This window comes from Rhinolophus sinicus, chromosome 17 (genome assembly GCF_057876585.1).
Source record: "Rhinolophus sinicus isolate RSI-liver-muscle chromosome 17, RSI-T2T, whole genome shotgun sequence".
NCBI lineage: Eukaryota > Metazoa > Chordata > Mammalia > Chiroptera > Rhinolophidae > Rhinolophus > Rhinolophus sinicus.
Genome location: NC_142517.1, coordinates 38,522,750 through 39,092,892, shown reverse-complemented (window position 1 = coordinate 39,092,892; position 570,143 = coordinate 38,522,750). Strand labels below are relative to the sequence as shown.

Here is a 570,143-nt window from a genome sequence, read left to right as displayed (position 1 = left end):
TAAAGGAGGGGTGGCCAGATGTCTCAGTTGGTTAGAGAGCGAGCTCTCAACAGCAAGGTTGTGATTGAAAACAGTATCTGGACTTTGAGCTGAGCTGCGCCCTCCACAACTAGATTGAAGGACAACGACTTGGAACTGATGGGCCCTGGAGAAACACACTGTTCCCCAACATTCCCCAATAAAAAATAAAAAATAAGTGCTAAAGGAATTGAACTGAATTTAAGTACTTAGTATATTAAAGTGTATGACATATTTTCCTCAAGGAATAAAATAAGTTGAGGTGGGGAAAATAAAATGTAGAAGACAAAACTACTGAGATTCTTTGGTGGATCAACTTCCCCACCTTCACCTCCAAATTGACTGACACTCTGGACCATTTTTTCTGACTTCTTCTAACACTTGTTCCTCTTCCAGTTTATTCCCTCTTTTTTATTTGTATTTTCTTTCTTTCCTTCCTTCCCATCCCCCTCCATATCCATCTTTTTTTTTTTTTTTTTCTTTCTAATCTGTACTCCTTCAGGGCAGCACAAAATGGAGAGTTGGGAAACTTAGTTTTGGGTTATGGACTATTTTATTTCTCCACCCCCACACCCACCCTCATTCACAAGTGTGCACACTTCAAATCAGAGTGAACAAGATTTCTCACAATTTTCTAGCTTGTTCTAACCTAATAAGAACTAGTACATCTGAAAAATTATTAAATTTGTTGTGATGGACTTTGTTTTTGTTACCTAAAGTTTAATGAAATGTGTTACATAGTCTGATTTTATTTCTACATGTGAAATGTTATCAACCTATATCTGTTTTATAATTTAAAAGATTCATCATAGAAATAAATGTTTTGCTGTAACTAAATATTAACACTGTAGTGTTACCTAGATCTCACGTAATTGGTTTTCTCCTCTTTCACCACCCTTACACACTCAAGGTATTTATGAAGCACGTCGTTATATGTTATATAATGCCACATTAGGTATACAATTACAAAGATTCAGTCCCTCTAAGAGCTTATAACTTAAGATGTTTATTTTCAGAATTTTTAATGAATAGCCATGGAATTCTGTTCTGTTGGAATTATTAACATTTTCCAATTAAAATGTCATATTTCCAAGTTGGATATAATACAGCATCTTTTAACCTGTCATTTCTGCCTGCAAAACAAGCTTTAGAAGCTATAATCACTCTGAGCTAGAAGAACCTATTTTATACACCTCAATAGCCCGTAATTATGATATGAATGGTTGCTTTATTCATATGAATCAGTATTCACATGAATCACTTGCTATACATTTGCAATACTATACAGATTTAGCACTTAAAGTTTCACTTAGACATAAAATTAGCTTTTCTTGCTGGAACAAGAGGTTCCCAAATATGATGAGGCCATTTTTACAAATTATGTAATTTGATTAGTAAAATCTAGATGTGGAAAGAAAAACATCTCAGCTCATTAGTCTCATTTTTTAATTTAAAGAGGAATTTTACTAAGGCTAACAACAGAGAGGTTATATTCCTTTACCAAGGTCAGGTAACTAGTTAGTGGCAAAACCAAGATTAAAACTGTTATTTCCCCTAATCTACTCTGTCTTTTTATTAAACATATTAATATTTATGTTTTACATTATACTTTTAAAAGTACCAATATATTCATAAGGCTTGTATATTTTTTACCTCTGAAAACATTAAGATGTTTTCAGTTCCACAAGAGCCTCGTTGGTGTTGTTCACCAATGTATCCCTACCGCCTGGTACATAGTACGTTCTCAAAATTCATTGCATGCATAGCATTGTAATTGATCTCCAAGAATCATATAAACTTGTAATCCATTCTCAGGCCAGCATCCAGAGTGACATTATACAAATCGAAACTCATCATATCACCACCTCCTTAAACACACTTCAAACCTACTAGACCTGCGTAACCCAAAACTAGGTTTCCCAACTCTCTGTTTTCTGCTGCCCTGAAGGAGTACAAATTAAAAAAATAAAAATAAAAACGATGGATATGGAGGGGGATGGGAGGGAAGGAAAGAAAGAAATACAAATTAAAAAAGAGGAAATAAATTGGAAGACGAACAAGTGTTAGAAGGAAGTCAGGAAAAATGGTCCAGAGTGTCAGTCAATTTGGAGATGAAAGTGGGGATGTTGATCCACCAAAGAATCTCAGTAGGTCTTTGAATTTTAGTGCATATTAAAGATATGGAAAGGGTTAAGGATCATATGCTTTCCAAAAGCAACAGCAGTGTGAAGACCAGGCTTTTTGGGGTCCAACAATTTTTGCTGGTGTTTCCACTGCCAATGCCTCTGGAGTTCTCTAGCTCTCCTGCCCATTTCCCAAGGCTGATGCTGAAACTGATTCTGTGAATTTGCAAAATAAATAATTTTTCCTTTAAGATAGTTAGAATTGGTTTCTATTGTTTGCAACCAAGAATGCCAAGGTGTGTCGCTTTTACAAATCCAAATCTTGTTGGCTCTACCTTCAAAATATATCCTGAATCAGATCAGTTCTTATCCATTACCATTTTCTAGGCTCCCATCACATCTCTCACCTGAATTATTGTAATAGCCTCCTAACTCACCTCCCCAATTTTACCCTTAAACCTTTATCACCTATTCTCGATAAAGCAACTGGGATAGTCCTGTTAAAATGTAAGTCATGTCACTCTACTCAAAACCTTTTATTGGCTTCCCATTTCTTCCATACTAAAGCCACTGTTCTCATAGAAGCCTTCTTGGCCCCACACAGTCCTCACAGACATCATCACCTACTGCTCTCCCCTTCACACCTTTACTTACTTCTAGCCACACGGGCCTCTTTGCTGCTTCTCAACATATGAGGCTCCTAACTCAGGCTGTTTCGTCGGCTTTATGTTCTTTCATCATATGTTCATGACTCGCTCCCTCTTTTTCAATTCTTGCTCAAATGCACCAATCAGCTTGGGTGCTACCTCACCCAAAATTGCAGACTCTCCTCAAACATTACTGGTCCCTTTTGCCTTGCTCTTTTTATTGCATAGCCATTATCACCTGCAAACATATTATACAGTTGTTTGTTATGTTACTGTTTATTGTCTGTCTCTCCAGACTAGAATGTGAGCTTCATGAAGGTAGGGAGTTCTGTCTGTTTTGTTCCCTGGTATGTAGCAGGTACTCCATTTTTTTTCAAAAGAGAATAAGCAGGGCGGCTGGATGGCTTAGTTGGTTAGAGCATGTGCTCTTAACAACACGGCTGCTGGTTCGACTCCCGCATGGGATGGTGGGCTGTGCCCCCCGCAACTAGATTGAAAATGGTAACGGGACTTGGAGCTGAGCTGCGCCCTCTACAACTAAGACTGAAGGACAACAACTTGACTTGGAGCTGATGGGTCCTGGGAAAAACACACTGTTCCCCAATAAAGTCCTGGAAATACACATGGTTCCCCCTTCCCTAATAAAAATCTTTAAAATAATAATAATAATCAAACAAAATAAAAAGGAAGCAATGAAAATGAAAAGGAGGAAGGAAAGCTTTTCAAATTCTCTACATATTCACTACATATTAAAATAAAAATTTAGTCTATATTTTTATCCATTGTTTTCAAGCTTTCTGAATAGATCTTCAAATGAAATATCACAGTGAACTGCAATACATAAAACAGAATGAAACCAAACTGAACTGAAATAAGGGAAGAGAAGTCCTGATTTGCCTTGTTAGAGACTGAAAAAATTTAAGTTCTTCTAGAACACAGAATTTAAAAACCACTGACCACTAACACAACTATCAGAATGGCTAGAATTTAAAATAAAAATAATACCAAGTTCTGGTGAGGATGTGGAGCAACAGGATCTCTCCTACATTGCTAGTGTGGATGTTTCTTACAAAGTTAAACATACCATTGCCTTAAGATCCATCAATTCCATTGCTATCTATGAGACTCTTTAAGGAAATTTTATTCATAATTGCTAGAACTGGAAAGAACCCACATGTGCATCATTAGTGCATGGATAAACAAATATCGGTACATCCAAAACATGGAATACTCAGCAACTTACATGCAGCAAAATGGATGACTCCTAGAAGCATTATGTTAAGTGAAAGAAAACAGAAAAACAAAAAGCTATGTTTTGTATGAATCCATTTATGTGGCATTTTGAAAACAAATATAGAGACCAAAAAAAGATCAGTGGTTGACAGAGGCAGAGGGCAAGCAGAAGGGCTTTACTATAAAATGGCACAAGAGAACTTTTTGGGATGATGGAAGAACTCCTATGTTAATTGTGGTAGTAGTCACACAAATGTATACCTTTATCTAAACTCACAAATATTACTATATGTACCTATACCTCAGTAAAAATAACTTTTAAAAAATAACAAAATGGAAATTCTAATCATTATGTTGTACACCTAAAACTAACTATAGCCAAAAATTTCTCAAATTTGGCAAAACATATAGCTTTTGCTGGAAGAAAACATTTTCACTTCCAGAAGCTCAACAAATCTGAATTAGGATAAATATGAAGGTTTTGCATGTCATAGTCAAATTGCTGGAAAACAAAGATAAAAGGAAAATCTTCATGGAAAAGGACACATTACAAATAGGAGAATAACAATTTGTGGATATACTGACTTAACATTAGAAACTATGGAGACCAGAAAACAGTGGTACAACATCTTTCAAGCACTGAAATAAAAAGCAATTAACCCCAAATTCTAGATCCAGTGAAAATATCTTTCCAGATAAAGGCAAAATAAATACATTTTCAGATAAAAGAAAACTGAGTATTAATTTCTAGCATACTTGCACTATAATAAATGCTAAAGAAAATGTTTCAAGATGATGTGAAATGATTCAAGACGGAAATTTTAATCCTCATGAAGGAATGAAGAACGTTAGAAATGGTAAATAACTGGGTAAATATAAAAGATAATTTTCTTATTGATTTCTTTAAAACATATGTAGCTACTTAAAACAAATATTATAGCCTTTCTATGGAGTTTATAATGTAAGAAGATGTAATACATATGCCAATTACAGCATAAAAACAGCAGGGGTTGATAAGTGACCCCACATGGTTGCAAAGTTTATACATCTTAATCTGTTTGGGCTATTATAACAAAAATACCATAGACTGAGCGGCATACAAACAGCAGTAATAGTAATTTATTGTTCACAGTTCTGTAGGCTGGAAGTTCAAGATTGGGGTAACAGCATATTTGTGTTCTGGGGAAGTCCGACCTGTTCTAGGTTGCAGACTGCCAACTTCTCGCTCATATAGTAGAAGGGGTGAGGGATATCTATGAGGTCTCTTTTATAAGAACAGCAATCCCATTCATGAGGGCTTTACCCTCATGACCTAAGCACCTCCCAAAGGCCCCACCTCCCAATACTATCACATTGGGCATTCGGATTTCAAATGTATGAATTTGGAGGGAGGGGTCAAATATTCAGACCATAGCATATGTTTGTGAAGTAGAATATGAAAAGTTGAGTATTTACTGTAATCCCTAGAGAAAACACTAAATTAATCATTCAAAGACATATAATGAAAAATGCAAAGAGGCAAACTAAAATTCCAGAAATATTTAAACCAGAAGAAGGAAGGAAAGGGGAAAGGGAATAACAAAAAACTGACAGACAATCCTAAAAACAAATAATAAAATGATAGATTTAAATACAACCAGATCAATAATTAGATTAAATATAAATGGACTAAACACTCCACTTAAAAGGATGAGATTGTCAGAATGGATAAAAAGGGCAGGACCCCACTGTAGAGTATATAAAACACATTTTGAATTAAGAACACTCAGGTATGTTGGAAGATAATTGATAGAAAAAATTATACCATGTGTATTTGTTATTCACAGCTGAGTAACAAGTAACCCCCCAAAACTTGATAATGTAAAACACAATTTAGTATCTTATAGTTTCTATGGGTCAGGAATCTGGGGCAGAGCTTAGCTAGATCCTCCAGTTAAGCATCTTTCAAAACACTCAATCAAGGTACTGACCCAGAATTTCTCAAAGGTACAATCAAGGGGTTGGGCAGAGTAACAGTCATCTCAAAATTCAAATGCATAGGGTCTGCTTTCAAGCTCACTCGGTGGTTGTGGGCAGGATTCAGTGCCCTGCAGATTGCTTGACTGATGTCCTCCTTTTCTCACTGTCCTCAGTACTATGTCATAATCCTCTCTGTAGGACAGTATATGACATTGCAACCTGCTTCATCAAATTAAGCAAGAGAGTGCCAGAAAAGTGCAAGTCACAGTCTTTGTGACCTAGTATCAGAAGTGACCCCCTCATCACCTGTGCCTTGTGAAATTCATTAGGAGCAACTCACTAGGTCCAGTCCACAGCCAAGGGGAGGGGATTACACAAGGGCATGAACACAAGAAGGATGAGAATTATTGGGAGCCATTTCAGAAACTGCCTACCTCAACATGCAAACAATAAACATAAGAAGCTCAAATGGCATATTAAAGTCATATAAAATTGACTTCAAGACAAAGAGTATTACCAGAGATAAAGAAAAAAAGTTACAATTTTATAATATCAATTCCTTGATAAGACATAAATATCATAAATAAAGTATTATAAACATTTATATATTATAATAGTAACATTTCAAAATAATATTCAATGTAACACATTGTATTAACAGAATAAAGAAAAAAGATCATGTGATCATTTAAATAGATGCATTAAAACATCCTAAAAGTAAATACCGCTCATGATAAAAATTCTCAGCAAACTAGGAATAGAAGGTAACTTTCTCAAGCTGATAAATATCTTCTATTAAAAATATGCTGGATAATCCCACTGAATAATGAAATATTTAATGAACAAATCAAAAAGCTTGTTCTCAGCACTCTATTCAACACTGTACCGCAGATCCTAGTCATTGTAATAAAGCATAAAAAACAAATAAAGTCCTAAAAAGAAAGAAAGGAAGGAAGGAAGGAAGGAAGGAAGGAAGGAAGGAAGGAAGGAAGGAAGGAAGGAAGGAAGGAAGGAAGGAAAAAAGAGAGAAAGAAAGAAAAAGAAAGGAAGGAAGGAAGGAAGGAAGGAAGGAAGGAAGGAAGGAAGGAAGGAAAGAAAGAAAGAAAGAAAAAGAAAGAAAGAAAGAAAGAAAGAAAGAAAGAAAGAAAGAAAGAAAGAAAGAAAGAAAGAAAGAAAGAAAAAGAAAGACTGCCTTGATTTGCAGGTGATATAACTATTGCATAGGAAATTATAAGGAATCTGCAAAACTACACTTAGAACTAAACATTGAATTTAGTAAGATTGATGAATATAAAATTAACACACATATGTCAATTATTTTTTAAATACCAGGGGTGCCAAAAAAATGTATACAAGTGGATAATTTGGTCAACGTTGCTCAAACTGTAGTTCACTGTAATCAGAAGTGTCTGGATGCTGACGGTAACCATTTTGAGCACCTCTTGTAATTGCAGAAGTCAAACGTGACTTGTATTCATCTTTTGTTACCAGTATATATTGAATATTACAATTTTAATACAGTTTTCCTTTCTTAAAATGTGTATACATTTTTTGGCACCCTCTGTAGATCAGTCATTAATTAGAAAATGAAATTAGAAAAAAAACAATTTCATTTGCATCAGAACACATAAAATACTTAGGAATTAATTTAATAAAAGACATGCTAAACCTCTACACTGAAAATTAGAAAACATTACTGAGAGAAATCAAAGGAGACCTTAAAAATTGGTGAGATATACCATGTTCAGTGTCTGTAAGACTCAATACTGTTAATATGTCAATTATCCACAAATTGATAAGTAAAATCAACACAATCCCAATCAGGATCCCAACAGACTTTTTGTAGAAATTGAGAAGATGATTCTAAAATCTGTTGAAAAGCAAAGGACCTAAAATATCTAAAGTAAGTTGTTATCAAATAAAGTTAAAGGACTTCCACTATCTGACTTCAAGACTTAATATAAAACTATAATAATCAAGACAGTGTGGTGTTAGCATAAGGATCAACAAAGTGATCAATGAAACAAAATAGAGTCCAAAAAATAGATCCCCGCTTATACAGCTTTCTGACTTTCTACAAAGGCACCAAAGCAAACCAATGAAAGAAAAAACAGTCTTTTCAGCAAATGGTGTGGGAGGAACTATATATCTACATGGAAAAAAATGAATATCAACTCTTGTCTCACACTATACATAAAAAGTAATTTGAGATGGATCATGTTAGCTAAACATAAATGCTAAAACCATAATGCTTTTAGAAGAAAAATAGGAAAACATCTCCATGAGTTTGATCTGGACAAAGGTTTCTTAGACAAATAACAGGAAGCAATAACCATAAAAGAAAAAAAAATGATAATTTACACTTCATCATAATAAAAAACAAAGTAACCATTAAGAAAATGAATAGGCAATTCACAGACCATGAAAAAATATTTACAAAACATATTAACATAATGGGCAAAGGACTGGTATTGGGGTGTGTGTGTGTGTGTGTGTGTGTGTGTGTGTGTGTGTGCTTTTCTACAACTCAGTAACAAAAAGTCAAGCAAGCCAATAAAAGATTTGGACAGACACTTCAAAAGGGAATACAAACTAATGGCCAATATGCACTATAAAAAATGCTCAATATCATTAGTCATCAGGGACATGCAAATTGACACCAACATGAGATAACACCATATACACTCACTAGAATGGCTAAGATTAAAAAGACTGGTAATACTAAATGTTGATGAAGATGTGATAAAATCCTCATTGTTAGTGGATATAAAAAGCCATTAACTGCTTTAGAAAAAATGATCTGGCCATTTCTTATAAAACTAAGTATACACCTACCCTATAACATTAATAGTTACCCAAGAGAAATCAATACATATGACGACAAAATCAATACATATAAGAATGTTCATAGCAGCTTTATGCATAATACCCAAAAGCTGGAAACAGCCCTGATGTCCATCAATCAGAGAACAAACAACTGTGGTATATCCCTATAATAGACTATTACTCAGTAAGTAAAAGAAATGAATCACTGATTTCCATAACAATGTGGATGACTCTCAAAAACATGCTGAATGGGGGAAAAGTCTCACACAAAAAGAGTAAGGCTATTTCTATAACTTCTAGAACAGTCAAATCTAACCTATAAGGGAAAACCATCAGAACAGTGGTTGTCTCTTGGGGGATAGAAATAAGGAATAAATGGGAAGCTATGACGGCAGTGACAATTATCTTGACAGCGGTTTGAGTTACACAGATATGTGCATTTGTCAGAACTCAGTGAATATACAGTTAAGATTTATGAATTTATTATTTGGAAAGTTACGTCAAAAGAAAAAGTAAACAAATATTGTGTTCTAGTTAATGAGACGCATGTTGAAGTATTTAAGGGAAATTGTACAGACACCTGTCATTTACTTTAAAAATGTGTAAAAATTAGATGAACTGATGGGTAAAGGAATATACATAAAACCAGAAATAGTAAAATATTAATGGTATAATCTCGGTGGTCTGTAAATAGATGTTTATCACAAAATTATTTTGACTTTGCTGTAAGAAAAATTTTCATAATAAAATGTCAGGGAAACGATTCAATAAAAATTTATTTTAAAGTATGAGAATATCAAAGAAATGTGAATGCAGACTGGATATTTGATAATATTATAGAATTATTATATTTATATTTGTGTGTGAAAATGGTAATATGATGATAATCTTTAAAGAGATATCTTTTAAATAAACATTCCAAAATATGAAAACCAGACTTTTGAGACCCTTGCCAAGTATTTCTCTGTTTGACCATGAATACAACACCTTTATTAAATCCTGGGACAGAAGGAGGAACTGTTAGTGCAGGAATTCACAACTCCTGGGATATGAGCGCAAGGCACAGGGACCCAAGAGAAGTTTCAAACACATGATGACTGAAGTACTGAAATTCTAGCAAGCACAGGGGACGAGGTAAACAGGGTGTGAGATGATCGGGACCCGACAGGCACAGACAGGCAAAGAAATTCCCTATTTTAAACACCAAAGGTGAATCAGAGGAAAGCTAAAATTCAGGCCATTGAATGATTCCGAAGGTTCTTTAGCCTATGACCTACCGTCATGGGTACCCTATGCAGGATTCTGTGAGTTTTTGTGAAGATTGTATGAAATAATGTTAGTGCTTAGGATAGTCACATATAGGAAACACTCAGTATACGCCAGTCATTACTATTATTATTTATTTGGCAAATACTTATTAAGTACTTATTATACACCAAGCACTATGGTCCACGGTGGATAAAACTATGACACAAATTGATGTGGTCTTTGCTCAGAGTTTAGTGAGCTCTAGCTAGACAGTCTCAAACTCTCCCCATTCCCTGTGCTTTCCTTTTTGTACAGCTGCGTAGTATCCTAACCACCCATAATAAAGAGGTTTTTATGCTAATATGTATAAAATAGAAAAATGTTTTCCTAATGAGCATTAACATGAACGTTGTGATGCTTGATATAGTCACAGATGTGGGAAAAAAACATCTAGTGCCTTATCTCTCATTATTTTTACCTTCTCTTTCACACATAGTTGAACTTACTTTATAGAGGCTATTAAAATATTAGGCTATTTTCTCCTTCATTAAGCATAGTCTCCTTTGATTTTTCATTAACATTTTGCATGCTTCCGTTTTTTAAGATTAAATGGAGCTATTATGGATAATATCATAGGGTTGAGATGTTTATGTATCAATATTTTCAAATAACATTGTTTTATTTTCCTAATTAAAATCCTTTACTTTTTGTGTTCTTTTCTATTTGGCATGAATGTGACTGATCAAGGAATTGATATATATATACATATATATTATATATACATATTCACTGTTCTTGAGAACACCAATGTGAAATTGAAAGCCAGAATATGTTGTCATATAGCAGATACCTCTAGATAGTACTTATATATCGTTTGATTTTTTAAACTGTGAACAAGAATTGCTTTTATAATTTAAAACTTGGGAAAACAAAACATCCCTAAGTGTGTGATTTTCCCTATGAAATCTTTGACTTCTTATTAATTACCAATGGCCTACATCCAAGAACTTTCCTGTGAATGGTCAAGTTTTAACAACTCTCCCCTAAGCAAAAAGAGCAACTATATTTGCCTGCTATTAAAATAACAAACATAAGTTAAAAGACTCATTTCCTGAAAAGTCTTGGAATACCTTAAGGTAGAAACTACAACAATATTTTTATTTAAAATTTTAAAATTAGAAATTAAATAATCTACGCACAAACTTTACAAGTAATAGTGCAAATCTGAAAACAACAACAAGAATAACTTGAGGTTCTAGTCTATTAGTCTATTCCAGTATCTTGATAGAACTTTAATGACTATATTTACCATCTTAGGTCGCTAGAGAAAAATCAAATATATGTGTAACAAGATCTTCACAAAAAGGATTTTTTAGGAAAACAGACTTTGTGCTACCTTGATGAGCAAGCTCTGACTTGATTTTTTGACTTTATTTTTTAAGTGTACTTTAAAATTCCTCAAGACACACAAATGTTTATTATTGTGGCAAAGTTCCTCTTCTTGAACCAGGAAAGGGGATTTAAGCCTGGCATTGTTTCGTAGGCCACAGAAATGCAGGGCTAGATCCTAGTTCATTGTCTTTGGCTTACTCCACATTACTGGGCTCTGCTTCCACGTGCTTCACCTGGTGGTCCTCTCTCCATATTGCCTCTCAATTGTGGGAATATTCTGCCAGGAACCAGGGATTCTACTCTGGTCTCCCTTTCCCGTGGCCTGAATAGCTCAGGTGGAGTCAAGGTACACTTGACTTTACTACATTTGCAAAGGATGTGAATCTGCTCCACAATACTTGGTCCAAAGACCATTATTTTTCTTTAGCGTTTTAAATTAGATATATCTACCTAAGCTTGCTACTCAACAGGATTGGTAGGAAATTTAACCCATCTTGTTCAGCTGATTATATAGGAGAGTAAGGATAGGGCAGGGAGCCTCCACCCTCTCTCTAGGATCATAGACAATCTGAGTCACCGGAAATATTCCAGAAAATTTTGGAGAAAGGATTCTGGTCTTTGGTCCATTCTGATTACCTCTGAGATATTGATTATAGATGCCTGGATGAATTATTTGCAGCCAGCAACCTCTACTCTTTTCATGCCACCACACTCAAACAAGAATATTTTTTATTTCCCCAGTCATCCCCAAAATACCCCTACTTAGCCGCTGCCCCTCTCTCTCCCTTCTCTCAGAGTGCTGTGCAGGTGTGGATGAGATCTCCATCCCTCTCAGATCTGCCTTCACACTGTTTCAGGAAAAATGCCCTCCAAGTCAGACCAGAGTCCATCCTCACCTCAAAGAACTGATCTCTATCTTCTCTTTCTCCTCCTTTTTCCCTCCAGTGCTTCTAAAACACAAAATGGCTAACTTCCTGGGGGGCAAAAGAGGGAGTGCTGATAGGATCTTCCATGTGATGAAGCTTTTTATAGAAAGGAACTCTCACTCCAGTATGTACTTTGCATAATGCTATTTTACACCACTGTTTAAACTTGAGTTATAATGAGATACTAAATCGCAACAAATTAAATTTAAACATTGATTATTTACTTAATGAAACATTTAAACATATCAAAGTTTCATAATTATTCATTTAAAAATCACCAGTCTGATATATCAGATTTTATTAAATATTATATACACATTTACCAAACTAGAAAACACTAGTATTGATTACAGAACTTATTACTACTTTTATACTCCAAGCAGTTAAAAAAGTATTAATACTATGGATTTAAATTTATGCTTCATTATTTCCACACTATTCTCATTATTATTTCTCATTCCTCTTAGGGATTGCCCTCCTAGGGTACAGAAATATTAATTACCTTGAGGGTTATAGTAACAAATGAAAAAAAATTATCAATGCAAAGTAGCCAAGGATACAGATTCTGGATTGTCAGCACATTGGGCCTGGTTGTACCTTTCAAATTTTAGCTGCTGATCTCCAGCCTATACTTCTTTCTCATACTTATTTTTTGTGGTAAAGATTCTAAGATGAAACTTAGAAAAAGGTATTTTGGGCAGAGCAGAGTTAGAATCAATAAGAACATCAGCGGAATAAATTGTGGAATATTAGAGCTAGAGAACACCTTAAAATCAGTCTCTGCTGCTTCATTTTCTAAATGAGGAAAACAAGAAGGAAAAGGAAGCAGACACTGGTGACAAGGAGATTATTAAAAATGACCTTTGTCATAGTCCACGAATCCTGATTCTATAGTCCTGAGCAAAGATAGTGGCGATAAAAAAGAAGGCAAATATGAGAGGCAGGGTAAACAAAACTGGAGACTTGCTAGTGACTGATTAGACATAGGGGAATAATGTAAAGCTAGGTAGAAGTGCAAGTTTCTCTAATCCACAACAGGCTAGAGGGAGTTGATTTTATAGCAAAGTATGGTTTATTTATAGCAGAGCTTGCCTTGTTTTTCAAGGCAATAAAATTAGTAGAGCCACTAAATGGAGTGACTGCCCTTGAACAGTGTTGTCTGATATCCCCAAAGGATTGGTTATCAAATTTATTTTTCTTCATACTATGCAGTAATTTTAGGTGTTTTAAAACAGTGCACTCAAAGCGTGATTTGTAGATCAGGGCCAGTCTATAAATTATTATTGATTTACCGTGAGATAAGTATAGAAATTGCAAGTAAGCATTTAGAAACTAATAGCAATTTAACATTGCTGTGACTTCAAAGTGCATACTCAGAGTAGCTTCAAAAAATATTGATCTGAAAGGATTGAAAAACACCCTGGTGCTTCACCACCATTTAAGAAACTCTGTTTTCAAAGATAATGGAAGGTATTCATAATATATGAAGTTATAAAAGCTGGTGATAAAACTGTATATTGCATGAGACCACTTTTATAAATATACACATTTATCTGTATTAAAAGTGGATATCTATTAACATAAAATGATAAATAATGTGTATAAAATGCTTAGAACACGACCTGATACATAGAAACCCTCAATAAGTGTTCGTGACGACGACGATGATGAAGACGGCACAGATGTGGATGATGCTGGGACCTCTGCAGTTTCCAGGCCTATTGTTGCTGTTCTATAACGATCAAGGATTTCAATTCTACACCAAAGCTGCTACTGACACCACTGTGCTTACTAGTCCCTTGCTGCTGGTGCAGACCCCACCCCAGAGGGCTCCACTTTATCATTGTGCCATTCCAAACACACAGTCATCATTAATGGTGGATTCTTCCGCTGGCAGCCAAGCCTCATGGCTCTTTCTCTTTCTGGGTCAGTTGCAACAAGAATTAACAGGATATCAAGTTAACCAAGAAACTTAGCACTACCTTAAGCTGCTGAAAAATCTAAATGCGGTGTTGCTTGTGAGAGCTTACATCTGAAGTTCTTACCTAGATTTACAAACGAATACACATTTATTTAGAGGATTATAGCTGAAAGAAATACAAGAGATCACCTAATGAAGTTTGAGAAGTAAAGCTTTGGTAACGTCTGAATTTGTAGTCCAGCTCTGCCATTGCCTAACTGGGTCACTTTGGGCAAGTTACTTAACCTCTCAAATCTCCTCTCTTAAGCTGAAGTAGTAATATTACTTATCTGTCTTTCAGCAGTGACTGGCAAAGCATGTGCTCAATAAACAATAACTATTACTATTAGCACAACCCTATTTACAGAGGAGGAAACTGGGACAAAGAGGTCCAAGATCATATGGTTGGTCCATAACTGAACTAGAACTAGTTTCCAAGGCTCTTTCTCACACCCCTAGCTGCCTTTCACAACTCTATTCTGCAGAATAGGAAATAGGCGTTCCTAGACATGCCTCAGCATAGTGTTTATTCTGTCTTCTTGGAAAACGTGGGCAAAAATGTATATCAGGTTCAGTATGTATTTTTATTTTGTGCATTTATTCATTTAATTCTGGAAATGCAGTGGTATGGACCTGTAGATAGATACAAAGAGAGAGGAAGAACAAATGCAACTAAATTGTAATTCCTGTGTATCCAATGTATGTGCTACCACCACTGGCAAATTCACAAATATTAATGAGATGGGTTTACAAAATATTAAAAACCATCATAACTGTGAATTCATTCCCTAAATGGTTCCATCAGGGCTTTCAGTTACAGACAACGGAAACAACTCTAGCTACTTTTAACAGAAAAGGGCCATTCTCAAAAGTTAATGTGCCTTGGAGCAATACCCAAAGCCACCAGAGACCATCCACAGTGCCTCTGGGACACGAACCTTCACCTCTGATACAGGAAGCGCTCCAGGACTCTCAACCAGGCTGCACAATGCCTTCTCCCTCAGGATGCTTTTTTGAGTCAAAGGCTTCCATGAGTGCTGCTAATGACAGAATCTAGGGAATATGCAATGTGTCTGAGATGCATCAGAGACTAAGACGGTGACATTTGTAGCTTACAGCTTACAGACCTGGGATTCACAAAGTGGGAAATTACTAACATGTAGAAAGAGTGTTCAAAAAATTTGAGGAAGACACAAGACTGTCAGCTGATTTCTCAACAGAAAAATCAGGCCAGAGGGATTGGCATGAAATATTCAAAGTGATGAAAAGCAAGGACCTACACAACCAAGAGTACTCCACCCAGCAAAGCTATCGTTTAGAATTGAAGGCGAGATAAAGAGCTTCCCAAATAAGAAAAAGCTAGAGTTCACCAACACCAGAATTATATTTGCCAGAATTATAAGAAATCTTAGAGGAACTTCTTTAAGGTAAGAGAAAAAAAATCAAAAATATGAATAATAAAATGGTAATAACTACATATCTATCAACAATTACTTTCAATGTGAATGAATTAAATCAAAAGACAGGGTTGCTGAATGGATAAGAAAACAAGACCCTTACATATGCTGCCTACAAGAGACTCACTTCAGATTGAAAGACACACACAGACTGAAAATAAAGGTATGGAAAAGACATTTTATAAAAGTGGAAATGATTTTTTAAAAAGGGATATCAATACTTATACCAGACAAAATAGACTTTAAAACAAAGGCTATAGCAAGAAACAAAGAAGGACCCAGTAATCCCACTTCTGGGTATTTATCCAAAGAAACCTAAAACGCTACTTTGAGGAGATGTGTGCATCCGTATGTTCATTGCAGCATTGTTTACAATGGCCAAGATATGAAGGCAGCCTGGGTGTCCATCAATGGAAGAACGGATAAAGAGGAGGTGGTACATATATACAATGGAATATTGCTCAGCCAGGAAAGGGATGGGTTCTTGCCATCTGCAGCAACATGGATGGACCTAGAGGGTATTGTGCTGAGTGGAGTATGTCAGACAAAGAAAGACAGATGCAATGTGATTTTGTTTATATGTGGACTCTAAAGAACAAAATAAACAAACAAATTCATAGATACAGAGAACATTTTGATGGTTGCCAGATGGGAGAGAGTTGGGAGGTGGGTGAATTGGTTGTTACCAATTAGTCATGGGGATGTAAAGTAATGCATAGGGAATATAGTCAATAATATTGTAATAACTACCTGTGGTGCCAGGTGGGTACTAGTCAGGGAGATCACTTCTTAAATTATGTAAATGTCTAACTGCTATGCTGTACACCTGAAACTAATAAAATATTGAATGTCTACTGTAATTGAAAAATTAAAAAGGGGGGGGGGAAATGTGAAGGGGAATAAGAGGTCTAAATTTCCAGGTGTCAAACAAATGAGTTTCAGCATAGGGAATACAGTCAATAATATTGTGATAGCATGGTACGTTGTCAGATGGCTGCTGGACTTATCATGGTGATCACTTCTTTAGGTATATAAATGTCGAATAACTATGGTGTACACCTGAAACTAATATGATATTGTATGTTAGCTATATTTTAATAAAATCTTTTTAAAAATATTTCAGGAGGACACAGATATACCAAATGTGCACTATGGTACTCATGCAAGTTTTCTTTGAAATAATGTTCTATTCACATGCCCACAAGCATATTCACTGTAAATCATATGAAGAGTCAGATGATTCACGTGTTAAATAATGTGAAATAAACAGAATATTTCTGGGGAGTTAAACAGCTTAAATTTTTCCTTTTTATTCTTTCCCTCCAAAATTATCTTTTTATCTCCTTTTTTTTTCTACTCCCCTCCTTTCCCCTTGCTTTTTCCTGAATCTGTGATTTCTCTAAATATATCTATCTATATTTATATAGTATTTACATTTATTAAATATAGTTATTTATATTTGCCCTGAGTTGGTCATTGGAGCTCAAGGGTCCAACTGGGGTGAGGCTATTATACACTAAGGAAGACACATATGCACACTTTGGACCAGTGATAGCTTTGCAGCACCCAGGTTACGTTCCTCAAGTGTATGAAGGGTTGCGTTTAGAAAGAGAATGGTCATTATGTTTTTAGTATCTGAGACCACACAAAATTGAACATTTGTACTAACAAGATTAAACTGAATCAACAGAAATTTGGTGAGTCTCAAGAGAGAGAAGAGTTTTTCTGTTAGAATGATTAAAACTCAAAGCAAGTTGTCAAGTCTCTAGAGGTGTTTAAAAACATAATCTTACTTTGAGTAATTAGGTATTAATCTACCGGGATTCATACCATTGTAGAAAAGAATTTTTTAAGCAACCTGATAGTACTGTGCTTTTTGTGGTGGCAAATTTGGTTCTTCCCCACTGCTGTGCCTGGTTAAATCCGTTCTGCTTCTTAAGGGTCAAAGCAAATATCAGCTCTTCTGTGAGCCTTCCTCCACTTAACCTCTAACTGGATGAACTAATCGCTCCCCACTTCTGTGCTCCTGTTGTACTGGACTCAAAGCATGCTGCGCAGTGGCACGTCTCACGTGTATTATTCTTGTGTTTTGCTTCCGGTAGTGTATTATTCGGAGCTGTACAAGTTCTGTCCTTTCTTTAAAAGCAGGAAACTCACAGCCCCTGCTTGCCATCCCCCTCTGGTGGCCCCCAGGATAATGCATGCAATATGGTATGCATTCAGTACATTTCTGTTGGGTTTAACTGAATTACAAGTTAGTGTTTTTAATGCCCTAGGCTTTGAACTATTTGAGGGTTTTATTTATTATTGTTGAATACCCAAAGCAGCTTGTGAAATCAATATTATTGCTTTACAGTCATACCTTCTATATGTAACTAAGACTTTTTAACGTATTTAGAGCATGGGCTAAATTTAATATTTTTCCAAAGTCGGGTATTTCTAATCCTCAAAGAATTTTTAAAAAGCGTCATGCTAATAAAAACTGTGGCGAATAACAATGGAATATTTTTAAGTGTTTACAAAATCCCTTTTGTTGCCAGCACCTAAATGAACACATGTATAATATGCATCTGTACTTGGCACACTTTTGTTTTAGTAAACAAATATTCTTTTAGACAATCTTCTGTCTAAAAATTGAAATATAGACTTGGGAGAATTAACCTTATATATATATTATGAATGTTACTGAAGGAATGGTACCTTTTATCACTAGATTATACCTCCCCCACCACACTGTAAGTTCTTTTTTCGTTTTGCCTTTATACACCAGAATCTAGCATATTAATATAAGCTCAGTAAATGTTGTTTAAATAAGTGAAAGAATGAGTATATGAATGAGATCAAGCAAGAGCCACACTTCAGAATGACAGTAATATACATGTAATAATTGGCCTCACTGGAAAATTGTTTCATGGTTTTTATACAGGGAGAGAAACTGCACTCTAGAAAACAAAATACATTACCATATATTATTATCTCCTAAGGTTGTTATGATATATAACCTTAGCATTTCCAAGAGAGACATTTCCAATAAAGATTCTGACTTTAATTTTAGTTGGGGTTGCTGTGATTTCTGTGCAACCAGAATATTTCTCTACGTTCATCCCTTTCTTACACACAATGCATGATGTCTAAAAATTCCACCATTAAAAGTTATAACTATGTTTCTGGTTTGAAAGGCTGCAAATCTAAATGAACTAGGGCTCTTAAAAATATTTTTGACTTGTAAAAGAATAGAAAAGTTACTCATTCTATCCTAACAACAGTAAGCTTAAAGAAAGCATATGCTGTTTGATAAGGAAAATACAAAGACAATTACAATTACTTTTTCTGTGATTTAGATGACTAATTTTCTCCCTCCTTCCTCATCATCTGTTCAAGAAGGGATTTAGGGGATGATGATGCTCTTAAGGAAACAGGATTTGTCATTAGAACAGTGGGCTCAAGTCCTGATGCTGCTTATTCTGTGATGTGAAGCACAACACTTAACTTATTTGGGCCTTAGTTTTCTCTTCTACAAGATTGTGTAGAAAATAATCCTCATTCCACCAATCTCACAGAACTGTACAAATTAACTGAAAAGACACATATGGAAGAGGCATTGGCATGTTCCCTGAGCTGTGTGTTCATGATGGGAAGAGAAGGCAATATGATACTTCCAGTCAGGAAGCATCACTGTCGTTTCCCTGGAGCTGCCATAGGCAGCTCGACTTTTTCATGAATTCACAGATCTTTTGGATGATGACATAATACGATGGTTGAAAGGAAAAGAAAAAAGTCCTTTTCTTCATTGAACACCAGCCAAGGTTTCCTGTCTTAAGTGGGTATAATGCTTGTACAATAGTAAGATCAAGAATGTGCTTCAAACCATAATCAGTAGAGGGCATTATGCAAATTAAGCACACACATTATAGATACTGTAATTTCCAAACTAATGTTCTTCAACATATCATGTAGTGACTTAGACTTTAACCAAAAGTTTACCACTGCATTTAGATCACATTGCTAAGAACGTTGCTGAGTATAATTCTGGGTACATCACAGGACTATACTCACCAATTTACCCCTAAACCTGCTTTACATCCAATATTTCCATGTCTGTTGATGACATTACCCAAACCAGAAACTTAGAAGTCACTACTGACTCCATGCCCTTTCTCCCCTTTCAAGAATCCAGTTATGATTCTTGACTAATTTTAAACTTCTAAATCATTTCTTTCATTTTCTCTTTTCCATCACTAGTCAGTACGCTTTCTGGCTACTTCTTCTCAGCCACTGGTCAACGTGTGCTCCTCCTTCTCCTAAACAGTAAATGCCAAAGCACTCAGGCCTGCTTTTCTTCCCCCACCTCCCCACACTCTCAGCTTCTCTCTCATCCACCATCATGGCGTCAGTTACAGGACGCATATCCCCACATTTACATCTCCAGCTTGGACCTCTCCTGTGAACTCCTGACTTGTACGCCTAGAAGCCTACTCAGTATCTCTACTTGGATGTTACGTAGACACTTCAAACCTAAATACCCCAGATTGAATTTGTCATTTTCCCTCATACCTTTTACTCTTCCACTATTCTTTATCCCAGTTGCTTCAACAAGAAACCCGGGAATTCGTTTTGACTACCCCCTTTCCCTCCCTCTCCAAGTCCTTTTAATTCTCTCTTAAGTATCTTCAACCCCATTATCAGCACTCGATACATGCCCAAACTAATATCATCTCTTTCTTGGACACCTTAGACCCAACAGTCTCCCAACAGCTTCCCCTGCTCTCCCCCCACCAACATACCACCTACATTACCACTAGATTTAATGCAAACCTTTCAGTGCCTCCCCATTGCCTATGGGATAATATTCAAACTTCTTGGTACAACATACATGGCCCTGTATCAGGTGACCTCTGCCTAACTCTTCAGGTTAAACTCTCAGCCGTCTCCACTTCCCTGCATTTGATGCTCCAGAAATATCAAACTGCTGTAGTTTTGCGCTCACACCACATTTCAGGACTTTGTGTACATTCTTCTCTCTGATTGGGATGGTCTTACCTCTTGTCTACCTGCACACACCTCTTCAAACTGAAGAGTCTGCTCAGCCATCACCTTTCTTGTGGGTCTTCTTACTCCCCACTCTTCCAGAACAGAACTAATCATGACTTCCTCTGCACTATGTCTCCGAATTTTGTACAAATGTGAAATAATCTGTTTATCTGACTTTCTCTCTGACTAGTGTGGACACTTTTATGTGAGGAAAGGACCATTTTCATCATGATAGTGGCTACAACAGTGCCTTGCAGATAGCATGACTCTAAATTTCTGCTTGTCTTTGGATGAAGAAGCCTAATTTATATGGTGTAGTATATGACATTTTGGGTAAATTATTTCAAGTAATAAAATAAAGATTTTGTGATATTGCTATGTCATGTCATTAGGAGATTTTAACAAAAACGAAGTTAATCCTATGTAAATAGAAATGTTAACTGCTTGACTCAACTTATACCTTATTTCCTTAGAAGCAAAGCATTTTATTGACTCTTCTCTTTTTATCACCCTTTACAAACTACTATGAGTATGTCCTATCTTCCCTGTCTCTAACATAGATCCTAAATCTGTTGTATCCTCTCCATTTCTGTTATATTGCCACTCCAGGCCACCATCATCTCTCATCCGAATTAGTGCAGAAGCCTCCTGACTGGCCTCCTGTTCTCTACACAGCAGCTGGAGTGCTTCTTTTTAAATACAGATCAGATCCTCTTACGTACTACCAGCTGTAAAGGCTCCAGTTGCTTCCCATTGCACCAGGATGTCCAAACTGCTTATCGTGGCCTACACTGTCCTAAAGGATCTGCCGACCCACACTCATGCCACCTGTCTGACTGCCTGCACTCTACTCCCGCCTGACTAGCACCCTTTCTGTTCTTTGACCTCCTGAGCACCTCAGGGCCTCTACACTTATCCCTTTAACCTCTAGATTCCTGCATGGCTATCTCCTTAGTCATTCGGGTCTCAGTTCAAATGGCATCTCCTCAAAGAAGTCTGCTTCATCACTCAATTTAAAGCAGCCACCAGCCACGGGGTGTCACACCACCCTGTCCTATTTTCTTCATAGTCCTAATAGTCTAATCCCTGGGATTATTTCTAAACTTTATATACATGCATTCACCCACAAACTTATGCATCCCTATTTGTTTACAGTAATATGATTAACTATAATAGTAACTACAAAAAATATATATATAAAACGGTGATCTCAAACCTGGATGCTTGAAACACCCTTGAAGTGTGCCCTTCATACCATGTTTCCCTGAAAATAAGACCTAATCAGAAAATAAACCCTAGCATGATTTTTCAGGATGACATCCCCTGAACATAAGCCCTAATGCATCTTTTGGAGCAAACCTTAATATAAGACCCAGTCTTATTTTCAGAGAAACACGGTATAAATGTTTTCCTTTAACTTTAAACAGGAAACCAACTTTCTCCCAATAATCTTGTTTTCCATCCCCCGTTTATGATTACTTCACTTCTTTGGATCAGATTAAATTCAGATTACTATATTAAGGTGCAAAATTATATGTACCAGGCATTTTAAGGCCTTGATCAATAAGCTTGGAATTGTTCTCTCACCACCTCCGTGAAACAGTTCTTTCAATTGTTTTCCTTTTACATCTAAGGTTGTAGTTCTGCAGGTGAAGTTCTCTTTCCCTTTCTGTATTCATACCCTTTCCTCCCACCCACCCCCAGCCCTGCACCCCAATCTTTAATAGGAAATCTAGTTTCAAGTCCTTTTTCTGCTACCACTGACATACTGAAAGAATTTTTTTCAGATGGCATGTCCCCATTTGTCCATTTGTGTATTCATTTATATTAGTATAGACTCATGGATTTTAATTTCATTCAATGGTTTATAATCCATTATTATTATTCATTGTGATTCTAAATTTATCCCAGCTTCAGCCATTGGGAGATCCTTCAAGCTGCCACCTGTGTCCTTTGACCAGTCCCCATCATGTTTGAGCACTTCCCTATCTTCTGACACAATCACCTCGTCCTGTACTTTATCTGCCCCAGCCCTGGAATCAGTCTTTATTTTCCAAGGAGCTGTGGCAGAGTCATGCTTCCTTTTATTGGAGACTGAGATTTGGAAACCAAGACTTCGGTGTTGGATCTACTACTGGCTTGTCATTGCTTGAGCTATAAAAATTTGTAATTACTGATCTTCCTGTTTCTCATCATGGCTCAGGATCAAGACGAAACGGGGAACCCCAAGCGGGAGCTTTGCATCCGCAAGCTCTGCCTCCACATCTGTGTGGGGGAGAGTGGAGACAGACTGATTGGGACAGCCAAGGTCCTGGAGCAGCTCACAGGCCAGGCCCTTGTGTTCTCCAAAACTAGATACACCGTCAGATCCTGTGGCATCAGGAGATATGAAACGACTGCCGTCCATTGCCCAGTCGTGGGGCCAAAGCAGAAGAAATCTTGGAGAAAGGTTTAAAGGTGTGAGAGTACGAGTTACCAAAAAAATAACTTCTCAGATACAGGAAACTTTGGTTTTGGGATCTATGAACACATTGATCTTGGGATCAAATAGGACCCAAGCATTGGTATCTACCGCCTGGAGTTCTGTGCGGTGCTGGGTAGGCCAGGTTTCAGCATCGCAGACAAGCAGCGCAGGACAGGCTGCACTGAGGCCAAGTACCGAATCAGCAAACAGGAAGCCGTGCTCCAGTTCCCGCAGAAGTAGAATGGGATCATTCTTCAAGGCAAATAAATTCCCGTTTCTATCCAAATGCCAATAACATGTTTTCAGTAGAAAATAAATACATAAATACGTAAATAAATATATAAATAAGAATTTGCAATTATTCTCCTTCACCACATTTCAGCTAGAATTTCATTCCACTGCAAATCTGGTTCTAGAATACAGTAGATTTTTATGATCTTCTCGGTATCTCCATTTTAAGTCTGAATGGCCTAGTGCTTTGGACGGACAGATGCATCCCGCTGGAACTATTTCAGGTTTCCATTTGAGAACCTTCAGGAGGGAGCCCTGGGTCACAGGCGTGCAGTACAGACCTGTGTCCTCCAGAGTCCGCTGTGCTGCGCCTAGCGCAGCCTCAGATTTCTCAACCGTAGAGTGTCCGCAACACTTTGCAAGGACACCAAAGAGGGGGTACGTCAACGCTCCGACTTCCTCCCGACGCCGCCTCTGATTGGCTCCTGGGCACATAAGAAACCAGTAAATGAGCAGCCGGCCTTTGCAGAAACTTGCCGGAGGTCTTTGGGTGGCATCACCCCTTCGTCCTTGTTAACCCGCTGGGCTAGCCGACCCGGGAGAGGATGAGGTCGTCCTTTGTGGTGCTCACCGCGCTGGTGGCGCTGGCCGCTTATTACATCTACATCCCCCTGCCCAGCTCCGTGTCGGAACCCTGGAAGCTGATGCTGCTGGACGCGACTTTCCGGGGCGCACAGCAAGTGGTGAGACGCAGCCCAGGGCTGATTCTCTCTCCCTCCTCCTAAGCAGTATTTGAAGGGGGAAACAAAATTTCCGGACTGTGTCCAACGAGAATGCATATTTTTTCTGCTGCAGTGAGGCGATTGCTTTTTAAGGTGGTTCAGCCTGGCATTTTCAGTGTGTTGCCTCCTTGCTAGCAGCAGCGGGCTTGATCTGTGTCTCCCCGTCTGCTCTGGTGATGGAAAAGGTGAAGTTCTTGAATAGAATTTGACAACTGTTTAACCCTTCATCTGCCCTAAAGATTCCCCTCTTTCTTGGTTTGCAACGTCAAAAAACAATCTTTCAGCATTTTATAAGGCGCCCCTCCCCCGTTTTCGTTCTCCGATAGGGGCCGGCAGAGGGCGAGGTAAATGTTTTTTAGGACAGGTCTGGGGAAAACAAGCTCTCCTATCGGACAGTGCAGCCACCTTTAAAAACAGAAGCGGGCGCGGGTGATCTCCCAACATCCTCTGCCTGTGGATCTCTCCATTCCCGGGGGGCAGCAGTCAGGGCTCCGCTAAGCACTTGAGGAACCGCTCAGATCTCCCATTGCATGCGTGGCATTTCTCGGCATAGCCCAAGAAGGAAGGCCAGGAGGCCTAGCAGGATGGAGGACAGGTGGTGGAGACGGCACCCTCCACGGTGTTAGCATGATGCATTTGCTTTCTGCCTGCCCTGCAGCGTTTGTTTTATGTCCTTGACTGACGAGCAGATAACCTTTGCCTGAGCCAGGATACCCAGGAGTACCCTGACAGGGTAACAGTGCTCTCTACTGTATCATGAGTGTGTATTTCTTTTCCCCCACAGACAGGAAAATATAACTATCTGGTTTATTCTATGGTAAGAGGAATTATCAATATTTTTAGTGCCAGAGAATCTGACCTACAATCTACAGCCAAGGCTGAGCCCTATGACTGAACAGTATTTCTGAGCAGCTTACTCTCCCTAAACTCCTAACCCTCCTCCAAACCAAGTCTCCTCTCTTCCCCCATACTTAGGCTTTAATCTCAAGTTATTTTTGTAAACTCCTTTTTTTGTTGTTCTGTGTTCAGGAGTGACTAGAGAAGGGGGGGGGGGGGAATCATGATTTTCCTAGAAGATTGATGTTCCTTTTCCTTCATTCTAATTGTGTCGGGTTACATAGTCTCTGCTCGGGTTACATTTGCTCTATCACAAAGCCCCTTGACTAGGGTTTTGTAGCATTCCTAGCAGGGATTTGCTTCTCTTGAATCCAACCACCTTCTCCACCCCCAAGTTGCCTGTTATCTCCTAGGAAAGGTCTATGAAGCTAGAAACCCTCTTCCTTCCCTCCTGCTTACTATAATGTTGACATAGTGGAAGAATGACCATCCCCTTCTTTAGCGTTGATTCCAAGAAAGGTGGTCTTCATGTAGGAAGCCCTGCAATCCCTCTTTTCCTCCAGAAATTATGTAATTTGGGAATAACATCCTTCAAGGATTATGGTGTACAATGGTATTTACATGGAGTGGGTTAAATGGCCATCAGTAAATAAATAGGAAGTAGATAAGAAAAATAGTGACTAATAAGAAAAACAGGGGGGAGGGAGGGAAGAATAAAACTGCTATGTCAGCTGCGGAGATTATTATTTTTAGTTTAGACAAGGAAGTCTTCTGAGAAAATCTGAGTAATCTGAAAAAATCCAGGTTTAAAGCAATGCCTTTCTTCCCCGAGTAGGCTGCCAACCCATGAAAGGCAAGGCCTATGGATGCTATAGTCTTTTACAGAACGTGCGCCCAGCTAGTGTTTGAGAACGATGATGTATGTAATGGGCAGATCATGGAGACAGATGAGGTAACAGCATCCTCGCTACCACTGCAGCTAGGGAGTGGGTTTGCACAGAAGTGGCTCTCATCACTTGTCTTCAGAACTGTGAAATATCAGAAAGATCACTCAGACCACAAGGAAGCATATTCTACTCGGTAAAGCTATTTACCAGTGTCACTTCAAATTGTCCTGAGGAAAAGACAATGTGGCCTGTCAGTAGGTAAGAGCATGACTGTTAGAGTCATGCCTTCCTGAATCCCATCCCAGCCAGGCCACTTACTGGCTGTGAGTCCAGGCAATTTACTAACCTACTCTCATCCTCAGTTTTCCCTGTAAAAAGAGCCAGCCTTGTAAGGTTGCTGTGAAGTTTAGTAATGGATTTAAATGCCTGGAACTTATTGTAGTTATTCCACTAAGAGTTGTCCCAAAGGTCTGTTATGAATTGTGGGGATTCCGAAATCTGTGAGAGCGTCCAACTTTGTTGAAAGAATAAAACACATGTAAACTGGAAGCAATTTGTCTTACTGAAACCTGGAGAGCTAGCGCTAAATTGCATAAAGTGTGTTACGCAAATCATTTTAGTGGCAGTTGATTGGCTCAGTTACCAAAGTTACTGAAGCTACTTCAGAGGTGAAGCTTGCCCTACTTCCTAACACAGCAGGCTCCTACCGACCATCAAGAAATAGGAGGGCTACTTTTTTTATTCTGTTGTCATGGGCTTCACCCCTCCCACCCCTTTTATGTCCTTTTATCGTGTGCAGAGGAGTTATGTTCATTGTACTTTTGTTCCTTGGGGTCCTCCCGTATGACTTAAGAAGAAGCTACTTGGGATCTTTCTCTAAGTCATCTCAACACAGAGGCTACATTAGAGAGTTATCTCGGGAGCTTTGAAAAAATCCTGATGCCCAAATCACACCCTATACCAAATTTATTCAGAATCCCTGGGAGGTAAGTCCCAGGCATCAGTGTTTTTAAAAGCTCCCCAGGTGATTTTCAAGGTGCAGCAAAATGTAAGAACCACTGCTCTTTCAGATAAGTAAAATGCAGTGCAGATGTAGATATGTACTTTCCTTAAACGGTTCAAGTTATATTGCACACGTTGCTGGGAATAAGCCCCTTCCGATTAGCATGGGTTAGTGTATCAGATTAATTGGTTAATACTGTTGCTTTAAGAGTCTAAGGGGATAAAATACTAGCGAGACAAATTTCAGTGTTATAGCGGAGCCATCATAAGATTTGAGCAGTGGAAAATCACAAACAAAGAAGGTGTAGGAAGGTCAATGGGAAGAGAGGTATAGATAAAGACTGGGCAGCAGGAAACTGGAAGGACAAAAGGATGGAGTTCGAGGAGGTTCTGATGCTGATTTCAAATTGCTATGCAAGCAAAGATATTAAAAAATGGTAATCCCAGGACAGGTGAAGATACTGAGAAGTGCCCACTGCTGAGTTTGCAATATCCATTGAAGGCTGTAGAAGCATGTTTGTTCTTTGACCCAGCAATCTTTCTGGAGGAATTTATTTTAAGTAATCATGGATATAGGCAAAGATGTAGCTATAAAGATGGAAACGTTTTACAAGATCAAAAATCTTGTTCAACTAGAAATATGGGGGATCGCTTAGCAACCTTTTTAAAATCTTATCTTTAATTTTTTTTGTAGTATTATTTAAAAGAATGAAAACTTAAGGACAGTAAGTGATTAAGTAAATTATGGTAAACCCATATTTTAGAATACTAGGTAGTAAAAAATTTCACTTGTAAAATAATGTTTAATGGCCTACAAAAAATTTGTACTGTACATTAAATGGGAAAATGCTACAAAACTGCATATATGCCCCATTTAAAGTATCTTTCAAAATATATATCTTTCTATATATATAGGTACAGAAAAAGCAGAAGGAGATCATTTAAAATATAAGGATGAGGACGAGGCATAAGGTTACATCTTCAATTTACAGATGTATATATTCTCGTTTTTCTACAATGAACATGTAGTAAAAATAAATTATTTTAAAACTTTTTTGTAGTAAGTTTTTGTAGTAGGTTTCCTACTTCTAAAGTGGAATTGATGTGTACATGCATATCAGTGTGATTACTCTTTTAGTAATTATTCTATGAAGAAAATCAGATTTTTACAAAAAGACTGTATCCCCTGATACAGCTATCACAGTAGCATGCATGTTCATGCTCAGTCACTTAGCTGTAACGCAGGGTAAAAGCCTACAGTATAAAATTTAGGAGAAATGCTAAAATGACCTAAAAGAAACTACCGCCTACTGGAATGGAGAAGCCAGTTACTATAGACCTCCTATGTACCATTCAGAGGGGTGATAAAGATGGTGACTGAAGGTAATAATGGTACCTGAAGGGAGTTCAGAGCAAGAGCATGACTTGTTTTACCTCGGCCATCTCCTAACTTACCACATCTTATGCTATATCTGATGACATAATGCAACAGAGAGGTTGTTGAAATGGGTATTTCTGCTGAAATCATCCCCTGTTCTTATGGATGACAGTGCTTCTGGACTAGTTGAGCAAGCTTTTTCATTCTGTACAATGTCCCCAAGCTTATTGGAATCTAAAGTGATCTTACCTGAATTTCCTATGTATGATGTGCCTTTGGCCTATGTGGGTGTTGTTTAAATAACAGCTCAATGGGAGGCCATGCAGAACTCCAACTTGCTAACCACTTTTTTCATAACCATTTATGAACTGGAGTGTTGACTAATGTCAGGTAAATTTACCTTGAAAACATAGTACGTAATGAGTTTTGTCTACCGCCTTCCAGACTTGCCGTGATACATATTTCTTCGTGTAAATTAGATATTTCACCAACCACGATAATTTTCAGCTGATTCAATGGGATTTTTCTTCAAATATTTGGCAGCAGAAAGGCTTTCAGAGTAACTTCAGTGGCGGTATTTAATTAGTATTAGTTCTGACAGGTGAGCAATCTGATTTGGTCTTTATAGACAGCAACTTTTGGTGGATCCAATCAAATATTAAGGTCAGATTGATTCAGTCCCCAGGTGTGTTAGACAATGCCTAATTTGTAGTTTTCATTTTTCCTAGAACTCTACAAATACAGTCCTGAGCACAGAAATGCCATCATTATTATTATTCTTTGTTTTAATGGGACCTTCTATTTCTCACATGTGGCTTATGCTTGATCTAAGACATTTCTGTGAGATGTGAAAGTGCAATAATCATTCTTAAATGTTCTATTAATGCACAATTACTTCATTTAAAAGAGTGAGTATATAGTATATATTTACTTTTACTGCCAAGTGAAACTATGTGGGAATTGTCAATCATTTCTTTTCTCCTTCATTTTATGTTTATAAAGAATTAAGAAACGTAATTGAATTTCCAAGTGGCAAATCTAGATATATATTGCCTGCTGAATCTGTGTCATATTATGAAATTTTAACCATCTATTTTTCAGTGTTTACAAAATAAAATTAAAATCCTACCATTTAGAAGTCATCACTCATTCAATAAATACTGAACACCAATGCTGGAACTGGCGAAACAAAAATGGAAAAACAAAAACACACATACCTAATCTTGACACGTTTACCGTCGAATGAAGGGGAGATAGACCTATTGACAGTTACAGAGTGTTCACTTGGATGACAGAAGAAGTTATGGTAGAGGCATTTATGGGTTTCTGCAAGAACCTTAAGAAAGTACATCTAATGTCGTTCTGTGCATTGGGGACTGTTTCCCTTTCACATTAATATATCATCAGAATTATCAAAGTTACTGTTTACAGCAGAAGCACCTAACATCTATGAGGCATATAGTAAGCACCTACTTTGTGCCAGATACTAGAATGCTATGTGCTTTACATGTGACTCATTTACTTCATGCTATAACTCTATGAGGCAGATGTTCTTATTTTTCTTACAAAGCAGGAAACGGAAATGCAAAGAAAAGTAACGGGCTCAAGATGACACTGTTTGTAAGAGGTGGAATCACAATTCACCTCCAGCCTGTCTTACTCGAGCTCAAGAGCTTACCCATTGTACTAGGATGCCTTTCCATAGAAGCCAGCTCAGTGAAGGAGGTGGGGAAAGAGAAGAGAGAGGAGAAAGGAGGGTGAAAAGGGCATTCCAGCCAGAAGGGGCTTTTCAGTGGGAGAGGATGATAAGGAACTAAAAGTGGCTTAGCCTGGCCGGAGCATGAAGGTCAAAAGTCAGAGAGATGAGGCAAGAAAGAAGCACAGGTCAGACAATGAAGGGCTCTGAGGGCTAACAAGGAGCCACCAAAAGAATTTTAGCAGGGAAATCCCATGGTCAAATCTGTGTTTTAGGACAGTCTTTCTCACTGTCAGTAGAGACTAGAGTTTAAGAAAGCAAATAAAGCTGAGAGACCACGTAGGAAGCAAGAGAGGAGAGGAGAGAGCGTGAACTTATCAAGTGGGACTGGTTTGGATTGAAGCTGACCAGAGTTGCTGAAGGAGGCAACAGTGTGAGTGAAGGAGAGAAAGGAGTCAAAGATGACTCCTTGGAAAGGCTCTGGAGTAACTGGGTGAGTACTAGTGATGACTCGATTTAGGTAAAGGAGCAGATCTGAGACTGAACATAATAGAGTTTTGGACCTTGTTTTGAAGTGTCCTTGGGACTAGTCCAAAGATAGCCATTCATAAATATCTTGCATATACAAGGCCAGAGCTCAGGAAAGAGAAGTGGGCTGGAGATATGGATTGGGAGTGGTCTAGTGAAGGGGCGGTGGTAGAAGGAGTAGGAATGAATGTGTATGGAGTCAGAGTAGGATTGAGGGATCCTACCAAAAACACCCCAGGGGGATAGCAGTGGTGAGAGGAAGAGGAGGCTGGCCCTAAGAGAAATGAGACCTGAAAGAACCATATTTTTTATTATACCTTACATTTACATAACACTAGGATTTACAAAGCGTTTCACTAAAATTATCTCATTGTATTTTTCCAATATATAACTGGCTGGCATTAGTTATTTCCATTTGCCAAGTGAGTAAACTGAGGTTCAGAAAGGATCCGTGACACCCTCAAGATTGCATTAGTTATACCAGCAAAGGGGGAGTGGAATCTAAGTTCGTAGACTCCTAGTTTCGTGCTCTCACTGCTAGGCCAGGCTGACCTGAAAACGTAGTCCTCTGGGAGGGATCTGCCCTGTTTGTCCCTGGTGTTCTTTCTGACAGGCCCCTGACAGCCACGGCCTTGCACGTGGAAATGCTCATGATAACGCTCTCACAGGACACTGCATCCTGACCTTCTGTTTGAGCTCCCACAGTGAAATTATCAACACTAGTGTTTCCCAATCTTTTTTCACGCCATAGACTTGATGACATGTTTAAAGTATGCCAGGGGAAACTGGAGGAAATGGGCTTAAGTGACAGAAGTCACAAGATGTAGAAAGAAAATTCTCAAATAGAATGCCAACTTTGATACATTTTGAATAGTTATAAAAATGGCTTTCAGTTTTTACTCCTGTGAGACACCTAAACGAATATCTTGTGGCCCACCTGCAAACCATTTGTGGCATTTCTGTTAAGAAGCTCTCCTCTCTGTAGTTGATTATTACCGCTATTAAACACAGATAGATAACCCCCCAAATTGCATGCATCTAGGTGAGGCACATAATTCATTGTCCAAACCAGGACATTTGTGAGAGTGATAGGGGCTGCTATTACTCATCATGCCAATACCACTGACTGAAGCCAGAATTATATCCAGACAGATCTGGACAGATGTTTGACCTACATTTATTTGACTTGCAAACATTCAGCATTCTCAGGTCTCAGTTGTGGAATGATCCCTGTGCTCCCTGCTTTGCCCAAATCTGACTGCTCACCCTCCCATGAATGAGCGCCCCCTTACCCCTCGACTTCCTATCCCCTAAGTTAGCGGCAGAGTAAAAGTACTAAGGTCCTTAGCTGGCACGTAGGGCCTGCTGCAGCCTGGTAGTGCCTCTCTGCTGCATCTAGCCTCACAGTGTTCGTATCTGACACCGTTGCTCCTGTTGTCACCTCTGCTTCACATGCTCTCCCACTCTCTTACTTTGCCCAACATCGCCCACATCTTTCAACACTCATTCTAAAATCATCTCTTGGAAACTTCCCCTTTTGCCCCAGTCAGCCTTGCTTTCTCTTTCCTTTACACTTTGCTACTGTAGCGTTTTGTTTTTCTTTTACAGCCCTTATATGTTTCTTTCCTTATGTTAATATGTACAAGCTCCCCACCAAATCAGAATCTTTCTCACCTATCATAGACCAAATTTCCCTATCACTTGTTGTTTTGGTTTGGATGTTTTTCGGTTCTGTTTTGGGTTTTTTTTTGGTTTGAAGATCATTCACAATAGAGAAAATAGGAATTCATGGTTCCACTTTCTTTCAGTCTTCTGTGTTATACCATTTGCCCCAACGGGCAGACCTAATGCTTCATGTGCTTCTGACTCTGAACTTACCTAAAAAGTGGCTTTTTTGTTGTCCTTTGCAATTATTTTTGCAAGCCTTGCTGTTTTCTGGGTTTCTAACTTCCTCATAATATTTTTGCAGATTATGCTTTTTTTCAAATTCATAATGAAGTATGTGCCCGTTTCTAGCTAAACATTAAGTTATGATTACAGGCCATATCCTTAAAAGATTACTGGTGAATTCCCACATTCATTTGATATCATTCTACCTTTCCCTTTTCCTCTTGAATAGATAATTGATGAATGTCCCAGAAGAAATGTATTTGACCGACCCTCTTCTGTGCTATCTATCCCATAATATTTTCCCTGCCCTGGGATTCAAATGACCTTTTCTTTGATTGTTCTGAAGTCTACTTTTCTAAAGTGCAAGATGTTTATCTCACTATTCCTAGTTTATACATCAGATAAAGATAGTCAGTCTGTCCTAAGTTTCAGTCACTTCCATTTCATGGCACAGTTGGTGAGAAGCAAGTTCAAAGCAGCAGTCATCCCTGCTGCCTTGACTGTTTTAGCAAGGCAAGTCAATTCTTTTGCTTTTAGAAGATGACTTGCTTTTAATAGAATAAGATTTCTGGCACAAAGCCGCATAACAATGGGTCCATTTACTGAAAAATAAACACAACCACCTTGTGCAATAGTAGTGAATGTCCTCCTTGAACAAAATGGAGACTCAGTAAGGTTAGGTAACTAGTTCACAGACACGTGACTGCCTGGTAAGGCTGGCTGTGAACCAGGTTCCCTGGACTCCATAGCCCTTTAAACTATATTCCACAGCTTCCTGTTATGATTATTCAATGTCCCCTCCTTCCCTTCCCACTCCACACCCTCCACCATGAAATCTCTTGTACTACTGTGTTTCCCCGAAAATAAGACTTGGCCAGACCATCAGATCTAATGCATCTTTTGGAACAAAAATTAATATAAGACCCACTCTTATATTATATTATATTACATAAGACCCAGTCTTATGTTATAGTAAAATAAGACTGGGTGTTGTATTAATTTTTGCCCCAAAGGACGCATTAGAGCTAAAGGTCCTGCTAAGGTCTTATTTTCGGGGAAACACGGTAGTTGTGTGATCCACATTAAGAAGTGTCACATGGGAAACGAGTGTATTATGTATTTACAGATTTTAGTTCTGGAGGATATTAACATAACACCTTGAAAAGAGTTCCATGGTTCAATAAGACTGGGACATGCTGAGTTAAACAGGGTTGATCGGGATTTCTTTTTTAACTGCAAAATGTTTCAGAATTCCTACCATGTATGTGTATTTTGAATCTTAAAGGGAGAGTATAGAGTGAGTCCCAAATTTAATTGACTACACATCTTTATTTTACAAAAGAACGCATGACATTGATGGTATATTTATCAAATTTGGGGGACCGTTTTCATAGAGTTTAAGAGCATGGATTTGGGGATCAGGGAGACTTGTTTTCAAATCCAGGCTCTTAGCTGTGCTAGCTGTGGGGCCTTGAAGAGTATTTCACCTGTGAGTTTGTTTCCTGCTCTAATAAGTGGTCACAATATTTAGTTCGCAAAGTTATTTGAAGATTGTATAAGTGATGTGTATAAAGCTTTGTGATTTATCATCACCATCACATTAGTTACTAAGTAAAGCACTTGGAACAGTACCTGGCACATAAGAAATACATTTAGTTTAGATCTGATTTTCGGCAATTGTCTACAGTAAACTCCAATAGTAATATGCTATTTTTTATTCTTTTATTTTCACCATTATTTTTGTCAATCTGCTACTGCTCTCAGGTTTGTAGATTTCTATACAGGTGTAGATCTTCTTAACCTGGACTGCTGTTGGCTAGGTTACTGGATTTAAGTTCTGGTTTTAGCACGCATTAGGTTGATGCAAAAGTAATTGCGATTTTTGCAATTATTTTTAACCTTTTTGATCGCAATTACTTTTGCACCAACCTACTACTTACTAGTTGTGAGACTAGTTAGGCAAGTTACTTAAACTCTGTAAACATTAATTTCCTTGTCTATAAAAGTGGGATAATGATAGGACATCCCTCAAGGCTTGTTATATGATTAAATGTGATTGTGTGTATAAAACTCTCAGCACAGTGCTTGGTGTAGAGCAAGAACTAAAAACCCCTTCCTGTGGTCAAAGGTTTGCAGTCCGTGGGCTATTCTAACCAGGTATATGAATCATCATCATCATCGTCATCATCACTCACTCGTACTGTTCTAACCATTTTACATACATTTACCTCAATCTCTATAACAACCCTGTGAGGTAAGTACTATTATTCTTCCAATATTGTAAATGAGACATTGAGGAACAAAGGGGTTAAGTAACTTGCCCAAGTCACACACCCAGAGACAGAGTTCTAATTTAGAAAGTCTGGCTTTGGAATTCATGTTCTAAAAGCTGGAGAAATTGTATGTCTCTCAGACTATCACTATCTTATATCAAAGATCTCTACTGGGCTTTGCCAAGGTATCAATTTGTTTTAGAATATTGTGTGTCACCTGAAAAGAGGGTCTTTAGATGTTAGGGTACCTAAGATATACTTCGTGACATGACATTTTGTTATATAGAGTGCTTTACTTGAAGTCTGTCCCAGCGGTGGGTCATCTCACTACAATGTGAAGGTAATGAAGAAGTACTTGCAAAGCTTAGACTTATTTTGGTCAACAAAGGGCTTTGGAGTTGCTCAAATGATTGCCATCTGTGAGGCCCAGAGACCTGGCCTATACTTATGGAAAAGATGACTTCGACTGCTGAGTTATTAAAGGCAGGTGTCTTTAATTAGGCACCATCATAGAAGAAATTCACTATGACCTCTGTCATCTTTTAGTGGAGCAATCATTATGTGCCAGGAAGTAGGGTTATAACGATTCACAAACCAAAAAAACAAAAACAAAAAACAGCACCTGGCTTTCCTGGAGCTACAACCTGTGCCAAAAAATATAAAGGAAATTTGGAGAAATTTGTTGGCAGGACAATGGTAATTGAAATTCCATAAAGACGTGAAATCCCCTAAGGAAACAGTGTTGCGTAAGAAGAGAATAGTTTCAAACTTGCAGAAAAGAGGTGAAGCCAACAAAGGATACAGCCCCTGGGAGACAAAGAGGGAAATTGGTGAAATATAGTGTCAAAGAAACCAATGAGAAACACCACCAGGAAGAGGTCGACACTGTTTTGAATTCTCTGGCGAGACTGAGGAACATGAGGATGCAAACGGGCCCATCAGCTCTGCATCAAGGTGGACCCCTCAATGTATCAGCCACAAAATATACTCCCAGGCAACTGTGGCTTTTGCATTTCAGCATCTAAACCTGTAGCCTGTTAAGATTTCAAGGATACCCGCCAAAACTAATGTTTTGACTTAAGCAATCATTTCTTAATCATTTTGACTTGAGCTCTCATTTCTCTCAGGAAATAGCCAAAATATACTTTATAGCTTGTGATAAAACCTGAGATACAGACTATGGATGGCTATTACTGATATACTAAGTAGTTTTATGTATACACTATATATAATAGTTATTATACATAAATAATTATTTAGTACATTAAAAATATTTTTTTTTTTAAAAATGAGGGTGAAGGGATGTCATGCGAGGTGGCCTGCGGGGTCTCTGGTCCCACTCCCCGCGTAAGAATGCAGGACATGGCTAGGCTAAAAAGGAACACCCACGGAGCCATAGGTAGGGGAGTCATACCACTATAGTCTCACTGGTGGCACTACAGTCTCACTGGAGGCAGGATCCACACGACCTGCAACCTGCTGTCCGCTTCTCTGCCAACCAACCGACTGACTAACTCTCATGTCGACTCTCTGGACTCACCACCACAGCTGCGGCAGTTATCAGTGGCTAATTGGCTAACTGGTTACAGCTGATGGCCATCTACTACCCGAGCCAGCACCTCTCCACATGAGGCCGATAGCTTGGAAACTGCTCTCTGGGACTCTGTCCCCACAAGGGAATAAGAAATACAAATTGATAGTTACAAAATAGTCATGCAGATGTAAAGTACAGCATAGAGAATATAGTCAATAATATGGTAATGACTATGTATAGTGCCAGGTGGGTACTAGACTAGTCAGGGGGATCACTGCATAAATTATATAAATGTCTAACCACTATGCTGTACATCTGAAATTAACATAAAATCATATTGAATGCCAACTGTAACTGAAAAATTTAAATAATTTAAAATATTTATATAATTTCACCTTGTTTTAAACACTCAATTTTTTAATTATATTTTCTATTCAATCATTACCAGATTTACCACTGTATTTTACAAATGTCTTTGTTCAACTATTACTTCTTGCCTCTCATTTCTATTTTCTAAATTCAATTTACTTCTTTCTGAAGTGTATCCTTCAGCAATTTTTTCAGAGTGGGCCTCTGGCAAATAAACTAAATTACGAAAATAAAAAATAAAAACAGAAATAAAACAAGGGGAATGAAAAAGTGAAGTATCTGCCCTTCCCCATATAACTTTAAATTTATGTTAGTTGGTTCATGTATATGGAAACACGTTTTAAAATCTTACAGGCTAAATAGCTTTTCCTGTCTGCTTCAAAATAAGGTTGACATCAGATGACTATTACACTTGCTCCATTATAGATTGATGCCTTTTCATTCTATAGTCAGCAGTATACCATTGAAATGCACTGCTATGCATTTGCGGAGGACAGTGGGCCAGTATTTTACAGGTCACACCATGTGCCAGATTTGGGTGTTAGCAGCCACAGGAACTCCTATTGAGCAAAACCAATAATTTGTCAGTCTTATTTCCTCATCTAGCCAATTAAAATGGCATAATTCTGCAACTTAAGTGAAGCTATATCTTTCATGAAAAGAACAAAACTTTGTTATTGGTAATGTCTGCAAAGAGACCCTGTTTAGAAGTGATTTTCAATTACTTTAAAAATATGAACATGATTTCCTGACTTCATAAAAGCATATTTTGGGGTAAATCATAGAATTTTAACTCCTTAAAAAGTTGGATTTTTCATTTGAGTGTTGTCAATGGTTAAAGGTCTTTATACTGTTCTCTCCCCTGCCCTGCCCCAGCCCCCCCCACCCCCCACCCTTTTTTTTTCCCATTTTCAGGGTTGAGAGAATGGCAGGCAACCATGGGTAGCATTTTTAAGTTCTAATACCATCTGTGATCTTTAAAGTTGTTGCAATAAAGATTGGGCCTGTGGTTTTATGTGCCCATGGGAGAGCCAGGTTTCCTTAGGGTCGTTTTGTAAACCTTGAAGTTATACTTAAACGTGTAATGTTATACTCTGTTACAGCTCTTCATTTTGTTTGTTCATGGAGAAAACCCATGCATTATTCGTTTTCTAAAATGCTGATGTATTTCCAGTAGACATTTATTGATCACCTGGCATGTACCAGACACTGCATGTTCTAGTTTGGAAAATCCAAAAGGAGACAATTCCAACCAAGTTTATTGGGCGCTACAGTTTGTGGGCGCTGTGGGAACCTAGCAGAGGAAACCTCTGTATGTCTGGGGAACTCAGGCGAAGGATCCCAGACGAAGTATTGGCTGAGCTGACTCTGAAAGGAGAAGAAGCACATTAGACAGACAGGAAGGAAAGGCATTCCAGGAAGAGAAAACAGCAAGCACAAAATTTGGAGAACATGGCACATACAGGGAAGTACCTTTGTTGTTTCTGAAAGGTAGAAAATAAACAGTTTGAGGGAGATCTTTACATAACTTATCCAGGGGTGGAACTAGTCCTCAGTCTTGTGGTGTTAAGATATATTTCACAGTTTTAATGCTGGTAACTTTAAATAAGCTAATCGTAGGATTATGAAAGCATACAACTAATGTATGATTTTTCCAGAAAAAGTACTGCTTGGCAAATGAAGCTTTAAACTTCTTATTAAAAATATTCTCTGTTACAAACCCATAGAATCGTGTTTACAGTTTGGTGGCCAAATATACCATTTGATTGAAAACAATTAGTTTTTCTACTGTTGTTTGGTTTTAGTAGCTTTTGTCTGAAACGAAAACTGCTTTAAGTCAGTCTTTCTTGCTGTGTTCTGAATGCTCGGCTTCAGAAAGTCATTCCTCGTTTAAAGCTTGAAACAAACACTGCAGTTGTTGCATCCACGGTGCCTTATTTGAGACCAAAGCTGCCTGCATGTTTGTCAAACGGGTTGGGTCTGTGGTTAAAGAACCTGACCTCTTGTTTTAACCACCCAGGCTAGATTCCCTCTGCACTCCTATTTTCCTTCTATTCCACCCATTTCTTTATCTCCATAGAACACACTGCCATTCGCTATTGTCTGTTTAGTTACCCCTAAGTAATTTGTCTCCCTAAGTAATTCTGTCTTCCCTGCCAGGCTGGAAGCTCTGTGAGGGGAGGGAAGACATCTGTGGGCTTCAGCACTGTGGACCCAGCTCCTAAAATTACCTGGCACAAAGTAAACACTCACGTATTTGCTGAGTAAATAAATGGTGAGTGACCCAACCTCTCTGTACAGAGCAATGGTGATAACAGCCTGACGGGAAGTTTTCTCTGGACATCCGTTTCTCACATGAGACATTGTCGGTAGGATCAACCAGCAAAACAGGCTTGCTTTTGCCCTGGATTCCTGTTCCCTCTCCATAGAGGGAAAGTAAGAAAATGGTAAGGGGTAAGTAAGCTGCCTGGTTTTTCAGAAAGAATGAATTTAGAAGTAACGACCAAAGGAAACATAATTGGCAATATAGTCATTCACTGAACAATTATATTGAGTAGTAATTATGCACTAGGCAGTATGCTAGACCTAGGGGAACAGCAATAAAAAAGACAGATCTAGAAACTGATAAGGACACTAAGACAAGCCTCAAAAGTAGAAGCTTGAACTAAGTACCAGAGAGCATTGAGGCAGGAGTGACTGCACAAGGAATGAGTTGGGCGGAATACCTCAGAGGAGGGGATGTTTGAGATGGATACTGAAGGATGAACTGGAATTTGGCCATTAGGGGAAGCAGGAGAAATTCCAGTAGCTGATGACACCCTACAGTTCAGCCTTCTGTATCTTGGAGGAAAGCGTATAATGCATGGGCAAGACAGGCGAGTTGTGCAGGCAGAGATGTGTGCAGGGAAGTGGTGTGTGGGAACATGAGTAGGTAAAGGGTGTGTTTGGGCAGTAGGAGATGTCAGCAGCTGCAGGGTTCTTTAAATTCTACCATTCCTGGCTAGAATTCTACCATTCCTGGCTAGAAAAGTCACAGCTGCTTTACAGTTTTTTTCCCATATAAGCATAATTCCTTTAATAAATTAGAGAGCTGAATTGTTTTTTTATATACCAGAAGAGGTATATAGTTATACTACAGAAAATTTAGAAAATAGAAAATCTTAACTACAATCTTACCTAACACAGCCACCATTAGCTTTTTGTTATATTTCCTTTCAGTCTCTCTTTCTGTGTATATGTTGTCTTACTTTCCTCAGATGCCATCATACAGTACAGATAGTTTTATGTGCAACTTATTTTTCTTATCACTATACCAGAAGGTTGTACCATGTTATTACTGCATAGCATTCCCTTTTCTTTGTAATGGAGCATGTGCCATTTTTAATGTAACTATTCCCCTATTACCTTAGACTATTTAGTCACTTGCTATTATAAATAATGTTACAGGGAACATATTTGTATATATAATCTTTTTGTTTTTAGGGCTTTTCCACAAGAGATTCCACAAAATTAGAACTGCTAGATCAAAGAGCATAAATATTTTTGCAGGTCGTGTTTCTTATTTGCAAGTTATTTTACTATTGATATGGTTAATAGCAATGTGAGGGAATGCCAGTAGTGCCATACTCTTTCCAGCATGAACTGGTTTTTAAAAACTTAGCCTAAATGGATACTTTGTTTAATAATAATTTCCTTGAAAACAGTTGACATTAGAATTTTTGTTCATTCCTTCAGTGATTATTTATTGCACATCTACATTGTATGAGCTCTATTCTAAGGAAAAGGTAGTAAACAAGTGTAGCAATTTCTGCTCTCACATTCTATGTTTTTACACATAAAGAAATTTGCATTAAGAAAGTACTTGAGAGGTTAAGTATTATTGCAAAACTTATACAGCTGCTAACAGCTAAGAAAGGATTCCAACCTGGTCTTTTATTTCAATCCCATGGTGTTTCCAATTTGCTACACTACCCTCTGAAGGGAAAAATAGGGGCTTGTTAGCAGAGCGCCTGTTCCTCCAAGTGTCTTCCTCTAAACTTAATCTAATGACGATGCCATTGCAGGTACTCACAACATGTCGAAACCTCTTTTAGAAATTTCATTCCAAGCCATTTCATGAGGTACACGTGAACATCAGCCTCATTGCTTCACAGTCTCATCTTGTTTATGAACAAAATGCAATCCTCGGCTGTATCACACACTCTAATCGAGAAGAACTTTTGGCTTTTCCAGAACTCAAATTCAACCTCAAGTAAAGAGGATGTGTCCCCAGTCAGGGTATAGAAAGGACTACCAAAGTCTCTGAAAGCAGTTGTAAAAAACAAAACAACAAACAAACAAACAAAAGAACTTCAGTCGGTGTTAGCCCTGTGGGATCATACCTATGACCCCCACTTCTTGGCAAGGCCTAACGTGTTCTGGATGTCGCTTTGGTTTTCAGTGAGAGAACTGTCAGTTTCCAATCCTGCATGGGTTGTAGGGCTCTGCGTGTCCTGAGCACCCGTGGGTTACCACGTGTTTAACATGTATGTCAACCTCAAGGAGAAGGGCCAGTAACCTTTAGCACAGTATTGGGCACCTATTATTATAACACCTGGCTATAAATAGCCCGCTTCCTGGCATCCTTGGTGGGGGGTGAAGGAGACAGCATTCAGGCCGCTTGCACTTTCTATCATACTTATAGCATATATCATATCATATTATATTCTCTTTAACATATTTCCCTTTAATCTTCTAACTCTAATACAGTTAATTAGCTCAGAAAAATTAATCTTTATTCCCCATTTATTTTGTGATCCCCCTAAATTGTCATAAATATCTCTAGAAGACTAAATTCAAATCAAGGAAAAGGAAATCAGTGTGTTTTGAAGGGAAAAGGAGTTTTAAAAAACAAAGAAGGGCCAGCCCGGTGGCTCAGGCGGTTAGAGCCCCATGCTCCTAACTCCGAAGGCTGCCGGTTCGATTCCCACATGGGCCAGTGGACTCTCAACCACAAGGTTGCCAGTTCAAACCCTGGAGTCCCCCAAGGGATGGTGGGCTATGCCCCCTGCAACTAGCAACGGCAACTGGATCTGGAGCTGAGCTGCGCCCTCCACAACTAAAACTGAAAGGACAACAACTTGAAGCTGAACGGCACCCTCCACAACTGAGATTGAAAGGACAACAACTTGACTTGGAAAAAAGTCCTGGAAGTACACAGTGTTCCCCCATAAAGTCCTGTTCCCCTTCCCCAATAAAAATCTAGAAAGGAAGGAAGGAAGGAAGGAAGGAAGGAAGGAAGGAAGGAAGGAAGGAAGGAAGGAAAGAAAGAAATGCACCGGCCTCTGCAGTCCTCGAGAGGACCCATAAATCCCATTCAGACTCTCCACAGTCTCCATGTCCATTGTCATTGCTCTCTAATTAACTCCTTTTATGCATCATCATAATTTAAAATATAAAACAAAGAAAACCAAAAAAATATCAAATATTTCTAATTTCATGTCTTGGTTGTGTTTATTATTGTCCAGGTTTGGGGATCAAATACTGTCAATCACGCATATTGTTTGTATAAAAAAATGTCATTTAACTTTCAAATAATCAGCTTCAGAGCCAGAGACTGACCTGCAAATATGGTTTTGTTTTTGTTTGTTTTTTTCCCCCACACTGTATGTTAAACATCTTTAAATCCATTGTCAACACTTAAAATTCAGGATATTTTTACATAATACTCTGGGCTTCCTGTTTCTCTTTTTAAAAACTCAGATTGTCTAGCAACATGGGGCTAGAATTTGCACATCATGCAACCACCTAGGGATAGCAGCAGCTTCTTCCTTATTCAGGGCATTGTTTCTCCAGTTTGCCACAAGCCTCCCCACCCCCTAATGTATTATACGTCTTTTACTCATTTGCATTAGTTGTCTTGGCCTCCTGAAGACATGAATTTATGACCTATGTTCTACGGTTAACACTCATTTAATGTTTCACCTAATTAACAAATATTTATTGAACAACTTTCACTTTGCACAAGTGTTCCGAATGATTCCTATGCTTGAGGGGTTCAGATTCTCTTTGGAGGGACAAGGCATAATTGCACAGTAAGTGAAGTAATACAGGATCACAAACCTAGAGATGTGAGGAGGCATTAAATACCTGGGTAATTTTTAAAAGGGCAGTACAGTTCACAACAGCTGTGAGCTCAGAGAAGGGTGAAACCTGAGCTAGAATGACCTTGGAAGGGTTAAGATCAGAGCTGTACCTTGAAGACTGGGTCAGAATAGCATTTCAGGGATGCTAAGGAAAGACTGATGAGAGATAAGGGAGAAGGAATTAATATAAAATATGAATAAAAGCAAACTGGTAGGAATGAGCATGTTTGGGAGCTGTGAGTAGGCCTGTTGTCTTGGATCAAGGAACTGTTTAGAAGCGCATGGGCTAACACTCATCAGTGAAACTCTCTGATAACCATGCTTTAATTCTCATCATCATTTTCCATTCACCTCATAATTGTTCTGGAAATGCTCAAACAGAAAGGCAGCACGAAGTTTCTGCAGACATTGGCCCTCTTTAGGCAAAGCATGTTTTCCACTCCCTTAAAACTCCTTCTTTGTGTACTAGCTCTGCTTCCCCAAGGAAAAAAATGGAAAGGAGACTTTAATACTTAGCATAGTAGGGTCTCTAGAATCATCTGGGAAAACTCAGAGAACATGAAAAGGAAGCATGGACAGGATGGAAGGGTACTCAGGCATGTACCACCACATTTTTGGAAGGGCCCAGGTTCACGCAACCCTTTCACCTAAAGGCTGTGGCCCTCAGCTAGAGAATCTCAACCTGAAATCATCTGCAGAACATGCTGCTCTGGGCTTGTTCCTCTAGTTCCCTGGAACCCCTGAGAAAGAGCTTTAGGATGGCTTTGCATGCCCGTATACCAGTTTTCAGTGTTGCGTAGAAGTTGTATAACTGAGGAAACTCAGCATAGTCTTGTGTCCTGATTGGATGTAGGATCAAGTTGAAATAATAAGATCAAGCATCCACTTTTTTCACCTCCCCCCACATTTGTAGTCCGTTCAGGGGCAAAGGGTTGGGTGTTGGGTGGGCTGAAGACAGGAAAGAATTGGATCCAGCAGAGCAGAAATAATACATAGCAAGTGGACCCTGGCCTGGGGCTCAGAGCTGGATGGGAGCCCTGACACTTGCCCCCAAATAGAGCAGGACCTTGGTAAGTCATTCAAAGGCAGGTTCAGCTTTGATTTGTAAAACAAGGTGGCTGGATGAGGCAAAGCCTTCCCAAACCCGTTTTAAGGTGTTTAATAGGCATGCAAAGATTAGAGACGAAGCAGAGTAAAATATATTTCTGTTTTACTGTCGGAACTTGTCGGTGTCTTGCAAAAGCTGATGTGCCTTGTGAATCTCTGAGAGCAGAATTGGTATGAGCATTTCCCAAACTTAATCACAGGCCCACAGAACCTTCCACTCTTTGTTCTCTGTGCAAAATGATCTCATCAAATTTCTGTTCCGTACAACTCAGTTTGAGAAAAGCCGCTTTATAGTTTTCCTTCCAGTTCTAACATTGTAATATTCTAAGTATATAAAAAGGCAATAAAAGCCTAGAAAGCCGGATGTCAAAGACAACTCAGGGATCAGGGCAGCAGCAAGTAGTGAGGATTTATGGATTTTTTGGGGGGTCGGGGGTAGGGGTGGGGGGAGGTTTGTTGTTTGGTGTAGTGAGGATTTAGAACGATGCTATTGAAACGTGGATATGCTCCAGCTCTAGGTCTGGGAGGCAGATGGAACAGTAAAGTGGAAGAGTAGAGTTAAAATAGCACAAATAAGTATAGAGTTAAGCAATTTTGCAACGAAGGGAAAGAGAAAGAAAGGTTAGGGTCGCAGAAACTTTCTGAGATAATTTAAACTTTTTTCCATAGAGATTAGTGCAAGAACCTGCAACCAAGAATCTGCTGACCTGCATTCTAGTCCAAATATGTCAGTAACTGGATGATTTGGGGCTTGTCACCCTACCTCCCTGGACATCCATTTCCTTGGTTTTCAAAGAAAAGAGTGTATACACCCATGAGCCATTTAGGTTTTAGAACTGTACAACTTTATTAACATTCAGTTTAAGTCAGTAAGGATTGAGCCCTTCAGAAAGGGATTTGATGAGACAAGATGTGTAAAGAAATGAGAGCTGAGACCTAGATGAGAGAGAATTAGGTTAGAGAAGCCCCTTTACAAATTCCTTGAGGATAGATCTTTAATGGTTCTCTGTGAAACATAGTTCCAACTACTGGGAGTTCGCTACGGAATTGCATACAGACTAGATGGTATTTGTTTGATGGCTTCTTATGTTAACATGGCTTAATTTCCCAACTAAACCCACCAGACATCTGAACTCAACTGACTTATCATTAACTATCCCAGGAATTGATTTACTTGATTAACTCACTCAGATTTATGGGGTTTTTTAGTTTATCTTTTTTTTTATTTTTGTAGTAGAGTGCCTAGATAATTGCACTTTAGCGAGTCATTTCCAATTTTTGTTTATTTGCAGTCTTGTAACATTTTCTAGATTTGATTTTCTTGGGTATTTGCTAAGGTAAAATTAGTTTTAGTAATTCATAATTATGAGACACAGTACTACATGTCTTGGTAAATAGTTTCAGATATGTAGGAAGCACCAATGTACTTCTTTTTCAAGTATTAACTATATACCTCTAAGTGGGATTATGGACACTCATTCATTGCACAATTGTTTGTCGCATGTATCCTGTGTGCCGGGCAATGTGTGAAGTGCTAGCGATGAAGCAGTGGAAACAAATAAGGAACGCTGTTATTATCCCTATGACCTGTGTGAATGGGTACCTATCTTCAAAGAAAGAATTGCCGCCTTTGTAAATATTCAGTCCCTCATTCATTTGTATTTAATGATTCTATTCATGGTAAGTTATAAAACATGATGAAATGGTAACTTGCAGTGAGGCTTTAATTGAAAGAAAAGGTGCTTTGTCAACCTCATTTAACCCAAAAAAAATAAAAGGCCCAAATGAGAGGCAACAGCATTTATTTGAGACCAAAAAGAATAGCAATTCAGGAAGCACTGATTCAGGCAGAAATCCAAATAGTGTTCCCATTAGGAAGCAAAGGCAATGAGTATTAATGCAAAACCGAAGGGGAACAATGCTATCAGTGAAGGAAGGCACACAAGCACTAGATGAAGATTAGCTAACACAGTGATGTTAATTCTAAAGCATGGTTCTAATTTTCAGTCTGGCAGTCAACCGTGGTCATAATATCTACTGTCTTATCTTTGCAAGGAGTTATTTAGGATGCAATGTTGCTTCGGCCCAGCCCAAAGGTGAGTTTGCCCTGTTTGAACATTCCAAAAGCTTGAGGCATAAAGCTATACAAGGCAATGCCTCTGGGATGGCAGCTCAGATTCCATTTTAAAGTGTCTACATTTATATGATTTTTTTAAATAGCCAATACATGGTATGAGAGGAGGAAAATGTTTAATAATACTAAATTTTAGTGGTAAATAACCTTATACTTATGTTTCTTTATCAATCGCTGCGTCTCCCACAATTCAAAACCCACAAAGAAGCTGAGTCTTCCGTGAAATGTTTTCTTCCTGAACATCCTTCACTGCTGTATGTGTCCGTCCTCAGGCAGTAAAATTTGATGGTATACTATTTTATCTTTATACAGCAAAGTGATGAAGGCACAACTAATGCAAGCGAACTTAAACGTAAACTTTTCTACTTCTGAGCTGTGGGCGGGGTCATCCCTCTCCAAAGTGTAAAGCTGATGGATGATCTCTGGGTTATAAAAGACAGCATTTTTCCTTGGGTTCTGCTTTCTCTGCACTAGGAAATTTCAATTCTAAAGGAACTGAAGAATTAAACATTAAGAACACGAGTAGTACGTTCAATTTTTGCTTGGGTGTTGCATGTATAGTGTGACAGCATGATGAATGGACTTCAAAATGGAAATCTTTGCTTCATACCCACTTGACACTCGTTATACGGCTCAATTTCCAATCTTCACAGAAGACATTTTGAAAAAAGTCTCATGTAGCTCTTCTTCAACACCTTTGGATGTATTTATTGTGTTCAAAATGAAAATCAAGTTCACAACTAAGGGGTGGCCAGGGTCTCTTTGGTTCCATGTACTATATTTCAGGAATGTCAGAATAGGTACCTAATGTATTTTAATTTAAAAAAACCTGCCCCCTTTTTAAGTCCACCAATATTTTCACGTCTTAGTGGTTTTTTTCCCTTCATTTTTTTTCTCATCTACAATCTCTGCCCCTTCTTTTCTCCACATCATCAGATACACGAGTGAGGAGACTCATAATTAGACTCCATCTCAACTTCCTCCTCCTCCTCCTCCTCCTCCTCCTCCTCCTCCTCCTCCTCCTCCTCCTCCTCCTCCTCCTCCCATCTCGTGGTCTTCCTCCTGTCCTCAGCCTCTAAGGTCCATGCCTATCCTTCCATGTAGTCAGTGATCTTGGCAAGAAAGACCACAAAGATGTCATTATACTTTTTTCCCCAGAGCCTGAAATTCCTCATCATTGTCTTCTATCTGACCATGTCCCTCTCGCAGCTTTTATTAAAAGATTGTTTTTAACTTCAGTATAGTTGGTACACAATATTATATTAGTGTCAGCTATTTAATATGGGGATTTGACATTTTTATACCTTACCATGTGATCACCCCACTAATTGTCATCATCACCAGTCACTGTGCAAACTTATCACAATATCATTAACTACATTCTCCTTTACCTTTTTCACCCACGCCCCCTCACCCATGTCCTCTGGCAGCTATCCCTTTGGTCTCTGTTTCTGAGTCTGTTTTTGTTTGGTTTGGTTTCTTTTCAGATTCCACACGTAAGTGAAACCATACGGTATTTGTCTTTCTCTGTCTGACTTTTTTCACTATGTATAACACCCTGTAGGTCTATTCGTGTTGTAGCAAATGGCAAGATCTCTTTTTTTTATTGTTGCATAATATTCCATTGTATATGTATATGAAACCTAGGTTGCTTTCATATATTGGCTATTGTAAATAATGCTGCAATGTACATAGGGGTGCATGTATCTTTTCTACTTAGTGTTTTCATTTTCTTTGGATAAATGCCCAGAGGTAGAATTCCTAGGTCACATGGTAGTTCTATTTTCAGTTTTTTGAGGAACTTCCATAATGTTTTCCATAGTGCCTGATCCAATTTGCAGTCTCGCCAATAGTGCACAAGGGTTCCCTGTTCTCCACATCCTTGCTAATAACACTTATTAATTGTTGACTTATTGATAATAACCATTCTGACTGGTGTGAGGTAGTATCTCATTGTGGTTTTGATTTGTACTACCTTGATGATTAGTGATCCTGAGCATCTGTTCATATGTCTGCTGGCCATCTGTATGTCTTCTTTGGAGAAATGTCTTTTCATGTCCTCTGCCCATTTTTTGATCAGATTGTTTATTTTTTGTTATTGAATTGTTTGAGTTTCTTACATATTTTAGATATCAAGCCCTTATCAGATATATCATTTGCAAATATGTTCTCCCATTCAGTAGGTCATCTTTTCGTTTTGTGGTTGGTTTTCTTGCTGTGCGGAAGAGTTTGATGAAGTCCTGTTTGTTTGTTTGTTTTTGCTTTTGTTTCTGTTTATCATGGGGACGTATCCAAAAAGATATTACTCAGACTGATGTCAAATAGTTTACTACCTATGTTTTCTTCTAGGAGTTTTATGGTTTAGGGTCTTACATTTAAGTCTTTAATGCGTTTCAAGTATATTTTTATATATGGTGTGAGGGAGTGGTCCAGTTTCATTTTTTTTGCATGTATCTCTCCAGTTTTCCCAACACTACTTGTTGAAAAGACTGTCATTTCTCCTCTGTTTCCTTTGCCATAGATTACTTGACCATGTAAGTGAGCGTTTATTTCTGGACCTTCCATTCTGTTCTGTTGATTTATGTGTCTGTTTTTATGCCAGTACCATGCTATTTTGATTATTATAGCTTTGCAGTAATAGTTTGAAATCAGGGAGCATGATCCCTCCCACTTTGTTCTTCTTTCTCAAGGTTGCTTTGGCTATTCAGGGTCTTTTGTGATTCCATATAAATTTTAGGATTATTTGTTCTACTTCTGTGAAAAATATAATTGGTATTTTGATAGGGTTTGCATTGAATCTGTAGGCTGCTTTGGATAGTATGGACATTTTAACGATAGTATTCCTTCCAATCCATTAGCCTGGTATATCCTTCCATTTATTTGTGTCCTCTTTAATTTCTGTCTTCAATGTCTTAGTTTTCATTGTATAGGTCTTTCACCTCCTTGGTTAAATTTATTCCTAGGTATTTTATTCTTTTTGATGCAATTGTAAATGGGATTGTTTCTTAATTTCTCCTTATGATTGTTTGTTATTAGTGTAGAGGAATGCGATGGATTTCTGTATATTAATTTTGTATCCTGTTACTTTACTGGATTCTTTTATTATTTCTGTTCATTTTTTGGTGGATTCTTTAGGATTTTTCTATATATAGTAGTACCATGTCATCTGCAAATCGTGACAGTTTTACTTCTTCCTTTCCAATTTGGATACCTTTTGCTTCTGCAGCTTTTTGAGGGCTAGGACTCAGCATTTCACAGAGCTAAACTCTTTGAGTAGCCTTGGACTGGACAACTTATTTGATTGTGTAATGATGATAATAGAAATAAAAGATAAAAGAACTACTTCTCAATAACCTCCTCTTAAAAACAGGTGAATTTTAAAAACTAATAATTAATTTAGTAACCTATTTATTGTGCCAAACTCCATTTGTCTCTTCAGTTATGATCTAGATCTTTTAGTGGAATTAAACTTTAGCTTCTCTGAGTTTTGTCCTGGGGGTGGGGGTTAGGGGGACGTGATGGAGAGGAGGAATCGATATTCTTAAAAAGTATCATAAAGACCAGATTCAAAGTCATCAAAATAAGAATATTTTAACACATTAAAATACAGTGCTAATCCTATTTCTCTTAGGGCCACAGAACAGTGGTCCATCCCAACTTCCCAACAAGCCTTGCTCTTCTATACCTTCGTGTGTTACCATATTTTGTTCCACTGTATGGAATGCCCTTCTCCCCAGTTTTCTTCTGGCAAATTGTTATTTGTTCTTAGAGATCCAGCTCAAATGTCCCAACGCTATGAGCATCTTTCAAACTCCTCTGACTAGAAATTGTTACTTCTTTCTCTGTATGTGTACCCACAGTACTTTTTATAATATTGCATTGCAGTTGTCGATGTAAGAAATGTCCAAACCTATAGTGAATTTTTATGAGTTTATTTGAGCCAAACTAATGACATATGCCAGGGAGAAAGATCTTAAATGCTCTAGAAAATAACAGTTTTGCAGTTTCTTTTGTGCCTCTGAATTTAAGGAGGGAATATAAGGAAGATTACATGGAAGTGGGGAAAAGCAAGGTGAAGATTGGGTTACAGGATAGTTAACAAGATTATGTGCTCTCTTGAGGGTGGTTAAGGCTTATTTCAAAGGTGTGTTAACCTAGATGCCCAGAAACAATGGACAAGGCTTGCTTAAGGCAAAGATAAACCTTTAACTAAAAAGTCATATGCCTGGAGCTGACAATCCACCAAGACCCGCCTATGTAGGAATGCATGATCAGATTACCCTGTGAGGTTACCGCTCATAAAACCCCTTTTCTCATCCACAGTGTATATACATACCTGCCTTATACACTGTCAGCTTCTTAAGGATGGAGCCCATCTTTGTATTTCCCCTTGTCTCTGTACCAGCTGTGGTGTCTGGTACTCAGTATTAACACTGAAATATCTGGTGACCAAGTTGATAAAAAATAGATATGGACCCTTTTCTTTGTGCTGGGATACCTAACCCTATGAACTCACCTCAGGAGGACAATATAGTTTTCTCATCTGTTGTATAGATATTTTGATTTAGACTTAATACGTTAGACATTAAACAAATTTGGTTGTTTGTTGCAGTTGTGGATCTTGACTAAACGTTCGTTACTGAGGAGTAAATTGTTTCAATTTCCTGAATCTATCGCCTGGGGTAGATGTAAAACCTCCAAAGTTAGGGACTCCATATCTATCACAGCTGCCCTGCCTGCATTCCTGAGCCTCTGGGACTTGTGGCCATCCTGTCTCCTAATGCCTTAGGCCAAGGAGTGGGGAAACTTCAGGCAATAGAAATTCTAATTGCTGTAAAGCTTCTGGCTCTTGTACTGATGTTAGTTTTCTTAGGCACTAGCTTACATAGGCAAACATCCTGCTAACCAGCCTAGCAGATCTGCTGGCAAGTATGCTGCTGGTAGGGTAGAGTTTGGGATACATTTCATGACCTACTTCCCTTCCCACCCTGATTTTAAACCTTTCACTCTTAAAGTGTTCAAAACCCGTGTGACGGGAGAGGCCCAGCTTTAAATAATGGTTTGCTCAGTGATTTTTCTTCTGAGCTATGAGTAATAATATTCAGATTGATGGCACAGTAATTGAGGCTGTGGTGTGCTCTTTGTCATTTCGAACTCTGTGATCGTGGGCAAGGCGTTTAACTTCTCTAAGCCTCACATTAGCCTAAAATGAGTGTAATATCTGCTCTTCCTATTTCACAGGTTCTTGTGAGATTCAAACAGGTGAAAGTTCAAGCAGTCATACACTGCATTGTACCAAGGAGTAATTATTATAATTATTAAAATTATGTATTTTATATAGTATACCTTAATTTATTTAGAATCACATTCTGAATGTACACAAAGGGGTCTTCGTTATTCTACTCTTCATGGGGATCTGGCTCTTCAGACCTCTGTAGATAGCTACAGAAATGATTTGCCAGTGTCTTTTGGGTTTACATGTCATCTAAGAAACTATTTCACGCAGGTCACATCTAATTTACTGCTTCCCGCACTTTACATAAAGGAGAAGATTAACCCAAATTCTGGAGTATCCTGTATAACACACTTGTGAAGTCAGGCAGAGGACGTGAGTGGGCACGCTCAGAATTGCCATATAACAGAAGGCAGCTTGGGAGATTTTGTCTACATGATGTGTAATTCTTTTGTGCTGCCTTTAGTCAGCTGCTAGTTGGAACACTCAAATGAAAACAAACACTGCTTGTCCTGGCAATCAAGGGAGGCTTTTAAGCAGCTTCAGTAGCCTCCTGAAGGACATTTGTTGATGACCAGCAGTACATGGGGCATTGGGGCGCTGGAAAAAAAATTGACCCCCAAGACTCAGACCTTGTCCCAAGGAGCTCACCATCCTAGTTATTGCTATTATAGGTCACAGATGGGAGCAAAAAAGAACTCAATTTTTTAAAGTCTCATTTCAACGGTCAGGTGCGTGTATATGGAAGGCAAACGAGAGTGAGACAGGAACAGGACTGAGAAAGAGGGGTTACTAGAGAAGGCTCGAGAGAGAAATGTGCTGATGAGAAAGAGCAAGAGGAGGTGCTTCCTCCTCTCAGAGAGTCCAGGGCTCCAGCTGCTCTGCTCCAGCTGCTGACCCTGGGCGAGGCATGTATTTTTTTTTCCTGGGCCTCGGTTTCCCTTTGTGTAAACACGGGAGGCTAAGTGTTCATTCTAGATGTAAAATCTTCCAGTTTTATGATGTAGGTTTGCGATTAAATTGACTCCTGTGTGGCAGTCCGGACTGATGGTTAAAAGTTCTGGATCCAGAATGCTTCAGTTCACATTCAGCCTAGCACTTCCTGCCTGTGTGGCCTTGGGCAATTCACTGCACTGCTGTTGGTCTGAGACACCTGCACACTGAAAACACTGACTGGCAGAGAGCAACCATCACTACGTCTGAGCCATTATTGTCCTTGACCTATCCTGAGAGACTCTAGGACACTTGGGGAGTTAACCTTTTCACTGTGTTACTTGATTTCAAGTTTGTTCTCCAATGTGGGTCAAAAATCCACACAAAATAATTACAGTATTTATATTTTTAAGTAAACACAGTGAAGATGCTACATTTTATTAAAATAAATGATAACTTTAAAGTATAAAAATTTCCTATTGTTATTCATTCTCAAAAAACACAAAAATATAGAAAAATGTACATGTGCTTTCCTAACCTTCCTTTCTGTAAAACTGAGCTCATGGGGTAAAGTCGAACGCTGCAGTCAGCAGCACGGAAATATCACTCGACTATGGACGTTGCAGCAAAAATGTTAAGCAAGTACTTTGGCAATACAGAAACTATTTATCTTCTGTGTGATAGTAAAACAACACACAAAAAGGTTTAGCAACTGGAAAGAGACAAGCTGACCCTTTCTGTGCTCCCCCAGATTGAATTGCAGCCCTGGGAGAGAGAGAACAAACTGAAGGCTTTAGAGTAAAGGGGTTAGGGTGTCGAATCCTCTGTGAGCTCTTTCCTTTCTCTATTCTAGGTTGTCTTGTTAACTGAATGGTAGTAAACTTCTCCTCAGGTTTGCTTTGTAGCTTGTAATGAAATCCTTGAATACAGGACTAAACGAATTTGAAATTTTGTAATAGAGGAATGTCACCAGAGAATCCTACTGTTACATAATTATATTTGTGCTGCACAGGTTGGTTTGATAATTTCGTGCTTTGTCATATATGCACCTGTGCCCCACTTAGAACTCTTTTGGTCCGTGCCTATTCCCAGAGTGTGGGACGAGGTTTATTTTACAGTATTGAATAAAAGAAATAACAGGAGAAAGGACAGGTGTAGGAAGGGGATGGGGTCCTACCAAAGGCCAGAGTCAACTCAAATCCCCAAAACAGAGAGGATGACAACAGGTCGTCCAGGTAATGTGGATTTACTCCTCACATGTGCTCTTTTCCCCCTGCTTTGTCTGGGAAACTGGGGCCCAGAGAACTTAGGAAGCATGAGCAAGTCATGTGGCTAATAAATGACAGAATCAGGACTTGGCCCTGGTCTCTGTCCAAGTTCTGTACTCCCTCCTCTCTATTACATTTCCTTTACCCTTTCTAACCTTGGTGAAAGAATTTCAAGGAAGGATGATGAAAAGTGGTTCTTTACAACCTTTTCTTCTAAGGAAGCCTGGAAGATGGGGTTTATATCATTTAAAGGGCTCTGCTACCCTGAAATATATATAAATATATACATAGATACAATCTCAGGACCATGCAGCTGGTGATTCAGCGTGGTTCCACGCTAATGTGAGATTCACTTTGTCAGTTACCACAGCTAAGCTAAGGGAGTGAGACTGCAGTATGTGACAGACTGAAATACTACGAAGGCCTGACGTAAGCACATAAAAAGAGCATTATGAGCATTTTTATATTAGGTTGTTGCAAAAGGAATTGCGGTTTTTAAGGTTAAAAATAATTGCAAAACCACAATTACTTTTCCACCGATCTAATACTAAGTCATATACCAGGTATCCTTAAAAAAAAAAAAAAAGAAAGAAAGAAAAAAAAGCATGATAAAGTAGGTATCATGATCACCCAGTTTTACAGAAGAAGAAACTGAGGCAGAGAGAGGTTTGGTGACTTGCCCAGAATCACCCAACCAGTAAGTGTCAGGGCCAGTACTGAACCTTGGCTTACTGACTTCATAGTCCACACCCTGAGATAATACGCTGTGCTCTGGATGAGGAGGATAAAGTAGAGGCAGTGGAATGATCTCTGCGGGGTGGAGGGTCGAGAAACCCTGAAACCTATTGCTGACTTCCGTGGATTAAGTACTCCCACCATGACCATTTCATGCTACTGACCTGATATCAACCGACTTGTAAATTTAACAGTTGGTTTTGTGACATGGCCAGAGCTGGTTCCAGGACACCACTGAAAGCCATTGCCAATGAGAACAACAGGTACAGCAAAAAATAAAGTTAAGCTTGAGTACACTTGACTCTAGAGAACTGGAAAGTACAAGGGGGTGGTGAGAAATGGGGTTGGAACGTAGACTGGGATCAGACAAGAAAGTCAAGTTCAGATTTTATTTTCTTTTTCAGTAGGAAACTGGAAGTCAATGGAAGTTTTTAGCAGTCAGGTAATATGATCAGCCTTTTAGGGTAAGAATTCTGATACGCCGTATGCATCAGGCTATAGAGCAAGTGTTATCTAGAATTCAACTAAGCAAATACAGGAAATAATGAGCTTATACTCAAAGCAGCAGTGTTGTGGGGGGGCAGGTAGCAGCTGGGGGTAGAACCAGATTCAGAAAGTCTTAGCAGGTAGAATTGACATAAGATCATTGATTGGCTAGTACAGGGAGGAACAAAGGAGCTAAAGAAAATAGAAGTATCTCCTGCCTTTTGAAAGTTTGCTTTATGCCACTTTGTTTTCACAAAAGACCCACATCAACACCTGTTTTGCTAACCAAAAGAAATTCAAAGAGGATATCGCTTTTACAAAAAAAAAAGAGAGAGAGAGAGGCAAAAAGCAAAAGTAGCATTCAGCATTTGCTTTGCAGCAGCCCTTACAGAGGCAACACACATCCGGAGCGGCGACAGTGGCATCACCAGCTCCTTCCCTGGGAACCACACTCAGCAGCATCTCAGCATCAAGCCGCCACAGCTTTGAACTGTGTTTGTGAGCATCGGTGCTGTATCTCAAATTTTTTTGTGCATCCATGGCAAGATGTGTCCTAAGGTATCAGAAAAGCCTAAGAGAGCTGCTAAGGGTGTTACACTTCACCTAAAACTGGATGTAATTAAGTACATCGGGTAGGTTATTTTTGGGCCCTGGGAATGTTCACAAATATTTCCATAAAAATTAATGGTAATTGCTTTTTCACTTTTTGCCATTTCAGCTTATGATAGCTTTCATAGGAATGTTCTACTTTCAGATAGCAGGAGAAACCTGTATCCAAGTTTCCAGCTTGAAAGCTTGAATTATGGTCAGGTCATTAATAAAGAATTTTCTGGAGTGAGTTCCTGAGTTGGGGGTGGAGAAAGGAGGGTAACACATGTTAATTTTAAAGAGCTTTTAGTTTAGATCCTGGAGGCGTTTGTTTGGAAATATGCATCTGGAGCTTAAGAAAGACAGACCAGGGACTGGAGATAGAGATGTGGAAGTCATCAGCATATGGACACAGGTCATAGCCATTTGTTTCATCGGCTGATGGTTAGTAAGCACTTCCTATTGGCTAGGCGCTGGGCCACAGCAATGCACTGGCTTGCTCAGGGAAAGCGGGAATTGTACAGTTGAATAAAATAAAGAAAGGAACCTGGGGAACACCATCATTCAAAGGGGCCAGTGAACAGAAGAGGAAGAAGCAATCAATTAAAGACCAAAAAAAGGGTGAGGGAGGCATTAATTATTGGCCTGGCGAGAGAAACAAGAGACTGGAGAAGTGAAGGGGGAAGAGAGTTTCAAGAAACAGCAAGTTGTTAAATGGCTGCAGAGGCCAAGTAGGTCATTGGGCTGGCAGCAGAGTGGTGGGGGCCCTGGTGAGCCTCGGAAGGGCAGCTTCGTCAGAGATCACCGGCTGGAAGCCACATTGTAATGGGTTGCCTCCAAAGAGGGCAGTCTGAAAAGTCACCGTCTGCATTAGGGTAGAGACAGAACTGATCTCCACAGAAATGTAGTTCTATTTGGGAGGTAAATCCTCTCAGCTTTCCTCCCTGCCTCCTATAAACTCCCCTGTCACAGCCTCCCCCAAGACCAGCCCTTTCATCTGTTTTCCAGAACCTGTCTCCTTCGTGCTCCAGGGTCTCAGTTCACTTGTCACTTCTTGTCTCCTCTGTAACCTGTCTCGCTCTTTGTTTACAGGCTATTTCCCTACAAGCACACTCAAGTGTCATCTTCAGAAAAAAAGGTTTTCTGTATTCTTCCCCTCAGCCTGGTGTGCTCCTGCCTTCCTTATCTCTACAAACAGTGACAGTGTTCCTCTACATTCATTATCTCCATTTCTTCACTCCCATTCATTTGGCAACTCATTACAGTCTGGCTTCCCACCAGATATTTGTGACTAAACTGTGCTTACTAGGTTCACCAATAATGCCACGATGCCGTGACTGACGCACTGGGCCTCACTGCTGGCATTTAACACCTTGTTCTTTCTTGAAACTCTCTTCCCACTTGACTTACTCAGTCTCTTGTTTCTCTTGCCATGGCAATACTTACTTCTTCCTCTTGCGTGTGTGTTTGGGAGGCTGGTGGGGGGAGGGCTGTGGGGGTCTTTTAATGATTGGTTCTTCCTCTCCTACCTACAACCCCTTCAAGTTGATGGCATTCCCAAGGTTTCTTTTTTTTATTTTATTTTATTCAACGTCACAATTCCTGCTTTCCCTGAGCACGTTGACTCTCCCTTTCTGGTGGAATTTAGTATTGCTGAAAGCCTGCAGACATGGTGCTCAGATAGCCCTGTCTTTTCATCGAGTTGGGTTGGATGAGAGATCCAGCCCCCAACAAGTGAAGGAATGTTTTTACTTTTGTAATCTGGGTGGGAATAGGACAGAGGACTTTGATGCTTTCCCATTCTTACTTCAGGAGAGTCGTGCTGACAAAGTGTGTGCTGGGCAGAAGTCTGACGTGTAGAACACACCACAAAAACATCTGCGTGCCTTTCCCCACCCTTTTCTCCTTCTCCAGCCTGCTGATCAGTCATTACAACTCAGTTCGACTCAGCTGATACCACCTCCGGAGAGCCTCTGTCTCCTCTCTCCTAGGCTGGGTCGCGTACCTTTTTACTTTGAGATACAGGTCTCTGTTTTTGAGGTTTCTACATCTTTTCATCATCATCCACTGTATATAGGATATTCCCACTTTAGGGCCCATGAAAGTTTCCACTTACCTCTTGTAGGGACCTGGCACACGGGGAGGTAAGCGAGCAGGCGGTCAGGGTCTCCTGGCTCCATGGGACGCTGCTTATCAGAAAGACAGTTCTGTGCGCTGGCCCAGCAGGCAGGGTCTACTGGCTTCTTGGGCGCTGTGTGCATGAGAGCAGGCCTGCAGGGCCTGCCTATGATGTCTCCTAGGGAATGCTCTTTGTTTCCCTCTACCTGTATAACCTTGCTTCTTCTTGTCCTGACTGCAGAGCACTAACCCTCTGTAAGTCTCAATCAACCTGTGTCCTACACTCTACCAGCTGGTGTGTTCTTTGGGTTTGCGGCTTCTCAGGCGTAACACTTGGGACAACTTTGCCTCAGTCCGAACACCTCTTTAGTTCTGGCTGGTTGAAGAATTTAAATGACATATAGCAGATTAACAGGAGAAAATCAAATTTTAATTTGTGCACATGGGGAATTCACAGAAGCATGAAAATTCCAAAGAAGGGCCAAAATATGTCATTTTGGACCAAGGAGGTGGAGGTAGGCAATTCACAGGTAGATGAGAAAGAGCAAACATTTGATAAACAAATTCTTACCAGACCATTCAGAAACAATGGGACTCAAGGGGGAATCTAGCGAACAGAGTTTTGCTTGGATCCTCCATTTGCTGTACTTAATTCACACGTGCTCAGGTGAATATGCTATAGTGAGTATTTAAGTTTCCCTTCCTGAAGCACGTTTTTCTATCTGAATCTCTTTAGGCAAGTAAGTCTGAGGTTAAAAAACAAAGAAAAAAATTCTTCTTGAGTTTGTTGGGCTTAATTGTTTTTAGCTTAAAATAACCTGCGTGCCAGGGTTGCACGTTCTAGGGAGACTCTCTCCAACCACCACACCACATTTGTATGTTTCTCGAAAATAGGCTCTTCTGCTTTAAAGTTTCATCCTTGTACGCCCAATGCTTAGACCAAGCATGACCAAATGCACACTTAATAAATGGTGGTTGAATGAATTAGTTGACTTGATTTACTTAGTGATTCTCAACCTTGTTATGTATTGAAATCACCCAGAGAGCTGAAAAAAAATACTCATGTCTTAGGTCACACTCTCAGAGATGATTATTTAATAGGTGTGGGATGAGACTCAGGCATTGGTGATTTTTAAAAACTTCCAGGTAATACTAATATGCTGCCAACTTTAAGACCCATCAGATTATATGAATAAAGTAGATATGCCAGTGCCTGCTATATGCCAGGTGTTTTAATAAAATTTTCACAATAACTCAATGGAACGAGATGAGATTTGTTTTTGTTAACACATGGAGGAAAACAGAGGCTCAGAATGATGTCGGAACTTTGCATAAACCATAAAGTTGGTAAGAGACAGGCCTAGGCGCTGACTGCTACATTACCTTTCCAGCTTCGCAGGCCGTTTCTTTTCAGTGGTGGGGAAATTCATTTAATCTTTTATTCATTCTCAGAGGTGGTGCATTGGTCAACTGGCTGAATTGTGTAACATTTGGAGAAATGTCACATTAGCTCCATTTAACCTCCAAGAATGAGGTTGGATGGGAATTAACCCATGTCTGTGTCACAATCGCCCTGTCTTTCACATTTGGAGGACATTTATGCCTTTTTTATTTTTCTTTTTCCTGGGCTGGTAACTCAGGCTTGCCTCCAGGCCTCTTCTCTGGAGAATGGCCATTCCAGTTGCTTCTTGGCCAACTCTTTACACCTCCCACCCCCAATCTCTGTCTGAGCCTGTAAATCCAATTTTCCTTTCCAAGTCACTCGTAATTTCTTTAAGATTCTGATGCTAATTTTTGACATTTGTAGCACCAGTCTCCTTCTGCAAGTTCTAAATGATGTACATTTATTACAAAGAGTACTAAAAAAAAATCATGTAGAGTTTTTGAAGAACTTTATATCTCAGATTCACTAGAAGATATCCTGGGATCTTACAATAAGTTAAGCATAAATTATAAGTTAGGTTAAAAGTTACTGATGGTCAAAACCAAGTCAAGTTGTTCTAAACGTTTAATTTGTAAATTTTAATAAATTAAGCAAATGTTCCCTAAATACTATGGTTAGTCTTCATTAACTTACTAGATATAAATATTGTCAAGTTTGTTCTGTGGGATAAAAACTGAAGTAACACTTTTATAATATCAGTTATTCATTGATGATCATAATAATAAACAGTTATATGGTGTTTAAAATGTGCCAGGCACTGTTCTAAGTGCCTTCCATATGTTAACTCATTTCATCTTCAGAACATCTCTGAGTTGGGTACTGTTATTTCCATTTTACAGACAAGGAAATTAAGCCATAAGAACATTAACTAAGGCATACAACAGGAAGTAGTAGAAATGAGATTCAAAGCCATGTGCATATTGATACAGGAAGACTGATACGATGCTATAATCCTGAGTGTCACCTAGCCTTTACCACTTGGCCTGAGCAACCATAAACACAGGGATGAATTCTCAGCAGGTTGGAATGGGAGGCAAGAGAAAATCTTGACAAAAAGTTGACACAGCCACTAAGTCTCTTAAGGGAGCAATAGTCAAAATGCAGAACAAGGCTATCTTTTTTTTGGGGGGGGAATATTGGGGAACTGTTGTGCGGGGCGGCCTGCGGGGTCTCTGCTCCTGCTCCCCACATAAGAACACAGCATATGGTGAGCCCAAAAAGGAACACCCACGGAGCCATAGATAGGGGAGTCATACTACTATATTCTCACTGGTGGCTGGGTTGGAGACACAGGAAACAGGAGCCACACCGTTCGCAACCCTCACTGCGCCGCTAGCAGGCTCAGCCACCATCTTGCTAGCCCCCATTTTCCTGCTAGCGTAGCCCCAGCAGTTATATTAGTGGCCAATAGCTCACTGGTTACAGCTAACAGCCAACTAGCCACAGCTGATGGCCATCTAATCACAGTTGATGGCCATTTACTACCTGAGCCAGCACCTTTCCATGTGAGGCCGAGAGCCTGCAAACTGCACTTTGGGGCTCTGTCCCCACAGGAACATTATTTTTCCAGGACCCATCAACTCCAAGTCAAATGGTTGTTTTCAATCTAGTTGTGGAGGGCACAGCCCACTGGCCCATGTGGGAATCAAATCGGTAACCTTGGTGTTAGGAGACTGTGCTCTAACCAACTGATCCAACGGGCTCACCCAGAATTAGACTATCTTGCACAAAGTAAAGACAATGATGAGGATATTGAAATAATTGGATTATGCCTTCATGATGCACCTAAAACTTCTTTTGGCTACTAGTGATGCCATCCTAGTTATGCTGATGGTCATTTTTCAGTCCTAAAGCTTCCTTAAATTGCCAAATTGTCAGTTTTTTAAAAAAAATCTTTTAAATTTATTTTAGTACTATGATTTACTCTTAGTTTTCCTTTTGCTACTGTATATATTTGTCCATCTAGAGTCTTCTTTCTTGCCTGTCAAAGAATGTTTCTTCCATGATCTGTTTCCTTGACAACATGTGTCTGTCTCTTTGCTACCACTGCTGAGTTTAACTGTTGTTTGAGTTAACAGTTACTTCTGAGATCATTTTTCGGGCCTGACGTCCTTGAATCTCTGACACTGTATTTGTGATCTGCGTTTCAGACCTATCTACCTATTAGGTTGGTGCAAAAGTAACTGCGATTTTTGCAATTATTTTTAACCTTTTAAACTGCAATTACTTTTACACCAGCCTAATAGATGTTCCATTGGCCTTACATGGAATAATTCTAAAATTTCCCTGATTGATCTTCTGCCTGTGTTCTCTCTTCCTCATACCCCAGGTGAAGACCCTCCAGTATCTTTGAATTCCTTCTCTCTGTCCCACCAGCCTGCCTCCCTCCACTCTGTGAGCAGTTGCCAACGCTCATCAACTCTGTCTCACAGATTTTCTGATATGTTCCCTCACCTGTTCTCCTGGGGCAGACCTCTGTTTTCTCTCCTGCAGACAACTGCCAAATTCTTATAGCTGTTGCCCTTGCTGCCAATCTCTTCTCTTACCAATCTATTGTATACACTTCAGCTATACAATTCTTCCCGAAGTATAGTCTCATACAAAAAAAGTGTCCTAAAATCTTTGTTGTTTCACCCTTGATGAAGATCTATACTTAAGAGCATTTAATCTGCCACCAGTTTTCCTGCTGCTGTTTCAGTCAGACTGGATCTTTCTCTACATCAGAAGTTGCAACTGGTGGCCCTTAGTCCAGATTTGGCCTGCAGATGTGTTTTGTTTGGTCTGCAACTTAAAAAAAATTTTTTTTTAATCTGAATCAATGCTTTAAAATCAGATTATTTCCCTTAAAAATGAAAGTCTCAGAGAAAGTGCAGAAAACTGTGAAAGCTTAAGGAGAGATGAAAACTTGGGGAAATGGAGGGAATCAGACAAGACAAATTCTTACCTACTTAAGTTCTCGGTCCATCTTTTACCCACCTTTGTATTCTTCTAACATGTGATAGGGTCTTTACATATCGTAGGTGACTAATTAATACTTGTTGAATTATAGTTATGTGACCGTTGGTAGTCTCTTGCCACAAACATGGAGGTTTTTCTGTAGCACAGGAGTTCTGCATTAGTGAATCTCAGGGGATTTGCTCAGTGGTCTTAAGTGCAAGTCATATCATTTGCTTGCCAGCAAAGAAAATTAAATCTGCATTTAAAAGCACACGCAAACTTTATGATGTTTTAAAAATATGACCACAAATTTTCATGCAGGTAAATGTTCCATGAAAACATTTTTTTTTTTTTTTTCCTGTATTAGGAAGGAGTAGAGCAGGATTTCCAGAGGAGAATCAAAAAAAACTGTCAGGATGAAATGACCATCACTGCAAAAGGTGAAGAACCACTGATGTAGAATGCAAACCTTTGAATATGGGAAATGAGGCAGGTAGTGAATTACAATAGATGCTCTAAGTATTTAATGTGGTTGGTTCGAGTTGAAAGTTGACCACATGCTAACTTATTTATGTGTATGGGATATCAGTGTACTATGACTTTTCCCCAGCCTCCTCCACTCTCTCTGACATAAGCATACGCGTGACCTTTTTAGAGATAATTATTTATATCTGTTTAACATATCATAATTTCAGAACTTGGTAATCAATGTGGTCCTAATGATAAATATATGTAATGGGAAAAATGTAGTCTCAGCATTGGTAGAAACATTGGATTACCTGTCACTGGGCTCACATATCCTCATGTACCTGAGCTGTAATAATAACAATAACCACCTCATATAAGGCCTAGTATGGGCCAGGTACTGTTCTAGGTATTTTTGCCTTTTGTTTGTTTGTTTTTCTCAAACGCTGGCTAATGGTTTGATAATTCAGTGCTTCCCAACTCTTTTCATGGCAGGGTATATGTACACAACGACAGTATTTATATGGGACACGGGGATAAAAGAACTAGGAGCTTGGCTGCCCAGGGGCTAAGGAGATTTGTATAACAGGACAACCATTCCCTCTTCAAGGCGTACCAGTGTTTCATGCACACTGCTGGAAAGCTATGTTATGGTAGATTGCAGACTTGATACAGTCTTGACTTCTGCTAGTAACATTGTTTCCTTGATCTTATGATGGCATTAAATGTTTCACTAATCATCACTGCTCTGTTTCATATTCTATAGAAGGGCACTTACTGTCCTCGGTTCCCCTGCCTGAGGTTTGAGAGCCATTAGAAGATACAGTATCTAAACTGAGACACCTGTGCCAGTAAACTTTCCAATCACTCTTTGACACTTCAAGGCCTCTTTAGTTTGACTCCTCACTGGCTTCCTGACAGCTTCCAAATCTCCAGCTTTGAAACACAGCCATTAAGTCTTGCAGGGAGGTCAGTTTTATATGCGTACGCAACAGGAAGAGCTTGTATAAGAAGTGAAAAGAGGGGACTACACTCCACAGGCTCTTTCCTGAGTGGATGACTTAGGTCTCTTCTCTCTATGCTGTTTCTCCAACCAAATAAGTTTCTGTGAACATTCAATGCTGAGCTCAGTGCCCTCAGGGCTCAAAGGGAAAGAGATGGTAGGCCGTATGTTCCTTGCACATTTCTGAAAAGCTCCTAGTTATGTTTGAGTTGTTCTGCTTCTGAATGCCAGGGCTGTAGTTCACTGTGCTCCTTCCTTCTCACAGTCCCAAAACAACCTTCCTCATAATCTCAACACAACCAGACACACTTAAACATATAAGCTTAACTACGCTTTAAAAATACTTACAGTAAATATAAAACTTTCCTTTCTTTTATTTGCATTTAAATTAAGTATTCTTCTTCTACTCCTACTATGTTATTGGAACTGTGATGTGCTGATCTAAGGGGAAAAAAGGACTAAAACCTGGAATTTGCAAGGTCGAGGTTTCAGTCCCAGATCTGCCACTTATGCAGCTAAATGGGCACGTTTGTTTAATTTCTAAGCCTTCTAGATAAGATGAGACTAATGATACCTGCTCCGTTTCCCTCTCAGAGCTGATGTGAAAATCAAAGGGGATCTAATGCATGAACATATTTTGTAAGCTCTAAAAGCAATAGATAAATACAAGTTGTTATTGTATTAAAAGTGGTCAGGAATGCTACTCTGCCATAAGAAAAGATGAGCTAGTGCCATTTGCAACAAAATGGATGGATCTTGAGATTATCGTGCTAAGCAAAACAAGTCAGGCAGAAAAAGTTGAGAACCATATGATTTCACTGATGTGTGGGATATAAAACTGAAAGCAACAAAGGAATAAGACAAACAAAGAAACAAAAACTCATAGAAACAAACACTCATAGAAACAAAGAAACAAAAACTCATAGAAACAAACAATAGTTTAGTGGTTACTGGAGGGTGAGGGGGGAGGTGGGTGGTAGATGAGGGTAAACGGGATCAAATATATGGTGATGGAAGGAGAACTGACTCTGGGTGGTGAACACACAATGTGATATGTAGATGATGTATTACAGAATTGTACACTTGAAATCTGTTTAACTTTATTAACCATTGTCACCCCAATACATTTTAATTTAAAAAAAAAGAGAAAAAAAAGAAGTGGTCAGTGAGTCCTCAACTGCAGTAGCAGTTGCTCATAAGAATTCAGTGAGTAAGAGTTGGTGAGTGTGGCTCTGGTGGTGACAAAGTTCACAGGCGCTCCCCTCATTCTTCCCTCCCTCACGCTGCAGAGTAACCTGATCCACTACCTGGGCCTGAGCCATCATCTGCTCGCACTGAATTTTATCATCCTTTGTTTCGGCAAGAAAAGCGCCTGGTCCTCTGCTCAGGTGAAGGTGACCGACACTGACTTTGATGGTGTGGAAGTCAGAGTGTTTGAAGGCCCTCCAAAGCCAGAAGAACCACTGAAACGCAGTGTGGTTTATATCCACGGAGGAGGCTGGGCCCTGGGAAGCGCAAGTATGTCCTGGTCACCTTCGGGTTGTTTGGGGCTGTGGTTGGCCCCGGGAGAGATGTGTGTGCAACTGAATTTGACTTCCCGATTGCATGAGGAGAGGGGGACCTTTCGACGTGCTTCTTCTGGACAGTCCTAGGTACCCCGATTGTCCCAGCAAAATTATTATCAGTGTCCCCTTTTCATGCTCGAAGGTGTCCTGGTTATGTATTTACACCCTACATAAAGGTTTTTACCTATTTGTTGGGTTATTTGTTTGTTCATTAAGGTAAACTGTTTTGAAAATACTTCCTGTGACCTAAATCATAGACCAACTAACTTCCTGTGAAGTACTCACAATAGCTTTCTGTACCAAAACAAGGTGCAGTTTCACTGGGGCATAAGACGAGGGGATTATCTGTAGCTCTTGTGCTACCTTGTGTTTTGAAGACACCTTTCTATGAAAGAGAACAAGTATTTCTGAATACTCATGTTAATTTATCAACATTTCCTTTGCTTATGAAACCAAGGCTGAAAATATAAAAGTATGCTACCATTAAAAGGAAACAACCTTTCAATGAAAAGGGAAAAAGTTCAAGGATATTCTCTTCAGCTTTGCATTACTTTCATGAGCAGAACAGGTTCAAAGTGGCAAGCTGCCAAGTGGAGCACCCCGGCAAAAGTGCGCCGAGCCAAGGAGGAAGTGAGGGCCTTATCTCTGCCTGTCCTTACTGTGGACCTACTTCCTCATCTTCGTCCCGGAGCGTTGGCATCCCCTAAATTTAAAGACAATGGCAACTTTTTCTACTTTGTTTTTGAGTAACATTTTTTTTAATGAAGCAAAAGCCAAAAGTATTGCTTTTTCTAGTAATCCCATTTCATTTAACTCCACATTCATCATTTATTCTTTTATTCGTGGATTCATTCACATTTTCAACAGATGGTTATTGAGGATGTGGGTTTGCTTAGAACCGAGAGGTTTCCTGGGGTGCGGGACTTCCAGTACAAAGACAGTTGTGTGCAAGCCACGAGCTCGGGTCACCGTAATGTGTGCTAGGTGATGGGGATATAAAAATGAATAAGGTAGAGTCCCTGCCCCAGAAAAGAATGAGTCTCTAGTATTGGACACTTGCCAGGTGAGACACACTGGAGGGCAGAAAGTGTAAATTCTGGGAATGGTATAGATTATGAGAGTCAACCTGGCTGTTTTGACATAATTTTGACTGATCACTCTTGCCAGAGAAAGAGCTCAGGCTGAGGGAGGTAAGTAGACTGTTGTGTAGTTTTTAAACTTCTGGCTCTAAGACTGCCTTGGAAAGCCCAGGAATTAGGTAATATTTAACTTTCTGATGACACAATCCTCTCTTAATTTATTGAAAGAATAGCCGAGGGATTAATTTTTTACATATCAAAATTGCTTGTTTCACTGCAAACCTTTGGATCCTCTTTCTAAGCAAAATACCGTATTCTTCAAATTGGTGACTTTCCTGAATTGCAGCAAATGAGGGTGTTAAAACAGAAAATTTTTGTGGCTCTAAGGAGGAAACTGCTTTTCTGCTGTGATTTTTGGAAAGGCATACATTTGAAGAGCTACAAAATCAGAATTAATTTGATGCATTTCATATAGTCCATTAGAAATAACTGTTTAGTTAGTTCAAAGGTAATCTAATGTGGATTGCCTGTTATTTTATAGTAATTGCATTTTAACAGAAACCTAATTTAAATGCTGCATTTGTACGTGTAACTCTATTACTGAGACATATGTTCACATTTGCTTTTTATTATTTTTGCTATTAATAACTTATTTCCAAATCTAAAAGCAATCCACCATTGGCAGAATTTAAGAATGGACAGTATGAAATAACTTGTTTAATAGTGATATCCCTTTGTTTCTTGTAGAAATCAAATATTATGATGAGCTGTGTACAGCAATGGCTGAGGAATTGAATGCTGTCATTGTCTCCATTGAGTAAGTAATTAACATTAGTTATTAAAAAAATGTGTTTTTTTTTCCATCTAGGCTCTTTATTTTACAAGTCATAAAATAAAGTATAAAATAAAGATCCAGAAAGGTTAGGTGATTTTCCTCTAAAGGTTAAGTAATTTTCCCCTAAAGGTTAAGTAATTAACATTAGTCATAAAAACAATGTTTTTATAACCATCTAGGCTCTTTATTTTACAAGTCATAAAATAAAGTATAAAATAAAGATCCAGAAAGGTTGGGTGATTTTCCCCAGGTTACACAAAATGATTTCTGACATAACTTAGAATTTCTTGAACTAGTGTTAGAATGCCTCAGATTATCTTTTGATTTTAGTTTTGGAAACTTCTGGAAAAGGAAGTAACTGAAATTGAGAGAAATATACAATCAGTTATCTATAGCACCTACATTTGATCATGGCTTTTTTTTTAAACTAAAAACCAAACAGCACTTTAAGAAAATCTCTCCTACAACCAAGAATTGGAAAAATTTTTCTCCTGGAGTCAGGTTCTGTAACTCAGACCTTGCAAATATAGTAATGTGTTCAACAAATCTTAGTTGATGTAGTTATTACTAATCCCCATTAGTACTTGTATTAAAATCGATGTTTTGAGTTGTTTCTACTAATTCTGTATTAGGCATCTTTTCGAGAAAGTAAGAAGAATGTGATTGATACTTAAAAACAATTGTAGTGATAGTAACAATACAAAAACCAAGGGCCCTTTTCTTTGGCAGCCATTGGGCAAGTGCTGTTGTATTGTCTCTCGTCTTTCACACCTTTGTTCAAATATCCTCCTTGCAGCCACGCATTTATTGACACCACTATTTAAAACTGCAACCCCCTTCTCCTCTGCTTTATTTTCCTCCAAAACTGTCATCAGCATTTGACAGACCATATGTTCCACTTATTCTGTATTTATTGTACTGGGTGGAAATAGACAATGCATATATCATGAAGGCAGATATTTTAGGGACTTTTGTCTCTTTTTCTCATTGCTGGTCATTGTGCCTGGAGACGTTGCTGGCAGATAGTGGGCATTCTATAAATTCTTGTGGCATGAATGAATAAAGAGTCTTGCTTAATTCTCATGAAAATCATCCAAGATAAATATTTTGTTATTTCCCCCATAGATGAGGAAATTGAGGCCCAACAAGTGAAGTAACCTGTATGAGGTCATGTAGCTAGATAGTCTCGCTGATGGAGTGGGGAATTCAGCCAGGTCAAGTCACTCCCGAGGCCCCTAAAATGTTTTGACCCAGTATCAAGCCAGTATTGAAGGAAGCTGATTCTGCTAAGTGACGGGTTCATAGCTATAGCAACCCCTTCCCATGCCCTGAGCTTATCCAGCTCTCTCCCTCCCTCCCCCTCCCTCTGCTAGCTGGTCTCCCACTCATGACTCCTCTCCTCCCTGCCCCCAATCCAGATCTGAGACCTAAGAGAATCCTATCTTCTGCAGTCCCTTAGCAGGGCTGGTCTCCTGAGTCATTTAGGCAGCTCTGACCCTGGGAACAGCAGCTTTAGAGTCACACAGAGTGGGTTGTGACTGTTTCCTCAGTGGATTTGGCTACTGATAGCTCTGGGCAGCTCCCATTCCTCTCAGGAAGGCCTCCCAGATCACTCAAGAGCCCTCAGGAAGTTCTGAAATGCAGGAACCTTCAAGTAAATGATTATGTCACTGGGGCTGGGCAGTTGACCAGAGGAAAGCAGGGGCTGTTTAAGCAACTGAGCCCCATTATATGGAGCAAGGCCCCACAGCTCGGTGCTGGGGAACCAGGCTCAGGGCCCCTTCAGTGGTTTCCTGTGTAGCTCTAGCTCCTCAAAGGCCTGCGGAAAGGAGGGGAGTTGGGCCTACTTTACTTGGTGCCATGAGTCTTCTCCACACAGGCCTCACCCTCCAGGGCTTCAATATAAGCATTTGGCAACTTGCTAAGCTCTTTCTACAGCCCTTCTCCATCTGTCAGCATCCATCTCAAGTGAAACAGGTATTCTTAGACTTATCATAAAATACACAAGGATGGATGAGATGTTTTTAAGACTTTTAAAAAGAACTAAAACATAGCACTGTTTTTATCTTAACTTTCCATTGTGCCTCATCGGTACAATGTAGCATCCAGAAGTTTATCAACTAGGAGACCTCACAGCAGCAGGCAAGTGCCCTTACTCATGACTGTGTGACCTCAGGCAAGTCATTTACCTGCATGTGCAAAATGGGGCTAGGACTCCTTCCTGTGTGTCTAGAACATGAGCTACTGGGAACAGAAATCATGTCTGCTTTCCTTTGGGTCCCCATCACCCAGTACAAGGCTTAGAACATGTACGCTAGGTCAATATGTATACCTTCAGTTGGGCTAATAATTTTACAGAGTTGTCAGGAGAATCAGTTTGGACCATTGAGATAAAAGGGCTTCAGATACCCAAAGTACTGGACAATTCTGGAGTATTAGTACTCTCACCCATAGGTTGAAAGGTCCAACTTACAAAAGTATTTATCAGCAGGTGCTAGGAACTCACAGCACTTCTCTTTGCGGAAATAATGAGCTCAGATGCTCAGGATGCAGGTCAGCTGGCTCACATAGGGCCACATAACCTATGCTCTAGTTGAGGCATAGCCAGCATCAAATGATCATGGTGTTTCTCCTGGAAAGTATGTTCAGAGATCTAACCTAGGAATATATTTATTCTCACTGCTCATCTCTTTCCTCTTCATTTTACTCCATAAATATCTGTTGAATTCCTGTTATGTGCCAGTTAGTATGTTAAATTCTGGTGATATAACAATGTAGGACAGACATAATTCCTACCCACAAGGAGTTTACAGTCTAGGTGAGAAAATGGACTTTTGAACAAGTCATGTTAAGTGATGTAAAATAGAAGGGTAAGTAGTAATGGAGGCACGTAATAGCTAAGATTTTACCTTATTTGAAGGATGAGAAAAGGTGTCTTAAAGAATGTGATATTTGAATTGAGCTCCTTAGGATGAGCAGACCATAGTTAGACAATGTGAGTTGGTCATGCAGGTCCCATGTGGCGTAATGAGAGGGTTTGGGAGGAAGGGGAGGAAGCAGAAAGCATTAAGGGGATAAAACATGGGAGAAGACAGATGGAGGGACATAGACTTCTGGCAATGACTAATGAAAATAAGAAATAAGGGTAGATGATCCTGAAAGTCTTCAGGAGGATGGTGGGCTCTTGGTTCTGCTGGAATACCACCTTCTCCTAGCAGAGAGGCTGTCTGGACACAGCTACCCCTTATCCTCGAGGCCCACAGGAGTGGCCAGTGGTGTCAGCTTTGCTTCATGTGGGGCGTAGCCTCGGGAAGGGTTATCTGAGGAAACTGGTAGGCAAGGGTTGAGGGCAGCCCTGGTAATGGAATCACCTCACATGAAGCAAGCACCAGGAGTTGGGACTCCTCAGATCATGTTACTGGTACTGGTTCAAGGCTCTGGGGTCAGACCCAGCCACCTCAGGGTAAAAGAAATAGGCCATGCCTTCTACTCAGTAGCTTCTACAACACGGTGCTATTTTACATATTAATTGCCTAATAATTATTTGTTAAATAAATGAAAGAAGTTTATCTTATTATACCCATGATACATAGCTGTATCCTCATGTATATAATCTAGGAAGGTCCTATTTTATATTCATAAACTTATTTTCATAAAGTCCAGTGCAGTTTAGCTATAGCCTGGTACCTTTTAATCTGTAGTTTATATAATAAGACACAAAGCTAGAACCATAAGACATAAGGGAAAAGGAAGATTTGATTTCGTTTTTAAAAGATAAACTGCAAGATAATAACAAAGTAGGCTTGTTGAATATTATTTAAATTCTATTTAATTCTATAAGTTTTCTTAAGTTCTAAAAGGATTTATGTTGCTTTCTTGGGTGTGGGAAACTTTCAAGCTGTGTTTTGCTTTTGATTAAATCGTATTACACACATAAACTGTCCATTGTATGAAGATGGAGATTCATTCCCATTCCATCGAATGTCAGGTGGTGCTATGCACGGGAACTTCAAACTTTTTACAGGGCTGTAAAGCAGAATGTTGCTAATGTAGACAGAAAAGAAGCTGTAGTCCTTACCTGAGTTTGCTACTAAGAATTATAAGCAATGGGACACTTATGCCTCTGGTTTTGTTTTTTTTCTCTCTTTTTTTCCTTCCACAAAGTTAGATGAGTAGAAGCTGAAAAATCACCGTGCTTTTAGGGGTACCATACAACACACATCTTGATAACTAGTTGTACAAATAAGAGACTCTGAAAAACACAGAGTGACAGTGACCTAGCTGTGACTTTCCCTCTGCTCCTTTACCTGCCTAGTCCTGAGCAGAGAAATCCTCACACATCCCCCCAACCTGGGCAGCCCTGGAAGGTGAGCAGACCACATTCCTAAGGGTTCCCCTATACGAAAGGGAAGATTTGCTCAAAACTTTCCTTTTATTCAGTCCAGGCCAACCTTAGCAAAGCCAAAGAAAGGCCAGTATGACAAATAATTCAGTACTACAGGAAGAGAATATTGTGGCTTCTCTTGAGAAGTAGGTTGTTTTATTTTCTTCACTCTCATTAATTTAATATGGATCTCTTTTTCCGACATGTTTAACGAATGTCTTGTTGGTTCCAGTTTCTACTAACAAAAATCCACTGGTTTCTCTCTTGTGCTTTAGGCCTTTTGCAATTTCTGGGGGGAAAACTGGAGCTTTACAAAAAGCCTGTGCTGCAGTAACAGAACACCCATGACTGTAAATTACGGGGTGGTTGTGAAGCCTAATTCTACCCATGCCTGAACCCTACCGAGCTATGTTTAGCTTCTGAAGTGACACGGAGAAAGGAGGCCAGGACAGGGCACCAAGCCTCCCTGGGCTTCGGTAGCCACCAGGGAGAGTGCTCTGGCTCTCTATTTACCCTTGAGGTTAAAGGCGGGGTTCCCATCTGAATGGGAGGAGGCAGTTTAGATAAACAGAGTCGGGGACCTCTCTGCTGTGTATGGAGATACAGAGTCTTAACTGGTGAACAGAGTCAGAGAATCCCATCCTTGGATGGGCTCACAATTCTAGGCTCAATCACATAGGATTTGATCGAGCAAATCAGGTGAAGCAGCCTGACATGTCAGTTCTTTTGAATGTTATTCTTACTCAGTTAGCCAAGCCCTTGCTAATGTCAGCTCTCCCTTGCTGAAGGTCTGGTATTCAAAGCTATCTCAAGGGGCCAATCTTGAGAGCAGAACAAGAAAAGAAGACCATTCCTCAACCTGTATGCACAAACCACAGTTTAAGAACAAAAAGAGAAACAACTGTCCATTCACAATCCTTCCACTTTTGTGCAGTTTTACTGTGCGTTCTTTTAATGGAAATGAAGCATCTAGCTGTTAGAGGAATAAGTAGATTCCTCCTCTGGAGATGTCTCCCACGAACAGAGAGCACTATGTGAATGTAACTATCGATTTGTTTAAGATAACCGCTACTGAAGGTACGGGTTCTCTCTGACTGAGGAGAATATTAACCTTTTTGTATTCTCAAGGTGAATGTAGTATGCTCCTTTTGGGAGATGGTGGAAAGGAAAAAAAAAAAAGGGGATAAGATTTTATCTCATTCCTGCTGCATCAAACAAGAGTATACTTTCATTCCAGAATATCACATGTACATTTCACCTAACTGGCGCTACGTGGAGAGAACTCAGTGTCCTTCTCCACAGCAGAAGACTGTACACAGTGTTTCCAGGTTAGGTTATTTTGAGGGAGAATGTCCTTTACAATATCACTAGAGCACTAGTGACATGCAGAGCTTTGACTTCCACAGAATTGGAACAACTCACATTTCCTCTCAACTCCGGGCTGCGTACAGTACCTGCCTGTGACTTAAAGAGCAGTTTGTCAGTCTTTCCAAGCATTGCTCCATCGCCCTGTTAATAAAGCAGCTTATAAAGTAACAGATCATAGACATGCTGCTGCTTATTTCAGGGAGGTATTCATCAAACTCTTTAGTGCAGAATTGGGACTTTCCGTCCACTTCTAGAGGAAGTTGAGGTGTGTGTGGTATGACCTATTGTCAGAAAGACTTTGAGGGTTGCAAGGAAGGAGAGTTTCTTTTGCCTGGGCTTTCAGAAGGTTTCATGGAAGAAGTGGCATTTGAAATGGGACTTAAAGGATAGGAACATTTGATGAGCAGTTGCTGGGGGAAGGATATAGAGGATGAGGAGAGGGACCAATATATTCGGTACAGGAACAGGGAGATATGTTTAGAAAAGAATGACAATATAGCTGGACTCAGTAATATTTTTGAACTTTGGCTGCAGATTAGAATTACTTGGGGGAATTTTTCTTTAAATAGAGACATGTGGGGCTCATGTCAAGATGAAATGAATTGGAATGTTTTGTAGAGGGGCTCAAACGTCAGTGTTGTTTTAAAGCACCCAGGATTATCCTACAGTGTGCACAGAGTTGAGAAACTCTGAGCTATGCATAGGTACAGGAAGTGGATTCGTTGGAGGTGTGCCTGAAGAGTACGTGGGTTAGGAACAATTCCTTTTTTTATGTTTTTAATGCCATATGGCTCATTACTTTTCTCACTGCAGATAGTGTTATATGACATATATTTTATATGTAAAAGGTATAAAATAAATATTTACAATTTTGTTTGGTGGAAAGAAAAGTATGTTATTAAAGATCATCAGCCTAAGAAATGTCCAAACCTGTAGAAGGATTTTTATAAGAATTTATTTGAGCCAAAATGGATGACAGTTGCCAAGAAGCTAGCTCTCAAATGCCCAGAGTGACAGATTGCAGTTTCTTTTGTGCATTTGGAATTACGGAGGGAATTTACAAAAGATTGCATGGAGCTCAGAGAAAGCAAGGGTGGGTCGGGTTGGGTTACAGGATAGTTAACAAGATTATGTGCTCTCTTGAGGCTTGTTACACCTTTGAAGGGTATTACTTCTGGCATTTCAAAGGTGTGTTAGCCTAGATGCACAAGAACAATGTACAGGGCTTGCTTAAAAACCTTTCACTAAAGATGTTACATGCCTGGGACATGACTACCCACCAACACCTGCTCAGTTAGGGATTTATGATTTATTATTATAGCACCCCGTTCTCATTCACAGCATGCACCATGTGCCCAGGCACTGTACTAGGTGGTTTGTTTTGAGAATATTGTAAAACCATTGAAATCATGAGAGATGCTCTCGGATGCCAGAAATCTGCAGTTTTGAGATCTTACCACTTTGGTGAGGTAAGGAAAACACACATGCACACATTTAAAAGGCTGTGAGTTTTGAAGAAGGAGAATATTTTAAAAGGGGAGGTACATGTGGGTTTCACAGTACATTGTGAATTCAGATCACAGCTTTGCCCCTCATTAGTTGTGGTAGACCAGTTATACTCCCTCCCTGAGCCTCATGTTTTCATCCTTAAACCCACAGATTTGCTTTGAGATGTGAGTGAAAACACATCCGTAGAGCACTTGGTGAGGAGCCTCACCTAGCAGGAATAAGATAATTTTTATAGAATGTATAGATTTATTAAATTGATTTAACCTCATTCCTGAATCTACACTAAATTTTGTTCTTCTAGGAGGCATGCACAGTAATAAACAGGCAAAAGTTGGCATTGGAGAGTCATTATCCATGCAATGAGTTGGAGAATTGGAGACTGTATTTGCCACAAATTCATCAAGTTCTTTTACTCAAGAGCTACAATTGTTAAGTTAAAAAAAAGGCAGGATGCTCTTTTAGTACTTTGCGGGAACATAGCTTTGAACAAAAGCAGCAGATAACTATATTTACGCATGCTTTCTTTGGCTATACCTCTCATAAATTTCCTCCTGATCCTCAGTTTTCTGTGTCTATGAAGATATTATGGAACTTTTGTTATACTGCTCAGGTCAATTTCAAGCTCCTTTGCAGTCTCATCTTACACTAGGTGACCTCAGAAATATCCAGTTTCACTCTATTCTCCAGTCTGTGAAAACAGTGTCCCTTCTTATTGACTAAAGCTCGAGAATGTTTCCAGCTTCAACAAATGCTGGGGAGGTAGATCTTTAAGGGCAGCAGGAAGACTGTTGCATCATAACCTGTTTGTTGTTAAGTAAGCTTGTTTACTCTGTTATCTTAGCCAGTTATAACTGACTGATAAGATTTGAGGGAGTAGCATGTATTTTAGATTACCAATTTCTTTTTAATCAAAGTCACTAAGACCTTTTGTGAAACAACATCTCAAAATTTAATTCATGTGTGATTAGGTAGAATGTATTAATATTTTGACGTCCCAGGCCACCAGGAAAACAGTTTATCATGATATATGGAATCTTGCCGAAACAAAATAGCCTTTATTTTCACAACGTGACTCATAAAGTGCAGTTGTATTTTTATTTAATTGAAAGAATTAAGAATTCAGTTTGGTAATACTGAAGTTAAAAAATTGAGACTTACTCCCAGAATGGGGGGGTAAATAGAATCATGTGAGATTTCTCCCCCTAGTGGACAAAATGGTGTAATCCTACTCCTTTCACCCATTGTTAAGAATGGAATACTATAGCAGCGGCTTTTAGACAGTGAAAATGAACCGAAGAAAAAACATTTCGGATGATTAATTGATCACTACAGATGGAAAAATAAGAAAGAAATTAGAAAACTTGTTTCATCTGTTCTAAGACAACCACTAAGGGAATTTTGTATTGCATTTAGTTTTTAGATGTATTATAGTAATTCCTGAATGAACAAACCTACATTTATTGCTTATCAAAGTATTTGACAACTACTTGTCCATTTGATTCTAATTGCACTGAATGCCACGGTATTTAATTAACTAGCTGGATTTTTAGGTAGGAGAAATAAATGGCCTTACATAGAGTACCTTAGAAAAAATTAGTTTCTGATGCTAAGTATGCTAATTATAAAATGGAAATCGAAAGACCGGAGTTCTTAACTATTATTAGGCTTTAGTTAAGTAATTAGTTTCTATCCTGCCTTGTTTTCATCTGTTTTAGACTTATTTTACAAATCAAATAACATTTCTGTGCCTCAGTTTCGTCATTTGCAAAATGAAGGTATATTAATAATACTCAAAAGGTTTACTGCCTGGATGATGGTTATGTACCTGGCCACTTTGATAGCTACTGGAAACACGATGATGAATAAAACAGTCCCTGACATCAGAGAACAGGCTCTTTAGAGGAAATACATAAAGGAATCATTTTAAAATGAGACAATAAGAACAGTAATATAACCCTGTTAGGCACGGCCAGAGGAATGAGTTGCGGGAGAGCAAGATTGGTCTATTCAAATTGATTTGGCGTGTTTGAGCTGCGGGAGGTCAGGCGAGAGCAGAGGGAAAAAATCATAAACTCCCCGAGCAAAGAGGGGTTTTGTAGGAGGGGGTAAATGTGGCTGTTCCCCCTTCAATGCTTCAGGGGTTTTCGTTGACAAAGCATTTCAGGGCATGACCCAGCCCTCCAGCTCCACACCCTGGCCCCAGGTCGCCTTCCAATACCCAGGCCCCCTCCTCACAGGCCCCTAGGAGATGAAGCAAGACAAGATCAAGATAAGATGGCTTTGAAAATGAGGTTTCTGCTCCTGGCCTAAATATGACTTAACTAACCCAGCACGCAGAAGACGTAGCAAGGAATGGTAGCTAGCCCAGCCCCAGAAGCAAGTGGAGTTATAATCAAGGAAAGATGCCTGGAGGAAGCCAAAACCTTAAAGGATGACTGAGGAGCAATAAGCAAGACAGGAAGGTGGAGACTGAGAGGGCTTTCCGAGCTGGCACTACCAAAATATGGGTTTGTAAGGTGATATTAGGAGCGGGGCATTTCACAAAACCAGGGTTCTTTGGGATTCTTGAGGGAATATGAATTCTACTAAATATACAGAGTAGGATCCCAAAGGGTCTCTCATCTTGCAAAGTGGGGGCAGTAGGACAAGCTCCAGAGCTGTCTCAAAGGGCCTGCCTTGTGCCATCTTGGCAGACTTGGCTTCCTTTTTACTGGTTGACAACTGGCATTGTAGTTCCAGCCTTCCAGGGAGTGAATGCATTCTTGGGTTTAATGTCAGGCTGGCGTGACCTCTTCAGAGTATACAGTTACTGTATTTACCAAGTAAGTCATAAAGCATACCTTATGGACTCATTACACATGAGACCAATGAAGTGGCCGTTTCTGCCGAGTCCCCTTCCAATCCAGATATATTGTGAATGGAACGCTGACTTCCAGAAATAATATTCCAGATCTACTGTGGTCCTATCCAGATCTTAATAATTGACACCTGCCTTTTACTTTGAAGTTTTGACAAGTATTTGATTTGCAAGTAAATCAGTGGTTTATTTTAATTCCTTGCCTGTTTATTTCTGGCATCATCAGGTTCTCCTTACACTTTAAATGGCCTGTAAAGACTTGGTGAAATCCTTAAATGAATACAAATGTTGTCTTCACAGATACCGGCTAGTTCCCAACGTTTATTTTCCTGCTCAAATTCACGATGTTGAACGTGCCACGAAGTACTTCCTGCAGCCAGAAGTCTTACAGAAATATTCGGTTGACGCTGGCAGAATTGGCATTTCTGGTGACAGTGCTGGTGGGAATTTAGCTGCTGCCCTGAGCCAACAGGTAACAGACTGCTCTGAGGTACTGGTGGTAGGAAGGTGCATGATAATTTCCAAAAGACCAACACACTCTCCGCTAGGTGTTCTGGTCACTAGGTGGCCAGGTTATTCAGATGCCTGAACCTGGAGGGCTCTCAGATTGTTTTGAAGTAGGAAGAGGGGTCACTGACAGAAGTGTCATCTCTGAGTCCTTGTAAAGGCCCTCAGTACAATCTACGTGAGAAGAGGGCTAGCATTTTAGAGGGCTCCCGTAGAATTGTGTGGAAAATAAGTATCCCCTGCTCCTTTTTCATGCTGGACTTCCAAAACAGGGTAGTTTTGCTCAAATTCTAATTGCTAAGGCTGTTTCCTTAGAACTTTGAGCTAGATTAGAAAATTAAAAAGTGTTTCCCCGTGTTTTTGTTTGTTTGTTTGTTTTTACTATCAAAGAAAATATTAAATGGTTCAGCCACTTTACATGTAATAATACAAGTTAATCTGAGCTTTACCTGGTTAAATTCTTTGAAAACAAACTTTGGGGCAGCTGTATAAACTCAAAGGTAAGTATACATTTTCTTCCTCTTATGGAGTTGACAAGAGAAAAACTCTGAGACGTCATAAATTACAGCAGGCCAGAGGGTGGAAAGAAGAGGTAAGAGGTTAATCGGTTAATCACAGAGCCTTCAGCCAAAACCAACAACAAACTGCTCACATTCCTCACATTTAACAAACGTGTTAAAGCTTTGAATCAAATTCGAGGTGGCTAGCTAAAAAAATATAATAACCAACCAGTACACACCACTGCATCCTGCTTATTACGCATGAACTTTCCTGACTGCTGCCCACAGCCAATCCAGAAGTGTTGTGGGAGGCTCGGTTCTTTTTGCCAATGCAGTGAAGAATCAAAGGTCAGCAAGCTGATTAGCAGCAAGCAGGGCTTCTTAGTGATACGTTCTCAGGGGGAGAACGGGCCTAGCCGAGGGGGGAGAGAGAGGCATAGGTTTCTGGCCCTTTGTCCCGAAGACACAGTTTGCTGGGTGGGGTGAGGGAGTCACATGTTGATGTGGCAGGAAAAGGTGGTGCCTGCTCTTCCATGGGAGAGTGTGACCTCCTAAGATGGGTGGAGTTCTGAGATCCTTATCTTGCTCCAGACCACCTCTTGTCATGTTGTAAAAACAGATACATGGCTGGAGGCAGTTAATCAAAGCTAGTTATAAGCTTTTTCTGTAGGCACTTTGGACCCCTCACTGCCAGCCCTCCTCCTCCTCCTCCATTTTCTAACTTCTACCTAACAGAAGTAAGCAATACTTCTTCCTTACGGACTCTGCATCTGTTCTAGAACTTCCCTGGCTTTTCCTCTTCCTGCCCCCTCCTTATCTATAGCCAATGTAAATCGTTTCAAAACAACTTACATCTTTCTTCCTCAAACCCATTGTATGAAAGAAGCCTGTCAGCTCCAGGACAGCGGACATCCCTCTAGTGTCATTTTAGACACTAGAATTACAAAATGAGGCAGTGTATTCACATTTTACGGAGGCCTGAGGGAACTGAGATCTGCTGAGTTGGGGGGTCCATTCCTTTCCTCATATCGATTTCACTCTGTGCACATGTTCATTTAGTAGAATGGAGGGTACTTTGCCGGCACTATTTGCATTCTCACTCTCTCCCCAAGCATGAAGACCAAGTGCTCGTCAGAGGAGATACCCGGAGGTCCTTCTAAAACACTCTGGAGTCCCATCATCTATTAATTTAGCATTTCCCACACGTATCCTTTGGAAGAGTCAGACTACTTTTTTTCTCTCCAGGAGACCATTGCCTTTTTGGGGCATTGCATGGAATACAAAACTAAATAAGGTTCACACATTGTCCATCCATATTACCCAACAAGGTGTGCTAAGTGCCAAAGGATAGGTACAAGTAAAGTGCTAAAGAGGGTTTAAAGACCTAAGAGCTGATGCACCACGGAAGTGTTTAGCCAAAACTGTGAGCTGCCAACATCATGCCTTTCTTAGTAAATATCCAGCAGCTTGTTACGGTTGTGGTGGTGGTGGTAATGGGGAACTATTTATTTTTTAAACTACTTAATACCATGCCTGGTAGAAATGTAATAACTGTGTCCCTTTGATTAATTGAAAGTAATGCATTAAGCTACTTTTTAAGGTGTGTTTTCTCTAAAAGGAGCCATGCAAAATGAACTAATGTGTTTGCTTCTTCTCCTCCAGTTTAGTCAAGATGCCAGCCTGAAAAACAAGCTCAAATTGCAAGCTTTAATTTATCCTGTTCTTCAAGCTTTAGATTTTAACACACCCTCCTATCAGCAAAATGTGAACATCCCCATCGTGCCCCGGTACGTGATGGTCAAGTACTGGATAGACTACTTCAAAGGCAACCATGACTTTATCCAGGCAATGATAGTTAACAACCACACTTCCCTTGATGTGGAAGAGGCTGCTGCCCTCAGGGCCCGTCTAAACTGGACGTCCCTCTTGCCCACATCCATCACCAAGAACTACAAGCCTGTCATGCAGACCACCGGCAATGCCAGGATCATCCGGGAGATACCTCAGCTGCTGGACGCCCGTTCTGCCCCACTCATCGCAGACCAGGAAGTCCTGCAGCACCTCCCCAAGACCTATATTCTGACGTGTGAGCACGACGTCCTAAGAGACGATGGGATCATGTATGCAAAGCGTTTGGAGAGTGCAGGTGTGAAGGTGACCCTCGACCATTTTGAGGATGGCTTCCACGGGTGCATGATTTTCACCAGCTGGCCCACCAACTTCTCAGTGGGACTCCGGACTAGGAATAGTTACATCAAGTGGCTGGATCAAAACCTGTAAAGGAGTAAAATTTCTGGAATGCTTGTGCCCCTCTTGACCTCCTGTACTTGCTTGGGAAAGACATGCACTTTTTAGTCGACTAATTTCCCCCTAATTACTCGTGAGTTATGGAACCTCTATTCCCTGCTGTGTGCTAATTTAATTTTTTAAAATACATTTGACTAACGTAAGTGCAAAAACATCTAAATCTGGTTCTCAAAGTGGGGCCAGTCTCTCTATTCTTGTTTTAGCCAAACTACTACAAATACCCACCACTGCAGGACACAGGACTAGGAGCTAGAAATAGCTGTGGGTCCTGCTGTCAAGTGTGTCTTTGTAGAAGAAAGTCTTCCAGCTGTGGGTAATACAGTGACCTTTAATGAGTTGAGAAAATGTGGGCTCTTCTTCAACTTGCCAGAGTTTACTTTGAGTTCTGAGGACTGTTCAGTTAAATGTGTGCACTTTAGGTTCAGAACTGGGTACCGAGTGCTCTCTGTCCTTTGTGGATGGATGGTTTTGTTTCCTATGGGAATTTCGGCAAAGGTGTTCTAGCAAGGACAAGTTTCTCAAATGACTTTCTTCCTTTAGAGTGTTAAGTTTATGAGATAGCTATCTATAAGTCCAGTTGGATTATGATGATACTTGAAAGTTACCTTCTACCACTCTTATTAGAAAACATAAGGTTTCATGCACTGGATATCTGTACATCGATTTGTGGTTATACTGTCTCCTTGGGGGAGAACTTTTGGGACCAAATTTATTTAAATTTAGAATCAATTTTCCATTATAGAACAAGTAAAGACAGGCAGATGAACCAACCTATTGTTTTCATAATGCATACTTCTGACATAGATTACCAAGAGCAGTGTGTAAATATTTGGCATAGTCAGGAAAGAAGTTATTAGTTTAAAATTACGAAAAATACCTATAGAGGGTCTAGTTTTATTCTTGAAAATTCAAGTTTCTCACTTACGTGGCTTTAAAATGGGGCTATTTTGGTATATATAATGTATTGTTTATTTTTTAAAGTTATTTAATGTTAATATATGGAACTAGACTTAAGATTTTTCAGGATAAGGTCTGTAAAGAATATTAAAAATAATTAAGCTATCTAAAGCTTTCAAAAACGACCTTAGAGTTATATCCACATGTAATTTTATGGGGAAAAGGTAAAATAGCTATTAATACTACTATACATTGGGCCTAAATATTTTGATGTTCATATGCTTATACAAATTAAGATAATTAGAAACTCTGACTGCAGCTGATAAAGTCATCTAAGTTTATCATTTATAGCTTAGGCAAGACAAACACTGGTCATTTCTGCTCTGTACCGTCCCAGGAATATATTCTTCTGGGTAAAGGGCAACTCGCACACTGGCATCCGGTGCCTACACCCTCATTATCTCCTTCCACCAAGTCTAGACGTCCCAGTAGCCCACGTTGGACTTGATGTAACGCCTTCACTGCCAGTGGGAACATCTTTGGCCCAACAAGAAACTAATTCTGACCTGGGTTGACCTCTGCTCTCCTTCCTGCCATTCTTACTTCTCCCCCAGTCCATGCTATTTCCAGGGACTGCAGAAGGCAGCAGTCCAGCCAAGTAATGATACAACACATTTATCAGTGGGGAGAAAGTACTACCTTTCGCTCATTTGAAAGATGGGCAAGTCTCACTTCTGGCAATGGAATAAGAAATGAAGATGTGCATGGTTATTTTATATTTATTATATAACCTAGTAGCATTTTATGTGCAACACAGAAATAAATACAACAGCGTGTGTGCCTGTGTGAGTATAAAAATAATCATACAACTTAGCGTGCTAATGTACTCAGGCAAGTCATTTACCACCTCTGGGCCTCTTTTCCTTGTCCTCTAAAATCAGAGATTTGAATTACTTGATCTATGAGATTTGAATTACTTGATCTCTTCCACTATAAATTTCAACCATTTTTGTCAGACTGGCAAATTGTATTGACTCTTCTTCTCCAGTGGTTTTCTTCAGGTCATTTATTCCATATACACAGACACATGCACCATCAATTTTTATTTTTTTTTCTCACAAACTGGAATGTTAGTTTTTACTCTATGGATTTTGGTTCTTACTCTTCATTTAATACTATTCTTTTTGACACCCTTTGAAGGAACCAATGTTTGGATCTTAGAGGTTATCTACCTCTAATTACAGCAAAGGAATTATAATATACGCACAGACTTCCTTAAAATGACATCCCCTTGCCCCCAGAATTGTGAGCCAAATCCTATAGTAATGTATATATAATAAATGATTACAGATCGCTAGAATTCTCTCAGATGAAAATCGAGTGAAAGGGAGAAGGGGACAAGCACTATTTCTGATGAAATACTTGAGTTTCATTAAAGCTTTTATACATGTGAATAATTTGTCTAATGACTTGCACTGTATCCCACCTCAGACCTTGCTTGAAGGTCTTCTTGCTTGAAATTCTCCTTGCAAGAATAACAGTTGTGAATCATAATACACAAAAACCACTAGATAAGGAGAAGTTAAACTAACCAAAATCTGAGTGCTAAGAACTCCTGTGGGAAACCTACAGAGTTTATGTTGAAGGTATTTTGGTTTGGGGTTAAGTTCATTTTCTTTTAGTGTTTGTTCTTATGAAAAATAAAAAATAAAAAGCCATGGCTTTGTTTTGTTTTCCTATTTTATGAAAAAGTTGATAGTCTTTTTGTAATACCATTGCTTGTGAAATATGAACATAAATATATGAAGAAAAAATCTTGAAGTGCTGCAAAATATAGTGAAGTGTAGTCTTAATGATTTGTCATTGATTTGTGAAGAATTTAAGATTATTATATAATTATCTTGGTGGATATAATATTTTATGCATGACCTTTTAATCTTTGACTTTTTGCTTATTTCCCATTGCAAGGGGAAAGGCAGATTTTATGAAGGATTTTAGCAGCAAATCTATTATATAAGATAAAAATCCAGTGTGGAAGGAGGAAAGTATATATCTGCTTTGACTCATGTTTGGAAATAAAATGGCTCCATCTGGAAATATGCCTCTTGTCTCATTTTCTGGTTCCCATCTGTCTCTTTCTTTCCATGTCCCAGATCTCTAGCCACAATTCTGCCCAAATCCCCTGCCCACTGGAGTCCTCCAGTTGCCTTTTAATCACTGACAGGTGACTCAGTGGCCTCCCTGATGACATTCGTTTCAGTATATGCCATTCATATTGGGGGTACTGGACTTGGACTGGCTAGAATATTCATAAAAGCCAAGCAGGCCCCAGGACAATATTGGGACTTTCAATACATAGTAGGAAGGGCTATCATAGTGCAAATGAATTTGGATTTTACCTACTTCAGCCAAAGAAATATCAATTTCACTGAAGGAAAGTTCTCAAGTTGACCCTGTCATTACAAGCAAATCTAATAATAATTTCACACTTGAGTTTACTATGCATAGTTTATATCAATATCATAGGAATTTACAAAAGTTTTTTTTCCCCCAAAGTTAGTTGTTTGTATTGGTTCTAAATGGTCTAAATTGGTTCTAAATGTGTGTAAAACCTCTGCTGTGTGGCTATGTTTTCCTGGAGGTGTTCACTTTTGGTTCCAGCAATTCTCCTTTAGGGCATTTAAAATGTACTGTTTTAATATTGTTTCTCTTGTGATTTTCTTTCTTTTATTCTCTCCCATCCCCTTTTTATAACATCTCATATTTTCTAGTGGATCCCCTATTGAAACATCTGGGAGGTATTGTTATCAGTGCCACATTGCCCAAATCTCGGAGACTGGAAATGTAAATATGATTTCTAGTAGGCATATGTGGCTTGCTCAGCCCTGTAACTTAGCACCAGCATTGTGTGCCATTACCCAGAGAGAAGCTGGGGACATTTTGTGTCTTCTGTTTGGAAGCTCCTCCCCCAGATTTTTTGACCACTGGCTCATTGTTGACATGTCAGATTGACAGCTCCACCTTCTCCAAACAGGCACCCAACCCTTCCAATCCCCACCCCTCTTCCCACCCCAGGATCTCTCCATCTGATGTCTGTGTTTACCATTGCCATTTCCCAAATCGCTTTCTGTTTGCAATTCTTATTCATTATTTGATTACAGGCTTGTTATATGTTTTGGCCCTACTTAAATGTAAGCTCCATGACGGCAGGGACTTTGTCTTGTCCATTCCTGTTTCCTCAGCATTTAGAACAGAGCACATAGTGGACTTTCATATGTGTTTTTGAATTAATACATTCTCACTGAGAAAAATTGAGCTTATAATAATTTTCCATGTGTTTTTCTAAAAGTAAATTAAGTTTATGTCAAATACATAGTTATTTGACTGAAAACTAAATATTTCCCAGCAAAATTAAATAATTCAAAGTAATGTCAGCCCTGTTTTTAACAACCAAATTTTAAAGCAAGAAATGTTTTTGAGTGAATGGATAAAGTGAAGATTTTTTTCTTCCTTCCTCAACTCAAGTCCTTGCTACATTTTTCTTAACAGATATTGAGGTTTTTGCTATGTTAAATAAGCTGTTACGAATGGCCCTAAAAGAATGAACTGTGTAATATTAATATATTCCATAAGTGTTCCACAAAAGTCAACTTCAGAGTTTGAGAGATTTTCATCAGTCAAAGCAATTCTGCTACTTTTCGGATGTTGTCTTCTTTCTGTTTTCATTATTTTTAAAGAGGGAATCAAATTATATTTTCTTTACTCTGGTTAAATTCATAAAATAAAGAAATAATACCTATTTGCTTGGCTACAGATTGAAGTTATTTTAAGTATTGTAAGATAAATGGTTCACTAAGCTAAGTATCATCACCCCTGCTGACTTCATTTCCACCCCTCTCAGAGAATGAAGGTCCCTGCCTTCTACACAGCCAGAACCTTAATTTGTGTCTTTAATTCAATTCATTAATGTCTCATTCGAAGACTTGCTGAAATACCTCCCCTCTCTCCTGGACCTTTAACTCTCACTCTACTCATTCCTTCTTGGCTCTGTAAATATACTCAAATCTGTCTTGTCCAGAAGAATCTCCCTTTTGGCCCCTTTATCTCCATTTTATTTTCCTTCTGATCCAAACACTGCAATTGGTTGGTTATGTGTTGCTGAGTAACATATTATTTTGAAACCACTGCATGACTCTGGCTTGACTAAACTTAGCTTGGCAGATCACCTGCTACATGAGGTGTTGACTGGGGCTGCAACTCTCAGAGAACTCCACCGAGTTGGAACATCCACGATGGCTCACTTCGTGGCTAGCGGTTATTGATGGCTGTTAGCTAAGTGACTCGGATCTCTTCCACATGGCCTTTCCTCCTGAAATGGAATTCTAAAAGCATGGCATCTATGCAGAAATGAGTGCTGGGCCATTTTAGGTCAGGCTACAGTGGGCAGCCACGAGAACAGAACCTCTTTTGTACTATTGTTATGCTTAAAACACAAGGCCTTAAACTTGGCCCAGACGTGGTATGGGACAGGACAGACCTTTCCTTCAGGGGTTGGGGAAGCCTTTCTTCGTGGGAGGAAAGGCCTTGAACTTTGCTGTGAGACAGGCCAACTGATGTGTACAGTACTGGGGCATCACTTTTGATCTTCTGTAGTTTCTTTTAAACTGGAACTGAGAAAAACAAATTCCAAGATGGAACATTCTAAGTATGCAAAAGTGGGAAGCTTTGTATCTTCTAAGATGCAAGTTTGGAAATTACCCAGCATCATTCCACTGTACTCTGTTGGTCAAAGCAAATTACAGGAGCAGCCCAGATTCAATGAGAGAGGAAACAGACTCCACAGATTACTGGAAGGGGTGACAAAGAATTTATAGTCATACTTAATGCACCACCATTCATGCCAGGAGAGGACTTCCATTTTGACTAGTGACTGATTAGAACAAAACCCTCTGCTTACAGTTTTTAATATATTTGATGATTTAGAGAGTTTCCCACAGATCACTTCTGGCCTCATACGCTAACACGTGTGAGGCCAAAACACCCAAGAACTGCTGTTATACCGCACCATCTCTTGGCAAGGCCTGCAGACTCTGCTAAGCCAGCCAATGCCAAACTTATGATGAGAGTGCTGTGCACATTTTCCACATGCACCATGTTTTCTCTTACCTAATACCCTTCCCTCTCCCCAGAATGTCTTTCTTTGCCAGTCTCCAGCCTTTCCTAACTCCTCCCTCCCCAGGATGACTTAGATGCCCCTCCAGTCTCCCACTGCACTCAACACATGGCACAGTAACTGTCTGTTGGTGGGTCTGACACCCCCACAAGACTCTGGGATCCTGATACGGGGGTTCCTGTCGGTATCACCTTTGTGACCCAAATGCCTGACATAGTTCTGCTCACAGAATAAGCACTCAATTAATCCTTGCTGAACAACTGTTCTTATGTTGTCACAATTAAAACATAGTATGCCTGACATGTAACATTATGCCTGAAGCTATTATATTTGCCTATTTATATCCTTAAGATAAAATCTCTGAGGATTTCCTCCCACATACCCTATTCAGACTTTTTTCTTTTTTCTTTTTTTTTTTTAGATAAAAAACTTATGGACCTTGGGATCAAAGAGGATTTTATGAATTTGACCTCAATGGCAAGGAAAGTAAAAGCAAAAATAAATGAACGGGACTATATCAAACTAAAAAGCTTCTGCACAGCAAAAGAAACCAGTCAAATCAACAAAACAAAGAGGCAACCAACAGAATGGGAAAAGATATTTGCAAACAACGCCTCCAATAAGGGGTTAATATCCAACATATATAAGGAATTCATATAACTGAACAACAAAAAGACAAACAACCCAATTAAAAAATGGGCAGAGGACATGCAGAGAAACTTCTTCCAACGAGACATCCAAACAGCCAACAGATATATGAAAAAATGTTCAACTTCACTAGCTATTAGGGAAATGCAAATCAAAACCACAATATCACCTCTTCTCTGTGAGAATCACTATCATCAACAAGACAAATAATAACAAGTGTTGCAGAGGCTGTGGAGAAAAAGGAACCCTCATACACTGTTGGTGGGAATATAAATTGGTACAGCCACTATAGAAAACAGTATGGAGGTTCTTCAAAAAATTAAGAATAGAATTACCCTATGTCCCAGCAATCCCTCTCCTAGGTATCTACCCCAAAATTCTGAAAACATTTATCTGTAAAGATGTATGTACTCCAATGTTTGTTGCAGCATTATTTACGGTGGCCAAGACATGGAAACAACCAAACTGTCCTTCCATAGATGATTGGATATAGAACATGTGGTATATGTACACAAGGGAATACTACTCTGCCATAAGAAAAGATGAAATAGTGCTATTTGCCACAATATGGATGGACCTTGAGATTATTTTGCTAAGTGAAATAAATCAGACAGAAAAAGTCAAGAACCACATGACTTCACTTATATGTGGGATATAAAACTGAAGGCAACAAAGGAACAAGACAAACAAATAAAGAAACAAAAACTCATAGACACAGACAAGAGTTTAGTGGTTACCAAAGGGTAAGTGCGGAGGAGGATGGTAGAAGAGGGTAAAGGGGATCAAATATATGGTGATGGAAGGAGAACTGACTCTGGGTGGTGAACAAATAATGCAATATGTAGGTGATGTATTATAGAATTATACACTTGAAACCTATGTAGTTTTGTTGACCATCGTCACCCCAATAAATTTTAATTAAAAAAAGGGAAAGTTTTACCCTATTTGGCCAAGTGAGAGAACTAGAAAACAGATCTCTCAAATCCCTTTTCCAAAAAGTGAAAGTAGGGAGTGTTTTTGCTGCTCGGGAGTAGGGGAGAGGAAATTCCAGGAAAATGAGAGAGAAGTCTGTTTGTCACAGACAAGACGCTTTTGCTTTTACTTTCAGCCTCTTGGGCGTCAGCAACTGGTCGCAGTTTCCTTGAAGACCTTCTTCCTTCTGTAAAACAAACTCATAACTTCTCCTTGTGGCCCTGGAGATATCTCTTCCTTCCTCACTGGGAGGACACACAGGAACATCAGCCACCACGGAGGAGCCTCCCTGGAGCCTTGAGACTTCCCCAAGACTCCACTACCCGATCTATAAAATGGGGTCCCTCCCAGAGCCTGGGGTGCACTTTCCTGGATGGGCAGCTGGGGCTGGTAGGCTTGTGTTCTTCTCTCCTGTGTAACTGGCACGAAGTCAGGAATGGGGTAAAACCGCCCTGCTCCATGTCTCATCCTTGGTGCACTCCATGGGACCTCGGCACTGTGCTGTTTTTGTGGCAACCAGTTACGGAGGTTGGAAGTTTAAGATCAAGGTGGTTGCCAGGGTTGGTTTCCTGGTGAAGGCTGTCTTCCTGGGTTGCAGACAGCCATTTTCTTGCTGTATCCTCACAAGCGGAGAGAATCGATTTTTTTCCCCCCTTAACCAATGCATTAAAAACTTCATTTGGTCAACAAAATGAAATCCTGAAACCCAAAATAAAGTGTTTTTTTACATTCAAGGCAATCGCCAGTAGAGGGCACTCTTGACAGTAAACGCACACTTGCTTATGTTTCACCTGGAATAAAGAAAAGACTTCCCACCAGCTTTTTGTTACTTTTTATAAAAGGTAAATGAAAAGCCATGCTGTATTTCAGAGCATAAATTAAGTTGGATATTTTTAAAATAGACTTTAAAGTCCTCATATAAGCATCTGAGAGAAAATGTCTGAATTCACAAAACAAAAAAAGAACTCACATTGATCCTTTGTTAATGCATGATTCACCTCTCTGCCCACCACAGTGCTTTTTCTTTTTCTTATATGTTTTTATTAATGGTAGATATCGTGCAGGGCGTCCGGCGGGGTCTCTGCTCCCACTCCCCACACAAGAACGCAGGATATGGTGAGGCCAAAAAGGAACACCCACGGAGCCATAGGTGGGGGAGTCATACCACTATATTCTCTCTGGCGGCACTATACTCTCACTGGAGGCTGGATCCACACTGTCCGCAAACCGCCATCCACGCTTGCCAGCCTCGCCGCCATCTTCTTGCTAGCCCCCATTCTTCCTCCTCTCTTTCCTCTTTAGCGTAGCCACAGCAGTTATATTAGTGGCCAATGGCTCACTGGTTACAGCTGACGGCCAACTAGCCACAGCTGATGGCCATCCAATCACAGTTGATGGCCATTTACTACCTGAGCCAGCACCTGTCTATGTGAGGCTGAGAGCCTGGAAACTACTTTCTGGGGCTCTGCCCCCACACTCTACCCCTACAGGCTCTCGCCTCACAATCTACGAGACAAGCATCTTCCACGAGGGGCCCTGTGCGAGGAGCCTGGGGGTGAATGCAATATCCTGGACATAGCCAGGCTCTCTGGACACAGTCAGGGTTTCTCAGGGCACCATCAATACTTCTGGGCACGGCCAGACTTCCTGGACTTCTTAGGATACCACTAGTTTCCCCGGGCACAGCTAGGATTTCTCAGGGCACTGCCACTCTCTCTGGGAACAGCCCGACTTCCTGGGCACAGCCAGGGCATCTTCAGGGCACAGCCAGACTTCCTGGACACAGCCAGGGCTCTCAGGGCACTGCCACTCTCTCTGGGCACAGCCACACTTCCTGGACTCAGCCAGGGCTCTCAGGGCACTGCCACTCTCTCTGGGCCTCTCAGGGTACCCTGCTGGAACAACAGCGACTCACAATCAAGGTGCTTACATATTCTCAATGGCGGCCAGTCAAGACACAAAAGCAAATATCCCCCAGTTCCACCACATGGTGGTATGTTCCCAAACAGTCAAGCTGTCCATTAAATTAGGGATGGAAGGCAATTCCCCATAGTCCATAGTCATTTACCAGGGCTGTCCTGGGGGTGAGGGACAACCTTGACCTCACCCTCATCTCCCATGGAGGACTCAGCAAGCCTTTCCTCCTGGGACAAGTCCCGCATCCGGGCTGCCTGAGCAGGAACTTCCCGGCCCACAGGACCGCAACGACCTTTCCTTTCTCCGGCCTGTGCTGGTTGGGGAACCGTCCACATCTTTCCACCTCTCCATGGGGCTCCATCTCTCCAGCAGCTGCATAGCTTTTCCTGTGCTGGTGGGAGAACCGTCCACGTCCTCCCACCCCTCCACGGGGGTCCAGCTCTCCGGCAGCTGCTCCTCCTGGTCTTCCTGAGACTGAGTGTTCATACACACAAACTGCTCCACCGTCCTTTGGAGAGCTTTGGCCGGCACCATATCCTGCTGACTACGCCATGTGTCGTGCGGGAGACCCTGCTCGCTGCGCCATTTGTCATGCGGGGCGTCCGGCGGGGTCTCTGCTCCCACTCCCCACATAAGAACACAGGACATGGTGAGGCCAAAAAGGAACACCCATGGAGCCATAGATAGGGGAGTCACACCACTGTAGTCTCGCTGGCGGCTGGGTTGGAGACACAGGAAGCAGGAGCCACACGATCCGCAACCCGCCGTCCACTTGTCTCTGCCAACCAACCTCACTTGCTAACTGCAATCCACCTCTCTGCAATCCGCAATCCACACTTAGCCCTTGCCAGCCACCATCTTTTTGCCAGCCCCCATCTGCTGCTAGCATAGCCACAGCAGTTATATTAGTGGCCAATGGCTCACTGGTTACAGCTGATGGCCAACTAGCCACAGCTGACGGCCATCCCATCACAGTTGATGGCCATTTACTACCTGAGCCAGCACCTTTCCACATGAGGCCGAGAGCCTGGAAACTGCACTCCTGGCTCTGTCCCCACACTGACAGAAAATGAAGTGCTGCATTTTTGAAGGACAATTTAGTGCAGCAGGAAATATAGGACCCTCATCTTTTGTTGTGATTGCTGGCAAATTCCAGTCACCAAGCAATGGATGGATCTCTAGATGTGAAGATACTGCCTTTGAAAACAAGAAATAAGGCAAAGCTAGATGGCCTTCCAAAGCTAAAGCACATTTTCTTTTTCACACTTTATTTACTTAATTATTTTGACATTCAATATTATTTTATATTAATTTAAGGTGTACAGCAGAGTGGTCAGACATTTATATAATTTAAGAAGTGATCCCCCTGACTAGCCTAGTACCCACCTGGCACTATACATAGCTATTACCATATCATTGACTATATTTCCTATGCTTCACTTTATATACCCATGACTGTTTTGTGACTACCAATTTGTACTTCTTAATCCCTTCACCTTTTTCACCCTGCCCACAACTCCCTCCCATCTATCACCCCGATAAATCTAGTACCCATCTGACACCATACATAGTTATGACAATATTATTGACTATATTCATTATACTGTACTTTACGTTCCCATGACTATTTGTAACTGTCAATTTGTACTTCTTATTCTCTTCACCTTTTCACCCAGCCCCCAACCTCCCTCCCATCTGGCAACCAGTAGTTTGTTCTCTGTATCTATGAGTCTGTTTCTGTTTTGTTTGTTCATTTATTCTGTTCTTTAGATTCCACGTATATGTGAGATCATATGGTATTTGTCTTATGCAGTATGACTTATTTCACGTAGCATAATACTCTCTAGATCCATCCATGTTGTCACAAATGGTAAGATTTTACTCTTTTATGACTCAGCCATTTTAATTTTATTTTAGTCATGATTTATCTCTTTGCAAATCATGTATGGCAAGAAACAGACACACACTCAAGCTAGCTTACATAAAGAAGTTGGTTTGTTGTAAATCTGAACATCCAAGATCAAAAAATGAAGGAAAGCCTGCTCTCAGGGAGCTTGGTACAGAAAATTCAAGAGCCCAGGCTGATTCCTCTGTTTTTGGGTATCTAATTTCTGCTTCTTTCTTTCTTATCTTCCCAAATACCTAACTTTTCTTAGCAGATAGGCTTTCTTGGCTTGCTTTATGACTTTATCATAACTTTGTATGATCAAAAATAACCACCGATTCTGGATAGGCTTAAAGCCCCCTCTTCTGACTTTCTAAGATGTTTCTGTCTCTTAAACCAGTGCTTCTCAAATGTTAATCTGCATGTGAATCACCTGAGGAATACAGTAGGTATAGGTGGGTCCAGAGAGTCCTAAGTGATATCCTACTGCTGATGGTTGGCAGACCACACTTTCAGTAGCAAGGCCTTAGTGCACAATTTTTTGTTTTTTGTTTTTTGGCTTTTTTGACACCGCATTTTCCATTTACTTGGCCTTAATAGTATGAATATAGCTTTTTTATTGTTCTTGGTAGTGGTGATGGTGGTTTCCTTTTTTGTTTTATAGTATGGTTGATGTACAATATTATATTTCTGGTGTACAACATAGTGATTCTATGTTTATATACCTTACGATGTCACAAGGTCACAGGTAACACTGTTGCTGCTGATACTGAACATATTGTGAGACTCCCTGTGTTATGTGACACCACCACTGATGATCACCTACGTCCCAAACACAACTGGTGGAAAGAATACATGTGAATATTTATGAAATAACTTAGAGCTATAAAAATGCCCCATAGTAGTCAGTGAGTTACTTAGAGAAATGGATAGAAGATGGCTTCCATTCAGGCCTTACACACAAGGTGCATCAATCAGGGTCCTGGCAGGAAAGAGATGGCACACTTAAGCTGCTTCATTTGAGAAACATTTAAGAAAGGGATTCTTTGGAAAGATGTGGGCAGGGTTTAAGGAAGTCCTCAGACACTCAGAATAGTAGCAACAGGGAGCTGTTACCTCATCTAGACCTGGTAACACAAAGGAAGGAAGTAATCCCCCATTCTAAGGGAGGGTAGCTGCAAGAAGAAAGCCTGACATCTACTGTCATTTTGTGGGCCATCAAAATAGGAACCAGGATTTAGTAAAGTAGCAGGATACAAAATTAATATTCAGAAATCAGTTGCATTTGTATACACCAATAACAAACTATTGGAAGGAGAAATTAACACTTTGTAAGCGGACATTTTCCCGCCAAATTGCGTCGTAACGCGGGGCTTTTTTGACATTTTCTCGCCAAAATTAGACTTTCCGTAAAATATTCATATCTTTCAATCTATTTGATATTTTTCTATGAAACTTTCAGTGTTTTAGTTTAAAAAGAGGTCTCTATTTATTTACTTTGCAAAATTTTTGCCGGTTCCAACTAGAGGCGATATGGCGAGTTCACTCGTTTCCCATAAACAATGTGTTCAGAAAACAATCCCACTTACAATTGCTTCAAAAACAATAAAATACTTATGAATAAATTTAACCAAAGAAGTAAAAGACCTATACTCATAAAATTATAAAACACTGAAGAGAGAATTAAAGAAGATACAAATAAATAGAAACACATACCATGTTCATGGATAGGAAGATTTAATATAGTTAAAATGTCCATATTACCTAAGGCAATATACAGAGTCAATGCAATCTCTATCAAATTACCAATGGCATTTTTCACAAAACTAGAACATATAATCTTAAGATTTATATGAAATCAGAAAATACCCTGAATAGCCACGGCAATCTTGAGAAATAAGAACAAAGTGGGAGGTATCATGCTACCTGACATCAAATTATACTACAAGGCTATAATAATCAAGACAGCATGGTATTGGCATAAAAACAGACACATAGACCAAAGGAACAGAATAGAGAGCCCAGAAATAAATCCATACCTATATGGTCATTTAATCTATGACAATGGAAGCAAGAATTTACATTGGGGCAAAGACAGTCTATTCAATAGATGGTGCTGGGGAACTGGACAGACACATGCAAAAAAAATGAAGCTAGACCACCTCCATATGCCATATATGAGAATAAATTCAAAATGGATTAAAGACTTAAATGTAAGATCCAAAACCATAAAACTCCTAGAAGAAAATATAGGAAGTGAATTTGCAGGCATTACCCATAGTAATATTTTTACTGATATATCCCCTCAGGCAAAAGAAGCAAAAGGAAAAATAAACATACAGGCTTACATCAAACTAAAATTTTTTTTCACAGCAAAGGAAACCATCAATAAAACAAAAAGACATCCTACTGAATGGGAGAAGACATTTTCCAGTGATATATCTGACAAAGGGTTAATATCCAAAATTTATTTAAAAAAATACAACTCAACACCAAAAAAACAAACAATACAGTTGAAAAATGGGCAGAAGACATGAAGAGACATTTCTCTAACGAAGACATACTGATGGCCAACAGACATATAAAAAAAATGCTCAATGTCACTTATCATTAGAGAAATGCAAATAAAAACCACAATGAGATACCACCTAACTCCGGCCAGAATGGCTATCATCAATAAATCAACACAACAAGTGCTGTTGAGGATGTGGAGAAAGAGAACACTCATGCACTGTTGGTGGGATTGCAGATTGGTGCAGCTACTCTGGAAAACAGTATGGAAGTATCTCAAAAAATTGAAAATGGAACTACCGTGTGACCCAGCAATTCCATTCTTGGATATCTATCCAGAAAAATCCAAAACACTAATTTGAAAAAATATATGCATCCCTATGTTTATTGCAGCATTATTCACAATAGCCAAGACATGGAAACAACCAAAATGCCGATCGATAGATGATTGGATTAAGAAACTGTGGTCCTTTTATACAATGGAGTATTACACAGCTATAAAGAAGAATGAAATCTTACCATTTGCAACGAGATGGATGGACCTAGAGAACATTATGTGAAGTGAAATAAGTCAGACAGAGAAAGACAAATACCATATGATCTCACTTCTATGTGGAATCTAAAAAACAGAAATAGTCACAGAGATATAGAGAAACAACTGATGGTTGCTAGATGAGAGGGGGATGGGGGTGGGGGAGAAGGTAAAGGGATTAGAAAGTACAAATTAGTAGCCACAATATTGCCACGGGGATAGGAAAAACAATTTAGGGAATATAACCAATAATGTTGTAAAGATTTTGTAGGATGCCAGATGGGCACTTGTCTTATTAGGGAGACCACTTCATGAATGGTATAGATGCCAGACCACTGCATCTAAAGCTGAAGCTGAATAATATTGAATGTCCACTATAATTTAATATACATATGGTCACGGGATGTGGAGTACAGCATAGGGAATAGAGTCAATGAAATCATAACAGCTATATATGATGTCAGAGGGGTAGTAGATTGGGGGAGAGGGGTTATCACTGTCTAACTATTACATTGTTTTGTATACCTGAAACTAATTTAAAGAAAGAAAAGGAACCGGGAAATAAATTCCCCAAACTTCATCCATCTTTTGCTGTCCATTTTCCTGTCTGTGCCTTCCATGTTCTGAACTGGAAGTGAGGGAGCCCATTTGTGCAGTCCTTATTGGTGAGACTCTGTGGGCCCAGAGCAGGATAGAGAAGAAGGGAGAATGGATTTGGAAACCGAAGACACCCAGCTCACAGGGTCTGTAGGTCAAACCCAACATCTAGTGCTTTTGTAGCTCGGAGTTTAGCAGCATAGATAATAAGGGGACGTAGATGGTTTTCATGTCCACTTCACACAGGCAAATTTTAGCTCTTTATGCTCTCTGCAGTAATTACACTTAAAAAATAATAGAAGTGATGTTTAATTTAGGTTGGTACTTAGCAGAAATAATAGGTGTAACTCTATTACAACATCGAGCTAGTGGTAATCCTGGTTCAAAATTTGTAAGACACTACTACCCTTTCCTTTTAAGTATGAGTTTCAGGATCAAATATTTTTTCCCTGCATGCTTTGAAGCACTAACTTGGGCTTATGGTAGGCAAAGAAGGACCTCACAAACTGTAATTCCAATATTATAGGGATGAAGACGTCACATAAATTGTCAGGTTATTGATCAATCAAGAAAGAGAACTGTGCTTCTCTTCTATAGCCAATAAGGACGGTCCAGGCAGAGAAGGGCCACAAGGATGATACATTCAGCAAAATACTGGATTTAAAATACCCACTTCCCCCATGGTCTGTCATCCATCCATCCACTTACTCATTCATTTAGTAAACATCATTGCCTTCCTCCTAAACGCCTAGCCCGGGGCCAGTCCCTAGGGATCAGTCATAAACAAGGCCCCTCCAGGCCCTTAGGAAGCTTACACTCCTGTGACAGAAATGGAAAAGTTAATGATATTGATCTAATGATGAAAATAATTCAAAGTGTTTATAATAACACATGGTTCACCAAAGCATTTTTTTTAAATATATGCAATGCTTAATCCTCAGTCAACTTGGGAAGTAATTTTTATTGTCCTCATTTTACAGAGAAAACACGGAAAAGGCAGAAAGTATATCACGGAATAGAGGAAACCACTATAAAACTAGGAGATGAATGTCACCAACAGGCATCATTCACTGCTTCGGAACTTCACTTAGGCCTGGCCCTTTTGCCTGCACAGATTCCATAACTCCTAGCCCCAACATTCATTTGTAGGGTTGAGTTTCTAGCCAGATCCATTATAATTAAGCCTGGATCATTTGTTCCAGCTTTGCTGAGAGGGTGTGGGATACTAGGATAATGTGATAAACAATGTTCTATCTGCCTTGTGGTCAGCATTTGTTTTTTTCACTGGGGCCATAATGTGCCCCAGATAGCACATGAAGTTCTATGTAGCCAAATTAAAATGCCCTGTAAGTAGTCCCAACACTATGTTTTTTTCCGTCTCCAAATTGGCGTAACCTAATGGAGAGAGAGTGCTGGAAACAAGAGGGAACACTTTGTTGTCTATCAATGAAGATGTGCCCTGTTTCCTCCTTGTCTTGCTTTGACAAGTTTGCTACACCAGAAACCCAGTGAAGACTCATGATGTCTTAAAATCAAAGCACATCATAGAGGAACATGGAGCATATAAAGTACTAATCTCACGGTCTGGTTTGATTTTCAAGACTTTATTTAAAATTGTTGATACACATTGGTGGTTTTAAAAGAACACTGAACATACTTGAAAAAATACTACATTCAAGCAACTCTGATTCACCTTCCATCTACAAATGATTTTCTATTATCTAAAGTACTAAGTGCAAAATAATTATTTTTCGGAACAATGCTAATGTCAATCCTGAGGGAATCACTAATGATAATAGATATAATGTATTGAATGCTTATGTATGTGACAAATATCAGAAATATTTTTTCCTGAAATCTGTGACAAACTGTTCTTTGTGGGTGAAGAAACTGAGAGGTCAATTAGCTTATCCAAGATCACATAGCTGGAAAGTGACTGAGATGGGGTATTTGAATCCAAATCAGTTTAACTCCAAAGTTTGTGCTCTTTTATCACTTCACTCTCTCCCAAAGAAGGTGAGTTTTTCAACCCAAGCTCCAACTTTAGCAGCTGCATTGATTGTTTGGTGACAGTGGGGGAGATTCTGTTAAAACAACTTGTGATGCTTAATTTTATGTGTCAACTTGAATGAGCCATGGGGGTGCCCAGATATTTGGTCAACCTTATTCTGGGTATATGGGGAAGGTATTTTTGGATGAGATTAGCATTTGAATGTGTAAACTGACTAAAGTAGATTTCCCTCCCTAATATGGCTGTGCTTCATTCAATCCATTAAAGACATTATTAGAATAAAAAGCCTCACCCTCCTGTGAATAAGAAGGAACTCTCTCTGCCTGTTTTCTAGCTGAGACTTCCGTCTTCTCTGTCTTTGAATGTGGACTTCAACTAGAACTACACTACTAGCCCTCCTGGTCCTCCAGCTTGCTGACTGCAGATCTTGGGACTCCTCAGCCTCCATAATCACACGAGCCAATTTCTTATAATAAATCATATATATACATATCAGTGTATATATGAGGTCTGACAATTAAGTTCATGAACTCATCCTAGAAAAAGTGTTACATCCCTCATTGCTGAATATCACTATGGTCACCTTTGAAGTACTCCCTTTGGGAAGCTATGCACTGACACCAGTGCCTAGTCCACCCTTCAAAGCAGTTTTGGAACTCTTTTTCTGGAATGGTCATCGTATTACCCTTGATGTCCTGAATGTCACAAAAATATCTTCCTATTAATATTTCCTTTATCATCAGGTAAAGAAAGAAGTTATTGGGGGCTAGATCAGGTGAGTAGGGTGGGCGTTCTAATACAGTTATTTGTTTACTGGCTAAAAACTCCCTCACAGACAGTGCCCTGTGAGCTGGTGCATTGCTGTGATGCAAGAGCCATGAATTGTTGACAAAAAGTTCAGGTCGTCTAACTTTTTCATGAAGCCTTTTCAGCACTTCAAATAGTAAACTTGGTTTACTGTTTGTCCAGTTGGTACACATTTATAATGAATAATCCCTCTGATATCAAAAAGTTAGCAACAAATAAAAACCATGATGAGATTTCACCTCACCCCTGTTAGAATCAATATCAATAACAAGACAAATAATAACAAGTGTGACAAAAGCTGTGGAGAAAAAGGAACCCTCATACACTGTTGGTGGGAATGCAGACTGGTGCAGCCACTATGGAAGGCAGGATGGAGGTTCCTCAAAAAATTAAGAATAGAATTACCACATGACCCAGCAATCCCTCTCCTGGATATCTACCCAAAAAATCTGAAAGCATTTATCTGTAAAGATATATGTACTCCAATGTTTATTGCAGCATTATTTACGGTGGCCAAGACATGGAAACAACCAAAATGTCCTTTGATAGATGATTGGATAAAGAAGTTGTAGTATATATACACAATGGAATACTATTCTGCCATAAGAAAAGATGAAATAGTACCATTTGTGACAACATGGATGGATCTTGAGATTATTAAGCTGAGCAAAATAAGTCAGACAGAAAAAACTGAGAACCATATGATTTCACTGATATGGGGTATATAAAACTAAAAACAACAAAAGAACAAGACAAACAAATGAAGAGACAAAAACTCATAGACACAGACAATAGTTTAGTGGTTACCAGAAGGTAAGGGGGTAGGGGAGTGGTAGATGAGGGTAAAGGGGATCAAATATATGGTGATGGAAAGAGAACTGACTGGGTGGTGAACACACAATGTGATATATATAGATGATGTATTACAGAATTGTACACTTGAAATCTATGTAACTTTACTAACAATTCTCACCCAATAAGCTTTAATAATAAAAAAAAGGTTGACAACATCATTGCAAGTTCTCGAACTTAATTGCCCAACCTCGTATATACAAGTATGTATATATACGATTGGTTACATTTCTCTGGAAAACTCAGGCTAATACACAGCCCTTCTCATCAAGTATTCTGAGTCCATCAGCCAGCATTTATTTTCATCTGGCCCATGTCCAAGCTTTCAAAACACTGATCTCCGGTAAATAGTCTGGGAATTCCCACTATACTTCCTTGTTAGCAAAATTCACACTTGGTATTTCTGAGAATTTCAAGAGATAGAAAGTGGCTCATCATCCAAAATAATCTGAAATCTATTTTTTTAATTAAAAAATTTTAAACATAAAATTTATTTTTTTAACTTTTAAAATTTATTTTAAGTGTGTTTTTCCAGGAGCCATCAGCTCCAAGTCAAGGAGTTGTTTCAATCTAGTTGTGGAGGGCACAGCTCACAGTGGCCCATGCGGGGATCAAACCAGCAACCTTGGTGTTATGAGCATCGTGCTCTAATCTACTGAGCTAACCGGCTGTCCTAAAATTTATTTTTCAAAAGTGCAAGTTCTTTGGTTCAAAACACAAATTTTTTTGTCTATTTTTAGTTTGCATATTCAGTTGAATATTTTTTAGTAGATAAAATGTACTGCATAAACTACTTAAAGTATATCTCAAGTCATATGAACCTCATCTCATTTGACATTAGATAATATAATCAACCATGCCGTCCCTAAGAGGGTTTTTCCACCAGTCTCTGTAATCGCATTGAGGAGTAGGTGAAATAAAGCTGAATATGACAGTGCCTCGGCAGGCGCATCCTGACTCATCTGGGGAAACACTGGCTGCATATCTGCCACCAATGGTCTCTGGCCCTGGCTCTCTGATCTATTATACTTGACATTCAGGGAATTTTCTATGAGTGCCCTATTTCCATGGCCTGTAGGAGTTAATATGCCCACAAAGGAGAGCAAATTCATATCTAGTTATTAATGAAATCAGATCCAAGGACAACTGAATGAGAATCCTATTTTTAAAACCTCAAAAGTATTTTCATAGATGAAATGCAAATATAGAATCTGCAAGTCACTTGCTACGTTAAAATATCCTGACAAAGGGAGGTGTTTCTGTGTATTCTGTCATGTGCCCCCAAACTTATTTCGTAAAAATATATTTAAAATGTGTACCTATTTGCCTGCTACATCATTAACTCATTCATCCATTCAATACATATCCATTAGGCATCTTCCACTTTTGAGCCATATGCTGGGTAGTATAAAAGGTTTACAGACAGATAATAGAAGTGCAGGGGAAAGAAAAATACCCAAGTAAGTGAAATGCAAAACAGAGTATTTTAAGTGCTGAGTAAGAGGAAAAACAAAGCGTTATTAGGATTCAAAACAGGCTAAACAGAGTACTGCATGAAGTAAATTAGGAAATACTTTACGAAGGATGAAGAATATGATTTTAGCTTTGAAGGAGGCGGGCACTTCCGGCAAAGGACCAATATGAGCACACACGGGCAAGTGGGCAGTTCACTGATCACAGTGTGGTTGATGGGAAGAGTATGGGTGATGGGAAGAGTATGGGAGATGGAAAGAGTATGGGAGATTGGAGTAGAGTGATGGACTCATCTCAGATCAAAGGAGAGACCAGAGAAGCATACAGGAATTAAAGGTTAAACACACTAGAAAGAAATAGCAGGTACTTTAAAAATTATTTCATATAGTTTTCTTTTCTGATGATAAGTTAAGACAGGCTCATCTTAGAAAATTGAGAAAATATTGAAAACTATAAAGAAAACAATAAAAACAGCCCACAATTTCATTATTAACGTTTCGTTAAATGTCTTTTCAGTCTTTTCTTATTCAAAGATAATATTTTTAAGTTTTTCTGTCCCTAGTGAAATAATAAAGGCTACATTGTTAAGAATTGAAAATGTCTGCATTTGAGATATAGGTACAGAATTTTCACTCACTGCTAGCTTTTTTTCTTTATCATATATAGTTAAATATGTATGTATAATAATATATAAATTATGTATATACAATTTACACACAACATGTATAAATCTTAAGAGTACAGCTCAATTAATTTTTACATACACCCCTGTAACCATCACCAGGTCAAAATATAAAACGTTTCCAACACCCCAGAAGGCTCACTTATGTCACCATCAGTCAGCACTGTCCCCCACCGAGGATTACTATTAGTCTCATCTCTATCACCACTGATTAGTTTTGTCTGGTTTTGAACTTCACACAAATCACACATTAGCTATTTTTGGTGCCTATTTTGTTTTTGTTTTCATCTTTGTTTTACCATGTTGGTATATACCTCAGTAGTTTGTTCATTTTCATTTCTATGTTGTATTCCAGTGTATGAGTATAATACAATTTATTCATTCTACCATGCTGAGTTGTTTCCAGTTTGAGGCTATTATTAATAAACTAGCTGTGAACATATTTCACCTGCATTTTTGGTAGACATAGCACTTCTTTCTATTGGGTATATAGTCAAGAGTAGCATTGCTGGGTCATAAGGTATACATATGTTTAGCTTTAGTTTATTCCAAAGTTGCTTTACAACTTATTCTGTTATCAGCAATTTATGCGACTTCCAATTGCTCCATATCTTCACCAACAATGTGTTGTCAGTCTTTTTAACTTGAGCCTTTTGGCACAGGTGTATCAGTATCTCATTGAGGTTTTAATTTGTATTTCATTGATGACTAATGATGATGAGCATATTTTCATATTTCTATTGGTCATTTGGAGAGCCTCTTTAGTGAAATGCCTGTTAAAGCCTTGCTCCTCTTCAAAAATTAGGTTTAAATCTGGATACCAGTCCTTCATTGGATATATGTATTATAAATATCTTCTCCCAATATCACTCTCTTAGTCATGACTTTTGATTAAACTACTGGCTTTTTACATGACAAAAAATAAACTATTCTCTTTACTGGTAGAAACAAACATTTCAATAAGTCATCATTTTTTTAGTTTTGTACAACATGAAACTACTGGTAGTTTCTAATAAAATATAGTTACTTTCCATATATTTGCCGCATACTTATAAGAAAAACAGCCTGAACGGAATTTAGAGCATCACTGATTTAGAGCGCCAAGTTAATGGAACTGACCTTATTACGCAAAGTTAGCATTTTAAAATTCAAACTGGGAACTGACAAGGAAATGCTAGTTAGTCCTGGATAAGATAGTAAATGTGATTAGTCTTAAATCCATTACAGCCTAACCAACAAATGAAGAAAGAAATTCTTGGTTATAGAAAATGGTAGTATTAGGAAGTTCTTATCTAAGTTTTCATTACCCAAATTCCTTTAAGACATAGTCAGACAGAAAGGAAACATTTGTTATTGCTGAAAATGTTCACTGACAAACTGAATATTTATAAAATTGTAACCCTCTCAAACAATCTTCCCAGCTTGGCTGGAATGACTATTCCCAATCAACCAATCAAAACTTCTTCAGTCTACCTCTTACTGATTATAGGATATTATAGACATTTGACAACACAATTCTTGCAAAAGAAGCAGAAATTCATGAAATTGATGAAAATGATATTGGAGCACTACTCCAATCTCATTTATAGTCATGTGTCAAGAGACTGGGTAAAAACTGAAGAAAAACAGACAAGAAATCAGATAAATTAACACTAAAGAAGAGCAAATGAGTAAGGATGATGACCCAATAAACGCTTCCAAAAGGTATTGGATTAAATATCAAAGAATTTTAAAAATCATTTTGGAAGACTGAGTTAAAAACCTTGATTTATTTTATTTATTATCAGTTTTTAGAAAAATGATCCTCCTTTGATGGTGCTACACAGGTAACATGAACGAAAGAATAGTGTATTATGCCATCCTACAATTTTGTCTAATAATATATGTGTCCTCTCCATGCCAAATCAGTTCCCCAATATTCTTTGGACCAAGAATTAGTGCGTCATTGCAATTAATCATATAAAATCTGTTAACTTTAAAGAATTAGTTGTTTTCAATACTTACCTTGAAATTTGCTCCTTATTATAGGGACTATTTGCTGGTATCATTTATCCTTGAAAACATGTGCTTCTTATAACTCTGGTCTCTGTGAAGAGCTTTACATATGTAATTTATTTACTGCACCTACTCTGTCCTTATTTTGTCAATAACGTAACAGAAGCATAGCTCCTATAAGTGATCTGCAAAGGCCACAGTGATGGTGTTTGCATTCATGTTTATCTGACTCCAGAGTTTATTCTTGTTAGGTCAGAGTAGCTCCCAGAAACTCAAAAGTGAAAGCAGCCAGAAATCCAGGGTGACTCCTTTTACTCTCCAATCCTTAGTCCTTTGAATGAGAAAAATGATGTCTGGGTTCTTACTCTTATTACGCAACTAGCAATACTAATGCTTCATGTCTGCATAGGCAAAGTGCCTCTACGTACATGTCATTTGGTCCTTAGTACGACTGGAGGAGGTGGCAGAGAAACAGGCAAGCAAGAATCTCAGGCTCAGAAAACTGAATGTGTTGTCCAGGGACCACAGCTCAAAAGCAGCCGTGCTGAGAGTAGAACTAACTCCTTTAGATGTCATTGCTCTTTTCTCATTACCACTCTGACTCATGGTATGAAACGAGGGCAGAAGTTAGAAGAAAAATTTATTGACAAACTTAACATCTAACTTTAACATCTCCACTGAATACATGGCCCTCATATTGTGACCAGGCAAACAACGTTGGCATCTCCCTCCTGAGAGGGGTGCTCATAACACCAGCAAGAGGGGAAGTTTTGAGGTCACAATTCTCCTCACCTTGGAGGCTGAAGAAGTGTCTTGCTTCTGAATACTATATTAGTGAGAAAACCAGCAAATATAGACAACTTAGGGGTCTCTGTCCCATCTAGTACACTACTCTAGAGCAGCCAACAGAGGGTCTCTTGTAGACAACATACACATGGGTCTTGTTTTCTTATTCATTCAACTACCCTATGTCTTTTGATTGGAGCATTTAATCCATATACACTTAAAGTGATTATTTATAGGTACATAGTTACTGCTAATTTTATTATTCACATTTTTGATCTTCTTTTGTTTGTTTGTTTTCCCCTTTCTTTTTCTGAAAAAGGTCCCTTTAACATTTCTTGTAATACTGGCTTGGTGGTGATGAACTCCTTTAACTTTTTCTTGTCTGGGAAGCTCTTTATCTCTCCTTCAATTTTAAATGATAGTCTTGCTGGATAGAACAGTCTTGGTTGTAGACCCTTGCTTTTCATCACTTTGAATATTTTATAACAATCCCTTCCAACCTGCAAAGTTTCTGTTGAGACATCAGCTGGTTGTCTTATGGGAGCTCCCTTATAGGTAACTAACTGCCTTTCTCTTGTTGCTTTCAGGATTCTCTCTTTGTCTTTAACCTTTGCCATTTTAATTGTTATGTGTCTTCGGGTGGGCCTGTTTTGGTTCAGCTTGTTTGGGACTCTCTGCACCTCCTGGGCATGTATGTCTATTTCCTTTGCCAGGTTAGGGAAGTTTTCAGTCATTATTGCTTCAAATAGGTTCTCAGTCGCTTACTTTCGCTCTTCTCCTCCTGGTACTCCTGTGATGCAAATGTTACGTTTGATGTTATCCCAGAGATCTCTTAAACTATCTGCTTTTTTAAAAATTCTTTTTTCTTTTAGCTGTTTTGATTTGGGTGTTTTCTGCTACCTTGTCTTCTGAATTGCTCATTCGATCCTCTGCTTCATCTAATCTGCTTTTGATTCCTTCTAGTGTATTCCTCATTTCAATTACTGTATTCTTTATTTCTGACTGTTTTTCTTTTAATGGTTTCTATTTCCTTCTTTATGTTTTCAATCTCTTTGCTGATGTTCTCACTAAGTTCCTTAAGCATTCTTATAACCAGTGTTTTAAACTCTGTCTCTGGTAGGTGTGTTGCCTCCATTTCATTTTGTACTTTTTCTGGAATTTTCTCCTGTCCTTTTATTTGGGACATGTTTCTTTGTTTTCTCCTCCTGGCTGCCTCCCTATTTTTGCTTCTATGTATTAGGTAGAGCTCCTATGTCTCTTGCCAAGTGGCCTTATGTAGTAGGTGTCCTGTGTAGTCTAATGTCATAGTCTCCCTGATCCCTGTGTTTGTGTTCCAGGAATGTCCCTTCTGTGTTGTGTATGTTCTCATGTTGTAGTTGAGCCTTGATCGCTATTGGTGTGTCAATGGGTGGGATTGACTCAGGCTGACTGGCTGTGAGGATTGGCTATGCCCACAGTATATGAGCTGCTGTGTGAGGGCTGAACCCTCAGAGGGGGATTCACCCCAATGGGCTTCTGTGCCTGTTGAGACCACCCTTTGGGTATGCCACTTGTTGGGCTATTCGGGTAGTACTCCAGTGTAGTCTAAGGCTGGCCTCTGGGTGCGTTTTTTCTGGTGTTACTTGGGAGGATCTCCCATGCAGGCCAATTTCAGCCTTGCCTGTGACTGGCTTGTTGCTACCTGGCAGAAGCTACAAAGCTATATGTGGTTGGCTGCCACCTGTGCTGGACCTGGAGGCATGTGGGAGTGGCCTTGCTCTGAACTGAGGCCAGCTGCCACCAGTATTGGCCCTAGGGCAGTTTAGCAAAGGCCTAGGACACTCCTATGCCTGTTGCCACCTGTTGGCTCTTCAAAAGGTTCAGCCACTGAAAGAGCCTCCTTAGGTGTGTGGGCCAGGCTGGTTGACCTGGTGTTGACAGTGCCCCCTGTGGTGCTGCCAAAGTTGGGTGGGATGGGGTCCCAGGGAATCATGGGATGTGACGGTGATTTTTACAAAGCCAATGCAGATTCAGTTCTTGTGCCAGTGCTGAGCCTGTGGCCACCCCACAAAATGCCCAGAAACCACTGCAGACAGCCACTGCTCACCTTGGGCCTATAGATCCCCAAAAGCTGACCAAGAGAGGTTGCAACACAAGCTATGGCTGACCATTCACCACCAAAAGTTCCCCAGATTTCCATGGGCTGTCTGCTTTTGTAAAAGGCTTCCACAGCTTGCAGGAAGGGGCTGTTTGCCCAGAGCAGAGAGTGCCCCTGGTGATACTGTGCTAGCTGGGATGGGTTCCAGGGAGTCACAAAGGTGGTGCACGCACAGATTTTACCAGACTAATGCGATCTCAGATTTGGCCCTTTAGGGAAGGGTTCAACACAGGAAAGATGGCACCCTCCTGTAGACAACACGTAAGGTGGGCTCCACACAGGGATAATGACGGCTGTCCCTCCAGCCCTCAACCTACAGCCACACAACTCAGTCCTTCCCTGTATGTCTCTGGCATCTCTCAAATTGCTGCCCCTCTGTTGGATCCCAGTGTGAGTGCTTTCAAGTGAGTGAGTCTGTGCATAAGCACTTTAAGAGGACATTTGGGTTTCTAGCTTCCTTCTGTCTCAAAGGGATGGAAAGATGGAATCCTCACTGATTTTCACTGCCAGATGTTGTGGGGACTCCTCTTCCCATCACAGGACCCCTGGTCTGGGGAGTCCAGTGTGGGGCTGGGACCCCTCACTCTTCAGGGTGGACCTCTGCTGCCAAGGTATCCCTCCTGGTGCTCAACAACTACCTGTGGGTTTGAAGTCAGCTGCTTTCGCACTCTGCCCCTCCTACCAGTCTCGACGTGGCCTCTTCTTTATATCCTTAGTTACAGGGGTTCTGTTCATCTAGTCTTCAGATGATTCTCAAGGTTGATTGTTCTATAATTTAACTGTAATTTTAATGTGATCCTGGATCTTGGACCTTCTCTCTATTTCTTGAATCAAATTCTCATTGTCCATTTATGTCTGGTGAAGGCTGAGCCCACAGCAGCAACATGACCAGGACCTATAAACTCTGTTTAGACCTTACTTTTCATAGAACGCTAAGCTCTTCCCATGTATAAGATTTATTCTAATAAGCCCTGAAGTCAATTGGATTTATCAATGTGCACTCCCTCCCTCTCCTGATATAACTGATAACACAAGAAGCAACAGGGTCAACTTTGGGACCCAATAATTACAGGGTGGGGGAAAAAGCACAAAATACTTTGGACTTGCACAAACTCTGAGGGCAAGCAGCAGTTTGAAATTAAAAAACTACCTCAAATTACCAAATACACATTTTGAGCTCACCTACATCCAAACTAGTTTTTTAAAATTATTATTATTTCTTTCCCTTCTCTATCATGTTTATTAGGATTTTTCTAACCATTAAGGGAAAGGATTTTTTTTTTTTTTGTATACTGTATTATTGCAATTTTGTCTTTTTTTATTAAAATTTATTGGGGTAACAAGGGTCAACAAAATTACATAGATTTCAAGTGTACAATTCTGCAATACATCATCTACATGTCACACTGTGTGTTCACTACCCAGAGTCAGTTCTTCTTTCATCACCATATTTTTGATCCCCTTTACCCTCTCCTACTATTCCCCCTGCCCGCTTACCCTCTGGTAACCACTAAACTGTTATCTGTGCCCATGAGTTTTTGTTTCTTTATTTGCTTATCTTGTTCCTTTGTTGCCTTCAGTTTTATATCCCATGTATGAGTGAAGTCGTATCGTTCTTGACTTTATCTGTCTGACTTATTTCACTTAGCATAATGATCTCAAGATCCATCCATGTTGTTGCAAATCGCAGTATTTCACCTTGTCTTATGGCCGAGTAGCATTCCTTTCTGTATATATATACCACAACTTCTATATCCAATCATCTATCAAAGGATACTTTAGTTGTTTCCATGTCTTGGCCACCATAAATAATGCTGCAATGAACATTGGAGCACATATATCTTTACAGATAAATGCTTTCAGATTTTTTTGGTAGATACCCAGGAGAGGGATTGCTGGGTCATAGGGTAAGTCTATTCTTAATTTTTTGAAGAACCTCCATATTGTTTCTATAGTGACTGTACCAATTTACATTCCCACCAACAGTGTATGAGGGTTCTTTTTTCTCCACAGCCTCTACAATACTTGTTATTATTTGTCTTGCTGATGGTGGTCATTTTAACATGTGTGGGGTGATGTCTCATTGTAGTTTTGATTTGCATTTTCCTAAGAGCTAGTGAAGTTGAACATTTTTTCGTATACCTGTTAGCCATTCGTATGCCTTGTTGGAAGAAGTTTCTGTTCATGTCCTCTGCCCATTTTTTTTTTTTTTTTTTTTTTTTTGGCATTCAAAAATAGTTTAATTACCGGTTGGGGAGGTAATTAAGGAGGTGGGGAGTTTTACTTAGCAAAGAATGCTGTCAGCATCACAAATTAGATCTATTTCAGCTTTTAGTCATTTTGCTGCCAAAATGGCCTTGTTTTGTAGCCTGAGTCATAGCCCAGCAAAACAATATCGTCTGAAATTTTCAACTGCATTCAATATCTAAAGAATTCAAGGTTAAAAGCATGCACTACTCAATATATTAAGATCATATTCTGTCCCTCCCAAATTTGACACCATGTAAACAGCTACTAATTTCCTCCTCTGAACAGTTCTTAACCAAAAAGCAACAGAAGACTTTTGATGCAAATGAAGTTGCTCCCTTTAAAATACTGCAGCTGAAAAATAATCTCAAATTCCATTAAACTCATAAGCAAAACTAACTTTTACGAATGGTAGTAATAGATAACGTCTTGACTTTTGCCTATTGTGGAAAATACACAAGATTAGCGTTCAGACAGACAGACTGTGCAGCCAGCTGGGATAAACCAGAACCCTGAAAGAAGTAAGAACTGTGGAACTCAACTGCAGTTGTTACTTGTGAGCAGATCAAATACATGTGACCTCAAGGATTATCCTCAAAGGAAGTCATGCTATCAGTTTTTTCAACAGATTACAAAACCTGATTTTGAAATTGTATCTTTTGTTGAAAGGTAACAGACTTTCTTAATTTATGACATTATACACTTTACCATATAAAAAGGAGATTTAATTTAAAATTCAAAATACACTCAATTCTAAGGTTATTCTTCTGGAATTGATTCATACAAAAACAAGCAGAATGAATTGGTTAATAATTCTGTAAGCATGTTCACGCAGCAGCTTCAAATGAGGAACACAATTTACAAACCTGTGTTGCGAAGTACTTGTGTACTTAATTGCTATTTTCTTAGGTAATTATTTGTCTCCCCTACTTATTATAGGTAGATATGGCATTTTTGGGTGATCCCTGTTGAAAGTATTCAAAAAGCATGCCCAAGAAAGATGTAACACATTCATGGCACACTGTTTCAAAACCATGGGTCGCAGAGTGACTGAGGTCTATCAATGAAAAACAAGGTTACAACCCAGGGCAGAGAAAGTATGAAAGTCTGGGATTTTAATCCTGGCTTGATTAAGTGATTTTGGGCAAGTCACTAAACTGTGACTGTTCTTGTCTCTGTAAAATGGCAGTAGCCACTTACCTTTATGTCACAGAGATGTTCAAAACGTAAAATTGTATATATAAATTATTTTTAATGACAGGTAAAAAGGAGAATTGTCAGGCAACGTGGCATAAAAAAGGTTCAACCTGAAATGTGGAGGTCTTAATAGGCCATGATCACAGGACCAATCTCTGTATGAGCCACAGAGCTTACTACAAAGACAATAAATTATGTCCATGGATTTCTCCCTTAAATCCAACAAATTGTTAGAATGTGTGTCTCGGGACACTGTGGGGACTAGTTAAGAATGCACATATGACCATAAGACCTACCCTCATCACTAAAGAATTCAGTAGTGCCATTTTGTATTCAACAGACACTGCATCTTCTACACTGCTGTGGATGTGGCCTGTAGGGAAGGGAAGCACACTCACTATGAAAGGAGAACCAGGGTGGCCGCCAGGGAGGCTTCTCCCCCCACGACCTGCACCTGCGGCTCCCTCCACCGTGGCCCTGTTATGGATAAGTGACCTGTCCTCTGGCTTATGGAGAGCGCTATGTAAACTCAGCTTAAGTCTCCCTCTCCAACCATGTACACCTACCACAGACAAGGAAATTCTGGAGCTACCATTGATTTTTAAAGGGAACACAATAGAGCAGCCTACCAGTACATTCTGTGTGAGAAAGAGGGACATATGCGCTTCAGAAAAGGAGGCTCTGTCCCACTCAACAACCTATTTAAGCACAGAAACTACCCAGGCAGAGCGGGAGCTCCTCTAGAACATAACCAGAGCAGTGGGCACTCAGAGAGCGGTTTCGGTACATTTCAGAGTAAATGCACTCTATTTGTACCACAAGAGAGCCCTTCTATCAACCAGGCCCCTGAACGACAGACACGTTTGCTATTACCTTTTTAGAAAGGGTGGCTTTTCTCCAGCAGCTCCAGCAGTCACTTCTTCCTCACTTTGACAGAGTAGCATCCAACTTCAGGCACCGCTATATACATAACTACATGCAGCTGAGCTGTGATGAACAGGTCAAGAAAAAAGGCATGGCAAAAGACATTTTTCCTTCCCAAAGTATGGCCCCAAGAAGCCGTACTTTTTTATATTAGAGTATGAATTTCTGCTGCAGGTCATTGACCTATAAACTAACAATACAAGTCCCATTTAGTACATAAAGGCTTACACTGCAACATGAAGTATAAAGACACAATCCACTGACTACTTAAGTTTGCTGTACAGCTAAAACATCTTCATGACACCAATCTGTGTGTGTATGTATATAGGTGCAGCTGCTGGCGGTCCCACTAGGCCATCAAGAAGACTAGAAGAAGTTCCCAAGTCCCACGCTGCTGGTGTTGTCTTCTGAGGCTCCAAACTGAGACCTTAGTGGAGTTATCAGATTGGCACTCTGAGGGAATCGAGGCCAGGCTCAGAGGCAAGCCTTACCTCCTGCAAGCACAATTCCACACAAAGGTCTTGACTAATTAATATCATTTGGGACTTCCTCAAATGATATTAAAGCTCTACACAGAGAGTACGCAAAAGCAGTTATTAGTTTTTCAAGAAAAGACACACCTGCAAAAAAGCAACAGCTCTGTAAATGGAGCTGTAGGTACCTGGTGAGACAGTAATAGCAATGTAACAAATATAGCATAAAATGACCCTTTTTTTAAAAAAAAATTGCTGCCCCAACACTTTACTTTTTAAAAAACACCAGATTTCCACAACATGATTTTCTAAGAGAAAGAGTCCACTGCTTTGTTCAAAGAGGGACCCAGTCCTGGTGGGGAATGGGCTGGGAATGTCAATTAAGATATGCAAGCCTATATAATACAAAGTCTAATTAATGTTGGTTTCGCAACACCTCATTGGCTCCTGGGGTGAAATACTGCTCTCTAGCTGCATCCAGGGTTCTTTTCTTGTGGCATTTTTAAAAAAACGTAGCTGCAGCTAAATCAGCAGCTTCTCTGCGGCAGAGGTCCTGACCAACCACTTGGAGTTGGGAGATTTCTGGGCCTGTGATGCTGGTGCAGTTGACTCCATTGCATCCACGTGAACCGCATTTGGGCTAGACAGAGATGCTGTGGCCACAGGTTTCCATTTCCTCTTGATGTCACGTGAACATGGGGGTCCGAAGTGTATGTTTGTCTGTCTGGCAGAACAGTGTGCACTGCAGGTCAGCGTCTTCAGTGAGAAGCATCAGCAAGGGAGTAAAGAGGAGAAAGGGGATGAAACCCATGTGCCCAAGCAGAAATGTGAGGACAATCAGAAGCCAACGCTTTATTCTTTTCTTTCTGTCAAGAGTCACTAATGATGTGGCCTGTCCTCTCAGCACCCAAAGTACTTATGTTGGTCTCCTTCCCAACAAGCCTTCTTCGTCCCTTTCTGAGGCATCGAACTGCAGCTCCAGGCAGACGATTCAAGCGAGCATGGTACCCTCTTTGAGTTGGCCGAGAAGGTAAAAGGAATGTGGCATCTGAAAGTGTGTCCAGTCCAGAATCCATTCTTTCTACTTCAGAGCAAGGATCAGGAGCGCACGTGGGCAGGAGATTTGGGACGGTGAATCCTGGAACACATTCTCCTTCATGGAACCAATCACTCTGCTCATCGTCCCCTTGCCGGCCTTCATCATTTGTGAAGAGCCCGGTGTCACTGCTGCTACACACACTGCTGGTTTCACATTCTGACCTGCTCTCATCAGAGCCCTGTTTTTGTTCCTCTGCTTCACACGCCATCCTTTCTTCCCTTCCTGTTTTGCTGAGGAAAGTCCTATTTTCTGCTGATTCACACAATCCGTGCCCAGACGAGGCCCAGGGAGTGTTTTCCTTCCAGCGTGATGCTGCTTCTTAGCAGACTTGTACCTACACCCTCTCTCATGGCCCTAATCTGACAGCTTGAGCTTCTGCCGAAGGCTGGCAGCCACCTCTGATGTCACTCACTTCACCTTCTGCTGGCACCTGAGTTGACAAGGTACATTTTCGGTAAAAAAGTCAGATTCATGCCAAGAATGTTGCTTACTCTTAACAATGGCGCTGAGAACTGGGTGCCGTTTGGCTACCATTGTGTCATCGGAGTCACTAAAATTGGTGACTGGGGCCATTTCTCGACAGTCCTTAATGGCCTCATCCAGACTGGACTCAGAGTCCTCACTGTAGCAGCAGGTATGCTCTGCCAGGTGAGTGAAGTCTGAACGGCGCTTCCCGCCTCTCGGTTTGCGAAGTTGCTGCCTGTGCTGCCGAGGGCTCAAGGCCATATCCTCCCACAGCTCGCCAAGGTTATTCTGTTCAGATGTCTGCTCCAAGGCTGAGGTTAAGTCATGTACCAGCTCATCCATGAGGCCACATTAGCTGTCGCGGGTACCTCCACTGGTGGCCTCCGCTGGCCTCGCTTTTTTGGCAGAGTCTCCCTGCTGGGGGTTCCCTCTCTGACCTCATTTCCGGTATCCCTCTGCCCATTTTTTTTTTTTTAATTATTGGGGAAGGGGAACAGAGTTTATTGGGGAACAGTGTGTACTTGGGGAACAGTGTGTACTTCCAGGACATTTTTTTTTTCCCAAGTCAAGTTGTTGTCCTTTCAATCTTAGTTGTGGAGGGCGCAGCTCAGCTCCAGGTCCAGTTGCCAGTTGCTAGTTGCAGGGGGCGCTGCCCATCATCACTTGTGGGAGTCCAACCCGCAACCTTGTGGTTGAGAGGATGCATTCCAACCAACTGAGCCATCCTGGAGCTCAGCAGCACCTCAGCTCAAGGTGCTGTGTTCAATGTTAGTTGCAGGGGGCGGAGCCCAGCATCCCTTGCTGAACTTGAGGAGTTGAACTGGAAACCTTGTGGTTGAGAGCCCACTGGCCCATGTGGGAATCGAACCTGCAGCCTTCAGAGTTAGGAGCATGGAGCTCTAACCGCCTGAGCCACCAGGCCAGCCCCCTCTGCCCATTTTTTAATTGCATTGTTTGTCTTTTGTTGTTGAGGTGTATGAGTTCCTTATATATTTTGGATATGGTAATATACAGAGTTAACACAGTCCCCATCAAAATCCCAATGGCATTTTTTTATAGAACAAAAAATCATCAGATTTGTATAGATTCACAAAAGACCCTGAATAGCCAAAGCAATCCTAAGAAAATTACTAATCCTAAAGAGATATCACACTCTCTGACTTCAGCTTATACTACATAGCAACAATAATCAAAACATGATTGTACTGGAAGGGAGAGGTTTTTGTTTTGTTTTGTTTTGTTTTGCAGATTAATAAATCTTTTGCCCGGTTTTTTAGCCAATATAAATATGCACTCTTGTAGTATCTTGGACTTGATTTAAAACAGTTGAAACATTCCACCCAGTCCCTGGGAAATTTCAGATTAATATCTGGCTACATCGAGTTAATTATATAAGCACTGGGCTAGCCACTCCAGGGAGCAGCTTCTAAGTGACTTAATCTGCTCAGCTGAACTCAAATGCCTTCATTTCCCCAAATTGGCACATTTAGGGAAATTTGCGGAATGTTCTCATCTAAGAGAACAAGATTAAAAAATTTCTACATATTTAAAGATACAGATATTCAAACTAGTGTATATTCATTTTATATATGTGAGTATATATAATATGCATAACATATATATGTTTGTATATAGACATATATTTATCTTGGTAACTAGTTGTTGAATAATAACTCCTTGCTTACGGAGAACTCAAAGTGTAATCCCAGCTATGACTTTCCTGTCTGCACTGTTTTGGGGAGGCAGGGAAGGCAGGAACAGGAAAGGAGGGAGAAACTGAAACTGAGGTTCCCTCAGAGATCACTTGGTGAATTTGACCAAGCTCCAACAGAAATATCTGCCTTTGTTATACTTTGATGCTTGTAGGAAAATGAAGTCCGTTCCCATGGCCTTTGACTGCCTTCAGTTATTTAGAGTGGATTTGTCTGGGTTGAGTTCCTAGTCACCTAAATTTTTATGAGGAGCAATCAATTCTTCCTGATCTTTGCTGTGTTTAGAATGCCACACCTAGGGATAGATGGAGAAAAGCTCTCTAAGGACTTGGAATCCTACTCTTACCACAGTCCATATCACCATACAAACATGACTCAGAACTATGCCCCTGACATGCCTAATACTGCTGAGCAGGAAAGGGAACAGAGCAACCCATGTGGACCCCGGACCTCTCCCCGTCTTTCTATTTGGCACCCACACTAGGAAAGGCAAATAATTTAAGGAATGTTCACCAGTGGAGGCCCCAATGCTTAAGAAAATCCACTGGGCTATTTAGTGGACAGACCTGAAATTTCCTTCCTTTTCATATTTCAGTCTCAGATCCTCAGAACTTTTGTCCAGGAGGGGAAATCTGAGGTGGTTGCTGCTGCTCAGCTAAAGCTAATCTGCTTTCGTATAGCAAGAAGTCCATGACTCAAACAGAGCCCTGCTCCTTCCTTAGCAGAGCGGATGATAGATTGGAAGCGAGACCCTAGACAAGTATTGACTAACTCTTCCCTCATCCTACCCTAACAAGTGGACCACAAAATGATGAAGTCTTCTTTTAATTTAATGCTTTGCATGTCCTGTCAAGATTTAGCTCATCCTGTTTGGTGTGGGGGGAAAACAGTCACAATAATAAGAATTTGGCTCTGTGTAGAAGCTGATGTTCTTAACTCCCCAGGGTCTATTTGAAGAATTATCATTATTAAAAAAAAAAGTGCATTGGGTAAAATAAACATATATATTTAATTCGTAAAGAAGAAATGTATAAGATGTTTTTTGCTCTCTTCTTTTGAAAATGACTACTGTATCTTTGTAATTTTTTTTTTTTTAATCTATAACAAACACATTAAAGAGACATTTTCTTAGGCTCAGACCTAAATCCTTTTCCTGGGATTTTTTCTTTTCTTTCTTCTTCCTTTCTCTACTGTCCTTTTCGTATCTCTGCTCTCTGATTTTCTCCCATTTCTAAAGTTAAAACCAGGAAGAGAAATGAAAGAAAAAAACTGGGTGTGTACTGACTTCACTTGTAAGAACACATTTTTATTGGCATAAGTAAATAGGGAAAGCTATAAGCCTGAGCATGCCTAAGTTAGCTGGCAAAATTTGCCTTAAATATTTTCAATTTATTCTGAGAAGAATCATTGAACTAAAGGTCCAGATCCCAGAAGGAAGAAAAAAATGTCCCTAACACCATCTCATGCTGAATTAACTCATGGCTTCCTTGGATATAAATTAAACATGGTGTAGTTATGAAATGCTTTTCATTGCGTGCGTCTGGGCATTTGTGGAAGAGAGACTGAGTGCACCAGGTTATGTGTATTTATTCATTTCAAGCTTCCTTGCCAAATTTTGAGTAGCTGCATGATTTCCTGGAATTAGTAACACTTGAAAGTACTGTTAAGTTTTGTTTTACTTAACTCTTTCACTTTTGCTTCTCCTTACTCCAAATGGGATCTCGGAGCTGGAAGATTCTAACCCTCTCACTTTATACATATAGAAAATTAGGACCAGTGGCCAGCTCCAGCTCTCCTGAGCTCCACATAGTACCCTTTTTTTATAACTTTATTCTGGTTTTATACTTTAGATAAAAACCATGCTCTTCCATTGTTTGATTAAAGTTTAAATTTATAACTGGGTGTGTACTGACTTCACTTGTAAGAACACACTTGTATATTTGAAGCCATCTGGGAGGCAATTATATTAAGCAAGATGATTATCCATAAACAACAATATATGATCAACAGTTAGACGTGATGTTCAAAATATTTAATAACTGGCAGAGCACCTACACTGATCCACTGACACAGACACCAGCTATAAATATCTGGCCTTGGCAGAGATGAATGTTGGGGAGAATTCACTTTTGGGGGGATGTATTACATTAGACTATTTCCAGTTGGTGTGGGTTCTGAGGCCTGGGGCTTGCACCAAGGGTTGTATCTTTGCAGGCTTTTAATTTCTTGGGCTTTGCTGGCAACATATCTCCTTTGAAGCCTACTAGCTTCTGTTGATTTATATTTGTTTAATTTCACAGATCTTGATTAGTTATGATTCTTGAATCAAGAGCTAAGTCCGAGAAATTCTGTCAGATATTATCAGGTTCTAGTGCTTCGTCCATTCGGTAAGTCTTCAGCATTCAACTTGGCAGTGGGCCTCTTGGCAGTGAAAAACTATATTGGAGAAGACAATTCATCTCCCCCTTGCCCCACATTACATTTCATAGAATCTTTGTTACAATGAGAGTAATTATCATCTCTGTCAATAAAAAGAGCCCAAAGGATGTATTATGGGCTGGAAAATCAGACTTTTATAGGTCTCAATCTTAGAGTCAACCATATTTCACCTACTTTTCTTCCTCTAACTTTAGCTTGGTGCAGAGAATCCAGCTTCTTAACTCTGCAAAGCTCAAGCCCATCTGCCATTCAACCGTATTGGATTTGTGGCCATAGGCAAAATGTATCTTTCATAGAAAAGCTGTATTTCCTCCCTCCTTGCCTTTCAGGCAGGCAACAATTGATAAATGCTTGTCACTTTTATGGGTTTAAGTGAAGTTTTCAGGAGGTAAACAACACACTCTAATATCCTTATATTTTTCCCACCAAGCCACCCAAAATCAAGGCTTGGTACCAGGCTGTGCTCTGATTTTACTTTAAAATACAGGCGGGGGGGGGGGGGGAGGGGGGGGAGAAGATAGGCACACAGCATATCAGATAAAGGATTGCTATAAAAAATTTATAAAGAATTCTTAAAACTCAACATAAGTAAGCAAGCAACCTATTTGGAAAATGGGCAAAAGATCTGAACAGACACGACACTAAAGAAGATACACAGACAGCAAATAAACATAGGAAAAAATGCTGAACATCACATGTCATTAGGGAATTGAAATTAAAGTAACAGTCATTCAAAGTCAGAAAAGAAATTTTGATGCACTAATTACTTTTAATATACTGTTATTTTAATTTATGTATCCATTTACCTACTAAGGGACATCTTGGTTGCTTCTAGATTTTGACAATTATAAATAAAGTTGCTATAAGCACCCATGTGCAGGATTTTATGTGGATACAGAAGTTTTCAATTCATTTGGGTAAATACCAAGAAGCATGATTTCTGTCGTATGGTAAGAGTGTGTTTAGTTTTGTAAGAAACTGCCAAGCTGACTTCCAGAGAAACTGCACCATTTTGCATTCCCATGAGCAATGAATGAGAGTTCCTGTTGCTCCTTATAACCCAAAGTCTTCTCCAATATTTGGTGTTCTTAGTGTTTTAGAGTTTGGTCATTCTTTTCTGACTTTGGATGAGGCTGAAGGAGAAAGGAAGGTATTAATCCCCTTTCCGTGACTAGGGTGAGTTTCAGATATGATGCTCAGGCATGCTTGTGAACTTTTCAAACCTTTGGTAATCTGAATCACCCACCAAGATTTCATCTCCTCCATGTAGGAGAAGTGTTGGACAGGCAGGAAAACCTAGTCACTACTGCAGACTGGGAAAGAAAAGTTGGGGGTATTGAAGTCCCTTGAAGATTCTGGAAATACTCATTTCATGTGATTACTCATAAGGCAGCTTTTTAATGAAATCACTATGTCACAGATGGTATTCTTGGTTTCACATTGCATATCACAATTAGTAAGTGAAAGATTTATTCTTGTGGAATGTGAAACCCCCTCATAGTAGAGTTTGAATTAATAAGATATATAAGCCCTTGAGTGTAAATTTGAAAATCTTTACCTCACTTGAGAAGAAACAGAGTTCTTTTAGTATAAAGTAAAATTAATTACATGACTGGCCCATCCACAGTTAAGTTTTTGCCAACCAAAATTATGTAACTGTATCTTGCTGATTTGTTTCTCTGCAGTTTGGTTTCTAAGAGAAGCAAGCTTTCTTCTTAAGTTTAATTCAAATTCCATTCCAGGAGCAAAGATAACTGTTTATTTTCACGTACCATTTTTGTTTCTCTGTGGTTTCACTATGAGAAGTAATCCAAGGAAGAAGAAAGCTGTTATAGTATGCTTGTATTTCTCTATATAAGTGAGCTCTTTTAAAGTCCTTCATATAAGTAGAGTATGTAGTTATAATGCAATATTCATTTATTTGCAATAATAAAAATTGAGGATTCATATAAAATAAATTTTCATTGTTCTATATAAATGATTATTTTACATGATGACCAATATAGCAAACTCCATTGTCTATATCTCTCTATGGTCATTGTTTCTTTTTATTCATTTTGGTTCTTCTTATATTTATAGGACATGAAAGACCTTGTTGAATCTCTACCTACAAGGCAAAGCCAGTCTACATGTAAACAATGGTCAAAATGGAAACAGAAAAGAAGAGAAAATTTAAAATTAGTACATGTAAACTAAGGGATAAAAACGGAAAAAAGAAAATGGATATTTACTGAGCACTTTATTATACATACAATCATATAGTAATTTCAAAGTAATCACATATGGAATGTTGTGCGTGCGTGCGTGCGTGTGCGTGTGTATGCATGCAGCTCAGTTCTCTGGTGGTTTTTCTTTCCGCAATAGTTCTTTGAAGTTGCTTCCACAGAATGGGCAGACACTGGAGACCAACATGTAGATTTCTCTGTGCAGCTTCCTTCTCTCTGGCACTCAGCTCAGTGAGATGGCCATGCTGTGCTTGGGTTACCTCTCCTTGTGCCAAAGTCTGAAAAGTGCCTACAGGCAGAAAGCCAGATGGTCCCCAGGCTCACCCTGTTTGTTTCCTTTCTCTACAACTGCCTATTGTTCAATATCTGAAAACAATGATTGCATACAAAGCTGTTTATGGTAGGAAGATTAGTCCAATACTAAGTACCCCAGCGAGTGGTTGGAATAGAAAGTTATGTTAGTTAATTTAAGTCTAGTACATCCTTAATTAAGAATACACTCTTGGGATTTCTAGTAACTTTTTAAAAACCTACTATAAGTGAGTCTGCTACTTATTTTTTTAGCTGAACAAAAGAGGCTTGGTTAATTAACCTAATTAGAATCTAGAAATGAATTTTTCTTTGGTGGAACAAGCGGTGGTCAAGACATTCAGGCTTCCTGGGGATGCTGTTCCAGCACTTCTGTGCCAGCCCGAACCAGGCTGTGCAGCTAGTGAGCCCAGCGCCTACGGTACATCCTTTGGAATGGCCCTTACATTGAGGATCAAAAAGCACACTCCATTGTTCAGCAAATTTCCTGGAGGAGTGATAACTGACTCTAGGAAGTTAGCTGAGGTCTATGGCTAGAATTTATTACTTTTACCAGAAGTCTGAGCCTTCCATGAACGACATGGGTTGGGCATGTGATTAAAAACAGAATTTGGACTTCACCAAGCTAACATAAACAGGTGATAGGCCCGACCGTTGCTGATCAGTGTTTGTTTGCAGAATACTGTCTGACCCTTGACTTCACGGTTACTTAGAAGCCAGCTTACGAGAGGAGGAGAGCGCTAGCCCTTCATTAAAAAACCTAAGTATTTGAGGTTACTAAAAAGAATCTGACTTCTATAAACAACCAAAGGTCCTTAAGTCAGTTCACAACACCCTTTAGAATGTTGAACAGTTGGAATTGTTCACCTTTGCCTAGATCCCCTGGGGGCTGTGAGTTATAGATGTATCTATCACCTGGCCATGGAGTTCGGGACAGCAGGCCAAAGTACTCATTGGCTAACAATCTTTGTGCTTTGAGCTCAACAGTGTAAACAACTCACAGGCCAAGAGTGTAAACAACATCTAGAACCCTTGCTTTTCTCCCTGAAAATGTACCATAGCACTCAAAACATAGGAGCACATAAATGTCACCATTATTAGTCACTAAGTACAGGGATCAGTAGTTAAAATGACACTCACATATGTTACAATACTGGTCCACAGGAGCTATTTAGTAAATCTGTGTATTTTACCAATAACATCACTTGTGTTTTTCTCAGTTCCTTGTGTTATAAAACCCTAGGAAAGAACTCCCTTCATCATTTCGAAATAGGAATTCTGAAATCCTGGGTGGATCCAGGAGTTCAAGCGGAGGGCTCTGGCAAAGAACTATCTTGTTTTAAACTTACCAAATGAGGACAGAAAAGGCACCACAGGTTAAACCTCACAAGCTCAGGAAACTGAAAGAACATGTGAACATAAAAAAATTCATAACTAAAGGTGGGCCCTGGCAGGAAGTCACATCTTTAGCCTGAAGCTTCCTTCATAAGGTCAATCTTCACCTTAAGTGAGCCTGTCTATTGTCTTTTTGCACCTAAGACGATATTCTTGGAATGTCAGTAATCCCTTTTTCCAGACCAGACCAGGAAACTACAGAATCCCTCATTAATATACTTGTCCCTTGATTAACATCTCTATGTGGACTATTAATTGTCTGTACTCTATATGAAAAAAGTCCCTCTCTCCAATTTACTTTTATCCAATCCCAGAGATTTCCCCTGCTTTACTTTCTCCCACCCCCTTAATCTATTACCAGTGGATTTCATGTAACCCTCCTCCTTTGATTCTATGTATAAAATAAACCACAAACTGCCATTTTGCAGAGCATTTTCTCAATCTGTTGAGATTTTGTTTCCCAGCAATTGTCATCAACTTGGCTCACATAAGTTCTTATAAGCTTCCTCTTAGGCTGGATGTTTTTTCGTCAACGCAAATAAAGAATAACTAAATTCATCTTTTGAGGTGTCACATGTATTGAAATGTGTGGAAGTATTCATGTTTGTAATCATTTTCCCTAATGTTTCAACATGTTTTAACTTGGATTATGAAATCTCGTACAAATCAACAACTGAATCTTAACATAAGTACTCAGGCGAATACCAAAAATTCTCTCTGATTTCACCACTCACATCCTAATGTGAAAACGTATTCTACAATTAGAAACCCTTTGCTCTCTGTTCATTTTATCTTCTTATTTTTCTATTACTCTACTGTGAATTAGAGTAGGTCTGCGGTGGCACCACCCTCTTTTCAGCCCTCCCTGCCCTGCCCTCTGACCTGCTCTCACACAGGCCTTGGCCACTCAGCCTTTGTGCATTCACTCCATGTCCTTAACCCAACCTAACGAGAATGGTGCCTCTTAGGGAAGAAGGCTATCCTTCTGTGTACTTTTCCTGATAAGGGTATTTCAGCCACCTGGGAAGCTCAGGGAATGCTTTTTTCTGAAGGCACATCTCCCCTTTCCAAAATAACTGTCTAAAACTAAAGCCAGCCTCGATTTAAGGGTGGACAATAAATTGTTTTACACGCATGGTGATCTGCCCACTGACAAACAAAAATGGACGCATGACAAGAGTTGAGAAAAAGCTGTGAGTGGAGGCAAAGTGCTTTCTCTGCAGAGCTAAATGGTGTGGAAACATATTGCCATCTCTTTTTACTGAGGGCTGTGTGTGTAGTATTTACTGTATTTTATGATGGCAAGACTAATCCATAATTACCATAGCTGTCTGGAAAACAACAAAGCACAAAGATGAATAGAAAAGAATCCATAGTTTCACAGCCAGAGATAATGCATGGTAATCATGTTAATTCACAGGTGCATTTCTATTCAGTCACTTAAAGAAGGACATGTCCTACCCACTGTTTTGTTATATAATTGCTGTTTTCTCTAATCAATACATGGAGATGTGTTTCACATCATTAACTATTCTCCTGCTACAAGATTCTTGATTGATACGTCTGGTCTACAAATTAGATCTAACATAATGTTTAATATAGATTTAAGATTGGATTTAATATAGATTTAAGGTTGGGTTAATATAGATTTAAGTTGGATTATATTAAAACTGCCACTTTTTTAGTCAAATAGTTGAATATCATCAATTTTATGGGTTTCCACCTAATATTTTCCTATTACTGGAGCCTTAGGTTAATTCCAATTTTTTATTTTGTAAATAATGATGCAATGAACATTTTGCACATAAATCTCTTTGCAAACTGTGATTGTTTTCTCAGGAAAAATTCCTAGTCGTGAAACTGCTGATCTAAAAGGACGAACATTTTTATGGCCTGTGATACATGTTGCCAACTTTCCCTCTAGATAATGCTGTTTTGTAATCTCTTTGGTATCTTTATTGCTTTTTTTTTAAAACTCCATTATTTTGTTCAGCTAATCCTCGTATTAATACCATGAAATCCTGTGACTGTTGGCTACCTTCCCAGCATAGTCTTCTAGTTTAAATTTCATCAAATAATACTTGTGTGCCCAGAACCTTTATAAATCCTTAGTTAACTAGGTGAGATGATAACGCTTGCTCAAATCCAGTCACCCCGCTTTTTATTTCATGAGACCTAGTTAAAGAACTGGAAGGACTGCCCTACCTTCCACTCAAGTCACTTCCTGTAGACTGCACGATCAGGTCTAATTCCAAGCACAGTGTCCATTGCCTAATTTATGGGTATCAAATAGGCTGCATGAGAGATGCAAAAGTCACTATTTTGATTTGCTTCTTGGTTGTTTTAGACAGAGAGTGGTGATACAGTGAAGGAAAGCTGAGGAGGGTGGGGAGATGGTGTGGGTACCTGTGTGTGTGTGTGTGTGTGTGTGTGTGTGTGTGTGTGTGTATTAGGGAATCCTGAAGTTTACTCTTCTATAGGTAACAACTGATTGAGTAGAAAGTTGTTGTTCTCTTTAAAGTACCAAGTTCTAAAAAAGATTTTTCTTTTTTTAAGTGTGAACTAGCCATAGTGTTGGTCAAAAGCTCGGGTGACAAACCCTGTGTCTGAAGCATTCTGGTTTTAAAATCTCTTTGCATTTTGGAAATTATAGTAAGAGACTTCAGGGACATGTTTGCACTTGACTTGAAAAATGCTATCCATTAATGTCAACGGCAAGTGAAAAAATTTTTGAACAAAAAAAAAAGGAAAAAGAAAAATGCTATCCAAGTGAAAGCAATCTTGAAAAAGAAGAACAAATTTGGAGGTATCACACTCCCTGATTTCAAACTATTACAAAACTATCATAATCAAAACAGTATGGTACTGGCACAAAAGCAGACACATAACTCAATGGAACAGAATAGAGAGCTCAGAAATCAACCCTTGCTTATATGATCAATTAACCTACAACAAAGGAAGAAAGAATATACAATGGAGAAATGATAGTTTCTTCAATAAGTGATGTTGGAAAACTGACAGATCCATGCAAAAATGAAACTGAACCACTGTCTTTCACCATATATTAAACTCAAAAATGATTAAAGTCTTAAATGTAAGACCTGAAACTGTAAAACTACTAGAAGAAAATACAGGTAGTAAACTCTTTGACACCAGTCTGAGTAATATCTTTCTGGATATGTCTCCTTGAGCAAGGGAAACAAAAGCAAAAACAAATAAATGAGATTACATCAAACTAAAAGTCTTCTGCACGGCGAAAGATACCATCAACAAAACAGAAAGAAAAACTACTGAGTAGGAGAAGATAGGCACAAATGATATAACCGATAAGTGGTTAATATCCAAAATATATGAGGAACTCATACAACTCAACATTGAAAAAAAACCTGATTAAAAAATGGGCAGAGGACATGAATAAGCATTTATCCAAAGAGGATATAGATAGCCAACAGACATATGAAAAGAAGCTCAACATCACTAATCAAAGAGAAATGAAAATCAAAACTACAAGATACTACCACATACCCGTCAGAATGTCTATTATCAAAAAGTCAACAAATAATGAGTGTTGGCAAAGATGAAGAGGAAAAGGAACCCTCCTGCACTGTTGGTAGAATTGTAAATTAGTGCCGCCACTATGGAAAACAGTATGGAGGTTGATCAAAAAACAGAACTACCATATGACCCAGCAATTCCACTTCTGGGTATATATACAAAGAAAATGAAAACAATAATTAGAAGAGATATATGGACCCCTATGTTCATTACAGCATTATTTACAATAGCCAAGATGTAGGTGCAATCTAGATGTCCACTGAAAGATGAATGGATAAAGAAGATGTGGTATATATACTGGAATATTACTCAGCACTAAAAAAAGAATGAAATCTTGCCATTTGCAACAAAATGGATGGATCTAGAGGGCGTTATGCTAAGTGAAATAAGTCAGACAGAGAAAGGTAAATACTGTATGATTTCACTTATATGTGGAATCTAAAAATATATATAAAATAAATGAACAAGCAAAACAAAACAAAAACAGACTCATAGAAACAGAAAACAAACAGATGGTCGCCAGAGGGACAGGGGTTGGGGGGATGGGTTAGAAAGGAGAGGGGATTAAGAAGTACAAATTACCAGTTACAAAACAGTCACAGGATGTAAAGTACAGCATAGGGAATATAGTCAATAATGTTGTGATAACTGTGTATGGTGTCAGGTGGGTACTAGACTTATCAGGGTGATCACTTCATAAGGTACATAAATGTCTAATTACTCTGTTGTACACCTGAAACTAATATAATATTGTGTGTCAACCATAATGGAAAAATTAATTTTAAAAAATTTAATAAAAATAAACTAATGCCAAAGGGAGGGGGAGAATGAAGAGGAATAAGAAACAAAAGTATAGGTGTAGGAATAGGGTTAGTGTTAGGATTAGGGTTTGGTACAGGTTCAGGTTTAAGATTAGGCTTAAAGTAACTGTTTAGGGTTAGGGTTCATAAAGTTAGTGTTAGGTTTAGGGTTTGGGTTATAAAAACAAAAAGAAGAAAACAATCCAGGTTTTTTTTTTAAATGGCCAAAAAACTTAAAGATGTTTCACCAAAATAAAAAGTAAAAAAAAAAGAAAAATTTTATTCAAAATATTCTTACATATGGACATCTAGACAATGCAGAGTCAACATCTTTACCAAAAGCAATTTCTCTTCCAGATGTTGTCTGGGTCAGTGGTCCTTCAGTTGCTGCCGCGTCCAGCGCAACACGGGCAATGAGGGAACGAGAAGGGGCGGCGTTAGGTTAAGTTTTTAAGAAAGAAAGAAACAAAGACTTAATGTAGTTAAATCTCAGAGGGCCAAGGGTCTCACAGTCATTTAAGGACTGGAGCCCTGAATCGGACTGACTGGTGGCTTTTACTGATAATCATACAAGGAAGTAGCATTGTTTTTTACACGATCTGTGAGACTCATCCATCATATCACAAAAGTGCATCAAATCAATTATCCCTGTCCACTAGCAGCCAGAGCAGAAAGTCCTATGATGACTTAGGTGAGGTATGCACCTTCCTGGGGACAAGTCTCTCATGTTGAAACTGTTCCATTGAGCTAAGCAGAGAGAGCTGATCTTTATCGCTCTCATGACTTCTCTCACAATCAGGTGAGTAGAGGAAAGCCAGAGTCAGCAGTGGCTTTTCCCAGGCAGGGGGAAAGGGAGGCAAGGTTCCTTCCCATATCTTTCAAGGTAGCTCATTGGGGGTCCCCACAACAACCTGTCTTAGGTTGTTCCTCACGTGAGAAATCTTACCCGTCCTTGGCTGCAAACCATCTTTTTGGGGACCAGACAGAGAGACATGAGGTGGAAACATCATGATAAAACAAAGTCCCAGAAAGGCACAATCTCACAGACTCTTCCTTCTTTAAGAAAAGACACAGGGGGACAGTCGGCTAGGCTGCTGTGTGACAACAAGTTGCCACTTGCTGAACTTTCTGAAATCCTTTTCCATACAAATCATATAACTTATCAGCCCCAAACATCTTATTTTGCCAGTGGACCTTAGCTAGTAACTGCTAGCTTTATAGCTTTTAATTGCTTTGAGGGTAATTGCTTTTTGGAGCCAAAAAAAGGTATTATGATCTTTAGACTCATATTAACCTACCTGAGTTTGAATGAGAATCCTGCAATAGACAGTTTACAACCTGACAATGTACACACAGCCATATAATTTGCTTATACAGAAAATAGACAATGCACACATGGGGTTACTGAGTCATATTAAGAAATTACAGTCAATGTAGTCTTTCCCTATTTCTAGGATATGCTAACTCATATTAGACATTTTCTGATAAAAATTTATTAAAAACAATACTGAAGTTTATTAAAACAATACTGAAATAATAGTTATAACTCAGTAAAGATTTTTAAAAACTACAATATTGAGATGGGCACTCTTTTGCAAGTGCTGGTGAGAGTGTGAATTGAATAACTCTTCTGAAAACAACTTGACAAGATGCTTTAATAAATTTAGAATTTTTATATCTCTTAATCTAGTTATTCTGCTAAGTAAAAGGGCAATTAGATATATGGGAAAAGCTTCATAAACAAATAAAATGTCCACAATATTCTTTTGATTATTTGGAAGAAATTCAAATGTTGTTAGAGGAATGATTTTTAAAAAGTTATATCATATGACAGAATATTATGTACTCATGAAAATTATGTCTTCAAATAATTTTATAAAATGGGAAACAAAAATAGTAAGTGGGTAAAGCAGGATAGACAATACATATGTATTAGGCTGGTACAAAACTCATTGCGGTTTTGCAATTATTTTTAACTTTTTAAACTGCAATTACCTTTGTTCCTAATAATATATACATATATTGTATATACAGAAATTTTTTTCAACATTACAAATTCCCTATCACAGTTTTATTAATATAAACTTAATTGAACAGGAAAAAAATCTTGAATATACCAGAGAAACAAAAACAAAAGACCTATGGTAAGTATGATTATTGATGATTATTGCTTTCTGTTTTACATTTTTCTGCCTATTCTAATTCTCCTAGAATGAATATATATTAGCTTTCATAAAAACAAAATGATTGTGGGGAAAAAAAAACAGAAAAGAGTGAAGGGAAGGAAGGAAGGGAGGGAGGGCGGAGGGTGGGAGAGCTGCTTGTGCCTATAGAGTGGGAGGCACAAAAAAAGTTAGCATATGGGCAGGTGTAATTGACTCTGAAAATCATGAAAAAGTAGCTCTGATACTGTATCATGGCCTGGGGAGGAATATATTTGGCTCTCAGTGTTCTACTGGGACATATATTAGCGCTCCCACGCCCAGTTTTGGCTGTACAGAGGCAAGTACCACAACCACAGCCTGTTCAGGCCATGGTGGGCAGTGGCTCAGCCCACCCTCGGCATGAAGGTCTGGGTCACTTAACCAGGCAAGCCACATAGGCTGACAGCAGTACTAAGACAAAGGATGGTAATCTAAAGGGAGTGGAGGAAGAAGACAATGGAGTGTCAGTTACTGCCCCAGTCCCCACGGTAGCAGCAGGGATGATAGCGCATCCCATTAAATCTTTTCTTGTAACTTTTCCCAGAAAATTTGGATCAACAAGGATCCTGACGAATCTATGCCTAGATAGAGCGAATTTAAATGTAAGAAGTGGATCTGGACATTATATGGGGAGGATATAGTAAGTGCTATGGATGCCACACCCACATCCCTTTAACAAGCTGGTGCCCCAATTACCACCCAGCCACTGTGGTGGTTGTTCCTTCTCCAGAGACTTATTTCTCAGTCAACAGGAACTATTTCAAGATGTTATGCCCTCTCATTCCACCACGCACTGAGCAGCGTGAAGACAATGTCTGGCTGACACAGGGGATCAAAAAGCCCGGCCCCTTGGCTCAATGCAGGATAAACTAAGGTACTGGGGGTTGGGTTTCAATATATGACTGGGGGGAAAGGGAACAATTTAGTCCATAACAAATGTTAATATAGATCAAAGAGTTTTTGACATACAGCCATAAATTCTACCTCCTAAAAATATTTATTGGCCTTGAACTCAGACAGTAGGTTTCATCTATGAGTAATTACTTCTGTAGTATACTGAAAGGCATGATGTCCTTCTCTGTAGTCCTAGGAAAGATGCTATCTGCATTTGGAATAATCATTTTAAAGTCATTTAATCATTTAGGAGACAGTAGATCTCCCCTCTCACACACCCTTCCCCAAAAGGCTGTCTGGGTCAGTTTCCTACATTTCTATGTGGAGGAAGAGTCAGTTTGGAGTCTGGAAATCTGAATGCTATTTATGGTTTTATCTCCATCTAGTTTGATAGTTTTAGGAAAGTTACCTCATTTCCTTAAGGCAAGGCAAATTTACCCCGCAGCATTCGCTTTGGGAAAGTTTCCTTTTCAAACTTTTTCACTTAGGTTAAAAATGTGTCAAAGATCATTGGTGCTTCACTATTTTCATGCAGTTTTTTGTCACCATATCTAACACTCAATGACATACAAAGTAACAAACATAATTGTAAGAGTCTAGGCATGCTACCTAAAAAAGGCAAACAAGTTAATCGAGACATGGAACTTTACAACACAAACTCTGACTTCAACAGAGGAAAAAGAAATACAAAGGTTGTTTGGTTTTTTTAATTGGCGCAGATGTTGTGGGTTTTTTCCCTCCATTCCTAATAAAATGTTTCTTTAAAAAAGAGAGTGTCTCTTCCAAGTTATTCCTCTTGGACAGAGTCATCTTGCAGATTATCTGACCACCTTCACAGGGGCAGGGAATAGAAACATCACACAGAAATTCATCAAAATGTTAGCTGAACTAAAGGGCAATAGAATAATAGATTATAAGCCCTTCATTTTTGACGTAGAAAAAAACCGCCAAAAAACCTCAGGTTCTAGATATTAGATGACTAAATCCAGATATAGTCAGAGATAGCACTGGCTCAGTGACGTGATTCTCCACATCAGTGACAATGACTCATGCCGCTTTATGTTTCTTTTAAACCGAACACGATTGCTGGGAACATTATAAATACTTGTATATTAATAATACAATTACCCTAAACTGGTGGTAGAGATTAAAAACAGTAAAACCTTAACAAAAAAGACAGATATTAATTTAATAACCCCAGAGCCATGTAAAATTATTTTAAAAGATTAATATAGTTTGGTAAACTAATTGCTAAATCTGATGATATCACCAAGAAAAGCAACTATGTGATTCTACAACATACTGTGATGTAGAATAGAATAAATCTTTTAGAGGTAGACAGTCATAGAGATTATCCAGTACCAACTTCTAATTTTGAAGATGAGAAAACCAAAGACAAGAATATCCAACTCTCTCTTGAGGAAGGTGAGAGAGCTTTTTGTAAAAGATAATGTGGTACTGATAAGTCAACAGGCAAATAGGTCAATGGAAAAAACTGAGAACTCAGAGAAAAGACCTATGTATATATAGATAGTCTATGTATGACAGAGTTAGTAGAGGAGATGGACAGGAAAAAGGTGGATATATTAATAGAAGTTTCTGGGACAGTTGGCTATCGATATGGAAGAAAAATAACATGGGACATCCTATCTCACTCCATACCAAAACCAAATAAAAATCAATTCCAGGTAGACTGAAAGCACAAATGTTAAGACTAAATAAATGGAGTTTAATAATAAGACTAAATGTTAAGACTAAATAAATGGAGTTTAATACCGTATTAATGACTTGGAGTAGGAAAGAATTTCCTAAACAAGACATAAAAAGAACAAACTATAAAGGAATAGATTTGTGACTACATTAAGAATGTGACTACATTAGGAAAGCGTGCTTATCAAAATATACCATTAAGAGAGTGCAAAGAAAACCCACAAACATACAAGACATTTGCAACACATATAAACAACAAAGGGCACTTATCCAGAATACATGAAACTTTTCCATGAATCAATAAGAATAAAACAATCCAGTAGAAAAAGAATGTTAAAAAAATGTTAACAGTTACTGCACAAAAGATGGAACCCCAGATGAACAATAACATATCAAGAGATATTCAATCTCATTAGAAAGAAATGCAAACTAAAGCCTCAATGGCTTCCCATTGTACATCATTAGCTTGGCAAAAACCCCTACAATATCACATATTGGTAAGTATGCAGAAACTCTTTTCCTGCGGGTGGGACTACCAAGTGGTATGAGCATTCAGCAACTTTCCCTATAAAGTGACATGAATGTAACCTACACCCTAGGTAAACGGCCATGTGCCTCAGGGGGCTTGCATCAGATCGTGCACGAAACATGACTATCCAAAAAAATGAGAAAACACCCACAAGTCTTTTAACAGTTGAGTGGATAAATTGTAGAATAGTTACACAATGGAATTTTAAAAAGCAACAAAAAATTTAAAGCTACAGCTTCATATATCAACATGAATGCATCCTAAAAATAATAAAGTTGAGTGAAAGAAGCAAGTCACAAAAGAATATTTACTGTTCGAGTCCATCCATGTAGAATTCAGGTGGTAAAACGTTTTTAAAAAGCAGTTTTAAAACTTTTTTTAAAGTTTTTAAAAACTTTTTTTAAACAACTGAAGACACGAAAGTTGAGATAGCTATTTTCTCTGGAAATAGTGAACACACACAGGGAGTGGTTCACGTTACTGGACAAGGTAGGAGACCAGTTCTCGATCGAGGTCACGTAGTAGACAAGGTTCTTTTTCAACTTGGGTTATAATTTCATGGCTAATAGTTTCATGGTTTTATGATTATGGCTTACATTATACATATATGTTTTATAGTACCTTCTATAAGTATATTTTACATCACAAAAATGATTTTAAAAGAAAAAAGGCAAGAAACTTAATATAATAGAAAGGGTACTAGACTTGGAACCAGGAGGTACTACCATTAATTCAAATGTTAAAAAGAAAAAAAGTTTTCTATAAACTTCTGGTCGCTTAACTGTTCAGTAGTGGAAAGAGTGTGTGGAGCAACGGGAAGTAGGGTAGTGGGTAGCTTTTTTGAGTTCTCTGGATAATATCATTGAATATTTTTGAAGTCTGGAAATGCTTAAGCATCATTATATTGTCTAGGCATCAAGCACCTTCTAAACACCAGACTCTACAGAACACTGTTTCTTGTTATCACAACAAATCCATGAAGTCTGCATTACTGTACCTGTTTCAAAGAGAAGAAATCTCAGGTTCAGAGAGGTGAATCGCCTTGCCCAAATTAATGCAGTCAAAAAGGAAACAATATACCAGAGCTCCTTAAACTTTACTGTGCAAAAGAATCTCCTGAGCTTTTATTAAAATGCAAATTCTGATACCGTAGTTCTGGGGACCTGAGAATCTGCATTTGTAACAGGCTCCCAGGAGCTTCCTGGTCCACAGACCCACGCTGAATATCATAGGTCCTGGAGGCACGTGGCCTGGACCCCTGATGCCATCATGATGTAGTTCTGTGTCAGGGGACAATTACATTCCTTTTCTCACCTATAGAGTCGGGGTGATAAGACTTAGCTCATAGGGTTGTTATGATATTTACAGTTACAATACTCCGGCAGCGTTTAGAACAGTGCTTGGCACTTAGTAAATATTGGAAAATATGAGTTAGTTAGTAAGTTACTTACTTTTAGTAAGTAACATAGAGCTATGCTTTCTAATGAGAATTCTACTGTTACTAAAAGGAGCTAATAAATTATACCAGAGAGCCTTCAGCACAAACATAAGGAAAAATTGCCCAGAGAGAATCAAAGCAAGGCACTCTGCCATTCTGATTCCTTATATGTTACTTATATGTCTTGCCAGTTCTTGTTATTTCATGTAACTTTATAAAATAGTACTTAATACCCAGAAGACTTCCTTCTCTGGAAAATAATCTCCTTTTCTACAACTAGCTACAATAATATGTGGGAGGAGACAAACTTTTCTGGGAAAACAGGTAAGGCTGGGAATATATCCAACTGGTTAAAACTGCTGATCTAATCCAAACTGACAAACACTTTTTAATAGAAACCATTTTGAAGTTAAAATGGCACATCAAATGGAATCATTGGCTAAAGGTATTTTTGGGAGACATGCAAATGGAAAACATTAATACCAAGTTCTCTCTTCCTAACATCTATTGCTGTCTCTTTAATCACGGAGGTTAAAGCTACGGTGTGGTCTTTCTTCATCCCTTTCTTTATCCTCTTCCTTTCTCCCATCCTCTTCATTTAGTCACACGAGAGGAGTTACTTTTAGTAAGTAACATAGAGCTATGCTTCTAAGGAGAATTCTACTGTTATAAAAGGGACTCATAAATTATACCAGAGAGCCTCCAGCACAAACATGAGGAAAAATTGCCCAGAGACAATCACAGTAAGGGACTCTGCCTTCTGCCAGGAGTGACCGCATGGGGTCTGGGGTCCAGGCCTAGGGTGGGGAAGATCAAGCTCAGAACGAATTTCTCAGGTCGGAGAGTGTCATCTTCACACTGCTTCTGCTTCTACCTTTTAAACTATATATTTGCTTTTTAACAAGTTTCTTTTAAATTCGTGTGAAGGCGCCACTTCTGGAGGCTGTGCTCAGGAAGACTCACTATACGCCCCGCTCCCTGAAGCCCTCTCCTTTCTGAGATCATCTCAATGTCCACTCTTCTCAGAGAAGACGGAAGTCTTCACACCACCCAGCACAGCTAATGAGGGCTACCTAGAGGACTGAGCCATAACTGAACCCTATATCGATGATAGTCCCAAAACTGGCATGGGCGTTATGTCAGCCCCTGTTTCCCTCTCCATGACACCCCACCACAACCATCACACACAAAAAACAAACAAACAAACAAAAACCACCAAGCTTATTGAGAACACAGTGTCTGATATGCAAATGCAGCTGCCAGATGAGCGCTCTCACCATCCTCTGCTTTGCTATTCTCATCAAGGACCATACAAGGTACTTGGTAAATTGTTTTAGAAAAAGAAGGTTCCTAGGTTCCATGCTAGACCTACCATCTGTAATTTAATGGCATACTAGGAAACAAACTCAACACACCTTAGGGGAAGATTACAGAATCCACAGTTTATACAATGTATCACTAACAATGTCTGGTATATAACCGAAAATTCTAGAAGTGTGAAGAAATAGGAAAATGTGACCCGTATTAAATTTAAAAAGAGAGATGAGGGGGGATTGAGAGCATGCCAGAAGAAGCATATATTTCGTACGTTCAGATATGAACAAGAAACCATAATAGCCCCAATTTCTGCTGATGTCTACTATATAACTGTCTTTGCCCATTTGAGCACCTGTAACAAAATACCACACCCTGCGTAGCTTATTAACAAATTTATTGCTCATGGTTCTGTAGTGTGGGAAATCCAAGATCATGTCACCAGCATGGCCGCATTTTGGTGAGGGCCCTCTTCTTGGTCCAGCTGGCACCTGCTCACATGTCCTCACATGGTAGAAGGGACTAGGGAGCTCTAGGGGGCGTCTTTCATTCGAGCACCAATCCCATTCATGAGGGCTCCATCCTCATGACCTAAGCACCTCCCCCAAACCCTACCTTCAAATACCATCAACTATGGGGTTAGGATTTTAACATGAATTTAGTGTGTGGGGGGAGGGGTGAGACACATATACATTCAGACCTTAGAAATAACTTTGAGGGGAGCAGCCTTCAGGTAAAACCAAACTGTGGAAGAGTGTTTAGAAGAAAACCTGAGTGGATGACACTGTGGATTTCCAGGGTCAAGCACCAAGGACACTGATATGTGAGCTGATCACCACCTGTTTGAAGTGGACACTGATCTTTCACAGTGGATGGCCAGCGCGCAACCTTTCCCTATGTTAGGAGTTCCCCACTTTATGAACAGCCCACTTCTCACCATCAAACAGATATTTAAACACACACATAAGTCAGAATTTAATAATAAATCATGAAGTTCCCCGAAGTGGCAATAGAGGTTGATCATTTCTGTTCTGCAGGTTTTGGCCAGTGACCACTGTGTTCAGTTCTCAGAAACAGCAATGTCAGTGGTTCTCAGTAGTAGCACCCGACATCTAGGTGTGGGTGACACCTGTGGTGTGTGTATCCCTTGGTAACAGCAATTATGTTGCTAGAAGAACCCCGGGGGGAGGGGGATAGATTTTGGTGGTGTTCCTGGTATTTGATAGCTCTGAACATCACCAAGATTCTAACTACCCTTTTACCCAAAATCCTTTTAATAAATTGCTTTTTCTGTTTCAATTTGTCTGGATTTGCTTCAGTTACTTGACACTAAAGACCGAATTGAAATTTTGTTCTCATAAGTAACACTCTTTGTTAATTGCAGCTAAAAGTGTCCTAAAGGATCCCCAGTCTTAGGCTCTATGGTCATCCATTGCAACAATGATGCCCTGCAGCCAGTACATGCAACACTTGTTTATTTTTACTCACTTGTCTGTGGGTTGCCTGAGAGTCAGCTGATCTAGGCTGTGTTCAGCTGACCTTGGCTCTAAATGTAGACTGGGTCTACCTCAGCTCCATGCAGCTCTCATCCTCCTTGGACTATCCGGGACTTGTCTTTTTATATAAATGGTAACAGTCAAGAGGGCAAGATCAACTGTGCAATTATAATTCAAGGCTTCTCATGTTAGGTCCACTAATATTGCAAAGGCCAAGTCACATGACCAAACCCACAGGAAACTATACTCTCTAGTGAGATGAACTGCAAAGCACATAGCAAAAGGCATGAGCTGGGGGAGGGATGAAAAGTGGGGGGAAATAATGAAATCTATTGCATCAACCTAGACTCCGCCCTTACTCCTCCCCAAAACCAAAGTGTTACTAACTGCGAGTAATGGTGTAATAGTTTCTATTTTATACCTATTAAAGTCTTGTCGGAAGATATGTTGGGTACATTACCTTCAGGTAAAGAAATGAATCTTTATTATCTTTGCATGATCAGGTGAAGATAGAATCATAAAATGATTGGGCTATTAGGGATCTTAAAGACCTCTTAGTAAATCCTATTGCTTGACTGATAAGGAAACTAAAACAACAAAATGTGAATGAACTGATCAAGGTTATAACCCTAGAAAATGGAAGAAGAATGAATATACATTATGATATTATAGATATACATCAATACAACAATAGAACGCACAACTATTCACTCCCAGATAAATGTCTCTGACCCTTAGCTATTTTACCCACATGAAAATGGAACAGCAAGTTTTGTGTATGCCTCAAATCATTTACTCCTCTTCCTCCATAACACACTAGACGTAAGATTGGTTACGTGCTTGGACATCTCTGCCCATCCATCCACATTCCACATCCCACTACTCAAAGTGATGCTGACTCTGGGTAGAAACCAAACAGGTGTCCGAACAACAGAGAACCCAGAATGAAGGTGACAAACTGCTGTCAGGTAAGTCCTCTGAAGCAATATAAGGTCTCCATCCCCTATTTACAAATACTTTGGAAATCACAGGTCTTATAATAAAATCCTTACGTAAGAAAGAAATTTGAAAAAGTCTTTACAGATCTGCATAGGACACTGGCAGTAGCAATAGCTTCTGCTTTCCCATTAGAGGTAAATGGAACCAACCCTTTGCAAAATTAAATGTGGGAAACAATGGATCTTTAAAAGAAATTCCCAGGTAGGCAGGTAAGACCTTATGGACCATGGTAAAGGACTGAGATTTTGTTTGAGGACAACGGGGAGATTTTGGCAAGTGTTAAGCAGTGGAGGGTAATGATCTTATTCATATCTACTACAGCTTGGCAAGTTCTGCCTAGCACAGGGGAACAAGATTCCTCCTTCCCAGGCCTATGAGAGAGCTACGGCGGCCTGGAGAGCTGCTTCCCTTGGACTTCACGTTCACAAAGGACCTCAAGTGGAACATTTCAAGTCATCTCCATATAAAGTTAGACATTCAGTCCTTCGATTTTCTTCTATGCTAAAAGCATTAATTTACTACAATTATCATTTAAAATATATCACAACTTGTGAAACCCTATTTGTAGCCTTTTCTTCATATTTTAGTACATTTGGAGCCTCAAAAGATAGAGGTGGCAGGAGGTCCCCTGACTTCTGCAACCCTGTAAGCACCCTTACCCCTCACCTTCTTTGCTGATCTGACCACAAGTTAGGCCTCTTCATCCTTCATATTCCAGACTCTCATTTTTCTCCTGACCCTCAAGGTCTAAATGTTGACTTCCTGCACATTTCATAGTGCTTTGCAGGTATTTCCTTTACCTGAAGACCCAGAATGGGTTGGCTCCCCACCCAAGTTTGGCAGTTGAGAAGTGGGAAGCATATCTCAACTGCAGGGGTCATTCCTGAGGAGTGAGGGGTCCCAGCCACACACCAATCTCCTCAGCCTGGCACACCAGAGCCAGAAATAGGAACCCCTCCAACATCTGGCTGTGAAAACCAGCAGGGATTCCATCAGTCCTGGAGAGACTGAAGGCTGTTGGAAAACCCAGGCATCCTCTTAAAAGCCCATGTGCAGACTCACTCACTTCCTGGCACTTACACTGGGCTCCCACAGAGAAACAGCAGCTCAGGAGGTGCCAGAGACATATAGGGAGAAACTGAATTGTGTGGCTTTAGGAAGAGGACTGGAGGGACAGCTGCCATTTTCCCTGCGTTGAGCCCTCTTCCCAAACAGATGGCAGGCAGGCCCCATCTCTCCTGTGTTGAGCCCTCACCCCGACACGGGAAAATATGAAAGTGCATCAGCTTCGTGAACTCCACCTGCTCCACCTGATGACTTCCTGAGACCCCGCTGCACCCAACTCATGCGTCACCAGAGGCTCTTTCAGCAGCAAGCAGCCAGCCTTGGCCCATGCTGCAGTCTTTCTTAAAAAACACTCAAAGGTCCACAGCCCCAGGCAGGCAGCTGCTGTCATCGGTGTGCCCTGTGACTTTTGCTAACTGACCCCAGACTCAGCACTGGCACTGGCATTTACCTGGTGAATTCCACTCACTCCACCTTGGTGACTCCCTGAGATGCCACCTCACCCAATTCATCTGTGGCTCTTTCAACAGCTGAGTGTTATGGGTAGCTGATAGGCTGTGACAGGCCTTGGGGTACCCAGTGCCTTTTGCTGAGCCCTGGCCTGGCACGGGTGGCAGCCAGCCTCAGTTTGCAACATGGCATCTCCCATGCACCTCCAGATCCAGCACAGGTAGCTATGAGCCATGGATCACTTTATATCTCTTACCAGGTCATCTCTGGCTGGTCACAGGCAGCAGCTGATTATGGCCAGCAATAGAGCCCCTCCCAAGAGGCTCCAGAACCAAAACACTCAATGGCCAGCTTCGGACCACAACAGAACACGACCTGATTAGCCCCACAAGTGGCATACCCAAAGGGTGGTATTGGCAGGCACCAGAGCCTAATGGGGCAAATACTGCTTTGTGGGATCAGCCCCTGCACAGCAGCTCATACACTGCGGTCATGGTCAATCCTCACAGCAAGCCTGAGGGTCAATCTGACCCACCGATGTGCTAACAGTTCAAGGCTCAACTACAACAGGAGAGCACACACAACCCACACAAGGGACAGTCTTGAAGCACCCAAATCAGGTGATCAGAAAGAAGGTGCCACTGGGCCCCACAGGACACCTACTACATAAGGCCACCCTGCCAGGACTGGGAGATGCAGCACATGTACCTAATATATAGAAACAAACACAGGGAAGCAGACAAAAATGAGGCAACAAAGAAATGTGTCCCAAACGGAAAAGCAGGAGAAAGCTCCAGAAAAAGAACTAAACAACATGGAAGCAAGCAATCTATAAGATTCAGAGTTCAAAACCCTGATTATAAGGAACTCAGTGAGAACTTCAACAAAAGGATAGTAAGCATAAAAAAGGACATACAAACCATAACTATACTACAAGACTATAGTAATCAAAACAGCATGGTACTGGCATCACAGCAGACACACAGATCAATGGAACAGAATAGAGAGCCCAGAAATGAACCCACAACTATATGGTCATTTAATCTATGACAAAAGAGGCAAGAATACACAATGGAGTAAAAACAATCTATTCCATAAATGGTGTTGGGGAAACCTGGACAGATACATGCAAAAAAATGAAACTGGACTATCTTCTTACACCATATACAGCAATAAACTAAAAATGCATTAAAGACTTAAGTGTAAGACCCAAAAGCATAAAACTCCTAGAAGAAAACAAAGGCAGTAAACTCTCTGACATTGCCCTTAGTAATATTTTTACTGATATATATCCTCAGACAAGGGAAACAAAGGAAAAACAAAGAAATTGGGCTACATCAAACTAAAAAGGTTTTGCACAGCAAAGGAATTCATCGACAAAACGAAAAGACAACCTACTGAATGGGAAAAGATATTCAGCAATGATACATCCAATAAGAGGTTAATATCCAAAATTTGTTTTAAAAACTCAATACAACTCAACACCAAAAAACCAAACAATCAAATTAAAAAGATGGGCAGAGGACCTAAAGGCACATTTCTCCAAAGAGGACATACAAATGGCCAATAGACATATGAAAAGATGATCAATGGCACTAATCACCAGAGAAATGCAAATAAAAACCACAATGAGATATCACCTGTCAGAATGGCTATCATCAATAAATCAACAAGAGCTGGCAAGGATGTGGAGAAAAGGCAACCCCTGTGCATTGTTGGTGGGATTGGAAATTGGTGCAGCTCCTGTGGAAATCAGTAGGGAGGTTCCTCAAAAAATTAAAAATAGAAGTACCATATGACACAGTGATTTCACTTCTGGACTTGAGACTCACTAGAGCACTATTTACAATAGCCAGTCCATGGAAACATAATTATCCGTTTGCACTGAGCTGCTGCGTGTAAGTCATGGAGAGATGACAAGGGATGAGCTTTCAGTGAAGAGTGACCTCAGACTGCATAGATCTGCGGTCTGTCAGGTTGCTGGAAAGAGATACCCCATGGGAGCCTAAGAATTGGCAGTCGCTGGGCAAAGGAACATCCACAGGACGCAACAGCCCCTGAGCCACGGGGAAGGAGCTGTTTGATGTAAACCTCACATAGACCTTCCGGTTTCAAAGACTTTTTCAAGGTGTGTTTACCTCCTTTTACTGTGACACTGGTGTAGAATGGGAAGGGCTTTCTTTCAGCACTTCTGCTAGTGATCCCCTGACTGCTCCAACATATTTCAGTTTCCTGCTTTGCTGAAATGAAACTAAAATAGAGCTCCTCCCTTCTAACCCGGGTTTTGATTTCCCGGGCAGTAACCTGCTGTCTGGCAGATTCTGCAGCAGCCGACCAGACAGGACCATGGCTTCAATGCCGGCCTCGGGGGGTCCTGGTCTCGGGCTGACCTGCGTGCTCACGCTCATCTTCACAGTGCTGCTGCAGTCCCTCTGCATGGCCGTGACTTACGTGTACTTAACCAACGAGCTGAAGCAGGTCGGTACAATGCACGCAGGGGAGACAGAGGCTGTCAGCACCCCCAGGATTAACTGCTTCTCCTTTGCCTCTCTATTTGTTCCTCTTTCAAGACTTTATGGAAGAAGAAAATGTTCCTTTTCTCTGCCTGTGGACCCTAACTGCTAACGCATATGGTTACTGAGGACTTTGCAAAAGTGTAAGTGCCAGGGATTGTGTGAACAAAGGGCAGTTACAGAACTGGTCCCACTAGTTATTAGCAGATCCAGGCAGCAAACCTCCTGAGATAGTTTTTTGTCTTCAACAGTATATGTATTTTGTAATATTAGCAATTGCTGTCATTTAATGAGTACTTTCTGCTAAATACCTTCTAGGGTCTTACTTAACTCTAATTCTTAGGGGTGAGAGTAGTTTCATTAGGCAGAACTGTGTCTGCTTTTGCTCACCAGTTCACTTATGGGGCTGGCCCATGGCTCCCACATAGTAGGTGTTCTCTAAATACTTGTTGAATGAAGTAGGTTGGCTAACCTTCATAAATGTGCTGGTACCATTGGCACACAGGGAGCAGGGGAGAGTCGGAGCTCAACACAAAGCCAGGCTCTTAAACACTGACAACAATGCTCTTGTTTTATGTTTCAAATGTGGGCAATCCCAGTGGATATTCAGACAGATATTGCCGGAAACTAGATTTGGTCTTTGCACAGACAGAAATGCTCTTTACACACTGCTTGTCTATCTTCAGGCTTCAGGGCCCTTCCTCCTGTCTTCCTCTTAAATACATAAATTATTAGGTAGAACACCTCTGCATAGACACGTCAGACTTTCAAAAGTTAGCAGGTAGAATTTTACACATATGAACTAAAATCAGACACCAATTCTTGGAATGTCATCAGGTTTCTTTTTCCTCTAAGACATGGGCTGGGGACAAATCGGATCTTTGAAATACGTTTCGGTTTTAGGTCTGTGACATTTCTGTGTTGACAATAGTGAGAATATAAAGGACTAGCATTCTGTCTATTCCTTGGACACAGGCAGGTAATGGGGAAAGTCTGTAGTACAGTGGTTATCAGCTGGACTCAGAATCTTACTGTTCATTATAAAATAATTGAAAATAAAACTACCATTCTATGCCTGTGGAGGATCTAGGTACAAATCCAGGCACATTTGACAGAGAAAAAAATTTAGTGCCATTTTAGCTTGTGTATTTCTCAACCATACAAAACCTTTGGAACTATGAATACAAAATTGCTGAAAATAAACCAACTCAGCTTTTGGCTTCTCATATATATTTTGACTAATTGTATATTATAGAGAACTGTGAGCTGGATGGAACTTTGGACAACTCCCCTTTTATAGATAAGGAGACTAGAGACCTTCAGGGACCTTCAGGGAGACCTTCAGCCTTAGCTCACACAGGGCTTTGGAAGCAGAGCGGGAGCCACATCTTTACCTGGCACCTGGGTAACGCTCATAACTCTATAGCAGAGTGTCCTTAGCATTAATCATATTTGCACTTTATAATTCACACTGCGTCCTGCTACATTAGGATAAGGCAATGTCAAATCTGCCAGCTGGCTAGGAAATGCAAGGCTGAAAGCCTCAGAAAAATATGATTGCACAAGAACCATAGCACGTTTGCTAGATAAGTTCTCATATTTCTAAATCACATGCAATCGAGTTTCTTCTTTGGAAAGCCTTTCCAGCTCCCATGTAAACTGCAGATGCAAATAGATGTCTGTAATAGAAGGATATAGGGTGGTCAGGGGCAAAGAAATGCTGTTTAATTTCATTGCCAGTGATATCTCAACTCAGGTGGCCCAGCTGTCACCCCCACTATATCTACGAGGAGAATGTTTTACTCTTGTAATTAAATAAAGAAAATAAACGTATAAAAGTAAATGAATGTTCTATGCCAGAGTATGTGGAATTAATTAACCCAGGTTTATATTTTTGCACTTGAGGGACCTTGATCAAATGTCCAAGGGGCACATGCTGAGTACAGAACCATATGACTCTGGCTGAGATTGTCTTTCTACAGGAAAATGCAGGTTGTATTTAAGTTTGATCCTTCTTTTGTGCTTTGGCATTCCCCTAAGTTCAAATAGCACATAAAAATGCCAATTTTTCCACTTATTTTCCCCAGAGGAAGGCAATTAAGTAGGTTTGTCCAAGGGAATAATCCATCTTCTTAACCCTAGTTATATAAAAATGAAAACAAAAGAAAAATAGAAACCTTGATCTTGCATTGCCTTCCTGTTTTTCTTCGTAAGAATAACTTTACTGGATGGGGTGTGTGTGTGTATGTGTTTAACCTTGAGCAAGAACTTTGTTGACAATACAATGGTCTGTCTGTTATAAATATTTATTCTCAGTCAGGAGGAGTTAGCCAACCTTGAAATGTTAGCCAGTCTTTCAAATCACTGCAGGTAAGTCCCTAGCTAGTGTGAACATTTAATGAGGCAGCATTCAGATTTCTAGTGGCAAGGGGTCCAGACTCAGCCATCCAAGAGAAGCAGAAATCATAGCAGTAACTAAAGTGTCCTCAGGCAGCCAAAGCTCAGATCAAGAAATAGAACATTACCCGAACCCCAAAGGATTTGGCTATTTTTTTTTTTTTAATTTAGAATCCTTAAATTTAGTTTTTAATTTAATTTTCATTAAAATATATTGGGGTTAGGATCCTTAAATTTAAACAGACTCTGTTGCCTACTTTGTATCTAGGTGGGTTTCCAGCTTTCAAATGGGATCCACACTGTGTCAAAACTAGGTCTCCTCAACGATCACCACAGAGCACCAGCTCAAAACTCAAATGAAGAACAGACACGGAAGAGAAGCAGCAATTTGTTGAGAGACACACAGCTGCTTAACGGCAGAGGCTGTCAAGGGCATTGTGACTCAGGGGCCTGGCTCATACATGTATCATTTCCACCATATCCAACCGTTTACTTTTATTCAAAGGACAAAGGACAAAGGACAGCCTGCTTACTTCTGTTGCAGCCGTGAGCTTATCCAAGTTGCCAAAACTTTTCTGAATCTGTCATGAGTTGCTGTAGTTTCAACTTCTAAATGAACAAATATAAAAAGTGCTTGTGCATAATATTGTGTTCTATTCCATCTTATCTTAGCTGCAGGACAAGTACTCCAAAAATGGCATTGCTTGTCTCTTAAATGAAGATGTCAGCTCTTGGGACCCCAGTGATGAAGAGAGTCTGAGCAACCCCTGCTCGCAAGTAAAGTGGCAACTACGAAAGGTAGGTGGTCTGCAGGGGGCTTCCCCAGCCAGCTTAGATGGTAGGCGGAAAAGGGATACTTAAGACCATCACGTCTAGACTCCTTATTTTGCAAAAGAGAAAACTGAGGCCTAGAATGTTTAAGCGATTTTCACCAAATTCCCACAACTAGAAAAAGGTGAAACAGCACCAAAAAGCGGGTCATAGTTGACTCCTGGTCTAGAGTCCGTGCCTCTGCTCTAGAGAGCCTCCCCATGTAGCCCAACCTTTTATTTTACATTGTGGAAACTGAGGCACAGACAGAGCAATATGTTTCAAGGTCACACAACAATAAAGCAAGTGTGTGATGTTTTTTATTCTGAAGACAAAAGAGGTGTTTTGTATTCTTCCCACATGTTGATCTCTGTAAATATATATTTATTTTTGTATGCTTATAGAGATGAAGAAAGAGGAAAGGAAGAGGGAAGAGATACTTTGAGAAATTGAAGGTGATGACATCTCAATTTATAGTTAGTAAATTATAGTATTTACTACCAAATTATAATATTGTCTGTTTATGGAAGTTGCTTTAAAAGGATCTCTAGCAGAAACATTACATTAGCTCACAGTTTATTTCACTAAATATGATTACATACTTTTACTTTCAGCAATGTGACATGTCAAATTAAATTTCTTCTCTCGGGCTGCTTCCTTCTTTGTAAGATGGCGCTTAATAATATTTACCTTCTGCCTACACAGAAAGATCAGATGAGAACACAGACATGAAAATGCTCTGTAAACAAGGAAATCCCACCAGGCTTTGTAAAAACACTGATGACATTCTTAGCATAAGAAGAAGATGTGTTTATAAATATATGATAGTAAGTCCATTGTTTGGTGCTCAGTTTCATTTTCCATCAAAACAGTGTTACATTGGTTAGGGATCTGATTAATAAGCCTAAACAGTCCTCACAGTACAGCCGGGATATCACCTATGATGCTATTTCTATGAGAAATGAAGTCAGACTTCTACCTGGGAGTCCTAGAAACACATCTGCTCCATGGCCACCCTGGAAGCATGGCCTGGGCAGGGCGCCCACTGCGCATATGCTGTACTTAGGCAGCTGTGACTCCATCAGCCCAAGTGACAAGGACCAGAAAGGGTCCTAAAGAACCTAAGGAACAGGACTCCACAGTCCCTGGGGTTAAGGGGGTGGCAAACCTGCAGGTGGCAGGAGAGAGAAACTCAGAACTAGGGTAGAAATCTGGAGACTGAGGAGCTGGGACGGATGCTGGGGCTGAGGGTGGGGAGATGAGGGAAGTAGTAGGAATGGAATTTGTATCTCTCTTTCCTGTAATTCTTCCTCTCCCTCCCATTCTCACATCCTGCCATGAATTAGACAGAGCAGCTGGGAGAGGATACAGCTGGGTGGGTGAGAGTATAGTGGGAAAAGAATTCCCCATTTTTTCCAGGCACCATTAACTGAAGAGACTATTTTTAGTAAACATCTTACACTCATTGCATGTATTATCTCATTTAATTCTTACAACAGCTCTGTGAGGAAAGAATCATTATCTTCCTCCTTTTTTTATTTTTACATAGATAAGAAGTTAAAGTTCACATTAGTTAAGTAACTTGAGAAAAGTTTCCCAGAGCTAGTAATTAACAGATTTGAATACAGGCCATCTGATCATACTGTAATTATTTGTGTATTCTTCCTCCCACACTGTAGGAATTACCCTTCTCTCTTTCCTGCTGATTCTCCTTCCTTCTTTTCTGTCCCAGAATGAAAGAGAGTCTACCTCAGAATGAGAGAGAAAGAGAGAGAGAGAGAGAGAGAGAGAGAGAATGCTGGGTCCATCTCTTGCTTTCCCTCCCCATACACCAATTCTCACTGGACTGCAGTTCAGTTATCTGGAGTCAGGGCTTGAAGTGGGTGGAGAAGCAGAGAGCTTACGATTTGGCATAGGAGTACAGAGGAAGGGAGTTTCTGGTAGTTGCAAAATTAACAACAGTGACAGGAAAGGAAGGCAGTGATAGTCAAAGCCCCTGGGGATGACAGAACTGAATGGAGAGGAGTTTAGAAGCCCTGGATGAACCAAGACAGGGTCTGCCCATTTAACAGAAAGGCTCAGTTTTCACTCTTTTGTTTTTTACCACTGGTTAGTACAAAGAGGGTGATACTAGATGTTTAGTAAAGATATGGGAACTTGGTACAATAGCTTCATGTTAAGAATGCCTCAGCCACATTCTCAGAAATACGAAAACGACACAGTATGGCCAAGTCACACCTAGATGGGCTGTGTATGTCTATGGGCATCATGAGATAGAGGAAATGAGTCTTTCATCTTGAGGGTTGGGTCCGCCCAATAATTTAAAGCCCCTGGATTCTATTACACAGTGCACTTATCTACACTCATGCAGACACACACACACCCCACAGAGAGAAAGTGAAGTAACATGTCTGACACATCCATCAGCCCAAGGCCTGGGGAACATTAGGCTGACCTAACTTGGCAGACGGCTCTTTCCTTCTGTGCAGTTCCACGTGTGATCTTTTAGATGTTATCCAGAAACAGAACTTTCCCAGACAGAGGACCATTCTTTGATCACCATGTGGGGATGGTTGCCTCAGTTTTCACCCTAACTCTCAACCTACCCTACACAAATTCTGTGTTTAAACAACTTAAAGCTTCCTAGGTTGATATCTTACATAGAAATTTTCTATTAGACATCAGCAAAAAAGAGCCATAGACATTCTACAGTCAGTTTAAAAATCTTAGGAAAATTAACAAACTTTATTCAATACTATTTGCAGATGATTTTGAGAACCTTTGAGGAAACCATTTCTACAGTTCCAGGTAGTATTTTTGTTGTTGTTACTTTAACTTTCTACTATCAACTTCATGACAGGGTGAATAATCCTCCATCTCTTTCTCTCTGCTCCCATCCACACAACCTACCTACCTCTGACCTCCTTTCTGCTCAGTGTCTTAAGCTACTTGATTCTATTTCCCTCTTTGCATCGGTAGTTAGAAAGCTCAGAACCAAGTCTGTGGCCCACCTATGGCCAGAACTTTATTTCAGCTGAATCTTATTTTTCCAATATGGATTTTTCTTTTATTTCAATTTCTTCAATTAGTTATTTTTCAGCGAGAGTTGTAAATAAACCATCTAAACCCTTTTTAGAACATGGCTGGAAGTAAGATAAGTAAGGGCTCCAAGGTTACCTGCCTTCTCTGCTTCTGACCACCAGCAGGCTCTATGCCTTTCTTTATGCAGAAGCCCTTTGCCCCATCATCTCTTTCCTAACAATGCTTCTACCCATAATGATGCTCATTCTGTGGTCCCCATGCCACACGCATCTTCCTGTTCACGGTCAGCAGCCTGTTCCTGACCCACATCTGCCTTCAGTGCTGTTGCCCAGGCTGGCTTCTTTGGGCCTCCATCTGGCTTCTTTCATTTCTGGCTTTTCACCTAACTGGCTCCTTCTCATCCAACATCCTCATTACCTACTTGTCAGAGCTTCGCTGGACATCTTTCTAAGTAAGTTCCCCCACACCCTGTTATTTCTATCACACTTACCTTGTTTTATATATATATATATATATATATATATATATATATATATATATATATATGTGTGTGTGTATATATATATATACATATATATATGTATATACACATTTCTATATATATATATGTATGTATGTATATACACACACAGACACACACACACATATATAAAATCTGTGTTGTCTGATGCCGTACTAAATTAGGGAGCCACAAAGACAGAAAATATATCTGTTTCTCTCACCTCTCTATACCTAGCACCTAACCCTATGCCTCAAGCCTAGTAGAACCCCCACCCTTATCTGCACCACTTTCAGGGTATATGTGTTCGTGTGCATGTGTGGATGTATGTATTTTGATTGATTGAGATGAAATTCACTTAACATACAATTAACCATTTTAAAGTGCACAATTCAGTGACAATTAGCACATTTACAATGTTGTGTCAACACCATCTATCTCTACATAGAAGGGTCCTAACGCATATTTTTTGATTGAATGAACATGTAAATAAAATTACTGAATTAAATTTGCTACTTCTTTGCATTTGTTTCACAAGAGCCCCATTTTTCCACACTAAAGGCTATACAGTCTTGAGTACATATACCGGAGACTTACAGTCCTGAGGCACACCAGCCGCAGAGAAGAAACAGTTTTATATACGGGGGTGCTAAAAAAAATGTATACACATTTTAAGAGATGTTATCTATGAATTACTTTTCAAAGTTGAATTGAATTATGGTAGCAATGTGTAGTACGACAGTCACTCAAAAGATGGCATTAATCAAATGAATGCTAGCGTCACCACGCGACAGGCAGGACAAAGAAAATGGTGGAAGCTTGGTTGTCTGAGGAAGGCAAGACCATTTTGAAGGTATTTGAAATTCAAGAACATTCTGCTGACAACACCCCTTGACTTCTACCTGTGGGAAACCTTAAAGGATGTGGTGTACAGTAGAAAACCGGTTACAATGGCGGCACCGCAGGATAAAATTGAAACGGTATGCGCAGCAATACAAGTGGACACTTTGGTCAGTGTTGCTCAAGCAGTAGTTCGCCATAATCAAGTGTCTGGACGCTGATGGTAACCACTTTGAGCACCTCTTGTAATTGCAGAAGTCAAACGTGACTTGTATCCATCTTTTGTTGTTAGTATATATTGACTATTAAAATTTTAATACAGTTTTTTTCTTTCTTAAAATATGTATACTTTTTTTTAGGCATCCTCTGTATATGATTAATGATGTCTTCCTACTTCTCAGCTATCCTTTTCCAATACAATAAGCTTTCTCATTACTTTACAACTCCCATTTTCCTTTATTAAATATGAAAGACAGAGTCTAAGCATTCTTTCTGATCATTGTCTCAAATGCAAATTGGTAGTGAGAGTGTTAAACACACCACTTCTTCTGATGAGATACACCAGATCCACAGTCCACAGTAGATGCGTATACTAGCTTCAGTGTCGGGAAAATCATCTTTTTTATTCATCCCAACAAGGTGTACAAATCATGTACTTCTCAGTACCAAAATGCATCCATGATACACAAATATGTATTTTTGCAAGTTTCTTTTCTGGGAAGTGTTTGCTACAGTCATTTGGAAATTTCCTCTTTTGAGAATTTCCTTCTAAATCTAGATTTTCCCATATCCTTGCAATGACTTCAAATGCAAGATATATGTAATTGGATTTCATTATTGAAATTTAAAGAAAAACAAAGTGCTAAGGTCTGGGGCACACAAGGCATTATGAATTATTTAACGATGGAGGTTAAAAGTAAATGGACACATCGACCTTGAAAGCGGAGCATCTGAGAGTAATATGTAATTGACAATGCATCCTCAATGCCATGTTTGGTCTTCAGTACCATATAAATGCCCACCCATCCTGAATAAGTAACTATTAATACCAGATTAGGAGAGATGAGAAGAGATTCATTTTTCCGCTATGGAATTTTATCACCTCCTTTTAGCTCTGTCTACTACTAGCCTAGATTAGGGCCTACTGTTCTCAGTCCTGATCAACTATAAGAGCCTGGTAACTTGCAGGTCTCCAGGCCTCTCACCTACTATCCAACAAACCTTACTGTGAGAGATAGGTTAGCCTAAAGCACAAAACATGTCTCTTTGCTTCCCTGACCACACCTTTCAGTCTTTGTGCATCCTGTAAAATCCATATCTCTTAGCATAATATTCAAATCCTCTATATTTTGTTTCATTATTCAAGCCTGAAACAGAATTCTACTCATGCCTGTGTCCCAAGGAATGCTTTGTGCATCCTACCTTGGTCCTTTTCCCATTCCTTCTCTCCCCGAGCCAGCCCAACCTCATCCCGTTCGGATAATTATCCTTGCGCCTCAAACACTTTCTTGCATTTATTTCTTTATAATTCTTTTTCCTTGCCCCTAGAAGAGTGTCTGGCATAGATGTGATGGGCACTTTGGTTTATTGCAGTAAGTGAATGAAAGGGCCTTAGCACAAACCCTCCCCTGACCTCAGTCCTCCAATAAATAAGAAGCTTTCGCTCCTTTGATTAGCCAGCACCCTTTGCTTCTATTTCTCATAGGTAAAGTTTCACTTTCTAATTCATATCTTTCCTAAAAGACCATTTAAGTCCCATGAGGACTTAGTATAACCAGTGATTAGTCTTTGCTGCCCCCGTAGATGTAGTGCAGTGCCTTGCCCATGGCAATGTTTGCTTGAGGAAACAATATAATTGATCTTAAAAACCAATGTAAGGATACTTGGGAAGTTTGAGCTTTTTTTTTTTTTAATTGAAGTTTATTGGGGTGACAATTGTTAGTAAAGTTAAATAGATTTCAGGTGTACAATTCTGTAATACATCATCTATACATGACATTGTGTGTTCACTACCCAGAATCAGTTCTCTTTCTATCACCATATATTTGATCCCCTTTACCCTCATCTACCTCTATTTCTTTAAAAAATGCCATTGGGATTTTGATGGGGATTGCATTAAATCTGTATATTGCTTTGGGTAATATGGCCATTTTAACTATTTTGATTTTTCCAATCCATGTACTGAGCTAATTTTTTAAAAAGAGTAGTTTGTTGAATTTGTAGTTTTAAAGGTTGCTCCAGAATACTTTGATGGAGGTCAATAAATGTTATTTATTCTGATCTAGTAAATCAGTGATTTATATGCTCATATACTGATTATTGTGATCAGCATGTCAATTGTGTTCTTTTTGGGAAGTGGGAGGGAATGACTGTTGGATACCAGTTTGTAGCATCTTTGGACAAGGCTATCACTGCTACTCCTTTAGAATCAGCAGTAGCTTGCAAAAAGAACAATTGAGATGATGAAATTGGTATCACTGTTTCTATATATATAACTCAAAGTGGAAATTTGCCAATACCTGGTTATTTGTGCACTTTAAATCACTCAGCAAAATTATTAGAAGTCCACAGTTTTGTTTGTTTGTTTGGGTATTTTTGGAAAGGGCCAACATTTTTACTTTGTTATATTTACCATAATTACCTCTGAGATGCTGATAAATTGTAACCCAAGTGACTTCTATTCTTCCCAGCTAAAGTACTTTTCAAATTAAACATAAACTGAAGTAGATTGCTCATCATACTAAAATGTAGGCTGCTTTTATGAAAACCCAAATAATCAACTTTCAAAGCCCAATGTGCTCACAATGCCTGACTGACAACAGCTGAGAACAGCAAAATATTTGATAGATAGTTTAAGTGCTGATGATTTTTTGTGATTTCTCTTTTAGAAAAACAGCGAAGTCTTCTCCAAGCAAGAGACAAATTACCTCAGAGAGTAGCAGCTCACATAACGGGGACCCATCGAAGAAGCAGCCTATTACCAACTCTAAGTAAGAAAAACGACAAACATATATATATATGGTTTAAAGGCAATGGAAGAATTTGTTCCAAATAATTTATTCTTTTAATTTGTACCTGAAGTGTTTATACAGCTATCTACAAAATGCGGAGTGGTAATCAGATCTCAGACTGACTCTTTCCAGAAGCAAGATTACAAGGCAAATAGCTTAATTACTGCCCTGGCATAACAGGCCTGAGGAAAATTATAAACTGGGAGAACTTTGTCTTTGAGTTTCCCATGCCCCCATTTTTTAATTTTTCTTCTTCTTTAAGGTGATTTCACTCTCTCACTTCTACCAAATCTTCCTCCCCATTCAAAGATTCTAAGTCATTTACTTTCACCAAAAGTCACTAAGCACTCCTTGTGGCATTTATATTAGGTTGAACCAGAGGAAGTTGCCAATATTTAACTATTTTTTACATATAGAAATGTCAGTTTCAAATAGTTTAACCAAATATGTTAAACCTAATTTTTACCTGTAGTAGAACAGCTGTCCATAGAGTGCTGTTGTTAAGTGCGTGGGTCTTATAGTCTAAATACCCAGTTGGAATCCCAGCTCCTCCTTACCTAGATATATGTTTTGAACAAATTACTTAACCAAATCAAGCTTCAGTTTCTTCGTATAAAAAGTAGAGATAATTTTTAACTCATAAAACAGTAAATATTAACACATGCAAAATTCCTGGTATCTTGTAAGTACTCAATAAGTAGTCACTTCTATTATTATGAAATATTTTATCTGAAGTTAAAACATTTCAGTTAACGGATGAAAAGGTTATTGGAGGTTTTCTTAGGGAGGTGCCGGGGCGTTGTTTTGTTTCTGGGCAGTTGCCTCCTGGCATTCCTGAGCTCATGTTTTACAAATGATTAACATGTTCTGCCTATGAGTGAGACTATTATTATGATATTACTGTTCACAAATCATCAACAAATATGATAGTTGTTTTAAACTGTTGCAAAACAAAATTTTGTTTCAATCATGGAGATGAGTCCAACATTTAAAAAGAATATAGTTTGGTAGGGCTCTTTCTCATTCAGTCTCTAGGAGTTAAAGATCCAAGGGTCTTAAGATCCTTAAACCTGGGATCTCTTTGCCAAACCGTGTTCCCTGTTCTAGTATTGTGAACTAGAGATGCCTTGTGTTTGGATGATGCCTTTGACTCCGGATTGCTGAGAAAGACCAAGAGGGGACCCAAAGAGACCCGAAGGAATGGCAAGAAGTTCTGAGCTCTGGGCTTAAGAAAGTAGATATGTTTCTTTCGGTTTCTTTATACATTGTTCATTTGAGCTCACCAGCCAGGAAGGGAGGCCAGGGTTCTGGACAGAAGTTCTGCACAGGAGTAGAGATTGCCATCTGAGTGCAAACATGACAGATCTGGCATTAAGTGGTGGACAAAGTACAGAAAGATAAGGAACTCCCAGCAGGTCACAGTAATACAGAAACCTTCAGATTTCTATGTGACCAGAATTTAGATTCCTTGTAAGATTAAAGGAGCAAGAAGTTTTATATTTGATTGAAATCCTTAGTAATCCCAACCAAAAACTAGGCTAGCAAGAGCTACTGGGAAACTCCTTGTTTGCTACCAACTCACTTCTGTTAATTTTCTTTTGAAACTTCATTTAGGCTCCAAAAGTGGAAAAGCTTTGGGCCAGAAAATAAACACCTGGGAGTCATCGCGAAGAGGACATTCATTCCTGAATAATTTGCACCTGAGGAATGGAGAGCTGGTTATCCAAAAAACTGGGCTTTATTACATCTATTCCCAAACATACTTTCGCTTTCAGGAACCTGAAGACAGTCTCAAAAGAGTTTCAAGAGAAGAGAACAGAAGGAGAAACAAACAAATGGTACAATATATTTACAAAGTCACAAGCTATCCTGACCCTATACTGCTGATGAAAAGTGCTAGAAATAGTTGTTGGTCAAAAGATTCCGAATATGGACTCTATTCCATCTATCAAGGTGGAATATTTGAGCTTAAAGAAGAGGACAAAATTTTTGTATCTGTAACTAATGAGAACATGATTGACATGGACCAAGAAGCCAGTTTTTTCGGGGCCTTTTTAATTGGCTAAATGATCTGCAAAGAAAAAAACAGTTCCCACAAAGTGACCTGTCCCTTCAGGGTGATCTACTGTGAAAATATTCCACTATATCTAAAAACATAAGGCAGCCTGGGCAAAGCAGGGGTGAAGACTCTGCAACACACATTTTTAAAATATCTCTGAAAAGTAACCTACCTATTCCCCAAAAATGAAATGGCTAAAAGACCTTTCAGGGTTCTACCTGATAAAAGTTTGCTAACAGAAATCAAGAAGATTCTCACTTTTCAAATGCTTGTGTAGCAATTAACATCTTCTGTATCATTGATTCTTAAGAAGATTCCAGAAGAAAGAGGAACAATCTATCTCTTAGGTAGTATATCACATTGGTAGCTCCCAGATTGCCATAAGGGACAACATTCCCAAAGTTGAAAGAGAAAGGGACACCACTAAAAGGTCATGGTCTTGGGAGGCAACTCTCTGTCGATATGTGCAGTGTGAAAAGGAGGTTTGCATTGTGCAGGACTTCACAGGAGTTGCCTCATACACCTGGATTTGGTGGAAATAAGAAAATTCCACTAGAAATAATATCATTTTGTTAAAAAAAAAAAAAAAAAGTTGTAATTATGTTCCGTTAAAAACGAACTATTTCTAATGGCTTGTGCTACCAAAAGTCAAGCTGGCCAAAAGCACTGAATATATATATGTATAAATGTATATAGGTAGACACATATATGTTGGGGGTTTTTTACTGAAGCTATTTTTGATATAGGACTTTATAACTAGTGATTTGCTAATCAGAAATCAGGGAATGTGGTCTCAGGTGAGGGGGAGAAATGGAAAAGTTTAAATAACAAATATGGGTAAATCAGCAGAAAAGAGCCAAATAAAGTCACAGCCCACTGCCAAATGTCAATATCTAGAATAACGGCTTAAGGTTGTACCATTTATTTGCTCCTGCCAGAAGAACAGCAATTACTTTTACCTTCCAAAATCATGACATAAAACATTTCATGTCATCATTTAATCTAAGAAATTGGAGAAAAATACCATGTTTCCCGAAAAATAAGAACCAGAAAATAAGCCCTAGCATGATTTTTTTCAGGATGACATCCCCTGAACATAAGCCATAATGAGTCTTTTGGAGCAAAAATTAATATAAGACCGGGTCTTATTTTCGGAGAAATATGGTAGTAGTTGGATTATTTGTCTAATCTCTTTTAATCTTTATTCCTAAACACAGCATAATTTACATTCTTTGGTTGTATGCTCAAATTTTAATTTTAATGTGTTCTGATCAAATAGGTCTTTTCCAAAAAAGCTCATTCAAATTTAAATTTACAACACTCTATTTTTTCCATAACTGTAATCAAGTACTTACATATGAACAAATTGACTTGTTATTCTGTTTTTTTAAAGCCTGACTCCTCTCACTAGAATATAAATCCTGTGATAGAGAGAACATTTAGTCCTGTTACATCTGTATCCCCAGTACCTGGAATAATACCTGAACATAGTACTGACACAAAATATATTTGTAAATAAATAACTGACTGAAAGACAAAAAAGGGAGGAAGGAAGGAAGGAAGGAAGGAAGGTAGAAAGGAGCCACCGTTACTTTGTTTCTCTATAAATTTGTCTAGGGAAATGCTCAGTGGAGCCATGAAGGCATGGCTACCCCGTTGATTCCAGACCAATAGAGCCACTGGTATGTGATTTCAGAGCAGGGGAGCTGCAGGCACGCAAATGCAACCCATGAGAGCTGCTGTCTGGACTGCCCCCAGCAAAGCCATGGGGATGGAGGTACCCCACTGTGCCTAGAAGGTGAAACGCTCACTCCAGTGGTCCTGGCAGGGAGGATCTCCAGTTAAATATTATTCTCAAGCCTTAAGAATTGATGTTTGTCCTGTTGGGTTTGGGGTTGCTGGGAAACTATTGCCCATTTTTTCTTATTTCTACCTTATGGAATGGGAGGATTTACCTTATGCCTGTCCCACCACTGTAATTTGGAAGTACATAATTTGTTTGCTTTCACAGGTTCACAGGTGAAGAGCAATTTGTCTCACGATGAATGGTAGCTGGAGTCTCACCCATATCTGATTCAGATATTTACATGAGACTTTAGATTTTAGACTTTTGAGTTGATGCTGGGACAAGTTGAGCTTTTGAGGACTATTGGGATGAATGAATGTATTTTGCATGCAAGAAGGACATGAACTTGGGGGGAGGGAATAACGCTATGCTTTGAATATTTGTGTTCCCCCAAAATTTATATATTGAAATCCTAATGCCCTATGTGATGGTATCGGGAGGTGGGGCCTTTGAGAAGTGATTAGGTCACGATGGCTCCACCCTCATGAATGAGATTATGCCCTTATAAAAGAGGTTCAAGAAAGCTTCCATGCCCCTTTTGCCCTGTGACGAAGTCTTCAAGCCAAAAACAGTTGATTCTGCCTGTACCCTGATCTTGACTTCCAGCTTCCAGAATTGTGAGAAATAAATTTGTTATTTGTAAGCCATCCAGTCTATGGTATTTTGTTATAGTAGCCTGAATGGTCTAAGACACTCGCTAATCAAAAGGCATAGAGTGGTTGAATGGATTTAAAAAACTAAGACCCAGAAATATGTTGTGTATGAGACTCACTTTAGATTTAAAGACACACATAGACTGAAAGCAAAGGGGTAGAAAAAGATATTCCATGCAAATGGTAACCAAAAAACAGCTGGCATGACTATATATACATCAGATAAAATAGACTTTAAGTGAAAAACTGTGTCTAGAGACAAACAAGGTCATATATAATGATAAAAGAGTTGATTCAACAGGAAGATATAATAATTATAAATATGTATGTGCCCAACATCAGAGCACTTAAATATATAAAGCAAATATCTACAGATCTAAAGAGAAAAATTAACAGCAATACAATAATAATATGGACTTTAATATCCCACTTACAATAATGGATAGAACACCTAGATAGATATCAATAAAGAAACAAGTGATTTGAACAGCACTATCTACCAAAAAGACCTAACTGACTTAAATAGAACTTTCCACCCAACAGCAGAAGAATACACATTCTTCTCAAGTGCACATGGAACATTTTCCAGGATGGATCATGCTTGATAACAAAACACGTCTTTAATTTTTAAAAATTGAAGTCATGTCAATTATGTTTTTTCTAATCACAACAGAATGAAACTAGAAAAGAATAACAGCAAGAAAATGAGGTAATACACAAATATGTGGAAACGAAGCAACATAGTCTTGAACCACTACTGAGTTAAAGAGGGAATCAAAAGGAAATTTAAAAAGTACCTTCAGACAAGTTAAAATGAAAACACAAGATACCAAAACCAAAAATTGAGTTTGGAAGCACCTCCAAACTCATTTTATGAGGCCAGCATCACCCTAATAACAAAACCAGACAAAGATACCATAAGAAAAGAAAACCATAGGGCAATATTCCTGATGAGCATAGATGCAAAATCCTCAGTAAATTACTAGGAAATTGAATCCAACTGTGTATTAAAAGTATTAGACACCCTGACTAAGTACAGTTTATCCCAGGAACACAAGGGCGGTTCAACATAAGAAAATCCATCAACACAATGTACCACATTAATTGAAGGGAAAGCCTACATGATTATTTCATTTGTCACAGAAAAAGCATTTGACAAAACCAATGCTCTCTAACGATAAAAATATACAGAAAACTGGAAATAGGAGTAAACTTCCTTAATATAACAAAGGACATTTATGAAAAATCTACAGCTCATATGATACTCAAAGCTGAAAAACAACAAACTTTCCCCTTAAACTCAGGAACGTGACGAGGATGCCCACTTTCATCACTGCAATTCAACGTTGTACTGGAAGCTCCAGCTGGAGCAATAAAAAGAGATAAAAGACATCCAAATTAGAAAGGAAGAAGTAAAACTACCTCTATTTACAGATGACATGATTCTGTATTTAGAAAATCCTAAAGAATCTGCCAAACTAAACCTATTAGAGCTATTTAACAAATTCAGCAAAGTTGCAGGGTACAAGATCAACAAATACAAATCAGTTGTTTGTACACACCAGCAAAGATCAAGCTGTAAAGAAAATTCATGTTGTTTATGATGAGTAAAATGTAGAAATGTATAAAGAAAAATTTAAAAATCAATAATCCTTCCATTCTCCTCCCACCATGAAGTATCCAATGTTAAAATGAAGTGTCCTTTTACATTTTTCTTCCTGCTCACACAAACATATATACTCCAGCTTCATTAACTTTCTTTCTTTTCTTCTTATAAATGAAAATATATATGTGTGCATTTGTGTGCGTATATGTGTATAAAATTCAGCAACTCATTGATTTAATAGCATGTAGACCTTTTTCCAGGTCAAAACATTCAGGTCTAATTGATTCTTTTTAAATACTGTAAAGTATCTCATTGAATGACTAGGTCCTAATTTATTACACCATTAGTTTGTTCCCACTTGTTTGTCCTACAAATAATACTACAATAAATACTACTTAGTCTTTAATCCTTATATTCTAAATTGGGCCCTAAATTGGGATTTCTGGGCCAATTTAACATTTTTGATGTTAAAAATAACTGTTTACTTTCTTAACCTTTTGCAGCAGTTCATACTATCAGCAACAGGGAAAAAGAAAACCCTGTTCTTGTATCATTTCCGGAAGTGGATATTTACTTTTCTTCTTGTTTTCCAACCTGATGTGTGAAAACACTATGTAATTGGTGTGCTCACCATCAGCATTCATTATTATGGTCAGGAAAGGAGGTGTAGACACAGTGGTTCCCTAAGCTCGATGCTGATCGGTATCTGCTGAGGAGCATTTAGAAACGCTCACGCCTGGGCTTCACCACAGATCTACTAAATCAGAATCTTTGGAGTAGGGCCCAGGAATCTTCTTGTGTTTGTGTTGTGATTTTCCCAAGTGATTCTGATACAGCTAGCTGGGCACAGACCCACTGCCAAGCAACTGAAAATCATGAAAAGAGCCTATCTAGAATTGAGAAAAATAAATTTCAAAAACTATGAGCTATGCATTATTTGAGAAAACAGTGTACCCAGATCATCATTATAGTTAGAAATTCAAAAACACAATTCACATGCAGCATTGTAACTGCATGAATTGTTTTAAAAAAGGGATGCCTGTGTGTTCCTTTCTCTGCTTTGGAGATGAACTTCAAGATACGGGAGGCAACAATGAAGTGGATGTGTTAGAAGGACAATTTTCTGGCCAACTGTGAATCCCTTCTGAAAGGGCACAAATACTAAATATCTGGCTTTCTGAAAATGAAATAAGATCAAGGGAGTTCTGGCCCATCATTGCTGGACCATGTTTCATGAGACCTCCTCGCTTAAAGAATAGAGAAAAAAAATAACTCTGCTATTTCAGTTTTTATTAGCATGGATCTAGGCAGAGCAAGGGATTTTTGAAGACAATGACCCCTGAGGAGAGGCCAATTCAGCCTTTTGACAGGTGCCTTGGCAGGCTTGAGTAGCAAGGTGGAAGGCAATGCTGTTCTTGAGGCCAGAAGTGGCTGCCTTATTGTCATATACCGCGAGCAGCCACCAGGGGGCGAAGCTCCCTTACTTTCCTCAGAGCCCATAGCGCTTTAAAAGTGGAAGAGAATAAATTACTTCAAATTCTCATTCTCTATCTGGATAAAGCAAGAGTGAGGGGGAATGATTTACATCTGGAGTAGCCAGAGCTTCAGACCGAAGATAATCAATGTCTTGTATCAAATATGTGTCCTGACAGCTCTTATGAGCTCCACCGCTGAGGTGGGGTGCAGGGGGCAAGGATCACTTCAGTGGTTATGCTGTAGCCTCTCTGTGTCTCAGACAATAGCACCCGCCTTGCAGGGGATTAAGGAGTTGTAAGGAAATGCTTAATATATGTGAAGTGCTCAGACACTCCCTGGAAAGTTCTAAGTACTCAGTATGCTTCTTTTTTTAAATGAAAAATCAAAATTAAGAAAACTCTGGTATTATAACCTCATTTTAATTGCTTTTATGCTGAGTTCTATTTCCAATTCCTGTTTGTTCTTATAATTCCTCACAAAGTCATATCTATGTCAAAACTGAAAATGGCTAGTTAAAATAGATATGTAAGTACAAAACAGGGTTCAAACACGTCCTGTTTCGAGAAAAATCATTGCTCACCCACTCCCCAAGTTTATAAAACAGATAAATTCAAGAGATTGCAAAAGAATCTTTATTTTAAAAATAGATTCATCACAGACTTCCTTAAAATGTGTTTCCTTTTTTCCTTAAGAATTTGATTCAAATTATTAAATTCAATTTGCTCCTGACTGCTCTGTGAAGTGAGATGAAGATAACTTGGTGTCTTTGGGATAAATTGTGAAGCTGATTTGGCTTCTGCATCATTTGGTTCCCTTTTTTGTAGGTTTTCCCCTTCTCTACAAGCTCCCTATGCTGTCTGCTGTCCACCTTGTGTGTGTGTGTGTCTGTGTGTGTGAGTCTCCTCTAGGAGGGATACCAGCAATGGATGAAAATTGAGAGGAAATAAAATACATCCCCTCCCCCATCCCAAGATGCTCTTTGCAGGACTAGGAAGTGAGAAGTGACCTGGATTTGACATTGTTTACACTTGGGCAGGCTTCTGGCTGGGGAAAGCTTTCACTCTAGGGAGATAACAATATGGAATGGAACAGGAAGAGTAACCATTTGTTGAAAACTTTCTCTCTTGCATGTTCACGTAATCCCCACAAAAACTTCTAAGGATGGGGATAACCATCCATTTATATATGAAAAAAACTGAGGTCACAGAGCTAGTAGGTGAAAGAGCTGGGGCCGAACCTTTCTTTTGTCTGACTCCACAGCGCAAATGTGGAGCCACTGCTGGGTGGAATTCGTCAGAACAGAAATAAGGGGTTAGGTGAAAACAAGCATTTCAATGTCCTTTGGGTTCAGGGAACAACAGAAGCTCTACCAGCTCAGCTACAAATAGAACCTGCTTCCATGATACTCGTCCCCCTAATCATAAAAAAGCCCTTTAATATTATCTCTTAGAAAACAGGCAGTACAATGTACAAGCATATACATCGGCATCAGATAGATCTGTGTTAGAAGTTTTTTTCACCATTTATAACCAGAGTGATTTGGGGAAAATACTGCATCTCTGAGCCTCGATTTCCTAACTTATAAAATGAGGATGTTAATTAGGTACTTAAGAGTTTTCGTAAGGAATAAATGAGTTAACCTGTGTTACCCAAATTTATAGCAGGGGCCTCGTGGCCCAGTCTCAGCCTCCATATCATATTCAAATGAGTACGATTCAATATCCAAATGTAAACAGAAGTGATTTCAATCTTTATATGCATCTCTCACAGACTACTATGTGGGAACTAACTCCAAACCCACGGCAACATCTCTCAAAATCCTTTTCCTTTGCTATTTTGCCCATCCCATCGCTCTCCCAAGGCACTGCTCCCATTCCCAAAACAAAATTCCCCTGGAAACCTGAGCTTATTTTCTTCCTTGTACTTCTTTTTCCTCCCATCTCTAGTCTTTCTTCTCTATCCAGAGGAAAATTTAACGTTTTTACCACGTACCTATTTCCAATTCTATCCCTTTCTGCTCTTTGCCCTGATTCTGAGTCATAAAAGCCAGCAAAGGGATGGAAACGGACTGAGACCTAATGGCCAAAACCAGAATTTTCTTAATAGTATCATTTAAAAATAGTTGTAATGCATATGACAGCTACTTGCATATTGCCTAGTGTAAGAGCAAGCATGCACATAGTAAGTTTTCTTTCCTCTTATATTACTGATTTGTAAATTTTGGATACCCTTCTCTCAGCAAGGTACCTATAGAAATGTTTGTTTTCCCTTCAGATTCTGTTAGGAGCTATCTTCTATAAAATTATATTCCTTCATGACAACAGTGATGCCGCGGGAAAAAAAGTCCAGACTAGAAAGCAAACAGAAGGACTCCTGGACAACTCACTAGTTTGTCCTTGACCTGTTGGCACATGAGGCAATTCTTGGTCATGTAGTACTGTCCATCCTATTGCAAGACGCTTAGCATCCTCAGCCCTCAGGCACTGGGGACCTGCGGTTAGTGCTTCCTCAGATGACTTTATGCCATAGAGTGGGCTTTTGTCCATCATAGTCCTCTTGCCTTAGTGAGTAATTTAAGGATATGTTTATCTGCACCAAAGCTGCTACTCTTTGGAATGTTTCTTATTCTAGAGATTGCCTTTTTTCTTAAATAACAGTAAGGGTCATGGTTTTTGTTGACAATCTAAAATATCTTGGAAGTGATGGCAACTGTCTTAGCCCATTTTTGTTGCTGTGACAAACTACCACAGATTGAGTAGCTTATAAACAACAGAAATTTATATCTCACGGTCTGAAGGCTGAGAAGTCCCATATCAAAGTGTCAGCAGGTCATGTTCTTGTGAGGGCCCTCTTTCTGGTGAACACAGGACCTTCTCTCTATGTCCTAAATGGTGGAAGGGATCTTTCTGGGCCTCTTTTTTATGAAAGCCCACCACCTCTTAATACCATATCTCTGGAGGTTAGGATTTCAACATAAGAATTTGGGCGGGGGGAGGGGGCACATGCAAATATTCAGACCATAGCAGCTAGATACAGAGAGCCTTGGTGAAAAGCTTTAACATATGAAACTTATTTTCCTCACAAAGCACATACCCAGACCCTGCTGTCTTTAGACTTACTAACTTTTATCATTAACTAAACATTTGAGATTAACAGAATTTTGTGTATTTGCATCTTCTCTCATTTTGCTTTGCTTGTTTTTGTCACAGATTTTTCTGTCTCATTAGTCATTTTCAAGACAAGATTTTGGTTCTATTAATCATTCCAATTGTTTTTCTTTTAATTCTCTATTTCATTGTTTCTTCACTAATCTATACATTTTCTGTCCTTTGCTTTTTTTTATGACTTTTTCCATCTTTTGAATTGAATAGTTAGCTCATTTGCTTTCAGTATTACTCTTTAGGGAGATGAATTCAATTCTGTAATTTTCCTCTCAATGTTATTTTAACTGTTTATCATACATTTTGACATATAATAATGTCTTTATCAATGAGCTCTAAATTTTATATTACCTGCTTTATGATTCACTCTTAAAATGAAGGGTTAGATCAGAAGTTATTTATGAAATACATGAAAATTTTAAGTGATTCTTTTTCTATTGACTTGTAAATTGATTGCAGTGAATGAAAAAAATTCCCTATGATTTTTATTATTTCAAATTTATTGATGTCTCTTTTGTGGGATGGTATCAAATTAAATTTCGTGAATGCTCAAGAATTTCAAACGTACTTAGAGTTATGTGTGTATACAAATTTTATTATGTAGGTATATGAATTTCACCTCAATTTTTAGAAGTATGTGTATTCATTATACTTTCTTGATCTTTTATTCCTTTAACAAATATATAACAACCCTGTTCATCCTTTACATTCCATTTAGTTTGGTAAGTTTGATGCCTCAGATTTGTTTTGTTTCATATTTTCCTGTTACATTTTCCTTTCCCTTATTTTCAGCTTTTCTTTATGTACTTATTTTTAATATGTTTTTTATAAATTATATATTACTGAAACTTGTTTTGTTATTAATCTGAGAATCTCTTTTAATTAGTTAAACCCATCTATATTTATTGTAACCACTCTAATATTGAGACATGTTTATGCATATTTAATTCTTGATTTCTTTCTACCATGCTTTGTTTTGTTCCTTTTTTTGGGTAGTTAACTTCCATTCAATAGTTAAAATTATTTTCTAATAGTTTTAGAGCTATAAACTCTATCTTTTTTATGTCTGGTGGTTAGCTCTAACCTATAAGACCAATAATTATGTTTATTTCTCAATCTAAGTTTAAATGTTATTAATCCCTATATCTTATCCACCCACTCCCCAATAAGTTAAGAATTTTAGTCAGATTTTCTCATTTTCCATTGCACCATCTCTATATTGATACCATCTGGAGTTTCAGTATTAGATTATTTGATTTTGTTGTTGCTGTTATTGGGCCATTACTTATTTAGACTTCGAAAAAATTTTTAATTCAGTTTTTAATTACAGTTGACATATAATATTATATTAGTTTTAGGTGTACAACATAGTGATTATACTTTTACATTAAACTTTAATAAATTATTTATTCCTGCCAGCCCGAACAATGGATTTCTCCAGCTAAACTCCTGCCCTGATCGTACACAACTGCCTTGGGCTGGCACTCTGATTTCTTACCCTGCAGTACTGAGGGGGTGCAAGGTAAAAGGCCCTGTGAGAGAGCTATTTTCCAATCGGTCCATCATCTGTGGTACCTTGCCCTCTCCTGCTCCAGATCACATTCTCTGATTGTATTCCCCCACCTCAGATACAACACCCTCCTATAACTGTAAGAGTGTTTCACCTGAACACGGCTAATATCCAAGTCTCTATCATCCCAGTGACACCGCCAGTGTTGGCATCAGAACTGAATCAGAAGGGAGGGTCCAGTGGCCTGTGTTAGTTGCGATCTTATCTAAAACCAGAAATTTTAAATCTGTGTTATGTTCGTCACAGGGTTATTAGTGGAAGCAAAAGAGATAATATATATGTGAAAGTTCTTTAAGACTGTTACATAAATGCTCACTATGTATTATTATGGAATATTTTTTCTCTAAGGTTTTAAATGGACAAACTTGGAGAAAAGAAAAAAGTTAACTAGGTTATTATGACAATGTGGCATTATTTTCAGCTGGCAGACTTTGAGGTGAGTGGCATACTCATTATTGGAATAGAAAAAGCCTTTTCACTTCCTTCCTCCCCTATTTAAAATTCTGATATGAATTTTTCAAACACAACGGACTGAAAACATAAGATGTTTGAAGGACTGGGGACCAATGGAAGGATCAAAAGTCAATGTGAGTTCATTTTTCTCTCCTACATTGCACTGACAACAAATTTAATATAAAAAATTAGTATAGATATTACTCGTACTTAAAGATGAATATTGAGTTAATTAGGAAGATGATAGCTAAGTCTTCCTCTCATTATTATGCTGGTCTTTTCCGGAAGAGGTTTTCCTTTAACCTGAAAATACAGGGACTAGCTGCGAAAGAGTCTGAGGAGAATAACTTCCTCACAGATCCAAGATAGCAGGGTAGATAAACACTGTGCTTGCCTCATCCTGTGAATATATCAAAATAACAACCAAATTACAGAACAATCAACCTGGAGAACGATCTGAAGTCTAGCTGAACAGAAGTTTTATAACTGAGAATATAAAGAAGAAGCCACATTGAGACTGGTAGGAGGGGCAGAGATGCAAAACAGACCAGACCCAAACCTCCGTGTGGGAGAAAAAAATTGGGAGATATCTCAGCTGCAGAAGTTCCCCCTCCCCCACCCCACCTCCCACCTCCCTGTGGGAGTGAGGAACCTAGCCCCACACCAGGCTCCCCAGCCTGGAGTACCGGTGCTGGGAAGAGGAGCCCCCACAACTTCTGCCTGTGGAAAACAGTGGGGATTCTGACCATCCAGGTGGGACAGAAGGCTGAAGGAAACCCAGACATCCCCTTAAAGGGCCTGCACTTGCTTCCAGGCACTCACCCTGAGCTCTAATGCAGGGACAGTCACTTGGGGAGGTATCAGAAGCATACAAGGGGCAGACTGAGGTGTATGGCTTCTGTGCAAGGGCTGGAGGACAGTTGTTATTTCCCCTGTGTGAGATCCTGCTCCCATGCAGCCAGCAGGCAGGTGCCATCTTTCCTGTGTTGAGCCCACCCCCAATGGCAAAATCTGATTTTGATTGGCTGGTGATCTTCACTCTGACCCAGCCACCCAATTCCCCTAATGCTGGAGGCACTTTCTCACAAGCAGCCAGTCCCATCCACATTGCACTCTTTCTTGGAAAACTATCAGTCTGTGGGCCCCAGGCAGGCAGCGACTGGCCTCAGTGTGCTCTGAGAATTTTGCTGAGTAGCTTCAGGCTCAGCATTGGCACCAAACCAGAATCTATATTAATCTAGTGATCACAACTTTTCCCACTTGTGGTTCCCTGAAACTGTCTCACCCAATTTGCATACTGAACAAGGCTTTATCAGTAGTTGAACCTTAAGGGAACTGGCAGGTGGCAGCAAGTCTTGGGGTGTCCTGGCTTTTTGCAGAGCTATCCCAGGCCTGGTACTGGTGGAAGCCATCCTTGCTTAGCATCATGGCCTCTCCCATTTGCCTCCAGGATTGCGTTGTAGCTCCTACCAGGTAGTCCTTGGCTGGTTATAGCGAGTGGGTGACCTGGGCCTGCACCAGAGCCCCACCGAAGAGGTCTCAGAACTAACATACTTGGAGGTTGGCTTCAGACCACAGCAGAACACCACCTAATTAGACCCACAAGCAGCACACACAAATGGTGGTCTCAATGGGCACCAGAGCCCACTAGGGTGAATACCACTCAGTGGGGTAAGCCCTCCACACAGCAGCCTGTAAGCTGAGGATGAGGTCAAACCCCACAGCCAATCAACCTGAAGGTCAATCCCACCCACTAACATGCAAATAGTAATCAAAGCTCAACTATAACAGGAAGGCACACACAATCCATACTAGGGACAATCCTGGAGCACCTGGAACAGCTGACCAAGAAAACTGTCCCACTGGTCCCCACACGACACCTAGTACATAAGGAGACCTGGCCAAGACTGGGAGACAAAGCAGACCTACCTAATACATAGAAACAACAGAGAGACAGCCAAAATGAGGAAACAAAGAAACACATCCCAAATGAGAGAGCAGGAGAAAACTCCATAAAAACAACTAAATGAAATGGAGGTAAGCAACCTACCAGATACAGAGTTCGAAACAGCAGTTATAAGGATGCTCAAGGAACTTAGTGAGAACTTCAACAAAGAGATAGCAAGCATAAAAAAAGACATAGAAACTATCAAACAGAACCATTCAGAAGTGAAGAATACAGTAACTGAAATGAAGAATGCACTAGAAGGAATCACCAGCAGATTAGATGAAACAGAGGATCAAATCAGCAATTTGGAAGACAAGGTAGCAGAAAACACAAAATCAGAACAGCAAAAAGAACAAAGAACCCCCCCTTCAAAAAATGAGGAGAGTTTAAGAGACCTCTGGGACAACATCAAACATCATAGCGGTACCAGAAAGAGAGGAGAAGAAGCAAGGAATTGAAAACCTATTTGAAGCAATAATGACTGAAAACTTCCCTAACCTGCAAAGGAAATAAACATACAAGCCCAGGAAGCACAGAGAGTCCCAAACAGGATGAACCCAAATAGGCCCACATCTAGACACATTATAATTAAAATAGCAAGGGTTAACAAAGACAGAATCCTAAAAGCGGCAAGAGAACTTATAGCTGCAAGTACCTAGTAACTTAATAAGGGAGCTTCCATAAGATTGTCAGATGATTTCCCAACAGAAAGTTTGCAGGCCAGAAGGGATTGGCAGGAAATATTCAACACGATGAAAAGCAAGGACCCACAACCAAGAGTACTCTACCCAGCAAGGATGTCACTTAAAATCAAAGGATAAAGAGCTTCCCAGACAAGAAAAAGCTGAAGGAGCTCATCATCACCAAACCAGTAGTACAAGGAATGTTAGAGGAACTTCTTTAAGATGGAAAAAATAACTAAAATATGAATAATAAAATGGCAATAGCTACATATTTATCAACAATTACTTGCAAATCAATGGATTAAATGCTCCAATCAAAAACATAAGGTAGCTGAATGGATAAGAAAACAAGACCCTTACATATGCTGCCTACAAGAGACTCACTTCAGATTGAAAGACACACACAATGTCTTCAGAAAGACTGAAAGTAAAGGGATAAAAAAAAAATATTTCATGAATATGGAAATAAACACAAAAAAAGAAAAAAATAAAGCTGGGGTAGCAATACTTATACCAGACAAAGTAGACTTTAATACAAAGGCTATAGCAAGAGACAAAGAAGGATCCAGTAATCCCACTTCTGGGTATTTATCCAAAGAAACTCAAGGGGATGTATGCATCAATTATGTTCCTTGCAGCATTATTTACAATGACCAAGATATGGAGGCAGCCTGGTTATCCATCAATGGATGAATGGATAAAGAGTATGTGGTATATATATACAAATATATATATACAATGGAATATTGCTCAGCCATGGATGGGAGTGGGTTCTTGCCATCTGTGGACATGGATGGACCTGAAGGGTATTGTGCTGAGTTGAGTATGACAGAAAGATAGATGCAATGTGATTTTGCTTATACGTGTGTGGAATCTAAAGAACAAAATAAACTAGCAAAACAGAAACAAATTCATAGATACAGAGATTTGAGGGTTGCCAGATGGGAGGGGCTGTGAGGGGCAGGGTAAAAAGTGGAAGAGATTAAGAAGCACATATTAGTTCTTACAAAGTAGTCATAGGAATGTAGGGTATAATGTAAGGAATATAGTCAATAATATTGTAATAACTATGTATGGTGTTAGATGGGTCCTAGATTTATGAGGGTGACAGAGGGGAGAGGAGTTGTGGGACAGTAAAACAAGTGAAGGGATTAAGAAGTACAAATTGGTAGTTACAAAATAGTCATGGGAATGTAAAGTAAAGCACAGGAAATACAGTCAATAATATGGTAATAACTATGTATAGTGCCAGATGGTTACTAGACTAGTCAAGGGGATCACTTCTTAAATTATATAACTGTCTAACCACTATGCTATACACCTGAAGTTAATATAAAATAACACTGAATGTCAACTTTAATTGAAAATTTTAAAAAGGGTGAAAGGGAATAAGAGGTTCAAATTTCTAGGTATAAAACAAATAAGTCATTGGGGAAGTTGTGTAGAGCATGGGGAATATAGTCAAATATTGTGATAGCATAGTGCAGTGTCAGATGGCTGCTGGACTTATCATGGTGAGCACTTCTTTAGGTGTATAGATGTTGAATAACTATGGTATATACCTGGAAGTGATATAATGTTGTATGTTAGCTATATTTTTTAATAAAAATCTTTTAAAAATAGTAATGGGGGATATAAACTATAACATAAAAAACATAGTCAATAATATTGCAATAACTAGATACAGTGTCAGATGGGTACTAGATTTATTGGAGTGATCACTCTGTAAGTTATATAAATGTCTAATCACTATGTTGTATACCGGAAACTAATATAATATGTCAACTGTAATTGAAAAATAAAATAATTTTTAAAATAAAAATAAAATAATTTTTAAAAAGCTGAGTGATGGTATGTTTATATCTACATTTTTGGTAATAATTATTGTATTTAACTTTTAAAATATATGATTATATGTTTCATTCTGCAGAATATTTCACTAAATAAATAAAAGAACATACTATATTCTCTTTAATTTTTCATGAATTACCACTAAAAGAAACACAGGCACTCTATCATTCCTTGGGGTATTATACAGCATGATTTTCTGTATTCTTTATACCAAGGAGATAATTATTTTTATTTTTATTTGTGACAACACAATATGAAGTCATAATCACCACATTTGGGGGACTCTAAAATGTGTCCAAACAAAAAGGAACAAAAACAAGAATTTGATACACACAGCATTAGAGAAGAGGTTTTAAAACAAATTAAAATATTTCTGCTGTTGAAGACGGGGCATTAAGAGCAAAACTGCTTTACATAAAACGTGTTCTCATGTTTTGCTTTGATAATTAAAGAATGCTGAATTAAATAACAACAAAATGCCTGAAAATCTGAGTGAAACAATCACAAAAACTCAAATTATCTCATAATAATTTTTCTAAATTTATTAAGAAACCTGATTATTTTAATACAATCTTTGGTGTAAATTTTTAAGTGATTGTACTTTAGATCATAGGCTGTTAAATCAATCTAAATTCTAATTTGTCCAGGATGTGTGAAACATCCTGGCTTATTCATTAACTTTTTTGATATTTTAAAATAAGTCTGTGCCCATACAGTCATCATAGATTCCATAATATCATTTACCAATGCCTAGTATATATACTATCTCAGAGCGAGATCAGTGCAGTAGAAACATCATGCTGTTTTTCTTAACCTGTTTAGACAAGTGGAGACACCCAGATGCAACCTGCCTAAGGCAATTTATTGGTGAGTTTTCCAGTTGGTATGGTTTCAGCAACATTTTACAGAAGATCAATTCAGTTGGCACCAATAACAAAAAGCTTGAGGTAGGGTGATTCCAGACTTAGTTAAGTAAGTGGCTGATTGCCATCATTGAGGACCTAGGTTCTCTTCATTCTTCTGCTGTGCTTTGCTCATAATATTGGCTTTTGGCCTCAGGTTTGCAGGATGGCTGCAACAGCTTCAAGCTTTTCCCAACACTAAAGGCTCCCTTACATCCCTTTTTAAGACAGAAAAACTCCACACTCAACTGTTCAGGGTGATAGACATGCCTATTCTTAAATCATTTGCTGGCAAGGAAAATGGAATTTCTATGATTAGCTTAGATTAATTAAGATTATCCCCCCTAGGGCTGGGGAAAGATCCAACCTTTTCCAAAGTATGCAGTCTCCTGATAGCTGAACAAAATCAATGTTCTGTTCACAGAAAGATGAGTGGATGGAATGGCCGCGAGGTGGGTGGTCAGCAGTGCTATATTGCGTCAGAGGAAGAGCCTGAAAGGAATGAGCTCCCAGAGCAAGGCTGTTGCTTTCAGGGTATTTGCCTTGTGGTAGGAGGATAAATGTTAAAGAATAACTGGGCAATACTATTCCTTTTTCTCTGATTTAGTATGGCAGTCTCAATGCCTTTACACGGAAAGGTTAATTATTGTGATTATAGCTCTTAAACTAGACAAGAAATTTGCTACATGGATGAGCCAGTGGTTCAGTGTTACATTTGTAACTAAAAAAAATTGGGGAGGAAGCATAATTAAATCAATTAGGATACTTGCAGCTCAATTTACAGAAACTCTGTGACAGGCTTACCCTGTCACAGATGAATAGGAAAATTCATCTTTCATCATAGGAAGCCCAGAGGTGAGGCGGGCTCCAGGGCTGGTTAGTTTGGCTCTTTCCATCTCTTGGCCCTGCCTTCCCTAGTGTTGGCTTCACCCTCAGGTTGGTGGCTGTAGTCATTCCAGGTGTCACAGCTAGTCAAGGCCAGGTCAAAGGGGACAGAACAACCGTGACACACTGGGAATGGGAAGACTTTCACCAGATGCCTCTCAGCATGCTTCCTGTCCTGTTTCCCTGGTGACAGTTAGGTCATATGTCTAGTCCTGAGTCCATCACTGCCTGGATGACTGACTTAATTAACATCTAATGAGAACTCTGATTGCAAGTTTGTCTTCATTGTGATTGGAATAATCACTATCCCCTTATCTCTATAATTTCAGTTAATCTAGATCAGAGGTAAGCAAACTAATCTGGCTCAATACATGTTTTTGTAAATAAAGTTTTATTGGAACACAGCCTTTTCCATTTCTTTATGTATTGCTAATGGCTGCTTTCATGCTACAATGACAGATTTGAATATTTGTAACAGAAACCATATAGCTTGCAAAGCCTAAAATATTTTCTATCTGATTTTTTACAGAAAAAGTTTGCCCACTCTGATCTGCGGTACTTTTTTTATTTGCTTTAAACTATCTTCTAAAAATGGCAGCTTTTAATTTTATTATTCTAGGAAGGAATGTGTGAAGATTAATTTTGTAAGTCATCTTGACTGGCCACAGAGTTCCCAGATTAAACATTTTTTCTGACTATGTCTGTGAGGGTGTTTCCAGATGAGATTAACATTTGCATTGGTGGTAAAGCCAATTGCCTTCCCCAATGTGGGTGGGCAACATCTAATCCATTCAGGGTCTGAATAGAACAAAAGGCAGAGGAAAGAGGAATTCACCCCTTTTTTCCTGTCTCACTGTTGAACTGGAACATCTCATATCATCTTCTCCTTCCCTCAGACCCAAACTGGGGTTTACAACATTGGCTCCCCTGGTTCTCAGGAATATGTATATTGGTTCTTTGGAGAACCTATTACAGAGTGAAACCTATGGACAGCATATCCATATTTGTATGATTAGATATATTCTACACATTTCCCTTGTGGTTTTCCAAAATTGAAGAAACCTAATCTATACATGAGATTCCTATATAAAGTCACTGCCTTTCCCAACAGATTCATTGTGTTTATACAGTGTTCACCCAGCAGTGTGCTGGACAGTTCGCACTGACTTACAAGAGCTAATTGCTGATATCGCTTTCAAACTCTTGTCTTCAATGACCTTAGTAGTGTGAAATTGACCATGGTGGGAGAAGTTACACCACAGAAAGTGGCAACATTACAAATAGAAGTCATTGGTTTTGGGGTTTTTTCCCCCTGAAAATCTAGATGTTAAACATTTACCAGCCCACCATGGCTTCAGCAATTATTAGTACATTTTACATACCTATCTCTGTTATATAACCAAATGACAGAGCATGTCCATGTGTGATCAGAGCATTTCAAGAAATCCTGGAAACACATGCCAGCCGTTGTGGGCCTAAAATCAACGCAGGACCATTTGAAGGGTTTTAAGCAAGGGAGTGGTCAGGATGATATTTGCATTTTCAAAGGATCACTGGCTGCAGAGGACACATGGATTGGGGAATGGGAAGAATAAACAGAACAGTCCTTTGGTGATTGCAGCAGTTCTGGTGGTAGATTTTGGAGGCTTGGACAAGGGCATTAGCAGAGGAAATGGTAGCTGGAACCACATCTGAACCAACTGGATTTCCCATGAAACACTTAAACTGCCTTCAAGAAGCGTATAATGTAATTGAAGAGGCAACTCACAGGTATAAAAATCGCAAAAACTGTGTATAATTAGGTAGCAAACTGAAAAGTTCAAACTCTGAGGGACATAGGAACAGAGAGCAAGGAATGGGTCAGAACTCCAAGGGTTAAGATTTGAGAGCGAGGCCAGAGACAAGAGGTGGCAAGAGGGAGGGCAGTGAGGGAGGGGCCTACACAGCAGAGATGGCACATGGGGGATAAGAACCAATCTTGTAGCATATGCAAGGAAGGTAGGCCAAATTACGAAAACTCAAGAAGACCAGCATTTGAAAGACTCGATGTAAGATTAAATGAGATTTAAATGACTGAATGAGCCATTAAAAATGGCTTCACACAGGAAGGATACAAGATGAAAGCAAGATTTAAAGAAGTTTCATTTTACTAAACTCTTGTGGTTAATTAGACTGAGGAGGCCTTGCTGCCTGTGTGGTGGTTGAGTGGGGACTGAACTTAGATGGTGGCAATTAGTAATGGAGATAAGGGACTAATATTAGGACTATCCAACAGGTTGAAGATGATGAGTTTGCTTTAGACATACAATGAACTTGAAATGATGTTGAGTTCTCCAATAATAAATGTTCAGTAGGCAATATAAACTGGATGGTTTTATTTGTATTCCTCTGCATTGTCTGCAATCCCATATTGCCTTTCTTTATTAGTGTTCCCCAAAGAAATGCTCATGATTTGTACAAAGGAAAAATTCTGCTTTCTAAAGAACCTGGCAAGTCTTTACAGAATGAAAGAATTTGGTACATTATCTTAACCTCGTGTTAAATAATAATTTGACATAATAAAACTGAATTGCCCAAACAGTCAGATTTGTTTGTACTCTTTACCAGTTTTGATAAGTAATTACTGATTTTTAGGAAATGTGAAGTGTGAGTAGAATCCTACTTTCATGAGCTTGGTGAGATAAAACATAATTTATAGTATCCAGTTTCCATTAAATTTATATTATAATCTATAACAAAACAGCTTGAGGGTGTATTGTTCATTTTCATGCAGAAATTCACGCACTCATCTCTCATTTATAAATCTTCTCTATTTAATGACTCACCCCCCACTGTGCCTTTTCATCAGAGATGTAAATACTCTTTATCACTCCATCCTCTTACCTCTCAACTCACCTGAAATAAAATACCAATACAATATTTTGTAGAATAATCTCAAATTTCAATAATCCAAACACACTACAAGTGGCAAACACCACAAAAACAATGTCTTTGCTATAGAGATTAGCTTCAGAGAGGACAACTGCTAAAGGCATCTCCTAAGTGGGATTTTTAATTTATTGGAATTTGTTTTAACTTGATCAATAAAGTGCAATTGCTGTGTACCATCTGTTGAAGTTTTGAAACTGCCTTACGTATGTAGAACAGGATTTAACAATCATATCCATTAAAATGGATAACTACTTTTTACTAACTTTTCTTCTTTCCATTTATTTTCCAGGGCTTTCAGAATCATTACAAGATAAATTGGCAAGAAAAAACACAATCTCAATGTCAAAGGAATAACTCAACAACAACAACCAAACACGCTGACTGAAAAATGGGGAATAGACATTTCTCCAAAGAAGATATACAAACAGCCAATAAACACATGAAAAGATGTTCATCATTACTAATCTTTAGGGAAATGCACATCAAAACCGCAATGAGATACCACTTCATACTCATCAGGATAGCTATTACAAAACAGAAAAACAAACAAACAAAAAGAGTAAGTGTTGGCAAGGAAGTAGAGAAATTGGCAACCTTGTGCACTGCTGGTGAGAATGTAAAATAGTGCAACTGCCATGGAAAACCATATGGCAGTTTCTCAAAAAATTAAAAATAGAATTACCATATGATCCAGCAATTCCTCTTCTGGGCATACTCCTAAAAGAATTGAAACCAGGGACTCTAACAGACATTTCTATACCGATGTTCATAGCAGCATTATTTACAATAGCCAAAAAGGTAGAAGTAACTAAAGTGTCCATTGATGGATGAACAAATCAGCAAAATGTGGTATATACATACAATGGAATATTATTCAGCCTTAAAAAGGAAGGAAATTCTGGCACATGCTACAACAGAGATGACCCTTGAGGATATTATGCTAAATGAAATAACGTAGTCATTAAAGAGCAAATTTGGATGAATGATTACACTGATGTGAGGTACCTAAAGTAGAGCAGTCAGATTCATAGGGACAGAAAGTAGACGATGGTTGCCAGTAAATGGGGGGAGGGGAGCGAGGAGTTATTATTTAATGGGTATAGAGTTTTAGTTTAGGAAGATGAAAAAATTTCTGGAGATGGACGATGGTGATGTTTACACAACAGTAAGAATGTACTTAATGCCCCTGCACTGGACACTCAAAATGGTTCTATTTTACCAAAATAAAAAAAGAGTCAAAGAGACCCAGAGGAGAAGTCTGATGACTGGAAGAACCTAATTAACGGATTAAACTTGATCCAAATTAGTTGAATTATGCATCACTGTGTATATCCACCTCCCCAGAGCTTTCCTTCCAGTCAAGATTCAGATAGGGTGAAATTCCCCAAATGTGGAAGGGAGTTCAGATAATATGTAAACAAACAAACAAAATGAAATAATAAGGGAAATAGTAAATAAACTATGTTTGAACAATACAAAGAAATATTAAGCAACAGTTAAAATACTTTTGATTAGTGCTTAATAAGAAAGACTGTAATACTTGATTTAAAATGATATACAAATGCATATGCAACATGAATTCCATTTATTTTTCATATACATATATATGAAAAATAATATATCTACGAGTATGTGTGGCTGGGCAAGGATTCTGAGCTCTTCTTCAGCCCTTTGTTTTTCTTATCTCTATGCCTGGTCAGATGGGTAGCTGAAATCACACTGTGACAATGATTCAACATTAGAGACAGAGATAGAAATGATTTGTGCTGGATATCCACACTGAAAGATTTGAAAGACCCATGCCCAAGACCCTTAGTCACCTTTCTAGAATAAAGCAAGGAAAAAAAGGTTTCCCTGTTTTAAACACAAAATGGTTGCATGGAAAGCACATACTTGGAACAATTGCCTCTGAGAGAGAAGACTTCCTTGAGTAAGTAAGTAGCGACTATAATAAGATCTGAGTGACCAGAGGGGTTAACCTGGTAGAACAATGGGGGCTGTAGTAGGACTTTCCAGAGAGAGGAATCAGCTGTGGCCCAGAGCCAAGAACAAATGTAAGCCAGTTCTTTTCAAGAAACTACACGGTGTGCATGCAGTGGGATGAAGCCAGAAATATAAGTAGGGCCAAGCCAGTGGCCTTTTAAGTCGTCTTTTATAGGTCATCTTAAGATTGTGTGTCTTTTTTTTCTCTACAAGCAGGGAGAGCCACTGAATGGTTTTAGTGGGCTAGTGGGGGCATTGGGCAGTGACCAGATCAAATTGCTTAATGCAAAGATTACTCTGCCTGCAATGTCAAGTATAGATTGTGAGGTTCAGAGTGGAAAGGACACCAGTTAAAAGATGCTGGTGACAAATTTGATATGGGTAGTGAAAAAGAATGAGAGGCAGGTAGGAAAGATAACATCGTGGGCTTTTGCTTGCACAGCTGGCTCGGTGTTGGTGTCATTACTGAGGCAGGAAACACATCATAAGATCATAGTTTAGTTTGGAATATGGTGATTTTATGATCCACCCAGATCACAACTTTAGTTTAAGTTGATTTTTAGGTGCATTAGATACATACAAATGAAGATGGTAAATAGTTTCTAATCATTTTAGAGCTCAGAGGAGACATCGTGTTTAGGCTTATCTGTGGCAAGGTGGAAAAGGAATTCAAAGGCAGAAATGAGATCACCTAATGAGAGGTTATAGGGTGAAGAGAAGAGGACTTGGGACTGAGTCTGAAGGAACTCTAACGTTTAAAGGCTAGGTCAGGGGCGGGTGGAGCCTTTAAACGAGAAGACAAGGATTAATCAGAGAAGTAGGAAATTAAAATAAAAAAACAGAACAGTGCTATGTCACAAAAGCCAAGAGAAGAAAGAGTGTCTCAGAAAAGAAAGCAGAGTCCACCATGCTGAATACTGCTGAGAAGTGAAGTGAGATGAAGACTGAAAAGAATTTAGCAACGTGAGAGTCACTGGTGACTTGAGCAAGAGTTGTTTTGGTCAAGGGATGGAGATGGAAGTAACATTAGAATGGGCTGAAGGTTCAGTAGGTTTTGCAATGAGAGGGAAGAGACAAAGAAAGGGAATAGTTGTAGACTGAATAAGGGAACAGAGCTTTTTGTTTATTTTCTAATTGGAGCATCTTGAGCATACTTAAAAGCAGAGGGGAAGGATCCAGCCATTTGAGGGAGAGTGTAGGTATACAGAGCAGGCATAATAGATAATGTAAGTGTTCTAAAAAGTGGGAGAAGGTGGGTTCCACACAAAAATAAAGGAATTGGCCTCAGAAAGGGAAAAGGACACCTCTAGTGAACTGACAGGGAGAGAGGATAGCAGTAGAGCACTGTAAAAGTAACAAATTTGATTTTGGGAAGCTGAGAGTTCATGTCTTGTGGCTTCTATTTTCCAAGAATAACAGTCTAAGTTTTCTATTGATTATGAGGAGGAAGATGGGAAGTATGATTGAAAGTTTGAGAAATGTGAAATTCATTTAAAGTTGTTGCCAAGAATGGCAGAGAGGAAACTGTCCGAGGAAATGTAGTAAGATTTCTAAACAGGGTTGGAGTCCTGCCTGAAATCAGTGATTATATATGTAGGGAGGAACCAACCTTTCCTCTGTTTGGATGCTCTTCAACAACCTTAGGTTGCTTGGATATAAGCAAAGGAGAGAGGATTTCTGAGTTCATTGAAATAATAAAGCATAAAATTCAAGCTGCAAAGGCAGGAAAATGAAAACGCCTGGTGGATTAGGAGAAAGTAAGAGGTCAATGGAAGGGAAGTACCAAAGTTACCCTCAAAAGTTAGAGAATGTATATATCAAAATACTATAACTGACATTGAAGTCCAAAATAATGTATTAAAAGATATATGTGTAAAAGTTGATGTAATAGATAAAACAAAATTGGCACAATGTTTATAACAGTTGAAGCTGGAGGATGGGTGCATACGGTTTCATTATATAAGAAGAACTTACAAAAAAGAGAGACAGTGCAAGGAACAAGAGAAACTTCCCCCAAAATTATAATTAATATTTCCAGAGCACTATGAGATGATATTGCATTCATGAAATAAGAGTGGGAACTAGAAAAAAAAAAGAAAAAACCCCCAAAGTCTCTGTTATGAGGTCCAATATATGAATTATAAAAGTCTCAAAGAGGAGAACAGAGAAAGTGGAGAGGTAGGTAAACAACAAAGAAATAATTCAATAAAATTTCCCAGAATGGAAGGACATAAATTAAAAAGCCAAAAAATCATGAAGCACAATGAAGGAAGACCCACACCAAGGCACATGTTGGGAAATTTTGATATACTGGAAACAAAGAGAAGATCCATTGATCTAACCATCTTTTCTCAATCGTTTTGCTTCTTCGTATCCTCTCTTCTCTCAGCTTAAACTATTTAATTAATTCCTTGGATACAACCTCCATATCTTTGTCCCTGTCACGCTTTCTCATTTGTTCTGAGCAAAATCATAACCTTGGTTAATTTAAATTTTCCTTCCACTCCATTTCTGCAGTAGTGAGGCTGAAAATAAAGATGGGAAAACAAACAGTCATGTTGTCTGGTGTCATTTCAGATTCATGATCATTAAGCTCAAGTGGGCCCTTACTGCTGCCCAGTCATCAGACGATATTACCCTCATGCGTTTACTTTCCCACTTTCCTAGATAATTATTTCATACTTGCATCTCTCTCCTCCATCCTCCAATACCTCCCCACCCACCCATTGTCAGCTGTTGCCCTTGCTTTCTATATTGCTGAATAAACTAAAAGAATTTCCACAAGCCTGACCCACCACACCAAAGCACCCTCCCATATCTGTGCTCACATATTCTGCATTCCCTCCTATTACTGGGAATGAACTAGCCAAGTGCCCCCTGAGTCCATCCCTTTTGCTTCAGCACTAGATCCAACCCTTCTTAGGAACAGTTTCAGTTATTCTCTATCACACTTTCAAGTTTCCCCCTTTAAGCTGTAGTATTCCCCACAGCACACAACATACTGTTATTTTTCACACCTTTTAAAAGAAACTTTAGACTCTGTACCCTCCTCTAGCTACCACCCCATTGGTCTTCTTTCCTTTATAATAAAACTCTGAAAAGTTGTCTGTACTGTCTCTAAATTTTCTTTCATGCTCACTTGAGTTAAATGGATTTACCCCCAACATGCCACCAGGATCATTAATTAACAATTGCCTCCATGTTGCTAAATACAACGGTCAATTCTCATCTTCTCACATGGAAATACCTGATACAGTTGATCACTCTTTCTTCCTTGATATATACTTCTGTTACTTATCTTCTAGAACATCATACTCTCCTAGTTGTAATTCTACTCCCCTGACCACCTATGCGTATCTGTTGCTGGTTTTATTTCTCATGACTATGACCTCTAAATGTTGGAAGGCTCCAAATCACAGGGCCCTTGGACCTCTTCTCTTTTCTAGCTACACTCACTTTTTGGTTTTCTCAACTGGCATCCTGATTTTAGATGCTACCTATTGCTGACCACTCCCAAATTTTTATCTCTAGCCTTGACTCCATATTAATATATCCAACTGCCTTCTTAAGATTTCTGCATAAATTACTAACAAGTTTCTCTAATTTAGCACATCTAAACCTAAGCTCTTAATCTTCATGTTAAAAGTGTTCCACTTCTAATCTTTCCTATATCTGTTAATGGAAAACCCATACTTTTCAGTTGCATAGGCCAAAAGACATGTATACTGGTATATAAACATAATCTATAGGCTCTACTTTCCACAGGTCCAGATTCAATTCTTTCTTACCACTTCCATGTACACTATGGTCCAAGCCACCAATATCTCTTGTCACCATAATCTCTTGCCTAGATTATTAAAATAGCTTCCTAAATGGCCTCCCTGCCTCTGCCTTTGCCTCCCTTCAGTCTATTGTCTAAACAGCAATCAAAATGATAATATTACAACAAAAGTCAGATCATGTCTCTCTTCTTCCCCAAAACTCCAGTGACTTTCCATCTCCATCAGAGTAAAAGCAAAATCGTAACTGTGATCTTCAAGACCCTTCACAATTTGGTTCCTTTATCTCTCTCCTAACTTACCTTCTACAATTCTCCCACTCAATCACTCCACCCTGCCACACTGGCCTCCTTTCTGTCCCTTCAATGAGCCAGGCACTATTCTGCTGTATGAGGAAAGGTTTGATCAAAAAAGAACCACTGGAATATGGGATTTATTTTAGGAATTTGACTTTATGCAATATAGGTTCCTGGATAAACATTTACAAATATTTGTTGCTTCTGGTGCAAGTTTTGCAGTCAGCACGGCAGGAAATTGGGAAGAAAATACAGACATAAAGTGGGGAAGACTAAGTACAACATAGACCCTTGAGAAGGATCTGGAATCAATGATATAATAGAACCCATTCATCTGTCTTCAGAAGCTGAGCTGTCTCTCACCACTTCCACATTCCACCTTCAATGCTATAAGTGACCTGCAGAAATAAATGCTCTTTCTCATACAGCTAAACATGCACCTGGGTAGAAGTTGGAAAAATTGAAGGAGGATATCCAGCAGGAGTTGGAAAAACTATGGTCTTGGTTGTTGCCCCATGTCAACAAAGGTGAGCCAACAGATCTGTGACAACTGCATGAGCTGCAAAGCACCTAACCCTACAACAACTTTCTGAGAATAAAAATGGCTGCTGACAAAGAGATCCAAAATGGCAGAGTAGATAAGCACTGTGCCTGCTTCCTTCTGTGAAAGCATTACCACATAACAGACACTCAATAAATATTTGTGGACAACTTAATGAATCTTAAAAGCCTTAGGATAAAAATAAATCAATAATGTACAAGTGACCAGGAATTAGAATAGTATTGCATTTAAAATATTCAATGGAAGAATTGTTTTAAAATTCTGAGGGTAAATAATATCTAAATCAGAAATGCATAAATAACTCTCAATAAATTGTTGTGGTAGTGGGCCGGCCCGGTGGCTCAGGCGGTTGGAGCTCCATGCTCCTAACTCCAAAGGCTGCTGGTTCGATTCCCACATGGGCCAGTGGGCTCTCAACCACAAGGTTGCCAGTTTGATTCCTCGAGTCCTGCAAGGGATGGTGGGCAGCGCCTCCTGCAACTAAAGATTGAACATGGCACCTTGCACTGAGCTGCCACTGAGCTCCCAGATGGCTCAGTTGGTTGTAGCATGTCCTTTCAACCACAAGGTCGCCAGTTCGACTCCTACAAGGGATGGTGGGCTGCACCCCCTGCAACTAGCAATGGCAACTGGACCTGGAGCTGAGCTGCACCCTCCACAACTAAGACTGAAAGGACAACAACTTGACTTGGAAAAAGGTCCTGGAAGTACACATTGTTCCCCAATAAAGTCCTGTTCCCCTTCCCCAATAATAACAAAAAAAAAATCTTAAAAAACAATTGTCATGGCAGACTAAAGATAGTTTAGATATAAAAGGTTCTTAAAAATTTACCTGTCATATATCTTTTCTCAGAAAGTTACTGGAGAATGTACTCCTTTCAAACAAAAAGCAAACTAAGAAAGAGGGAAACTCAGGATAATAATGGAGAACCAGGACAACGACCTGTGCAGCAGTCCCAGACAGCAGTAGTCCAGATGGAAGCAGGAGAGTGGAAGACTTCAGAAAAGATGTCTCCAAGAAAGAGATGAAATTCATAAAATAACCTGTTGTGTTAGAACTAGTGGTATTTACATAGACACTAGGGAAACCATCCAATGAGGTAGTTATAACACAAAGGAAAACAGAAAGTGGTTCAATAAAGGAGAATGTTATCACAGTATACTACATGGTTTGGATTAAGTAATATCTACATCAGCATTAAGTCTTTGATGAGAGATCAAATCCAAAATTACAGTATATTTGCAAGATGAAAAAGGTGTGTGTGTGTGTGTGTGTGTCCCTACATAAAGATGATGCATGGGTTGAGAGTATAAGGAGGTAAATACTTTTCTTTCTTAACAGTGTGTCAATAGATAACACGTAAACCAGTATGGACACGGTTTAATAAACTTTGTATAACTATTTAAAGTTATAAACTTATATGTAACTTTGATAAATTTTAATAAATTTTGGTATTACTCAGATTGAAATGACTAAGTTGAAAGTAATAATGTTTAACATCAGATGTAAAACTAATTGTATGAGTACCAATGGAAAATATGGAAATTTCCAGTGGACTATCTATGGTGAAAAATTGGAAGAGATGGATATCAGGAAAATAATGTTTGAGTTTTAAAGAAATACATATCACTTCTATAATCAGAAAAGCATAAAAATTTTTAAATGAGTTTCTAAACTGTATAATTATTTAATTATTCATAGTGATTACTTGTGATAAAAGCCCATTTGTTAACTAGAAAAAGATTTTTAGGTGCCTGAATGCTAAAGATTAACTTTTTTCTAGAAATATAATTTTTCTCCTCCTCTCTTCATGTACTTAATATTAAATCTGGATTCTTCCAGCCTGCTCATCTGGAAAGAGTGAAACATATTCCTTAGTGTGAAATATGTGCACAATGTTATTTAAATGAGGCTACATGATGTGGCAGAAAGAGTACAAACGATGAAGCCAAATACATTAGTACATTATGTACAAAGCTTGAATAGAACATTAAAATAAATGATTTGGTTTTTTTTTAAGGCACAATGTAGCACTCAAATTTTCTTATGAGCCTTCTTATGTGTCCTATGTTTACATATGTGATTTTAAATGCAAAATACATATAATCAAATAAGTACTTTTTTTTAATTTTAAGTACTCTAATACTTGTAAGACACTGCACTAGTTTTTATGGGTTATTTAAAGAAAAAAAATATTCCTGCTCTCAAATTACTTAGTCTGGATAGGAAATATGGCTGAGATGGCAAATTGTTTACCCAAATCTAGAACTATGGGAGTGATAATTTGCCCTGCTACAAAAGCGTATTTCTAGTAGAGATCCAAGATGGCAACACTGTGCCTACATCCTTCCATGAACACATTAAAATTACAACTAAATTATAGAACAGTCAACCTGGAGAACGATCTGAAGTTTAGCCGAACAGAAGTTCTATGACTAAAAATATAAAGAAGCCATGTCGAGACTGGTAGGAGCAGAGGAGATGTGGAACAGGCCCCAATTCTCCATCTGCCACTAGAAAATCAGGAGGGATATCTCAGCTGTGGATGTTCCCCCGGAGGAGCGAAGGACCCCGGCCCCCTCACACCAGGCTCCCCAGCCCAGAGTACTGGTGCCAGGAAGAGGAGCCCCCACAATATATGGCGGTGAGACACAGTGAGGATTCCACTGTCCGGGTGGGACGGAAGTCTGCGGCAAACCCAGACATCCTGTGAAATGGCCGGCGCACAGACTTACTTGCTTGCAGGCACTCACCTTGGGCTCCAGCGGAGGGACAATGACTCAGGAGGCATTGAAGACATGCAGAGCTTGGGGGTGGAGGTATGTGGCCTCCGACAGAGGACCGTTGGCATTACCCGAGTGTGAGGTCTTCCTCTGTGCAGCTGGGATGCGGGTGCCATATTTCCTGTGTTGAGCCCGCCCCCACTATGGCCTAATCTGAATCTGATTGGTCTGGTTAGCCCCACTGCTCCACCTTGCTGACTCATTAGGTCCCCACCTGACCCAACTCCTACATCGCTGGAGGCACTTTCTTCCCTAGCAGCTAGCCCAACCCACTTTGCACTCTTTCTTGAAAAACTATCAGAGTTTGGCAGGCCCCTGGTGGGCGGTGAGTAGCCTCGGTGTGCTCTGAGACTTTTGCTGAGTAGCTCCAGGCTCAGCACCAAATCAGAATTTACATTAACCTGGTGACCACAACTTTTCACACACTATTGACTCCCTGAGACCTTTGCGTACCACAAGGTTCTATCAGGGGTTGAACCTGAAGGGAGCTGGCAGGTGGCTGCAGGCCTTGGGGTGTCCAGGCCCTGTACTGGTGGCAGCCATCCTCGGTTAGCACCATGGCCTTTCCCACATGCCTCCAGGTTTAGAACAGGCAGCGAACAACTGTGGATTGCTTGGTAGCTCTTACCAGGTAGTTCCTGAACAGTCACAGGCAGTGGTTGACCTGGGCCTGCACTGAAGTCCTTCCCAAGCAGCCTCAGAACCAACATACTTGGAGGGTGCTTTCAGACCACAGTAGAACACCACCCAATTAGCCCCACAATGAGCACACACAAAGGGCATCAGAGCCTGCTGGGGTGAATCCCACTTAGTGGGATTTAAAAAGTGGGGGAGGAGGGAAAGTAAGGGTGAATAAGAGGTGCAAATTTCTAGATATAAAACAAATTAAGTCATGCAGATGTAATGTTCAGCATGGGGAATATAGTCAATAATATTGTGATAGCATAGTGTGGTGTCAGATGGCTGCTGGACTTATGTGATTACCTCTTTAGGTACATAAATGTTAAATAACTATGGTGTACCCCTGAAACTAACATAATATTGTATGTTATCTATATTTTTATTTTTTTAAAAGATTTTATTGGGGAAGGGGAACAGGACTTTATTGGGGAACAGTGTGTACTTCCAGGATTTTTTTCCAAGTCAAGTTATTGTCCTTTCAATCATAGTTGTGGAGGGCGCAGCTCAACTCCAGGTCCAGTTGCCATTGCTAGTTGCAGGGGGCGCAGTCCACATCCCTTGTGGGACTCGAGGAATTGAACTGGCAACCTTGTGCTTGAGAGCCCACTGGCCCATGTGGGAATCGAACCAGCAGCCTTCGGATTTAGGAGCACGGAGCTCTAACCACATGCTTTAACTGCCTGAGCCACCGGGCCGGCCCTATAAGTGAGAGTTTTGACTTGAGCTTCTAAGAAAGCTCTTCTCATCTTTTGTTTGCCTTCTTTTTGTCTAGAGCTCATTTGTATGACTGGAGCTCCAACAGGAACTTGGACCATGAAACGACCTTGATATTGGAAACTACTCACAAAGTATGATAGAGAGAAAGGCAGAAGGAACATGATTCCCGATAACAACATACTGGTCCTGTGCATCCTGTATTCTGATTTCTTTGATAAGGAAAAATAAATCTGTTAACTTTTATTTTGTTTCAGTCTCTCCTTTTTGATATCCTGATTAATCAAATTCTAGTTCTAATTAATACTGGAAATAAGATATAATCAAATGAAAAGTTTAAGAATAATATAAAAATACCATTACAGTTTAATAAAAGAATAAATGGCACATGGCAGTATAAAATTTATTGAAAGGCACAACTAAAGCATGGGAAGACAGTATATAGTGAGTGATAAAGTGTTGAGTTTGGACTCTGAAAATACATGCAGAAATTTTATGGAAGACAAAGGAGTCACCTCAAATTAGGGAAAAAGTGGAGTTTATAATAAATGAGGTTGAAACAACTGCATAACTATTCAGAAAAAGATAAAATTGGATCCATGTACCACTTCATGTACCAAGATAAATTGCAAATGGATCAGAAATATAAATGTTAAAAAAAATAAAAGCACAAAATAATAGAACAAAACATGGATGAATTCCTTCATAACTGAGCAATGAATAAAGCCTTTATAAACATCACTAAAAATCCAGGCATAATAACAAAAAAGACTGACAAATTTGATGACACAAATTTTTTTTAACTTTTGCACACCAAAAATGAACTCATAAGCAATATGTAAAAGACAAATGAACAACTGGGGAAAATATTTTAAATTTATATCATTTAAAAGAGATATCTTCCCAACACAAAAACAGCTCCTGAAAATCAATTTTAAATAGAACAATAACCCAATGGAAAAATGGGCAAAAATCATAGCCTAGTAGTTTACACAAAAAGGCCCTTAAACATATGTAAAAATGTGCAATCTCACCCTAATAAAAGAATATAATTCTAAAACATACTGAAAAACAATTTTCACCTAACAAATGGCATATATTCAAGAGTTGACAACACTGTTGAAGAGGTTGGAAGAACCAGGCACTCTCATCCTTTGTTAATGGAGAGACAATTTGGTATACAACCTTATAGAGAGGATTGTGGCAATAGGACAAAACTACAGATACTTTTACCCTGTGATTCAACAATCCCACTTCTAAGAAAATAATGTAGTGTTATGCCTGTCATTTTATAGTACATTTTTAGATGTATTTTCAGAGCCCAGAATCAACACTCAGGCATTACACTAGTATGTGGCCTCTTCGTATATAGCTTTCTTTGTGTCATTCAGTGAATTGTATGTGCCATGTTCCATTTCTTCTTTTGTTAAACTCTAATTTTATTTACATGTTATTCTGTAATATACCTGTAGATATCTAAAGTGACACATGCAGCACGATATAGAACAGTAAAAGATTATTAAAACACAAAAACAAATAAAAGCAATAAAACATTGATCGAATGAAACTAAGGTACATCTCCATAATGGAAACTATGGAACTTTCTCAAGGTGGAGTACGATAAAACCATTTAAGAAAAGAATATTGATGTGGGAAAATTCCAGGATATAATGTTATGCTGAAAAATGAAGGTAATGGACAGTGTAGATAGTATACTATTCTCTCTCTCTCTCTCTCTCTCTCTCTCTCTCTCTCTCTCTCTCTCTCTCTCGACAGAAACATACAGAGGAAGGATAAACCGGGAGCTAATTTTTAAAAATGGTATCTACTGGGGAGTATGAAAAAGGAGTAACATTTTCCTGAATATTATTTGGTTTAAAGATTTAAATTTAGGACCATGCTTTATTTTAAAGTTTTAACTGTCAAATCATATAAATGTTTTATATACAGTTGACCCCTGAAAAAGACGGGGGTCAGGGGTGTCAACCGCCCCTCCCCCCAAGTCGAAAACCCACTGTAACTTAAGTCGGCGGCCCTGGGCATATGCACATTCCCACTGGTCAGATGACCCTTGAACATCGCAGGTTTGGACTGGACCAGGTCAGGTGAAAGAATCCCATGTATAAGTGGTCCCATGCAGTTCGAATCCCTATTGTTTAAGGGTCAGCTGTATTTGAAAATAAATTTAAAATAATCCCTAAAATTGAAAGTAACTGAAATAAATCTAACCATACACCATTGGTAACATAACCACACATAAAAAAAAGCATTATTTCAAGTAATTTTAGAACACAGTAGTTGCATACACTTAGTGGGACTAACAAGAACTGCAAGAAAAATCTCAAACTTTGTCAAGTTTACTATTAAGTGGTAATGCTGATGTTATTTGAATAATTATGTTTATGTTGTTAGATGGATGTTCAATATAAATTTAAAATCAAATAATTGGAAAATGAATTACAGTATCTATATAAATGTATGACTTACTTTGGATATGGAAATAATTTCAAACTTAAAGAAAAGTTGCAAGAATAGTACAAAAAAATAATTTCACCTTTTTCCTAGGTTCACTTATTATTAACATTTTACTCCAATTGCTTTTATAATTTGTTCTATTTATCTACACATAAACAGAGTAATTTTCCTGAAACGGGTGTATAAATCTTGGTTGAGTATGTATTTTTAAGAAAAAGAATACTTTCTTTCACATAGTTATCAACTTCAGTAAACTTAACTAACATTGATTCAAAGTACTACCTAACCTTCCATCCATATTCTAATTTTGTCAATTGACTCAATACTGTCCTTTATAGAAGTTTTTCTCCGCCAGTTCACAGTCCAGTCTAGGATCAGGAATTACAGTTAATTGTTGTGTCTCTTAATTCTCCTTTAGTCTGGAACATTTTCTCAGTCTTTCTTTGACATTTTTTGAAGAATTTAAAAATAGATTATTCCTCATTTTGAGTTTGTCTGATGTTTCCTTGTAATTAGGTTGGGGTTCTACATTCCTAACTAGAATACTATATAAGTGACATTGTGTCCTTCCCAGAGTATCACATTGGTGATGTTAATTTTGATCACTTGCTAAGGATGTGTTTGATCTATCTACTGTACCGTCGTTATCATCATCATCATCATCATCATCATCAGATTTAAAAAAGAGCATACATCCTAGCTCTGGCCACAGGATCTAGTCCATAATGCTCCAGGGGCAATAACCACCCCTACTGCCCAAATTTAGATTTCTGAATGCTACAAGATACCAGGGATTTTTGGAGAAAATGGCTGCTCTCCCATCTAGAGTAGAGAATTTACAAGATGAGCTAGGGGTATCTTATTGTGCCACAAAGCAAAGAAGTTCTCAGTATCTAAGTGAGTCATGTCAAAAGACTCTGGAGCCAGCTTGAAGGAGATCCCTGTAGCCAAAGGTAGGACAATTCAGGCATCAAAAAAGAAAGGATGATCATAATTGGTTGGTCTACATTGACTATATAAAAATCTATGAATCCATAATACTCCCTATACCATAAGACTCCCTACACCAAGGACAAGCCGTGCTGGGCTCTTTCATTCCAATGTGCTTTGTGCCCTTTGTCTGAACAGTTACCATGTTTTGCTTCATCTGACAGAACTCAGCTTCCGAGATCCACCTCAGATGCCACTTCCTCTAAGAAACCTTCCCCGAAACCTCTATTTAATTAATTGTTTTTCCACATTTCAGCAGAACTCATTGTACATGCCTCATACTGTACTGAAATTGCTAGCTTAACCGTAGTTTTCTTTCTAGACTAAGTTTATATATATAGGAACTGTCTGGGTTTCATCTATTTCCAGTGCCTAGCACATACTTATACACATCTTTATAGATTATATAATATGATGTGTTTTGAATAAATGGCTCAATTTCAATAGTATTCCCTGTTTCTTCTTCATCACACAATACAGACTTGTCCGTATTTTAGAAAAGTTTGAATGCAGTTCAAAGAGCTGGCTATTTTAGTCAGTATGCCACATATTTATCACACTAGGTATTTAAAAAAGATTTTTCCCCCATCTATCAGCCATTGCTTTGCCTCTGAGTAGACTCCAATTATGTCGCACAATCTTTTCCTGATTCTTATTAGACAATAGCTTCCTACAATATTTTTACTTATTCCCGTCTGTTTTCTCCTCCTAAAGATCTGTCTGCATACATAAATCTACTGATAACGTAGGGTGGGAAGTGTTAAAATCAAAATTTGTTAGTAACTGGTGGCTTGACTTAGTTGTAATCTTTTTTAAAATAATAGTTTGAAGTAAAGTTTCTTTTAAAGTCAGTTTCTTCCAACATCTGCAACACACCAGTGGTAACCTATGTAGCATGTTGTCTGTATCAAATCCCCCTCATGCAGTCTCTCATTAGGTGTGGAATATTCCATGCACGTGTGCATACTTCCAGCCTTGAGTCTTTGTGAAGTTTTAAGTATTAGCAATTCTGGTGGTAGATATGATGTAAACCATCCGTCAAAGGCATGTGCAAACCCACTAAAATGCTTCAGGAAAGTCCTCTGTCGTACACAGTGAATGGATTCTCATTTAGGCCAGGGGCAGGTGAGCGCGGATAGGCGAGGTCAGCGCAGCCGCTTAACGCGGGTCTGCTTAACGCGTGTCTGTGCTTGAGAGGAATCTCCCTGGCTTCCTCGTGGAGCAGAATTCACGTGCCGAGGCGCAAGTGGAAAAAGTTCAGAACCGCGGAACCGCAGCTCGCGGAGAGCTGCGCGGCGCTGTAGCGGGTCGCTGGCCGCGGTGCTGAATGCTCTCCCGAGCTGCCCCCAGGTTGACCGTCCGGTGGCCAGGAGGGTTGGAGCGCTCGCCGGCAGCCGCCAGTCTCACGTATTCGGTCGTCGACTACTGGTTCCGGGCAGGGTGCGCACAGGATACCTCCAGGGGAGTCACCTGGCGAGTACACGGGCGACCTCCGACCAATTCCTAGCAGGCGCAGCTCCTGCCACTCAACAGCAACCCCAATAACAGCAACGCGGCCTATATTTATTTATTGAGTGCTCACTCTATCGCCGACCCTTGACAACCACTCCCAGTGGTCCTCACAACATCGTTGAAATTTAAAGTAAGAAGGTTGATAACCTTGCCCAAATGAACACAGCTACCGAATGGGTGATCTCCCTCAACTTGCCTCAGAAAATGTTTATTGTGCACCCTCGACGTGCCAGCCTAACAGCCTCTGCTCCTCCTGCTTTGAGGGCTCCACCCTCCCTCCCACCACGCTCCCTTCCTTCTGCCACTCCTTCCTTCCTCCCTCCAGGTTTGCATCGGAAAAAGCAATCTACACAGCTCACCCCTACCACCGCAGCGCTGGGTCAGAACAGAGTTAGGTACACATTTTGCCTTTTCGGGCTCAAAAGTCCAAATTGGTGGGAGATCCGAGTCTAGTCCCAGACTCCCCAATTGCTGTGTGACCTTGAACAAGTGGCCACGTGTCTCTGAATCTGTTTCTCCCCCCAATACATTGATAGGTAATACCGTAAGGCCGCGGGGCAGCTCTTCCCAGATGTGCATCACTCTCCTCTCCCGTCAAAACACAAACACTAGGTCTCTCTTTTTTTCACTTCGTACCCCCCATTTCCAAGCCCGGTTGCGCACGCTCGCTTCTCCCCACCAGGTCCATAGCCAGCTCTACCCCCGTAGAGAAAAAACTCAGGTCCCATCAACTGAAGGCGTTCTCCTCGCCTCCTCCACCGCCCCCGCCCCCACCTGGGTGTGACCTGCGCTTCTGGGCCACACAAGCCAGTCAGCGTCCAACGCTGGGGAGAGAGAGCTCCTTGCGCTCCCGCTTCTCAGTGCTGGGTGGCCGTGGTCCCCATGAGTCGGGACGCTTTGGGAAGTACAAGATGCAGCTGGAGTGAGAACGCGAAGGTGAGGCACGGCTGCTTCGGTGACAGGTACGTGTGTAGAGGCTGCGTAGAGGCTGGGTTGGGAAGGAGACTTTGGGGGCGAGGATGAGCGGGAGGGAGGATTCCAGAAAAAGCGGTGGATCACTCTGTTGTTCTCACCGTGTGTGTGTGTGTGTGTGTGTGTGTGTGTGTGTGTCCCTGCCTTCCTCTCTCCACTCCTCCCCGCCCCAGTCTCTCAATGTCACCTTCTACCTCGGCTTCTGCTTCTCACTTCCCTCTTTCCTCTCCAAGCATCTTCCCTACGCACCCGCGCCCGCTCCTCCCTCGCACTCTCTCGGCGCCTAAGGAGACCATCTCCGGGACCAGCCCTGTCCATCTTTCAGCGCGATCGCATCACAGAGCTAGTTAAGTTGAACCCGCAGCATGTGGAACGCGACGCCGAGTGACGAGCCAGGGCTCAACCTCACGCTGCCGGACCTGGACTGGGACGCTCCCGCCGACAACGACTCTCTGGTGGACGAGCTGCTGCCTCTCTTCCCTGCGCCGCTGCTTGCGGGCGTCACCGCCACCTGCGTGGCGCTCTTCGTGGTGGGCATCGCGGGCAACCTGCTCACCATGCTAGTGGTGTCGCGTTTCCGCGAACTGCGCACCACCACAAACCTCTATCTGTCCAGCATGGCCTTCTCCGACCTACTCATCTTCCTCTGCATGCCCCTGGACCTCGTCCGCCTCTGGCAGTACCGGCCCTGGAACTTCGGCGACCTGCTCTGCAAACTCTTCCAGTTCGTCAGCGAGAGTTGCACCTACGCCACGGTGCTCTCCATCACCGCACTGAGCGTTGAGCGCTACTTCGCCATCTGCTTCCCGCTGCGGGCCAAGGTGGTGGTCACCAAAGGCCGGGTGAAGCTGGTTATCCTGGTCATCTGGGCGGTGGCCTTCTGCAGCGCCGGGCCCATCTTCGTGCTGGTCGGCGTGGAGCACGAGAATGGCACTGACCCTCGGGACACCAACGAGTGCCGCGCCACCGAGTTCGCCGTGCGCTCTGGACTGCTCACCGTCATGGTGTGGGTGTCCAGCGTCTTTTTCTTCCTGCCTGTCTTCTGCCTCACTGTGCTCTACAGCCTAATCGGCAGGAAGCTGTGGCGCAGGAAACGCGGCGAGGCGGCGGTGGGCGCCTCGCTCAGAGACCAGAACCACAAACAAACCGTCAAAATGCTGGGTGGGTCTCCGCGCGCCCTCGAGCTTTAGCTCCCCAGTGCCCTCCTCTCCCCATGCGTTTCCACCTTCTCCCTGAGTCTCTACCTCTCTTTCCTGTTTCTCTCCGTCTCTGTTTCTTTGTACATCTGTCTCTCAATCATTCTCTCCTGTTTCTGTCTTGAGGTCTCCCTTTGGTCTCCAAGTTCTCTGTCCTGTGCGCGTCCCTGTCCTCTAGTTTCTTTCTTTCTTTCTTTCTTTCTTTCTTTCTTTCTTTCTTTCTTTCTTTCTTTCTTTCTTTCTTTCTTTCTTTCTTTCTTTCTTTCTTTCTTTCTTTCTTTCTTTCTTTCTTTCTTTCTTTCTTTCTTTCTTTCTTTCTTTCTTTCTTTCTTTCTTTCTTTCTTTTCTCACTTTTTTTGCTTTCTTGTTTATCTATCTGTTTCTCTCCCTCCTCCCTCCCTTCCTCCCCCCCATCTCTCACACCCCCAACTTAGTCACAGTCTTGATTCTCTCTTTTGGTGTCTGTCTCTTTGTGTCTGTCTTTCTTCCTCTCTTGCCTTTCTCTCTTTCATAGAAAAAAGCCCTGCTTGTGTATTTCCCTAAAATGAATTTTATATCAGCCCAGAAACTTTGCTTCAAAACCGGAATATTTCATAAAAATTTATTGTGGTCTTTTAATGTTAAAGGTGAGGTTAAGTTTCCTGCCTCAAGTAGAATTTGTGGATAGCTAAGTTAGACTAAGAAAAGCAAGCATTAAATCTAGAAAGTATTCAGTGGTACATTTTACCAAAAACATGAACAATTTGGATAATTCTGCCAGAAATGATTCAGTTTTCTTTCACGGTTGTGATTTGCTTTATGGCCTGCATTTTTTCAAATAATTGAATCAATTCTGTTTACCCTGCTGCTGTTTGTACAGCTTTATAAGGAAGTCAGTGGCAAATCAATGCTGGAGTCTCCATTTGTTTTCATGATTACGTATCTCTCCAGGTAGAAAAGTCTAGCACAATCTAGGATAAGGCAGGATAGGCAGGCTTCCAGCATGAGAGAGGGAGATTTTGTGGAAGCTGACAGGACTTACTGTCTCCCTCAGATGGCCCTTCAGAGAACCTTTGGGTGCAGTGTCATGACTAGAGTGTGCTGAATATGTACTGCACGAATTCAACTTCTTTAAGTATTCGTATGTGTTTGGTACAAGTGAAACAATACAAGCAAAATATTAACTCTATTTGCTTTTTCAAAAAGAAAGTCCGTACTCTTTGTTATCTGGATATTATAGGCAATATTGTATGCTTATTTGCATATTTAATGCTCTTAGAAACCATTCCAAAATGATTTTGTATTTGTAATTTTACAATTCCTAGAATTCTGTATATTAAAGTTTATTCAAGGAGTACCAATATTTTTCAGTTTTTAGACCAGTGATTCTCACAACATGACTCATAGAGTGTAAACCTTCAGGGAACTCTGATAATCATGTGGCTACTGTGGCAGTCAGTTGCTACTATGCAACTTAGTTTTGAAAATAAGTTTAGTAATGTCCTCTAACTTTATTTTTAAGCCATTAATTATCCTCATTAGTGTGTTAACATTACTATTAATTTTCTTTTGCCTTGACAGATTGAAGGGCATCACTAAAGTAGTATAAGGACTAAAATATTTTTTTTCCCTCTGATTTCTGAATTTTAAAAACTGAATCTAGAATTTCAGAAGTCTTGAAAAAAATTACTTCACATGCACGCAATGAAGTCTTGGATGGATGATAATTAATTAGTTGTTTTTATATTTTACTGTGTCCATTGTAGGTGGCAAAGAATCATCCACCTCATTGTCTCAATCCTGCTTGCATATTCAATCCTCTGTGAAATTTTAAAAAGGAAAAGAGAAAAGCAGGTGTCCTGGTTTCCTTCCTAAAGATTTTAATTTAGTGAATTTATATCACATTCCAGGAATCTGTACCCCAGGGAATGCTGACACCTAGCTATGGTTGAGTATAACCACTTTACCTCATATGTGTTTGGTTGTGTCTAACACATACTATAAAACAGTAGACAATTGTGAACAAATGGCCTGGTCACTTGAGTCAATATGTCAATCCAATCTCAAAATAAGTCAAATAGTTATTAAACAAAAATGACTGGAAGCTCAGTAAAAATGGTTGAACTGTTGATCCAGACAGACTCAATCTGGGTGAAAATCTAGGAATGGAAAAGAGCAGAACATAATGTTTCTCTGAAGTGACTGGTCACACCACACATAATCAAAACAAAACTGCATCATCCAAATAGAATGTGATTTGCTATGACATTCCTTGAACTGACGCTCTCTCTCCCATTGTTCTTTCAGCTGTAGTGGTGTTTGCTTTCATCCTCTGCTGGCTGCCCTTCCACGTTGGGCGATACTTATTTTCCAAGTCCTTCGAGCCTGGCTCCCTGGAGATTGCTCAGATCAGCCAATACTGCAACCTCGTGTCCTTCGTCCTCTTCTACCTCAGTGCTGCCATCAACCCTATTCTGTACAACATCATGTCCAAGAAGTACCGGGTGGCGGTGTTCAAACTTTTGGGATTTGAACCCTTTCCCCAGAGGAAGCTCTCCACTCTGAAGGATGAAAGTTCTCGGGCCTGGACAGAATCTAGCATTAATACATGACCAAGCACATTGCTGAGCAAAGTCATCGCTTATTGTTCAAAAACGGAAGCCATAGCACAGCAGAACTTGGGAGGACGTTGAAGGTTCATTTTGGAATTGGGGACACATAGGTCTGGAAAGAGTTGGGGGGGAAGAAAAGAGAATTTGTAGTGTGTGAGAAGTTTAATTTGATTGGATACTCATGAGTGCTCTCATACACTAGCTCTGCATATTCATTGCCTGTAATTTTGTATTCTGCTGTTGGTGCTAGCAAGAGCTTTGCAATTCAGAGAAAGGAGGAGATGCAGAGAGGGCAATTAGGGCACTTCTTACTGGATAAATACTTAATCTGACTTACTTTTTCATAATGATAAGAAACTTTAATTAAAAGAATGACATTGACATGAAAAATTTTAAACATGACTTTTAAAAACTAGAAGTTTTCATATAGCTCTAGATCAAGAGATCTCTATCTGTCCAAGAGAAATATGATGCAACATAAGTGATCAATAAAATTATTAATGAGAATTATTTTATATTCTTTTTTCCTAAAAAGTCTTTGAAATTTTGTTCTTTTTTTACATTAACAGTGCACCTTAATTTGGACATTGTTTTCATCAGTAATACTTGATGAATTTAGATTTCATAAAATTTGCAGATGAAAAGTAGATTCATAAATCTAAGTTGTTCAAACACACTTAAAAGTTTTTCGAAAACCAAAGCTACAAGTTTTAAAATTTTGAATGAATTGAAATTAAAAATTTAGTTCAAGTTGTCACTAGTCGTTTCAAATATTCAATGGCCAAATGTGGCTAGTCATTACTATTTTGACAGTGCAGCTATAGAGTATATGTAAAATTATTGTTAATCTTATAAAAATGTTTAAAAATTAATACTTATTCCCGCAAATGTTTTTATAGCAAAATAAGCTTCATAGAGTTTTAGCATGGTAAATCCCCCAAATCACACCTAAATGCCCTATTTCTTCAAGCTTGTAAGAAAATCGATATTAAATATAAAATGCATTTTTAAATTAGGTTGAATTACATGCAATAATATTCAGGAAACGAAACTTTATACAAATTGTAAAAAAATCACAGACTGCCTTACTTGGCTTAACAAAAACACTTAAGCCAACCATAAGGCTTGATTTGTGGATAAAGGAATAATTTACAACTTACTCTGAAAAGCTGACAGGAACTTATGAACATAGAAATTTTTCAAATGGTGAAAAATTCAGAATCTCTTAAATGCTACTGCTTATTGATATTCAAAACTTCTTTTAATCTTACAACCATTTATTTCAAAGTGCCTATGCCATGTCCTATCTCCAAATTAGTTTTTCTGTTTACATTCCACTGCTTATCTTATAGATGTTTACCTAGATTTCCAGTCTCCCTCTTAATCATAATAATGAATGATTACGTAACTTCAACTAAATATTGTATGTTTTGGTTACAAATCTAAAGTTTTCACTTATATTGACATTGTTCCCTGTATAGTAAAGTTATTGCATATGAAATATATTATTCCAAAAGTGATTTCTTCATACTTCTATGCAATACTAAGTCATATAAGCAATTGCTACATGATGTTACTGGTTCACCTATGGAACTGATTGAGTCATTTAGGGAAATTACTACCATGACTGATTTCTTTCCCCCACCAAAAGTAAAAAATATTATGCTGAAGTAATTGATTATTTATCTTAGAAACATGGAAACATAATCATAATTAGAATGATTTCTCTAGAGAAATATTTCCAAAATCCATTCTGACACTAAAACTGCCCTACCAATTTAGTCTAAATGCAGAACTTTAGCAAACTGATCATTCAGTTAATTCTTGGGAGTGCATCAGTATTTCATAAAAATACACTGATTTATTTAAACCCATGGGACACTAATTAGGTCAGTCAGCATTATTGTCCTCAATAGGTCCCAGTAAATCCCAAAGAGGTATTTCAGTTTCCTGATACCTTTAAGTTTTCATCTACAAATATATTTTACTTGCGAGAAAACAAGCAAAAAAGGGTTGACTTCCATCACACAGTCGATTGCCTTGAAGAAAAACAAACCTAACTTTTAATTAGTTGCTTACCCAGTCAATGGTCCCCCTTTTCTTGTGGGTTCATGTCTGTAGTCTCAGCCTAAGTCACAGGGAAGAGTTTATATATCGAGGACCACCATTGTCCTTCACTGGTGTTAATCTGGGACGCAGAATATATGTTTGGAGAAAGGGACTTTTAATTTGTCTTCTTACATCATTGCATCTTTATTGTTTGTAACTTCATTGTGTCATCATACTCCATAAATTATTTAAGACTCAGGGAAAAGAAGAACTTACCTTAAGGAAAATAGTTTCTAAAAGCCCACCATTTCACAAACATTTAATGCCTGATATGTTCTAAACTCTAGAGATTAAAAAAACCAAGGATTTTATCCATAGTGAGCTTCTGGTCACTCGTGTGTTGTGCTGTAGGAAGTGATTAATAAATATAATAAGTTATGAAGTTAACCTCTCCAGGCAACACTGCATCAAACTGTCCGCCAGCATTTCACAGGGCGGTTCATCTCCCTGTATTCCTGTGAATTTGGCTCAAAATAGATTTAAAATGGGCTGTCTGTACACAAACCAGTCAAATGTGTAGATGCAGTTAGTGGGTCTGTCAGTGGTCATTACTTTCACGGCATTCTTTGTTAATGTAAGGAAAGTCAATGAACTGGTTTCATTTTCAGTCTGTGTTTCCATTTTCCTGGTTATCCAGGTTTGAGGTTTCTGTCCTCACACCTTACAATAAGTCACAGAATCAAGGGCTGTATCATTTTCATTATAGGAAGTGATGATTGTATGAGTAACAACTTTTAAATAATTGTTTAAAGAAAATGTTCATTTCCATGAATTATTTAAAATTGACAGTTTTGTGGCAAGGATACTTAGAAACATTTCTAGTGTCTGGCTGGAACTGGGAAAACTTTCTTTATAGTCAACTCTTTATTTCAATGAAAGTTGTTGTGATGAGATTTGAATTGAAATTTCAGTTTTTTCACGCTAATGCTTTTATTAAGAAACTGAAATCAGTACACATAATTATGAGTTCAACGTTGACAATTTTAGCTATATTTTTTGTTGTTGCTGTTTTTCACTTATTCACATACTTGAATTTAACATTTGAAAACACAACTGTTAGACTTTTTGCAAGACTGGTGACAACACTCTCTTTTCTTTTAAAAAACTGTGTACACCTTTGAAATGTGACACACATATTTACATGTATCAAAATTTCTTGTCACAGTGTCTAAGTGAATAGAATAGAGCTTTCTTCCATCAGAAATACTGTATGGAGTATAAATAATGTCATGAAAAGATGAAGATAATGTAGTTCATGGTTCATTATCTAATGATCCTGCTATGATCCCTTTGCAATTCAAATTGCAACACTAGCCAGGAAATACACAACTGAAAATTAACTAGGTAATTAGTGACGGTGTTAGTTCAGTGAATTGGAATTATATACATATATATACATATACATATATATATATATATACATATATATATATATGTATATATATATATATATGTGTGTGTGTATATATATATATATATATATATATATATATATATATATATATGTATGTATATTTATCCAGAGAATGAACTGCAAGTCAAAATCAACAAAAAGCAATGTGCTGGTGATAAACACTAACTGCTTTAAACCCACATCTTTTATTCATTCACATTAAATAAATTCAGTTATGTTAATTCTTGGCAATAATGTAAGTTTGAAGCATGTAATGGAAAGAGTTTGGATGAGGCTTATTTTGTGTTTTCCCTTTTGAATGCAAATTCTTGCAGGGTATCAGAGGCTAGCCATTTTGGTTGAGAGAATCATCAACCTTAAAAAAAAGCTGTCATGCCTGTGTCCCTCCCAATTAATTCCGATTAATATTTTATGCTGCTGGAATTCCAATTAACATTTTATGCTGTGACACAGTATACCCTTTTCTCAAGGGATTACTGACTTCCCTCAAAACTGGCAAACCATTAAAGCCCTCCAAAAGCATGCCTCACGTAAATCCACCAAAATGTTTACCAATGTCCTTTCCAGAAGAATTCCTCTTCCCCCCCCACCCCACTCCACTTCCTAACCCCACTCCAGAGAAAGAATTTGGAAAGAATAGTTTGGAAGATTTTCTGTGATTTTAACAACTCAAATCCAAACATTTCTCTGGCTCAAACAACAAAAATATCTTTTTTTTTTTCACTTTTGGCATTATAGGTTTAGTGTACTAGAGAGCATTTATTTGGTCATGTAAATATATCCAAACAGCACAGTTTCCTCTTTTACTGATACCTGCTGTATTCTAAGTCTGTGTAGAATTTACTGCTTTGTTGATTTGTGTCATTACAATGTGTCATAAATGTCACTAAAGATATTCTGATTTGTGATTTGTTTTTAAAGGTTTTTGTGAACATCAGAGAGTTTACTGTAGCTCTCCTGTACCTGTCGTATGAAATCAGGCATTAGTTTTCTTTCCTGTGTGTGTCCTTAACCAAACAATTGCTTAATAAATACCTTTTTAAAACCTCTATCTAATTTCTTCCACTTACAGTTATAAATCTCGGGATCTGGGATATTTTACTTCTACTTCTGTCTTGACTTCAGTTCTATTTTGTCCTTTTACTTTTGGAAACACATATTTTGTAACTATATGGAGGTGTTTGTTGTAGTGAATTTTATTTCCCCAAGGGCTCCAATGTTTAACAATGATTAAGCCATTTCTGTAAGTATTAAGAAGAGTTAGGGACCCTGCGATGGGCTGTGATCCCACGCTCTCTGTCTCTTACAGCCTGCGGCCCTCGGAGCCCAGACTGTTGCAGTCTCCATGGTGTTATACTCATGTGTGTCCCAAAGACCACAAGCTGTTTGAGTCAAGGGAAGGATTCCTATGCTTCCTGAAGCAGCAGCCACGCACTGAAGTTGGTGGGACAAAATGAAAATTTGAAGACAGGATTATGCATCCCCTGGGCATTAGCTTCCAGACATATGGACTACAGGAGCCAATAAAATTTAAAGCTAAAATTGGAGGACCACTATAGGTGTTCAACTTTTATTGGCTAATTAAGGGACTTTAAAATACCCTACTATCTATTATCACCAACATTTCAACTTAAAAAGAACATTAAGCTAAAAAGAAAGTAGAAAAGACATAATCTTGTAATAAAGGATTGTCACAGTGTGAAAGTTCAATGTATTCTACATACCACAAAATCATAGGTTGTTAACATGAGTTAATTACCATTGGGAAGGAGTACCTAAAAATGTATCCTTGGCAATTAATAATTAGCATTACACTAAAGTAATCCGAAGAAGCAAGTTATGGGATTTGTTTTCATTGATCTGCTGAGGCCCTTTCCAACATCTTCCGACCCTTTCTCTCTCCTTCAACTCTGCGCCCACCAGTGGCCATCACATTCTTTCAGCACCCCCCCACACACACACACACACACTCACACACTCACATGGCAGACTCCGGGTATGACTCTCAGGTCAAAAGAGAAGAGGCCCACAGGTCTGCCTGGGACTTGGTGAGTCTCGCATTCTGAGGTCAGTGTAAAAATGTTGGTTGCTCTTAACTTCCTGGCTCATAATTCATCATCGGTTCCTAATTGTCATTCTAGGTATTTTCGCTGTAAGCATCTCTGCATAAACATCTTTGCTGCAAGCAGTTTCACTGCAAACATTTCCAGCAGACAGCTACTAACGGGTCCTAAGGATGCTTTTGCTGTTAAAGATAAAATAACTGGTTGACAGGTTTACACTTGGCAAACTTAATATATTTCAACTAGTTGTCAGTTGGTTTCATTTCTATATTGATGAGCTTCTCACAGTACCCACATTTTTATATAATACAAATCTTAGTCTTATAATGCTCTAGACCAGAGGTGTCAAAACTGTGGCCCGCAGGCCAACTGCGGCCTGCAATCCATTGTTAATTGGTCCGCAGCAAATTCCAAAAATATATTTAGTTTACTTAAATAAACCAGGTGAGGCAATACGTACTTCACCTCGAGTGAGTGGCCCGGCTGTTTGTGTGTTTTACCGCATATGGCCCTTGGTAAAAAACGTTGAAAAAAGTTTGGACACCCCTGGTCTAGATAGTAATGAGTGGGCGTGGTTGCCTTAAAATAATGGATGATAACAACTATGTTTGTAAAGCCGGATTGTACAGCTACTTGTAAAGCCAGATTGCATGTTACACTAGAAAATGACAACTATCAGTTTTTGCAAATCTTTCTTTGAGCACAATCATCCCTCCCACGTGTCAAAATCAAAAGTTTACCAAGCTACGGTGAATATAATCAAGGCAGCTACTACTTCTCAACTGTCTTCAAGACCAGTAATGATCAATTCTTTAGTTGGAAACTCATACCGCTTTGAATGAAGGAAGAAATTGCAGTGAAAAAGTGCAATGTTGAAGGAAGAGACGAATCAACCGCAAAAAGTGTCTAACAATGTGAACAAAAGACTTTGAAACAATGTATGTTCATGTTTCGAGATAGTTTTTCAAATTTTGGTATTAGTTTTTCATGTTTCAGTATGTCTTTCTTAATGTCCCTCTTTTTGTTGTTATTATTTTCTCTCTTTTACGGTGAAATTGCCTATGGCCGACTAGTTGTGTGGTGAAAATGTTTGCAGGGAAAATGGGTACGTCAAAAATATTGGACATGCCTGCCTTCATAGTCTGCTTCCTTCAGGGGGCAATCAAATTAATTCTAAATCAGTACACATCTCCTAAGGAAGAGTTTGGCAGGATGCATTAAATGCACATGAACTACATATCCTTTGCTCCAGTAATTTCACATCAAGACTTAATTATGGAGTAACACAAAGATTTAACTGTAATGGTGCTCATTGTATCTTATTTATAATTGTGAAAACTTGAAAAACCCAAATATTGGCGAACAGGGAATTAGTTACATAAATTCCACAAAAGATAATAGTTATGCAGCACTGTGATAAGGGTTTTCACCTCATTTTTTCATATAGTTTTCCCAGCACACCTAGAAGGAGGTTCTATTCTTATCCTTATGGGGATTGGGGGGGCGGGGGAGTAACAAAGATGAGAGTTTTGTCACATGGTCAGTCAATGGCAGAGCTGGAATTTGACCTCAGACCAGTTAGGTTCCGGTGTTCTCCCTTTCCCTATTCTAGAGCATGCAGGCATTAAAAATGACATTGTAGGAAAATTTTAACACTGTGATTAAATGCTTACCTGATATTAGAAAGTTAAAAAAAGCATAATATTCCATCTTATATAAAAAAAATATTGTTCACACAGCAAAAGAACTGAAAAGATAGAGCATATACAAGTATTAACACTATTTCTCTGGTCTGTGGAAATGTTTTCCTCTATTTTCTATTTCGGGAGATATCTATTTAGTTTCGGGAGACAGGAGCAAGAGTTGCGTATCAGATAAATGTCAATGTCACCTGAATTCTGTGGTTTCAATGGCTTGTGTGACACCCCCCACCCCCCTTTATCAGTTTCTTGCTTCCCCTATCTTTTTCTATCTCTGTAGCTGTCCCAAAGAGCTTCAAGATGTGAAGAGCTGATAGGTAAAACTAGAGAGGGGGAGGGGGAGAGGGAGAGGAGGAGAGGGAGGGGGAGGGGGAGGGGGAGGGAGGGGGAGGGGGAGGGGGAGGGGAGGGGGAAGGGGAGGGAGAGGGAGAGGGAGAGGCGGAGGGAGAGGGAGAGGCAGAGGGAGATGCAGAGGGAGAGGGAGAGGGAGAGGGTGAGATAAAACCATTGTCTCCACCAGTGCTGGCTTCCTTTCTCCTCCCACCTTCTATGATTACCCTCTCTCTCCTGAAGCTTCATGTCCTCCCCTTCCTGTCATGAGCATTTAAGTCTGCTCAGGACTTTCCACCATAATAAGTCTTAACTCCTGCTATGGACTGAATTGTGTTTCCTTAAAATTTATGTTGAATCTCTAACCCCCAGTGAGATGTATTGGAGATAGGGACTTTATGATAGGATTAGTGCCCTTATTATACCAGAGCGCTCTCTCTCTCTCTCTCTCTCTCTCTCTCTCTCTCTCTCTCTCTCTCTCTCTCTCTCTCTCTCTCCCCCTCTCCTTCTCCCTCTCCCTCTCCCTCCGCCCACCACATAGGGACACAGACAGAAGGCAGTCATCTACAAACCAGAAAGAGAGCTCTCACCAGAAATCAACCATGCTGCACCTTGATCTTACACTTCCAGCTTCTACAACTGTGAGAACTAAATCGCTGTGGTGTAAGTTATTCAGCCTACTGTGTTTTGTATGGCAGCATGGGCTGACTAAGACAACCCCACAGTGCCCTCCAGCTGCCACCCTCGCTCTCTCTTCCCTTTACAGCCAAACCTATTGAAGTGTACAGTCTCCACTTTCTCTCAGTCCCCTCCTTTACTAACCCACTGACATCATACGAGTATCACAATCATAGTATTGAAAAAGTCTAAGTAAGGTTACGCGGCCAGCACTGTACTAGGACCAACTTGGTCTGTCCAATGGGAAAACAAATGCTGAATGAGTAAGTGCCCGATACTTACTTAACTCTGAGGTGTGTGCTATGATGGAGAAGTGCTGGGCGGGTGCTGTGAGAGCCCCTTTCATTTACCCAGCCTGGTCTTGGGCAGGAGACTGAGAATGGTGCCCTTGGGGAATGACATTCACACCATAATATGAAGGATGAGTGGGGAGCTGATCAGATTGCTGAAGAGGGGAGTGCAATTCCATGTATAAAGAAGCGTAGGGAAAAGGTCTGAGTTAGGAAGGAGCATGATGTATTTGAGGAGGGGAAAGGAAGTCACAGGGCTGGAGTCTAGTGGACGAGGGAAAGAGTGGCCCAAGGTGGACACTGCCTGAGAGATAAGCAGAGCCTCACAAGCCCTGCCAGGGACTTTGATCATTATCCTAAGAGCAATGTAGAGGCAGTGAAGGGTTTGGCGTGGAAGAGCGATGGGGTAGCATTTGCATTTAAAGAAGACCACTCAGTCTGCTGGTGGAGCAGGGTAGAAGGAGATGGAGTGACTACCAGGAAACTTATCTTCAATAATAATTAAGCACTTCTCAAAGGGAGAAACATCTTTGAGATAATGTGCAGTATTTTTTTTTCACACACGTTGAGACTGACAGCTTGGTCAATGGAACCGATTCAGTGGCTTGTGCTGGGCTACACAAGTCCTTAGTATAGAAAGGGCAAAGTCCTAGCATGCTGAAGACAAACTGGCGGAAGGAAGATTCTGCCTGACCTCAGGGCTGCGAGTCTATCTTGTGCTAGCATCGTCGAGTCTCTGGCCATCCATATTCCATCCCCACCATGGCAACTACCCTGAGAATCAGCACAACAGATGGTGGTGCACAGATTGGAATATGGAAATGAAAGCATTTTCACTTTGTTTTCAGGGCCTCCGTCAGCCAGCAAGTGAATGTCAAGCCCTAGAGACTTAGCTGACTCCAAATACTCCATCAATTAGAAGCTCTAAAGGAGACATCTGAATGCCTTGTTTATTCATGGAGAGTATTTCTTCTTTCCCTCCCTCCTTCCCTCCCTCCCTCCCTCCCTCCCTCCCTCCCTCCCTCCCTCCCTCCCTCCCTCCTTTCCTCTCTCTCTCTCTCTCTCTCTCTCTCTCTCTCTCTCTCTCTCTCTCTCCCTTCCTCCCTGTGTAAGACGAGATGGAGAAGGACATCCTTCAGGCTATGGGCTGGTACCAAACCACACAATATCCATCCTCCATCCTTCATCTCAATGAGCAAGTGCTACTCGCTTCCTTAAGAATGAAGTCCAAACTTCTGTGCTGGGATTCAAGACTCTGCTCAGTCAGATCGGCTCAGATGTCTACAGCATCTTCATTGCTCTCCTACTGCCTCAGAACTGCTGTATGGTCCCTCTGTAGGCTCTTCATTTACTTCTTTCTTTTTCTTTTCATTCAACAAATATTTATTGAGCACCTACTATGTACCTAGATAATAGGGATAAAGTAGTGAACAGAGCAAAACTCCTGCCTTCATAGCATTTACATTCTGGTGAGAGAGATAGATAATAAATATCATTTTGATCATCTTTATTTTTGTGTATTTTTGAAAAAATATTTAAAATTAATTGTAAATTGTACCGTTTGAAAAACCACCATTATGAACATTTGGTGACCAATTTCCTAGACATTGCTCTATACATACATTGAGTATGTATGTATGGGCTATACATTTCTCTACACCTCTCACACACACAAGCAAACACACACATTCATATCATTAGGATAAAACATACACTTGATTGTTTTCAACTTAAGAAATTATTAAGGAAATCTTTCCATACTACTGAGTAGTAATAGAGATCATCTTTTTAATGTTTGCATATTATTTTATTAAATGTGTTGACTATAATTTATTTAACCTTCTCTAATTGCCTTTGTGTTATTTTCCTTCCTTCTCTATTTTTCCAGCCTGAAAGCCCCTTTCATTCATTAACAGATATTCCCTTACATGACTTGAACACTCAGTTGCTTCAGCGGTCTGCTCAAATATCAGAAAATCTTCCCTGAGCAGCCTATGCAATCAATATAGCACCTATCCCCCTTACCTTATTTTGTTTCCCTTCAAAGCACTGACCTGAAGCAACTGAGGGTTCAAGTTATATGACTCTGTTAATGAACGAAAGGCCATTTCAGACTAGGAAAATATGAAAGACCACAGAGCTGGTTGTGGACGAGCTGAGAGAAAACAGAGGAGCTCTGATTCTTAGCCTGGAGTTTCTTCTGCCATAAACACACCCTTCTTGTTAAAAGGAGAAAACTTGTCTCCATCCGTAATAGTTTGCTGTCTTTCAATTAGGATCTAGATAGTATTTCTCAGCATGCAATGTGCATAGGAATCACCTGGGGATCTTGCTACAACGCAGACTTCTCATTCAGCGGCTCTGCAGTGAGGTCGGAGAGTCTGCATTTCTAGCAAGACCCCAGATGCTGCTGACGCTTCCAATGCTGCCAGGCCATGGGGCACTTTCGGAGTTGCAAGAATCTAGAAGTTCATAGATAGCTAAAGTTTTAGAAAGATATCCCAAACTACAATTGCATTGCCTGCCCTGGGCAAATTACTTGTTCTACCATCAAAATTCTATCAAGAAAACAAGAGAAGTGCTCCTTTCTGCCTCCTACTTTTTCTTCCAAAATGAAAGTAAATTACTCCGTTTGCCACTGTATTTAGGACCATTTCCACAGCAAGAATTCCTGCGTAACAGTCAGATTAATTGATTGTGTTACATATTTTGAGAGCGTATTGATTACTTAATTGTTAAGGAAAAAAGAAAATTCAAGACTTGGAAAATCTGCATGCTACCTGTTTACAAAAGGCTTACCATATAAGACCATGAATGTACTAATTTCCATTGAATTATACACTTAATTAATTTTCTGTTATGTGAATTTTACCTCCATGAAAAAATGCTTACCAATACGTAATACTTTTCCTAAGAGATAACTGCAAAATTCTCAACATACAAGAAGATGGCTATAATTCATTCTGCATAGAAGACATGTTTTAGGGCATCCCCTATGCCTTGAGCAGAGGGGGGACTATTCCCACCGAAGACCCTTCTCAAAAAACTGGCCTAGGTAGCCCCATTTTTATACTATGGGAATCAGTTTTTTTCTAGCCACAGGTGATTGAACCAGGGATAATTATTTGACCCAAGCATAGTTCATTCATAGGAAGATGAGTTGGGCCAATCTCTTGAGATTTTGAACTAATACACTTGGAAACCAAGATGAGTTGGTATTGAGCACTGAACTTTTCATATTATATGGAGTCAGGGCTAATTTTAAAGCAAATTAAACTATATACAAGCCAAGTCATGAGGGGCCAGAGTTATGAGTAAGCAGAGAAACTGGGGCGGGGGGGGGGGGAGAGGGAAGAAGGGGGGAGAGAGAGAGAAAGAGAGAGAGAGAGAGAGAGAGAGAGAGAGAGAGAGAGAAGAAGAAGAAGAAAAAGGAAGGAGGGGTGGGTGAGGGGAGAGGAATGCCCTGGTTCAGATGGGTTCCCTAGTTCTATTTTGTGGGAGTCCTGGCTGCACTGAAGTTCCTGTGCCCATGAGATTGCACATTGCATTGTTATTGTGCAATGCAAGAGGGTTATATCTGATTCTAAAAGCCAAAACACATTCATAAAGATAGGTTGGAGTTTTCCTTCGTGTCTTCTAAAATTGGGTTCATTTCTATACGAGCACTCGCATCTCTTGTGCACTTTAAGGGGACATTAAACAATCCTAAAGTAATGTCTTGTGCTCGCTTTGGAAGGCCAAAGAGAGCTAGCCTTGGCTCTGTGTATACTGTAAAAGCACTGGGTTCCAGTGTTGGTTCTGTCACTGAATGCCTCAATTTCCTGGTTTGTTAAATGGGGTTGACAATACCAGATTTAATGTTTCTCAGGATTCATATGATAATCCAATGAAATGATGGGCAAAAGCATCTTATAAATTATAACTGGGAATGACAAAGTAGAGGAATTGTAGAATATGACCAGAGTAATGGATGTATGGTGAGGGGTGGGTGGATTTCTCTGAGTAAACGACGTAGTCATTAAAGTTCACCTTTTGTCAAAGTCAGTGAAGTAGTTATCATTTTCCATCATGAATCTTCCAGGAATACTAGATTGGGATCGACTTCATTTTTCTGGTCCCCTCAGTGTCTAGCAAGATGCCTTGTACCTCAAGATACATTTCCTTAAGCACATGTATCGAATGGAGTTGAACAGCAATGTCTGTGAGAGACTCAGCAGGTCTACTTGTGCAGCACGATAGTAACCCTGGGAGAAAGGTTGATCGTAACTAGAAGCAGAATCCAGGTTCCATACAAAAAACATGGACTGACTTTGGGTCATCATTCCCGAGAACCATGATGGGTGGTACTGAGAATGGGGCACCGAGAACAGGTGAATCACGAGTTTGTCTGCAGTGATTTCTATGACTGCAAAGAAAAAGTGTCAACCAGAATGACCCATTTAAACCAAGGTACATCCAGGTCAGGTTTTTTTCCCATGACTCCCCAGCCCTGAAGGATAATGTCTGCATTCCTCAACGAAGTGTAGTCTCCCATGACCTGAAGACCTCTTAATCAATTCTTGTGCTGCATTTTCTCCCTTCCAGTCTCCTATTTGGCACCCTCAAAATTGAATGCTGGTAATTTCTCTATGAATATCTCCTTCCTTTGAGAGAAGCTCTCCTTTCCTTGCTGGGCTGTGCCTTTCAAGAACTTTAATGCCAAAGAGAATGGGATAAACACCGTTTATGAATCCACTCACTCACTCACTCATGTTTGCTGAGTGTTCACTTATTCTTTAAAACACGTCTCTGATACTCCTTAATTCATCACTGACACCACCTCCTCAACTCCAATGACGGGTCCTTTCTCTAGGCTACTAGAGTACAAATATCCCGCTCATTTCTCTCTCACTATATTAATCACACAGAGGTTGTTATTTGTTTACATGTCTGTCTCCATCATTAGAGTATAAACCCACATGGTCAGGGGTTTTTCCTCTCTAACTTTTTCTCTGTACTTAAAACAGTGTTTGACAGAATGAAAGTGCTCCATATATATTTGTGGAATGATTGAGGGAACACATAATAGAGAAATCATGACTTTTAAATGGGTAATAGTGCTAGAAGTATCTCTGTTGAGGTTTGTGTGGCACAATCTTACAAAAGACTGACTGACTTACAGCGGCTTGTCATGACTATTACATCCTAAATCTCATAGAGAAGCGGGTCTCTAGTTTCATCTCTTAATTAAAAAACATCATTGCTCTCTACGTCATCCCTCCACAGTGCTCTCACGCTCTATCTCTTATCTGTCCCATAATAAATAGGATTCCTCCTTACAATGCGAGTGAAGCCTGGTCGTTCTACAAGGTGACGTGACCTAGGGTAATACTTGTTGAGGGTAACAAAAGAATCAGGATTAGAGCCTGGGATTAGTGCCTGATTGTTATGAAAGATGCTTGTCATCAACGGATCAGTTTTATTGACTTTGACAGCTAAGGAAGGTACTTAGGAAAAATATGTCTGGGTACCAGCCCAAAGGAGCAAAATCCAAGGAGAAAAGAGCTGGAGTTGATGTCAGTCTGCCATGCCATCCTTTTCTCTTTATTCCCTGTAACCTCTCTGCTGTCCATCAGGAAGGAACAGAAAGCTGCTTCAATTATGCAGTGATGTGTTTCCATTCAAATGCACTCAAATTTATAAATGTTGATGGATACTTCAATCCAAAACCCTGGGCTAGGTGCTGTGAGAAACAAAAAGATGAGTGGGGCATTCTCTGTCATAGTGGAAAATTAAACTAAAAGAATTCATATCGCAAGCAATATTCATATATTTTTACATAAATTTACTTATTCAATAAAGATTTACTAAGTGACCACTATTATCCAGGCAATGTTCAAGGTACTAGAGATACAGTGGACAAAGTTTGTGCTCTGTGGTACTTCCATATTATTGAAGAAGAATTAGTATAGATAAACATTTATCTGTCTTTAGGAAGCTACCCAAGTAACAGCCAGCGATGGCCGAGCAGGATTCAAACCCCAGCAGTATGATTCCAGACCCTCGTTCTTAGCCACCATCCTACTCTACGTAAAACCCACAGTTCCTGAAACTGGAAACCTGGTGTCCAGGACCCAAGGACATCTTTGCACAATTGGAAACAAAACAAGACTGACATTATCATCACTAAAATAGATCAATCAGAACTAACCTCCAGAATTCACAGTATTTGTGACAGTCTGTACCCCAATTTTCAGTTGGTGAAGTAATAAACATCAAATAATAAAATATGAGTCTTGCAATAGTGACAGTTCCCCAGAACCTATTCCTCGTATGATTACCAAATGATGTATGTTTGCTATTTCACAATAACATCTCACTACTCTAACAGCCTGTTTGTAAATCTGCTGTTATCTTGGGAGGCACAGGACAGCAAGTGACAGATTGGGGAAGGAGAGAGAAACAGTAAGATTTGGAAATGTGGTGAGAAGGAACTAGATGCCTTGTTTTCTTAATTCAGTAGTAACAACTCAGCTCTTTAGAATGCGAGAGGAAAACAGGTTGCAGCACAGGCCCCGTGATCTTGGCGTGGCTTAGATTTCAATTCGGACAGGATTTGTGACTTCACTGAACGGTGCTAATGAAACACAGGGCACACTGACTCATTTCTGCTTGACATTTAATTTGCTGTATGATTCCTAGCCATGTTATGCTGCCTGTTGATAGCTGTTTTCAGGATGGATAGATCATTCAAAAAGATTCCTTACTGTTTAAAGAAGTAGTGGTACTGGGCGGGGGCGGGGCGGGGGAGGAAGAAAAAGAACTAGGCTCTGTACACGTTTAAACTTTCAATTCTATTTAATTCATGATTCAATCATTATAGTCATGTATGTGCCCAATGTCTACTGTGATGTTGGCTTTTTTAAGTTTAATACACCTGGCAAAAATCCAGACGAGAAATATGAGACTAGGGTAATTCCTGGTTAATACATATAAAAGGAAGACTTCCCCCTGCCCCTCAGAGCCTAAAAATGGAAGGATTTTTGACTTGCCCAAGCATAAAAATTATAGGTCGTGATTGGCTGATTGTATTGAAGATTTACTTGGCAATAATGTGATAAAAGTTTTAATAACCATTGCTGTTTTAGCAATGTTGGACAATAATACATTAGGTATATTGACTAGAAAGGTGGAAGAGAGAAGACAGAGCTGAGAAGACGGCATCTATCTAAGAAGTAGGTAAAATATTTGTTCAGCATATGCTCTGAGGTAGAAACTGTGTTAGGTATAGGGGATATACAAAGAGAAATATCAGGGAGAATGAAGCAGGTAAGAGCTGGGCTCCAGAGTCTGCCAAACGAGGCATTTGAAGCCTACTTCTGTTGCTCTGTGATGCTGTACTGATTATAGTTGCTGCATAACAAAATATCCTAAAACTTGTTGTAAAGCAACAGCCATTTCATTTCCTATTGATCTTGTAGGTCAGAACTTCAGGAAGGGCTGAGCTGGGCAGTTCTTGTTTGGAGTCTCTCATGAGTTTGCAGTCAAATGTTGGCTGGGGCTGCAAGCATCTGAAAGTTCCGTTAGGTTGAGCCAGATACGAGAGCAAGATGGCTCTCTTACATGGATGGCAGTTGATGCTCCAGCATGACGGTCTTTGGGATGGCAAAATTCTTACATGGTGGTTGTCTTCTGCCAGAGCAAATGTTCCAATGGAAGCTGGAGGTAGATTCATGGCACTTTATAACAAACACTTGGAAGTCACACAGTCATTTCAGCCATACTCTATTGGTAGAAGCAGTCATGACCCAATGAGGAGTATTCCATTGGGAAACTAGACTCTGTCCTTTGACGGGGCAGTGGCAAAGCCACATTGTAGATGGGAGATACGGTTGCAGCCATCTTTCTAAAATAAAACCTGTCACAGCGGCCTTGGGAAAGTCACCTTTTTAAAGCTCAGCTTCCCTGTCTGTTAAATAAAAACAACAATATCCTATAAAGGATTGTTGTGATGATGAAAATAGATAGTGCTTATAAGAGGCTTAGTCCCATGCTGGAACTCAGAGAGTGCTTAATCAATGTTTGGTATTAACAGAGTCCTGGAACCTTACTCTAGCTTCCACTTTGCAGGATTAGGATACAAATTCGTCACATCCCTTTGTAACCTTCAAATGTTAAGTGCTTCTAACCACCTCCTGCATATCCTCGGGAGATCCTTTCCTCTGGGTCTGACCTCCTGTGATAATATCAAAATTCTCATTAAGTTCTGGTCATTCACGTCCTTGGGCCTTTTTTTTTTTGCTAGAAAAAAATACTTATTGGGCATCTCTACAAGGCTGCTCAGCCCTTCTTAAGGCATTTTCTCCATTCTACACCTTGTCTTCTCTATTTAAGGTCCAAGCCATCCCCCCAGGCCTTTCATTCTCTAAAGATGACTCACTCCTTCTCTTACTGAAGGAATAGGGGCCCCTCCAGACAGCAATTTTATCATCGCCCTGTCCTTCATTCCCACACTTAGCCCCACCTGCACTTCCTTCTCATCTTATGTCTCAAACTAGACACATCTCTTCTGGTTTCTAAGGCTAGGTCCCTGAGTTGTGCACACTCAGTTCTCAGTTCTCATTCTGTGCATCTTCTATGGAACCTCGCCAACACTGATTACACCTTTTGTATCTTCAATTGCTTCTTCTAGATCAGCACCTTCCTTTGAGTCTATCAACTGCCAAAACCTTCCTTAATTTTCTAAATCAAAACCAACCCACCAACAACACCCTTCCTTCAATCTTGCTGCCCTGTCAAGCTACCATACTCTCCTTTTCTTCACCATGGCCTCACTAGGTCCTCAGCAGTGCTCATGCTTCATCCCTTGTAATCTGTCTACTGCTCCATCTTTGTAGAAACTATTCTTTCATAGGCCTCCTGACTGTTATATACAGGATTGTTATATACCGAGTTTTGAGGTGGCTTGTTACACAGTACTAGCTGCCTAATACGGTGGCGAAACCAGGCTCTTGACCATGTATGACTGCATGGCTCGGTCTTCCCATGTGAGCAGGTCATGAAGAGTAAGGCAAGTGCATGATTGCAGGAACTTTGACTTTCAAGTGAAGGAGTCACACAGAATATTTAGAAGAATTTTCTTGTTGTTTTTATTCTGAGTCTTACGTTGTGGAGTATTGTGGTTAGAGGGAATGGGGCAGGATTTTAAGAGAATTCATCACTCAGGAAGCTTCTTCAAAACACACGTGCTCATCTTCTCCTTTCTCCCAGCTCTTGCTCATTGGTTTCCTGGCATGAACTTAGTTAGGGATGTTTGAAGTCTCTCTCTGCATCCTTGTGGAGATCCAGAAAAATCTTCAATTTTTCACAGGAAGAAACCGAGGCCTGGAGGGGCCAAAGTCCCCTGGAGGAGACTTGCTTAAGGTTTCAAACCTGCTAAATGCCAGGATTTTGTACTCACTTACATGCCTTGCCCAAGTTACTTTAGCACCCCGTGCTTCAAGGGGATACCTATATTCACCTCAAAGGGTTGTTATGAGGCATAAATGAGATAACACATGTCGAGTGCTTGACATGCTGCAAGGGCTCACTAAGAAGTGCTTTAATTCTGCACCATTTTTTATTTTAATAATAATTTTAAAAACTATAGCTTTTCTAAGCTCAGTGTATATTGCTTGAAAGGTGAAAAACAAAAACACAAAGAAACAGGCCAAATCTGAATGAATTCTCAGCACAAAAATCTTTGAGGTTGTTGTGCATTTTGCACCTTGCATATCCTACTTTAAATTGCCCCCTTTGCAACATAAACTAGGTCTTAAGTGCTTTCTGTCCTAGTTGGGAACCTTCTGGTCTCCGGTGTTAGATGCCCGAGTGCAAATAGCTTAAACACAAAGGGGCATAAGGAAACCAGGGAAGGGGTCTCAGAGAACCTGAAGACAGAAAAACTGGGCCTCGGTGGCCAAGACATGGAAACCAAAGTGTCCTTTGATAGATGAATGGATAAAGATAATGTAGTATATATACACAATGGAATACTATTCTGTCATAAGAAAAGATGAAATAGTACCATTTTTGACAACATGGATGGATCTGGAGATTACTACGTTAAGTGAAATAAATCAGACAGAAAAAGTCAAGAACCATGATACGTGGTATATAAAACTGAATGCAAATGCCCCAACCAAGAAGGACAGCTACTAGTCATGTCTGTTGAAAACCACCATTCTACAGCAAGACCTACAGTTGCCAGGTCTTTCAAATTTCAGTAGACTGAATTTCCAGTACAGTGGTACCTCGGTTTTCACTCGGTTTAATCCACGAGTTCTAAAATGTTCGAAAACAGCCGACAGCTAGGCCTCAGGATCTTGCACTCAGCAGAAGCCGTGTGACATGTTCCACGTCTGAGTCGTGTTCGAAAACCGAAGCACTTACTTCCAGGTTTACGATGTTCATAAACCAAAATGTTCATCAATGAAGATGTTCGAAAACCAAGGTAATACTGTATCTTGTGTGCAAATTCCACATTGTAAACTATTATTTCAATTTAAAAAAGTCACAAAAACACCAAAATAACACACCTATGGCAAAAGACCATGGTTGGTAACAGCAAGAGTATTATGGATCTCATCTCTGCTACTGTGAACTTTTCCTACCAAGTCAGTCAAACGAGTTCAATTCAACAAACCCTTATTTTAGCTTCTAGTCTGTGCCAGATAATGTTAAATGCTGCAGAGTAGAATGAAACTCGTTGCACAGGCATACATTACTTCCCCCCAGTGGGGGAGGTGGGAAATTTTTTTAATCACCACCCTGAATAAATGGTACCTGTACACAGATTTGTTAGTTTTAATTAGCCCAAGTCAGGATATGCTGAGAGGTGTTTAAAAGGATGGTTTTGCAGTCTGTCTGTTTAGGGAAGTGTGTGTGTGTGTGTGTGTGTGTGTGTGTGTGTGTGTGTGTGTGTATGCACAGTGACTAGAGGTAGGAAGGAGAGAAAGTAAATGTTGTATAAATCCTTCTGGGGCAGAGTGATGGTCAACTTCTGACCTATAGAAAAGCACTGGAGATGGAATCCCGTGGAAGCTTCTTTTCTAGTTTATTCATTCGTATGGGAGAGCACGGCTTCTAGTTGCTTCCTGAGAGAAGGTGCATGGGAAGCAAATTTGGGACATCTCACATTTTGAAAAATGTCTTCATAATACTTTACACTTGCTTGAGAGAAAGCAGGTGAGAAATCTTTTTCTTTCAAACTCTTGACGTACTTGCCTCACTGATTTCTAGCTTCCAGTATCGCTATTGAGAAGTAGAAAGCTATTCTGATTTCTAATCCTTCCACGTAACCAGTTTTTCTACGCTTTCAGGAACTTCTCTTGATCCTATTGTTTTGAAATCTCAAGATGGTGTGTGCCTTAGCAGAGGTCCTATTTTCATCCACTGTTTTGAGCACCTTCATACCCTTTTATTCTGCAAACTCATGTTTGATGATTTCCTCTCCTACATTTTCTGTTCTTTCTGGAGCTCCTATTACTTGGATATTGAATATCCTGGTCTGATCCTAGTCTTTCATCTTTTTTTTTTTTTTCTGTTGTTTTGGGTTCTTCTCTTAATTCCATCTTCCAACCCTTCTACTGAGTTTCTAATTTCTGAGACTATTTCCATTTTTCAAGTGTTCCATTTCAATAGCATTCTATCCTAGTCTACAGATGACTTATCTTTTCTCACCTTTCTGGAGATAAGATAGTTTTCCGAAGTTTCTTTTCCCTTAGCCTCTGATTTTCCCAAGTTGTTGGCTTTGGACTTTTCATGAGTTGTCAGGTTACCTTGATAAAGACGGAGGACTAAGAGCTGACAGAGGCTTGTTGACTGAGAGTTTCACTTAGGGCAGTGGTTGTACAATGAAACCATTTGGGGAGCTTTAAAAAACACTGATGCTATAGAAACACACATTTTATTGTTGTAGGGTGGTGTGATCTGGGTATAGAGATTTTGTAAAGCTCCCCAGGTGGTATTACTGTGCAGCCAAGGCTGAGAAGTACTACCAAAGAAAGGGTGATCTGGCCGAACCACTTCATTGAAGATCTTTAGATCTTTCTTTTTGGCCATGAGGCTCTTCAGGAAAGACTCTTTCTAATATCCTCTCGTATCCCATGTTCCCTTAATTCCTTTTTGATATCATACTTTCACTCTCAACTGTGGGTAGTGTCTCCCAGTCCCGGACTTTCTATTTTACCCTCTCCTGAGGATAAATGTGTATCTTCTGCAGGAGTGAAGGGGCAGTTGTCCAGCTGAAAAAAAATGGGGAGGTATATTATGGATTTAACAGCATTTTAAACAGCTTTCAACCGATGCTATTTCAGGGTCCTCTCCCCCTTCACCATCACTTCGAAACGACATGCTTACATCCATTTTTGAGTCTTCCAAGTATTCTGCATGTAAATCGCACTGGTGCTTACTAAAATTCTGCTGCTAATAACTTCTCTCTCATTCTTCCTAGTGTTGAGGGGAGTTGTAACTTAAAAATTTCTTCACTATATTTTAGATGGAGTGTCAGGAGCATGAAAAATTTGATGTGTTCAATTTGTCATTTTTACCCATAAGAATGGTTATTATTCTTTATATAAGAAAGTGAGCTGAGTTATACACAATTAGTTTCTCCATACATTTTCCCCCCAGAAATAAAAAATTGAAGATAGTAGGGATTCCTAGCAAAACACTCTAAACATAACGATGAAACCATAGCCATAGTAGGAACACGATGCTTTATTGCTGTTGTTGTTGAATGAGACCTGGAAGAGGGAAGAAGGTCAAAATTGTGTGAATTCATCATCCGGAGAATCCGGATGCTGGGTAACCAGACGTATAGACCTGGGCTCCTTCGATTTGGCATAGTAGATAAAATTTAGGCAAAGAGGTACATTATTCACACAGACTCTGACAGAAAACACTAGAAGCCTGTGTGTCTATATGGTCCAGAATCACATTTCAGTTGGTCTATATGGTGAAAATCTCGATTTTTCGCTTCTTTTGAAACACAGTGATTGTAGAACCTCAACTGGCAGGACCTGGGCTGCAGCTGCCCCTCTCAATGGCACAGCAACCATCGTGTACTATGCCACCTGCCTGGTCTCTAAATGCATTTGAATTTGCAATTTCTGGGATGTGGTTTAAGTTTTAAACTTAAAAAGTAACAACAACAACAACAACAAGAATCCGTTCCATGGCAGAAGAACCCTACTTAAGTCAGAAAGAATTAAAACATTTATTGGGCATAAATATATTACATATACACTACAGATACAGTTAGGTATTACATATAGCATAGTATTTGCAAAATCTATACATTAAAATTGATATGGCAGTTTTAATACAATGTATATGAAATAGTCTAAAATTTACAATACAGGAAAACATGATTCTTTTTTTTTTTCTCCTAAAGTTGAAAAGCTTGGAATGTATGTCCAACAGTGAGGTAAAACATTTTGTCTTTCAATTTAAAGAATTGTGCAAGGATAACATTCAAACACATTCAATTAGGGCACTTTTCAATTTGACAGGAATACTGAATTACTGTAGCCAACAAAACACAGTTAGAAAATGCCAACATTTCAAGTTGATAAGAACAAGGCAGATAATATGAAAAAAATCTTTTAAAAAAGTTTTCTTTTTAAATTTCTTTGAGGACAAAAGGGCAGTTTGTTTCATACGACTGGAATTTCTTGTGCTAGGGATGAGTCTGACATACAGAGCATCAGAAAGCCACTCACTCATTCCTCCATACCGCAACAGGGAAAAGAGATAAGGTTAATATAACACTTTATTTTATTGTTCACATGTAATGGCAATTTATATAGTTATATGTCAATATCACATATATATATATTTGTGATAGAAAACAGTGCCAGATAGAGTAATAATTTGACTGAAGGGATTATAATGAATACCAAATAAAGGAGAGCAATAAAATAAAGTGACGTCAGCTAGTGCTTTGCACACTTCGGCTTCCTGGTGGTTAAATCTGGTCGTACGAAAATCTCAAAAAGATCAGATATTCATAGCAATTTGGGCCTAAACTATTACTTCATTTAAAAAACCTCAACCAATTCAGAGAATTTCTTTATAGCAGCAGTTCTAAAGTGTTTCCAAAAGGGACTTCCTTTTTTCTACAAACAGGGTTCTTATACTCAGTTGAATCTCATTGCTTAAAAAATGCCTTCTCCCCAAAACACCTGCATGCAATTGTATCAGAAAATGCAGATGCAATGTTATAGTGGGTCATAATACACATTTAAATAGAGGGATACGTTTTGGGAGGCCGGAACTTTGGCAAAAATATATTTACCTTGATGCCATCAGTTTGCAAGACTAATTAAACTAATTATTATAGTCAATAACAAAATACAGAACTCTCTAGTATTTACTACGTCAATATAGGCACACAGAATGATTCATTGATCTTAGCACTTTCTTTAAGAGATGATTATGGTTTTTTGGGTACATGTAAACGTTTCAATCACTGATAATGGATTTTTATTTTTTTGGCATTTAATGCACTAGATGCTCTTATCTTTTAAAAACACAAGAAAATGTCAAAAGATTGATAATACTACAGAAGTTGCAAAGAAACAAGACTGACCTAAAATTACAAAAGTATAAAACACAAAAAAATAACATGCTACAAGGGAAAATTAGTACATAAGTACATTTAAAAAAATTTTACAATAAATAAAGATTGCACTGTAATTGGCATTTAAAGTACTGTATGCAGAATATAGTATAAATAAACCCAAAACAAAATAATGTTGGTTTCCCCATGACTTTGGTATGGGAATATTGTAAGCTAGTACAGGATACTGCATCTTAAGACAACATAGACCAAGCACAAAATAGCTATGATCAAGAAAAACCAAGTAGCAAAAATATACAAAAACAGAAGCAGGGGGATACACTGTGTCTGTTGCACCCTTTTGGAATATATTTGCACCTCCAACTCTTAAATGTCCCTGAGGTACGCGAACATTATGGACTTCATATAAATAATCCAATGACTTTGGGTTAAAATTGATTATCTCATATGACTCAAAATAAACATGCGAGAGTAACACTTTACACTCCAATAGCACCTGTTAATCAAGGATCTCAAAGCACTTACGAACATTAGAATCCCCATTTTATTTTATTTTATTTTTAATGCATGGGAAAACTGAGGCACAGAGAGGTAAAGTGACGTGTCCAGGTCACGCAGCAAGTTAGTGACAGATCCAGGGAAAGAATCTACGCTTCTTGACCCCCCCAAACACTGTACTTCCCACCAAATACCACCCCCTCTCCACACATGGCCAAGGCAACCCCACAAAAATAGGAACTACAAATTTAGATGTTTCTCTTTTGGGTTTTACCAATTTTCATCTGCTGTTAGAGTAGTATTATGTGCACTGAATTAAGGTATTGAAATTCAATCACTTCATAGATACCTCAAAGAACAGCCTAAAGGCAAATCTTTCAAAAATAATGAGCTGACGTATAAGAAGATTGCTCACAATTAGTGTAAATTATGGACAATGGGCAGAGGCACTAAACTGTCACCAGTTCTCGTCATATAATTCTGGTCAAACATAACAGAATATAATAACAATAGTGATTAGATTAGAAGTAGTTATTTACAAAGACAAACAAACAAGTTAAAGCAGCTTTTAAAATAGCTGAACAAAGAAACAACTAACTATTGCACAATGCCCTCTTAAAGTTACTGCTATGAATCGACGTGGTAAAATCTACAATGCTCCATAATTTATAGGTGCATTTTGGTTACTTGATTTCTTAGACAGGCAGCTCATAGTGTTAAAATCATAAGAAATACAGATCATTAAAACATTTTCTATTAAAGTACACATGTTGATTTAAAGGAGCTAAACAGTTACATAACTGAGTGACAGTATGGTTGTTTAGGGCAGCCTTATCTGAGTGAACACATCTTCTGGATGTTGTTGTTATCGTCGTGTGGTACGTAATACTCTGAACAAAACTGAAATCCTCGCCCTGTAACTACACACACTGTGATTCATGTTCACAGGAATAGATGGTCAAGACGTAAGAAGTGACTGGTGAATATAAATTACTAATGTGTAGCATGGAAAAAAAAAATCAAAGGCTTGCAAAAGACATCAGTGAAAACAGAATAAAGGCAGATCTGAAAATGTAAAAAAAAAAACACACAAGAAAGCTATATTTTGGTATCTGGTTTGCTTTTCTTCTTTTTTTCTTTTTTCTTTAAAAAAAAAAAAAAATCCAGTTTAATCTCTTCCTAGTTTTGCATTTCAAAAAGGTGCACCAAAACACTGATATTTTTTTCCTAGCTAAATCTGTAAAACAAAGTATATAAATCAAAGAACAAAAGGGCTTAAAAAGGGGATTATCTGAATAAATGTGTATTAAAATGTGTAGCATTAATTAAATTCATACCTCTAGTCTTGTTGGGTTTGTTTACTTCATTAAGAAGTACTGTAATATAAAGGCAAATAAAATGGACAAAGTCGCAAAGCCAACCACAATGAGGGCTGCAAACTGTTCATCAGTAGGCATCATGCTCTTCATTTTGGGATCATGTAATGTCCCCATGTCCCCTGTAAGCATGACGTCACTTCGTTGTAACACAAAAGCTGCAGAGGGGCTGAAAGCTCCGCATAGCTCCTGAGAGGTGTCTAAACAGCGACGACACGCACACACGCGGAACCTGTAGTCTGTGTTGGTCTGGAGGCCTGAGATTTGGAATGTGGCTTCTTCTCCTTTGTATACCTTCAAGAGGAGGAAAAGTCCTGGTCAATTACTTTATAATACTGCTGTCTCTAAAGTAATAATCATAGAGTATCAGGAGACTTGTGGATCTGGCTTGGTTTAAACCAACTCCATCACATTAAAAATTACACAGGAATGCATTTCTCTGAATCTGTATTGAAAAAGGTATTCCAACCCACTCTGAATAAAACATAATACAAAATTCAGTACCTTTGACACTGACAGAAGAGAGAAGGCACTGACTAGCATTGCACTTAACGTAAGTAATCAAGATGCATCTAGCTAAATTTTAATAATAATTTAGGCTAAATCAGAAGATGATAGAATCCTTACAAAGGGCTCTATGATCTTGGTTCACAGAACAAATTAAGATTTTTTAATTGAAACAATTAAAAACAATATATTGCACAGACAATGAAATGCAAAGTTTCCGTTGATTTTTTTTCGACAATTGGATACACCATGTAACAGTACTCCATCAAGGTATCACACTTCTACCCCTAATAAGAAACACTATTCTAACTTCTAATTCTGTTTTAGTTTTGCCTGTTCTAGAAGTTCATGTAAATGGAATAAAAGATTGTGTACTCTCTTGTGCCTATGAGATTCATCCATGCTATTGATTCAGTAGTTGCTACTTGTATTGTGGAGTGGTATTCCATTATATGCCTATATCTCAGTTTATCAATTTTCTTTTTGATAGGTATTTGTGTCGTTTCCAGTTTGGAGCTTTAAAAAGACGGTTATGAAAACTTTTATACAAATTTATCAGGACATAAGTTTTATGTTTCTTGGGCAATGCCTTGGAGTAGAAGTGCTGGGCCATAAGGAAAGTCTATATTTAACTTCATGAGAAACAGTTTTCCCAAGAGATTGAATCACTCTGAAATCCTGCCAGCAAAGCTTTAGAGTTCCAGTTGCTCCACACATTGTCACCAACATTTGTTATTGTCAAGTCTTTTATAGCGGAGCCACTCTAGTAGGTGAAAATCGTACCTCATTTGTATTTCGCTGATGTCTGATCTTTTCATGTGCTTATTGGTCATTAATACACCTTCTTTTGTAAAGAATATGTTCAAGTGTTTTGCCTATTTTTAATTTGTTTGCTTTTATTAATTTGTAGGAGCTCTTTATATAATCTGGATTTAAGTCCTTTGTCAGATAGAGGTTGTGAATACTTTCTCCCAGTTGTATGGCTTGACTAATCGTTTCTTGAGAAATTGTTGATGTAGTCCAATGTATCATAAATTATTATTTAAGTAATTCAATGGTCTGTCTTAAGTGTTTCCTCCCTTTATGACCAATCTGTTTTTTTCCATTAAGGATCTGGGATGTTTTCTTCCCCTTTGTTAATTCTAATATAATTACCATGAGGCTTACTATTATAGGTACTTGAAAACTACCAGTTTACTCAGACAGAGATTACCACCCCTGAGCTGACTGAAGCTAATGAGTCTTTGAGGGAGGGGAGGTCTCACAGATTCTTCTATCAAAGTGATACTGATCCTCAAAACTTAGAGGAAATGATACTTAGATTAAAATCACATAAAAATTTATAGCTTACATTAGAGTCAGTGAATAGGGATAGGAAAAAACTAGCTGGAATTCAAACAAATCAGTTAGGAGATTGGCTGATAAGAAAACAAGAAAGTAAGTGAACCCTTTCTGTGTCTGGCATTGAGTTAGCACCTGTAAAGCTCTTAATACATGTCTACATAATAATTGCACAGTAAAAGTTAGCTATTATTATTACAACTTAGAACTTAAAACAACTCCAAATATATTCTTAAAATACAGCAATTAAAAGTGATAAATATGGCCATTTTCAACCTAGCAATAGGCCACCTTAGTAAAGCTGTCAATTTTGCCCATTAATGCAAATCCCACAGAAAATAAAAAGAATACTTCCAACAATCTCAACTTTGTCTGAAACACTAACCAGCTATAGAGAATTAGTGGGATGTACAGCCTGGTGTGTCAACTTCTATCAAGAAGCAGGGCATTCCACCAGTGAATGGAAGTGCACTGGCCACACATCTAGAGTTGGGCAAATTGACAGACAGCAAAAGGATCTCGTAGCTTAGAAAAGGGACCAGACTTCCAATGTTTACCCGATCCATAGCCTTTTTCTTAAGATTTTTCCTCCCTCATTTTCAAAACTTACAAGAAGACTTTAAGTGTCTAATTTTTATACTTTTGTTTAGTTGTTTAGTGACCAAACCCCAAGAAAATAATTCTGTTTCTCATACTTTTCCAGATTCATCTTGCTTTTGTTATTCCCCTGTGTTCGATTTTAATAAGCACATTCCTCTTGGTGAGTTACCCGTTTCTTTAAAGATTGTGTCATGTGCCTTAGCAACTGGAGTCACAGACAGAACTGGGCAGGAGCAACTAAGAATGAAAGAAACTAAGAATGAAAGAAAATCTGGCACTACTGAGAGGCCACTCCTTTCTCACTTCCCACTGTTCCAACAATGAATTACATGAATATTTTAAGATGAGCTCGTTGTCATGTTGATGGCCCTGACCCACATATTCAAGAGTTCAGACTACATGATCATGGAACAGTCTGAATTATTTCCCAACATGTGGGTGGTCTCAGGAAAACAAAGGCATACATTTTTTAAAAAGACATCTTTTAATTGTGAATATTCTTTACTTCCTTAATTTCTTAAATTTAAATGCGCAAGTCGGTATTTTCTGAGACAAGCCTTTTCTTGGACACCACTGGGACCATTTATGGAGCAATGATTTGCACCCCATGGAACCAGTATGCCAGTTTGATAATGCAGGCCCTCCACAGTTGCCACGTGAGCTTTGGTTTCCCAATCTGCAGTGTTCCTGGTATACAATTCATTCTGACTCTGTGGTGGTGATTAATATTGAGATGTTTATCGAACTGGAGAAAAGCTGCCATCTAAGCTTTAGCTGCAAGATTTTCTGATACTCCTTTCATTGGTTCTTTTGGGGTCCTCACCTCTGGAAATATTTCTTTACACTTATCGAAGCGTGATCTACTATAGCTGTCGGAGCTCTTCCTTTCCTTTCTGTAACCCGAGGAACCGGGTCTGGTCTGAGTGGCCACTGAGAAGCAGTGGGCAGATTCTTCTCAAGCACAGGAACTGGAATCAGAATCCCAGGTCTAAGTCCTTGCTCTGCCATTTCCTAGGTTTCTGAACTTGGGCGAGTAACAGCTTTGTGCCCTACTTTTCTCATCTTTAACATGGATGGGACAATAACAGCACCTAACCTAACTCCAATGGCAACTGAGGATTAAAGGAGAAATGTGGAAAACGCTGTGTGAAAGGAATATAAAGTTGAGATAAATCAACTTTACCAAATTTAATCCTCCTGATTACTCTGTCAGGTGATTTTTACTTCCATTGTAGAGATGAAGAAACTGAGGATCAGAGAAGTTGTTCATTTCTGAAGGTCTCATAACAACTAAGGGGAGTGGTGGACCACAGAAGAGATCCCACTGTTAATTCCAACACCTGTGCTCACCACCGGAGTTGCCCCAGCTCTGCTCGCGCCATCCCTATGGGTAGGGAGTAATGCCACCACCACCCGTCCTCCATTTCAGTCGTCATCGAATGAGTACAGTGTGACACTGGGTCCAGTTTTCTTGGCTTCTGACTTTGTCTTCCTACATAGCCCCAGGATTTCTCTGGTGTGTTCATTAAACACCTTCCAGATCACCCCACTTTGGGTTCTGCTGCCCCAGAAGGAAAGCACTGCCCACCCCCCCGCCCCACCCACTCAGTTTGTGCCAAGGAAAGACCTGGGCAGCATTTTTGTGATGTGGCCTCTGAATGTCTGCCAGCAAACAATGACCTCGCAGCAGAAAACCATTTAATAACCTATCCCCACATGTTTTGGAAACTTTGGGATACAAATATTCATTTAATATCTGTTTAAATGATTTCTATAGTTTCCATAGTTTGCATGACTAGATCCCTTTTAAAAAGTTGGCCCAAGAGTATATTTAATTTCCCAGAGTTCCAATTCATGGAATCTTGAACAGAGACTTTCCATATTAATTTTGATGGAACTTGTCAACTCTAACTCCTTAGAGTGAAGATCTCTGAACATGTACTGTGAAAGCAATGGAATGGTACTTTTCTTGTACCATTTGGCAAAACAGTTAGTGAAGGAAAATGAGTATCTAGCTGATGGGAACTTCCTTAATGATAACTCCAATCAAAAGTGAGGTTTTAATGTGTAAATGTTTTTCTTTTGGCCATTCTCTTGTTTTAATTAGAACAGCTTCCGTCTTTTATGAACATTGCCAATACAATGTCAACATTACCTTTTCAAAAGAAATGTTTATGATAAATATGTTGTGTGTGGGGCTGTGTTATTATCTCCACAGCAACTATGGCCCAAACAAAGCAGATGCTCAGCGAATGTGCTCTAATTAGAACCCTCAAATGCTCCACAGCAGATACTCTCACACCATCCACACTGGTTGAAAAGCACGTTAAGTATTAGAACACACAAACCAGAATTCAGTACAGGCACAGCCATCATTGTAAAAAATGGAATCATTACATTGTTTTCAATGCATTGATAGAAACTATGGCGTTTCTAACCTATTTTGGAAATAGTCATGCTTCCTACGTCTTTTGGATTAATTCTTAACTAAAGAAAAATGGAAACAATCCCAGTATCCCATGTCCTGAGGATTCTCATTCCTGAGGTTTGAGATACTGATGTGTTTTTGTGTAAATGGTCACAGCCATGGGATCCCGTCACAAGGTCATCAGGCCTGCAGCACCGCTATGCGTGCACCGCGGCGCCTGTTCACAGAACTGCGCAGCTGTCCGCAGCAGGGCAGCAGCCGGGCCTCCCAGCCCTCTGTTTTCACTCATTTTGACACAGGCACCATTATAGGCTTTTCCTCCTGTCTCAACCCAATTTAAAAGGCAGAGCTCTATGTAAGATTTTCGTTATTGAAGTCACCCATCATAATATCGCAATAAGTACATAAGCAATATTATTTTCGCAAAGACTATTTCTGTGCTTGATTTGATATACAATATATTTTAAAGTAATTTTGACATGTTTATTCCAAACGGGAGGATTTAAAGTAATACCTGATAACTGAAAGCAAGAATCCGTGACCCTGAATTCAGAATCACATGCTGTGTGGCTGAAATCCTTTAAATGGAGAGCCTCCTGGGGCAGGTCGCTAGAGGCTTGTATCTGGACAGTGCCTGCCGGGCTTTACTGCTGCCGCCCCTCTCCCAACCCAGAAAGGCAACCATAACTGCACAATGCTATCATTTACACAGCTCTTTCTCATGACTAAAGGATCTGATGTCCACAGTAACCCTGAGTTAGAAGATTAGTGTCCCCACTTTTACAAGACAGCTGAAGCTCAGCGAGGTGAATGAATTCCTTCAATACCATGTGACGATGCGGGGCAGACCTGACCCCTTACCTCTTCACCCCACCCCTGGCTCAGGAGGGAATCCACGAACCTGCAGGCCTCATCTGCAGAGGGTGCGAGGCTGGGCAGGCATCGTGTCTCTGAGCCAAAGAAGACAAGCAAGGGTAGTTACTAAGTGCTTCTTGGGGGTGTGCTGTTTTCACCCAAGGGGCCCATAAGCACTGACAACACTGCCCATGCCGTTCTGTTATATGCAGGCATCCCTCACAGTGCAAGCTAAGTACATAACAGCTTCTCCATAAACCTGGGGTCCTCTACCTGGACTCCATGACATTGAATAAAAATTTGTTTCATATGAAATTTTAAATAAAATTTGCATGAGGATTTTTCTGGTGGAAGGGGTCAGACCTTTGCCAGACACTTAAAGGGACCTGTAAACCTAAAGAAAAATTAAGAATCAATAAAATAAATGATGGCTTTTAAATATCTCCCTCTTCATCTATTCTTATTTTGCTTTAGGTTTGACCTTTTAATCATGGAGAAAGAAAAAACTGTGCAATGAGACACTCATCGCCTCACTGTTTAATTTCTGTTCGGGAACTGAATGGAAAGCCATTAAAAATAGGTTGACGCCAAGACTCTAAAAGAGTTCTGTCAAGAGAAGGTCTTTCCTCACAGCACCTTATGTGATACCATGAAGAACAATACACATCCAGTACGATATTCTAAAAATGATACTAAATAAAAAATACTTATACAGAGATGCCATCAAATTAAATATGGAGGTCTATAATTTTTCAGATGCTTCAAAGGTCTTCTTAATGTAACAAATATGAACACCAAGAATATTAATAATTTGTCACAAATTCTGACTCCTAAAAGGTAATAATTTTTTGCAATTTGTTACCTTTTTCTCATCTTCAATGTTTATATATTTTTTATAAAAATTATTGCTTTCTGCACAGGGAGATGAATATGAATCATTTCACTTTACATTCTTATACATGTAATTTTTTTGTATAAAAAAAAATCGGTCACCCACATAGTCATACAATTCTCATTCTTTTCAAGAATGCTTTACAACTAATACTGATTGAAAAGAAGTTTTAAGCTTCTTGAAAAAAGCTTGTGCTTGGAATGTCTATTAAGTGGCAGAAGAGCCAAATCAATATATGCATGCTTCCTAATGCAAAGTATAATTTTAGGTGAGGATTTAATATAAGTTAATAGATCGTTTCATAATTAAAACCAGCTGCTCACCCTATATCATGATACCTGACCAAAAGAAAGCTCATGAGCTACAACCAAGGCAAAGCTAACGTCAATGTTGCAAGTAAAACATCAGAAAAGGCTTTGGGCCTTGCCATAGGCTGCTGTAAAAATAAGCTTGGGAAGCAGGACGCCACACCCTCCTATTACCGGGGATTTTTTTTCACCTAAGTAACAAACATCACTTCTAAACCCACCCAATGCTGAAGTTTACTCCTATCTTGTCTTACTTACTGTAAGTAGAAATAACCCTGTTCCTTTGCAACAGCCTCTTTCATGCAACAAGAAACATTTCCTGAGTGCCTAGCTATGTGCCAGTCCTGGGAAAATAAAGACAAGTAACCCAAGCTCACACACGAGTGGGTTCTGCCTGATTAGTGCTGTGACTGAGCTCGCTAAGAGCCTGTAACCCTGCAGTGGGCCATGCTCAGGGATGATTACCTCTCATTTTCTTTTGCTTTGCCTCTATGACAAAGCCTATGCCTGGACTATAATTATTTCAACCATTACTCTGCACACATAATATAAACAGCTTTCATTCCCTCTCTTGTGTCCAGAACAAGTGAATGAAATACTCAAAACATCATGTTTAACTTAATGTTTACTGAATAGGGAGAAGCAAAAAGCTCAGTACAAATTGTCCCTGACTCAACAGTGGCTTTTCATGTACCACTACGCACCTTAATCATTTCTTGGTAAATGTCGGAAAGACATGGTTATGTGAAGAATGCTGACCCCTATCTACCCTGCCTGCCCTGCAGTACTGTGTTTTCACCTATTTTTAACAAGAAACTCTTGTTTGCAACTTTTTACAATAAGAAATATATTCTGGGGCACAAATGGGGTTATGTATTATATTAGCATTTATATTTTCATGGGTCGGAATATACAACATTAAACAAACAGTTGATTCAAAACAGCCCACTTGTCAATAAAACCTAGATTACTGAATGGACTGACCTATGTTTTGGCAATGCCTGACATGTATAGATACTGACCAAATGATGCTGCTTTTTAAATGTAAAACAGCAATCACTGTGCTTTGACAAGCTGAACATTTTTTCCAAGAATAGGTGGAAAAGCATGAGACATGGAACAAAAGGTTTTTAAGAATACAGTGGTGAATATGCAATGGATGTACTGTTTGGAAATGAATTATTGTTAAGTGTCAAGTAATACGTTGTGAAATTTTGTAACATTTCATCTTTTAACCATTGTTACATTGCTGTAGAACAGGACAATGCTCCTGGTGTTGAAGATGACGAAATCTAGTGGGAAAATCCTCTGCTCTCTGAGCTGAGACCCTGAAGCCAATCATCTCTTTCTAGTAAGCGGGAACAATTATATATGTTAAATTATTTACTTTGAAATGGGATATACTGTATGAGATGAGATTGGAAAGTGAAAGAAAACAATACTTTTTTACTCTTATTTAAGAGAAATGATGGAAACTTTGGTGACATCACCCAGTGACGTTAATCAGTAATGACAGATGCAATAGGTGAAATACAGTTTTTGCAAAGTGTGCTTAAAACCATTCATTCTTTTATCTGACACTTCATATTAAAGTACAGTGAAACGTACCAAAATTTCCTTTGATTGATTTTACACGTTCTTATTTGGAAGTATTCATTATTATTATACAAGGAACATCAACCAGCAATTTGTCGAAAACTCTGAATCACATTATTTTCTACCTGTTTTCTGTATCTGGAGACTCAAGAGCTGAATAAAGAGGTCTTCACAAATTAGGCTAATGTTTCAGAAGACAGGTGGCCATTTATCTTCAACCTTTTAAGTTTCATATAAATGGCTGCCTCTATTAAAAGTGCTGATACGGAATGGGCCTCAGTCTTCCCAACAGAGTGACAGTGTCATATCCTGATGTCACATAAACAGGTATTAAGTTCCTGGGAACATTACAGAAACCTGCAGAGTATCTGAATCTTTAATCGCCAGCGACTGATACCGTGTGGCTTTGGAAAAAATCAAGGATCAAAAGGGGTACGGAAAATGATTAAAACCAAATTCTTTATCGGGCTATCTTCCGATTACATTCTCTTTTGCATGGATTTATCATGTGCTCTGCACAGCCTTGCTACTCAAATTATGGTCCATGAACTAACTGGCAACACCAGCGTCACCTGGGAGCCTGAACCCTCACCCCAGACGTAGTGAGTCAGAATCTGCATTTTAACAGATTGCCACGTACATTAAAGCATGACAAGCAGTGACTTGGAGCTTCTGAATCACAGGCCTTAAGAGCTGACAGGTCATATCCTTCCTGATCCTTCCATTATCACTTCCATTAAAAAAGCAGACAGGACATTAGGCTTTAGTAGTTCGGTCAAGACCACGCCCCTTCTATAGTAAAACCACTGGCACACTTTTCAATTACACACATACAGAGTTTGATATCTGCAAACATCACTGCCATTATCAAATACAAATACAGAACTTAGAAACTCTTTAAAAGACAAGATTATGCTTGAAATCTGAAAATTTAAGATGAACACCAACTACCACGTAACAAAATAAAATGTACACTAGGGCTTACATACCCTAAAGAACTAGGTAATGGATGCATGTTCTGCAGTTTCCACGACTGATTTTAAGAAAAATGTAGCTCCCTGGTCACTGAATCATTCATGGCAATAGGTAGAGGCGAGGAGCCAGCCTGATTCTGATAAGCCACGCACGTGTCATGCACGCTGGTTCTCACCTGTTTGTACTCAGATTCTCTTCCAACCAATACCTGGAGGATGTAGTTGACAGGGTCGCCTTTCATTGGTGGTACCGTCTCCCATAAAATTTCACATGAATTGCCTTCCAACTGTGTTACTCGGGGTGCTGAAACACAAATCCACACATCTAAGGTCAAAATGGAAAGTATCACATTAACAGTCGATGTTTTAGTGATATTAGAGAGAGTGACAGAGTGCTTGAGGCTGCCCTGAGAGGGGGGTTTATTTGCCTCGCCTCCTATTAAACCAGCAGGGTGCCCTCCCTATACCCAGAGAACACTCCACGACTAGCATGTCATTGCTGAAAAATCCTTTGTTCGTTATCCTATTAATAACTAATTGGCCTGGATCGAATTTTTGTCGTATTTTCAATGGCTACTGAGAACCTTCTATGATTAGGCTGAGAGCTAGGCACTTCGGGGAATGCAAACATAGGTGTAATACACCCGGCTTTCAAGGAAATGAAGATCTAACTGAAGGAAGGGGAGAGGAAAGTAAGAGACAAGCACAAAAAATAATGGAAGGCAGATTAAAATGAGAGGTACAAATAAAATGTTTTGGAGTTCCAGGGGAGTAAAAGTCACACTGTGTGAGAGTTTAAGGAAGGTTTTAAGAGCAGGTGACATTTGAAGTAAGTCCCAGAGAATGGGCAGCACTGAAAGCCTTTAAAATTAAGTTATCGTATATTTGTAATTTTTAGTGTATTTTTCACCTACGAGACTCATCATTCTGATTTGAAGTTAAATTGTCTTAGTTTGTAGCAAAGCACCTAACAGAATTTTAAAATATTTTCTCATAGCTTATGCTACATCTCTACAGCTTAATTCAAGATTTATTTTTCTATTTTGTAACTAGAATATGTAACTGCTCTCTCTGAACCCCCTTATTCTTTAGTTTCTAGCTACATGAAATTAATTCTTTAGAGAGAATTGTTTCTACTTGTAATTCTGTACAATACTGCTTCAGAAAAACAAAGGTTTTCTTTAAAAAAAAAAGTTGGAATTAGTTGGCCAAAATGCCAAATAATTTATGGAAAAAGTAAATAAGGAATCTAATCAGATGAGACAGTCCTCCAGCTAAGACAACACTTTCCTGAATCTGAGAGGAAGACTTGATCATGTTGTCATGTGAGGAAACTGTCCTGAAGTAAATGTACCACGAAACGCAAGAGCCATCACTGTGTTCTGTTTGCCACAATATGAATTTTCCCAACAATTACTTTGAGAGGCAAAATTAGTGCCAGAAAGACCCTTGAGGTTTGCTAACTGGTAAAGTGGCACACTTCCCTGTCACCACACACCTATAGATCACAGAGTGCTCAGGAATCCCTTGTGTTACAGCTGAAAGGCAAAGCTGGACCAAAGAACTGGGGTATTTACTTCCCATGTGACCCAGCAGGGCTTCGCACGTGTCCATCCATTTATACTAGTTTCTTAGTCACAAGAAGAAGCAACTGCCAAAGAGAAGCTCTGGACCGCTGAGGGGCACGGCAAGTGGGGAAGGTACTTACCATAAAGTACCCGACAAGGAACTATGGGAAACTTTCACGGCATTCAAGCTAGACTCAGCCCCAGGTCCTGGAGTCCCCTCACCATGACTCCTACAATGAATGAACTCTGTGCTCTGGTGGGAGCTGACATAGCTCCCCCACGTGGAAGCAGGGAGTCAGGTGGGCTCGCTCCTGGGGCCACACACATAGGGACTTTTTTACAGGTTGTGCTCGCAACCCTAGCCACCCAAATAACATAGCAAACCCTCACTTGTACCCACGTAAAACCTGGTTCAGGCGGGCTACTTGTCTATCCATCAGCTTCAGGGTCATTCTGGGCAGCAGCTGTCTACCCCCTCAAGGGCAAGCGGTAGGGACCCACACAAGAATCACACTGCTGGGGAGAGTAGGGTGCAGGCTCAGGAGTCCGTGCCGGGGCTGGGTCTAGGCCAGAGGCTGGGTGGGAAGGGCCGAGCCAGCGTCAGCCTGCGGCTATCTGCTCTGCCACAGGAGCCAGCTGTGCAGAAGGCATAATGCTGTGGCTGGAAACGGGAGATGAGGGCTCAGCAGACCCACCCACTGGAGCGGCGTTGGCTTACTCCCTGATCCCAGGAAGGAGGCAGAGAGTAAACTAGTCACTGACAAACCACAAGACGAGTTCTCAGGGAGAGAACAGGCCACTGCTGCAGGGCTCGTCCCAGGGCTCTCTCCATGGTGACAGCTGAGGGCTGGGGGACAGGCTGCTGCAGGAGCCCACATCAGCCTCGAATCTCTAGGCACCAAGAGCATTCAAAGATGAATGCCAACCTCTGCTCCTCCTGAATGTGTCTGGGAAGGAATATTTTCAAAACTTCTGTGGTAAACTGTCATTAAGTGCTGCATCAGGAATTCACCCTCATTTCTAACCAAAGTTTGTCACTCTGGTCTGTTTCTTTTCCTTGTCCATCTACCTGCTGGTCTGTACAAATTATTTGTAATAATCCTTTATACATACTTGAGAAAAGTCTTTATTGTAGGCCCCTCATTTCCCTCCAACATCCATTTTCCAACCTTTCCTTTTAGAAAGTTCTTTTGATTCTATCTTGCTGATATTACAACTACTAGAAAGTATAATCAGAGTGAGCATTGTACTTTCTCTTCTAAGCTCCAACATCTCCCTCCTCTCGCAGAAGACTGTGCCAGCATACACTGTCTACAAACCTTTGATAGTGGGAGGGACACTCTTAGTTGTGCTGAAGGTATAGGTTTCTGAGAAGGGCCCTTCCCCAGCCTCGCTCGCTGCCTGGATTCGGAAAGAGTAGCACGTGAATTCGGTCAGTCTCTGGACCTTGTAGGTGTGGCTGGGTCCTCTGTAGATGGAGTTAAACCTAGAGGAAGGAGCAGAATCCATTAGCAACCTGCCTTTGTATTACTGACAAGAAATTATTATGATACAAACTAGTGGAGCAGATTAGGCCGATGTGGTAAATGCTTTTCATACAGTCTGAATTAATAATCAACCAGTTGCTATGTTATAGTTAAGTTTAATGTCTAACATATTGTTACATAAAAGGCAAACACAAATTTAAGCACATATAAAGCTTATAATAAGATCCCTTTAATTATGCTATAGATTCTAGAATTATCAGTTGTTCATGCTTTTATTTACTAATAAAAAAAGAAATTTCAAGTTTTTCATAATGATAATACCTATAGAATATGATACTGTTAACCTACCTTCTACTATTCTATTTCCCCGAAAATAAGACCTAGTCGGACAATCAGCTCTAATGTGGCTTTTGGAGCAAAAATTAAGACCCGGTCTTATATTAAAGTAAGACTGGGTATTATATTATATTATAATTATATTATATTATACCCAGTCTTATAGTAAAATAAGACTGGGTCTTATATTAATTTTTGCTCCAAAAGACGCATTAGAGCTGACTGTCCGGCTAGGTCTTATTTTCGGGGAAACACGGTATGTACTAGGCAATAAAGTTAATGTTAACTGGGCGCCTGAGAAATACAATGTCCTCTTTATTTGAATTTTTTAAATTACTGAGGTTTAGCTAGAAAATTCTTAAATTTTAACCTTCATCTTCCCAAGAGCTCTCAAAGCTCCTTTCCCAAACTAGTACGACGACATTTAGGATTATAAATCTTTGACAAAATATGTAAAAAGAAAAAAAGCCTTTGCTCAGAATCATCTATCAGGTTAATCAAAATAAGAGGAAAAATAACACAGATGGGCTATTTCAGTTCAGACGAGTGGCTTCTGGATCCTTCTCCCATCTGAACCAAGGCAAAATATTTGTACTTCTCTAATTAATTAATATTTCCATGAGACATAAGCATAGAAGGCATGAGATTAAAAAATAAGGCCTTACATTTCACCTCTTTTCCCCCAGGGTCTTGAAAAAACAATGAAACTAGATTATAGATTATAGGTATAACTATAATATACTGCCATTATTTGTCTTTTCTTGGTTAATCGTAAAATTTTGGAAATAATTTTCCATAAGTTATCCAGGATCTTTAGTAGATTCAGGAGATGAATCCCGTTGGTCCAGGGACACTTTGAGAACCATTACATAAGTGAATCCAACAACTGCCTTGTTCCTAGAAAGGCCACATGGTTCTCCCAGTTTCCACTGCTTTGTCACAGTATTTGAGGACAATTCACTGTCTTTAGCTATGGCTCGAAGTAGATCAGTGACAGAAAAAAAAATCAAAATGTCTGACTCTTAGGCTGATTTGGCCTAAGGGGTAGGCAGAAGTCATGCATTCATTTAGCAGACATTTCTTGAACATCTGCTGTGTGCTAGGCTCTGTGGATTCAAAGCTGAATAAGATCTAATCCCTGTGGGTTAGTTGGTCTCGTGTGTGGGCAGCTCCTCCATGTGCTAGAGAACAGTCTGGATGGACAGATATAGATTAAACAACCTTTTTTTTTTTTTTTTTAAACAAACCCTGTCATAGTCAATACTTATTTTAAAATATCCATGCATTCATCAGCCTTTGCAATCAAGTTCCTGAGCCACAGCCATTTCACCTATTAAATGTTCCTCTGCTTTGCTCTATAAGGAAGCACCTTTTATTAAAGGCTGAACATTTTTAATTTCAGGGAAAGCCAGAGTCCATGCTGAAACCCACAAATACCATGGCAACCTATTTAGTGCTCTAGACACATCACTACCTTAATGAAAATACCCTTGCTAATGCTAAAGGCAAACAGTTATTTATTAACTCAGCCTCACCTGAGCCAGAATCTCTAACTGGAGTCATTGCCCTTAATTAGACCACAAAACGGAAGTCATGGTGTGAGAAGTAAAACTTCCCCACACACTTACAATAAAGCCCGGTTTTTATAGGAGTTTGGAGGTGACCCCTAGCAACAGCACAGTCTCCCTGCCATGCCCTGCTCTAAGGAGAGTATTTCCTTCTGAAACTAAGTTCAGTGTATCTGTGGTAGGCAGTGGGATACATGTCTCTGACTGGTCCTGTCATTTAGCCCACTGTCTGCTCCGGAAATAATAAATCATGACCGGCTTGCTGCTCTGATGAACGCCATCACTGCTTAGCCTGACCTCCCTATCCCCCAGAAAAAGAATGGGAAGAAATTCTGAGGGGGAAGGACAGTTCTCTCTTCTTTTGTTCTCAACATGTGTATGGAAGTAGCTAAAACAGATGGTGGCTCATGCCTGTGTCACATCACTTAACAGGTACAGAGAAACAAGTGCAGGGAAGATGATGCTGGGTATGACACAGGCTCTCTCCTGAGTGCCAGGGGTATGGGGCTGGGGAGGCAAGACATCAGGAATCCCAAGAGTTTGGGGATTAACATTCCAAGATAGCCAAGGATGGACACTGTCAATCTCACACGAATGGCCCTGGGAGAGAAACAGAGGTACTGTCATCCTGGGCCTATGTCCTAAGGGAGACACATGGGTTAGGAGCTGAGCAATGAAGCAAGACGGTTGTACCCACTGCCTTCTCACCCCATGGGGAGCCATGACAGGCAGAGGTAGCAAGTCTGCACTTTGTTTAAAAGTTCATACTTTTCTCACTTTAAAAGTTTCCCTTACCCTCGTTCGTCTTAAGGAAATAAAGAGCTAAGAGCAGAAAGAGAACTGCAAGAATGAGATTGTGGGATATGAGAGATGAGAAAGACTTGGTATGAATGCGGTTTATAATATGGAAATGACTTATCGTATTATTTCTAATTTCATGTTATTTTAATGTTTTAACAAAGAAATTTATTAAATGCAACAGTAGAGAGTTTCTAGCTAAACTCTACCAATAAGTCAGTTTATCAACCAGGAAATGGAAATAAAATCCTCCATAAAATCTCACCTCACAACTTTAGGCTTCTGGAAATATGATCTTCATATGATTACCAGCCAGTTTGGCACTTTCAGTCTAATTTCAAGGGTTTTATTTTTGAAAAAGTGTAAGGGGTAACACTGGTGGTTTCTGCCACACACATCTAGGTCCTGGGTACGTTCTCCGTAACGCGGGTTCTGTGACCGGCATGGGCACTGCATACTATTAGGTACCAGCAACTTACTTAGCTCATCTCTTTGGGCCTCTTTTCTCCTCTGTGAGATGAGGAAAATGACGGAACTTAACCTCACTGAGCTGTGGTGAAGTTGAAATGGGTTAATAAAAGGAAAGCGCTTAGAACAGTCCTGACCTGTAATAATCACTCACTACATGTTAGTTATAATCATTTTTACAATGCTGAGAAGATGGGATTTTAAAAAAGAAACTCGACTCTCTCTTCTGAGAGACCGTCTACATCACTGTCTTTTCTCCTAGGTAGAGGGTCAGCGGTGTGGTGAGAGGCAGCCCTGCACACCAGGCCCCAGAGCCGGCCTCACTTCATTGGCTGTGGGTTCCATCTCACACTGGGAACTGTCAGTGAAGGGTGGGCTTCTTGTTCACCAGCCTGGTGGAACTCAATGTGCTAGCTCATGAAACATTCCCTCCACAAGTAGGCCTCAGATAAATATCCTGGATCCTAAATTTCCTTCTGCATGTGTTGACACTAACTTCTGGTTCAAACAATGAAGGCCAATCAAAACAAAATAAAACGCAGGTAAGCCAACACCAAAAGAATACAATCCCTCTTTTACCCTAATTTTGTAATTATTTTCCATCACTCCAAGAGGCAGGAGAAGAAAGAATCTTTTTTTCAAAGCCACTGATTTATGCCAGTTGCACGGTGGCCTCTCCTGGAGGCATCACAGGCTAACATACCCTGTGGCTAGAAGCACTGGGGGACAGATTAAAAATATTCATCAAATATTTGTTTTACAAATTTGTTTAATTTTTTTCTCTCTTAAACCTTTTTTTTTTTTTAAGACCAACTTCATTTTAAAATTCATTAATAAGTAAGCCAGAGGCTTTTGGTGATAGAATTAAACATGCTACAGGTCCTAAGACACAATGATTGAAGACTGATTTCAAATGCAACCAAGGATTCAGAGCTTAAAGCATGGCTTTGCCCTGCAGCTTTTCTGACACCTCTCCCTCTCCCTATCTGGAGTACCCAGGCTCTGAGCTTGGACCACGGGCTCATGCACCACAGACCCTGGGACAGCAGTCACCTCCAGAGGCTGGCAGGAATGCTGTCGTCCTGAGGTCCTGACCCACGCTTACTACCTTGGCGTTCACTGCCCAAGCCTGGGAAGGGACAAGATTCAGAGTAAGAAGAAATCCACTGGAAATGTGGAGCACACAGAACATGTGGGTGCCTAACCCGCAAAAGATGGTAACCAACAACAACTCTCACTGAGACATCTAACCCTTGAATTCTGCGGGTGGGTGTGGCCCAGCCAACAAGGGATACACTAATGGGGAGAGATCAGCTTTCCTCTGAGGCCACTCCCATCTGTGGGGAGACAGGATCACCCTGCCCTTCTCCCTCCACCTCCCTCCAGATACCATTGGTGGGAAGTGGTGGGGCACAGGTACCTGGACCCAGGAAGACAGGGCACAAATCTCAGCTCTGCCCCTTACCGCCAAATCACTCGCCCTTGCTAAACGTCAGTTTCTTCCATTTGCAAAATAGGAACAGTGTCCACGTCATGGGTTGTTTCAAGAGTCAAATCTGGAAATGTGGGTAAAAACCCCAGAACTGAGCCCAAGACATAGCACGAGTTCAACACTTGGTATCCAATTGCCCCAGACTGTCCCACGAGTGCCACAGGTCACCTCTCAGGGATTCCGGGCAGGCCACCTTGCCCTGAGGACCCCTGTGGCTCCCAACTCCTGCCTCGTAGGCCTCTCTCCAGGTTACTGGGCCATTACCGGCTCACATCCAGCAGGAACAGGTCCATCTGAATTTGTTCTGCCACACCTGCTGTGGCCTGTGGGAGACATACAGCTCACTCTAAAGTAAATTAATCTAATTTGGTGACTTGGGAGTAAAAAACGAAATGTTCACTCTGTTATTTTTATTATATTAATGTTCCTGTGTTATAAAAACGCAAAGAAGGAATATGTGTGTAACAGGTGGCATGGTCCCTAGGATGCAGTACGTGTGCAACAAAGCCACCAAGTAATTTATCAGTTCAGGCTGAGGCATTATGTAGCCACAGGGACTCCTTGTGGTATCACAGCTCCTTGGGAGTGCCTCTGAGGGGTCTTCTATTCCATCCACAATCCCTGCTGCACATGACCCAGGGCTCTGGTGAAGACCAAGTAAGAGGACAGGTCTGGAAACATCTGTGGGTCTCCACTGTGGTGCTGCCCCCTTGGCATGCAGACCGAAGGGTCAGTGGGTAATAACAATCTTTCAGTCAGCAGACTTGAGTTTGAGTTCAGGTTCAACTGCCTGGTCATCTTGGGCTCTATAGCCAGGTAAGCTGTACCCTCCTCTGTAAATAGGAATGATAACAATCCCTACCCCTCAGGAGGTTATTGTGGCCAAATGGGATAATGCAGGGAGAACCCATTACAAAATGCCTAGCACTTGTTATTAATAAGACAGCACCAAGGTTCATGAATGATTTACCCTGTTTCTCAACGTTGGAGAGGCCTGAAGGATGTCCCCAGAATGTATCCTCACTTACAATCCCTTAGGCTTTCCTGCGTTGGGGAGGAAGCCTCCCCATCCACCGTCTTGGTGAGCCCAGGCCAAGAACTGCTGCTCAAAACAGATGGAAATGAGAGCAGCTGGTTCCACGCAAGTGCTGCTCATTAAGGGAAATTTGGGCATTTTTACTTAGAGAAAGGAAAAATGGAGAGAAGAGCTCTCTGGTACAAAAAAATATTTTCTTGGAAGGAAAAACATAAACAAGGCAGAAGGTTGGCTGGGTCATTGAAAGTTTACAGTCTAAATGAATTCTTTTGTGGCTCTGTCTCTGACTTTCCTCAGTGTTGACTATAATGTCTTCTTCAAACTAAATACTCAGATGGTAACAAGCACACAAGGGTTTTAATGTTGGCAATTTATCAGTGATTTAAAAAAGGCATTCTACGTATCTGTGAATACAAAATGATTCTGCTCATTCTGCTTGCCTGTCAGAGTACTCCATGAGGGGTGCAAAGACCTTGGCCACAATGCAGAGTCTGTTACCTTCACCGTGAATTTGGACAAGCTGATAACTCCGCAGGCTGAGTTTCCACACACCTAGGATAATACTGTCTTGTTCATCTGGCAGAAATTTTTATGAGATCCAAATGGAAGGACGAATTCTATGATTTCTTATTAAATATATACTCCAAAGGCAAAACAACAGATTCTTGACATTTTCAAGAAATCGAGGGGGTGACTATACTTTTAACCTCAGTATGTGAGGCTTTATCATTCTGAAAGATGACTTTTTTGCACTGAAGTGCAACTGAAGGAAGAAATCCAGACATGTTACATCTTTAAACGTTTCTTTATTTTAAATCATTTTAGAGGAAAATGATGATGTATAAAGAATTTTAAAATGTGTTTCTTCAAAAACAGGTTTGTTTCAAAAGATACATCCAAGCATGCTCTGGACAGCTTACAACTTAAATTTGCAGTAGAAAATAAGAGATAATGTTAACGTTTTTTTCTGTTTGCTACCTTATGATCCCTAGGCCATTACAGGCTAACGACAGCCCATTAATATCAACTCAAAATGATCCAACCTGCTGACCTAAAATGGCCTGTAGTGAACTAAAAGCTGCAAATGGCACGCTTCAAAACATGTTTCACAATAACCACTGTTAGTGAGCTCAGCACAGCTATACTCCTTGACACGTCATTGCCTTTATTTTTTTTCTCAGTTTCCCTGGGCTCCTCCATGGACTCTGCATGTGCGTGTGTTTGTGTGTGTGTGTGTATTTCCTATGTTAGTAACGTTTGGGAATGGAGGATGTTCAAAACAGGAATGAATAGTATGTGCCTCAATCCACCAAGAACACCGAGTCCTGTCATGTCTATGCAGAAGCAGATGGCATCCTGTGGGGACGCCTGAGGCAGGGAAGGTGCATTTCCTAAACTGGTTTTCATGTTAATGAGAGTCCCTGTTTGAAGACTGAGCACAAAAGTGCCAAGAGCGATTTCCAAAAGGCCAATGAGAAAAGGAGTTAAGTTCCTACACCACGTCCACAGTGGCATGTGGGCCTTTTGGCTCCTGAGCGATGAGGCTACAATGCTTTGTCGTTATGCTCCTAAGGAATAAAACATCACTGTAGCTACTGATGAAACGCTTTACGTAGACTGAAAGAAAATGCCTGTTTTCAATTCCTTTTTTGTTCAAACTGTACTTAAGTTACTGATATATGAAAACGAGATTTACTTATATTCAAAGAAAGGATGACCCGACCTCTGAAGGCTGCCAAAGACCCTTGAAACCTCCGATTCTCCTTCTTTGTTTCAAATACATTCAATGAGTCTCATCTTCTCAGATGCTCTTCCCAGTTTTCCAAATTTGTTTGCCTATCTCTATTTTAGTAGCCTTGCCTCTATCTGACCTGGTTCGGGAAAAATGGTGAGGAAAATGCAATCAAATCTCTTCTGGTTATTTATTTTTAGATAGATAGAAATTCCGTTTTCAAACAGAAGAGGAACCTGTAATCTGAATTCTACTTCTGGTCCAATTAAGAGGTCAAATAGTTCATTCACTACCCCTCACCTCTGCCTGTGCCTAGATGGTTCATCCTGAAATTGACTAAGCTGGATATACTCTTTATTTTGTAGGCTGAATTTTTATGCTCCTTTTTCTAAGAAATAAAAATGCTTTTCCCCCATTAATCAGGAACTGGAGACAGACATCATTAGCTCCATTTTGCAGAGGGAGAAACTAAGGCAAAAAGAAGTGACGGGACATGACACCCTGGTTGAGAATGACAATTGCCTTCTGGTGACTGAAGGTAATATAAAAATGCCATTTATCCAACAAGGGTGATTATGTGAATGAGGGACGATTCCAGAGAAGCAAAGGAAGTCCCTCCTGAGGGTCTCCTGTGGGCCCCGGGCCAGTTTCCTCACATCTATTCATGTAATTCAGCAATGTGTCCTGAGCAACAGAAGCAGGCGTTTGCGCTGTAACAGGTGTACCTTAAGGAAGTCCACTCCTCCCATCGTGCTCTCACACACCCGGACCACTTTTGTTAGTTGCCTGGTGTTTATTTTTTCAGGGTTTATTTATGCAGATTGTTTTCTGTCCCTCTCTAACAGTGAACAGGCAGTCATGTACACAACACAAAGGCGCTTGGCTGAAGGCAAAAGTGTCACAGCAGAAGAGCCGAGTTACATGAGAGCATGTGGTAATTATCCACTTTATTAAAGCTCTCTTTCCTCACCCCATTTTGCTGGAGCCTTATTTTAAAATACATTGTCTGTCTGACTAACCCTGAACAACAGATTAACCATAAATGCATTCCTGGAACTTAAGTTCCTCTTGCCTCAGTGCTGTGTACTATTATCGGGAACATGGACCCATGGGGGTCAGGACGAGAATCAGCATCAACTCAAATTTTGTTAGGGCAGCACAACATTTCACTTCAACAACACACACACAGGCATCTTCAAAACCATCAGGACAGCCTTACAACCTTCAAATCCATGAACTGACCTTGTTATTCTAATCCCTGCATTAGGTCAACGCGGCATTATGAACATGTTTACTTTGGGAATATATTTTCCTTGCATACACAGAAACTGAAGACATGCAGATCTGTCTTAGATCTGCTAAGAATAATACCCGTCATCTCTCTGGGGCCAAACTCATATAATTTTTGTTTTTCTGTTGAGGTTAAATATTCTCTTGTGCTATGTGCTCATTGTTTCACGTTAATTTATTTTCTCAGAAAGATGAGCTCCTTATAGGTAGGCCACATACCTCGTAAGACCTAGCACACTGTAGTAATTCCAGAAAAAAATGATGATTGAGTGATTAGAATCTAATTGCTAGGGATAAACTTAATCCTGTAAACATAAAGCTCTGAGGCTGCTGCATCAATATGCAGTCAATGACCAGGAATCTGAAAGTCTGGGAAACAAACGTCCTGCTCAAGGGGGAAAAACGTTCAACAAAGCAAGTCCAGGTGATCTGTTTGAATTCTAGGCTGATTTCGTTTGAGGCAGGGATTTGGACAAGATGCCCTTTGGGATCCCTACTATTACTGTGAAACAGTCCCAAACTTAAAAAAGAGCCATGTGTGTAAAAAAAAAAAGTACCAGGACAGAAAGAGGCATCATTTACTTGGATAAAGACCTAAGGCCCATTTCTGTGCTTTAGAGATTGTATCCTTGATTTCCATCCATTCCTGAGTCCGTATCACTCATCTCCATCCTAAGGCTCTCTTGCGTGAGACTGTTAAGATTAGGACCCTAAATTTTAAGACTCACCCAACCTGTTACCTTCTCTCAGAAGCCTTCTCTGTTCATTTAATTTTAAGCGTACAATAGATGCCATTCTTCTTTCCCTCCTCAATACTCTGTGCACAGCATCAATCTTTAAGCCTTCCACATCATGATTTGCTTGAATGCATCTGTCTCTTGCACTCATATCCCACCATGTGAACTCCTTATGGGCAGGGATTTACCTTGGACATCTCTGTCTATCCAACACTTAAGCATTGCTTTTCTTTGCATATATAAAACTCCTAATAATCATACGTTGAAGTCAAGTCAATTTATCAAAAACAATGTTTTTTTTCACCTACTTGATGGAAGGCTTTAGTAGAAATCCTATCATCACAGAAAATATTTCACTTTTTATTTAAGAGCTAAATAATGTCGATAAAAGCTCTCGATGCCTGGAGCTTTGTAGGTGCTCAATAAATAGAAGTTTCCTTTAGAAAGTTTGAAAATGTATTATTTGCCAATTATACTTAGAAATCTGAGTCATTTCAGCTTTTTGATTGAGGGGTATATAAATAAACATAATAAAGCAGGACATCACAGATGCAAAACCCTAAGTGTTTTGGATGCTTAAGGAAATTTAGTAACTTTCTTATTGTTTTTTCACTTGTAAAAAGCAGAAGAAAATACGAAAGAGAAAAGAGATAATACATCATAATCATTTACAAGAGACATTTTTTTGGTAAAGGATTTAACTCACAGTCATCTGCATACATTGTTTCTTTAAGGTGAAAAAAAGTTAGGAAGGACCTGAGTTCACATCCTCAATACCTGAGTGGCCAAAATTGACTCAACTCTTTAACAATTACCAAATGTGGAGTTACTAATTTTCATTGTGCTTCTGTTGCAAAATATGTTTTAAGACTCAGATTACTTGCATAGCTGGCTAAGACAGCTGTGTAACTCAGATATCGGCAGCTCTACTTTTAAATGCCCACAGTAACGGGGGGTTGGATCAATTAAAACCACAATTAAATCTTTCTCTGGTTCTCACCTTGACCACAAGCAGGACATATAATATTTGTGCCATTCCATAATAAAAACTTATTCGTGGTTAATGAAATCAATGCATATGCTAAAGAGTATGTGCACTTGTCCCAAAACCCACAACCAGAAACCACCCTAGCACAATACGTTCAATGAAAAAGACAAGTGCCATTTGGAAGGAGACACTGTTCCTTTCAACTGAACAGGATGGGTCCAAGTCCTAAAGAACCTCCAGGGGATTAGAATTGGCAACGACTACGCTAATAATCAGTATGTCGATGTATCCAACTCAAATGATCTCTGCCTGATCCTCATGAGTCAAGACCCAAAGTTAAAGGCTTGGATTCAAAGGGCCACTCACTACAAGAGTTGTTTTAAGACGCCAAGGAAGGTCATCTTCAACTCAAATTAGGCCAAGTTTCATTCTATTAAATCCCAGGAAAATTATGCCACAAATAGAATGAGAATTTATTATGCTCTGTATTTCCATCATGTTAATAACATTGTGAGAGCACTGACAAATCTAATTTTAAAGAGATAAATTTGGACTTTCGCTTGTAAAATTAAGAGAAATACTGTTCCTAATGGTAAGTTTTCTTAAATTGCCACTGAAATTTAGGCAAGTCATTTATTTGATTAACAAGGGCAGCCTTGAGTGCTTTTTTTGGAGGAAAGAGCACATATTGATTACTAGATTCTGCACTATTTTCTGTCTGGCATATTTAAATGTCTTAGGACAACATACTCATTTGGAGCTTTTGTCTGAGGGCAGGGCTGGAGCAAGATGGAGAGGGCTGGTTTGGGGCAGAGCTGTCATTCTCCCCACATTCCTGGAGGGAATAGTGGACGCAGCTGCTCAGGCAGTCAGGGGGCACCAGTTCTGATCCCAATTCTGCCACCAACGCCAATATTTCTGGGCTTCATTTTTTCTTAACCATACAACTAGAAGACATTCTTTAAGAAAGGTTCTCTCTACCACCAATGGAAGCCAAAAGCCCAGGAAAAAAACATAAAGGCTTGTTTACAAGTTCCCCCCACGCTAGCTTTACGTATCATCATGATTTCTGTTAGTCCATAATCCCTATTCTTGCTAGCCCAGAGGAGTCCCCGGCCAGTAAAACGAGGGCGTGAATATGCATCCAAAGGCACAAAGGACAGTACGATGAACAATCTTATTACCTATGGGTATACATTCCTCTCCAATAAATCTACCAAAAGAAGCCTTGATTTTTCTGTGCTTTCTATTCCAGGACTAGTTTCCAATAGGACAATCAGTTTTTGCTCTTTTGTAGTCAAACTACAAAACTACTGTAGCCAAACTACTATTGGGTTTCACAGGTCCTTCAATATCAAGTTCAAATGTCACTTGTTTCAAAAAGCCATTCTTGATCTTTGCAACCAGATGCTCTGTTTCCTTCAAACTCCTAAAGCACTTTTCTTCTATGTCTGCCTTCTCCATACTCCCACCAAAGCTCTTTTATCCAACAGCACAAATGTTCTATGACAATTTGTGGGTTGATATTATGCTCCTGGAGGCAGGGCCTTGTTTTTTTCTTGATCCACTGAAGGCCCACCTCAAATAATGCCGTCTACACAGCAGGACCTCACAGCACAGGAATGAATCAAAGCACTCGAGTACAGAGAGGGGCATGGACATTAGACAGGGCTTTCTGTGCTACCTAAAACCAGTTCTCTGTGTAAAGGCACAGGATACCATAATGAGTAAGGGGGAAATGACAGAAATAGTTCTACACTAACATTGGTTTGCGTCTGAGCAGGTATGTCATAGGGAAGTAGTAGCATGTGTCTGTTCTAACGGGCTGTCTTGCTTTTATGGTGAGTTCCACCTCCTTCACCTGATTCTCTGATTTACACTTTTGGTAACAACATTCTGTCATCATTAACTTTTGCTCCACATCTGAATTATTCTTAAATACAGCTCAGCTGCCCATCTTATGATTGACTAGTGTCAGAAGAAACGAATTTAGGTTGAATAAATACTATGTGAAAGTCAGGATTTGATTTCTGTGGCCAAGAGTGTTTCCTGGGCATGGAGTCTTATGAAGAATCACCTATTCGCTCTGGTTAATTTGATACTGCATTGCCCCCAGTTACAGAGTACAGTCCCCATCTGTATATTACTACAGCTATTTCAGATTGGTAAACATGTTTGTCCTGATGGTCACTGAATATTTAAAGAGATAACATCTCTTTCTGATTCTTATTTCCCTCTGCACTCGGGACTAATATAATGCTATTACATCGTGTAGACTTGAGTTTGGCAGTTTTCGTTTTAGACAATTTCTCTGTATTATTTGGCTTTATGAAAGAAAAAACAAACACATACATTATTATCACATGTAGGGAAATCAGGATCTTCAGAATGTTTAAAGTTTAGATATTCCAAATGAAAAATAAAGGGTTATAACTTTGGGCATAAAAATGCAGGAAATCTTTCAACAAAGAAGAGTGTTTTAGAGGATGAATAAACACGTAGGATTCCATCCCAAAGCCAAAGGCAGAGCGTTTCCCTGTGCAGCCTCCCCCCATCATACCTCTTGTTTCTGTCCTCCAGCTGTAGTGTGTACACCATGTCATCAGCAGCATGTGTCTTAGCGTTACTGTCTCCCCATTTCAGCTTCAGGCTCTGAGGCCCGGCTGCAGCACATTCAAGCCTAGGAGGCAAGGGTGGTAATGGCCGAGTTTTTGTTTTAATGAACTGACTAAATGGTCCAGCTCCAATTTCATTTATGGCCTGAATTCTGATCCTGGAAAAAAATACAAACACTACAGGTTAAAGAAGCAGTGATTCCTCATTTGAAATAAACATTGTGTGGAGTCTTTCTTACTTACCCCTAAAGCAATAGCATGGAATAAAGAAAAACAAAGTATTCAAGACAAATAGAGAACTTGGCATCTCAGAGGACAGATTGTGTTCTATTTCCTCCCCCAAAAAATAAAATAAAATAGCAAAAATAAAGCACATTAGCACTATATCACTTAGCTATCCTAAGATATCTTTAATTAAAAAGGGCTGCTGTCTGTAGGAAGACATCCTAATGATAGGCTTTTACATTTTATTCTAGCCATCCTTTAGCTGCCTCAAAGTCAGTTGTGGAAGTAAGTGGGCTATAAAGAATAAATGAAACAGAGAACAAACAAGTCTCCTTCAGAAGTCAAAAACAAAGGACATCAGCTCTTCAGCAGGGCATTTCTCCTTCCCCTGTCTCCCACCTCACCCGACAATCTCTGCTAATCCTTAACCAGAGCTGGGTGCAGACACTGTTGGTAACAGGATATGAGGCAGATGTGCAATAACCTTAACTGGATGTTTTTTTATGTGCAGTGTTAGGGGTAATAACGATTCATCCTCATCCTCTCAACACCTTTTCCTGCAGCGACTGAATATTCTTGAAACTTGTTTCCTTCTGGCCTGCACATGTTTGCCGAGGCCTTCCTCCGTACTTCTCACATAACATGAGCAGTTCTCTCCATAGCCTCAGACATTTCCACACCTTCACTCATTGTAAGACCAAGCCCAGGTCTACATTTCCTCCATCTTTTCATGTCCCGTTACTAGACCTCCGGGGGACCCTCCACCCAGACCCCTTGCTAGGGGGTCTTACCTCACAGGCATCTTACCAAGATGCCTGGGCAGTGTGGTGTCACATTGAAACTTGATCTGAATTTGAAACAGTGTCTTAAAACATGCGACAATAAAAAATATATTCAAAGAGATAAATTCTTAGGAAACAGATCAGCTTAAAATATTCTAGTAATTTAGGTTTATACACTTCTCATTTATAACACTTATTGCTTACACTTAAATAGAAAATATCACTTAAGTATTATGTAGCTAAATTCATCTGTAACCTCAAATTAGCCTTAATTCTTCCAATTTAAATATTACATAATTAAGTAAGCCAACATAATATGCCTGTAGATTAAGAAGAAAGAACCCTGATTAACTGCAGGTGAGATGGAGTGAGCACACTCCACCCTGTCTTACCCACTGAATGAAGCTATTAAACCTGGAGAAACAAATGGAGCAGCTATTCAAGAACCCTAAAAAGTGCTGGGGAAGAATTTAAACTATCACCACGCTAGCAGTGAGTTCACCTTTTTGCTCCATTGTCCCCCAGACTGGACTCAATGCAGCCTGAAATCCGGGAGCAGATCTCTGCATGAACAGAGTTCTAGGAGAAGCCGGGCTCAAAGATAGAGAAAGCGGTATCTCACGCTCAGAATGAACAGGGAAAATTCCCCATTCCTTTTTTGCTTTTCTGCATTCTCATTCCCTAGCTCTTAGCCAATTTCATCCTATTAACAGCCTAAAAAGGAAGAAAAAAAATCACATAATTGTACCAATTGATACAGAAAAAATATCTGATGAAATCTAACATATATTCATATAAAAATTCTCAGCAACTAGAGGTAGGTAGGAAAGTTCTCAACATGAAAAGGGCATCGAAGGAAATACCTACAGCTATATTATATATTATACTTAATGGTGAAAGAATAAAGGGTTTCTTTTTCATTGGTAACAAGGCAAGGACGTCTATTCTCACCAACTCTTCTTCACCATCATGCACTAGACGTCCTAGACAGTGAGGGAGGGGGCAAGTATAGAGATAGGAAAAAAAGAAATAAAACTGAGACTATAAGACACTGCGGAAAACATTAAAGACCCAAGTAAAAAGAGATATACTGTACTCATGAATTAGAAGACTATATGCAGAAAAAAAATCAATTCTCCCCCAATTAAGATATAGATATAAAGTGATTCTAATAAAATTCCAGCAAGATTCTTTGAGTAGATATATACAAGTTGATTCTAAAACTTATATGGAAAGGCAAAGGAACTAAAATTGCTAAAATGAATTTGAAAAATAAGAATAAAGTTGGAAGAATCACACTACCTGATTTAGGACTTAACTATAAAGCTACAGTAATCAAGACAGTGTGGTAACTGGTAAAGAGACAGACACATAGATCAATAGAACAGAATAGAACTCCAGAAATAGATCCACACAAATATGGCCGATTGATTTTTGACAAATGTGCAAAAGTAATTCAATGGAGAAAGAATAGTCTTTTTAACAAATTGTGTTAAAATAATTGGATATCAATAGGGAAAAAAATAAATCTCAACCTAAACCTCATATCTTATTCTAAACTTAGAATGGATCACAGATCTAAATGTAAAATATAAAACTTTTAAGAAGAAAACAGGAGAAAATACTTGTTACCTAAAATTAGGTAAAGAGTTTTTAGATAGGATATAAAAAACATGATTCATAAAAGAAAAAAATTGAAAAATTGGACTTCATAAAAATTAAAAACTTTCGCACTGTTAGGAGAAGGAAGACAAGCTACAGACTGGGAGAAAATATGTGCAAATTATATACCTGTGACAAAATGAATTGTATCCGGAATGTATAAAGACCTCTATAACTCAACAGTAAGAAAACAAACAATGCAGTTTAAAAATGGGCAAAAGACTGAAACAGACATTCCACTAAAGAGGATATACGTATGGCAAGTAAGCACACGAACAGATATTCAACATCACTAGCCATTAGAAAATACAAATTGAAACTACAGTGAGACACTACTATGTCTTACAAAATTTTACATATACTTATCATAGGACCTAACAATCGCACCTCTTGGTCTTTGTTCTAGAGAAATTAAAATTATGTTCCCACAAAACCTGCACGCTAGTGTTTATAACAGCTCTAGTCATAACCATCTATACAACTGGATGAATATCTGCCTCCTAGTTTAGAATATAGCAAATAATCATCTCTGATAAAGTACAGCAAAATTCCATTAGAGAGCTTTACTTTTCCCAGATTCTATTATTCTAGAGGCTTCATCAGGTCTCTTGCAGACAATGCAAGTCTCTCAGTATGATACGGAAAGACTAGAATAAAATCTTCCCTATCTCCTAACATGAGTCTTATAAAATAGCTTTATGGTACTAACACAAGAACATTTTCCTATGGTTGGAAAATAAGACATTTTTCTGCAACTGGAGAAGAAAAATCTTTTTAAAAGGTAGAAATTACAACGCTTTTTGCCTTCTTAGGAAAAGGGGATTAAGCCAGACAGTAAGTCTCAGTCCTCCTTCAATGGTGTAACAAGCTTCCTCACCTACAAGGTTTACATTTACGTCTTTCTACTATCAAGGCTGCCATTCCCTCCCTTTACTCTATGCACAGGTAGTGCTGGCGCCGGGGGCCCAGACGTTTGGTTCCATCTGCTCATCCAGAGTCCTCCAGAGTCAAGCTCATAGTGAATCCAGGTTTTGCTCTGTGCAGCCCAAACACCCTTAGCTACTTTATAAACAAAAGGAAGTGAGGCAATGGGTTGTTCACAGAAGATTGTTGTTCTTGTCAAGGAAAAAACAAACAAACTAAGATCTAAATCAGAAGAATTAAAAAATATTTTATGAAATCTAAGTATTGAGACGCAAAAATAAATATAGATTTAGTATTCGATTTCTTTTGTCATTTCATTTATTTCCTCAAAGCCTCTACAGTACTTTGATAAGTATTGGGTTCCTTACATTTGTAGCTCCACGGCTCTGACCTTTTACCGACAAGTATTTGGGAGGCACAGTCTTTGCCTTAAATACACACGACAAGAACACTATGGTAGCGTTTTCACTTCCTTTACAGTGAAGCTTCTTTGGGAAAGCTGTTCATCACTTTGGTGACCTTGTGGAAATTATCGAACACCTTTAAGTCACAGTTTTCTTAACTACAAAATGGGGATAGTAATATCTTTGCTGCATTTACAAACAGGATTACTTAATTAAGGAATGTGGAAAGCACGTTATATTTTTTTAAATGTTTTATACTCCACCATACGACCAGAAAAGACTTCAAGGTAGCCAAAAGCACTGTGGTGAACTTTAAAGGGCTAATTTATGGCCATATTATTCTCATGGCTTCTTTCGAGGCCATCATTCCTCTCTGACAGTGAAGAACATGTGCTGGGCATACACACAAATGAATGTCTTTGTTTTACTTGCACCATTACCACCACCTCACTTTATAACTTGAATTAATTTGCTGATACCAGCTATGCTTTCCCTTCCTCGAAATTATGGCCAGGGACCCAGCAATGGCATAAAGGACTGGCTGGCTTCTTTTTAAACCATCCACAGTAGGTGAGGATGAGAGAAAGAGCTCTGCAACAGATGGAAATGCCAACAGTGTCGACCAACGACCATCGCACCAAATAGCAAGGAAAACTTGCTTTGTTCAAGAACCTGTGCTATGGAGTAGGGACCTGTATTGTCTCTTGCCTTTAGATATGAGGAAACGGCAGTTCAATTCAGAGAGAGGTTAAATAACTCAACCTAACTGATACAGTGGCTACTAGGTGTTGAAGTCTAGATTTGATATGAACAACCTTATCTCTAGTTTCTAACCTGACTCCATGAGGTAGGAATTACTTTGTTTTATAAGTGAAAGAAGTATGGCCGGTTGGGTTCAGTCATTTACACTGATCTACATAGTGGATTCAGGGCAGATCTGGGTGTGAATCTCACCATTTTAGGTTCCAAGTCTTCGTGCATTCTGGCATACCATATCTCCTAACATAACTTGGACCACACATGGCTTTTAATCCAACCAAAAGATAATTTTAATTCTAACCACACTTTCAGTTCAATAACAATTACCTTTTGCCAATGAAATAGACATTTAAAACAGTCACAAATTTATTTTCACATTATTTAACTTTTGGCCTTGAAATCATTATCCAGATTTTAAAATACTCACTTCAACTTAGCCTTCGTTTTTACAAAAACCCATTTTGTTTCAGTAAAAATGCATGGAAAACAGTTTTCCGTGTAGCTAATGCACTGAACTAATGTTATTAGGTGGATGCAAAAGTAATTGCGGTTTTGGCAATTATTTTTTACCTTTTAAATCACAATTACTTTTGTACCCACCTAATAATTAGTTCCAATGATAAAGTAATCCTCAAAACTGAAATAGAACTGAGGAACTCATAAGCTGCAAACAGGCCACGTCTTCCTGCATTCTGGTAAACATATTAGGAAGTCTGAACATAGAAGGCTGAGAAAGCTGAACAGGACTAAGGTCGTTACTATTTGTTTTATTTTGGGGAGAAAAATGCAGTGTGTGAAAATAATTTAATTCCAGCGAGAGCTCACCTGGGACTAATGAACAAAACAAACACTAACCTGAAGAACACGTCTAAGAATTCACCTCAGAGAAAACTGCTTTTCAAGTTTGATTAAGTTAATTAATGTCTATCCAGACCCAAACTTGAGAAGTTTTCTCCTGGCCGAAGTAACATGTTAATCTTGAAATTTAGATAAGATCTGCAGGGCATTTGTTTGTTTGTTTCTTTGTTTTTAACATGCATTGCATACCAGTTTCTGAAATCTTAAGCTCTACAAATTAAGTATAAGGGAAATGGAATTTTGCTTTCCAGTTTAGGGAAGAGACGTAACTCTGGGAAACTATCTTGGTCAGACTGATGTGCAAACTGTCTTTAAGTGCCCAGAAGTCTGCAATATCCATCAACACACTGGTAATACTGATTAAATAAATCAAATAGAGAAACATATTCTTTATTAGTTTTTATTGAAAACCAACTATTAAAATATCTACTGTCTAGGGGCTGGCCCGGTGGCTCAAACTGTTGGAGCTCCATGCTCCTAACTCTGAAGGCTGCTGGTTCAATTCCCACATGGGCCAGTGGGCTCTCAACCACAAGGTTGCTGGTTCAACTCCTCAAGTCCTGCAAGGGATGATGGGCTCCGCCTCCTGCAACTAAGGTTGAACACAGCACCTTGAGCTGAGCTGCCTCCCGAATGGCTCAGTTGGATAGAGTGCATCCTCTCAACCACAAGGTTGCCAGTTCGATTCCTCGAGTCCCGCAAGGGATGGTGGGCTCCGCCCCCTGCAACTAAGACTGAACACGGCACCTTGACCTGAGCTGCTGCTGAGCTCCCAGATGGCTCAGTTGGTTGGAGTGCAGGCTCTCAACCACAAGGTTGCCAGTTCGACTCCCACGTGGGATGGTGGGCTGTGCCCCCTGCAATTAGCAACGGCAACTGGACCTGGAGCTGAGCTGCACCCTCCACAACTAAGACTGAAAGGACAACAACTTGAAGCTGAACAGCACCTTCCACAACTAAGATTGAAAGGACAACAACTTGACTTGGAAAAAAAGTCCTGGAAGTACATACTGTTCCCCAATAAAGTCCCGTTCCTCTTCCCCAATAAAAATCTTAAAAAAAAAAAAATCTACTGTCTAATTCCAGATGCCAAATACATTCCTGCTTCAGAAGATCATAGGCTGCCATAATGCGCTTTATATGCACACACAAAATCAAATTTCTGACATTATATGTATTGAAAAAAGAATGGCTTTCAAAACAAACCTTCCTCAAGTGGGGAAGATGACTTCTCAGTCAGGATTAGCCATCCAAGTACTCAGGATGTCTCAAACGTAGGTTTGGGGTGGGGGGGAAATAGCCTCCCGTCCCTCATGAAGGGTTGTGTAGGAGAGGCCTAAGCAGCAAAAGATGGGCTTTTTGTACCCCTCTCCCACCACCAATCTACCATCTAATTAAGGAGAAGAATATGAAGAAAGAGAATAATCGCTAGATAAATTCTGAAGCAATATAAAACGGTAGCTTTAACCCAGGCATCTCTTTGGGGGAAAAGAATATGTTCAGAGTCAAGTTACTCAGGGAAGGCTCCTAGACGGGTAACCTGAGCTGGCTGAGGTTCAGCCCCTCCACCAACCAAGCTTCTTCTCCTGACAGCTCCTTGGATACTGAGTCACCACGCTGTCTCCAGGCACTTAGACTTGCTTTTTTTCCCCATGCCCTGCTCTGATAGGGAAAAAACCTTAAATGTCTCCCATTGCTTAAAGGATAATGCCAGATTTCTAGACACTTCCACCTATAATCTGGTCACAACCCAGTGTCCAGCTCACGTCTTCCCTACCCAGCAATTTACGGAATGCTTACTTACAGAGTGCCAGGCTCCATACTCAGTGCCTGAAATCTTATCTGAAACACACAACAACCCTATTAGATAGTTGAAGTTCTTATCCTCATTTTGCAGATCAGAAAACTAAGGCACACAGAGCCTCACTGACTTGCCAGAGGTCACAGAGATAAGTGAGGGAGCCAGGATTGAAGTCAAGGCTATTGGACTCCAGTGTGCTACTTCGGAACTACTCAGGATTTGTCTAATAAAGCCTGCCTCATCTTGTTAGAATGAAATGATTGATGATTCACTTGACAGGCTAATGCAGTGCTTGACATAGAGTAAGGACTCAATAAATGTTATTTTCATCCTCATTTTACCTAGCAAAAAGAGTATAAAGGAGCATAACAAATAAATTTACCTTTAGTTGTTTGCCAGCTCAGTATGAGTCAGACATATAATGAGGTTGCCAAAAAAAAAAAAAGTAATCTAAGGCAACCTTACTGAACTAACTGCTCCCTTTGGAGAACAAGTAAGGTGACAGCCTTGCTCTTCTCTGAGCGAGCCAGCCAGCCAGCAAGCACATTCCTGGAGGTTTGGGCACCATTCATCAAAGAGGCCATCAGGAAAGAGAATCCACCCAATGAAGAGGGTGAAGGAGGTTACAGAAAACCCATGCTAGTGAGGACGTATCTGAACGAAGCGAGGATGCTTAAGTAGGAGACAGCCAACACTGGGAGATACTGATGACTAGGTACCCTCTGGGGCCCTCTAAACCACAGACTGCAGGAGTGGGGCTCAGACTTCTTTATTTCACAAAAGCGTTCCTTCCAGATGATTCTTATATAATTCACACTCAAGAATCAATGCTCTAGGGCAGAGGCTCTCAGACTTCAACATGCACGACCATCTCCTGCAGGGCTATTTAAAGCACAGAATGCCACTCCACCTCTTAGAGTTTCTGTCTCGGGAGGTCTAGAGTCGGGCCTATTCATTTGCACTTTAGCAAGTTTCTAGATGCTGCTGGTGTTGCTGGCCCAGGAATCATTTGACAACCACTGCTGTAGAGGAAGGCCCAGGATCAAAAGCATAGATTTTAGATACAAAGAGGTTTTAACAAAATAGCTATTCACAGGTGGTATGCCTAGTGATGAGAAACTGGGCCCACTGCCCCAGGACTAGAGACGCTCAAGCCAGGGCACTGGGAAGGGGCAACACCATGTGATCTAGTCTCTCTCAGCTTGCAAAGACTATACGACCCTATGTGGCTGGAAGCATGGAAAGGAAAGCTACGTCTGTTATCAATAACATTTTTCTTCCTCCTCAAACCAAAACATAAACTCAGTTTCAAACTCAGTTCTAAGCGTAACAGTAATGCCTTTAAAAAGAGCATTGGAATTCCAAATTCCATACAGGGTGTCAGAAGCCAATGGGTATTTTTGCAAGCACCAATGGCGATGCAATGGATCTATTGAAAAACCCTCTTGCATCAGTAGGTTTGCTAGAGAGCCAAACACATTTCTGTTCCCACAAGACGGAGAAAGAAAATACTCAGTGTGAGAACAATTTGTAACTGCTGAAAGTTCAACAAAAAAATTCACCAAAGAAACAAGTCCTTTATCGAAGCCCCGTGGACTGCTTAAAATATTGCATTCCATATTTTCATCTAAAACATCATGATGTGTTCTCTGTATGTTTTAACCAACTTAGGGGTCAGAAAAACGTGAGGTAAAGGTTGACTGCACCCAAATTATACCTTTAGTTCCTTGAAATATTCATTTTGTGTTTCACTATAATTACTGCAATTGTGTTTTTGAAACAAAAGAACAAGCCTGTGGTTAACCAGAGTTCTACTACAGAGCACCCAGTCATAGAAACTAGTATAAAGTTGTATAAAGATGATCTTAAACATGAATATTAATCTTAGTATCTTAACTACGAAACATCTGATTTATTTATTGATTGATCAGCAAAGACTTAGGCTAAGTTTTGTTTTCTGTGGGGCGGGGGGGGGAAGAACACACAATATGACCAGAGCCAAAAATTTGTCTTTTCTAAAGGTGTGCAATTTTCATTTGACTGTATGTTGCCTAATACAAGTCAGCATTCCTCCAATATCAACCTCCTGTCATCCTTCAAGTTTACAATCAGGTAAGCCACCTTTATGGTAGGCACAACGTCAGGAAGAAGTGAAATTCCTCAGCAAGCACCTTTCCCTAATAGCCCTTTGATGACTTCTCATCCAAATGTTTACAGGACTGAGCTGAGAATTTGAGTCCACTCTGGGATAGACATGGGTGTGAATCAGTGTGGACACAAAGCCTTTCAGTGAGTCTCTGTGGCTTCTTCAGAGGTTTTCTAGCCCGAGAGATCAAGGTCAAGCAAAATTCTGGACATCTGGTCTTTTGGAAACAGCTGGGGGATGCTGTTCACTCGGTCATTTCCGCCCAGAAATGAGACCTCATGGTCAAGTTTCCTTAGAGCTTCAGGACTGGGGAAATTCCCTGAGGTCAAGGTCTGGGTTTAATCTTCTCTGGATTTCCTCAGCACCTGACTGAGTGCTCTGGAACAATGGGCACTGAGCATTTGGTTAGCCAACAAGAGTGAAGACTGCTTTTCTGAGATTGACTTAAAAGGCTAAAACTGAGAGAATGCCCTTGGCCTGCCTCCTCATCTATTTAAGTTACGTACCTCTTTATTCTGTTTCTATTTCAAATCCCACTTAGAACCATCCTTCCCATTCGGAATCCCAAGTCTTCTCTGAAACGTCAACAGGACTGCGTACAGTGTTATTTTCAGCCTGTGATGTCACAATAACTTATCATCTTAGGTTCCTATTTAAGTGTCCCTCAACTCTGTGAGTGCTCTCAGGGCAAGAATAGTGTTTATCACTGTTTTATAGACCCACAGTGTCCAGAACTGTGCCCCGAAGAGATTTCTTAGAAGAATAAAAGATTAGAAAACACAAAAACACTGTCATTGTTTTGAAAAGCAAAATGAATATACTTATATAAATTATTCACAAAAGATTTGGTGAGAGAGAAGAAAATAGTAGAGATAATATATGGCAGGACAGAACTTTTGTATTTTATAACTGATTAGTGGATTTTCTTCAGCTTCTGGGGATAAAAATGGTAGCGTACCAGATCACCCAACTAGAAAGGACTGCAGAAAAAAAATAAGTGAAGTAATGACTCCTTTTCCAGTAGCAAGTTACCTGCATGCCCTTCACTCTGCCCCCACCCCCCGCCCCACCCCAGGAAGAACTCATTTTGTTGGATGGTTGTCTTGATGATGATGAAAATTACAACCCATGTTTACTGTGCACTTGATATATACCGCTGGGCTCTGTGTAAGCATTTCATGTTAATTTATTTACTGTTTACAACAATCCCCTGAGGCAAGCAATCTTGTTCTCCCCACTTACGGAAGAGGACACTGAGACAAAGAGAAATTCAGTAACTTGCCTGAAGACACAGCTGCTGACCTGAATGTGAGTCTATGCTCTCCTTTACCTGCTCAAGAAACAATTCAATCTGACCAAGGGAGATGCCTGGACTGGGAACCCCTGAATAACCACAGGTGGTTCCTCTACTTCTCGAATGCTGAGCGTAATTGTTATTTTGAGTGAATTGTGGCAATGTGGGGACAGAGCTAAATGATTTGAAATTTTAAAAGGCCATGGTGAAGAAAAAGATGTGTGAGAAGAGGAAGGGGAGGTGGCTGGCTCCCCATACAAACACTGGGGAAGAAAGAACGCAGATGTTAATGGAGGTTTGCTTGGTGGTGTGTGAAACTTCTTTTCTGGCCCCTTGTGAAATCCTGAGTAAAAGCAACATCACCATTTTTTTTTTGTAACACTGTTTGCTTTTGGGGCATCAGAAGAATAGCAGAGGTCAGCAAGGACAAGGTGAGGACAAAGGCTGTACACAGAAGGATGAGTCACAGTAAAAAACAAAGAAAAGTGGTTACTAAGAAGGAGCAATTGATTTACAGTGGTAGGTGAAATTGTGTAAATTTCTAACCGACTCAAAGTATAAAGCAATACAAGTCTTAAAGCTATATTTGCATTTAGTACTCTTAAATATGTTAATTAAGAATGGCTAGAAATTACTCAACTGCCCTCTAGAACCGAAAGGGTGTGTAGCCGCAGTGCTGATATGTCCACGCAGCTTTATTTCTCTTTCCCTTTACTCACCGGTAGGTGGTTTCTGGAAGGAGCTCTTTCAGAATGTGGGTGGTGGTATTGCCCACGGTGATGCTAGCGTCTCCAAGATCAATATTGTAAGCAAGGATTTCAGATCCATTATTGCACGGCTCTTCCCAGTTCAATACAAGGCACACAGAAGGTGAATCAGGGTGGGCATGGAGGGTCTCCTCTTCCAGGACACAGAGAGTGGAGACAGGGTCTGGGGCAGATGCTGGCGTCTGGCAAAGGACAAGATCACTGTACGGTCCTGCTCCAGCTTGATTGACAGCCTAAAGGACAACAGTAAGACAAAGGCCACATGACCCCATTGTATATTCTAATGTCTCCATGTTAAGTGCTGTTAAATAAATCTAAACTAATATACAATTTACTCTAGAAACAGGTAGAAATAAATCCTAGAAAAATGTTCACTTCAATCTAATGCCAATCACATCTCATCCGTTAATAAAGCCAAAGACGATAACATCGCCATCATCATCTTTTATGGCAAACAATTGTACAATAACTCTATTTATACTGGCATGGCCCACTGCAGGTTACATACTGTCTCATGCGATCTTCCCAATAACCCTCTGAGGCAGACAGTAAATGGCAAAATTTCTTATCTGCCTCTCACAGAGGAGGGGATTCCAAGTCAGATTAAATAACTCATGCCCCAGGTGTAGAGGCAAAGCAGGGACTGGAATTCAGTAATCTGACTTTTAACTCTAGTGCTGCCCTGGACAAGCAATAGGAATCTTTACTTTTTTAGAAAAATCTCTACTGTTTTCCATAGGAATGATGAACTCATATCTGAAATCAATTCTCAGTCCTGTCTTGACTTTACCTGAGGGCAATAGCTGACACCTTCATCACTCATCGCTCTTTCAAATGCTCCTTCACTGGTCTCCAGGACCCATACTCTTGTTTCTACTTACCTGCTGCTTCTTTTCAATCACCTTTGCTGGTTGCTACTCATCACCCACATCTCTCAACACGGGAAGGCACCCAGGGCTTGGACATCTTTTCTTTTCTATCTCTGCTAAACTCTTGAAGACCTCATCTGATCTCAGGAGGTAAACAACATTTATACCCTAGTTCCAAACTTATTTGTGTAGCTTGGACCTCTGCCTTGAATGTCAGCCTAATGTATCCAGCTGCGTTTTGGGTGCCTCCACTTGAAAGTCAAATAGGCATCTCAAACTCAAGTGTCCACACAGCTCCTCACCTCCACCCCGATCTCTCTTCACCAAAAACCTCACTGCACTTCCTGTAGTTGTCCCCATTCTTCAGGTTGTTCAAATCATATCCCTGCATCATCACTGGACATCTTCCCTTCACACCTCTATCCAGGCCATTACCCTGTCCTGTACCACCCTCGTCTAATTACACTCTCTGTCCTCTAGTCACTGTAATGACCTCCTAACTGGTGTCTATGTTAGCCCTCGCCCCATTGTCTCTATTCACAGCAAGTGATTGAGAGTGACACTCCTCAAATCACTTCAATGGCCTCCAACCATATTCAGAATAAACTCTGAAGTCCTTACAACAGCCCACAGACCCTGTCTGATCTGCTCACCACCACCCTCCTCCCCCCAAACCCATCACCATTCTGACTTCATCCCCCACTTGTCTTCCCCACTGACTCTGCTCCAGCCAAACAGGTTTCTTTGACGTTCCACAGGGACACAAAGTTTGCTCCTATCTCAGAGCCTCTGCACTTGCTGCCCCTTCTGTTCAGAAAGCTTTTCCCCAGACTTCTGCACAGCTCACTCGAGCAGCTCCTACAGGCCTTCTTTCAAGTGCTACCTTTTCAATGAGCTCTCTCTGAATACCAGACTGAAACTTGCACTCACCCTCCCCTAGCCCCCTCTAACCCTCATTTCCTATTTCCCTTCGTTTTATTTGTCACCATAGCATTTGTCACCAACACAGTATAAATTTCATTTAATTACTGTCCTGATTAAAATGTAAGTCCCATAAGGGCAAATGCCATATCTGTTTGGTTCATGGTTGTATTCCTAGAAACTAGAATACCTGATATAGAGTATGTATTCAATAAATGTTATTAAAAATATTTTTTTTCCTTATAAAGAGAAAAACATTTGTGAATGTTACCAAAGTGAATGTATTCTAAAACTTAGTTCTCATTTACTTCATAGGAGAGCTTATGAGGACAAATTAAAACAAAAACAAACAAAAAAACTTGTTCAAAACAAAACTTGCAATATCTGTGCATTACTCTTAATTTCAAAGAAACAAACTAATAGCATTCATTTGCTATTAAATCACTTTTGAAACTCTACTTAATATTCTGTCATATCTAGTCCCATTTCATGATAATACTTCAACTTTCTGTTAGGTAAAACTTTAATGCTACAATTTATTTTAACGGCATATATTTGGAGATTTTATTTCTGGATAGAAATTTATCATGGAGCAGAAAAGTAAGACCTAGTGGAGCTCAATGTTCATATGGACTAAGGCTTTCTATCACCATAAAATAGAAGAAAAAGAACAGCTTTTAGAGTTGGAGCTTAGTTCAAATCTTGATTCCTTTATTACTAACTGTGGTCTTAGGCAAATTAATATCTCAGAGCCTGTTTCCTAGATGTAAAATGGGGACAGTAACACCTAATTCATAGGATTATTGTAAAGATTAAATTGATTAACATGTAAAATCCTGGCAGAGTATCAATTCAACAGTCAGTGCTTCACTTCTCTCCTTCCCATAGGGAAAAGCAAGAACAAAATAGCATTTTCCCCAACTAAAAGAACAAAAACCAAGACTTTTAAAATTTTGAACTAATTTTAGATTTATAGAAAAGTTGCAAAAATAGTACAGAGAAATTTCTGTACATCTCTTACCTTGCTTTCCCTAACATTAACACTTCACAAAACGAAACAATGATCAAAACCAGGGAATTAACATTAGTACAACTTTACTAATTAATTATATCGAGACCCGATTAAAATCTTACCAATTTCTCCAATGATGTTGTTTTTCTATTGTAGGACCCCACTTTCTTTCATTAGCTTCATTCTACGGGAATTGTATTTTCTTGATCTATACCACTTATTATTACCAGTTTTCAAAGTAAACAACTCAGAAGCATCTTTTGCTAAATAAAAGTATGCCTACAACATACAATATGCCTTATGTAAACAGAATTACTTTGGCACTTGTTAATTAAAATATTCCTAAGGAAGAATATAAAACTTCAAAAATTCCCGAGCAAACAAGCTATGTTTTGCCCAATTTTTATAAAACACAGCATAGCTATGATAGAGTTTAAGGCACCAGTATTCAAAAGAATATTTGGGTTTATCCTGACTCTGTAGTAATGTCAAATGAAAATAATTCATATTTGGCTCACAGGTACCAAGAAATCAATGGCTGAGGAGACACTTTTCCAGCAGTACTTCTTTAGCATAGTAATGGCGGCTTTGAAAATACTATCCCCTTCACAGAGTCTGACTCATTTTAAGACAAAGAATTATAGACATTTGAAACTGTTTTCTACTTCTACTTGTCAAAACAGGGAGGCAGGCTCTATTTTTACCAATGCAGCTTTTAAAATGCAGTTTGGGGAAGTCAGTGCTAAGTGACAACATATACCCCAAAAGAAAAAGAGCAAGAACATTTTAAGGAGAGAGCAAAACTCGAAAAGCCTAAGTTCTTTCCTGTGGTGGCAGACAGTTCTTTATTTATATCCTGCCTGATTCCAAAAACAGGAGAGTGGCATATAATTTAACCTCTTCCCCATGACTCAGCATCTCTATTATAAAGATCAGATAACGTGCTGTGACCCTGACTCATTGACAAAGGGTTAATTATGTCCTAGGTGCGCCTTTCAAGAAGGAAGTGTATAATAAAAAGAGTTTATTCAGAAATGGTTACGATAAAGTAGGCTTCAGAATTTAACAGAGAAGCTTCAATTGATCTGGAAAATTAACTTATGAAGGGAATGTTTTCTCCAAAGAGGCCGAGACACTAATGTCGCTGGACTTGTAATAAGCAATTCAATCTGACTTAAATCAGGTGAAAACCTAAATCTGGCATCTTTGCTTCTTTGTCTATTTAAATCCAATGTGTGTGACGCCAGAATTGTTCTTCAAGGTCAAGAATCACATCTCACTAATCTTTGTATCTCTCCTCTGGATCGTCCCCGGTCATGCTTTGATTCTGGCACAGTCGCGTTCAAGAAACGTTACTGAACAAAAGGAAAGAAATGGACGAAGAACCCTGTTTCTCAGGACAATAAAAAGGAGAAAAAATGATTTACCCAAGCCAATAAAGCAAAAGTAAACCCACAACTGTTGTCACTCTCAGGGTTGGGCTAGAAGCCAATTATTCCTGATGTTATTGTATTTGGACTCCCAAGTGGAAGCTTACAGATAACCAGCCTCATTAACCGTCACTGAGAAGTGGGAGGTGGGTCCTGTAATCTAATGCAGACTAGTCCAAATTAATGTTTCTTCCTGGGTCCACTTAACGGCGGGCATATAAACTTTGTCTTTTGCCAGTGCTTTGTAAGTGGCTTTCCCACTGCAAGGTGCATCTCAGAGGAATTCAGACAGAAAGAATCTTCCCTAAGCAGCTGTGACACCTTTGCCTTGGAGTCAGTCATTTATTTAGTGAATTGATAAACAAGCAAGATGCAAGGGTGGTGAGAAAAGAACCTGGTTTTGTTCTTGTATTTCAGGGCCTGCTCCAGAAGCAGAAATTAACTGGAAAATACCATAGCAATTAAATTTATTTTTCTTTAGAAGACTCTTTTCCCACATTCTCTCTCTTAGTGGCATCCATCATGAGCCTTTGAGTGAGTTTGCCCAAGAGTCTTCCATGGGACACCAGAGTTTGTAAGTCTGAGTAATGCCAACCTACCTGCAGTCTGCAGCAATACTGGGCAGCAGGCAACAGAGCCCTGATTTCAAAGCCGGTGTCGGTCCCATGATAAATGAGTTCTAAGGACTCTTCATCTTCTCCCCATTCCAACCTGTACTCTGAGATGTCAGCACCGGAGCTTTCAGGACTCTGGAAAACACAAATTCGGGTAGTTAATTTCATTGAGAAGAAAATACTCTGATGTTTGTGTTCAACCAACCAAACTGGAAAAGAGAACACCATGCCCCAGGAAATTCCAAATAGATTAAAAAAAGAAAATGCATGAAAGAGATACTCAATTTTGACCAGTGGTAAAAATTTCCACAACTCTGAATGCTATAAGCCAGTGCCAAGGGGGATTAATGTGTAAAAATCACCCATCTGTGAATTTTGGCTTTGTAGGTTCCTCCTGACTTGCACTGAGTGGCAGATAAAGTAGAAGGAACAGAAATCAATGCAGAACATGTGCCTGACTTACCTCCCAGCTCACTAGGACACATCCATCAGGTGTAAAAGAAATACAAGGTGCTTTGCATTGTCCAGGAGGTCCTGCAGCAGTGGTAATTTCTGAGACATCAGAATAGGGGCCATACTGAAAGAGAAGAACACGCACATCCTCGTATGTATGTGCACACACACACACACACACACGTGTATGTGACCGTGCATATACAAGCTTGTAACCAATAAGGGCTAGGCTAACACTATCGTCAATGCAACAGATTCAAAACTATTACCTAGTGGCATTTTCACTTTCAAATGAATGTGTGTTAGGTTTTCTTCCTACACAATTTCCCTGAGTGGTAAATGTCTACTATATATGTATATTCTTTTTATTCAAATGGATTAGAAAGCTGGTTTACTAAAACATTTTTCCTGTACTGTGACATCAGAAAACAAAATTACGCTGATTCTTAACACAACAGGCATTCTGTTTTAACATTTTGCATAGGACATCAAAGAACACTAAGTCAGATGTACACTGCAGTTTAATTTTTCATACATAAAAATACACTGAAAATTGTTGATTATCAAATTCCGAGTATTTCTTCTAGTTATTGCAAGTTGACATTTTGAAAATTAATGCTCCTGTTAACGTGTTCTCAGCATGTCCCACCATCTCAACTTTCTGAAGGTTTATACTGCACTCCTGTTTTCTTTACATTATTACCATCAGTGACCACACCACTGAGGCCCAATTGCACCTGGAGACTGAAAACATTTCGAGAGAATCATAATTCCAGGCTAATGAAGTACATGACTATGTTTTTCAAAATGGGAAAAAAACATTAAAAAAACAAAACAGAAAAAAAACCTCTCACATTTTTCCAACACAACTTGTAAATATGCTGGATGGGGGTGGGAGGTTGGGATGGGAGAGAAACTCTCTGAAATGAAACTCTCTGAAGGTGGCTAAAAGTCAAATAAATGGTTAACTTCCAACATAAGAGGAATAAACCAAGACTAAAGCTAGTTCTTTACATCATAGTTAAAGTGAGACAAAGTAAAACTCAAATCAGCACAGTTACATCATTTTATAGCGGAGATCCCTTGAAAAGCTGATGGGGGAAAAGGCCGAAACAAAAGAATGATGGAGTTTCTGCAGCATCTGCGGCCGTCACCATCCATCCTCTTTGTATTTATATAAGTTCGGAGGCATAGGCCTCCTATCTTCTCATCAATACATTTTTACTGTTTACTTTCATGTTGTTGATTTTTGGTAATGTAGATAGTTGTGTTGTGTCTGAAATGCCTTCCTAATGGGGAATGAGAAGAAATCCAGCTCCCGCTAAAAGCTGGCAACCCTACTTCAGGCCAGATGTTTTCAGTCAGTGGTGGCTAACATGAAATGGACTAAAACACATTTCACTTCTGAAAGACTTTAACAAGTCTACCGAGAATGAGAGAAAGGTCACTGTCAACATCGTGTCATTGTTAGTTTCGCTTTCTTATTTTAAAATTTTTCATCAATTAATTACATATATTTATTTGCATGGAATTTATCTATACAAATCACTAGCACTTTGCAAGGACATGAGCAGCAGTCTGCTTTATTGATACCCTTCTGCCTTCTTTTATGTTTCTGCCCATCTGTGACACACCAAAAAGCCCTACAGTTTCTGGGTCACCTTGTTCTCATTACGAATCTCTCCCAAATCCACAGCACTCTGCAATTTAAAATAACAATAACAGCAGCAACAACTAACACCTTTGTGGCTATCACACAGACACATACTTTCACTTGCTGATAACCCACCATGACAACTATCATGGAGCAGTAGAAGGGTCAGAGAGCTCTAGTCTTCACTTGAAATACAACAAAAATAAGGTGGCCTCACCAGCCATTATCCCACTTCAGGTTTAAAAACTGATCTAAGACATTACTGGGTAATTTAGACAATATGAGAAAAGAATATTATTGTAGTCCTAATTTCCTGTAGCTGATAAAAGAGTCAATGAGTGAATAGGAAATTATTTTGAAAACCACCAAAACTATCTACAGGGTGACGTTCTTATTAATCTTGAACACTTTCTTAACAGAATGATATGAGGAAATAAGAAACAAAATTTCCAATGCTGGAAACATAAAATCACAATATATCAATTCAGAAAGAAGATTTTATATGCATTCTTTAATGGCTGTCAAGGTCAGCCAGAGACTGCTGAGGATTTTCAGGAGGGTGGAAAGGAAGTGTTAGAAGCTTATACTCACCCCTCCATCGTTCAGAGCCCTCACTCTGAAACGATACACAGTTCCGGGAAGCAGGTTGCCCACAGTGCACTGGAGCTCTGGCCCGTGGTACACTTCTGAGGCTACATCCTCGGGTTCTGTCATCTCCACACTGTACTCCGAGACCTCACAGCCACTTTCTGAGGCAGGGACATCTAGGAGTGGAGAATGTTTGTCAGCACATCATGTTTGTGTTTCCCGATGACAAAAATCACAGCTGATTTTCCACAAGGTTGCTAAACACCATGTAGGTGGCCCCTCCTCTGTATCTTTCTTATAAAAGAACCCACACCCCACCCCCAAAAAGAAAGGAGATACAAAAGAAGTTTCTGAATGATGTTACCCATACTTTCCAAAGCAAGAACATTTAAGTACATTTAATCATGTTAATGATTTAAAAACAATAGAACCACTAAGGCAAATTTCTTTACAATCTAAGACAAGGGAAGGGAAGAAACTGAGGAAAATCTCTAACTTGAAACCAAAGGTCAGGATAAATCAAGATAAATGACCCAGAGTTGGCACAGTATTTTATTATATTTCAGACACAGCGGTGGGGGGAAAAGTCTGACAGAGTTCTGCAGGTTTACATTTGCAATTTTACATGCTGTGAACTGCTGACACAAGAAATGCTAACACCGCTGGAATCAACGCTGTAAAGCACCGTGACCCACACAGGACAAAGCAGCAAAGGCGAGGGGGAATTAGATGTGACCTCACAAACCATTTTCTCGGTTTAATCTCTAAACTGAGCACAACTTTTATGAGTCAAGTTGAAAATTTCCTGAAAAAGACTTGCTGCTCTGGCACATTTTCTAGAAAAGTGCCCTCCAGAGGGTAGGGACTGAGCCACGTGTGTGGCACTGCCAGGAAAGGGAGGGAGAGCAACAGCGAGTGGGAGAACACAAACCCCAGCCAACGTACACGAAAAAGAACACGGCCATTTTCAACAGGAAAAACAACGGTTTTCAGAAGGAAAACTTCCAACTTAATTACAAAGCATTACGTCTTTCACTCCATCTCCAATGGTCCAAAACTGTCCATGTCAATGGGAAGATGTGCACTTACCCCACTCTAAGTGGACTTCTTTGTGCCTTGGTCTACCCAGGACCCTCGGTGGCCGACACGCACCTGGCGCAATGCTTAGTGTGCGGACAGGGAGACTCTCGGAGCACTGTGGGAGAAACACCAGAGAGAACCAGCTCAGTTATGGGAATTGGTTAGACCTCTACATACCAGACTGATTCTACCGCGTAACTGTAAATGCTACCAAAAGGGGGTTACACATTGCATGTGCACACGATTTCTTATGCAATGAGGTAGAGGTGTGTGTGTGTGTGTAAGTGTGGACATATACTGCAACGGCACTGGTAAAAATGATTGTATCTGAACTCAGACTTGTAGACATGAGTGTTCTGTATCCCAAGCACACAGTTACTTTCCTTTACACCAAAATTAGACCCTTCATGAGGACAGAAGAGGACACAAAACAACAGCTGGATGAAAATTTTAAATGGTATCATAAATAGCCAACCATCCACATACAGAGCAGAAAAAGCAAATAAAGTCAATATTAATCAACCGAGTCTGACATTAACCAGCAGGTTCAATTAATGCTAAAATAAGCAGGCCTTCTTTTTGCAGGAACTGGTTGTATAAAGCTGGTGGTTTGGAAGTTGAACCCCTTTTGGAGTCAGGAGACAACCAGGCAGAGCGATGCAGCGCCACTGAACTTATTCTCCTCGAGGAGAGGTGCTACAGAGACGTGCTCTGTGCTCTGAGTAGCACTGTCTGTGTCGCCGCGAGCAGCGCCTCACACACAAGAGGTATCGCTGACATTCTGTGGCGTTGGTGTGGATATACCCCACCCTGGGAGGCGCTCCAGAGAGCTCTGGCCTGCATACGGATGGTCAACTGGTCCTCCTGTCCACAAGGAGTCTATCCGTATGGGCAGTGCAAACACCACAGTACCACTATCTTTGGAGGTGGGGCGTGGAATAAACATAAGATAATGCTGGACGTGGCCTGACTGGCAAAATTAGGCACCGAATGGCAGGTATTTGTTTGAAAAGTCAACTCACCACAGAGTTACGAGCCAGCATATCTCTCAATCTCTCTTGCTCAATATTATGGTTTCAAATGCTAATGTTAAACATCTATATGATGAAAATGTCTTCTTGCTATCTTGGCCCTCACTCACATTCTGAACGTAAGTTAAAGTCATTTAGGTAACACTATCTCACTTCTAGAGCACTTCTTGTGTATTTACGAGGTTATTTTGAGCCTCTGAGAAAACTGTGTGGTTCAGACCAAGGCTCTTAACATGTTAACTGGCTGATGTAAGGTCACATAAATAGAAAACAAGAAACCGGCTCCTTCTCACAGATGTGCAAGTTGGGCACTTCACAACTGCAGGAGGTACCGGTACCACTCAGCTCAGTCAACATAAATGCAGATGGCTTTTACAATGACTTCCCAGCAGATGGCAGTAAACTAACTTGGGGAAAGTGTGTCTCAAAGTTGCCAGATGTGGTAACAGCAGAGCTGTGCAGGAAAGCCTATCGTTTTTACTCTAAATGTTATGCTTTTCTATCCTGCAGTAACTGAAGTTCCTCTCATTTAGCTAATACAGATTCCAGACAACACTCATGTTCAAACGTCATGTATGATCACACCAAAGTCTTCTAATAAAATAACAAGGGACAAATGTACCTGAAAATACCACAATGCAGTTGAGAATCATTCTGGGTCTACCTCTATCTTTTATGTCCTCTAAAGCACAATTCAAAAACTGCTAGTTTTCATTTCCTGGTGTATACCATGGCAAGTTGCATTATCGTGATTCATTTTTAAACAGCAGTGTTACTCTAATGTTATAGATAGGTTGTCTGAATTTGACCAAAGATGTTTACTTTTATACCAAAATAAAACCAACCTGACTGTGTCCACCAGTACTGATGCAGCATGCTCGGAGTTTGTACAAAGTGCCTGGTTTCAAGTGGGCGAAAGTGTATTCTGTAGCTGATCCACTGTAGGCTACTTCCCACTGACTAGCTGTTAAAACAAGACAGACTGGAGTATGAGTTTATGCCTTTTGTAAAAGCGCAATAGTATCAACCACTGATTTAAAAAAGCTCTAAGTGGCTTCCATGAAAACCAGCATCTCCTGTTCTTTAATAGCCAAAGGGCTCTCTTTCCATTTCCTGTACAAAGTTAAATATTAAAATAACATGGAGTCATTTTTAATACTTAGTACTGCTGGCTAGACTACTTAATGTCACCATTATTACATTTTCTGACTCTGAGGCTAGGATGCTAGAAACCACACAAAATCTGTAGTTGGCATAGGGAGAATATTGAAACGAGACAGAGGACAGAGTCGGGCAATGGTGAAATGGTTCTAGTATGAGGAGGCCTCCGGGGCCAGCCGGGCATGGGGACGCTGCTCATCCATGAGGTTTCAGGTCAGCCTTGGGCACTGTTGAAGAGGCTCTTCCTACTATTTTCTGCCTGGAGGTTGCCGTGAGTAAAACCCTCCCATTACTGAGTCCTTTGGGTAAAGGCCTTCTGTCTTCATGGAGCCCCATGTAAATGACAGAAGTGCCTGGGAATGTAACAGATTAAAGACGAAATACTCGGTGTGTGACCCAGTTATCTGACCACTTCTTGGGATTAAAGAAAGTACACTGGGCCACTGGAGGGGTCTGGGTGCCGGAGGAAACTGATGCCACCAGGGGATAAGCAAGTAGGCTGCTTCAACCCACTGGTTACCTCACAAATCTGGGCTGCTAGGATGTTTCTTCCTCCTGTTTTGCTCTCACTAATACTATGCTTCCAGTTGACTATTTTACAAAAGACTTTTACTCCATGAAGTTATTTTAGGGCAAATATTTTTACCTATTCCATAATATTTTACTAAAGTAACTTCCACAAATTCCCTCAGCTGCTTATGACTTAGATGTACAATTAAGTTACATGTACTAGGGCCATGGGAGAAAGGATTTATTATAGACAGTCATCCTGACATTAATGAATAGAAAGCCATGAAAATTCAAAATATACTTAGGTTTTCACAGTGAGCCACTACACAAACATGCCTTCTCTCCTGGGTAGGTTTTCTAATGCAGTAAAAACCTATGTTTTATGTTAAGAACAGCTGTGCCCATCTCAAGCATTCTCATGTTTTTAGCTTAAAAAAGACCCGATTGACAAGAAAAACAAAATATCACAGGTGGTTATTGTGGTACAAAATAAAAGGCAAGCCACACACCTGCACTGCTAATTTGTAGTTACTGTTAACTCTTTCTTTACCACATGTATGTATCATTTTATATTAAGTTAATGATTACAGGGATTATTAAAATAGTGAGATAAGTCATTTTAAAAATTCTGATGACTACATTTTTTTCTGTTAAAGCCTAACGAATTTTATTAGAAAGATCTAAGAATTTTTGAAAAGGCATTATTTAAGAAATTTGATATCCAACACGTGTCCTACTTTAATCCACAATATGGCAAGTAATGAATAAATAATCTGACTCACAACTCACAACAAAGATGGAAACATTTTCTAAACTTGTTGTAAAAGTGTGACGCTTGTCACTGGCCCATATAAATACATTTTGTTTGTCAACACTGTTCATGTGAATTTGTAGATGACCAAACATTTGCTACCTCCACCTTATCCTTTCTGCTGATTGCTTTTGACATTCTCTTTGCTTACAAGGATTTCCAGAAAAAGTGTGCCAAGAGAGGGGAAGAAAAACTTAATCATTCTATTAATTAGGACCTCTGGTTTAAAGAAATAACAGAAAATTTAAAAACACAGTAAAAATGTACATTGCAAGCACACTCTGTCCCTGATGCTGTATTTGAAAAGAGAAAAACTGTCATTACGGGATGAAGGTTTGTTTATTGTGACAGCTCTATCATTAGAATTAATGATTGCCCACTATTACGATACAGATGTTTATCATATTAGAAAATAGGCTTGCTACTGGATTTGAATAAACAATTTCCAAAAACTTTACCTTCAGAATTTCCATCAGTAATCTCCAGCAAGTATTTGAGTATTTCTGAACCACCATTGTCCTTTGGAGGATCTAGAAAATAAGCAAATGTCATATTAATTATAAAAAGGTATTGATTTTTATTGGTAAATATCACTGGAACACATGAAATCATATAATATTATACTATCTGCATTCTGGATTTAACCAAAAGGCATAATAATATAGTATTTCACCCAATTCCTTTGTTGAAAAACAAAAGAAACAAACAGAAACACCAAAAAAACCTCAACACTATCAAATTATTCAAAGTTCTTAGAGCCTGAAATGTCAGTTAGCATTTATTTACTGAAACATGAGTAAAAGCTCAAAATATAAATTGATTTTTCTAACAGTTATATTAATAAATTTGCTTTGAGAATTCTGAAACCTGGTCTTTAATATTTAGTGATTTTTTTCTATATAAGATGAAATATTTATATATTCTTTTTTAAATTTCACTTATATCATCACTAACCAGATTCTTTTGATGGATGGTGAATGAAGGAAACAGAAATGCAAAATTTATTGACAAAATAAATAAAACATCAGAATGCAACACATCTGTTTCATCACAGTTTGCTACTAAGCGAACGCTACATCCCCAGTGAAACACAAAACACTGGAGTTGTGGATCAAAGAGAACATGCATGAAAGAGGGTCTGAGGAGGAGGTTCCAGCTAATGACCAGAGCCCTGCGGCATGCTGGGGATTTAGTCACCGGTAACTCTTTGCCGGCAGGAGTTTTCTGAGCAGAAAAATATCTTGGTTTATAATTTTGCAAGACTTTGCAGAATTTACCTCTATTATCAGTGAGCCACCTCTGTTATTTTATGTATACCCTCAGATGACTCATGTAGATTTAGGAACTTCCCCTCTCCGTTCACCTGGTATTTCCATTAATGTATATATACTTCAGTAAGATATTTAAAACAATAATTATAAAGTTAAACATTATAGCATATGGCTAATGAAAGTAAATATTCAGTGTTAAGAGAACTTTCTAGGCTTTTTCTGAGAAAAAAGCTTTACAATCTGGCAAAAAGCACATCTAGATTGCATACTTTCTCTTAATCATATCCATCTTCCAGAGAAATACATATCCTAATAGTTCTGTCTCAAAATTAGGTAACTTGAAACAGTTATGTTTCTCAGTGGTTGGTGTCTCCAATAATTATTTAACAGTGTTTTAAATTCCCTTTACCTTACTTGGCTGCCAGGTAAAATCTTATTTTGAATTTCTACTTTTATTTTTGCTTTTTGGGTAGCTAATATTATTATATGATATTAGTGATGATTGTATACATAACAGTTTTACATATAATCACCGATGTTTACCAACATTCTAATGGCATTCACTTCATTGAAATAATACACGTGGCAGAGTGAGACACAATATCCTTCTATCAGATACCTCCAAGCACCATATGCTGAACTTCAGTATGAAACATTTCTCAAGTTCAAGACTTCTGGTTATACACAAACAATAACAAAAACTAAAGTGTTTCTAATTCATTTTAATTTAAACAGTCTGTATGCCAAAATTTACTTAGGATGACGTACCTAAATTTTAAAATTTATTTTCAATATTAACCTTATGAGTCAATTTTCTTAGATTAAATATGACTACTTTCCTTATGGGCAAGCGATTGAAGAATGAAATATACATTCAGAGATTATTACCTTCAAATCAACAACACGTTAAAAATATAGGAGGAAAACCATGTAATACAGGAAAATCATAAAATGAGATGGTCTTAAAATTGTCCATTTTATCTACATGTAGAATTCTCTGGATGTTTCTCTGATGTATATTCCAAATGTATAAAACCCCCGCAAATAATACTGTTCTTTTATTTTTTATTTTGGTTTGTCATTACTGAATTTAATACATTTTAAAAATGTGTCAAAAAAAAAAAAAAGAAGCAACAGTAGCAAAACATACCCCATTTGACACTAAAGCCATGAGACGTAACTGGTCCTTTAATGAGGGGTCTTGTAGGAGGTCCAGGCCTGTCAGGACTTGTTGTACACACCAAAACTTCACTCGGACAACTTTTCCCTTCCATATTAGAAGCAGTCAGCTGTAACACAACCGAGAAAACATTAACATGCTATAGATATTAGGTATTAAATCAATGTTGACTTTTTAACACGGCAAGATCAAGGCATCCATCAACTCACACAGGCAGACACACATACACACTTTATCTCGAATTACTGATTTATGCGTTTCTTTATGAAGTGTTTATTTTCTGTATTGTTGGCTATTAACAATTAAGAAAAAAATAAAGTGGGTTTTAGCTAAGGACATTTTTACCCTTTCAAGACATAAAACAAAACCAGTATATTACCACCATGCTCTTACTGTTTTGTGAAAGGAAAACATGTAAGGGGAGAGAGCAGATAAAAAGAACCTCATTCATTTAAGAGTAGGATAACGCCACCTTGTGGAGAAAGGCTAGCAGTACCGCTGTGTTCTAATAGCCAGGGTAGAATAACAAGGGTTTTAAAAAAAATACTGAAAAACTATCATTTTCCTCAAAAAGTCACCAACTCCACTTGATAATTTGACAGCTGTTCATGGAGTGACTACTACACGCCAAGTAACACCATCTGGCCCCCAAATCAGAGCCGGGAGGGTGGACCTTCTTTCCCCAGATGCACGCCGTCCCATTGGAAAACACAGGGCTGTGCACAGGATCAGAAGCAGTGCTGCAGCACACTGATTTTTCTCTCTTAATGATTGCCACGCACTGCTTTTGGCTACACCATAAAGTCTACGGTGACATTAATGGTGGTTGTTAATGACCAAAGCAAAGCCTAAGTGGGGAGGGAGTGGTAACCAGAGAAAAGTAAAAACGGCCAAGGGGAAAAAAAAATGGGTACAAGAGCAAAGGAACATGGAGAGTAAAAGAGAAATCTGATTAAAAGGAGAACCATCAGAGAGAAAGGTGTGAAATGCAGATGAAGGACAGGTGAACTAGGCGTTTGGTTTGGGTCTTCCCAGGCGAGGCCATCGGGCCATGCTGTAATACAATTTATTACAGCACATTACGGCAGTTTTCTCTCTCAAAAGTGGATTTTAAAATTAAAGAATGGTGTGCATTTTATAAATGTTACTTTACAAATGTAAATGCATTGAACTTAAAAATAATTTTTTTAACCTGCCGAGTCAATCTGAAACAGCAAATGGGTGAAACATACAACAGCTTCTTTTTAAAAGCAGTTCTGGTACCCAAATGGCTGACTCACCCTGAATTTATACTGTGTGCTTCTTTTGAGATTTTTCACAGTACAGGTTAAATCCTCTCCAGTGTATTTTGGGTGGAAAAGGTTATCCTGAAAAGGCAAAGCCAGAAAGAAATATCAGTACCACAAAGTCTGGGCATTAAATACCTTTGTATGCAGGGTTTCTATATTGCCTCTTTCCATCATCACCAGTGGCCAGAGGTCTGGCAGCTACTGCAAAAAAGAGTGTCAGAAGCCCATGGTGCTGAAGATAGCACACTAGCTTTCAATAAGAATTAAACTCGATTACACTGTAACTTCTCCTGGGTCTGTTCAACCTTACAGTGAAGCTAATACTAACTTAAATGAGAACAATGCTCTCTGAGAGAATGTAAATTTGCTTTGGAATAGACGCCACCATATGCTTTTCTCAAGAGCAAACTTTTCCTGATTATTCAGTAAGCATTTTAAACAAAGAACTTAACCAGCCAGTTGTACTATATGTGACAAAGCAGTATATACTTATAAAAAATTGTATATAATACTGTCATGACAAAAGCCTCTTGCATGGAGGTCTTCACTGTCAAGCTGCAATGTGCTCTGCAATAAACTGGGGCTGAGATTTCTGACCAACAGTGTCCTCTTCTGGCCAAGGGAGGAAGGGCAGCTTGGATAGGGAAGGCATGATCCTCTAAGAGGATAAATGTCCACTAAAAGCTGAATGTACAGAATTCATTCAGTAGTATTCCCATCCATCCATCCATCCATCCATCCATCCAACATCCAATATTACCGAGCACCTTCTATGTATCAAGCTCTCTTTTCTACACCCCACGGGTCCAACACTGCCTGAGAACCAGGTCTTACCCAAAGAAATTTACATGCCAGTTGGAGAAAGTGATTAAAAATAAATAAATAAAACCACCGATGGGTAAATACGAAGCATGTCATATGGTGTTAAGTGCTATGACACAAAAATTAAGCTAGGTAAAAGGATAGGATTGCGGACCTAGTAAGGGGCTGCTTTCTGTAGCTGTGCAGGTTAAATAAAGCAGCCAATGTGGCTTTTTAAATTAAATACAATGAAAAATTCAGTTCATTGGGCCCACAGCCATATTTCAAGTGCTCAATAGTCTTGTGTGATTAGGTGCCACAATGTGTATTGGACAGCACAAACAACAGAACATTTCCATCATCGCGGAAAGTTTGATCAGACAGGGCTGTTTTCGTGTGGTCAGGGAGAGGCGCTCCAAAGAGGTGACCTGTGAGAAAAGACCTGAAGGAAACAAGGGAAGAGAGTCAAAAAAACATGAAAATCCAGGTGCAAGGCTTAGAAACTGCAAAGGCCCTGAGGCCAGGGAATGCCGGGTCTGTTCAGGAGACTCCAGGGGCAGGAACAGAGGCAGCAAAGACTCAAATACCGTAGGACCTCGTAGGCAATGTAAGAGCTCAGGCTTCTACTGTGGGAGAGAGGAAGGCACCGAGGTGGGAAGGGTGAGCAGAGCACTAACATGATCATGTTTTATCCAACAGGACCACTCAGGCTCTGTGTGGAGAACAGACTCTAGTGTAATAAGGGTGAAGGCAGGGGAAATAATTAAGACACCCTCACGATAATCCAGGGGCAAGATGATGGTGGCTTGTGAAAGGGTAGTCGCTAGGGAGATGCTGAGAAGTAGGGCGATTTCTGAATAATTTCTGCAGGAAGATGTAAAAGGATTCGCTGACTATTTATACAGGGGGTCAAGGATGACTCCAACAGTTTCTGGTTCCCCAAATGACAAGTTTGGGATGGCATTTAGTGAGATGGGAAAGACTGGGAAGGACAAGTGATTGCTGCTGGCAGTGGTTGAAATGAAGAGTTTGGTTTTGAATTTATGTAGTGAATCTAATATGCTGTCTTGTAGTTATGGCAATACTGATTTATACAGGAGACACGCAAGAGTATAAAACCAGCAAAACTTACATTTTCATCCTCCTGGATTTCCAAGGTGTAGGTGACCACTTCCTCAGGGGAACAGCCTTCTGGTTTATTCCACTGCAACGTGACCCATGTGACCCCAGCTCGAACAAGTCTTGGGGCAGAGGGCATCTGAGGAATGTTTCCTAATGTGTAGCATACCACCTCTTGGCTATAACCACTGTGGAGGAATAAATGCAGTGAGGCATATGTTTAGGAGCACGTGAGTAGCCTCAGCGTTTTAAAACAGGAAGAATAACCCTGCCTACTGCCCAGCTTGCTTGGGTTGGAAAGTCTGGGGCCTGACAGGTTCAGATAGTCTCTACAATCTTCGATTTGCAATGCCCGCCTTTAGTCTGCTACTAAAAAAAGCATATGACATCACAGGACAATATATTTAAGAATTTATTTTACCCCAAAGACCCAGCATAAAGCTAAACATAGTGCAATGTTTACCAAGTTATGAGCCACAGCTACTAAGGAGCCTTCATATAAATGTAAGCACAAAGGATGTCTGTCAATGAAATAAACATTTTACAAATATGTATAGTGCAATTCTTCAAAAGTTTGGGGGAGCTTCCAATCATTTACAAATCCTTGAATCATAGAAGCCTTTAACATCATGACTTTTTCAACCAGTGGACTCTCAAAATACAATGGCTACCATGAGTGGGGAGGGAGAGCTGTAAAACCTTACAATGCTAAGAATTTTTTAGGACAGAAGAACAGTTGGGAACCAATGAATGATGTGCTGAACCTTTAAGAAGATTTCAATAAGCAGTGATAAAAGAAAAAAAATGTTCCCCTTAATCAAGAGTTACCCAGAAGTGCAACTGAAATACGGTCTTTTCAAAGCATCTTTAATCCACTGACGCTTCACTGTACACCTGATCTTGTCTTTCTCTTGCGACCCCCAAGCTATGGAGTCCTAGACAGCTCAGATTTCCTCCAATCCTGGGAGTAGCTGCCCTCAGCTTGACAACCATGGCTGGCCCAGCACCCCCTTCTTTGTATCAGGAAATACTCACATATAATTGAAAAGGGCAACAGAAAAAGTAGTTTGCTAAGGTGATGAAAGAAAAAGGCACGTAATCTGAGAAAATAAAGCTCCAAGAGGGAATCCTTTCAAAGTCTCACTGTCACCACCTTCATCTTGGTTCTCAGGGACCCTTGGTGGAGTCTCTGCATTACAGCTTGCAACACTGCAGAGAGGCCACATGGCAGCACATGTCCCCTCAGAGGGGGCACCCTACCCTCTGATTAAGATTCCCTTGGAAAATCTCAAATTGGTTCAGTGTGGAGGCAGCAGGCGTCCTCTCACCTTCCAGCAACATGAGAGAAAAACTCAGAATCGCCACACAACTGAGAACAAGGAACCATCATACCTGGTGCCGATGTCATTCCGAGCAGCCAGCCTGAACGTGTAGCCCATGGCCGGACAAAGCTTTGTCAACTTGCAGTGCTTCTGGCTCCCAAAGAAGCACTGTCTGAAACCACTGTTTCTTTTTCCCTAAAAGAAAAGTGAAACAATGCACATAATTTTTTTTTAATAACCATTAAAAAATGAAGGGGCATTCTGAATAATTGTTTAATTTCCCAGTTTGGAACAAAACCAAGAGAAGGAAAGCTTCTAGGGAAGTGTTCTGTTGCATGTAACAGTGCTCTACAATGATGACATGTCATCTGTAACGTACTAAATAATATTCTGTAACTGAGACAAGTAATGCACTGAACCTGTGGTATTGCTAAAGTGGTTTCGGTTAACAAAATAAAAAAGGTCCTCTCAGGCACAAGGCAAAGCACAATTTCTAAGATCCTCCTCACTTGGGCTGATCAAACTGCCTAATCTAATCAACTGAGAATAAGTCTGCAGCCAGAGGGAAGCTAACTCTGGAAATGCACAGCGTTTTCCAAGCACCTGAGGGCCATTCCACGCGGCTTAGCGTGCCACAGAAAGCCCTTCCGAGCCTTGTCTCTCCTCTCCTGCCTTGCAGCAGCCACCAATCCCCACATATGTACATTCCAGCGATGGTGAGCTGTTTGTTCACTGATCCCTAAATATTGGTCACATGCCTTTGAATCATCTTGTCCCCATCTGCTTCCCTCATAACAGTGCTCGGGATAGTCTGGGAGCTCAATCAATGCTTGCAGAGTTGAAATGAATGTCTGATAAGCACTTGGAACATCGGTTGAATTCATTTATATGCATTACAGCTACTCTTAAGTGTCTTATGAGACTGGAAATATATTTTTAATGCCTTCCTAGCCTTATATGATGCTTCAAATTCCTTGAAGTAATAAGTAAACACTCTGGTGGGTTCTCTTAATAGACCTATGAGTGAGAAAAAACTTAACTGTGCTGTGCCACGCTCAAGGCATGAAATACTCTCATCAGCAGTTTGCCAGAACGAATATTTCATATCCATAATCCAAAGTATTTTATCTATTTTCATGCAAAGAAAACCACATGCTAACACTGAATGTATCCTAGCATTCTCATCAGATGGTTGTGCCCAGGGCCCTGAGAAGTGTGTTTGAAGTTCTCGATTTATTTTATAAAGAAAGAAGAAAGCACATTTTTTTCTCCTAAGCAAAATTGAACATTTCCTTCCTTTAAGCAGGCCTCCAAACGCTAACCACTAAAACACGTTCCAGGTGAAGTTTAATTAAAACTAAAAGAAACACACAACTAGCCTGAAGCATCACTAGGGTGAACAGATGAAAAACAATCATGCCACTTTCATCCTCTAACCCTTCCCCACCTTCTCCTCCCAAGCAAGGTGGTGCCCTTTGCAGGAAGGGAATGGAAGTGCTAATAGTATTTAAGATTCAAAGATCATTTTATCAAGGGTTCAGGGTAATTCAGGTGCAAATAGCAAAGCATAACATTTCTCAGCTGCTACTGGAGTGGAGTCATTATGCCCTTCTGCTTACTTTAACCTTGAGTATTAAGGGTGCTGCAGACAATTTATTCATAGAAAAGCCATTTATACATACATTTGCATAATTACATCCAGTGTCTGATTACACTCTATGCACGCCCTGGTATGTTTTGTATCCATTTCAGGCTGTAGCGTGATCTACCTTCTTCCTCCTCTATTTCTGAGCTCAGAGTAAACAGAGCAAGAAAGGCACATCCTGCCGCCACGGAAGCCTCATCCCTTCCAAACCCGACGTTGGCTCCCGTTCAATGCCTCATTTTTCCTATTTCTTTGTTTGGTCTCCTTTGCCCATTTCTGGTGCTTAGAACTACAGCCAGTAAATAAAAGTCAGTCTGTTCCTTACTAGGTTGATTTGCTTTAATATGGTGAAAACCAGACTGTCTGATTTAAATGAGAAAAAAGAGTGGGGAGGCATCAATGATGAGAACTAGACTTTTCTTTTCAAGGGCCATAGCAATTGGGTTCACTAAAGAACTGGGGGAAAAGGCATTCTGTAACCTTTTAAGACACTTTCCTGTGTTGCTAACATTTTTTATTTTTAATTTCTACTTCAGTATCAGTAACACTTGTGAAGCGTGCCAAATTTCCCATCGTAATACCTTCCAAGATGTACTATTTTGTGCATGGTCCTTAACACGAAGAAAGACCCAGAGCTGCTGGAACCTTAGACTCCAGTTTTCGAAACAGTATCTATAGAGTCAGAAGAGGTAAGAGTACAAATCATTCCCAAAGTTAAAGAAGTATAGGCTTATTGGTGATTTTTTAGAAGTCACTGAGAAGAAAGCAAAAACAAGGGAAAGGAGGTTAAAATATTTCAGACACGAGAGAAGTTTTTGAGTAAAAGGAAATCTTCATGTATGACATGGAGTTCAACATAAAAGGGCATCTGGGAAGAAAACAATAACATTTATAAAAGTCACTGCAAGGCAAAGTGATCTACAGCTGAGAAGTACGCAAATGAGGACGGAGAATGCCGTGGCTCCAGCTACCATGGCTCACACGTCACCCTGGTCTCCTACGACAGACGTCCAGGCTCTCGAATGGCCTGGAGCTTAGGCATCAGAACAAGGGCATGTTCAAAGGCACAGAGGACATGGAGAATCTCTTGTAAAGCAGAGGGAGCCAGGTTGCAAACAGCATTTATGAATAAAATATCCAGTTCTTATTGACAGCAATGGACAGGATTACAAAAAAAAAAAAAAAAGACAACGCTTTAGAAGATTGGAAGATTCAGATAAACTGACAGACAAATGTTTCGTCATTGCTTATAAGAAATTAAATATGGCCAAGCCGTTACTGTCGGTAAAGTTTTACAGACGGCAAATCATAGCTTCCATATTTTATAGGTAGCGCAGCTCCAAATGATTCTGAGAGGTTATAATCTGTGGCGGGTTCTCTGTTCTAATAAAATCGAATTTAAACTACATAGGATTATGGAGTTATACTAGCTTTACTTGGAAAGGAAACTTACTTGCCACTTGTGGTGTGTCACACAGAGGAGAGTTAAGAGTGAGGGGTCTCCAAAGGCCTATGAATTGGCTGGTCCACCAGGGAAGAGCTGGGGCACGGATGCCCAGTAGTGCCCTGATCCTGATTCTCTGTCCATTGGCAGATCAGGTGCGCAGCGTGAGAGCAATCAGGACAGACCCTCCCTAAGATGAGCATCTGAGCGCCTGTTCTCCAGGGGAAGAAAGCTTCACCCCAATCACAGAAAGAGGTGAAAGGAGGCTCCAAGCCCACTGCCTTGCTCATTCTGGAGCAGACCCAGCCACTCGGCTGTATCTGACACGAAGCAATATAACACCCAGCCATGTTCTGCCAGGATACACAAGCCAAAAAAGGGCAGACTTTCAGGGTTCCATGGCTTGTTTCCATTTCATAACCTTGGGCACGCCCAAGCACATCAAGTTCATTCAAGGACAAAGCTAATCTTTACTAGAATGTGAAGAAATCTCAGAGCACAAATCCACTGTGTTGATAAACCCCATGGTATTCACTCTGGCGCGAGGTGAGGCATTACAAACCTGGGTTGCTTCCCTCTTCAGTTGAGTGTTCCTCTTCTCACTGGACTGACTTCATGGTTCTAGCTAACCTACTGTCATCCCACACCCAGACCGAGCCTGAGAAGTCCAGGTCAGCACCCTGGGCCTGGAGACTAATGGAACTGTTTTCCAACCAGGGCCCAAGGTGTTTGGCCTCTCTCCACTTCGGGTCAAAATTGCTCTCCAGGAAAGCACTGGATTTGCCAGCAAGCTGGCTCGTGTACATAGAATAAATATATTAGATGAGTCCTTTTTCAGTGCTGGGCTCCCCAGTTTTGCCTCTGTCTCTTCTTACCACTGAACAAAAACACATGGCATGTTATCTATACTCTAGACCCCACTGGGTCAGTTATTCTCCATTCCCTTCAGCATGTCCCCTTCAGCCCAGTCCCCTGTGCCACTGAAACTCCATTCATTTACCACAGAGTTCACCTGGCCTAGGCTGGACATCACCTTTAGCTGATCCTTGGTGAGCAAGCACCTCTTTTCAGTTCTAGATTCACAAACTAAAGGGAGTTACCGTCTTTGGGGGTAGAGTCCCAGCCTTCTAACACTTAGAAGACTACACACTGTATCAGCATTTGCCTCTCTGTTGCTCCATTTTCATCCTCTCACTCACATAGCAGAGTCACTCATTTGGTTACAAGTCTAATAATAATGAGTCCAGATGTTCTTCTGCGTCCTACAAAGTTCCTGGTCAATTCTGAAGAATGTCAATCATCTCCAACTTTTGCCAGATTGTGAAAGGGCCAAATCTTGGAAATGTGGAGGCTAGAGAAGGAAGCTTGGAGGATTATGTATAAAATGTAGACTTATGTAGCAACATAGCAGGAATGACTCAGCCTTGGAAACATTTTTCAAGATGTATCAATAACCTCACGGAAAAAGACATTAACTTTATCAATCATTATTTCATTCCTTAAAATGATATTTGGAGTTCAATTATGACTATAAAAGGTCTTAAATATTTTGAGGAACATAGACTCTATTGTCCTATTTAATTTTCTGCCCTTTTATTACCTACTTGAATACAGTAGAACCTTGGTTTTCAAACGTCTCCATTGACGAACATTTCGGTTTACGAACGCCGTACATTTTATGGATCTATGGTATCATTAGATAGTAAAATTCATGCTAAATTTGCAGTTTTAGGGGTTGATTTTAAAGGTCTAGAACGGATTAACCCATTTTGCATTACTTTTATGGGAGAACCGTGCCTTGGTTTTGAAACGTTTCAGAACTCAAACGGAATTCCGGAACGGATTATGTTCGAAAACCGAGGCACCACTGTATTTTCCCATTTCTTTCCAAGCTATAGTTTAATGAAAACTAGCTATTAAATAAAATTATAACATATTTCTTAATTATCCTCCCCATCCCAAATTAAATACTTTGCTGACCTCCTATGAGTCACCCAAAGGAGGACACATGATCCCACTTTTCAAGTGCAACATGAGGCAAAGGCATTAGTTGGCAGGAATCCTGTTTATTTCACGGGTTCCCTCCTCCATCACTAAGGGAGCAGGTCGTGATCTCTTCCATCTGTTAACTGAGGAGCACAGAGCCAATGAGCATGCCCTACTGGCTGGTGGAGCTGCACTGGGTACAGGCTCTGACTGCTGCCTGACCACTGCATTTCTGGGTACACATCTGTCTTCCTTCGCCCTCTACCCAGAACACGGAGAAGAGAAGCAAGGGTGGGAAAAAGACTTATGCTGTACTTTCAAAGTCCACGACCTCGTTATCTAACAATCTTATGGCACAGTCCCTCAAACACACCACATGTGCTGTACAAAGATAAAGGAAAAAAGATTTATTAGTGGTTTCTTATGACTAAGAGTGTCAAGAGAAGCCTTATGTCACATGATGGTGACTTGAAACACATCCAAAAATTCTTTGATCCCCTACCACCGAGGAGCAAAATCTATGGCCCTTTCCCTTGAATGTGGTACGCTTGTGACTCACTTGTAACTCAATGAACGTGTGGAAATTAAGCTGACTTCCAAGGCCAGGTCTAAAATGGTGATGAAGCTTCTGTTTCTCCCACCCCCCTGCCCACCCCAGCAACACTCAACTTTTGCAATTCTGACTCCCTAATGGCTGCCATGCTGTGAGGGAGCCCCAGGTGACACCCCACCCAGGCTGCCAGTGAACACTACACTTGTGAGTGAAGACCTCATCAGAAGATTTGAACCCTTAATGAGCCCTCCCAGCTGAAGCTCCAGCAATTGTGGAACCCAGACCAGCCACCATTCCCCCAGTAGCCTATTCAAATTTTTACCCAGAATCCAGGAGCATAAGAAATTGACTATATTAAGCTATTAAGTTTTGAAGTAATTTGTTATGAAATATTACTCTCATCTATTTTGATGTCCCTATATGTCTACAGTATGAAATTTTCCAGTAAGCTTTTAAATACCTCCACCGGGAGGGAAGGAAGTGGAGGTGGGCATTCTAGGACACCAATGTTTGACGTACACCTGAATAAAGACTTCTGTGTTCTACATGCACTGACTTAGTACATGCCTTTCCTCTAAAAGCCATCCAACTAAGGCCTCTCTGCAGGGATTTTTAAAACTTATTTTTGTAGAAGATAAAAATGGAACCATATTCCTCGATGACAAAGATCAACCAAAACTGTTAGCCAACAGCAATACTGTTACTTTGTCTTACAGAGATACATTTGAATTGAATTAAGATTTTTAATAATGCTATCCCCCAAATTGTAGAGAACAGTGGGGAGATTTTTAAACACAGACATGCAACAGTCTCTTGGAGGTGGTGTAGGTATGGCATAGCTTAAAGCCACAGGAGTGAACAAATTGAAAAACCTCTCAAAGTACCTCCAGTTGTCACCCTCTTTTGGGTATCTACTTATAAACACATAATGGAATCAAGTTCCAGGGGAGAAATCAAGTTATAGGTGGGTATGACTATTTGAACACTGGTATCTAGTATATAAAAAGAATTTGATTCACTTCATACAACCCAACGAATTTTTAATGTTAAAATATGTTTAAAAGTAACTGTTAATTTGTAAAACTACGTAATCGAAAAGAATGAAAACAGTTGTGTGTGTTTTTTTCAAGTCAGTTTTCCTTCTTTATTAACTTGCATATCTTTATAAAGCTGTCCTTAGGTACTTGGGTACATGAATCAACTAAATGGGTCGGTTCCCTGTGAAGGAACTTCACACACCCATGGCCACCTGTACACATATGACTTACACCTCCTCTAATTAATTCAGGCTACAGTATTTTCCTGCCAGGAGTAATTCTGGAGACTGTGGGGAATGTGGCTGCTCCAGCTAATATTTCCAATTACCCTGGCATTAACAACCCTGGAAGCTGGTATTTCCAAAACTGGCACGGATAGATGAAGTTGGCTGATATTTCAATTGCCTTCAAATTAACAGATTGGAAACAATCCTTCCTGTTCCTCTTCCTGTTTCAAGAGAATGAGAATGGCCAACACAAGGGTGCCAGAATCCACGGTGAACTGGCTTGGTTCCCTTTGGTCATGTGCCTTGTACTCGTCCTGACTTTTCCTTGTTCTAGGTTGACCTCCTTCTCGTCCAGGTTCTTTCACAGCCACGCCTGCTGCTTTCCCGATCTGCTCTTACTCGGCTTGATCACCGCCTACTACGTAAGTTACATGAATGTGGTTATCAGTTGTTATGTGCTTATGGCCCTTGGCTGCTGGATCCAGACATGGGCTGAGCAATTCTGGGCAGGGCACTTTCTGTAACAGCATAGTTCAACCTGTCAGAAATGGCAACGATAAATCAAATAAAAAATAAAGTTGCACTGGCCAACTGAACTACTGCCAGGCTCAAAGATTTAGTCTGCTAGTACGTCTATATTTAGAAGTTGTTCCAGCACTGGCCGACCCTCGGCAACATCAAAGATAAATGTTGGCTTGAGAAATAAAAGAGCATGTATGTGCAGCACAACCATATATAAGGGGCTCGTAACAGGGAGGTGGAGACACTCCACATCTGGGTGGATTCGAAAGTTCCTTGTGCCAAACTTCACTTTCTCTGCAGTGATGCCTCTTTCATTTTACTGAGCACTTCAGCACAGAGGAACTGTCAAAGGTAAGAAAAGGGGGTGGGATAGTTTGCGGTCATGGGTTACTAAATACTGCATGCATGTTACCCCCTGGCACACCTGTTTTGTCTATTAGTGGGAGAGGCTTCACTACCTGAAATAGCCAAGGGTGATCATTACATCTTCTGACTTAAAACAAACATAATTTCCCTGTATATACCTCTAAATATGGAGGTGCATTGGATGTCAAGTGCTTTGATAAGATCAACATGTTGAGACTGTCCCAGGGAAGGGAAAGGAAAGGAGCAGATTTTGGAACAGGCAGCCTGTGCTGTTCACAAGTGAACCAGGAGATGGATGGACTCAGTTCATCCATCCAGTCAAGGCCCAAGGCTGCTGCCTTCCAGCTGGTAACCAACACGCAGGACAAATGTGAGCTGATAAATTGGGTACCAAGGATCAAGGCGAGTATTTGTAATTTAGCCTCAGCTGGAAGCTCTCCACACAGTCTGCTGCCCCAACACATAGCTCCATCCTGCCCACATGTGACAAATGGTGAAATGCAGGCAGAGAACGTGCTTCAGCTGTGCGGGTGGCTGGGGCTGAGGTCCCTTAGAGAGAGGGCTCCTTTTAACTCAGCTCTGCCTTTGGTACCTATGGACACCTCTGAGTTATTAAATCCTTCCTGGCCTAGATTCCTTCAACAGGAGCTATAGCTGAGGAAGCCATTCCCATTGCTCTCTGAAAACACTCTTGGACATGGTAATCTGTGAGGTGGCGAAACACTGCCACTGTCTGGTCACTAATTCAACTTAAGGCATTTGTATGTATGAAAGATGGTTTCGGACAGAGAGAGAGTCAAACGAACCTGAGACCCCTCCACCCCGCCCACCCCCCGCTTTCCAATCTCCATGAAGGCATTCCTTGAGAATAACCAAAAGAGCACGTGGCCTGGGCAGGGGACACCTTTCCCCTACGATTTTAGCCAGGCATTGGCAATGGGCTGGAAAATGGAAACCGGCCTCCCTGGTATTCTCCACTGCAAAAGCATACTATGCCACCTAAGGTGGCATGGCACCTCAGAGAAAATGTCAACTCCATTGTCAGAGAGGCTCTCCTCCACCATCCTATGAGACCCTGTCAGTCACTCTGCTTGCTGATGCTCCAGTTCTCTCCAAAAACAGTGGCTGTCTAACGAGAAAAGCCATGTGCAAATTCACTTGGGCAGAAAGAATTCTGAAAGACATCAACACTAACTATTCAATACCTAAGTTAAACAGTTATCTGATTAACAAACTACTTACCAAGTACCTCCTCAATTCCTAAAATGAGCTAGGTTGGCTCCTCCTGAACTAGATGGCCAAGTGACAACCTGGGGCCTCCTACCAGCTCCAGGAGGTTTCTGCAACAGGGCTGTCAAGCATGGCCAGGGGCTCACGGGTTCTACCTGCTGCTGGTCTGTTCTGCTTTCTCTAGTTCAAATGATACTCCCCTTGATTTCTGTAGCATTTATTTTATTCTTAGTCCACTGTGCTTTACAGTTGTGTTGGCTCATTAGTCACCAGGAAAGCTAGATGTGAAATTGCTTTGTGGGCTAGCTGAGTCACATGTGAGGAAGATTCTTAGGAACTCCACTAGTCATATTCCCACAAAGCTATTTTTCTGGTTCTTTCCTATGTTCCCAATGTGTCATGTCGGGAAACTAAGCTAATGGCAAAAGAACATCTATATATAGCACTGACGTCCGGTTTTGTTTAGCCCAAACCAGAGACACTAATCCCAGGGTTCCTGTTTAAGTTCCTGACAGAAGAATGTCATATTCCTTTCATATGATGCTTCTAACCGTTAGCTTTTTCTACGCCAGATCTTAATGTGTTTAGGTGACACGAAGTAATCATTACACGGCATCATCTATGGCCCAAGTTATCGCATTCAATCTTAACATACCTGTGAGAGAGATGACACTATTTTTCAAGAGGAGAAGCTGAGGCTTAGGGGTTAAATTACTTGCTGGACTAGAGACCAGAGACGACCAATCCAGGTGTCTCTAGGTGAGCACCATGTCACTGACACACATCATCCATATGAATCCATGCCAGATACACAGCAAGACCTCAGGACACGTGCTTGTCCCGAGTAACCAGGTGACCAGCACCAGTCAGTATTTCTATACGCCACAATTTAAAGCCGTATCGAACAGTAGAACTCACACGTTAAGTTTCCATAAAACCTTCCTTTATAGAATTTATGTTTTCTAAAATGGAAAAGAAAGTTCCTATTTGACAATGAAGTTGGCCCTTTTACTCCAGTTTTCAAGGAAAAGGCCAGCGCACCATCCCTTAAAACAGACTGGGCAAGCATTTACATGTAAGTCAATCCAAAGTTTCCTAATCCTTTTCGGTAGAAGCCTAGCCCTACCCTAGAGACCTCTATATCCTTAATCCTTCCCCCTTAGCTTCTTCTAGAGAAAAATTCCCACGTCTACTAGATAACCTCTGTGTCATCAAGCAGAGCAGCGAGAGGGGGCAGCTTAGCTCAGAAGGGTGACCAAGGGTGGGATAGGGCAGGCCAAAGGGAGAGGCTCGGGGTGGCACCTGGGTTAATGAGTTTAAGCACTATCTCCACAAGAAATCAAGCATCTCAGCATTGCTGTTAAACCTTAACAAGGTTTTTTCCTATTCATAATTCTGGATTAAACTAAACTCACTTCATGAAAGTTTTTTTTGTTTTTTTTTTTTTTAATCAGCATGAGGTGTAATAGTCAAATCTCACAGAAGAAAGAAACCATTACAAGACTTCAGACCTGCTTTCTGCCAGCTATCAGAATAACTATGATTTGTAAATTAAACATGGGGGCAAGGGCACATGGCGATCAGAAAGGCATTAAAATGTAATGATGACTCAGCCAACAGTGGAGCAGAAAACTGCCTTGAAAATGGCCGCCTGCATTGCTGCTCATAATGGGAGTTTCCTGGAGGAGCAAAGAGTGGCTGAAGATCTGCAAAACGCAAGGCCAGTTTGCGGCTCCAAGGCTCTATACACTACAACTCATGTGAGTCACCACAACAAGGGGACATGGCCAGCAAAGGCCACACCTGATCTGTTTGAGGGGAAAACTGAAACTGATGGTCACAGCTGAAAAGCGAGTGACACCTGTGTCTTCCACTTTCCATTGCTCATTAGAATCCCAGTCACAGTGACTTCCCACACTGATTTACACATGAAGGGATTGCCTAGTTACAATTATTAATAGAGAGAAGCAGGCTGCCAACCCTCTTGAAGAACTGTTAGTGAATGACTTACAAGTGAATTCTATGATGCGGATGTGACATTAGTGACAATGAATTTAGGACAGATAGTGTATCAACTTCCCACTGTGCTGGAATGTTTCTGTTTTCTGTTCCCCGTTAGGGTCACCTCTGCCTTCCAAGACCTTAGCTATTGATTAACAGGGTGCTCCCCAAGGTCATCTCAGGACAGCAGGCCCAGTCACCGCAGCAACAAAGGCCAGGCACGTACTGGCCTCTGCCGCTGCTCTTTCATTCATGAAGGTCTTCTTCTAAGGGGCTTGACAGCTGGATTTGATGCCTATGCTCTTATTTTACCAACACTTGCAAAATTTTACACTAATTGTTTTATTGGAATGGTGATTAAACACTGAACAAAAGAATAAAGGATCCCATAAACACTAACCAGTGCTGTTATACTGTATTTAAAAAAAAAAATTAAAAAAAAATGGGGACACCCAGACATGAGTAGTGGCATATATATGGATGGCATCACCTTGCCCCAAGCTGGAATTCTCAGACTAGGTGCCAGAGCAGAAACAGGCAGAGTGCTACTCACGAACACAATCTTCTCTGAGACTCTGAGTGGTACACGTCTCCCTCTCAGGCAACAATCTGCTCTTCTGTGCACCCCACCATCTTGACACCCTGTAAGTTTGGTTCTACAGCCTCCTGGACAACAGAGCGGCTATGGGCGTATGGCTGGCACAGATGTCCTGGGAGAGGAGGGCTCTGGCTCTGGAGACGGTTGTGAGTGTGGGAGTGTGATCCCAAAAACACCCCCTCCCATTCCCCACTAGGCCAGGTCTGGAAACAGTCCCTGGTATCAGGTACACCTGGCTTCTGAAAACTGCCAGCAGAAGGTTAAGGGAATAGCCAGAGAACCTTATGTGCTCACATGTCCTGCAGGTCTGACGTTCTCTGTTCATACATTTGTTTTTCTTCCATGAAAACAAGGTCTGAATAGCATGGGAATATGGGACCAAAAACCACCCCAAGTGAGCAGCCCCCACGAGGCCTGCTGATCCCCAATTAAGCCCAAATTTAGAAATGCAGACTGTCAGACTGTATTGTCAGGAACCCTACTTCTGAAATGATAGGATGGGAAGAAATAAATTGATTACAAGCGTATTCTCATTGCCAGGAAACCCAATGGAACCATTTTTAAAATCTTTTTAGGGAGACTGGAAAGGAGGGTGGTATAGCATAAATCAGAGGAGCTACTGGATGGAACAATCTGAGAAGCACATAGCTAAGTTGGTTTCATTTATGTCTATTCAAAAGTATAAAAGGATGGCAAGACATTAGCTATTTATGGTGTTCTTTCAACTGTCCTCTGCTTACACAGGGCACTTCACAGAGTTTGGGGTTCAGAAGTTTCTCTAGAAGGAGAATATTATGCCATAGAATGTAAAAGATTCCTGTGTCGGCAAAAGGCCTATGGTAGGTGAGCGTCAATTTAATCTGGAATCTCCAGTAAAGCTCATCAGAGCCAATACCAACCAACTGGAATTAGAAGGTGGGAGAGAAAAAAGCAGAAAGGGGAAGGCAGAGGAATTATGGGAACAAGGAAAACATGGAAGAAGAGTAGGGGAAAGACAGAGGAAAGCCAAAAACAGACCATTTAATATTTTGTGGTCACTAGTCCATACTGGGTCCTATTGATTATAACTGCTCATCAGACATAACTTCTCCCTTTCATCTGAGGGTGTAGTGTATTTCCTCCCAGCATCATGCCAGGCAGGACACTTCCAATTCAGATTCAAAAGGAAAGGAGGCCAAACACTGAGTCACCATCACCATTTCCTGTAGCACCTGGGTTTTCCTTGGAGGTTTCCCATTCAAATACTCAATTTCTCTGACCTTACTTATGAGGCACAGGGGATATGAACACACACACACACACACACACACACACACACACACACGGCCTGAGAAGATACCTGAAATGAAAATAAGCTTCCTTATTACTGGGAAACTATCTCGATAGAAAACCTCAAGATATGACAAAAAAAACATCAGGTCAGTGCAACAAAGCCACTCACTTATAAACAGACCTCCATTCAACTTTCACTCATCCTTAGGGAGGAAGAGGAGATGGAAAGTTGGATCTTCCTTTCCAACTTTCTTGACTGCCTATAAAAATCTCTTTCCACAAGGGCCATCGAGGAGGTTTCACTTTCCAATCAACCTACCTTAAAATGAAATTCACCTAATCTGTAAAACGTACTGGTTATGTCTGCGATTTCAACAATCCATACTTAGGAACTATTCATGGGGATCCTAAGAACAAAAGATCGTTGTCTGTGGTTAACTTGCAACTCTATCTGTTCAGATGCAACCCAGATGGGAAAACATGCTCCTGCAGAAAGTGACGAAGGCCCCCTTTTTCACATCAAAATTTCATCATGAGAGTTTCATCAATTTTCATTTTATATTTGGTTAAAATATGTTTTCCACACTTGACAAATTATTTTATGCCAAATCCTATGTTCCGAATCTTTCAGTCTCCCTGAATTTAAGTCACAAAAACTAGGTAACTTGCATTTCTCTCAAATTCCACCTTTCCTATTCTTAAAATCCTTAGTCTGCTTGTTGAGTCACAGAAAGATAGAATAAAGCAGGGTAAATGAATGAACAGAATTAAGATCTATTAGGTACAAAAAGTACAATTGCTTTTGAGCAACAAAAGACCTCTGCATTAAGTGTTTCCTGCCTGAGATTCAGTTTGCAGCATGAGCAAGACCCCAAAATGCACTGGGTCACATTCAGCACAGAGTCACCTTGAGATAATGAGAGTCCACCATGGATAACATTCCAAGGACCTCTGCTGACAAAAACCACAAAGGGGACGCTGCTATAGGATGTTTTAACCCACAGGGCAATCACACATGAATAGAGTGAGACCTCAGGTACTGCTCTACTCCCCCACAGAGAACACCCAACCATCCAACACCAAAGTGCACACGTAGCATCCAAAAAGGAAAAACAAATTGTGCCTCCCAAGCCACAGAGTGGTTTACTTTATCAAAACCCTCTACGCAACATGGCCCTGGGCAGTCAAGACGATAAAGCAATCTATCTTTAATTCTAATTAACGGCTGACTAGACACTAGGGACTCAAAAAATATAAGACCCTGTTTTTTCTTTCAGTAGTATTTCTTGCAAATAAGTCAAGTAAATATGTTTTAATGTACAATTCATTAAACTACTTGAATCTATCTTCATTTTTCAAAGTCAATAGCTATCAGTTTAAATTTTTCTCTACTTACATTCTTTTTTCCATATGCTTAGCACATCTTAAAAAAGAATAAAAGAATAGCATGGTATTTGCTCAGGAATTTTATTTGGAAATAATGTTTTAGATGGATGAATATGAAAATATGCTTACCTCATCCCATTCTAAAAGGTAGTTGGTGATTTTTGAACCATTGTCAATTGGTGCCTAAAAAATAATAACGAAAAGAGATTAGAGAAAGTTGTTCACACACCAAAGTTAGGAGCTACTCACTTGGTTCAAATATGTTTATGCCAGTGCTATGCAATATATAACCCTGGATAGCTCCTGCATTTCCTTGGTCAAACATTGTCACAAACAATTTTAATACAATTCAACTGTAAAGAGAGCCCCCACTATTAATAAATCTTCTCCACCAACAGCCAAACTTGCCTTCCCCACCACCTCTACCTTTACACACACATGGTTCCCTAATTCCTCTGGGGATAAAACTTTTAAGCGGTAACTTTAAGTTCAAAAGTAGAGGAGAAAAAAAGGCAGCTGAGAAATACAGGCACTGCTTGGCGTCTGGTGGGGGAGAGCGAACCCAGCTAGGTTCAGTCAAGAATTTTTATTCTTGTAACTTGTCCCATCAGTTGTTTTTTTTTAAGTGCTTAAGATCTTCCGTGGGGCGTTAAGAGTCCCCCTTTTAAACAAAAGTGAAGAAAAATGGGATCCTCTGTCTAGATTACCAGGGACTGTTAGCTCTTTACATGCTAGCAAAAAAGAAGTTTCATCGTTTGCTTTCTTTATAAAAGCATGCTGAGATGTTTCACGGAGAAAAAAGGCTCTGGACAATGGGTAGGGGAGTGAAGAACTTTGGAGAAGAGTGCTCTGCAGGATTAGAGCTGCCAGAAGGGAGGAAAGCAGTGTGGTCCCTCACAGACTACTGTAGTAAGATTGGGGGAGACACGGGGATGGGGGGGGATGTAAGGGAGAGGGAGAGCGAGAGGAATATATGTAAATCAACTACTGAACTATGAATTACTACTACCTGGCCTTATAGGAAGCATTCAGTAAATAGCAGCTGTTGTTTTATTACTGTTAATAAAATTTATCATCAGGGGCTCAGATAATATTAGTTAAATTCATAAAGAAACTCTTTTTCTTCTCCTTTCCTTCCATCTTCCTTCTGAGTCATATAATCTTGAGTCCTCAGACCCAGATTTCAGGTGAGTGCTATATGTTCTACGGAACTGTAATTTCAGACTTCTGTGGGCTCAATTTGAGAGACAGGATAGGGACACATTTAAAGTTCTAAATGACAGATAAAGTCAAAGTTTTAGATAAGAACCCACTTCTAAGAAAAGAATGACCTTCCCAATGGCTCATAAACCTCTAGAGAAATTGTTCTTCAGTAGTTTCTTCTACGATATCCCGTCCTACCACCAAGCCCCTAATTCCCTGAAGGTGGAAACAGTGCCATTGGCTTTTGTTTCCCCCTGTCTACTGCTGTTGACGCACAAGAAGACTTCAGGAGAGCCTGAGCTCTCTCCGCGTCTCTGTGGATTCAGGGACAAGTGGCAGCCAGAGAGAGCACAGTCCCCTGTCCTCATGCCCAGCTGGGGCACTGGGATCAGCAAATGTAGTCTTAGGACAGTTACAGAAAAACTCATCTAAATCCAGAACTTTCAAGTTTGTGCATGACTGAATGAAACGAGTATGTTTCTGATTCACAATTAAATAAAAGGAAAAAGAAAACGTGAAACATTTTCCTCCTAATAAAAAAACGTGTGTCCCCCCCCCCCCCCCCCCCCGGCAAGTTGCTGGTCTGCCTGAGACCTGAACTTCATTTATGTTCTAAGTATAGTATGTATCAGTGATTCCCAACTTTAGGTTTATAAGACCCCGGGGTCCCGCTGGTATTCTTTAGAATATTTCTTATATTTTCCAAACAAAATAAATTGTAATTCTTTCCTTAATTAGAGGTATATTTACATATACATATATGTAAATATAGAACACATTTTAAAATGGATGCATATGCTCGAAGGAATTTACAATGATGACCAGTTGGGTGTTAAAACTCTGAAAAGGTGGGGAATCACTGACCTGGATTATCCCTGGAAGCCAGGAAGGAAAATAAAATAGTTCAGATTCTAAGCCAGTTCAAACTTTGCCTTTGTCCAAACAGCACATTCAATGTCGGCCTTGGCCATGAGAAGGCAGCTGCCCACAGGAGAGGGTCTTTCAGAGAAGCCCATGCCTTGTTGCTAACCACTACTCCCAATTGTTTTTATCAACTTCCTAGATAAATTTGACCCTCTGATACCAGGAACAAAAAGACAAAATACTTCTTCACCAATAATGGATCTCCCTGGCCATCTTATTTCTTTCACACATTAGTGTTTACCCCAAATGCTATAAATGTTTATTATCTCTATTTCTACAAATTTTACATTTTAAACTATATTTTAAAATATCCATATACATAAATAATTACTATAGAGACTGATAACGTAATCTACTATTTCCTTGCACAAGTCACACACAAGTATGACTAATAAGCTAATAATACTAAGAAGCGAATAATAATAATAATAATGGTAAGGACCTCTCTTTGGCAAGAGTTATTTGTAGCCAGTAAATTATATTTCATGAAAACTACTATATAATTCAGACTTTTAAAAGTACTTAGAAATCCTGACTGATCTAAGGCCTAAATAGTGAAAATTAATGAAATCTTAATGTAGTTGAGAACACCAAACATTCTAGGCAGTTTTAAAATGTTAAACATTTCAGAGGCACCACAAAAAGAAGCGAACAGAGGCATGAACCTACTCTGTCTCTAACTCTTAATAAAAACTTTTTACAAATGTTTGTTGAAATGAATTAAACCATTAGAAAGTGATGAAATTCAAGAATCTTAAGCATTTATATCATTTGTGAGGTTTTGCATATGCTCCTTCAAGATTTACCCAATTCCCCTGCAAAGTGAGCTACGACTTGGTTTGCAGTTCCCTCTCCCCCCCTTTTTATAGACATGATAACTTCTGGTAACGTAACTTGCTTCACATAGATACTATGGAGAAAACCAAACACCACTGACAAACTGAAATAGTGCTGAATAAATATTTCAATGGCTACAGACTGCAGACCATTCCTGATGAGTTGAGCTACTCACCTTCCACTGCAAGGTTAGTGAACTTTTGCTCCTGTGTGCCAGCTTCGGTGGGAAGGGGCTGTCGGGTGCGCAGCTGTGGGTGGTGAAGCTAACTGGCTCAGAGCAGGATCCCTTTACGGAATTGTACATAGCATACACCCTGAAAAAATAACAAGTACAGTCAGTGAGTGGCAGGGTTCCATGACAGAGACCAGGGTTTCTATCTCAGCTTTCCTCCAGGGCTTTCCCTAGAGGAACACAATCCCATCTGCAGTACATACCACGACTCTTGTTCTCTGCTGGTCTTGTCTTGACCTAACTATGGAGAATCATCCCAGCAGGGAATGTGTTCTCTCCTTCCGTTCACAGTAAGAACCACCCAGCCCCATTCAAGACAGGCAGGGTCTACGTAGACGACTGGAAAAGACTATGCTAAATAAGAAAGTATCCTTAATCCTCAGAAAGGTCTCCGAATATACATTCTAAAAACCAACAAAACACTCTCCAGTTGACTTTGTCTGGAGAAAGGCTACAAGTAAAGAGTTGGGTGAAAAGGGACAAGAAGCAGTGATGGGCTTCAGCGACTGGAGAGGCAGCACCGACGTACAAACAACAGGGATGTCTTTGAACGGTTATAACACCGGTGGAAATATGGATGCTTCATACAGAGACATGGTTGCTATTGCCAACTGCATCTCTCTCCAATTCAACAAAAACAATATTCAGGTACCGTTTCTCCATGTGAACATTTAACTCCAGCACCTGTGTCAAGATTAGATATGTACTCTGCACATTAAAACGCCTGGCTCAACGCTGAACATATGTGCCCAGTAGCTCCAAAGAAGCTGTGAAGAAAAAGCACGTAACGTGCTACTATAAAACTACTCTCCTTTCAAACAGCATAAAATAGGATTATGCTGATTTTTATCCTTTACATTGGGCATCAAAAATTTTTTAAACATACTCTTTTAAAATAACAAAGAAATTTTTACTGCCTAAAAAAAGATATAAGGATTAAGCTATTCAGAGTTGGAAAATACTTATCAAGCCCTTAATTCTTATAACAAACTTTTATGAATTCCCATTAAAGACGGACGAAAACTCAGACCAGAGAGGTGAATTAAATTTCCCAATGTCACACAGCTAGAAAGTTGGATCCACTGCACTCAGCTGCGGAAGTCTAACTGTATTGCCTGCTCTGCTTTACTGACCTGGTAATCAGTGTTTCTTTAAACACTCACAATCCATTTCCCCTCACCCAATGAACATAAACAACACCTAAAGATAACATTATGGAAAATAGGTTCTGATTAGGTGTGTGATTTGCAAAGTCCTTTTCTCCTCAGAGTCCGTTACAAAAGATTTACAGAGGCGACGCAAGTCCAAAGTAAAAATAGACGTTATTAGTAAAATCCTAAAAGGTAAAATACTACATGTTTACTAGATATTTGACTTATTTGCCTTACGGGAGGACAGACACCATGACACTGTCCCAACAAAGGACGCTTCTCATAAGGATGCTCTCCACCCATGCTGCTGAAAGAAATGCTCCTTGCAGTCACTATAAGGAGACACATGATAATAGAAAGCTGAATGGTAAATTTGACAAGATCATTTCCATGTATCAGGATCAGCTCCCTGTGAGTAAGTGACTGAAAATGAATCACACAGAATGTTCCAGACAAGGGTAGGGTTCCAGCCTGAACTTTAGTTAAGATCAGAATTCTCCAACTGGTGGCTGAGGTTGCATCTGACACAAGAGATTAGGGAGCAGAGGGATGCAATATATAGTGTTTTTAAATATTAGAGCCAAATTAAAGGATATAGGCAATGATCATCGTAAAAGAGACAAGTAGATAATATGCACTCCTCATGAAAGACCATGCCGCTACCTATGAAATCCTTGCCGCCAGAAAAACTGAACGTGTATCTGATGAAGCCTCTTCACAACTTTACAATAAACACAGAACATGTAAAGCAACACTTCAGGGATGCAATCAGCCTAATTCACAGTGCAGAAAATTCTACAGGAACCCCATCAAAAAAAGAAAGAAAAAAGAGATGGAGGGGAAACCTATAGATTAAAAGAAATTTGCAAGATATCAGCCAGACAGAATATTCATACCATAGTTGAATTCCAATTACAACAAACTGAAAAAATGAAACCTTCATTTTTAGGACAGCTGAAGAAATGAGAACAGTCTCTGGGTTTTAAAAAAGAAATTCATCATTTTTGTTTGTTTTGGATGGGCATGTGTTAATGGTAATGTGGCTTACAGATGAAATAATATGATGTCTAGAATTAATTTCACAATAACTGTGGGGTGGGGGAGGGGAGGACACCACGGAAATAAGAAGTTGGGTGATGGGTATATGACAGTTCATTGAATCACTGTCTGTTTTTGACTATATCCAAAATAAAAAGTTAAAATAAAAATTATGCCAATGCTGAAAAAAATCCCGGACATATCTCATTTTAAAAAAAGAACCTCTTGTTTCTCTTAAAACTAGAAGTCCTAGAAACACCCAGCTGCATACCTGCATGGTAGTGATTATAAAAAGCCAAGAGCAGCTCCCCCTTTAGATGGGAGCAGCTCACCATGCCCTACTATCTCCTAGGCACTGAGTGAGGTAGCTTTTCGGCTGCCTTTTACCTAATGAACTTGACTCACTTAGGTTCCCAGTAGGTATCTGAGTTTGCATCACTAGGCATTTGATTACACTCTTGCAGACCAGTTCCTAAATGTTCACAAAAACAGTTGACACCCCAAATCCATGAAATCATAAAGCAGAGGAAAGGGAGGCAGGGAAAGGGCCTGCAGAGTACTAGCCGAATGCCGTTAGTTATCTGGGGACATTTAGACTCAGTCAAATTTGTCCTTTCTTGAGATTCTCAGAGTCAGAAAGCCATACTTATTAGGCCAGAGACACATGATGATGGAAGCTCCTGGCAGTCAGGTTGGGAGGATGACAGGAGGGATAAAAAAACCTTATGGCAAAAGTAAAAATTTGAGGTAGTTGAAGATGGACAATTACATGGGCCACAAGGGGTTATTTTCCGTGTCATTAAACTCAAAGTATATTATAGTTCATTTAAATTAGGAGTCAGTGTTTTGCACTTGTAAATGTCTGTCCGCAAAGGAAACAAGATCCATTTTATATGACAACAAAAATGTGCTGCATACAGTACCTAACATTTGACATGATATTTAACTATCTCATGATTACATCTGTCAATTAAAACTGTTCAGTAAACAGACAGCAACTAATGGTAACAATCAGCTCTGTTTTTACCAATAACTTTTCCATAAAAGAAAATTCTGGTTGATGTTGTATTTTCAAGAATGTTGCAATCATGTTTTCACATGATGGTCATGTGTTTTCCCTAAATAGCATCAGCGGATAGAAAGATTTGTGGAGCAGGATCAGTTTCTTAAGTGAAACAAATCTGCAAGCAGTTCAGTTCCTTTTACATTTACCCCAGGAAAGAATACATTTTTCTAACAATATAATCAGTCTTGTGTTGGGTTTTCACATTTGTTTCCGTTTAAGTACCAACTAAATTCTTATGAAACAGGTGCTCTCAGAATTTCAGAAATTTGCTCCCAACTTTTGCCAGCACATCTGTAACAGACTAGGAACCACAATTGCTGGTCAGTAATATCTTTTTCATAACTCTGCACTGAGCTGGTCAACCATATTTTTGGAAATGCTTCATCACATAATTTTTCTGGGAAATGTTATTACATGATATCATCTCTGGGCAACTTCTTTGCCAATTGTTTATGCCAACAACTGGAAAACTGCTTCAAATTTTATCATGAATTTGCTATCCATTCCACTGAAATTCCTGATTATCCTATCATTGATAAAAATATAACTGCTTGACTCCCACAAGAAAATGGCTATTTCAATGCCCATATTAATTATAAAATCAGCAATTAAAAAAGGAATATGATTTTCTTTGCGTATTTCTATAAGTATTTATTGGGATAAATAAGTGAATGTATATATGTATATGTTTATATATGTATAAACTTACATACGTTTGGATAAGTATTATAAAATAATGTTTACTTATTTATATATGTATGTATTAGATTTTTCTCATTTTTTTTTCTCAACATAGACACACGTACACATACAATCTCTCGTGTACATGTACGTGAACACATGCGAGATTTTGTATTGGTGGTTTTACACAATACGTAATGCCCTATATGAAAGCACTAAATAAATATACTTTGAAAATCTCAATTGATTCCTTTTAAAAGTTCAAACAACATTAAACCAAAAAGAGCAATCTGTGTAAGGAGTAACAAATAATGTAAATAATGTAAACCAAAAAAAATAATGACTTTAATAAAAACTCTAACCCAAGACCCAACACCTAAATTTTGCAAATCAACCTAATAGAAGAGTATTATTTTCCTCAATCACTAGGAGAAAAAAAAAAACAAACAAAAAAAACAATAATGGTTGAATAGATGTGTAAGCTATGGCACACAAAAATTCATAGCAAAAAGTGAGGAAAAAATTTCTTTAAACCTGTAATGTCTCAGGGTATAATTTTCCATGTGGAATTTGGCCTAAATGACATGGCAAGTGCCAATCTAAACAGCCACAGGCACACACGTGACCTGTAGCACTGTATCAAGAATGCCACTGGTCTCTTACTAAATTATTCCCATAACAATGAGGTGATGGCAAGAAGAAGTCAAGAGCTGTTCTTGCCTAGAAACGGGTGTCAAGCACCAGACAGCTCAAGGACAGGACTGCATGATTGAGAGACTGCTGCTTTTAAAAAAACGGTTCATACATATGATTTGTAGACTCAGACAATACTCACTAACATGAGGGAGGTAAAAGTTGAAAATGAAGAAAAGTATTATATAAAGATATTGAGAAATCAGTGTGAAGGGGATGGAATCAGAACAGCAAAATCAAAAGCAACAAGAAATGTTAGAACAGAAGGCTCAAATGAGACTCCAGTAGATGATTTGAGGAAGAAACCTTTTACTATACTGGAGAGAGATTTGAACAGAGACTTCTGCAGGTCTTAATCAAAATGTGCAATATTAAGAACTGGAAAGAAAATGTAGCCTGTTTGACACTGCTGAAATAAATATGTCCATTTTCATCATTGGCTCTACAAACATCCACTGGGCAACACTTTCTAACTTGGTAATTCATAAACAAATGAAAATGGCAACGAACATAACTGCTCATTTTGCACCTGTACAGTAATAGAATTTTTTGTAGCTTCTGTTGTGGATATTTAGTGAGGAAATTATTTCCACACAGCCTTTTGAGGCCCTGTAGGTGACTATTAAATTTAAAACTGTATTTGAAACTACTGTGTTTGATAAAAGCTTACATTCCTGGAACTAACGTTTGAGAATATTAATCCAACTGCATCATAAAAAGAGATGTTGCTTTTTTTTCCCAGTACCAAATATGGTATAACTTTATCCCAATAAGATAGTCAGTGATATGATCAAACTATACACAGGTTCAAAGAACCTGCATCATGAAATCCTTTTTTTTATTTTCCAAGTGTGGAAAACCTGCAATAGCATTGGAAAAATAAAACTAAACAAACAAAAATAACGTTTATACCCTTTACAGGTTTATAACAGATTTGCACATATTTCATTTGCTCTCCTACCATCTTTCTGAGGCTGGCATCATTATTATCTTCATTTTATGAATGAGACAACAGGCTTCAGATGTTCAAATGGCTTGCCTGAGCACACACCTTTACTAAGTGACCGAGCCATTAACCCCAAGCTCCAAGCTCTTTCCATTATGTATCATGGTGTCTTGCCAAAGCAATTCAAGGCAGAGAAAGCTAAATTTAAGTATGAGTTGGAAGTGTTAAGATTCTTCTCTACTTTGAGAAATGAAAGACTGTAGAGAAAAAGAGACTGAATGATCTATATGTACTGTGGAATAGGCAGGGCAAAAAAAACTACAATTTAGACTGTAGACGTTTTTCTTAGGAGAGAATTTTTTTAAATACTAGAAGAGATCACAGGTTTTCTAACTCTCTGGCAGGCAGAAAGCTAGACCAAATAATAGCTGGTGGTGCCTCAGGCTGTGCAGGTGTGGTACTGCACGTGTCCTACGTGCCACAGTGTGGGGTCCCAGATGTGTCAGGAGAGAATCTGGATCCAAGGCCTCTAGATGGTAACCACCTAATGCTTCTATTCCTTTTGGGGAATCCATTAATGTTTTCTTTTATGTGCCCAGAAGTTTGAGGTATTCATAAGACATCACAGTAAAAAAAAAATTGATAAGTAGTTGTTCTCAAGATTTACCCCTTCTACGAAGGGTTAAAAGGAAATGAAGGGAAACAGCAGACAAGATGGTAAATAAAGGGCCAACTCTTTATGACATTTAAATTTGTTTAAGAAGATATTGTCAGCTCATGAATGAGCAGGAAATTAATAAAGTAAACCTTCAGTAAAGCAATAACAATAAACCGTTAAAAGATGTTGAAAAAAGGAAACATATGTTAACAATGATTAATGGAGAACATTTACATGGGTCCCTATATGGTGTTACATTTTCTGGTTCCTTGTTAAAATGACAATTTGACAGAATGATTAAACTATTTATTTCTATGATCATCTCAGCTTCACAAATTATACAATCTTTTTCTTGTACAGACTATACGAAAAGTTCAATATGTTTGGGGTAAAGCTAATTATCTCAAAATCCAAAAGTTTTGATTTAAACAGCAAGAGATAGTTGCAAAGAGTTCATCTAAAAACTACAATAGCTACGCAGATGTACACTTTATGACTGAATATAAAACACCTTGCTCTTTTATGCATTGCTTTCAACTTACTATTAAGCACTTGAGCAGCAAAAAAGATACTATAACCTGAGCACATCCCTACATTCCTACGTTTCTTACTGAGAAAACTGTGGCATAAGGATTCTGCAGTTGACCAAAGTTAAAACAGTCAGTTCATGGCAGAACCACACTAGAACTCAAGCCTCCTGATAATTAATATATACTCTTCCTGTTAGGCAAGCCTGACTCCACCCCTTCACAAAGGAACATGTGGTGTGAATTAACCTTTGGAAAGTATAATAAAGCATGTGTGCTTAATGCGTGTAACTTTATTACATAATTATTATGTACACATATATAACTGAAGAAAGGAGAGAGAATGCTGCTGTGTATCCTATTAGACAAATTTATGGTCAACTTAAAAATTAAGTAAAATAAAATATTTAACTAAGATTTTTTAAATGTTATGGATCACATTCATATAGCTGCTTATTTGCGAAATGGACGGATGGATGTATCTTTAAATAACCAGATAAGCTCGGTAAATATCCAGATAATATCGTCCTCTTCATAGGTCTGCTGTTGGCTGGGTTTCTTCCTAAGATTAGCTCTACCTTCCAGAGTAGTCGCAGTAGAGAGTCCAGAAAAATTACAGTAAGATTTCAGACTACATATCAGACTGTACAGGTTCATTGTTTTGCTAAATTGGGTTATGCTTGTCAGAGATCATTTGGTATCTGTATTTCTTTATTTCAAAACCAATTGTTTTTTAAGGTCCAAAGGTGTTCTTGCAAGATGGGAAGGACATAGTCATTGGGCTGAACATACAGTTTCCACTTATGGTCTAGAATAAACATCTGACATACCCAGGGTAAAAAATTCATTTGTTTTATAGAAAGAAAATATTACATACTAAACCACACAATCCAATAGATCTTAGAAGATTATACAAAATAAAAATTACTTATTAAAAATAATTTTTTAAAACGTTGTTCAGTGTACTGTCTACATTTCTATTACCAAAAGCACTTCTGTGTCCTCCCAACCACTGTGCACTTGAGTGCAGAACAGAACTGCCTTCAAGAATAAATGAACAGCCAATAAAATCTTTAAAAAAATAAATAAATACATAAAAAATAAAAAATAAATAAATGAATGGCCAATGAGCCAATGGACCACGGTATTGCAACTTAAAGTTAGGCAAACGCCATTAACCAAAAACTTTTAAAAGGGGCACATGATTTATTTTTAGCAACCTGAATTCTCCACTGCAGGGTAGCTCTCATATCCCAACTCACCTCACATGATAATCGGTTGCTGGTCTAAGATCTTTCACGTTACATTCTAATTCTTCTCCACTGCAAAGAAAAATCATTCATTAGTCAATGGTACCAGTTTCAAAAGTAAAACAGGATTTTGATTTGGGTCTCACTGTCATGTACCAACAATAACTCAAGAACTATTAAGTCTGATTCCACAGTAAGACAGAAATAAACTCTCCTATTTGACCTTTCTGGACTAGAAAATTAGATTCCTTTTAGTTATGCCATGATAAATCTGGAAAATGGGAAGGTTAACTTACTAACAAAACTCCATAGGGTCTTATCACTTCTTCAAAGTAAATACATAAAAACACAGAAGTAAGTAAGTAAGCAAGAAAATTAAATAGATGGGTAAATAAATGTAAATAACTAATTGTACCAGTTGTCAACTGTTGGTAACTCACAGACTTACCTTGGCAGGAACCCCAATTATCTTAACTTCTCAGCTCTCTTGCAGAAATCTCAATCTGTTTCCCTCACATAACAATAACAACAAATAGCTCTCATATACAAAACACAACCATTAATATGATCAGAAATTGCAACTGAACCTCAACTTAATCATAAGGAAAGAACTAACATAAAATAAGGAATGTTCCATTAAATTTGTTTAAAGGAAAGGGGGTGTGGGTGCATGACTGTGTTCTTCAAAAATGTCCGTGTTATAAAAGACAAGAATACTGTGGAAGTGTTCCAAATTGAGAAGGCTACAGAGACCTGAGAACTAAATGCAATATTTGACCCTGGTCAGGCTCATATCCTAGAGGGTAAGGAAAATGCTATAACAGATATTATTTTGATCAACTGACAAAACCAGAATATGGATGACGTAGTAGATAAGAATATTCTATCAATGTCAATTTATGAAGTTGGTATTCAATTGTGGCTATTTAAGAAAATATCCTTATTCTTAGGAAATATACTGAAGTATAATAGTTAGTGGTAAAGGGCCATCATATACAAAACTAGAGGGAAAAAAATACAGATTGAAAAGAGAAAAAGGAAGAAAGAACAGCTCAAACAGTAAAGCTGATAGAGTAAAAAGTTAACAGGAGAATCTGGGGAAAGGGTACATACACATTTCCTTGATCTTTTCATTTTTGCAAAGTTTTATAAATTTAAAATTATTAAAAAAAAAAAAAAAAATTTAAGTTGTGATCCGGAGGCCCATGTCCACACCTTGTGGGCAGTGCTGTTGTTTGTTTACCTGCACTGTATCTTTAAAGGTTTCTTAATTTGCTAAATTAGTTTTACTATTAGGAAACTTTACATAATCTAGATTTCCAGCATTTCTTGGGAAAAAAAATCCGAAGAATCAGCAAATCAAGGCCTGCATGCCCTTCTAGCAACAACCCATTTTAGGTGAGCACAGATCCCTTTCAGATGGAGACGGGGGCTTTCCCATTTACCTCATTCCCAACTTTTGCTTTTCTCACTTATGTTACATGCCTGGCCCCCTGGCACTTGAGACTGTAGCTCTTGTCACCAGCAGTTACCTGGCATTGATAGAATCCATTTGTTTCTTGGTGGGTCTGGAGGAAATGGCGCTCTGTATTTCTTTAAAGTCTCTATCAATTCTGACTTTTCAAAATAGAACCAAATGGTTGTGAGCTAGAGTACGGAGTTAGACTTTTATTCTAAGTCCAGTGGGGAATCACTGGAGTGACACAGTCTGACTTGTATTTGCGTGGCGTGACGGCTCGACTACAGGAGAGCAAGAGTGGATGCTGGAAGACCCTGAGAGAAGGGACAACAGAAGCACTACAGGCAGGGGCAGCGAGAGGAGTGAGCGGCTAACAGACTTCCTTCCCCATCTCTTTCCCTTTTTCTTTGTCAAGAAGGCATGTCTCTGGAGCAAGTTAAGAATAAGCAACAGGCCTGAGGAGATAGAAAGTCTGCTGTGCTGATGCAGCAGCGGAACGCGGCAGAAAACTAGCCTCTCTGGCAGAGGAAGAGGTGGGATTTGTGTGGCCACATTACGTTGGGCTTCATAGTCCCAGGGGCCCTTCACGGTCGGGGGGAGGGGTCAAACAAGTAGTTAAAACAAGGCTGACTCTGATTTCCTGCTCTGAAAATCTGAGCACTCACCACAATTACAAAGAAGAAAAGACTTGACCCTAAAATTTTTTAAATCACATTTAGAACCTGGCTATAAATCATTTGAAGAGTTAATACCTAGGAGTCCATAAAGCAGAAGGGATAATCCCTTACTCTGTGTGTTAAACTTCTGACCATGTAAGAAAGCCTTGGCAAGAAATGCTTTAGTAATCTTTACTACAGGCTGGAAAACTATTGTAGAGAATTAGAGTTAAACTCTTATTTTGTGTAACTATGAAACCATATTGTAGAATTTTTAAAAATAAGACTAGTAGAAAGTCTGAGTCTAAAAAGGGGTAATCACATGAGGGCATAATGTATGCAGAAACTAACACTCATGCTCATATTCAAAATTTCACGAAACTGACAAGCTAACAAAACAAAGTGACATATTTCACCAACACCGAGCAGCCCTATAATAATCATTTCTGATTGATTAATTACTCTGGACAAAATTAACTCTTGACATTCTAATTATCACTAATTCTTAAAATGAACAACTTTAAGGAAAATTTGCAAAGCCTTTAAATTTTCCTTATTTTCTATTTTCCTTAATGATTCCAATTTCCCAGTGTCGCAGCAGAGAAAGACATATGAAAATATACACAACCTGTAAATTATCTTGTATTTTCCATCTCGTCCTTTGTCTGATAAGGCAACCTCATAACTGTAGGGGAAGGAAAGACCACTGTGGGGTCCACATGAGAGTCCAACAGGGGGAGCCCAGGACAACACCACTGCTCTTGCCTGAATATTGGAAACCTGAGGAAGAAAAAGATGGACAAAGTATTCAAATCCATTCCACATAGGTCAAACACTACTTGTTCCAATAACATTTTTGTGATTATTAGCAGTGGCATAAAAGTCAGAGTTAATTCAAGGTAAGCAATTTTATTTTAATTATAGTAAACAAAAGCATCCTATATAGTGCTCTTTTGTCAAGTCCTAATGTCCAAAATATAATTCTTGCAACATCTGTCCTCATAACGCAAACTTTCATCCAAGTCCCGTACAATTCAGACCCAGTCCGATAATCTGTCATGTTTGGCAGTTTTTTTAAAGGTACAAAGTTGAATGTGACATTTCAATGCTCAAGAGGCCCTCACGTTATGGAAGGAGTTGGTAGTATCCACAGGTACTTTCTGGTAGCCTCCAAGCCTTGCTTGCTTTGCGTAGAATTATCCTGCAAAGCTAATACAGTAAGTCCTCACTTAACATCATAAATAGGTTCTGAGACTTTAAGCGCACCGACATAAAATGAAACGAATTTTACCATAAGCTAATTGATACATAAATAAGAATTAAGTTCCTAAGGCATTTCATCAATGTTATAAAGGAATAATGTTGAGTGAAACGATGTTATTTAAGGACCTGCTGTACCTTACAGATCACGCTCCTTTCAAGTCCTGTGGGCTTCCAGGAAACTCCAGCGATGGGGGAGTGGAACTAAGGCCCAGGCTGATGGGGCAGAAACGTGTGTGGAGGTGAACATGTTTCATCTCTCCAAGCTCTGCTTTGTATCTTTTCAGTTTAACCTCCACGTCAAACTTAATTTGAACACAGTGCTCTGGAACTCTTAGGATTTCTCTGAGGCATATTCCACACTATCGTCCAGCCATCCGCTGCCCCAGCTGCACACAGCTGTCACGGCTCACTCACAGACCCGGGCAGGCTTTCTTTCCTTCTATCTCAAGTCCTCACTCTAATGGTGTTTCCTGGGGCACCTGCCCACATCACACCATTTGCTCCCAAATCTTTTAGAGTATGTTTCTGGAGAAACCCAACCTACTGTAGGACCTGATTCATTAAAATAAATCTATGAACAGAATTTTAATGTTCTAATTTTCTAAATGTTATTTTGTTGTTCTCTGGATAACATATTAAAAACTAAGAGTTAATACAGACACTGAAGCTTAATGTTCATAAAAACTTTATAGCTATAGAGTGTCAGGCTGGCGATGGCGACATGTAAACTACTCAGTCTTTTTTGTCACTATCTGGTTTATATAAAGAATATTAACATGTAATATAAAATCATTCAAAAGCATGAACAATACATATGAAAATGAACGTTGAATCTCCCTTTTCAGTCTGTCATTCATTCCATTTTTAGCCAGAGAATCTTCCTGTCTTTTCTGCTTTGTATAGATACAGCATCATGATATATTTACCCAACCATGTAATCAAACTTCTCATCCTTCAAGACCGCAGCCAGCCTCACTATCCCCAAGTAGCCTTCCCTGAAATATTTCACCCGTCATGATCCCTCTGTTCCACAGAAACTTGTTGATATCTCTAACATTGCTAATCATGTTTATGGCATTTTCCTACCTCCCCACTGGACTGTGGGACTTCCCAAGGACAGGGCCCAAATCATAGTCAACTGTGAGTAGTGGTTGCTTAGGAAATGTTTGTTAAATAAAAAAACAAAAAATCAAAGGGAGTAAGATAGTCTGAGTTTCTGACACAGGTGACAGTGGAGGGCGGCCAAGCATTACACACATCTTTGAGACACTGCTACAGAATCAAAATGGACCCTTCTGGCTACGGCTCTAGACTAGCAGTCACTCATCTACTGTACACCTCCTGTGCCACACGGCTGTAACACCCCTTCAGGACACCGTCCCCTCTCACACCCATGACGTTGTTTTTGACTTTCCTGCTTCCTTGGCTTTAACCTACTTCTTTTAGACCCAGTTCAAATGCTGCCTTTGCATATTATTTTAATCATCATACCTCACCCACCCTGTGAGGGGCTGTGAACGGAGAAGATTAAGACATGGTCTCTACCTCAAGGAGCACCAGCCAGGTGGCAGCAGGCAGATGCGTGAGGCACTGCACGGAGATGCACTGAGCACATAGGGTCCCACAGCGATAGATACGCTGAGCACGTAGGGCCCCACAGTGCTGGAGACCAGGCAAGGTTTCTGGGCCATCCTGCCCGAGCCCTGCTCAGAATCAATCGCTATTTTCTTCGTGCGCTGCCTACATTTTGCTATTACCTGCATTTGGCGCTTTTTTTCACTATACTGTGCTTTTCTTGGTTATTGGTGTCTTGTTCCCCTGACTATATTTTAAGACAGCATTTCCACCACACACACCGGTGTTATCTGCTGAATTCCTTCACACACCATCCATGAGCAATCTTGAGGCACTAGGTATTATCTTTGATTTTTAACTTAAAAAGAGATATTTTGCAATGAAGAGTTCAGTTTCTAGTTTTAAAGGAGGCTGTTTAGGTACTGGAAACATTCAGCTGAGGTGATAAATGGCTGCTTTGCACAATTCCATAAACACAGTGTGTGTAGTAATACCGATTCTATGAATGATGGTGTGAAATAACATCACGTCTCAAAATAGCTCAGTCAATGCTAACACTTTAGATACTGACACAGTATCCACAAGTGCACAACCCATTAACCTGTCTTTTTCATCAGCTATTAAAAATTTATCTTTTTCTTTTCGGACCTGGTTAAATGATTACTTAACTGAATAAGAGACGTGGAACACTTAAAGCATCAACTAAAATAATGTTTACTTTTTCCTTAGATTCCCTGAGCAAGCCTTAAGGAGGCCAACTGTCACCTGAACACCGATCTCTGTGCAAATGCATTCTTCTGATAGGACAGCCTACCAGAACTGCACTTGGAGAACTCAGCATCATTTTCAAAGGACAGCGGCTTCTGGGAATTCTGTCCTCAAGCTGAGCAGCCAGACTGCTACCTAGATTACTACCATGCTTATGGGGCCAAACCCCTTCCTGTGCTCCCTCCCTGCCTCTCTTTCACTGATTCCTGGGCCTCAGGTTTCCTTGCTTTATTGGAAGCCTGAGAGAAAGAGGGCTTTGTCTCTGTTAGAACTTGGAACTCACTTCCATTTCAAGGCTGATGCCAGGAAATTACATGGCGCTTTTCAAGAGAATGTCACGACAAAGGGAATCCTCAGAACCTGATGCTTTTCCTCTAAGTGTCCAGGGAGGTGATACCCTTAAGGAGAGATTCAGAACTCGAGGAACTCTGGCTCGATTCACGCCGATTTCAGAGCAACAGCAGTCTTACACAAACCTCACCTTGCAAGGCTCTCTCTCTCTGTGGAGAAACTTTCTCACCAGCAGTGACCAATGAACTGAACTGGGGCACAGCTAATCTGATCATCACAATGACTGCCATGGCTGATACCCAAAAAAGACGTCTAGAAGCCATAAAACGAACTGACCTGCTGATGTTTCATTTTTCTACTGTAAATAGAAATCAGTCTCCTTGGTAATGGTGATTAACTGGTAATTTCTAATTACAAAATTATAGGACAAGACCCAATTTGACATTTGTCTTGGAACTAGTGATATGAGTCTGTTGTGTAGGTTACTACTGTAAACCTGCATAGAAATTGTTTAAATTAAACTGCTTTGAAATATCTTTTCTTTCTTTTTCTTTTTCTTTTTTTAAGATTTTATTGGGGAAGGGGAACAGGACTTTTATTGGGGAATAGTGTGTACTTCCAGGACTTTTTTCCAAGTCAAGTTGTTGTCCTTTCAATCTTAGTTGTGGAGGGCACAGCTCAGCTCCAGGTCCAGTTGCTGTTGCTAGTTGCAGGGGGCACAGCCCACCATCCCCCACCATCTCTTGCGGGAGTCGAACCGGCAACCTTGTGGTTGAGGGGATGCACTCCAACCAACTGAGCCATCTGGGAGGCAGCTCAGCTCAAGGTGCAGTGTTCAATCTTAGTTGCAGGGGGCGCTGCCCACCATCCCTTGCGGGACTCCAGGAATTGGACTGGCAACTTTGTGGTTGAGAGCCCACTGGCCCATGTGGGAATCAAACCGGCAGGGGTTAGGAGCATGGAGCTCTAACCGCCTGAGCCACCGGGCTGGCCCTGCTTTGAAGTATCTTGAAGGACTCATAAAACCACCATCTACTTCTAAATGATTACATACTGATTAGAAATCATTCTTGTCTATGTAGTTGTTAAATATAGATTCCAACTTGAGAACAGTTATTAGTTAAAAGCATATACACATATACAGAGAGTGCCAAAAAATGTATACATGTTTTTAAGAAAGGAAAAATCTGTATAAAATTGTAATGTTCAATATATACCGATAACAAAAGATGAATACAAGTCATGTTTGACTTCTGCAATTATAAGAGATGCTCTAAGTGGTTACCATCAGCATAATTTTAATAGCTTTTTTCCTTTCTTAAAATGTGTATACATTTCTTTTTGTCACCCTCTGTATGTGTATATGTGTGTGTGTGTGTATATATGTATATATATTTAAAAACGATAGGACTGCCTTATCTTGTAGCTATTTGATACATAATCCTTAGCTCTCTTCCTCTCTTTCTCCTTGTCCCCTCTCCTGTTCATCCCAGACTACATTATATGCAAATTATATTATTTGGATCAAAAACACCATTTACTCTCATTAAGTTAGTAAATTGTTATTCTCATGCTTAAAAATATTTCTATGCAAGTTAGCATCTAAATTTGGTCTGCTCTTTGGATTTAACTATGTGGGTGGCCTGCTGATCTAATTAGGAAGTACGTTAAGGAAATATTACCATAAAAATACTGGCTTCACTTCAAAAGTATCATGAAAAATAATAACACAAAGTAATATTAAAAAGGAAAAGGTCAAAGACATCATTATTCAAATAAAAAGGAGACTCAAATCTAGGAACTTCACAATCGTCTGTTTCTATAATTCTTTAAGTGCAAAACCCTTTTCCAGACACACTGCTGTTTATCTTTCAAGGAATCACTCCTTGCAGGGACAGTTGTTGCTCTTAGGTCAGTTTCCTCACTTCTGGAACCGACAAATCAATTGTTTCTACAAGCTAAACATTAGCAGATGGAAACAATGCAGAAACACTATTCTAGGTTTCATTTATTTACATCCTGAAAATAAACAGCCCAGCAGTTTGTGGGCGACTTCACCTAGCACCACCATCAGAGCAGATGAAACCACATTAGGTTGGAGGTGGCTAGTACTAATAGAGGTTAATTCCTATACCACTTAGAATAATATCAAGCTTATTTCTCTGATATAGTGGCAGCTGCATGAGTACAGACCCGAAGGCACCTAATTTTTATAGAGTCCCAGAACAAATACCTAGTATATTTGATCCTGTTTACTCAGTGACTACGTACTTAGATCCTTATAGTTATCTAGGTTTCTGAAAAGTAAATGAATTGCTTAATTCTGGGTGCCCAAAGTTCTAAAAAGATGACTGAAATCCATGAGTCCTCAATATTGTTTCTTCACCTAAAACACATCCACTGTAAAATCTCAAAGAAAAACATATGCGTTTTATTTAGAGGTGTTACCAGATGTGGCTGAAAGAAAAAAAAAAAAAGGGAAGAACAATAATCCTTTATACAATTGTGTGAACTTTCTGCAGCTCTTCTTTCCCTGTAAGGTGGCTGGACAACACTCGTTCTCATTTCAGAATGCAGCAGGGAGTTTCCCTTGTGCCTTATGGTACATTATAAGCTACAGAGAGACTCCATTCCAAGTACTCAATATATAGTACATAAGTTACCTGTCGGTCCCATGTGGTATTTATTGTCCTACCTTTCAAAGATGAGGATACCAAGGTTCTGGAAGGTTATGCAACTTAGGTCACAGAGACCGTTAATGGCCACTCTGGGTCCCAAGCCAGGGAACCAGATTGCAAAGCCTGGGCCCTCCCCTCGGGCTGCTGCCCTGCACTCTGGCACCTGGCTGTCTCCACATTCCACCAACCTGGCTGAGCCGCAGCTGCCGCTGGCCAGCCTTTGGGCACTTTTCTCACCTGCCAGAAGCCAGTTGCAGCCACTGCAGTCTGCCACACACGTATTTAGCAAATATTTGTTAAGGGTTCATGATGTGCCAAGGACAGTACTAGGTGTGAGGGGCACAAAGATAAACAAGACACAATCATGAACAAGTACTTCAGACAGAGAAAGGTGAGGAAAGTAAGGAAGAGGAAGGAAGGAACGAAGGGAGAAAAAACTAACTGGACCAGGAAGGATGAGTGGACTGTCACCATGCCGAGAAGATTTATGTGGGGAGCAGGGGACAGTTTGGTGGGCAGAATAAGGACCACCCACCCCCACCCCCGCAAGGTGTCCACATCCTATCCCTGTAACCTGTGCATATATTACCCTGCAAGGTAAAAGGGACTCTGCAGGTGTGACTAAGTTAAGGATCTTAACTTAGTGGAGCAGAGAGTAACCTGGAGCCCCTTGGCAGGCCCCATGTAGTAACAAGGGTCTTTATAAGTGAAAGAGACGGGCAGGAGAGCCAAAGAAGGAGACATGAGGAGGAAAGGGACCACGAGCCAAGGAAGGCAGGCAGCCTTTACAAAATACTGGCAAAGGCCAGGAATCAGGCTCACCCCCAAGCCTCCAGGAAGCCTTGATTTTAGCCGAGCGAGACAGACCTATTTGGGACTTTCTGACCTCCTAGACGACAATTTTGCCACATTTCACCTAACATCACCCCTGTTTATTCTGGTCTGAAAATTATAAAGAATAAGTGCTTAATAAATGCTGGATCAAGGAAAGGACCAATGCATTTCAACATTGCTTTTATCTTGCTAGAGCCACAAGATCCTCAGAAACATACTGGAGTAAAGAAATGACTAGGAATAACTCAAGACAAATGTGTGTGTGTGTGTGTGTGTGTGTGTGTGTGTGTGTGTTGTGACTACATCTGGGACAGTCAGCTAACCTGTTCCTCTGCCTTCTCTCTCTGATTATGACCTCAGGGATTTTTGTTCTTTCTGCTGTACTGTAAATATAAGCATTTCCTATGATTCTGCCCTCGTCTTTTCTAACCTCACCCTATGCTGCCCCTGCCCAAAGCTACCATCCAATCCTACGACGTGAACTGTCATTCCCGTGCACTCGTCCCCATCCCCTCTCTCCACAGCAATGATCTACCAGACACTTGCAACTGCCCACTGTGTGTATCCTGGATGCCCCGATAGTAAAACAAACTCCTCATGTCTAAGAATCTCACCGAAGATACAAAAAGGACACAGACACGAACCTATTCTAGAGGAACTCACAGATTACTGGGAAAGACACAGAAACAAGTAAATGGAGCATGGTGTGTTAAATGCATGCAGAGCACCCTGAAGCTGGGGGGAGTACAAGTGGTACTAAGGACTGTGCAGAGTTTCCCACTTGATGGGCGGGGACAGCACATGGAACCATCTTAGAGGAATCAACTTCTGAAAGGACGCATCTAGGCCTGAAGGCTCAGTTACCATGACACCCGATTCCTAATAGGTTGTAACTAGAATGGCTCTAGTATCCACTCTCTCCTTGCCACACCTGATGCCACCACCCTAATTCTGATTCCCATAGCCTTTCTCCACCGTTACAGTAACAGATTCCTGACACGTGTCTCCCTGGGTCCATCCTCTTGCTGCAATGCATCTGCCAACTGTTTGATCATCTCGAAAGAACAGCTATGATTACCTAACTTCTTTGCTCAAAAACTCTCAATGGCAACCTGCTCCTTAGCAGATTAAGTACAGACTCCCCAACCCAACAACAACACCCCACTCCTTTACAAGTGCCTTATTGTGCCCCTCGACCAACACACCTCATGCTTTTAGGTTTTGTCAAACTCAACTATGTACCCTGAGGTATGTTTGGACTCTTCTGTTAAAAAGCCTCAGTATTTCAAACACATGAAGAATCAAGGTTTTCCAATTCAGCTAGAAAACACTCCAAAGAACTTGGCTCTCTAATCTCAGATGAAAGGCTGAATCAACATTTCGAATTTTTTCACTTGAATTTCAAAGCACCTGGCAAAATGAAGCTTAAAAACCTGGTAATACCACCACTCCAACCAATTTTTTTTCTCGCCACTACACTCAATATTTTGGACTTATTTTTTCTCAGCTAATATTTAAGTATGTTTTTTCCTTTGAAATTTACATGGAAAAAATACTTGGAATTATTGAGGTTTTCAAAAAATATTACTACATTTACACAGGTAAAAGAAAGCCATTCTGTAGACCTTGGCGGAGGGGTGGGGGGGGGTCTGTATCCTTGGAAGTTGTGAAGAATACGTAATTGCATTCAGAATATCTAAATACAGAGGACATTTCAGAGGATTATGACTAAACAGAAGACTATTGTTCTATATTTTCATGCTCCATTAATAGCAATACTATTTCACAGTTTATGAATAATCTGCAAAGGGAAGGGGCCCTTTTGCTTACCTACTATGTAGTGAAAGAAAAGCACACTTGAAATACTTAAGAAAGTGTCATTTATGTGGAGAAATCCAGAAGACATACCTGTGGTTTCTCTATTCCCGAAAGAATGTCTTGCACCCTCTTTATTTCCAACTCATACTCTGCATGGAAAAAATGGGGGTGGGGGGAGAGAGAAGAAAAACAGTTAATACCATTAGAAGCCAATGAGGTTGTCAAGTTTCTTTCCCAAGAACTGTTCACAAGGGCCGTCATTCAGTCACTTACTTGCCTGCTACCATGAACTTCTGGTACCACAAACACGAGGATGAAAATCAGGAAAGAGATTCTTTGGGGCAGGGATTTCACCGTGATTGCGCTAAGTTGCCACTTTATTGATTTACACAGTCACAAAGTCGTCCAGGTGAACCCTGAGTGCCACCTAACAATTCACTCAGACCAGGGAACAGCAGGCCCTAAGGAGGAGATGGGGAGACCCGTGCAGCTAGAAGCTGAGAGCCATGAGAGATGAGGGTGAAGAGACAGGGGTTCGGTTCATGCAGGGCTGTGAAGTCAGGCTTTTGAGAGCCACGTTTATCCTCAGTTCTACGCACAAGCACTGGAGTGTTTAAGTGGAGGGACTGACACAATCTCATTTTGAATTTAAAAAGACCTGCATGGCTTCTGCATGAAGAATGGACATAGGAAGGAGGGCAAAAGCAGAAAGAGCACTCAGTACACTGCTGCAGTGGTGCAGATGAAGCGTAGAGCTGGCCAGGGCTAGGAATGGTAGTCACCGTGGTGAGAAGAGGACTGGCACAGGCGCTGGAGCGCCGCACAGGACAGGCATGGGTGGGGCAATAAGGACCAAGGATCAAGGCCCAGCCTTAGTTTGGGGCTTGATCAACTGCATAGATGATGGTGTCTTTTAATAAGATGGGGAAATGGGCAGGTTCGGGGGTGGGGCAAGATTTGTTGTAGACATGACACGTGCTTGGAGTAGGGAGGATGGGGTGGGAAGTGTGGCTAAAAAAAAAAAAAGATAAATGACAGAACGTAAATTTAGGCATCTGTTCTGTTAGAAGAAACGTGTGACTATCACAACCTGCTTGATGGAATCTAATTTTCAGTTTACCGATTTAACTGTTAAACCTAGTTTATGAGCTAAATGCGAGAGATAATGTGATTATCGAGACATATGTCCTTGCCCTCAAGGTAGCTCATGTCTAGTGGGAGGAAAAGGAAAGCAAACGTGCAGTGACAATGTCGGTGCTGCAACGCAAAAGACAGGAGTCTGTACGCTCCCCAGGCCGCCATCTAGCTGAGCTCTGTGGACAGACAGGCATTTGGAGGTGAAGGGGGAAGCGGAACTTGGCAGTGAGAGGTCTTACACGCAGCTCTTCACAGGGCTGATCATTCTCATTGCTCAGGTCTAATCTTAGCCACCTTTTCAAAGAATCCCACCTCCACCCCCACCCTGTGAACCAGCCTCACTCCAGTCATTCTCACATCCTACTTATTTCCTATCAGTTATCAAAATCTGAAAGTTAATTCTCTTATCTATTGGTTCCCTTGTTTATTACTTGTCTTTCCTACTCAAATGCAAGCTTCAGGGAAGGCTGAGTTACTACAGGTCTGGAGTAGGCACATTTTTCTGTAAATCACCAGAGGAAGTATTTTATTTAATTATTTTTATCAAAGTCGAGTTGACGTTTTAATTTCAGATACATAGTAGAGTGATTCCACATTTATATACTTTACGAAGTATCACCACGATAAGTCTACTACCCATCTCTGCTACTGCACAAAGTTATTATATCATTAACTGCATTCTCGGTGCTGTGTGTTACATCCCCGTGACTTATTTATTTTATCACTTGAAGTCTGTACCTCTTAATCCCCTTCACCTTTTCCGCCTAGATAGTAAATATTGTAAACTTTGCAGGCTAAAAGTCTTTGTTTTTATAGCCATTTACAAATGTAACAACCATCTTCGCTTGTGGAGCATCCAGGGACAGGCCGCAGAGCGGGCTGCGGCTACTGAGCGCTACTTACTGTGGGACGCGCTCACCGCTCAGCCCAGCGTACCCAGCACAGTTCCTACATTATCAGAGCGCAACAGATACTGGTTGTCTAAATAAATAAACCAAGTCCATATACCTTAAACTTTAAGAAGATCAGTTTTGCATTTTCCCCCATTACATTGTTTAGTAGAACATGTTTACCTTTATTTTGATGAGGTAAAGAAATAAGCTGGTGGCAACATCACATTTTTTTTAAATAACAACTAAAAAAATCATTTACATTTAAAAGATCAAATGCCACATACTCATTTATAATCGTATTTATGTCAAGATATAGATAATGGGTTATACCCAAAAGTCAAAAGTGTGCATACCCTTACATTTTTGAGAAGCTCCTACTAAGAAAACCATAAATACTGTGTGTATATCTCAGAAGTTAATTGTCAGTAAAAACAAGCAAACAAACAAACAAAAAGAAAACCATAAGTTGCAATAAATGAACTGGCTCAGTTATTAAAGACAAAACTTCCTCAATTACCCATTTCCAGAATATGAAAGAGCCTCCAGCTTCACACACACACACACAGCTAGATACATTCAAACAGCTGGAGGAGGTCACTGTTTCCTTCTGCCATGATGGATACACTGCAAATGCCTTAGAAGGACAAGAAGCCAGACTTTGTCTTTGACATAATAAAGGTTTGGACTAGGTTTAGATCACCACCAACTTAACAAAGACAGAAGGGAAAAATTAAAGAGCTCTGCAAAGGAAGAATGCTCAGGATATGTACGAGAGAGAGGGCATGAAAGGAGGGGAAAAAAATCAGAGACGCCTTCCCCTAGCCAGCTTTCAAACACAGATGACCGAAGAAATGGCTATGCATTTGACATAAAAAATGGAAAAAAAATAGGAAAGAAGATTGGATTAGGAGGGGGAAAAAAAATCTGTTTAAAACTGAAAACAATGGGTTACAGGTAAGAGCCAGAAATACAAGTGAAAGGTCCTGACTGAGATAAGAACTTCCAAAGAGGTCATGACCGTCCTTGTCTGTCTGTCTTACTGTAACAATGACACTTTCTGAGCACCTAGGTATGTGCACCTAGGCAGTTAATGCTCCATCACCTTGCTAATCTTTTGCCACTTCCCTTGCAAGATGGACATTCTCTGCTCCATTTTCCGGCAGGAGGCAAGACTGAAGTCTATTGTGCACATCACAGTTACCCTCTCGGGTACTGAGCACAACATCTGCTGTTGTCTTTGTTGAGAGGAAGGAAACAAATAAGGAAACTGAGGCTCAGAAAGCAGATGTGTTTTCCCCAGGACCACACGCCTAGTACATGGTCCCAAAGCAAGTGGGACCGTTGACGGCATCATGAAAAACGAGGCGAGACCTGGGAGTCGCAAGGGAGAGAATGTGGAGACAGAAGAGCAGAGGGTGGGGACCCGTGGGCTCTTTGATGGAGGTGGATGGGAGAAAGTGAAGGCAGCAGCACAGACCCTCTCAGTCCCATGACAAGGTTTGTGTTGTTGGCTTTTTTCCCTAAACTCTGAAAAAGCTGTCAAATTAATGCAGCAAGGGCCATTGGATCTGGGGAAATGGAATGTAAGAAAAGGAAGAATAAGAAAATTGGGTCACAAGTGGAGCCAAACAAAGGATTCTGAGACATCAAAGGTAAAAAGGGCAGGGGGTGGGGAGAGAAAGGTAGTACCAGGACAATCACTACCCTAATTCTCTCAGGAGAAATGCCGTAGCAAAGCCAGACTGGATTCATTTTCTTCTTGCAAGGTTCAAAATTGTGAATATGGAAAGAGAAGAGAAAAATGTATTCACATCACATTTATTCATCAATGCTTTTCCATGTGTGCTGCCACAGACTAAGAGAAAAAAATGTAAATAAATGCCAGGCACACGAATTGCACACACAAGAGTGAAAATAAAATCTGTTTGAGCTAAAGTGACTTACCACACATAAAGTAAACTCTGGTATGAAAGCTAACAGTCTGGTATGAAAATGCCAAATTTCACAAGTCTGCTACCTAAATAACTAAGTTAACTCACACATTGGCCCACCTCTCCTCACACAAGATTTCATTGCCTCAGAGTAGTATATGAATTATGAGCACGCTTTTCATAAACCAGCTTTGGAGCCCTACTATACAGAGGATTTTCTACTTGCTCACATAGTTTTTTATTCTTTGTCTCTCTCATCCTCATATACACACATACCATATTGTGAGAGAGGAGAAAAATAATAGCTAATCCCCTCACAAAAATTAACAAAACAAAAAAGAACAGTTCGGATAATTTGCCTTCTGGATAGCTCTTACATCAAGTTAAAAAGGAAACTCTTTGTTTTTGTTTCCCTTCCCTTTAAGAAATTGGTGGGTGACAACTGAATAAGAGATTGTCCTAGAAAAGGCAGAAATGCAAGGTTCAGGTGCAAGGTTGTAGGGCAGGGTTCTCTTCCTTCATTATCAGGCCTGCCTTCTCCCCTCTGGACTGCAGCACGTAAATTAATCCAGAGGTAAATCTTACAGGCCAACTGTGTATTTTCTTCATGGACTGAAGCTGCCATAAGGTAAGCACACAGATTAAAACTGTTTTTCCACCTTCTTCAATTTTGTTTGCGCCCACCACTGAAGTGGATGGACGTGACAACCCACCTTTTATATTGCTATCTTCTTATTAATAACATTTAAAGCCTCCCCCCACCCCCGGCCCCCAGGGAAGATTGTGCTGATCAGTAAAAAGGGATTACAGCGCACTCTCTGGACAGTGCTCCAGAGAAGGGCATTTTGTTTTGCAGAGAGAAGCACATTTGGGGATAGGTAATTTCTTGAAAAGGAGTTAAGGAAGCCTCTAGTTTCAACATGCCCCAGTGGGCTGAGAACCACCCTATTTGGAAATGCTAAAAATGGGGAACAGGTTATTCAGCTCAGGGACTTATGCCTTTCTTTCCCCTAAAAGCAAATCCCCTCCTAAAAACTCAAGCATTTTTAGCAAAGGAAAGGTTAAAATAAAAGTACACAAGCAAATACATTTTTTTGTTAAAAACAAAACAAAACAAAACAAAAAACCATACCCATAGAGGGAATACGTGTCATGTGGAATTTAAACTTTCCACAAATAATGGTTTTGATGTTTGCTCCAAAAAGAACCGTTACGTTCAGACTGTTTGAATAACTGTAAGACCTAAACTAATTAGAGTATCCCCCTTTATAAACACAGTTTACTTCTTTGGTTTGTTTCACATTTTTGCCTTCTTAGAAAAGAAATACAGCTAGATACTGAGCTGCTAGATATAGACTGTATTTACGGCTGTAACAGCCCCTTCATTCCAGTGGGATGACATCAGCATTATTTCTCTGTAAACCTTCTATCCAGTTCTCATCCACAGGGCTCATTTACAGATATGCCCGGCATCACATAATATGCTTCCTCAGATTTGCCAAGGAGCTGACTTAGCTAATCTCTTTAACAAATCATGTATAATAAAGTAGGGGCGAGCAGCATATGCACCTCTGGTCATGCCCATTCTGGGGATAAGAGGATTAAAATCAATAGCACACACTCAATAAAAAAATGAAATGGACAGAAAGAAATACTTTGGGATAAAAAGAAAAATATGACTCAATAATAAACTAGAGAGCTAGTCAGTGCCTACAAATGCTGATAAGCATGAACAGGGATGAAGGGAGACAGCTTAAGATTGCTTGCGGAATTGCTCTTCCAATCAAAACAGTAAATCAGCTGTCTTCGAGTATTAGGTATGCTGGGGAAAAAAGAGGAATGAATAAATACATACAAAAGTAGCATTAATTACCTAAGAACCTCCATTTAGTGATTATGATCCACAGGTGATGATGTTAAAGGTATGAAATATTAAAAATGTACAAAATCACAAGGAATAAATGTGCAAAATAGAAGAGCAACGCAGTTATTCCCAAAGATACATACTGCAAAAACATCTTCAGAGGTGAATCGTCCTGACGTTAAAAACGCAAAGACAAACACCTCTAGCCACTGAGCTTGTGGTCCATTTAGCTCGTGGTAAGAGGTCACTCTATTAGAAATTCTGTAAACCAGCCAAGGGAATACCAGACTCTCAACACTAACAAGAAAGCAGCAGGCAGGTGAACATATGTTGTGGGAAGCTGCCTTCCAGTCTAGGAAAATATTTTCAAGAGCAGCTTGGATTCCAAACAAATTCTGGAAGCTTAAAGAAAAAAGAGGAGAGATGAATTCCTTTTGCAGGTGGAGTGCAGGGCTGGACAGGAGGGATGGCCAGAGAATGTAAATGGCATAAGGGGGCCTGATTTCCTCTGAGCTTTTGTTGCTATTTCTGGAATTCAGTAGAAAGAATGCTCTTCTTTCCTGACCCAAGATTTGAGCAAAGTCCTACCAGGAACTTGACATTCATCCACCCACAGGCAAAATGGGTCCCTTTAGGCAGAAGCTATATAACACTTTAGGTTATAAGAGGGACAAAACAGCAGTGCTAGGTCTGGATTCGTAAGGGAAAGCGCCAGATATGACACCCTTGTTTACTTCCAGGTCAACTCCGAGTTTCTCTCCCAGCCACCTTCTGTGATGCCAACTAAACTAGATCCTACCTGAAATACTAGGAGATTCTCTATTCATTTCCGTCAAATTCCCTAAGAAAAATACTTATGTTTACTTCACAAGACAGAAATCATATATATGCATGAAACTGGACAAAAGCAACTAGTACTTTTAAGAACATCAAATTAAACAGGGATGAAAAACCCACAAAAATGGATAAAGTATTAGGTAGATATGCTTGCCTGGCAAGCTTGACTCTAGCACCAGTCTTTCCTTTCCTGCCCTCTGCACGTTTGAACCACTTTACTGGCTAGCTGAGCCCTAACCTGTGCCAGATATAGCTCTTTTATTTTGGGGGAAGGCTCAACTCCATGATTATGCTGCAAAAGCTGGTACCCTCCCTGGGTGTGTAACAGGAAGGCAATCGTTTTAAACACAGGATAGAACGACTTACAAAGGTAATTCAAGTTTATACATTTCTTTCTGCACTGGCATCTATAAACATTTCCACAAAATGTTTTTTCATTAAGACTTGGCATGTCACAACGAAAACTTTTCAAGTAGCACAGTCAACACTTTTGCAAGACTGTGTCAACTGACAGGCAGAATCTAGAGAGTACAATTTTGTAACACATGAAGTCTGAAAGACAATTTTAATATTTATACCACCTAGACAGCAAGGTTTGAATAGTTTTTACACCCCCACTTTCTTAAGCGATAGCTCATATGACTAAATTACATGCACTTGGGGATGATTATCGCCAAATAATCTAAGTCTATGGCCAAAGAACCCAGTGAAACTCATCAGCTGATACGGGGATCAAATCCAGAGCTCACTTTATGTGGTCCAAATAACTCACCTCCTGGCACATGGAAAAGTCATTACTATCCATGATCCAACCTACCTCTCCCAGGAAATCTGCAAAGGTTAATGTGAGTAAAGACTCAAATGCATATGGCCGACAGGCAGGTAATGTCAATGAGTGAAAGAAGGTGGGCATATCAGGCAAAAGGGAAGGGTAAGGACTGTGGAAAACTGAAAAAGCCCTCACCCTATCTAAAAAGAACAGCTGCTATGTGTTCAATCCATTATTGATAGGCAGGATCATGGATCGAAGGTTGACAGGTATTGCTATTTTTCCAGAGAATTTGGAAATGAAAATTTTTTTGGAATTTCCTGATTTGTAATTATTTTTATACCTATAGAAAAGTGAAGTAGTACCATGAACACCCATATGCCATTCTCCTGGAATGACCTATGGTTAATGTTTTGCTATACTTGCACGCTTGCATTTTCTCTCTCTATATAAACACACACACCTTTTTTTCAGAACCATTTGAAAGGAAATTGTTGATCTTATGACACTTCACCCCAAAACGACAGCACGCCTTTTCCTAAGAATAAGGACCTTCTTGTTCATAAGAACCACAAGAACATCACAACCGAGAGATGTAACACTGATAGAATAACTACATGCCATATTCAAATTTCCCCCTATTCCAATAACGCCTTTGTTTTTTACCCCAATCCAGGAGCCAAGTAAGGAACACATGTTGCATTCGTTGTCAGGTTTCATTAGTCTCCTTTAATCTAGAACAGAAATCTCCTATATTTTTTGTCTTCCTAAGGTTGCTATTTTTGAAGAGTCTGGACCAGTTTTCCCACAGCATATACCGCTCTCTGGAGTGTGGGGCTATTTCCTCATCATTAAATTCAGGCTGCACATTTTTGGCAAGGATTCTCTCCGGCCGTACTTCCCATTCCGTGACACGAGGACGCACGTGGGGCCAGTTTGAACCTTTCGGTGCTGCTTAGCTCTTAAGACCGCTGGTTACAGGTTTCTGTAACATACTTCTCTGTTGTCAAAGCGCCTTCTCTCCTTTTCGCCGCACGACAATAGTAAACAGTGATGATCTTTGCCAGAAATACTATTATAGTCGTGGTTGCAAGGTGATGATGTTCCTAATTCTATCATTCCTTCTATGTTAATCAGTTCCTTCTCCCACTTTATTAACTCATGGATTTTCATTTTTAAGTTCAATAAAATCTGTAATACTCCAGTCCATCATTCTCGGGGATGCTAACATAGTCCCACATGTAGCCACTGAGAAGCCCTTTCAGTTGTTTTCTGTGCCCCTTTGTCCAGTTCCTTGAGACTTCTATTTTAAACACCCATGAAATATTCTGGTTTAAGATAACTTGGCCAACAGTGAGAAGATGTGCAGCCCACGGGTGAGAGATTTTAGCGACATACAGTAGAATTTATCCAAAATTTTTGGATTTGTCAAAGCCACAATTACCCAAGGATTTTCTTATTTAAGTATGACTAGAAGAGAACAAACATCTAAGTATTTCTGGTTTCTATGTCTTTTAGAAATTAAAAATTAAAACAAAGCAAACCAATAACCCGAGAGCCATCTTAAATGACATTTTAAAACATAGCAAACCTGAACTCTAGAAACTTAAACATGAACTGTGGTAAACTTTAAGTAGAAAAACATAAAACACATTTGGCTCTTCTTGGATTGTGTAATTTCTGCTCATAATTTAATCTGGCCATGTTTCATTTCTTATTTTTCCTAATCAACATTTCTCTTTTAAAAAACAACAAACAGATAATCAAAAGAGACAGCACCATCTGCTGCTCCAATCCAGAAAAGAAAATGGACTGTATGCTAAATGCATCAAACTGAGAAATAAACTAAAATGAAAAGTTAGATTGGGCCACCGAGCAGGAAGTGTTTACATGGGGAGGCTATCTATAAGAGATTTTTCTCCAGAATTGGGACCATTCTCTGAGGACCAGAGCCCTCTACTCTCTTAAAGTTTTTTCATTTTATTCTCCTCAATATCTGTGGTAGAACAGACATCCCACAAAGCCAGAGTCAAAGTGAAAGAAGTCATGAGCTGTTTTCAAGCAAGCTACTCTATGTCACAGTCATATGCACTGATCTTGCTGTCTCATTCAAAGTCTCTTATAAAACTAAATTATTTGGAATTTAAATTATTCAGTTTTCTGCATAAAATAAAGGACTCTTTTGAGTCATGTAGTTGGTATCTCTGTTGTCCAAATGGGCTGCCAGTGTTGTTCAAAATATGACAGTCATAGGCCTTAAGTCTTTGCGTGTGTATTTTAAAAAATGCAGTTACCAGCTCTATACCTTACCAGCCACCTTTCAAAGTCTGCAGATGACAAATCAGTCTCACCTGGTCTCCATCTCCTAACAGCTGAGACATACATACAACCACGGGGCTAGGGGGAGCTCATCACAGGGCAAGAACAGGAGGATGAGCAAAAGCAGCCATTTAGATCATGAACCAAACTGGACAAGAAATAAAAATGCACAAGAGAAAGTATAAAAGATGGCAAAGGGAAAAACAGAAGAGATGAGCCCCCTGCCAAGGGAGGAATGAATGGCAGATAAAGAGATTCAAAATATGGCTCTCAGCAGTTACATTAAATTGACAACTTCTCATCTAGGTAACTGACTCTTAAAACAATCTCTTAGAGATTATAACGGTAACATTTATATTATGAAAGTAAAATGTAAAAGCATAATCTGTGACAACAAACCTGAAGTGACCCAAAGGTGGAAGAACTATACAAACGGTACATACAAGTCTTTCCCCGTCCTGGTCTGGCTGACTCTTCTCACCCGTCATGCCTCTAATGGGAGACGGAGTCTTCCAGGCCGGGTTGCCTCTATCCCCCACCTGAAATGGTGCTCTTTGTAGGATCTCCCCTAATAGCCCATCCTCTTCTTCATATGTAAGTGTTTATCCCACTGCATCTTCCTGTTCACATCCTCCACCTCTCCCCAAATGCTCCAGGTCGGCTTCAGGAGAACAGAAATCGTGTTTGTGCTGAGGGTCTTTGACCTCCCAGTGCCGAGCTCAATGCTTGGCACTGGAACATTTACTGGGTGAATGACGGAATCAATGCTCAGAGAAACACTACCCACAAATGTACACACTGTGCTTTCACGTTCTGAATATGACAAGAACACAATCAACGCCATGGTGGGGAGAGTTATAAGGGAAGACACCTTGATTGATCACAATATTATATTTGAAACACATGATGATAAAACTGTGTTCAAAATCTATAGATCTATATTTTGCATAGAAAACCAGTATATACGTAAAATAAATAAATTCAGTAAGAATCCTAACTTTGGTGTGGATTAGAAATATTTTTCTACAGCCAAAGCTAACAGTCTGCCTTGCGAAAACTCAGTAAAGACATCACACTTGCTGTGATGATAAAAATGCAACTAGTAAGCACGTTACTAATTAAGCAATTGAGAATTCCTGATCTTACTCTGGATGGTATCCTGGAGAAAATGGAACATTTTACCTACTAGTGGTTACTTTTTAATGTGCCCCGTACTAATCTTATTTTAGAACATGAAATCAGAATGCACAAAGTTGTTTTTAGAGGCTAAAATGCCTTGCTTTTGTTTAGCCAAGTTACCGGTAGCTGTTTTCCAGCTTTTCTGTTCCACAATAGGTTTTTTGTGTGCACAAATCATGCATCTCTAAAGAACCATTTGAGATGACTCTATTATGCCTCTTTAGCAATTAATTACTCAGCCAAGTAGGAAAGTTTGACCTGCAATAGTATTTGCAAGTGTCCCTTTTTGCAATCCTAATTCATGCTTCCAATTGCCCTGACTACCCTTTCTCCTTTCCGCCGTGGAGGATGTGACCGTCTGGTTGCCTTTCTTCCCATAATTAACAGTCCTCCAACTGCAACCCCACTGAACGAAAAGGTCAGCATTTTCCATTGAAGAATCTCATTCTCTGCACCGCTCTCTATCCCAGGCCCACAAAGTCCTCCTTGGCTCCACAGCGGACGCAGTCTTTATGGCTCGCCACCTGTGTAGCCAGCAGGCTAGTAGCAGTTTGGTGCTCTGAGCGAAACACTGCCATTGGCCCAAACTTTAACTTCCAAGCAGGAGTCTGTTGACTCTTGAGCAAAAGATTCATACAGATTTCTTTGATCCTGCTGGCAATAAGCAGTTCAACTCACTCTTTCCTGCTGAAAGTTCCCCAATAAACTCCCAAACAATCCTCTACAAGGAACAGTTGAACAAAAAGATGCTCTAAGAGAGAGAAACCGGAATGGAGTGCATACAACAGTTCCATCTCATTCCTCCGCAGTAAAAGATGTTATCTTTTCACTTGCAGATTCACTATAAGGAATGAAAACAGGTGAATTTTAGGTTTTAAAGAAGGTATAATTTTTTTTATTAATGTGTCCATTATGACACAATTTTATTGAAATATTTTGAACACCCAAAGCAATTCAAAGAATTATAAACTATAAGAATATCATTTATAATTAGATAGCCTCTAAAAATCCATGTATTGAAGCCCTAACCCCCAGCACCTCAGAATGTGACTGTCTTTCATAAGGTCTTTTCAGAGGTAATTAAGTTAAAATGAGGTCATCAGGGTGGGACCTAGCCCAATATGACTAATTTATTTTTTAAAAGGATGAAATTTGGACACAGACACATACAGAGGGAAGATGATGTGATGACAGAGGGAAAAGACAGCCATTTACATACAGGTCAAGGAGAGAGACCTGGAATGGATCCTTCCCTCACAGCCCTCAGAAGGAACCGAACCTGCAGACACTTTGATCTCAGACTTCTGGTCTCCAGAACTGTGAGACAAGAAATATCTGTTTAAGCCATGCAGCTTATGGTACTTTGTTTTAGCAGCCCTAGTAATCTAATACATGTATCATACATACGCAAATATATATTTGGTTATCACTTTACCTGTTTACTAGATATGGATCCTACAAACTGAAGGCTTTAAGAATTTGGTCAAGATAACATAGGCAAATCTAAAAGAACCCAGTATTTAGCCAAAGTCTTCTGATTCCCACTCTATTTCTTTTCGGAGGACTTTGAAAACCTCCTCTCATCCTGCCATCTCCTATGTCTAAGAGGAACAAGGACAGAGTGAGGAGAACAATTTTACTTATGAGAGAGAAACAAATCTATCAGCTTGAAGGGCTAGCTAGATCACTTGGTTCAGTACAAAATAATTACACTGGAAGTTAAAATGTGTTTATACTACTGCTTCCCTAAGAGGTCGTATCCAATTACAGAAGGCCAATTTTGAAGTTACAAAAAGAAGCTACTGAAAATCATTTGAAAAGCGGATCCAAAAAAAGACCATTTCCTATGATAATTCTACAGACTATTTTGCGCCAATGCATCAGTAACACAATTTCTTTCCCCGCCCCACGTATAGAAATATATCATTCAGGATGTTTTGAGACTAGAACACTATTATGCAGTAATTGTTTCCAAAACACATGTTATGGTATTTTTGCAGCTGACTGTGGCTTCAGAGAAGCAGCACATTGATAGTTCCAAAAGAACAGAGACTATGTTGGACCATAATCTACAGCTCTTTGCTGTGCGGCACCAGCTGAAATATCTGTGTGTTGTTTTCTTCCTTGTCAGCTAGGACAGAGTGTATCCACACTACTCAACTTATTTATGGCTCCAGCTGTTTTGCTGTATTTTCAGACACTCCACATTCGCTCGAAGTAGAGCAGCCATTTTCCTGAAGTCTTTCAGGAAGGAGGAAGAAGTGCTTGTCTGTATAGTGGACACCAATTCTGTCCTTAGACAAACTAACATCCCCACTCAAGTATAAATCAATACCTTTGTATTGGTAGAATGAAGTTCCTAATTTGACCTTCTTAATAACCACTGAGCAAAAGTCTCACAAATATTTTCCTTTGTGGAGGAAACAACAATCTACCAAAGAAAGTGTGGCCCAGGCCTGTGTTTCTAAGGAGGCTAACAGTTGCTCTGTGCATGCCTAAGGCCCTCATGCCATGAGAAGCCAGAGCAAACAGAGAAGAGGGCCTGGAGGGTGGGGGGCTGTGATTAGGTAGCAGAGCAGTGGAAGGCAGCTGGTCTAGGTGACTTGTCTGACAGCATGCATGACAGAGGACTTTCTAACAGAATGGACACAGAAAGAGCTGAGGAAACTGATTCAAGAGTTTCGTTAAAGCAGCAAGGGGTTGAACTATTTAGTTGTAATTACTGTGCACTAGTCTTCAACATAATGAAATTACACTGCATCATTAGTATTACTGTGAACCAGTCTTCCTTTCTATATTTTGAATGAAATGTAAAGTCTTATTCTCTCTTCCGCATCTACTGAGCTTCTCGTAAGTATATTACTAAATAGTGGTTACTAAAACACAATTGAGTAAGAATATGCGTAACCAGAATTATAAATGATGCCATCTAAGTGAGTGGCCACTCACCACGTACAACAATTAGAGTGTCACATTTGACCAATGGTATATTCCAGCAGGATAAAGTGAAATGAACTAGAGAAAAGGCAAATCGGCTTTGTACAGATTGGGGTTTATAGCTACCTAAGATTGTGAAATTATAAGCATTCCATCTGCTCACCAGCTGTGGTCCCTAATCCTCTTTAATAACTTCAGCCTGCATGACTCCATGAGAATCCTGGCGTCTTCCAAATTTCACTTTACATTAGTTGCCAGGATTGATTTTTAGACACTGGTCTCCAGTAAAAGCCGCATAAAGTTGATTTCACTGGCAGGTGTTAATTTTCAGACGAGTGAAAGGAAGTGGGAAGGGAGACTAAGAATGGGAAGAAAGAAGTTAAAGAGGTTCCAATATCATCATATTGAGGTTTCAGGATGCTATTGTCTCTCGCAAAATCCAAAGGCTCAAATAAAGAACATTCACCTGAAATGTGAAATTAAAAATTCCTGAAAACAAATTATGTCAAGTGTGTCTAGAATGAGGTTATGTCTTCTGCAGTCGTCAGTCATTTTCCCCACTGTAATCCACAACCTCTGCCTTTTAGTCACCAACCAGACACAACGTCCTGGTGCTGTGAACTGTTCCCCATTGTCACAGAGCTCAGCCACTTTTTCCTTAAGGTACTTAAGGCAGTTTCTAGGTAGGTTCCATACAGGTGGTCATGAAAGCTGAGGTCAGCAGCAGAAAAGATGTTCTACCAAAAAAAAATACCCAGATTTTATTCAAGTTACAAGCAGGGCTCATGGTACTATGTTTTTTTACTTTTAAACTCTGAAATATCTTTCCATTCCCCCATCCCACTCTCATATAGTCATTGTAGAAAGAGAAAAAATGATTCCTTTAGGACTCTTGAGCTTGATGACAACCTGGTTTCCAGGCAATCACAGGCTTATAATATCTCCTGTATCATATCTTTATAATATTTCTAGTTCAGACTGCTGAAGGCTTTTGAGAAAACACTGGAATCAGAGGTCTCTGCTTAAACCTAGTGGTGATCTGGACACAAGGGACAATATCCTAACGGCTAGGATTTGCTTCCTATTCAGATGTCTTCTAGTAGCAGAGCAGGCTTACCTCCTCGGCTACATATCACATAGGCTTCCTTTCCTAGAATGCTACTATCAAAATGCTCTCGGAGCTAAGAAGGTAGAGTCCATCCTTATTTCAATATACTATCTGGTGGAGAATGCTTTCATATGTGGATGGAGTCTCCATTACAAGTTCTCAAAGTAGAACCTGTTCTCTCATTCTGTTAGCACTTGGAAGGCAATGAATCCCCATTTTCACTTCGGGCACAGATGAAGTTTAGCTAACTTAAGAACTCCCTCCTAAGAACATGGTGGGTGACCAGTGGAGGTGGCCCTGACTGAAAAAGCCAAGAGGGGACAACGAGCCAACAGTCCCCTGTGCCAGTACAAAGGGGTCAGAAAGTCAGGTTCCACGACATTTCCCTACAATCAGAAAAGAATATGCTCATCTCATCTTTCAACCGAATAAGAGCATAGAAACCACTCTGAATGCCAAAAGTGCTAAGTAATACCAAAGTTATTGTATCATTTTTTAAAGATGCTTTAATAAAAGTGCTAAGAGAATCAGACTACCAAGAGCTGTCATCTGGAAAACATCCCCAAAGTATAGGAGAAATCAATAGTTTGAAACAAAAGGTAGAATCAGTTTCCATATTAAAATCCTGTTTTAATATCCGAAAACGTTTTTATTGCCATGCAGTCAAGAGTACCTGAGTGAAGTCTTAATTCCTGTAAATTACATGAAACTCAATGCGAACTAGATAGGGGAAAATATGAAGTCCAGGGTCTAAGAGTGAGAGCTAAAGGTAGCGGAAATAATAACAGACTGCCAAAAGGGACGCTACAATGACCAAAAGAGGCTAATTCTTTCTGACTAAAAATGGGGGGAGCAGTGATGACAGTTTATTACATTTATTGGACTTCTGTTAGAGGGAAAGGCCTTGATCTGTGGGGATGAAATAGGCTTACCATAAAATTCTTACCTGGCTGTTCAGTTTCTCAAAAAAGCATTTTTGTGCTATGTGCTGTGCAATTCTGGCGTATAAACCCCATAATAAACTATCTGGCAACTCTTTCCAACTGCAATTGGAATTCTGCATTTTAACCCAAGCCTTATAAAATGAAAACTTTAAATAAAAAACAAAATTCAGCAACTCTTATCTAAAAAAGATGTTTGGAAGTCTGTTTGAATGAGCTCTGCACTTGAACTTCTGACTCCAATCTGTTTCCAACACATTCAAGGGGTGAACTCTGGTGGGAAAATACAGACAACATACACATGCATGAACAAACATGATGAGGTTAGCTAGCGGTGGGTGCCATGAAGCATGTTTTTTCAAGGTGATGTGATGGAATGGTTAGGGAAGGCGTTTCTGACTCTGAAGCATTTGGGCTACTCTAGGAAGGATGAGGAGCAAGAGGGCTTCAGAGGCAGAGGAAACAGAAAGAGAAAAGGCCCTCGGGCCGGAAGGGCCTGGAATGTTAGAACACTGCAAAGGAAGCCCATGTGTCTAGAGGCCAAAGAGCTGGAGCAGGGCTGGAAGGAGCTGAGACAGCAGCCAGTGGATGCAGAATGCTGAAAGCTGGGTAGAACCTGCACTTTATGCTGTTTAAAAGGAAAACACAGAGGGTTTTAACAAGATCCCCTGGCTGCTGTGTGGAGAATTAACTGTAAGGGAACCAAAGTTAAAGCAAAGGAAATAGCTCAGGGAATAAAATCTCTATGAAAGTGCGTGTGCGTGAGCGGGGAGAGAGAGAGAGAGAGAGAGAGAGAGAGAGAGAGAGAGAGAGAGAGAGAGAGAGAGAGAGAGATTAAAAAACACTGTATAAGAGAAAGCTCTGTACCTTCTCAATTTTGCTGTGAACCTAAAATTGCTCTCAAAAAAAGATTTAAAAAAACATAAGCACTACAGTAATACTGGAAATTTAGGAAGAGAGTCACATTTAATGAAATGTGTTTTTGATACACAGAAACTTACTTGTTTCACAATAATCAATGTGATTTTCTAGACCTGTAGAAAAGCAAAGACCTGGAGCTTACTTGCTGCACAATCTAAAGAACCCAGAACAGGAAGAAAGTTGTGAATCACAAAATGCACACTTCACTGTAGTCTGAAGTTATCCTTGTTTTGGATGCTGATCAAAGATATACTGTAGTGTAGACTGTACCATCATTCTAGACAGCAGGTAATACCAAAAACATTAAGTCATATTCTCTACATTTAAGATTTCAACATATTTCCATAAATGTTGTGGCTCACCAAAAAAAAAAAAAAATTCTACTAAGTGGAAAACGTATTTCAGTCTCTAGAGCTGTCCTCAAATAGTAAAACAATTTACCAGACATACTTAAATAGTTGCTCCCAAAGTCCTTTATTTTTCTCATTTAAAACTGGTTCCAAAAGGAACTGGCAGGGCATAGTATATGCTGTAAGTGATTGATACTATTATGGAAAAAAACACGTAAGATGCTAAAACTAAAAGCTCATGACGACCGTATGCGTTCAAGTTAAATGGCTTAGACAGACTTAATGCTTTAAATTCAGTGAAAATAAGATCGGAGAAGCTATTCTAGAGAAGTAACACAGTGTGATCCCCTCCCAGGTTCTCTTCCCCCTTAGTAAGGTCCTAGCAATACTGCAAGAGTTGACTATATGACTGAACTGGTACATCTGATACAGCTTGAATCTGGCTACAGGGAAGACTGATCTGCTGGACTGGCACTTTATCTTCCATTTCTCAATTTCCCATTTACATACTTATCACGGCATCTGTACCTGCTGCCTTCTGTCCTATATCATCTTGTATAATTTTTTTTTAAAATAAATTTTATAGGGGAATGTTGGGGAACAGTGCATTTCTCCAGGGCCCATCAGCTCCAAGTCGTTGTCCTTCAATCTAGTTGCAGACAGTGCAGCTCAGCTCATTGTCTTCACTCTAGTTGAGGAGGGTGCATCTCACTGGCCCATGTGGGAATCGAACCAGCAACCCTGTTGTTCAGAGTTCGTGCTCTAACCAACTAAGCCATCCGGCTGCCCTCATCTTGTATCATCTTGGTTCATACTGTATAATTCAGCGGAGTTCTCATGTTTGGCTAAACTTTTCTGTCCCCTTTATTTTCTTTCTTCATTGACACAACCTGGGCTTTGTACCTCAACTTCATTACTCTCATCAACTTCTTGTCTTATGACGCCTCATAACTCTGTAATTACCGTCCAAGGCAACTTTTGAAACACACAGCAGATAGAGTTCTGACTACTTTGTTCATCCAAGCAATGATTTGCTGATGTTTAAACTATAAAGTTACATATAGTTAACTTTGAAACATATTTCCTACCAAGTTTCATAGAATCGTAGAATTCTGGAGGAGGAAGAATTAAACTGATTTCAAGTCCTATCGTGTATGTAGTTATACTGTTTTTCTATTTTAGGCAAAACACCCACCCAAGGGTAAAGAAAAAAATCTGTAAGACACAATTTCATTACATCAGGCAATAATTACTAAAAACATAGCAAAGCAGATAACAAGGCTTTAGAATTTATCATCCTATGACACCTTGGGGTCTATATAACTCATCTGCAAAATTAAACCAATCATTGGACCCCACCTAGATAACAGCCAGCAAGGAAAGGACATATATAGTCAATCTATAGCATTAGCTATCCAGTCATCAAGCATTAGCTTTTATGGAATTTTCTTTTAGTATTTCTATAACAATTAACTAGTCATCATACGATCATTTGATTCATTAAGAATTAATTATTTTGAAAGGTTTCTGAGTCTTAGCTCATGCCAGGGGAAAACTATCTTAGTTTCCTTTTTGAAGAAATACATGTTACAAATTAGATGGGTTCCTTTCACTTCTTCTTGGAAAATGCCATTAACTCTATTATTCATCTCTTAAAAGGAATTACACAGATCTTGGTATTTAACGTCCATTATATATGTCCTGAAAATACATATCCATCATTTTACATGTGCATACACACACAAATCCATGAGACAACTCAATTTTATTTCCAGAATTAAAGTGAACGATATAGCATTCAGAGGACTTGCCTCAATTATCTGAATTTACTGTGTAGAGATTTCCCTGATGGGAACTGCCACCATAAGGAGAGGAGATACCGTGTTTCCCCGAAAATAAGATCTAGCCGGACAATCAGTTCTAATGCATCTTTGAAAAGCCTGTGGTGGATGCAGGGTAGTGGGCTCGCTCTGGCCAGGTTTCTACATTGGGGACACTGGAAGTAGCCAGGGGTAGGCTAATGATGGTCCCCAACCTCTGAAACCTGTGAATGCTATCTTACATGGCCAAGTCTTTGGAGATGTGATTAAGAATTCTGAGATGGGAAAATGATCCTGGATTATCTGAGTAGCCTGACACAAAATCACAGGTATTCTTATAATAAGAAGGTAGATTTGACATGCACAAAGGAGAAAGCACAAAGGAGAAAGATGGAGCACACAGAGATTTGGAGATGCTGGTCTTGAAGATGGAATGATGCAGCCACAAGCAAAGGCTGGAAGTAAGGAACAGATTCTTCCCTAGAGCTCTGGAGGGAGCTCGATCCTGTCAACACCTTGATTCCAGCCCAGTGACACTGATTTTGGACTTCTGACCTCCAAAAATTATATTCTCCAGATTCTCTCCAGAACTGTGAAAGAATAACTTTCTGCTGTTTAAATCACTGACTGTGGCAATTTGTTAGTCACAGGAAACCAATATCACAGCCTATCAGAGGTACGATCCATTGTGCTAACCTCTTCAGGGGCAGCAGTGATATCAATATTAGAGACAGCAAGAAAAGTCAAGCCAAATTAAATGAACTGAGTTCATTCTATGTGCCAGAACTGTGCTGTAGTTTATCACAAACTTTTACTTTTAACTCATTCTCCTACTAATACATAACTGAAATTTTTACTGAATTTTTCGGGTCTGACTACATGTGACTAGGTCACCATACTATATCATCCCAAATTTAGCACAGGGATAATAAGATTGAGAATACAGACATTTATCCCTGCTCAACTGCAGTTTCCTAGTCACAGAAATTAATGCCGGTCTTTTTCTTTCAATTTTGTTTTTTTTTCCCCATCTTGTGCATTAAAATGATTCAAAAATGCTTAGGGAACATCTGCTCAGAACAGTGTAGCAGAAAGACAGATAATACGCTTTCCAATAAGCCTGATGAGAGAATGTTCTTTTGGTAGCAGATACTATGTACAGCATCCATTAATCTAGGCCTGGAAATATTCCCTGAAGACAAATGAAATAAGATAAAACTGAAAAAATTACACACAAGTGTGTCCACTAAATATCCAATTCTCAAATGCCTCAAATTTCTATTTGTTAAAAAAAGTAATTTTCCAGGAAGAAAACTACCACCTAAATAAAGTATAATTAACATAATTACCACTTGTCTAGGGATGGTTTATTTTCCATTTTGGTGTCTCATTCATCTGATTCACCAACATTAATCAACAGGACTCTAGCCATCATTTCAAGTAAACATCTTGGATACTGTTACCTTATTCCATTTTACTTTCTGGTAACTTTATAAAATCCTATGGCTTACCTTACACAGATAACTAACTAATCCACTGATTTCCAAAAATATCACTTTTGATATGCTGCCTGCAAAAATAACCCATCAGTGAATGAATCATCTGCGTTCCTTGGTGTTCGCTGTTTTCTCTTATTCTTTCCTAACATCGAAAGGGGGAACACTATCTCTGGCATAGCAACTGGTGAAAAACAGAGATATACATTGTATAGGTACTTTTCAATATCAATCGCATTGGGGGTCTTGAATAGTAGATTGAATCATATAAAATTTCTAATATTCAACTGTTCTGACCTAAGAAAACCCAAAATAGTAGTTTTCCATTGGACCTACCTGATATTATGAATTAACCTTACAGGTAATTTCTGAGCATCATTTAAAGTTTCAGGTTTTCCTTATACACCAAATTTTCTGCCAGAGCTATTACGAACAGCAGTCTGGCTACACCTCCCTTTTGCTCTTATTCAGGGCCGGTTACCAGCTGGTAAGCAGATTACTGAAGGTAACCATGGACAAAAGGTGTGAGCAGGAAGGAAATGAAAAACAGAGGACACAGGTAATTACCAAGTGGATTATGTTCCTTTACAGAAGTGCCATGAATTTATCAGAAGTACTGTCTTTTTCCTCAGATGTGTTCAATGAGCTTGGAACTGTCTTAAAGAGCAAGTCTTGAACCTTTTCTCTTCAAAAGCTATGATAAAAATCTACTACTAAACACATTCTTGTCATCTATCATTTCCTACTTCCTTTCCCACTCCAAAAAGCAAAACAAAATAAAAATATCTCAGTAGTAAATGAACAAATGAATGAATAAATAAAAAGTTCTGGATTTGAAAAGTCCATTCATAGTATTAGCAATAATAAATATGGCAGATCATGGAAATCAGGTATACAGAGTGCAGGGGCTGGGGGAGAGATGTCACAGAATCTAAAAATATAAAGAATAAAGAAAAGTATAAAATAGGAGAAAAGGGGAAGAATGGGTGCGAATCCTAATTTCTGGGTACAAAACATCCCACACACCAAAGTTCTGAAAGCTTATGTACAGAGGCTAATGTATAAAAATATTATTTTCTTTCCCAAACTATGGGTAGTATGACCACAGAATGGTAACCAACTGGCCCTGAAATTATTTAAAAAGATATGATGGAGAAAACAGGCATGTATGCTCCACAGAATCAGGCAAATCAGTAGGAGTCTTACTGATTCTGTACTGCATGTATCTTTCCTACCTAAAAGACAGGCTTTCTTTTGTAAGATGCTAATGCAGTAGTGCCTTATCAAACTTAAGAGACAGTTCTGCCCTTATGCATGATACTCTAGATGGTACTGAGCCCACTAAATCCAGATACTGAAATCTATGGAGAACAATACTTCACAAACATGGTCATCTTCAATGAAATCAAAATACAGTTTCAAATTAAAAAGAGTCTATAATCAAATTCAAACCATCTTCTGATGGCTTATAGTGTAAGTAAATAATATTAACGATGTCAATTGTTTCAAGAGATCGAAACAAACAAATAAAAAAACTTGATAGCTGAAGAATTAATGCACCAAGAACCATTTTTTCACTTAAGTAACAGATGATTTTTTAACCCGAGTTTCCAAGAGATGCTGGTATCTTACGGAGTTCCTTGGAGCAACATTCCACCAAAAGATAAATCTTCCTGAAAGACTAAATATTATTTTTTTAATGTACTTGGCAAGATACTTAAATAGTTTTAAGGAACTCAGTGAACTTAAAATATGGCATTTTCTCCATCCCTCTTGGTTTTAAGGATCTTACTGTTCCACATAATAATTTGTGTCTTTTCAAATAATAGGGGAAAAGAGGTTGATGTAAGTTCACCATGAGAATTAAGGGTAGCAGTAACAAATGCATTTCTGAAATTTGTAAAACATTCTTGGTAGACCTAGTTCTTTCAGTTTCTCAGGTTGCTCTGATAGGGTAGTTCTACTAAGTGTAGAAAGCAAAGCTTGGGCATATTCTAGAAATGCCATCAATGTTCCTTTTTGTTATGTGTAAAGGTAAAGAGTGAACTTCCTTTTTTCTCTTCAGAAAGAACTGACTGCTTTTGAAAGTAACCTCTGTTTGTAAGAGGACCTAAAAATAATCATGGCATCTTCAATAAAAAGAGCCTGCTTTAAACAAAGGCACACTAACCCAAGGGTAAAGGCAAACTCCTTTCCTGTTCGTAATTTTTAAGTAAAAATGAAAAAGGGGCAAGAATTTATAAATTTCCAGTGTTTAAGCATATCAAACTCTAAAACATCACTTTAACAACTACAGATCAAAAGCCCAATACCTCAATAGTGTGTACTGCTAACCCCTTTCAAAACTCTACATGACTTCATTTTTAATTTGCTTATCAAATCAACTGTCAGTGGACGCTCTAATCCAGCACAAGAGGAAGCCCTAAGTGTTGGGAAAGTCCAACTAGGAAGAGGAAGAGATTTATTTACATAGAGATTGGCTCAAAGTGGAACCGCCAGCAAAAGGGCTCATGGACCACCGTAGGCAAGAAGGCTTTCCCCTCTCCACCCCATTCCTCTGGAAAATGTCAACCTAGCGGGAGGAATGGAATATATAGAAATGGAACATGAAACCTCTCTTATTTTCAGCCTCTTGATTTTTCCAAATTATCTTTATTCCACAGTCCATCTAATCTTCCCTGTCCACTGTTTGCTCCTTTCATTCTACTTGTTTTCCTCTTTGGCCACTTCCTTTTATTTCAGTGTGCCATTCCTCTGAGACCCTTCTCACTTCTTTCCCACCTCCTTATTTTCCAGTCTCCCGGAACCATCACAATTCCCTTTTGTGCTTGGAGCAAATCATCCCTGCCACAATCACCTAGTCTTTCCTGCCCTTTTCTGAGCACCCCCCTACATGGAAAGCCCTATTCTTCTGATGCAAGTGGAAAGAAGAAGATATGATGAGGGAGGGAGAGTTTTAAAAATGTAAATTCAACACCAGAGAATAAAAGAACTTCTATAGTCATCTACAGGGACACTTATACTCTTTACTTTGTAAACTGTAAATCACAAACAATGAGCTAGTATCACTATTGTTTCCCATGGACCTTCCCATTTCACACTTGTGTCTGCTATTCAATTTATAACAGAATTTCAAGGTCTTATTACAGCACCAAAAATTATAACAGGATAATATAGTCTGCTACACTGTAGTGTGTTTGGTTAGGCAAATTAAATTTAAAATAAAAGCCAAGGCTGGTCATCTGGTCATGGCAGAAAGGATGACCTATAATTGGCACATTTGCAATACTGACGACAATTGCCACAATACATTGATCCTACCAAACCAGAGTTTCAACACCCTGCCTCTACATAAAGGACTGTTCCCCAGAAGGAAATCCAGTGACACATCAATGTTGACGTGCAGCTGGAAAGTTCCCAAAATTCCATCACAATTACTGAGGCTATTTCAGATAGACTATTAACAGAAACGGTTTCTGATTGGCCTGGTGAACTCTGTTTGCTGCACCCACATGCTCCACCCTGGTGACCACCCCACCCAACTTGCTCAAAGCCTGAGGCACTTTCTCACAAATTTAAACATTAAAAAAAAAAAACAAAACAAAACAAATGGTTTCTGCCTCTACATACTGCGTATGCCACCCTCCCCGCCCTCTCCATCCCTTGATCTTCCTCTCCTGGTATTCACACCTCTGTGTAGCCTCCTTCCATGATGTATCAATACATACAGTATGTGACTAAGAAAATGTGACCAACAGAAAGTGGAAGTGATAGTGCATGACGTCTGAGGTATAAAGAAAAACTGCTAAACCTTGAAACTTCATGGGTTCCCTAGTCAGCTCCTCCACCTGGGTTAACTAACTGTCCCTATAGAAAGTAATAAGAGTATTAGCAAAATAAGTATCAAGAAGTTGTTGTTCGCCAAGTCACCTCCAGCGAGCCATCCTCTCGCTTCCCCCCGACACGTCTAATGTCTAGACAAGTAATTTAAAGCAGTCACTGTGTCAAGCAGGTGCAAACACAGAAAGAAGCTTCGCTCCTCAGCCTCACAAGAATCCAGCCCACAGAGGAGTCAGAGAAAAGACAAAGAGGGCTAAATTTTATTATTGCCCAGAATTCATCGGTTGTTTGTGGGTGGCCATAGCCAAGAGAGTTTTGGGGAGACTGGGTGCCCCTCGGCATCCCTTCATATCTCAAGTCATTGGCACTCCAGTTTCCTCAGCACTGACCCAGCGCGCAGGACGCCCTCCCTGCCTCTCGGCACTCTGAGGGGTGCTTCATAGGCTGGGTGTTCCCCTAGGAGCCATGGGAGGTAGTTCTCATGAGCAGAAAATGTTATGACCGTTCTTCACTCACACTCCGTAACATTTTAAAAGTACTTAGTAAGTGCTTAGTAAGTACTTAGTAAGAAACTGTATTAAGAGCTCATGACAGTCCTCTGAAATCGGGGCTATTCATTACCTCCGTTTATACAGACATGAAGAAACTGAAGTTTTGAGAGACTAACTATCTTGCTCAAAGGCACACAGTTCACAAGTGGCAGAGCTGGGACTAAACCTAGGTCTGCAAGGTCCCAACTAGTAAGTTATTTTGCTTCTAACTATGGCACATTTACGATGATGACCTCAGACCCAGTTCAATTCAGAATTCAACTTAGCTAAATGAGGGAATAACTTAGATTCAATTCAATAAAATTGAAGGTTATATATGTACCAGAAACAAACCATGTCATCACTTATATCTGCTGTTTAAAGGGCTTGTTGGGATGATATATATTTTACCAACATGGGTTCTGATGTCATCTAAATGCCTCTATGATCAGTTCCCAAGAAAGCAAAAAGGCCAAGAAAATAACACGGGTTCACAGAGTTAAGTACTACATATGGCAGAAGCTAACCAAACTTCTGCCCTCAATCTCCTAGTGAACATTCATTTCAAAAGAAAATACAAAGAATTTTTTCACATGTTGTTTGTCTTTTTATATGTAAATGAAAAATGTGACACTTCAAATATGATTTAATGAGGTAAGACGTTTTAAATTGACATGACAAAAATGTCTTATCCTGTCTGCTCAAAGAACCATGGAGATAACATCTTTAAAACATTCCAGATTGGGGAAGAAAAAAAAAAAAAAGATGGGGGAAAAGGGCAAAAGGCAAAAAGATAGAATAAGTGATGTAACTTGATAAAGAAAACTACACACTCTACTCATTACCAACAATTTCCCCCCCCACCCCCGCCAGTTTCCTCTTTGTTGAGCTGCAGATTTGCCTATGCACCAATCAAGTCAACACCTCTGTAAGGAAAATAATCATCAGAATAATGGAGTCTTACAGAAAAGTTAGTCCTAGTTTGACTTCTCCAGTTCTGGCCCTCAGAGAGGAATGCACAGGTGAGAAGGCACGTATCACTGAGCAGCACGCTCCGCCAGCAACAGCCTTCTGTCCTCAAGCCTATCTTGTCTCCTTTTCCATCCCGTGTAGGCAGCTGTCACAAGGCCTGAAGTCACTCAGAGGCCTCCAAGACTGGCGATGGATCTGGCAGCCCACCTTGCAAATGGAGGTGAGGGTGTTAACTGCCCAGTTTCTTGCCAGAAAGAACGTCTCTTATATTTTGGTCCAGAGGTCTACATTGTCCTTTTAAAAAATAAGTTATTTGGGCTTGTTTGGACTATTTGCACCTTTCAGACTGTACTTGGCAGAAAGATGGGCGAATTCCATTGACCTGAGCTCATTTAAAATATTTTTTATGTTTTTTTGATATTTCTGCCATGCCTAGGATTCATCCACAGCTGCAGACAGGTGAAAATGCACAGGGTTTATCCTCACCAAAGACTTGAGGGATGGAGCAATAAAAAAAATCCTTTTAGAAACTGTAATTTTCAAATGCAGTGAGGAAGGCACACAACACACTCCAGGAAAAAAGGAACGCTGTCCCCTCCATAATCAAACTCTCTTCCAAAACACCCTGTCTGAGCATGCCTAGGAGGATATACACTCGTGAGATAGAAAAGGATGCAAGTGAAAGAAGAGATGAGCCCCTCGTGTAGTCCGAAAGCCCCACTAAATATCTTATTTTAAGCAGAAAAGCACCAGTGTTCTTTCTCAGAGGGAGCCAAGCCCAAAAGAGATTCCAAAAGAAAATCTGCCTTGACTCCCAACATTCCAGACCTTATTAACAGTAGGCTCGTCCTCCTAAACAAAGGAAACCACTGTCAGCCTTGCACAGGTGGATGCAGCACCCCTGCCCAGAGCCCACACGTCCAACCAGAGGACAGGCTCCAAGGACCCACAATTATTCACAATCTCAGACTTCCAAAGGAAAATGCCATTCCAACCTCACTACAGTAATTCTTATCTGCAGAATGAATAAAGTTTCATGGTAATTTTCAGTAAATACTGGGGTCAGATTCTGGTTTCTGAGCAATGATAGCAAAATATAGGAAAGGCAAAAAAAATGTGAGGGAGAACCTTCTGAAAAGGAATTAGAATACAAACGCCTGATAATAAGAAATACTGCTCGGGTCAGAAGGCAATTTGTGCTCTCTGAAGGAGAAAAGCACAAGAATGCTTTTGTCACTGGCTTTCAGTATTACAATAAGAAATTATGACTCTATGTGATGGAATTTCATCTGAAGTATAACTGAATCTTTGGATTGTCAACAATTCCAAAGGTCAAATGCCAAAAGAATGCTGTATCCTCATGTCTTCTATATTTGGAATTCTTACCATTTTGTCCCAGTTTTTCAACACCACATGGCACTAAATTCTAGAGGTCTTCATATAAGCTACTATCTGCATGTCAGCAACATGGAAGGGATTCTCCCATTGCCAGTGGATCCTCACCCAAGTTTTCATTTTTCACGCTGGCTTCACATAATCCTTTCTAAAGAAGTTCAAGTGGTTAACCTTTCTCTCCTTTCTCCGGATATATGACAAAGGGACTACAGCTCAGGCTGAAAATTGGGGAATTTCAGTTCATCTGTATCCCACTGGGTGACTTCCTTAACATCGTATGCTTTGGTTTTTACCAAGGATAAAATGGAAGGAATAAAATTTCCCTCTCACTCAAGAAGGAGCAACGAAAACTTCTGTAGTCTCTGTGATAAAGGCAATCACACAATTTTAACTAGGTTTTGGACACAGCACAGGATCAAGGCCCAGCTCTTGCACAACAGTCTGCACACAAAGACAAAATTTTCCATTCCTGTCCCTGAACAACTACGGATTTGGTGCCCAAGGACTGATCTAAAATCAAATGCTGGGAAAGGGAGAAAAAACAGGGACAGATTCGTAAAGTAATTTCCGCTAACTAATCTGCATTATTATGTCTTGGGGACACAGTGGAGGGTGTATTTGAGCTGGTTATTGAAGAACTGAGTTGGAGTTTGCTAGGCAGAGGGGACTGGAGGACATGCTAAGAAGAGAGAATGAGCAGTATTCACAGAATGGGACAAAACTCTGGGCACCTGGTGGAGAAATCAGAAGTACTTTAGGAGGCTGACAAGTGCCACGTTTTGACTTCATTCTCTGGACCATGGGGACTACCATGGAGGTTCGTGAAGTTGGGGAATGGCATGTTCGGATCTCATACAGATGAAGCCATAATACACAGGACAGAAGGGAGAGAAAAATGGATAATCCCACATCTGGAAACAGGAGGTAGTCCCCTGGAAGGGCTACTAAGGCTTATACTGAGCAAAGGGAATCTTAACTTGAGCTTATAAGAAATGTATGAGGAGACACCAAAGACAGGGTCCATGATAAAGGATGCCCCAAGAGGATATCCAGAGAGCTCTCTCACGCAGAGCTCCAAGTGTCCCACAATGAGATGACGAGAAGATAGGCAAAATCTGGAACCTGACTTGAGGTGCCAGGTTTTGGCCCCAGGAGCAATCGCTCCCAGAGAACCCAAATGTGACTTTCAGAGGTGGTATTCCAGGAGTGTAGGGTTCAGCTTTCAAAATGTTTCAGATGAGTTTAAGCAGAAGGAAACCACTTCTGGCTTACAAGGGAAGGAGCTGCAGGGGAAGGTCATCAGACGGGAGGGCAGAAAGACACCTGCTTTGAGAAGGGGATCACTTGGATGAGAGTTGAGCCTAAGATTACAGGAGGGAGACGATAAGAATGTTCAAAGAACACGGGTGACCATTACACTGAGGTGTTCAGAACTGAGCTAGGCTATTTTTATAATATTTAATAATGGGAATAAAAATACCTATTTTACAGATGAAGACACAGAGATGCAGGGAATATTAAAAGCAAACAGTTAGCAAGTGACAAAGCCCCATGTCTGATACCAAAACCAGTTCCAATTGTTCTCCACCCACATCACACCATTAACTCAAAGAATCCTTCATTTCTCTGGGGTACCATGGGAGTTTGTCCTGCCAAGGCTGTTCTCCTGAAGGTAAAAGTCAATGAAAAAAGGGGCTCGCTGCGGAGCACTACCATTGAGCTGTGCAGCAATTTGTTCTAGAAGAAGAAATGGTACAATAGCTACGTGTTCAAACAGAAGGCCTATTCTGGAAAACAAAGCAATTAAGAATATAGGATTCATTCCACAAATATTTACTGAGTACCTACTATATGTCAGGCATAGTTCTAGGAGGTGGGGCGATAATGGTTAAAGTAACTTCCTACCTCATATCGGGTACAAGGTCGTGAACCATACCTTCTGTAAGCATCCTTGATATTAGACAGTCGTTCTCTTGGTTGACCATTATTCCCAGTGGAGGTTTGATTAAAAAACATGAAGCCAGATCAGGCAAAAAGACTCTGATTTCAGTAGGTCTGAAAAGAGGTTTTGGGATCTGTATTTTTTTTTGAAGCTCCACCAGTGTTTCTGATGCACAGTCAACTGAGAGAACCAGGATGCAAAAAGAGTACCTAATCTATCTCCATCTTTTTAACATATTTATTTGTCTAGATTAACATGTTTGCTTCTTCACGTGTACTTAGTTTTATCACAGGACCATGTACAAATTTAAAGTTTGCCCTTTGTGTGTTTACATTTGTCTTTCGTAAATAGTAAAATGGTAATTAACTCCAACAGATTCCCTCAAAAGCTACGGAATTCAGAGGTAAAAAAGTTGGCCTCCTGTGGAAATGGGGACATCTTAAGCAAAATGTAGAAAATACGGCAAGCCACACGTCATGGTTAAGTATATATGCTATTCTTGTGCAAACCACATATGACTGTAAACAGATCAATGATATTAGAATTAACTACAGTTTAATATTAATCAGATGACGTTGTACACTTGAGAATCATGTAAGAGTCTTGTTTTCTGGGTATACAAGTCAGCTGCAGTAAATTCAAGCAAAAAGATACCCTGGGAGAATGCTCCCACTTACAAGAAGACAGAAAGAAGTCTTTGGGGATCTTTTTAGCCAACAACCCCATTCTGAGCAGACAAGATTGACATGTTAGGAGCAACATAATGGACTCCATGACTAAGAGGTGCTTCTGTTTACCTACTCCACACAATTCATGTGTCCCTCTTTGCTTTGACAACCAGGAGCTCAAAACAAAAACATGGCCTACAACAAGCAACTCTACAAGATTCTTTTATGTACAACCTTACTGTGTCTTCATTATATTTGTCCTCATTTCCTCAGATATTCATTTCATAGAATGTTTTTAGAACAGTTTTAGGTTCATAACAAAATTGAGCAGAAGGTACACAGAGTGCATATATGCATGTGTGTATATACATACATATACACACATACGCACACCATCCCCACATACACACAGCCTGCATCACCTATCAATATCCCACACCACAGTACATTTGTTACAACTGGTGAACTGACATGGACATATCACCATCACCCAAAGTACACAGTTTACATTAAGGTTCACTCTTGGTGTTGTACATTCTGTGTGTTTGGACAAATTTATAATGACATGTATCCACCATTAGTGTCAGAAAATACAGAGTATTTTCTAAAAATCCTCCATGTTCCGCCTAGTCATCCCTCCCTTTTTCCTAACCCCTAGCAATTATGGATCTCTTTATTGTCGCCATAGTTTTGCCTTTTCCAGAATGTAATATAGCTGGAATCATACAGTATTGTAACCTTTTCAGATTGTCTTGTTTCACATACTAATATGTAGTTAAGGGTGCTTTCATGTCTTTTCATGGCTTGAGAGCTCATTTCTTTTTAGCGCTGAGTAATACTCCATTGTCTGGATGTACCACGATTTATTTATCCATTTACTTACTAAAGGACATCTTGGCTGCTTCTAAGTTTTAGCAATTATAAATAAAGCTGATATAAATATTTGTGTGCAGTTTTCTGTCAGGATATGTTTTCAATTCATTTGGATAAATGGATACTTATTTCTTTATCCAACATGTAAACCCCTTCAGATTCTTATTGAAATGAGCTAGCATTCACAAAATAATACTCCTTCTGATTCTTTATTTCATGGCTAACCCATGTGGAGAGTAGCACTTTGATTTTTAGGAAGCGAATAATGTGATAAGAAAAGAAGCATTAGACCAAGTTCAAACTAGAGTTGAGATAAAAATATTTTCCAGCTCTTTTCATTGTGAAACACACACTCCCAGAAGCTCACAGCAAAAGTGATCTCTTTTACCAACACAGTAATGTGTTTTCTACATAAGAACAAAGAGCTTAAGATGCTCAAAATAATTATTCTCTCTCATATGCCAAAATGTTTGCAAATATATATATATATATACATACACATATACATATATATATACATATATATATATGAAAATATTTTAGCACATATTTCAATGCAAATCCCATTAACTCTCTTATTAGCTATGAGAATATTAAAATATAAAGCAGCTTACACAGTTAGGCATATGTGATATGAAATAACTGCATATATATAAAAAAGGTATTTCCTTTTGCCACAGTTAATCCATAGCTACATTAATTTTATATGCTAACTTCAACCCTGCTTCATCTTATTTTTCTTGCCTTATTATCTCTTTTCCCCTTAGCTCTTACTCAAATTTATTTTATCTGCTTCTATAAGTATCTATGTTATCTTCCTTAAATCTTTTTTGGTGCAAGGCAGAACAAAAATTATTAAAGAATAAATCCAGAAATCAAGGTATTTCAAAACTCATAAGCTCTCTAAAGACAGTTTATACGTTCTTTTTCTCTTTTCTATGGACTAAAATTCTCCTTAGGAAAACCTATTTCTAATTTTTTTGTTTGTGAATTTTCTTATATGCCCATAGTTAAAAATGATACTCCTAGTAATCTAATTTCAAACTTAGAAATTCCAGTATCATTTGACTAAAACTTATTCTATACTCTATGGCAGACATAGCACTTTGCACTAAGAGCTGTTTAATGGCCTCTTGAACCTTGGGGTCTCTTTTACATACTTATTTATGTTTTAATAATTGTAACAATAATGCTTCATAATAATTATAAGAATAATGCATAAAACTTGGAAAATGAAAATGAAGAGCAAAATTAGAAGGACCTATAATACATTTCACTCAGAGAAATTACAGTTCACTTTTCACTGTATCTTACTAATGTTTCTCGTGCTATAATTCACTCACATAAATAATATGTGGGCAAATGTGGATGCCAATGTCTGGTTTTACCTAGTTTCCCTCTGCCCTGACGGAGGCCAGTCTCCCCTATACAATCAAACATACATAACCTCTGTCTTCTTCATCCGCACACACATTCTCACATACACAGTCCCTGTTTCTACCTGGATATGGTCCAATAAAAATGGGGTATATTTAATGAGCCTTATAATCAGTGCCTATCCTGTCTTTTACAGTTGTTCATGTCTTTGTTTATCTATATCTGTAAATTCACCTAACTTATCAAACTGTTACCTTCTTTTGCTTCACTTAAGTCAGTCTTCTATATACGCCTATAGAAAAAGCCTGTTTTCAACTCCTGTGACATCAAAATAGGTTTTCTCCAAATCTTACTTAAAAACTTTATTTTAAAACACATAAACCTTCTTCCCCAAATTAATTGATCTACAACCATAAGATTAATCTACCAAAAACACCTGCCCTTTTGAGTGGATGTCTGTCTCTCTAGATGTGATGACCCTAATTCTTCCATCTCATTCCTGGTCTATGCATATACTTCCTTCAGGATGCGAAAGGCGGCATTAACATTAACTGATGCCTGTAACTAAATGGAAATATATTCCTGTTACGCAATGATAAATTTCAGGACAGCAAGAAAATAGTTACATCTGGTTTTTATGAGGTATAATTGTTTTGAGATTTAAACTAGCCCATACCTCTTAGAAAGATTATTTTACTTTGGATCTCTTCCACATCTATCTACTTAAGAGTGAAATAATTGAAGTAGGGTAATGCAAAAACACTTTCGGATACTTTTTATGGAGATTAAATAGAACGTTCCCTGGTACATGTGACCAAAAAATTACATTTCTGCCATGAACTGTTAATAAAAGAGAGAAGATGCAATATTCTGTCCTAAGAAAAAGATCAAAAGTTTAATCATTCCTTGTAGAAACAGCAACCACCATGAAATAACATTCTATGTAAAAGATATTCCTTCCCTGTCTCAATTCACTGCTTAGGGCAAACATCTGTGTGCCTTACCTTGCAATTCTGAATCATTGGCCTTGGGACTACTTCGTGCTCGCCGCTCTGTTTTCTTAATTCCCGGCCCACCTCCGCTGCCGCCTCCCCCGCCACCGCTGCCTCCTCCGCTGTGGCCTTTTCCGTAGCCATTGTACACGGTGGTGCAGTTGCTTTTGTAGATAGAAGAGGGAGGGCTATTGAGGCGATTCTGGCGGTCAATCTGGCGGTCTTTCAGTTTTTTGTGTGGAGGCTTGCTGTACTGGTCTTCTCGGGTGATGTAGCTTGACATTCCGTAGAGTGGTATAATTTCTAAAATGGGTGATTATGACAAATACAAGTTGTCTACATTTTCAATAATAAATTATTAATGGTTAAATGACCTGCCTCCTAAAGAAAGACGTTTAAAATATTACTAAATACAGTATAAAAATATTTATAAGAAAATGATATACATGTTATGCACGCTTAAAATATTCCCATTTGTTTCTAATCAGTCAAGGAATAATTACTCATTAAAAAACATATTGTGGGTTCAGGAATGTTCCAGAAATTATAGAGAATACTGAAGAAGACAAGGTTAGTGTCCACAAAGAGTTCACATTCCGGTTGAACTTATAAATAAGTGAGTCAGTAGTTGCAGTATCCAAAAAGTTAGAACAAACAAAATACCTCCTTAAATATGTACTTAGAATCAAGATACTTAAAAGTATACTTATCCTTGTAGACAGAATAGCATTTCTATTGGAAAGTATATAGCAAACAGAATATAAGGAGTTATTTGTGGCATCTACAAGAGCCAACATTTGAAGAAAACTTACTAAAATGATGAGATGACAAATTCCCATTGAAAATAATCAAAGCTCACAGAATCAGGGAAAATATTCAAATAGAAACTGTAGGGGTAAACATAAGCCATCTCTGCAACCTGGTGCCACACATCATAAGCCATGGTCTCAAACTTCTATGTTGGAATAATCAGGATGCAAGGCAAACTGACTAAGAGAATGTCACCTAGCTTCACTATGCATATTTTTAAGTGACTCAAAAGACAATGGGAGCCTGCAAAATAATCTTATGATCTTAGAGAGGAAAATTTAATTTAAATTTTAAATTTTAAATCAATTTAAAATTATATTTAGACATTAATACAAATTCAATACATAACAGAAAGAACGGGACCTTACATGTCTATAGGAAAAAACGGCCCCATGTGCACAGGGTGACCATATAAATTACCATCCAAACCTGAATACTTCTGCGTATTCAGGGGGCAATTCTCAATCATTTCTCTGGACAAGAGACCTCAACCAAGACTGTCCTAGGCACACCAGGAATATATGATCACTGTAGGTATCTTAACAATTGATGTTTCCGTTGTTCAATGGTAAAGATCCCCTTTTCATTTTCTTTCTGGTCACATAGCTTAAGGAAGATCTTTAAAAAGTGAATCTTCATAAGATAACCAATTTGTACCAGAGAATGTGAAAAAACAAATACAATTCCATTCAAAGAGCATATACCCAAATAGATTATGTGTAAATATATAAAAAGGATGGTAAATATTTTAAATATCACAATGCATTACACTTGAGATTTAAAATATTCACCATGGGCACTAATACAATAATCTCTTAAAACATGTGAAGAAATTTTTAAGCTCCTATGGTTTGGGAAATTAAATGTTTAAATTTCTTTTAGGTATGCACATTGAGAACTAAGGTAAGAATATAAGGAATTTTGTTTTACTGCTTTCTTAATTTGAAATCAATGAAGGCACTGTTATTTGTACATTATTACTCTGTTAATTTAATGAAATTAAACCAAAATACCCGATGAAATAAAGACACAGATTTTTTTTTTTTGCTTAATTCTAATGATTTAAATCATACTGCTGTCTAAAATTGCAAAGTATACCATTTACAAAATAGTAACTGTGGCATCCTGCTAGCAAACTGCTTTATCCTACTAACAATCACTCTTCATCAAGAAATGAGCTGGTAGCCAAGACTTTTCACGATGTCATTAAGTTCAGACCCAAACAGAAAACTCTAACAAATGCTCAAATAGCACTGAATACTTTTATAAAAATTACAATTAACTAAATTTTTTTCAGTTTTTATCCAAAGGTTTTCATGAACTGTGCCTACCTATCTGATGTTTTGGGGTGTTAATTACATCACTAGACAACACGATTATATTAATGGGAAGTTACTGATGCCTTCATGAAATCAAAGTATCAATTTTATCTTTTCCTATCATCTCTCCATACCCCATTATGATACCAACTGATTCTTTTGAATTATACTAAATTTCTTTTGAACTACTATAAATAATCAAATTCTATTCCTAAGTTACAACGGGCTATTTCACTTAAAATATCCATCTCAAATATTTTTCTTGTTAATGAAAAAAACTTATAATGTGTGATGAACATACAGGGAAAAATATGTATGTGTAATTGTTAAGAGAAAGTGAGGTGATAACTTGCTCCAAAATTCTATGGTGTAACAGGCACTTCTCATATAATTTATCTGAACCAACATAATAAATGTTTGAAGTAAGAAAATGCTTCAGTTCATACTCAGACTCAGAAGAAAATCATTTTGCAAAGTCCTGAAAGTTAAAGTATAATTTTTACCCTCACTTATCTGGTTTCTTAGTATCCATTTTGATAGAAAAGGGCTCCAGACTAAACCAACACCAAGGTGAAAACTAAAAAAACATGATGTCGTTATCTCTGTGACTATTTTTCGTTTCAAGGTAAGTATTTGCCTAACAATCAGTGAAATTGTGGCTGTACAAATGGCTATTCTTAAACTAAAAATAGGGTGAGGAGGACCATGTCAACAGCGAGGGGGTTCTGAGTTCCACCAAGACTACATCATGGAAGCCCAAAGGTTACTGAGAATTAACAGCCTTCTGTCACTGGAAATGAGACACAAAACCCTTTTTAATTTCCCTTCTACAGCTAGAGTATAGGATGTCTAAGAAATAATGTGTTGTAGTTCTGCTTCAGGCCACTCTCACATAAAAATATGTTAACAGGACACGGGAACGTATGACAGATCACTGCTGCTTTTTACAAGTAAGTGGCTATCCCACTCCCTGCTCTTTGTGGGGTGGGATGGGGTAGAATTTGGGAAAATATAAAGAAAAGACCTGCAACCCGCAGAGTATTAATAATTTTTGCAAGACACAAATCAGAACAAAAGAAGCTAGGCATTTCCCATGAGTTTTATACATCAGATAGACCCTCTTCTACCATGCTTATTACAGCAGAAACAAAGGGCTGACTCTCTTAAGCTACTTAAGTGCTATAACCAGTTTCAACAGCTGCCAGTGCCAGCAATGACTTACTCACCTTGCTCACTGTATAATGTAGGGGGAAGATGATGCTGAGGGAAAAACTGAGGCGGCATGTCTCCAGGTCCAGTAACAGGTGGGTAGTAAGCCGTGTGTGAGTTATGAATAAAATGCGGGTGGTGAGTCAAGTAGGGGGGTAGGTGATGGGTTGGAGACATGGCTGAGGGGTAGCTTGGGGGGTAACACTCAGGAGACTGGGGTGTGACCACCACACGGCGGACTCCAGTATTATCTTCGATCACCTAAAGAAAATAGCAAAAAGAAAGAGTGTAGTGGGTATTAGCAGCCAATGTCTTGTGATTATACGCAGTATTTAATTACTTCCCCCTTATTTTTAAATTTCTCTCCTCTACTGGAAAAAAATTAGTGCATGTTGAATTCTGGTTCTCTAATTCAACCAGTTAAATGAATTTTAGAAGTAATAAGACTTAACCATTAAAATTTATGAAATCTTCACCAACCACCTAATTCTGATAATACAAAAACATTTTGGAGGTATCAAGAGCTTAATAATAAATTTTGTTTGTCTCATAAAATTTTCACAGATGAAGTCTTCTTCTAAGATTTCAAAAACAGTTGGAAGAAGACTTCATCCAAGACAAGGGAATTGAACGTGTGCTCAGGGTGATTTTAGGAATGACTTTGAATATAACTATCAGTTCAGTGGTTTTTCCAGAAAGAAGAGACTTTCTGGGGCACCTAAGTGCTGAGCTTCCACTTCTGCCTGATAACACTTGACCCCGTTCCTACATTAGCATGCAAAGTTCCACCATCATGAAAGCATTAACTTCAGAAGCCATAAAAGTACCAAAAAGTCATTTAATCTGGGACCAAGGATATATACATGAAATGAGGGGATTCCAACCAGTGAAAAACTTGAGCAATCCCAAATCAAGATGGACACCTTTGCTCCCATCCTGATGATACAATGAGTGTTGTGAAGGGAGACATTATGCTACAGAACCTGCTATAAGCAGAGTAAATGCCAATAAACATTCTATCTATAATTTCTTCAAATGCTTTTCAATTCACCCAAGGAAGATAATTAACTAAAGTAGTACAGTATCAGTATTTACTTGCCTCTGTGGCCAACTTCATGCTAACTGCTCTAAGAGCTAACAGCTGTGTTGAGACACAAGGTAAGAAAGAACAAGAGAACAGATACCATAATCAAAAGGGAAGGCTGTGGGGTATAGAGAAGAGCATGGAATGGCAGAATCAGGAGGGATTCAGGGACCTCAAAGAATTGGTAGGGCTGGGACAGCTGAGACAATGGCCTCTGGATCAGGGCCCTGCAAGGAAGGGGACAACGAGGGCAGAAGAGTAAACTTGGAAGCCAGGACCAGGTTGCCAAAGAGACCAGCTGGTCTAATCAAGTATTTAAGGCAATCAGACACACACAAGGTAGAAAGTTTTGTGTTTAAAAAAAAAAAAAGGCACTGAAAATTAAACTTATATGTTGCAGTGCATTTCTCATTGCACCTCAGGAGGCTGATTACAGGCCACAGTCAAATGACTTAATGCTATCTAAAACATTCTTAATGGTATCGGAAAAAAAAAAAAAAAGTATAATAAGCTTCGTTTTTAAAAATCTTGCTTGACACAAGTTGGCATGTTTAGTCCGTACTTTAGTGTACAAGGTAAATTTAGTTTGAATTAATAGCCACTAATATTTACAATAAGAAAATAAAAACTTTATTAATGAATCAATTAACATATCAGGGTCAGAATTAACTACTATGTTAATAATTCCTTAATAAAGCAATATTAACTCTGGAAAATTAAGATTCTGAGTCATACTCCCTACTAAAGCTCAAAACGTAGCTTTTTATGTATTCTTTAACAAATGTAACCTCTTGACCTAAGCAAGCTAATCACATTAACCTCATTTTACAGGTATATGTGAAATGGTGCTAAACCGTGATATTGGAAATTCTAATGATTGTGCTAATAATTATCACCAAAATATCTATATTGTCTAAAACACAGAGCATAAATATATTTGGTACCACACTATGTATAATTTTAGGATAAATATGGATTTTTCTCACCATCTAATATAAACATACATCATTCTACAGTGTCTTCTATTCCTCCCACCCCCCACTTTGCCACTGGCTATTAAGAAAAAAAGTAAGAAAAATTCCCGATATTCCTCTTTCATAGAACCTTCATTCAGTCCTGTGCTGGGCACTGGAAGGTCCACAGAAGCAAAATATTTGTTTTCTAGAAACTTACAACCTTCATTATTTCAGGCCAACCAGCTACGTGAACTTGACAATGTTGTAAAATAAGAACAGGACTCTCACTAAACATGAAGAACTCTTTGGGCTTGTAAACAACAGCAATTATAGTGAAGTTATTTTCATCATTTTATCATATAATTTCTGGTTTATTGAAACAAAGCACCCTTTTAAAAAGTTGGGCAAAAAGCCCTAACAAAGATAAGAATGCTAGTCCAGGAAAAGAAACAAAAAAGACAAAGAGCTGAATGAAACATTATCTTTTTCCCATTCTATTTTGTAAAATTAAGTATTTCCACTACTTAAAAAAATTAATAAATTTAAAGTATAAATTTTTCTTCACATCACAAAAAAAAAGGTTTCCAGTTAGAAAACCAAGTTGCTTTTTGAAACTACCTGCATATATAAATTGTTTGACAGCCCCATTTTTAATTATCTCAAATTATTCTGTGGTATTTGTGAGAGACACCCATAATGGGACACGTTGAGAAACCTGCACCCTTACCAACCAAGGCCTACTTTGTCACTAAAAATATTTAAGAAGTGAAATATTAGTTCAGAAATAATCAAAAACAAAAATATGTTCTAAGTATTTTGTTTATTATTCTTCCGTAACACAATTACAACATATTTAATTATAAATCAAGTTTTGATCTATGTCTAAGGAAATTACGCCTATGTTCCCCAAAGAGTAAGTCTGAGGAGCAAGAACAGTGCACAAAATAATGAGCAACTCAGGAAATGGTAGCAATAACATACTTTGTTTAAAAAATATATAGTTCAGAAAGAAATATATTACTGTAGCAGAAGAATTTAAAAATCAGAAAGAGTTCAGTCCAAAAACTCTCAGACAATAAAATATACCTTCAGTGTTCACAAATAACCATGGAAAAGACAGGTTCATTTCCTTTTGCAGTGAATGAAATTGCGACACTGTCCAGAGGCAGACAAATTGCCAGTACTCAACTCAACAATTATTTCCTGACACATACTATGAGCTAAGCACTGGATATTCAAAGGTGGGGAAAAGAAAAAATAGGTCGGGGAAAGAAAAAATAGGTGCTAAACAGTAAGATTTACCTACGGATAACATAAAGAGAAAAATTAGACTAACTCCTAGTAAGTGCTTCTCAAGAAATCAGAATCAAGTATTATTTTTTCTAGAATTTTTTCCTAGCTCTGTGATGCAACAGAATCGTCACTCAAATATCTTCTGCAGAGCACCTCCATTGGAGAAGACAATTGTGCTAGGTTATCAGGTTGCCACCTGTTATGGGCTGAATTATGTCCCCCAGCCCCCCAACCAATTTATAAATTGAAGTCCTAACCCACGGTATTTGGAGATAGGGCCTTTCAAGTTGTGTAATTATGGTAAAAAATGAGGTCATGTAGGCGGGCCCTAATCCAATATGACAGACGTCCTTCTAAAAGGAGGAAAGCAGGACAGAGACACATGGAAAGAAGACTATGTGAAGACACCAAAGGAAGAATACCATCTACAAGCAAAGGAGAGAGGCCTTAGAAGAAACCAAACTTATAGCCTCCAGAATTGTGAGTCATTTCTGTTGCTTAAGCCACCCACTCGGTGGGCACTTTGTTATGGTAGCCCTAGCAATCTAATACACCACCTAGCAGAGCCTCCCAAGATTCCTCTATCTAAAGTTCTACCAGCCTTGTCTGCTTAAACAAACAAACAAACCTCTATAAAAAGCAAAGATTTATCCCCCATGAACAAATACCCAGTCACCTTCCTCAGGCCAAGGAAGAAAGGCAGCCCGATGGCAGCTGGTTTGATTCCTTATCATGTCTTTTTATTCTGCTCAGAAGTATTTACTGAGAAACTTCTCTGTGCCTCGTATTCTTGCTATCCTGTGGCGTAGACACAGGGATAAGAGGCTTGAGAATACAGCACCAAAGGTTAAACAGGGAGAGTGTTTGTCTTATTTGCATGAGTGTTTTTAGAAGTATTACCAAGAGAACTATTAAAACAAAATGAAATAACTTGGAGGCAACAGAAAGAAGTAGCAGCATGGGAAGACAGATGAGAAAGAAACTCAGAGCCAGTGCCTGTGACCTGCCAGCTGCTGGACATGGGTTATCTCACTGAATGTCCTTAACTACTGAAGAATTAGGTATTAGTATTCCTGTCAGACATGAAGGAAACCAAGGTACAGCATGGTAAAAATGTACAACTAGCTCAGTTGCAGGACCAGATTTTCATTCTAGTCTGTACTGCAAAGTTTTTATTACATGGAGAATTATACATAAGTTAGATATGCTGAGAAATAGGTATGTAAAATGAACTGTGAGAACCAGGATAGCTGGGTTGTCAAGAGATGTGAAAGGATTCAAGAGACAACCAGTATCTACTGAATACCTGCTGCTCTGCTTTAATACCCTGTACTGAAATAAGGCAGCACATGTTAAGGTCCTGGGACAGTAACTGATACATAACAGAAAAATCTTACCTAGCAATTACTATTATTAGTATCAGCACCTCATTAAATCCTCCCAGCAATCCTGTGAGAAATATCCAGTCCCCACTTTGCAGACAAGAGGAATGAAGTTCAGGGAAGTCAAGCTAATTCGCCTAAGGTCAGACAGCTATCAGGGAATGAAGGGGGCAATTCGGAGTCCAAGAATTAAATAAAATGCCTCTCTTAAAGACAATTATAGTTTGAATGTCCTTTGTTGTAGATGACAGAGAAGGAAGCTAGTTCCCCTTACTGAACTGAAATGCCTCACAGGACTTTTAATAAACTCCTCAGTTCCTAAAACTCTGTCCCTGTACTTCTGGGCTCTAAATGACAAGAATCAAAAGAAGGGCTTTAAAAGGCAGGAGGCAAAATAAAAAAATTTAAAGGCTGCCCTAGACGGCCGGGAATGAGCCAGGAAGTGGGCAGAGCAGACTGCACGTGGACGTACATGAACCCGCCTGCACGCAGGCAGTGTGCAGGGCCTGGCAGCCGGTTTGCTGCGGTGGCAAGGAACACTGAGCGAGCTGCCTGCACACTGAAAGCTGGGACCAAATGTGTGTGAAAGCCAGGCTCAAGCTCAATTCCTAACTACTGCCAACATATTTGAAGGGGGCTCCCAGATCACTCCAGGAAGGGATGAAATGTCAGCTAAAACTGAGCACGCAAGCAATGGACAAGCAGAAGAAAAGGCCGGGCAACACAAAACAGCTGCATGGACAGAGGGATGGATGGGCAGGCAGAGTCTAGGCTCCATCCAGCTAGACCGGTGTGTACCCCTCCACCAGCATCTCTGTCCTACAGTGTGAATTACAGGTCTGTCTCTCCCCCATAGCTGCCAGTCCCTCAGGGGCATCTGGGAACACAGGAGGCTTTCAATAAGAGTTGGCTAAGTGAACAAATGATGAAAAAAAAAATGTATCTGCTTATATTTGATGTCGTCTAAGAATTAACACATTCATTACCAAATTCCTCCCCACAACACAGGTAAATATCTGACATTCTACTCTAAAATTTCAGAAATCTAAACTCAGCTAATCGCAGATCTGTCGTGCCTGATCATTGTATTTAAAATATTAAATATTATTTAATATTATCAAAATCATTTTACTATTTTACTTCACAAGAAAGACACTGAAAAACTATACGTTTCCTATGTAAGTTCTACTGCAATCCAAAATGCAGCTGAGCAGTCTTATTTTATTTACTACTAACCAGAGTACAAAAGCATCAGCTCTTACTTTTCCCTTTTGCACTAACTCCTCACTCTGCATTTTCTAATACACTAAACAATATTAAAAAAAAAAAAAAAGAAAAGAAAAGCAAGTTTAAAGGTAGATACATGCAAAAAAATAAAACTGGAACACCTTCTTACGCCATATACAAGAATAAACTCAAAATGGATTAAAAGACTTAAATGTAAGACCCGAAACCAAAACTCCTAGAAGAAAATATATGAAGTCGCAGACATTATGCTTAGTAATATTTTTACTGATATATCTCATTGGGCAAAGGAAACAAAAGAAAAAATAAACAAATGGGACTATATCAAACTAAAAAATTTTTTCACAGCAAAGAAAACCATCAACAAAGCAAAAAGATATCCTATTAAATGGGAGATGATATTTGCCAATGATACATCTGATAAGGGGTCAATATCCAAAATTTGTAAAACTCATACAACTCAACACCAAAGAAACAAACAGCCCAATTAAAAAATGGACAGAGGACCTGAATCGACATTTCTCCAAAGAGGACATACAGATGGCCAATAGACACAGGAAAAGATGCTCAACGCCACTAATCATTACAGAAATGCAAGTACCAACCACAATGAGACACCACCTCACTCTCCTCAGAATGGCGATCATCAATGAATCGACAAATAAGTATTGGCGAGGATGAGGAGAAAAGGGAACCCTCGTGCACTGTTGTGGGATTGCAGATTGGTGCAGCCACTATGGAAAACAGTATGGAGATCCCTCAAAAAATTAAAAATAGAACTAACTACCTTATGACCCAGCAATTTCACTCCTGGGTATTTATCCACAGAAATCCAAAACACTAATTCAAAAAAAGATATGTTTACTGTAGCACTATTGACAATAGCCAAGATATGGAAATAACAAAATGCCCATCAACAGACAACTGGATAAAGAAATTGTGGTACATTTATATAATGGAGTAGCACTCGGCCATAAACAAGAATGAAATCTGAATATTTGCAACAACATGGATGGACCTAGAGGATATTATGCTAAGTGAAATAAGTCAGACTGAGAAATATAAATACCATATGATCTCACTTATATGTGGACTCCAAAGAACAAAATAAATAAAGGAAACAGAAACAGACTCAGAGATACAGAAAACAAACTGATGGTTGCTAGATGGGAGGGGCTTTGGAGGATGGGTGAAAAAGGTGAAGGGATTAGGAAGTACAAATTGACAGTCACAAAATAGTCCTGGGGATGTGAAATACAATATGGGAAATGTAGTCAATAATGTTGTAAAAACTGTGTATGGTGTCAGATGGGTACTAGACATTGGGGAGGGGAATCACTTCATAAATTATATAAATGCCCAACCACGGCGCTGTACACCTGAAACGAATAAAAATAATAGTAAATGTCAAGTATAATTAAATATATATGTATATAGGTATATATACGGCTATATAGTCACGGGATGTAAAGTACAGCATAGGGAACATAGCCAATGGTACTGCAATAGCTATGTATAGTGTCAGATGGGTAGTAGACTTGGGGGGGTTATCACTTTGTGAGAGGAGGTGTACATGTCTAATCATGATGTTGTTTTGTACACCTGAAACTAATGGGAAAAAGTTTTTAAAAACAGAAAAGCAAGTTTGTTCTTCATGGAGTATAGAGATTTGAAACATACGGAATTTACTTTCCCTGGCCCATCTCCTTTTTGCTACTGTGGATGAAACTCCCATCACCATCTGCCAAGTACCATTAGAACAAAGTCTTTCTATTTTACAGATAAAGTTAATTAATTTAAAATGGTGGCAGAATTGAATGTATTTTCCAAATCTCCTGACTTACTTCTCTGTCTTTTCAAATTTAATGATTACATCTATGATCAAAAACACCAAACATACTTCTCAACCTCCTTGCTCTTCATATCTGTGATAGCCAACAATGATGAAATAATATTTACTCTTTCCAACGTTTCATTATCATTAATGTCCTGAGACAACAGACCCTCTAGGTTTAAGATCAGCTATTTTTGCCTTACAACATGGTAGTTTTGTAGCCAAATGGAAAAATACATTATTGGTGATGCTTCTAGGTATCCAAAGCCCTGTAAATAACATCAAAGGATTATCCTGCAGAGTGGTCACAGCTTGATAATAGCTATCATCTCCAGAATTTAAAAAAAAAAAAAAAAAAATTCCTTGAAAATTCCAATTACTTTTCTCAAACAGTTAATGCCGATGGTTAAGTAAACAACCAATCATGTGCTTTATAGGTAGTCAAGTCGAAGGTTTTAAATAATGTGATTCATGACTGAACAAAAATTCCCCAAACATTTTTATCTACACACTCATTTCTACATATCTAGAAATGTTGAATGTTCTATGGTGCTTAATTTTTAATCCACATGGCAAATCGAGGTAATGGCTAAGGTACAGACTGAGGGGGGGAATGGTTAGATCCAGATAAAGCCAAGCGAGGTCGATATTTAGGGGATAACAAGCTGGCGGTACTGATGTGGCACATGTCTTCTGTGTACGAGTCTTACAGACAGGCTAGTTTGGAAGGTGACCAGTATAAGGAGACACCCCATAAATGGCAATTTCCCCCTCTTTGGCTTTATATGTGCCAGCATTTTTATACACACAGAAATAATCCAAGCTACTCACAGTTATGTAAATCTATAATCTGGGAAAAGGAACATGACTAGGGCATATGTACATAAAACCAACTGTTAGTATTTTACTGGACATATGTACCTGGATCTTTCCAGGTGGGTACCTGATGACTTATAATTAAAAACACTGAGGGTTGGAGAGGAGGCTGGAAACAAGTACATCCTCTTGTATATCCCTTTAATCCAACTGCTCAGCAAAGCATGGAAGGCTATATAGTTGAGGGGACATAGGCAGTAATTTCTAAAGACCTTCCAAATTAAGAAGGCAACCTAGCGAGGTTAAGAGACACAATTTATAAACTGCAGAACCAAGGTTAGGTCCTCAGCTGGCTCCAGCTATGTCTTACCACACCCCCAGCTGCCCCAACTTGAGGATCCCATGGGAAGAGAGAGGTCCCTGTTTGGACAGAGCTAAGCTACTCAAGACACTGCTGAGAGCCAAATGGTCTCTTCTTCAAGTAGAAATTCCACATTGGGCAGTGATGCTGAAGGCAAATGGCAGATTGATTAATTTGGTGTGACAATTAAAGGGGACAATAACAACTCCTATAATTTCTGTATCACTTAACAGTTTATTAAAATGCTTGACACAGAACTTTACTTGCATAATACTCCCAAGATTCTCTAACATGGGCAACATCACAGTCCTAATTTCTAGATGAAGAATTTCAGGAACAATTAAGTAACTTAACCTAAGATCATCTAAGTGGGTGACAAGATTCACACCCAAGTACTAGTGACTAGAAACGCTGTGTCTTTTCTATCATATTTTATTCTATATCCCCAACCTAAATATCAGAAAGAAACACATTTGAAGATCAAAAATTTAATCTAATCTTCCCTAATACCTGTGTGGCACATAGGGACACCAGACAAGTGAGAAGTTATATCCATAGAGTTTTGAGCAGTAATATGGGCCAAACAATTATTCTACACTAAAAGGAAATGTTTTAAGGAACAGGAAAAAAAACAGTAAGTAGAGATCTGATGGCGTAATTTGTGCCAAACCGAGATGCCTTTAAGATATTAATAAAGCCATCAACAGGAGGAGTCTGTGGATGGTAACTGTTCCTGTTATGCGAGGAGCTTCCCATTGACAGCACAGAAGGGACTGTTAATTACAAGATGATTTCAGTTCAGCTTCTCAAGCACATTCATGTTCCTGGAAACACAGGCAGACTGTTCTAGACAATATCTAGGAATTTCATATTTTACATCTGAAAATGCTTCACCAGCCTGCTAATGGGCTCCCACGGCACACGAAAAAGATTAAGAATCCATACTGATGATACTGAGATCGTGTTTATCACACAGCAAAACATAACTGCAAGTTTATAAGCCTGATGGGTCCAAAGAGGGTGTAGGAATATAAAACCCATCCGACCTTCATAGTTTTGAAGCTAATAGGTTGAGCAAAGGTGTTTCTCTAAGAGAAGTTTTTATATATGACACATAAGTCAATAATTTAGAAAGACAGACTAAACACGTACTAACTGTGCAATAAAATCAAATATGTTATGTGCTTAATTTAATCCTTATTAATGATTCAGAAGTCATTTCTAGATGTGACACTGTCTCAATATTACTATTATTATGAAAATCAACTATCGTTTTTCCATAGAAAGGAAGACTAGCATTCTAGTCCATACAATGCTAAATACCAACGGCGTGTGCCCCAGTTTTGGGAATGACTGCTTATGGAAACTTACTCATATTCTCATGTGGTCTCCTTTTTAAGGAACAGTATGTACAGTAGAGGAGAATCACCTGATTTTAGGCTAGAAAATAATCTCAGAGATCCTCAAACCCTTTCCTCTCCCTTCCTCCCTCCACAAGACAACGACGACTCCAGCCAGCCAACCAGCCACATTTTGGCAAGTGCCAATCACGTGCTGAGCACCTTTCTGGAGATCCAGTGATGACAGTGCACACAGGGTCCCTGACCTTACAGGGCTTAAATGCTAAAAGTGAGGAAGACCAACAATGAGCAAGCAAACCAACAAGAGAAACACCCAAGTAAATAATTTCAAAATAGTCCTAAAAATCACACAGGGAGTTGGACCCAGACCCGACCTGGGCTCCTGTCTTCTCCTGCGAATCTTGTATTCTTTTATACCACAATGCCAGGATCTCAGAAACAAAGAAATACAGGAGAAAATGAAGAACAGGGAGACAGAAAGCTTGGAAAGAGGAAACTTGCACAATGTCCTTGAGAGGCTATGTCCTTGGTACATTAATTTAGCGATGCCAACCCTGTCTACAATCATTCCTCAGACAAAATAAGCCATAAAATGAAAAGGTTGCTGCAAAGCTGCTGATAAAGGAAACTACAACAGAATAGACACAGAAGTCCTCTACTCTTCCCGCAGAAGCTTCCAACCTCTGTGCACACACAATGCTCATTGAGGAATACTTTCCTAACTTCCTATAGAAAAATCAGGTCCTCCAGAGGACTTAACATCCTGAAAGAGATTCCAATTCTCCTTCTTCTTGGCTGCCAAACAGGTCTGATTCTCAGCTTGTCAGGGCACAGGGCAATCCCCCATGCGAGTCTCTGCTCATCGTTTTCAAATGTTGAAGGTGACACACAGCACTGGTTTAATCCCACAGTGAAATGACCACAGGGAAGCAGCTGAAGCTAATGTTTATAGCCCCACTGGCTTGGCTAGAGGCAAAGCAGGGAAAAGCATTCCATGGGTCCCACCAAACAGGACCCATTATTTCCCCATAGGGGCTCTCATTTCTGGCCAACTCTTTAAACACTCTTCAGGAGAATGACCAACCATAGCAAAATGTAAACCCATTTTTAAATAGACTTCTTGTCTCTCCCTGGTCAAGAGAAATGGAATATATATAATTTTAACAGGTATTTATTTACCTATTAACAAACCGCCAGAACAATGGAATGAGGTAAAGTGTGTACTTGTGCTACAACAACAAAATACTGATTTTGACTACTATTCAGTTTTTAGGTTACATCAATTAATCTCGAAAAAGAAGAGTAGTTTCCCAACTGACAGAGCATTTAACATGGATATTTCACTGCTTCTTTTCATATGCTTTTTAAATTTTGGGGTCTACATGAAGATTTTTCTGTAACAGTTGAAAAATGTTTTATAAATTACTATAAAAGCATGGAAAATAAAACTGAAGGAATCTGTGTAAGACATTTATATATATTTAAATTTATATATATGTGTGTATATTTATATATATAAACTTTTATATATAGATTTATATACATATATATATATATTTAAATTCATATTTAAATTATTCAGAAAGTTAATGATGAGGTTAAAAATTGAAAAGATGAGAACAACCATGGCCAGTATACAATGAAAGGAAAAATTTGCTTCATGCTGTGTGATCTCAATATGTATTCAGAATGGTACACTGCCAGACTTTCTGTGAATTATTCTAACAGTCTTCTTCATTATAACAGCTACCACTTACTGAACGCCCAATGTGGACTACACACCTCACATAACATTTCCCTTAATTCTTACCTCTACCAGTTCAGGTAGGTATTCGCCTATGTGGTGAAAGAATTTGTCAAGGTAACATGGGAAGTAGCCATGGTGGAATTTGAAGGCTGGCCTCTCCTAGAAATGCCCACGCTATTCCCAACGTTAGTATTTACCCTGTTTGCTCCCACAGCCTCAACCCTAATCATATACCATGGAAATGATGGTGACGAGTGTGACAAGACTAAATTCCCTCTTACTGAAATCCACTTGCTCATAGTTGAAAGAAAACTTAGCCTGTATTTTCTCTCAAGTTGAAAAGGTCAGGTTGTTTTCCCCTCAAACTTTTCCCAGCCTCCCACCAAAAAGTAAAGCACAACACACACACACTACAATACACAAAAGCTTACTATATTATCAGGGACTACTGAGTTAAAATGACAAGATTCCACTATTCTCCTAAGTCCCCACTATCTTTAAAGCCCCCTGGTTCAGTCCTCAACCTAAGAAAACAATGATTGTTACGGTAACTGTACCTCAGAGCAGACCACAGCTGACGCTTCAACTGCAGGTGCTTGGCTTACTATAACATTATCTCTGCTCACTACTGACATTTGTTTTTTGTCAAATTTATTTGACCAATTTGTCTTTAAAGCACTCTGAACTACTTAATTATGTCGAGAATATAATATAATCGAGAATTTCTCTATTGACTCAACTTAGAGTTACTAACATAACACTGTTAATCATTCACTGGCCTCCCTCTTCAATTCTCTCACAATAACGAACCATCTCATCCATGAGAAGCTGGTGTTTTAGGACTAGAGATGCACCAGTAGGCACTCCACACGTCCACACTCCATTGTCAGAAAGGGATGTAACGTAAAGCAACTACAACCATCAAGGCGGCCTCTGCTGCTGACATCAAGATCACATCAGAGTAGGAGATAGGCCAGTAAAATCAGAAATGCCTGGGCTGCAATCCTGTTTCAACTCTGAGCCTCAGCTTTCTCATAAAGTTAGGATGATGAAAACGAGAAACATAAATAAAGCATTTACCACACAACACACAGTAATTATCACCATCATCACCACCGGCACCAAGATAGTCTGGGCCATTTTCCCAGCTGCCCCCGTTTGCTGACTAATAATGAGGACTAAGCACTATCTTCCCCTCATGTCTGTCATCCACTTAGAGCACATTTTTATATGTGGTGTGAGGTAGAGGTCCAACTTCATTGTTTTGCATTTGGATACCCAACTGCCCCTGCACTATTTGTTGAAGAAACTATTCTTTCCTCTACAGAATTGTCTTGGCACTCCTCTCTCTCTTAAATCCACAGTCAGAGCATTTCATTCCTTGCAGGTATATGTCACTTTGATCTTGCTAAATTTCTAGCTACCAGGTGTTTTATTACTCTACTTGCACCTGCAAATCTGTGAACATCTCCTATATTTACTTTATTTCAGTTTGGCTAATCACTTACATTTAAAAACACTTATCAAGTACAGTCATCTCAGAGATATTGCAGATTCTGTTTCAGACCACCGCAATATGGTAGGTATCGCAATAAAGTGGGTATCATAATAAAGCAAGCCATAATCTTTGGCTGGTGGAGAGTCTTGCCTTTAATTTATAAAAAACGAAACATCTTTGAGGCATAATAAAGTGCTATAGATTGAGGAATGTCTGTACCTACGATACACCAGGCAATTTTCTGAATTCTCAGATATAATTCCAGTGAGGCACTAAGAGAGTTCTCGGGGATCGTTAATAATATGCATTGTATTTCATGACAGAGATGGGCCAAAGTACCAAAGATGCTGAAAAAAACAGAACAGCCATTTCTGGGTTGGAGGTTCTAAAAGGGTCATACCGAGGAGGGGCATTTGAATGAGAAGAATGTTGAACTGTCAGACAAAGAAGGGCACTAAAGTATCCCAAGAAGAGAGAATGAATAGGCACAAAAAGTATGTAGTTGAGAAAAGGCCCAGATGTACCCAGGGGACAGACATTGAAGGTAGTGGCAATGCGGGGCAACAGGTAATGGTGACACTCGAAAGCAGAGCAGGGTTGGGTATGGAGCATGCCACACACTACGGTACAGACCTTTGCTTCTATGCAGCGCACACCCAACTCTAGATCTGAGCAAGAGATACATTTGAGGGAAAAGACTAGAGGGATAAGATGTAGAATTGACTCATCTGGAGACAGACTACTATTGGGCATTTCTCACATATGTCCAGAGGGGATTTTTTTTTTAAATTTTGTGACTATTTTCACAATGACATAAGCATAACGTATTTTGCTTCTTAGATCTCTTGGTGATGACAAGTCTCCTAAGACATTTTATACTTGGTTCTACCCTCCTTATTTCTTTGAAGTGCGTATGTAGTCAGCCTTAAGATGTACAAGCATCCGGTCGATTTCTCAATTTTCTCCATATTAATCATCTGCTTTAGCCAGACACTTCACTGTCAAATATCACTAAAGTGCTACTAGTGAACATCATTTAACTCTGGGCCCATCTTCTGATCAGGGAGCCCAATCTAAACATAGTGGAATGAATGTCTTACAGATTGCTTCATTTCTTTTTGCAATTCAGAATCCAAACTATTCCATTTTTTCTGTTCTTCCAGTATGTCCTAGCACTTTCTGCCGCAATCCTCAGTTGAGAAAGTGTTTCACTATGCTTCCACCATCAGTTTTATGAAACTGAATTTACAGCTCTGCTCTTACTCTTTTTATACGATCTATAGAAGTTTTTCAGAATCACAAATAAACCATGGTCCAAAATTCTCTGTTTTCCCTAGGACTCCCAATAATTGTTTTTGCAGTTTGTACAATCACAGCAACCCCAATGGCAAGAAAAAGTACACTGCAGCTTCTCTCCACTAAATGTTCAACTCTTAACTGGTATTCCGTCAACAGACCGTTAGCATAAAAGGAGGTGTTATTTCTGCCGTCACAATGGTGAGAACTGTACTCTGTTCAATGGAATGAACCACTTCCTCAAAATAAAAGCGCAGAAGACATAATGGAATTCTACATTCCTTGTTCTTTTCTGCTAATTGACTGGCAACGTGAATGTGATCCATCATCACATGTCCTGGCTGGAGGGGCCTGCTCTGCACCTTTCTCTCCCTCCCTGATTGTTATTTAGAAAGAATTGTGTAAAATAAGTCATTTATTTGCAACAGGGGGAGACTGGCCAACATTCTGGCTACACAAAACAAAACAAACAAAGATGGCAAATTGGCTCATGTGAAAGTAAGGATGGGAAAAAATGAAATTACAGCGGCTGCTCTATGGCTTAGACGGCAAAGAAATGGGTAAGATTTTACATCAAGAGAAGGATAAGGCTTCTTTGATTCCTGCCTGCACTTCAGCAATTTTCCCTTATAGTTGCCAATTTTTTTCACCCTAACAAAATCATTAAAAACGTAAAATTACAGATTTTAAACCACTGTAAAATCCAACAGAGACAGAGAAAGAATAGAAAGGGGGGGGGGGAAAACTATCTGGAAGAATGTAATCCAAAAACCGTTAACATGATGACTATCTTCTGTAGGTAGTAAAACTATAAATATGTTTTTAAGACTCTTCTGTCTTTTCTGATTTTTTTCCAATGAGTGTAGGATGTTCTTACAATGAGAGAAAAACAACAAGAGAAGCAAAGAGAAAGAAAAACAGTTGGTTGTCAGGTATTTGGAAAGGAAGACGTGCAGGGAGGCACTTGTATTACGCTGAGCCCGGGACGAAAACTAAAGTATATACAGACATCCACACTCCAGGCACCTGAACATTTTAAACGTTATCCAGGTTTAGGAGTATAACTTTATCTTTTAACATTTTTTTTTTATCCTTCCAACATACCTCTGATATCACTGTTCTTTTTAAATTGCTATTTTACTTAAAAGAAAATCAAATTTTAGAGAAACTTAAGTACAAACAGGTAAGTTCTCACATTCTCACACCATATTCAGTAACTCACCAAGCCCAGAACGTGCCACATTAAGGGGAAATGGGACTCCCACGACAGAGGGCAGGCCCGGTTTATGTTAACAGTGCGTCCTTTGATATTTTTACTAATTAAATGTACAATCCCCCCTCCAGTCTCAGCAAACTGTGGAAGGAAATCTCTAAGGTAGTAGACTCTATGAAGGAATCACAATCAAATGGTCAAGTGTAAAACCCACCTTGGCCGAGGGCAGCCTAGGAGCCTCGCTGTGTGTTCCTCTCACTAACTCTCTGGCACATGACGAGGCAAGACTCAGGGAAGGCCATGTGGTGCCACAAAAATGATGACAACTCTAGTATCACCTTAACTAAACATCTGGGGATACGTTTTGAGGCCTCAGTATATATTCTCTTGGGACAATGACAGTGGCCATAGTGAATGGAGAAGTCCACCAAATGGTTTACCTGTGAGATATAACCTGGAGGCACATGGATGGGAGGAATGGATCCATTGGGTGACATCATGGGAACTTCAGCAGGTCCTAAAAGAGAGAAGTGCAAGATATTAATTAACAGTTGAAGAAATATACAGAATTCAAACTAATCATTGGTATTTTTTAAATTTTGCCAAAACTAAAGAGAATATATCACAAACTATTTTCTTTTCAGTAACTGACACATTGTGCCTCGTCTCTGACATGAAATCATTGATGAAAAGAAATTCCCCAGTGGTACGGATGAAGACAAAACGATGTGCATCTTTATAAATACTTAATGACTCCCAAAGCCACAAGTTCCACAAAGCAAAGCTGCTAACTTCCAAGCAGTCCAAAACAGCGGGGCAAAAGGTGTTTGTTTGTTTTTTTGTTTTTTTGCCTTTAAAAGAATGTACTATTAATAACTAGTTAAATCAATTTTTAAATGAATTTATCTCCTCTGGTTTAAAAAGTTCCAGTGGAATTGGGTTTATCATTTTCATTTCAAATTTTTATTCTCAGTAAGTTACTGTAAGACGTCATTAATTTTGAAATGGAAGAAACCATAAAATACTCCAAACCAACTGATTTTGGTATGTCTCTTATGTGATAAGGCAGGGAATAAAGTAGATCGCATTGTAAAACTAGGCATTGTTAGGTATATTCACGCCAAATTTACTCGGGGTTGTTTCAAAGCAAAGCATTCAATTAACAGGTTAGTTTCAAATTCATCGAATGTTAATCACATGTCTAAGGCAAACAATGAACAGCAAGGCAACACTCAGTTACCTAAGACAGTTGGAGTTAATATTTAATTACAAAGAAACTGATTTATCATAACATCAAAATCAACTTCTGACGCCCTGCCAAAGATCCTATGATTAAATGGTTCCCCTAGAAGTGCAAGAACCCTATCCCTGGGTTTCACTTTGGTAGCTGGCTCCCCTAGTTAGCAGCCCACCTCCCAAATGTCAATCCAAAACTGTGTTCCTAGTCTGAGATGCGACTTCCTGGCTCCAAGTGCCTTGTGTTGTTTATTTGCTCTCTACTAATGAGTGTTGTGCTGCCGGCAATGAAAAATGCTGGGCTGTAACAAAAACCAAGACAAATACATGTTTCTTGGCAAAAGAAGACAGATCCTGCCATCCAATGCTGTATTTACATGTAAGCATAATGCACCTTTCGCCTCACAGTACAATCCAGTGTTACAGCGACTTCACAGCAGAGGACGAGTGGGGACTGTGGAGAGAGCACGATGCTTGGGTGCCCATTAAAAGGCCTACAAGTACAGGGAGCACACACAGGAGCAGGGCAGAGAAGATGCTGGCATTCACGGAACACTCCAGACGACCAGAGTTCACACTGCAACTTCATGGACAACACACCAAAGCACTAAAACTATCGGATCATCTTTAAACACACACAAAACCAGTGGTATCTCACAGACTAACACAGACTTAAAGCAAAAGACAGTGTCACGAGAATGGATAATTGCATGAGCCCACTCTATTTTTAAGTACAATTTAAACTACTACATCCACCAATCACTAAAGGCACTTTCCAAATCCATCTTTCTATTATTAGCTTCAGCTTTTTTGCCATAGCCATCGAGACATTTAGGTTTCTACTAAATATTTTTATTTGAATTGCCTCACTGAAAAATCACAGACAATTGTTTCAACCTTTGCCTGAATACTATCTGTGAAATCCCAGGGTCCTCCTGGTTTCAGTCCCAGCTCACTCGTCACACTGCTTGTGTGACCTTGGAAAATTCACTTCTGAGCCTCACTTCTCAACAGTGATAAATGAGAATAACAACGCCTGCCTCATAGGGTTGGGTCTAAAGATTAAATCCCGTAATACATGTAAAAGTGCTTAGCGTTAGTGCATTCACAATAATCACTCATCAAAATGTTAGCAGGCTTTGCAGTGTTTATAGAAACTTTATTTATAGCTTTTTCTGTACATTTGAAGTATTGATTTATTTTAATAGTCTTTGTAACACATAAAACCAACAAGTACAAAATCAACTTTGCACCATATTGCCTTAAGAGGCAAACCTTCCTCATCAGATAAATATCAGACATTTCATAGTACAGATGTGAACAGCAATGCTGCCACCTCAGTGAAGTAACGCTTTTAAATCACCAAAATGTACACCAGGCAAACAGTCTCTTAACCTTAGGCACGACCCCTAAAACTGTTAAAGTCATTTGTATAAAATCCTTTAAAGAATGTAGGACAAGCAAGTGATTTACAGCCAGAAAATATTTTCTTCCCAGCCTTGATTTCAAAAGTAACCAAATGACTTTAACATGCTTGTTCCCCCTTCCTCTTGTCACTGTCATCAAAACCCTTACAAAGGGCATTGGAAACATACAGCAATGGCTTCTGAAACTCAAATGTGCCTTGGAGTCCCAAAGTTCCTCTCCTTTCTGCAATAAACCATTGCATCCGCAGGGATTCAGGAGTTTAAAAGCTAGCACCCCCCCACCACCACCATCACCAAAATCCCACTCACAATGTTGGCATGAGAAAAATGACTGTCTCTCTAAACCCTTCCCTCCCAATCAGTGACTTTACTGCCCCTGCATAACTGTCTGTTTGCCAACCTCCTAATATTATTATAACACTTACCTAATTAAAATACAAACTTCTCTCCCTAAACTAGGACTACTAGGTTATTTTCGATTTTTTTATTCGATACCCTCATAACACACAAGACCAAGGCTACAGCCCTTAGCATATGGTGAGAAATGGCTCTCCCCTTCTTTAAACCACCAACAATGGCAATATGGGAAAGGGGAGAGGTCACACAATCTTCTCAAACAAACCAACTTCCTGTCTGACTATATTGGGAAACCACTGAACTATTAAACTTTGTGAAAATAATTTTTAAATCTCTTAAGGTATCTGGAACTCCTTTTAATTAAACACTCTGTTACATACAGGTAGGTCTACATAGATACATGTACACGTAGATTAAATAATTTAAAAGAAAACAAACATAGACTTCCAAGATACTGTGAGGGTTTTTTTGTTTTTGTTTTTGTTTGAGAAGCTAATTAAGAAGTTCAGCTAGAGACCACATGAACTCTTCCACAGACAGATGAAAAATGTCACATGGACAGTTTCTAGAACTGGAACTAGAATGGTTGCTAAAAGCCAAGTAAATCCATGAAAAAAAATACCTTGGGAATTTTGATCAATTTCAAGTTTTAAACTGACTTCAACAGTTAAGAATTCCCCCCCTTTTTTTATCCACTGAACAAGATATGAGACACAAACAAGAACTATGATTGGTTTATAGTCACTAAGAAATCAAACTGTAATATGAAAGTGGATGGTATAACATCTTAAAAGTCTGTAGGCATTTGTCAATGAATTGATTTTTTATTTACTTATACCAAACATTCACCAAGAAAGGTTAGAGAGCAGCTTAATTATTCAATCAACAGTAATTCATGCAATGATCCTATGACTTCCTTCCCACATCAAAGAGACTGAAGGAAAGCCCAGCAAATGGTATTTTTAGGACCACACATGCTCACAGCTTCTGAGCCCCGGCCAAGACGGTGAGACCATTCTGCTTTACTCTGTGCTTCTACCCTGGGACCCCTAGAGTTTATACATTTACACAGCCCTTCCTCTGATGCTATGCTCAGAATATTCACTCATTCTGGAAGCTGAGATTGACTCTAAGTGAAAATATAAATGAAGTTCAGAAATCTAAAAGTGGTGGGAAATCAGAATCCAGAGTACAAATTACCATTTAAACCAGGCTTCAAAATAAATCAGTTATAAATAATTAATCACACCACAATTTCAGATATGTGTTAAATGGCATTTTTACAAGCTAAACGTTCACCAACAGGTGAACAAATAGTGAATAAATTGAACTTTCTTATTGTACTAATCCATAAACTGGTATTTGTATGTATAAATGCTATTTTCAACAATAGCCCTTAGTAGCAAGAGATCACATTCTTACTTTATTAACTTAAATATCTTGTTGACAAAGGACATAAAGGGTCGGAGATCACAACATAGGCAAGATAAAACTAATGGGAAAAATAAAGCAAAAGTAGAATAATGGTGTGATAAAATCCAATATACCCTATAAAATTGACCCTCAAGTCTTTCTAACTAGCCAAAAAAGAGAAATTCTTGCTGGCAGAAGTAGTCATAAGGATAAGGCCACAGCGAGTAGAGGTAAGTAAATAATTACAGTGAAAGTAATTATCAGAACAAAAAGTCTAAATCAAAGTATACTTGTGCTGTTTGCCACGGATTTAAGATTGAATATAAAACGTAAGGTCTTCAGATAAGCCCTGAATGTCTAATAATGAATCTTCAATTAATCATGGTGATTCAAGACATACAGACAAGCTAAGAGATTATGTAGACACTTTGGGGAACACTGACATTATTTTTATTTTTTTAATTATTCAACAATGAGTAATCCCACAAGAGAAATAAAAGGAACAGAAAAATATTAAAGCACAGGTCCTAACCTCAAAGAAGCTTACACTCTAGCACAGCGATTCTTAAACTTGAGCGTGTATTGGTTTTACCCAGAGAGTTTCTTAAAATCCGAATTGCTGAACTCCACTTCCCATAGTTTCAGCATCAGAAGGTCTGGGGTGGGTCCCAAGAGTTAGTATTTTTAACAAGTTGTCAGGTAGTATAGCTGCTGCCACGGGGTTGGGGGGTGGGGGGGCACTTTAATTCATTTTAATTAAACTTCTGACTTAGTGGTTAAAAGACCATAAGCATCCTCAACCTGTATCTACCGTGTTTCCCCAAAAATAAGACCTAACCGGAAAATAAGCCCTAGCATGATTTTTCAGGGTGACATCCCCTGAACATAAGCCCTAATGCGTCTTTTGGAGCAAGCTTTAATATAAGACCCGGTCTTATTTTTGGGGAAACACAGTACTCAATGGTTAAAGACTGAATGAAAGCTTTCTCCCTAACATCAGGAACAAGACAATTTTCACCACCACTATTCAACACGGTACTGAAAGTTCTAGCCAGGAAAAAAAAGGAGGGAGGGAGGATGTCCAAGCTGGAAGGGAAGAAGTAAAACTATCTGCAGATGGCATGTGTGTGTGTGTGTGTGTGTGTATGTGTGTTTTTGTGTATGTGTGTGTGATTATATATATATATATATATATATATATATATATATATATATAATCTCCATCTCCCCAATTATTCCTCCAAAAAGAAAAACTACTAGAGCTAATAAAGGAATTCGGTAAATTTTCAGGGTACAACAGCAACACACAAATCAACTGTGTTTTTCTATACACCAGCAATGAACTATCTTAAAAGGGAATTAAGAAAACAATTCCATTTATAACAGCATCCAAAAGAATAAAATACCTAGGAATAAATTTAACCAAGGGGGTAAAAAGACTAGTACACTTAAACTACAAAACATTGCTAAAGGAAATTAAAGACCTAAATAAATGGAAACAAACAATACCTAAATAAAGACATGGAATGACTGAAAGACTTGATATTGCTAAGATGGAAATACTACTCAGAGAGATCTATAGTCAAGGTAATTTCTATCAAAATTCAAATGGCCTTTTTGGCGGAAATTTAAAGGTCAATCCTCAGGTTCATATGGAATTGCAAGATGCCCTAAACGGACCCCACCCCCACCCCAAAAAAAATGAATTCAGACCCCTACCTGATATCATATACAAAAATTAATTCTCTATATATTTGAATTCTCTATATATTTGGGGTACAGGTCCCTTATCACATATAACATTTGTAAATATTTTTTTTCACATTCTACAGCTTATTTGTTAACTTTGCTAATTATGCCCTTTGATGCACAAGTTTTTAACTTATACAAGGTATAGTTTATCTATTTTTCTTTTGTTGCTTCTGCTTTTGGTGTCATATCTAAGAATCTATTGTCAAATGCAACACTATAAAAACATACCCATGTTTTCTTCTGAATTTTTTGGGTTTCCCCCTTACATTTAGGTCTATTTTTCAAATAATTTTTGTATATGATATGGACACTTTGAATGCACTAAATGCCAATGAATCAAAACAGTTAATTTTACCTCAATAAAAATACTTTTTTAAATAAGACAGTAAAAACTGAGGTTACTAATAAAATACCCAAAAGCAACTGAGTATAAATCTCCTAGAGCACATCTTCACTACTTATGCTTTTGTATTGGGGGCGGGGGGGGGTGTTGCTATTTCTAGACACTGCTATGCAAAAACCAGTACCATGCATTCTCTATCCTCAAAGGACTGATAGTCTATTTATGGGGATACAGATATATAAAACAAATAAACAAAAGCAGGCACTTCAGGTATACTGTCTAAATTTAGTAAGGTTTTAAGAGTATCATCCTGTGAACAGGTCAGTAATTACAGAAATGAGCAGTTAAAGGGCCCTAGGGATTTAGTAGAGGACTCACTGTTTTACAAATAAAGAAACTGAGACCCAGAAGCAAACTGTCCAGGAGGCAGGTGATGGAACAACAGGGTCTAGAACTCAGTTCTTCCAGTTTTTAGCCCGATTTTGTTTCTAACTTTACTTTCCATCGGGAATAAGAAGTGTTGTTCCTCAAAATGCTGCTGTAAAATCATTTTCTCTCAAGGTGTAGTTGTCATACAGAGCCAGGTAGTAGATGGCACATTTCTCTGGCTCAGAAATATTGGTCTTTCCAACCTTCTCAAAGGCATCTTGCCAGACAGGAAACAGGCTGGAAAGAGCAGAATCTAAGCTCAGCAAAAGTAAAACCCTAGGAGCTAGTGAGGCCTGGGTTTGCAAGGAGGCTCTACCACTTTCAAGCATGACCTTGGGCTTGAAATCTCTGACTGATCAACACTTTCTGACCTACAAAAAGGGATAGGAAAAGCTATTCCAAGGGTTGTTCTGAAGATTGGAAGATGTAACGCATGTAAAGTACCTAGCACAGTGCCTTATCAAATAATAATATTTTAAAAATAACTTTAACCTGTGCCACAAGAAGAACACTGTATGAACAAAGAGGTTAATAAAGTAATCATTTACCACAGAGACAAATGAAGAATTACATTTCCTCAAATAAGCAAGTTAGTTGTTAGTTTCTTCACATATTTTCTTTTAAAAAGATGTTCCCACCTTGTAGCTTGGAAACAATATCCTCTTTTAAAAAATGTAATGCATTCAAGATGTATGAATTATGATTATTAAAAAATAAGAACCAAATAAGGAAAAGGGAAGGATGGCTGCTTTCAGATAGTTATTTACTTCCTCACCCCTAATCCTAGTCCTCTGCCTCTCCCCAAATTACCTGTTATCTTTCCTCAATTTTTAGGAAACCTTAGATGGCTGGGTGTGCCTAGTTTCCTAAATGTTCGGAGACAACTCTGAATCAAAGGATCAGCCCTTATTTTCTGAAAGTCAGATCATCTACCTCTCTCTGACACTAACTTTATGACAAGAATTTCTAGTCTGGCTCAGCCATTGTCCTAAAAAGTAACATGTGACCATAACAACAAACTTCCCAATCACTAAATATTCCTGCTGAAATTTTCCTGAGGTAAACCACTACCAAAAACCAAAACTGAGTGACTGATAGAATTCAGTAAGTAATGGGACACCAAAGCACAAGAAGGAAGGACCTGCATTAGTTAAGAAATCCGTTTTGCCAATTTGAAATGCAAGTCTTTTCTTTCCAAATATTCCTCTTTGAACTTGTTTTGCTACTTAGCTGTTATAAGGGCATCCAGAGTAGGGAGACAAGATTTTAAGGTTCGTGTAAGACTAAACTTCATGACTCCAACTGCCATAAAATTGAGTTTCTACCCAAAACACTTTATCAAGTTGCTTTAAGGCTTAGATATTAACAAAATCTATACAATTAATAACTGTGTGATTATAGAGTGGCCTGCTTATATTAGTTAATATTTTATTGAATTCAATTCAATAAACATAGACTGTGCCAGACACTGTTAAGGAATTAAAAGCCACACAGAGGATTTTACAACAGATACATTACTAACAAACAACAACTTAAATAAGCAGCAATTGTTTTATTAGAGGCCAGGAGCTCTAGAACTGGACAATCAATAATTACCCATGGGGTGAGTAGAAGGAATATATTTAAAACTCCCAGTGACTGCCAATGAATGGCAAAGGAAGGTGGTGAATCCATTCACCACAGGCATGATGGCCTAACATAGTTTTAAAAAGAACTTGATTTACATTCAGGGCTACAAAAATATAAGCCCTAAGACTGTCAAAGATGTTGAGCGCTAAGAGAAGCCAGTAATACAACTTGCAGCTCTTGATGTTAGAACTGCTGGATGTGGCTTGGCTGAACCCGATCTAGCTGCCAGATACTGTGCAGGGTGCCAAGGACACAATGATATTGATGAGAACAAGAATTTCTGTTCTGAATTATGGAGAGAATGGTATGCAGAATGAGTAATGCACAGGTGCAGAGAAGTGCGGCGGGGGGGGGGGGGGGGGGGGGTAGCGACAGCTTTGCATCCTGTTTTAGCCTAATGGTTTCTGTGACAGACAGGGTGCATCTCAGCATGGAGTCAGCCCAGACATCTCAAACAGCATGGACATTTGGTGAAAGTCTAGTCTAGCAAGAGAAATGATTAAAGAATTAGGTAGAAGGCCTATGAGAAATGGTTCACAAAACCAAACAGTGGGTTCACACATGCAGCCTCACCCTGAAGCTGCATCTCCCAAGCTTCCCCTGCTCTTCAAGTTACACCCATCCAAATTCGGAACATAACTTACCCAGTCCACAAATGAAGAACATTCAGTATTACTCTTTCCATTAACCTACCTAAATGAATACTAAGACTCAGTGTGTGTGTGTTTTTTTATTTTTAATGTCCAGTTTTAAAGGCACATAATCCATGGATTTACTTATTTATACTTTAACCAGGACCATATAAACTTCAAAGCTCTGAGGAATGATACAAACAGAACTCATATAACACTGAGAAAGGATTTCTGATATTTTACAAAGAGAAGTCCCTGTGAATATTAGCAGCAAAATTAAAAATAAAGACATCAAAAAGGGCATTAAGCAATTCATTTCAAAGCCTTTAAAAGCAAATCATTCCCAGCATGTTTTCTCTTATGCCTATCAAGGGCATCCAAGAGTCCCTCTCACTTCCTCACACAGAGTAATGAGAACCAACTGGAGGAACTACTACTGGTATTCCAGTTAATAACAAATTCAACAAGGAGTTGCCAGGAAAACTGAGTTGGAATAGGTTTGCATAACTCCAGTGGAACCTTCCAGAGAGTCTTGTTGGGGGAAAACATTTATTAGAGCAGAGTATTTAAAATTTTATTTTAAATGTCCCAAGATAAAACACAAATTCATGTTTTTAAAGAAATACATTAAAGTCTATTAATTTTGTAGGGCAAAGCATCAAAAAGAAAGATTGCTCATTACAAGCAGATAGCGGGGAGGGCAACTAAGGAATGTGCTGGAAGGAACCAGGCAGAACTTGCTCATTGTGGCCCTGAGTATTTTGAAGGGGGTTGTCTTCATCTTCTCACCAGCTTTCTCTGCTCCCAGGAAGGAAACAGGGATGAATAAAGCCTTGTCCACTCTATCTCCCCAGACCCTACTCCCACCCCATTGGCTGACCACAAGGCCTCCCGGGAGGGACAGAACAGCAAGCAAGACAAGACAGCAAGTAGATATTTTCATAATGACTCCGTGAAGAACTCAGAGACAAATGTGCACTTCCCATTGGCGTCCACTTTACAATTTCAAGGTTATGCTCTAGAAGGACAGGTTTGAAAATAGTATTCAAATGATTAACCACACAACAGTATGATTGCATTCCTCACAAGATCTGTTTTACATTATGCGTCTGTTACAAATGAAAGAACATTAGAAAGAGCACCCACCTGAAAGCTGAATTACAAACAATAATAATAATGTATAGCTTTACCAACATATCATCACTCAATACATGGAGGGGAGTTCAATTATCCATTGCTTTAATGAGGTTTTACAAAGCAAACCACAGAAGATCCCTCTTCACTGCTCTGGGGTTGGCTTTTCAGCTGCCCCGTGAGAGTGCTTGCCATAAAGGAAAGCCTTTGACAACGTGCTAAAGGCATTTTATTGACAACATCCCAACACAGTTTACTAGCTTAGTTCTTTTAACTCATGCACCTCAAATCCAAAGGCAAGAGAGTAATGTCTGGGATCCATGGAACAGAAAACCAATAGTTATTATGGAAATGGAAAAAATTAACCAAATGTTCCATAAAACATATATCAGGGTTTATCTACCTCATGCCATTTTGTTTCCAAACTGGTAGGCTGCTCACTCACTCATAATCATTCAATGTCAGGTTGAAAGTTGTGTCTCAACCAAAGACCAGCCACCTTCTGAAATTAACTTAATTTTACAAAAGTGTTTTGATAGCCAATAAAAATTCTCTAAATTGTCCAGTGGCTGAGACCTAACAATGGGCTTTGAGATGACTAGTTCAATTTATGGTTCTAGTCTCTGCCTTACCTAAAACCACATAAAGGAGGCCAGGAAAGTAGAGTTTCTATAGATCAGCCATGATGACAGCCTGTTGACTTTACACTTTTGTTTGTATGCAGAAAAAAACAAAAGGCAGGCTGAGAACTAACAGTAAACAATTGCAAATAGGTTAGACTCTACCATTTGCAGTCTGATCAAAGGCAGTCACTAAACACCTCTACGTAACTGTGGGAAGGTTGGGTCACCCTGGCCCAATATTTTCTCAGCTATTAAAGTGAGCTGACAGGGTCATTGTTTACAGGCAGCAGACTGCTTTACGGCATAGATGCTTTCCAGTCCTGGCACAGTGGGAATCACAGAAACAATTTTGCCACAAAACAGGCTACACTTTCACTTTCAAATATTAACCCTCCATTTATTAAGAGGGCGTGAGACAAATGAAAATGGAAGGTCTACACTTGGGAAACAGGTTACCAAAAAGATCTCCTAGCTGATTCACTACGGTTTCTTCTGCACTGAAAAACAGAACGCTTTTGAAGAGAATGGATAAAATTTAAAGTTGCCTCATCCAGACAACTACCATCCCTCAGTGTGCTAATCAAGAATGACCAATACTAGGCCATATTAGGATAGGTAAGGAGAGAAGGCAAAATTATCACTGTGTTCAATAAAAGCAACTAAAATATATCAAAATGGGAACTTCACAAATAGTACTATCAATGATTAGATGAGAGCATAGCCATAAACAGACATACACAATATAGAAATGTGAGCAACTCATAAAGCCCTTCAGGGTAAAATGTTCAGATTACACCCCTCCATTTAGATTAAACTGTCAGCATGAGAAGATGTGAATTTTTGTCTTTTTCATCTCCTTATCTCCATCACTGCCATTGAGAAAGCATTGTTTTGTGACTTCTCCTCCCCCTGATTTTGAGACAGGTTAGTTAGTATGTTGCTAGGTAGACAGGGGTGTTCCTGGTGGAATAAACAAAAAAGCAGCCACATCCTGAAACTCCAGGATCTGGAATGTCTCCTTCACTCCAGGACAAAAATATGAGACTATGCCTTGAGGTTAATAAATTATCTCAAATCCCTTTTGGCCGGACAAAGGAGCAGATCTGATAGATAGGAATAGGTTATTTCGTTAATCCTTTCAGGATGGGCAAACAGGACAAACCTGATAGATGAATTCCATTAGCAGCCTCCAAACCCCTTCCCCAAGCAGGAAGGGAAGGTATAAGAGTAAGAACTTTTGCCTCAGTCACTGGGCTTCCCAGTTTCGGGTACCCCCTCCCGCTCAGGAGCTGCAACCTCTTCTCCTGCCTCTAATAAACTATCTTCCTTTAGAACTCCTTGCCTCTCCCTGGTCCGGGTGTCCATTCTTTGGCTTCAAGAGACACGATCCCGGCCCACACCCAGAAACTGCCGGCAGATCCTACATCAATTTCACCTATAAAATATTCCCCATGTGAATATATGCACATGTTCTGAGGTCCAATAAGACACCTTAGGCCTCATACTTACCAAGTGATCACCTTCACTTTTAGAAGAGTAAAACTGTGTCAAAATATCTGATTAAAAATTTCCTGGCCACAGATATGAGGTCAGGTGTTTTAGGTGTGTTGCTAGAACAAAGTGAAGAGCAGATAAGAAGAAGGATTTGGGGCAGAAAGCTAACTGCTGTGAACCGAGGAGAGAAACTAGACAGATTGCCTAACATGGAAAAATGAAGGGGGGAAAGAGCAGGAGGAGGAAATAATCTGGTTGATTGGGAGGAGGGGGGAGAGAACCTACAAACCAGGCAGAAAAACCACACCCAAAAAATATATGGCCCCAATTAATCTCTGAATTAGAACTTCCTCCAATTCAATGTGATGCATTAAAAGGGCAGTGATGACAACACACTATAGACGAAAAGGGGGGCACATACTAAACCTGCCCAGCTCAGGGGAAGCCTGCATGGCAAGCCCTACAAACTCAGAGACGGAAATGAACCACATAGGATGGTCTGAACATAAAAATCACGAACTCAAAGGGGGTCATGGCTGGCAGTCACAGCCTTGGCCTGTAGCTTCTTTGACAAAGGTCACTCTATACCTGAAGTGAGCCTGTCTATTGTCTTTTGTATCTAGGATAACATGCCCTTGGAATGTTAGTAATCCCTTTTTCTGGACCAGAGCATGAAACTATAGAATCCCTCATTATTATTTTGTCCCCTGATTACCATCTCTATGTGCTGTAAAATATGAACCATTAACTATCCTGTATCCACCTATGTAAAATAAGTACCGGTCTCTCCAATTTACTTTTATCCAATCCCAGAGATTTGCCCTCTTTGCTTTCTCCCACCTCCCCTTAATCTACCACCAATGAATTTCATGTAACCCTCCTCCTTTGATTCAAATGTATAAAATAAGTTATACAACTGCCATTTTCTGGAGCATTTTCTCAATCCATTGGGATTTTGCTTCCTGGCAATAGTCAATTCGGCTCAAATAAACTCCTAAAGTTTTCTCAGGCTGGATGTTTTGTCAACAACACACATGCTTAAAATGGCAACTCAAAAAGCACTGGAATCTAGAGCCTAGTCATTGGTCCATTTCAGCTTTGAAATGGTATTTCAACCCACGCCATCAAAACCAAGTGGAGCTCAGTGGAAATATGGGATCCAATCTGCGGGAATTCAGGCAACTCACTGTCCCTATTACTTGCTTCAAATGTAAAGTAGAAGAAAAGGAACCTGAAAATGTCTATGCTTCCTTCCTGAGCAAGCTGCTGCATGACACTCGTGTCATTCATATCTAGTTTGCAGAGTCTAGAAAACAGCTTTTAGTTGACAATCTCTAAAAACCTCCCAGCTGTGAGCCTTGATATGTGAGTTACATTAGAATTTCTGAGGTCTTTTGAAAATGTAGATTTTCAGGCTTCTAGAATTTCCTTCCTAACCCCACAAGCTGGCCAACTCTCCCTTCTTTACCCCCAAGCACACACCCCATTAATTTTGATGTAGGTGTTCTATGGACCAGTTACAGGAATGTGACCTAGAAAGAACACAAATAAATAAAAGGGAGAAAAAAATAAGTACATTCAAGATCCTTGAAGCACATTTCATTTGTACTTACTTTAAGCCAAATTAGCTGAGTCTTAATTTCAAAACAATGTTTAAAAGTGAAGAGGGAAAAAGACAGTCGAGTTAGTTAAATTTTATCCTATTAATGGGTATTTAATTGAATGCATTTCAACAAAGATGACTATAATTTGGCTAAAACTAGTTCTCCAGCTTTAGTCATAATAAAGCAACTATTATTATATTTCCATGGCAACAACAAAATGGTTGTAGGATTTTACACAATCTAGAATAATGAGCACTTTATTAAGAAGCAGTCTATGCAATTATTGCATTTATTTATATGATTACTGGCCACCAGCGATAGTTTAATATGAAAAACTGTGCATCTAAGAATAGGTAAACAAGTAGAGTGTTGATAAAATCTTCATAAACGTTTTTAGTTGACAGTAGCCAAAATCACAGAATCAGAATTCCCTTGGGGGTGGGAAGGATTTAAAGGTCATCCAGCCCAATTTCCCATAAAAGGCTTGAACTGCTGAACTAAATCTCTAGCAAGTGGCCAGAATACTTCAAATAATGTAGATTTCACTTTCTCAAAATGCAGCAAATTCAATTTTTTAGCAATCTTAACCAATAGAGGGTTTTCCCTTTTAACAAGCAGAAATCTGAATTCTGTTCCAACGAGCTATACAGAGTAAATGTACTCTCAATCCCATAAAACAATCCTCTAAATACTTGGAAAGTTAAATCTCATCAGGTCTCCTCTTCTACAAACAAAACCACTTGGGATTTCTTCACCCTCTTCTCCGACGACATGGCTTACACCCCCACCCCCTTGGATCATTCTAACAATCTACCTTGTCTATGGCCCTTTTTAAAATTAGTTTCTAAAAACATTACACTCCATCACTCTGTAAGTACAAGGTGTGAAGAATCATCACTGCCCCAGTCTACTCAGTCAGTTCAGGCAGAAACAAGCCCCTCCCCCACACCATGGCCAATTGACCAATGAGGATGAATCACTGAATCTTCCATGTCTCTGGTGACTCTTGGACCTTTGCAGTTGGGAACTCAACCCACTGCAGAGTTAGGCAGAGACTGAACAACAAGGTCCAGCCAAGATCAAACCTGAAGATTATGATTTCAGTGGGTTTTTTTGTTTGTTTTGTTTTGTTTTCATTCTGAAATGTGCTAGGTTATTGAGATCATTGGTAATTGAATCAGCAGTAGAGTCACTATTTAAATATTTATATTTTCACATATATATGCTATGAGTAATTTTTATGTATATAAAATATGAAATCATTTAGATATCACAGTTATATGCTTTTAGGTGTGTGTGTGTGTGTGTGTGTGTGTGTGTGTGTGTATTGTCATATGAAATCATAACATAAAGTTCACTTCAGATGAAATAGTCTCATTATCTATAACTACAACCCAAAGGTTTTTTGAACAGAATAGTCAGGCATTAAACAAGTCTGTTAATCAAGCTATTTTTGTAGTTTTCAGTCCCAAATTGTGCAAATGTGTCAGTGGCAAAATTTCAACTAAGAATTTGTATAAAATTAATGAGTTAATGATTCTACATATAATTAACACATCTAAAAAGCAAATAACTTCTCATTTGCCATTTCTCTCACTACTGCTAGGAAAAAGAATGTTTTCATCCCTAAAACCTTAGTTTATTCTTCTCGACTTTGACATCCATTTGGCTATTCATAAGCAAATCTTCTCATTTTTTTGCACATGGCTAAGAAGTTTTCTTTAAAGTGTTACAAAAATGCAGGATCTTAAGAAAAATTAATACTTGGGTCTTCTTAAATCCCAAAACAATCTAATACTGATTGATTTTACTGAAACCCATCAATAACTTTGATCATCTTTATTCCACCACTCCCTAACCAGGTCCCCTCCCCAAGAAAAAGAATGACTATAACAGCTTATAACCTAGCAACAAGGTTTGTAAGTATTTCTACCTTAGTTAAATTTCATAATTTTTTTTTAAACTGTCAATGTAATTTGTGAAATATCCTGGAACAGTTTTACTCAGAGACACTTCTATTTGATTTTATTATTTTTAAAAAAACTTTTTTCCTTTTGTGAACTTACTTCTTCATTTTATCACTGCTGGTTTTTCATGAGGACTGTTCACAGTATAATCACATTGCTATGGGTTTACAGCAACTTACAGAAGTCTCAACTAATGAGGTTCCCAGAGGGATTACCCATTCAAAAAAATAAAATTCATCTACAAGTTGTGAATTAGCGGGCCAAAGTCTAGAATCCCTACTGTGTCCCAATCAAGTAAGATGAAGAAAAAAAATACATCTTTTTATGTGTAGTATAAGAGCATATTTATATGAATATCATATTTCACCAAGTCTAATATATCATCAATAAGACGTAACGTAATTTTACATGCTACTAAAAAGAAAATGTTGCCTAACTGCCTTATATTGGAATGCAATCAATTTTAAGATGCATGCCAATTTAAAATGTTAAAATGAGTGGAAATATGCCTTTGAAGATACATGAAACACAGTATAATTTGAGGGGGGGAAAAACTGAAAGAAAGTAGCAAGGTCACAACCCCAGCCTGTAGACCTATCCAGTGGTCCAGTGGGAATATAAGAGTTTTGTGGATTACAAAATTCCCACGAACAATTCAATATCGATCTACCTTAAGGTCCAGCTTTTAGTCTCATGTCCCAGAAACTACCAAAATTCATTTCCTGAACAAAACTTCCAAGATATAATTATAGAACAGGTCATTTAAATAAATGCACCCTACTCCTTTCTCCTTTCATTTCAAATGCAGATCCATCGAACTTCAGTTGGACTCAACATTCCTATAACCAACTCATGTGTTTTACTTCAGCTTAGTTAAATACAAAACAATTTTTAGATTTTCCTAAATATCCAAAATTTACAAAAAGACAAGATTACTGTCCCTTTTAAGAAACTGGCAATCTCACTATGCACTAAATCTAAACTGAAGACAGTTTGTTTCTGAGGTCAGCTATGAATCTAGCTTCCTCCTATCCTGAAAGCATACAACCATTGACTCCGAATCCTTAATGACAACTGTTTAAGTGAAAAAAAATTACTTCCAAAAAAGTTTGGTATTGTTGAACAGGCTGAGTGCAAAGAGTGCTAGGAAAGTTCTATCACCCCCTGGACTCAGAAATACATCTGATTTGCATTAAAATGCCATGTCACAAACAGATGTTTTCTACAACTCAGTCTCAACATGAAAAATATTGCTTTATCCCACATTTTAAAGAGTTCTACATTCTCTTTCATCTCATTAATTATTGAAATGTAATAACAAATGAACAATACTTGCTGCTAAAAAATAAAAATAAATCACACTCTTTTCCATTTGCTTACTTCCTACCATCACCACCTTTCACACCCCAATGTCTGGAAAAAGGCTATGTTGGGAGGGACTTAAAATAAATACATCTATTATTATTCATGTTTTGAAAAAGCCGTTTCTGACAGTGAATAATATGTCAATCTATGATTACGGTAACTACATAGTAACTAAACTTCTAACTACTATTGTTCTCCAGCTGTTGGGAGAAATGCCAGATTCATTTAATTTGTGCTTCATCACTCCCTCTGTTTTTCTTGCTCTCAGATGATCAAAATATTCTAATTAATGTCAGCCATAGGAAAGGAAGATATAAAGATTCAGATATTAACCACCAATGTACAGTCCTAACCTGGGCTGTATAGGATGAGATTTACCAAGAAGTTAAAAAACAAATCTTCTCTCTAAAGACTAGAAAAAGAATCCCTGCCGATGCTCAAGTTTTATAGTCATCTTTTAATGTCCTAATTTTACTAACTTCACTACTCACAAAATGATTCAATACATCTGGAGAGTCTATCCTAGCAAAACTTACAAACAGAACATAACTGTCTGAAGTATATGTTCACAAAATCAAAAAGTGGTCAAATCCGATCCACAGGGTGCTTTGGTCACCTTTTCTCCACATAAATTCTATTATTTATTTGCTATTCGCCTCTCAGTGATTCATTCTTAATGATTGGGGAGCAAGCACTAATAATGTTATAAGTTATTTCTACTTCTACTTTTGAGTAGATAGCAGACAAAAACACCAAACAACTTTTCCAATTTCTCCAGGTTTTCACACAAACTAACATCTTAGCTATAATTTATGGACCAATCCTAAAATAAGCACAAGACTTCTGAAATCCACTGGCTTGCAGTTGCAAGAATATTACCGTGTTCCCCCAAAAATAAGACCTAGCTGGACCATCAAATCTAATGCGTCCTTTGGAGCAAAAATTAATATAAGACTCAGTCTTATTTTACTATAGTAAAAGTCTTATAGTAAAATAAGACTGGGTATAATATAATATAATACCGGGTATAATATAATATAATACAATACCGGGCCTTATATTAATTTTTGCTCCAAAGGACGCATTAGAGCTGATGGGCCAGCTAGGTCTTATTATCGGGGAAACATGGTATGGTAGTGATCGTAGGTGTCATTCAGAAAGCTGAGGCTGGGAATTCTCTGGGTGTGAACTCTCTGGTGGGGCTCCCAAAAGAGCCCCTCAGAAACAGGATCAAACAGGCAAAACAGGCCCAAGACATAAAATAAACAAAACTAACAAACAAAGGCAACGGAGGCCAAAACAAAGATTCCTATAAATAATGAGAGGCCAAAAGCTGAGCTATTCTTTTCTGTCATAATTTCTCTCTCAAAAGAAGGGCAACAAGAACAAACTTCAGTTTTAGAGCAAACTCAATATTAAAACTTCTGGATAGGTTTCAGGTGCTCAACATATTTGCAAAAAAATTTAATTTAGCTAGAGTATTTACATAAAATATCACAATATAGTGTGATCTACTTTTGTATTTTTGTTTTTAACTGATTTTCTGGAATATAGTATCTAGAATATACTTCTAAACAAACTTTCTTTTTTGATGAGCTCCTAGAAATAAATGACAAAACCTGCCTACCTTATTCATGCAGAATTACTTTGACTCCTATTTATAAGGCATCCCACAGGACCTCCTTTCCTTTTCACTTGGTGCAGCATTTCAGATGACCAGTAACTACTAAACACAGGATTAATGAGCTGCAATACATATAACTCCTAAGGAAATCATCTCAGACTGGACAGTTTCAATTAGCCCTATCGTCCTTTGATAAAATAGTCTAACACATTGCTTCTTGGCTTTGTATTCCCTCTCCCTCTCTCATTACATCACAATGAAATACGTGGTTGAATAATTTATACATCTACTTTTCATTTTGCATAGACAGCATACAAGTACATACAAATATCCTGATTTTACACCAGGATACCTCCTAATGATTCATTGGCATCAAGTTTAAAATCAAAATGCCAATTAAGCACTGAACAAAATACATTTCACAGCCCTACCTATTAAATCACAATGTAATTTAATCGATGTATAATAACTACCAAGGACAAAACATGGAACCCCTGTCTCTGATGAAAACAGATAGAGGAGGAACAAATTCCTTTTCTTATGGAATACATTGTCTTTCTGAAGTGATCTCAGGTTCCTAGTAACTGAGTAATTTTACACACTTCTCTTCTCCAAAATACACTGCAAAAAAACTATAAAAAAAAAAACAACAACGTGAAAACTCTATAAGGAGAGTGAGGGTTTCTTTACTCGCCAACCACAGTGAAGTAGTTATGTCATAGATACTGGGGCCATACTGTTCTACACGTAGATTCAATTCCAAGCTCCACCAGTTATTAGTTGTATGACCCTAGGCATATTACCTCTCTGCCTCAGTTTCCTCATCTATAAAATGAAGAAAGTATTAGCACCAATCTCACAAGACTGTCTGAGGAAGGAGTGAGTAGATGCAAAGGGCTCAGAAGAATGCCAGGCACGTGCTTGGAGCACTAGATGCGTTAGCTGATATCATTGCTATTACATCACAGCCGCAGCTGCCATTTCCTCTCCTACCCAACTGTCCCTACTATTCCTAGTATATTCCCATTTTAACCAATAAGGTCAAAGACCCAGATTTTTCTATGAGTATGCATAGTTGCAAATAAAAATATCCAGAGAATAAAAATGATTAATACCATAGCTTGGGATGGGATGGTGATTCTGGGTTTTAAGCTTTTTATCAGGGTCAGCCAACTAACCTTTTACTCCAGCGAGGCAAACCAACACTGATTTCTCATTGACCAAGGAAAAGCAATATAGTTTCTTGCTGCGTGGGAATCTGCTTTTCCATTCATAAAAGCATCTGTCCTTCCCATCAACTACAAGAAACCTTCATTTCCCCCACAATGCCAAGCAAAGTTTGCCTAGTGTTTAACAACTAAGTGATAAATAACCCAGGCCAAAATGGATGTGTCCTCTGCATGCCATGTGCTCATTTTGTTGCATTGCCAGTGTTATTGGTCCTCCCCACCTCCACTCAATCAAGGTTTATAAACCTTAAAACTGAACAGCGGGTAATTGCAATAAACGTCTAACCTTGTCCAATGAGCTGTCTCTTCAATCCATGCAGCTCATAATACACCTTGTCAAAAAGTAGATTTTAGTATACAAAATGACTGAATAAACCAAAATGACAACCAAAAAAATTCCACGTTACTTTTGCCCTTTAATATAGAATAAATTTGGAACTCTAAAACAGAGTTTGTAAAGTAATCAAAAGTCCTTTATATCAATTAATTTCTTAAAAGAATTATTAGGTGGAATAAAACTATTACCCATTCAATAACATATTACGAATATATTGTATGCTTTGGGAGGTGTGTACGTGCAAACTTGACCAGAAAGGAACCAGAAGTTGGAAACTGGGCGCTGAAAGTTTTACGAGTATTTTTCTCAGTTTTTTCTCAGGAGAAATCAGGAATATTCTCACATGTTTCTATTTACCAAGGCGTCCCAGTTTATTTACGAAAACTTGGCCACAAGTGGCCAGAATAAAGGCATTTCAATGGGGCTGTCTTTTACTTTCTTCCTTTTTCTCATTCTCCTTAAGAAGCGTCTCTGGTGCATGCTTGGTTTCTAAAGGTCTGATGAGACTATGGATGCTCCAGTGAATGCCGAAGCCTGAAAGAAATATTTCTCTCTCCCTCTCTTTGAGTCAGAAAATTCTGAACACAAGAGGATCCATTCAAGGCATGATGGAGTGCCTCACAGAAACAGCAACATGTTCACCGTTGGCAAACAGAGATCTGTTTGGACAGTGAGCATAGCCATCTACTCAGCAAACATCAGCTTTCCTGTTAGTTCACAGCAGAAAGAACCAGACACTGGCGGCCCTCCTCTCAGACTCCAACACCACTTTGGGACAAGCCTTCTAAACAGAATGCTTTTGTCCAACAGTCACAATTCATTGGGTCCCCACGGCTTTCCTAGAAGCTATGTCTGTCTATTCACAACTGCATTCGGACCCCCCCGTCCAAAATCATTTGTAAAGGTCTGGAGGAAAAAAGTAATGGGCAAAACCCCAATTTCCATTTGTAATAGACAAGACTGAATGGCTTTATACCAAACAGCAAGAACAGCAGCCGGAAAAGTATTAGGTATACGAAGAATCTAATGGGCGGTCTCGCCCCTTAAGGTGTTTGGGGAGGGGCATCGGTGTTATTACCAGTGCAATCTGGAAGAACACCATGTATAATTTCTCAAAGGAAGTCAGAGAAAAGATGGAGCAAATCCAACAGCAAACTTCCTGTGGAGTGGATGTGATATCCCTCCCCACCAGGCTTCAATATGCTTATGCAGTTTAAGAATTGGTTAGATATTCGAATTTTCAGCAAATCCTCCATGTCATCAGTAAAAGCAACACAAATACAGAAGACAAACTCGTGGCCTGTCTTGCCTTCTCACACCTTTGGGCGTGAACTTGTTGTATGACCACCTGCTCCTCTATACCTGGTAAGAGAACTCTGCCAGAATGGCATTTGCTTAGTATAAACATGAAAGCAAATAAAAATATGAGTATGACATAAAAATATGTGATGGAGAAGGTCAGGGGGAGAGGAGGCAGTGCCCAGCAGGATATTATATAGCCCACATCTTAAACCACTAACAAATTGTTGTTACTAAGTATTTATTTGTTACCTTACCTCCCCGCCAATATCACTTCTATACGTGTCAGAAATGAAGGGTAAATTTCAGAACCCAGAGAACTCTCCATGTAATATATTTCAAAGAGCAAACACCCTTCCTTAAGAAAACTATTAAGGAAAACTGTTGCCAGCCCATGGCCTGGTTCTGTACAGCTTAGGAGCTAAAAAAGTTTTCACATTTTTAAAGGTTATAAGAGAAATAAAAAAGAATATGCACCAAAGACCATATTAAGATATTTACTAGCTTGCCCTTTACAGAAAGTTTGCCAACCCTACACTAAAAGCCTCGGATATTAACTCTTGATTCTACTTAAGCCAAATCATGAACATGAAGCCAACTCATGAATATGCTTTCAGATAATCTCTCCGAGGGGTCATGGACCAGAGACTCCGGAGAATATGGACAAGACATAACTTAGGACAGAAGGGGCCCTGTCAAGGTGCTACGCATTCAACAACGGAGGGTTAAGCAGACAGTGCTAAGACAAACTTTCCCTTGGGGGGTACTTAATAAATCGTTCAACTTGGAGAATTCCTCAACTTACAAAATTAGCAATAATAGCCACTTGGCCTGACAAGAAGGTGTTAGTTGAATGAAGTGAGTCAAAGAATAGAAAGAAAAGATGGAGGTTGGGAGAGATCTGTATTTGTGTCATGTGGGGTTCTCTGGTCTTCTTGCAGAATATGCCAAAGGAAATACCCCCCCCCCAAAAAAAAAAAAAAAAAAAGACAAAGCAAGGCAGAAGGCCCTATGAAATTTGATTTATTTCCTACATGCACAAATACAAGGTCAGATAGCTATTTTTTTCCGTGAATAAAACAACTTTTTCTTTTATGAAGGGAATGCTTAAAGAGCCCAAATCTCTAACCTATAGGCTGAAGGAAGAGTCATTCATGAGAGGGAGGAAAAAGAGTAATTCGACATTCTGGATGGCGTAACTTCAAGTTCCTACCTTAAGCTCGCTTACTTAACTTAGTGTGGGAACCCGGCAAATGCGATTTGCCAGCTCAACTGCCATTCAGTTGCCTTTTAATGAGGGTTAAGATCAAGCCTCAAATTTTCATCCACTCAAGGGTTTATTTGAGAAGCCTGTCAATTTTTTAGAAACTGATCATGAGTACATATCATTCTAAATACAACATGTATCCAAGTTATTGTATCAAGCAAAAACTCATGAAGTACGACTGCCAGATAAAAGGTACATTCAGGACACAGTCAAATTTGAATCGCAGTTACACAATAATTTTTCATGGAAGTATGTTCCAAATACTGCGGGGGACATGCTTACGTTAACTAACTAACCAACCAAATACATATCTATATATGTTGGACATCTGAATTTAACTTTAACCGAGCATCCTATGTTTTCATTTGCTAAATCTGGCAACCTGACCATACATGAAGACATGAAGGGGACCCTGATATCTGTGAAACAGCTGCCATTTTGTACTACTCCATAGGCTAGAGGGTGAGAAACCAACTCTCCACACATCAGCCACAGGTACAAAGCATGTTACAGAGACGTGCGTAAAGACCCAGCAGGAGACTGTCACTGCCTTACTCAGACAGCCACAGGGAAATAAAATGCCCACGACAGAGCTAGCCTCCAGAAGTGCAGACTTACCTTACAGGACTGCTACCACTTCCCGTGAGGTCACACTCACAAGAAAATCACTGGCAGGAGAGCACTGCTGGGGAGCTAACTAAAACGCCCCCCACTCCCACCCCCGCGGCACACACCCCAACGCCGTCCAAATCATGGCAGTGTTATAGTCTTTTTTTTTTTTTTAAAGGGAAAAAGAAATGAAACCTCACAGACACTAAAGCGTCTGGAGAACAGCCAGAATCTGGGTGGAAAAACTCCACCCTGTGTTTTCCCTGCTGGGACTGTGGCTTTCTCGAGAGGGGCCCTGGGCCAGAACCCAGCCCCGGGATGGGTTTCCAATAGAAGCGCTAACAGAACTTCACTGTAGGGGCCTTTGAGAGGCTGGCTGGAACAGGGAGCTCTGAAAATACGGCTTGGACATCCACACGGGGATGAGATCATAAGCGTCAAAATTCTGAAGCATTGTTCTAGCAAATCCACTAAGAAGTGCCGTTCAAACTCAAACTTTCTGCCCACATATGCATGCGGCAGCAATTACATAGGCAACAACTGCCACAAAGATAGCCCTTTGATTAAAAATTAAATACAGGCAAAGACACTTAGGTGCTCTTGTGAGAAAATACTCTCTTCTTCAAATGCTCCTTTCCCCCAACTACAAGACCATCTGTGCCCAGTTTTCAGGTCTAGTTTCATGCTTCAAACGCAGCCAATGAGCTGAGGACACACACCATAGCATGCATTTGTTTAAGTTCCAACTCAAATGACAAAAAATTATACCTGGAACTTTTTCCTTGATAAGATTAGTACAATAGTGTCAAAAATAAAATATTCCTATCAGCTACCACTCTTTCACTTGGCGCATTAAAAACATGAAAATACCTCTTCATACACTTCTTCCTCTTCCTGTTCTCTATCCCCACGGTAGGCATCCCAGGGTTAGTGGGGGTCAGCCTGACATGGGGCCTGACGGCCGGAGCGGGGTGAGGAGGATGTCCATGCGTACTGACAGCCCAGCGTGGAGTGTCTGCACAAAAGGGCAGGGCCTAGCACGGGCATCCGGCTGGAAGATAGCATCACTCATGGTGGCAGCCTGGCACTGGCTGTCAGAGCCCGAGAAAGGCAAGGAGGGTATCCATGCAAAGAGACAGTCTGGCATGTGGTATCAGAGCCCAAGGGGTGAGGCAGGGGGAGCACTCACTGCAAGGCTAGTTACACGTACAGGGAGCCAGATTGGTCACCGTCGTAGAAGGGGTTTGACAAACACGGAAAGGAGAATTACAACAAACCTTTCAAAGTGTGGGATTGGAATTGGATGTATCAGTGTAAAGTCACAGATTTCAATATATACAGTGAGATGTAGAAATAAATATAAACTGTGTACATGTGTGTTCTTTTATGTGTATATGTGCATGAGTGTGTAAGTATGTACATACCGTATAAACATTCAAATACTCTTTAGCTCTGTTCACCAAGACTCCTGGAGAGGTACAAACCCCATAGTAACAGACACACATACTACTACACAGATATTGACTTCTAAATATCATTCTCGGTATACTAAGGGAAACCAGGATTTCCTAACGAAATGGTTAATTCAGGATGAAGGCGGGAAAATTACAAGATGAGCCGGAACATCTTTTTATACCAGAAAGGAAATACTCAAAGAATGATGGGACACGTTAAAATGATAGGTGAGGTGGCTTGAAGAGATTTTATTTAAGCATAAAAATAAATAATGTCAACAATGGATTATAACTCACCAAATTAAAACAAAAGAGTCTGTACTAGTATGAATAAATAAATGAATAAACTGATATTCTGATACTGATTATTTACATCACTTCAAAGTATCTCTCTACAAAACACTTATGACTTACAAAGGGAAAATGAGAGCGTCTACAATGCAGAAGACTTGCAGAGACCAACGTAATCATTTGATCCACAAAGTGATCATCTTCAGTAACAGGACAAACCGAAATCAGGACCACGTGATGGGATAGAAGCACACGGCATCGCTTCTGTGACCTTTCTGCTAAAGACGGGTAACGGAATCTAATTATGAGGATATATCAACAAACCCAAAGGACATTCTACAAAATAACTGGCCTGTAACTTTCGAAAGTATCAAAGCCACAGACTTTTGAGAAAGAGATGGTGTAACTGTCCCAATGTCAAAATTAAACACACACCAACTAAAGGCTACATGTGATTTCTGAATTGAATCCTTCTGCTATAAAGGATTTTATGGGGACCACTGGTGAAACCGGAATGGGGTCTGAAGCTTAGATGGAAGGTAGGTAGGTAGGTAGGTAGGTAGGTAGGTTGGTAGGTTGGTAGGTAGGTAGATGATAGATAGATAGATAGATAGATAGATAGATAGATAGATAGATAGATAGATAATCTCCTAATTTTGATGATTGTTGTTATGCAGGAGAACATTCCTGTTTATAAGGAAACACAGCTAAAGTGTTCTGGGTTGATGGGCATCAGGAGACCAATTTACTCTCCAGAGGTTTTTATACTATTTAAATAGAAAGTTCTTTGTACTAGTCAAATTATTTCCCCCAAAATAAGTTGATTTTAGCCAACAAGTGTTGTAAGGTATTTTGTATTGCATTTGCAACAATTCTGTAAGTTTGAGTTTGTTTCAAAATTTTTAAAGAATTATTTTTTAAAAAGAGCCAAGTGATAGCTTTAAAGCATATTTTTAACCCAAACATATATAAAAAAGTCCACTCACTTACTGCCTCTGCGAGGCCCTGCTGCTTTCTTACGATAGGGAAAAAAGTGAGCTGCTATCGCTCATGTGGTCCATTCTGGTTTTATCAGACATTGAGGCTGCCCTTAAACTCTAGACCCCCTTCTTCTGTTCAGAATGGAACCTCTCACCACACACTCCCGCAGTTCAGATCACAGAGCAAGACATGACTGAACACATCAACCAAATCCCACCTCCACCCCCTTCCACTTTACAGACAAGAAAACTGAGGCCCCAGAGAGACCAAGAGTTAGGGCCAAGCCCTAGAATGCTGAACTCCAAACTCAAGGAAAAACGAGGGAAAGGACAAACTATAAAAAGCAAAAATGTAAAATAAAATTTTTCAATCTGAAAACTCTTCCCAGCCTTTCAACGCTTTTATGTGGGAGGCCTTGTCAAATACCAACGACCTAAACTTTTCAGATCTGAGAAAACAACTCACAGCTCCCTAAAAATGTCCTCTGTAATAATAGTTAACATTGTACATTTACAAAGACTCCCAATTAGCGCCAGAAACGCTAAGCATTTCACATAATCTCACTTAATCCTCACAACTCTTTGAGGTAGAAACTGTTATCACTCCTCTTCTACTGTTGAGGAAATGAAGGATTAGAGTCATTACGTAACTCATTTAAGGTCAGAAAGTTTGAGGCAGAAGACCCGACACTGAACCCAGACAGTCGTCTGAGTTCCAAAACCTGGGCTCTTAACTGCTGCGCCCACTCCTGCGTGCCTAAACTGCTCACCCCAGTTCTGCAAGCCAGCCCGTGATTTAACTGGTACTACTCTACCGAGACTAGTGTCAACTGGGAATGACCCCTTCTGCACCCTCCATCAGGACTAACAGTCAATAACAGGGTTTTTAAAAACGTGATCTGTTAAAAACAAGCACTTCAAAATGTATGTGGGTATTAGAAGAAAATAATATACAGGGAAACTAAGTTACCAAAAATGATAAACAGTTTACAGCACAATTTCTCAGATCCTTTAATATACTAGCATGTACTGTGGAACTGTAAGAATTGGCCATGACGCCACACTTATCTAAGGCAACCTTTTGCCATGGAGCAAAGCTGGCAAAAGCAGGTAGGCCCCTGCCTTAACCTAAGAACAAGTCTTGGTGCAGTAAGAAATGGCTACATAGGATAGCATTTGTTTTTGTTTTTTATAGAATGTTGAATCATTTCACAGCACGAGCAATTTATATCAAGTGACTAAAATAATCTCACAGTTTTTATCCCTCACAGTCTCAATTCAAACATTCATCTATACATTGTAAATGCACTGCCAAGAAACACTCAAAACAAAAAAACGAAATGCAACGTTAATGAGGAAAGAGGAAAGAAATACATACCACGCAATACGTAAATTGGTTTAAGCTAATACTAGTAAAAATAGCTTTGTATCTTGGATCACAATTTTTTTAATAACTAGAGGTCACGATTTAATTTAAAGTAACTTGGACTTTCTTTTATGTCAGTTTTTACAGACCCAGGTTTGTTTCCCTTCCTGATGAAAAATTAGTTATAACCTGGGAAACAAATTCTGTAAAGGTCCTTCATAGCTCTGATTAACCGCTCCCAGCAGTGCTTAGATGGCCTAAGAGCCATTGCTTCACCAAGGCAACTTGATAACACTGCAAGTTTCTTAGCAACATGGTAGTCACAGTAACCGTGCACCGTGGTATTAGAATTAGGTTACCCACAGGGGTTGAGGCCAAAGGACTAATTTAAATTCATTAAATCTATAGGCCCAACGTAATAAGAAAAGCACAAATTTTGTTAATGCTACTTGTGATTCACCTATGAAATTAAGTTCTTATGTGACTCTTCAGTGTTAAACTAGATGAACAGATATTTACAGAAACATAATTCCAAATTCTAACCTAATCTTTAATGCTTTTAATACTTTTAGAAATTTGAAGCTAGGTGTATGATTTATACAATTAGATTCTTTTCAACAGAATATGTTCACCAACAAATGTAACAGTGCCATGTATAATTTTGATGAGAAGGTGATTTTTATACAAGCAGTAAGTCATAATTCAAATACAGAAAAAAGACTTTGGAGCTTGTACAAAAGCAGTCTTAGATTCTATTTAACAAGCAAATGACAAACAACAACAACAACCACACAAAGATTTCCAATTCATTAAAAACATCTATGAAACAAGTGATAATTGACTGTTAAAGTCAAATGTTTATATAACCATTTGTTCACATTACAGGTTAATAAATGTCCTATATATTAAAAGAAAGAAATTCAGAATTTATAGGGAATACCATCTTCCAAAATTTACAGCAGACAATGTTTGTGTTGGGGAAAAAAACATTTAAAATTGTAATCAAGAGTTACATGAGCTATTCAGTTTTAAGGTACTTGCAACTTCGATCACCTCCACTGTACCCCAGATTACTTATAATTCATGAAAACAAAACGTTTTTCATAAATGCTTAATGCTTTCACATTAGAAACTTTTCAGTCTCATCGCATCCACTGAAAGAATATTCCAAACGAAACATAAGCCTGATTACCAAATGGTAACTATTATCTATAATAGTGACATATAATCTCATTCGTAATTGTATACTATAGATCCTGCTCATGTCTTATTTCACATGACAGGTACGGTAAGACAAGAATCCTGCATTTACATTTTTTGTAGCTCTCAGAACGTCTACTGGAGCACCTGGCAAACAGCAGAACCTCACGATGGCTGCTGGTTAAACAAATGCATGAATCAGTACCACTAACAACAGTGGAACTGTTACTCCAGTTTTATACATTTTGCTTCCTCACCCGTAACGAACATATTCTTTTTTCCCATTCATCTTTCAGTCTGAGCGCTTCAGATAGTAAAGATGATGCAATTTTGGAGAAGCTTTATTGATCTTCCTTTTGTGGCGATAGGTTGAGTTATTAGTTTCCTCACAAAGGCACATTTCTACACATCAAACACATCTTCCTTTCCAAGAAGCAGGGCCGGCATGAGAAAGATGAAAGACACCAGGCCCAGCAAACCTAGACAAAATCCAGGTGTCCTGAATCCTAGAAAACGCCCAGCAGTGATGGAGGAGGACAGAGGTGCCACCAGCCAGCAACCAAAATGCAAAGGAGCACATGGAACAGGAGTAACATCAAGCACCAGATTACAAATCAACAATGAACTAGGCGCTATGAACCCAAATGAAAAGCCATTCGAAATAATCGGTCTTCCAAAAATTGAGCAATATAACACATCCCTGCATTTGCAAAGGATTCTGTAATACCTTGTAATATATTTAGACTAACAATCCAAATATCATGAAAAAAATGACACTGAGAGTGAGAAAGAAGTGAGGTAACAGAAAAAGGAAGAGGACAGACAGAAGAGAGACTGGGGCCTAACATTTAATACAGATAACACAAGACTACAGATTTGGAGAGAAGAGAACAGAAGGACAGAAATGAGGAATGAACAGACAATCACAAGCATACATTTCAGACATTCACTTATTTGCAAATCAACTGCATTCTTTTTGATAGTGAGACTTCATCACTTTCAGTAATTGCCTGAGTTTAAGTTTTGAAGACATTGTCTCCAATCTGAAATAAACTGCATTTGATATACCCAATTATGGTGGATAATAATTTATAATTCCAGAGCTTTGCAAGGAAGTCCTTGTTACTAAAGGAAGTCCACTGGAGGTTTCAGGCTCTTCCTAGGAAAAATCACCAAAATTAAGGTGAGGTCAGAAATCATCACGCCCTATCATTGGAGATCATAACAATCAAAATAGATAAGTTATCTATAGAATTCACCCTCCCTGAATAAATACGTGAGCATACACAACCACAGAAAGGTAAATTACTGAACTGTTACTAGTACTTATTAAAACTGCCTCCTATGAATTTTTAACGTGAGTTGGTTTTCCAGCGCCTGATCACCAACTGACCCGACCTCCATCATTCCACGTGAACTTAAAATTCCATTTGCTATCCTGTGAAGCTAAGAACCAGATTGTTATGTTAGGAGAAACAGTAGGTCTGGAAAGAGAGATGTCACAGGTACCACCTCTGATCCCATTCCAAGGCCATGGCAGACATGTCACACATTGCTGCAGTCCACCATGGACTGGGTGAGAGCTGGCAGGAGAGTGAAACCTCACTGTCCTTGCTGCAAAACAGCTGGGACTTGAAAGTTAGACAAGAATGTGAAACCTAGCTCCACCACTTAAATAGTCTGCTTGAACTGAGAAACGGAGGCCTTCCAGCCTCTTGACTGGGGATGATGAGGGCAACGATGGCAGTAATACCAGCTCTTGTGGCATTAACGGTGAGGACTGAGGTAAAGAGTAAAATGTACCCAGCATGAAACAAATGTTTACTAAATGTTAAGTTCTTCTCAGACACTCCCACTGCCCCGAAAATATCCCACCTTGTTGAGATCAACAATAGTACATACAGCAAATACTGAAACAAGAGTGAGTGACTTTGCGAGTTTAATAGTGAAGACAGGCCTAATTAAAAACAGAGACTACATAAACGCAGAGACACACGACACACAGACGAAAACTCAGCGAGATGAGACTGAAAGGACTCAGGGTCCAACCATCATCAGCTATGTGACCCTGGGCAAATTACGTGGCTTCTCTGAGCCTTAGTTTCTTTGCCGGGAAAATAAGGAGGGTGGGTTATGTTCTATGGTCTCATTTACTTCTAAAACCACATGATCTTACAAGTGAAATAAGATTGTATGTAAAGGTAGTTTCAAGGTCAATGTTTTATCATTCAACAAGAGACACAATGGTTATTAAACCACAATCGAATTTTTGAATATTTAATATTTAATCATCAACTTCCCCGCCAGATGTTACACTAAATAAACTTACCCATTATGGTTTAATCTATCCATTAAAGCCTATTAGTATTCACAGGGACCAAAGTTACAAATTGACTACAGAAAGAAAGGAATTTCATGACAAATGCTCTGTGAAGCAGATGCTGCCATCAAATTCCTACCATTTCAAAGAAAAGTAAGCACTTCTACCTCACCCTCCGCTAACTCCCATAGCTTCTGAGCCATCTGCAGCCTTTACTTAGACGGTTGCATTTGAAACTATACAATTTTCAAAGTCAGTAACAGGACACCTCATACCTGAATTCCAAGCAGTATTGGACTTGCCATCATTCCCACCCTCCGCTTCGTGCTCCCTGCCCTTCATTCTGCTACCTCAGTCCTGCTTGGGGCCACACACCTTACAAAGCACCTTCATAAGGGGTCATGCACTCAGAGTAGGCTGGACTCACAAGAGAGAAACTGTTCTAGCAAAGCTCCCGTGGGGCAGAGAAACGGTTTAGAGTGGCAGAGCTGAAGTCATGCTGCCTGGGCTTGCATTCCAATCCCCTCTGTTGCTAGCTCTGTGACTTTGGTCAAGCTACCTAACTTGACTGAGCTTCAATTTCCCCATCTGTACAACAGGAGTAATAAAAGTATGCGGCCAAGGCACAATAAGCAACCAGTAAATGTTAGTTGCTGGTGTTTCAAAATAACAAAAGGTCACAAACGAGTTCCCTGACATTTCCCCATTCCAAACAATAGCAGAAACATGACTGTGCGGTGTGATTTTAAACAAAGCAACTAATCACATTCATTTAAAACACTGGTTTTCTGGGACTATCATTTATTAGATTTAAGAAGGTGCTGCTTCATACCCCCAGAATGGAGGAGACTACCTCGTTGCCATGGTGAGCACCTTGTCAGAGAAAAACTGAAACAGAAAGCCGTTCATTCCCAACCAAGGCTGTTGCAGAGGAGACAGCGGGGGGGGGGGGGGGGGGGGGGGGGGCGACGGCTTACGGCTTCTAACAAACCTGCACTAAGTGGAAGCTCGTTTTTTATCATTTGTTGAAAAAAGAGAGTATTTATAGAACAATATTCTAATTGAACATTTTTTACAGTTTCGCCCTCTAAAATGGGACCATGGTTGAAAGCAAATTATGTCTTACAAATAGGAATAATTGTAAATATCCCATTATTGTGACTAAAATTTACTGAGTTTAGTTAGGCAAGTTCACTGTTTCTTGATCATCAATAAAATTTAAAATACTTCCCGTCTTACTGATACGTTCATTCCTAGGGCCCTTATTCCAGTAGTAGGGTAAACACCCTGGCAGTGATAAAACAAGAGTGAACAAAATAAAATGATGTAACTGGGTACAAAATTGTACAGAGTAGTCTAAAGAGCTACAAGGTAGGTAAGCTACCTGGGGCATAGTGAAGGAAGTTGTTGTGGTAAGAGCTTCCCATTTTAAGGAGAGGGTACAGAATCTGTAACAAAGGCCAGAAGGCAAAATGAGCAAGGGTGTAGCTCACAGGCTTGACACCTTTTCAACTTAAATTCGGTATCACCACTCTAAATATGAAAAAGCAAAAGGAAACGTTCTTTGCTGCAATGGTACCACTACTTAGCGGTGCTTACAAAACTTGGCTTAAAAATAAAATGAGTTTTTAATGATAAATCAATGTATATTCCTATGGCTGAACTCTAATTAATAACAATACAAGTAAAACATTCATTGAAGTTGGTTTAAGAGTCATAGAAATAACTGAAGTAACAATGTCTGCAATTTTTAATATTTCACTTATTCATAGAACCGACCAATGATTCAGGTATTCGAACAGTCAGTCCTCCAATACTTACTCAGTGCCTAAGTGACAGGTACTGCTCTGAGTGACACGCAGGTGAACAAGACGCCCAACATCCCTACTCTCTGAAGCTCATCTGTCTGGCTCAGCCGGTCAGAGTGGTCAAATGGTCAATAACGAATAAAGTAGTTCCATTACATATTATGACTACCCAATGAATAAGCAGAAGTCATGTTTTCACCTAAAATAATTCCATTTATTTTTCAAAACAAATGATATATTTTTTTTTTTTTAAAGATTTTATTCGGGAAGGGGAACAGGACTTTACTGGGGAACAGTGTATACTTCCAGGACTTTTTTCTTGCTAGTTGCAGGGGGCCCAGCCCACCATCCCCCGCGGGACTCAAGGAATTGAACTGGCAACCTTGTGGTCGAGAGCCCACCGGCCCATGTGGGAATCGAACCGGCAGCCTTTGGAGTTAGGAGCACGGAGCTCTAACCACTGAGCCACCGGGCCAGCCCAAATAGTATTTTTTTATAATAGAACTTTAAGATACTTTTTTGTAACAGAACTTTAAAACCTGTAATACAGACATTTAAAAAAGAAGGAAGTTCTGCACTTTTCGACAGATGAACATACACAGCTGACTCTTTCATTAAATATGGAGAAAAAAAGTCAACCCAGCGTTTCCACGTTTTGCCATACATCTAGAGAAGCAACTATACTTGAAAAGCTTTTCAGAGGTAAGACAAGTTGTTTGTGCAACAACCAAGCTCCAATAAACTGGAAAGATTAATTAAGATGGACTAATGAGGATATGATTCATCTTAAACAATTACGGAGACAAGAGTTTACAACAATTCCCTACTTCCAGCTACCATTAAAAAAAAAAGTTGAATTATGTTGTCAAAGATAACTCTGACATTGAAACTCAGAGAAACTGTGGGCCATTTAATCCACTTTGGCTGTTGATGACACTGCAGAGTCAGTGAGGTGCTTGTAATGAAGAAGTATTATTTACATGATAGCCTTAAAAAATACAGAAGAATACAGGGTAGGGGAAAAAATTGAGATGATAAAATCTTCAACCTCACCCTCTCCTCACCACCTCATCTATGGTAAAAGATAAAAAAGAAGATAGAGGAGGTATTAAATGAGGTCGCTTAGAATTTCCATTATTCTCTTCCCATTTACTTCATTTTCTAATGCTGGCATAGAATTTGTACACTAGGACAAAAGCAGCACAGGGCCAAGGCACCAGAAACCAGGAATGTGGGGAAATGGCACGTGCACGTTCCCCCTCAGCCAACTCGATGCGCTTTCTCAGGCCTTTTCAAGTCATCAATGAGTTTGGGTGGTTTTCTGGGCGGTCACCTATTAACTATGTCCTACCTATAAATCTTTAACAGAACTAGTAAAGCAAGCATTTCAGATTCTTTTAAAAGGACTTGACCACAATGTTCAAGCCCCAAATTGGAGTTTTTATAAAACATTATGGAGGTGAGGAGAAAAGCATATGTAATCCCAAACTTTACTTAGACATCGAAAAGAAACAGATGACAATGTACGAACTCAATTATTTACTTTTTCCAGTTTCCATAAACCATAAAACTATAGTAGACAGAGCATCATAGAGAGAAAAACTTCCCTTGTTGGAGAAGGGGAGTGGTGAAAGTTAATTCTAATAAGGCTGAGTTTATGTAAATTCTTTACTCTTCCCAACGTTTGAAAGCCTTACCTCAGCTTTCATTTGTCTTCCTCTTCTAACCTCTTACTGGAGATGCTTGTAACACATCCACACTCATCTTTTTTGTTAATTATATTGACTCTCCTTTTTATTGCCTTGTCTTTTTGAATCTTAGTCTCCAAAAGGAGTGGTAGGTAATTCCTAAGGCTAGCAATTCAGTAAGACTTTGATACACACTGATTGTATTGATTTTTTGAGAAAGAGGGGGAAAAAAGGTACACAATCTAAATTAAATTAGTGCAAAAAGTATTTCCTTGTCATTAAAAACTACAGTGAATACATCAGGCAATTTATTTTTCTTTGTGAGGAACTAAATTACCAATACAAAGTTCACAGAATCCACTGGGCTGTTTTCTGGCAACAGTAGTTAAATTTTCCTGTAACTAATAAACATATTCCAAATAAAATGATATTACAAACAGAAGGGAATTGAGTTTTGTTCATTTGTTTCTAAAATCAAAACATTCTCTTTGAAATCTCAATAAATAGATTTCTGTAGAAGAACTAACATAATCATTAAACACTTGAAAATAGAGTAAATATATTACGTAGAAGACCTGGCTGTCTCTGGTTTTCCCAAAATCAGAAATGCTCTGGTTTATAGGACAAATAATCTTCTACATATGATGTCTTCCACAAGATTAGGTGTCTCCCGTGTCTATCTGCATTGCTTGTCTCTCTAATCAATTTCTAGGCTATCAGGCCAATCGATAAGTAGAATAGGAGGAAGATACAGAGCCAAAAAGAGGCCAGGATATTTATTAGTCTACCTGGTGGGAAAAAAAACAGGAAATCCTTTCTCCAACCTTTTATAAATGAGAAAGTTGTATGTCATGTGAAAGACGTTTTATACATGTGACCTAGTAGAGAGGAACCAAACCAAGTGGACGATGGAGCTGAAAGGATCTGCGTTAGATCAATGCTCATGAGAGTAACCACTGATAAAAACACACTCCTTCAAAATGCTTTCTTCTACTTTCCTGGAAAAAAAAAAATATAGATGATTTTTTAGTGCTTGGATACCGATTTCCAGAACAGCCCCAACATTCATTCTTAATATTTAAATTTTAACTTTTTCTTTGCTTCTGAATCTCAAAAAAAAAAAAAAAATGTGTTTGTGAGAATCATCAAAAGGGATAAAAGGAAGACGTCTGCTAATTAGCACTTCCCAGTGAAATACTTTTAAAACAGTACTTCCTGCAAAGGAAAGATGCAGAGGAAAATGCCTCACAACTGTTACCTGAAAGACTGGTACTGTAACAGTAGTAAGTGGGATGTTAGTGCTCCCAACAGTGAAACCTTAACCTCCTTCCCTATACCTTCCGGCTGGTTGCATTCCCCTGTGAGGCGTGCACACAATTAGCCTTTCCAGTCAAGCCGTTTGTCAGTAAAATCACCATTTCCATTAAGACTTGAAACTTTATAGATGCTGGATTTGCTTTGTTTGGCTTTTCTTAAGCCTGATTTATTTTTTTCTCGCCCTTTCTTCATACCGTCCTAGGCTGTTAAACAGAACCAGTAACTAGAAAACTATTGCGTATTTTTATAAGTTTTGCCAGAAAGTATAAGCCCTACATCTCTCTTACCCAGTGTTTTCTTCATAGCTATTACCACCTTTGGTGATATCAGATGCTTATTTGCTTAATTCTTTATTATCTATTTTCTCCCCATTTTGTTTGCTCCATTTGCTGCCATCTACTCAATACACGGAACCACTCATGGCATGGCCAATGCTCATTAATATGAGGTGAAGAAAAAAATAAAAGAAAAATGCAAGAGGCAGCAGAGCAAAGATTACAAATCAGGGCTTTCAAGTCAGCTGAGACCTGGGTTCAAATCTCCACTCCATCCCTCAATAGCTATTTGACTACTTGTATTTTCTACATTTCTATTTCGGTTGTATTTTAAATAGTAGCACCTATCTCATAGAGTAATTATGGAGATCAGAAGGTTACACACCACCTAGCCATGTACCTAGCATACAGTAAGAATGAAAATTAGCTAGTAACATTAATGCAAATCACTATGCCAAAACTTTGGAGAGGGTAGGGGAACGACAGGAAATTCCTAGTTTCAATACAATTGGTTGAAATATTGAAAAGTTATCAGACTTATCAGATTGACCGGACTTCTAGCCTTACATCTCCAAAATGGAAGGGAGGCTGAGTGAGGAAGGAAGAAATCACAAGTGCAAATACTAAAAAATTATCTAGAAATTTTTTTCAGCAGAGTAGACAAGAGCATTTAGAGGAGTGTTTTGATCAGTGTACTATCCCAAGCACTGATCTAGCACAGATCCTCTCAGCTCCATCGTCCACTTGGTTTAGTTCTTCTCTACTAGGTCCTGTCACGTGTACAACATCTTTCACGTGACATACATACAATCTTTTCATTTATAAAAAGGTGGAGAAAGGATTTCCTGGTTTTTTCCCACCAGGTAGACTAAAAAATATCCTGGCCTCTTTTTTGGCCCCGTATCTTCCTCCTACCATACATCTGTCCTACAGTTTAATAATTTTATAATGTAGCTGAATGCAGTAATACTTCATAGCGTTATCAGTCAAAAATGATAGACCAGGCAGATAAACTTCTAAGACTAGCAAAACTTGGATAAGTGAAAACAAAAAATGCCACTGAAGATGAAAGGAAATGTAATGTTTTCCAAAGACAAAACCTAGACTGCATTTTCTTATAAAGCAAACAAGCAGTAAGACCAGTAAGCAACTTAACTGTATTTCCAACAACAACCAAAAGTGGGTTAAAATGACAAACATTCTAACAAAGTTCTCTCTAAGAACCGTCCTGGACATATAATTAAGCAAATTGCTTTAATGACACAGAGCAAAAGAGACATAAAAATCAGAGTCTTTTAATGTATTTGCAAAGTAGAAGAAATTCAAGGTTTTAGTACATGATGATTCTAAGCCTCTGGAAATAAAATCCAGAGCAAGAGGGCAATTTTCATTTCCTACTTTATCAGAAATTTAAAATTTCTGTAACCAGTTGTGTTTTCAAATAATCAAACATAAAAGCTATCAGACAGAAATTTTGACTCACTAATCAGAAAGTCTCACTTCTTAAAAAGCACAAAGCACAAGGATGACCTGGCTCCGTCCACACACATTCCTGAGAGCAACTGCCCAGGGGCTTCTGATTTCTTATATTTAGAACCTCCATGTCACAGAAAGTGAAAGCAATCTAGGACACTCATCTCTTAGCTTGCTGTATCTTGCTTTGACTTGCCAAAGAGACAACACAATCAGCTTTCTGTAATTTCTCTGCAGCTAGTGTGGCAAAAGGGTGGGGTTTTTGGAGCAGAAAGTTTCGTGTAACATTCAAGAGTTCCTTTTTAACCCTTTTTTTAAACTAATAAAATATTTGTCATCTCTATTTCTCGTTCATACAACTGAAATTCATTACATCTTGTCAGCAAATTAAACAGATTCTACTACACGGACCCTTAAAATTTACTCCAAATATCACTACATTTCTATTTCCATTGGCATTAAAAACATGGATGACATTCTCAAAGTAGAGAAACTTTCTCAAGATTCCGTGTTAAGAGTCCCGCCGCCCTTTAAAGGTTCTTGCAGCTTGTATGTGGCTGCAGCTGATGAGCCCTGCTGCAAAGGCAAACCACACCCTGACACCGACCGCTCATCCTGCAACTGCCTTGGGTGTAATTGTATCCATCACAGCTGCCAGGGCTCTGCCTGGGTTGACACTGGATAGGGAGGGGTGGGCCACAACCCACAAGGTTCCAAAGTAACAGGAAGAGCCCAGGAAGCTCTGAGCCTAAGGAAGTGTCTCTCGGTGGCTGGCACATGTACCTACCCATCCACTGTGCTCAGACCTCTGGCCAGTCGGCTCTGACTCAACCTTCAGCCCCGGCTCTCCAGTTGCTGGTGTGAGAAGACCACAGACAGGCACCAACCTGACTCATACTTCTTCCTGACTCTGTCCTTCCGGTGACCAGAGCAGCTCCTTAAATTGTTGTCCTCCACTGAGCCCAGACTTTGCTTGTTGCTTCCGGTCCTGTTAGCAAAGGATTTCTCCCAACCTACCCTGCTGACTGTGGTGGGACAAAAGGAAGTCACTGCCACAAGTGCAAAGACGACTCAATGCTGAAGGCAGTCAGGTCATTGAGAAGGGAACACACACTTAAAACTACCTCTGGTGTAGAATCCCAAGACCCTTAGAAAGGCCAACAGTTCACTCCGTGTCACTCTCAGGCTCAAGTGAGGAAATGGCAGTACTGCACAACCTTCATTTATGAAGCAGTCTGGGAAAGAACTATGTGCTACCCAAGGAAACTCATTCAATGGGTGAGCACCCATTTGTTCTCCACCACGGGCCTTCATACACTGCTCTTCATCATCCTACGGAGGGAGGGGGTACAAGTGGTTGTCTTTACAGGACACAGCCAACACCCCATTTGACTACAGAACGGCGTATCTCTGAAGGCGTAGCTTTTAAACAACAAAGGAATGTATCCGCGTAGAATGCCTATATCATTTCAAATCTTATTTCTAGGGCTTATTCTGGTAGAGATTCAAAATCAGTTAGAGATTAGCTTTACAAGAAAACCAGCGTCTCTCAAGTCTGAAAGGAAAGGTCATCTCTATACATAATGGCTTCCCTTATTATATTTTTCCCCCTGACCTAAACCGTAACATCCAAATGATACCTGTTTTTCCTATTTCTGAGGAGATTGAAACAGGATCTAGAAGATCCCTCCCAATTCTAAGATACGATGAATCTATAAGCAGTACCAGTTTTGTAAATGGTTCCAGAAATTCAGGCATATTTTCTCATCCCTCTATCGGTTCCCATCTACAAAGGCATCTTCTCACCCAAAGCTGTTGCTTGCTCTGCCTGTGTGCCCATTTCTCTTAATAGCGCAACCAGATTCCCCCCGCGCCTATAAACCTGCTCTGACCTCTCTCACACGCCTCAGATCCCATTATTTTCAGAGAGCTGTCTGTTTTGCCTCCATTCCCACAGCAACTAACACAGGGCTCTGTATACAGTAAGCATGCAAAAATTTGTTACATAAGTGAATTATCTAGATGATCACGACTTATTCTGAGTTTTATTTATATACACACAGACAGCATCCCCCCTCCCCGCCACCCTTTATGGAACCATATGTTATACCTACAGACCACAGCACACACTTAGAGGTGAATCATACAGGCTCTCAAACTGTAATGAGCCCAAACCAAAGGTCACTGTGGAGGCTTGTTAAAATACAGATTCCAGAGCCTTACTTCCAGAGAGCCCACCTCAAAAGGTCTGCAAGAAGTTCGGGATTCTGCATTTTCACCAAACACCCAGGAGACACATAGCTGAGAAACACCATCCAGCTGGATGGCCAGCAGAAGCACAGCCAGAGGCAAGAGACAACACTGCCTGTCCACTCCCACTTCTGTGGCCCCACTAAGTCCACAGAACAAGTGCAATCAAAATATGCTGTTGTGAAGAGAGAAGGAAGAAGAGAAATGTTTCCAGGAGTCACTAAGTCAGAATGAGGCCAGTAGGGTCACCACAAAAATCTGGTCGATTTCTGTGAAATGGAAAACCCAAAAATGGTCATTTAGATGAAGAAACTAAGGCCCAGGAGGTGAAATTAACCATCCAAACTCTTATAGTCAAGGAGTATATGTATATTGCTTCCAAGGAAGGTAAGGCACAAAATCCAGGTATCCCAGTTCATACCACCTGCCCTGTATACATGAAATGAATATTTTGTTTTAATATAGATGTTTTAGTTGCCTCAAAGTAATTTCTGCAACTTACATCCTATATTTACCTTGATCACAATCATTATTTTTATGAGACTACATGGTCCACTGGTCCTTACAAAACTACAAAATAGAGAGTAAACCAATTCAAAACCATACATTCCAAAGACAAACCAGGTTTCTGGCTAAACATTAATATTTATGGTATTCTTATTTAATCACAAGACAGAAATATGAAAATCAAAAATACCAGAGTTTACCCACTGGGTGTGTGAAGGAACAAAACTGCGCAGAGCGGCGTGAAAATAAAAGACCCTGGGGTTTTCAGAACGTGGCACAAGCTTTTTACCCACAAAATACCTTAGGCTTCTTCCAATTTTCCTTTATCTCTGAACTTCTCCAACTTGCATTATTATCCCTTTTGCCATCACTCTCTCCAGATATCTTTAGTTCCAAGACATAATAAAATGACAAGAATGTGGGATTGCTGAGACGTTCCAGTTTACTGGGTCTTCACACGCCACATGTCAAGCTTTTGTTGCTTTTCTTTCCCTTCCATTTTCCCTGTTGTTCCCACAGCTGCAGCCCTGACCCCCCTGCAAAACTTTAGACAAGCCCCTTTACTCTTACCAGTCTGTGCCTTACTATCTGCCAAGAAAAGGCATGTGAACATTGATTGGAAAAGTCTTATGAAAAGTTCACAGGCAGTTTTAAGGAAAAGCTGTGACCATCTCTTCCTACCTGGCTTTAGAAAGTCAACATAGGAGTTTTGGGTGACAATGCAGCCAGCTTCCTACGAATGTCTCCTAGGGCTTAAATTCATATAGCAGTATATCATGCCTAATGGGTTTGGCAGGGTTTTGGTGTGTCTGGTTCCCATGCGTCAGCATTCTGACTATTCCAGGCCACTGCTGCAGAGGTGTCTTAGCCTCTGCTTGCCTCCCTTCACCCAATACTGTCTCAAACAATGACCAACCACATTTGGCAATCCAGAATGGAAAGAGGCTGAGAGCTTGGGTTTCAGACTCAGAAAATCAGAGTTCAAGTTCAGCTCCTTTGTGACTAGTTGTATGATCCTAGGCAAGTTACTAGCTTTTCTGACCCTCAATTTGCCCCTGTGCAAAACAAAGATAAAAATCATAGCTTCCTTAGGGGTATTGGAGAAAATGTATCATATAAATAAATTTAGCACACTCTCAAGATACGAGTCTTTCACCCCTATCTCCCAAATAGAAGGGATGTTTAGGAAGCCCTTCACTTATTAACATCATGGTCAGGTCTGACTAAGCTATCAGCCACACACCCCTGCTAGCCAAAAGCAACGTTTCACAGTCTGCAACTTCAAACGTCTCAAGAAGCTGCAACTTCTAGTGCAAGTAGCTTTAGGGTCAAGTGCAGAAGAAATGTTTGAGCAGTCTGTTCAAGTGCAGAGTCTCAGGGCCCAGGCTCCGAGATTCTGATTCAGTAGACCTAGGATTAGGCCCAGGAAACTGAGTATTTAAAAGCACTGTCGGTCATTCTGAAAAGTAACATTAGCCTCACTTTAATAAATACTGAGCTCCAGTTTCAGATGGACTCATGGTTGCTACAGCACTTTCCAACTGTAAAGCGCTCTCACACGATCTCGCTTACACATCGTCATCCGGGGAAAGAAGTCTAATGAGATGCCCCCAAATCATCTCTCATCACTGGCGCCTTCCTGATCTTCCCCATGACACCTGCAGTTACAGTGGGACCTGAGTTTTCTAACCCAATTTGGAGATTATTTTTATTTGGGTCTTATTTAAAGGCATCTAACAAAAACAGCTCTTGAATATAAAGAATAAGTTGAGATATTCCTGGAAGGTTGGAACTCTTATATACCAACACTTCAAATGGAAATCTCACTGGAAACCACTATTACTATGCCCCCAGCATTCTAGTGTCCACTTCTTGTAGTTTTTCAGTCTTGGTCCCCCTTAAAAGTTGCTGGTTTTAATCTCATTTGGTCTGAGAAACCAAAAGCTTCAGGGGGACCACAAATAAACTGAAAAACACCCAGCGCTAGTAAGGGAAGAAAGGGCTCTTCTATGAATGCAATAGACACGTGTTCTAGTGTTGATTTATCTGAAATGATTGGCTAATCAAAGGCCTTTTCAACCCATTGCCTGGATTGCTGTTAGTCTGGGAACTGAACATAGGACTCTGTTCCGTTAACCAACATTTCAGCCAAGTAGGGCCTGAGTATCTACATTAAGCTCTCAATTGATGGGGGAAATTTTATATTCTGTGCAGACATTTAATATTCAAAAAAGGAACAAAAACAGGTTTATAAAAATCGTATAAATAGAACTATTTGAAACAGAAGAGTCTTCATTTCTATCCCTTCAGAGCAGACAAGGAGTATTAGGGCAGAATTTTTACATCTCTGCTAACTCTGCCCTCCCCCACCCCCCCCAAGGAGAAACAATGTCCTCTCAGGAGAGCCTAGCACTTCATCTACATTCTACAAGTTTCTCACATATCATGGTAATTATGTGTTTATGCATCGGCTTTAGATTTATGATGCTGTGTAGATTCCTCTCCTAGATTTACTTAAACCTCTTTAAAGGCAGAATCTAGGTCAAATTCATTTTCTACCTTCCACACTACTCACGATATAAAAAGACCTCAGTAAATTAGATGTTTGCTAGATGAAGAAGCAGCAAGGGTCTTACTGCTGGACCTGCAACTCCATCCCCAAGTTGCACTTTTCTCAGATGCACAGGCTTTCAATGGCCCCTTCCTACTTGCCTTTCAGCAATGGGAAGCAGAAACAAAAAAGAAAACAACGGAAGAAAAGACTATTTAAAAGTTTAACTGTCATACCTCCTCCATAGGACTGCAAAATCCTGAAGAAATCATTTAAGAGAACAGCTTGGAAGTGTGTTGGGGAATGCCCTTTCTCTACTCCGCCTCCAAGCCTTCACTCACCAAAGGCCTAAAGATGACAGGAAGAGAGGCAAAGCAGCAGACGTCGTCCTCCCTAGAGTTTTTCCCTTGACAATTAACTAGTTTCTCCATCACTAACCTGAAGTAACTGAGAAACAAAAGCAAGATGGTACAAGAACCTTGGACTGTCCGGTAAATCAAGAGAACACAGTAGAAAAAGCAAAGCAACAGGGGCCTGATAAGGAAACAAAAATGAAAATAAAGAAAGCAACTGGGAACCCCTTGGAGAGAGGAAATTAGGCTATGGGACTGGATGAACGATAAATGGGGGGCGGAGGGGCAAAGGTCTGCAAAGTCCATAGAGAATCAGCAATGTGGCCACAGCATGTATGAATAATTGGGAATTAACTGTATACAAAAAGACGTCACCTCATTTACCACAGCAGCTAGATAAGCACCATATTAAATCCAAAAAGAGGCTGCTGCTCACCCCTAGCCTAACTGAGACCATTTGTCTTCGTTCTCTACAATTTTATAGAAATTTCACCATGGCTTTGCAGGCACCCTCTCAATCTATATGACTTCTGTTAATTTTGAGGAGGCTGATTCCATTTCTCAAGACTGAGGTTTGAATAGGACTACAATAATCCAGGTGCTTTTTATAAAAAAATCTTTCAAATCCAAAGATTCAAAACATTAACATAAAGATATAAAGATACTCGGGGACCAGCTGTTGCAATGAACAAATTGTTTATATTTTCCCTTCCGTTGGCTTACATGTACTAGAAGGAATTTTAAGCAAGATGAGACAGCCATTCAGATTTGGGAGTTTTAAATAGATGATTTTCATGATTTTCAGACTAAAAATAATTGTATGTTCGACTTCATGTTGTATAAACAGGCTTCAATTCACAAGACTAAACTAGGTGGGGGACTCACCATGCGGCACAAAACAAAGCAGTCAGAAACCGAACTACTTCTGGAATAAGGTTCAGTATGCGGAAACTTCTGATCTTTAACAATTTTCCCACTGGAGACCAAGAGTAGTCTTCCTCAAATATGCTCAAATGCTTTCAGTTGTAACAAGATGAATTCGCCCTTTGGACAGGGAAAATGGCAGTCATTCTGCATCTAGAGGTGTGAAAGTGGCACAGTTTTCACAGCCCCCACCAAGAGCAACCCACATTCCTCCAGTCTGAGGAGGTGTCCACCTTCTCCCCAATGGGCATCTTTTACTGCACCCATGAATGGATTCTCAGTTCGCTGATGGACTGAGAGTTTTCCCTGTAAATAACACATTCCTGAGTCATGTTATGTCAACACTGAATGAGTCCCACTGGCAGCTCCTAACTATTCCATTTCAGCACTCCTGCCACAGCAATAGCCTTCCTAAGACACGGTCAGGCTTCAAACATCTTTAACGTAATTCACACAGTAGCTCAAAAATTATACATCAAGTCTTCTCCTAGAAGCAGTATATTCAAAGAACCCATCAGAATTGTTCACCTCTGGTATATGAATAGGGAAGTCTCTACTAAGGTGTTTGGTAGCCCTGGAACTTTCATTTAAAATAGGTATAGTCAAGTTTAAGACTCTTGTGCTAAAAGAATCTGTGATACAAGGCTTGGGACCACCACCAGGGAGATGCCCAACAGAAGAAACAGATAACCTTATGAAAAGCAGAAGAGGGAATTCTACAAACTCCCTTGTCATTTACCCTGAGCAAAAGTCTCATAATATTCCTCCTTCATTTTACTGTATTTCTAACACTATACACGAATTCCAGTTTCTTTTCCTCTGACTTGATGAAAAAGGGAAAGGAAAATTCCCTTAGGAAAACTCCTCAGGAAAAGTTAATAATTTAACTTTAAAAGTTTCCTATAAATTATTTTACCTGAATTTTCTCACAACAAATTTAAAGGACCATTTTAATGCCCACATTATACGGATGAGCGGCATTAAGATATAAGATTAAATACAGCTGTAGTAAAACTGACATCACTGAGGGTAGAATAAACCCTTAGCAACCCACGCCTGGGCTTTCCTTTCATCTTCCATTGAAGAATTTTTTCAAATCAAAGACAAGAAACGAGCTCCTTATATTTAAAGTGTGATAGTTTTTAAAACCATGACTTGATAGAACAAGTGAAAAACAGAAGACCTTGGTGATATAAATGCATATAAAAATAGATATTGAAACATCAAACCAATATGTCTAAACCTGTATTTATATTAAACTATTTGACATGTCAGGTTTAAAAGAATCTCGGAATTCCCCAGGCAAGATCTTGGAAATGTGTTTTTGCTGCGTTCCCATAGAGATATATCTCTCCAATACCAGTTCTACTTCCTTACTTCCCCAGGAAACATATTGCTTTGGAGCCCCAAAAAAAAAAAAATGATAAGATCTTTGAATTTTCTCTCATAATTGTGTTATTAGACATTCCTTACTTACACACACACACACACACACACACACACACACACACACACACGGAAATTGAGATCTAGGTAATTCTAGATATTCCTAGTTCTAACCTTAGCTATTCCTTACTTGATCACTATTTTTTTAAAAATTCAGAAATTGAGGTCTAGATAATTTTTGGTCAAAGGTTACATTCACTCAAAAATACAGAAATTCCCACAGGCAATAAAAAGAAAATGTCCATTTCCAGAGATGCTTTCAAAAACACATTATCAAATTGTAAATCCCTTAATCTACCATTTACCTATAGATAGCACTAAAAGCTGCTAAATGGTTTAGACCATTGGGTGTTTGAATCATGGTAAGATAGCCTGCATATGATTGCAGGCACACCATGTTTTCTCTTTATGAGAAGCAAAAAAGGAATGGAATGACTGGCCAGGCAACAATGGCTCTCTTAAAACGATAAATGTTAAAATGTTTCTAGTCAACCCCAACATACCTATTTTGCTACAAACATATCTACTTTCACCACATGTCCACCTCTCAAATGCTGGCTTCCATTTATATCCCCGAACAATGGTGATAAAATACAGGGCAGACACAGGGTAAAACCACTGCACGCATCTGGTGTTTATAGGGGGAAACCACACAATTGGATTTTTTTATTTTCAAAGTACTTTCATTAGTGATGTATACAGCTGTTTTCTGTTGGCGAATAATCAGAAGTGTAACACACATGCGCACTGACTCCTGACACAACTACGAATTCTGAGCTGCTTGTGCTCAGCTGTAAGGAGCTGGAATGCTGCATGTCAGGGGAGATGCCCCTGTAATTCACCCCCCAACTCTCTCCTTCCCCAAAAAAGGTTAATACAGCTGTTTTTTGACATTCCTCTCAGGAATGTCAAAAGAATGTAATTCCTCCGTCTAAACCTCCCCTAAGCCCATCTCCGCCAGTATCGTGTTCCCTGTTCATACTACGCGATGAAGAGCTTTAAAAAGATATCCCATCCCTTAATAAAAAGAATACATTCAAGTTTCTAGTAGTCATACAACAAGGAAAAAGCGAAAATCAAACAGAATTTTCTGCTGAATGAGAAGTGTGAGCAGCAGATCAGACTCACATAAAATGGCAGCTAATTTCCGAGAAGATGAATGTGTGCTTTTGAACCGTGTGTTTGCAAAGTACATCCTGAGCCTGTCTTAATATAATCACACGAAATGTTTATGTGCTTGTCTGGTGTGTCACTTTGTTTCTAAATAAAGGAGCAACTTCATTTTGAAAGAATGGACACAGGAGCTTCGGCTTTGCATTTCTGCGGACTTCCCCTCTCAGCTCAGCTTACCACCTTTGCGGGGCCACACAGACCCGGCACAGAAGGCCTTTGTGTACCACGGATCTTCATACAGCCACTGGCAGAGGCCTCCAAGGAGTCCCTTTCTCTTTCCAACTAAACACAAAGGTTTTATCTTACAGTAAACAGAGAAGACTTTTAACATTAGTGCAATACTAAAGCAGTGATGCTATGAAAGGGACTCAAAGATTTGCATAATGAAATTCTATTGTCTTGGTTTGAACTCAAAACTATTTAAAAAAAAAGAAAAAAAGAAAGGTCAATAACCGGAAGGGCATGTTTCATTGCCTGAAAGTTACATTTACAAAATGTGTTTCATCTGAGCTCTTCTCATTTAGCTGGGAAGCTTGGAGAAGACCATGTAAAAGGCATAGAAACTACACACAGCCCTGTTTCTGTGTAACATTTCCAACTGTGTCTATCCACTTGTGGCTTGCCTCCTTCATGTCCTCCACCAAGCCCACCTGGCTCCTGGAGCAAGCAGGAGTAGAACAAATCATTGTGTCCCTCCTTCCTCTCTCCCCATTAGCTATGGGAGTCACACCGGAATGGAGGTGGGGGCGGGGGGCACAGGCAGGCAGGTAAGAAACGATTCATTTGTAAGCCCTGCATCATAACCTTGCTCACCTCGCTAACCTCCAGCGTCACCACCCCAAAGGTGAAGTTCTGGTATCTGCCCTCTACTCTGTGGCACTCATGGTCTGTCCACTGGGGGCAGGGGGAGGAGTTAGGTGGAGACACTGATGGGATGGGATGACAAATACAGGATTTGTCCACAATCCTGAATATTCTACACTTAACTCAAGAGTGACAGAGAAGGTACTGACAGCTCCTTGGAAGGGAAATGCTGCAGGAATCTACAGAATTAGGAAATAATTGTCCCCTCTAGATTTGCATTTCTATTTTTAATAAAAGTCAGTAGGGGAGAGAAGAACTTGGCTAATGTTTTTAAATACATAAATTAAATACAACGATAATGAAATTTAAACAAAAAAACTGAGATTTGAGAGTTCAGAATTCTACTTGAAGGAGGGTAAACGGCAAACCTTGACAGGAAGCCAGTTCTCTAAAACAGCAGCGGCAGGACAGAAACTGATTGCAGCGGCTTAAACTGAGGTACTGAAGTCAGAGTGGCTCTGAGGTTCCCTCAAGTTTTTCAAATCCCATTTTTTAAAGTTTAAGCAATGAATTTCCTTCTTCGTGGTAAGCACGCAATGTGAAGATGCTCCGTGAGAATTTTCATCAAGTGCTATTTAAATGGGAACAGTAACAGTAAGCTTTCAGAATAGGGCACAAGGTTACAGTAGAAGTGAATGGACAGAGTGATGTGTTTGGCACATGCTGCCGCTTTCCTCATTCAGTGCTGTGCGGAAATGAATTAGGAATGAGAACAAGTTAAATTCATCAACACACTCTTTTCAAAAAGCAGGTATCATGAAGTCAGTCCCTGTAGCAGGATTCTTCTGGTTGCATGGCCCTATCCATGAAATGGTTTTTAATTATCTGCTAACTGGCTAAGTAACCAGGAAATGTGTGACTCATCTCCACTGTTCTTCAATGTTGTTTTCCAACAAAAATCACCCAATCCCTGCAGTAAACAAAATTTTCCTGTTTAAGAAACACTCTTTAGGAAGCATATAACCTCTGCATCTATTTTAATATTTAGTAACTATTTTGTTAGTGCACACGGGTGGCCGGGTGGCAGCCCCCCACCCCACCCCCACCTCCCATCCCCAAACGCACCAGCTGGCTTGGTTCTACTGCAGGCCTCCTTCTTGCTAACAAACATTCAGCAGAAAGCTGCACAACAGTCCAGTGCCCTGCTGTCAACCCCTCAGTCTCTCCTCTCAAGGGCTGCTGTGCGCCCCTGGGTTCCATGCTCTGCAAGTGTTCAGGGCACCGTTGGAACGAAAATGGCCATGAGTGCTGACATAGGCTGGCTGGTGAAGAACCTCAAACATCAGGGATGCACTCTCAGGTGTCCCTCAAAAAACCATGACTGTCTGGCATCAGCAGAACTTGTACATTGAGGTAGGAGGGGGAAAACCTTGAGCAATCTAGCTGAGCTGCTCAACTGCAAGGCCCACGTAGAAATATCTACATGTGGGCCTCCATTATGAAATGAAGAATTATTAGTTACAACACACACACACCCCTCTACAAGAAGGTGATTAAAAATGAGTGAAGGCACTCAAAAGCAAACCTGACTCCCTGAGCTTGAGCTCTGAAAAGTTATGAAATATTCTAGAACTGCTTATATGCAATAATATTTACACACATAAAAACTGGATGATTATTATAAAAGGCTTTTAGTTAAGAACACGACATTATTCTAATCATTGTTTGTTAAAGCTGCCTCTATTTAAAATTAAAATGTCTAAAAATAACCTGTAATACTAGTAAACACATCAGTGCACTTTTACCATATACATTATCTAAGTTAGTTCTATGTTTGCTTCTAGGCTAAGACTTGCCTCTGGTAGCTCAGCTTTCTTCCTCATTGTTGTCTCCCTATCTTCTAGCTATTTTTTCCCTCTCTGTGACTATATATTATAAATATAACCGAACAAATAACACAAAAGATGGCAGTACCAATCTCCTCATTTCTAGGCATTCCACTGAGTGTATGGTTGTAAATATTTAACACAAATGGTTATCCAGGAAAAAAAGGGGGATGGTGTATCCTGGATTCTAGTGTTTGCCAACTTCCTTGGTACAAAGATTCCTACACTAGCCAGTATCAACTCACATGACATCACTGAACATGGATTTGGAATGACACACACAGCAACACAGCATTTCCACCGTGTGGATACAACAGATCTAAAAAAAAATCCTCAAGAGCATAGATAATAGCAACATGTAGTAAAATAACCAGGAAGTGAGGAGTTTTAAGGATTTTATTATCTTTATTATTAAATGTCATTTAAATTGCAAGCTTATATATTTTAATATTTAATAATGGCTATGTTTATTAACCAACTCAGAAAATGTCTGAAAATTTGACTATCAGCTCTTGCAAAATGGGACAAGCCATGTCCAGCATTCCACTCACATGGTTCTGCTCAGTTCCACTGCAACATACTAGGCGAAGGTGCGGTAGAATGGTAGGGAACTAGCACAGCTTCCCACAACTTCAAGATTGCTGGAATCAAAGAGTAAAAGAAAAGCACTAACCTGATGAGTCCTTTTATAAGATTAGCAGGAGAGTGGGAGGGGCAGGCTACTGCATCAAACTACTGGGCTCAAAAGCAAATCATCACCATATCCTAATATGGTAATATGTAGACTAATGGCCAGTTATCAGTTATACTTTTTTCTTGTTATTTTCACTGACTATAAAAATTTCAAAACATAATTTGAAAAAATATATCACTTATAAAATGAGGTTAAATAGTGCATTACATAAGATTTAGGAATAAACACACTATGAGCATCCAGTGAGTACAGTCATTATTATAGCATGTCCTGTGTAGAGAAAAGACCGATTCAAAAACCTATCCATGTTGAGAAATTTCAGATAAGCATGCCATTGGAATATGACCACTTTCTCAGAGCTGTGTTAGGTCAAAATGACCTCTTAGGAAACTTAAAAAAAACTACAGTGAAAAGAGCTCACAAGCTGCGGAATGAGTGAAAACTACACACACTCTCTGTCACTTCCATGGACTAGCCATGTGATCTCAAGCAAAAGTAAAGCCAATTAGTATTTATCCATCATGTGCGAGGCACTAGCCTACGTAATAAAAACAAAATGGTGAACAAGACACACAACGCAGACTTTACAGAGTGTATATTCTAGGCTGCAAATAATGTAACATTTGAGAACCTTGGCTTCCTGATCTATAAAATGAGCTAATCACTATTCCAACCTTGTATGGCTGTTAGGATAATTAAAGGAAACAACGCAAACGGCACACAGGACACTCTTCTTTCAGTCACTATCTAAATGGGCTCCTTTTGAAGAAAAGTAAATTTTTTCAGTTTTTAAGAAAACTTTATTTTTCAATTTTCACCAACATTTTCGATTTTTTTTTTTTTTTTTTTTTAATTATCTACTCTGGGAAAGATCTTAAGAGGAACAGAGATGAATGGACCTCCAATTCTATACTGTTTGAATGAGTACATAAAGAAATGACTAGTGGGACTACCAAGATTTCTTCCAGGTTCTGATTCTTTAGCCATTACCTTAGACAGTCATAATTACTTTTAAAAGAAAAATGAACATAGGAGACCTATGGATGTAGATTCCAGAGTGTCTGGAACAGCAGACCATGACAAGAGCACATGCATTCTTCAAGTGAATTACTTCCGACTGTAATCTAAGAACCATTTCAATGGGAAGAGATCAAACAACTCAACATACCTTACATGCTCTCAAACAATTGAAGAAGGGCTAATATTAATTCACTCGCTCACTTATTCATTCATCCATACATTCATAAATTTCATGAAGTCATTCAGCAAAAATTTAGAGGACCTATTCTGTGATAGGTATTAGTTGAAGCATTAGAAATACAGCAGTGATCAAAACAGTCCAAAATATCCTGGGAAAAGACAAAGATTCACAAGCTCAGCTATAACATTACAATCCTCCTAATTCAGAATGAGTAACTTTGAAATACTGAGCTTTTCCCCCCAGCCAATGCAGACACACACTCTGATCTAGATTAATAAGTGTAGGATGAAAAATCTGAAATAAACTTCATATAGGTACTTTCTCTGAAACACAAATAAAATATTTGAGTCCCTTGATTTGCACAATTTAATCTCTGGTTTCAACTTCAACAGTCTGACAGGTGCCTAGTATCCCTCCCCCCCGCAAGATGTAGTATATCCTCCTTTGTTGAAATGAATTAAATATAGTTTCCTAAAGTGTCGATATATTACTATAAATCAGAGCACTTTGGGCCATTATGTATAAAAGAAGACTGAGAAGACTACTTTCAGGCACCCACAGTCTTAAATTCCCAGTCACTCACCTAGGAAACTGAAATACCCTCCAAAGAATAAAAACAGCACTTCTTAAAAGAAGAGAATGAAACGATCTCTCCTGATAACCAAGTTATTTTCTGGCACATATAAATGTTGGAATATTCCTAGATTTCTTAACCTAATGTGATTCATGAAGGTTATAGCAAAATTCAAGACAGTGAACACCCATGTCATAGAAGTAAACTATTTCTGGCAGTTTCTCTTTTTTGTACCTACCACCACCACTTATAAACACTGTTCTAAATATGGACATCTTTATGAGACAATTATAGAATGAGATTTTACTTGTAGGAAATGATAAAAATGTATATGACTTAAGAACTGCAATTTAGTGTACTAAAAAACAAAGACTCATTTCCAATCTTCATGGTACACAGCATGAAAATTCAATCTAACGTAAATTTACAAGACATAGCAATTGTGTACATAAAGAAAGAAATTCTAATTTGGCCTAAAACATATTGAACTATAAAAACAAAACAAAAAATGGAAAACAATTCAACAGTTCTATTTAGATTTCCACTATTGATGAGAGCCTGCTTGCTTCACTTTTCCTTGAAACAACCCCTCCGCCCTCCAAAATGCACTGAAACACAGAATTCACTTTTGGGTAAGCTTTTCTCATACCTGAAAGGGTCCAAGTATTCCTGGGATATTTTGAAAAATACGTAATACCCAAGCATAAGACATGCAAATAATTTATGCTACTAACTGAAAAACACAATAAAATCACTTGATGTGATGAGACAGAAAATATTTTCCCCCAAATTAACAATCTTAAATTCATCTATATTAAAGAATTGAATGTAAAGGCAGTAATTCGTTAACTTTTCTCTCCTAAAGCACTATACAAGCACCCAACAGGCTGATGTATCAACTGTAACTCTTTTTGAAGTTAAAAAAAAACAAAATCTAAAAACCAAAACCTCAAATAAAGTGTACTATAATAATACTTTCCTCTTATAGGAGTCATATACTGATTATCTGTAAATTCATTTTTTTATTTCATACAAAATAAATTCTGCTTTCAGCCTATTTCATCACATTTCAAGGGACAGCCTTACTTTTTCTCATTAAACTTTGCAAGATTTGCTTTTAGATTACTGTTAAGTTTTCAAAATACTAGTTTAACAATAACTTTCTTCCTCTGGCACAAAACAATAGTCAAAAAGAACAAAGGCCCCATCTTTCACTTCTTTCCACGTATATACATACACACATGTTCAAACATTGACACATACACATGAGCATACACAAACAAGTATTACTCCCAAACATCTAGAATCTTTTAAACTAAATGCTGTGAATTCCTCTGAAGTCTAAGTACTTGATTCATGATAAACAAATGACAATTTCTATAAATCGGGGTTAGATTCAATATTGGCAAACCACAGACTTAATTCTTTCTAGTGGCCTGCATGTTAGATAACCGAAATAAGCAATTCCATACAATTTTTTTATTTTATTACACAAAAGTTGACATGGCAAGAGAAAAATCATTGGATAGGAAAAATCTGACAGCATTCATCTAAGTGATCTATTTCGCAGTTATAAGAAATACACCATATCAATGATTTTTCAATATCACAGATAAGATTTTCAGGTAACCCAACGCCCATTTTTCTTCGAGGAAATAAAAAATATAACTGCACATGGGTGAAATTTTAGAAGTAATAAGACACTGAGAGAAATGCAAATTAAAATGATGACAAGATACCATTACAGAAGCACCCACCAAATTGACAAAATGTTTAAAGTCTGAAAATATTAAAGGTTGGTATGGTTGTGGGCGCATTTGAAAATGAGTTTGGCATTATCTAGTAAAGCTGTAATTCTACTTCTTGGTAAATAATCCAGAGGAACTCCTGCAGACCTAGACACATAGACAAGAATGTTCGCAGCACCATCGACTCATAATTACCAAAAACCACTAAGGAACCAATGTTCATCAAAAGAGGAATAAAGAAATAAGGAACTGGAATACAAACCAATATGGTAACAAAAATATGAATGAACAGCTACACATAGTGTCTTTGAAACTCATAGACTAGTGTTTAGCAAAACTCAGGAAAGAATGCATATAGTATGGTTTCATTTATATAAAGTTTAAAATCAGGCAAACTAAACTACATTTCTCTGTGTGTGAGAGCCCATGTACGTGCACGCACGCTTATATGTATACAGTAAAAAACTACATAGAAAACCGAGAAAAATGAATACCACAGAAGGTTAGTGGTTGCATCTTCATTACTGCTACCTGGAACTATAAATTTCTATTATACAATGTACATGGGTTATATAGGTGTTCATAATTGTTCATTAACTATATATTTTATGCATTCTAGTGTATGTTTGATATAGCTCAAGAGTAAATCAAAAAGATCAAATGTGTGCTTCTAAAAAGAATTATTTTTTATAGTATACTGTGGCTTACTCAATGTTGTGATTTGGGGTCAAGGTCAGAAAAAAGGAAGCATGTTGGTTCCAGCACAGAGCTTCATTACAGTTCATAGCTATACCATAGCTAACCACATCCTACTTCCTTTAGTGTATAATACCAATCCCCTGAAGGAACAAATGCTAACAATGCAAAGAAAAAAACCCCACAGAATTGCATTCTAGTCCCATAAAACAGTTAATAACAAGCATTGATAAACATGTAAGAAATTGGAAGACACTGTCAGTGGGAATGTAAAATGGTGTGACCACTTTAGAAACACTCTGGAGGTTCCTCAAAAAGTTAAATATAGAGTTACCATATGATCCACCAATTCCATTCGTAGGTATATACCGTGTTTCCCCAAAAATAAGACCTAGCCAGATAATCAGCTCTATTGCGTCTTTTGGAGCAAAAATTAATATAAGACCCGGTATTATATTATATTACATTATATTACATTATATTATATAAGACCCAGTCTTATAGTAAAGTAAGACCGAGTGTTATATTAATTTTTGCTCCAAAAGACACATTAGAGCCGATTGTCCAGCTAAGTCTTATTTTGGGGGAAACACGGTACTCAAGAGGAATAAAAGCATGTCTACACAAAAACTTGTACATAGATGCTTCTAGCAACGTTAATAATTGATAATAAGTGGAAACAACTCAAATGTCCATCAGTTGATGAATGAATGAAATGTATAGTTTAGAATATTATCTGGCAATTTAGAACATGAAGTACTGATATTGCTACAAAATAAATGAGTCTTAAAAATTATGGTACGTGAAAAAAGCCAATCACAAAAGACCACATATAAATGATTTCATTTTTATGAAATGTCCAGAATAAGCAGCTCTAGAGTTGGAAAGTAGATTAGTGGTTGCCTAGGGATGGGAGTGTGGGGGAATAGGGGTAACTATTCAGGGTACAGGATTTTTTCAAGTGATGAAAATGTTCCAAAACTGACTGCAGTGACAGATACACAACTGTGAATATACTAAACCACTGAACTATACACTTTAAATAGGTGAATTGTAAGGTTTGTGAATTATACCTCAACGAAACTGTTTTTATAATGAATTACATTACAGATGATCCCTGCCATAAATAATATACAGCAGTCCTCAGAAACTGTGAGGCTTCAGTAAACATATGCATGTGCCAAACGAACTTTTACATTCAGCCCTGTTTGGGAGAAATCTTAACTAGTCATAAACCTAAATGCTACACAAATGGTTTTGTTTCAGATTCAGCAATCAATAGGTTTCGACTGTATCCATCAGAGGTTGGGCAAGACTCCAGGTAACCTGCAGAATGCACTGTCTCATATGCATGCAGAGCAGTCTCTTCTATAAGTAACCAATAACCTCTTTTCTGAAGTGATTTTCCAGGACTCTCCACAGAAGGAAAATTTGAAACTCACTAAATTTGTTAACCAGAAGGCTTCCTTGTACTTTTCTGACTTCGTATGTAGAGATTTTTTTCCAAACCACATTGGAAAATAACAGGATTGGAAAAGCGATCAGTTACTTCAAATTCCACCCCACAATGTCCAACAGCCTGCCCAAATGTAGACGTGAAAGTAAAACACTGCCAATGTCATTTGATGCCACTTCTAATGAGAGTTCTATGTAACAGTTAAAAATGAACACACCTGAAAATTTACAGAACTGTTGTACCAAGAATAATCACTGACACGAATAAGAATGAGACTTATTTTAAGAGCTTTCTAAAAGTAAAAGTCAAAAATCTCTCCTGGCTCTCTCTTATTTTAGTAACCTTATTTTCTTTGCATCATTCTTTTCACTTCTCAATATACAGTATACATATTTATAAGTTGCCAACGATTCCTTCAACAGTAAGTTGGGGTTAAAACCAAAATCCCAGTAGGGATTTCTTCTATTGTTCTGGATTTACAATAGAACCAATACAAATATTTATTTAGTAAGTTTACTATTATCGGCTTCCTCATTTAAAAAACCTAATGAAAGGTCAAAAGCCAACATTACAAAAGTTTAATTTTCATCTTTAGACAATGAGTATAATTTAAAATATACAGTTATATAGATTTTTCTGTTAATCTTCCCCACTATTGGATCATGCTTCCCTAGCCCAGCAAACTGACATTTCTGATTTATAGTTGCCCTTTTTCACTTCTTTGTTCCATGACAACTCTAAAAGGAGCGCACTGCTATTATTTAGAAGATAGTCTTCAACGTTTTTAATTGTTAGCCTCACTTCCATAAGATTTAACACGACTTCCTAGAGTTGGAGTCTAAACCCTAAAAGATACTAACATAAACCACAGGAAAGACCAGACTAGGCACTGGCTGGTGACAGTGAAGAAAAACAAAGTCACAAAGTCATAAAGAAACCTGAGGAAATGCAAAGTCAAACCCTGGGGGGTGCCCGCCCCCCCCAAGAAGCAGCGCCTCCCCAGGAGGTGGAAAGCCAAATCCACAATAGGCCAGGCCCAGGGAGCACAGCCAAACTTTAGTCTAAATCCAGGCAAAGGTCTGTAAACAGAGGGCCCCATTCAAGGAAGCTGGATGGAGGCATAGTGTGTAGTATGTAGTAGTGACACACAAAGCTGTGTACAGATCAATGGAACAGAAACAGAGGACTCAGAACTAGACACACATAAGTATTCCCATAGGATTTTTAACAAAGGTACAAAAGCAATGCAATGGGAAAAGAGTAATGGAAGAGAAGGAGAGCTTAGTGACAAGACCAAACGCTGACAAGCATGAGGAGACTGGATCACTCACACACTGCTGGCAAGAATGCAAAACGGTGCAGCTGCTCTGGAAGAATTTGACAATTTCTTATTAGGTTGGTGCAAAAGTAACAGCGGGTTTAAAAGGTTAAGCACAATTGCAAAAACCGCAATTACTTTTGCACCAAAAACGAAAACCGCAATTACTTTTGCACCGACCTAACATAAAACTAAATGTGCAATCGTAATACAATGTAGCACTGTACTCTTGGGCATTTACCCCAGAGAAATGAAAAGGCATGTTCCCATAAAAACCTGTACACATATGTTCATAGCAGTTTTGGCTGTAATTGACAAAAACTAGAACCAAATGCCCTTCAGTAGGAGAACTGTGATTCATCTGTATCATGGAATACTACTCAGCAATCAAAAGGAACTACTGATAAACACAACTTGGATGGATCTCACATTACGCTCAGAGAAAAACGCCAATCTCAAAAAATTACATACTGTTAGATTTCATTTATATGATCTTCTTTAAATAACAAAATCATAGAGATGGAAAACAATTTAGTGGTTGCTAAGGGTTAGGAACCATGGGAAGATAGGACAGTGTCTTTAATGGGATAATACAAGGGAGTCTTTAGGTGATACGAGTTCTTAATTATGGTAGTGACTACACAAATTTACACACATACACACACACTCACACACAGTACATGTAAAGCTGGTGAAATCTGAATAGGCTCTGTGGATGGTACCAATGTTAATTCCTGGTTTTGCATTTTACTGTAGTTATGCAAGATGGCACCATTAAGCAAAACTGAGTCAACGATACATCAGAATCTCCCTGTACATTTTATTTCCAACTTCCTGTGAATTTATAATTATTTTTCGTAAAAAATTTAAATATCAGCAGCTTTGGAATCATCTTGAATTCAAATTGTGATTTTGCGACTCACTACTGTTTTTATTTGGTCATTCTGAACTTTTGTTTCTTTGTGTTTAAAATAAGGATAATAGTATTAGCTGGCAGTTTAATGAGAATTTTAAAAAGAAGAAAAAGAGCAGTATGTCATCTAAGATAAATGGGACCAGATGGCAAAGTAGTTCTCAATATATGGCACTGCTTGTGTGATTAAGTTACACACTCTACCAACAACTTTTTACATACAATCCATTTGTAAATGTGACTTTTCTTATTCATGGACAAAATTAGGTTTGCGTTTAAATGCGTTTTTAGAATAGCCATGTCATCATGTAGATTAGAATATTGAGGAAAAATAAACTTTCTATAGTCCATAATCTGATGAAATACACCTCAAAAGGTTAAGCAAACATTCTACAAGGGAAAGCTATTTGATTTGGAATTTGATATGGTTCATTTCCACATCAAGATCAAACAGATTAATTAGCTGCTTCTTCATCAAATAAATTACGGTTGCAAAAATCATCAACAGCCACTTTTCACTCTAGCTGCCTTCCACAGAAAGGCTTTCCAGGTTCCATCAGCAAACAATACAAAGAAGTGTTCAAGATCTTGGCTGCCAGTGTGACACCCTCGGGCCTCCCCATTGCCTCTAACAGTATATCGGAAATTCCTTGTTGGCAACACCCCCTCCCTCCCTCTCCCCACCCCCAAGACCAGCCCACTATAAGCCTCCCAGCCTCTTGGCAATGATTCTAACCCTGAACACTTCCTCTCAGCTTCCTCCAACACCAGGATGAACTGCCACTTGGCAGGTGCCACTTGGCAGGTGCCACTCGGAGTGGGTGGCTATGGTGGCAAGGACAGCAACTCTTAATCAGACTGGGTCACATTGCATTCAGGGAGGAGGAGGAGAAAAGACAAGACACCAAAAAAGTGATGGCCTAATTTCTTTTATTCAAACCAATTGTATTAGTTTTTAAAATTGGTGACAGCAGAACATATGAAATTAATAAAGACTCTTTTTTAATGAAGCAAACAGACTTGGTAATGCAGCTTTACAAGGGCTCTGAAGTTCCATTTAAACAAAGAGTGCCCTGAAAATTTGTAATGCAGAAATTATCTCATTACCATCACACATAAGAATGACCCCTCCCACTGCCCTGGCTTCCTACTCACAGTTGTATTTGAAGAAGAGATTTACCAAGAATTTTTAGAAAAAAGAGTCTTTGGTTATTTTTTTTTTTCTCCAGTATGAGTTGTGGGGTGGAGGGAGAAGCATATAATTACATATACACTGAAACAGGATTAAGATAAAGCTGTTTCTCTCCTAGTTCTTCACAAAGCGTAAACCCAGCCTACAACAAAAGCAACAAAACGCCATATATGATGTGATAACTTTCTAATTCCACCCATGCACGGCCTATGAAAAATCAAAGCTTCATTAAAGGAAATCAGATGACTACTGAAAATGTAAGTTGACTTATATTAGTATCCCTTCCTTTCCATTCCATTCGTATCTTGCTCGCTCTTCCTGAGAACTCATTTGCTATGAAAAGAGACTTCTGTTTATTAAGCTGAGGTGGGTAATTTGGGGAGCAACAGAAAAAAAGTGGCTTACAGGGAAGGGGACTCGCTGGAAAATATGGCCAATGTCAGTGATTTCCCAAATCTCTAAGTCCAAGTCCACCTACAAACTAGACTTGAGGGCTATACAGGAAAGCCAACACTGAACCAGCGATGGAATCCATATAACTAGACCTGCGTCAGCCTTATTTTTGCTCCGTAATCCAGGATAAACATTTGAAAGGAAGAGCCACCAGTACTTTTTACGCCTGATTACATTTTTTAAGTTTGATTTAAATTACAGAAATTGGATATGGACAATTACCAAGAGAACTTAGTCAAAGATGATCCTCAGATCCCCAGCCAAAGCGACAGCAAGAATGCGATGCCACACATACTGGGAAAACCTTTTCAGTTTTCGGTTTTCATGGTCCTCTAAGCTCCCTTGAGTCCCTCTCATTGAGGATTCTTCTTTGGAGATGGCCAAGCAGTTTGATCTCCGAATTTCTTTACTGTTGCAGCATCCCTACATGACTGCTGGATGGCTTTTGGTATATGGTGTAACCTTTATTCCCGGTGCGTCGTTTATTTATGTAATTCCCCTGAATTTGTTTGGAGGCAGAGAGACCAGGGGGAGGCTTTTACAACAGCTAACTGAGAAATTATGAAGGCTCAAAAACTGGAGGCAGATGGAAGAACTTTTATTCTGAAGCATTTTGAAAGGCATTATAATATTATCTAACAAATTGACCTACCTGAGAGGCAGAATTTCCTCCCTTATAAAATGAGAAGGTGGACTAGATCAGTGGTTTTTCAACATTCATACGCCAGGGGTGCAAGGTGGTCAGGGGGAAGCTTTCAGGGCCATTTGCAGGAGAAAGGTGATGGGGTGCCTCTGGTCTCAAGCAGTCCCCATGCACCTGCTCTGTACAGAAGACTTCCGTGTAAGATCAACTGAAGAAAAGGTTCCTACAATCACTTTTCAAAATAGATGAAGCCACTGAAGTCAGAACTGAAGTCCCTTCTCACTTTAAAATGCCATAATAGCTTGACGTTTGGGGCCCTATTAGAAGGTAACAAGGAACTGAACTTGGACCTTTTCAAAGAAGCCAATTCAAAGTACCAAGCAGCGGTTGAAATGTAAGCCAATATTGAGCTTCAAATGAGATGCTGACACCACTGATGGGAAAACCATGCAACAGGATTGGCTCCTAAACAGTTTCTCAAGAGTTCCCTGTCCAGTTCTCACTGGGCTGAGAGACCCTGTTCCATCAAGACACACACTACAGTTTTGTTTTGTTTTGTTTTGTTGAATGTCTGCCGCAGGACAGGACTGGGTGCTCTTACTCCCACCATCCTCTGCACGAGTGCGGCCCGTGAAGGCTGCAGCCCACTCTGGCCTTCTAAAGCGCCCTCTCAGATGTCTACGGCAGCCTGGTCTCACCCCAGAAGTAACTCCTGCTGATAAGAAACCCTTCCTATGGCCAAACAAATCATTGCTTGATTCTCACAGCATTCTTCACTCCTGTTTTTCTTCCTCCTCCTCCCTTCCTATAAAAAGGGTGTCTTTTAAGTATATCTAGAAGGAAACCTGAACAGCTAGGCGCTTTCCTCTCTTAATTTGTTCCTTATCCCGCTGGTGATTCATGCCCTCGCCACTCCTTCCTCAGCACACTGAGGCGGCTCTGTTCTGCTGGCTGTGGGAGGCCACGTCAGCAGGAAACAGCACTGGCTGCCAGGTCACATTCAAGACTGTCTGGAGCAAGTCAGCGTGCAGCAGCCGCAGGACAGAGGCTGCTCTATGGCTTCTGCCGAGTGAAGGGAGCACTCAGCCTAGGAAAAGAAGCCTGGCCTCTGAGCGCCACAGCAACACGAGCTTCAGGGAGACTCTAAATGCCACAGGTTAGAGTTTCCCCGTTTCTAAATGTTCCCCAAATATTTCCAGCTAGAGTTATTGGTTTCTCCTCTCCTTTTCTTAGAGGACTTACTGTACTGCATCCAAATTCATATTTGGAAAAGGCTGCCACAAGCCAAATCAAACTTCATCGTGGCTTTCTGGCTCCTGAGTCCCACAGAGGAAATTCTGCACACCCAACCAACCAATCACAGCAGCCCCGACACGTGGAGTCAGGATGGAAAACCTGACCTAAGGGGCTGACAGACAAATGCGGCCACCACGGGTCTTTTCTCTTCTAAACACACAGTAAAAACAGTAAACAAACAGACCATGCCAGATACCATCACGTATCTCACCGGAGGGATTCATGTCAAGAACCACCCAGCACATAGATACACCCAATAAATGACAAATACCATATTTTATGTAGCTGGCTCAGTAAGTTCCCACATCAATCCTGCTCATGGACACCAACAAGATTAAGGTTAACATGTTAAAATACCAGGACTCCTCTGCACCAGGATATGGAAGAGTTTCTTAATTTGCTGTAAATTTAGAATGGGGAGCCTGTACAAAGAAGAAACACGATTTTTCTCAGAAACCTCTTAACTTGAGGGCTTTCCCCTCCACTCTTGGAGGAAGGTCTCCTTACGTGGATAGCCCCAAAGTCCAAGCTTTCTCTCCCAACATGTCAGGTCTCCTAAAAAAACATCCCTTCCCGTGGAAAAATTAGAAGAAGCAGGAGAAAAAGGAGGTGACAAAGAGTGGTTCAGGACATGAGGGAGGGTGTGTTAAACGAGAGCCAAGCGCAGGACAGAGACCAGCACACACACTGCCGAGACACAGCCACGGCTGTCCGGTCCTCACAGTTCTGGGAAGGCACTGAGCTGCATGGTAGAGAGAAGGCACTAATGACCCCAAGCACACGCTTGCACACACAAACCCAAGTGCAAAAGCGACAATGTGACTTCCAAGGGGTGTCTGTGGCAATAGAGGCATGAGGAATAAACCAGAAGGAAGAAAGGCACACAAAGCCAAGAGACCACATGAGGCTGTAGCATTAATTTTTCCATGAGGAGGAATTAGAGGCCCAAACAAAAACCAAACATTATAGGTACCTAGAGATTGATGTAAAAAGTATTCCTTTTTGTTTTCAACCGTTTATAAAAATGAACATCAACAGCACATCTAATCTGTAACTTCATCAAACCTGGTCTTCACACAAGGATTGAGTATCTTTAAGTGGATTTCTCACCAGCACCTCCTTATGGGAGAGAAAGAAAAGATCAGATTTGGCTTCCTATTAATTTATTGAAAAGCAAACAAATATTCCAAGTTTAATTGGCTACCATAGGCTCTACATAAATCCATTAAGAAAAATATCCCGATGCCCTGATAAACTACACTAAAGGTTTAAAAGCATCTCAAAAAAAAAAATACAATAAAAATAAAAAAAATAAACTACCAAATCTCATATACTGCTTGTATTAAGTTGGTACAAAGGTAATTGCAGTTTAAAAGGTTAAAAATAATTGCCAAAACCGCAATTACTTTCACACCAACCTAATCTAGCTCGTGCATAATTAATTATTATGCAAGGGAAGTATTTAGAGGCAGATGGTCTAGATCCAAAGGTAATATATTTCTTGGTTAACACTGTAGGTGCACGCACACACCCACACACACACATACACACACATGTGGAAGAGAATAAGTCAAGAAAACAAAATATTTTCCACATAAATGTCAGAAGCACGATAAATTTGCTGAACTGGATTATACTGTTTTTAATAGGATAATAATGCAATAGCCAACACAAAGACGAACAGAAGAGCCTTGAAAAAATTTAAACCCAAAGTTTAGATTTTACCAAAGGGATAGACAAAACAGAGCAGACACAAGTGGCAGTAATGGCAAACACATACACTCACATGCTCTACGTGTGTGTGTGCATGCGTGCGCACATACACACATATAAAAAAGAGAGGCCTTTTGGCATGATGACAGAGACATTCGGTGAGCAGCTAACACTAACAAAGAGCATCACAAGATTATGACTTGTATGTAAATCCTCCGGGGTCTATTTAGAAGACATGCTGTTTACGCAAATTAGTCATATTTCTACAACTGAGAATTAGAATAAGCTATTCCAATTTTTACAGACAAAGACACACACATGAAATTATTATGCAAACACAAATTAGGAAACATCCAAATTAATTTGTGGCTTTTCCAGGACGAATTAAGTCTGGAAGAGAAATTAAAAACTAAAGTAGTGTTTTCATTAATTCCAATTAAATTTTTTCCTCACTTTAACATTTCCTAAAAAAGGAAAGCATCTTACAGTTCATGTGTAATTGATAGTGTTCTCCCTTCTGTAGAGGTACATGAAATAATGACACCTTAAAATCAATGGCATACTAGTTTTGATAAAATGATAGCAAATAATCCTATGGAATCAATGCAAAAAAGACAATCATGTGTGCTGTTTCATAGATGAGAGACAAACAGCAAGGCGATCTTATCCAGTTCATGGATAAGAGGAGGGCAGGTAGGGACGGCCAGGGCTCATACAGACCCTTCAGCTTAGGCAATACACATAGGATGAGAAAGTATCGTGTCTTGTACTTTCAGGCTTTTTTCCTTTCACAAATCACTCAATGCCAATATTGGAAGACATAAAATAAAATCCACCAAATGTTTTACTGAATGCAATGTAAACTAAATACTTATGACAACTCTATGTTTAAAAATATACAGGTACCAATTACATCTAAATCTCTGGAATTAGGGACCCAAGCACTGTTGTTTGTCTGTGTAATTCCCAGGAGGTTCAGCTGTGCTGCCAAGGTTGACAACAAGTGGTCTAAAGCACCTGGCACACAATAGATGTACACGTACATTTAAAAATCTGGCAATTACTAAAACAAGGGGGAAAAAATACATACTGGGTAATTTTTTTTTCTTACTAGTGAAGATTAATTTATGCTAATAAAATTTTTGAGAAATTAATGCAGTACCTAAAGAGTTGTAAATAACTTACCGTGTTTCCCTGAAAATAAGATTGGGTCTTATATTAATTTTTGCTCCATTAGGGCTTATTTTCAGGGGATGTCTTATTTTTTTCATGTACAACAATCTACATTTATTCAAATACAGTCATGTCATATTCTTTTGGAACATCGTCATAACGTACTAAATGTGTCTATCTGGCTGAGATCTTAACTGGGGCTTATTTTCGGGGTAGGTCTTATTTCCGGGGAAACACGGTAACACCTCACTTTCAAATAGAAAACCCAGATAATTAAGCTGTTGAAATCTGCCCATACTTGAACCTAGCTAAGTAAAATTCTAGTCTTTTCAAGTGAGAGGGAAAAAGAAATTAAGGGATAAGAAGGATTTTATTAATGATCTGATCCAATCCCCTTATTCTGAGGTGGGGAAAGTAAGTCCCCGATCAATGGAACTGGACTGAATAGAGAGGAAGTTAAACCTCTATCAGGAGACTCTTCCTCTAATCAGAGCCAGAAAGTTTTGTCAGGTCTTCATTTAAAAGGGAAGAGGAAAATTAACACTATAATCAATTGATTTTTACTGCATGAGTTCAAATCCAATGACTGCTGATGTGAACCTAAGTCAATAAAAAAAAAAGCACAAAACAGAGGGTCTGTGGCAGGTATACAGTTAAGAACATTTGTATTGACAAAGGGAAATAAGCTTGAAATAAATTTAAAGAGGCCAGATTAGCAAGGCTATTACGCACTTCCTAATGAGCCATTTCCTATGTCTTCTAAATATGTTATCCAGAGCTACTTTTCGGCATTCAGGCTCAAATTCTCAAGACTCTCATTTTCTCCTAAGTCTGTTTTGTGGTTAATTACTTGCCTTCTGACTACTCTGGGGATAGCCAAGAAACAGGTAGAATGCACCTGTTGTTCTTGAGTTCCATCTGAGATGGAGGCTGACATTCTATTCACCTCTGAGGAATGTTAATTGCTGATACTGGCATGACAGGTGCAATGAAAAGTATTAAAATGATCAATGAACTCAACTCACAGAACAGTGATGGAGATCATCTAGAGACCATGAGAAAACTCCTCAAGAGCTGTAACTTTAATTATTAATAAATCAGTCTGGAATTTAACAACTGACCCTTGAAACAGATTTTTTAAACAGGGCACAAAGTTCTAAATTTCTACAATGGTGCCCTGTCCACTGGAGGAAAAAAAAACACTATGTATAATCCTGTTTTCCACGTTACTATGGAGTCATTCACTACCCTCCCCCGCCCCCACCACTGCCTCTCACCGATTGCTTCTCCTCTCTTCTGTGGGCAACGTCCCTCTGTTCCAGATCCTTGCTGGTGTCCAGTCCTATCTATTTTGAATTCTGAGTCACTTCCTACCCCTCTACATTTATGCTTTAAAACCTCCCTGTTTCTTTGGAATACGTTAAACAGTGAAGCCAAATTCTATATGGGCCCACCTACTTTTTATTCTCCCCTTTTGGCTTTTTCTTTTATTATGTCCCAGCTTGAGAGGGGGTAACGATGTACTTGCCTATTATTTGAATACAGTGTATGATATTCTTTTGTCTGTTTGGAATATTTTTAATATTTGCATATGTTTCCTAACTCAGTGATTCCCCAAATATGACATAATACTATTCATTAAACTTTAAAATAGTCCTAGGATATCCTTGGTGGTCATTATTTTTTCTCATTATGTGGGAACTGAGGCACAGAAAAGGTAATTCCTGATAAAATGGCAATTGACTTAGGAGATGTAAACTGAAAGACTGTACAAATTATTTGAAAACCGAGTCCCTGATTCAAACCTCAATTCATGAAAACTATAGCAGAGGAAGGGGAAAATATTTCAGACAAAGAAAATATTCTATCTTTGAGCTTACAACTGGAGAATTTAAATCAATTATTCTTTCTTATTTTTCTGCATTTACATGGATTTTTTTCCCTTTGCCCATTTTGTGACCATACTTAATCCTGAGATCTTTCTCTTTTGTATAAGGGCACTAAGTCCCCTTTTCTTACAAGTGCTCCTCACCCCAACAATCTCCTACCTCAGTTCTCAAAGCCTGCTCCCAGCACCAAGGACCTCAGTATTACCTGGGAACCATCATAAACATCAATTCTCAGGTACCACCCACCCCAGGCCTGAATCAGAAACCCCAGAGGGTGGTCCCAGCAATCTGCTTTAACCCTGGAAGATCCATGCTGTCATGTGGGGTGGCCTGCGGGGTCTCTGCTCCCGCTCCCCATACAAGAACGCAGGATATGGTGAGGCCAAAAAGGAACACCCACGGAGCCATAGGTAGGGGAGTCATACCACTACGGTCTCACTGGAGACTGGGTTCACTGGACGTGCGACCTGCTGTCCGTTTTGTCTGCAACCCACCGACGACTCTCTTTCACTCTCCTCCACTCTCCTCGGCTCTCCTTCGTAGCCGCAGCAGTTATATTAGTGACTAATGGCTCAATGGCTACAGCTGACGGCCAACCAGCCCCAGCTGATGGCCATCTACTACCCGAGCCAGCACCCCTCCACGTAAGGCCGAGAGCCTGTAAACTACTTTCTGGGGCTCTGCCCCCACACATGCTCAAGTTATTGGTCATTGTCAGCATCTGACACGGATGTCATACCCTGGATTTAGGCAAGCTGTGGGGACCACCTGAGCCAAGCACCAAGATGTTTCCTAGGCACCTACACCATTTAAGTTATTAGGTAAGACCTAGAAAAGAACAAAGAGGGAAGCAATAGTCCCAGCCTAATTATTTCCTAAAGTCAAGTGGAAACAGGGCTAAAAGTAGCTTCAGCAAGATGGTGATTTTCTCATCTCACTTTTTCAACCCCATCAGCCCTGTATAGTCTTACCTGTTTTAATCAACTTGGAATTTTTATTAGTTTATAATAGGAGCGATTGCGTTTACATCTAAAATCTGTACTCTGCTGAAAGAAGTAAACTCAAATTTCTGTTTGATGACCCTTATTTATTGCTTATGGAAATTTGTAACAAAAACTAAAGAGCAATTTTAATTAATAGGGTCAATAAAAACAACCACCACATTAAGGTTACTTAATAAGTATATGAATATGAGACAAAAGATCCCTGAGCACTTTGCAAAATGTCCTAAGGAAGACTCACCTGGGTGAACAGATACAGGTATGTACCATGTGCAGTGTGACGTACTTGGGAAAGCACACCATGAGAGTTTCTTAAGCTATCCTAAGGGTTAGGTTAACCAGAGAGCCTCGGTCTCCACTGCATACTAGAATTACCTGTGAAGCTTTTCAAAACTAATGTCCAGGCCTTACCCCCTCTACAATCTGACATTTCCCAATAATTAGCCTGGAGAGCGACTTGAGCATTTTTTCAAAGTTCCCCAGGTAATTCTGATGTGCAAAAGATACAACCACTGTGTTATCACAACCAGCTATAAAATTCTGAGATGTTAGAGATGTTCTTTACCTTCAGCACACGATGTAAGAACTATGTTATCCAAAATGCAAAGGCCTGACCCACAGAATTAGAACTGTCTTGATCATTAACTAAAAATAAATTACCCAAATTAATCTCACATCTTGATTTCTAACTTATGGGATAATACACCATGCTTTTGCTATATTTTATTAAGATTTTACAACTATTTCATGCTTACACTCAAAGACAATTTACGTATAAAGATTTTATTACACTATCCACAGAGATTGCTCTTCCTCAATAGAAGACAAGTTAAATTCTAGTTGTGCCAAAGTGCTCCTTTTGTCCACACTGCTTATATCCTGGTACAGCAGGCACAGAAAATTGACACTGTTGAATTTGGCATAAGACGCACTGACTTGATGTTAAAAGATCCAACCCTGGATAACCAAAAAAATCCAGCCCTGTACAACTGTTAAAGACTTGGCATTTCAAGAACAAGAAAACAGTTTAATTTCACATATACATTAGACGTGTGTGTGTGTGTGTGTGTGTGTGTGTGTGTGTGTGTGTCCACTTTAATGAGAACTGCAAAACAAAACAGATAAATTCATCTAGTAGTCCTCTGACAGAGCTTAACATTTTCACTCAAAAATACCACTGTGGATAATGCTTATATTTTAATCTTTTTAAGTTTCCACTCCTATTCCCAAAGACTTTTCTTCCCATGATGCTAAGACTCCTTTTCTTGTCAGTTGAGAATCAAAATTGTAATTTTCTTTAACTGGAAGCTTTTAAAATTAGATGAAAATGTGGAAATTCCTATTGCCAGAAAGATACCACAAAATTGTGTTAATTCTGGCTCTACAGTACAATATATAAAGTGTACATAAAGGAATTATGTTTAAATTATGAAATGCTTCCATTTTAACTCAGACACACACAAAAAGGTGAAAACTTGAAAAATTTCAACTTTTCTCCAAATTGCAAAAGGGGTGTGGGGGAAAAATTTGGAGAGGGGAGTTACATCCAACCAACCACAGATGAAATGTGCGTATATTCAAAGAACCCCAAACAATAAAGTCATAAAGGAAAGTCACTGATGTGGGCAATTGTGAGGCCAGTTCTCTCCACAGAGCAGGTCTTAAAATAAAGTCATTTTGTTCAACATTTTGTTATAACGTTGATCAGATGGCACAGGAACTTAACTCTTGTTTATATCAATTATCCTACGGTAAAACTAACTTCATTATACACTTTCACTGCACTTCCAAGAATCTATCGACCACGTTAAGTAAGGACTCACTGTATTTAAATAGGTCCAGAAACAAGTATTAAAACATAAGCCCCTTTTATCCAATTGTCCTCGATGTCTCAAAAATAGTGTGCCACATACCAGGTCACAGAAAACTCTCCTCAGAGAAGCAATACCCAATTTGACAAGCAGAAAAAAACCACTTATCTAAAAAAAAAAAAAAAAAAAAAGTTTGCCTTTTTATCCTTTTTTGTTAATCCCAATGCTTGTCCAATTAGGACATAGTGAGCACACAATGTTTACTCACTATCATTTACGTTGTAGGACAAATATTTTCTAAAAGACCAGATTCCACTTATTTTAGGGAAATATACATTTCATCCAGTACTGATCGCTCACTCCCTCTTCAGTGTGTGTCCCACTGGTGAGCCAGTCATGACTGTCTCCCTAAACATTTCTAATTTCTGTTCCCACTTCCACATCCCACCACCACTGCCCTTCCCCACTGTTCTCTCCTTCTCCTGCCTGCCCCTCTCTGTCGCTTATCTCACCACCTCCCTTACCCTTTCAGTCAACACTGTTGATGAACAAAGAGAAAAAAAATTCCTCTGTCGACTCCATTTAATTCAGTAACCAGACTTACTTACAATTTAAAGTGTACTGTGTACATTCCTGGGTCTGGCAGTTTATTGAGAGTTTACTGCTACGGAAATGCTGTAATTTTTAACTGCTTAAAAACATGAATAAAATATTAATGAGTAATCAAAATTAAAATATTTACTAATAATACAAAAGATAAATATAAAGCTGGTCTACCTTCTAGTATCAAACAGCCTTAAAAATATTTTCTAAGGTGTTCCCAGATTACTCCCTGCAAAAGAAAAAAATTAACAAAATAATGAATGTAATAACCATCCCCTCATTCTTTTTTACAGGTAAGAGGAGCTAACCCATATATTGGACTTTTTCAGAATTTCTGTGTTTTTGGAAACACACCCATAACTGCATTACCCATCCAAAAGTAAAAAGAACCAAATTTAACTACCTCAGCATAGTGACAAACAAAAAGAGAACCTCTATGTATTAGTTAAGAATTTTTCCATCATTTTGATATGACTTTTTAGCAGGATGAAAGAAACGACTTTTCTTTATTCTCAATGCCTAGTAGGTGCTGGATAGGCACTGGGATACAAAGATCACTAAGATTTGACCCCTACCTTTGACGAAAACTTCACAGTCTTCTTTAAAGACACTTTTAACATGACGTTTTCCATTTCAAGATGTAAGTATAAAAAGAAGAGTAAAAAATACAGACGGAATAAAGCAATAACTAAGAGACTACAAGCTGTGAAGTAAAATGTGGCAGATAACTGAGGTAATGTGACATTGTTAGCGCTTCTGAATTATCTGACATGCAAAGATCTGTGACATTTAAGGAACTCCAAGCAGTGGTACCTTCAGAGATAATATTTTAATCACTGTTTAACAAGACTGAAAGGCAAAAGGGCACAGAAGCTAAATTCCCATTACATAATTTTTAAACATATTATTTCTGAAGCATTATAACTAAAATGTAAAGCTATCTAAAAAAAAAAAAATCCTAACCAATGCCTTAAGTCCACATAGGCTTTCCTGAAATGCTTTAAAATAACAGAAAACAAAATTGAAGGGTGGTTAAATATCTAGCCATAATGGGACTGGGAGCCTAACAATGGTTCCTACTTACTGGACCCTTATAATGACTCAAACTGTTCTAAGTGCTTTCTCCATACTACGTCATTTAATCCTCATAGCAGGCCTTCAATTCCAAAATAATTGGAATTTTTATTCCAATTCTATAGACAAGGCAATTGAGGTGTAGAAAAGTAACAGATTTTATGATACACAACTAATATACGGAGAATTTCTTTTTTGAGATTTTTATTAAAATACAGTTAACATACAATATTAGTGTCAGGTGTACACCATAGTTATTCAAAATTTATATACCTAAAGAAGTGATCACCATAAGTGCAGCAGCCATCGGACACCGTACCACACTATCACAATATTATTGACTATATTTCCCATGCTGTACATTATTACATCCCCATGATTTATTTGTTTTATACCTGGAAATCTGAACCTCTTATTCCCGCTCATCTTTTCCACCCTTTCTTTATTTTTCAATTACAGTTAATATTCAGTGTTATTTTATATTAGTTTCAGGTATACAACATAGGAATTAGACATTTATATAACTTAAGAAGTGATCCCCCTGATTAGTCTAATATCCACCTAACACTATATACATAGTTATTACCATATCATTGACTATATTCTCTATGCTATACTTTACATCCCCATGTGTCGTGCGGGAGACCCTGCTCGCTGCGCCATTTGTCGTGCTGGGAGGCCTGCGGGGTCTCTGCTCCCGCTCCCCACATAACGCAGGATATGGTGAGGCCAAAAAGGAACACCCACGGAGCCACAGGTAGGGGAGTCATACCACTATATTCTCTCTGGCGGCACTATACTCTCACTGGAGGCTGGATCCACACTGTCCGCAAACCGCCATCCACGCTTGCCAGCCCAGCCGCCATCCTCTCGCCAGCCTCCATTCTTCCTCTCTTTCTCTCCTCCCTCTGCTAGCATAGCCACAGCAGTTATATTAGTGGCCAATGGCTCACTGGTTACAGCTGACGGCCAACTAGCCACAGCTGATGGCCATCCAATCACATTGATGGCCATTTACTACCTGAGCCAGCACCTGTCTATGTGAGGCCGAGAGCCTGGAAACTTCTTTCTGGGGCTCTGTCCCCACACCATGACTATTTCATAACTACAATTTGTACTTCTTAATCCCTTCACCTTTGTGGGGGCAGAGCCCCAGAAAGTAATTTCCAGGCTCTCGGCCTCACATAGACAGGTGCTGGCTCAGGTAGTAAATGGCCAACTGTGACTGCATGGCCATCAGCTGTGGCTAGTTAGCCGTCAGCTGTAACCAGTGAGCCATTGGCCACTAATATAACTGCTGTGGCTATGCTAGCAGAGAGAGGAGAAGGAGAGAGAAAGAATGGGGGCTAGCAAGAAGATGGCGGCTGGGCTGGCAAGCGTGAATGGTGGTTTGCGGACAGTGTGGATCCAGCCTCCAGTGAGAGTATAGTGCCGCCAGAGAGAATATAGTGGTATGACTCCCCTACCTGTGGCTCCGTGGGTGTTTCTTTTTGGCCTCGCCATATCCTGCGTTCTTGTATGGGGAGCGGGAGCAGAGACCCCGCAGGCTTCCCAGCACGACAAATGGCGCAGCGAGCAGGGTCTCCCGCATGACAACCTTTTTCCCTGTCCCTCAAATCCCCTTATGTGTGGCAACTATCAGCTTATTCCCTGCATCTACAAGTCAGCTTCTGTTTTGTTCCTTTATTTTGTTCTAAAATATGGAACACTTCATGAACTTGCACATCTTTGCACAGGGGCCATGCTAACCTTCTCTGAATCGTTCCAATTTTAATATATGTGCTGCCGAAGAGAGCACAATGCAGGGAATCTCTAAGCCAAGCAATCTCACTCCAAAACCCATAATGAACTTACCAATATTCCTTACTGCCTTTCACTACTGCCTAAGAGCAGGATGCATTAAATAGAGATTAAAAGAAGTATGGAATTTGATGGAAATTTAATTATAAAAGGCAGGACCTAAAGAAGGGGAGGAATATCCAGAAGAACTCCTTGGTAGGCCTGTCTGAATATGGCCATTAAGGCACAGTGTGAGAGTTTGCCAAAAGAAAACAACTGAAGCTTCAACTACAATAAAACTTACTTTAAAGGCATGGAATGGTGGGCTCATTGTTTTATCCATAATGCTATATCTGAACAATATATACATTCCCATAAACCTTCATCTGAAAGGTCTGAACTGTTGCCATCACCCTCAGCCCCATGAAAGCAAGCATATTATAAGCAGGCAATGAAAGGGAGGCTAGAACTTCAGCTGATTATGAAGTCATCGCCCATAAGTGATCATGACATCACTTTAGAATAAAAATAATCAGCAAAACTGTGGACATTGCCATATAATAATGGTACTTAACAATGGATTATCTAACAATCTTAGTAAATAGATATTCTCACTATCCCCATTTTAAGAGAAACAACAGGCTAAAAGGTTAAGCATTAGCTAGCAAATGACCAAGGGATTCACACTGCAGTCTTTGCACTCTTAAAACATAATCTTCGTAACTTCTAACAAACCAAATCACCAAAACTTTACTTGGAGAAAATGGCCAAAGAAAGTATGACACTATAATACTGGGTGAAGTTTTTGTCCTAATTATGTAAATGTAACTAACAATGGATATAAACAATCAAGATAACTGGGAAGGGCTGAAAAGGAAAGGCAGCAAGGAGCAGACATACCGGGTACTCACCCCCAAACACCGAGAGAGGGACTTCACACCTCCTGGGAAGCAACATAGTTAGGCACTGAGGTAACTCAGTCTTGTAACATGACTCAATACCTGCATGATGACAGCTGCACGTAGGATCGGGCACGGACTCTCCTCCTACCCTTTCCATAACCTGCACTCTCTGCTCTGGGTCTATTAGTATTCACCAGCCCTTGTGGAGACCACTAGCTGATGAACTTCCAGTTACTCAGCAGCAAGTTGTTTGAAAAGGGGCTGATCAGGTCAGCATACAGAATGCCTGAAAAACCAACAGCTGTGCCGGTCCATGTGTGAAAGAAAAGCTGAATCATCAACGTCCAAAATAAAGCCCCCAAACATTTCAGAGATCGGGTATACTCCAAAACACTAAAAATTATTTTTCATCAATATTACACACACACGCGTGCACACACACCCATGATTTGTTCTGAAACTAACATAAGAGTTATAAAATGAGTTGGCAAGTTGGTGGAGTATTTCAGATTAGCCTAGAAACTCAAGACTCTCTCAGCTTATAGCCTCACTGGAGGACTGTGAACTAACTCTCACCAAATACGCTTTCAATCAATCAGAAAGATGGGCAGGGCACTGGGGAGAGCCTGGGGAAAGGACTTAGTATTTTCAGTTCTAAAAGGTTTTTCAAGTGAGGCCAAACTGTTCATAATAACATTTCAAATTAAGTAATCCTTCACAAACCCCCTCCAAATGCAAAAGAAATGGGTTTTCAAGGCAGTTTCTTACACAGAAAAGTTCTCCAATTCCTAATCTTGTAACAGGGGAAAAAAATATTTCCACTAATAATACATTCTAAAAATAGTCAAATAACAATCAATGACATGATCAATGTGATACGAGTCTGCAAAGATTCAGAAAGATTGCAGGCATTTATACTATAAGAATTTCACTTTCAAACCATCAAAATACTTTTGATGAAAAAACTGTGTGCAAATTTAAGCCAAGGCAAGGTCAATAAACCCCAGAAGACAGACTTCATTTGCAACAGTTCCTCTCCCTTGGTTTTAAGACAATAAAACAGGGATTTCTCACTTATATGCTGAGTCTGCTTTAAAGGAATAGACCATATAGAAGCTTTTCTTGTGAAAACATAGTCTACTTCAGCTTGTACACCCTCACTATGTCACCACTCGTGTTATTTCTCAATAAACAAAGCAAGAGACAAGGGGAGTTCCCGAGGACCTGTCATAAAAATTCTTAGACAGAATGACAGGTCAGTGCTTCAATGTGCCAAACAAGTCTCATAAATGCACTTAAAGTCCCAAATGGGGGGCTGGGGGCGGAGGGGCGGGGGAGAAAAGCACATTAAGGTCCCTTTGGCAGTCTGGATGCTGAATCATACAAGAAGGGGCGGGGGATGAAGACAAACGAGGAGACTCAGAAAAGGGGAACTGCTCTCAATGGTGTCATTCATACGGCCCCTGAGCAAAGCGTGGTGTTCATCAATGATATGGTTCCCACACTCACTGGGCCAGGGGGAGAATTAGCCACAGAGCTAAAGAAGACTTAAGGAGAGTAAGTAGGAGAGGGAAAAGAATTTCACATTCTAATAGCATCCAAGCGACAGCCATCTCCAAGTTTCCCTCCCACCATACATTCTGCTGTCATTTCAAGTTCTCAACCCACTTAACACAAGTTAGCAGAGTACCCTGTCTTCATAAACGATGTCTAAATTATTGTGAGCAAAAAACATTAGCAATTAAGCATCTTTAAATAGTATTCTTTATTAGAATGGTGCTTCCCAAACATTTTACTGCAATCGGTGTTTTTTTAAAGGATCACCATGAAATTCACCTATTTTCTTTAGGCTCACAACTTTTATGTAACAGTCTTAAAACACAAATAAAAACTGCCGTATTACTACAGGGTCAATATGAAAGTTCATAAATTCTAATCATGTTTCTCTCAAGGAAACAGACTAGCTTCCACTATCAACGCATTAGAAATTTTAAGTTCTTCCAGAGATTTTAGAGACCATTTAAAGCATTTAACTAAACATCTTTAAGCTCCTAGCACAGTAATAAAATTTCAAAGAAAAATCATCACACTTGATGTAAAGCCAGAGCCCGTCAAGGGTCTGGTCTGTATGGCTGGGGGTAGGGGAAGGATTCTATTCCCTGTCACAACTGAGTTCACAGTGCAATTCAAGGGCTAAGGAAAGTCTGCGCATATAACCCGACTGTTATGGGTAGTACTACCCCCACCTGCTTCCCCAGGAATGCAGAGAAAGGTCACAATGAAATGGAGTGGTCCGGGAGGGCTCCTGCAGGGGACAGACCTAGAGCCTAAAAGGAAGTGTGGTATTTGTTTTGGCTAAAGGAATTTAGTGGGAGCAGAGAAATGGCCCAGATAAAAAGATGGCATGTGTGGGCAGGAAAGAAGGCTCCACTGCCAGCACCTCGGCCCAGACAAGGGTATGAAAATAATGAGCGAGACCCACAGCTGCCCGCTATGAATTCCTGACTTTAAGCAAAGGCAAGGATTCATATTGATTGCTAAGATTCTTTTTTTCCCTCACAATTAGCTCTTTATACACTTTCATCTGGCCTAGGGAAGAAAAATCTTTTGTCTAGGATGCCATAGGTATAGTGTGGCATCCAAGTGAGGAAAAAACTATGACCTTTTGTGGCCCCGTCAAGACCTATGATTCATGTTTCATGGAAAATATTGAGAAATGTTCCATTAGAAATGAATCTGCTTTCACAGCATATTGGATGTTTCCTGTGTTTTTCTTCCTTCATTATCACCAAGGACATTCCCATGAAAACAGAATCTTTTCTTTTCCCCCAGAATAACCATACTACTTACATTGATTTGCTTTGAATTTCTAAGCTGCCTTTTCATGGCATCACAATGAGTCTTTCTAGTGATGCTAATGTCCTACAGACAAAAATTATTAGGCTGACAAACTCAACTACAAGCAATGGGGGTTGACCTCATATGGTGTGATTTCAAAGTTTCCAGGAAGGCGCAGCAACCAATTCCACTCCCTACCCCTATAACACTTCCCCCCCAGCAATCCCTAATCTGCTGGCTAGTGTTGAGTGTTGAAATAGCAAAGTTATTAAACTGACAGTTTCAACCATGGCGTAAGCAATGGGTATGACTTCAACATTTCCAGGAAAACCACTATCACCAACTACACTCCCACCAAAAAGAAATTACTTCCCCACCTGCTGGCTGGTGTTGAAAGAGCATAACTAGAGTTTCATTCTCTTAACTTTAACCTCTAGTAAAATGCAAATGTTTCTTTCAGGAGTTTCCATTACAATATGCCACAATTTCAGATCCTTTTCTAGTAGGTTTTTTTTTTAAAGGCAAACAGGAAAAGATTGCCTCCCAATGTACCCCTCCTCTGCCAGCAGCTGGAGCTGGAAACCCCACCTGGCTTTAGCCCACCTCAACTCTGGGCCCAACCATGACTTTAGGGTGAAATAAGTTAAGGAGTTCTAAATCAACAATCCCTGTGTCACACTGTCTGCTCTTAGTTCTATTAACACGGTGCCTTATTTTACTCCATTGACGACCCAGTCTCCACCATTCACTTTTGCTATACAAGCCATCTCTATCTCATCCTGGCCATCTGAGTACTCTCATCCTGGTATCCTGCCCAGAATCCTGTTAGTCCAGGAACAGGAACTCACCTGGCTCTTGTCACGTGTTCAGGGAGAATGGAGCCCTGCTATTTGAGTTCATGCTTCCATGTAAAGCCACAGAGCAGGGCAATAAAGAGCTCATGCTCTGGAGTCAGACATACCAGAGATGAAAACTTGACTCTGCCTCGTTCCAGCTATGTGACTTCAAGTGTGTGGAATAACCTCTATAGGCCTCAGCTTCTTCATGTGTACCTATCACACCCATTAAATATGAGCAAATACATAGCATAGCATAAGAGTGGGATAAATTATTAGCAATGGCAGGGATGTTAATCAGTGAAAGGATAACAACTTGTGTTGGAATTTGCAAATGTACTGTCTATTCCCATATTCTGCGTTGATATGGTCTACCAACCTGGAGTCAAGTATTCACTAACTCACTTTAGAACTCAAATGAAGGCTTTCGGGGGTGGGGAGTTGAGTGCCTGCCTGTTACTCATTAGCAGCAGTCAGTGGGTCTGGACTCAAGGGTCCTTCCAGTTTCATCCTGTGGCCCCAGTGCTTCCCAAACCCTAGCAAACCTTGTGATTCCAGGTCCTAGTCCCTCCCATCCTGTCCTGTGTCATTCAATTAATTGGCCCAGGTACCACTACGCCCCAAACGAAGATAACCATAGTATCTAGGTATTCAGAAGAGAACAAAGAATAGGAAGGCTGGGTAAGCCAAAGATAAATGGCTCCACAATTCTGCTTTAATCAAAGGCATTTTTTGAAATCACTGGAAGGGGTGTTAGTGTCACTTATCTCCAAGTATCATCATGAATAAATACAAAGCTCTCATTGTGAACAGAGCAAGATACTTGCAACATTCCCTGCAGAGCCCGCCAGTTACTGACATGGACTGAAGAAAAAAGTGGGGGAGAGGCGAACTAGACAAACACACACACACACACACACACACACACACACACACACACACTTCTCAGACATAAGAGGTAAAAGCAGGTGGCATGGAAAGAGTGGATTTTTATCTATGTTGATCTATCAGCAATTTGCTTTGATAGATTCTATTACGCACGCTCGGTTGTAGAGGGACACAGTCTACCTGCCAATTCAGGAGGCTCCGATGTTACCAAGCCCAGAGGTTCAACTGTTTTCTTACTGTTTTCTTACTGAACTGAAAACATCAGCTTCATTCTAATAGGCGAACTGACTTTTCATGTAGCTTTTCTGGCGTGACTCATTTTTTAAAGATGCAGAGTGGATTCTGAGTTTTATTTGTTGATAATATCCATCTATTAAAGTAGTACATGGAGACAGAAGAGGCTCTATCCCATACTATTTTAAAATATTCATTTCCTCTCTTCTTTCACCTGAAGTTTCTTCATATGATTTATCAACAAAGACTAGGTTTTACGTGGTTTAGAACACCACAGATTCATTTCAGGGGCCCAATGGTCAGAGAAATGCAATCACTAAAAACACTAAATTAATGGTTAAGTCATTTCAGATTAACTGCAATTAAAACTCATTACACTTGACTCTTTGAAAATACATTCCTTTCTCAAAAAAAAAAGTGTTTTCCTAAATTTTTATTCATATCGGTACAAAACAAGCAGTAAACTTACAGCGCAGCATGCTCTATTATGCAGAGCAATAGAAAAATCAACATTTTCCATGTAGTTCATTATGGAAAACTAAAGTAAGGGGCATTTTTTCCCATTTGTTAATACACTGGTAAGCAAGTCCAGGTATTAAAAATAAGCCCTATGGTCAGATTCCAGTCTAATCGATAATCTAGTATTGAATTCAAACACATGCCAAGTTACCATAATCCCAATCACTGCCAAAAACGGCTGTCACAAACAGGCTCTCCAACACCAGTGTTCACCGGCTAATACAGATCTGGGTTGATCTTCCTACACAGAACTCATATGGATCAGAGTACCTAAGGTGCTTCTTTCCAAAGTGAACTACAGAGAAGGGGCACTGGTATTACACAAACTAGAAATTAACCAACATGCCTCAGGAGCTGTACACATATAAAGAACTACTTACTTACACCTAGAACTTATTTAAGTGACACAATTCTGGACTGTGAGCTGATGCTATAACAGGATTAAGACTTCTGAAGATCTTGGGAGGGGGGATTTTGCATACAGGATGGACATAAATTATTGGGGGTGGAAAATGGGCTGTGGTGGGCAGCTTTCTAAGATGGCCCCCTGTGATTCCTGTCCGCTGGTATTCATACCTTGTATAAATCCCCTTTCTTGAGTGGGCTGGACCTAGTAGACCCAATTGCCCTCCAGTTGCTGCTGAGACATAATGTACGCACCTTCATGGAGAGGCCACTTAGCAAGAAACTGAGGAGAGCCATCTGTCAAAAGCCTATAAAAAAGACTAAGTCCTGCCAACACTCAAGTGAGCCTTAAAACAGACTGCCCCCCAAACATGCCTTACAATGACTGCAGCTCTAGCCCACACCTGGATTTTAGGGTTTTGAGAGGTCCAGAGCCATAGGACACAGCTAAGCTGTGCTGTAATTATTGACCCACAGAAACTGCAAGATAATAAGTTGTTTTAAGCCACTAAACATGGAGGTAATCTGTTACTCAGTAATAAATAACTAACAGATACTTATATAGATTTTACCTCTAAAAGCATCATTTGGATAGCATCACAATATATTTTTCAAACTTTAGTTTGAAAAAAACTTTAATTCGCTGTTCTCAACTGGAGTTTTTTAGGGTCTTTTAAAATCTCTGCATTTTTCAGGTTTATCAAATTCCATAATATATGAAGCCTCTGCAAGCTTTCCCAAGTTAAATTAATTCACTTAAGTCAATAGGAAACTAGAGGTATTTAACTTTGTCCCTTACTTATCAGAGTCCTGCAGCCGCATTAAGGAGCCCTTATTTGACAGGGGAAAAAAAAACACAATATAAATTCTACTTCTAAAAATCATGTGTAGATACAGAGAAAAACCTTACTTTCTTAAAATAATAGAGGACAAACCTGTTGATTGAAAGACTTACAAGAAACTTCCTTACCTTGAATGCACTGAAGTGTTCCATCCTCCGCTCTTATTGTAAAAGTCTCACCTGGATTAACTTGAACGAGAATAACCTGCCAAAATAACACATTAATTTCAATTTAATACTAGAACATCTGGGATTTCTCTTCAACAGTATTACTACCTAAATTTATATACTACACAGGAAGTATGTGGCACAGAATCTTGTCTAAACACAAAACTTGGGATAAGTCTGAGACCTGTTTCAAATGTGAGGGGGCTAAGTACATGCATTTGAATTTAGCTAAGTGAATTCTCCTGCTTATGATATTATATAACTAAAAAACTCAATTTTAAGATACTCTTTCCTTCACACAATTCCTTTTGTTCTTTCACTAATTTAGAAACAACAGTAAAAGAAGAAAAAGAGGGGTGGCCATATAGCTCAGCTGGTTAGAGCGCAGTGCTGGTAGCACCAAGGTTACTGGTTTGATCCCTGCATGGACCACCGTGAGCTGCGCCCTCCTAAAAAAAAAAAAAGACCAGAGACCATACTTATAAAGGGAAATTTCACAGAGAGATGAGGTTCTGACCTAACACTGTTGCATACTGTCCCTAAATGTCTATTACTGACCTGGGTTATTTATTCTACTGTGTAACAATAGAAAGCAATTTATAAGAAAAATACTTGGGGTAAAAAAAAGTACCTGTGTATAGGATCTGGAAATAATGAACAGTACAAAATAAATAAATAATATTACAACTAGGCCCCACCAAACACTCAAATTTTTCCAGCACCGCACTCTAACCAACCGAGCTAACCAGCCACCTCAAAGCAAACACTCAAACTTCTAAATCTATTACCTAAATGTCAGTGTTTTAGTCATATGAACATAAATATTTAATATTGGAAGACAACTTCCAAAAGACTGGACCATCCATGGCAATGGCAAAGTAGTTCCTTTCAAAACCCTCAGAATTTTAGTTCTAATCTAATTTAGTTCCTTTAGATTGAAAAAGAGGGGCAGGGGGAGAAATCACTCATTTATATCTAACTACAAATTAAAGATGTAATCCAAGCTTAAAAACTGTAGTAAAAAAAAAAAAAAAAAAATCAACGTGTGCAAGGTCAACACTATTAAAATAATTACTGTACATTTCTAGAAATTGGAAAGACGTCAGTTTCATTCATCTTACAGTTCTTGGAGCAAGCCTTGTTCCTCCCTGCCATGAAACCATCAACATACTGTTCCCGTCTGTAATGCTCTTTCTGTGCTCTTTCATCTCTGCCTGCTACCCACCTTACTCTTTCCCCAACCAGCTAACACCCATTCATCCTGTCAGCTTAAGAAATTGCATGACTCTCAGAACAGGTCAGGTCCCCAACTATATGTTCTCAATAAAATAAAATAAAATAACCCTCTACTTCTCCTTCTTAGAATTTATAATTGCAATTAATTAAGCAATTATTTTAGTGTCTGTCTTTCCTTCTTTAATCTAGGCTCTATAAGCACAAAATTTGGCAGTGCTCAAAACTGTGCCTAGCATATCACGTTCCATAACTATTTTTGCTGAATGAAAGTCGTAAAACAGGTAACCATTGCAAACAATTATTTTAACTTAGAAATTAAGCTTTCTTAACATGCAATTTAAAAGTCATTTTATGTAGTATGTACGATTATGTTTTGTAAATATGAGATCAAAACCATTTCATCTTTAAAAACTAAACCTTTTATGTTCATGTGTTTTGCTTCTTCTATAATTCACCACCGAAGACACTGCTAGAATATTAAAAACATTTTTTTAAAAAAAGCAGGAAATACATTAACTGGAGAAAACAGGACCATTCAGCAAAAAGCAGTTCAAGCTTCATCCCTGATGCTTCTCATTATCTTGAAACATAACAGTTATTTCAAGGCAATCTATTTTTCCTGAACAGTAACTGTGTCAATAATCTTTCAGTCTTAAGTATTCAAAATTCTCACCAATGTAAATACATTGCACCATTTTAAGAACTCAAAAGGAAATCCCTTGATGTCTAGAGATTAAAACATTTCAATTTCTTGAAACTGAGCTTTTAAAGTCATTCCCAACATGAAAATAGCTTTAGCTTTATTTTTACATAAACATAGAACATAACTCGACTACAATGGAGTAAAACAATACTCCAATAAAGAAAATTACCCATGTCTTTTATTTAAAAGTCCGTAGACCAATTGTAACAACCATCCACTTTTGTGTTTATACGTCTAGGTATAGGCCTATAATATACGTCTGTAGAATTAATTAGTTGGAAAATAAATTCATTGGACACCAAGACTATGTTCCAGATATTCTTTGACAATGCCAAATTCATATGCTCTCTTCCTCCACAGGCAAAATTGTCAGAAGAGCCCTGAATGCTGGTTCTGAAAGTACAATTCACCAGTATCATGCAAAGTCCCAGGCAAGAAAAAGGATTTCTGAATTGGCCTATGTGCCAGATTCTGTCACATTATCTGCTTATCATATTGCATGAAAAGTGTCTGTAACGGTTCCTAGTGGTCTCTGACACCAGGCCACAATTCAAAGAAGGGCCCAGTGGCATCCAGCCACCAAAAGCCAATTTATGCCTTCCCCTCTCTGCTTCCACTGAGGCCAATTCCCATCCCCCAACACTTCTTCAGGGAGAAAGATGATAGGTAAAGGGCTTTTAAGCATCCTACTAAAATACCTCTCTTCAAATGTTTAGTTCCTGTAATTTTCCCTGCTGCTGGGTTGCTATGGCAACTAGATTATGATCTACCGAGTTACCTCAGAAACCAGGCAAATCTCCTGTGTCCCAATATCAATTTTTCTTAGTAAGAGCCAAAGTCATTATTTGAGCAAACCGTATTCATCTTGGCACTGAGCTATTTTCAATGAAAGCATTTTATTTTACTGAGGCAGACTGACCACCTTGCTGTTGTCACTGTCAATAAAGGAGAGATAAAAATAAAGTTTTGACACACAGCAGCCTTGTGATCTGTCCCTGACAATAGACATGAATGAGAAGGCGGCAGAAGGCCTTGCATCACGCAGTCCTGAGGAGCACGTCACACCCTGGCAGGCTCCCTGGCACTTAACCTTTTGTGTCATACAAACCAGTCAGTCTCAGTATCTCTCTGTCTCTCTCGGTCTCTGCCCCCTTCCCTTCCTCCCTCTCTCCTTCTTTCTCCAGCCACAATGCAGACATGACGGTTACAAGTTCTCTTAAATACAGAATGGGAAACATAACCTCACCATCCAAACCTCATCATTTTTTGTCCACTCACTAAGCATTTCCTGCTTTTCCAAAGTCAGCAGTAAAACAATTCGTGCATTCTGTGTCTTGTCAGAGTAAAAAAAAAAAAAAAAAAGACAAAGATTTTAACCACTGACAATATGTTTTTTGTCCCCAGAGATGTTAAAATAGAACCATGTTAACCAAACCATAAGCGCATACTCCAGGCTACTGTTGCTTCATCAGATCTGTTGGTGCTACATGAACCAAGCAGCCCCAGACAACCAACGGCAGTTAGTTTATAAGGCTTCAGGAAAAGTAAGTGACTAATTTTTCCAAAGTCTAAATAAACAAAAAAAGAAGTACAATATATCTGAGCAAAAGGTTAAACACAGCATCCTGGAAAGCTTTACCCAACAAGACAACTGAAAAGGTGTAACAGATCTTTCCTTAAAAGGAAGTCTAAATCTGTTTTTTACCCATTAGAAGAGGATAAGGAAAGCGACTTTTGCAATTTAAATGCAGGGTAGCTGATTAACCAGAAGATCAATAGTATCTAGGACTACTCCTGAAGGCAAATTCCTAATGTATGCCTCGAATAAAAGAATTACCTGCCACCTGACTAAACAATCATTGCCAGGTATGTGTCTGTCACAGAAGCTTCTGATGGGAGAACAGTAATGACTGACCAAAGATGAAACGTTACATTTGTATCATTCTTAAACGTTAAATCCAATGCCCAGACATTCTAAATACACTGTGCTAGGTAGGGGAGGAGATGCCATTTCCACTTGCCACACTCGGTGAGGCCTGTCTTACTTCTAGCTATTTCACGGATAAATGAACACTTCTCACTTGGAGCCAGCATTTGATCATCCAACAGATATCGTTAGAGGAAAAAATTATACATCCTGAAAGACACAGAAGAGCTCCATGTAAGGAATGATTCTATCCAGGAATGTCTAATAATTTTTAAAAAGTCACCTTTGACTACAAGAGAGGAGCAGTTAACACCTGTTGTCTTCTCCCTCCCCCTTTCCCTCCCTCCCTCTCTCTCTCTCACCCACTTCTCCCTCCCTCTCTCCTCTCAAACTCCAGAAAATCTTGGAGAGCTCCACTCAGGCCGTGGAGGACCCAAACCATCCACCAATACACATCTTTAAGACCCTGGTCTTGTATCCACAGACCACAGCAGGCCTCCAGCAAACTAACAAGTATCATTTGTTTTCTGATCTTCTCTCTTTTCTCAAAATCAGGAAAAGGGAGAGCTACAAATGACCCATAATTATCTTTGTGGTAATAATACACACAAAGACAATGTCCCAAGATTTAAAATGTGAGCTGGTAAAACAGAAAGGTACAGGAAGATAATGGGAAAATACTGATTGCCTCACCTGTTCACCTGTCCTACTTGAAGCCTGAATCCAAAGCTGGGAGGAAAAGAACATACAAGATACTTACAACCCTAACCTCTAAGGATACTTACACACTGGGTAAGGCACAAGGACATGCATGGTATGTAAAACTCTTCCTTGGTGAACACCACTAATAGGATAAATTGGTTGTTTTGTTTCTTCCTGGGCTTTAGGAATCATTCCATTTAAAGCAAGAAGCAAGAACACTCCAATGCTCCAAAATTTTAATACTCTGACTTCCTCAAAGGACGGGAGGTTCAAAAGTTGTCCCCCCTCAACAGACCATTTCATATGTCTCAAATTAATTCAGTATGATGCAGACTACTTCTCAACTGCTTTAACAGCTGTTTTTTTCTACGATGATAATATAAAAAGCTATTAATTATTGAATCTGTATGGTCTGCCAGGAAGTTATTACTAATCAGATTTCACAGATGGGGAAAGTGAGGTTTAGAGAGGATAAGTAACTTGAGGTAGCACTGGACTCCAGCCTTGTCTAACCAAAATGCATGCTCTTCTACCATAGAGCTCACCACCTTTGATAGGCATGGGATTTGCAGAATCAATTCTCTATGGAGATACTTCAATAAATAACTATAAGGAGAGAACGTACTTAACTGAGTCAAAGGTTGTCTCCAAGACTGAGGACAAGTTCTCTTCTAGGAAATCTACGCTCACTCCCTGAGCCAGAGCCCCTAACCCCCACCACGCCCCCTAACCTCCACTTTGGTAAAGAATCCCTTAACTAAAAACAAAAACTTGTCTTTATGTTGGGCAGAATGTGTTCTCACCAAGTTTTTGTGAAGTTCTTGAGTACCTTAGAATCCTAAGATGAAGCAACGAGCTAACTACTCGATTATCACAATCACTAGATACCATTTCACATGGCCCAATAGTTGACATAAGAAAAATATGACTCCTGGGAAGATTGCATCTTATGTTTCTATGCTTCCCAAAAATCACCTGTCATTAACAAACAGGACAGAAATGGGTTAGTAGGCAACCAAGGAAAACAAAATTAAGTGAACCAAGGATGACATTTTTATGCCCTAAAAGTACACCAGCGATTGCTGAAAATATGTACATTCAAAAGAGTTCAGTAACTTCACTTCATGAAATAAGTATCCTTAGAAGAATTATTACTATATCTCAGTCTTAAATCAGAAAGTCTTAGTAAGTGCCAAGAATGGGTCAGGCATTCCTATAGGTACTGGGAATACAGCCTTAGACAATACAAAGTTCTGCCCACCTCAAGCAGATAAATGGAATTTGCATGGGATGGGGGTGGGGGGAATCATTTAAACAAAAATGAAACATTTACAGATAGTGGTAAGGGTTATAAATACAATGGCAGCTTGTAAAAGTTGTACATTTCTACTCCCCCTAATTGTATACTGCCTTGAATAAAGAGATTATTTTACAAAAAAAGCTGCTGTTTGCTGAGAATAAAAATATAGCATTAACTTAAATGGAAAAAATGCAAAATGTAATATAGATGGCCAAAACTAGGCTTAAAGCCTTCTTTTAAGAGAACCACAAATGCCAGAGTCTAAAGTTTCAACTACAGGACTTTCAAGATAAAAACCAAGAATATAAAAGACCAAAATTCCACGTAAGCTTAAAGTGTAGTTTTTTTTCCCTAAGAGTAACAGCTACCATATATCCTTCTGCATTTGGAGCACCATTATGTTTTTTTTCCAAATCCTTTATTTTTCATTTTATTATTATTTTTTCATTTCAGAGTTGAGTACCAAAAATATACCTCTTCTTCCTTTAACTGAAAATCTGTTCACTGAGAACAAAATTTAGTTCCTGTCATCACCGTTTCAGAATGAATCCTTGTCAAAAATGTCCATCAAATGAGGTAGAAGCCCGTTCTACCCCTCAATTCCATTGATGTACACGATGTCCCCAGGCTGGGTTTTGGCCACACTGATGGGCTATCAGCAGCTCATGCCACTTTTCACCTAATCAGCCCTTTGCACACTGCATCTTGAATGTCTCCCTCCATTTGATTGGCTGAGACAGAGCAACACGATCCATGGAGATGTGCTAATTAATTAACGTCACACACCTCTGGAAAGCTATACGCTGAACCTAAACAAACAATCCTTCTGTTGGAATCTCAAAGCCAGTGAAGAAACATATTTAACTGCCTAATCCCAATATTCTATTATTTCAATGTTGGCCACCTCATTCATTTAACAATGTTCTACCCTCTAAGACACAATCAAGAAATACTGCGCCCACGAAGAATGTTCTCATTCTTATAACTGACAGAAAATCAGTTCCCAATATTTTGCCATTAAATAGGTAATGATTCTAATTAGTATACTTTCTTAATTGCTAAAAATTAACACTACTATTGCCTGACACTTTGTACCCACCAACATAAAATCACAAATAAATACAAACATGTAATATTCTAGGGTTCTGGAAGTATTTTGCAGTAGAGGTAGAAACATTTCCCACTCTGCCATTGCCCTGTATATTATCACTTATTCAGGTCTTAACTTTGGGTTGATTTAAAACTTATTTAAGTCAATACTTAATGCAATTATTGAAACCGTGATTACTCAACAAACATTTGCTGAGTACTTTGTGCCACTCTATTAAGCACTGGTAATTCTAAGATGAGAAAGATCTCAAGTGTGTTGGTGCAAGTGCAGAAAATACAATTAACTGTAATAAAATATGATTATTTGCTATTAAGTGCTATAGAGACTGAAGAAACCATAGAGAAATCAGGAGAAGTTACAGATAGATGGGAGTGACACTTAAAGGGGTAGTGGAAGACTGCAATTGGATAAGCAAAAGAACAACTACACATGCAAAGGCATGGAGGCCTGAACAGTGTAATGTGGTTAGAATTCCGATGTGGCTTCAATGGCATATGCACGTAACAGAAGGGTAAAGGGGAGACTGCAAAGGCAGCCCAGAACCATCTCAGAAAAGCCTCTGTTTGCCCCACTTAAAAAGCTGGCCTTTATCCTGTGAGCAGAATTTTCCAGGAGGAAAGCAACTGACGTTCCTAATAGGTAACTCTGAGAGCAGTGAGAAACTCAAACTGAGATGGGAGACTCGATACATGGAGACCAGTGAAGATATAAGGAAATATCCATCTGTGACATTAATTCAGGGATGACGTGGTTGAATCTTGAAGTGTGGCTCTCCAGATCGCAGGGGTTGCTGCCAACAAGTTCTGCTCCACCTCTCAACCCACACTGAAGTTTGTTTCTCAGGTGTAGTAATGTGTATGGCTCTCCAAGCCACAGCTGCTTAATTCTTTTCCTGCCTCCTGTTGCTCTAATTCTGTTATCTAAGTGTGACTCTGCCATTTCCATTTCCACCACTGCTGTCACTGACAGGCGTCCACAATGCTTCCCTCTCTTGTGCCTCCTCCTCCTCCTCGACGTTTTGTCCCTTATTTCTCTAACAAGCTAACTCCAAGAGCCTTCAGCAGCCACCCTAGCACTCCTTTCCTTTACTTCTAGTCAACTCAGTCACAGTGGAGTATGCTGTCCACCTGCTACACGTCTGGTTGGTTTGATGACCACAAAGAACGGAGGACTAGGAGGCTCAGTAGGATTAATGGGAAACAAATGTATTTTTGAGGCAAAGAAGAATCATTACTTATTTTCAAGGGTCTAAAGTTAATCATATCCCCAAAACATCTACTTTCTGATTCCTACATTATTCCGTTTCAAATGAGTTAATTCACTTTTTATGTCTTGAAGTTATAGTTTGCTTTTTATTGTATCATACACACAACAAAATGTTTTAAAAGATAAGGACTCAGAATGTAAACAAGAAAAAAAACATACCAGCTACAAGTCAATCTTTAAATTAGGAAAAGAAACACAAAAGAATCTTAAGTGCTTTTGATAGAGGCCAAGGAGTAGCCCCTCCCCTCTACTGAAAATTTTTCTTTCCTATAGAAATTTTAAGTTTCCTTCTCAAGTTTCCTTTCCGCCAGTTTTTTAGCTCCTACCCTTGCTTTAGATAATTACCCTAATACTTGTTGATTGTCATCATGACCCGCTCTGGGCCTAACTCCTGGACAACACCTGAATGACTGATTGAATGGCCACAAGCTATAGAGCTAACGGATTTATTAATTAGAATCTATTTTTCCTCATTTAGGGGCCTTGGGGATACAGAGGATACCCCAGCAAGATTGCCAGTCGCAACCAAAGAAGCCAGGCAGATCTCGGGACCCCTTCCTCTCATCTAAGATCAGATAGGGTGAGAGTTCCGTGAATCCCCCAATAGGAAGGGACAACTCTGCACCCCTGTCCAGCAGGAAGCAGATACAGAAGAAAAGACCTTCTGTCCCTCAACTTCCCATAGAGATTTTATGGGGCTCATGTCTGTCAAGGGGAAAACAAGGCAGGCAGTTGGAGCTAGGCATCAGGTCTCTGCGTTCCTGCCCAGAATGCAACCGCCCAAAAGACCGCCCGTCTCTGCCGCAAACTTCCCGTTTTCATTGTCATTATCTACCCCTATGAAGAACAAATGGGTACAAAGTACCCAACTAGATTAGCCCAGTCACTCACACCAGCCAGTAAAGGCCACAACGACCTTCATTTCACCTGCGCCTCATTACACCATCATTACAATAGCATACATATGCCCAGAAGTTCAACAATATCATTGTAACAGACTGAATTCTGGGAAGGAACATGTGCCGTCTAAAAAGATGAGTAACAGCCTCTTGTCAATCACAGGTATCAATCAAGTGGGCCCATTCCCAGAAAGGTACAGCCCATTCTAGAGGAAAAAAAAGGATAAAAACTCCAAGTCCTCACCAGTGCGAGCCCTTTGAGCCTCTTGAGCCTTGCCTTTGCTGGGGGCCCGCTCCAAACCTTGAGAGTGTACTTTTTCCTCCTAATAATGCCACCTTGGACCCTTGAACCATTCTCTGCTTCTCGGGTCCACTCTGATTCCTTTGGAGAGGACTCTCTCTTCTAATAAACTACTCTTTCACCACTTTATTTCTGTGTCTCGTTCAAGTCTTTGCTCGAGATGCCGAGAAACTGGACAGCACGCAAAGAGCCCACTTTCCAGTAACACTTTCAAGATTTAAAAAAAATAAGTCCATAATAGCACATATATCTTCTGCATGTTTAAGTGTCTTTTTCCTGTCATAATGTATGCTGAGGTAAAATTAGGTGGAGGTCAGCTCCGTTGTCTTCTAAGTCACATTATAGTATGTAAACATTGAGTCGTTAAATCACTCTCTGCTCATCTCATTTTAGTTTCAATGCATTTTTGAACTAATCATTTAAAAAACAGCTCAGACACCTAAAAGACAGTGAGAGGAGCAAATCAGACAGAGCGCAGTTGAGTCCCAGCTCCGCAAGGCAAGACACTTCACCTTTCTAACACCGTTTTTCCTCACCTGAAAAGGCAGATAGTATCTACCTCATAGGTGTGCTTAAGAAAAAGAGCAGCCAGAGTGCAGCCCTGCTACAAGGCCTTCCACATGATATGTGCTCAATACATAACTTTTATTAATACTTCTTTTTCTTCAAATTGCTACCAGTGGCAACTCTCTCAGTTAATAAAAATGTGGCCTCTAATAAGAGAGCATGTAGAAAGAAAAAAATTTACTGAATCTGCCATGTTTCATGTTCTCAATAAAACCTAAAACCAGCCAATTCTTACCTCTGACCAGATTTTCTGTTTGGGAAACATTCTGGCTTTCCTTAAAGGCTCACGTCCCAACTCATTCACATTCCAGGGTCTGTTCAGCTTCCGTGGATCCAGGCAACAACAGTGACTTTGGAATTCATTCACGAAAATTCTGAAATCTAAGCCCTTTACCTCCACAAAATGGTTTGAATTACTTGGAAACACTTCTAATTAAGATTATCATAATGAAAGTCAGCAATAAAAATAAAATAACACCACAGTATGTGGAAATTTCCTATTTAACAGTGCTCTGAACTCAAGGAGAGGACCCTTTTCTGACCCATAAGCTGCCTTCTCAAAGCACATAGGAAGAATTAAACTCAGCCAGATTCTCTAAGGAGCAAACACTTAAGCAACTAGTTTGAGAGGTTATCCAACATACAATCCAAGAAAACAGAATTATACAGCTGGGTACTTAAGACCATTAAAAAGTTTAAAGAAAATGTTCAGATTTAGGATTTCAAGGAAAACAGACTGAAAACACTCTTAAAAATGTAATGCCTTAAGACTTTCCTTTCTAAAGTTTAGTACTGGTGCTTTGCAAGCAACTGTTGGAATACTCAGCACATTTATACACTCAGTCTTGGACGAATCACATCCCTGAGTGCATACACATACCGACTTGTACAAATGAACAGATTATTCCAATTCTTCCCTCATTCTGCACCAAGTCCAAATTCAAGACTGACCCTAGTCTCTACAGACAACGAAGGAAAAATGTGACAAAGATTTTCCAGCCAGCCCCTCCCCTCCGCCTCACACGCCCTCAGCACACACAAGCACACAGCTGATTCTGTGCACGTCTCTAATTTGGGCCAGTTTATGCACCATGACATCAGTGCAGGATAATGAGCCAAGTTTAAACTCCATCTGGGACAAATAATGTCCAGGCACACTGTGACTTCTTTTGTTTATATACACTGACTAAATATGTCTTGGTGGTAAATGAACTAACTCTTAAGATTTATTTCTCCAGGCCTCCAAAACAATATTCTGCACCCCTGAAGCAACTCCCTGCCTCCAGTTCTCTTTTCAAGGCTATGCGTAAGTGATTTTTAACAGAACACTTGATTTTGAAACATATAATTAACATCTTGAGGAGAGTCAAAGTCCAAGAAGGCCTTCATCAATCTAAAAAGTAAAAAAAGGAGGTGGGGGGGGAGGGATAGCAAATGGGTGCGGCATCATGGCTCATGGTACAAATACTGCATGACACAATTCTGTATCCCCCGGAGAACAGGAATACACAGAGGTGAGAGATTTAAGAAATGCTCAGACAGCTAAGTGGCCATTTTCTTTTGTTTTTGAAAGATAAACTTAGATTTTTTTTTTTTGGCATTACTTAAGAGAAATAATTATAAATTCAGAATGAGAAACAAACAATTTAATAGGTTCAAGTCTTGCAACAAGTTTTTAGATTTCTTAAGACACAAAAACTGTGCCTCTAGGGTGATGTAATTTTTGAATGCAAATGAAAGGCAGGGTTTGGGAGGAAAAGAAGACAGACAAAATGGCCCTCTCCTAGCTCCCAGGGTGAGTCTCAGGAAGCGGATTGCCTGCTACCCTTCTCTGCGGACCCCAGAGGGAACTGCTCCCCTGCGGCTAATTTCAAGGACAGAACCATTCCCTAAGGAAAGAAAGGGACCTGGGCCTCCAATGACTTCACTCCCAACTCCTCCTCCAAACTCAACTCCTGCCTCCAGGCCTCAGAACCCGACCACTGCTGCTTGGTCTGCAATTCTCAGAAGCTCCCGAGTCACAGAATCACTGCCCCCACCCCCCTCCAGAGGTAATGAGAAGATCATACAAGACAACAAACAGGAGTACTCTTCTTTGTGAACCTCACCACTTACTATGTGCAAAACCCAGTCCCAAGTCTCTCCAGACTGCTTACTTGAACAAGACAAGAGATATGCCCAACCCAAGCAGCTCCACCCATCCTGTAAGGTAGGATTTCAGTGAATTGAAATCCCAGTGCTGTGATTTGCCAGCTGCAAATACTTAACCTTTCTTGTCTCTGGTTCTGTCTGTAAAAATGATCACCACCTTATAGGGTGTGTGATTGCTGGATGAAATGATGTACATAAGTGCTTAGCACCGTTTGTAGGACCTCATACGCCCTCAAATAGTTACTATTAGTTGCCTCCACCACAGAGAGAACAAAGAAATCAAAATATCAACTAAAAGCCATTCTTTCCAAAAACTTACTGCACAAATAACCACTCAACTAAAAGTTGAGACTAAAAGTCTTCTGGTCATCAGCAAGATTACAAAGTAACATTTAAGTTCAAGATTAATGCTGACAATTTAGATACTTGGAATTCTTCCCTTCTTTAATTAAATGTATTGGGTGACATTAGCTAATAACATTATAAGTTTCAAGTGTACAATTCTTTAATACCTCTTCTGTACGTTGCATTATGTGTTCACCACCCAAAGTCTAGTCTCCCTCCATCACCATAAAATATTTAACCCCTTTAACCTTTTCTATCTCCCCCCCCTACCCTTACCCTCTGGTAACCACCATTCTGTTGTCTCTCTGGAGGTTTGTTTTGTTGTTCATTTGTTGCTTGCTTATTTTTTTTAATTCTTTCATTGTGAAACATCTAAGCTTTAATGTATCTTTTACATTGTTAAGGCACTGAAATCTCTGGAAGAGTCAACTTTACAGAACCTTGTATCCTATACTTCCCCCTTGGCTTTAGAATACTTGTTAGAAAATGAACTGCTGCCACCCTTTAAAGGAGCACACACCTGGGGTGATGCCGACCTTCAAGTCTCCTTATTGGAGGCTCTTTAAAGTTCCAAAGCAGCTTGAAGCAGTGCTGTGTAGAGAGGCAGTCAATACAAAGTGGGAAAACTCTCAATGCCTGACCATCAGGTAAACCTCTTTAAAAATGAGAAAACAGATCCTCTCAGAAGTAAAATGGATGTGAATGTCAATCTATTAAAGGATAATGTCCTCTATCACCCAACTCCATCCTCAAATGATTCCCAAGGTCTTTGAAACAGGTATTATTCACAGACAGGGTTTACGAGTATATAAACCTAAGGTCTGATTTCCAACTGCAATCATTAAAAGAAAAATATGGATGCCATTCCTTTGAAATTCATATTATATTAGTATTTTACATTATACACTTATTTTCAGTCATAACTACAGTCATCAAATAAATTATAAAGCAACAGCCATTCTACAAGGGTACTTTTTATATGGCCTTTTTGCCAAGGTGATGAGAATTAAGATGTGTCTTAAATAGACCCATTCTGTCAATGCAAAAACAAAAATTTAAATGGTGAAATCAGAAAATATGAATGAGCTGCATAACTCTGGCCAATTTACCAAACAACATCACTTAACCCAAACACATGTTTCGGTGCGTTGTGGTTTCTCTCCCATGAACTACAATGACAACTCAACATTCCAACATAAAGGCCAAAGAATTTCTTTCTGAGACATGTTTCAGTGCTGAATTTTTCTAACTACTTAGAAAACATAAGAACATTTTAATGACCCCAACATAAAGGCCAAAGAATTTCTTTCTGTAACATGTTTCAGTGCTGAATTTTTCTAACTACTTAGAAAACATAAGAACATTTTAATGACCCCTCCTAAAAATTGAAAGTCATGCAACATAATTGGATAATAGCACACATCTATTTCTCTCCAAAACTAAAGTGTGACTCACAAAAATTGATGGCCATTTTTTTAAAATAATAGGAATGGAACCCTAATGACAGGTTTACTGATATAAATTCTAGTCAACCTGCCCCCAGAACTAGATCTCTGGCTGTCTGCTGTCTCCACTTGATGGCCCAATTATTTGCAAAGCAAAAACCCTTGTAATTTTCTAAATGTCGACTATCCATTTTTTTCCAAATGCACACCTACTATACTACAAGGAGCAAGGAATGGGCAATCAAGAGTGGATCCAGGAGAGGAAGGGTCAATTATTCTGTTTAATGATCGTGCTAAACACACCTGCTACCCATAAAACACATTCCCTCTCAGCAATGATCTGATCTGATGGTCACCTGTTAAGGAAAAAGCCCAGGGCTGCGAGGCAGAACCAGTGTAGGCATGAACACGAAAGTGACACATGAATTCTCTTTCTTCTGGAGGCCCAACATGGTCCAGCTTCAATTTGTTTTAACAGTAGAGCTGGCCAAAAAATTACTAAGAGGCACCGAACTCTGGCCAATCCCAATTTAAATAAAGAAACTAATCTGGAAGTAGCTAAACCCAAATCCTAGATACAATACTGTGGCCCTTCAACAACTGGCTCCTAAGGAGGCTGTTTACTTTTTTCCAACTGCATCTAGAACTTAAGAAATTAATGTTATTAATTGAATGCAGTTTAGTCACTATTGACATGTTTGGAGTATAATGTATATAATTTATATAGTCATATTTTTAAGTCAATCATTTGAACAAAAAGGAGAAGAGCCTACCTACCTGAAAACAATTATGTGCAAACATATAAGGCCTGACCATTAGGTTCACAAACTCGGTGCAACGATGTTGCTAACCTTTTTTTATATCAGAGGGATTATTCATTATGAATTTGTACCAACTGAACAAACAGTTAGCCAAGTTTACTATTTGTAAGTGCTGAAAAGGCTGCGTGAAAAAGTTAGATGACCTGAACTTCTCACCAACAATTCATGGCTCTTGCATCGCGACAATGCACCAGCTCACACGGCACTGTATGTGAGGGAGTTTTTAGCCAGTGAACAAATAACTGTATTGGAACACCCTCCCTACTCACCTGATCTGGCCCCCAATGATTTCTTTCTTTACCCAAAGATAAAGGAAATATTGAACGGAAGACATTTTGATGAGATTCAGGACATCAAGGGTAATATGACAACAGCTCTGATGGCCATTCCAGAAAAAGAGTTCCAAAATTGCTTTGAAGGGTGGACTAGGCGCTGGCATTGGTGCATAGCTTCCCAAGGGGAGTGCTTCGAAGGTGACAGTAGTGATATTCAGCAATGAGGTATGTAACACTTTTTTTTAGGATGAGTTCATAAACTTAATTGTCCCATCTTGTATGTCTTAATACATTCTGAGTGGACAAAATGTCCCATTTTTTTCTTCCTGTGTGTGTGTATGTATATTTTTACTGCATTATGAGATACGTCAATGGCTGTCACATCACATTCAACATGACAAATACACATTTTAAACAACAAAAAAATAAAAATTAGAGATTAGAAATCTACCAAATTTAATTTTATTCAAAGAGAAAATTAATACAGAAATGATTTAAATAAAAATGCCTCATCCAGGTAACACCAGGAAAAGATTACTTTTAAAAATTATTTCAATAAGTACTTAGAAGACTCAATGCTTGGAAACTTTAAAAAAGATTATAAACATAAGTATTTGCATTTCTGCCTTTGGAACACAGATACCTTGCATCTGTGTTTAATATACCCTAACTAGTCTATAAACAGTAAAACCAAGGCGCCTGGTTGTTTCTTCTGCCCTTCCTATGCTTTGGTTGGGTCCTCAATGTGGCACTGTTTGGGGACTCAAATATTGCTCACTGAAAAGCAGACGCCAAAAAAAACAATACATGAGTCCTAACTTGTAAGACATATTAACTGACACCCTTCTGCAAAGCCATGTGGACCAGATCCACACTAGTTCATTTTACAAATCATAAAGCAGAAAACTAACAGGCGAAAAATCATTTCATCAGTGTGGTACACAATGAGTGTGCCAGAAAAATCTTAAACATCTTTGTTATATGTAGAACACAATACACGTGAGCGCAAGACGCTATCTAAAGGTGAAAAAATTAACAATTTTCCAAGTTCCAAACTCAGATGACACTGGAGCCCAGACAAAGTGGAAAACTGAGTGACGAGGACAGAGTGCGGACTGAGGATGACATTCTCCACCCAAGGTGGGCAGCTGTTACTTTTCGCGGGTCAACTGTGGCAAGTGGGAAGACCAGCCCAGTGTTATCAGGTCTTCCGGGTTTTTCTGATAAGACAGAAAGATCCAGGATTTTATGTAAGTCTTCCAATTTGTAAAAATTGGCACCTAATTTATTTTTTTAACTATAAAGGTTAAAAAAGATGCCTTATGAAATACAACGAGTAGACAGTTCTCAAGTTCAGACGCATTTGAATTTGTTCATTTCATGCATCCTTCATCCATTCTGAAGGACTGACAGGCGCAGCGTGAACATGACACCTTCCCTGCTCTCCCAGAGTTTACAATGCACCCAGGTGAACAGTGCACTAAGCTGAAAACAACCATAATGGTAAACCACCATAGAGTTTAAAATTGCCATTATTTTGCGGTGCAACCTGCCACGCCAGTGTTTTTCCTTAATCCTCTCCTGTTTTGAAGGCAGCTCAGTTTCTACCATTTGAAGGATACTGACTACATGTTGTATCTTATTATTATTGTCTTTGGCTAATTAAATTCTAAACTGTCTCTCAACCTAGACAGCTCAGAGCTGTCATAATTATATGTCATATGTCGTAATTACTGTGGGTGCCACATATAACACCCTCTGATAATATGGCATCAACATTTTCCTTTATGAGACTGAGATTATACATAGGCTATGCCTTTTCGGAATCGTTTGTAGTGAGCAGAATTGGCAAACCTAAGGCAGAAAGGATTGTGAAATGAGACCACAGACCTGGATACACTCACACCCTTACTGAGAGTTAAAAGGAGGCCCTGAGAAGCAGGGTCGGCTGCCGGTGCTGCTGGGAAGTGAGTCTGGTTGAGGGGTGCTCACCATTTCCACCCTTGTACCTCTGCAGATTCCATGATTCTGAGGAACAGACATTAAGGGGCCACAGGTGGACCCCAGACTGGATGCATCAGAGGACAGACTGACTAACAAGAACACTGAATAGCAAAGGTTCCAGAAAAGAAGTCATAGAATGTAGTTTGTTTGGGGTGCCGCTAACCCTAGCTCTCCGCTATCCCTAAAGAGCTTTCTCAGTTCATAAAACAGAAACTGAGTACATTATATGCAAAGCTTTCATAGGAGCCCTAGACCTCACTTCAAGTGAGATCTCTGTGCAGGCTCAGCCTCGCCAGACACGTTCCTAGTCTGGTCTGTTCTCCTGCCCACCTATCCCCATCCATCCTCTGTGTGCCCAGCACACAGTCCCGTTCCCCAATGCAGGCACCACAGATGGGAGAGGTGGGGATTTAAACCACATTTTGTTCCCCAAATAGGATCCTCATTCCTTTAGGGCAAGAGCAGTTATCTTTGTTGCCAGCACCTATACAATACTGGCATAGAAGACATTTAATAAATGCTTCCTAAAATGAACAGATCTATTATTCAGTCACTCCTTAATTCAGTCATAAATCCTACCCTCTCACTCTTCCTTTCTACCCCAAATCTCGAAGAAAAAGAGAGCAACAATATGCAGAAGGCAGTTTGCAATAATAATTTTTTCTAAACATCTGCATGGGATGTGCATTTCTCATACACCTTGACGATGAAGAGTCTGACCCAACACTGAGCTTCCCCTACTTGGTTTTCCAAACCCAAACACATGACCAGCCTAAGTCTTTCAACTTTCAAACCGAGCCCCAGCTTCTCAATAGGATTCTATCATACAAGGAGCTGTTATATAACATTATTCAGCAATGATAGCTACAGCCTCTATTTTAACTGCCAGTCCCATTCTCATTTGAATACACGTCTTTTTCCTGGGACAAACTTCCCAAGAACTGTTTATTTTTCTACTCCATACTGATGGTAAACCTCTTTCTGGGGCCCATCCTCCCCCCCCCCCCCCCCCTCGCCCTCAGCCACAGTGGCTATCAGTATATTTAAAGAGTAAACCTGTGTGGTGAGAGGATTTGAGCTACTAAATACAAGAAGGGAGCTGTCAGGGGGAAAGTTATTAAGAAGATATCAACCAGAACAGAAAAGGTCACTGGATTAGTAGGAGAACCACAGCTGATGTAAAAGACATGCCGATGACGAGTCCCATCTGAACGTGGAAAGTTTTAATATGTTTAATGTGCTGTCTGGAAAAGTGTACTCAAAGGAATGCTCCAGGACAACTCTGGCTGTCTATTCTGTCTAGGAGAAACAAAGGGTTTCAAAAAGAAGTAACAAAAGGAAGGGAAAAAAACTCACTCTCAGTAAAATGACACGCTAAATGCTGATCAACAGGAATCGGCAAAGTCAAAAGAACTGGACATGGCTCAGGCAACTGTCACCTCCCAACTTCCAGGGCAAGCTTGTTAACATGCTCGCCTGAGCTGGCAGGAGAGACAAATTTTCTGTTTACATTTAAGAAGCTCTGCTTCCTAAAGAAGAAGCATTAAGAACACTCATTAGCAATTAATGTTCTGTAAGCTTAAAAGAAGTAAGCAATATGATCAACAAGACATTTGCTAGGTGCCCTCTAAGATGTGCTAAGTGCGAGCCAGGACAAAGACGCATCTCACTCAATCCCCACCACACTGGCCCCTAATGAGTACATCCTGAGAAGAGTCACTGAGAAGATAAGAATATAACGTGCCATACCACCCTCATGAAGGTTAGTGCCACACACAAAACCTCAGGTCAAAACCTGATTTTTGTAACTCAAATAGTATGCAGTTAGGCATACAAAGGGGAGCAAACTTTATTTAGTTAGCTATGTTACCTATTGAGAGTGGAAGAAATTATAGTTAGAGAAGCAGAGGTATTTTATTAAAAAACAATGGTTCAAAATAAAGCTGTTTAATTTCACTCCTACAGTAAGTATATATCCAAGAGAAATGAAAACATGTATCCATGTGAAACTTTGCATATAAATGTTCACAGAAGCATTATTCATAATAGCCAAAGACTGGAAACAACCCAAATGTCCATCAACTCATGAATGGATAAATAAAATGTGGTATATCCATACCATGGAATGTTATTTGGCAATAAATTTGGCATGCAGTACTGATACATGCTATAACATGAACCTTGAAAACATCATGCTAAGTGAAAGAAGCCAGAAATAAAAGACCACATATTGCATGATTTCATTTACATAAATGTCCAAAATGGGGAAATTACCTACAGAGACAGAAAACTTATTAGTGGTTGCCTAAGAATGGGCGGGGGGCGGGGGGGAGGGGTGGGGGAGGGGACGGGGGAGAAGAGAATGGAAAGTGACTGCTACAGAGTATCTAAAATTAACTGTAGTCATGGTTGCACCATTCTGTGCATATAGTAAATTCCATCGACTTGTATACTTTTATTTTACTAAGGGAATTACATAGCATGTAGATTATATCTGTTAAATAAGTGAAGCTGTTAAGTTGCTTCTGTCTACATTGTTACTGCTGCTCTTGTTCATTAAGTAGGTGGCAATTTTGTTTTTTAATCTTCATTTATAATGAGGATGGCTTTTCACTTTAAGAATCATCCTTTTCCTGCTACCTATATAAAATGACAAACCAAGGTTTCAAACTTAACATGACTTCAGATAATGAAAATTAACAGTGTCTCTTATATGGAGAGCCAGAACAGAGCAGAGAATCTTGCCAAGAACTCATACAAATTAAATCCAGAAACCATCAGGACAGAAATCAGGAGGAGAGCGGCTGTGGGGACAGAAGAGCTTTCTCATAACTGTGGTGGTTCTTTTGCATGTATAGAAATGTTTAGAATGTACTCAACACAGCTGCAAAGTATTAAGAATACTGTAAACACATACAAGGTAAGCTCCTCACAGAAGTGGAGAGGCAGCGCTCTGCAGCCAGTGGGCGGCTCTTTACAACACTGTATTTTGAGAGGTGGCACAAGTGCTGCCTCCCTTAAAATGTCAGCCCCCAAGGGCCTGCGGGACAATGCCTGCAATCTTCGTCACTGAAGTCATTCAACCCTGTGCCTCCCACAGGTCCTTGTAAAGGGGGAAAAGTGTTGCCTCAGAGGACTAGCAGGAGAAAAGCCTCAGAAAACATCAGTATGGGTAATGTTCTTTGACATGTCCCTGTGTCCTAAATCCTTTAACACAGAACCCCTGAGCACCACATCACAGGCGCCTAAAAGCAAACCAACAGGTGCTACAGGCAAGCACTCTAAACTCACGCAGCCCCAGATTTCTGGGTCCCTGGGTCCTTACTTTTGGTGCTTGAGCTTTTGGGTCACCCCCATCCCTCCCCTCTTTCCTCTACCTCCTGGAAAAATGATGGCATTTTCCCATCATTTTGGTTTTACTTGCTCCCTGGGTCTGTCTCCCCTTTGTGCCTTAGCCCCATTTCCACACCGTCCTCGAGAACATTATCACACTTAACTAGGCCAAAAGGAAAGAGCAGAGGCTTGAGAGAATAAGAGAGACACAGGATGGGAACTCTGCGGGCAGAAAAATGAAGAAAACTGTCAGGCACATAGGCCACTACCTAGGCTAAACCCATGACACCACAGGCAACATCAAGGCATGACAAGCCTTGGATTGGTCTGTGAGAGGGTCGTTTCAAACCCACTCTGCCCACTTAACAACTGTGTCCCATTAAGGGAAATTTAGGGTCGATGCCAATCAATAGCTTGGCCCACATAACCTATAAATATTAATGTTTCTAGCACAAACATACAGAGGGTGCCAAAAAAATGTATACACATTTTAAGAAAAGAAAAAATTGTATTAAAGTTGTAATACTTAATACATACCAATAACAAAAGACGAATACAGGTCATGTGTATACATGTTTTTTGGCACCCCTGGTATTTATTAATTAGAAAGACAAACATTTCCTTCCAGTGAGATTTTTCTTTTTAGAGTTAAGTGTACTCTAGTTTGAGAAAGCTTGATATTTGACTGTTTATAAAACAGATAAATTAATAGATTTTTCCCTTTCTTGACTTTACAGAAAAATTCCCAGATGAAATGAAAATGCTGTTTTATAAAACAAAATTAAGCGGCTTCTATTTAGACTTGAGGTGGGCATACAGGATCGGGGAATGCCACGTGGCCTTCTGAGGAGGTCCAGTCTTTTCAGTCATTTCTAGGAACAAAGAAGTTTACTTCTGAACAGAAAATTGGAAAATTCTGTAACTAAGGGCTCTGTATGCTGGCTCATAATCTATAAAAAGCTGTTCTGTGCAAAATGAATTATAGAAATGAGGAAGAAATCATCAAAACATTAAAACAATGCACAATAATATGGATGGGGGCTCAGGTCTCCTGCGAACATATGCAAACAGGAATCAGGTGACTACATATGCGAGAGCTAGGATGCTTTCCATGTTTAGTCACAATTTGGAATACCTTGTCTTTTATTATCCTTTTAATTAGTGAAGGGAAAGGAGACCAAACGCTGCATCTTGAAATTATCCATACTTTGTGACCTTCCCATGAGTGGCTGGAACCCACAGTGGAAGAATGATGAAGAGAGGCAAGCACTAAACATGTAAGGCTGACAGGCCTGGTACCGCACTTGGATTTTATTCTAGGTGTAACAGGACAGCTTTAAGCGGGGCAGTGACATGACGCAAAGTATATTTTTAGAAGATCATTCAGAAGACTGCTGTGTGGTAGTTACAGGGTAGGCGTTCTGGTGGGGCCATCCCACCAGAGGTGAGAGGTGTGGGCCTAGAGTCCAGCAGTGGTAGTGGAAAGGAAATGGACATGGCAAAGTATGGTTTCAGCAAATGTTCCTGAGATAAAGCCAACAGGACTTGCTGACGGACGGGAATAGAAAGGTGAGAAAATACAAATGAAGACTCTGGCGTTGAAGAGCAATGGAGGTAAGGAAGCAGAGACTCTATCTGGGACTTCTGATGCAAAGGGGAGTAGAGATGTGAGGTGGTAACTGGACGGGGACGTGAAGTCAAGGGAGGGGATTTTGTTTTGTTGGGTAGGGGAGAGCTGTAGCTGTTTACGTGTTTAAGATAAAAGACACTACAGTATGTTGGTAGAAACGATCCGGCAGAGAGAGAGGCTGAGGAGTCAGGAAGGGAGATCAGTGCATCAGTTGTTAGAGGGATGAAATTTATTCAACTGACAAACATGTATTGAGCACCTATTAATGTTCTTTGTTCTTACAAGGTTTACAGTCTAATGCAGGAGAAAGTAATAGAAATAAATTACTGAGCAGCAAAATGATCCCATAGAGGTAAATACAAAGTATTACTGTACTATGATAGATACTATGATAGATTGGGGGTGGGGAGCAAGGTCCTGATGCCACCAAAATGGCTGAGTGACTTATTTGAAGTATTCATGTGTTTTGGGTAAATATTTTTTAAGCAATTGTTTCCAATTCTACTTTTTATAAGACAAAGACTTTTATTTTTATGCTTCTAAAGAATTGCACAAATACAAAAATGACATTTATTTAAAGACTGAGCAAATCCAGTTTTCGTAGTCAATAAAAACAAAAAAATTAATGTTGTCCGAGATAATACTTCAGTCTCTAATAATTTTTAAAAGTTTTGCTTACTGTTTAAAATGTTTCCCAAATGCTACATGAATGAGTTCACAAATAACTTGTCTATTCTGTAATGTGAAGTAACCACAGGCTCTGCATTTGGAAGGGCTGCTCCAGGAGCCAGGGTGGGTTCACAGGGACCAGTGCCATCTGACCAAGGTCAGTCACCCCGTGTGCGATCACAACCTGACTCACCCTCTCAGTGTCCTGCTCTGGCCAACCAGGCAAACCAGTCAAGCACAATATATGACATGAGCAAACATTTTATTCCAAAGACTTGTACATATTTTCATAATGACTCATTTCAAAAAATGAGACTTTCGTGATGCTTTAAGAACACTAACTGGATGAGGTAAGATTTGCTGTGTTCAAAAACCACAATTTCTGATATTTAAAAAAAACACATAGTAATGCTAAAACAAAAACACTGACCTCTAGAACTACTAATGATCCGAACCACAGATCTTTGATTCTCAAAATAAAACAATTCCTGGGTTCGTGTTTTCCCCTTAGACAATTTGCCCTCAGTTTCCCTCTGACCGCACCAACCTGCTGAGCTGCATCTCCATTCACCAAGTGAGGCATCATGGCTACCTCTCCGTTCAGCAGTGGTGGCAATTCCAGAGGGATTTGGTCGGTCATCATCATTGTGACGTACATTCATGGAGAACTTCCCTCAATTGGCTCCCTGCAAAAGAAACACCATTTTTAAAACAAGAACTCAGGACCACAAAATCGCCTATAACAATACTTTAAATGCTCCGTCTTGAGATCAGCTGAAATTCAGATTCTTCTATCACACTGTTGTATCACTGCGTCAGGCCCGAGGAGGGTTAAAGCACAAAGAACAGCCTCAACTAGGAGATCACAGACTTGAGGCTCCAAGAAGCCATGCAAACCCAACCTCCCATGCCTGGACTTTGTCATTTAGTTATAAATTTTAAAAATATATGAAGAATAGTAACTACCCTTCCCCAGGGACCTTTCTGAGGATAAACAAGATAATAATTTTGAGAAAGTAAAGTGTCAAACAAAAACTGGTGGTATCACCCTTAAAGTAATTACAGAAAATAAAAGTCAAAGAGAATGACCTGTAAAAGCAGTTGTTCTCTTTTATTAGGATCAAAATAAGCCGTTAATCCAAGGAAGTAAATAAAAGTTAACTACCTATACTTGAATTGTTGCAATTTCTGACCTTGCCATTCATTTGGTAATTAATCATGTTCTAATTATCTCTCACCCACGATTTTCTTGGATGGAATTTAACTGTTGTATATTTACATCTTTATTACTTGTGCACTTCTTGAGCTTCCCTGTATTTCAGAGAGTACACATGGCCCCTATGGACCCTTGTGCAGAGTAGGGCTGAAAGGTAGATTCCATTGTTTCCACACAATAAATGATTTTCATACAAGTATTCAAAACAACACAAAGCCCACTTTTGTTCCGTAATAGTACTTGGTCACCAATATCTAGTTTTTGAATACAACAGCAGGAAAATAACAATCAATTCCTATTTAAAATCATTTAACTTATTCTTTAAGAAGTATAATATTTACATAACCTTCACTTATGTCTAAAATTTTTAGCACATAAAGTTTTAATAGCATGGATAGAAAAACAATAAATAAATATACACACACACTTTTTTAAGTCAGTTCAAAAACCAATTGCCACTTAATTCAGTTAGATTTTTTTATCATTCCTAGTAAGTCCCCCAAAATTTCAAATTCAAGGGTATTTGGTCAATGAACCTTTAATACTCAATATCTAAATCAGGCAAAACAAGGGGGCAAATCCTTTCATGACTGTCTCAAATGTGTCTCTCTCAAGTGTGATCGAAAGAAAATATTTCTTCTCATTTGTAACCACCTCCATTCTGATTCAATATACCTTCCACCCCCAATCCCACTGAAGAGAAACTCCTTGCATGGAAGTACGAAATGATGCATAAAAGCCACCCAAGAGATTGTAAACTTTTTTATTCTGAATAGGTAAAATTTTACACTATTTATTATAACCCCATTTGGAGAAACTAATTATTTTAAGCACCAAACAACGAAGTCTTTTCCCAACTAGGAAAGCACGTTCTATAATAACAGGTCTTATAATTCAGTGTTAATAGTACCATCATGCTGTTTTATGAGGCAATTACTCAGTTCCTAGGCAAATAAAATTACAAAACCCAAAGCCCAAGTTTATCCTGATGTAGGAAACTGATTCTTCCACAATAAAACCCAGACGATTCCAGTGACACTGTCATAGCATCACTTTGGTTTACAGTAGGTCAAATGATGGAGTACTGATGTCCATTTCAACTTTATTTCTAATCTGCTGCATCCTTCTAGTGCATGAGGAAAGAATAGCCACTTTTCCTCAGACTGATGAAATTACAAAGGCTTGTTTCCGCTTAAGTACAATGTCGTATTTAATGTTGCTTCAAAAGTGTAGGCTGAACACACAGGGCAGTAGTTTACATTAGGGGTGTGCGGGTCCAGACACTCCATGCTCACGTCCACTGTTTCCTCACTCCTCCCCAGGAAGAGCTCCAAGGCACTTGCTGGTGAGGTTATGGTGCGGATTATGGTTCTGTCCCCTCTCCCTTCTCCCCTGCTACGTAGTGAGTGCCAGAGCCCTCATCTACGTGGGACAGTCCTGGTAGCTCACAAATAAGCAAAGATGGATGGAACCTGCTCTCCCTTTTTTCACTCAATAAAGCAGCAGGAGTAAACTGATTTCAAGGCCTGCCCCTAGATCCTTTCAGCCTCTAGGTCCTTCCATTACCCCAGAGGACAGGAAATGATACAAGTTTGGGGGTAGGGGAGGGGGTGGGATGGAGGTCCTTAGTCAGAACCTGCTTTGAGAGGAAGCTATTTAGGCTCCACACGGTCCAACCCAGATAACTAAAGTTGTCAATATTGGGGTTTGAGATTCAAATTGACTTCACAATGCTATTTTGTTCCAACTTCTCATTGTTTCTTGGTGCGGAAGGGGGAACCACAGGTATTGGGTAGGAGGAGATAACTGTGACCTGGTACATAATTCAGGCATTCCTGGTCCTCTGTCCCTAACACCAAAGACTGTCTCAACACCAATATTATGTCTAACACTGACAGTTCCAATTTAAAATCCCGTTAAATAATGGCACTTGCTATTAACAAGTGCCGTTACAGCAATCTAGCCCCCATAAGTAGCACTCTGCAGGACAGGTGTCGAGTCCAAACGAGGGAGTTAGAGTCTAGGTTACGCAAGTGTAGTGTAAGAGCATATGTGGGGAGCCACGGTTTCTTGCAACCCTGAACCTTGCAGACTGGCTCGGTTTCTGCCCCCATAACATTGTCTCTGCCTTATCTGAGAGGCGCCTAACGGCTGCTGAGGAATGTGGTGGAAACGGCCAGTTCCCGGACACAGAAGACTAAGGGCTTTCTGGACAATTGGTAGGTTCTGTCTCCTTGAGATATTTACTTTTGTGAGTTTCAGTGACCTTGTATCTTCTATGTCAAAGTAAGGTTGAGGCTGGAAAGATTTACTTTCACTGAGATAATGCATATCTTCTTCGTTTAACTGCACGTACTCAAATTGTATATATTGGTTAGAGATAATAAACTCAGGGCTTCAGCATGACTGAAGACCGGCTGCATTAGCATTTGTGTGTGTCTTTTATTTCATTCCCACTCCCCCATTCAGGTACTGATCGACTCGTGGCGGCTGGCCCGTCACAAGCATATGCCCCTACCCGCCCACGAGGTCTTACAGACATAGGTGGCAGAGCACGGAGACCCACGCGGAGTTGCAAAAATCCCCAAAGAAACCCAGTCCACTGGTACAAAGAGATAATTGTATTTGCTTTTGAACACTATACAGGCAACTTTGGGAAACGCAATTATGCCATAAAGAACAAGATGCCTGAATCCTTTTTTTTTCCCCTACTAGATCATGGCTAGTTATCTCACAGATGTGCGGAACTTATTGCAGATTACTAGGAGGCAACCACGGGAGGGAAAGCCACGAAGAATTGTACATTTTTAAAAAGTCAACTGTATGTAGTCACTCCTTAGACAGCATAGAGTGGGAACTTATAAACATCATACACTCCTAATGACTCAACTCAATCACCCAAACACTGTACCCTTTCATCACAGAGAAAAATGGAAGGATGAGTGAAGTGAATAAAAGCCATTGAGAACCCAGCCACAAGCCTCACTTCTCATAACCAAAGTTGTTGATCCTCTTTTCTCTAGGCCACCAGCCGTTTGCTAAAATCCAAGGCTTGTTTTCTAAGCCCTAAGAGTTTCACCAAAGGTAAACCAGACTTTATTCTTACTGGAAGGCCAGGTAAGAGATTCATCTAGATGGGGTGGTTCACACAGCCGACAATGTTTAAATACCCATTTCTACACTCCACACACATACACAGGATACTGTCATTGGCCTAGAATGCAAGGGACCTACGGAAAGGAGAATAAATTATCTCTAGGCAAGAGAATGACCCGCTATTAACAAGACACTGACTGCCAACCTGTCCTTTAATGATCATGAACAGAAACAATTCAGTGACAGGGACGGTAGAAAGAACAAGGGAAAAGGCAGGGACGATTGTGAAAGTCCACAGATGCAAAACACACAACTTAAGATACACAGTAGTGTCTACTTGGTTATTTCCTAGTGACGAAGGGAGAAAAAGTAATTAGTTTTCCCAATGCAAACAGAAAGTCAAATAATCAGGTTGTGAATTGGGACAACTACTCGGCCTTCACATTGACAGTCACAGAAGGTTAAGTCAGACCAGGAGACGTGGGGAAGCTTGCCATGCATCGATCATTCAATGGTGACAGCTCCCCCCCAAAGTGAGTCTCCTCTCTGCTTCGGCTGGTGACCCAGATAAAACTACGTGTACTCACTTCAACAGGTATGTCTCAAGCCCACTGCTTTGAGGAGACCTAGAGGAGGTGACATGCCTGACAGAGTTGACGAAACTTTTTAAGTGAAATTAAAAGATGAAGCAATCAATGTGGAAGGCCAACTATCCAAACACTGAGCTCAGAGACCAAAACTTGCTTCACTTGTAATGACTGTGGATGGAAGTTACACATTTTCTTACTTTGTTATAGAGCAAGCTAGCCAAAAATGGATTTTCTTCTTTGGGATGGAGGGTCATTGTTTACAACAACGTGTTCAGCCCTAAGATGAGGTACTACAGAGTTACTGAAGCACTGTGATCTTACATAGCCAGAGAAATTCACCCCTCATTTGAGTTATGTTTGATTTGTACTTTTTTTTTCCCTCTCTTCCTCATTAGGCAGTGCCACAAACTGCACCCCCTCAAATTTGAGGGCCATATCCTGAATGGGCTTTCACATCTTCCTTGGGCTGGGAAGCCAGACTATTAGCTGTACCCATACAGAGAGAGGAACGGTCTCTGTGGGGTCCCACAAGCTCCCCATAGGCCTGCCCCATCTCCTTGACCACCTGAATTATCAGCTCAGAGGAAAGCTCAGGGGCCAAACTGTGATCTCTGGATAACTGAGCTGTAACTGTTTTTCTTTTCAGTCAAAACATCTCTTGAAAAACCACACCGAAAAAATACGTTCCTGGTCTGAGGTCCTTCTTCCCTGGACAGATGTGCGTCTGAGCTGGCCAAATCTGTCACACAACTCATGTGTTTCATTCAAGGCAATACCACTTCCACACCCCTGCCCTCACACAACACAGTTCTTATAATGAATGAATCCATTCTTTAAACCACTCCACTTTACAAATGAATAAATGTACTATGAAACTAATCAGAACAAATATATGATAGATTATCTCTACTAGAAGACTTTTTACTAATCCTCTGAACTTTTCTCTTTGTTTTCACACAGAGCTCCCAGATTTCGCTCCTATTCTTTATTTTGTCTTCCCCATACTCCCATTTCAAAGAATTTGGTAACAACCACAGGCCCTCACAACTTCTCCCCCTAACCACACATCCTAACACTAAACCACAAGTGCTTCATGCCCGGCCAGTTCTGCTCTTTAGATTGACAAGGCAAGGAGGCCACGTGAGCATTTGTGGTTACCCCCCCACCACCCCAAGAGAGCAAGTCATTTGTTAGCTTCATTACCTGCAAGCAAGGCCCAGTATTACTACATGAACTCCCGCACTAATGGCAGGGGTGGAGGCTGGGCACTCTGAAAACAAAATGAACAGATCCTCACTGTTAGTAAGACATTTAATTCCATCCAAATATGCCCCCAAAGCTTTTAAAGAACACCTTACTTTAAAAGAATATTACAAAGGGTCTTCAGTTTTTACATTACTCTAGGCAACTGGCTTATTACTTTTTCCTCTTACTTTCCTTCCCCCACTCCAAGATTGAAAGGTTTTCCATGGTATTTTGGCCCCAGCCTATACTAAGAAACATACTGGCCAAATTCATGAAAAACCTGATTCTCAGGAGAGAACCACTGATCCATTTCCAAAGGCCAGAGAAAGCAATTATATACTAGGAAGAATTCTAACTTGAAAAAAACTAAAGGCCTAATCACTGCTGGGAAGGATTTCAGTCTGTGAACCTGGCCTTCAAATTACTAACAACATGTCCTGGTCCTCACTTCACAGGCCAATGACCCAAATTTCCTTACATTAATTCAAGATGTGAGTTACAGTACAGTACGCAAATTAGTTTCAGATGACAAAAGGAAAAGAAACGTAACAACACTAGAAGGAACAAAGCATAACCGTCAGAACCAAATGAGCTGGCCCAGCAGGATGAAACAATGACGCCTGAGTTAAATATCTCAAGTCGAGGCTGAAGCACAGACCCCCACACTACTTCACCTACACTCTGACGTGGCTTCGGACTGACTTCTACACTACGCGAGGGGACGTGTTAAAAAGATATGATAAGGGAACCAAGAATTAGAACGCACATGATCAGTTTTAACTTTTTGCTTCCAATCTGCAATTCAAAGTGCATTTCTAGAAACCAAATGGGTTTCTTGATGAATGGGAATTGTTGGAAAATCATCAATGACAGAGACATGTAAAGCAATGAAGTCAATAAAAAACAAATCTAATAAATATTAGTAAGTCATCTTCAGAATTCATACCACTAAAGTTAATTCCATAAAGTCTGTGTCTTTTCCAATAAAATATCGATTAACCAATCACCTTCACATAATCTAAACAGCATCTAAACATTTTGCTTGCTGCATGCTTATTCAGTAGCCTGAGAAAAATATTGTCATGGGCACATTAGTAAAATCAGAGCTTGATTCATATTTCGAGAAAGTTTCCTTCTCTATTAAAAATACCAATTGACCTAAGCTGTACTTTACATCCCTGTCACTGTTTTTATAACTGGCAATTTGTACTTAATCCCTTCCTCTTTTTTAACCCCACACCCCTTCCCATCTGGCAACCATTAAAATGTTCTCTGTAACTATGAGTTTATTTCTGTTTTGTTTGTTTGTTTGTTTTGGGTTTTTTTAGATTCCACATGTGAGATCATAAAAAAATAAATAAAAATAAAAAATACCAATTGACTTCTACTAGTGAAAATCTATTGGGGGGCCAAGTTTCAGAAAACTGTCAGAAACATAACCAGAGAAATGTCCAAGCCATTTGTATGTAGTAATAAGGAAAACAAACTTTTTCTCCTGATTCAATAAGGCAAGAAAAATCCCGTCCGTAGTCAAAATGACAATCTGACAAACTTATTGAACCACCGAAAACAGAGGTTTTGTTTTGCTGTGTTGTGTTTGGGGCAGAGGAGTTTGAGGGGTTACTAAGAAATCACTGTAGTCCCTTTGAAAACAATGTAACTACCAGACAGCTTATGTTTTATAAGTGATTACAAGTTTCTAAATGGCTTCTAATATAAAACCTAAGCCTAATAAAACTTAATTTATTATGACAAACATTTGTGCAGTTGATTTACACTTGTTTCTGCCATGGTTGTTGTAAAAAAGAAAAGTCTAGGCAAGTCAAAATTTGACAATCACTGTAACACAGAAAAAAGAAACAAAACCTGCTTTCATGAACCTCCCCTCATACAGGTGGCCTTTATGTATTTATGTCATCAGTCACAAGGACCGACACCTTCCTAATGTGTGCAGTCGTCATTTCTAAGCTTTATTAGCAAGATTTAGAAAGACATGAAAGAGGGAAACAGAAAGGTATGTAAAGAGAGGGAAGGGAGAAGAAGACAATAAGAAAAAAGTCAGTTGTACACATTCCTACAACTCATGGGAGGTCCAAGTATCATTTACTATTTAATTTCCTCAACATAAAAACCTCTATCCTTTCTGCTCCATGCTGGTTTTGAAAGACAAAGCCCTTGACTGATTATTTCAAAATTGAGAAACTCTGAAAACAGTTGTCATTTCTAGCCTTCTAAGCAAAGGTAAAAACAATGTTCTGATCATTGCTGTGGAACCACCAACAGCACCAACAGAAAAAAAAAAAAAAAAAAGGATTAAAACAAAATAGAAACCCTGTGCATCTTCTTTACCTCTGAAACTGAGAAAAGTCTGTTTCTCTGTCAACACACGGCTGCCCATTTCTGCCACTTCCCTGCTACCATGAGGGAGCTTTTCGTTCCCTTCCCAGTAACACTCACCCAGGGCCGGTGGCGCTGTCTCAGACCACGTGGGATTAGCATGTGGACATGTATGACCCTGACGGGGGGGGGGGGGGGCACGGCCACTGGGCACAAGAAAGCTGGGGTGGGTTCCGGGCTTTTCCTTGCACTCGCCCGGTCCTGTTCACGTTGGGTAACCATGAGGACAGGTACTTGAGACAAACACTCATTTTTGCTTTTTTGAAAATTAAAGTGTGCCCCCCCAAAAAAGGGGAGGATATGAAAAGGGTCTAAGGATTTTTATTAGAATTTTTCACAGTCCCTCCACTAAAAACTGGTCAAAGGACCAGTGTGTTATGGATCCCAGGACTGAGTATTGGAAAATCTGAGTTCTAATCAGGGGTTGCCAATAATTAGCTCTGAACTTGAGCCATTAATTAGTTCCTTTTATAAAATGACAGAATTACAGATTAGCCTTTAAGGTTCCTTTCTGCTCTTACCAGACTGGGTTTCAAACATCACTGTCTACCGTGCTTACTTAACACAGATTAAATTAAAGCTTAAACTCTTTTTAAAGAGAGGTTTACACCATCTCTAAAAACCTGTCTGTTAGTTTCTCTTACATGTATGAATATAACCTGAGCCTTCTGCATGAGAGAGAAAGAATCTACATAAAATGTTGAGAAAAAAGAATGTCCTGAGCAGAGTGTAGTACTTGTATAATCACTGTGTTTTCATGCCAGTGAAATCTAATTTTACAGCTGCGTTCTGTACAGCTGGAAGAAAGACTCTTGCCATGGCTTGCCACTTGAATGAAAGACGGAGTGGTGATAGCTGTTCATGCAGAAAAACCTCTCGAGACATGAGCAGTACCTGGAGGTATGCACCCAGCTGGTTGGTTGAGGCACAAATAGTCTGGAATTTGTCTTCTTGTCTGATATGGGTTCATTAGTGAAGTTAAACCACAGTTGTCTGAAAAAGTTCTTAACCTTAAAAACAGTCGTGCGTTTTTGAATCCAATTATAAACACAGGAGATTTCGGTGGCAACATTTAAATCCACACAGAAATCTTGTGAAATCCAGTTTTTAAATTAAAAACACCATCACCACTCTGGACTAAAATAATGACAAATGGTTCAAGCAACAAATAAAAACAGAATTGCCCACTGTGCTCCAGAGAGCAAGCAGGAATGCCATAGTCTAATGGACAAGGCCCTGCCTTCAAGAATCCATAGCTGCCTCTTTTTTCAATTACAGTTGACACTTTAGTTTCAGGTGTACAACACAGTGAACAGACATTTATGTACCTTATGAAGTGATCGCCCCGGTAAGTCTAGTACCCGTCTGGCACCACACACAGTTATTACACTATTAATGACTATATTCCTTATGCTATAATGTTTTTAAAAAATGCTTTTCTATAATTTGACTTTGCTTAAATGGCAAAGCATAGTCGTGTCTGAAAAGTACTCAAAACTCCCATATTAGCAAGGCATTATTTTCTGAAGGGGGGGGGCAGATCTGCATATCTAAGGATTATATGTAAACATTGTAAGTAATCTGAGACCTCTTTCATGCTTCTCCATGAATATACAGAGGTTGCTTCCATAGCCTCCCAATATCCCCAAAATCTTTAAGGAAACATAAAAACTAAAGGAAAAAAATTACATCACTGTAGATACATAATCTCTGGACTTCAGATCCACATCCACACATAAATCACTGCTCAGTTTTGCAAATACTATCAGCTAAAAGGGAAAGGGCTCTGTCCACACAAATAAGTTTACCAACCAAAGGTTCATTTGCTTTGTTCACTGTTTTTAAATGGCATTTAAAGAAGTTTGCAGACATGATTGGATATTTTTATTGGAACACATAGACTCCAGATACACTCAGCACAATAAATCTCACACCCCTCACTGACACCCAAGGATGAAAGTCTAGCATCTAACAAGGAAACATTCCAAAACCATGAGTCCTTATTTTCACACATATCCAAGCTAACTTTGCCACATATTTTATCTATGGATGGGAATAACTGAAAATGTGTTCTCAGTGAAATTCAGAATTGTATGGCTGTTTCTTTATATCTTTTTCTACAGAATATTAAAGAAAAGGCCTAGAAACCCATAGTCTGAGAAGGGAAAAGGTCACTTCTAAAGCCCTCTCCAGGACGAGGTCTTCCCACCTCCTGACCGACTCCAAACTGCATGGGAGGTAGAAAGAGATGAGATGGGAAGTCAGAAGACATGCTCGCCTTCCCGTCACAGGCCGTCCGGCCCTCCCGCCTGCCTGGAGCCCCCACAGCACTTTGACGGGTCCCACTGCGTGTCAGGGCTGTCGTTCAAGGTATCCCTGCACAGGCTCTCTGTCTCAGTTTCTTCGTTTGTCACGGGGTGTTTTAACATGACTTCTAGATTGCCCCTTAACAAAATATAAAATGCATTTTATTACTGTTTTTAGAGCTCTATTATGAATTAAATTCCCACAGGTGCAACCACTGGGGTCCCTAACAGCCACACATAACACCCTTTACTGGGAGGAAGGATGTGTTGCAAGCACCACACTGCTTCCTGGGAAAGGTCTGGAGGAGCTCCAAGCTGCTCCTTGAGCCTGGTGGCTAAGGCACAGTATGAAGCATCAGGACACTCACTCTTGGCTAAGGCACAGTGTGAAGCACCAGGACACTCATTCTTACCCAGCCCCACAACACTCATGTGAAGGAGGCGGCATTCCCCTTTCACAGGGGCAGCAGCCAGGGGTGAGACAGGTTAAGGAATTTGGCCAAGGAGCCTGACAGAAAGTGATGGTGAGAAGTCAGTACTCTCTTGGCTATTTATAACATCTAATCATCTGGCAACGAAAACACAGAAGTGGACGGGCTGATGAAAAATGCAAAGGTTAGTGAGTTTTTAAAAATTAGATGAAACAAGCACATGGGACAAAATTCAAAAGATAACTTTCAAAGACACCCAGTGAAGGTCCATTTCCCTTCTTGCAATTCCCTGACCCCTACACAATGGCAATAACTGTTGAGTTTCTGGTGCATCCTTCCCAAGATACAGAATTAATGATGTTTAAAACTTTTTAAAATAGCGTAAGGAAAGTTATCATGTATTATCATGTAGTCCAGATGGTTAAAAGTTAGGGAGAAAAAAACAAACACAGCAAACACCAAATTATAAACAACTGGAGTTACATCCCTCCATGGTGATTTTTCACGACATGTGCCATGATTAAACACAAAAGCAAAATTACTTCTGAAAGGAGGGCAGCTTAGCAAGTTACTGATGAAGAGACTTGTGAGAACAAGGTCTTTAGTACAAAAGGTTTCAAGGTTCTATTATGTTAAATCTCTCAAAAGAAGGATTTAGCTAAAGGGTACCTTCTAAAACAGCATCAAACAAAAAGACCTGAACAAAAGATAATCATGCATTGTTTTAACAAATATTTATTGAATGTCCATGATTTGCCAGACACTGTATGAAAATTCTAAGATTCTAGAAATAAAGACATGAGGTTAAACAGTATCACAGTAAAATGTTATACTTGATAACTAAAACAGAATCCACGCGGGACACTTCTGAGGAAACCACACCAACTCAGCAGACCTCCATGCTCTATGAAACCTTTCATCTCAGATAAGCCCCAATGGCTAAATTTGGCTTCCCAGCTGTGGCCTCTTTTCTAGTCTTAAGTGTTCCAGAAGATAAATTTGTCTTCCAAACATACCCCCTCCCTCAATCTTCCTTTCTGATCAGCCACGAGGACACTAAAATTGTTTCTTTCATCAGCTCATATAGAATTCAATCATGTTTATTTTACAAAGTCAGTGTTGTTTTAACTGAATAGATGTTATAAAACACTCATCATAAGGAAAATCTGTACCGTTAAGCATCACTGATGTTTTATCTAATTTATACTAAAATATGTATTTCAAAGACTTCTGACATCTCGTTACTAATTTTGGACGTTGCTTCAAATATTTTTTTTTAAAAAAGAAAATCTGATTCTTTCCTACACCCCTCTGCAGAGGTGGGGAGGGTCAATGAGAACAGTATACACTGAAAATCAGTTTATAAGTATGTTGTTGTTTTTAAAAAAGTTATTTCTTGAAGAATCATTACAATTGATGACATTCTCATAAGCAGCTTTGTATTTTACTTAGTGTGACTGCACACAAAGCAAAAAGCAGGTGTTCTTTAGAGCCTATAAGGTACTGAAACAGAAAATTCACATGAAATGACAACACTTACAGAGAAATAAATAACAGGTGCATAGGTACATCACGTGAGGGAACACCTATTTATTGTTTCATATGAACCCATTACAATAAAACTTTAATGAGATATGTATGAAAACACATTACCAATTAAGACTAACATTTTTGAAAACACAAAAACAGAATTCTTTAGAAAAAAAATATTTTCCTTCTTTCAAGGAAAAAAACTGTCATATGCCACAGAGCATTAAGGAAGGAGATTTGTTTTAATAGATGAAAATGATAATTGGCATATACATGATTTATATGCAAATGCATAAATCTAAGTGTTTGAAAGCATGGTGCTTGCCTGTATTCTAAACTCTCCCTGTGAATATTAATAACATTATTAATTACACTAATATAATATATAAAGAAAATGTAAGAGGCAGATTTATTTACTTATTTAGGGAATACTTATTTAGGTTCTGCTCTGTGCAAGACACTCTTTTGTGCTGAAATCATACAAATTCTAAATTTAAGGCTTTAAAATCTTTCCAGAAAAATAATTTTAAATTTCAACTGCTACAAAATGCATGTTCTTCCCTTCAATTTTCTTATTTCTCCTTATGTTTAAGCAGGAAAGACGCAAAAAATATTCTTCAGTTAATGTTATTGAAGAACTCTGAAGCATGAGAATGAAAAAGACCAATAATAATGTTTGGACTATTAATAGTTATGAACTCATGAACCCCACAAAAGGGTCTCAGGAATACCCAGGGGTCCTCGCACCACAAACCAAGCAGCTTAGATGTAAAAATACAAGAAAAATTTAAATTCACTCTCTAGTAGACAAAGATTGCTGTCCCCACACTTTATACTCTGTACACCCACAATTCAACTGACAGAGGCTGAACAAAGAACAAATTCTAGCATGGATTTCTCCGGGATTTTATGTTACACTCTCTAAGGCACTATGGTGAAACAAATTCATTTGGTATAATCTTGAGGGCAGTAGGAGCAGCAGGCTGGAGAGAGAGGCACATGAATATTGAGGGGTTGAGGTCCAGGTGCCCCCCTGCTAGGACGGTCAGCAGCACTCAGGGACAGGGTGGAACTTGACCCCAAATAAATCCAGGCCCATTAGATGGGGATCCCGTTCAATCTCTCCTGTAATCAGACTCATGCCCTGGATTCAAAGCAAATGATCAATACCAAGGAAATACAAACAAATAATTTTGTGTTGCCATTCTCCAGTAAGAATCTTATCTGCTTGGATCTGCAGACCTTCATTTACTGCTCAATGAGCCCATTCTAAATCCAGAGATGACTTGATTTAGTATTTTCTAGGGTCATTAATTCATTTTCTTTTTCCAAAGCCTATTACGTCTTTCATCAAAGAACCAAAAAAAGTTTTCTGAGGCATAAGGAGAGCTCATAAAAGGAGAACCTCAAGTGTCAAATACAGGCAGAACTATTAGTATGACGGTGAAATCCATTTCCCAGAGCAACAAATTAGCAAAATCATAGATTTAACCAGCATATTAATTTTCCATTGGCCACTATAAATAAATGGAACTCCAAAATCTTGCTTTGCAAGAGCGTCCTGGCCAGTCACTATTAGCCTGACCCTGAGAGGAATGTGTATTTACATTGCAGAGAGGCGGCATTGTGTGCTGGTGGGAAACCACTTCTCACAAACCTCCCATTCAGTGGAGGGCTCCACAATAGGTACTCAGACAGGAAGCAGGCCTTGCTAAGAGCACCTCTGGCTGTTTCAGAGAGAACTTTCCAAGGCAGCAGGATGGTGAACCACTCACTGCAAATGCCACGTTCACAGGTCCTAACTGCCTCCACTTCAGCGTCAACAAAGCTCCTGTTGTCCACAACCATTCTCCACCAGTTCTTCTCAAGGTGAAAGGGAAACTGTCAACAATTCCATTGCATTTTTCTAGCTAATCTCTCAGGCCATCACTGTGTTAAAAAAAAAAAATAAATCACAAAGCCATGACATTTTTTTCTCAAAATAAACTAAAAATACCCCATATAAGCTACTGCTTTTCAAAACTAAATGAAAGGCGGTAGTGTTGAATGTGTAATTTAAAAAATCAAAACTTCAATGATCACTTTATTATCTTCACTGAAAACTTTGGTCCCTTAAATACTGACCTTTCTATCGGTAAAGCAAAAAAATAATTACTTTAATTCCTCAACTAAAAAAGCAGGCATTTGTCAGCATCATATAATAATGACTTCTGCACAAATATCTGAGGAAATAGATAATGGTGACTGCTCACATATCAAATCAATCAACTGGTGATTGAAAAGTGCAGTTAATAAATAGGTTTTGTCAATTCTATACTAAACCATGAATTTCACTTTTTCCTTCCTACTTGGAAAAAACACAACCTGGTTCTTTGATAAAAGTGATTAAATTCTCAGCCTGCAAAAAAAGAGGTAATAGCTGTTTCCTACGATAATATTTTTTTGACCATTAAATAATTTAATGATATTGGGCAAAAGGTAACTCCTCTGGCTTATTTGTTCTCATTTCTCTAATTAAAGGACTAGACTCCATGATCCAAGTCCCTGTTAGCTCTAAGAATCTACCAATCTGGGTGTGGCAACAAAGAACGTCACAATTAACACAGAAATTTCCAGGGTTAACTGGAAGTCTAATACTTAAGACAGCCTCCGTAAAATAAAAGCTATCAGCACCCATGCCAACAATAAATAATACCACTTCCTACCTTTCAGGAAGTCTCTTCTGTAATACAGAAAAAGTCCACCAGAAATACCACAAGGAAAGGCTCACAACACAATGTTTAGTGAAATGTACTCAGAGCATATATGTATATATCGTTCAAAAAGACTAAAAGGAAATACAAGCAAAATGTTAACAATGGTTAATCTATGGATAATGAAATGATGAATAAATTACATTTTTTCCTTTGTACGTAACTGTGTTTCCCCGAAAATAAGACCTAGCCAGACTGTCAGCTATAATGTGTCTTTTGGAGCAAAAATTCATATGAGATCAGTCTTATTTTAATATGACCAGGTATAATATAATACAATACAATACCAGGTCTTAGGTTAATTTTTGCTCCAAAAGACACATTAGAGCTGATGGTCTTATTTTCAGGAAAACACGGTATATGTTTAAAGTACCCTATACAGAGCATCTATAATTTTTATAATGATAAAAGTTGACTTTTAAAAACTCATGTAATTCAATTTACTTTGCATCATGTGTTTAAATTTTTGTGATGAAATACTTCAAACCACTGTACAACACAGAGATATAAAGAATATGAGTTTATTCCAGTCTCAGAACTAGTTTCCACCATTCAATCTGTGATTAGGTAATAGAGGCGGTAACATTAGAAAACCAGCCCTCAGGTTACACTTGCTGAGTAATCCCTTCTTTAGGCACACTAGGACCAACCCAAACAGTTTTTTTGTTTTGTTTTGTTTTGTTTTTTATAAAAAAAACGAAGAAGAGAAAAAAGGCAGGTTCCCCAGCCTTACTTATTTTAGATAACAAGCACTCCACGGAATCCTCTTTCAACTGCCAAAATAAATCAAATTTTCTGAGTGAAGAACTCCCTGTCAATCAAATGAGACTCGACAAAGATAAACTAATAATAGAAATCTGTTACATACTTACTTAGCTGTGCTAACTATGCTAGTCCCTAACTTGCACAAAGGCCTTCAAAAACCTTGGCTATGGAAAGTACAGGGTGTGGTCAGAGAGTTCCCTCAGGGCTGGCCGGCCTCATTCTCCGCAGAAGAGTAACTACCCACTCTTATCTGTGTGGTTTCTCTCCACCCCACCCCTCCCTCAACCGAAACCTTCTAAAAATATTTGTCCCGCATTTTTATTCCCACATCCCCATTTGTTATAATATATAATACATGTTCATCCTAGGAATCTGGAAACACAAAAAGCAGGAAGTTTCAATTATTCATAATCACATCACCCAGAAACATCCACCATTAAAGAGGTGATGTGCTTCATTTCATTTTTTCTATCCATATTAAATCTATAGAGGGCTACAGTTTACACAGTACAGATCAATCTGCCTTGTTTTTTGTTGTTGTTGTTTTTTTTTACTATTTCATGATTATAACGATACTGGCAACTTTAAAAAACAAGCAAGAACTGGGTCCTCAAAGTCACATTTTCAGAGAAGGTGGTAAAACCTTCTTCCAGGGCCCCGGGCCTCAGCAGAAATACAGGGGACCGGGGAAATAGGACATTCAACCAACATGCCCAATGTACACCAGGAGGCATAATTATTTTCCATATGATACCAGGTTATAATGACATAATACTTTGTCGTGCCGGGAGGCCTGCGGGGTCTCTGGTCCCGCTCCCCACACAAGAATGCAGGATATGGTGAGGCCAAAAAGGAACACCCACGGAGCCATAGATGGGGGAGTCATACCACTATATTCTCTCTGGCGGCACTATACTCTCACTGGAGGCTGGATCCACACTGTCCGCAAACCGCCATCCACGCTTGCCAGCCCAGCCGCCATCTTCTTGCTAGCCCCCATCCTTCTCTTTCTCTTCTCCTCCGCAGCCGCAGCAGTTATATTGGCGGCTAATTGGCTAACTGGCTACAGCTGACGGCCAATCAGCCACAGCTGACGGCCATCTACTACCCGAGCCAGCACTCCTCCACGTGAGGCCGAGAGCCTGTAAACTACTTTCTGGGGCTCTGCCCCCACATACTCTTAGATGGTGTACCAGTATTTAAATAGAATTAGAAGTGAATGGTCCCTATAAGTTACTGTCAATTCAATTCTTTGTTTCTGTGTTTCTATGTATCTAAGTTTCTAAAAAGTAAAGTTTTATTCTCTACCTCCTAAAAACTATAAGATGGCCTTATGTTAACTATTCATAACAATTCCCTCACAACTATAAACTTGCCCTATCCTCTCAGCAGAATGTATATACCAGAATCATGGATGGCACTTTGTCACAAAACACTTAACCCTGAGCATCTAGGTGTATTGCTGTCGGTAAAATTATTAAGAGAACCAGACTGGCAAAGTGTATGATGGGACTTAAAATATCTTAGTGTCAAGTACGAAGACATACAAGACAGCAAAACGCAGTGAAAAGTTGGAAGCTATCTTATCCATACAATTGGGGGCATTTAAGCAGCCAATTTTAAAAACTGTAGAAATCCATCTGCTAACAAAGGAAGATGTTCACACACAACACACTGTTTATAGAGAAATAACAAAAGGGGAATAACAGGTTAACAAGTACAAGGTCTACACTGTGATCTTATTTGTGCAAAACTTAAAAAAAAAAAAGTATGTTTATTTTTCACACAGAAATAAAACTGAGTATACCCCAAAGTGTTCACAGTGATTAATTATGGTGAGGTAGGTAGGGTGAAGAATTTTCCATCAACCCATTCTGATTTTTTTAATGATGCTTTTGTTGGGGAGAGAAGCACATAGAACACAGAGCATCTTAAGGACAATCTCATCATATTTGTCAAATAATCTAATGGAAAAATGAGAAACAAACAATGGATATCTGGCCAATGACAATCCTATTATACAAAACACACCCCTATGATTTTCTGCTGTGAGTCACTGCCTGTGACAGCCCACAGCTGTCAATAAAGCTGTGCAATAGCTCACAGGTGTGGTTTCCCCTCCATTCAATCGAGGCACAGCTGGGCTTACCAGCAACCACGGTGAGAACGATGACCCTCCACCTCCTAGAAGCTATTTTCAGTTTCAAGGTATCATAGATTCCTAAGTTTTAAAAGGAACCTTGAAAAGTTTAGTTATGACTCAGACTTGCACAATATCTAAACATCCCTAATAGATCAGAGACTTCAAAATATCATAACCCAGCATTTTTTATTATACTATATCCTTCAGTTAGTTATCCCAGGATTTCCTCTCTCAAACAGTCAGTAAAAATACATTGACTTGGAACAACAGGATGATATGAATAGATATGGTCAGAATTAGACATAACTGTGTCTGCGTCAGTGAAAAATATAAATTGTTGAATATTTTTAAATCACCGCGATTTAAAGAAATTGAAAGATTTCTTCCTTTGACAAAATCTGTTACCTCTGACCCTTCCTTTCCATCACCACCAGCAGCATCAGCAGCAGCATCTTAGTTCAAGAATTAAATCAAATCACTTCTTGATTCTGAAGACACCTGGAACCAACTTAGCCCACCTACTGTCTCCAGGTATTGTCTAACTTCCGTCCGCTCAAGCTTGCACACGCAGACCATTTCTGGAACATCGCTTCCACTAAGCCACGACGCACTTGCTCACAAACCAGGATTCTTCAAGGAGAGGCTAGAGAGGCCCTCACAGGAGACATGGAATGAGGGACTTGGTCCTGGGGGAGAAATACTTCACTACCACCAACCTCTCAGGTTAGTGTTTCTCCAGGTACAGTGCAGGAACTATCGCACCGGCATCAAGTGGGGAGCTGGTTTAGAAATGTAGATTCCTCACAAATGTTCACAGCAGCATTATTCACAAATGCCAGAAAAAGGAGAAACAGCCCCAAACATCTGTCAACGTTAGAATAAAATGTGGTGTGTCCATACAATGCAATATTATTTGGCCATAAAAAGGAATGAGGTACTGATACACGCTACAACATGGATAAACCTTGAATACATTATGGTACGTGAGAAAGCTAGTCACAAAAGGCCACGTATTGTATGGCTTCCTTTATTTGAAATGTCTAGAATAGGCAAATTTTTAGAGACAGAAGGCAGATTGGTGGTTGCCTGAAGGCTGCATGGGTGTGGGGGTGGGGTGGGAAGTGACTGCTAATAGGTAGTAGAGTTTCTTTCAGAAGGTACAAAAATGTCCTCGAATTTGAAAGTGGTGATGGTTGTACGACACTGAATATGCTAAAAAAAAAAAATGAATTTTACATCTTAAATGAGTAAACTGTAGAATATGTCAATTATATCTCAAAAAAACTTCAAAAAAACCGATTCCTCAATTCCACCTCAAATCTACTAAATCAAAATCTCTGCAAGGGAGGTCTGGATAGTTTCCCGCTGACCAAGGCCAGGTGATGTGCATTTTCACTAAGCACCCCCAGAAAAGTCATAAGTATACTAAAGCTAACACTGCCTTATATCTTTCCCAGCATTACATACACACTACACAGTTGACCATTGAACAACACAGGTTTCAGGTGCACGGGTCCATTTATACGCGAATTTTTTCAATAAATACACAGTTGGCCCCCCCTTATCCCTGGGTTTCACGTGCATCTATTCAACCAACTAGGGATTGAAAATAGTATTTTCCATCCACGGCTGGGAAATGACAAAACCAACTGTATGCATTGTTCTACGCCATTTTATATAAGGGACCTGAGCATCCATAGGTGTTGGTATCCATGGGGATCCTGGGACCAATCCCCCAAGGGTATCAAGGGACAAATGAAGTTTTCGGGGGAGCCCTAAGTTATACAGGATTTTTTACTGTGGGGGGTTGGCACCCCTAACCCCTGTGTTGTTCAAGGGTAAACTGTGTATTATATTCTGTACCTCACAAATATTTCTCAAGCCAAACAGATCCTCTGTCGGCACCCTCCCCATACAAATATACTTCCTATTCTGCCCACACAACTCTCCCTGCTAACCAGTGTCAGACTCCCCAGGGAGCACACAAACGCCGACCCTAGCTCTTGTCACTCTCACCTCTTCTTTCCTAGAACTTCCACCCGTTCTGTCCAGGCCTTCTCTGCTGCTTACAGCTCCTTCAGCGTCACTCCAGGTCTGAGAGCCCTTTGGGCCTTCCTAGCCTCGAGTGAGAAACAAGAGTGATGAACTGCCAGACTTTCTTCCGTATCTGATAGTTGAGCCTCCCCAAAGACAGACTCAAAAGAAACTCTAGGCAAGCAGTCTTGCCTCCATTCAATCCACTTATTACACCCAAATAATGAGTCTTATGCAACTTTCTCCCCTACTTAATGTATGGGGAAGCTAAATAACTTGAAGAATGTTAAAGGCTGGAGAATGTGTACCTGTTAAAAGGTCCTCAGGATACTGGTATAGGGTCTGGCATATACAGAGGGTGCTAAAAACATGTATACACATTTTAAGGTGCCAAAAGCATGCATACACATTTTTAAAAAGGAAGAACTATTAAAATTTTAATACTCAACATATGCCGATAACAAAAGATGAATACACATCACATCTGACTCCTGCAATTACAAGAGGTGCTCAGAGTGGTTACCATCAGTGTCCAGACACTTCTGATTATGGCAAACTACTGCTTGAGGATTGTTGACCATAGTGTCCACTTGCATACATTTTTTTGGCAGCCCCGATATATGGTGGGGGCTCAGGTATTTGATGAATTCCTTGACACTTAACAAGCCACTCCTTTAGCTTCCGACTATGCACAGACTTCAGGTTTGTTGCCATGTCTATACCGATCTTTTGTGTGAGGAGACCTGTCATTTCTGTACTGCTTCTTCTTTTCCAAGATAACACTACCAGCCCCTGTCAAAGAGACCTGTAATGTGTGTCAGTTCTTCTGTCAGTATTGGTGGCTTTATGATAGCATTTGAGAGAACAGTTGTTCAGGTTAGAGGTGCATTCCATGGTTATGAAATGAACAAAGGTAAATGGCCCATCTTGTGACAAATCTGCAATTTTATTGTCTGAGGCAATCTAAAGACAGTCGCCAAAGCCCTCCCCTCCCCCTTCCCCACCCACGCACACACACAACATAAGGTCAGTAAAATCCCAGAGTATGCGAAGTAATATTACTGGAAGCAACACAATTTTGAAAATTGCTCTTCAGTGACTACAGTTGTCAAGGTGAATAAATACGAATTCCACATGAAAATCTGTGTTAAAAGGTATTTCTTACTAATAAAAGCCAACTTTTTGAAGACGCTAATAACTTTTGTGTCATATTTTATAGGTACAAATATGCATTCTTATATTTCCAGCAACTCGAGTGACAAAGTTAACTTCATAAAGTTGAAATTAAGTTGTTCCAGAACAAATAAACACATCTATATACATACACGCATACATATACACTCTTTAGACTAATAAGAAATTACAAAGTGCTTGATGCTACCTTGCCCATTTCTAAATCTATAAAATATCTGACTTCTGTAATTCCTAATATTTTTGAGATGTTTGCAAATTAAGGGAAAATACCCACCTCTTCAGACTGTACTCTCTTACTTTTCACATGTTAATATTACATATTGAGTAAAACCTTAGTAATTCGAATTAGTTGAGAAAAGTCCTTTGTAAATACATGAAAAGAAGTACCTGCCACAACAGATTGTGGCTAAAACTTTCAACAGCATTGCCAAGTGGAACTCCTACCTGCTCTATTTAACAGATAAGACATACTTAGACCTCTAACAATTGCTACTTTAAAAAGGTATTTCCCCAAGTACTTCTGAAGAGTTTTATAATATTCTACTCCCTCTCCCTGGTGGCCCAATCCCAGCCTTATTTTGCTAAATTACTTCCCAAACTCTTCAGTGCCAGCCGATGAAGAGATCAGTGTGATGAAAAATTAAATTAGCTATAATATCATCAGTACCCAGATCAAGCCAGGTAAAGAATGATTTAGTTTTGGTTTTGTGAGCTGGACCCTAAGTAAGGATATCATTTCAGTTTATTTTTCACAACCCTATCCTGCTACATGAGAAAGCCAAATGATAATGGATATTACACTGGAGAATCAAGAACCCTGGATTATTCTGATCCCACCAAGAACTATTTCTGTGTTCCTAAACTCAAATCTGTCTCCAGTTCCCTAACATGGCCTGTCTGGTGAGGGCCCTAGGTTTTCACTCACACACCCACTCCCATCGATTCAGTGCCTGCCTGGAGTGCGGTGTTGAGAAAGATCCACTGCCCTAGTTCAGCGAAAATTAGAGATGGCTGCCAAGGATGTGAGAATAAGGAGTGAGGAGACCCACGTCACATATTTGCCATCCATTGGTTAAAAAAAAGCACCAAGGACCCTCCCACTCAAGTGTTCCCAGTCAATCAAAAACTGCAGTAGCAGAAAAGAAGAGGTAAGTTTGATGTTGGACAAGTTGTAGAGACAAAGTCTCTGATCTGCACCTCTAATTCATTCAATATTTCAGAGACAATATTAATGTCTGAATTCAAAACTGACTAAAAAATTTTAAGCAACATCTAATAATATATTAGGATGAAGTACAGCTACCCAACTCAATTTAACAGACATCACATCTGACATATGACAACCACAGCACCACTATTAGATAAATGAATAGTAATACATGTTGAAATCATGTATGACTGAAGCCATGAAGAGTTGAATTGACACATCTGGAAATTCATCCCCTCAGTTGTGCCTGACACCGTGCAGACACTGGAAATCCAGTTTTGCACATTTGGTTAAGTGTGTAATTGAGCTAAGATTTCAAGAGACCTTTAAGTAACAGAGAGTTAAGTTTTTCAAATCTCAACATCCTTCATCTTCACATGACAGCCTCTTGGAATCTTTTTTTTTCCCCTTATGTTCCAAGATCCTTCTGTCAAAGATACGAAGGTATTCCTACAATTGAAGTTATGATCTAAAATCACCCTACTGCTGAGGGCTTAATAACCCTGACATTCAACATGTGTGTGTGGCCACCTACCCCCGACTTCCATTAACTGATGACTCAGCGCTGACTGTCCCGGGAAATCCTCCCAACTTCTGTAGACACCTGTACCACATCGCATCCTGTTTCCAAATTCACTAAGAAAATTTCCTCACCCCTGATGAATTCTTACTGTTTTTTTCCAGGGTTTAAGAAAATCCTGTGGTAAAATACCTTGCCCCTAATCTTATATTGTATTCCTATAGCACATATTCTGAAAGATGTTTTCGTACATTCTTGATATGTCTAATTCAGAAACAAGAATTAGTAAAAGAAATAATTTGTTCTGAACTAATTTTTACTTTGCAAAGTCCTACGGGTATTAGTTACTGTGAATTTAAAAAGCTCACAGCACATTGAAAATCCTATTTATTCAAAGCTAATTCTGTGAAATTCAACACCATGACAAGTCAGTTCTCTCTCAATGCCTTTTCTGTCCATAAGAAAGCTAATTTCCCTATCACTTAAACCAGAACCCTGAATATTATTTGGCCATTGTCTATATATCTTGAAAGCTCTTACTGCTGGATAAGTGAGTAAAAATAGTTTTTTTTATGCCTTCTGTGCAAGCTAATCATTTTAAGCACCATAGTATTTCCTAGGAGAATCCTGTCAACACAAATAATGAGATCATACTCTCACAGCAGCTACCTTTTGTGGAGTTTATTTTTTAAACAGTTTTTAAATGATTCAAATTTTAAATATACTTGTGAAGATGCAGAAATGTGTAATTTGCTGTATGTAAATATTTCAATTTACAAATATTTCACAAGGAATTCTAGCACTGGACAAATGGCCTGAAATCTATATGCTATTAGGAAAGAGGATGTCAGTGGCAACCTGCAAGTTTGGATTTAATTTAAGTTCCATTATATATACCAGCTGTGTGACTTAGATTTCTCAGAGCCTATATTTATCTGCAACATGATGCAGTGGGACTAGATTACTGCAAATTCCCTTCTAATTCTAAATTCCGTGATCCTAATATAGAATTTGGGATTAGAATCACAACTAAAGATCAAGTTAAATTTTCCCTAGAAAGTACCTTGTTTAGCCACATATGTTTAAATAAAAATTACAATAGCTGTACAACACTCATGCAAGTCACACCTTGAAAGATAAGCATTTTTAGGCTGCCAGCTTTTCCAGGAACAAGATGTATCAAGCACTTTCCTGGTTCTAAGCTTCTCATTACTTACTCTGAAGCAATGTGAATGGCTGAGGTGATGAATGGGAAAAACTTCAAGATCCAAATATAGAAGTATATACTGCACTGTAATTTCTTGCTAACGTGGACTGTGTCCTACAGATTTCTGAATGAGGTCAGCCGAGGCCTCTCAAATTCTCCTGCAAGCCTTCATGTGGTACAAGAAGATCACAAATGGAAAACCATTGCATTTTTGTAGTCCCTGGCAAATACCAAAGATTCCAAGTCATATTTTTACATCAGCATTAACTTTTCTACCATGAGAATTTGGGTTCCCTTCCAGTGTGCTACAACCTATATTAATTTCAAAAAACATAACTTCAGCATTTAAAATTTTCAACACAATTTAAGTTTTTTGTTTGTTTGTTTAAATCAACAGTACCTTCAAGATGATCTAATCTATCCCTTATTTTTGAAAGGTCACACCACTAATTAATGGAAGGGCAAGGTCTCTTTGCCTCTCAAATCACTTCATACTTCTGAACATATTTTCTACCTAAATTTATAAAGGAAACCTAACCAAGTTATAAGCTCATTACAACACCCACATAAGTACACCCACTCTTACCAATTTCCAAAATGTTAATTATCCCACTGCCTTTCCCCAGTCCATCAGCTCCTATCTGCAAAGCCCCAAACCTGGTAACTACTGAGGTTCTCAGCGAAAATAAGTTGTATCTGCATTAATAAGTCTTCAAAAGAGCAAGAGCAGCAGGAAAAGATGACGACACCTAAGATGATAGTTTACAATGGAGGCATGGTAAGTTATACGCATTAACTAGAAGCACATTCACTAAAAATAGGAAATCAATATAGTAGATATATTTGTTTTCTAAACAAAAGAAAGACAACTCAAAATTACCCTCTAGATTCTATCTGGATTCTACACTATGCCTGACATCCCTGGGAGCTGCCTGGAAGAAATGTAACTGCAAACCCAGGTAAAGTAAAGGAAAAACAGATAAACCCATGAGGAAACAGGAAACGACTATATGTGGTATCCTTGTTTTTTCTAAATTTATCCAGGTGTGAATTTCCAAAGTACATGCCAGAGAACAAATACTCTGCTTTGTGCTAATATATCTTATGTGAAAAAGGAATTTTACTATCAAATAAGCTTGAAAACTTTGGGTTGAACGGCTAGAGGTTCATTAATGCTGGACTTCAAAGAACTAATAATATGCACTGAGAATCTCCCCAGGGTCAAATGTTTTTGAACACAAACTTCTCAAGAGCTAATGTTTACCAGATATGGTCTTTGCATGATACTACTCTAGCTACTCAATTAATTTTAACTCTCCTAATACAATTATGTGAAAACTCTACCCTATAGCAATTATCTAATGATATAAAATGTTATTAGCATTTCACTTACAGTTTCTTCACATAGGAACTTAACCCAATTTTTAGGTAAAGAGTCAAAGAAAACTGGATCTATTGGTTAATTCCATAATCGAATAAGCAATTCATGACTCTAAAGGACTGACTGCACAATCTTACCCATATAATCTCAAAGTATGAGACACATTTCCACATTAAACATGGTTTAAAATGTCTAGTTATTCAAATTTCTTGTGGGAATAGTATGCCATTTGATCTATCAAAAGGGATCCAAAGCTTAATTTTTCAAGTCTTTAAGGCAACAACAAATCTAAAACATTCACTCTTCTTGGATAAAGTATCACTTTTTCCAAACAATAAAATGTTTTCTAAATCTTTTGCAGTTAGAAACAGAAAATAAATTACAAATAGAGAAAAAACTTAAATCTCTATAGTAAACAGGAAATAGTACAAATAGACTATACACCTTTAGGTCTCTTCTAATGTTGTACCTGACTGAACACTAAGCAATGGGACCATGTACTTTCAACATCTAAACCAATTATGCATTCATAGTTCAACAAAGGAAGCATTTTTTTCCCAGACTCACATTCCAAGCTACCACTTAGAGTCAAAGCACTGAAGTTCATTCCTGTAAGTCTGAGCCGCTATCTCTTCCCTTGTGCATACCGTCAGCAATCATAACTGCAATCATAAAAAGTCTAGACCTAGAAGAGATAGAAGTCTTAGATAATCATCACATCATGTTCAAATGCCTGCCAAGAGCCAAGGATGTGCTGTAATGCAAATGAGTGAAGTGGTCTACCTTTCCTTTTTTCCTCTTTTGGAAAACATGGCTACAAAGAAACATTTCTTCACATTTAAAATTTTAAGTATGTACAAGATGGCAAAAAAATGACAGTCAGCTTCAGTATCTAGGAGTCAACGGAGAGCAGTGGAGGCTGCTGCTAACTGGAGAGCAAACGCTCCTTCTAAACTCAGTGAACTGATACTCAGCTCAAGACCTTCACTACCATGAGGAATGCAGGCCCATGCTGCCAGACTTCAAGAATAAACAGAAATCTCATTTTATGTGAAATCGCTTGATTTTTAAATGTTGCTTCCAATTTTAAATAAAACACTGTGCAAAGCTGAAAACAAAATCTGCTGGCCACACCCCCCTGCCCAGTTTACAAATTCAATCTCATCAAATCAGATGAGGCAATAGTGGCACCCAGAGATGTATGATCACTTGGCCAAAGCTGGAAACATAATCTAAGACCTCAATTTATAGCACCATTTATATAACCACAAGTTGATTCATTTAATCACGAAATTTACTGAGCACCTACTATGGGGTACAGGCTGCTCCAGACATTGGAAATTGACCAATGCAGAAGAGAGGAAAAAAGAAAAAAACCCTCGTTCTCCTGGCGTTTACATTCTAATAAGGCGGAGACAAACAATGAAAGTAGTAAGTCAGCTACACAGTGTGTAAGAAAGTGACACTTAATGTTAAAAAGCAAAGCAGGGTAAGTGGAATATGGAGTACTAATACATACTTAGTCTTGTGTCTTACGAAGTTTCCGTCTGGGGCCAAAATTTTTTCTAAGCAGTTAAGAAGCCTAACATGGCTAACATATAACTAAGCAAATTAATTTTCATATGCCTCAGTCTCCTTATCCATAAAATAAAGCTAGTTACATATTCTACTTAACACCTACTATTGTAAGACAATCTTTACCCTCGGAGAAAAGTGAATATATAATATTTTAGTGACAGAATCATGTTGCCTCATAAATCTTTCTAGACATTTAGAACACCTCTTAATGTCCCGAGCACTTATTAGATTCTGATCCTTCAGAAGCAACAAATAGTCATTAACATCATTAACAGTTCCCCTCCTTTTTCATGTTGACTGATCCAAAGGCCACAGAACTACAGCAACCTCTACGAACTTTGGGGCAGGAGGGCGAGTGTGGTGAGAAGGAGAAGGCTGTTTCTTTTTTATACCTCCCTACTGTTGTTCCTTTTTTTTAAAAGAACACAAATAACTATTGTAATAAACACCAACCAAAAAAAAAAAAAAAAAAACCCTAAGGCCACAATGCAATGAAGAAACAGAGCTAAACCTATAACTAAGTCCACATTTCACAAAAGATGTATGGATTTAATATTGTAAAAACAAGATTTATAATCCCTGATGTTTTGGTTGTGATCATTTTTAATATGATCTGACCAAATCCCTCAAGTATCGTAATAAGATGTCAATTTACAGAAGAAACACAACTAAGTGTTTCATATTGTCCTCCTATTTTCATTCCCCCCATTATCCAGCACCTACCATTTTCTCTTACAATGAATTTGCTTCCTAACAGCTACGTAATGTCTTTTACTGTGAAGTTGCTAGCACTGTGTTTTATTTAATCATCTCTTTCTTACAGTACATAAATGGACATACGTTATTACAGGACATTATCATTATGAGACACCCTCCATTGGTCTCTCACCCTGCCCAGTATGCTAAAAATGCAAGGCCCTGACCGTTTTGTGTCCAGACTATCTGTCAGAGTTCTGTTTGCAGAAAACAACCCTAACAGATGGGGTAATGTCTCTCCTCTGGACAAACAGCAAGTTCATTTACTGCATGCTACAAAAGCAGCGGAGTCCCCAAGTTTAGTGTTCCTCAGCAGAAACACAATCCCACAGTGTGCAGCTCCATCTGGACATTCGTATCACCCTGTGGGATTTGGGGGCAATGAGGAAACAATACAAGCATGCTGATGGTGATACGGTTGGGTATGCCCCCTGTCTGTGATGCAAGAGTCCCTCGTCCTGCCAGCATCGAGGAAACAATAATAGGGTAACTAACTATTAGCTTAGGATTAAAATCAAAGCCCACATTCAATAATGTCAAATCACACATTTATTCAGAGATGTCAGTCTTGGTAAGCTTACATACAACACTTGCAAACCCTCTTGTCCGAAATGCATGTCTCATTTCTCTTATACTTTATCACTAATGTACACAAACACATACACATAGTATAATGGAACACCTCACTCTACATAGGTTTCAGAAATAGTTAATAAACTCCAATGGAATCCAGCTATCACTAATTCATTATCTCTTACTTCTAAACGAAGTAACTAGAATGTTACATCTGGACCTTAACCTAGATTTCCAGTCAATCCTTCCACCCTTCCTCCCTCAGAACAGGCCACTTAAGAAGAAAGCGTTGTAATTCTAGGCAGAGTCCTAAAAATCCAGATTAAGTCAAACTTCTCTGGGCCTGAATCTGTTTACCCATAAAACAAGAGGGCTGGACCAAAGGGACTCGTCTCTTTTTCCAGTTATAATTCTGATGATTCTACATTCAGCCTATACATGGGTGGAACATTCTTTGCTGCTTTATTCAGTGCTGGAGTGGTTTATGTAGCGTAGTCCTGCTGAAAAGCTGGAGAATGAACTAGATGTCCTCTTAAGATGCCTCCTGGCCCTATAATCCCATGATGTGCTTATAATGGAATTTGGCTATCCTTATAATTAGAAATGTAGCTTGCTGGTCACACATCTGGATCAGATAAATCTGCACAAATAGCATTTCATCAGAAGCAGAAATGCCAAGCATATAACAGCTGTGTTGTTACATCAGCCTAGCAAATAACAAGGAATAGTATTTATCCATAGAAAGTAAATTACTACAGCAGACAGGAATAAAGCTGACTCTCTTCAAATTCTATTGGGGTGGGAGAAATGTTTATAAAGGAAAAAATATACATTGCTTAGACTTCCATATTAATTTACAAGACTGATAGAGAAAAGGATTCCCATACATTAAAAAAAAAAAATCCTCAAATACCAAAATTCTATTTCCTTATTTCCTACAATCCTAGTTAATGAGTTTCTTATTATCGAACATTTCTAAATGTAACAGGCTCCTCGGACTTGCATGTCAACATATCACATGGAACCGTAAACCTAACCCACAATTAAGGATTAAAGTGTCAGATGTACTCTGGAAATAATCACATCCATAGAAAATAAATGTGTTTCATGTTAACAATTAATTTCACTCAATCAGTGCTGGGTAATTATGAAACAAGAGGAAATTATTTCCCTAAAAAGAAATAAAAGCTCTTCTTAGCCAATTAGGTAAGCATTAACTACCTTACACTTTGAAGCACATTTCTTAAACCCAAAACCTTAATGTGCTAATCTAGTTGCTCTGAGACTGACAAAAGGTGTAACTAATGGCAAGCAGGTACGGGTACGAAATCTGTCACCTATTACTACTGTTACCAACACAGCCACTCAATCTTCTAATTTACAATACCGTTCAGAACCTTATTTTCCGCATTCAAAAGTGTAATCAGACAGTGAGTGATAATGAGGTGCCAACATAGGTTCATCAGTTATGAAAAATGTACCCACTCTGGTGGGGGACATCGATAATGGGGGAGGCTATGCGTGCTATGGGGGCAAATGGAATATGGGAAAATCTCTATACCTTCTTCTCAACTTTGCTGTGAGCTTAAAACTGCTCTAATAAAAGTAAAGTCTTCAAAAAAATGTGTTCAGCATATTATAAATTTGTATCAAGTCAATGCCCTATGTTGAAATGTATGCATGGAATAAGATCCTAAGATTTTATACTATAAAATGTAAAGCTTAACATAGTCACTTTAGATATAAAGCACAGAGACAGAAAATCCCAACACATATTAACATAATTACAATTACCTTAAAATTCCAAACGCAAGTCAATCATTTTTGTGCCATGTGAAGAAAATAAACAAAGAAAACAAAGACCAGAGGTAAAGTAAGACAGAAGCAAATTTCTGTGGTGCTGAACGGAAGAATCCAAAAAGCTATCTGACTTGTACTTCACATTTTCTAATATTTACTGAAAACTAATAGTAACAATCAATGTCTTTGAATCAATCCTGAAAGGAGTACAGGGATAAAAAAAAAATTGACCAGACAGATGAATCTTTGGAAAAACAGTTAATAAATCACAACTTTCAATGTTTAGGTATCAAATTTTAAACTAAAACCTTAGACTAAACCCTGATGATCAGTTAATGAATTACCAAAAGAGCATTAATCAACTATTTCCAAACACTGAGGAACAACTTACCCACTGAAGTTCTTAACTGATTCTAATTCCTAAGGCAGTTACTCTGAGGAAAATGAATTAGCACTTCAAAACATCTAACAGCTAGATTCAGAGAATACACATTTTACGTGTAATCATGGGGTGTCCTTAATAAACACAATCAACAGGAGACTCGTAGTCTAACCTCTGTTAGGGGCATGGGAAGTTTTTACTAAGTAAAAATCAACTTGGAACCCGTGATGGGCAGAATAGTGACCGAACCACCATCAAATTACAGGTGAGAGCGGCGCTTTCTGGCTTCATGCCAAAGTGAAACATCAGAGGAGCATTTTCCATCCTTTCAACAGTACTGCCAAAAATTCTACGATTTGAAAGGATGTCTTGAATCTGAAGGGCAAGAACTCTCAGGATAAGGTAATAGCGGAACCACAATCAACTTCAACCGTTCACTCATGAGACATCCAATCTCCTTACAAAGCCCTGGGTGCAAGGCAATTAGTGAAACTAGGTAGTGTACCGCCCCCTTTCTTTTATAATTCTTTCGGTTAATTGAATGTCATTAGCAACTAGGCCTAAGAGTGAAGTGTAAACTTTTTATAAGATAAACCTTATTTTTCTGTTCTAAGTTTTTTTTCATAGCTATTTTCTTAAGAGGTTTAAACAATCTCCTAATTCACATTTAAAAAATAATAATAACTGGCTTATTTATCAATCTTTGTTTTTCCACCTTCTATTATGTTAAAGTCATTCTTTTGTTTTGGAACCCTGTTTGTGATTTCAGACTTGAAACCACGTATTTGCGATTTTGCACAGCCACACAGGCAGGATTGCAGTTACAAGGCTGCCAAATCAAGAGCTACCAGAAGTGCACAAATCCACTCACCCATTCTCTTTTTTTTTTTTTAAGAAATAGATTTTCTGCTTGCATTCTTTTCATTTCCAGGGATAATAATTCTCTCAAGGCTAGCAGAGGCCCGAAAAACAAGGAGAGCACTAATCAGATCCCTTCCCTCACCCAACACCACACTTTAAATAATGCTCTAGGTCCAATCTCTCCTTACTAGAAATGGAATTTCATCATCATAAAAGATATTGACAATTTCCCAGATTGTGGCTATCTATATATTATTTACCATCTCCACAAATTTCAACGTGGACAGAATTGAATGCTAACGTAAGGCCTCAACAATGGTAGCAAAGGAATAATCCCCAAATACCTGTGCTTTGGTGATAAAAATGTTCTGATTGCAAAATTTCTTTCCATTACTTTTTGTGTCAATATCTGCCCAATCCACTTGCCGGTTTGTTCTTCCTGGCCTCTCCCCCCATTAAACTAGCAAGAGCACTTAGAGTTGTAGCTGCCAACACAAAATCCCACTAAGGACATACAACCTCTTTGGAGGAAAGCAGGGACAAAATCGATTTAACTGGCATGAGGACTTCGCAGACTCCTGCAACTCAGTACAGATTATTTATTCTTTTACCCAATCAGCACAGGGCAGAAGATACTGATATCTGATTCTGTGTAGTCTAACACATGACACTTAGGGTACTTAATGTAAGAAAGATGTCGTGTCTTCCTAAATCTGGGGAGAGGCCAATTTATACAAATATCAATCCCTGCCAAGGCCCTACAACACATAATATCTGTAGGGTTTGGGTTCCATTATCTCAAAGGTAGCTAAAATACATCAGAGCTTAGCAAAAAAAGAGGTCAGTGTGTTATCTCTCCTGTATCAGAATGTCCACAGGTAGTCCAGTAAACACGTTCCCACGGCAATCATGGGACCCTTGAGGAGAACTTCCTATTGAAAGGCTTACTACAGGAACCTCCAAAACCTATCTGAATTGCCTCCCTCATTTTTGGGAGTGCCCCTCAAACCAATAAGCACACAAAAGACACCTGGGTGACAGCAGGCAGAAAGCTATTCTCAAGTCAAAAGCATTTTGTACTGACTGCCCTCAACCAAAGAGGCCAGGTTTTCATCTGCCACAATCTAATGTTTCAGTATATTTTCATATCTACCTCAGTCAACCCTCTGCCCCTTTCAGAGAAGCTAGGATGAAAAGACAAGGTAGACTTCTTTGCAATCTGAAATTTACCATTTCCAAACAAATGAAAATGAACACTGTCTACACGCATTGTCATATTGGTCAAGTGTTACCTCTTGCCTTCTTCTGATGCAAAGAGAACCGCATTCCTTTGGACATGGACACTGAGGCTGCCCTCCCAAACCCTAAGATCCATTTACATGACAATATTAGGAAATAGCTATTTCACATATTTTAAATGAGGAGGGTGCGTTTTAAGAATTAGTGCAGAGTGTTCTCCTCATTTTAAAGAATGTCAAGATCACAGAAAGTTTAAAACACCATATCTAATTTGGATATTTGCCTGAAATCATATAATTAGGCATGTCTCCTTTTCTGTGTATTTTATTTGGGTTACTATGTTTCATTTTGTGGTATCATTCTACTATGAAGACAAAAATTTGACTTTTTTTTAAAAGTTACTTTGATATTATTTGCCCAAATACTTTTCCAGTCTACCTTTGTGAACTTAAATTACTAGGCAACTTAAAAGTATTCAAGCTTTATTCTTTGGGGGGGAAAAAAGTCAAATATTTCCACAGTGGAAGCCTTTCTACATGAGATCACAGAAAAGAATTCATTAATTCTCACAATCACACTGGAGGCCAAAATCTTTGTTCAGGGAAGGGCGAGAGCATTCATCAATTAAGTGTAGTAATGTTCCAGGGCTTTGTTTCTAAGTCCAGCATAAATCGCCATCTGTTAACTTGGACTAGAAAGCTTTAATTGATGTTTATGTAGTTCAGAATAAAGTCAAAGAAGAGGCCTGTGTGAAAATGTCACCCTATAAAGATTTTCACACCCCTGGATCAACACAATCTCACTGTGACTGAATAATGTCATATTTAAGGTTTGCTTCCCATGCTCTTTTATTCTAAACATCAGAAATATTTCCATCTTCTAGGAAAATTTCCTAATGTGTCAACTTTTCAAATAGAAAGAAGAAATTCTATTTTTAAAAAGGTAAATAAATTGCAACTTCACCTAAGCAGATTTTGAAATGCTTCAGATTCCTTCAATCACAATTTAGAACAATCTTTTTCACCACTCCATTCCTTTCTACTTCAAATGCTAGGTCTCCAGTCATTCTCTCTTGATTAATTCGACTTATTATAATCATATTTGAGTTAGTTGTTCTTATGTAGCTTGATCACTGATTTATATAGTTTCACGTATGCAGATTTTATTTTCTAACTTGACAGCAAACTTTCAAGGTCTTAAAGGCACCATATCTTTATTTTCTTCCTCAAACCTCTTCCCCCCAATATATTACTTTATCTACAACGGTTTAAAAATTTTATATCATCCCTTAAACTATTAACATTGGTCCAAATTTACCCATGTCAAAGTCACTCTAGTAAGTTATAATTTTAAAAGTATACTTCCTTGTCCCAAAAAGTTAAAGAAATACCCACTCTTGATGCCCTTGTGACCTGAACAGAATTCACAGGTTTCATCACTCGTAATGGAAATTTCCAACCTTCCCTTAACCACTCTGAAACTCAGGAAAAATAATGTAGTATGTTTGAAGTTTGATAATGTTTTTAACTCTAATTTCCACTTAATTTTTTTTTAAAGAATAAAGGAAAACTTCATACATACACTCTCTCCCTTGAAGTTGACATTTCATCTTTTCTGAGATGGTCACTCAAGTGGAAATGCAGGAAGAGCTCACAATTCAGAAGGGAAATGCCTAACAAGCATACAGCACAGAGCCATAAAGGACCACGTGCAACGAGCACTAACCCAGAGCTCTAGGGGCAAGGGCCGGGGTCTGATTCATCATCGCACTCCTAGCAACTAGTACAAGCCTGTACAAGGCACACTTCAGAAAGCAGAGATTTCTGCATTGCTCACTGCTGTACTCCCCAAACACCAAGAACAGTCCTCACACATAGCAGTACTCAGGAAATATGGGTGGAATAAGTATGTGCAGGAGAAATGTGCAACACATAGTCGATATTAGTAGGAAAGTAGGTGGAAGAAAGGCCTGGCACTAGTGAAATTTTACTCTGAGATTATTTTTCTTCTGGTCACCATTAGCCTCTAGAAGACAAGGTCCAAAGGCAAACAAGCTAGCTATAGTTGAATTTAAGCGTTTGTCACGTGAAAGAAGAAAACTTGTTCTAGGTTGTTATGGAATAGTGTTTTTTGAACTACAGGTCAAGACCCATTCTTGGGTCATATAATCAATTTAGTGGGTCACTGACTGGCATTCTTTTAAATAAAATAGAATAGTATAGAATTGTATCACAAAGAATAAAGGCCAGTATTGATTTATGAAACTTCTGATTCATTTATATGTATATAAATATTTCTGTGTATGTGTTTTTACTGGGCTACAAGGTAAAACATGTATCTCAATGTGTGTCCCAGTCAAAATATGTGGGAAAAAAGTGCTATAGAAAGCCTATCTTTAACCATGACAATGTGGGCTAAATAAAAAAATGAGTCATGTCAAAAAAACATTCACTGATTACTTCTTCAAGTCTCTTTGTCGGTGGATATTCACAGAGATCAAGAACTAATAGAAATCCTAGTTACCACCTGGTCCACTTATTTCATTTCATTAATCATAAAGGTGTAGATACCTAAAACCAAAAGCTAGGGGCAAAACCAGGCCTGGAAGCTGGTCTCCAGGCTTCTAATCCAATTGTCTTGGTCGTGGCCCACGAGGACTCCAGCACAGGCTGCCGACCACGTGTCAAGATGTCATCCAGGGGATCCTGGCACTAGTTGGAATGGCCTCTCTGGTGCCTATGGATTAGCATGCTTTGATATAAAATTACAACAAAGTATTGTACTTATCTTTTGCAGATCAGATCTATAAATTTTCAGGATAAAAAGATAATGGGGCCTTCATTTACCTATGTATCAACATGATAAAAGTCAGTAAGGAAAAATTAAAATAAAGACCTTCCGGGGGCGGCCAGATGGCTCAGTTGGTTAGAACTCAACCACGTTGCAGGTTCAATTCCTGTGTGGGATGGTGGGCTGCGCCCCCAGCAACTAAGATTGAAAACGGTGATTGGACTTGGAGCTGAGCTGCGCCCTCCACAACTAGACTGAAGGACAATGACTTGGAGCTGATGGGCCCTGGGGAAACACACTGTTCCCCAAGATTCCCCAATAAAATTAAAAATAATAATAATCTTTGAAAGAAAAAAAAAAAGACCTTCCAAAGTTTTAGAAGACACACAGACAAGGAAAAAATCCTTTTGACAAAAAAAAAAAGTATTAGATAACACTTAACTAAAAAGAAGAAATCCCACCTTGATAGTTTGCAAAACTTAAAAAGTCTTTAAAATCGCAACACTTCTTGCCATGTTTCCCCCCACAAAAAGAAGCTAACCCCTAATCTTTAAGTATATGTAGCAGAATAGAAAGGAAGCATTAATAAGACCTGCTCACCCCATTCCCTACCAGTCCAATCCCACCCACATTTTCACCACTCTCTACCTCCTTTCATAAGAGAACAAAATGACTCCTTATAGCAAAACCCTCAGGGAACAACCCACTAACTTTCCATGAAAAATCAGAAGCAAACATTTAAAATGTATATTAATTCAAGTTTTTAAGTCACTGTCCCAGTTTTGGAGGCCTTTCTGTCCTTCTGTTTCTTTTAGGCCCTGAGTACAAGATAACATAGTTTTGGCCAATCTTTTCCCTCTTCTTAACTTGGTAACAAGAAACTCACAGGTTTCCCAAGCACAAGGTGTGGAGAAGTGATGGAATCTTCAATTTTTCTAATGTTTTATGAAAATCAAGAAGTTCAAAGAGCCGTGATTGGATCATGGTTAAAACTCTCTAATTCTATACACGTACATACAGTCACACAAACATTCACACATGCAAAGCAAGAAACGTTTGTTATTGGAAGGAAGTTGGCAGAACAGGGTGAGTAGTCTGACACTGATGACAACATTAATTGTGCCAGATGTAGGTCTGGAATAAGCTAACTAGCTCCCCAACTGGTCATCAATCATGGGGCTGTGGCCACCAATGGACAGGGGTCCTGCCAAGTTTCACGTGCCCGATAGTTACAAAACAGCTTCCTTTCTGTGTGTCTGAAAACAGACTTCAATTACCTTATTTTTCCAGCCCTCAAAGCATAACCATTGCTATAAAGTAGTAAACTAAGATATCTGAGACATCCTCCATCACAAAATAAATCATCCTCTGCAAACAGAAGGCAAGATCCTATAGTCAAAAACAACAACTCTTCACTGATTTTAAGTTACTAACATGAAAAACCATGAAGGGCTGCTCTTAAACAGAACGAATCTGACGTCTTGAAGTCAGTAAACTTTTAACTTTGAGCTAATTTTTCCTTTTTAAGAAGAGTTCAAGACTCAGTTGTCATTCCAACCCTTTGGTACATGCTACTATGTGTGCATGCAGGCTGATTTGATGTGTGTGAGCACACAACATGTGTATGGTTTCTAAGTTAGGGAATACGTAAGGTTTATAAATAGAGAACTGGATCTGAATACTGGCCTAGTGGAATTTTGGAACTGCTACCCCTAGTTGCACAGCACAGCAAGATGGGCCACCTCAGGGGCGTCACCATAGTCACAGACTATAGTTTAGTAGCACAAGTGTCATCAACTGCACAAAAACATCTCGTAGGAGACAGGCATACCTTCAATTAAGTGACTGAAAAAACAGGGTCCAACATATGTCAATTCATTTGTAGGCAACTATATTTCAATACATCTTTTGCAAGCTCATAACCAGATAAAGTTTTCTTCTAGAGTTATCATCCTGTGAGTCAACCCTTGCTTGAAGATACACCACAACACGGTCCTAAATTCATGATGGAAGGCTGGGCTCCCAAAAAGAGAACACTTCTTAAGGGCCATGTGCTAAGGAAAGGGGACGGGGGGGGGGGGGGGGGGGGGGGAAGCACAAAAGAAAGGTGATTTTATTTTTCTGGCTAAAATGATGAGAGTTTCACAGTGAAGTGAAGGACATAAAGTAAGGTCAGTTAGTAAACCTATACTACAGAATCACTGACCCATCATAAAGCTAACTTTGATCTCAAGCTTCAGCAAAAGGCAACTACAGAATGTACAGTGACCTGCATGAGAAAAATTCATCACAAATGCCTTTAAATAATGCTCATCTGCTCTTCAATCATCATTAAAAGTGTAAATGGAGTTTACTGGCAATGAAGCAAATATGGCAACTTACTCATCGTAGCTACCTTTCCTTCTGCAAGTAAACAAACCATTATTCTCTTTTGAAGAAGTCACATCACTTTCTGATGATATGTGGTTTCCCATCCCAAGAGACGTTTTACCAAGTGGAGAAGTCAAAGTCCACAATAACTAAATGATTTGCCCAACTTCAAAGAGTTAGAAGCTGGTACCGGAGCCAGGAACAGGTTATGTTTCACCTGCCATTCAATACTTTTTTGTCTTCAAGTCCCAATCCACTTTCACATCCAGTCCTGGCTCTCTACATTCTAACTTCAAAACCTTTGAGAATTACAAGTAGGAACTGAGCAAATAGGACCTGTTGAAAACACCCCACAGCTACTACTACACTAACTCTCAATGTTTGACGGAAACTTCTCTTCACACAAACCTTTTAAAGCAGAGTTCCAGACCCAGTACTGAACGCAGTAGCTGAATTATAGCACCTGGCTATAGTACTTCAAGCCCTTCAGTTAAATGCTGATGATAACAGCTCAATCATATAAACAAAGAAAATGTCTGTTTCAGAACAGCTAAATGTGGGGACTGCAGACATGTTTAATTACGTCTGCGGAGTGGCTAAGGTCCAAACCCCGCCACCATCTGGAGGCTTTGCTTGCCTGCATTTTAGATCCCCACCGCTGCGGATGGAAACAACCACTCTGGCCCTTTTCATCAACATAAAGAAAAGATTAAAATAATTAGGTTTAAATGCCTCATAAAAGCTTAGATGAAAGCACATTATAGGAGGCATCGATACCATAGTTTATACGGTCTCATTTGAAATGAAACCTAGCTTCATTACCAATGAGTTTTCTTGCTGTATTTTCATACATGGGAGCTAGCTCTGTCAACACAATCCTACTGAGGCAGGATGTAGGAGAAGACGAAAAGCTGAACACTTCTTAAGGGCTGTTTTTGGCCCACAAAGTCCATTTTACTATCTTATCATCACCAAGGAGCTGGACTCTTTACAAAGTAAGAACTCCCCTCCAAAAGGCTGACAAGCTTATGGGATTGTTAAAGCAATTTTTGCTCAGCTACAGAGGAATTAACAAAGGGATGCCTCCAGATGTGGTAGACTGACGATCTTATGTTGGTGATCAAACAGGATTTTGTTGTTAGGCATTATGGCATTCTAAGCATTCGATTATCTGATCTGTAAAAATATTTTGCTTATGAAAATCATTACTCTTTAATGATATGACCATTGACTACCCTACAGCTATAAAATGTCAAAATGTTATCACCCCCAGAAAAATGCAAACTATAAATTCTCCCAGGTCTCTTAAATTTCAGTGTCCAATACTAGAGCCACTGTGGCAACAGGTGCCTATTTAAACTTAAATTAAAATTAAACAGAATTTAAATTTTTGTTCTACGTTAGCCATATTTCAAGTGCTCAATGTGATTAGTGGTTATTATATTGGATAATGCAGGCAGAGTATTTCCATCATTTCAGAATTCTATTGGACAGCACTGCTCCAAAATACCCTATTTTCACGGATGAAAATGCGAGGGACAATTTTTTATCATAGGAACTCAGTATTTCACCTTATAAACAAAGTGTGGCTCTCTGTCAGTGTTGGTAAGCACCAAACACCCTGGAGCCCAACTGCTGAATTCTAACCAACCACAGCTCTGGGGCTGGGACCAGTGACTTAGCATCTCTGTCACTCAGTTTCCTATCGGTAAAACAGGGATAATTACAACACCTATCCTTATACGTGCTCAGAACAGCAAGCACAAAGCAAATATTTGCTGTTATTATTATTAAGCTCCACAGTATGCTTCAGAGCCTTAAAAATGTTCACAGCCTTTTCTAGTTAATGAGTATTTTATTCCTTTACGTATATGTGACTGCCTGTAACAACCACTCTCCGTGCTATCTTGGGACACTTAAGAGAAAAGATAAGAAATGATCAATGTCTAACTAGGACATTGTTTTGTGCACCTGAAACTAATGAAAAAAAGAGAGAAAGAAAAGGTAAGATTCACAAGCCAAAATCTGCCTTTTAAGTTTGACCACCTTTCACAAAGTAAGCTCTTCATCTAGACAGAATAATGATTAATTCTGACTTTGTTTATTACTTATAATAAAATTTAAATTTCAATGAATCAATTAGTTATCTGTATATATAAACTAGCTTAGTTTTTCCAAGTCAGGTTAAATTCGTAGCATATAAATATATATTTAACTATATACACATAAAGAGCCTATAAATCCATTTACTTATTCTATAAAACTTGAGAATTCTAACAACCATCTGCAATTAGCAAATACATTCCTTGAATGGAAGCCTGCTATTAAAGTTATATCCAACTTACTGAAAATTCCAAATCAGCACAGTCTAAATTAATGATTGCATAAACTTAAGGTACACTCTGTTTAACCTGTTTGAACGAGCTGGGAAATGTAAAGATTGAAAACATATAAAGCTGAAGAACATTATGGTCCTACACAATAGTTTAAAAGTTTATAGTTTAAATAGTTTAAAAGAAACATCTTATTTTTTAATTGAAAAAAAAAATCAAGTCTGAAAAATAAGCTAATTTTCAGCACTACCAAAATACACATTTGTTACAGTGAATAACTTTTCTCCTCACCCCCATTGCAAGAAAAAAAGAAAGTTTGTCAGCCAAAATTGAAGTCAACTTGAAAAGTGCTGATTAGTTAGAAACTGCATAATCTAACCAATTTATATAGCAAAAATTCCAATATTTCCTTTGGAAAATCTCTTTAAATCAAAAGAAAATATACTTCTGAAAGACCTTATCTGAAAAACTAAGGGATGCAAAGATAAGCGGTCTGGGAACGGCTTCAAAATATTATAGCAGGGGATAGGAAACAAACTGGGATACAGTGAAACAAGACTGACCATGAGTGGATGGTTGGTGAGACTAGAAGACAAGAACCTGGGGACCTACTACTATGCTCTATTTTCATATGTTTAAAATTTTTCATAATTACAGTCTTAAAGGAAAAACTCACCTAAGTATAGGGGTTAGGGTTTTTGTTTTGTTTTTTTGTTTTGGGCTTAAAGTAAAAGGTGAAGGTTAAAAGTCATAACAAATGTGCATAGTTGCACAGTCAACAGGCAAAGTGCTACAGTTCTATTCCCCATCCCCAATCAGCAGAATTTATGATTATCCCAAACAGCGGTATGCCCAAAGAGTGTTAATTCTTTCATGTGACTTGGTTTTGGATTTTGTTTGTCTCTTCACCAATTCCACAGAAAGAAAACCACAAGGTAAATTAGCTAACACGCTCCAGAAATTTCCAAGGTTCTTACTTTAATATCATAATTCTTGACTCTAATATGTGCCCTTTTTTAGGCTATAAAGAGGACACATTATGTTGATGGATCCCAGTTTAGTAGCAGAACATCTAAAATTACACAATTATGGTAACTTGAGTGATTTCTAACTCCACTGTCCATTTATAAAAACAAATGTCAAAATAGTCTAATAACAATTTGGGAAAATGTTACCATGATAAAAATATTTTAATGTTCATATCATGAAAAGTACCAAAGACACGTGCCTGCAGATTTTCAGTAGAGATTTTTAGCCACTTTTGAGACAGTCTAATGCATTAGAGAAAAAAGGGGCAGCGGGACCTGGAATCAGGAGATTGGAATTGCTACCTGATTTTTCCCTTTATTTGCTGAGGTGCCCTTAAGAAAGGCACACATCCTCAGGTCAAGTCTTCTTATTTGTAAACTGGGACAATACTCACTTTTGTTTACTTCACAGGGTCCTGTGGAAATGCCAAATAGATTCATATATAGAAAACTGCTTTGGAAATAACACGTTTAAAAAGACATCAGCTTGTAAACTGCTTTAGTAGCCCCTCTAAAAATGATTTCAGACTATCCCCCCACTTAGAATAGGAAAGGGGGAAAGAGCCAATGAAATAAAGAGGACAGAATGAATCACCAGCCAGATTCCACAACTCCCTTCCAGTGATGACACATGAGCCACCTGGTCGCAGCATCGAGGCACAACCAGGCCTGACTTCAAGGTCATCTGAAAAGTGAGTGCCGGAGCCTGAAGATTTCAGAAACTGAGGCAGGCCCATCAGATCAAAGACACATAACGACTTAGAAAAGTTTCCAATTCTATGAAGACACCAACCAACATGTGCCTTCCAGTGCCAACCCTGTATTTGCTTGCTCTAGCCATAGAAAAGCCAGCAAACATTTTACAAAAAAATTTTGCTTAGCAAAGTGAAAGGCATAAATGCGAAGGAAACTGATTCAACCTCATTAACATACACAACTGTCTGCCTCACATGGAGTCGCCAATAGCAAGACCTCTCCTGAGGCTTAAATGTCATTACCCTCCTGAATGGCAAATCTCAACAGGCAGTTAACAGGTCACGAAAATTGACAGTGACATTTCTCAGCAAAAGCACAAGAGGTTGACCCAAATAACTACACAAGGAACAATGTGATATGTAACACAGAGAGGATTTGCAAAGCAATGTGCACCTGCAGGGAGAGGATGCTGTTATTTTGCCCTCTCCTATCCCACACAACTTACCTAAAGACCACAACTGCCTGGGTTCAAATCCTGACTCTGCAACTTACTAGCTTTTAACTTAGGGCAAGTCGTTTGCCCTCTCAGTGCTTCCGTTTCTTCAATTACAAAATGCAGATGACAAAGTACCTACCTCATGAAGTTGTGAGGATTGAATGAAGAAAGGCACATAAAGCACTTAGAACAGTGTCTGGCATAAAGCAAGCACTTTTATTATTATTATTATTATTATTATTATTATTATTAAATTTCCTTTAAAAACATTCTCACTCTTGCTATAAACAAGTACTCCTCAAAAAATGTCGTGGCCCAAATATTTGATCAGTGGTTTAGAAGGGGAGAACACCACATACTATTCCAGTACAATGTTTAAAAAACAGAAGGGATGAGTAGTGACAGTATGGAAGCCATGTTCAGGCCAGTCTATCACTAATTTCTTATTTTCTTCTTCCGTGTGCTTTCCCAGTCAGTACAGCCACCAGCTCTGACACTGGAGATGTGAAAGGTGAACCTACAATCCCTCCCAAGGAGCCCAGTGTGGCTAGAGACAGGTAGCTAATGACGACAGTGTGAAAGACAAAACGGAAACACCTCGAAAGGGCTATGGGGGCTGTCGGATGGCTTTCACTAGGACAGGCCCAGGTGTTAGGAAACATAAGGCTAAAGTTAAAGCTGTTGCCCTATGACGAAGGGGCACAGGAAGAGTGGGGAAGACGCTCCAGGCAATGGGAGCAGGTAGGTGCGTCTCCTGAGCAGCAAGCTGACCTGCGTTCCCGGAGCACAGCGGCACAGATGCCGTGGGAGAAGATGCCCTGAACATTCTCTGCTCGCAGGAGCCTCCAGGTAATGCCACAATGTGCAGCCTGGCACAGTGACAATACCATGCCCTGGTGTAAAGGATATCTTCATATAAGTATTCTACCATTAATTCTCATATGAAGTCTCTTCAAAACGAACAAGAGGGGGACACCCCTAAAATGTGTTAAATAAGTCATGAGGATAAGTAGTAAGAAAAATTGCTAGTAACCAAGGTCTGTGAAAGAGTCTGTTCTGTAGTACTAACTACTCCTGGACCACAGGCCCCTAAGACACAAACTTCTATTGACTCTGAATCTGAATAGGCCCCTTAAGTCATTTTTTTCAAGGGTGATGACATCTCACTCCCTTGACACAAGTACAAAGACTGCACCAAAATCCACTAAAGACTCTTTCATGTAAGAAACTCTTGATGTAGTTGTAGCTTTATAACTCTTGGTGTTTCATATGTTAAAAAAAAAAAAAAACCACCAAGAAAATGTACCTTATTTTATGATCTTTTATAAAACAATAGCATTAATGTTTCATTAATAATTGCAACAAAGTAACAACAATAACAGACAGCCCCACTCTGGTGCCTTGTGAATGTGGAAAAGTCTCAGATCAAGATTTACGTGAAGCCAGACTAACCCACCAGCACTCTGCTTTGATCCTTTTCATTAAAATGGTAGCAAGATGCCTGCAGTTTAGGACACCACCCCAAAAGGATTCATGCATTACAGTGTCACACAATATATTCAGAAAAAATAATACACTGTCTGAACAATATCTAAACAGTAAAAGAGTTTAAAAAAGAAGACAAAATTAGGCAGCAGAGTAACAGCCTAGAGGAGGATTCTAGTAGTTCATAGAAGACAGGGGAGGAGACTGCTGACCACATAGTAGGTCTGCAGAGGAAAGCACCAATTTAGAAATTATGGCACCTAAAGCAGGGACTCAGGAGGAGCTACAACCAGAAAAAGGGCAAGCTGGCACAAGCCCCAGGAGCCCACGATAAAGAAACCCTGTATGTTTGCTGGCTGCAGCACACGTCTGTAAGCTTTTCAATAAAAGGGCTTCAAAAGAGCTAAGCTGTGTCAAACACCCGGACAATCAACCAAGAGTACAATAATCAAAATTATGGATTTTTTCATTGTTTTCAATAACAGATCGATTCCTCTTTGCGGCATGCAACTTCATGTCTCTTCCTCATATGTAGCAATTTCTTCGAAGACATAAAATGTTGTAAATGTTATTCAAACTCACCAAGTTACTCAATAACCACAAGAGTAACTGAAAGCAGTGTGGGAGCAGCAGCGGTAGGTTCAGGCCTTAGTCTTCACCTTGTGACCAAGCTTTACTAAAAGGCTCAATTCAGACAAGCCCAAGTTTCCCTGAGAAAAATGAGCTTTATTTCCTGAACCCTGAAGTGACCTCTGACCTGAAGGAGCGGAAAACTTATAATATTTTCTCCAAAATTATACAAGTATGTAAGCAGGCAACAAAAGAGTGTTAGTGACCTACTTATTACCTTGGGCAGATTATTATCGCACGAAATCTGTTTTCTCATCTAGAAAAATAGAATCACATCATTCCCCTTCCAGGGTTGGCAGGAAGGTTCATAAGATCATGTGTGGAACTTAAGCTCTAGTGCCCGGAACAGCAAAGCCTGGTAATTATTGGTAAATACCATGACTCCTCACTGCTCATCTCCCCAGGTCCCACCTCCCACCTGGACACCCATACTTCATTGTCATGCTGTTGACCACAGAAACACAAGGAAAGACGGGAAGAGATGCAGTAATGCCTAACACCCATTAGACAGGGGCCAAATGATTAACGAAAGCCACGAAGTAACAGTTGTGGGCAAACAGCCAGTTTATCAGATAAGCACGTGCAACCCAAATGAAGTTCTGGTCCCCATTTCCAAATCAGCTAGAATGGTCTCGGCATATCTCCACAGTCCAATTCTTCACGAATCCTTTGTAAGTACTAAGTATCAGGGGTACTGAGATTGACAGAGCAAGTGTGTGGCCCACACAGCATACCTCTACATCCCTATTACCAGGAACAAAGGTACTCCAATATTAGATTCCATAACTCTGAAGTGACATTTTCTTCCCCTTATGCCCTCAGGAACAAAAAAGAAAAAAGAACTTTGCAGAGGGATAAAGGAAGAAGTGAATGTTCTAATATAAACATGACAAGCCCAATTCTATCACTGCAATATACTCTTTGACTTCAGTACAAAAATCTTCTCTGACCATCTGGAGCTACTCCAGGCATGAGGCCAAAACTTTGTAATTCCTTTTCAAAGTAAATGACAGATCAGTAACTGCCACGTTGCTAATGCACAGCCCAAAGGGAGCACCTCATATCCTATTCAGTGCTCCCTGGAGTTTTACACATGTAGTAAAAACAAAGTGCTTCCATATAAATCTGCCCACTTATCAATATTCCAAACTGAACAGCAATCGTGTGACTTCTGAACACTGCGGCCATTTATTCGGGTGTGATCCTACTATCCTATTTCACAGGCAGAAAGTAGGACCTTCTGCCAAGTTGCACTAAAAAGAGCCATCTCTCAACTGGAAAGGAACCTGTATGTGTCAATTAATATTTCAGTTCTCCAGCAATGACACATGGGAGCCCACCAGAAATTGTAAGAGTTTGTCCCCTGCAGTGACTGAGACGTGGCTAAGGTTGCAGGAAACGTGGAGTCACATAACATACACCAGGCAACAGGATGGACAGTGGCGATCTGTAAAGTGGGTGGAGCCTTCTTTAGAAACCCACAGGACCACTTTCTTCATCCAATAAACCAAACGGAGAGCCGACTATGTGCCAACTACATACAGCGATGATGAATGAAAATTGAAGTTTTCAACATCTCTCCCAAAAATATAAATCTGAAAAGTTCAAAGACAATTGCATGTACTACGCCGCTGATAATAAGAGCAACTTGAAAGCTCCAAGGCTTAAATTTGATAATCTTCCCTTCTGCATACTGAGTAGAAGAACGTGAACCAGCAGTGCCCATGGACTTTCCTGCAAATCGTTTTTTTCCAGATTTCAAAGACATGAAAGTTATCTCTGCAGGTATACTTTCCACTGGTGAACTATCTTATCCTTTCAAGTAAAACACTTTAAAACTGAACAATCTGAAATTTTATCTGAGAGCAGCAGGCTGCTTCTTACAAAGATAAGTTACAAGGAATTTTACAGATGAGTAAAAAGTAGCTAACCACTGATTACAAAATTAAACTGAAGATTACAAATATACAATAGGCAAGAATGGGTCTCTCCCTTCTGATGAACAAACGCTTACTTGAAGATAAATTAACCGATTCCGACTAAGGGAGCTGGAAAAGTCATTAGAGATCGTCCCACCCTGATTTACCCAGCTCATTTCTTAGAGAAGTTATTTCGTCCGTTTGCCTTCAAAGCCTCCTGTAATCATTACAAAATGAATGGTATCTGAGTGTCCAGAGCCAATTCCAAATGGAACCCTTGTGTACCACCCTGAGAACCGGGAAGAGATGGGCAATCTTATCAGGTACCATCTGCAGAGACTTTCAGACCCTGGTAAGAAAATAAGAACAGAAAGCTGACAGCAGATTCCTCAGCAGAGGAATGCAGGAGGAGGATTCTTTGTCCTCAGTCTTTTGGAATGAAAGAGAAAGAGAAGTGAATGCTGACAGAATTACCTTTCCCAAAGGGTTTAACAGGCTCAGTGGAAATTCCAAGGCGAGTATCACCATCAAAGGAAACTGCTGGGAGGAATGGAGTAGGAGGACAAGGCAGCAAAAGACGACAAGATTCTGAACCGGAGGAAGACATACGAGGAAAAACTGAACTTTCTAAAGGCATTTGAGGGCGGGGAGGGGGGTGAATCCGGCAAATGGCAAAAAATAGAATGCAAAAAAAGACCAAGAATGCTATGTAAACTTAAGGAACTATGGAACACTTGAAGAAAAATGGGCAAAATATACAAATATCAAGGCTTGCTTTGAAAGTATTTAAGGAGTTAGAAAAAAAAAATCAAGACTTGTTTTGAAAGTAATGAGTTAGAAAGGCAGCAAAAGATACAAGAAACGAATAGCAATGGATCCTTCAAAAGAGAAATCTTAGCAACCTATGAGCATAAACACGATTTTGTGGCAATAGCTCATGTAGCAAATTCCACTTCTTTCAAAGGAGCCACCAATAGCTAACGTTTTAAAGAGGGACACTTTTTTCTGACTCCACCTAAATTTACTTATTTCTTCATTCATTGTCCTATCATTTTGACCTCTATTAATTATTCACTTACTTAAGATTATATTATATTAAATTTATATCTCGGTGATACACAAGCTTCAGGAGATAATAGATGTCAAAATGAGAGGAGAATGAATGAATGAACAGCTAGGCCGAGTTAGAAAAGTACTTAGAAACACTATATACCAGGGGTGCCAAAAAAATGTATACAAGTGGACACTTTGGTCAGCGTTGCTCAAACAGTAGTTCACTGTAATCAGAAGTGTCTGGACGCTGATGGTAACATAACCACTTTGAGCATCTCTTGTAATTGCAGAAGTCACACATGACTTGTATTCATCTTTTGTTATCGGTACATATCATTACAATTTTAATAGTTGTTTCCTTTCTTAAAATGTATCTACATTTTTTGGCACCCTCTGTATAAAATCAGCTCTGCTCAAATTGAAAAATGTCGATCATAACGCTTGAAGATTCATCAAACAGTGATAAAGAGAAAAAGCCCACTTTCAGGAAGGAGAAAAGCAGCAGATGATTGGGATACTAGAGACAGGTAACAAGCATGGGTGAGGGGGTGGGGGGTTGGCAAGGAGGCAACTTGCCAACCCCAGAAAAGAAAAAGAATAAATTAATCAACAGCCTGCAAGGAGGAGGAATCAAGTAGGGACTGACTCTTCACGGTAATGCCGGCCATGCCTGAGCTTCAGGACGTCTTTCCTGCATGCATAAGAAACGTTTAAAAAGGAAGTAAAACTGCACAGACATAACCTCAGTACCAACACGATCATCTCATGCAACCACTTTTCTCAGTATCCCTAAACAGACAGTCATTCTGGTAAGCAAAACAAATTACGATTCTTGGTAAGTGTCCCCCACTAACCTGACAAGTGCATCATGCATAAGTTTGTGGAACCAAATGGTTAATTCTGGAAAAAAAAAAGATCAGAGACCTCTTTGGTTCCTTGCTCCCACTTAGTGAAGATTGTGTAACTTGTACAAACATAACCATTTCCTGCCCACTGAAAAAAAGCAATTAATGGATTGGGCACAGTTTCTGAGATGATTTAAGGGAAGGAATCAACCTTGCTATGTCTCACTGCTGTTCATTTGGAGGAGGAAAAAAAAACAACAAAACAAGAGACAGGAACAAATAGATTATCATTATTTTGTTGAGCAGTGGTCATTTTTTCTTTATATAACTTTCCTCCCACAAACAGACTGTTAAGTGACGCACTGGGAAAAGAATTTGTTTCAAAATGACTCTAAGACAATGTATCTAAAATATCTTTAATTCGTTATGAAAAAGTAATGTGTAGGCTCTGCCATTTTGGAAGGAAAAAAATAAAAACTGATAAAGCTTTATGAGTTCAGAAGCATCTAGCATTCACATAGGATGAACACTATGGAAGAAGCATCGAAAAAAAAACAGGAAGGAGAAAAAGAGGAAGAAAAGCAACCGTAGCTCCTGATGACTCCCCAGGACTGGTTCCAAGACTCACGAGGTCCAGTGACACTGCCCTCACTTCCTGTCCAAGGAATCCAACCTTTATTGCTTAAGCTAGTTTGAGTAAGTTTCTGTTATTTGCAAGACAAATAGTTTGTGACTATTACTAAACACCAAAAATCTTTTCAATCTTCACATATTTTCAGGCATCTCAGTTATTTTAAATAAAAAAATTCCATACACTTCCATGAATTAGAATTAGAACACAGCTTTAAAATTAAAACCAAACAAGTTTTCTCCTGGTTCAAACACAGGGATTCTCAAAGTCAAAACGACATTATGTCTTACTCCATCATTAAGTCATTTATTAAGTCAATAAACACTACTTAGCACATTGTCTGACACTATAAGATGAGAAAAGGAAAGACATGGTCCCTGCCCTCAAGGAATTTCTGTATTAGTGGAGGAGACAAAGAGGAATTATAACAGCAGGCTCTCTGTTCCTTTCCTTGCTGCACCTTCAGTTAGACGCAAACAAATACTACTTCCGCAAACAAATACTACTTCCGATTGAACTGAAGACTCCCTCAGTTTCAGGTACTGGTTCATACAACCCACTGGTTCCCACAATCTTCTGTTTCTAAAGGGAAAATGAAAAGTAGGAAGTGGACCACTAGGGTTTTTTCTCACCTCGTGACGTAGGGGACACAGAGAAAAGCCTGGGTGTTGAGTCCAGTTCCTAAATGTGCCTAATCCCGAGCCTGTCCTTTGCCACCACCTATTCTCATCTGAGGGCCACCGACCTCTGTGAACACACAACTACCACCCCCACTCCAGAGCAACCGAAGTGAATGACACCTAAAGAATCTATCATTTCAAGTTGAAACCCACCATCTTTCATTACTTATCCCGGGGGTGCCAAAAAAATGTATACAAGTGGACACTTTGGTCAATGTTGCTCAAGCAGTAGTTCGCCATAATCAGAAGTGTCTGGACGCTGATGGTAACCACTTTGAGCACCTCTTGTAATTGCAGAAGTCAAACGTGACTTACATTCATCTTTTGTTATCGGTATATACTATTACAATTTTAATACAGTTTTTCTTTCTTAAAATGTGTATACATTTTTTTGGCACCCTCTCTACTTATTCAGGGGTTCACTACAAGATTGAATCATAAAAGTCCTAAGAGAGAACAACAGAGCGTCAACTAGTTCAACATGAGGGTTTACTATGAAGCGTCCGCTCTTCATGATGGAAGCACATTCTGCAAAAAAAACCCAGCTATTTAATTAAGCACCAGCCAGTTAAGGCAGACACCTCACCACAGCTAAGCTAACAAAAACTGACCACCTGGCTAAATCTTCACATTCTTGCAAATCTAAATATGTATTCCCTAAAGCTGAAAGATTTACGTCAACAGATAACTAATGGGTTTGAAACATTTCAAAATGAAGGTTCTCACTAACCAAATCGTTCAAAAGAGTAACATTAGGAGTAAGTGATACATGTCCTCTTACTTATCTAAAAGTTTTTAATTCCGAAGACTATAGATAACCATTCTTGTGCGCAATCGTCCCACCAGCATCCTGGAAAAAAGATCATTATGCTAAAGGTTAACCAAGCTTACATAGGCTATCAGGTGTAATGCTTTCAATGATTACTTTTCCATGGCAAAGTATGAATGGCGTTACTAGCTTAGAAAAATAAATAATAACACCTAACTTGTATTTTGCTCTGATTTTTTGCCAAACTTAAATACACCAGATATACTTCAAGTAAATAGGTTAGACAATCTACAATAGAGTCCAGCGAGGTTAATAATCCATACAATCATTTCAAACCGAAATTCCCAATCAAGGAAACAACTGTATCAGATCAAAATGTTTGACTCCCAAACACTCTGAATATCACATGGAATTCTTCCAAGCCCTTTAACTCTGTTTCTATATATAAGTTCCAAATTCCCCACACCATGGGGTACAATCAGTGTCAGGCGTCCTGGGCGGACTAATCTCAGAGGTGTCAAAAAAAACCACTGGGACCCTTATTATGGAAAAGACTACTAGGAAACTCCATTTCATTTATAAATGAAAGATACATTTGGATAAAAAAAAAATGTCCCTTCAGCTGTGTACTGTCATGTACTCAAAATGTATTTTACAAAACACACATATGTTAACATAGTTACAATATTACATTGGTGCAAACGTAAGTGCGGTTTAAAAGGTTAAAAATAATTGCAAAAACCACAATGACTTTTGCACCAACCTAATACTACAGTTACTCCAACAGTTGAGAATCTCATGCTTTGCTTCTTCTCAGAAGCACTTATAGTGACCAATAAATGAGGAAAATAAACACTATGAACTATGTGCATATTGATGACAACCAGAAGCAAAATGTCAGAGGCAAAATGGTCACCACTATAGATAAACTGCTAAAGGTTTTAGTAATTAGACAAAGAGAAAGAACAGTGTTCACAGAAACTCCCTTGGTTTACTGTTCTTTCCTGTGAAGATGTCAGAAACTCCTTTCCAACCTATTTCCGAAGCTAACAAAAAGCTCTAGGTGTCTAGTCAGTGCAAAACGAATACAAAGACCTGGAGTTATGGTGCTAACACAGGAGGTGCTAACACGAGGAACTGCAGACCCACTAAAATAGGATGATTTCTTTTATCTCCTTGGGACACAACACGTGCTCCTTCTAGCACTGGCTACTCCTAGAATTCCAAGCAAGTCCCTTCAACTTAAGATCTTCCTCTCATTATGTGGTTCATGGAAAAATCTGACATTCAGTGTCTTAGAAGAATAAATTATATGCCAACTAAAAATCTGTATTAGAACCTCCCAATAAACCATATATCAAAATGGCAATAAAAATATTTTGTCTTACTAAAAAAAGTAAAGATATAGGAGCAATATATCAACCTCCTAAAAAAATCATTTTTCAAAAGTCTCATTCTTAAAGGACACAAAAGCAGCAGTAAAATCCAAATTAAGCGAGATTAGGAAACGTAACTGAAAGGCAGTGATTACAATATACAAGACCAGGCTCACATATTTTCTCTGTAACATTACTACCAATTTTTTCTTCTCGTTATTGAAACCACGAAGTAATTGATTGCCCTAATGAATAAACCCATTTTCTTCAACATGAATGTCGCTTTTGAAAAGCAAATTTATCTTCTGAGACAAAACTGTGACAGAACTTCCCTTCAAGCAAATTTCCAGCATCTGGTGGTATAGTATGTGAGAAACTGGGCAGTTTGCAAATATGTGTTAAAAAGTCCAGAACTGGGCCAGTTCTGACAATATTCAAAAAGGTTTTCTACACACCTGACTTGCATATAAGTCCATTCGTGATTTCAATGTGGGTAAGGGCCAAATGTCCCTATAATTGCAATTAAGAACAAGTTTTTTTTATTAGTTTCAGTTGCACACAACATAGTGATTAGACATTTATAAAGCTCACAAAATAATAGCCCCAATAAGTCTATTACCCATCTGACACTGTACATAGTTATTATGCTGTACTATATAACTCCGTGAAAAACATCAACTTTTTTTAAATGCCACTTTTTATTCCAGTCCAAGAATCAACCTCTATGCAGCACTGTATAATTTTTTCCTTCTCCGTGCAAGTTAGAAAATTAAATTTTCTTCATTTCCAGCCAGGGGGCCACTCAAACAAATCTAATGGGTGTAGACAGCATTTCCTGCCTAATGCAAGAAAATAATAGGATTGCCATTATTACCATGGCCCAAGGCATGCACTGAGGTGGGGCACTGAAGAAACTGACCTTTAATTTTCATCAACTGACTGCCTGCTTTTTGTGTTATTTTTTAAAAAGGTGAATGTTATTTTTTTTTTTCCTCCAACATTAACATCTAACACTGGCTCATTCACTCTCATAGAGCAAGACAGGCTCCCCTTCCTAGTATCCTTTCCATTCAACTGTGTTTACGTCTAGAACAACCCTGCCAGTAAACAAGCAGCAAAAAATCCAGTTTTCTTTTTCTTTTTGGAGGCTTCTACAAGAAACTGGTGAGATGTAGGCACTGCCAAAGAGAATGATTCTAGTCACGGTCACCTCTGTAAAAGATTCGATGTCATTCTAAAGAAATGAGCGTCCGGACAGCAATGATCAGCAAAGGTAGCTGAGATTTCTAGAACTACTTCCAGGTCTTAACCCGCCGCGCACTGTTCCCCCCAGCAGCTGCGTCTTTACGCCATTATCGAGATGAAGAACACGGTCTGAGGTGGTGACCTGGAGATGAAAGGCAGGTCTTGGGAGCCCCATGGTTTCGCCCACTAATGTCAAGGCCTGATGTCTCTTAAAAACAGAACAACATCCACAAAAAAGGGAAAGGGAATTGGAGGGAGTGACTTTCCTTTATTACAACTTTCCTTTGATCCTAGACTTGGGAGAGGAAGCAGAGCTGTCATATATCTACTTAAAAAGGGACGAGCTCTCTGTGATGGGCAGGGCAGAAGAGCAATACGGGTAGAAGTAGCACTTGTAATAGTTAAGTACTGCATGGCATTCAGGCGTGCTTTTTGTTTCTCCAAAGTGCTTCTTACGTATATTCTTTCATTTTATGCCCACGCTTCCTTACGAAGGTAAACACCTCTATTAAGACTTTAGAGATGAGCTGTGCAAAGCTGTCACTTGAACAAGGACACTTAGGAGTGAATGCAAAACTCACGGCTAGTATTCATAAGCACTTTTAAGGTAACTGGGAAATGTTTTTAAATAATTATCATCCCATTAAGAAGAATACCTCACAATTACAGCTATCTGTAGCCAATGAATAAGATAATAAAATAGCAGCTTGTGCAAAGCACTTGCTCAGCCAAATAGTCGTAACAATTGCTTTCAACAGACAAAGCCACTGAGACTGAGGAACTCAACCAAAGTCAGAGCTAGAAATCAGCACAGTGGGATCCCAAAGTCAGGGCTCAGTTTCCAGAGCACATGGGCGTAAGCATCCCACTATAAATGATGACTAAGGATTTACCTTCTCACCAAAAATACAAATTCCAAGTTAAGTGAGCAGTATCCCACGCCCCCCAAATATGAAAACCATGATAACCTGCTATTATGTATAGACAAGAGCTAAGGAATTCCCAAGAAGAATGGTTTCTCTAAAAAGATGTTTCCTTTTTAATGTCACATATCTTGTGATTAAACTTTCTAGAAAATCATTCTATGCTTTTCATAAAAAAATATGAATCGCTATGAAAAGGCATAGAATGAAAGTTATTTCTTGGCTAAAATTGAACTTATTGAAGATATACAAATACAGCCATCTGTATTAAGACACTTAAAAAAAAAGGTTCTTCATTAATGTGCCAAGCAGAACATCTGATGGCAGACTAGGGCTGTCCCTCTATTGAACTCATGGATGACTCAGTGGAAACTAGAATTTGGAAAACTTACCATCCCATGTGAAATATAATAGGAACAAACTCGCTCACCTTCGCTGATGCTACATCCTTCCTAAGCCTTGGCCCGCTCTCCTCTATTCACTCCCACAGCCCCTGCTCCTCCCAACAGCTAGGAAGGAAAACTTGCAAAATTAGAAAGCTAATGGCAAACACTTGAGGCCCTAAATTACTCCAAAGGAAATGAAGCTAAGGTAACTTGAGAGAGAAATTTATCTGAATCCTCAATTTGTTCTCTTTTCAGCAGCTGCCATGCCCTGATAGGTCTGAACAAACTCCTGAGAACCCTGAACTAAATTAAGAGCATGGAAGACTGCAACATAGATAGGAAGTGACATTGTTTCCATGTTGAAATTAACATAACCAGCAAGTGGCAGAATCTAAAAAGTTACATTTTAAAATTATTCAGGCTGTCAGCGGTATCATTAAGATCCTGTTAATGATACAGTAACCACACAGCAGGATTACAATATGTCAAAATCAAATAACCCTAGAAATAACTATGTTTCTTCATTAATAAAGAAATGTGATGGTAAATTAAGATACCTGTTGCTAATTAAAGGTTGAAAGAAAATGTTAGCCTTCTCCCTCCTCCCATACCTCTCTCTAAAAAAAAAAAAAAAAAAAAAGACAGCATTTTAAAAATTAAACTTCCTCTTAAGAGGCTCAAAGGTAGTGATTTTATAATTTCCTGGAACATAACTGTACATACATGTACACACATCCAAAATTATAAGTAAATGTCTATCTTTAGGTGAGAGCGGTTAAAGTGTGTGAAGGGTTAGCTAGAAGAGTGTCCAACCAATATAAAATAAATATAAGCAAATAAAATGCCCAAATATTAGTTAAAACATATTCCGTCCTTTTTATTGACGCTTAAAACTTGTTTTCTTTACATCTTTCGGTATAAAACAGAATTATAAAAACCAAGTACATGTAAAAGTTAGTCCCGTCCTCTGGTGATCTGTGTGGTGGGGACGCCCCCAAAACCTAAAGAGGTGACAGGACAAAGGCCTCCCCAACACAGTCAGCCCTGCTACTGAGGAGCCCTTTTCTGGGGTGCTGCTCTCTCATGGGAAGCTTTACCACATCTATAACCTCCCTCCTGGGCGAGAAACAAGAGAATGTGGTTCTAACAGCCCTCACGATTCTGTGGAAACACAATCCCCAGAGAAGGCACCGGCTCCTTCTGGGCCCTGAGGAGCTGCAAGAAACACTTAGGGAAGACAGCCTCGGGGCTGCATCTTCCTGAGTCTCTTCGTCCACACCGCCCCACACAAACACAAATAAAGAAAGCAAGTCAAGTCCCACTTCAGAGCCTTGTCCTTAGCTCACCTTCAGTGAACTCACTTTCTAAAGATGGAGTAGAGAGCTACATGATTTCTAACAAAGGAAGCATTTAGGGTTGCCAGCTCCCCAGGTTTAGCCTGGGCTGTCTGGGAAAGCACAGGGCTCCTCTGAATCCTGAGGTCACCTTTTATTAACCACAGGAGCTGCTCTTTGAGCTCTGAGATGAGGCAGTTCTAGTCAGTTCTGCGCTGTGCCATCCCCGGGGCTGCCTTTAGTGCAAACCAAATACCACAAACTATTAACCTTAAAGGAGAGAAAGGGTTAGTATTAGGAATAGGGGGACTTGCTTTTCCAGGTGCAAATTATAAGTACGGGATCTTTATATAAATTAACTTTAAATGAAAGGCATTGAGGAGAGGAATGCAAGATGGACAAAACTGTATTGCCACAGAATGAAAAGAACTCTGAGTTTTTCAAATGTCTGAATAAAGTAAAACACTACTACCAGTTCTTAACCAACTGCCCTAGACTTTTCCCATTCACTATAATGAGTTTCTTATATACATATTACTTTCTATGAAGTATACTTTTATTCTCGGGTTCTCTAATTCCAAGGTTAAGCTGCTATTACAGAAAACAATCTAGAAAATCTCCCTCTTGGGAGATGTACAGAATATTATTATTGTTTCAAAAGTAAAGTCTAGGCAATAGACAGGTTGAACACATGGAAGGCACTCAAACTAATACTTAGCCTTAGCATTCAGCTACCTCGGAACACAAATAGACACTGTTCCAAGTCTGGAGGTACAAATAAGATATCAATATAAACTACTGAGATGCAGTGTGATAGAGCTGAAAAAAGTTCTGCAATCAGTCTAGGTAATCTTTTTAACCATTTGGAGCATGTTTTCTGATCTTAATTCACTCCACAAACAGAGGGCACCTGGTATGTACCAGTTTCTGCTGTGGATATGGCAAACACACATAGAAAAACAAATAATATGTATCTTCCAGAGTTAGTTTAATGAATATGAGATTATATATATATATATATATATATATATATATATATCTCACACATGGAAGCACCTGGCAAGTCATGGGTGCTTGACAATTGTTGGTCATCATTATTACATTTTTACATCTAACTTATAGCGCGTGTCTGGAAGTTTAGTGCACAAATGACAAGCATCTTCATTTCTATACACTAAGACTGCCAGGCGCTGGTTATCATCTTACCCTAGAGACTATGATGACAAAATCCTTCTGAGGAGCCCTTCAATTCTGCCTTAGTTTCTAACTGAAGTCGTCTCGTCTCCTAAGTACTGCTCCCACCTCACTTTCCAGCCATTGGGTCAAAAAACTTAAGAGGACAGATTATCAAGAGGGTCAATTTCCCAAGCCTGGGTTTCCCAAACTTGTCTAATCATCTCATTCATCTGAAACACTTGATTAAAATTTCCAGATCCTGCCGCCCAGACATAATCAATAAGAGCCCTCTGTACTCTCCACCCCACATATATATCTCTATAATGACCCAAGAAATTCTTTAACTCAGGTATGCTTTAACTTCACCTTCAAATAGCTGAGGCCGGTCTCCTCAGGTGCCCGGGACATGCTCTTTGACCCTTTCTCCAAGGCTTAGTTTAGCACGAAACACTCTGGCCACTAGTCTACAGAATCAGCTCCCTCAGCTGGGCCCCCAACATCTCAGCAAGTCACATTTTGGGGATTTTTGGTTTGTTTTTCTGTCCCTTAATGTCTCTCTTCTAGAATTTCCTTACAAAAGGATCATTTTGCACAACCACAAATCTCTGAAAAATTGCTGTTATGCAGGATCTCAACTCCTGCTCCCCACACAAGAATGCAGGATATGGTGAGGCCAAAAAGGAACCCCAATGGAGCCACAGGTAGGGGGTTCCCACCCCTATATTCTCCACGGTAGCTGGTCGAGACACAAAAGCAAACATCTGCCAGTACCCCAAAACAAGGGGTCTTCCTGCACCCATCTCACTGGTGGCTGGGCGAGATGCAGGAAGTAGGATCCACACGATACCCAATCCACAACCCGCTTGCTAACTGCACTTGCTAGCCGTGATCCGCTTGCGTAGCCACGGCAGTTATATTAATGGCTAATGGCAAACTGGTTACAGTTGATGGCCATCTGATCACAGCTGAGGGGATCTATTGCCCAAGCCAGCACCTTTCCATGTGAGGTCGAGAGCCTGGACTGCTCTCTGGGATTCCATCCCTACAGTTACCTTTTTCAAAAAATAATTTTCTTAATTTATCATTCCCAACTGACAAGCAGAGTAGACAAAAGCAAGGGCCACATTCTTAATGGAATAGAAATAGAAGCTATAATATTTGTTCGAATTTTCAAAATCGATTAGCAATCTAATATAGATATGAAAAAAAGCCCATGTATTTTCTGCAGAACTGTCTTTAACATAACAATACATGAAAGGCCAGGTTTGCACCGAAGATGACCCATGCCTTCGTTTTAATGTGTTTAGTATTTATTAGATTCCTACAGTGAGAAGAAATATATGTCAGAAAAACTATGGAAACAAAAATGTCTACAACACGGCCCATGCTTCAGAGATCAACTTCAGTAGAAATGCCTCAGGAGAGGTAGTAAGTTTAAATGGCACCTTCAGCTTAGTTCATCCATCTACCCATCCATCCAATGAACATTTACTATACACTCACCATTGAAGACCCTAAGTTAAACCAGTAATCATCCCTACACTCAAGTAAGAGTGACAAGAAGACAATCAGACAACACTGAAAAGGACAAGTGTTGTGAAAAGCACAGATAAATTGCCAGAACTTAAAGAAAATGATAATTACCAAAAATGATGCTTTTAGAACATCATGAGAATATGCAAAATAGAATGTGACATTCTTTTCTTTTGAACAGGCTAAAAGTGAAGATTGCTCTGTGAACATGATGTAATTCTTCATCTCTCTACTAGATCTAAAGAGATCTTGGCTCTCAGTAACTTTTGATATTAGTTGCTAACGATCCTACCTCTAGAATAAGTAGATGACAAAAATGGCCGCTATGGTCTGAAAGCCACTGACACATACAGCAAAGGAAACAGCAGGCACACATACTAGCACCATGCCCTAGCAACTTCAAACTGTTTTCCAGGATTCAGGAATTAATAACCTATTATGGATGGCAAAACCTTTATAGTCCCCAGTATGTAATATTCCCTATAACTGGTTATTTGTATATGAACTTAAATTTTTCCCTTTGAAGTTTTATATATTTTCAGTATTCCGAACATGCACTTTAATGTTTAAGCTTTATATCTAATTACTTAACAAAAATCCTGCCATCTTTTCAAAAGTCCTCAACCCAAACTCAATAGCTCAGAAGCCAAAAGAGAAACGAAACAAAACAAAAAAAGCACTCTGAGAATAGTAACTTCTAAGCAATTATTAGATACAAGAGACAAGTTCAGGTGAATAAAGCAGACTACCACGTGCTTCCTTTCTTTCACTCTCTCCACTTCCAACTGGTTTTAGTGTAAGGATTTGCAGAATGTTAGCATCTAATGCATTTCTAACGTGAGTACTAGCTGAGATGACAGACCATTTCTCTAAGTGGAAATCAAAGTTTTTTCTAAAGTACTGAAGATTACAAAACTGAATAAGATGTTAAAAAGGCTAGAAAAAATGACAGATTTAATTGTACATCCTACTCCCTCCCTGGTTTTTAGATGACTCAGCGAAATTCAGGAAAGATTATTTTACCTTTATGGGCCTAAACAGTCTATGGATATAAATAAAATACCTGGTTTATCTAGATATTAAAATGCCCCCCACCCCCAGAGATCTACTTCTTTTAAATAGTCTCCTCTTAAATTCAAGTCAGTGAATAAAATAAAGAAACTCTGATCTCCAAAAACGGCCTAGGGGAATCTCCTTTTACGCTGCAATAGAAGGAGGAGAGAGGGAAAAAAAACTTATCTACACACCAGCATGGAAAAGACCAAGGGGAAGCAAACAGAGGCAAACAGATCATGTGAAATAAATTTCCTTCAATCTTTTCCCCACTTTTTGTTGTAGTAAATACACATAACAATATATTTACCATTTTAACCATTTGTAAGCGTACAATTCAGCAACATTAGGTACATTCACAATGTGATGCGACAATCACCACTATTCATTTCCAGAACTTTTTCATTTCCCCAAAAAGAAATACCCATTATACAGTCACTCCTACTCCCTTTCCCCCTGGTAATCTCTAGTCTACTTTCTGTCTCTATGAAGTCTACCTATTCCAGGTATACATCAAATTGGAAATACTACAATATGTGTCCTTTTGTGTCTGGCTTATTTCACGTAGCATATTTTCAAGGTTCATCCATGTTGTAGCATGTGTCAGTATTTCCTTCTTTCTTAAGGTTGAATAATATTCCACAAATGTTTATACCACATTTTGTTTATCCATTCATCTGTGAATGGACACTTGGGTTGTTTCCACATTTTGGATATTGTAAATAATGTTGCTGTAAACACTGGTGTACAAGGATCTGTTTGAGTTCCTGCTTTCAATTATTTGGAATATATACCTAGGAAGTAAACTGCTAGGTAATTCTATGTTTAACTTTCTGAGGAACCACAACACTGTTTTCCACAGCAGCTGTACCTTTCACATTTCCAAAAGCAATACACTAGGGTTCCAACTCAATATACTTCTAAGTATTTTCTGATTCACTAATTCAGAACGTTTACCTCTATTACTCTAAATCGGAATTATTTTTCCTAAGGAAAACCACAATAGAAAAGTCAGAAAAGGCAATATCTCAAGTCTTTTAGTATTTTACTCTTAAATGACTTAAACAATAAAGGTTGTGGAATGTGTTGAAAAGTACTTTAAAATGTAATATAAAAAAGAGCATTATATCCTAAAAATACACCAAGTACCCTACACATACAACTTGCACTGTAAAAGCTAGTCAATCTAACCCCTAAAAAGACACATGCTAGAAAACCTCATGTCTGATTAACTGGATGCAAATATTTTGAGATATTTTAAAAGAAACTTACTCCTTACTGGTCAGTTCACATCTGGAACTAACCAGCCCAGGAAGGTCTTCCCTTTAGCGAAAGTGGAGAACGGGTAATGAATGAGCTTGCCTAAATACTATTCCCAGGACTTTCTATAGCTCTGCCCTAACCTGGAGGCAGGAGAAGAGACACAGGCAGCTCAAAGCAATAATGATGTTCTTAAATCTTTAACACCTGCTCTCACCAATCTGCCATCAAGTGCTTACAGGTGACAGAAGAAATTAACAAGTAGCATAAAAAAAAATGTCAATAGCAAATCTCCAAAACAAACTCATAGCCATAGATGGAGTTCATTGGTGGAGGTGGGGTGAGATGGGGGGAGGTTGATATTTGCTTATTATGATTTACTTTGCATTCAAAAACACAGTTCTAACTTTTGCTGGTAAACTGTTCCTAGTTCATGTGATGACATTCAGTAAGTAAATCAACATTTATTTCATGGCGATCCAACAACTTAACTTCCAAGGGCTCCTGAGAAAAACCCAGCAGTAGAACTAGCTTCAATACTGCAGTTTTACATGGGTTTAAGTAAATTGATTTTTCCAAGGTGCTTAAAAGTGGCTTGTTCTAATTAGGTAAATATTCCCCTTATGATCTATTTAAACTTCTGTTACAGTAAAGCCTTTTTATATAGAATAGGAAGCCAAACTTTATGCTAGACTTGCCAGGATAACTACAAATTCCTAATTAGTTACATCCAGAACAATGGAGTTATTTTTAATAGAGACCCCTTCTTTCACTAGCTATGAAGAATCTGAGTCCCTTAAGAATAAATTAAGTCATGTTATTTCCTGGGATTTTAGAATCTTCAATTATTTCTCATGCATTAAAAAAATGTTGCTCATGTATAAAGAACAACTTTGTAGACAATTATTTCAACCGAGAGTTTTTATAATTGAACACTAATAGTATTATATCAACTTATTTTTCTGATTGGTTGCCTTTATAAAAATCTTTATTTCCCAAAGACAAAACAAGGATGTATCAGAAGCCTTAAATTCTAATAAAAACTTTGTTTTAAACATAGCCTGTAGATGCTCCAATTTTAACATTTCTCAAATTTCAGAAAGGAGCAAAGAACTGAAGTTGCCACCACGCTGCCCTAGGAATTGGTGGCAGACAAAGTTCTCCACACAACATTCCAAAAATATGAGCAAAATACCCCTGTAAGTAAACAGAAAAATGCTTTGCATTTGCCAAAAAAAAGTCAGAACAGAGTAAAACATTCCATTAACAAAGAACCTAGTCTAGAACTCAATAAATGCCCTTTGAGTCAGTAAGCAAGTGAATGAAATAGAATTACATTTTAAACTCAAATATAATCATTTAATACAAGGGACATTTTAAACACTGATACTTACTAGAATCTCAAATAATGCTAACTTTGGCTCAACAGCATCTCACTAAAATCTTCTCCCTCCTGTTATTTAAAAACTGACAAGCAGCTGTGATGTTATCGACACAAAACATATTAGGAGCCAATGCCTAAACCAATACTGAGTATTGCCAAGGGCACTGCATCACTTAAGGGTATCGAAATTACAATCCCAGGGTTACAGAATGCTACACTTGCATATCTCAATGAGGGACAGAAAAGTTATTCAAGGATTGATCCAACTCCGAACTGCGAAACACACCACCTGTAATGGATGATCACCATGGTCTACCTCTACCTTACTTGATTTATACTTAGGGGGTTTAAAATCCTCCCAAGCCCATCTCCTCCCCCCCCCCCCCCACATACCTTTGGTCACCAAAGGCTGATGGTTGACCCTAAACCTGCACCATAAACAACTCCCCTTTGAATAAGCTTGTGATGAGGGACTGGACTCTTATTGTGGCTGTTATCTTGCAAAGAGCTTCAACACCAACCATGGTATCCTTCCACGTAGGCCTGTGCTTGGCTGCTACAGGGTCCTGCCTCTGTCTAGCCACAATGATTCAAGCAATCTTTGCCTTTCTAAAACTCATAATAGCATACCTCACTGTACAGTTTAAGGCATACATATACACATGCTTATGAATAGTTTCCTATATTCAAAGGCATTCAGAGTAAACTAAAAAAATAAAGCTTCTCCTCAACCATGTAAATGCATTCATTGCCAGCAGCTTGAAGGATGAGAATTAAGGTTTACTCAAAAATAATGTCTTAGCAACAAAAAACTCATTTAATGAACTAACTTCATTAACGTGAAGAAAGGCAACTGTGATTTCTAAAGTGGAAACAGGTAGGCTGCAGATTCCCTAGACTGAAAATGATTCTTTCCCCCATTCTCAACTATAATTATTGAAAGCTCAAATAATAGGCTTACTAAGGTTATATACAAGGACTACAGCCAAAGTTTTAGTCGTTCAATATTGGCATTTCCTCTAAGAGGCTGTACTTTTTGCCCTCTGGCTCAAAAATGACCCTGAATCAAGCAGACCATCTTGTCCACTTAAGCAACGCTAGCCGGTTACCGGTCAAATCTAAGGAAAAACTTCCCAAAAATGTGAAGCTGGGACTTATTATGTACAGTAGAACTTTTGAGTGGTCACAAATCAACTATTCCATTAGGAGTGGGGAGAAAATGAAACACAGCAATCTAAAACTTGAAACTTTATTTATGCATCAGAAAGGAAAAAAATAAATCACTTTTCAAACTGTCCAAACACAATCTGGAGGTCTTTGAAAACACTCAAAGTAATACCATAGGTACAGCTCAGTTTTAAACTTTGAAATATATTGAAATATGGAGTTTGTATAAGGCTTTGCCAAACACTTTTCAATTCACTCATTGATCCCTTGTGACAACCATTTAAAAAATTGTATGCGTGAGATATTTTCTCCTTACGTTAATAGTAAGGAGGAAACCTAGACTAAGAGTGTTTTAGAAGTTTATCAAGGACACACAGCTAACAAGCAAAGTAAGTCCTTGATAGACTAGATACTCTGATTTCAAAGTGATGCGCAGAAATGGCCCAGCGGTATAAGATTTCCAATCATTGTCCATCGTTTCAACATCTTTATCTTTTAAATTTCACTCTGTCATTTCTATCAAGCACCTGGATGTCCTACATCATGAGTTAAATCATGTTTCTTGTATCTGTCACTCACGAGAACACTATATTCCTATTTATAACATGGTTCTCATCCTCGCTCCTTGAAAATAACTATGCTCCCAATAACTGTGGTCAAGAATGGGTATGAACAGGCTGTTTCAGCTATCGGAACAGTCTCTCACTGACACATTCCTTACCTACAGTTAAATTTACAAATTTCAAAGAGCTGGAGGCCACACAATTCACATAACGCTAAGGGTTGCAATTACGAACGTGATTATCCCTGGGCAACACAATAACTAACGGTACGGAAGGTACAGCAGATTCAGATATATTTATACTGAACCTGAAAGTTACAGCTTTAAAAATCCTAATAAAAAGAGATTACAAAATCATTTGTCTTTTCCCAAAGTAGTAGGCAGGAAAAAAAAGAGAAAAAGTATTGGGTTGTTGGATATTTATGGATGGTATCTAGATAAATGAATGCTTACTTTAACATGACTAAATTCTAATAATAGAATTTTCACTATTTCTTACAAAATCAGAAAAGTTGTTGAAATTCCTTCTACCAAATGAATTCTAAAATGCAACATATTAAAATTAAACTCACTAGTCAGAAAACTATCTGTTGTTGTTGCTTGTTTTTATCATTTGAATTTTATTCCTTGATAGTAAAGCAATGGTTGTAATTCTTCAGATTAATTGTGCAGCAACATAAGGAAAACTGAATGATGGTTTGGCTATATTATTTACCTGACACTTATCAAGTCACTTGAAAAGAATCATCCAATGAACAAGTAAACATGAGTATGAGGGGGTCATTTTTTCCAACTCCCCATTAGTGATTTTTCACATTGCCTACTTATACTCCTTTAGTACACTAAAATAACCAACAACCTAACTGCCTTTACAGCAATTTCTATATATAATTATTTCAACCAAACAAGAAAATGTCATTTAAAGTTTTGTCCATCCGTTTTTACTATGACGTGCAAACATTTAAAAAAATAATAATATGCTTATTTTAACCACTCAAAGTGTGAAAGAAAAATTCAACTATAGCTAATGCAGCATTTCAATTCCATTTAAGAGCTGAATCTAATCATCTCCTGGTGGTGTGGAAGAAAGAAAACTAAACTAGGAGATCTAAAAACCAATACAAACCAAATAGATTTGGAGTCAGAAATTTCTAAATTGTGATCTCTAATATGGCCACAAATAGCAGTTTAAAATAATTAAAAGTAAATAAAATTTAAGATGTAGTTCCTCAGTCCCACTCGTCACATTTTAAACCTACAAGAGCTACGTGTACAATATGGTGGCTGCCATACTGGACAGCACAGAGATAAAACCATTTCCATCATCAAAGAAAATTCTATTTGGCTGTAGATAGCTATATAATCTCATGCAAGTTACTTAAGTTTTGTGAACCTCAACCCCCTTGTCTGTAAAATGCCCTTAACATCACCTAAATTGAAACTATTATTAGAGTTTTAATGAGATAATATATTTAAAGCACAACACAAAGTGCTTAGTACACATTTGATATCCGAGAAAGAGTAGTAACTATTAATACAATCCTATATTGGACTTTCATCTATGACGGTAACCCTGAACAAGTCACTTCCCCTCCCTGGGCCTCATTTTCCTAAAACTGAAAACTTTGGGAAGTTCTTCTTGTTAACTTCTAAGGATGCTATTAAATTCCACAGTGTTAATTGAAGTGTTAAGCAAAAGGGGCCCAAACTCCTACTGAGTAAACTACTACCTAGATTCCTAGAGCTTCCTAACAGATCAGATCCCAAGCATTCTTCCGGAAACCCCAGAAGACTGGCTTTGCAATATAGCTATGGTCTGATGTGAGCTATTTATAAAGTCTGTCTTAAAAGGTTACCGGAATATCTTTCTGAAATCGTATATACTGTAATTAGAAGCTACAACCCCCTATTCCATGATGATATCTTACAGTTTTAACATCTCATCTCGTTTAAATGAACACTATCTTTACAGATGAATTTTTTTCTTAGAAGCACTTAAACCAAAGCACTTTAAAAGTACATGGAAGTTTATGTACGATTTTTAATGACTTTTTTTAAACCAGCTATGCCTCATTCTTAGCCAGCTTGTGGGTGACCCTTTAGAGTCTAAACAAAGTGAGAATTATACCCTCCTGGGTGAAGTCCCCTGGGAGGACCAGAAACATTCCCAAAGATTTTACCCTCGCTAACATCTGTTCCCAGAGAGCCAGGAAATTTACTGAACGCTGGGTCCACAGAGTCCACCTACAATGAGGGGGAACCAAGGGTCCCCGCACAAGGCACAAAAAACCAGGGTCTCTTCCCCCAACTCTGACTAGGCCCCCCCAGTCACAGCTTTAAGTTGTGTGTGGAAGAGCCATTCACGCAGTAGAGATCAGAACACACAGTGTTCTTTAGCCCAAGGCCTGAAGCCTCAAAAAAAGTGTTATTCCAGAGCAGATTCCTTTTCTTCCGGGTCTGTCTGCTCCCTCTCTTTGCCCATAACCACCATGCCTCCCCGTTCCCAATGCCCCACCTCTCTCCAAATTGAAAAAAAAAAGAAAGAAAAAAAGTAGCTTATTCCCTCTCCCTTTTCTTTCCCTAGCACGGCCTGGAAACTGGAGGAAATTCAAAGCAAATTAACTGCACATTAAAAAATAAACAGACAAGCAATCAGGGGGTGCCCACCCAACAAAAGACGTCGCCGGTTCCAAAAAACGATTAAGCTTGGGTGGAAGAGGGGGAGGGAGACTAGCAACCAACAGGGATGGAGAGATAAACGTGTGGATTTGGGGCCCGAGCGTCGGCCCATCCTGGCAAAATTCCAAATTTTGTTTCAAGAAAATGCTGGGCTAAAGAGAAAAGAAAATAAAAAGTAACTTTTAAGGAAGTCCGCAAACGGCACTGTCTTGGATAAAATATCATCGCTTCCCTAAGTCAGGGATGGCAGGGAGCTGAGATTCGAAAAGCTCCAATTCCATCCGCGCACTCCTGGAAGCCTCCCCGCCAACGGCGCCTCGGGACAACCCAACCCCGTCTCCGGGGACACCGAGCTCGGATATTCAGGCTCCCACGGGGGGCCGGGACCGGACCTTTGGGAAAGTTCGCTGGCACAGCCCGAGGCCCTACTTTCCGCCCAGAGTGACAGGCCCTCCCCACGCCGAACGGCCCCCACCCCGCCGCGGGCACCAGACGGTCCGCGCGGCCCCTCCCTGCTGCCTCGGGGCACGATTCCTGCCGCCGCCCCACCCCCGGCCGGGGCGCCCCTCCGATGACCGACTGACCGGAGCAACGCTGGCCCACACACCGGGTCGCTCGCTCCTTCCCGCCGCACCCCGCTTCCCCCGCCCAAGCTTCCAGCCGCCTGGCTCGCCGAGTCCCGCCGCGGCCGCCGGTTACCGCCCCCAGCCCGGGGGGAACCCGGGGGGCAGGACGGGGAGGGAGGACGTGGCGCGCCCGGAGGTGGCCAGCGGCTAGGCGGGGAGTGTCCCGGAGGCCCGGCCGGGGGCGGGGAACCGGCGCGGTCTCGCGACCCTCCCTGCGAGCATCTGCGGGTCCCAGGTCCCGGCCCGCCCCCGCCGGGCGCGGAGAGGTGGCCCCAACTTCCAGCCCAGTTCGCACGCCCGCCCTCCTCCCTCCTAGACCATATGGAAATCTACAGCCTCAGAAAGTGACACGTCGAAGATTCCTCGGCCTCTCCACCCGCCCTCCCCCTCCCGGGCAGCGTTCCTGCCGCGGAGATTCCGGGAGGGGGAGCGGATTCCTCGGACAAAATTTGCTGGGAGGGCTGGGGGGAGGGAGAGCCCGGGAGCCACTGCCCAGATTTTTTTTTTTCATCAAGAAGAATCTACCCGTTTCTTTCCCTCCTCCAAACCCTGGCAAGCGGGGACCGGAGCCCCGCCATACGCGGCCCCAAAGCGGAGGCCGACCCCCTCCCGAGGCCGGGTTCCCGGGGTACCCAGGTGATCGCGGGGTGCCCCACCTTCTTGCGCCAAGTTTTCCCTGGGAAGCCCGGCGCGCCGGGACTGCTCCAGGACAGGAATGCACTTTGGCGGACTCGGCGTCCGGCCGGGGCTTTCCAGCGCGCCGGGACCCAGCGGCAGTGGCGCGCGGTCCAGGTCCCCTCCAGTCTCCCGCTCCTGCACGCCTTACCTTCCCTCGGGATGAAAAGCAGGGCTCCGGGCGCGCCACACTCCGGGTCGCCCACGCCTTCCCAGCCCGCAATCCCGAGGATCCCTGCTGCCCCCTTCGCTGCTCCCTCCGCCGCCGCTCTCCTCCTCCTCCTCCCGCCGCCGCCGCCGCTCAAATAGCTACCAGGAGGGTTTGATGGAGGATTCCGCCATGTCAATGATGTCAGACCACATGGGATTTGGGCGCCGCCCACTACCGTAAACTACCGAGTATAAATGCCATCACAACCCTCAGCTTCGCTGGAGCTGTGGGAGCCTCCTTTGCCCCATAGGTCTGCATAACTAACCAGAAACTCTTTTAGGTTCACCCAGACTAAAGAAATCTGAGGTTCAGGGGAACTAGCAACTCCTGAAAGATGAGGGCTGCACGTTCTGCAAAAGATCGCCAAGTACCAATGTACATGCAGTGTTTGCTGAGTAATAATTAGAGCTAAGCCTCTGACTTTATTTGCACGTATATTAACTATTTTTAAATCCCCCCAACAACCTTGTGAGCTATTTTTGTCACTCATTTCTCTATTTCCCACAGCACTTTGTTCACACGGCTAACATAGCGTGAACAGATTTTATTATATAAAAGTTAAAATGTCTATTTCTCCCTTTCAGTAGCCAGTGTGCACTCACAAGGGCATACTATTCCTTACTCTTATCCGTATTTCTGTATCTGTCAAACAGCACAATGCATAGGCCACAATAGGACTCATCAGATAATTGTTGAGTTTACATTGATTAATGTATCCTGTTACACAGTATCAAAATGGTTAACCAACTGCATCCCGTCCCACCCCTCAAATTTTCCAGGAGACAAGAGAATAAAAGACATCCCAGGAAGGCCCCTTTCCTCCTTACCTTCCCAGGTATTCTGAATAATTACAGTCAGCCTCAACTATTAGGCTGCAAAGCTGTACTCGGTAGTGACCAGAGGCAACAAATTACTTTCACTGACCTAAAGAAATAAGAACCATTTATCAGATAAAGTTATTGTACACGGTACCGCATTAAAGCCCCAAGAACATAAAAGAATGCTGAGAAATAGCTCTTTTCCTTGCGGAATTTGCAATTCTTTTTTGGAGATGTGGGGGATACTGATGAATCCAGGTAAATGGGGCCCTCCCTCCTAACTGGCTTCTTTCCCCAAATGTACCCAAAGGGGCTCTTGAAGACATTTTTCTAAAACATGGTTCCAGCCTGGGTCGCAGTTCTGCATGAGAAGGAAAAACTAAAAACAAAAAGCAGTGGTTCCCCAGCTCCAGCCTCAGCTTCTGTCGCTTCCCCTGAGCCATGCCCTTCCATGACTTCAAAGCACATTTCTGTCCCTTTGTACATGCTTTCCCTCTGCCTGGAGGGAAGCACACTTGCTTCTCTACCCTAACTTAAGATCATGTACTCATCTTTGAGCTCCAGCTAAAATCATTCCCTCCCTCCCCACAGTTTCATAGCTCTTTTCCCCACAATCTCATAATTATTTTTAGTTCTTCTCACATTGCTCTGAAGGTATTGTTTATCTCTTTCATTTAAGTGTTTCATTTTTGTATCCCCAGCACCTACCTACTATTATGGTTTGAATATAATACCCCCTTTATAAATGTTTGTTGAATAAATTACCGTGTTTTCCTGAAAGTTAACATAAGACCGGGTATAATATAATATAATATAATATAATATAATATAATATAATACCGGGTCTTATATTAAAATAAGACTGGGTCTCATATTAATTTTTGCTCCAAAAGACGCATTAGAGCTGATTGTCTGGCTAGGTCTTATTTTCGGGAAAACATGATACCAGTGGTACCTCGGTTTTCGAACACAATCTATTCTGGAAGACCATTTGAGTTCTGAAACATTCGAGGCATGGTTTCCCATAGAAAGTAATACAAAATGGATTAATCCATTCCAGACCTTTAAAATCAACCCCTAAAACAGCAATTTAGCATGAATTTTACTATTTAATGATACCATAGAGCCATAAAATGATACACAATGAAAGCAACAAACACAATATACTGTACTGTAAAAGCAATAATAAATAAATACAATGTAAAAAACAGTACTGTAGATGAGAAAAATGAAAATGTAATTATTTTTACCTGCAATGATGATAGTCATTGTTTGGATAGGGGGATCCCCTTCAGTAATCACTATAGGTGACTATTGCTCAGGTGTTCTGTGGTCCTTTTCCATAATCACAATAGGTACTGTTGTTCAGGTGTTCTGTAGCCCTCTTCCAGAATCACTGTAAGTGACTCCTCTCTTGCCATTCCTTCCTTTGATTTTTTTTACACCACTGACACCTGGTTTAGACTCATTGGATCTTTTCTTCACTAAAAAATTTTCAATTGACATTTGCTTTTTCCGACGTTTTAAAATTTGCCTAAAGTGAAACACAGCATTATCATTGAAAGTGTTAGTGGCATGACTTACAGCAGCTTTATCAGCGTGATATTTTTCAACAAAAATTTGCACTTGAACCCATTTTGCACACATTTCTTTGATGAGTACAGTAAAAACACTTTCTCTTCCCTCCTCCTCCAAAGACAGTTCCTCAGTTGCTACCTGTTGCTGCTCTGTCAGAATGTTTTGAAGTTCTCTTCTGTGGTGAGTTCAGTCTTGTGGTCCTCCGCTAACTCCTCCACATCATCACTACTCACTTCCAAGTCCATGGACTTGCCCAGAGACACAACATCCTCAACAATAGGAGCATCCTCTGCAACGTCCTCAAATACACGTTCAGGGACAGCTTCTGGCCACAATTTCTTCCATGCTGACTTGATTATTCTGTGAGACACATCCCTCCATGCTTTGTCTATGAGAGCTAAGCAAAGTGGATATTGAAATGATTCTTCCAGAACTCTCTGAGGGTTAGCTAGCTCTCTGTCTGAGGTCACTTCCAAGTACCTTTGGAACAGTGCTTTGGTGTAAAGCTTCTTAAAATTAGATATGACCTGCTGGTTCATGGGCTGGATGAGAGGAGTCATGTTGGGGGTCAAAAACTTTACATTAATAAAACCGAACTCTTCCATCAACTCAAGGGGTGAGCTCTTCCAAGCTTGGGGGTGAGCTGGAGCATTCTCTATAACAAGCAGGCACTTCATTGGAAGATTTTTGTCTTGGAGGTATTTTTTACACTTGTCCCAAACACTTCATGAACCCACTCAATAAAAAATTGCCTGGTTACCCAAGCTTTGCTGTTTGCCCTCCATATCACATGCAATTTGCTTTTTTTTTTTTTTTTTTTTTTTTTATTTTATTAAATTTATTGGGGTGACAATTGTTAGTAAAATTACATAGATTTCAGGTGTACAATTCTGTATTACATCATCTATAAATCCCATTGTGTGTTCATCACCCAGAGTCAGTTCTCCTTCCATCACCACATATTCGATCCCCCTTACCCTCATCTCCCACCCCAATTTGTTTTTTATGACATTGTTTTTCTTAAATACCCTGGGGTTCTCAGAATGGCAGACTAGCAAAGGCTTCAACTTAAAATCCCCACTTGCATTCCCACAAAAGAAAACGGTTAGCCTGTCTTTCGTGGGCTTATGTCCTGGCGATGATTTCTCCTCCTTTGTTATGTAGGTCCTCTTTGGCATTTTCTTCCAAAAGAGACCTATCTCATCACAGTTGAAAACTTGTTGGGGAAGGAAACCCTCTGCCTCTATATAATCTTTAAATTCCAAAACAAATTGATCTGCGTCTTCTTTGTTGGCACTGGCAACATCACCATGTCTCACCACATAGTGTATGCCACTTCTCCTCTTAAACTTTCTTTTTTTTTTTTTTAATTGGGGAAGGGGAACAGGACTTTATTGGGGAACAGTGTGTACTTCCAGGACTTTCTTCCAAGTCAAGTAGTTGTCCTTTCAGTCTTAGTTGTGGAGGGAGCAGCTCAGCTCCAGGTCCAGTTGCCGTTGCTAGTTGCAGGGGGCAGAGCCCACCATCCCTTGCGGGAGTCAAGGAATTGAACTGGCAACCTTGTGGTTGAGAGCCCACTGGCCCATGTGGGAATTGAACCGGCAGCCTTCGGAGTTAGGAGCATGGAGCTCTAACCACCTAAGCCACCGGGCCAGGCCCTCCTCTTAAACTTTTCAAAGCACCCTCTACTTGCCTTGAAAATATCACGTTTAGCACTTGTTCCAGGGGTGTTTTTGATGAGGTCAGCATGCAAATGTAAAGCTTTTTCACAAATTATGCTCTCAGAAATGCTGTCACCAGCCAACTGTTTTTCATGTATCCATATGAAAAGCAATTTTTCCACTTCTTCAATTGTCTGTGTTCTTTGTCTTGTAAACGTTTTAACACCTCTTGCAACATTGGCTCCTTTAATGGCTTCTTTATTTTTTAAGATCTTACAAATTGAAGATTTGGCAATACCAAACTGTGTTGCCAGATCACATACACGGACACCACTTTCATATTTGGAAAGAATTTCCTTTTTCACCTCTATTGTTGTTCTGTTAATGATTCTCTTGGCTTTGCAGCTTTTATCCATTTTTCACAGCAAGGGGTGATTGGCAGAGGGCTCCTGAGATGACATGAACACAGATTGCACACAATCACAAAAACAAATTGGTTGCAAGAGGGCTACCTAGATTAGATGAACATAGATTTATGCACTGGGTTCCACACAGATACAAAAACAAATTGGTTGCAAGAGGGCTACCTAGATTAGATGAACACAGATTGATTGCACACAGTCACCAAATAAGCCCAAATGTCACCTCCGTGTTGCGCAGGTGCTCAGGACTCAATAGCCAACAGCTAGGCCTCAGGATCTTGCACTCAGCAAAAGCCACGCGACATGTTTGACTTCCGAGCCGTGTTCGAAAACCAAAGCATTTACTTCTGGGTTTACGGTGTTCGTAAACTGAAATGGTTGTCAACGGAGATGTTAGAAAACCGAGGTACTGCTGTATTAGGTTGGTACCAAAGTAACTGCGGTTTAAAAGGTTAAAAATAATTGCAAAAACCACAATTACTTTTGCACCAACCTAATAATTCTAAAGTATGTGGAAGAATCTGAATGACTAGTTAAATGGTCAAACTTCAAAGGGTAGAAGGTTAAATTCAAGTGTTGAAGGATAGGTTTGGCAAAGAAAGTAAAAGTAGGCAAGAGAAACTCAGAAGAAAAAATTATTTCTGCCTATTTCTTTCCCTGGACTGAATTTGTTCTGATTAAGAATAATCAATGTGTACAAAATGCCTTAAAATTAAATTTTTTGTATGTTCATATATATTATCTCAGTGTGTCATTTTTCTTATCTTAACACCCAACACCAGTTTTGGCACAGAATAGAAACCCAACAAATGTTTGCAAAAAGAAAGGAAGTATGTGCAGTAGAAACAATATGCAAATTGTAATCAGACAAACGCCAGTGATTTGGGGCAAGTTATTGAAGTTCTCTGTCCCTGGGTGTTCTTATTTATTAACTGACCATATTGCCTTTCTACCGGAATCTGAGAAAGACGATACCTACCAAACTTATTAAGAAGGCCTCCTGGTGGCTAACCAGCCTTTCTCACAAGCAAAACTTCAGGGAGCAGCCTGCGTTGAACTGCCTGCCTGCACTGTGTTCTTGACACCTGAGTCAACCCTTATAAAGGAGTTCCTGGAATTTTATTTCAACCAATAGGACTGAAGCCTTTCCCCCATTCAATCGGAGTTGCACAGCTACACCTCATCAATATCTTCACTTATCAATTCAATTGGTCAGAGCAGCTCCACTCTGACCAATCAGGACAGAACTTTTTGGACCAATCAAACATTGCAGATTTGGAGTCCACATTTGCACTGAGGACAGACCAATCAGGGACCAGCGGCACTTCTGTCTATAATAAGTCAACTCCCCTCTAGCTCAGCGAGTGCACTTTCCCTTTTTGCCAAGGACTTTTTCCCTGGCTGGAGCTGAAACACAGACGATGTCTCACCTGAACAGGGTGGTCTGGCAAAAGAGGGGCCCCACCCCAGGTGGCCTTGCTCCAGGGCCACCCCATCCCACAGCTGAACCATCTCTTAATTGAGCTGTAAAAGGATTGAGTTGTTCTCATAACAGTGCTGTATCACAGTTGAGCTGTTTGCACTGAATAAAGCTTCCTTCTTCACCTCACCCAAAATTGGGGATTCCCGACACTGAAGTTGACACTAAAGTGGCACCAACCATCGGTTGACACTGCTAAGGTTGTTGCGAGGATTAAAAACCTCCAACATTTGATTCTCAAATAAATATTGGTTCCTTCTTGAGTGAATGAATGAATTAATGAAGATGTTTTTCCTGGAGGGTATTAATAGAACAGAAAATGGGAAACTTCAAGAAAAAAATGAGACTTTTGAGAGGGTTCTCAATTACACATTGAGGGATTTAAATTTAATACAATGAGAAAACCCAGAGGCATGAAGTGATTGAAATAGGTTTCAAGGTTAATTATTCTGGCAGCTGGATGTAGAACAAGGCTCAGCTCGCATCAGAGGCATGCTCTGGACCTACTTAGGAGAGACTTAGACAACAGTGATGATTTTGGAAATGGGAAGAGGGGCCTCCACTTGAGGCAATGGGTATTACTATCTGGTGTTGACAACCAAAGCCACCCACCATCCTAAGTCCCAAATTACGGAACCATAGTCATAACATAAACTTTATTCCAAAAGCACCATAGGATTTGCTCAAATACAAACATTAATATCCAAATGAATATGCCTGGAAGTTAAGACCTATAACAAAATATACTGACTTATAAACCCATCGCCCATGCAATGTAGGCTGAGTTGTATAAAAAACAGTATCAGTCATACTACCTGATCTCAAATAACTTACATTATAACAAAAGAAAGACAACTTCAACACATAGAAAAACGAGTTTTGAAACTAGCATTATAAAGGTCTCAAAACATTAAACCTCTGAACACTTCCATATGCCTAAAATTTTTACATTGGAACCTCTTTCTCAAAGATCTCTATGGTGAGTAATATGTATCTAGGAGACCACTCAGGTTCTCAGTCTCAATATCCTTCCTCTGCCATTAGCTGGAGTTGCTAGATTCTCACAGCAGGCTCAGTCTTGCCTCTAATCTTGAAACCCAATCTTGACCTTAGATAGAGGGCATTAACTCTTTGCATCTACTTTTTGTTCCAATGTCCTAAGCCAGATCTGATATCAGTTTCAATATGAACATTGACAAAAAGCCAATTAATCCTGTTTTGAAGAGTGTTCAGAATCTACTGGAGTATTAATTAGAGTAAAGGACAGCCAGCTCAGCTCAGTCAATAATACAATCTAAGAGCAATATTGTAACTTCAGTTAAACACATTTCTCCAGAACAATTTTAACCAAAGCTGTATGAGTAGTTTCACCTTCTTTTCTATTGTTCAGAACAAGACAAGGGCAAATTGTAGCCCAATGTGTGTGTGTGTGTGTGTGTGTGTGTGTGTGTGTGTGTGTGTATAATTAAGTCATTTCAAACAAGAATATCTGTCCCGCAGTTATTAGAACTATTCAGGTAGAAGGTGAATGACTGTCAGGGCTCATAAAATCACAGGGTTGATAGGGAGCTAAAGGTTTTCAGCCCGCTCTCCCTCCCAAAGCAGAATCTTTACTCCTGTGTGCATGACAATTAAGCACCCAGCCACATCCTGGACACCACCAAGAAAAGGCAAAAATGCTTCTCACCAAGACAGTCTTTTATCAACAACTCTAGATCTAAACTGAGTCTTCTGATACCCACCTCCTTGATCTTTCCCCCACTGGTCCTGTTTCTGCCCTCTGGAGGCAGACAAAATAACAACAGTCATCTTCCCCTTGACTTCCCTTCAATGAATTAACCTTACCTGTCATAGGCTCCCTAAACATTTTCTTTTCCTAGAGAAAGTCTCTGACATGTTGAACTCTACATCTCCTCACAAGCTGCCAGATCTCTCTCCATCCTTTTCTTCCACCACTTCTGGGGGCCTACTTGTTCAACATTTATGAAAGTTTGGTATCCAGATTCTGCTCATAATATTATAAGCATGATCAGAACACAACCACAGAGTGGTACCCTTTCCTGCTTTAATTTGGACAAAACACTTGTGTCACTACAGTTTAATATTGTATTAATTTTTTAGCAGCTTCCTCATCCTATTAACTCATGCTTCTTCCACAAAACGTTGTTACACCGGGCATACATTAGGATACTTTGTAGATAGCCATCCAAGGAACTGATAAAAACATGAAACAATGGGCCGGCCCGGTGGCTCAGGCGGTTAGAGCTCCATGCGCCTAACTCCGAAGGCTGACGGTTCGATTCCCACATGGGCCAGTGGGCTCTCAACCACAAGGTTGCCGGTTCAATTCCTCGAGTCCTGCAAGGGATGGTGGGCTCTGCCCCCTGCAACTAAAACTGAACACGGCACCTTGAGCTGAGCTGCCTCCCCAATGGCTCAGTTGGTTGGAGCATGGGCTCTAAACCACAAGGTTGCCAGTTCGACTCCCGCAAAGGATGGTGGGCTGTGCCCCCTGCAACTAGCAACGGCAACTGGACCTGGAGATGAGCTGCGCCCTCCACAACTAAGACTGAAAGGACAACTACTTGAAGCTGAACGGCACCCTCCACAACTAAGATTGAAAGGACAACAACTTGACTTGGAAAAAAGGCCGGGAAGTACACACTGTTCCCCAATAAACAAACAAACAAATAAATAAAAACATGAAACAAGACAAGACCAAGGACTACCACTAGTAATTTTTCTCTAATTGGAGGCAAATGTGAGACACAGTTATTTAAAAAGCTATAAATCTGTGTACCACACTGACTTATCCTGAACCATGTGACCATCGGGGAGCAGGTTGGGTCTGACTTTCTTTGCAGTCACTGTTACCACTCTTGCCCACTCTCATACCTTATTTACTCCTATGGAAATTTTATCTTCCTAAGAGGTCAAGACCTCTGTATTCTACCTGGGTCTCTTCACAACCTGTATGCTAAATATTGTCTTCCTAAAACAAATTCAATTTTTATTTTCTGGATACATATATTATAGTATAGATACAAATACAGATATATAGATGATATATGTGTCTCTCACAGTGAAATAAAGCAATGTCTTTAGCTCACGCTATATACCTCAGATACGAACCATTTTAGTCAAGAAAAGATTCTGAGATTTGACCAGAAAGCAATAAATTAAAAACCAAGTAAAATTACTACAGAGGTAACTGGGTCCATTCTGTTTGTAAAGAGTCTGATATACTTGAAATTATTCCTCGTCTTTTGTGTAGTTACCACAATATTTCTTTTAGTTCTTGGAAGCATACTCTTTGGTATTTCACATATAATCTGTGTGTCTCAGACCTCACTAGCCAGGGGGTTAAATTCTGATTACATTACCATGAATAAGCACCCTTTCTCTGACTCTGGCAGTCACCGTTATTGTAGGACTGCTCACTCCTCTTGTTCTCTTCCCAGTTCTTTCTAGGAGTTTCTTGAGTTTATGAGCAAGTTTTTCCAGCTTGCTTCAGTAACTTGTTAACCCAGCCAGAGCAGCTAATGTGGCACCTCTGCCTGTGCTGAGACTCCTGAAGTTGGTAGAACCATAGAAAGGCCACCCTGGCTACCTAATAAGGCCAGTACCACCCTTGGACAGATTCACTGCTCCCTCTCTCTGGACAAACTCTGTTATATTGAGCACCAAATAGAGGGTCCTTGGCTCCCAGTATCTCATGGTCTTTAAATAATACTCTCTGTTTCCATGAGTTTGGCTTTTTCAGATTCCACATATAAGTGATATCATTCAGTATTTGTCTTTCTCTGTCTGACTTATTTCACTTACCATAATGCCCTTAAGATCCATCCATGTTGTTGCAAATGGCAGAATTTCCTTCTTTCTCATGGTTGAATAACATTCCTGTGTGTACGTGCATGTGTGTGTGTATGACACGTCTTCTTTATCTATTAATCTGTAAACAGCCACTTAGATTGTTTCCATATCTTGGCTATTGTGAATAGCGCTACAGTGAACATGGGAGTGCAAATATCTCTTTGAGATCCTGATTTTGTTTCCTTTAGACATATACCCCAAAGTGGGATTGCTGGATATAGCAGTTTTATTTTTAATGTTTTGAGTAAGCTGCATACTGTTTTCCACAGTGGCTGTACCAATTTACATTCCCACCAACAGTGCACAAGGGTTCCGTTTTCTCTGCATTCTCACTTGTCTTTTTGCTAATAGTCATTCTAATAGGTGTGAAGTAATATCTTATTATGGTTTTGATTTGCATTTCCCTATGATTAGTGATACTGAGCACCTATTCATACACCTGTTGCCCAACTGTATGTATTCTTTGGAAAAACATCTATTCAGTTTCTCTGCCCATTTTTAAATCAGATTGTTTGGGGGTTTGTTTGTGTATTTGTTTGTGATTGAGTTGTATGAGTTCCTTGTAGTTTTTGGATATTCATCCCTAGTAACTGTATCCCAGCACCACATTGGCTTTGATTAGATTATGTGTCGATCCCCAGACCAATTACTGTGGCCCAGGCAAAGGGATATAGTAATTGCTTTAAACCAATCTGGTCCCATATTTAGAGCTCAGAGTGGAGTCAATCCCATGAAAACTAAGTGACGGACAATAGAGGAGGAGGCTTTTCAATGGAAATTTGGTGAAATACTCCCAGAAGCAGAGGTAGGGATGTTTGGTAGCAGTGAACATTAGGTAAGCAGAGAGGGTGGGGAGAGTGGCCCAGTAATCGATAAGCAAAGGAAAAGTGTGAAGTGAGCATGATAGAAAGTTAAAAAAAAAAAAAAAAAAAAAAAAGCATGCAGTAAATCTTTTTTTGTTGTAATACAGGAACATTTTCCATGTAGAGAGCCAAGCTAAAAATTTTTCTGATTAATTTTTTTTCTCTCTACAGAGAACACATTTTGCTCTTAGACCAAAGAATGTGCTTTAGAGCCACAGTCTTTCGAATCACAATCATTCCTCATCCTCAATTTACTGCAATCAGACTCTCCTCTCAGCACTCCATGGAAATAGATGGTTTCTCTTAATCAAGGCTTCCCAGAGGTCAAGAGACAGTCAAGCACCACAATCTTAGCCAAGGGGGAGCAGGAACAGTGGGTCACCCCCTAAAAACCTTCTCCCCAAGTGGCATTCTTTGATAAAAGTTCTTGGTAGGAGCAGCGTACAAGGAAAGCCAGTGTGTTCATTGTCTTTACAACAGTGTTCAGAGCAGACGCCAAATGGCAAAAAGGGAGTCAGCTGAGGGGGCTTTTTAATGCAGTGATTTCCCCACCAACTAATGGAGCAGCTCCAGCCCCTAGCACAGGCTTGTCTGCAGACTTCCATCATCTGATGGCAGAATCTAACTAAATGTGGGAGCGTTTTTATCTGCCGGTAAGCTGGGTATATTCAAAAATAAAGGAATAGTAAAACCGGTTACAAAAGTTGTGGGATATTGTGTATATTCACATTGAACAAATTAATGCTTTTCACACAAATGATTATGCCTGTGTGATGGGGTATGAAACCCCTGCCTTTACTGCTCCCATCCACAGCCCCCTTCTCAAAACTCTCGTCCCTCGACCCCAGTATCTAATACTGCACACTCTCCTAGTTTCCTGCCGTTCATGAACAAAAAGACTAGTGCCTTTTTATCATCGTGGTTTCAAGTCATTAAATAAATGAAAATGAGTTGAATCCATGTACAATTCAAAGGATTGTTAACAACTTGTCCATTTGTCATGGTGTATGTTGTACTCCATTTAAAGATAAAATTTAAATTCAGTATTGAAAATTACATAACTACTAAGGGACATACTATTCATAATTATTAAATATGACTTGAAGTAGTATCAAGGCTTACTTATATCTTCCCTTAAATTTTTATTAAATAGTCCTTTAAATGATCCACTTTTGTCTGTATACATCCTCAAAGTAATACATTCAAACACTACAGAAGTATATAAAATATAAAGTGTACCTTATCTATGCCCCACCCAAACTTCCATATCTTCTCCTCAGAAAGAGCCATATAGATTTTTTTCTGGCTGCTTCCAGAAATTTTCTGTGTATGCAAGAATATATAACATATAATCAATTTATTACATAAATGGGATCATATGGTATTGTTTATTCTTAGAATTAAACTTAGTCTAATGTTTTAACCCACTCCAAAGCAATTTTATTCTTGACCTAAATCAATCAATTCTTTTTCTTTCCAGATGTCACTCTCAAAGCCAAATCTATGTTTAAAAAACATTTGTACCACTTCGGTCTTCTCTGTGTCTTATATGTCTGTGTTCCTAACCTGACCTGTCTCTCTAGATGCTTTACAATGCACAGGTTAAAAAAAAAAAGAAAAGGCAAGAGAGATTGTTTGGACTGAAATATCTGAAAAATGGATTTAATTCTTTGTTGTTTATCAGCAAACTCTTAGTTTGTCTCTTTATACCTCTATAATTTGGTTCAAGCCCTTCCCCTTCTATATTCACATCTCCATTTCTGTTATGTAAGTTTACCTTTTGTCATATTAGAAGTATATTTTGAACTCTGTTTTATTAAATTTTACAAACCTCTTACTGAGTGTATCTTTCTAACCAGATCATTGGTCTTGTCATATCTGGGCTTACAAGTCATTTTCATTTTGTATTTGTTCTATAATATTTCTTCAATTTAGTTTACATCTATCTAAAAAATATTTTGGCAAATCCATACTAGTGGGCTAATTTTACCCAGAGTAAACAGATACTTATTTTGGGCAACTGAGACTTCTCCCACCATCCACATGCCGTACTGACTAGAATTTCACCAGTAGAGACTCACTGCTTCCAGCTAAGTATTGCCCTGTTTTGCTGTTTCCTTTTAAAATGTAAATAATCTACAGACAGGAAGCACGTTGAGAAACAAAATTATAATGAGAACATCTATATGACTTAAGGTAAATTAATAGCTGCATCAGAAAAATTCTGAATGGAATAAGAGATATAGAGTGGGAGTTTTGACTGATGAAGGATAGAAATAGAAAAGGAGACATGAAGAACAAGTATTACACAACTCCTGATTTTGCCTAAAGTCAGCCTTGCTTTCAAATTGTTTAGATTTTTTTTTCAGTGAAGTTAGTTGTGTCCACTTGGTGTAGGCAACATGAGGTACTCCAGCTACCATATGTCTAGGGAACAGGAGACCCGTCCTCTCTCTCTTTCTTCCTTTCTTTCTTGCCATAAATATTTATTGAATGCTTACTTTGTGCCAGGCACTCTTCTGGTCACCAGGAATACAATGATAAAACAGACAAAGATCCCTGACCCTGTGGGGTTTACATTATAACAGGGAGGCGACCAACAATAAATGATAAACATAATGAACAGATAAATGATATGCTACATTAGAAGGTGATATGTTTCAAAAGAAAAAAGAAAAATGGAACAGGGTAAGAAAGAGCTGCTGTTACTGGAAAGTTTGCGTTTTCAACAAGAAGTTTGATATAGACTCATTGAGATGTCTTTTGAACAAAGGAGGTGGAGTTAACCGTGAGGAGATCTAGAGGAAGAGTACTGCAGACAGAGGAGAGAACTAGTGAAAGACCGTATGTGTGATGGGAACCTGCCTGGATTGTTTAGGGAACAGCAAGGAGATCATTCTATTTAGAGTGCAGTGAACAAGATTCTTAGATTCTCTAAGAGAAGTAGAAGATAAGGTCGGGGGAAAATGGGAAGCCAAATGGTGGAGGGTTCTGTAGGCACTACCTGAGTGAAATGGGAAGCTATCATAGGATTTGGAAAGAGCACAGAAATGACATGAACTGACTTAGGTTTAAAGGGATCACTCTGGCTACTGCTTGAGAATGGACTGATAGGGTCAAAAACAGAGAAGCAGGGAAACCCATTTGGGAGACTTGCAGTAATTTAGAAGTGAGATGATGGTAGCTGGGACAGGCACAGTAGATGTAGATAGAACGTGATAGGATTCTGTCTCTATATTGAAGGTACAGCAAACAGGACTGTTGACAGATGAGATACGGAAGCGTAAAACAAAGGGATATAAGGCTAATTCTAATGCTTTGGGCCTGAGCCATTGGAAGGATGGTGTTGCCGTCAACCAAGACAAGGAAGGCTGTCGGAGGAGCAGGATTTGGGGGACAACAGGAGTTTAGGGCATGTTGAGTTTGAAATGCCTATGAGATACAACTATTTCTGAATTTCACTGGTTGTCTGTTCTGCGGGAAGTCCCTTAACCTCTTTAGGCTTCATCTGTAACATGAGACATTTGAACTAGAAGAACTTCAAGTTTTCTCTAACATTTTTTTGATTCTAAGTTTAACTTGGCTAAGTTGTTTTTGTGCCAATTTACACAATTACTTGTGCGTGTTGTCATAGATTGAATTTCATTTTTGTAATTTTAAATAGGGTTGGCCTCATTGAAAAGGTGACTTTTAGATAAAGGAAATAAATAAGTTAACCATGAAGGCATCTAAGTAAGAGGGATCCAGACAGAGAAAAGCAAGAGTGCAAGGACCCAGTTCAAAAACTAACGCAGTTTGACAAGTATGGGTTAAATATAAGGCACACACTTGACTGATAAAACCCACAAAAAGAGAAAAATCTTCAATGGGTGAAAAAAAGACATTAAAAAGTTTTAAAGGATTTAAAAGCTAGTAGAACATCAAATAGCTTTTAGAAAAATAACAATTTGATGACTCAAGCCCCTGAATCAAAAACATAAGAAGTACTTTTTCCCTTAAATTATTATGTAAAAAAATGCAGACATAAAATTCTTAACAAATGTGCTTTAGATAGTCTTTCTAAACTCTTTTGTTCTCTTCAAAAAAGAGTCCAAATTTTAAATTTTCAAATTGCAGTTCTTGTAAACAATCTCTAATTTAGCAAGAATGAATTATTTTGGTTTTTTAAGAAATAATCAAATCAATGAATGGAATAGCTACAGAAAAATAATACAAATCAGAAAAGAACCAACTTTCCAATTGTATAAGATCCTTTTTGATGAAGTTAGGAGTTTAAAAATTACATAAAAGCAAGGGAGATTTTCTCATGCTTTTTTGTTCTTGGTATTTTCCTGGATTCTTACATTTCTTAATATTTTGAATAAGCCAAATATATTCTTTTCTTTTTTTTTTTTTTTTTCCCTGCTCCCCTAATAGAAATTTGAGGATATCTAACACAAACCTGGCAAATGGGAGATACACTCCATTAATTTAGACAGAATACGAGGCCCTTCCTGGCTTCCTGGGGCTGGAATAATTGAAATGTAAGTGGGAAAGAACAAAGAGGAGGATGGTTCAGGTGAAGGGGTGTAAGTGGATGGTGGTATGTGGAATGCAAGTGTAAAATAGTTACAATCCAGGATGGTAGATTAAAAGTCTCAGAGTGTGGCCCTATGTAATAATAATCACAACAGAAAACCCTTACAGAATGCTTACTATATGGCGGGGAATGCATTTTACATATATGTAATAATACATTTCATTCTGACAAGTGAAATGTATAGCAACTGGTCATAAGATTTTCGATCTGAAAATGCATTCCACTGCTTTTTACCTTCTAAAGTTGCAAAGTAGAATTTCACTCCAGCCTGTTTCCTTTACAGATAACTTTTGCATTCTATGTGGACGCTTGTAAGATGTTTCTCTTTATCCTTGGGTAAATAGTAAAGTACTTAAAGAGTGCTTACTATATGCCAGGAGTCAACGCATTTCACATATGTTAATACATTTAATCATCACAGCAACACTTTGAAACTATTACAATTGCAATCCTCATTTTACAGGTGAGAAAACAGAAGATAAATACATACAGTATTTATATCCACATAGGCTAGTCAGGATTTCTGGGAAAGAGGAGAGAGCACAGGAGATAAAACAAAATATCAAAGCTGTTTGAAAGCCACTGTGCTTCTCAGAGTGCAGGAAATTTAAGAAGAGAAGTTGTGTCATGGATGATGGAGCTACTGAGATAGTGGAACCCTGACGTGTGCAGCAGGGGAAACTAACTGAAGGACATTCTCCGGGCCCAATGCAGGAAGACTGCCCTGGGGTAGATCACATCACTTCCGTCCTAAAACCTGCCTAAGATGAAACAAAATCTTGACTGTGGCTTACGTGGCCTTGCATGATTTGGGCTCCCCTCCACCTCTCCACTATAAACACTTACATTTTTGTTTGTTTTGTTTGGCTGCCCAGCCCTTTGAATACCCTCTTTCTGTTGGGGGAATTCACCACCCTTCCAGATCTTGCCTCCCTGAGCAAGCCACACACTTTTACCAGCTCCACTTTTATGAAGAGTAGAAACTACATCAAATGTGAATGGCTGGAGAACTGGCAATGTTTAACCCAGAGGAGAGGATACTTTGACAGAGGTGGATGGGTGAAAGAAACCATTGATAGAGACCTGTCCAAATATTTGGAGAGGCGGCAAATGAAAGAAGGCCAAGGCTTTAGAGGAGAATAAGCTGGAGGTGGGGCTGGGGGAGGAGGAATCCAGGGAGACAGAGATAGCAAAGCAGGTGGGGAGAATAACTCCAAACACATTTTCCAAAATGATAGCCTTCTGTACAATTCTTTCAAAAAAACTTTCTTAAGGTATAATTTATAGTCAATAAAAATGCATCTATTTTAGATGTACATTTTCATGAATTTTGCCAAATGAGTTATACCTACGTAACTACTCTAAATCAAGGTGCAGCACATTTCTGTTTCCCTGCAAAGTTCTATTTTGTCCTTCCAGTCAGCCACTCCTACTCCCAGACCCATGCAACCACTAATCTGATTTTGGTTACTAAATTTAGATTACTCTGGTCTTTTCTAGAATTTCGTATAAATGTAGCCATGCATTATATGCCTGGCTTCTTTTACTCAGAGTGATGTTTTTGAGATCCATCACTGTTATAGCATGTTTTAGTTGTGTGTTTCTATTTACTGTTCAGTAGTAGTCTGTTGAATAGATATATCAAATTTGTTTATCCATTCATTTGTTGATGGACATTTGGCTTTTTTCAAATTTTTGTTATCTTGAAGCTGTTATGACCATTCGTGTAGAAATGTTTTTTGGGAACATCTGTTTTCATTTCTCTTGGGTAAATACTTAGTGAAATTGCTGGGTTAAATGGTCAGTGCATATTCAACTTTTTAAGAAATCGCCAAGCTTTTTGACAAAATGGTGTACTATTTTACATTCCTACCAGCAATTTATGAGATTTCCAGTTGCTCCACACCCTTGCCAACATTTAGTGTTGTTCTCATAAGTCTTCAAATTGGAGCTCTTCTCATGGGCAAATAGTGATATGCCATCATGTTTTAACCAGCACTTCCTTAATGACTAGGTAATGATTTTGGATGTTGAGCATTTTTTTCATGTGCTTATTTGTTGTTCATACAGCTTCTCTGACTAAATGTCTGTTGAAATCTATTGCCCATTTTTCATGAGTTGTTTATGAGTTGTAACATTCTTTATATTTTCTGGATAGAAGTCCTTTATCAGGATTATGTTTTACAAATATTTAACAAAAATCCATGGCTTGAATTTGATTTTCTTAACAGCATAATTTTAAGAGAAAAAGTTTTAAATATACTGAAGTTCAGTGTCGGTTTTTTCTCTTTTGGTTCACACTTTTTGCATCTCACCTTAAAAAAAAAAGAAAAAAAAATCTTTGTCTAACTGAAGGTGACAAAGATTTTCTTTTAGAAGTCTTATTATTTTAGCTCTTACATGTAGGACTAGATCCATTTAAAAGTAAGTTTTGAATATAGTGTAAAATCAGAGGTCAAGGCTTATATTTTTGCAACTGGAAATACAATTGTTACATTACCATTTATTGAAAATACGATTATTTCATTATTGAGTTATTATGGTATGTCTTTGTCAAAAATCAAATGATACTTTATGTGTGGGTCTCTCTTTAGACTCTTATTCTGTCCTATTGATCCTTATTTCTACTCTTATACTGGCACCATAATCTTGATTAATGTAGCTTTATAGTAAACCTTGAAACAGGTAGAGTATCTCCCCCAACTTTGTTCTTCTTTTTCAAAATTGTATTTCCTATTTTACTTTTTGCATTTCCATATAAATTTATAATCAGCTTGGCAACTTCTAAACAAAAAGTTTTCTAGGGTTTTGAGCAGTATTGTACTGAATCTATAGGTAAATTTGGGGAAAATTGACATTTTAATACTGGTAAAAAATATCGAACATAGTCTATCTCTCCAGTTATGGAGGCCTTCTTTGAATTTTCTCAGTAGTCTTGTAGTTCTCAGTATGCAAATCAAGAACATTTCTTGTTAAAATTTTCCTTAAGTACATTATGTTTTAAATGCAGTTGTAAGTGGTATTCAACATTTTTAATTTCTAATTGTTTGTTGCTTGTATAACAATGGATTTCTGTATACTGACATCGTTTCCTGTAATTTTTCTAAACCTACTTATTAGACCTTGTAGGGTTCTTAGAGATTTCTTAAACTTTACCATGTACATGTTTTCTGTGAGTAACTACAGTGTTAATTCTTCCTTTGCAATCTGTATGCCTTTTACTTCTTTTTCTGACTTTATTCAACTGATTAGGACTCCCGGTACAATGTTGAATAGAAGTAAAAGGAGTGCACATCCTTGCTTTTTACCTAATCTTAAGGGAAAAGAATTCAGTCTTTCACCATTAAGCGTGATGTCAGCTATGGGTATGCTCTTTATTAAGTTGCAGAAGTTTCTATTTGTAATTTGCTGAGAGTTTTTTTTTAATAAAGAATAGATATTGAATTTTGTCAAATGCTTTTCCTCCATCTATTGAGATGATCATACAGTTTTTCTTTTTAAGTCTATTAATATGATTGATTTTCAAATATTAATCCAATCTTACTTTTACTTTTATTTTAATTAAAAAGACAGACACTCACAAGTGTCAGTGAGGATGTGGACAGAAAGGAACCCTCGTACATTGCTGTGGGGAATGTAAAATGACAGCCACTATGGAAAACAGTTTGAAAGTTAAACATAGAGTTACCATATGACGCAGTCATTCTACTCCTGGTATATACTACAAAGAAATGAAAATATATGGCCACATAAAATCTTGTACAAGAATATTCATAACAGCATTATTCATAATAATCAGAAAAGTGCAAGCAATCCAAACGTCCATCAACTAATGAATAGATAAGTAAAATGTGGTATATCCATACAATGGAATAATATTCAGCTGTACAAAGGAATTAAGAACTGATATATTGTAGTGTTGTTAGTGTTGTCTCCCGGATCTATCAATTACTGAAAGAGGAGTGTTGAACCTTCCAACGATAATTGTACATTTGTCTATTTTTCCCCTGCATTTTATCAAATTTTGCTTCATGTATTTTGAATCTCTGTTTATAAGTGCATGGATATTCAAGATCATTATATCTTCCTGATGAATTGACCCCATAATAATTATGAAATATATTTTTCCCCTTGTTCTGAATTCATATTTTCTGATATAGAGCCATTTCAACTATCTTTTGGTTAGTATTTGCATAGTATATTACTATATTACTATTTTACTTATCTGTGCCATGATAATTATAATGGGTTTATTGTAGATGGCATAAAGTTTGGTCTTGCTTATTTTTTACATTTTTTAATGTAAAATATAAATCATATCTTATGGTTTTATGTGGTAAAATATACATAACACAAAATTGACCATTTTTACCATTTTTAGTGTACATTTTAGTGTCACTAACTATATTTCCATTGTTGTACAACCATCACCACTATCCATTTCCATAATTTAAAAATCAATCCAAACAGAAACTCTGTACCTGTTAAACAATAACTTCTCACTATCCCCAATCTCCAGCCCCTGGTAACCTCTACTCTATGAATTTGTTTATTCTAGGTACTTCATATAAGTAGAATATTTGTCCTTTTGTGTCTGCTTTTTTCACTTAGTATAATGTTTTCACAGTCTATCCATGTTGTAGCATGTATCAGAATTTCATTATTTTTTATAGCTAAATAATATTCTATGCCATACATTATATATATTATATATTACATATTATATATAATACATACATATTATATATGCATACAAAGGGTGCTAAAAAAATGTATACACATTTTAAGAAAGGAAAAAACTGTATTAAAACTGTAACACTCAATATATGCTGATAACAAAAGATGAATACAAGTCATGTTTGACTTCTGCAATTACAAGAGGTGCTCAAAGTGGTTCCCATCAGCATCCAGACACTTCTGATTACAGCAAACTACTGCTTGAGCATAGATAACATCTCTTAAAATGTGTATGCATTTTTTTGTCACCCCCGGCATATACTACATTTTAAACAGTTGGGTTTTGCTTTTTTATCCTGTCTGGAAATCTCTGCTTTGTATTTGGAATGTTGAGACTATTTATCTGTAATGTAATTTTTTATATAGTCGTGTTCAAGTCTACTACCATTTTGCTCTCGGTTTTCTACTTGTTTCATTCTTTTTTCCTTTTTTCTACTTCTTCAGGATTCTTTTTTTCAGTAATAATTTTATTTAAAATATTAAAATTTTCATCTCTGGAAGTTCTATTTGAGACTATTCATATCTTTCTTTTCTTACTTCCTCATATTTATGTTGTCTTATATTTTTGTGAGCATACACCATATGTTTATAACAGTTATTTTAGCATACATGTGTGCTAATTTTATTATCTCTGTTATTTCAGGAGCTGTTTCATTTACTAATTTTTCGCCTGGTTATGAGTCACATTTTCCTATTTCCTCAATGTATGGTGATTTTTTAAAATTGGATAATGAGGGTTATGAATTTTATATTATAATATTTAGTGCTAGATTTTGTTGTATTCCTTTAAAGAATGTTTGATTGTTTCTGGTAGGCAGTCAAGTTCCTTGCAGTTTTACTGTATTGAAGATTGTTTTTCAGCTTTTTTAGGGAGCTTAAAGAATAGCTTTATTTCTAGAGCTAATTTAGCTTCACATCTAAAGCATGGCCCTTGTCAGATTTCTTCTACATGGCTAAGTATTCAGCCAGATTTCTCCACACTAACAGTAAGAAATTCAACCATTTTTCAGTCCTATGTGATTTCTGGGAATTGTTCACTTTATAATTTCTCAGTAATTAGTCCTTCCTCGGAAGATAGTCACGCCCAACAATAAGGGGGTTCACATTACGCATACACAGATTGATATTCAGCAAAAACTTAAGGTTGTTCTTATGCAGACTTCTAGACCTCTTTCTCTGCTTAGCTCTCTCTTTCAATTCTGCTTGTAAGACTCCAGCTGCCAAGCTAACTGATCTGTTTCCACAACACAACAAGATGCTGGCTACCTTTTCCCCGTGCTGTGCCTTGAAAACCACCTCAAGGTAGTTACCTTGGATAGATACAGGGATTCTCTCAGAGATCCAGTTCTACACTGCCTGACGTCTCATGTCTGAAAATGGGCATTTTTAATATTTTGCCTGATTTTCCAGTTGTTTATGGTGGGAAGGCAATTTCTGTAGCAGTTAATTCTTCATAGGTGGACATGGAAATTCCCCTCTCAAAAATTGTAAAGCCTTTAAATTGACATGGCAGATAAGACTGACGAAAAGACATTAGAGGAAGCACTGTGAAAGATGAGACTGAAACATCAGAAGTTAGTTTATGACACATTGAAAACCTAAAGTCAAAAGACAGTAAGTACCTTTTGGAGTGCCACCCGCCCTTCCTCACCAATGGCCCAGGCTTTCTTTTTTCTTTCTTTCTTTCTCTCTCTTTTTTTTAAAATATGTAATAGTAGCAATTTTAATCACCTGCATTACATATTATATACACAAAAACTTTTGTCAGGTAGCGGGAAAATGCCCAACACCAGAGGGCCACAGTTAAATGTACTTTTATCATATTATTAAGCCCCATACCTACCTGAGGAAAAGTAGGGTTATCAGTTTTTATAATGGTAAACTGGGGAGTCTGAGAGAGGAGGGTCACAGAAATGCTCAGTCAGGCCAAGACCAGAGTTGGGCCAGGAATCCAGACTTCTGGTTCAGAGGCTGGCCCAGGCTTTCCTTACCCTGCCTGATCTCCATCACTTCTGAGGCCCTTTATGACCTACAGATTCGTTGTTTTTTTTTAAATGCCTTTGGATTAAAAAGTTGTTTGATGTCTAAATAATATCTGGTGATTCACAAAGTTTAAAGGGGTCTTCCAAATTTGTTTATCTTCATTTTTTTCCCCTTCGTGGAATGGCACATCCTGTAGAATTTATGCTACTAAGCACTTAGTGAAGACATTTAATTACTTTGAAATTCAAGAGTCCATAGCTAAAAGCAATTAAAAATTGATCTGAACACAATGACAGTAGAATCTATAAGGATTTTTGGCTTTCCCTTTCGTGTATCGTGTTGCCAAAGTTTTTCGAATCTCTGGTTCAACAATTATCCATTTGGACCTCTTGGTGAAAGACAGTATGCATTAGGCATAAATTCCCTTATTGTACCAGAGGTATCATTCTTCGTTAAGTATAAACTAGAAAACAGCGAGATTTTTCCCTCCGTCTTTGTGCTGATGCAAGTACTGTGGTTTTTGCTATCTTCACAGGCTGACCAACTGGACAGTACATTTTTCACATTGTTTCAGCCCATGTACATTTTTCTAAATAAATGGTTCCTGCTTTCCAAGCCTCAGTGAATAACACTGACTTTTTCTCAGTCCACGAAGCTTACCACATGGATTACATATATGCATTACTCACACAACACAATCATTGGCCCACATGCCAGAATGAAATGTGATTTTACAGTTGCCTCTAGAACACATATTTTCAGCTTTGGTTCCACATATAAGGAGACAGATTTGCAGTTGTTATTTTCTTAACACAGACTCAAACACATTCACCTCAAGTAGAAGTATATACTCCATACGATAGGTCTTTGGTTGAAGGAAACTCTTGGTTTTTCTCATACAATCTGTCACCTATTAAAAAAAAAAAAAAATACAGCAACACTGCACTGTTAGCATTGTTAAAACTTAAAACAGGTCCAAAGGAAAATGTGTGTTGGAAATCCTTCACTGATTTGTTTTTGCAGAACAGCTGGTGGTGAGGCTCACTGTACTAATCACGTCCAGTTGCTGCTGGTCAAGTTGCACATTCAGGAAATTCATAATTAGGTGGTTATATCCCCTGAGTTTCCCCTGAAGCACTCTTTACAACTCTCGATTTGTCTTCTTCCTTGTCATTCAAAACAACCAAAAAAAAAAAAAAAAGGAGATAGACATACAAAAGAAAAAGCAAACTTGAAATAGAATTTAAAATAATGATGTCTCTAAAATAAACAAAATTTTGTTAGGACTGCTGGCCTTCTCTTAAAAAGAAAAACAGACACAACATTGTGTGTGTGTGTGTGTGTGTGTGTGTGTGTGTGTTCTCAGAAACTTTAGAAAGGGTTAAAAACATTTTAAAAGTGTGTTCTTAAAAATTGTGCTCTGGAAGGTTCATTTGCTTACATTTTGATTTTAAAGAGTGTGGATTTAAGATCAACTGGTACTCTCTGGACTTCAAGGATTAAAGTTTAACATTTCATGTAAATTGTATACATTTCCTTATTCTGTCTTCTTTCCTTCCCCTCCCCCCACTTGGAGTTATTTGATAATTAAAACAGTGCTGGAATTTGTAGCTTGAGTGTTTGTCAGTCCCTTGCTGATTATTAGCAATTTTTCAGTTCCGTATCAGAAGATCTGGCTTCTAATGTGTACTCTGGAATAGCAGAGTTTCTTAGGATTTTTAATTCTTTATTAGGCAGTTCTAGTGAAAATGAGGAAAGAGAAAATGTTCCATGAGTTGAATCATGGTGAGGAATATGTGTCATTATTTTCCTAATAATTCACAGACCTAATAGAAATAACAGAGGTTCAAGTTAAGTGCCACATACTAGTTAAGCAAAATTAAAACCAAATACAATTCCTCAGAAAGTCAAACATAGAATTACCACATGATTCAGAAATTCCACTTCTAGATACCCGAAAATATTAAAAGCAGGTGTCAGATCAATACTTGTACACAAATTTTCACAGCGGCACAATTTTCAATAGCCCAAAGGTGGAAAAAACCTAAATGTCCAGCAGTGGATGAAAGGGTGCACGAATTGTGATATATACACACAATAGGAAATTATTCATCCATAAAAAGCTATAAAGTACTGATACATGCTACAACATAGATGAATCTTAAAAACATGCTAAGTGAAAGAAACTAGACACAAAGTTACATGTTGTATGATTCTACTTAAATGAAGTACACAGAATAGGTAAATCTACAGAGACAAAGCAGATTGGTGGTTGCCAAGGGCTGAGGGGAGGAGAGAATGGGGAATAACTGCTTAATGGAGACAGGGTTTTATTTTGGGTGATAAAAATGTTTGGAACTAGATAGAGGTGGAGGTGACAAAACATAGTGAATGTACTTATGTCACTGAATTGTTCATTTTAAAATAATTTTATGTTGTGTGAATTTCACCTCAATAAAACAAGTTCAAGTTAGAAAACAAACCATAGAACAAACAATAAGCCTTGTTTTCTGTGAGGGCCTCATACTTGTTAGAGGCTATGGAGCTTGAGGCTCTTAACAGAGTTGTAGGTAGGACCATAGTCTAGCAAAACAATTTAGCTGTGCTTCCTTTTTTCCAAAAGCTAATGTAAAATGTTAACTCATATGTTAAAAACAATACTTGTAAACATGGCAATAATCATTTCCCCATGTTTTCTTCTAAAAATGGATGAATTATAGGTGCATTCTGGGCTCCACTTTCAAATTCTACATCCGAACTTTCTTTAGTGTACATGTTAAACCAATATATCACTGAGTCTTCATGTAAATTCAACAATTCTCACTTATTAAGTGATATCCCCTTATATCAAATAAAACTCCTCCTCTTCCAGGAACCCTTTCTCCACTCCTTAATTTCTCTAAATGCAAACTGGTAATAGAGGAATTCTAGTATAGTTTGTTCTTATCTTAAGAAAAAAATACAGCTTGGAAGCAGAAAGGAAAGGGCAGTTGCATTTCAGACTATATTATTTTTCAAGAAATATACAAATGAAATTGTAGAAAAACAAAAAAATACACGAAAGCAAGAGGACAAAATGGGTGAGGTTAGGCATGAGAGATTGCCCTCAGCCTACATGAGTGGGCATTCCTGGCGCCTAGGAGGGGTAGACAAGTAGACTGAGTCCTCTTTCTCCTGGGGGAGCATGAGAAGACGGAGCAAGGAGAGCCTTCCTCCTGCTCCCTTAACAGGGCACTGACAGCCTGCATGATGTCACCATGTGGGTCCGCAGGGCAGAGACTTCCAGGCAGGCCACCATTCACTGAACTGTCAATGCTTGACATATCCCAGCAGCTGGAGCTGAGCCCTAGTGAGCAAATCACTCACGACCAAGCAGCCAGAGAGAGGAAGTACAAGCTGAACATTCAGAACAGGCTCCCTATGAATTAGAGTTGTTGGAGGATAGAGAACATAACATATGCTTGGTCAGAAAAGGTAATGGAAGTATCTAAGGAGATACAAGGGATACACAATACAGACCTCTGGACTTAAGAGAAATAGAATAAAACGATGATTTTTAGATTGAAAATTCACTAATGAAGAAAATGGTTACTGTTGAAATCCAATTAGTAGACTGGACACTGAATGCAAGACATATTCCAAAGCTCAGAGCAAAAAAAAAAAAATGTAAATCATGAGTGGAGAGATAAAAAGAGGTTTAAGAAAGCTGATATGAGAATAATTGGAATTCCAGAAGGATAAAATGATGCACATTAAGGAGGGGACATATTTAAACAGAACTAAATGAAACACGCAAACAAAGAAAAAAAAAACTTTCCTGGATTGAAGAAATACAAAGTTTTAGACAGGAATGATGAGAAAAGATATACATGTATATAAACATGTATAGATAGATATATAGACACGCATACACATTTATATCTATCTATCTATGAGTATATGTGTGTATATACACATATATATGGCTAGACTTATCCAATAAAAATTTTGAACTCCAAAGATAGAGAGAAAAATCTTATTCCTTCTGTGTAGAAGCTTGTAAGTTATTTATAAAGGAATATGATTAGACTGGCACTGAAATTCTCCTTCGCAAAACTGGTAGCTAGAATACAATGAAATACATTTTTCAACTTAAAAACATATTTCACCTGTTAGGTATAAGAAAGATGTTTGCTGATATGTGAGGATTCAAAGACGTCCTACATTGCATTACTCATCTGGGGAAAATACTAGAAAAAGACTTCATTAATAAAATACAAAGAAATAAAAATAAAACAGAGACCTGAGGAGGAGAGAAAGCCAGAATGAGCAATGAACTTGTGACACTGAATTAAAAATAAGTGGACAGCGATAGACTAGGAATGTGTAAGTACTAAATAAAGATGACAGAAATAGAGAAGTAGACCAAAAAGGAAACTTTGAATAATAAACTGGAATTGAAAGAACTAAACCATCTCAGCAAAACTGAAGAGTTGCAATGAGAAGGGGCATGAGAAGAAAGGAAGCAAAAACATTCTGACGGCTCCATCACTTGGGAGGAGAGCAAGGAGGAAATTGTAATAGAAGACGAAATTGTACTAGAAGTCTTCTTCAAGCTGTAGTTCACGGGTGGGAAGGGACAATGGAGTAATAAAACTTCACTGGGGAAAATTTGGTGTCCTTATGTAATACTAGGGAAATATCTGTTTGATTACATGTGAGAACTGGAAAGGGCAGGTAACAATTATAAAATGTAAAAGGAGAGCAAAATCTCAAAGCAGGTGTTGTGATGTTACCACAGAGCATAGAATTTGTTTCAAATTCCTAAACAGAGAAAAAGGAGGGACACTATGTAATAATAAAAAGCATCATTTACGAAGGAAATAGGACAGTCCTATGTTTGTACGTCTACATGAAATAATATAACAGCTAAGCAAATTAAAAAATGATTAGAAATACAACAGTTCAATAAAATATTATTGTAAAGACTTGAATATCAGAATTGGACAGTTCTGATAGATAAACAGATAGATTCAGGTAGTTAGACAGACAAAGACATAGAGGAATTAAATAATACAATCATGAAACTTGTTTCACATGGGTGCAGTTATCCTCGTTATTTGTGGATTCCATATTTGTGAATTTGTCCACTCACTAAATTGTATTTGTAACCCCCAAATTAATATTTGCAGCACTTTTGCAGTCATTCACAGCAGACGTGCAAAGCAATGAAAAATTTGAGTTGCCTGATGGGCACATTTCCAGATGAGGTCAAACAAGGTGACACTCCCCCTGCTTGTTTCAGCTCTCATAAACAAGTGTACTTTTTGCAATCTGTATAGTGCGATGTTTTTCTTATTTTTGTGCCTTTTGCTGGTGAACTTGCTGTTTAAAATGGCTCCCAAGCACAGTGCTGAAGTGTGATCTAACATTCGTAAGTGCAAGAAGGCTGTGACGTGCTTTATGGAGACTCTATACTTGGTAGATAAACTTCATTCAGCATGAGTTATACTGTTGGCTGTGGATTCAGTATTAACGAATCACCAATACTTAAATAAGGTGTCTTTAAACAGAAACAGACATCAAGAAAGGTTATGCATTGATTGGTTGATGAAAATGTTGTATCTAGAGGCTCGTAGGCACCTAATCCTGTATTTTCTTAGGAGCAATAAATAGTTCAGCGTTCACAATGACCTTACAGGATATAACTACTGTGTATAATAAAAATTAACTACGTAGAGATTTAGACAGAACTTTAAGTTCCTCAACTATAGAATATACATTTTCTATATTTCATGGAAGATTTCTAAAAATTGCTTATGTGTTTTTCCTTAAAGAACACCTTATTATAATTTTCTGATCATAATCCAGTAAACTTACGAATAAATAAACATAATATAAAAACTTAACTACATTGGAATCAAGAAGTACATATTTCGATATCTCTTAAATTCAAAGAAATATTAAAAACTGTCAAAAAGGGCAATAAAAAATTTTAAATTATCTAGAAAGCAATGAAAATAATATGCTTACCAAAGCTCATGGTATTTAGTAAAAGCTATATTTATAGAAAAAATGATAACCTTAAATTATTTATTTTTAAAGAATAAAGATATTAAAATCTATAAATTGTATAGGTATATAAATTTATATACATTAGAAAAAGAACAACAAAAGAAATAAAAACAAATTAGGAAGGAAAGAATGAGAAATAAAAGTTGAAATTAAAGCAATAGGGAACAAAAACAATACAAAAAATAAAAAGCTCAAAATCAGGTTATTTGAATGACATACAAAACAAAACAAAACAAAAAAGCATTTTATTTGAGATTAAGGAAAACAGAGAGAGCAAAAAAAATACAAGATTGTGAATGAGAATGAGCAGATAATGACAAATACCAAAGAGAAACAAATAAATCATTATGTACAACTCTATAATAAATTTTAAATTTGAAACCTACATGATTTCTTAGAAAACAATATGATATAACAATTAACCCAAGAAAGGAAAATTGAATAAATCAAGTTTTTTTTTAAGGGATTTTTTTTTTTTTAAGGGATTTAAGATCTAGCATTTACAAGGGCAACAAGATCAAGTGTCTTCATATCTGAAGTCTAGCAAAACTTTAAAGTAAATAATTGGAAGATTATCTAAACTATCCCAGATCTCAGAAAAAACATAGAAAGCACCTTAATTCATTTGATAAAGCCAGGAGAATATTAGCATCAAAACTCAATAAAAAGAATATCAAATAATAATCCACGTGATCAGCTAGGGTTTATTCCAATAGCACAATCACTCTCAAGAACTCTAACAACATAATTGTTATTCTTTTTCATTTGAAATTATATTAAACTCATAAAACAGTATATAAAAAATATAAAGAACTCCCATGTACCATTCACCCAGAGACACTATTCAAGTTTTGCCAACTCTCTGGTAATGTCCTTTATAGTAAAAGGATCCATCTAGGATCATGTGTTCACACTCCAGTCTCCTTTCTATCGGGAACAGGTCCATAGCCCTTCCTTTCCTCTCATAACCTTATTCAAAGGATCACAGGCTAATTATTTTGTAGACTCCCACAATTTGGGCTTGTCTGATGTGTCTTCACAATTACATGAAGATTATGTATCTTTGGCAGGAACTGCCCAGAGTGAGGTGTGGTGTTGCATCTTCTTGAATGGCACTCGATGTTGATTTGCTCCATGCCTGGTAGTTTACTCACTAGAGTAAGGTGATATTGCACAGGTTTCTGCACTATAAAATTTCTCTTTTTCCTTTTGTAATAAGTATTTTTGTGGGAAAATACTTTGACACTAGTAAATATCTTCTTCCCTGTCCAACTTTCACTCACTAGTTTGTTGCAACTCTTCTGCCTAAATTGTTTATTGCCACGAGGGTTGTTCAATGGAGAATTTCCAATTCCATAATTTCTTCTACATTTCCACTGTAAGGAAGAGCTTTCTCTTCTGATTCATTTATTTATTTATTTATTTATTTATTTATTTATTTATTTATTTATTTATTTAATCAGCATAGACTAAAGGATTCCATTTTATTCGATGGAAATAAATACAATCATTTTCTGTTTATTGTAATTTAGCAAATAAGTTACAACCCTTTACTATTATGATTTATTTTGATGATCAAATTGTTCTATATTTTGCCCAGTGGGAGCACCTGCAACCTTGTTTCTATGTCCTTTTTTTTTTTTTTTTAAGATTTTATTGGGAAAGGGAACAGGACTTTATGGGGGAACAGTGTGTACTTCCAGGACTTTTTTTTTTTTCCAAGTCAAGTTGTTGTCCTTTCAATCTTAGTTGTGGAGGGCGCAGCTCAGCTCCAGGTCCAGTTGCCGTTCAATCTTAGTTGCAGGGGGCGCAGCCCACCATCCCTTGTGGGGGTTGAGGAATCGAACTGGCAACTTTGTGGTTGAGAGCCAGCCCTCCAACCAAATGAGCCATCTGGGAGGCAGCATAGCTCAAGGTGCCATGTTCAATCTTAGTTGCAGGGGGCAGAGCCCACCATCCCTTGCGGGACTCGAGGAGTTGAACCAGCAACCTTGTGGTTGAGAGCCCACTGGGCCATGTGGGAATCGAACCGTCAGCCTTCGGAGTTAGGAGCATGGAGCTCTAACCACCTGAGCCAACGGGCCGGCCTTGTTTCTATGTCCTTTTGATAGATCTCTATCTTTCTGTAATCATGTCCTTATACTTGCTATACTTTCTGTCACAGCAAGATTTCCCAGGTGTATCTTTCACTTTCCCTGCCATAGCCTTGAGATTACCCATTTCCCAAGGAAGGTTTGGTTCGTTTAAAAAGAAAATGTGTTTAGAAATCAAGGTCTGAGTACTAGGTATGCTTATTGCTATTGAGAGCTCACTGCTCCCAGACTCTCTAAGTGGATAGAGCTAGGAAATATGCAAAGTAAAATCACAACAAGGGGATACCACTTCAGACCAAGTAAAATGACTAAAATAAAAAACAGCCAATATCAAATGTTGAAGAATATGGAGAAACTGGAATTCTCATATACTGCTGATGGGAGTGTAAAACAGTACAATCACTGTAGAAAACAATTTGGCAGTATCTGAAATGTTTAAACATAGAGTAACTACATGACTGAGCAATTCTACTCCTAAATGTACACCAAAGAGAATTAAAAACATGTCCACACAAAAACTTGCACATGAATGTGTATAACAGCATTGTTCATGATAGTCAAAAAGTAGAAAGAACTTGCCTGACCACTGCAGTGTACACCTGAAGATGAAGCTGAATAATAATGATTGTCAACGATATATATATTATATATATATATATATATATATATATATATATATATATATATATATATAATATATATTATATGTATATACATACATACATATATGGTCACAGGATGTGGAGTATAGCATAAGGAATCAAGTCAGTGGAACTGAAAACAGAAGAAAAAAAAAGTAGAAAAACCCCAAATGTCCATCAATTAAAGAGTGGATAGAAAATATGGTTTATCTGTATGTACAAAGGAATGTTACTTGGCAATAAAAAGTTGTGAAGCACTGATACACATGGATGAATCTATGCAGTGGATTGAATGGTGGCCTCCAAAAAGATTGCTCATGTCTTTATTTCTGGAATCTGTGAGTTTTACCTTATTTGGAAAAAGAATCTTTACAGATGCAATTCAGTTAAGAATCTTGAAATAAAGAGATCATCCTGGTTTATGCCGGTGGGCCCTGAATCCATTGACAAGAGTCCTTTTAAGAAGAAGGCAAAAGTATGTGAGACAGAGAAGAAAAAGACACAGTCACACACAGGAGATGGTGATAGAAAGATTGAGGCGGCGATTGTAGTGACATGGCCATGAGCCAAGAATGCCAAGGAATGCCAACAGCCACAGAAGCAAGACTCCCAGAGAGCCTCCAGAAGCAAAAACAGGGCTGCCAGTAACACCTTGATTAGGGACTCTGGCCTCCAGGACTGTGAGACAATACATTTCTGTTGTTTTCAGCTACCCAGTTTGTGGTAATTTGTTATGGCAGCCTCAGGAAACTAATACAACATCAAAAACATTAAGCTACCAGGAAACTAAAGCTAGAAACAAAAGACCACATATTACATTGTTCCATTTATATGAAAATTTCAGAAAAGACTAATCTAATAGTCAGAAAGCAGAGCAGTGGCTGCCAGGGGCTTTGATGGGAGAAGGAATTGACTAAGTGGCCATGAGGAAATGTTTTGGTGTGATGGGAATGTTCTAAAAATGGATTTTGTGGTGATGGATGCACAATTATATAACTTTACTAAAAACATTGACTTGTACGTCTACATTGGAATATTTTATGATATGTGTGTTATCGGTCAATAAGCTATTAAAAAATAAAAAGCTAAAATATAAAAAATTTAGAAATAAATTTGACAAGGAAAGCAAAGAACTTATACAAAGAAAATTGGTAAATCATTTTTCTCCCTCTATGGGTATGGGAGGCATTCTTAACTAAGGTGAGAAATTCTAGGGTATATTTCTATATATACATTTTTTTTAACTTTTATGGCCAAAGATGTCATAAATAAGATCAACTGAGAAAATTACATATTTGAAGAAAATTTTCAGCAGATGACAAAGCATGAATATTTCTAGTAATACAAGGTAATCTTAAACATTAACAAAATGCAAACAACCCAGTAGAAAAATAGGCAGAGAATATAAAGAGCAAAGACAAGTGATCAATAAATATGTGTTTAAAATGCATAAACTGAAGCATGATAAGAGAACGCAAATTAAAGCACTAATGAAGTACCATATTTGAAAGTTGCTAAGAGAGTAGATCTTAAAAGTTCTCGTCACAAGAAAAAAAAATTTTTGTAATAGTGTATGGTGCAAATGTTAACTAGACTTACTGCAGTGATCATTTTTCAATATATACAAATATCAAATCATTATCTTGTACACTGAAACTAATATAAGTCAATTATACCTCAAAAAAAGAAAAGCAAGTTGCAGAAAAGTATGTAAATTTTTAAAAAGTTATGTATTTATAAATATATTTATACAAATGTGTGTCTACTGCATCTTTCCATTATAAAAGTACCATTTCTCATTGTAATTAATAAGTAATACGTGGGATGCTTCCCTGAAACCAGGTGAATATCCTGTTCCCCAACTACCTTCAATCCAGTGGGTTTGCATGCTTGCCTAAGTGAATTATTGCATTGGGTGACTGCAAATGAATCTTTTTTATTATTTAAACTAAACTTTATTGAAGGACATTGAATCATCTTTAAAATCCTGTTTTTGTTTCATAGCAGGTTTTGAAGGCTGAATGATCTGCGTAATGGCTTCCTTTCTCTTTAACTTGGCCTGTGTAGACCCAAAATAAATAGGCTTACTTCATGCTTGCTCATTGTCTCCATGACCAAACTGAATACAGCTGATACTGTTTTCTCTTAGACAATCTGATACTTTAGGGGAAAAACGTAACATATTCACCAATGAGATAAGTGAAATATACTTTTGATGTTGGCATCTGCATCGAAGTATTGATTAATAAAACTTACCAGACTAAAATTTTATTAATTTAGTCTCTATTTTTCTGCATTTGACAGTTGCTTTTTGAAGTTTCTGCCAAAGCCTTGTAGAATGATATTACCCACAAGTAGTATTTTTCTGAGTATGACATTCAAAATCTGTCTCTACAAAATAAATTAGGAAATTTCACAATACTGCATTTTTTACTGTCTGGTTTTTGATGTTAAATACTTAGATTCTTTGAAAATAAACTAGATTCTTTTGAGTAGGGTGACTAGTACAATGTAAATTTATTGCAGCTCAAATTGCATCATCTGAAATCATTTTTTCAAAAGAATCACCATGTACATGAAAGAGTTTTAAAGTTTGTTCAAATGATAAGGTTTATGTTTTATTGCTTTATTAAAGACAACTGAAAAAAATCATGGAAAGAAACTCTTCGCTTGGGATGGATGAAAAGAAGAACCTAAATTCCATGCTGTTCTATTTCAAATAGTTACATCATAAATAAGATGGCAACTCTTAGCACAATCTAGACTCCTCAGTATTTTATCAGTGAAAATGCAGAATTAAAAACTGAAATGTTATCTGAAAGTTTCATACAGTTTAATCTATTTAGAAGCATTGAGAGATCTCACTGAGGGATTAGGTAAATAACCATTTTAACATCATGAAAAAAATCTTTGATTTTTCTCTACTTTCAACGGAAGGTGATTTCAGGTTCGTCTCGAGTTACATAAAGCAAAGGTTTTAACATGTTCAGTTCTCACCTACTTGACTAGTTGACCATCCCCTTCTCCTTGAAGCATTTGTCAGTCTTGGTTATCATGGTTCTGCTATCGCAATGGCTGCTTCTTTTCAACTTTCTTTGCTAACTCTTTTCATCCCTCCTGATCTCTAAATGTTGGAGGGCCCCGAAATTCACCCTTGGACCACTTTTATTCTCTATTTACACTTACTGCCTGGGTGATTTCTATCTAGCCTTATGAGAGTTGTCAACACAACTCCCAAATTCATATCCCCAGCTCCACTTCTTCCCAGAATCACATATCAAGTGTCTATTTGACGACTCTGCTTGGAATAAAATCTAAACGCTATTCTCTCCTTTGTTCACTCTGAGACTCTGAGAATCTTTGTTCACTCTAAGACTCTGAGATTTACCTGAGATTTATTGGGGGAGTATATTTGGGAACAACATCTGTGACGGATGAGGATGAAGGAAGAAGCATGGTAAAGTGAGAGAAGCTGAAATGTTGATGCAATTACAACGGAGGCCTCTGCTGATCCTACAGGGAGTTCTGGAGCTGGGATAGACACTGAAAATTGTTCCAGTTGAGGCAAGAGAGACCTTTACCCTGCGTGAAACAGTCATTGGATGCAGGCTGTCCCCAGAGAGGGGCATAACCTTGGGCAAGGCAGCTTCCTCCTGCCGAGAGCAGGTCCTGGAGAGGACTCAGCTGTGAGCCCTCAGCAGTCAAAATACATGGCAGCTGGGAGAATGAGTGTCTGGTCCTGAAGGGGCATCTAGGTGGCACGGCTTCTGCTATATCCACCCAATACTAGTAGCACCTCATACTCATCACTTTCCATCTTTATGCAGCTTATTTTTTTTCAAAGTATATACTATGTGTTTTACTTGTTTGTTTCCTTGTTATTTCCTACTAGAATAAAACACCATGAGATCAGAAACTTTGTTTTCCTCTTTCATCCTATATCCCCAGTATCTAGAAACAGGGCCTGGAGCATAGTAGGTGCTCAATAAAGTTTAGTCAATGAGTAAATAAATGTATTACTCTATGCTAGAAACTGTGTTATGCTCTGGGAATACA

The 570,143-nt window shown here is 39.2% G+C and overlaps 4 protein-coding genes, 1 non-coding gene and 2 pseudogenes across 6 annotated transcripts; 4 read left to right on the top strand and 3 right to left on the bottom strand.

Annotated features, from left to right (window-relative positions):
• Window positions 1-23,014: 23,014 nt before the first annotated feature.
• LOC109449123 (large ribosomal subunit protein uL5 pseudogene) lies at window positions 23,015-23,551 on the top strand (annotated as a pseudogene).
• Window positions 23,552-23,913: 362 nt separating this feature from the next.
• Window positions 23,914-83,172, top strand: NCEH1 (neutral cholesterol ester hydrolase 1). The gene is made up of 5 exons (XM_019735037.3): window positions 23,914-24,258; window positions 64,557-64,785; window positions 66,659-66,728; window positions 77,165-77,336; window positions 79,534-83,172. The coding sequence occupies exons 1-5, from the start codon at window positions 24,121-24,123 to the stop codon at window positions 80,149-80,151; spliced, it is 1,227 nt and encodes a 408-aa protein (XP_019590596.2). The 5' UTR covers window positions 23,914-24,120; the 3' UTR covers window positions 80,152-83,172.
• A 27,968-nt stretch (window positions 83,173-111,140) lies between these two features.
• Window positions 111,141-112,948, bottom strand: LOC109449079 (G patch domain-containing protein 2-like pseudogene; annotated as a pseudogene).
• A 26,290-nt stretch (window positions 112,949-139,238) lies between these two features.
• Window positions 139,239-154,656, top strand: TNFSF10 (TNF superfamily member 10). The gene is made up of 5 exons (XM_019735065.3): window positions 139,239-139,470; window positions 142,575-142,700; window positions 145,478-145,520; window positions 149,982-150,083; window positions 151,719-154,656. Exons 1-5 carry the CDS (start codon window positions 139,339-139,341, stop codon window positions 152,168-152,170), a joined length of 855 nt encoding a protein of 284 aa, XP_019590624.3. The 5' UTR covers window positions 139,239-139,338; the 3' UTR covers window positions 152,171-154,656.
• Window positions 154,657-188,733: 34,077 nt separating this feature from the next.
• GHSR (growth hormone secretagogue receptor) lies at window positions 188,734-196,124 on the top strand. Its single transcript, XM_019734973.3, has 3 exons — window positions 188,734-188,866; window positions 189,110-190,037; window positions 192,359-196,124. The coding sequence occupies exons 2-3, from the start codon at window positions 189,242-189,244 to the stop codon at window positions 192,661-192,663; spliced, it is 1,101 nt and encodes a 366-aa protein (XP_019590532.1). The 5' UTR covers window positions 188,734-188,866; window positions 189,110-189,241; the 3' UTR covers window positions 192,664-196,124.
• Window positions 196,125-214,465: 18,341 nt separating this feature from the next.
• Window positions 214,466-535,442, bottom strand: FNDC3B (fibronectin type III domain containing 3B). Of its 2 annotated transcripts, none has more exons than XM_019735100.3 (26): window positions 535,246-535,442; window positions 467,334-467,472; window positions 444,063-444,138; window positions 363,848-363,924; window positions 347,339-347,582; window positions 343,996-344,286; window positions 310,983-311,041; window positions 302,294-302,445; window positions 299,563-299,622; window positions 291,484-291,622; window positions 288,474-288,527; window positions 274,148-274,272; window positions 272,769-272,943; window positions 270,827-270,913; window positions 269,517-269,655; window positions 267,554-267,625; window positions 265,459-265,577; window positions 263,592-263,697; window positions 262,506-262,678; window positions 260,271-260,384; window positions 259,793-259,942; window positions 254,914-255,194; window positions 243,285-243,497; window positions 230,112-230,278; window positions 227,401-227,528; window positions 214,466-218,017 (listed from the first exon to the last, which is right to left on the bottom strand). In XM_019735100.3, the coding sequence occupies exons 2-26, from the start codon at window positions 467,442-467,444 to the stop codon at window positions 217,706-217,708; spliced, it is 3,624 nt and encodes a 1,207-aa protein (XP_019590659.3). In that variant the 5' UTR covers window positions 467,445-467,472; window positions 535,246-535,442; the 3' UTR covers window positions 214,466-217,705. The 2 variants fall into 2 exon arrangements, with proteins under 2 accessions (XP_019590659.3, XP_019590654.3); XM_019735095.3 differs by lacking the exon at window positions 535,246-535,442 and adding an exon at window positions 534,378-534,515 and having other exon boundaries at window positions 217,497-218,017.
• Window positions 436,386-436,489, bottom strand: LOC141568010 (U6 spliceosomal RNA). Its single transcript, XR_012491027.1, has one exon. It is a non-coding gene; the product is annotated as a U6 spliceosomal RNA (small nuclear RNA).
• Window positions 535,443-570,143: the final 34,701 nt, after the last annotated feature.

Coding starts and splice junctions, on each gene's coding strand:
- TNFSF10 (XM_019735065.3), top strand. CDS start 139,339: ATGGCTTCAATGCCGGCCTCGGGGGGTCCTGGTCTCGGGCTGACCTGC. Junction 139,471..142,574: donor TAACCAACGAGCTGAAGCAG/GTCGGTACAATG, acceptor ATCTTATCTTAG/CTGCAGGACAAGTACTCCAA. Junction 145,521..149,981: donor AACCATTTCTACAGTTCCAG/GTAGTATTTTTG, acceptor TTTCTCTTTTAG/AAAAACAGCGAAGTCTTCTC.
- GHSR (XM_019734973.3), top strand. CDS start 189,242: ATGTGGAACGCGACGCCGAGTGACGAGCCAGGGCTCAACCTCACGCTG. Junction 190,038..192,358: donor ACAAACCGTCAAAATGCTGG/GTGGGTCTCCGC, acceptor TTGTTCTTTCAG/CTGTAGTGGTGTTTGCTTTC.
- NCEH1 (XM_019735037.3), top strand. CDS start 24,121: ATGAGGTCGTCCTTTGTGGTGCTCACCGCGCTGGTGGCGCTGGCCGCT. Junction 24,259..64,556: donor TCCGGGGCGCACAGCAAGTG/GTGAGACGCAGC, acceptor CTCACGCTGCAG/AGTAACCTGATCCACTACCT. Junction 77,337..79,533: donor CTGCTGCCCTGAGCCAACAG/GTAACAGACTGC, acceptor CTTCTCCTCCAG/TTTAGTCAAGATGCCAGCCT.
- FNDC3B (XM_019735100.3), bottom strand. CDS start 467,444: ATGTACGTCACAATGATGATGACCGACCAAATCCCTCTGGAATTGCCA. Junction 262,679..263,591: donor AGAAGTCCACTTAGAGTGGG/GTAAGTGCACAT, acceptor CTCCACTCCTAG/ATGTCCCTGCCTCAGAAAGT. Junction 230,279..243,284: donor CTGGAGGACAGAAACAAGAG/GTATGATGGGGG, acceptor TCCTTCCTCTAG/GTTTAACTCCATCTACAGAG.